Below are 487,587 nucleotides of genomic sequence, written 5' to 3'. Positions count from 1 at the left end.
GGGGCCAAACCGCCTGGTCCCCTGCCCCAGGGAAGGCTCTCCTGCCTCTCCTGCTTCTCCTGCCTTTCCAGACTCACGGCTTTCAGGGAAACTCGTGGGAACCTCCGTGCCCTAAGACCAGTCAATGGGCTGAAATTGGCCAAAAAGGTCCTGGGCAGGCGCCGCTGGGTGGGCAGATGCTGCCCCTCCGTGCGCACCTCGCTTTTCTAGGAAATCGGGCTAAAAATACCGTCCCAGGGCTGTGTGGCAAAAAACACGGCGGGTCCTCAGCTACTGGAAGCCCGAGTGATTTACAGCCCGTAGCCCATGCGTGATCCCAGCCCCGCTGTCCCTGGGGCAGGGATTGATCCCGGCACACGGCACCCGGGGCCGAGGCCAGGGCACGGCTCCGTCGGGAGGAAGAGCTGGGGGGAGACTGCAGGTACCCCCTTCTCCAGCGCCGCCAGCCGGGTTTGCTTCTCTCTTTCTTGCCATTTTTTAGGTGAGTCTCTGTATTTGGCCTGTGCAGCGCGGCAGGGGGGTGAGACCCAGGGACGGCTCGTCGGGTGCCGGCACAGCCCCGGGGACGGCGGGGACCCGCGGGCACAAGCTGCAATATCAGAAAATTCCCAAAGAAAATTTCATGCGCTAAACAAAACAAAAAAATAAATAAATCGGAGGGCTGCGATTCTGCTGAGACCCGGCTTTATAATTGGATCTGTCAGAAACCGTCACGCTTAATGCGCAGCTGCCAACGCGCCGCGCGGTTCCTCGTTATGCTCCCAGCCGGCGCTGCCTCTGCCCCTCTCCCTGCCCAGCCCCGCCACCCTGCCGCCCGGCAAAGGTGGTCCTGGGGGGCTCAGCGCCCCAACCCACGGCAGAAACATCCCCAACTGCTGCTGTGCCCAGCCCGGTGCTAGGAACGGCTGCCATGGGAGTGCTGCTCGTCCCACCCATTCCCGACACCGACCCCTCCGGAGCCGCGCACTGGCAATCCCCCGTCTCCCGTCCCGCGCCGGTGCTGCCGGCGGCAGTTGCGCGTTCCTGTGTAAGGAAGCAGGAGTTTTTGCACCTGGGAGCCACGGACCATGCTGTCACCGTCGGCCTGGCGGGTGCTCCCAGCCCATCACCCCTCGCACGCCACCCGGCCGCTTCTCCTCCTGCCGCCCTGGTTATTTTGGCGGATGGTTTTTTGGTTGTTTGCTTGTTTCCCTCCTGCAGTTTCTCTGCTGTTACCCGAAACGGGGCATGGCGGGACAGCAGCGGCGGGAGAGAGCAAGGAGCGGCTTCTCCCTGTCCTGCGCAGGGGACGGTCCCGTTGCGGCGGGGCCATGTGCCGCTCTGCAATTTGTCCAAACTCCACTCACGGGTTTTAAGTCCTTTTGGTGTTTGATGGAGAGGCCGGCGCTCGCAGGAGAGACGGCACACGTAACGCGGAGGCTCCTGCGCGCCGGTCTGCGGTCGGGCAGGTCTGGCTTGTACTTTCTGTCACCGAAGCCTGGGATGCTCAGCAGCTTTGGTGGCAAAAAAATGCGTATTTGAGCTTGTTCCTGGAAGTTCTTCAATGCTGTTCACCCTCCCCAGCACCGTGCAGAGCCTCCGGCTGCGCAGTGGGACATCACAGCCCCTTGGTCAGGTTGGGCTGTGCCTCCCACCCATCCCCAAAGAAAGCCCCCGCGGAGGGGCTGGGGCGTTCGGGGCTTCTGAGGAAACGTCCAGGTTTTTCCAGAAAAAGGCCAGGATTTCTGGTTCGTCTCTGCCCCAGGGACCAACAGTCAGGGCCAGGCACCGGGGAAATCTGGCCACCTGGGATTTTCCAGCTTGAGGAAAGGTCCAACTTGCACCTGAGCCTCCAGCCCTGGGAGCGGGGCAGCGGGAACCACCCGAGTTTTGCCTTGCTGTGCCTCAGTTTCCCTCTCTGCCACCAGAGAAGGTGGTGGGTTGGTGCCAGCACTGGCGAGGCCGCGGCAGTGCCGGCGAGGCGTGGGAGCCCAGCAGCCTGCAGCCGCCGAGGAGGAGTGTGCCTGTGTGTTCTTCACCTGAGTAATCAACCCCTTTATCCAGTGTTTGATTAAAGGCCACAAAACATATTATCTTTGATTCTTTTGCTTTATTTTTTGTTCCCTTCATTTGTCCCTTGGAGATGAGGGTTGCTCTGGTACTTATTAGTCACAAAGCCCTAACCTCGCACTGCGTTCTTGCTATCTGAGAAATGAATTATTAATGGTGCATTAAACAGAGACTGGAAAGGGGCCCTGGGACACTGATAATCAGGAGCTAATTGAGGAAGAAATGAGATACCGCTCCCGTTGCAGAGTGAGGACTGTGCAGCGCTGCGATACCAAAGGTGACCCTGCTGCAGCTCCTGGGCCGACTGCGCCAGGGTCTCCCTGCCCGGCCCTAGCCGATGGGTCACGCACGCACGGTCTGCCCTGGCCAGGACGCTATTCCATGACCAGGATGCTCTGCCCTGGCTGGGATGCTCTGCCGTGGCTGGGATGCTCTGCCGTGGCTGGGATGCTATTCCATGACTGGGATGCTCTGCCCTGGCTGGGATGCTCTGCTGTGGCTGGGATGCTATTCCATGACTGGGATGCTCTGCCCTGGCTGGGATGCTATTCCATTGCTGGGATGCTATTCCATGTCAGAGATGCTATGCCCTGCCCTGGCCAGGGTGCTATTCCTTGGCTGGGGTGCTCTGACACAGCTGGGATGCTGTTCCATGGCCGGGATGCCCTGCCCTGGCCGGGATGTTATTCCATGACTGGGATGCTCTGCTGTGGCCGGGATGCTATTCCTTGGCTGAGATGTTATTCCATGGCTGGGATGCTCTACCCTAGCTGGGATGGTCTGCCCTGGCCGGGATGCCCTGCCCTGGCTGGGATGCTATTCCATGGCTGGGATGCTCTGCCATGGCCAGGATGCTCTGCTGTGGCCGGGATACTATTCCATGGCCCAGATGCTATTCCATTGCCGGGATGTTATTCCATGGCAGGGATGCTATTCCATGGCCGGGATGCCCTGCTCTAGCCGGGATGCTATTCCTTGGCTGGGATGCTATTCCGTGCCTGAGATGTTATTCCATGGCTGGGATGCTCTGCCCTGGCTGGGATGCTCTGCCATGGCCGGGATGCTCTGCTGTGGCCAGGATGCTATTCCATGACTGGGATGCTCTGCTGTGGCTGGGATGCTATTCCATGGCTGGGATGCCCTGCCCTGGCCGGGATGCTATTCCTTGGCTGGGGTGCTCTGATATGGCTGGGATGTTATTCCATGGCCGAGATGCTATTCCATGGCCGGGATGCTCTGTGTGGTCCCCATGCCCTGCTGTCCCAGGCGCGTCCCGCCTGCTGTGGGGGACCCGCGCAGTGCCCCTACCTTGCAGGCAGGGGGGCCACAGCAGCGGGTCCTCCAGAGCCGCTCCTGAAGGGAAGAGGCAGTCGGGCACCGTTTCTCCCTGCGCTTCAGCTAATCCCGGGTGAAACGGCACAGCCGGGGAACAGCCCTGGGGACACAAGGGGACCGGGAGCAGTGGCTGTGGCTGCGGCAGCATTTGGCAGGAGGGACGAACGTGGCCGTTGGAGTCAGGGGATAAGCACAGATTTTTTCCAGGCTGCCCACGAGCCGGCAGAGAGCTCAGCCCAGCGCCGTGCCCACGTGCCAGTTGAGGCTCGGACGAGCTGGGCGGAATGGAGGAGAGAGGATCACAGAATCCCAGAATCCCAGCCTGGCCGGGGCTGGAAGGGCCCTCTGGAGATCATCCCCTCCAACCCCCGGCCAGAGCAGGGTCGCCCAGAGCAGGTGGCACAGGAACGCGGTCAGGCGGGGTTGGAATGTCTCCAGAGATGGAGACTCCCCCACCTCTCTGGGCAGCCTGTGCCAGGGCTCTGCCACCCTCACAGCAAAGAAGTTCCTCCTCCTGTTGAGATGGAACTTCCCAGGGGCAAGTTTGTGCCTGTCAAATTTCTCCTCTTCCACCCTGGCTGCATTAAAGCATAAAAGGTCTCCTTTTAAGCCCAAGCCAAACGGCAAACTCTTTGCGAGCCGGAAAACTTTCCACAGCAGCTGAAGCGAAGCTGTGAAAGATGCTGGGACGCGGATGGTGTCCCCTTCTTGCTGCCGGGGAACTGAAAAGCTCTGAAATGGCCTCTCACGATCAGCACCGAGGGCTCGGGGGGCAGCTGGGGGCAGCTGGGGGGAGGTTGGTCCTGGGACGGCAGGGACAGGGCATGATGGAAAACAGCATTTATTTTCTGTTATAAAGTGTCTCAAGTAAACACGTATTTCCATGTTGCTGAAGAGATTGGGGTTAATAGTAGAAGGGGGCGAGCAAATCACAGCTTTTCTCTGTGCCTCAGTTTACCTCCTGGAAAAGGGGGTCCTGGCAGCTCCCCTGCAGTGCAGGGCAGCAGTGTGGGCAGGGCAGGCAGGAATGCAGGCAGGGCAGGGCAGGGCAGCTGAGCCCCCCTCACCCAGGTGGGGCCGTTCAGCCTCCCCCCGCCCCAGGGCTGAGGCTTTAAAGGCGGGTGGTGCTGCTGTGGTGGTGGGAAGGAGAAGACAGCTGGGTTTGCTGTGTGGGGAAGGGGCTGTTGATGGGATGGAGTTGGCTTCGGTGATGTTTCCCAAGCCCCCATGGCAGGAGAAACCTTTGGGAATTGGTAGGTGTGTGTGGCTCCGGTGGCGGTGTGGGGCTGGGGGAGCAGCTGTCCCCCTGGAATGGACCCTGACTTCTTTTTGTGGGCCTGTGCCTGTCCTCCCTGTCCCCTGTGGTCCACCAGCCAGAGGTCTGTGGGGCTGCCAGCATGAAGCCCCCACCCAGGCTGGGGCTGCTGGGTTTATGGTGCTGGTTCCCTGTTGCTGTGACCTGAGGTACTTCTGGGGGCTGGTGCTGCCCTCCTGGGGCTCTGCTGTGTCACCCTGTCCCATGCCGTGGGGGCAAGGCTCCCCCTGGCTCCCCCAGCTCCGGCACCATGAGCCTTGGTAGTCCCACTGGGATGTGGCCGCTGGGTCTCAGAGACTGGAGGAAGATGGGGAGGAAGATGGGGAGCAAGGCTCATGTTGGCTTCCCCACCTCCAGCACCATGAGCCTCGGTGTTCCCACTGGGATGTGCCCTCTGGGTCTCAGGGGCTGGAGGAAGATGGGGATCAAGGCTCACGTTGGCTTCCCCACCTCCAGCACCATGACCCTTGGTGTTCCCACTGGGATGTGACCTCTGGGTCTCAGGGGCTGGAGGAAGATGGGTGGAAGCCCCAGCCACAAGATGGGGATCCCTCTGCTGCCCCAAATGTGGCCGGTCTCAGCCTCCCACAGCCCCAGCGTGTCCCGCTCCCTCCCCTCTGCAAACGCTGGCGGTGGTTTGGGTTTGAGACCCCGACGGTCCCGTGGGCTCCGCTCCCCACCCCCCAGCGCCCGGCCGGGGCTCCCCGCTCCATTCCCGCGTCACGCCAAAGCAGCCGCGGCTCATCCAGACTCCTCGCATAAATATTTATGCGGTGATGCAATGCTCTTCTAAATATAAAGCTTTATCTGGAATTTCATTTAAACATTAAGTGTAGATAATTTATTTATAATTAATGTAGACATCAAGTCCCATCTCTGGAATGCCTGTGAGCTTTCATTTATAATTGGGAGGTAAGTCAGAAGCTAGAGGCTGGGCCTCTTATCAGTTTCATTTTAATTTTCCTCCTACAGCAAACGAAGCCGGTGCAATTCATCTCTCATTAGGAGGAAGCACAAAACTCCCCTAAAAAAACAGTTTTATAGGGAACATGTAATAAACCCATCTTTGTTCATCTCCTCGCCTTTGATAGTGTTACCAGGGCTCACAGCTCCCTTCAAAGTGTTGCTCTTCCTTAAAAATAAGTCTATTAAAAATTAAAACCACTTTTCTATACAATAAAATTTACTCCCCGCAATTATGCGGAGGGACTAGTTATCTGCCTTTTGTAGATTTTAATTAAAAGTTACAACAGGGAGGGAGGAACGACTGCCATAAAAATAATAGAAGTCTCTCCGCTGACAATGAGTTATTGGCGCCTCTTCGGCTCAGGCAGCCTTTCGGGAGCCGATGCCACGGCAGCGATGCCCGGCAATGGCCAGGGGGGAGCGGGGTGGTGGGTGCTGGGTTGGGGGCAGTGTTGAGGGTCCCTCTGTTACCCCTGCACCCGGCGAGGGGTCTCCTGCACCCCTGGGTGCCTGGACGGCAGCTCGGCTGGGCAGAAAGCCTGTCTCGTGCTGGACCCCTGGCAGCACCGGCTCTGCCCCAGTGATCTGGTGTCTGTGCCCTGGGTAGAAAACGGGACCCGCCATCCCGCAGCACCCATGGGTGCAGGGTGCTGGGGTCGGGGGGGGGTGGCGGCTGTGCGGATCCTGGGGTGCAAACCAGACTGTCCCCACAGCCCGGCTCTGCCGGGGGCGCAGGGACCCCACGCGTTTCACCTCCAGTGACAGGGGGGTCCCTGACCCCCGACTCCGGTTCCTGCCCCTGACACGTCCCCGGTGGCAGCAGCATCCCCGAGCGCTGCCCTGCAAAGCGCGTTATGGCGGAGCCGTGCTGCGGGGGCTGCGCGACGTGCTCATCTGTCCCGGATATTTTACAAAGCTGGTAGAGGGACGATCAAAGGCAGCTCCGCGCTCGCTCTAAAAATAGCAGGTACCCGGGACGGAGCGGGGGCTGCGGGCGGGAGCGCGCGGTGCCTCGGTAACCTGTAAACACCGAGCGTCGCCCACAACACCCCGCTGGGGCTCGACTGTCCCTGATGCTGCTCCTTCTTGGAGTCACGCAACAGCCCCTGGTCCTCCCAGCTGCCCCAGGGCAGCGGGGACGGGCGCTGGACCGCGTGCGTGGCCACCGGCTCCATCCCGCCATGGGGCTGGAGCATCTCGCGCCATGGGGCAGCCTCCAGAGCTCCCTGTGGGACCAGGGCCCTGCTGGGTCATCCGGGCTCCCGCAGGGACAGACCCCAGGTCCCCGGCGCGGGATGGGCAGAGCTGCGGAGCATCAGCTGCTGCCAACACTCAAAATTGATAAACCAGCTCCCCAGAGCTGAGGGACAGACTCCAGCTCCCTGGCACTTCCCTGCTGGACGCTGCGCTCCGTTTGCTGCCTTTTGGCTTCCAAAGGTTTTGCTGGGACGCTCTTGGTCGCAGGCTTTGCAGGCTCAGGTCAGGCATCTTTTGTGCCTGAGACTCTGATGTGCCCCGTGGTGGCTTTGGGGTTTCACCCTCCCTTTACTCCCAACCTGACCCCCCCCTCCCCGCCCCAAGCCTTGCAAGGCTTGCAGTGACGCGGGCGTTGGGGTGACCGACCCCTCTGGCACCTGGGCTGGGTCCCTGTCCTTGTCCTGCTGCCCCGGTGAGGGGCTGGCAGAGCCAGAGCTTGGTGGCAAAGAGCAGCCGTCACCGCGGAGGCCAGGCGTCCATCGGGCGTGGGGACGGACGCACAGACAGGTCACCGTCCCAGCGCTCTGTAACCCTGTCCTTAATAGGAACAGGAAGGTGCTGCTGGACCAGGGGTCGGTCTTCAAACCACACGCCCTGGAGCGCTGCTGGTAGCGGCCTTACCTGGCAGAAGAGCGCTGAGATTTAATTAACGAGCTCTTTGCAAAGCGCTCGTGCGGAAAGGGCTGTAGGAGAGGAAAAACTTATCCCGTTTTCACAATAAGTCTCGCAGAGTGCAAACCTTTGCCCCTGAGGATGCCGTGGGCTCCTCTGAATCCAAACGCGGGTGTTTGCCTGGCCGGTACCCTCCCTGTCTGCGCCGACTGCCGGGGCCATCACTGCGTCGCCAGAGCTGGGTAATCTGCTAATTTGGCTAACTTGGCTTGGGGGCCAAGATGCTGCTGTTGCTCAAGCCCTCGCTCGCCCCGTCTTGGCTTCTGGCTCTGCTGGAGGCTGGTGGTGCTGCCGTGCCCGTGTCCCACGGCAGCAGCATGTCCTGGCAATTTCAGACGAACAACCCAGAGCCCACCGAAGACGGGCCCTGGCACCCAGGCTGTTGAGCGGGGACCGATCCTGACCGGGCAGGGTCAGCGCAGCCTCGGCACAAAGGCAAGGGCACCCTCCCGCGGGCCGGGGCTGCTCGTCGGTGTCGTCCCTGTGACCGCTTACGGCTGTTGAGGTGTTTTGCTGCTTGTCCCCCCCATCGCCTGCCCCCTCCTCCGGGCTGGAGAGACGCTAACCCCCGCCATTGTTCTGGCTCTGAAACATTTATGAAATTTTTATGGGCTTTTGAAAAGATTTTAATTCCCTGACAGTGCTGCTTTCACCAAAAAAAAAAAAAAAAAAATTATGACTCAATGAGCAATTATAGGCTTAACAGCTGCTGAACGGCCCCGGCAGCTGCCGGAGCAGCTTGGCATGGCTCAGCGCAGCGGCCGCGGGGCCAGCGAGGCTTCCTGGAAAGTGATGCTGGGGCCGAGCCGCCCCGGGGCTGCGGGACCCTGGCTGGGTTCCTGCGGTGCGTCCCCCGTCCCCCATCAGCCGCAGCGCCCAGAAACGCGGGCAGGGGGAGGCTCTGGCTGGTGCAGGCCTGGGGATGGGGGTGAGAGCTCGCAGCACCACGGGGGACCGGCGGGACCCTGGTGGGTGCTGCAGGAGGGGTCGTCCTCCTCCCCCCCCCGGGGGCTGCGTGGGGAGACGCTCGGAGCTGCTGGGGGCCGGTACGCCAGGTCCCTCGCTGCGGCGAGGATGTAGATGGTTGGGTTAATTGTAAAACTCCTCCTTTACCGCAGGCAGAGCTGCTCCGCAAAGCCGGGGAGAGGTGGAGCGTCAGCCCCGAGGGGTGCCCCTTCCCCGTGGGCTGGTTCCTTCTCTTTCGAATGCAAAAAAGCCACTATAAAGAAATGAGCATGGGGTGGGCGCGGGGGAGAACCTCTAGGAGTGTCTGTGGGGAGATGGAGGATTCGGAGGTGCTGTTCCTTCTTGCTCATCCGTCCCGCAGCCTTTCGGTGGGGCGCAGCTGGAGACGACCTTCTCTTTGTTTAGAGATTCGTCTTCGTTTTCAGGAACAGCAGCAGCAGCAGGCGAAGAGGTTGAAGGGCGACGAGTCTCCGCCGGCCTCGGCGCAAACGATATCTCGGGGAGAAGCTGAACTAAGCGCAAGGCAAGAGGCGTCTCCGGGAGGATCAGCCGGCGCTAATTGATCTCGCCAGGCTTCTGGAGGGGAGCAGAAGTTCAGTCCCAGCCCGCGAGAGCTGGTTTTGAGGCAGCTGAGGCTGTGTCCGTGCGGGAGCGAGACAGGGCTGGGCAGGGTTGCAATAAATAAAGACGATCGTGATATTAGCTTTAGTGAGCACATTTTCATGAGGAATTTAACCACCAGAAGCGTGTTTGCGTGGTGGGCAGCCAGCACCCAGCAGAGCCGGGCTCCTCTGGGCGGGTGCAGATCCGGGGGTCCCCAAGGGCATGAGCTGATGGGATCCGACCCCGCGCTCCGGTGGGAACGGCTCCCTCCTCCCTCTTGCCCGGCATTCTCGCTCATCTTTTTGACACAGCAAAGTGTCGCCGTCTCGGTCCCTTCACAGGGACAGAATGGGCGTGAAAGTTTAGTTTAATTAAAAACTCCCTGCGTGCAGGTTTGAGAGAGATACTCCGAAAAACTTCAGGAGATGGGAAAGACGGCAAGAGGGATATTGTATTAGACTGTGAGCGACGTGAATGGCTGCCTCCGGGAAGCCAGCAGTTACTGAGGAGGGGGAACAACTCATCCGTGTGCTCCCCAGTGCTGGAACGCCAGGAGATGTGGACTGGATGAGAGCCCTCATCCCTGCGCTTCCCGGTTCCCACATCTGGAAGGAGGGAGTGTGGCCCCCTTTCCTGTAGAGTGGTGGGGGCAGGATGAGGCTGTAAGGGTTAATGGGAACGAAAAAAGCCTGTGGAGGAGCTGCAGCCCTGTCTCTGCCTGCGTGGGGAGGAAGGCTACACCGTAATCGTCAGGCTCCTGACAGCTAAGGTAATGCAAGGTTTGAGATCCATTAGAGTGCCTGTAATTATTTATAGGGAGGGGAAAAAAAAACCAAACACCCTACGTTGTGAAAATCAGATGGCACAGCAAATAAATGCACCAAAGCTTTGGAGAAAGGATTCTTAAACAGCTGCTGATCCTCGGGACCCAACCCTGGCTCCGGTGGCAGCGAGGAAGGGGGCTCTTGGTGTGGAGAGGCGTAACCCAGTGCTGCTGGGCCATCTGCTCGCATTCTGAGATCTACGGACCTACAAATAGAATCACAGACTGGTTTGGGTTGGAAGGGACCTTAAAGACCACCCAGTGCCACCCCCTGCCCTGGGCAGGGACACCTCCCACCAGCTCAGGTTGCTCCAAGCCCCGTCCAACCTGGGCTTGAACCCCTCCAGGGATGGGGCAGCCACAGCTTCTCTGGGCTGGAGCGGGGCTCAAAGCCCCGTCTCTCCGCTCCCTGGTAGTGGCGGGAGGCCCTCGAGCCCTCCTGCAGCCGTAGTTCCCCGGGGGGCTCAGAGGGGCTGAGGGCAGCGCATGGTCTGCCCTCGCTTCCAGCAGCCTCCACCCCTTCCCGGCCACTTCCCGGGGCTGATCGGACTTCTTCATCTTGGCATCAATTCCACTTTTTAGTGGAGGCTAAGCAGCAAGCGGGCAAGAGCTCCCGGAGCAGAGAACCCTTGAGTGCATCTGCTCCGGAGGAGAGGGCTCTTGGCCAGAGAGCGCCGGAGCGCGGAGCAATTCCCTCCTGTCCGGGCTGCAAAGCTTAATTATTAGCAGTTTTGCAAAGTGCTTTGAGATCCTCTGGAAAACGTCCTGGAGGAGGGCAAAATGTGCTTATATAACGCGTCTAGACATTATGTTCCTTGGGGCGGGGAGTGGGTCTTTTTTATATCTGCTTTTCTGTGTCAACACCGTGTGGCCCCGCTTAAAGGTTCTGGGAGCCGCTAAAATATGAATAACAATGACCACGATAGGAAAACACATGCTTTTGCCCTCAAAAAAAAAAAAAAAATGTTGATGTTAGGTTGATGTTAGCACAAGCCAGCTGTATGTCAGCAAAGGAGCCTTTGCCCGGCGGGTGCCTGGCACTCCGGCCACCACGAGTGAAGAGCAAACAGCATCTCCCTGCAGGCCCCCTCGCTCCTGCCCCTCCGGGAGCAGCGGGGCTCCTCCGGCTTGTTTGGAAGGGTCGGGCAGGGCTGTCTTGCGGGGGGCCACCTTGCCTGTCCTTCCCCCAAGAGCTCCCGGGGAGCCGGGCTGGCCGCTGCTGGGGGTTACGGAATGGGGAGCCCCGTCCCAGCCCGCAGAGACGAAGGGGAGAACTCGGTGGGCAGGACCGAGCCCTGACCCTGCTGGGGGCACCGGGCATCTCCGTGCCCCCAAATCAGGGGTGCCCTCCTCACAGCCCTGCTGGGTCACCCCCTCCGTGTGCCCAGCCACGCACCTCACTGCCCCCCCGGGCCCCCCGCGAAGGACCTGGGGAGCCCCTGTCCCCCCCCCGCCCCGGGGGTGCCCGGGGGCTGCGGCGGCACGGCCGGGCAGGGGGTCCCCGGGGGTCCCTCGCTCCCAAACCCCGCTCAGCCGCCCGCCCCGGTTCGCGGCAGCCCAGTCCCAGCCCGGGGCGCTCCGGGCCGAGGGGTGAGCGGCGGCTCCCCCCCCCCCACCCCGCACCCCCGGGATGCAGCACCGGGATGCGCCGCTGCGGTTTCCTCCCTCCCACCCCGTACGGGGGGCGGCGGGGGGGGGGGGCACACCGCGGCGGCGCGCGCTGCTGCCTTCATCCCCCCCCCCCTTCCTCCTCCTCCCCGCTTTCCTCCTCCTCCTCCTCTTCCTCCTCCTCCTCCTCCTCCTCCTCCTCCGGGAGCGCGCTCGCCCAGCCGGGAGCGAGCAGCAGGCGGGAGGATGCTGCAGACGGCGGCGGAGCCGGGCGGCTGGGCAGGTAGGGCGGGGGGGGGGGAGGGCGGGGGCGGCCCGGGTTCCCCGGCACCGCCGGTGCTCGGTGCCCGCTGGGCTGCGGCCCGGGAGAGTTGCGGCCGCAGCAAAGTTGTCGGAGGGAGCGGGGCGGTGGGGGGTGGGGGGGGGGAGGATACGCTGGGGAGGCACCGCGGAGCCGGGAGAAGGGATGGATGTTTGCCCGGGAGGATGCTCCGGGCCCCCCCCTCCATCCCGGCTCTCGCCCGCGGCTCCTGGAAGCCCGGCTGCGCAGCGCCGTGCACCGGGGCGGGGGGCGGCGGAGCCCTCGGTCCCGTTGACAACCGCCCCCCCCCCCCCCCCCCCCGCCCCGGCTCCTCCGGAGGTGTCGGATCAGGAGGAAACTTCTTCAGAGGAACTTTGCCGAGGCCGCGGTCGCAGCCCCTTCCCCCCCGTGCCATTCCCACGCCGGGCGGGACCCGCGGGGGTGTGCGGCGGGTGTTGCCCCCGGCTTGTCTCTGCCAAGGTGCCCGCGCCATTGGGGTGCGCGGCGTGCAGTCCCCACGGGCTGTTGGTGGGCTCGGGGCGGTGGGCTCGGGTCTGGTGGCAGCGCCTGGGCCCAGGCGGCGTTGGCCAAGGTCTCTGCGCGTGGCCGAGGCAAGCGGCACAACCTGGGCTGTAGCCACGGGCAGGCGGTGGGGCCGTGTCCGTGGGCCCCGCTGTGCTGCTCGGGGTGTCGGGGTGTGCGGTGCACCCTGCGTGTCCCACGGCTCGGCTGCGGGGTACCCGGGGCTGCTCATGTCCCTGCTTTTGCTTGAGGTACGGAGAGGTTTGCGTTGGAAATGGAGCCCGGGCTTTCTGGCTGTCTCCACAAGGGGTACTCGGCTTTTAAAGAAAAGGACTTTTACTGAAGCCTTACAAAAGCGCTTTCTGTTAGCGGTTTGGGCAGCGGGCGCCGTGTCTGGGGTGGCTGCAGCCGGGGCAGAGCGTGGTCCTCCCGCCCAGGCTCGCGCCTGCAGAGCAGCCCCCGAGCGGGAGAGACCTTGGATGCAGGAGGAGCATCCGCGTCTGGAGGATCCCCCGCTCTCTCCTCGGCTTTTATCAATATCCTTCGCTATTAGCTTGAAGCAGCAGGGAGTTATAGCTGCAGCTTTTGATGAGGTGTGCGTGGGGTGTGGTGGGGCTCCTCCGCCCCGGAGCGAAGCCGGCGGGTCCCGGGGAGTCGGGACGTGCCTGCGCCCGCCCTCGGTGGGGCTGGCGGTGCTGATCGCACTGGATGTGCGTGTGGGAAAACAGCTTCTTGCACAGAATCCGAACTCCCGGCTCTCCCCGGCACGTGTGGCTGCTTTATATTTTAGAGAAAAGCTTAAAAGTGCATCTTAAATACAGGAGGGGATTCTGCCTGAGGTAAGGGATTGTAGGGCCCAGCTTCTGCACTCCTGGAGGCGTACAGGGCTCCTGGGTTAGTTCAGCGCTGGGAAGGGGATCGGCACCGCTCTGTTCCCACCCCGCTGCTGGAGCCGCCTGCTCCTGCGGGGGCTGGATGTGTCCGCGGGTCCCGGGCACGTTGGCAGCACCGCCCGGCCCGAGTGGAGCACGGCAGCAGCGTCCAGCGAAAACGAGAGGTGGGAGCTGGCCTCACGCTGCGCAGAAACCGCCTTCACCCCCGTCCTTATCCGGGGCGTCTGAACGGGGAGCAGTTTTGTGTAAGCTGCTGTGTCTGCATGTGGGGCACGGTGCCTGGAAATAGCATCGATGAGCGGAGCCGCTGGACGTGACACTCCGCAAATAAGCGAGGCTCCATCCCCGGCTGCCAGCCTGGCCAGGACTTTCTGCAGCCAGCGCCAGTCAAATTGGTGACTTTTTTTTGGTTTTTTTTTTTTGTGTTGTTGTTTGAAGTGGCTGCAGGTGTTTTCTGATGGAGCATCCAGCCCGGTGTCAGCTTCTCCGAGTGATGTTTGTCACTTGGCTGAAGCGGCTCGGTGGGGGTGGGAGGAACTACTCCGGTCCCTCAGTAGCTGCCGCCGTGACTCTGCCGATGAGAAACTCTCCTGCCACGCGTAGAGTTCAGAGTCGGGCTGGTGATAACGGGTGCTGCGGGGTTTCTTGCTTGCTCTGTAATCTGCCGTGTGCATTAAAAAAAAAAAAAAAAAAAAAAGACTGGTGTAATCCCAAACCCGGAGCTGCGTCTGTAAACGCGGGGAGCGTTGCTGTGTGTTATCGGAGGGGGGTGACATCAACGCCGAGCTGTGACTTCCCGCTGTGCGCCTTGTGCACGAGCATCCCTGGGCTCCCGCATCGCCCTCGGTCCCTGGAGCCAGCGGCTCACGCCGCTGGCTGCTCGGGTGATGCTCTGCCTTGATGAAAGCGCCAGCTTTGGTGTGGTTTAATAATCCCAAGAATAAGAAATGTTTGTTGGGGCTGGTGGCTTGTGACCTCAGGGCCTTGTCCCCGTCGCAGGACTGTGTGGGATGTGCAGGACGTGCGTCCCGGCCGCCGTGGGTTAGGGTCAGGGGTCCGGCCGCTCGGCAAAGCCCGGCGGTGAATGCGTGCGAGGAGCTGCCATCCCGATGGAGCGTGCGCTGCCGGAGACAGGGGTCGGGGCTGCCTTTCCATCCCTCGCCTCCCGCTGCTCCCGTCTCCCTCAGCACAAAGAGCCGAGACACCCAGCTCAGACGTGCCGAGTCTATTTTTGCTGGCAGGAAAAGAGTATAAATACCGCAGCACCTGAGGCGCAAAACTCAACCGGCTGCACGGCGACGTCGCACCCGAAACCGTGGAGACCCCCGCCCGCCCGCGGTGCTCCCCGCCGGGTTGTGCTCTCTCGGTGCCTTGTGGCTGTGGGTGCCATCGGCTGCCCGCCGTACCGCCCGGCGTGGCACGGGACGAGGCTCCCGTGGATGATGGGGACAGGGACCCATCCTGCCTGCACCCTCCTGGTGTTTATCCCCAGGGATCGGCTGTTGCCGAGCGGAGCCTGGAGCGATGTCACGGCACCAGGAGCTCACCCGGTTCCAACCCCAACGTACCCCTCAAGCATTGCCCCAGCGTCCTTGAACATCAGCTGGTGGCTGGTAAGGGAACCCCTGTCTTGGGACCGTTATTTGGGTACATTTCTGGAGGTCTTCCCCTCGCTTTGGCTTCTATCTGGCATTTCTGGTGAGATCAGAGAATCGTAGAACGGTTTAGGTTGGAAGGGACCTTAAAGGTCATCAAGGTCCAACCCCCTGCCATAGGCAGGGACGAGAAATCTACCTATTTCTACAAGCGCGCGGTGTGTCTGCTATTGAAGAAACGAGGGCCTTTGCACTGATGCTCTCAATCGAGTCCTGAACACGTTAATCAAGTTGCTTTCCACTGTCGAATTCCCAGGACTGGGAGCAAACCAGTCCTGGAAGCACGGGGCGGTCTCCAAAGCGTGCTGGACTTAAACACCATGGGAAGAGAGAGCCCCTCTCCGGGCTCCGCGTCCCATCAAGCTACTTGTTTTGTTCCTCGGCTCGATCGGGGCTTGGTGTTTGAATTTTCCCAACCCAGAGCCCACAGTTCTGCAGCCCTTTTAATCATTCCTAGGGAAAATAAAAATGCAAAAATGCGTGCCCGGAGCAGAGTAATGAAGCCCACGAGGGTCTATTTGTCAATTTAGAAACAATATTGTGATGTACAAAGGCTGTTTCTTAGCCTGATGTTCTGAGATTGCCTCCAAAATAGCGTCATAATTTCTGTGCCAGGAAGCCCCTGTCAAGAATTATATCTGCGCTCTCAAGGAAACCCAGTCTGCGGCTACACGCTAACAGGCGCTCGGTTTTTATTAGAACCACAACAATTTACTTGCAAGTCGTAAAAAAAGGGAACCCGCCTGTTTAAGGAGCCCTGAGCCCCTTGGGGGGCGCGGGACGTGCCCCGCGAGGGTCCTGTGTCCTACGGAAAGCTGGCTCGAGGCTCCCCAGGGATGCCACGGGTGCGGGGTTCGGTCCTTCGGGGTGTCACCGTGTTCTCCGGTGGCTGAGGGGCTGGCTGGGGCTGGCCGTGGCGAGGGGGCCGGTCGGGCTCATGCCCCCCGGCGTGGGCAGGGGACGGGGGCTCAGCACCGCGGGGCTGCAGGGGGGGGTCTTTGCCCTGCAGAGCTGTGGGGCAGAGGGGGGGCTCCCCCAAGGACCCGCAGGTGCCGAAGGCAGGGTCTGAAGGCAGGGAAGCATCCCCCGGGCTTTTAGAGGGCCATTTATGGTTGGATTTTTTTTTAAAAAATAGAAAACCCACCACTTTTCCCCCCCCCCCGCTGCGACATAAACAGCCTTTTCCCCAGAATGAATTCCCGGCCGGGTGCCAGGGTGAGGGGCCGGCGGCGGCACCCGGGCCTCCGGCGGGGCCCCGAGAGGTGCTGCCCACACGCGTGGGCTCCATGGGGAGCAGCGTGGGGACCCCCAGCGCTGAGCACGCGGCCGGCCCTTCCCTGCGGGGTTTGATGCTCCAGGGGCTGCGGAGCCCAAATGGGGCGACCCTGGGCTGAGCCCCTGCGCGGATGGGGGGAGCCTGGCTCCGCTGGGGGCTCCGAGCCCTCCCCACAGAACAGAGCTGTGCTGCTTTGAAACGGGAACATTCCCGAGTCATGATTTTCCCCTGGCCTAATTATGGAAATTTTTTAATTAGTTGATAAGAAAGATCACTTGGAAATTGCAAGGGAAACATTTCGAGGTTAAGTCCTAATCCGTGCCCGGATCTGCCTGAAGACGGGAGCTGCTGCGGGTGCCGGGGTGCCGGGGAGGCAGGGTGCCCCGTGCCACCTCCTGCGGCGAGCCACCAGGCTCCTTTGGCCAGCGGGTTTGATCCAGCAGGAATTAAATCCATGTGGGTTTGGCCCTGGGGCCAGGCTGTTGTTTCCCACTGCGGGGGCTGTGGGCTGGGCGCAGGGATGCTTTGCCCCATGGAGGGGAGGTGCCCGTGGGATGGGGGCTGCTGGGATCTGGCCACCACAAGGGTCCTTTGCCAACGTCCTTCGTGGCTCCTGCTGCCGTCTTGCTCCAGGAACTCTGCTCCATCCGAACCAATCCCCGCACTGGGGTGGTTTTCCTCCCATCATGGACCTGGTGGTCCGGTGGGAGCCCACGCGGCGCCGGCTATGGTCCCTGTGTGGGGACTGGAACACCTCTCTGATGGAGAAAGGCTGAGGGATTTGGGTCTCTTCAGCCTGGAAAAAAGATGACTGAGGGGGGATCTTATCAACGCTGATAAATACTTCAAGGGGGGTGTCAGGAGGATGGGGCCAGGCTCTTCTCAGTGGTGCCCGGGGACAGGACAAGGGGTAACGGGCACAAACTTGCCCCTGGGAAGTTCCATCTCAACAGGAGGAGGAACTTCTTTGCTGTGAGGGTGGCAGAGCCCTGGCACAGGCTGCCCAGAGAGGTGGGGGAGTCTCCGTCTCTGGAGACATTCCAACCCCGCCTGGCCGCGTTCCTGTGCCACCTGCTCTGGGTGACCCTGCTCTGGCCGGGGGTTGGAGGGGGTGATCTCCAGAGGGCCCTTCCAACCCCGGCCAGGCTGGGATTCTGGGATTCTGTGTCAGTGTGGCACGCACACCCTGTGGCCCCCAGACCCGCTCGCTGCAGGCTGGTTCTCCGGCTCCCAGCCCAACATGGTGCATCTCCAGGGACATGGGGGTCACACAGTACCCACAGGTTGAGGAGGACCCGGGGAGCTGGGAAGGATAAAGGACAAGAACTGAGGGGTTTGTGGCTTGGCTGTGGCTCCATCTGGGCTGGCAGAGCCAGCTCTGCCGACTCCTCTGCCCCCAACCCAAGGGGCAGGGGATGGGATGGGATGGGGCATCTCCGGGGGGATGCGGGCTGGTGAAGCGCTGCGGGGCAGATGCCACCGGCCGCTGCCTGGCCAGGCTGAACCTAGCGCCGCGTTTCCAGTTTGGGTATTTCTGGCTCTGACGTCTGGTCGCTGGCTCTTGCTCCGCGTCGGCGGGGGGTGAAGGAGCTGTTGAATGCGGGGAGGGTTTTGCCAGCGTTAAGATCAGAGGCTGCTTCTCACCTTCCCTTCACCTCCCTCTCGGAGCCCTCCCCTGCCTTTGAACCGGACGAAGCACCGCAGCAGCGCGTCACCGCTTCGTGAAACTGTGCGGCAATGAGCCAAGGGCTTTTTGGGGTTATTTCTTTCCTTTATCTGCTGGAGCAGGAGAGACGTAGGAGCATGCTGCCCCGGCCATCCCGCAGCTCCCCGCTGAGACCAGGACCGGGGTGGCAGAGCTGCAAATGGCCACCAGTGGTGGTTACTGGAACCAGACCTCAGGGAGGGACGCCAGCCCCCCGGCCAGCTAGAGAGGGATGGAGCTGAGAGGCCTTGGCCTCGTCCTCCTGGGCGTCCATCCACCCCGCAGCGCCCAGAGGGATTTCTGCTCTCAAACACTTCAAGCTCTCTCCGCTCCGGGCAGCGGCAGTTCCGCAGGGTGGTGGCGGCGGCGGGACCCTGCCCCGGTGCCACAGCCATCAGAGGGGCTGGTTTCCCAGGGTGTCCGTGTGCCTGGCCGGCAGCCCGTGGGCTGTCACGGCTCACCGCAAGCGCCGTGGAGGGAACGCTGGCGAGCGGAGCAGGAGCCTCCTGCCAGCAGCCGGGTCCGTCCCCATGAAGGAGGGACACGTGCGGGGAGCTGGTCCCTTGTCCCTCGCCTGGCTGCTCTGCCCGTCACCATCCCGCCGGCCCCGCGCGGGCTCTGCTGCTCACGGGGGGACGGCAGCAGCCCCCCGACAAAGGGCAGGAGTGACCCGGCTCTGTGTGACCGTCCTCAAGGCACAGGGACACTGAACAGCCCCTCTGCTCCGCCGCGCCTGGGGACGGGGTCGGACCACGCAGACGTTTCTCGGTGGCCCTGATCCAGCAGCTCCTGTGGGATTTTGTGGACGTGGGTAATTTCTGGCACCTGACGTTGCGCAGAGCTTTGGCGTTTGGTTCCCCGCAGGACGCCCGGGGAGGCCGGGCAGTAATCCGTGGGTACGGCTCTTCGGCAAGAATTCCCACCACCGAAGGTTTGTGCCGCTCCCGCACCCAGCACCATCGGCTGCGTGCTCCTCGTTTAATCTGCAAGCCACGAAGATATAAATAAGAAGAATGGCGGCGGAGAATTAATATTTTTCAAACCATGAACCCTGCTCTGGGATAGATAGAGGCGTCAGGGCTGGCCCGGAGGACGCGATGTCCTGTCCCTGCTGGGGACAATGCCAGCCCTGCCCAACAGCGTGCCTCTGGCAGGGCTGGGATGCCCAAGTGCCGCTCGTCACCGAAGCAGCCGGTGAGAGACCTCGTCCCCCAGCAGGATCCAACCCACCTCTGGAGGGGAATCGGTTCTCCAGGACCTTTCCAGCTCTTCATCCTCATGCCGAGCCTGGTGGAGGAGATGCCGATGGGGGCCGGGCCGGTCCCTGGGGAGGGAACCTCATGTCCCGTCCCTGGAGAGCGAAGCCGAGGGTCTGTTGTTTATCGGGAAGAGAAACAAGCGCGGCCCAGGCGGGGCTGGGCTCCTCCAGGCTGGAGTTAGTTTTTTATTTTTGACGTGTCACTTTTCCCGTCGCCGTTCGTCACCTGCTCACCTCGCCCTGCCCTCGTGCTCCCCGGGAACGCGTGCGCCGCAGGGACACAGGCCCCCGCGCTGTTTGTCTTGGTCGGCAGCGCCGCGGCTTCGCGTTCGTTTCAAGCGCCGGAGGCATCTCAGCACAGAGCCCGACTGTGCGCCGGGGGCCGGAGTTCCTTCTCAGGAGCCCTCAAATGTTTTTAGGGGAAAAAAAAATAAAAATCCCAAACAAGGGAAGCTTGTTCCCGAGCCGGCGGGAGACGAGGGAGCGGCACAGAGCGGCCTCCGGGCAGGATCGGGGGGGGACCCTGGGAGCCGGCAGCGAATCCCCCCCACCCTGCAGCTGAGCCCTCCCGAGTGCGCTTCGTCGCACGCAAGGGCAGAGCCTATAAATATCCCAACTCCAAATTTTCAAGAAGTATTAGGAACTCTCCAGGCTTATTTTTGAGCGCTGTTACGAAAGGGCTTGAGAGGATTAAAGCGCTCCCGGATTTAATCCGTGCTCCGGCAGCGCAGGGTGCGGGGAGGGCAGCTCTGGCTCCCCGGGACGCGGTGCTGGGCTTCACCAGGGCTCCTGGGGACACACCGGTCCCCGTCCCACGGGCGCGGGGCAGCGGCTGGCGGGGCAGGGAGGGATGCTCCAGCAGCCGCCGCGATTCCAGCCCCCTGCTCGCCCCCTCAGCCCCCGCTGGGCACCCCGGACCCAGCCGGCAGTCGGGCTGCGGGTTGTCACGGCTCAATGTCAAATTTCTGTCCTCTCCGGTTTCCGGAGGAGGTAATTAGCAAACAGGCATAATAGCAATTTAATAAGTGTGTCAAATGAGTGAGCCGGTCGCGGTGTTGTAGGGCGCACCGTGCCTTCGGGGGAGCCTTCCGCGGGATGGGGAGTTGGCAGGCGGCCTTTCAATGGGAACACAGCGACCCCCCGTCCAAGCCGGGGGTCAGGCGGCTCGTCCCCTGGCTGTGGAGCTCGGGCAGGGACCTGGGACGGGCACCCCAGCGTTTTAATCCGCGGCGGTGTCTCGCGTCCCCGGCCAGCCGCGGAGCGGAGGTTATTTGTGCTGCTCCGTTAGCGGGGGGGCGGGCGGGCGGCGCTGGGGGCTGGCGGGGCAGGGTGGGTGCCGACTTGGGCAGCGGGTGAGTCCCAGGGGATTTACAGGGACCTGGCAGCCACCTGCACCTCCGTGTGCTGCGGCAGTGCCCCCGCTGCTCCGTGCGGTCAGCGGGCAGCGGCGGCCAAGGAAGCACCGAGGTGAGCTCTGGCAGCAGGTCCTTCCCTGCCAAGAAGGACTTGGGGGTGCCGGGGGGGTGAAAAGCTCAACGTGAGCTGCCAACGTGCGCTGGCAGCCCAGAAAGCCAATCGCAGCCTGGGCTGCATCCCCAGCAGCGTGGGCAGCAGGGCGAGGGGGGGGATTCTGCCCCTCTGCTCCCCTCGGGGGAGACCCCCCTGCAGCGCTGCCTCCAGCTCTGGGGCACCAACAGGAGAAGGACACGGAGCTGTTGGAGCGGGGCCGGAGGAGGCCCCGGAGATGCTGGGAGGGCTGGAGCCCCTCTGCTGTGGGGACAGGCTGAGAGAGCTGGGGGGGTTCAGCCTGGGGAAGAGAAGGCTCCGGGGAGACCTTGGAGCCCCTTCCAGTCCCTAAAGGGGCTCCAGGAAAGCTGGGGAGGGACTTTTTAGCAGGGCCTGTTGTGATGGGACAAGGGGTAATGGCTTTAAACTAAAAGAGGGGAGATTTAGACTAGACCTAAGGAAGAAATGTTTTACGCTGAGGCTGGTGAGACCCTGGCCCAGGTTGCCCAGGGAGGTGGGAGATGCCCCATCCCTGGGAACATCCCAGGCCGGGTTGGACGGGGCTCTGAGCGACCTGGTCTGGTTGGCGATGTCCCAGCTCATGGCAGGGTGACCTGGGTGGCCTTTAAAGGTCCCTTCCCACCCAAACCATGCGGTGGTTCTATGAGATCTGGCCCATGAGGATGGAGGCAGCTGCCTGCGCCGGGGTCTGGGGTCTCTGGGCCACCGTGACGCCACCGTCCTGAGGAGGGTCCCCGCTCGGCATGTCACCTCCGCGGGGAGGGCGACAGGAGAGGCGCTGGCTCGTGGCAAAGTGTCCCCGGCATCGCTAATAAAGAGCCGGCCCATTGGGATACTAATTAGCACACGACACATATAGCCCCTTTTGGCTGCGGATGGAGCGAAGGGCGGCTGGTCCCCAGGGGCTCGTGGGGACGGTGGGGACATGGCCGCAGGACAGTGGGACAGTGGTCACCGGTCCTGGGGGACTACAGAGAGTGGTGCGTGGGGCCGGGCAGTGGCCATGCGGGGCTGGCAGGGCGGTGGGCTCTGTCCCCAGCACAGGGACCCTTGTGCGGGCAGGGCAGGCAGGGTGGCAAAGACGCCTCAGGGGAGAATTTGGCCCCTCTCTGCCTGCCCTGGCCCCCGGCAGCGCTTCCACGGGGTGTAAATCAGTAATGAAGGGCAGGGAGCCCCCGCAGAGCCCCAACCCCACAGCATGGGGGTCTCGCCCTTCCCCACCGGCACCCGCAGCCGGAGCCCTCTGCCCGTTGCTGAGGCGGGTGCCCAAATTTCTGCCTTTCTTCACCTGCTTGACAAGGCGTTGGAAAAGGGAGGATTTTTTTTTTTTTTTAAAACTTAAAACAAATAAAATTAGGTCTTCTGGTAAGGGATTAAATCGGGGCCCTCAGCTGTATTTATAGAAGGTTCAAAAGTAAATCTGTTCCCAGACTGAATAAATATTTTGCTCAGGCAGGCGCGATCTTCAGTTCATCTGTCTTGGAAAGGCTTGAGTGAGAGGGGAATTGATTTTCTTCAGCTCGAACAAGGCAAGCGACTCTCAAACCCAGATAGAGAGTGAAGTCCCATTATCAGCTACAATGGGGAAGCAGCTGGGAAATCATTAGAGAGAGAGCAAGAATGAAGCCACTTTAGGGAGGCAGCAATTCCCCATCGTCCCCCCGCCCCGAAGGCTGGGGCTGCCTCCCCCCGGGAGCTGCTTTGGGGCCGTGTCGGTCCAGCCCATGAGGGCTTCTGGTGATGCTGGGTGACCGTCTGCCATCAACGCCAGCAGCTCCCCGGGGGAGGCACTGGTCGCACTGGTGTAGGGACCACCCGCTAATGGTCCTGTGCCAGGGAGGTGGCACGGGGGGCCTGGGGGTGGCTGAGCCGGGATGGAGGGGGATCAGTGCAGGCGCGGTGATGGTGCCAAGGATGTGGACCTCAACCCCTGCTCCTGCACTGGTCACCCAGGGGCCCGGGGACGCCAGCAGCTGGGTTTGCAGCGCCGGGCACGGAGCCACCCAGGGCTGGACCCGGCTCTCGCCGCGCTGGGCTTCAGCGCTCAGATGGCTGACGTGCTGCGGCTGCCCTGTCTGTAAAGATGAGAAGAAATTCATGACACGTCCCTGTCACCGTCCCCAGCCCGCCGGCACGTGGCCATTCGCGCGGTCCTCGGGCTGCGGGTACCGCCGGGGCAGGGCCGGTGCCCCCGCGCTGCTGCAGATGCCATGGGTGGATTCTCTCCGGCGGCTTTTGCCCCGGCGCTGGCTTCTTTCGCAGCAGAATTCCAGCTCCAAGAGCTTGTTAATTCGAGCCGGCACCTGGTGTTTTCAGCCGTCAGTTATCACTAAGACAAGAGCCGATTGCTTCGCTCTTGGCAAAAGCTGCTGCCGGGTCGGCCCAGCGTGGCATGAACTGCGCTGCGAGCGCTGCCGGGGCGGCACCTCCCGGCACCTCCCAGCACCAACTGGGGCTCTCGCACTGTCCTTGCCTTTTCCCAGGTCATAAAGGAAAAAAAAACAATGAAAGGGAGAATTAAGAAAAAAGCCAAAGCCCTCGGCAGCGTGGTCTGTTTTCTGGAGGAGAAACGTGCCTGATCCCCAGCCCCAGGTGGGCAACGCGGCGCGGGGACACCGGGGGGGGGGGGGGGTGGGAGCGGTGGCGGGCGAGGGTTTGCCGTGCGAGCTCTGTCCGCCCCGCGCTAAAAAAAGCCACGAGATGAACAAAATTATCCGCTGAGTCACTAATCATTCACCCGCTGCTTTAGTCACCAGCCTTCCCACACTGGGGGGACGTTTGCTGCTGAGGGGGCATAAACTGAATCGTAATCACAATTAAATAGATGTGGCCGAGAGAAATAAAGCGCTGCTGCTGCTGCACGCGCCGCTTCTGACACCAGATGGATCATCCTGGGCTCTCCGGCCACCGAAGGTGCTCAATTAATGACGCCGCCCTAACGAAACCATTGATTAATAGCGCCCGCCTGCTGCGGCGCCGAGGTGTGCTCCCCGCGGAGGTGGTGGCAGCGGAGCAGCTGCCACCCGTGTCCCATGACAGCACTGCAGTCACCGCGTCCCAGTCCCTGCCCCTTTCCACGGGCACCGCAGCTCCGGCGTGTGGGGATGTGAGCTGCTTTTCCACGGGGTGTCAGTGGGTGGGAGCACCCCCTGCTCGGGACGGGGTGCTGGGGTTGGAGCCGTGGTCGGGTGGCCGCGGTGGCGGCAGATCCGAGATCCCGGGACTTGGGAAAGCAAAGCTGCCTCCTGCCCCCATGGCCCGAGCCAGAGGCTCTTCTCCTTCAGGCAGAAAATCCTGCCGGAGAGCCGGGATTTGCCACGCTGCTTTCTCGAGTGTGTGACCTGGAAATACAGAGAAAGGACTGAGTCGGGGCTGCAGAGCTGCCTGCGGAGGCAGACGGGGGTGGCCAGGGCTGCCCCATAGCTCGGGAATCCCCTGGCCCGTGTTGCCCCCCAGCTTGCCCTCCTCATGCCTGGGTGCCAGCCGTCAACTTCTCCCGAGCACCGCGGTGCGCTTTGCTCTGCCGTTTGCCCCGCAGCAGCTCGCGTGAGGAAAGAGAGATTATTGCTCAGGTGTCAACACGTTTGCAGCCGCAGGGGGACGGCTGCTGGCACCCACACCGCCTGCCAGCGCCCGCTGGGGGGGGGCCGGGTGGGTGTCACGGTGCTGGAGCCTCCAGACAGAAATAGCTCCAGCACAGCCCCATTTCCAGGGAGCCTGTGGGTCGGTTGCGGGCGGCGGCAGAGCACGGTGCCGGTATGTGGAGCCCGTGATTGCCACGGGGAGCTTGGAGCCGCGAGGAGCCCCGAGTCTGTAAATCGTGTCTGTGTGCCTGGAGCGGGGGCCTCGCTGGGTTTGGTGTGGAACGGTGTGGGATTGGGTTATGGATGCGCCTTAATCTGCTGGTCCCGTGCCACCTGGGCTGGAGGGGACCGGCTGGCACAGGGGTGTCCCATCCTGGAGCCCAGCCTCACCGTGAGGGATGCCCCAGGGCAGGCAGGGGATGCTCCTGGCCGGGCACTGCCCGGCATCTCTGATGCCCATCGGTCTCGCTTGGCGCTGGACCTGCCCGTCCCCATCGCTGCCGTCCTCTGACCTGCCCCAAACCAGCTTTTCTCCCGTCCCGCTGGGTGCCGGCACGGTGGGGCTGGGCCAGGCGGTTCTGCTGCACCGCGTTCAGGCCCCCGCCCCGGTGCCGGTGCCTCCCCGTCCCCCCTCTGCGCCCAACATGAAGAGCTTTTTTAGCCGAGTAACCCCCCCGTGCCGGAGCCAAGCGCATGTGAAAGGGCCTGTCTTAGAGCAGGGAAGAGCCATAAAGGGCCTATTTATGTAGCTGGCTCCTTGCAATGTTTTCAGACACAGCCCTCGCATGTTTTCATAACAGCAACGCCTCCACCTCTCGCCAGCTGCCAGCAGCGAGGAGCCTTTCGCCGCTGTCCTCCGCTCGCATCCCCACGAGCCTGGGGCTCCGGGTGGCCGCCGTCGGTGCCTGGGCAGTGCCAGGCGAGCGCGGGGCGAGCGTGGGGCACGGGCGCTGCGGGGGCTCGCTGCCCGGCGCAGGGCTGGCAAGCTGCGTGTCTCCGTTCGGCGATGCTGCGGCCCCCCTCCCGGTTAGCAGCCAGCGTCGGGGCACGTGTGCGGGGGCCGAAAGGAGGAGCCCCTCTCAGGGCTCGCCCCGGGGGCAGCGGTGAGCCCTGGCTGCTGGGGTTCCCGTCCCCCGAGGCCGCCTGCGGCACCGTGCCTTGGCTGCCACCCCCGCGCCTGTCTGCGCCGGTGGCACCGTGCCCGCTCATGAACACACCCGGACCCTTGGCACGGCCAGTCCACGTTGTCTGGCGACCGTGCATCCCGGGAGGGGGACTTGCCAAGCGTCTCTGCCCTGGCCACCTCGCCACCGTGTTTCCCGTCGCCTGGAATTCGCTGGCGGGCAGCGCCAAGCACTGGGCTGCGTCCGGCGGCCGGCTGGAGGAATGGCGGCTCCCACCCTTCCCCCTGGCAATGCCCCAGCGGAAGAACCGGCCTCTCCTCCGGCCACGGCTCCCGTGCTGCTCGTCGGCTGTGCCCCGGGGGTGGATGTGAGCCCCCTGTCTGTGCCCAGCCCTACCATCCCCGCTGTGTCAGGCACCCTCCGGTGACAGCGCGGCAGCCCCGGCGGTGACAGCGCTGCGGTGTCACGCGTGCGGGGCGGTGTGGGAGGCAGGTGAGCGGCAGAGGAGGGAGATCCTTCCCAGTGCCGACGCGCAGGAGGGAGGCAGGCGCCGGTGCCTTGGCTTGCACGGGGCTGAGCAAGGCTCCTGTGGCCACCCAGCACCCTGTGGGGACCACTCCAGCTCTCTCCTGGCCACGGGGCGGTGACGGGCTCCTTGTCCCCTTTGGGGCGGTGGTGCAGAGCTGCGGCCGCAGGGCACCTGGGGCTGGCATGGGGACGGGAAGGGGCAGAATTCCACTGAGTGGTGAGTCCCAGTGCCATCACCGGTCCCTCCTGCGCCAGCCCAGCCTGAGAAGGGACCCACGGTGTGTCACAAACCTGCCTCCCCTGCCCCGCGCAGCGACCCGGCTGCGGCACATACCACGCATGGCTCTGCATGCCCGGGGCCGGCTACTCACAGCCCGTGTCCACGTGTTTGCCGTGGCAGGGAGACAAGTAACTTTTCATGAGTCCGTTTACAAATTCCTTTCAAACAGGAAAGCTGACCCACCAGAGCTCATTAAATAACGTTAATGGTGCTGCCCAAATAAATATCGGCACTGCCACCTGCGCTGGCAGCCAACACGTGCTGCCTTCTGGCCTCCTCGGAGCAAAGGTTCCCCAGTTTAATTGGACACACACGTGCTTCTCTCCCGACACGGGTGGCCTCTGCTGCAGCGGGGGATGCTCGTGCCGCAGCCAGCGGCTCCCCGCATCGTTATCCTGCAAACGCAGGGAGCGAGTCCAGGCGGCTCACGGGAGCCACGGGCTGCTGAGCCCGGAGATAACCGCTGAAGCCAAAACAGCGTGCAGAGAGGAGGTGACTAATTCACTGAACTTATCACTGGACTGATTAAACCCGAGCTGGAAAACTCTTTTCCTCTTCCTTCTGTCCTCTAGCCAGCGAGTAACGTATAAATTCATTAGTCCATATCCAGGAGACGCTGAAAGACATGGACAATTAATTATCATCTGTCCCGTTTAATTTCCCTGCCTGTCCGTGACAGCTTCCCGGGGTTCACAGACAAGTCAGCGTTGGAAGAGGCGAGCCGAGGCTGAAGGCCGGGGCTCCTGCGGCGCAGCCCCGGCTCGCGCAGCGCTGACCGGACCCTTGTGCCCCGTTGCTCTCGGGGAGCCCCTCGGTGGCACCTCCTGGTCCTCGCTGCCACCAGGCTGGGGGGGCTCTGGCGTGCCGTGCCTCCCCCGGGCTGTGGGACCACCTTGGGCAGGCTGGAGGCTTTAGGGGCTTCCTGAATGGCAGGACCCAAAGTGCCCCCACATCCCGTCCCATCTTTCCCGGCAGCCCGGGAATGTCTCTGCGTTTCTCCCCGGGGCAGAGCCCTTCCGACACCTGTGAGGTTTTGCCATGGCTGGAGGGTTCAATAATCCTTCCAGATCCACACAAACGCCGTTCCCTGGCTGAGACAAAGCCCCGAAGGGTGGCTGCGTGGGGGCGCGCACGTGGTCCTGTGCCCCTGGTGCAGCATCCGAGCCCCCTCGGGGCGGCCAGGCCACGCACCCCGGGGCCACGGAGCTGCCGGCAAAAGCTGTGAAACCCACGGGGAGAACTGGTAGCTGGCCGTTAATAAAAATGAGTAAAACCAATTAAAAGGACAATGAGAGAGTCCCCCCGCTAATGCGAGCGGCTCAGGTCAGGGGGGAGCCAGCGGTGGGGGGAACGGCCGGGCTGGCTCAGCCTGGTCCTTCGATAAACAAATCGAAATTTCTATAGACAAATAAAAGGTTGGAAAAGCAGGATGCGGATGGCGGCGTTGCCACGGCTTGATCTGAGGGCGGCAGGCGCTGGCTGTGGTCCCTCTCGCCCAGGTGTGAGGCCGGGGCGGGGACAGAAGTGCTGCTAGGGACGGTTTCGGAGCCCCAGGTTGGGGCTCCTCTCCTCCCCGCGGCTCCGCTGCCTTTGCGTTCTGCCTTGCTCAGCCCCGTCCTTCCCGCTGGCGCTGCCGGCTCGGCCGTGTCCCCTCCGTGCTGCCGGCTTGGCCGTGTCCCCTCCGTGCTGCCCTAAGCGGGGACCGAAGGCTGTGGAGGGACCGACGGTCCCGCAGCCCCCAGGGGGACGGCAGTGGTGGCTCCCGCGGGGTCCTGGTGAGAGCAGCCCTGAGGAGAAGGACTTGGGGCTGCTGGTGGACGAAGAAGCTCAACAAGAGCCGGCAACGCGCGCTGGCAGCCCAGAAAGCCAACCTCATCCAGGGCTGCATCCCCAGCAGCGTGGGCAGCGGGGCAAGCGGGGGGATGCTGCCCCTCTGCTCCGCTCGGGAGAGACCCCACCTGGGGTACTGTGTCCAGCTCCGGAGCCCTCAGCACAGGAAGGACACGGAGCTGTCGGAGTGGGGCCAGAGGAGGCCCCGGAGATGCTGGGAGGGCTGGAGCCCCTCTGCTGTGGGGACAGGCTGAGAGAGCTGGGGGGGTTCAGCCTGGAGAAGAGAAGGCTCCGGGGAGACCTTGGAGCCCCTTCCAGTCCCTAAAGGCGCTCCAGGAAAGCTGGGGAGGGACTCTGGATCAGGGAGGGGAGCCATGGGAGGAGGGGGAAGGGTTTTAAGCTGGAAGAGGGGAGATTTGGATGAGATCTGAGGAAGAAATTCTTTGCTGTGAGGGTGGTGAGCCCCTGGCCCAGGTTGCCCAGAGAAGCTGTGGCTGCCCCATCCCTGGAGGGGTTCAAGGCCAGGTTGGACGGGGCTTGGAGCAGCCTGGGCTGGTGGGAGGTGTCCCTGCCCGGGGCAGGGGGTGGCGCTGGATGATCTTTAAGGTCCCTTCCAACCCGAACCATTCTATGATTCTATGACTAATTGCTCTGCAGAGAGCATTTCTCGCAAGTTCCTTTCATGAGCAACGGTAAGCGCAGGCTTTGATTTAGCTCTCCTTTCCCTTTCTTCCTGCCTTTTTTTTTTTTTTTTCTCCCCTTCCTACCCCAAATGAAGAAACCCTTTTGATCGCGCCGGGTTGAGACGCCGTAACAAGCATCTCCATTTGGATTGTGGGGTTGTCAGCCAGATAACACGGCAACGCGTCTCCTCGCCGTCTCACACACAATGAATTATTTCTTCCGCTCTTCCTTTGTACCATCTCTGGGATAAATTACTGCTTCCAGTATTAGCGGATGGGCTTGTCAACCAGCGAAGCGTCCTTAAACTCTTAGGTTATATGCTGCCCAGCGCGGAGCACCGGCCACTGCGGCTCGACCAAGGCTGCAGCAAAGTGTTTGTGTGGGGAACTGTCAGGCTGGCTTGAAAGCAAATTGCTTTGCCAATTTATTTTCTTTCCTCCGTATGAACATATTTTTCTTAAAGGGATGCTGTCACATTAAATATGGAACTGCCAACCGCAGGCATTAAAAAATCATGGGTCGTCCCATTTTCCTTCCTCCCACTCTAAATTCTAAGAAAACAATAAATTCGGGGTTCTTTTTACTTGTCGGCTGCCTTTCAGCTAGAGATGCTTTTTCAAGCTCTTCCCGGCAGTCGGGAGGTTTGGGAACTTCAGAGCCGTGATGAGCGCTGCAGATCTGGGGCAGATGCCCCCACGTGTGGCATCACCTCGATGTTTATGGGTCTGTGCCAGGGCGGCTCAGCCGAGGGCAGCCCCTTCCGCGGCGGTTCAGCCAAGTCAGGATTTTCCCCCTCGGTCCCTTCTCTCCAAAGCTCAGGGCCTGGTGGCCAGTGGCCAGCGGGCAGACCTGAGAGTGGTCCCAGCGACAACGTACCCGGGGAAGCCTTTCTTTCCCACGGAAGCTGCTGGGGCTGAACCGTGTGCTGAGAAGGAGATTTTCCCCAAATTTGTTGTCCCTGAACGCAACGTTCATCATCGTCAAGCCCGATCCTGCTGCCTGGACGCTGTGCCGCGTCGGCTCTGACCGATGCAGAATGTCCTACAGCAGCCTGGACCTTCCCAAGCACATTTTTTTAGGGAAGTTAACGAAAGCGGTTTTGTTACGTTTTGACAAATTTTCATTTTAAAAGCGTGGCTTTATACGGCAAACGTACTGCTTAACTGGGGAAGTAAATCAGGCGCTTGCCAGAACTGAGCCGGCTCGCGGAAATCCCTCCAGCCCGCGTACCTGGGGGGTCTGGCTGAACCCAGGTTCCATCAGCGGCAGGTGCTTTGCCTCCTCTCGGCCGTGATGGATCCCCTGCCGCCAGCTGCCGGGCAGCCCCAGCTGGGCTGGGTTTGGGAAGGTGATAAAAAGGGGTGGGGAGCCGCCCTGGGGGGTTATCTTGCTTAACCTCCCTGCTCCTACCGTCCCTGCTCCGGCATCCCTGGGCACGGATCGCTTCGCCCCCTGCCAGCCCGGCCCCCTGCGATGCCCTGGTAGGTCCTGATGTGCTGTTTCACGTGGGGGGTCCTGGGGGGGAGTCCCGTGGCTGGGAAGAACTTGCTCTGGGGGCATTTGGTGCGGCTCCCTCTGGAGTTTAAGCTCTTCCGAGCGTGGTCCTGGGATGCAGAGATGGCCTCTGCCAAGACGCGGGAATTTCGGTGCTGGGGCTTAAAAAAATAAGCCACTTGTGGTCACGGCAGGTTCAGAAGGCAGAAGTAATGCAAAGTCTCTTGCCAGCTTTAACTTTTTAATGAAAATAGCTTTTGGAGCTGAACTTTAAGGCAGGCTCGTGGGTCAGCAGGGCTCTGCTTGTTTACTGACCCCCCCCACCCACCCACCGAGCCCCACTGCGTGGGCTCCGGAGCCTCCTCCAGGAGATCGGGTGTTTGGTAACTTTTATTTTAATAAAGCGACAGGCTTGTTTGGATGGAGTCATGCAAAGCACTGCACGGATTTTAAGCAGCTCCTGTTGCAAATGTCTTTATTCGATACCCCTGCGATGACTGGATTTCAAATGTCACTTGCTTAGCACTATGAAATATTTAATTTAAGTTGTAATACAGTAGCCCGCAAGAGCTTAAATTGGAGGTCTCCTGTGTTAGTCAGCAGCTATCAACAAACACACTTAAAAGCCTGTTTCTCCCCCGAAAATCTCCTGGCCCAGGTGTGGGAGCAAGGGGAGCCAGGAGGGAAGACCCTGCCTTTGCTGTGGGTCGGTGCTGGCCCCCGGCTCATCGCTGTAAATCTTTGCGGTGGGTGCCCCCCACCTCTGCCCTCCTGGGGCATGTGTGGGTGGGGGAACGCGACCGCCGCCACCGCGGCGCTGGTGGCTTTACGCTTCCGATGGTGGCCGCTGCTGGCCCAGCCTCCAGTGCCCGCGGTGGGGGTGGCAGCTCGGTGGGAGCTGGCAGCCCCTCAGCCGGTGCCCGGTTTGGGGACGGCGCGTGGGCTGCGGCCGTGTCCTGCCGGGGCGGGTTGGGATGTGGCCCTGGGGAAGGGTCTCTCCTCGCCGTGCTGGCCTGGCAGCACCTCCCAGCTTTGTTTTCTCCTTGTGGCTCAGGAACAAACCCAGCTGTAAGCCATTCGGTTTGGCTATGCAGAGGGAGCGGCGCTGGCCCGTGCTCTCCCAACTGGGACTTTCCACGTTTAATGCGATGACCTCGTGCCGGGTCCCGCGCGTGCGGTCAATCCGCTTCTCCGGGAACTTGCTCGTGCAGCTGCAGCGAGGGGCACGAGGCGCTGCCGGGGCTCGCATCCCCCGCATGGGTCTTTTTCCAAGAAAAATTACTTGCAGCAAGTTCAGTGAGGAGACGGGCAAGGGTCCGGACTGGGACAGGGGTTCCCTGGAGCGGCACGGGAGGGACAGCGCGTGCGGGGAACTCCAGTACCAGCAAACGCCCCAACGTGTGGCATCGCCTCGTCGTTTATGGGTCTGTGCGAGTTGCCGGGAGGGTCGGGGCTCTGCCGGGGTGACGGGAGCCAGCCCTGTGCCCGGAGGAGACGGTGCCGTCTCACAAGTGGTGTCTGGATTTGATTTCAGGGGGATTTGAAAACCCCCTGCATGTAGCGCCTAGGGAGGAGCAGCAAGGCCAAGATGTGCCCTGGGGCTGCATCGGGTTGCGCTCCTCGAGGCTATTTTGAGAGGCGAGCGGTGCGGAGGGGGGGGAGCAGCCAGAGCCTCATCCCTTCGGCTGGACATCACTCCTCCCGCAGCCGCCCCGCGGCGGACGGTGTGCCAGGGTGGCATCACCGCCTCCTCCCCAAAACTTAGCCAAGCCGCCTGTTTTATTCCTCTCCCACCATGACCTTTCAGACCCCCGCCTCGCCGGCTCTTCCCTGGATGATGCCAGGCCCGCCGGGTGCCCTGTCCGCCGGCATCCTCCGGGAGCTTTGTGCCCTGCTTGCGCTTGGCATCGCACGAGGGCTCAGTGCCGGGTGGCTGCACCAAGGGCAGGCAGGGCCTCAAGCTCGCCGCGGGCTTGCAGGGAGGGTGGCTCTGCCCTAATCTTTGTGCTGATCATACGAAACCTGAAGGATTTTGTGATCTTGCAAGCCCCGTGCCAGGCATTCCTCAGCTGGCAGCGTGCGGAGCGGCAGCCGGTCGGGATGATGAATCGCAGGCGCCTCAGCCTTTCCTCTCCCGCTGCTCCCTTAACGCTGTGCTAACATTTACAGCTCGACCCCCGGGGACAAAATGTCACGTTCCCTGCCTGTCTTTGCTTTGATTTTTCCCTCCGCTGGTGTGAGAGCGGGTGGGTCGCTGCCGGAAGCCCACCATCGCCCACCCGGGAGGGACGGGACCCGGCCGCGGCGCGTGCCCGGGGCAGCGCGATCGCCCGCCCCAGCACCGTCTCATCTGTCATTCTAAAGAGACACACAGCCCGTGCTCCCTGCCACCACCACGTTCCCTCTCTCGTTACCCCACACTCTGCCCCTTTGGCCCCTGCCGAAGGTGATAAATCACCGCGTTACCGACGCGGCGTTAGAAGCTGAGGGATTGCGGGACCCTGGGAAGGGGAGATGGGAGGCAATTCCCGGGTTTCTGGGGCGGACGGGCGCGTTCTCCGCACCGCTGGGGTAAAGCAGCGTTGTTATCTCCACGGCGTCTCCTTGGCTTCGGGTTTTAGCTGTCCTCGCCGTCCGGGAGCGGGGCTGCGATCTGCTGATTCAGGGGACGCGCGGCCCTGCGGTGTTAGTGATCTCCGGTGCGCGGAGGAGAGGACAGGCACCGCAGCACCCGCGCGCCCCTGCAATGCCCTCTGCCTGCCCGGGGGGGCTGCAGGACGTCCTGCGGGGCTGAGGGAGACCACCCCGGGGTAAGAGCCAGCCTGGGTGTTTGGGGGGGGGTCAGACCTGGGGTGTGAGGGTGGTGTGAGCCCCCCGCGTGCCCTGGTCCCCGTGCCAGGAGCCAGCCTGCAGCCCTGGGACTGGCTGACGCTAATCCTTGCGGTGATTTATGGACTGATCCTAAAATGTGCCTCGCTCCGGCATTAGCGGAGCATATGTTGGGGCTGGGGGAGGGGGGTGGTTTGATGCCGTGTTACGAAATGCTGGAAGTGGTGTGGGCATGGCCAGGGCCCTCTGAAATCTGTGGTCTGCCTGTATCGGCTCAGCTCTTAGTCCGGGATGTCGGAGCATCTCCCGATGCCGTAGCGGGTCTCCTGGGCCACCTCCACCCCCAGGGGACAACGCGCCCGGGCCAGTTGCCTTCATGTCCCTCTGCCAGCGGCCGGTGCCTCTCTATGAAGCTGGAGGGGGGATTCTGTGGGTCTGACCTTAGGGGCAGCCCGGGGGGGCTCCCCCACCTCCCCGACCCCCCGCAGAGCCCATGTCCGGGGCGCTCGCCTGCTCTCGGCTGACGGCAGCTCCTTGGGCGCAGGCTCCTGCCAGCTGGCGCCGGCCGCCCCGCGTGACGCTGGGCGCCTTTTGGGGACTTGCTGAGCCGCAGGCACCCGGCTCCTGCTCGCCCCGGCCGGAGGCTGCTGATGAGGGCTGATTTAGTGGCGATCGAACCGCGTTCGGAGCGTTCCTTGAAATACGAGACAAGCGTCGGAAACTCTGCGGGCGTAGGGGTGTCTGCGGTGCCCTGACGGCCGCGGCACACGGGCTCGGCGGCTGCCAGGGCAGGTTCCGCACTCCCTTTGCCGGCGACCAGGTAAGACCCTCCCCGCGCTGGGCTGGGGGCACCCGGCGCTGCCCCTTCAGCGCCCACTTTGCCCAAATGGGAGGGCGGGCTGGAGACGGGCTGTGCCGGCGGTGAGGGTCTGCGTGAAGGTGGGATGGGGCGGCTGCCGCCCCCCAGCTGGGCTCCTTTGTGCCCTTGGGGGGGTCGGGGGCTCCCCGGGGCTCTGGAGGGTGGGCACAGCCAGGGGGTCCCGGTGCAAATACCCGCCTGGCCCCTGTGTGTGGCAGCGACGGATCACGGAGCTGCTCCGAGACTGCTGTTGGTGGTGACTTTCATATGAATTCTTATACTTCTGTTGCTTTTATTTACTATGACGTGCACTCAACCAGGGATAAGGAAAGTGGATTCGAAGTTACGGAATCGTGTGAACTCAAATCAGATTTTTTTTTAATTTTTTTTTTTTAAGATTTCTTGCTCTCTTAGAGAGTTCATCCAGACTTGAGGTTCAGGTGGTAGTTTCCCTGATTCCACGTGGGTGAACGGGACACATCTTCAGATTAGCAATTTTGATGCCGCTCGAGCTCCGTGGCGACGGCGGTTTCACTTGGGTTGGAGGTTCTGGCCCCGCATGTTGGGTCTGTTGTGTTTGGGCCCGATAAAAGACCCGCGGGACACAAATTGGGGCCGATGGCAGGAAGGAGCCCGGGGGTCCCTGCCGGGGTGGGACTGGGAGAAGGACCCCAGGCAGATGCTGAGTCTGCATCAGCGTGGGAACCTCTGGGCTGCATTTAACCGTGCTCCCAGGGACGGCCCCGCTGGGTCCGTCCTTGTGCTATCCGGAGTATCGGAACAGAGACGAAGGACCCAATGTGCACTGAACCTGCTTTCTCACCAGGATTTTGTAGAACCCTACCATCCCTGTGCCTTAGCTCATGCTCAGGCAGCTGCTTCTCTGTGTGCAAGCCTTTTCCCCCTGCTAAGGAGCAGCTATTTGGAGTCCTGGGGGGGGGGGCCCAGCATGGAGAGTGGGTGGCTACAAGACCTCTGCCACGTGCCCTGAGCTCCGGCTCCTCCTTTGCCGGCTGAGGGTGCGTAAATGTGTCAGCACGCTGCAGATGTCTGCTGGCATGACCTCCGCTAATCCCCCTCGCTCCTCCCTGCCGGCGTCGGGGGCTGCTGTCACCCACGAGCTCCTGGCAGAGCCACCCGGCAGAAGGTGGCCAAGTGTGGCCACAGGGCACTGCGTGGTCCACCGGGACTTGACCCTCCTGGGGTCGGGGGGGATGCTGCGTCCCTGTCCTCGCGGGGTGCGCGGGCAGCTCCCGGCACGGAGCCGCTCTCTCTTCAGCCTGTGCGGGACGTTGTAGTTTCTGAAGCAGTTTTGGTTCACATTCAGGAGCTGAAGTAAAGGATGTCCCAGCACGGGGCTTCTCCAAAAACTCGTCCCCTGACTGCACAGAGCAGCCTCCGGGATGTCCCCTGCAGAGGGGACCACAGGGCAGGGATAAACCTGGCTCGCGCAAAGGGAACCTGGAGGCACCTGGGGTCTTGGGACATGGGGTCTCGCTGCCGTGTGTTACACCAAGGACCGGACAAGGCCAGGCCCTGGCTGCTCCGGGGACTGGTTGAGGTTCTGCAGTGGCTACCGTTCATTTGGACTGTGGCATCAGCTCAGCGGTGCCCAGGGATGCAGCGTCCCTGGGGTTGGTGCCAGCGCTGGGACGGAGTCCTGCTTCCCTGGACCCTGCTGCAAATGCATCTGGTCTGGCTCCTGGGGGCAGAAATCGCTGTTGGTGGGGAAGGGTGGTCCGTGGGGGCTGAACTGGGGGGGGTCAGGGAACAGAGCGGCCGCTGCAGAGGTGCTGGAGCAGGTGGAGCAGCGTGTCCTTGCCCAGCCGGGCCCCGCTCCGCTGCTTCCCTTCCACGCGCTGGGGTGCTCTCTGGAAAGGAGACGAGTTCTGCTGTCGTGCCCCCTCTATAAACGAGAGTCTTCCTTAGTTCGAATATTTAAAGCCTGGATTTTAAATTCTCTCTAACGTTTGTCAGCACTTTACAGCCTTTTGCAATGTGTTTATGGTGTTATTAAAAAAAGAAAGAGGGGGAGCGACCCGAGGTTATGGGCCACTGTAAAGAGTATAAAACTGAGCTGAAAATGCTGGAGCGGCTGTGCCGAGCCGCCTGCCTGCCGCCTACTGTGCTGCTCGGCTGGGGACACCACCGCTGGCTGCCGGAGTGACGGGGGACGGCAATCCCAGGCTCAATTTGTTATTCCAAGTGATCGCGAACAGCAAGAGCAGTTGAGGAGTAGAGGGGAATAGCTCCCTCAGACTCAAAGCTACAGGCCTGGGCTGTGTGTCTGCGGGGTGTCCGGGGCTCGGGGACCGGTGGGGGCCATGCCGGGTGGGCAGCGCATCCCGGGAACGCCGTGCGGTGGGAGGATGGGCGCTTTGACGCTGCGGTGACACCCAAGCTGCTCTGACCTTCTTTTATTTCAGAGAGATTTGGACATCTGTCGGGGAGCTTTTCGCACCCCGCAGAAGCCTTTGGCCCCGCTCGGTCGGGCAAAGTAGCCCTCGGGGGCTCCCGGCAAAGGGCAGCAAGGAGCGCGGGTAGCGGGGGGGCATCGCGGGCCGGGGGAGGTGTCGTTTGTGCTGATCAGCCAGGTGAAATCTGGGCAGAGGTGGGTGAGTTGGAGCTCAGCAACCCGCCCCCCCCCTTCCCAGTGGAGCCCTGCACCCCTTGGGAAGAGCCACCCGAATGATGAGGTTGCCATGGGGAAGACAAAAAGCCTTCCTCCATGGGGAAGACAAAAAGCTGGGCTACATCAGCCCCGGGGTGGGATGGGGACAGTGGAGTTGGGGTGCGGTTGACCCTGTGCGTGGGGCTGGGTTTGGCTCAGAGCCCCTGCGTCACCTTGGGGGTGGGGGGTGGGGGGTGTCGCCTAACCTTCACTGTGCCTCGGTTTCCCTCCCTTGCCTTGTGCGGGCACCGTGAGTACAACCACCATTGTGGAGACAGGGTGAGGGCCGGGCTGGCCATGGAGAGGACCTCTCGGGGACCTCAGCCCAGGTCAGGGGCCATTATTCAGGTGCTGGGGGCCATTATTCAGGTGCTGGGGGCCGAATAGCCCCCTAAAGGCCCTCAGTGCTTTGCTGAAAAGGTGAAATCTGCCCCAAAGTAGCCGTCAGTCAGGGAGCTGCGGCTCCTCGCCTGGGCAGTGACCTGTCCCAGCCACAAATCGCCAAATTCATGGTCCTGACACCTGAGAAGCAGAACGGGCGCAGCAGAACTTAAGTGAATGAGACGAGCGTGCGTGCAATTAGGACAGGCCTTTTAAACGCTGCAACGAGAGCCGGGACAGGGAGCCTCAGTCTAATCAAAGCAACAGCAGTTCCTTTTTTTAAGACAAGGGAGACTTTTGGGATGCTTTGTCCACATAATGTTCCAATTTTAGCTCCGCATCCCGGGATGCGATTGCATTAAAAATACCCGGGGAGGGGGAGGACGCCAAGGGCAGCCGGGGACCTGCCTCCGCTGGCGTGTCCCCACCAGCGCTCCGCGTGTCCCGCGGCGTCCCTGGGGCCCCGTTTCACATTCCCGATGCCGATCGTCTCCCAGATCTGCTTTCCGGCTGCTCCGCTAATGGTTATTCTGGTAAAAACCCTCTCCTCGGGGTCCCACGGGGCTCCCCTGCTCATCCAACTGCCATGGGGCATCGATGGCAGTGAGATTTTTGGGGAAATGCCCACACACGAGGTGGTCGGGTTGTTTGGTGAGCTGCCGGGGGGGGGGCGGTCACGGCTCCTCCTGCTGCTGCGTTGGCCCCGAGTCCGGGAGGTTTCATTTGAAAAAGATCAGCTGGTTTTTGGTTTGTGTAAATAAAATTTAGGGTTTTTTTTTTTTTTTTTTGAAGCTTTCGGGGCTGGGCTGCGCTTGTTTCGCTCGCCTCAAGCACAAGGGCGATGCATTTTCTTTTGTTTGCATTGAAAGGTGAAGCTGGAGCTTCAGGAAAAATCCTGAGGTCCCTCGAGAGAGTCCAGGGCTAACAGGTACCAGAGGGCTGCACGCGAACTTCCGCCTCCTGCATCCTTCTGCCAAAAAGTAGATTTACTTATTTTTAATGTAAAGTTCCTTTTAGTTACGCTGCTTAGTATTTTTACCTGGTGAAGCAGGAGTTTAAGGCTCTTCTTGCTGACGCTTTTGGCTAGCCGTGCAGTCACTGGAAGGGACTGGAGGTGGTTGGTCCAACCTTCTGCTCGGTGCGCAGGAGGCTTCAACGCTGGAGCTGGTAGCGCAGGTCCTGGTCCATCCCCACCTGCGAGCCCCCTCCCTGGGCTAAAATGACGCCGATTCCTTCAGGAGACGGAGCCGAGCGCTGCAGCGGGCGTGGGGTCCTTGAGGTCCCCCGGGGTGACACTGGGCCGTGTCACCCTCCGTCCCTGCAGGTCCCGGCTTTTGCCTCCGGCTCAATTAACAGCTCGTGGAAAAACTTTCTGCGACTTTTTGCTAAATATAACTTTTAAGGGCGCTGCTTGCTGTCACCTCCAGGGAGCTGGGACACACCAGGACGGCTCTGGAACCTTGGAAATGCCCGAACAGCCCAGGACGGCGCTCGGGTGGGTGCTGGGTGGGAGCGCACCCCCGCACCGCGGCGAGGAGGGGGGGATCCCCGCTGCTGCCCCCCGGCCCCGCAGAGCCGCCCCCTCCCTCCCCCCCCCCCCACCTCCCCGGGCAGGGCTTTTCGGGAACCCCCCGACCCCCGTACGGACCGGGACGGGACGGGACGGCCCCGACCCGGCCCCTCTCCGGTTCGCGGGGACCGTCGCGGAGCGTCTGCGCCACCGCGGGGCCGCGGCCGGGGCTGCAGCGCCCGGAGCATCCCCCCCCCACACCCCCCGCGACAGCGTCCAGGGTATTTGGATTTTGCTGATCTGCTGTTTATGCATCAAAACCCGCTCTATCGGCGCGGCTGCGGGCGCTCCCCCCGCCTGATGGGTGCTGGGGGGGGTGGGCAGCCCCCGCCGGGCTCGGTGCTGAGCCCTGAGGGGCTGCTGGGCAACCGGGGACGCTTCTTGGGATGCTCAAGTGGCCGTTATCTTCTTCCCCTTGTTCTTTGGGGAGAAATTACAGGGCTCGTCCCGGAGAGGAGCCCGCGGGAACGCGGTCTGTCCCCTCCCGCAGCACCCGCGGGCAGGGAGGATGCGCTCCCCGTCGGTGCGGGACCAGTCCGTGTCCGAGGGGGTGTGCAGGGCGTCCCCCCACCCAGAGCAGCATCTGGGGCTGCTGGGTGAGGCTTTCCAGGCCGGTGCTGCATCGAGTCAGGCAGGAAGAGCGGTGGCTTTCGGGCTGCCCATTGCATGAAGCGAAGCCTCGGGTCTGGTCCCTGATGGCCGAGGAGTGCCGAGATGAACCCCCGTGTGGTGCCTGCGCGGCCCTTCCCAAAGATGCCGGGGACACCTCTGCACTGCGCCTTTGGGGCCACCCATGGACACCCCGTCCCCGCTCGTGGCCCCGGGGTGTCTCGGCACAGCGTGTCCGGGTGTATTTGTGACCGGCAGCTGCCAGCTCCAAGGTGGTAACTGGATCGCAGGGCTCGGGTGACCTTCGCGCCTCGCCAGGGCTCAGTTCTGGATGTCCCACCAGCTCCTGGTCCGGGGTCTCTCCCCAGGAGCTGGGCGGTGGGGACGGTGTGTCTGCGAGGCGCGGGCTGCAGGACGGCCATCCCCGGCTGACCTCAGCCCCTGCCATGGGCAGCTCCTCCGCACGGTGTCCCTCTGCGGGCCTGGGACTCTTTGCCAACGTGGATCGGTCCTGCAGAGTCCAGCGTTCAGGACAAGCTTAACGCGGGCAAGAAGGTGCTCGTGGCTTGAGGTGCCTGTCCTTCTCCTCCTGCTGCGGTGGGGATGGGCTGCAGGACACCAGAGCGGCACACCAGCCCTTCCAGTCACATTTCTTGCCTGCAGAGAGTTGGTTGCCATCCCACCTCTGCCTTGGGCCAGCTACGGGGTGACCGGGAGTGAACAGAGAGGCTTTGACTGGCCCGAGGAGTGTTGTCTGGTGCTAAAACTTGGAAGAAGTGGGTTATTCCCTGCTCCTGCACTAACCTCCTAGGAATGCCGCTGCTGCTCGCGTCGCCTTGCCTAAGGCAACTCCTTGCCGAGATGCAAACCCTGTTGCTTTCTCTCGGGGAGCCCCCCCAGATCCAGTCTGGGCAACCCAAAGGTGTAGGACTTGTGCCGGGTTTTCCTGACTCGCCTGGTCCCCCCCATCCTGGTCCCTCTGTCCTCACGGCGGGTCTGTCCTTCCTCCCGCAGGCATGAAGCGACCCCTGAGCCCATCCCACAGCCCCGAGAGCGGGCTGCGGCTGGTGGAGGTGGCCGGCTGCCCCCCGGGCCAGCCCGAGCAGCGCATGAAGCGGGAGAAGAAGCACCAGTCGTTCACGCTCTGCGAGGTCTGCAACATCCAGCTCAACTCGGCCGCGCAGGCGCAGATCCACTACAACGGCAAGTCCCACCAGAAGCGCCTCAAGCAGCTCAACAAGGGGAAGGTGCCGGCAGCCCAAGGTAGGAGCCGTCCCTCAGGTCAAGGTTGCCCAAAGGCTGCCCTTGCGCGGGGGCAGGTGCTCCGCTGGGCTTGGCGCGCTGGATTCAGGGGATGTTCGGGAATGCTGGGCTGTGTCCTCGGTGTCTGTCACTTGCTGGGCTGCCTGAGCTCTGGGGACTTCCCCACCCCACTGTCATTGATGGTTCTTCAAGTGATTTTGGGGCCTGAGAGCCCATGGTGCTGCTCGGACGGGTGGGCACGTGCGGGTCCTGTCCATGGGCAAGTGCGTCACTGGTACTCTGTGACTTCATGAGCATCTTCTCAGGTGTCCCTAGGTGACTTGTGCGGTTGGGATGAGCGCATCCAAGGGTGGAGTGGTCATTACTGGGTTACTGGCTCCCTGCTCTCCAGGTGCCCCCTTGACCCTCCAGCCAGGCTGTGACCGTGCTGAGTTTGGCTGCTGTTGACTCAAAACGCTGCTTAGATTTTGGTGCTGAGGGTCGAGGGTGGCTTTCTCAAAAGCTCTCAAGCTTTTCCAATACGGTTGGAGGGTTTTGTTGGAAACTGTGATCTGCTGAAGCTTCACCTGGATCTTTCTGTTGGGGAGCTCTGCCCTGGCAACCTGTGTTGACCCGCTGTGCCCGGGCAGCGTGCAACTGCCTTGGATCCTGCTGGCCCTTTGACAAGTAGCGTCCTTGGCAAATTGTCCCGTTGTGTTGGCTTGGGTGTGTGTTGGGGCGGGGGGTGGGGTGTCTTGCTGCTTTCTTGCTGCCCCGGGAGGGCTCCCACAGTGCGTTTGCGCAGGGAGGTCACTGGCCCCAGTCCCTCGTGCGAGGGGGAGCCGTTACCTGACCTCAGCTCACCGGGGTCCCAGCGAGCGCTGGGTATCGTCTGCTGCGTCACCAGCGCTTGACGGGCCCCATGACAAACCAGTCGAGCTGAGCCGCCTGGGGTCGATGTGTTTTAACAGGGTCGATCCGTGCGGGTGAGGAGGAAGCACCAGCATCGCAACAAGGGCAGGGTTTGTTTTCCATTTGTTTATCGCAAAAGCCAGGTAAGCAGCAGTGGCAGCCGAGACAGCTCCGTGCTTGCCCTTGGCAGGACGTTTTCAGGTCCATGGCTTTGTTTCGCCACGTGCTCAGGTGACGACGGGCTGAGCGCGCGGGACCTCGGGCCTTGCAGCGTTAGGAGACGGAGGTGTCTTTTCTGGGATGCTCCGGTGTCCGCCCTCCGAGGGGGATGCGCTCGGTGGCCTGTTTCACTCGCTGGTGGTCCACGTGATGCTCGGGGAGGGGCGGGGGGGGGATAGTGGTCTGAGGCTGCTGTGAATTGGGGACGGCTTCTCTTTTTGGATGGTGGAGCTGCTGTTAAATTGCCTAATTATTATAAAACACTTCGGTTGTGTGACGGCTGGCAAGAGAGCAGTCTGGTGTCATCCCTGCAGGCAGGCTCGGCGTCCGCTTGACGTTCGCAGCTCCGGGAGGCGCAGTCACGTATTAACTAGTTGTCGGGCTGCAGCACGAGGAAGGAGCACGTCCTCCGATGGCTGGACAAAGTCTCTGCGCCAGAGCAGCGCGGTGGCCCCCGTCACGCTGACCCTGATAACCAAGTCTCTGCCTTCCTGCCTGCTTTTCCCCTGATGTCCCCTCTGAGCCCCTCTTGCTAGTTCTCGGGGGCACTTTCCGAGTGGACGCGAAGGGCTGGCGCTCGCCCCGGGGGGTGCGGGTGGGGATCCCGGCCCCTGGCCCGGCAGCGCGGAGGAGATGCTGGCGCTCGGCGGATGCTGGTGCGAGGCGAGGGCTGGTTTGCCCTCCATGCCATCTGTCGGCATTTACCTGCCCTGGGCCAGCACAGACGAGCGCTGCGGATTTTCTCCGGCATCGAGGCAGGGAACCGTGCCCAAAATGTCACCCGCAAGGACTGACCGGCTCCGCCTGAGCCTTTCGCTGACGGGGTCTGCGTGGGCTCGGCAGCAAACCCAGGGGGTTTGTCCTTCCTGGGGCTGGGGCAGTGCCCGGAGCCCCGTGTCCCCAGCCTGGGGGTCCCTCTGGACCCCCTGCTGCCGTCGACGGGGGGCGGGGTGTCACTGGCTGCGCGTCCTGTGGCTGGCACTGGGGACACCCCACTTCGAGCTGCGCTGGGTGGCCGACTTGACAACTGCCCTCCTTTCCTTACAGACTAATTACAAGTTGGATTAATGAGCTGAGGTCTCCAAAGCACTCTGTAGCTGCTCGATGCCTTTATCGGGTGTGAGGGCGGCGAGAAGTTGAGGGGATGGGGAAGGGGCAGGAATATGCTGGAATCCTGTGAAACGGCGTGTTGGGTGCCAGCCCCCCGCTGCCCCTCCGCGGCCCCCCAGGAGCTGCTCCGCCGACGAGCGGTGAAGGGCTGGAGTCCAGCCCTGGTTTTGTCAGAAAATGTTTGTTTAATGACATCTGAAGGGCTGGCAAACAGATCTGCAACGCAAACAGCAAAGCAGCAGCGGGTTGCAGGGTGGTAAAACCCGCTGTGTTCTCCCCCCCGGCCTCTCCCCGCTCCCCCCCCAGCCCCGTTTCGCATGATGGGTGGTCGCGGCAGCGTCCCACGCATGCACAGCGTGATGCTTTCCGGGTACCGGGGTGGCCGCGGTGCTCGGTGCCATCACTGCTCTGCTCACTGGTGGCTTCTGGCACGTCTGCGCCGGGGGGTCCTGGGTGCGAACCCGGACCCCAGTTCTCCTCCGGTACTTTCTATCCCACCAACAACCAAATTTCCACAAAGGCAGGGAAGTGCTGACGGGACCAGGCTCACAGCCGGGTCGGGAGGATGCTGGTCCCCAGCAAAGCGAGAGGGTGGGCAGCCGGGCGCTGCGGTCGGTGCCAGGGCCCTGGCTGCGGTGCCCTGGCCTTGGCAGACCCCTGGGGATCAGCCTGTATAAATACCTGCTCCCGCTAAAGACGGGGCGGGCTGGAGCCATGAATTCCTAGCGTGGCAATGGTCATCTCGATGCCAAATCCTGCCCTCCCCGGTGGTGGTTTTGTTTGAGCAAAGGTGTCTGGGGTATGCAAAGGAGCTGGTCTGTTTATCATCGGTTACTGACAGATGGAAATATCGCCTGCTATTTTAATGGGAACAGGGCTCATAAATTCCAGCATGCAGCTTCCAGATTCTCCCCTCCCTGGTCCCGGTTGGGGCTGGATGGGAGGCTGTCCAGGGATGAGTTTCCTACCGAGCCAAAGAATCTCGGAGCACACGAGTGCGTTCTCTGTGCTCCGGCGTCATCCCCGACCTCCGCCAGCGTCCAGGGCCGGGGACAGAGCGTCGCAGCCCCGGGGGCTTTGCTGCGCTCTCAGCCTCGCGCGCGCTTCGCTCCGGCGTTCAAGGTGAAGTCGGCTTCTGCTGGCGCAGGGCTGCGGTTTGCTTATGTGGGGAAATTACAGGCGGCATCTGCTCCCCTCGCCCCCCCCACCCCGTGCCTCCTACCCCCCCGCGCCGCCGCGGTGCCCGGGCAGGACGCTGGCTGCTCCCGCTGCAGCCCGCTCCGCTCCTCCGGAGCCGACCTTCTCCCCCACGCTTTTGTTCACAAATGTCATTTCCAGCTTTGTCACTGGCAACCTTTCCCAGCCTCCCGAGGCGTGAGCGCGGGGCGGTGGGGGGGGGGTGGTGGGCACGTGGCCGCCAATCACAAATTAGAGCTGGGAACCGGCTGACGCGATGCCCGTGTCCCCACCGTGCCGGTCGCCTAGGGTGCCCCAGCACTGCCGGTGTTCAGTGCCACCCGGCCCCGCGTCACCTGCGCTGGGAGAGGGGCTGATCCCCCCCAAAGCCACCGTCTGGGGAGGGGGGGGACCAGCTCTTTCTGCCTTGCCCGGGTGGGCTGGGAAGGCCGCGGGTGCTGCTGGTGGGGTGGCAGGAGGGGATGCGCGGGGCTGGGCAGAGCCTGGTGCCCCATCACACTCCTCTTGGACCCCTTCACGGGCCAAGCCAGCGCCTTTGGGTGCTAAGAAGGTGCACCCGGTCACGGCAGACGTGGCCCCATCTCGGGCGGCCCGGCGTTTGCCCAGGCAGGTCCTGGCCAAGCCGCCCCTCCGGCGATGGGCTCAGCCCGGCGCAACCCCCGGAGAAGGCGGCTACTGCGGGTCTCTGAGATCGTGCCAGCCCTGGGGCAGCCTTGGGAGGAGAAGGGTGGTGGTGGGGTGTTTATTGAAGACAATGGATTAAATGAAATAATCGAGTTAGGCAAAGATGGGATATTCCTTTGAGCTGGAATCTCTGTCTCGCGCTGACATCTACAGCTACATCAAAGGCAGCTTTCGCAGGCGCCGCTCGATCTTCCCCGTTTCCCCTCTGGCTCCTCTGCTCAGTTATTGCTGCGAAGGCTGTAATCGCTCGCGTTTTGTGGAGCAAGAGCCGTGGAGGAGCTTAGCTGGCAAACAGATGCGATAATCAGTATCATTACAATTTATTAGCTCAATGCCAGAAAGACCCCCAACTTAAAACCAAAAAAAAAAAAAAAAACAAACCCAAAACCAACAAATTATTGTTCATTAGGCATTTTCTTGCAAGGCAAATCACAGATTTCTGTTGTCTCCTGTTGAATTGCAGCGCGGCAGCAATTAGATACGGGATGTCCACAGATGAAAGATGTTTTCGTGTTGCAGATGCCAGTTCAAATCCAACTGGGTCAAGAGTGATTTAATTACTGCCTCTTAATTTTTTTTTTTTCGAGTGTGCCCAAGAGTGAGCTCAGTTTGCTCTGGGTCTCCTCGCGTTCCCGCAACCGGGAGTCGGAACCCCCCCGTACTGGTGCCAAATGAGCAGAAATAGCTGTGCCCCCCGCCAAGAACAGGCAGCGGTGGCTGCGGGGACAACGTCCAGCGTGGTTTTTGTGCGGGTGCAAACCGTGGGGTGAGGGCAGGGGACAGGGGACAAGGCTCTGCTGCCTTCCTTTCTTCCTCCTGCATGGCCCCAGGGGCTGCCAGTCACCCGTCCAGGACGGGGCTGAGCTGGAGCATTTCAGGAATTTCTTGCTGTCCACTGCTCACAAAAAAAGGCCCTTCTGCCGGTGTCCCAAAAAAGTCACGGGGTGTAAAAAGCAGCCCGAGCTGCCGGATCCGCGTCCCCGGGCCCTGTCAGCTCGCATCTTGCTGAGACTCGGAAGGAAAACGCTCTCCTCCCCGGCAGATCCGAGCCGACAGCAGCTCCGACACCCTTGACGGGGGCGGTGGGTGCTGGGGGTGGTGGGAAGGACACCCTGCTGGTCACCTCCTGCGCCAGGAGGGTCCGTGGGAGCCCCGAGCCCGCCTCAAACCGCCTTTCCCGGCTCCTCCAAACCCAGTGCTGAGGCCAGCTGTGCCCCGGGGCTCATCCATGCCACGAGCTCTTCCTCCGCTCCAGGTGTCCCTATGGCGTTTCGTCCCTATGGCGTTTCGTCCCCAGCCCCTCCACGGGGTTGCCCGCTGCCGTCCCCCAGTGCTGGCCCCGGAGCTCCCCGCATCGCTGCCCCCCCCTCGGCAGCGTTGCATGGGGGTAACTGCTGCTGGCAAAGGGAAAGATCCCGGTGCCCCCCCAATTAGCCGCTGCGCTGTCTGTCTGTGCGCGTTTGTGGAGCAGAAAGGTTTGAGATGAGCAGAGAAATCGCTGTGACAGCTTCAGCATCGCTGGGTCTGCGGCGCAGGGGACAGGCCCCCGGGGGGGGGGGACGTGGGGACCCCATGGGAGCCTGTGTCCCTCCGGGGACCCGGGGAGGGGCTGGCGGTGCTGCACGGGGGGGTGCCAGCTGAACACCCCCCCACCCCCGACTCTGGCAGCAGGAGGGGCTGCTTCTGGGTGCTGGGGGGGACCCACTCCCCTCAAACATCTCCTGCATTGCACGGAGGACGGTTTACCCACACGAAAGCATTGGGTTGGGGTGTTAAAGGGGGTCTCCAGGGGGGTCCTGGGGTGCTGCATGAAGCCGGGGGTCCCTGGTCATCACCCGGGCCGTCGCTGGCCTGGGCCAGCTGCTCTCGGCCAGCAAAGGGGGGGGTTCCCAAAGCCTTTGGCACTGGCCAAGGAGATCCATGGGCGTGCGTTCTGCGGGGCCAGGATAACCCTGAAAACCAGCCGGAATGTCACCCGGGAAAGCAGAGTGCCCTGGCGTGAGGAGGGAGGGGAGCTGGGGGGGGCTGACCGTGAACGCCAGCCGCTCCGTGATCCCGCTCCATGCGCCGGCGTCTCGGGGGTCAGCTGCAGGGGGGGTTTCCTCCTGCCTTCCCCCTGCTGCTCTCTGCTGTCAGAGCTCATCAGCCGTTAATTACCAAGAAAATGGGTGCCAATCTATTTTTATTCTTTTTTTTTTTTTTTTTCAATTTCATGTTATGCGCAGAATCCTTTAATTGCCTTTAATAAACAGGGCGATGCTCGGTGGCGCTTTGTCTGCAATAAAATCTAATGTATTGATTTAAACAATATGCAAACAGGCGGGATTAGAGTCTAATTGGGGACTAATCAGGGTGCAAGGGCCGTGTCGCTGGTGGGGCCGGGGCTGGGCTGTCCTCGAGGTCCGGGGCAGACGCTGGGGAGGTGTCCGGCTCCTCTGGCCGGGATGACCCATCCGTTACTAGCCCAGGAACCCCGCCAGGAGCTCCACCAGCCGTGCCACGGTGGGGAAAGGCGGCTTTTCTGGCTTCCTCCTTAATTTTTGCGGTGGTTTTGCTGCTCTCCTGCTTTGGCGTCCTTTTTTTTTATTTTTTGAGAAATTTGGCAGGGAAAGCAAAGGATCCGGCTGCCCCGGGAGCTGTTTGCTGGGCACGGCCGAGCGGGTCTCTGAGCGTAACGTCGGATGACGGGAATAATTATAAATATCGGGGGGGAAAAGAGCAGTTGGGAACGAGAAGGAGGGATGGGTGGGTGGGGAAGGGCGTGTGGGGGGTCTCGCAGGGGCTGGACCCCCCCGGGAGCAGAGCCCGTACCAACCGAGGATGTGGAGGCAACGCATAGAGTCGTAGAATGGGTTGGGTGGGAAGGGACCTCTAAAGGCCATCTAGTCCAACCCAGTGAGCAGGGACATCTGTAACTGGATCAGGTCGCTCAGAGCCGCATCCAGCCTGGCCTTGGATGTCTCCAGGGATGGGGCCTCCACCCCCTCTCTGGGCAACCTGGGCCAGTGTCTCACCACCCTCAGTGGAAAGAACTTCTTCCTAATGGCTCATCTAAACCTGCCCTGCTCTAGTTTAAACCGTTGCCCCTCGTCCTATCGCTACGTGCCCTTGCAAACAGCCGCTTCCCATCTCTCCTGGAGCGCCTTTAGGGACTGGAAGGGGCTCCAAGGTCTCCCCGGAGCCTTCTCTTCTCCAGGCTGAACCCCCCCAGCTCTCTCAGCCTGTCCCCACAGCAGAGGGGCTCCAGCCCTCGGATCATCTCCGGGGCCTTCTCTGGCCCCGCTCCGACAGCTCCGTGTCCTTCCTGTGCTGAGGGCTCCGGAGCTGGACACAGTACCCCAGGTGGGGTCTCCCCCGAGCGGAGCAGAGGGGCAGCATCCCCCCCTCGCCCCGCTGCCCACGCTGCTGGGGATGCAGCCCAGGACGCGGTTGGCTTTCTGGGCTCGGGCTCCCCTGAACTTCCCACGAGCCGACCCGCCCCCGCCCCCCGGGTTAAACCATCATCTTTAATACTCGGCTGCGACAGACGCGGCATCTACCCGGGCGGTGATCGATAACCTCCTCGTAGCCCAACAGCAGCGGGGCTCGCGTTTGAAGCTTCCGTGCGTTTAGCCAACATTGAGCGAAGGACGAGCATACGGAGTCCTCCTGCTCGGTTGGCCTCGCCTGCTCCCTTCAGCTGCGAGCAAAGATGATTAAAAATAGCTTTTCAGATCAGATTTGAATAACCCGGAATCTCAGTGGGGGAAATTTAATGGGGTTTTTTTGTGTTTTTTTTTTTTTTTTTTTTCCACATCTTAAAGATGTTTGCTGGGATCAGGTGTCACTTGAAGAAGCGCGGTTGTGTAATTGTACATTTTCCTTCCCTCTGCTCATTCCCAGGTTTTTCCCTTCCCCCGTTGGGGCTCGGGGATGTCCCTCGGGGCTCCGCGGGGAGCAGACGCCTTGTCTCAGCCCAGCTCCGAGGGGCGAGAAGGGGAGCGATTTCCCCCGTCGCCGGGACCTGGCAGAAAAGCTCTGTTTTGCTGAATGTTATACCAAAAAAGCCATTTTGATACTGCAAAAGCCATTTCGCGTAAGGGAAAAGGGCCCGTGGGCTCCGTGCGAGCCCAAACCCTCCTCCCGGCACATCAGCCTTGTGCCGGCCCATTAATCTGGAGAGAACTGCTCCCTTTTTAAATCCTCTGAAAATACCCCATTAACTTGCTCTCCCTCTGAAAAGCCCAGCTATTCAGCTTATCGTGGATTAATAACTGTATCATAATTAATCTCCGATTTTTATGGAGTCGGTAACTTCAAATAAAAAATAAATTGATTAGCCGTTAACTTTTGCTCAAAGGATTTTCTGGATGCGGTTGCCTTCCCCGTCGGGGTGCTGCCCCCTCTGCTCCGCGCCCGGATTCCTGCCCAGAAGCTTCAGGGATTATTTTTTTTTTTTTTTTCCTGACACACTTATTCTAAAATGATCCTTAAATTTTAAACTCTCAGCCAAAAAAAAAACCCAAATGACACGGAGGAGCTACCGGGCTTGGCTTTGTGATGGTGTGTGATGCTCGGAGCGAGGAGGAGGTCGGGGGTTGGGGGGGGGGGGTCACAGTGGGGGCCAGGGTTGATGCTGCGCTGCATCCGCGGGAGGGGTTGGCCTTAAAAAAATAAAATTAGAGACCAAGCCAAAAGATAACAAACTAAGATACGGGCTGTGTCCGTCCGAGGGGGGCATCCCCGGGGATGGGAAAAGCGGAGAGCTTTGATCCCAACACCTGGTCCCGTGTGCGGCCGATCCCTCCTCTGATAACGTGCCAGGCAAATTTAGTGCTGCTTTGCCCCCTGCCCCCCCCCCACCCCTTTTTTTTTTCCCCCTCTTAAAATCACTCTCATCAAAAGGCTGCGGCTGTTCCTGGAAGCTGGAATAAGGGGCTTTAGTCCTTTCAGTCCCGGGGAGATGCAGCATCCCGGCGTGTCCGACGCAGCATCCCGGTGTGCCGCTGCTGGTGCCGGGGGTGAGCTGGGACGAGCTATTCGGGACGGGCTTTGGGGGAGCCATCGGCTTAAATCCCAGCTTTGGGATACCCAGAGGGGTCTGGCCCTTGGCTGAGCCTTCTTGGGGGGGGGGTGGTGGTGGTTTGTTCCCGTGGGACCCTGCGTGGGTGCTGGCAGTGGGAGCGGGGAGGGAGCGGCAGCCGTCGGCTTTGCCCTGGATGCTGCCGGGACGTCGGAGTCAGGATGTCAGAGGCTGAGCATGGAGGATGCTGCTGGCACTGGTGATTTCCCCCCCCCGCCTCCCAAATCGGGAGGAAATTGCCTCGTGTTATTTTTAAGCACTGTATTTTGTGAGCCGGTTATGCTTAATCTTGGATTTTGCTGTAATTTTCTTCCCATTTGGTTTGCTGTCAAGTTGCAACAACAGCGTTTTACGGCCACTTAGCTCAGGGATGCGCCACACGTGATCTTAATTAGAAGTGGATTAAGAGCGACGGGGAACATGTAGCCGTGGAATATTTCACGGATTCCCGTGTAGCTTCAGCCCAGCGGATTTGGGAGAGGAAAGCCTGGGATTTGTTTTAAGTGGGGAAGAAAATGGTGAAAGCGGCGGCGACCCATGAGCGTGTCTCAGCTCGTTAGATCTCACTGGCCCTGGCCCCAGAGAGCACCGAGCCTGGCGGGGACGAGGTCCCCAGCGGGGGACGGGGTGCTCCGGGGTCAGGCAGCTCCGGGTGTCGGAGACGGCTGTGTCCTGCTGGAGGGTGTCCGGCTGCGCAGCCTCGCTCCTTCCACCAAGGTATGTTTTGCTCCATAAATGTCCCCAGGGAAAGGTGAGGACGCATGGGACCTCGGTGGCCCTGTGGGATGTGACCATGGTGGGGACTCTGCTGTTCCCGGGGTTGGGGACAGCCACTGCCTGCTCCGGTGTGGGAGGGGGGCGAAGCATCCCGCTGCATCCCACGCCGGCTGCTGTCGCCAGGGATCAGAGGTGCCGGATGACAGAGGTCGCACCGGGCTGCGCGTGCGAGGGCCGCGCGTCCCTCCGAGGCACCGTCCCAAAGAGCCCCAGGGCTGAACGGATTGGGGCGGGGGGGGGACGGGACCGTGGCGGGGTGACAGGGACGTGACTCGCGCGGGGTCTCGATGGCCAGCAAGGCTGGGAAGGCAGCTCGGCCCCCCGCTGCGTCTCTGCACGCGTGTGCACACGCCGGTGCCGCTCTCCCCCAGAAAAGCGGGGGGGCAGCAAGCTTTTTTTCTTTTTTTTTTTTAAATAAAAAAATATTTTTTAATAAAAAAAAAAGGAAAGTAAACAGGGAGGGGGGGTAGGTAGGACTGAGCGGGATAAGCGCGAGCAAAGGTTTGTGGGTAGTGTAAAGCTGTCACTGTGATTTAGGGTCGGCTGGTTAAACTGTTTTATGTTCACAGACAGTAAGTCGTAAGCAATATAAAATTTTCTATGAAGAGATGATCTCCCCTCGTCATGCTTTATGCCATCTTTCCCCGATTGATCTCTCCTTTTTTTTTTTTCCTCTTTTTTCTTTTTTTTTTTTTTTTTTAGAACCCCGCGGTGGCGCGGTGCGGTTGGGCAGAGGGAGAAAAAGGGGGAAAATGTGGCTATTTGAGAAACGCCAAGAAGAGCCCGAGCCCCGGAGCTGGGGTCTGTGCCCGAGGGGCCGGGGGGGATGGGGGGGGGCTGAGCCGCGGTCGGGGTGCTCGTCTCCCTGCGCCTCACCCTGGCGGCTGCACCCCCTTTTTTGACTGTGTCAGGCTGAGGAGGGCCGAGGGGACTGTTAGGATTTGAGAAAAGCCGTAACAATTTCTTGTCATTTAGACAATTATTCCATCACCCGATGACCCCTCCCCACCCGGAAAAGGGAATCGGGCAAAGCAAGGAAACGCGAGGGCTGAAATATAGATAGATTTAATAGGATAAGACTAAATAATTAACAAGAATACTAATGAACAAGTATTAATCCTGATGCTAATATAAGATATACAAGAATTATCCTCAGCCCATCCGTCAGCGGACAGTAAACGTCGGACACTGCGAGCGCAACGGCTTTGGGAGGAAGGGAAGGGCTCAGGGGTCCGGCACTGGGGCAAGGGGTTTCTCTGGACCGCCGCCATCAAGGGAGAGAGAAACTACGCAGCAAATGTTCTAATTTATATCGAATGTGACGTTCACGGTATGAAATAATCCTCTTGGCCAGGCTGGGTCAAGTGCCCAGGCCTCGCTCCTCCTCATCCCTGCGCCTGGCGAGGCTTGAAAACGCCGAGACCTTGAATCCCACACAGCCTAGCTGGCTATAAAGTAAATATTTTCACAAATTCGGACACTGGCGTCTTCCAAAAGTGGATTTTCCCCCAGCATTAGAAGGGAAATTAGTCCTGTGTTGCTCAACCCGGGAAAGGGACGCAGGGTCCGTGATGCTCCGTGGCCGCGCAGGGAACCCGGCGAGGCATCGCTGTGTCCCGCCGCCAGGGACCGGCCGTCCCGGTGCTGCCGCGGCCCGGCCGATGCTGCTGAGCCCCTGCGTGCCGGGGGGTGGCCGTCAGTGACTGATGCGTGCCCCGACGCGGCCGCATTTCCCTCCACACAAGGAGCCGGTGGCCGTTTCCCTGCGGCTCCCGCCGGGGCTGCAGCCGCCTCTCCGCTTCCCGTGCGCGAGAGGCGACGGTCCGTGGAGCGGGACTGCGTTGAGCTGCAGTCATCGCGCCATCGCCTTAAATTAGGTTGCCTGCCTTTTTTTCCTTCGCCTCCGAGTTGTCGCCGCTTTTTGAACGCTCGCGCAGGGCGCTGCCCCGCTTCACCTTTGGTATTTTCTACAGCCACAGATTTACGAGTAATGGTTTCATTTATTTCGCCCTTGCCGCGTCAGCGGGAGGGTCTCGGCGTGCCCTGCGCCACGGCTCTGGGAGCGTGTCCCTGTCCCCACGGTGCTGCCACGCAGCCAGATGTGCTCCCCGGCAGCGGCGGGTCCCAGGGAGCCCCCACCCCCAGGGGGCAAGGGGTTGAGGGGGGACCTCGCGGGCAAGACCAGGGCCAGTGTCACCCCCTGGCTGATTAAGCATCCGGAAGATTTTTGGGTAGCTGGTTGCCATGGCAACCCCCAGCTTGAGCCCATGTGGGGGCTCAGGAGCCCTGTGACCCCCACCCCTGGAAATCATCGCGGAGCTGGGGGGAGCCGGGATGGCAAACGCGTTTCCCCCTCCAGCCAGGAGGATGAGGAGGGAGGAGGAAGGCGGCTGCCGGAGGGGCTGTGGGGGGCAGCCCTCGGCCAGGGGAAGGGGATGACGATGCTGGGCCGGCGTCGGATGCTGCATGGCCAGAGCTGCCGAGGCTCCGTGGGATTGGAGCTGGGGCTGGAGACCCGGCCGGGGGGGGACATGGTGGCAGATGCGCTTGGGGAAGGCGTGAGGGGTTCCACGTGTCCCCGCGGGCTGCTCCCGGTTAGTGCCCGTCACGTCACAAAACCTCTTCCCAATATTTCCAAGCTGTTGGTGCCAGTTACTGGAGGCCGGGTGCCGGGGGGACTCCGTGTTGGCAGCCCCGGGTGCCCTGGTGCCGGGGTGGGCTCCGTGTGTCCCCCCGGCCCAGCGGCGTGCGAAGGGTTTCCTTTGTGTGCCGAAGCGTGAAAATCCTCTGCCCTGATTCTTCCAGGAGGGCCCTCTGAAATTAGACGGAAAATATTACGCTCGCTCTGTGAAACTATTTACAGGTGTAATTTCCACCCCTTTTTTCCTGATAATTAAATATTTTTAGGTCATCCAGTTTCTCCACCCTGTTTGCGGACCTGGCCTGGATGCCTGCGTAATTAGACGTCTCCCTGTGAAAGATGATTAAGGCGGGGGGCGGCCGCCCTGCCCGCGGCGGTTCCTGCGTTCCGGCAGTTGCTCGTCCTTGAGGCTCCTCGGGGGCATCGCAAAGCCCCGGCCCCCCCCGGGGGTGGGGGGGTGACGATTGATGGAGCAGCCCCCATTGAACGTCCCCAGACCTGGGGACACGGGGGCCGTCCTCCGCTGTGACGCCCAGGCGGAAATTATCACGGCCTCGTTGCTAAAGGGTGAGAATTTCGAGAATACACGTTTAAGCAATTTTAAGCTGCTTTTTGGAGGTGGATCCTGACTAAAATTGGGGGGGGGGGGGGGGAGGGGTGTTTTAACGCCTTGCCCTGCAACGAAAAAGCCCTTAATGATGGCGTAGTTTCCATCAGGGTTTAAAGCCGAGACTTCGCGGAGGAGCTGGGATGAATGAAAGGGCAATATTGTTCTCCGCTCCTGGAACGGGGAAGATGAAAGTAGCCCGGAGAAGAAAAGCCGAGGCGTTGGGCTCTTTTCCTGGTTCTTAGCAACACGATGAGACCCGACCTTCCCTTCCTGGGGAAAATGGAGATTAAACCCCAGCGCCCGGCGTGGGGGGGTCATGGCAGCGGTGGGAAGTGCGTGTGTCGTCCCCCCCGCCCCCGGGGACAGCCGTCGCCGCGGGTCACCCCTCCACAAACACATCCTTAGCTCCCTTGGCTCTTTTTAGATGCGTAACAGCAGAAATCTTCAGGAAGAATGAATTAAAAACCCAAGATGCCCGGATCCCATCGGGGTGGGCACCTGTGCGGGGACGCGGCGGTTTGACCGGGTCCCTGCTTGTTGGCAGGGGGGGGTCGCGGGGCTTTGGGTTGGGGGGGACACAAGCCACAAACCCCATATCCTTCTTTGTGTGAGAACCACCCCCCCGGGCGGGAGGCTTCAGCCCTTCAAATGTTATCTTAATCCTGAGCAAACTCGGGAGCGGAAAGGTCAGCGCCCGCCTGGCCTGGGGGGGCTGAAACGCCGCTCGGCGGCTGAGCCTCTGCTCCTGCCGGGGCTCAAGTTACAGAGCAGAAGAAAACCGATACGCCTCCTCCAGGTGTATTGGTCTTGATCCTATCTGGCATCTTTCACCCCCAAATTATACCCTAAATCCTCAGTGAACAAAGTCAGACAGAAAGGCTCTGGAAGGCTCGGCAGACCTGGGTGGGGGGGGGAGGATCCTGCTGGTTTTTTATCCTTCTGTTTCTCTTCTCGTTTGTTGATGTGTTCGTTGCCCGATTCTGGTTGGTATTTGCCAGGCTAAGGCCCAGGGAGAGCCTGTCCCGCTCTCTCAGCCAGCGAGGAGTTTAGCGCTGCCCTCAGTAGGTTTCAGAGTAATCGCTCTGCAGTGGTGCCCGGAGCCCGCCCTCACAAAGAGCCTGGGGATTTGGTGGCCTTTGGGACAGCCCGTGCCCAAACTGGGCGCGATGAGCCACAGCTGGACCCGTTGTGCTTCCCGAGCGTCCTCCCCACCTCCCTCCCTCCTCCTCGCGCGGCCGCTGCCTGGGCTGCGGGCTCGGCTTGAGCAGACTTGCCCGAGCGAGCCTGGGCTCCCCGGCGGGCGCGGGCGAACGCTCCCCTCTGACTGCGTATTCGGGACTCGCCTCTCCCGGGAGGTGTGCCATGAGCTGCCGGCCGAGGGCTGCGGCCGTGCCGGGACAGGCAACCTGGCCCCTTTGCAGAGAAACCCCCGGTTTCCTCAACCGCTCCCTGCAACGCGCCGGCGCCCTGCGCGTGGCTACAACCTGCGTCGAAAAGCCGTGACTGCAGGGTGGTACGTGGCATCTGACGCAACGATGCCCGTTGGCTTTGATTTTATTTTTTGTCAGTGCCTCCCACGGTTTACGCGGGGATGGTGAAGCCGGTGCTCACGGCCCCCCGGGTGCCCTTCGCAGTGGTGGGTGCTGGCGAAGATGCTCGGCAGCGGCAGCTCCGTCCCGCAGAGGACGCTGTGCGGAGAAGCGGCCCTGGGCTTTGGTCCCCTGGGGTGGGGGGGCGGCTGGCGATGCCCCCGGGAGCATGGGGGGGTTTGTGCCGCTGCCCTGGGCCAGCGGGGGGGTCCACGTACAAAAATAGCAAGTTATGCACCGGCCGGACCCACGCTGCGCCGCTGGGAAATTCCAGTGATCCGCTGCGGCCGGACAGGGGAGGGCAGGAGGCGTTAATGGCCGGGGTCTGTAATCAGTACCTGCAATTAGCCTCTGCTCCAGATGGCCTCAAAGGCTCGGCCATAAAACACGCCGTCCCACGCTGCCGTTCCTCTCCCACCCCTCCGTGTCACGCCGAGCCCTTTCGGCTGCGACAATGGCAGCCGGGACCTGCTGTCCCGCGGGGATCGACGCAGCACCGGCCGGAGCCGGGGGAGTATTTATTGGTGACGTTGATGTTTGCAACTCGAGGGGCTGCTCGAGGGCGGGCGGAGGACGGAGTGGAGGGCTCAGGGCTGGACGTTGGCCCGGGCTGTCCCTACCAAGGGGGCTGGGGGGCAGGAGATGCTCAAGGTGCCCATGGCTTGTGGTCATCGCGGGGGGAATGGAGAGCAGCAGCCCCCGGATGGCTGTCAGCCGCCGGCTCCTCCCGGTCTTTACACCTCCGCGCTCCCCTCTGCTCGACGCTCGCTTGCAGTAACACCAAACTGCTGATGACATTAAACAAATTAATATCGGGTTTAAATAGCCTGCTGGGAGGCTGGTAACAGGCGGCGCGGGCCCAGCTGTCAATCCCAAATTAGCGAGTGCCCAAGCTAAACTTACTGCTGCTGCTGCTAACAACCCCCAAAAGCAATACCCTGCCCCGGGGGGCGCGTGTGCCCGGAGCATCGGCGCCACTCGGGGCTCTGCCGATGTTGCCCCAGCGAGAAGGACCCGGGGGATGCCCTGGCCCGGCAGCAGCATGCAGGGGGGCCCCGGCAACTTTGGGTACTTTTCAGAGCACCAAAATGCTAGGATTTACCCCCAAAGCGCCTGGTCTGGCTGCAGCACCCGGGAAGGGGATTTGTATCTCATGGTTTCCATCTTCGTTTTGGCTCTGCTCGCAGCTGAAGCCGGGTTGGGGGAGCGGGGGGGGCTCCTGCGGAACTCTTCAAATTGTTTGACTTGAGGGAAGTATTTAAATCCCTCCCTGATCTCCCTTGTGGTGGTGGTGGTGGGGAAGATGGTTGTTTCCTGTTTTTACAAGCAGGTTTTTCATCATTTCCCTCTTTAAAAGGCACCATGCAATCAAGGCGTGAACTCCCCCCTCCTGAGAAGCTCTGGGGGCCAAAAATTCAGCCCCGAGAAGGTGCTGCCATCGGGGAATCCGACCGCCTCAGCCTTTGCTAACGAAAACGATGGGGAGGGCAGCAAACCCTGGTCTCCCCAATCCCACAAATCCCACAAGACTCCCATCGGGAGGAGCTGGGGCAGGCTCCCCACTCCCCCCGCGTCGCCCCACGAGGCGATGCCGTGGCTGGATCGGACCCTGCGCTTTTCCAGTGCCCAGGGCCGGGACACGCGGCTGCCCCTGTCCCCGTGGGGCTGCACCGATGGGTGCTCCGGGGCCGGCGGGGAGGTTGGACCCCTCTGGTGTGGGTGGAGGAAGCCGGGACGATGCTTTTGGGCAACCCCAAAAGCCGAGGGACGCACCGGTGGCTGGAGGGGGATGCATGGCCGCTGTGTGCGGGATGTGCTCAGCGTTCCGGGGAAAGGAGGCAGTTGAGGGGGGTGGTCGGCCCAGCTGCGCCCCACCAGCGTGTGTGTGCCCCCCCCCACTCCCTGCCCACCGGGGGGGGGGGGTTGGGGAGCTTGGGCTGGGGGGGAGCTGCCGCCGCTGCGTCCCCTCCCCTGAGCAAACCCCGCGGTGGAGACCCAGCACAGGGACATCTCTGCGGGTGCTGCCCGACCACGGCCACCCCAAAACAGCCCCCTGGGAGGGGGGGGTCCCGGGGACTCAGCTCTGGGGGGTGGGCTCCCTCCTCCCCGCTCAGAGTTTCTTCGTTTGGGGAGCCCCGGGTTCGCTCCGCGCCCGGCGGGGGCAGAGAAGGGCTGTGCCGGGAGGGGTGGACGGGACGGGGACGGGGACGGGGACGGGACGGACCCCCCCCATCGGCACGGTCATACCCGGCACCTCCGGCGGGGGCCGCGGCGGGGCCGGACGCGCGGGCGAGGGGCTCGCACCCCCCCGGCGGCATCAGGCTGTTAATGGGGGGGGTGCGCGGCGGAGCGGGGGCTGCGGGCGAACCCGCCCTCCCCTGCCCTTCCTCCCCTCCCGTCCCCTCCCCTGCCCTTCCTCCCCTCCCCTCCCCTCCCCTGCCCTTCCTCCCCTCCCCTCCCCTCCTCTTCCCCCCCCCCTCCCCGCAGCCCAGCCGGGCGAGCGGGCGGCACCAGCAGCGCCGAGCGGAGGCAGCCGGATCCAAAATGCTTCTAGGTGGGTGAAACGCAACTTTCCCTCCCCCGCGGGAGCTGCCGGCCGGGGGTTTCTCAGCTCCATCGCCCCCCCTATTGCCCCCCACCGCCCCTATTGTCGTCGTCGTCCCCCCCCAGTTCCTGGTCCCCTGCACCGGAGCCGTCCGCAGCTCCCGCCCGGGCCGGGGTCGCGGCAGCCCCGCGGTACCCGCAGCCCCCCGTGGCGGTGCCGGTGGCAGTGGGAAGGGGGGGTCCGGGAGGGGGCTCGGCCCCGGGGACGGTCCTGCCCGCGCGGACCCCGTCGGAGCGTTTTGCCGGCAGCGGCTTTTGCCGAGTGACTTGAGCCTTGAGAAAACGCAAATAAATCAAGGCGCGAGTGCTTCTGTAAAGGGAAAACCACATCTAATCGTTTCTTATTTTCCGGGTAGCTCTGCTGAGGTTGTGGGGAGGGGGGCGTCTTTTCTCCCCCTTGCGATTTTGACCACAGACTTTACTCTTTAATAGTGAAGAATTGAGGTTGGGTTATTTACTGCCAGCAAAGAGCTCCAGAAATGTGCGGTGTTGAAGGAGTCCGGGCTCAGGAGCGAGGGGCTGGTACCAGACTTGGCATCAAAACGCAAATATTGATTCACCGGTGGGGTCTCCATCCTGCTCCCACCAGGGCTTCAGTGTGCTGAATTGCCCTCGCTCGATTTTCTTCTTTCGAAGCAAATCAGGTCGTTTCCATTCCCTATTGTCATCCTGCCCGAAAACCCATTTAAAGAGCTGTTCTTTTTCTATGCATCGAGGAAGCCGTACCGTACACCCACAAAATGGTCCCTCCCAGCCCAGGCACACATGCAGCCTGTTTTTTCGGCTCCCAGCCTGCTAATCCTAATTACTTACGGGATTCAAGCTGAGTTTGATTCACTGCATCTTATTGATTTTTCCCAGGGCCGCAAAAAGAGGAAGAAACAGGTCGCGCGCTGACACGGCTGTATTTTGCCCTTGCTCTTCGTTTGGGGGTCAGCTCCGACTTGGGTTTCTGCTGCCCTTGCAAGGCGAATGTTTGGTGCTTTTTGGGTGAAATGAGGCCGGGGGGGAGCGACCTTTGCAGGGAAAGGCTGGCGTGGGGGGGCTACTGGGGGTGCTTTTCTCCGGCTGCGGCGCTCTCGGGGTCGCGGAGCCGCGGCGGCAGATGGAGCGTAACGCTGCTCTCGGACCCGTTCCACGGGCAGATTCGGGGCCGGTGGTTTCAGTGCTTTTTGTTATTTATTGGCATTGAACTTTCCGACAGGCTGTTGGGGCCGGAGCATCGCCCCCGGCTGCCTGCGCCGGGCAGGGATGGGGGTCCAGCGGGTCCCCGCGGGCGGCGGCGCTGGTTCTCTCCATACGTGTACACACGTGTGCACATACGTGTGTGTGCATGTCTACATGCACGCCTCTTCCCGCGGTATCGCGGGCGGGTGCTTGCTGCGGCCGGGATGGGGACGTTACTGACCCGACACCTCTGGGAGGGCTCCTCGAGCGCTGGCGTGGCTGGTAGCCGCAGCTCCCCCCCTGCGCTGTCAGCCGTCTCTTGGGGGTCACTTCAATTTTTCTAATAGTCTGAAACACAATCTTTTCTCCGTGAGTTGTCTTTCCCAGTCTCTCTGGAACGTGTAACGCTACTCGGGATACTTATCTGGAATTCTTGTTAGGCAAAGCAGGTTTAAAACAAAAAACAAAGAAACACTCCCCCCCACCCCCCCCCCTCAAAGCTCGCTTTTAGCCTTGTGCTCTCAAATACGTAGGAAACGTAAAGCCACCAAAGCTTCCATTTTGAGCGCGTGGTGCCAGGGGCTCGCTGGCGATCTCGGTGCCAGGGTCGCGGTTGCTCTGGGTAGGGAACGGCGGTGGCCGCTGCCTGCGCGCGTTCGACACCCTCTGCCCCCCTCTCCCCCCCCACCCCCCGCCCCGAGTTCCCAACGCCCCTTCAAAAAAAATGTGGGGACTCGGGGGTCACCCGGCTTCGCTCCGCGTCCGCAGGGTGGGTCCTGATGCTGTGAGTTCGCTGTCGTTAATTGGGTGCTTAATGAGGTTTCCTGTCCTCTCCCGTCTCGGTGGGGTTAAGGGGGACGGAGCCTGTCCCCGCTCCTGGGTCTGGCTTTGGGGGTCCCTCATCTGATGGTGGGGCTGAGCTTCCCCTAAGGTTGTTTTGGGTGAATTTCCCCGTAAAGGCAGCAGTTGTTTTTATCGCCAGGGGCTCGCTCTGAGAAATGGCCTGGGGAAAACATCTGTCCCTTGGTTTCAAGTGTGAGCGACACCCCGGGGCGGGGGGGGGGGGCAGTACGGGGGCTCTGAGCTCCTCCGACAGCCTCAGCCTTCCCTTCCGAGTATTTTTAGACCAAACTGTCATCTAATCTTGACCTCCGCTCTGATGGGGGCTAGAAAATATCACTGCGTTTCCAGCACCAAGCCGAGGGTCTAATTCACAAATTCTTTTAGACCGTTTGTATTTCTCCCCCTCCCCTCGCGGCAGCGATGGGTTGCGAACAGGTATTTTGGGCAAACGCGAACTTTTAGGAAGTTTCTGCGGGGACGATGCTCCCCAGGAGGCTGCCGGCGGCCGCGCTTTGATGGGCCGTTCCAGCGCCCGCCCGATGTCCTTAAGCTGGTCACGACCGCAGGGGCCGGGGATTTAACAGATTGCTTTTTTGTCCCTTTTCCGAGCGGGATTGGTAGCAGGAGTAGGCTGGCTGTCCCCACTCTTCTCCGAAGTGATTCCGTTAGCGCAGCCTGGGTAGGAGTGGCGGAAATTACAGTGAAATACTAGCGGTAGGAAATAAAAATCTAATTAAAAAATAATGACAGATGTGTGTCTGCTTCCAAACCCCGGGTATGACCAGCCTGGCCCCAGGGCAGTGCTGGGGTGGGGGGGGGCGGTCAGGCAGCTGCCAGCGCAAGCGTGATGGTGGCGACGGGGAGCGGGGGGGGAAGCAAAGGGCTTTGACCTTTCTAAAGCTTGGTGGGGGGGTGTTGTGTAGGTGGATTGGGGTCTGAAAGTCTCAGCCCCCTGCGACTTGCACCCCTGTGGTCTGAGCTGGTGGGACCCCCTGCAGGTGGGGTGATTGCCCCTCACCCCCCCCCCCGCCCCCAGCAGCGCCGGGAGGGACTGGCTGAAGCCACGTGTGGTTTCGCTGCTTGGGGGGTGGCATCGGGGACAGCGGTGACACCGTCACACGTAGTGGTTTGGGCCTCACCGCAGTGGTCTGCGGGCATCTCTCCAGCACTGCTGAGAGGGGACTGCCACCGGCCCGGAGCATGGCTCTGCCACCGACCTGCCGGGTGGCCCCGGCCATGTCACTTATCCTTTCTGAGCCCATCTGTCCCCTCCCGGCCCTGCGCTGGGCTCGGTGCCCTGGGGGAGGGAGGCACCTGCCTTCAGGTGCTTCAATAATAGAAATCATTAATTTTCACCGTTAATGGAGGAAACGCTGCGCTATGAGAAATGTGCGTTGGCTTCGAGGCCATTGAAAAGGCTGGGAGAGACAGGAGCCCCTTAATTTGTTCCAAATTGGTTATTGCGCCGGAACGGTGAGAAAGCAGCAATTTGAGTATCTTTTTTTTTTCCTTTTTCATTTCTGTCACTCAGTCTCTGGCCGTAATGAATTGGACTCGGCTGTAATTTTTATGATTTTAAGTGATGCCCTGGAATAAAGGCTGAACTAACCTGGGGCTCCGGTCTCCCCCCCGAGCTCCCCGTATTTCGGAAGGATCCTGACCCCCCGCCCCCACCAGGAGCAGGCGATGGTGGGGAGGGCGGGCAGGGCTTTGGGGAGCGGAGCCCGGGTGGGCGTTCAACGCTTGCTCCCCCGAGTCGGGATTATCCCAGCTCCTTCCTGAGCTCCCCGGTACCTGCCGCAGGGATCAGCGGGGTCTGGGCCGGGATGCTGAGCCCGTCGGGGGCTCTGCAAGGTGGGGGCATCGCTAAGTGCTCATTTTCACATAATGAGCTGGCACGTGGGGAGAGCTGGGAATTAAAATCCAAGGGGAGGTGGGCTCGGTGCTTGTGGATATGGGGAGGAAAAGCGGCTTGATAGAGCAAGACCTCCGGTTTTGCCCCTCAGAAAGCATTTATTCTCCCAGTTGTGTGGGGTTTCGGCTCCCTGCGGCTCCCGGGGGCTGGATGCGGCCGTGCTGCCCGTCAAGGAGCGGGTGCATCAGCCGGGGGGGAGCTGGGGGCCGGAGATCATCTTGTCCCTGCTTCTGCTCTTGCTCTTCACCAAAAAAGCTTTGCCCTTCTGGGCTGGGGGGTAGCGGCGTGGGGGGCAAACCGTCCCCGTCTCATCCCGGCAGCGTTAGCCCGGAGCTGGGGTCGCCGGCGGGAGAGAAATGAGCACTGTGTGTGTCCCCCCCTCCCCGCCTCCCCAGCCCCGACGAATACTCCTGTCCGTGGCCATGCCCGGCAGTTCGCAGGGATGTCAGCTGCGTTTATTTCAAGGCTCGTTCGCTGCCAGCTCAAGTCACGCAGCACAAGGCTGTGAGGAGGCTGCGCAGGGGAGGGAGGCGCGAGGCAGCATCCCGCGGGCTGGGGGGGCGGCTGGGGGTCCCCGTGCTAACTGCTTGGGGTGGGGGGGCTTCCTTCTCCAGCAACGCCCCATGGTCCTCTCCCCGTGTCCCGCTGCCCACCCAAGGCCCCTTGGCAAGGACCTGAGCGTGCCCGAGCCCCTGTGCCCGCAGCGGCACAACAACCCCCCAGAGCACCCGGGAGACGTGCAGGAGAGCTGGGACGCAGCAGGGACATATTGGGGTCCCCCAGGATGTGCCCCATCCCCTTCCCTGGCCCGGGGTACCCGCTCCTCCCCGTGACCCCCCGCCATGCTGCGAAACAGCCGATCCCGGGGGATGAGCCAGCGCTGCCGACTCCGGATGGGGAACAGCCCCCGGGGTGTGGGGAGGGGGCGGGGGGTGGGGGTGCAAGAGGTATTTTTAATTTGTCTGAGCCGACACGGTGCCCAGCGCTGTCTCCCGCGCGGAGGGACGGCTCTCTCCTACGCGAGACAGCGGCTCCTCGACGCCTGCCGTCCTCCGGCCCCCCCCGTGCAGAGATTAAATTGAACTGTCACCACCTTCGGGTGCGAGGGGCGCTGCGGCGGTGGGCAAAGCCTGGCGGTGGCGGTGGGGCTGCTGCCGTGCACACACACCCCCCCTTCCATCATCCCCCCCCCCCCTTCCATCATCCCCCCCTCCCTTCCATCATCCCCCCCCCTTCCATCATCCCCCCCCCCCTTCCATCATCCCCCCCCCGCTTCCATCATCCCCCCCCCTTCCATCATCCCCCCCCTTCCATCATCCCCCCCCCCCTCCATCATCCCCCCCCCTTCCATCATCCCCCCCCCCTTCCATCATCCCCCCCCCCCTTCCATCATCCCCCCCCCCCTTCCATCATCCCCCCCCCCCTTCCATCATCCCCCCCCCCTTCCATCATCCCCCCCCCCCTTCCATCATCCCCCCCCCTTCCATCATCCCCCCCCGCTTCCATCATCCCCCCCCCTTCCATCATCCCCCCCCTTCCATCATCCCCCCCCCTCCATCATCCCCCCCCCTTCCATCATCCCCCCCCCCTTCCATCATCCCCCCCCCCTTCCATCATCCCCCCCCCCTTCCATCATCCCCCTCCTCCATCATCCCCCCCCCCGTGTGCGCCCTGGTTCATTTTGGGGCCTGTCGCAGATGGGGCTTTGAGGGCAGAGGGGGAGCGGGGACCTGCAGGGCAGCGTGCGCCTTGGCTCCCCCCAAAATCCTCCCCGTGCAGAGCCCCCAGCCCGTCCCCACGCGATGGAAGGGAGGGAGGGAGGGAAGGGGGGCCGGGGGAGCCGGGCACCGCGGGGTGGGCTGTAAGGGGACGGGGGTCTCCGGGGTCAGCAGCTTCGGCAGCACCCGCAGCTCCACTTCCCTGCTGGAATAGCGTGAGTCATTCCCCGGAGCCCGAGAGAGCGGCTTAAAGCAGAGCAGGAAACCAAAATCCCATCAATATGTTTGGACTCGGGGATTTGGTGTCTTTTGGAGTAACATGGCTGGGGTTTCGGTCTCTTCCCTTCAGCTTCTTGTAGAGGCAACGAGGAACCTTCAGGGAACCCGGTCCCCAGACGTGGGGGTGAAGTGCTGGCAGGGGGTGGCAGGGTCTGTCCCTCGGCGTCCCCGACGGGAGCGGTGCCCCTCGGCGTCCCTCGGGTCTGGTTCGGCCGCGGAAGGCGCGGGGCTCAAATGGAAAGTGTGGCTCATCGGGCAGCGGCCGCCCCCGTGCCCCTCGTGCTGATGATGAATGTGCCTGTGCAGACGGGGCACCTGCCCGCCGAGCGCTCGAGGCACGTCACGGGGAGAAAAATAGCGATGATCAAATCGAACCAAGACTCCTGCTGCTGCCGAGGGGTGAGCGGAAATATTTCCATTTTGGTTCCTTTTAGGAAGGACATCTGACATCCTGCAGGGCAGGGGTGCTCGCGAGGGTCAGGGACATCCTGCGAACTGCCCAAAATCCAGGTTAAAGCTGGAGGCTTCCAGGAGAAATGTGAATTTATGGAGGAAAGTGGAGGGGGGGGGGGGAAAGGGCCATTAAAAGACTGTTTTACGTGAGGTGTTTCAGCTGTTTCCCGTGGCCCCCAGGCAGAGCCGCCAGCGGGTCCAGCCATGACCCCCCCCAGCACGATGCAGGCAGAGCCCCCGGCTTACACCGGAGCCTGTGGGGTTCCCCCAGCGCACCCTGGTTTCCCACCCCCCTCCCTGGGCTCGGCATGCCCCGGGGTCCCTGCCCGGCCCCTGGCAGGTTGCCCCCATGTCTGTCCCCGTCCCCCTTTTGCTCCTGCAAGGCCGTCGTGGTTTGGCGTTACCGCAGTTTGGTGCTATGCCGGGTGAGGATGCTCGGTTTGGCGTTACCGTGGTTTGGTGTTCCGGCGATGTGGTATTCCGGCACACAAGGATGTGAGGTTTGGCATTACCGCGGTTTGGCGTTGCCACGGTCGAGGACACTCGCTGGGTGGCTGATGGGGCTGGAGCTTCTCCTGGGGGTCCCCAACCCCTCCAGAGCCGGGACCCTTTACACAGTGATTCCGGTCCCCCACCTTTCATCAGCCGGGGGCTGGGGCAGGATCTCCCAGCCCCACGCGGGGCAGACGGGGGCCGGGGGCTCCACAGCAGCTCCTCACCCCTCGGTGAAACACCCCACGAGCCCCCGACCTGCCCCGTCTCCCTGGTTTTCTGGCCGCGCTCGGAGAGGAGGCCGGAGCGATGCCGCCTGCTGCCACCGATGGTTCACCCAGCGGGATTTTGGTGTCCTTGTTGCTTCTTTTCTTGAGCAATTTTCTTTCCCTGCTGCAGATTTTTCCTGCGTGGCTCCTTTTGGCTCACGATAATTATAAGCGTTTGTGTCCAGCACTGGGAAAAGCAGTGGGGAGGGTGGGCAGTGGGGGCTTTTGCCAAATCCACCCATTTTCCAGGGCTTTGCGTGGAGCTTCGTGAGGCTCCCTCTGCTCTGGTTTTTGGACCAGCCTGCAGCATCGGACCCGGCTGTTCCCTTTGGGCTCTGGGCAGGGAAAAGCAACCGTGTTCCTGGCTGGAGTCCCCCGCTCCTGCCGGTGGGTCGCGGTGCCGGGGATCGGGGTGAACCCCAGCCCGCGGGGCCACCGGGAGCGGGTGACCTTTGCAGTCCTGCTCGGGATGCTGCGTACAGGGGATGCGGCAGCCTCCTGCCTGAAAACTGATTAAAAGGGCTAAGTCCTCTTTTCTCGCTTGCATTAGCACAAGAATAAATAGTGCATATTTTCACCCCTGGGAGCCCGGCTCTGGTTTCACCCAGCTCCTGTTCGCATTAACCCTGGGCTGAGGTGGCCGGGCAGGAATGTCCCCAGCGCAGGAAGAGCTTCTTGCCCCGGGGACATGTCGAAGAGCCCAAAGAGAGGAATTCAGTGGGGGGCCGCCGTCCCCTCCCTGGTGCGGAGCCAGCCGGAGCCAGGTACAATGCAGCCCCTAATCCACGCACATACCGTGGGGCCACCGCTCTTGTCGGGGCCGGATTCTGCACCGGGAGCAGGGGGAGTCGGGGCCGAGAGCATCCTCCGGCGCCCGAGCACCGTGTGGGTGCCAGGGCGCCGGGGAATGGGTGAGATGTTCCCATCAGGGGCTCCCGCGGGACACTGGTGTTTTGGGGGATTTCAGTGTTCCCGGGAGCCTTGTTTGGGGAAAGCAGAGGTGGCAGAAAATCCTAGTTTTGGAAGAAGTTGAGGGGCTCTAAATTTCACCTGCATTTAGTGCTAGAAGAAGGGGTTTTTTTTGGCATGAGTGGAGCCCCGTGCTCCTTTGGGAGCCCCAGCCGGGGAGGGGCTGGGTGCCAGGCGCGGGGGCCAGTCCCAGTCCCAGCACCAGTCCCGCGGTGCAGACCCGGAGGGTCCGGACCTGGATGCTGCAGCCGCTCGTGCCCGCGGGCAGGGCTGGGGAGCCGCTTTGGCCACGGCTGCCCACTCACGGGGTAGTCGGGTCCTGGCTCTGCCCGAGCCCTGGGACACCCGTCCCGGCTGGATGCAGACGCTTTTGCAGCTCGTCCTGCTGTGGACGCTCAGCCCTCAGCCAAGGGACCCGGGCTGGGGGTCCCGGGGTGGCCAGGAGCCGGGCACCCGATGCCCATCACCTCTGTCCTCCTTGCACCTTGGGGGAAGGCATCCCGGCGAAGCAGCGGCGTGTGCGGGGCTGCTCCCCTTCCCCAGGGGCCGGAGCTCATCGCCCGGCCACCGTGACCACCATTCCCGTGGCCAGGCCACCGCCATGCGGCCTTCTCCGTTCCTGGCCACCGCTAGTGGCCACTGCCGCCGTGGGCTGCCGGGAGCATCCGCGGAGCCAGACAGTCCTCGCAGCAAGATGGCTGCTCCCGTGCTCCCGTGAGCGCGGGCGGCAGCCGCAGGCTTTGTTCCCGCAGCCGCCGCGCTGGGGGCCAGTGGGACGCTGAGCGGGGCCACCGGGGCAGGGGGGTGCCCGCTGCTCCCTGCCTCCCCGCCGCCGCCTTCCTTTTCGTTTTTTTTTTTTTTCCCGTGGCTTTGCATTGTTTGGCGGGGTTTGTGGGGTTGGTTTTTTTTTTTAATTAGATTTTTTTTTTTTTTAATTTCTATTTTTTTTTTTTTCCTATTTAAAAACCAAAATCTGGGAAGTTTGCGAGCCCCCTCGCCCCAAAGCTTATGGCAGCCTTTCGATGGTACGTATGTAGGGGGAGGGCGGGCGTGCGGGTCGGGCACGCAGGGCTGGGGGTGGCATGCTGCTCTGCTCGCCCGCTCCCCGGCGGGCGTTAGGTGGCCGGTGACCGGCAGCCAGGGCTGACGCGAGGGTCACAGCGGCGGCTCGTCCTCGTGCCAAGTAAATCCTGCCCAAACTTCCCTGCAGAGAGAGCTCCTGCCCCGGCCGGGGGGAGCAGCGGGCTGGTGGGGGTACAGCAGTGTCACCCCCCGCTCCCGAGCGGCCCCCCCCCGGCCCTGAGGAGGCAGAGCACTGCTTTTTGCCGTGGCCGGCAGCGGCCGGGGAGCGATGTGCACGGTGAAGGGTACCTGGTGCCGGTGCGTGGCCGGGGCTGCGGGGGGTGCAGGACATGGTGCCGTGATGCCCCGCTCCATCCCGAGCTCTCCCGGCCCCGCACACCCCAAACACTAAATGCTGCTTTCTTTCTCCCCCCCTTTTCCAAGGTAGCTGGTTTTGCTGGAGCGAGTGCCAGGCTGTGTGTAGGTGGGGACAGGTTTGGGAGCGAATGGGGTCGGTGACAGGGAGGGAAGGGAGGAAACCGCTCCCCGGGGTTGTGCACCGTCCCGGCGGCAGCCAGTGCACGCCGAGCTTGACGCCTGCCCGGCACGGGGGTGTCCGGGTCAGGCTGGGCATGTCAACCATGAGCGAGGCTTTCAACGATGGCAGTGCCATCCCTGCTCCGGGGACACCTCCTCTGCCTCGGGGGCGAGCCCCGAGCCTCGCGGGGGGCACGGTGGGGACACCGGCGCAATCCCAGCCCTGGCAGAGCCCGCGTCCCCAGGGAACGTCTGACGGGTGCTGGCAACTGCAGAGGAAACATTCAGCAAGACGGGTCTGGGCTTTGACTGTTGTGGCAAGTCCGTGGCGGTTTCCTAATTAACGTGCTGCCAGGAGACGCTGCGCTGGCCGGCACCCGGCGTCTGCGGCGGCTCCTGGCCCGGCTGAGGAAGTGGCTGCAGCTTTTTTGGGACCCCCCTGGCTGTGGGAATGGCTCCTTGGGTGCTCTCGGCTGCGCCATGCCGAGGTGTGGGACCGGGTGGCAGACCTGGCTCTGGGAACCAAACCAAAAACCACGTGAAACAGGCAAAGAGCAAGACGCAGAGGGAATCCGGGCACCCATGGCAAGCCGTGAAAGCTTTGTGCTCCCAGCCCGGCCGCGTTCTGGGGTTTTTCTCCGCTTCCTTGGAAGCGTTTGATGCTGACTGTGGTTAGAGGCGAGTGTTGGACCAGCAAAGCCCTACTCCGAGCTGGGCTGGCTGCGCTGGTCCTTCTGTCCCCGTCCCCCTGCCCTGGCAGAGCCGGCGCGCAGCTCCCGCTTTGCTGGAAGAGCACAGGGCGAGCGCTCACAGGGCTGGAAGCGGGAGGGTGACGCTCTGAAGACGCACCCGTGTCTGCTGGACTGGGACAGGGCGGCTCCGGGGGCCGGGACCGCGAGGCACCTGGATGGCAGCCATGGGGAATACGGGCTCCGAGGGTCCGCACCACGCCGAGGGTCGGCACCACGCCAGCCCCACGGCGCCCATCTCCGCAGGGCGAGGTGCGAGACACCTGGCCGGCACACGGGCTGTGGCCGGGCTTGGAGATGCCGGTGCTGCCAGCTCCTGCCTGGAGGCTGATGTTTTCCTCTCTGGACGCAGAGGGGGTTTCCTGGCCTCTGGTGCCTTTTTTTACCAGGTTACTCTGGTTTCTGTGATGGAGGAGCAAAGTGGGAGCGCTGCTCCCGCCCGGCGTGGCAGGAGGCTTTGGTATGTCCGCTCATCATTGGGAGGAGTTTGATGGGAAGGAGAAGGTCCTAAAAAATCAGGCACAGCCAAAAGAAACTCCCAGAGCCGGGGGAAGACTCAGGGCTCGGGGCTGGACCTGGGGACCAGCTCCACTGCCACCCAGCCAGCATCGCCCAGGGCACCCCGAGGGGAAGCCCTGCTCCGGGGAGCGGGTGTTTGCCGCGCTGGGGGTCGGGTTGTTGCTCTAACGCTTAAATCACGAGGTTTTCCACTTTTTCCTGCGGTAATGGCTCTGGTGCTCGGGGCTTTTGTTCTTTAGGAAAACCCCATCCTGGTGGGTTTCTCAGCAAGTGACACAGACTGAAAGTATTCCCTGGCTCGCGCTGCTGCTAAATATCCATTTTCTTTCCTTTTCCCCTCCGTGTTTTAGTTCCCCCACACACACTTCCCCACCCTGCTCTGAGTTCTTCCTCCTCCTCTTCCTCCTCATCGCGGCTCAGTTTGGGGTTTCCATCCAGTCCATGGAAGAATGCGAGGATCAGACCCGAGTGGGGCTTAAGTGTAGGGAGGGAGTTAAGTGGATGCTGAAGTGGCTGGTTTAACTATCTCGAAGTGCTTTGCAGCCTGGGGCTCCGGTAGCCACTGGGGAGCCCTTGTTGGAGCTGGGGAGCCCTGGCTGGGGCGGATCCTGTGCATACGCCACCCCCGGCAGGGGGATGCTGGAGGCTGGGGCAGAGCACGGCCCCGCTGCCACGGGACACGGTGCTGCTTGGGCAGTTTCCTGGGATGGAGACAAGCAAGGGAGGAACGAACGCACACGCGTGTGCGTGCAACCCCCCGGCACGTGTTTCCGAGCTGGCCTCCGGGTCACCCTCGTCCAGCGCCGGGTCTCGCCGTCAGCAGCGGGTGCTGCTCCTCGGGGGCTGAACGCTCGTTTTCAGCCGTTTGGTTCAACGCCGGTTCCAGCATCAGCCGCAGCCTGGAGCTCTGCTCTGCTCTGCTCTGCTGGGAGGCGTGTTTGGGTGTCCCTGTGCTCCCGAGGAGGCCCGTGCGTGTGCGCCGGTCCCACCGCTGACACCAGTGAGGGGCTCGGTGGGATGCCCCCGCGCGGTGTCGCACAGCCCTGTCTGCCCCGAGCGCTGCCGCCCGGCCACCGCAGCCCTTCGTTAGCAGGCAGGAATAAACGATGAGCGCAGGCTGAGGTTTGCAGGGCCCTAATCCCTTTCCCTTGTGTCTCTTTCATCTCCAGTCGAACCAGGAGAGTTGTAATAGACCTTCTTACTAAATTAAGTGTAGAGGCTGCTCCTCCAAGGCACGTTTCAGTTCAACCGTAGTGTTTGATTTCCCAGCCACAGCAATATGGTGCCTCCAGGGAAAAAGCCAGCTGGGGAAACTTCCAATTCCAATAAAAAGTGTAAGCGCTATTTCAATGAGCACTGGAAGGAAGAATTTACTTGGCTGGAGTTTGACTATGAGAGGAAACTCATGTTTTGCATAGAGTGTCGGCAGGCGTTGGTGAAGAACAAGCACGGTAAAGCAGAGAACGCCTTTACCGTGGGCACAGACAACTTCCAGCGCCATGCCCTGCTGCGGCACGTCACCTCCGGCGCGCACCGCCAGGCGCTGGCGGTGAACCGGGAGCAGCTGGCTTTCGAGACCCGCGTCCACGGCCACCCGGAGCTGCGCTCGGTCATCAAGGTGGAGGTGAACCCGGCGAAGGTGGCCGTCCTCACCACCGTCTACTGGATGGCGAAGGAGGAGATCCCGGATGAGAAGTGCTCCTCCCTGCTTGACTTCCAGAAGTTCAACCTGTGCCAGGCGCTGCTGGCCTCTGAGCACAGCGAGTACTACCACCCCAGCAGCGTCCGGGAGATGCAGGTGTGTATGCCGGGCTGGGGGCTCCGCGCCGGGGGTCTGACGGCCACACGGTGCCGCGTGGCCGCCTGCCTGCACCCGCCGCCTTCAGCGGGGCAGGTGGGGTGCCCGCGCCGACCGGCTGCGGCGGGGAGCCCCACGCTTCCCAGCACCCCGTCGAGCATCGCCAGCACCCGCTTGGCTTTGTTTTGGGTGCTGCCTGTCCGAACGGGATCTTAAGCACAAGCTCCCATCCCTCAGGCCCCGGTGAATGCCTTATCGGGGCCAGAGTCACCTCCATGCTGGGGATCGCTGGATCCTGCTGGCGGCACGAGCCCGGGAGAGTCGGAGCTGGGTGCTGCAGGGACAGGCAGGAGCCCGGCAGGGAGCTGGTGTCCCTGACTTGCAGGCAGAGCAGGGGCTGGGGCCGTTGGCTGCTCAGGAGCACCCACAGCGTCGGCGTTTGCTGGTGGGCAAACCGCCGTCCCCGTCCTTGGACAGGTAAACGCACCCCGTGGCACCAGGGCACGTCGCGATGTGCTTGGGACCACCAGCTCGGTCCACACAACCAGGCTGTGCCGGGCGTGCTCCGGTCCCCCGGGGCAGGCGGTGGAACCAGGCGATGCTCCCCATTCTCCGGGAGTTTCAGTGGAGACTTGAAAGTTCCTCCACATGAAACATCAACGTGGCACTTTCTTGGTGCCGTTCCCTGATTTGACAGAGCAGGAGAAGGCGATGGACTCCATCGAAGGAGCCTCGGGCTCATGGTCACGCGTGCGCTTCCATTCGGGCAGGGAGGGCAGGAGCATCCTCTCCCGACGGAGCCTGCCAGGCTGCTGGGAGGATAAAAGCTCAGGAGTTCAATTAGCACACGGGCTCTGTGGGTTTTTCCTCTTTTGCCCTAAACTGGGTGATCAGGAAGATCAAGTAGCCGGAGAGTTTAGAGAGGATTTTCTTAATTTTACAAATGCTTCATGCCTGTTAAAATCAAATTAAATTTTTAGTGAGTCTTGGCCGTTTGCCAGGCTTTTTAGATCTCCAAAGAGCCTTATTTTGCCGCAGATAGGCTAAATCCACTAATTAGATTTCTCGGCCTGAAGCGCTACTTGCAGCGTTCACGCACGCCAAGGAAGTTTTCCCATCAAACCGGGGCGTTTGCCTGAAATGGGGAAAAGGGAGGAAAGAAGGAAGAGATGCCGGGAAGTTTCGCTGCCGCTCCTGCCGGTGCGCGGCGTGTGGAGCACGGGAGCGATCGCTGAAGTTGGAGGCCCGGCAGGGGGTTGGCGGTGTCTTGCCTCGCCGCCGGCAGGGGCTCGGGGGCCGGGGGCTCGGTGTTGGTCCTCCAGAAGCCGCGGGGCTCCGACCCCCTGGCTCGGGGCAGGGACCCCCGGGCTTTCTGCAGCTTCGCTGGGTCCTCGGGCTGCAGGCCAGGAGAGGGGGGAGATGGTACGTTGGGGGAAAAAGAAAATGATTTCTTGTGTACGTAGCTGTATATACGGCTTCTTGAAGGGCTTCTCGCTGACTCGGGACCTTGCGCCGCTTTCGGGGAGATCCCGAGGGGGGGAAGCCTTGCCTTTGCGCTGGCTGCTGTGCATCCCCCGCCCGCTTTTGAAGTTCATTTGTGTTTCTCTTTCCCTCCCCGCCTGCCCTGCGCACCTCCTCTAACTGGCTCAGGCAGCGATCGCCAAAGTCCTGCACAACGAGGACAGGCACAGGATAAAAGCCTCGCCGTTTGTTGGGCTGGTGGTGGACGAGACGGTGGACGTCTTGGAGCACCGCAGCCTCGCCATGTTCACCACCACCGTCTCCCCCTGCAACGGGCAGACCTCCGCCACCTTCCTGGGGAGCTTCGAGCTGCCCGCCGGGGAGGCCTCCACGGTGGCGGGCAAGGTGGGCGAGGTGATGCGCTCCTTCGGCATCCCCACCATGAAGATCACCTGGCTCAGCGCCGACAGCGCCTCGCTGGTGGCCGAGCGGCTGAGCGGGGTGGGCACCGCGTTGACCTCCCTCTGCCCGCTCCTCATGGAGATGCACTGCCTGTCCCACGGGAGCTCCCTGCTGCCGGCTGAGAGCATCGGCAGCATCGAATACCTCCAGAAATACGAGACCACTGTGGATGCTGTGTACAGGCTCTACTCCAGCTTTAGGGGGGAAAGCAATGGCCTGCAGGAGCTGCGGAGCGTCCTGGACCTCTGTGAGATAGACCTCGGGAGCCCCAAAGCCATCCACTGGACTTCTATTTTCCCAGCCGTGGAAGCCATCGATTCCTCGTGGCCCACGCTGGTGCTGCTGCTGGAGAGCGAGGCGGAGCGGTCGCCTGTGGCCCACGGCCTCTGCGAAGAGCTCAAGAAGTTCCAGTTTGTGGCCTTCACCAAGATCCTCCTGGATGTCCTCCCTATCTTCCAGAAACTCAGCCGCTTCTTCCAGATTGAGGACTTTGACCTCTCCATCCTGAAGCCCATCGTCTCTGCCACGGCCACCACCCTGCAGGCCCAGAAGAGCACCAGTGGCCAGAACCTCCAGGAGTTCCTCAACGAGATGAACGAGCATCCACGGGACGACCGGGAGGGCGAGAGCCGCCTCTACTACAAGGGCGTTGAGTTGGCCAACTGCTCCAAGGTGCACCTGAAGCACTTTGAGCGCCTGAAGGAGAGCTACCTGGAGAGCGTGCGGGGCAACCTGCTGGACAGGTTCCCTAGCAGCGTCCTGGAGGCCATCAGCTCCTTCTCGGCCATCTTCAACCCCAAGTGCTACCCCCAGTCTCTGGAGGACATTGGCAGCTACGGGGTCAGCGAGCTGAACTTCCTCCTGCAGGCTTACTCCCGGGTGGTGGTGAGCGAGAGGGCCCTGAGCGATTTCCCCCTCTTCAAGCGGATCGTCTTCAGCCTCAGCCAGCTCTCCTTCAAGGACCTTTGCGTCAAGCTGGTCTACAGCAACTCTGAGATGCACGAACTCTTCCCGGACTTTGCCGTACTCGCGGCCATCGCCCTTGCCTTGCCACTGGGCTCGGTGCTCGCCGAGAAGATCAGCCGGGGCCGGCAGCTGCTGAAGCGCGGACGGTCGCACCGCGCGAAGGACGAGGGGCTCTCCGACCTCATGAAGATCGCCATCGACGGGCCAGCCATCAACGAGTTTGACTTTGCGTTGGCCATCGAGTACTACGAGAGCATGAGGGAGTCCGGCTTCATCGTGGCGCAGGTCAAGTGAGCGGTGGCCGGCAAAGGCAGAGCCCTGCGGGCAGGGAGCCGGGTCCTGCAGGCAGCCCCGAGTGCTGGCTCGATGCCACCTTTCCCCCATCGCTGGTCAACCCTGAGGCCGGGTGGCCGCTGGTGCATGGTGACCTGCTCCATGCTGGGAAGAGGAAACGGGGTCCTTCACGAAGCCATGCTGGTCCCACGACCGTCCCTCCCTCATCCCCCAAACATCCATCTGAGTTGGCCGGAATTTAAAATCTTGGGGCTACCTGAAATCCCAAATTGCGATGAGGTTTGGTTTTTTTTTTCCCAAGGGTTTGTTATTATTTTCTGTTAGGGAGACGAAGGCGAATCTTCTCTTGAGCTCAAATGTCGCGTTGCCTTTGCACAATGATACCCAGCAGCTTTTTACTTAATCCCCTGCAAAAATATCTGATTTTTGTTGGTCTGGAGCCTCGAGAATGAATGCAGAAAAGGCGGCGCATCGTTCTAGCTCCATGGCAAGCCCTGAAATGCCTGGCGGTGTCTTGTCGGTATTCCTTGCGCACAGCACAAAGTATTTTTAGCAGTGGCATCAAGTCGTGATCATTTCAAGAGCAAGAGATTTAGAGAATGATACTGTAATCACTGAGGAAATAGTAACTTTTAAATGCATCATTGTGTATATATGTGTATGCGTGTATATATATAAATATATATATAACTATATATATATTAAAAAGGTCTATCTTAATTTTCCTAGCGTTTAAAGTACAAAGATATCTAAAAGGACTTTTTTTTTTTTTTTTTTTTTTTGCAACGACAGAATAAATTATAAGCAGGGGTCCGAAAATAATGAGTGAATTCCTGGTCTTTTCCAAATGGCATCGCACCCCCGCGTTCCCTTTGCGCTCGGAGCTCTCTGCAACCTCGCGACCAAAGAAAGAGCCTTCTGACGCCTGCTTTGGGGACAAACCTGGGTGGTTTAGCTTGTGTCTTTCCTTTCAAGCATTCCCTTGACCCCGCAGCGAGCGAAGCCCTCGGGGTGTGGGAGAGCCGGTGGTGGTGCTGCGCGGCGTGTCGGGGCTGGTGTGGGGCTCCTCTGGCGTGAGCTGGAAAGGGACGGTTTCTTCGGTGCTGTCGGGGTGGGCGAGGAGACCCTTCTGACTGATTGTAAGCCGTAATAAAGCCAGCGCAGCAGCCTGAAGCATCACGTCGGTTTAATCCTGAGCATCGTGTCCTCCCGTGGGATTCGGCTCCGCTCCTTCCCTGGGTAAGTTCACGCTGTCCCACAGACGCAGGCTCCGTGTCCGGCAGGATTTGACCCCACTGTCCATAACTGTGACGGTCCCCGTTGCTCCCATAGTTTGCCTCCGGTTGGGATTTGAACTGCAGCAACACGGAAGGGCCGTGGGGGGCTTGGGCTTGCTGCTCCCCCCTGTCCTGGCTCTTCCTCCACCCCGTCCCTGGCTCACGGAGCCCCCCCAGCTCTGGGAGCAGCCTGAGTGGCCCGAGGGGCTGCACGGCCCCAGCGATGGTCCTTGGCTGCCTCCCCTGCTGGCGTCCTCCATTGCTCCGGGGGGTGGGTTGCCGTCTGTCTGACCCAGTGGGTACCGCACCCCCGGACCCACGTTGTGGATGATGGGGTGGGACGGGGTGTTTGGGGTGGCTGGTGGTGCCTTGCAGGCTCCCACGGGCACGCTGTGTCCTGCGCCTGCGGGGGAGGCAGGGAGAGCGGGATTTCTGTCCTCGGGGCTGGCGGCGGGTGACCGCTGGTGGCCCAGAGTCCGTGTCCTTCGGGCTGGTCCGTAAGGTGGAGGTGGTGACTGGATGGCCGAGGGTACCCGGAGGGGGAGGCTGCTCGCTCTCAGGCATCCCTTGGCTCAGGCGTGTGGTTCTCGCGTGCCCCGGTCCCGCGAGCTGGGCTTTGCTGCGGGCTACTGGCCAAGCTGCGTGTCGAGGGGGCGGCTGTGGCTGTCGAACGCTGGAAAAGGGAGGGTTGAGCAGGATGACGCTCACAACATGCACCGTCCTCGTATTCCAAGGCGGGCTGGGAAGCGGCATCAGCGCCAGAGCAGGTTGCCCAGAGCAGCTCTGCATCCCAGGGTTGGGGGGGGTTGGCCCTTCCTTCCCGTGGGGCTCTGCTGGAGCTGGGGGGGGCGGTGTGGAAGGGCTGATCCTGCTGCCGGAACCACGGAGCGAACCCGCCGTGCCAGGGCAGCCACGGCATCGCTGTCTCCAGGGCCAGCAGAGCTGCTGCACTGCCGTCCGGGTCGGGTTTGCGGGGTCTGGTTCCTCCGGGAGTCCAACACGGTGCAATCTGTCCGTTACTGGTCGGACTCCGCGCGGTGCCGGGGCTGCTCCGGAGCTGCGGTCGTGCTCCGGGGCTGTGACCGGCCGCTGCTCCGCTTCTCCTGCCAGCAGCCTTTGGCATCGGGGACCGCGCACGCGTCTCCCAGAAAGCCTCCTGGAAAGAGCTGGAGCGAATTCAGCCCGTGCTTGGCCAGAGACAAAAGCTTTAAAGCCCTGGGTAAGGAATTTGAGACACCACCAAAATTTGCTGCGAACACCTACCAAATGGGAGGGAGCCAGGCCGCTTCCGTGTGAATAAACAGCTCCGTCTCCATCTGTCCTGTGCAGACTCTGCGCCAGATGCTCTTGCGAGGCAGCCGGCGTCTGCGGAGACAGGTCCTTGGCAGAATCGCGTGTCGGTATGAAAACGCACAGCCTTGTCCCTGCCGCTCGCAGAGGCGTTTCTTGGAGGTTCGCACAGGCGTAGCGTTAGAGCACAGCAGTTGCTCTGATCTGCCTCGCAGGGGAGCCGGGAGAAAACCAACCGCAGGCGTGCGTGTGGTCGCTGTGCGGAGCGAAGAGGTGGGGGGGACGGGCTGGGGATGGCAGCTGGGGACAGTCCTGGGCGGGCTTGGTTAAATGAAGGGCTGAAACACGTCTTTAAACTCCAAGGGACCCCTCCGAGAGTCGCGTGCCTGCGGGACGGGAGCGGGGCTGAGCTTCGGGACCTGGGAAGGGGCTAAGCTGGTGGCTCCGGGCTGAGCCCCAGGCAGGGGACGCGCGGCACCACAGCGGTGACACCGAGTGGCTTGGCGTCTTTCAGCCAGGCCTGGCTGCTCAGTGAAGAGTGTCCGTGCCCCCTCGCTGCAGAGCTGGGGGGACGAAGGGTCCCCCCTGGGCTGCAGCGGCTCAGCCCTGCCCGTGGCTCGGGGACTGACTCGGTGGCAGGGTGGCGGGATGTCCCCACGGGTGCAGTGTCCCGCCTCCATGGCTCGGGCCGGGTGCCACGTGCCGAGAGCCTGGCCGGGGCGTGGGGCCAGGAGCACGGGGCGCCTGCGCTGCCCTCCTTGCACCGGCCCCTCGCGATGCTCCGCAGAGCCCCGCGCGTGTCGCGGGACCCCGGGGCTGACACCGCGGTGCCGTGTTTGCTGCAGGGGTGGGGGGTCCTCTGCCAAAATAGAGGGAGAGACAAAGACAGCGCCGCGGTGGCGGACGGTCCCGCTCCGGAGCTGAGGACCGAGCATCTGGGGATGCCATTCAGCGGCAAAGCCCACCCTGCTGGTGGCCGTGCCCGTCACCTCGGGTAAGGTCGTGTCATCCTATACAGACCTGGGGGCCCTGCCACTCTCCCCAGAGCAAATCCCCTTAATTGAGTGGCTAATTAATACCTAAAAATACAGCCCGCAGCTGCTGCCGGAATCTGCCCTGCAGCAAAGGTAAGGCGGGAGCCGTGGCGGCGTGGCCCCGTAACCTTGGGAAGGTGCCCCAAGAGTGTGGTGCGGTGGCCGGTGCCCCGGCGGGGTGCTGTGGCGTGCCGGGGGGCTCGCTCCTCGCCGGGGAGCGCCGCTGGCCTGCCCTGGCCCTGCACGCGCTGCTTAGGCTTTTGTGAGCAGCTGAGGTTCAGGCAAACCGCAGCCGGGGGTGACTTTGTGCCGCGTGGCTGCTGTCCTGTCTCCCCTCTGTGGCCAGGGGCCAGCGAGCCACGCTGGCCACAGCGCGTCATTCCGCAGAGTGCTGCCTTTGCTCCTCTGCCGGCGCGTGGCCGCTCCTCGCGGGGTGCCTGGACAAGGATGATGCTGTTGGGAGTATTTCAGCCCTTTTCCTGCTCGTGGGGGTCTTGAATAGTTTGATGGCAGAACGGGGAGGGAAAGGTCCTGTCCCCTCCAAAGGGTCCCATCTTGGCTTCCAGGACAGGGAACTGCTGGAGAGGGGAGAGCAAAGGGCCACCGAGATGCTGAGGGGACTGGAACACCTCTCTGATGGAGAAAGGCTGAGGGATTTGGGTCTCTTCAGCCTGGAAAAAAGGCGACCGAGGGGGGATCTTATCAACGCTGATAAATACTTCAAGGGGGGGTGTCAGGAGGATGGGGCCAGGCTCTTCTCAGTGGTGCCCGGGGACAGGACAAGGGGTAACGGGCACAAACTTGCCCCTGGGAAGTTCCATCTCAACAGGAGGAGGAACTTCTTTGCTGTGAGGGTGGCAGAGCCCTGGCACAGGCTGCCCAGGGAGGTGGGGGAGTCTCCGTCTCTGGAGACATTCCAACCCCGCCTGGCCGCGTTCCTGTGCCACCTGCTCTGGGTGACCCTGCTCTGGCCGGGGGTTGGAGGGGATGATCTCCAGAGGGCCCTTCCCACCCCGGCCAGTCCGGGATTCTGTGATTCTGGGCTCTCTCCTCTCTGAGCCTGTTTTGCCCCTGCACTGCAGACCCAGCCCAGAATATATGTTTAATCCACAAATTTGGGCTCAAGGACGTGCCAGAGTGACTTGGTGTGTCGTGTCCTTAGTGCGTCAGTGGGCAGTGGGCACCGTGGGCAGTGGCCATTCCCAGGAGCCTGTCCCCCCCCAGTACCCCCGGGCCACCGAGCTGCGTCCCGGGCACCAAACCCCTCTGCCGTGGGGCCGGGCAGCAGAGCCAGGTTTTGCCGGCGCGGTGGCATTTGTTGGGCTGCAAACCCCCTTTGTTGGGCTACTGATGGTGAGGGCAGGTATCCACCCGTCGTCCTCTTCTTCCTCCCAGTGGTAAATGTAGTGTATATATATAGATATATTTTTTTTTTTAAGCCCAGTGCAATCAGTGCAAAATGTACTGACAAAGGCAAGTGGAAACCCCTCAATCCGACCCGAAATGCCGCTGCTGTAGCTGCTGCTGCTCCGCGGGGTCATGGCCGTGCGTGCGGGCTGGGGGTCCCCGGGGGCCGGCTCTCCAGGCGCCGGCCATGCCGTCTCCGATGATTTGATGCAGAAATACTGTTTCACGCCTCAGAAGGTTAATTATGCATCGTTCACCCATTTCTGCTTGCTTTTGCTCCCTCCCTCGTCGCTGTTGCAGTAATTTTATTTATTTATTTTTAAAACAGTTTCCCAGATTTCCCTTCTGGGCGACTCTGGAATTAACTCGATCAATGCACGCCTGATGAAGCAAACTGTAATTTTTCCCCGGAGTCAGGCCTGGCTCGGGGACGGCTCCGGTGCCGCTGCAGAGCCGCCCGTGTGCGCTCTCCCAGAAAGAGGTCGTCGGTGCCCGCGGGGGCCGCGCTCGCTGCTCAAATTCAGCAAATCTCTCAAACTTTGCATTTCAGATTTGCATCTCGGCTCCCGCACCAGCCCGCCTTCCGCCGGCGGAGCGAACAGCGAAGCGCCGGGGGAGCAGCACCCGCCGCCGGCCGGGGGTCCCCATCCTGCCCGGCCGGGGTCGGGGCTGGGGGGGCTGCAGGGGGCGGGTGCCTCGGCAGGGTCCCAAAGTGGCACCGGGGATTGTGGCTCCCGGTCGGTGTTTGTGACACCCCCCCAGGGCACCGGCTGCTCCCGTCCTCCCATGAGGGGCTGGGGCTGCCCTCGGCACCGGGGCAGTGGGCTGGGGGTGATGCTGCACCGGGGCTCCACAACCGCCTTCAAGGCGAAAAAGAACCCAGAAATCAAAAATCAAACAAAAAAGAAAAAGGAACGTTGGCCTTGTCCTTGTTCCCGGTGGAGGGACAGGGCTGGGGGAGGTGTGAAGCCACATGAGATGCGAATGGGCTTTTCTGGCTTTCAGTGTTTTGAAACCTTTTCTGATTTATTGTATTTTATTCGCTTGTTTGTTTGTTTTAGCTTTTTTCCTGGCTCTCACAGGTGCAGGAGCCCAGCCCTGGCCCTCCGTGGGTCAGAGGGTGCTGTGCCAGGGTGGGGGGGGGGTGGATGAGTCCAGGTGGGGAACCATCGGCCCGGGGCCGCCGAGTGGGGCGACGCGCTGGGACGGGGACGGGGAGTGGGCTGGGGACAGAGCCCCTCTGCTTGGCCTTCCCTCCTTCCCAGGGGTGTCCCCGTCCCCGGGGGCTTCCACCCAAAATACCCCTGGAGGGGCAGAGCTGGGGTGCCCGCGCAGCTTGGATGGGACCAGGGGGCACCCAAAATTGAAGCCTGACGCCGTGCGGTGGCAGGGGCGGCTCAGCCCGGCGCTCGCCTCGGCTGCTGCCGGCAGCCGCAGAAGCAGTGGCCCCGGGAAGGAGCAGCCCCCGTGGTGCCGGCGAGGGAGAGCCCGGGGAAGGGGTTGTTTTCCCGGGAGAGGTTGTGACGCCTTTCGGGGGGTTTGGGAGCGAACCCCTGAGCGTGTCGACGCTCTGACGTGAAGGTGGCTTTGAGCCGGGATGCTGGTTTGGAGCCCAAAAGGCAGCAGGGGGCCCAGGGCCACCCTGGGCTGGGGGCTTTTGCCAAGGAGGTCCGGAGACCGTGTGCCATGTCCCCACATGCCGTGTCCCTGCGTTGCCTGTCCCCCCCGCTGCAAGCAGGGGCCACCACCGCTAACGCTGCTCTTTCCCCTCTGCCTGCCCAGGTCCCTCCGGACACAGCAGCCCCCTCCTCGCGTCGTTGCCTATCCCCGGCCGTCCCCTTCATCCCCCTTTGGACATCAAGCACTTTCTGACCTTCAGGCTCAACGGGACGTCACCGCTCAACCTCTTCCCCAACTTCAACACGGTGAGTCCCCGGGGGTGGGTGGGCATCGGCCGCCGGACCCTCCTCCCCTGCAGTGGTCCCTCTTCTACACGGCACCACTCCTCAAAACCCGCCAGATCATTTCTGCCTTAATTACTGGGGTCTTTGGGTGCTGGATGATGGTGCAACGCGCCCACCCTGCCCTTAGCTCAGAGTGGTTCCTGCCCAGCCGTCGCCCGCATACACCAGAATTAAAAAGCTGGTTCGTTTTAACCGAGATCAATTGGATTTTGCTCCTGGAATCAATAGTAATAAAGTAGCTCTGGGGAGCAGTTCATTAGTTGAAAAAATAAAGAAAGAAAAGGAAAGAAAGAGAGGAGGAGTGTGACGATCCAGGGGATGTGGCTGGTGCTGCGGGTGTCGGGCGAGCCCGGTCGCTGTGGGACCAGGCTCAGCGTCCCCAACCTCGAACCGCCGACTAAGCGCTTGTGTTACGCAGTTAAACGCGTCTCGGCGAGATGCTCTGTTATATACCTAAACCGACGTGGATGTGCACAAAGACACAGGGCAGCGTCTCGGGTTGTCCCCGCTCCGTGCTGCTCTCCCCAGGCTGCTGTCAGCCGGGCCGGGGTCCCCGTCCCCCCCGGGCACGGCCCCACGCCTCTTGCTGTGGGAGGGCTGGGACCAGCTCCCGGACCCCTCTCTTGCCCTGCTTTGTGTCCCTGGTGGTTCAGCTGCCTGGGATTCCCCTGGGAGCCGGCTCCCGGCATCGTGGAGGAGCAGGTTTTGCTCTGCCGAGGGGCAGCGGGGAGCGGGACGGGGAGCTGCTCCCCCTGCAGAGGCAGGATGGACTTCGCTGGGTTTGGTAAATGCCTGTTTTTTTCCCTCCTGAGCCTGGAAACGGGACTTTCCTGGCCTTTTGTAAGCGGCTTTGAGATTAAACGTGCTCAGAAGGTGCGAATTATCACCGAGATCTTCAAAGTCGGCCGTAGAAATTAAGTACAGGGTTCCTGTTGCTGTTGAATGGGATTCAGCCGTCTAACTCCTTTAAGCTCTTTTGAAATCCCAGCTCTAGCCTGTCTCTCCCTGTGCTAACAAGCAGAAACACAGGAGAGGAGGATTTTTTTGATGCCATAAAGGTGGCTGCTCTTTGTCTGGGCTCCTTTTTTTAGTCGCTGGAGTCAGTAGCTGACTTGAACCAGACCCTGTTGTTTGTTCTCCCGGGCTCCCGCCTGCCCCCGCCTTGGCACGTGTTCTCCAGAGCCGTGTTGCTGAAAAACAATACTAATAATTTGGGAAATGGATCCCTGGCGCTTGCCGGAGCCACGCAGCCCCGTCGAGCTGCTGCTGTGCTCTGTGGGGCCGCGTGGGCCGCGGGGATGGAGGTGCTGGGGGAGGCTGTCCCGGCGGTTAGGGCACCTTGTGTTGATTGCTGTGAGCTCGGCCCCGAGCCCGGCGCGTGATGGTGGCTGCGGATGGAGGATGCGGATCCTCCGGGGGCGGGAGCCGCCTTGGCGGGGTGCGTTTGTGCTGGAGAAGGGGCTGAGGCTGGGGCTGCGAAGGCTCAGCGTCGTGCCCGGGCAGGCGGCTTCGCAGGGACCCCGAGCAGAGTCCCCGTCCCCGCGGGGCTCGAGCATCGCCGTGCCCCAGAGCCGGGCTGGAGGCTCCTCATTTCTCTGCCCAAGTATCCGTGAGCCTCAGGGGGAATTTGGGAGGGTGGGAGGGGGCCTCAGTCAGGGTATTTCACTTTTTGGGAGAGCTGCCGTGTGTGAATTGCTGTACAGAGGAATCGGGGGGGTTTGCCTTTGCTTACTGGCGATGCTGGGCAGGATCGGGCGCTGCCCGGTGGAGCGGGAGCTGTTTGCGACCGCGCAGCAGAACGCTTTGAGCAGGTCACAAGGCTCTCATGAACCCAGCGGATGTTTTACTCTGGAGCGAGCGAAACCTTTCCAAGCTGAGCTCTCCTGCCCCTTAAAGCAACCACAGCAGAGGAAAAAAAAAAATAATAATCCTAAGGCGACGCAGAAGGCGCGTTTTGTGCTGGAAGGGCCCTTGCCAGCTTTTGGGGTGTTGCAAATCCCCGGGACCCAGCAGCCCCTCGCAGAGCCACGGCAGGAGACGCAACCGATGCTGCGTCCCCGCGAATTCCCCTTTCTGACCTCGGTGGCCGGCAGGGAGCTGAGCGCAGGGATCTCTATTTATATCGGTAGGAACATCCAGGGATAAATAAAGTAATGTGAGTCAATAAGAATTGCCTATAAAGCCAAGATCTTTATTCTCCACGTGTGCGGTGCCCAAAGCCTCTGCTCTCGGGTCTGTTTTACTGGGAACCGCTGGGAAGAGCCTCGACCCACCTGGCTGCGGGCAGCGGTACGTACCACTGCGGCACCGACCCTCGCCGGTGCCGGGGGAGCGCGGGGGGGGTGTCTGTCTTCTGTCTGAAATAGCAGTGAGTGCCTGCGCCAGGGAGAAGATTGACAGTGGGTTTGTATTTTCACGGGGAGCAAAGCACAAGGGCTCTTGGGTGGCATCCCAGCTTGGGATGCGCGCGGTGCTGCCGCGCAGGATGGAGCCGGGCTGGGCTTCCAGCGCCACACGCTGCCGAGGTTGGAGCCGTTTTTCTTTTTCTTTGCGTGGAAAAGGTGGGTGTATCTCTGGAAAACGCGCCGGCCCCGCGCCTGCCTGCAGACGGGCGGCGAGGGGGGATGCTGCAATGCTTGTCGCCAGGGGTGGAGCAGCGTCTTCGCCATCTGTAGCTTCCTCCGGGGTCTCCGCCGAACCCCAGATGCCTCTTCATTTATATGCCAGATAAGTTGAGTAAAATTTCGTAGCGAACAGGCGCTTCATTAATCACCTGCCTTTACCATTCTGCTCACTCCTGGAAAGGAATTTGGGGTCTTGATAATGGCTCCGTTGTCCAGGCATGTGCCTCCAAGACTGATGCACCTGTCTCAGCAACGAAATAGCTTTGCAGAGAAATACGATCGCCTGAAAACCCAAGGCTCTACTGACAGCAGGACTCAGATAAGATAATCTTCCTATGCCACAGGGTAGGGGAACAATACTTGCATTATAGATTATAGCCACGCTCGAACAAAGAGGTTATTCTTATTTTTCCCTCCCTTAATAAATGCATTTTGTTTAAAACAATTATGGCTTTTCGGACAAGTTTGCTGCCCGGGCTGAGGAATGACGCCGAGCCCTGGGCAGAGACAGAAGCGCCGGGGGCTGTCATCAGCCGGCAGCATCTGCCTCGCCAGCAGCCCCCGCGTGCCGTCGCTGGGCTCGGGCAGGGACGCGGCTCACGGCAGGGCTCTGGGGCCGTTCCGTGTCCCTGCCCGTCCTCGGTGCGACACCCGGGGCTGCGCAGGCTCCCAAGTCGTCCGTCTCGTCATTGGATTGGAGCAGGCGAAGCGCACGCCCGGCCGGGAGCGGGGCAGCCCGGGGTGGCTTTGCCTTGGGCGAGCGGTGGCCGTGGGCACCGCCGTCCCTCCTGCCCCGGCCCCCGCCTGCACCGGGCAGCGTCCTGGGCAAGCAGCAGGCACACGTGGCTCCGCTCGCGCCCTCGGTTTTCACCGGGGACGTTCCGGCTCCCTGGCCAAGAGCACGTGGAGGATTAATGGCCGGTTGCTGGTTTTGATCGCCTCTGCCCCCCTGTTTTGGTGGTTTCTGCTCCTGCTAAGGGTCTGGGAAAATCGCCCTGGCGCTGGGAGGTCGAGGACAGCAACTGGCAGCTCAAGCAGAAACAAATTGCTGTCTGTGACATTGGTGTCTGTGATGGGGGGAGAGGGGACACACAGGGGAGTACGACGGGGCCGGGGAGGATGGGGGTCCGCAGTCTGTGCCCCCGCAGCGGCCTCGTCCCCTCTGCCAGACCGCAGCAGGCGTTTGGCCCCCACCGGTTTGGATTTTTCAGGGATGGCTTAAAAAGGACGAGAACGGGCATCTCCGCAGCGTCTTGCCCCGTGCGGGGGTCCCTCCGTGGCAGTTGGGGCGGCTCCGCCGCCGCAGCCAGCCAGAGCTCTGCCGGTGCTCCCTGGCGGGCATGGGCATGGCCGGGTCGCGGTGCCGAGCCGGGGTGACCATCGCGGCACGGCACCCAGCCGCCCTCTGCCTTCCCTCCCCTTCCAGATGGACCCGGTGCAGAAGGCGGTGATCAGCCACACCTTCGGCGTGCCCGCCCCGCTCAAGAAGAAGCAGTTCATCTCCTGCAACATCTGCCACCTGCGCTTCAACTCTGCGGTAAGCGGGGCCGGGTGGGCGGCGGGATGCGCGGGGCCTGTGTCGGTGCCAGCGCCTGGGGCTGAGCAGGGGCATCCCACGACGGGGACATCGGTGGCACAGGCGACAGCCCCTCGCAGCTCTGCCCGCCCTGGCTCTGCGGTGGCCCCACGCTGACGTCTCCTCCGCCACCTCCCTGCCCACGACACAGGCGCTCCCGGGGGGGGCCGTACCCTCCGTTTGCCACGCTGGCTCTCCCCGCTCCTCAGCATCATGTTCGGGTCTGTTCCCTGCTGCCTTGGTCTCCGTGTTTGCGCTTAAGCTGCTTTATCAGCCCGTGCAATTCATATCTGGTCCTTGGGAGCTGAATATAATCTTCCCTGTCTTGGCTTCCCAGAGCTCTGCTGTGGCAGGTGGGGATTTTTTTTTCCCTGCCTTTTATTCCAAGTAAATCACCCGCCTTGTAGGGGGGAGGAAGGAAACATTCATTGATCCCCGCAGTAATGAATCGCGCACAGCTGATCTTTTGTGGGGAAACTGATAAAGAGGTTTGAAAGGGAATTCTCCCTTCGGAGCCGGCAGGAGAGGGATGGGGGTTTGCGGGGCTCGGAGCGGAGCGGCCAGAGTCTCCTCCGCACGGGCAGCACCTCGGAGCCCCTCGCTGGGGCTGGCCCCGCTCACCCGGAGCCAGTCCACGCACTCCTTGGTGCTGTGGCTGCAGGGTGTGCATGGCACGCAGGGTGTGCATGGTGGGCGTGCAGGGTGTGCATGGCTCGCAGGGTGTGCATGGCTCGCAGGGTGTGCATGGCGGGCATGCAGGGTGTGCATGGCACACAGGGTGTGCATGGCGGGCGTGCAGGGTGTGCATGGCACGCAGGATGTTCAGGGCACGCAGGGTGTGCATGGCACGCAGGCTGTGCATGGCAGGGGTGGAAGCAGGAGCCTTGCACGCTCAGCCCAGCACACGCGTTGCCTACAGAGCTGCCAGCCTGGCAGCATCCCCTGGCCTCGGCCATCCCTTCCTGGGGGAGAGAGGCAGCGCTGAGCACCCACGGGACGACGGCCCCGAGCGCAGGCTCAGCGTTTCTGCGCTTCGTTATTCTGCCCTGCAGCCAAGTGGCTCGGGGAAAAGCATCGCTCTCCCGTTCCCAGCTGCATCCCGGCTGGAAGCGCGGTGCCGGGATTAGTCGGTCCCACCATGTGCTCCCACTGCCCTCGCGGGCACCCCATGTTCTGCCGTCCCTGCCTGGGTCCCCCCCCAAGGGCACGTCGGCAGGAGGGCGCGGGCTGGCGCGGACCCTCGTGCCACTCGTGTCTCTGTGCAGAGCGGGGACGGGGTGACCTACTTAGGCTGCGTCCTGGCCCCGTTATCTGGGGAGGTTCATTGTGTTTGCTAATGAGGCCCCGCGCTCCGACGGGCCTCGCGCTTTCCCACGTACGTACCCAGCGCTGCCCGGCCCCGGACACCGTTCCCAGCCCTTGGAACGCCGCGGGGGGAGGGAAGGGATGGGATGCTTCTTCCTATGAGTGCAGGGAGCCTCAGCCGGCCTCTGAGAACGCCGCGCAATTAATCCGTGCTGCTCAGTGGTACAGTGTCTTAATTCATATTGGATTTGGTTTCCATAAATTGCTAAACTCTAGTTGGTTTTGGGGGACAATGTGGCATTGTCCCCAGCTGTGAAGTACACAAATGTGCGGGTGATTTTCTTTTGTGCGTGTTTTTATCGGTTTGGTGCAGGCATGAACCCATCGACGTGCACTTCATTATTCAGCGTTCGCTGGGAGAACGAAGCCCGTGAATGTAAATTGCGTGTTAGACACCCACTAGGTTACAATGGGAGACGTGTCCTCCCCCACCAGCATCCTTTTTTATTTTATTTTTACAGCTAGAAAATTCATTGTACGGTCCTGAAGTCATAAATTTTGCCTGAAAGCTTCTTTTGAGAGTGACTTGATGCATTTAATCAGAGCAGGGTCCTTATCTTGGCCGCGCAATGCGGCCGTGTCTTAGCAAAGTGATACCTCGGCCTGAATACATTTGTGTGCAGCGCGATCTGGCAGGAGGAGGAAAGCGGCTTTGCGCTGCACCCAGCCCAAAATGCCACCTCCGAGGTGGCCCTGGGGATGAATGTCACCGGGGGAGGTGGAAAACGTGTCTGAGCGGCCATGGCCCGGGGCTGACCCCATCACCCGTCCTCCCTCTGTCCATCCATCTGTCCGGCCGTAGCACCGATGCGCCCGTCCCCATCTCTCCCTCCTCAGAACCAGGCAGAAGCCCACTACAAGGGCCACAAGCACGCACGGAGGCTGAAAGCCATCGAAGCCATGAAGAACAAGCAGAAGGCGGCGGCGGGGGCTGCGGCGGTGGCTGCCGGCCGGGACGGCGCAGCCGACTTGTCCCCCAGCCCCGAGGGCAGCGGGGACCCCGGCAGCACAGGTACGCGGCCGGGGGGCGGGAGGGGGCCGCGTTGGCCGCCCGGGACCCCGGAGTGAGCGACGGGGCCGGTTCCCGGGGGTGCGGCGGCGTTTGCGTTACAGCCCTGCTGTGGCTGCAGCATCCTCAAGAGCCCGATTAAATCCTGGACCGCAGCAGCCTCGTGTGGGAGCATCCCATGGTCAGTCGCTGGTCGGGCTGAGGAGGGCTGTGGTTAGTGCGGCGTCAATGCCACCACGAGCGCTAATAAATGAGCTTTTTGTGCTCCACTGGCGACCCCGGGGTGCCTGGCCGGAGACAGCATCACGGGGAAGGGGTGGAAATCCAGCGCAGGAGCCTGGGCAGCTCATGGCAGGTGGTTCCCCCGCAGTTGGTGCCTCTGGGAGCTGAGGGCTGCAGGAGAGGGCGCGTTCCCTGCGTCCCCTCCTGATGAGGGCTCGCACATCCCCAGGGCTCCGGGGACGGGGCTGGGAGGAGGCAGCTCCACCCGAGCCGCGGCAGCGCTGGAGCTCACCGGGCTTTTGAGCTGAGCCCGGCTGCCACGAGCTGCGGAAAAAAGCGGTCATGGGAGAGACCTTGGGAAGAGCCGTCCACCACAGGGATGAGTGTGAGCAGACAGTGCCCGAGATGGGCTTGGGGGGGACACGAGGGTGATCTCTGGAATCCAAAAAACCTGTTCAAGCACAGAGAACTTTCTCTTTCTGCCTATTTCTTTCTTTTCCCCCCTGCTCCCGCTTTCCTTTCCCTGTCGCCAGCTCAAGCCGACGGTGTGCCGGAGCCGGAGGCTGAGTGCAGCAGCCTGGGGCTGCTGCCGGGCGCCGAGGAGTCGCCGTCGGAGCTGTCGGGCAGCGTGGCCCCGCTGGGCTCCCCACCGGCCTCGGAGCTGTCGGAGGGCACCTCGGATGCCACCAGCGTGGCCTCCTCCGCCGCCCCGGCAGCCGAGGCGCAGGCAGCCGAGTCGGGTGGCAGCGTCGGCTCGGCCCCCGAGAGTGAGAAGGAGGGGAAGAAGAGCAAACAGCACCTTTACTGTCCCACCTGCAAAGTGACCGTCAACTCCCTGTCCCAGCTGGAGGCTCACAACACCGGTAAGGGCATCGCCCGCGCGGGGGACAGAGGGGGGACGGGCCCCTCGCGGCTCCATCCTGGGCTCCGTCCAAAGCCCCGCCACCAAACAGCCTCGCAGGGGAATGGCCAGCCTTAGCAAGTGTTACTTTAATTAAAAAGGGTTAATTAAGGTGGCTTGCAAGGGCATGCGGCCGTGTTTTACCTGTGCTGCGGCTTACAGAGTGAATTTTCGCAAGGTCAAACGCTATCTTATTGTTCATGTCTCTTAATTAAAGACGTTTTCAGATAGGTTTAATCAAGTGATTGGAGGCTGCTTTATATTCCGTTGCAGTTTGGCTTTAAGCTGATAGCGACCCGAGTGCCGGTGCCCCTGTCAGACCCAGGATAATCCCTCCAAAAGCAGCTGGGTGCTTTGGGCTCCTGCTCATTTGGAGAAGCCCCTTGGGAATTTAACGAGGTTCGGAGCCCAGCGGCACGTGATGGCCCGTGGCTGCGCGGGGCAGCCCCTCGGGGCGGGCAGGCATCCGGGGGTGGCGAGGGTCCCCCAGGGAGGGGAGGAGGGGGCAGCCAGACCCCCCTGGGGCGGTGGTAGGGGGGTGGCAGCCGTGATGCTGGGGGGTCTGCGGGCCCTGCAGCGCCAGCTCCCGGCTCGCCCCTTTCTCTGGAGGATGCTAAAGGATGGGCACCCCAGTTTTAAAGGGAAGAGGCTCCTCTCCCCCAGTTCAGCAAGGACTGGGAACCAGTTCCCCCCAGCCCTGGGCACCCGCCGGGGCGGCAGCAGCCGCCGAGCGCAGGGGTTGGCTCAGGACACACTGCGGCTTAGCTGCAAACGTGTCCTTTTGCTTTTGTCAGCTCCGGTTACAAATTCAGGAGCTGATTTGGGGGAAAAAGAACAAACAAACAAAACGTTTGCAGGCTCGTGCTCCTCCGTGGCTGTCACACGGACGCGGGCTCCTTGCTTAACGCCTTAAAAAATAGAATGAATTAGCGGTGGCTTAAATTACTTGCCCACCCAGCCCCTGCCATCCCGGCGCTGGCAAGGTCAGGACAGAGCACCCTGTCCCCAGGTGTGCCGGGATTTCGGGTTCCTCCTTCCCCGCCTCCTCCAACCCCGCCGAGCTATTCCTGGCGCTGCGGCCGGATCCTCTCTGACCTTGGGCACAGCTCAGATGCTGCAGGGCGGCGGGCGACGCGTGCCCAGCGCTGCAGACCGCACTCCCGCCCGGGGCCAGGCGACAGGCTCCGGCACACGCTTAAAAATAGCAATTTCTCCGAAGGTCTTGGCACACGGAGAGAGACGTGGGGGTATGTCTCTGGGAAGCCGAGCATTTCTGGTCTGCCCGGGAAGCACAGCTGGCCACGGGAGGTTGGCAGGGTTTGGAAATGGGTTGCCGCGTCCCTGGGAAGAGTCCGGACTCCTGGGCAGCTCCCTGTCCCCTCCGCCTGCGAGTGCTGGCGGGAGCGGGGGACTGGGGTCCTACGGGAGGGGGGACACATAGTGCTGTCGGGCAGGTTGCTCCAAGGGCATCCTTCTTGCTGCCGCGGCACTCGGCACGGCGCGGGGATCGTTTGCTAAGTCGGTGTTTGCCAAGCGTCCCCTCTGTCCCCCAGGCGCCAAGCACAAGTCGATGCTGGAAGGTCACAGCACCCAGATGCGGCGGGGCCGAGGCAAGCTCCTGTCCCGGGCAGGCCACAAGTCCAAGCGGATCGGCAACAAGGGCAGCATCAACATCCAGAACAAGGCGTTTCACTGCCAAGTGTGCGAGATCTACGTGAACTCGGAGACCCAGCTCAAACAGGTGACGACGCCAGGCCTGGCAGCGCTGGGACACCGGGCGCGGGGGCGTGCGGACCCCTCTGCGCGGGCACCGGGGGGCTGGGGGGGGGTACCTGGCGGTCCCCCGCGAGGAGGTGATGGGTGTCCCCCGTGGACGCCAGGCGGTGCTGTGGGTCTGCCCTCTCTGTCCCGGCTCCGGGTGAGCGGGCTGTTTTCCTTCCGCAGCACATGAACAGCCGGAGGCACAAAGACCGGCTGGCGGGGAAGCCGCCCAAGCCCAAGTACAGCCCCTACAACAAGCTGCAGAAGAACGCTGCCCTCGCAGTGAGTATTCTCAAGGTATCTGTCTGCAAATCACCCGCCCGGTTTGCTCCCCGAAACCCTCTTTGCCGTGTTGACCGTGTCCTGCAGGGAGACACAGGGGCTGCTTTTCACAGAATCACAGAGCGGTAGGAGTTGGAAGGGACCTCTTGGAGATCACAGGATCACAGAATGGTTCGGGTTGGAAGGGACCCTAAAGCTCATCCAGTGCCACCCCCTGCCCTGGGCAGGGACACCTCCCACCAGCCCAGGCTGCTCCAAGCCCCGTCCAACCTGGCCTTGAACCCCTCCAGGGATGGGGCAGCCACAGCTTCTCTGGGCAACCTGGGCCAGGGGCTCACCCCCCTCACAGCCAAGAATTTCTTCCTGATATCCATCTAAATCTCCCCTCCTTCAGCTTGAAACCATTACCCCTTGTCCTACCATTACCCTCCCTGATCCAGAGTCCCTCCCCATCCTTCCTGTAGGCCACCCTTTAGGGACTGGAAGGGGCTCCAAGGTCTCCCCGGAGCCTTCTCTTCTCCAGGCTGAACCCCCCCAGCTCTCTCAGCCTGTCCCCACAGCAGAGGGGCTCCAGCCCTCCCAGCATCTCCGGGGCCTCCTCTGGCCCCGCTCCAACAGGTGGCACAGGAACGCGGCCAGGCGGGGTTGGAATGTCTCCAGAGACGGAGACTCCCCCACCTCTCTGGGCAGCCTGTGCCAGGGCTCTGCCACCCTCACAGCAAAGAAGTTCCTCCTCCTGTTGAGATGGAACTTCCCAGGGGCAAGTTTGTGCCCGTTACCCCTTGTCCTGTCCCCGGGCACCACTGAAAAAAAGCCTTGGTTCCCGTTATCACGTGGAAGCTGCTCCCCTGGGAGGGTGGGCTGCAGCGGTGAGAGGAGTTTTGAGTCTATGATGGGGAAGGAAAGCATGGGACTAACGTGATTTCCCTGGCCACAGCATTCACAATGGCAGCACCGGTGAGCCTCCCACCTGTTTCAGGAACGGGAGAGCTGGGATGGGCGTTGGGGCCGGCGCGGCGCAGTTAACTCGGTTAACGAACCCAGCCGAAGCGCTTGGTTTGCAGGGACGCGCAGCTCGGCGAGAGCTGGGCAGCAAACGTGATGCCAGGGAAGGGAAGCACGGCTGCAGGGCACGGCCCAGCGGGCAGAAACACCACGTTGGACTCCGGGTCGGGGTGGTGGGGCTGAGGACCTCCCCGGGGAGGTCACCACGATGGGGGCATCCCGGGAGCGGCCGAGCGAGGGACCCTGTGGGATGGAGCCTGCGTTGGGTCAGGGCCGGGGCTGGATTCGCTGCGGAGACGTGCAGGGAGCTCAGCGGGGAGCGAGCGTGGGCCGGGGCTGACGCGGGGGGCTGGGGGCTCTCCTGCAGCCGGGTGCCTCACGGTGTCTCGCTCCTCCTCCTCCTCCTCCTCCTCCTCCTCCTCCTCCTCTCCACAGTCCAAGCTGGCTTTGCAAAAGCATCTCACCAAAACCCTGGCGACCCGCTTCCTGCCCAGCCCGCTCACCACGGCCGCCATCTGCGCCATGCCTGGCCCCCTCGCCCTGAGACCAGCCGCGGCCACCACCCTCTTCCAAGCCCCGATCCTCGGACCAGCCCTTTTCCGAACGCCGCCAGCCCACGTCCGCACCACGCCAGGCCCCATCGTCTTCGCTCCCTACTAGAGCTGCTCGCCCACCGAGGGCCCCTCCGCCACCCACCGGGCTGTGCCGGGGGGTGCCCGGTGCGGGATGGCGCTCCCGGGCAGGCGGCTCTTCTGGCTGGTGGGAAACCATAGTCGTAGACATCAACCTCGGCTTCTCCTTCGCTTCGAGCAGGCGCCTGCTGGAGCGAGACGCCCCGGCAGAGCCCAGCCAGCGCCGCCGTCCATCCCTGCTGCTCCCCCAGCCCGCGCCGGCCCCGCGCCCAGGGAGGGAGAAGACGGTGCTCGAGTCACCAGGACCCTCCTGTGTCTCGTGGCTGGGTGCTGCTTGTCCTCAGCCCGCTGGTTTCTTATTCATCACCCTCCCAGTTGCCAAACTGGAAGAAGAGGAGCCATCTGCTCCCCGGGGGAGGGAGCATCCCTCTGGCCGGCCGGTCCCTGCCAGCCCAGTGGGAAGGGAACTGCGAGGGGAGTCTCATCCCAGCTCTTACTGGGAGAAACGACCCCAGCACAAGCGGAAAGTTGGCAGTTCCCTCTCGGGCTGGGCTGGCTGTGCCTTCACCAGCCCTGCACTTTCCCGTGCTGGCTGGGGGCTTCCGTGTTGCCCACCAGCCCCCTGTGCCCCACGACCCCTTACGTCCCACCAGCCAAAGAGCCCCCACCGCGGTGGGCACCAGCCACACTGACCGTATCTTCACTCCGAGAGCAATAGCCGAAGCCCAGGGCCGGTGCCTCCCCCCTCCGAAAGCACACTGCCCCTGCCCTGGACCCCCAGAAGCACACGATGGGCGGGTGGCCGGGGACGGACCCCCTCCAGCCCAGCAAGGACGGGAGAGCGGGCTCCCCGAGGAGGTCACCCCGTGCTCGGCGCCAGCTGTTTGCCTCTGTCCCCTCCCCGCCGGGGGACAGCCCTGTCCCTACCTCCCGGGAGATGCTGTGAGGCTGTGAGTGAATGTTCCTCAAGCACTTTGGGTTCTCCAGTGAAAGGCAACGCTGCTGCTCGCCCGCCAGCAGCCGCTGGGCCCCGCCGTCCAACCCCATCCCCGTTTGGAGCTTCCAGGGAGTTACCAATGACTCCCAAAAACAAAGGCGTCCGCGGCAGCCCGGACAATCAGGTATGAAGGAGCAGGCGGCACCCCCGGCCCGCGCCCGGCGTTCTCCCTGGGATGCTCCCGTCACAGCCTGCAGAAAACCAGGCTCCGAAGGGACCCCGCAGCCGTCACTCTGCTTTTCACTGTGCTCAGAAAGCCCAGCAATGGCCTGGGCTGAAAACTGTAACCCCGGCGCTCCGGGTTCCCAGCGCGCTGCTGTAAATAGAAATATGCAGGAAAAGTTGCGACCCAACGGACCTTTCGCTGGAGTGACAACCCACCCCGATCTATGCAATCCAGGGGGAGCAGCTCGCCCGCCGCATTTGCTGTCTGCCACTTACTTTGGTGCTCATGCTGTCCGTGCAGCCAGGAGTGATGGTCGGAGCAGAAAAAAATCAACGCGACGCTCAGCTCTGTGCAGGCGATTCCCTTCCCGTCCCCCGGCGCTGGCTCGGAGACCTCAGCGGTGGCCCACGTTCCCTGCCAGCCCCGGGGAAGAGGCAGGTGGGGTTCATGCACCTGGAAATCCACAAGCACATGCACACATATCCGATATCTTGGCCATACGCAACGCCTGGAGTTCAGGAGGATTTTGCCCAGCACGCTCCAGCGATGCTCAGGACAAGGTCCTGGCAATGGGAGGTGAACGGGAACCGGCCAACGGGTAACACACACGGCTGAAATGCTTCTGCTTCCCGGCACTGACAGAAAGAGCTGGAGCCTCGGGCGAGGGCAGGAAGCCTGCAGAGAAGGAGCAGGGGCAGCACGGAGCCGTACCCTGCCTCTGCAGAGCCCGTTTGTCGCGCCGTGGGCAGCGCTGACCCGCAGAGCCACCGCCACGCTCCTGCCGCAGAGGACAGGAGCACAAGGGAGCCCTGGGGGGTGGATTCCGCTCAGGGCATCTCCTCGCCACCCCAGGGGAGGAGGGAAGTGGAGAGCGGCACCAGAAGAGGAGTGAGCGTGGAAGGCTGGCGGTAGAGACAACCGAAAGGTCTTACAGTGGTGGTGGGGAGACCTGGCTCGGAGAGCAGCCGCGGGAAGGAATTCTCCCAGCAGCAATGGCTTTGCCAGGGACGGGGAGATGGTCCTACAGCCCAGGGCACGCGTGCAGCCTGGACCCCGTGTCCCCCAAAACCCTTTGCTGGCCGGGGCGGGCGGGCAGCAGGAAGGACACGGCTTCGACAGCGTCGCAGTGCCAAGCAGCCCGTACTCAGCCCTTCCCCTGCTCATCTCACTGTGCTCTTCCCAGGCCGCCGCACCGCGCCGGTCACTCCCAGCCCTGGCCACAGCAGGGAAGGGCAACACGTCCCCTCCTGCAGCGAGCCCACCAGCCTCAGGAGCGGGGTGGGGGGAGCCAGGAGCTGCCAGCTGCGGCCATGCTCCTGCCTGCAGGAGCCGCTTGGCACCGGTGGGTCGTTCCCCTGCGTTTTGTTCTAAAAAGCCTGTGCTGGAGACGGCAGTGGCTGCTCCCATCACCCCTACACCAGTGGAGTCCTAATACACTCCTACACTTGGCACTTTAACCCCTTGAAAGCCATTCCCTCTAATAACAATAATATTGCAACGAGCTGCATAAGAACACACTCCCTCTATCGCATCCCCCCGCCTCCAGAAATCCTCCCTGCTCCTCTGCTATCCAAAGCATTTACTGCCTTTGACTTTAGCATATGCTGTACTAGGTAGTAGGGCATAGTCCATAGCGCTCAATAACGTGTGCCCCTCTGTAAATAACCTTGGAGTGATGTGAACAGTTTGATTCCAAAAAAAAAAAAAAAAAAAAAAAATCCCACAAAAAAAGGAATAAACAGACTCTAGGGACTTGGCCAGTACTCCTCCTGTAATGTTCATTGTATATTTTTTTGATGTACTATAACTGTTGGGGAAAAAAAAAGAAAAAAGGAAAATATTTTGATAATCGAATCTCATCGCTTTATTGTGTTACTCAGTAAATAAAAGGAACAAGTACAAACAAGCCAGGGCTTTCTTGTAATTTTTATTTTTGTCCTAGCTCCAGACTAGCTGAAGGGAATGCGTGTTGCTGGGCAGGACCAGGAGACCTTTCCCTTGTCTTGTGGTGGTTCCGAGAGGAGAGTCAGCACCGTGACAGATGGGCAGTGAGCGCTGCCACAGCCCTAAGCATCAGGGTGTGCAGGCTAAGCACGGTCCCAGCCTCTCCGAGGTCGTGACTGAGCCTGCACTCAGGAAGAGGAGGGCTGTGGCGTGGTGGATGTGGGCACCCTGCCCTCAGTAACAGCATCTTGCCCTGTTCTGCAGTATGCATTCACTGGGGCAGGATGACTGCGTGTTTCTGCACGTAAAGGAGCAGCGAGCAGTGCCAGGTAAGGGGCAATCTGCCGGAGAACACGGCAGCACCGCAGAGCCAGCTGGGGCAGGACAAGGGAGAGCTGCTCTGAGAGCGGCTGGGCTGGAGGCAGGGCCAGCAACTGGGCTCTTCTCACATGGTATCAGTAAATATAAACCGGAGCAGCTCGAGAGTGAGGGAATTGTTTCCCGGACCCTGCTGCGCTCAGCCATGGAGCGGGTCCCCACCTGCTGGCCAGCCCCGGGCTGTGCCTCCCTCCAGCAGCCTGTGGCCCTAGGGTCTGCCAGCCTGTGCCCCGGGAGCAGAGGGGTGTCACTCTGTGAATCCCGGCTTTCCTGCAGCACCTCCAACATCTGCAGGGGCTGGGCAGTGAAGAGAGCGGTCCCTGACCCGATGCAGGGAGGTGGGTCACCTCTCTCGTCCTCTAAGACCATCCCCAGCCCTGGGACACCCGTTCCTCGTGCCACCGTGCTTCCTGCAGGCTCCGCGACACCAAACAGGCTCAGCAGGAGGTTTGTGCAAGGGAAGTAGGGAGGTGAGGGAGAGGAGGTGGCAATGGAAGGGACGGGAAAACAAGGCTCAGCCATCCATGGATCCGCCGCCCTTGTTCTTGCGACTCAGGGGAAAAGCAGACTTGCTTTGTGGCTGTGTCATCTTACTGGCCAGGTAGATGAACGGCTCGATCAGCGTATGCCGGTCAGCTACGGACACCTCCCACAGCTTCACCTTCTCGCCCTTGGCCCAGTGCTGGGCTGCGTCATGGTCCACCCGGCGCTGCTCCTGCAAGTCACACTTGTTCCCCAAAACCACGATGGTGACCTGTGCAAAAAAAGGGTGAGAATAATCCCTGAAGGTACCAAATGCAGAGCTTAACGGTGCTGCCTGGCTCTGCCTTGAAGACCCTCGGAGCCAGGCCCAGTCCTGGCGCTAATCCCCACTCCATGCCAAGGCCTTTTAAAACACCACATTTCCCAGCGCTCCCCTGGGGCAGCTTCCCCTCCTGTTCAGTTCTGCGTGTCTCAAACCAGCCCCAAAGTGGAAGGGGCTGCTGAGCGCTCGCACACCCAGAAATCATCCCAGGACAGCAGCCAGTTACACCCGAAGAGTCTCGGGGAATGAGGACCCCTGTCACCGCCTTGTGACAAGCTGGGGAAATGCAGAGTGTCTGGGTGAGAAGCTGAAGAAGGGGAGCAGATCCCCCTCGGCAGCCCCTTTCCCCCGGGGTACTCGCCTCTTTCTTGTCTTTGGACTTGTCAATCTCCTTCTTGAGGAGCTCCACCCGCTTGAAGGACTCCTTGCTGTCAGTGCTGTAGACCAGCACGTAGCCGTCGGTGCAGGAGAAGCAGTGCTTGGGCAGCTCCAGCCCGTCCCGCAGCCCCCGCGTGTCGTAGAACCGCACCTGCTCCCGCACCCCCCGGTCGGTCTCGATGGAGCCCACGTAAATGTCCTCCTGGGTCTCGATCATCTCGGAACCTGACGGAGAGGAGAGGCGGGCAGGGGTGACACGGGGACCCTGGTGGCCCGGGGCAGGACAGCCAGTCCCCCCCCTCCCCACGGCCGGTGTTTAGGGGCTGCTCGGGCTCAGCCGTGCCCGCGGGGGGCCAGACCCTGCCCGCAGCCCCTCAGGGTCCCTCCCGCTGCCCCCGCACTCACCGACCACATGGTTCCCGTACAGAAGCTGCTCCAGGATGGACGTTTTCCCGACGGAGGCCTGGCCGCACACCACCACCTTGCAGCTCTTCCCCATGCTGCCCCACCGGGGCCCGCAGCGCTGCTCGGTGCCTGCGCCCCGGCTGCGGTGGGGACAAGGCCCGGAGGGGACGCCGGAGGCCCGGCCCGCAGCCGCCGGGGGGTGGGGACAGGGCCGTGCCCGCCGCCGGCCTGAGCCTCAGCGGCGCGGAGGGACCAGCGAGGCGGCGGAAGGGGCGCGGCGGGTACACAGCGCCCTCTGCGGGCGGGAGGACCGGGCCGCGGTGTCGGCGGGTGAGAGGCCTCACCCCGGTGCCCGGTGCCCGGGCCCGTTCCCAGCCTCGCCGCGGCGGGAGGACCCCGGGGCGGGGCGGGGCGGGGCGGGGCGGAGCAGACACCGCCCCCCGCCGCGCGCCGCCGCCGTAGTCAGCGGAAGCCCCGCCCCTTCCGGCGCCGCTCCCGCCCCGTTGCCCGCCCCCAGCCCGGCCCGGCGGTAAGATGGCGGCGGCGGCCGAGTGCGATGTGATCATGGCGGCGCCCGAGGGACCCGGCGAGCCCGAGAGCGAAGAGGAGGCGCGGAGGTAAAGCGGCTGCCGCCGGCCGGCTTCCCCCCGCCGGGCATGGGAAGGGGGTGGCCGGTGTCTCTCCCGGCGGGCGGGGCGGGGCCGGGGTTCGGCGGGCGGGTAAGGCCGGGGGCGGCCCTGGGCAGCGGGAGGCGGCCGGGGCGGCAGGTCCCGGGTGCTCGGTGCTCGGGTGGGGCCGGCGGGCGGGCAGGGCCCCTCCGGCCTCCCCGGCCGGCTGCGGGGACAGCGGCGGGGCCGGCAGCGCCCGGCCTGCGGGGCGGCGGGCAGGGCCGGCCCCTGGGGGCGAAGGCCTTTCCCAGCCGGGCCCCGGCGGGCCGGTGACATGCCTCCCGCGATGCCGGGCTGGCTGCCGGGGGAACGCTTTATTTCGCGATGTCTTGGCTGCGTGTCCCATGTGGCAGCTCATGGCCTCCGCCTGTACCAGGATTAGAACACGTCCCCTGCAGCGGAGTCGAGTTGTCTCCGCTCAGCTGGAGCTCGGGTGTCCTAGAAATATAATTAACCCCCTTTCTGCCTCGGGGCCCCGCGGGCCGGTGTCTGAGGAGAGCTTTCCCCCATCGCTGAGGACGAGGGGGAAAGGCTTGAACCCGGGTGTAGAAGGGGTGCTTCAAACTCGTAGATTTGCGGCGCCCTTCGCTGCTTCATCGTACCCCGTTCCCTTCTCCCTGGTACCGTTTCAAACCTACACGCGGCAATTCTTACTCCGTCCCGCCTTGCTGCGGGTAATGGGGGAAAATGCCAGTTGCAGGTGAGTTTTTGGGTAGAGTCCTGCTCCGAAAAGGTTATCGTAATTAAAGAGCTCCCTCAAGTTCCGGTAACCGCTTTATTTCCAAAGTGGTCTGGCCCAGGGGAGCAGGCGGTGTCAGCTGGGGGTGGTGGGGATCCAACCTTTCTCGCACCTTTTCCTCAAGTGTAATGAGCTGGTTCCCAGCAGCAGCTCGTCGCAGGCTCTGCCCGCAGTGAGGTGGGAAGGTCCGATGTGTAGGAAACTCCGTTGGCTCCGCAGCCCGTTATCTCACGGGGAACCGGGGAGGAGGGAACTATTTCTGTAGAAGGTGAGGCAATCGCTCTAGAAAATTATTCAGCAGATGGAATTAAAAGGAGGAAACAAAACTGAAAGTGGCCTCTGAGGAATAGTGTTTTCAAAATAACGTTGATGGCCTGAGGTGGTTTGTGCTCCTTGTTTACTGACGGAAATTGAAGGCTTCAGGAGCCACGCTGGGAAGGAGCTGGCTTCCTGGTGATGTCATTCTAAGGAGTTAAATTAGATGTTGCTGAAGAGGCACCTGGATGTGGCCCATAGAATACTGACAAATTGCGTGGCCTGTAAAGTTGAGAAAGCCCTGTTTATGGGTAAGTCATTCCTTGCCCTGGGCTAGTTAAATGTGGCGTTTGAAATGTTAAAAATATCCACATGTAAAAACTGTGCTGAAGGCACAGTCATCTTCTGAGAGTGACCTCTAACATTACCCTTCCTTCCTCCTTCCCAAGTTTCGTTGCAGAAGCGCTGGGCGCAGGAAACCACTCGTGAATAGGATCATCTTCTTGGGAAAGGCTGATCAGGTGCAGAAATAGAAGAATTTGTGGGCAGTGTTCGCTCCTCGCCCTGCTCTGAGGGGAAGGTTCCACGGTGAAGATCCGTCAGTCTCGCGCCTCGGGCTTTTTCTTGGTGTCGTAAGGCCAGTGCCGTAGTTTGCGGTTATTGCCATGAAGCCCTTTTGTTAGGTACTTTCATAATGTTTCCTTTTTCGTTGTTGTTGGGATATTACTCCTTTCTCTTGCTAAAAGAGGAATGTGTGGGTAGGAGATGATTATTCTACTTCCAGTTATTCGTTCTGGTTGCTCAGGAAGGGCAGGCCTTACACGCTCACGCCTTTCTGCCAGCCGGGGCAGGTTTTCTCGGGGTCCTGCGCATTAATCTCTTCTCTATTTTGGCCCTTCCTGGCTTACATCAGTTGCTTAACTTCTGTGCCTCAATTGATCGAAGGTAAGTTAGGGTGGTAGTCACTGTCTTAGGGAGAGTAGTTGGAGGCTTAATTAGCTAATTAGCTATCTGATGTTTGTAAAACACCTTGAACCGTGTAAGGGCTGTGCAGGCGCTCTGCAGTAGTGGGCATGCAGACATACGCTCGAATCTGATTTAGTGCGGGCTTTGTGAAGTGTCTGTGGTAGCTTCTGTAAAAAAACTAGCAAAAATAAGTGAAAACCTTTTCTGAATCATTGCTGTAAGTCAGCATCGAGGGTTTCCATGTTCTGTGCTTCTGTTTAGGAATTACAGTACGACAAGATACAGATACTTCGCTTAAGGACTCACCCGTGTCTCAGTGCACGATTCTGTTCTCTCTGGCCTAATAAAAATCAGGCAATTAGCGAAAGTGGAGGTCTATATTTCAGAGTGATTGTAACTAATGCACTGAAACAGCTGAAGACATGCCAAACGCCTCACTCACAGGTTGTTTAAGGCCCAGGAATAGAGTGTGGTCACAGGATAATTATTGTCTGCTGCTGAATTAATTTTGGGGGTCCTTATGGAAAAGGGTTGATGTAAGCGTGTTAATTTTATCTGCCGGGCAATGGTGCTGTTAGTGCCAGCTCCGCCGCTGGGCAGCAGCTCATGAGCAGGGGCTGGTCCACCCCCAAAAAGTCACTTTTAAAATTTTTTTAATTAATTTTAAAGGTTTCGAACCCATGGGGATGGTTTTTCCCTTTGCCCAGCCCATCTGCGAGCTTGGGGTTGCTGGAGTTTTGCCAGGGAGAATTTCCTTGTCATCTTCCTGGCAGCTCTGGGTTCTGTCTGATGTGCGTGCTTAAGGCTGGATCCTTCTCCTTGTTCTTCAGCACTGGAGGTTGTGGGAGCCTCTTAGAAAGAAACATCTCAAATCGTTCGGAAAATGTCATTATGAAATGATCTGCCCAGACTGTTACTTTTACAGTGCTTCTACTGCGGACTTCAGCTGTGTTGGTGCCTCCGTAGGAAATCCCAGTTAACCTTAGCACAAAGCAATGAATGTGAAATTGAGCACAAGGTAAATTGTGCAGAAATCAAGAAGGTTTGAGACCTTGCCTGACTTGTGGTCACTAATTAGTTCGACAGATGTTGCCCAGAGGTTGTCAGGTGTCAGTGAGTAGCAAGAGTCTTTCCGCTGCTATGTTGGACGAAATGAGTCGCATCATCTTGGGCCGGCTCCTCGTGAATAAATGTTGTTCCTTGACTGCTTTCACGGGGAGTGCTGGGAAGCGTCGTTACGGGACAGCCTGAAGAAGGTTCCACTGTTCCTGTTCTGCTTGTAAATAGGCACTTGAGTTTCCCAGGCTGTGAATCCAGCCTATTTTACTAATATGTAATTACTTTATAATCTTATGATAATATGAGGAGCAGCAGAAGCTGCTCGCATGGTTGTTTGCTGTCCCATACATTTGCAGAGTATTTGAATACTCTGAATTAGGTGGTTGCTTTATGCAGTATGAAAAGATGGTCAGTACCTATGATTCCAGCCTTTCTCTGTAACACGAGACATGCTTTTCTAGGGTGAATCATGTTGGAGCGGCAGTTGTTTTCCCCTGTAATCCTTACAGCTGGCTGCTTCCTTCATTTAGGCCTCTGTGGGAAAAAAAGCAATCTCTCGCTGGTTCTAGACCCTTCTGTGGGTTCTCTGCGAAAGCGGTATGTGACCCTGCCAGAAAAGATCGCGCCGTTGCTGTGAATGAGGTTAATGGGGAGCTCTGCCAGCGAGGTGTCTTACGTAACTGCGCAATTAAAGTTCGGGGCTCGTCGGGCTCTTTTTCACTTGCAGCTGGAGGGAGAAGTTTGCTTCACTTTGATTTCTCGTGGCGTATTTTGGCTCTTGCGGCTTTTGGTCTTCTATGTCTGAGTTTGTCCTCGGGCATTGGGAACGTTCTGGGGGGGGGTGCGTAGAGGATGGCGTGGGTTTTTGTGCGCCTTCTGGATTAAATGTCGGTTACGTTGCTGTTGTCCACTCTTGCGAGAGCCTTGAGGCAGACCTTTGCTTTTATGTTTTAGTTGGTGAGTCTTTAGACTATGCATGCAGATATTTGCATGTTCAGACTCCAGATTTCGCTGGTTTGGGGCATGCAGTGAGTAAACGCCGTCATTTCCCTTTCTGTACTGCAGCTAGTAGTAAACCCGCTCTGTGTTCAGTGGGGGGTGCTGATGTGCAGAGAAATGTGGTGCCTGGTGCTGTTCTGCTGCGCTCTGCAGTAGGGTCAGCATGATGCTGGCTGGCTGCAGATGATGATCTGCATATAGGTTGTAGATGGTTTGGGGTTTTGTTTTTGGGGACCTGCTTTTGCACCTGCAGCCTTCCTCCGCGCAGCAGGGACAGAGAACACAAACACCAGTCGTGGGAGATAGATATAAAACCATAGAATAGTTTGGACTGTAAGGGACCTTCAAAGGCCATCCAGGCCAACCCCTTGCCATGAGCAGGGACATCGCCAACCAGACCAGGTCGCTCAGAGCCCCGTCCAACCTGGCCTGGGATGTTTCCAGGGATGGGGCATCTCCCACCTCCCTGGGCAACCTGGGCCAGGGTCTCACCACCCTCAGAGTAAAACATTTCTTCCTTAGGTCTAGTCTAAATCTCCCCTCTTTTAGTTTAATGTATATATAAAATATATATAAAAATATATATGTGGTCCCTTTACTCTTAAATCCTCACATGGAGTGTAAAACCTGACCTGGAGGAAGGGTCTCTAAAGCCTACAGGGAAGTATCCCCAGTGTAGCTCTGTGGCCCACATAGATTTTGGCTTCTCTTCCGAGTCCTGAAAGAAGGGATGGGAGAGTATCGAATGTCCAGTGGCAAATATGACAGCTAATTTTAAGCTCTAGACATCTGCCTGCTGTAAACTGTACTGAGATCACCAAACTTATTTTACCCAAGCAGCTGAATAACATCTGACAGCTGAGAATCTGGACTGGATTTCAACCCCCAAAAATGCCGGATAAAGGCACTGTATCCTGTTGAAGTCTGCAGGAATTGCTTTGTAAAGGCAGGTGTGTTCCTTTTGTCAGAGCGTCGCAAAAAAGAATACTTGGCCAGGACGGGATTATGCAGCCTTCCTTAAATCCTAGATATTTTAGGGTTTTTGAGAGTGTTTCGTAAGGGAGGCAGGAAACGAAGTGGGAGTGAGGGTCAGGAGAGCTGGGAGCGAGCGAGTCTGCGCCTGCCTCGGGGCTGCGTTTCTGTAGCTGGGTGGGACGGCTGTGGGCGCCGGTACCTGCGTGCAGGGTCTGTGCCAGCACATCTAGACCTGGGAGGTGCTGTTTGTGCAGATCCCCAAAGTTTCTGACGACTTAGAAAATGAGGTGCGTTGCGAGGTAGGTCTGCACATGCCTCCATAGGAGCTGGAGTAGGAGGGGTGGAAGCCACGATCGGCGCTCGAGCGGGGGCCGCATGTGGAAGCTCTGAGGAGGAGGCAGAAGTTGTTAGGCAAACGTGGGATTGTGTCAGTGCTGCTTCTCATAGCTCTTCTGTTCTGGGAACGAGCAGGGGCTGAGCTTTCAGCGGGGCACGGGGAATAGAAGGACCCTTGTGCTGGTTCCTTCTCCCACCAGGCCGGCAGCGAGCTCCTCCCGCTGCGTCCTCCAAGGCCCTGGCTGTGCGAGGGGAGCACCAGAACACGTGTCTTGGTGACAGGTCCTCTAGGGTGACAGGGGTTGGAGCACTTGACGAGTTAGGGGTCCTGACAAATGTTATAAAAGAGGAGAGAAAAAAAAAATATTAAATTGACTAGCTCACAGGGAGCAAACAGTCCCCTCCTTGTGAGCCCGTGGTGCAGGCAAGCAATGAAAGGCAAGCTTCTTCCCAAGACCCTTGGTGCGACTCTTCCCTGTCTTCTGCCTCCAGGATGGAGAGGCCCTGAGAAGACACTGACACCCCCCCCACAAAGCAATCCATTCAGCCTGTGTCGTATTTTTAGCAAAGCACGATTCTTCTTCAGTTTCAAAAGTAGCAAGTGGGGAATGCAGCCTACATCAGTGCGAGATGCAGAATGATCTCATTCAGGCTGCAGCATCTGTTTGGATTGAAACAATTACCAGTGATATCAGGAGATCTGCATTATTTTTTTTCTTCTTGTTATAGCCAGAGACCGTGGTAAACAAGGACTGTTTTCTCTGTGTGCTTTCTATGTCAGTGGGGCGCAACTGGGGAGAGATGCTTCTGTTCTGTGTCTCGCATCTCGGACCACCAGCCTTGCATTTCCAGCAACTGTCTTTGCCTCCCCGCTTTGGAGGCAATTTGCTTTTTCTTTCAAAAATCCTTTTTCGTCGTCAAGCTTTAACCCGTGTGAGCAGTAGAAATACCCGTGTACTTCCTTCCTGCTGGTGTCTGAGGTGCTGTGACTTGTTGATGTATCAATCTGTGTTAAAGTATGCTGAAAAGGAAACAGACAAATAAAAAAAGGTAGAAAACAGTAATTCTTGTGTTCGTGTCTTTCCTCTAGCATCTCAGAATACCGATGCTTTGTGAAAGTTGGTTTTGCCATCTATCTGTTTTCTTTCTCCCATTTTCCTGGCTCTTCCCGGCAGTTTGTTGGCAGACGGGGCGTTTGGCACCCAGCCCTTTAGCTGTATCTATTAGACAATGCTTCCTCATAACATGACAGGTAAAATTGCTGAAAGACTTGTGAATCAGGGGCTGGTATGCTAAGCAGGTTACAGTGGTGGCTCGGAGAGATGAGTTCTGCCATTAATACTGTTCATCCTTTTCTTTAGACTATACAACAGAGAGCTTCTGAGGGAAGGAACCTTAATAGGATCTGTGATTTTTCTTTTCAGTTCCTGATTACAGAAACAAGAGAATAAAGTTGTGGTTAAACTACTTACTGCCAAGGTTCCAGAAGTGCGGAATTGCTGATTGTATTTTTTTTTTTCCTGCTGTATTTTGAGTGTCTGAGCTGTAATATTATGCAAAGTATGAATGAGTCCTGCCTCTTGTGGTACAGATCCATCGACAGGCGCGTGGTCGTTTCTGGAGGCGTTCTGCCGGAGGGGAGCCGTGCTGCCCCGGCTCGGGCAGGGTGCCGGCTCCTGGGGCAGAGCAGAACAAGCACCTGCCCGGGGCAAGGCGGGGGTACAGCAGTTTCCCATCCCAGGTGGGCGAATTCATCGTTTGCTGGAACGGGAGCGGGTGCAGCAGGGATGAGCTGAACCCGGGAGCCCTGACAAGGCTCTTCTGAGGCAGTGGGGTGCGTGAGCTAAACCGTTTCATTGCCACCCTGTTACTTATTCAGCTTATTTCAAATAAGCACAGCAATATGGTTGTACGTTCTTTCCGTTCCTTGACTTCAGCAGGGGTGCATCTGGGCCGTTGCCGGAGCGTAGCTGATACCAAAGTTCAAAATGAAAGTGCTTCGGCTGCGGCCGCGGGCCCTCAGCTGGCAGCGCCCTGTGTCTATTGTTCTGCCAGCTGGCAAAACGGGGCAGGATCAGTGAAAACAACCCTCTGCATGAAGCGGTTGTGTGGGAATGGCCAATGGCAAGCCTGAGTGAGGTTAAAAACATGTGAACTCGTTTCAACACAATTGCCTTTGTTCTTTCTCTAGTAGGCTTGCTGAACATTGCTCTCCTTCACTGGTGGGGTCCCTCCTCCCCACTCCAGCGCTGTCTTTGCCGAGATGTGCCCTGGGCACAGCGAGGGGCTCTGGCAGCGCTCCCCCCTCGATGAGGACACTGCGGCTTGAGTTCAGTCCCTCCTGGGTTGGCAGCTTCCAGCAGATAAACGGATTTCTCACATAAGGATCTGATCACTAGGTACTTCCAAACTAAAAGTGCCAAGTGGTGGCGGGCTCGTACCAAATCCGCTCTGCGCACTCAGGTCTTGGGTTTGGCAGCTTCTGAAAATGCAGGACTAGTCAGCACTCTTCCCTTCGGTTTTTATTTTGTAAACTGAAGGAGGCTTCTCACCATGGTACATTCTAACAGTACGACTTCTGTAGTAAGAGCCCCTTTTCCACACTTTGAATGTGTTGTAGCTACAGCCTTCGGCAAAGACAGTCAACTTCTGTCCTGTGTAGGTTTATTAAGAATGTGATTTGTGAAAGACAAGTGTCTCTGCTTCCTCTGGGCGTGTTTCAGGACTGGGTTTTGCCCAAAGCTGCATCTAATTTTTGGGAATTTTGTGAAGGTGTACAGAAATTTGGAAGTGGATTGCTTGCATTATACTTTCTGTGATAGATGAGCCTAAATTTTTAAACCTAAATATTATCTCGGTGTTTATAGTACCTGGTAGACTGCAGCCTGGCTCTGACTCAGGCCTTTGACTGTTACAGTAGTGTTGCAGCTACAGCGATAAAGCTGCTCAGCCCTGAGAGCAATTGAGCAGCTCGTGCTTGCTCTGGAGTTGGAAGGGAAAAAGTCCGGTGACTCTTCACTCTCTACTGCTGCGCTCACAGATTTGGTTTGCTTTTATTTACCTTGGGGTTTTCTGTAAATAGCTTTCCTGCAGCAAATGGTGCAAAGAGACGCCTTCGCTTCTGGATCCTTCTTTCAACAAAGTGCCGAAGCCCATCGTTTCAGCGCAGCCTGGAACTGCCCCGTGTTTGAGCCCGCAAGCACAGCTCCGCTCTGGGGGGGCACCCAGCTATTTTAGCTTCCTTGGCTTCTGCTTCAGCAAAGGCGGTGTTCAGATCAGGTGGCAGTCACCCGAGAGGAATACGGTGACCTGTCATAACCAACTTCAGCTGTGCTGCTTGTGGTACTGTCGTTTCCCCTGCGCAGGTGATCCCTGCGGCTGCGCTGCTCGAGCAGAAGATTGCTCCGTGTTGGAGGAGAGAGTAGCTGAGGCTCGCAGATACGCTGGCCGCGTCCCTGGTGGGACATGAAGGATGGAGTCTGAGCTGGTCTTTGTTCTGGTGGTTAGAATTTGTCTTTGTCTGGGGCCAGAGTTCTCGTTGTGCAAGTGCTTCGGAGAGTGGACAAACAGTGTCTGTCGCTCTGGCTGCAGCAGCGAAGTCCCGAAAGCATGATGCAAGTCTCGGCTGCTGTATCTGAGAGTGGGGTGATGCTCTTCTGAGCTGGCCTCATAGTTTTTACATGGTAAATAGTCTAGGAGAGAGGAAGCAAGTGAATTAAATCACGGAATTTAACTAAATGAAGCTGAATTAAACTTCAACACCATGGTACAAGTTCCCTCTTGAACTGCTTATCTAAAATGGGGAAGGTAGATGGGAGAAGAGAGAGAAGGGTTTAATTTCCTTTAGGGGAAACTTTGCTTTCAAGAGTTTAAGGGATGCTGCTTTAAACCATATGTTGTGTGTTTTTAAATGTCCTAAGCTGTCTCTGCAAATGCTTGCTCTTGAGTGTGAGGACTATTTCTAGACCTGTTGCCAAGGCAGTGCCAAGCTTCTGCTTGAGGCTTGCACCCTTATTTCTCCTTGATTTTTAGCTGTCTTTTGAATGTAGAAATTGTTCTTGGCCCTGTTTCTTAAGTATGTGGGACTGCTTCTGAAAGATAGACAGCACGCGGTTCCTTGACTTCAACGGCTGCTGGGGTTACGCAGCACCTGGTGGCTGGCTTGACTAACTGCCTGCAACTGAGTTTTGCTGGACTCCAGAAGCCGCTGAGACTGAAGGGAGGATGCTCAAAGGTGGCTTTAGCCTGCTATCGCAGTCCTGCAATACTGGGCTAGTTAATGTCCCGGAGCATCCCTGCTCATGGCCCTAGTAAAGTGGTGAAGTGTCTGAGAGGCAGCAGGATGTGAGATGTGCTGTTTTCTCGTGAGTGGTATGGACAGAGGAAATCTCGTGGCAACCACCCGCAAGCCTTTTGGAGCGCCGAAGAGTTATGCTGAGATTGCTTGGGGGTCAAATGCTTGGCCGTGGTCAGGATCTGTTCTGATGCTCAGTTCCTCTTAAAACGTGTTTTGCTTCCTTTCAGAGAAGCAGAATCATTCAAGGAACAAGGAAACGCGTACTATGCCAAGAAAGATTACAATGAAGCGTACAACTATTACACGAAAGCCATAGGTGAGAAAAGTTGGTAATAATATTTGCTGAATACTCTGTCTAAAAAATCAGAACTGGTCGTCGATTTAAAATACACCAGCAGGGTTTCTAACAGCACTCGCTGGAAGAAAGCTTTTTGCCTGCTTTAATTACCTTGCGAAATTTCACCGGATTGATAAGGCAAGTCAGTGCCAACACGGGTGACTGCAGCAGTTCTTCGTTTCTACTGCAGCCGAGATATTCTTAACGTGAAACCAGTCCAGCTTTCCCTCTGGTGCAAGGTCAGCAGAGCTGCCAGGCTGAGGGCCACAAACTTCTGTTCTGTACGAGTTTATTCCCGTGTATAGTGTGGGGAGCAATCGCTTTACAGCGTGCTGCTCAAAACAGCTGTGTGACCGTCATGCGTCATCTTAAGCCATTTGGGTGATGTTATAAATTGGGAGGGAATGTGAGTTTTTGATCCAACCACGTTTTTTAATATGTTCTACAAGTTGTCTAGCTGCTTGCATGACACTAACGGTGGGTGCTCTTCCATCTTCTCCAGATACCTGTCCTAATAATGCCAGTTATTATGGTAACAGAGCTGCCACACTCATGATGCTGGGGAGATTCCGAGAAGCCCTTGGAGATGCTCAACAGTCTGTCAGATTGGATGATACCTTTGTAAGGGTACGTGGAAAACTTCGTACCTCTCATTCATGTCTCGATACCCTTCACTGCACACATTGCAGCTCTTGCAACTCCCTTTTAAATGTCTTCTCAGGGCCATCTACGGGAAGGGAAGTGCCATCTTTCCCTAGGGAATGCCATGGCTGCCAGCCGCTGCTTTCAACGAGTTTTAGAACTGGATCATAAGAATACCCAGGCGCAGCAAGAGGTAAGAGGTTCTTAAAATTGAAATATTCCCAGTAGACGGGGCTGTCAAAGGGGGCGGATTGAACTGCTAAGCCTTTCGCTTCGAATTTGCAAAGCGGAGTCGCGGTCATCGTTAGTAATGGCTGTTTGCATGCTGTGAGGTCATGGGAAAAACGAGATGCTGTCAAAGTCTCTCTGTCTGGTTTTCAGTAGAGCACCAGGTTGCATAGTTACTTTTCGGTGTGATTGTCTCTTCTTAGCAGAGAAGCATGGAGGCTGAGCTGGGCCTTCACCCAGCACTCCAGCGGAGAAATGGTCAATGGTGGTAAGGGAGCATGGAAATGGGTGAGGCAGCATGTAGAAGGCTGCTGCCACTTTTGTATCTCATTCACAGGGGTACGTTTTCCTGGGCTACCAGTTAGGTCACTTGATTGCGAAACGATTTTAATGCTGGCAAAAGTATTCATGTAATCTGCGTTATTGCTCTGACACTTCAGGGATTGGCTGCTTAAACGCTGCTTGATGGCGTTTCAGACCAGTGGCTGTCCTGCAACACTCACTGTGTTCTTCTGTCTTTCAGCTGAAGAATGCCAGTACTGTGCTGGAGTATGAAAAAATAGCTGAAGTGGATTTCGAGAAACGGGATTTCAGGAAGGTGAGATTAATTTGATTGTTTCCTGAGGCATTGCGAACGGGCGTATTTTACCTGGCCGGTTCAGCCAGATGCATGTCTAATTTCCCTGCCCAACATTAGCTGGGTCCTGCTGGGAGGTGCTGTCACAACAGACTTCTGCTACTGAAGCAGGGCTGACTTGTGAACTGTAACAGTTGTGAAACTGGCAGAAGTCGTGCTCTCTTAGCTCCGAACGACTGAGAAGTGAAGGGGGTGACTGGCTCAGGCTGAATGTCCTGTCACTGCTTGCTTCGCAGGGTGAGTGGAACCGTGAATGAGCTGTTTGATACAGGTTTTGTCAGCAGCAGCGTTCGATCACATTTTGCTCCTAAAACGCATATCCAGGATTCTTCTTTCTCAACTCTAATTTAAAAAAAAAAAAAAGTCTGTCTGCCAGTATTCTAGTGAGGGTCATTGAAGGAGGAATGCAGATCTGCGTGGGGCATTCTCCGTTACTGTTTCCAAATCTTTCTTCCCAAGGGCTGTAACAGGATGCAGCTGGTACTGACCTGATAAAACAAGAAATGACAGCAGGAAATCTGAAAGGCTCCAAACACTTCTCATGCAACTGTTCCTGTTAAGTGGGTGCATGTAAGGCCCAAGTTTGGCCCAGAAAGGAGATTGTCTGCACTCTTAGGCTAAGCTCCAGATTTTGGAAGGGTAAATCCCAGCTTTGTGTCACCTGGCTGTGAGGAGCAAATGGGATGTATGGTCCATCTGGATTTCGCGTGGAGGAATTGCCCTGCCTGTATTGCATGTTCGGGGCTTTCGCATCTGTCCCTTCACTGCTCCCGTCTCACTTCACTGGGGAGGCTTGCATGAAATGTCATCTTTGTTTCTGGGGAGCTGCTCTGGCTCCTTCCTCACCCAGAAGCCATCGGCTTCGCAGTCTGGAGCACAGTGCTTCCCACAGCGGGCAATCGTGATGTCACGGGCCGGGGAAGCAGATGAACCTTGGTGGAACAATGACCCTGTTCTCATGCAGATGTCCCCACCAGAGGCAGAGATGGAAAGGACCCATTAGATCACCCTGCCCATTGCGGTCAGAGCAGTGTAAGATCAGTCCCTGCACTGTACTTTTTTGTGTTTTGTCCAGTCCGAACTGTCTCACTCTATTGAATTGCTGTCCTGCCCACATGTCTTTATAATGCAGGAAAGAAACAGGGGCAGAATTGTCTTCCTTGGCTTTTTCTGTAGGGCCTACAATTTCAGAAGAGTTGAAGGGATGGACCTTCTATGGGTGTCCCTTGAATCCTCTGGGTAGTGCTGTGTCATAGTAACAGCAGGTGCCATGGACTTTTGTACACTTTAAAAGACAAAACAGAAAACCTGCACGAGGAAAATTTTCTAATGAAATACGTCTTTAGCGGCAGAGGAAGCAGGTGTCCACACGCTTCTCTTCCCCTTCAAAGACAAACGTGAAATCTCGAGCGTGGTAATGGTGCAGCCTTTCAGACTAGGCCTTTGGCTATTTGCTTTGCTCACATTTGTGTTTTCTCTCACACCAGGTTGTATTTTGCATGGATCGTGCTTTGGAGTTTGCTCCTGCTTGTCACCGGTTCAAAATCCTCAAGGCTGAATGTTTAGCGTTGTTGGGTCGCTACCCAGAAGCACAGTCTGTAGCGAGGTGAGCGTCTCGAGGTCCGGAGTGTGAGTAATGGCTGCTGGCGCATCCTGCCTGCTGCTTGGGTTCCACAGCCCCAAATGAATGAGGGAATATAAAAAAGAAAGAGTCCTTAATGCAAACTGCGACGAGGAAGAGTGCATGAATTTATCCCCTTTTAAAGTCAGTCTAACTGGGAAACTGTATTTAGGCTCCATTCATAACCAGCAGTCTTGCTGGAGCGAGTTCCCGTACATTTTGCACCTCTGTACCACGGACTTGGTGAGATAACTACATGATAGGTAGTTGTGGAGGAGATATTTTGGAGATCAGAAAGAAACTGGAATAGGGAAACACTTCAATTTATTTTTTTTAATATGTCTATTACAGTGACATCTTGCGAATGGACTCAACGAACGCAGATGCTCTGTACGTCCGAGGTCTCTGCCTGTATTATGAGGACTGCATTGAGAAAGCGGTGCAGTTCTTTGTCCAAGCACTCAGAATGGCTCCTGATCACGAGAAAGCATGTCTTGCATGCCGGGTAAGTTGCGGATACTGGGGATGGGACTGCAAAATTACCAGGATTTTTTTTTTTTTTTTAACCAAGGATCTAATTTGGTTCTGCCGGATCAACCCCTTTTCCCTCCCTCCCTCAACATTATCATTCCCCAGATCTCCAGCAGCAGATCGTGTGTCCAGCCCTTCCCAAAGACAACCGGCTGCTGCTCTGGGCAAAACTGAGTTGGTAGCACCTCTTTCTCAGAAGACTGTGGTACTCTGAAGACTCCCTGCCTTTCATTCTTCTTTGTTCTTTGATCAGATATAGGAGCGATAAAACTGGGTCTGTCAGTTCTGAAAGAACTTCTGACTTTCCGATTCAACGTTAGTGCCCGCAGGTTGACTTGCATTTGAACACTCTTCCTTTCATGTTGCTCCTTCCCTCATTTCTACTCTGTTGTAGTTCTTAAACAGATTTAAAAACTCAGTCAACTTGTATAAGGTCTCAAAAAGCGAGGTCCCATTCCTATCTCTCTCTTTTTTTTTTTTTTTAAATCCAAAAATTTACTTCACTGTCACGTTCTTATCTTGAGCATTAGGCAGCGTTGTTCCTGTGGAGAATGCCTGTGACTGCCACCGGCTGTTCCTTAGCGATTCTCTCGAGGGAAAGACAAAATGCTTACAGCTTGTTCCGGCTGCCGTAGCAAGGCTGCGACTTCTGGATCCTCTGATGGTGCCTGAAACCAAATTATAACAGTTGTGGTTGAGGGCCCTCACCAGCAAAATAAGGTGCTCAGTACCCCTGAACCACTTACCTCATGTCCTTATCCCGGGTATATCTTCTTTCAGAATGCCAAAGCGCTTAAAGCAAAGAAAGAAGACGGGAATAAAGCGTTCAAAGAAGGAAACTACAAACTAGCGTATGAACTATACACAGAGGCACTAGGAATAGATCCAAATAACATCAAAACAAATGCCAAACTCTACTGCAACCGAGGAACGGTGAATTCAAAGGTAAGAAGTGGTCACCTGGCAGGTAGCCTTTCATCGTATTCCTCCACATAGTTTATAAATTGCAAATCACTTACTCTGGAAAAGCGTAGGCTTCTCCGGCTGCTGGGGCAACTGGATCTCACTGGTGCTGTAGGCAACGTTTCAGGTTTTTGTACTTGCACAATGATTGGGCCTGTTCCAAACAGCCAACAAAGTTGACTCCTGAAGAAACAAAACTCAAATACTTGGGCTGCGCGGAGTGGGAGGGAGAGGAGGAATGTCGCTTGGCCTTATCTTAATCAGCATAAACGCATCCTTGTTTGTTTCCTTCCCGGTAATGAGCAGATATCTTTTTCTTTCCTTATTCGTCTTGTAGATAATCTGTATTGGTTTTCTGATCAAAAAAAAAAAAAATCTTACCTAATTTAAAAACCATGGTCAGTTTTCCAGGTTTGCTGTTGTATTTTGGTCATGCGCTATCCAGAGACACAGTCGCTCATGATGGTGCTTCCAGTTTCCACCCTGCATTCCCCCCACCGGCCCCCAGCTCTCGCTGTGGTGTTGCTCTACCAGCACCGGGGTTTGAAACACCCGCTCGGCCAAGGGACAGAGGCTGTTCTCAAAACCTGGAAAATGGGATGAGCTGGAGGCAGCAGTAATGGATGTTTTACATGGCTGTGTCTGAAAACAGACAGCCCTTTTAAATATTTTAAAGTTTATTTTCCTGTCTGGGAATGAGTTTGGACACGGAATAGCTTGGTTTTCAGATCATGCTCGGGAAGACCCGTGTTTCCAAGTGCATTTCCTAAAGAGAAGCACCAGTAGCTCTACCACTTCACTAGCCAAGCTTCTGATTTTTTTTTCCCCTAGGGAACAAAAGCTCTGTGGTTTTTGAGGGACTGGAAAAAATTCCTTAGATGCAGACACACAAAGCAGTGAGACTTTCCGAGACTCTTTACACCGTTCAGTTGTCTAAAATCATGATGCTGCTTAGCAAGAGTTTGTTCTCTGATTGGGATTCACCGAAATTCTGTCTGCCGTTGCAGCTTAGGAAACTTGAAGAAGCAATAGATGACTGCACGAACGCGGTAAAACTGGACGACACGTATATCAAAGCCTACCTGAGGAGAGCACAGTGGTGAGTAGAGCTTTACATTGGACGTGCTGAGCGGGTTTGCGGGTAGGAACCTCCTCCCTGCGGCGCTGGGTGACAGGGATAGCAGACCTGAAACTGAACTGAATAAAAGGTTCTGTCGTAAGGGGCCTCTCCCCTGTGCTGGCGAGGAGACGGGGGAGCTCCGTGTGGTCCGTGCTGCCTGGATCTGGGATTGCCCAGGGCCTGTGGCATTGGGGCAGGATTTGCTCTAAAGCTGGATTTACGGTGTTTATAGACTCGTGTAAGACGTTCTGTCCTGGAGAGCCTCTCCCTTAAGCTTTTTCACAAGGGCTGCTGCGGGTAAGAGATCTTCACCCTGGCAGAGCTGTTCACGCTTCCAGCAAACTAGATTTTGAAACGGGATGTCCTGCTTCCCGTGAAGGAGAAATCAGCTGAGGCTGCGCGTGCCTCAGCCACAGATAAAACCGCAGCGTAGCGCAGCAAGGCCCAGCGAGTTGTACAAAGGATGTTCGAGTCTTGTCTCCTTTGTAACTTGGCACCAACCAGGGAAGCAGGCAAAGCTCTCTTCCGACGGCGGAGTTATTCGCTGTTTTCCTCAGTACTGATTATTCCCCAGTTTGTGGCAAAGCTACCTGGCTTATAGACGAACCGAACCCGTTACCGCAGCCTTTCTGGTGTGCGTTCGTTTTAATTTACAGCCTTCGGTGTTCTCAAGCTCCATCTTGGTAATTACTAAATTGCAGTAAATAGTTAATACGTGAGTAAGGCTGAAATGCCAATAGACAGGCCCACGTCCCTCTCTGAGGTGCCAAGATTGTCACTTGTAACCAGCACTGCTGGCGCGCAGCTCTGCACCGGCTTCCTTGAAATCTTGCAGTCTGGTATTAGTTCCTGCAGCTGGATGAAGTAATTATCAGATGGTTAAAGTGGAACTTGTGCTGCCAAATGAGATTGCGGTCTCCACTTGGAGTCCAAAGTACAGGTTCCCGTGCCAGGATTTCTACAAACGGTGGGTGTCTGGGCTTCCAGTCGGTCTCCAGTGACCCTCGGTGGGTTCCTCTAATGATCGCTCTTTTCCTTAATTCAAATCCATCCCGAAAGCTTGTACCTGACCCCTTTTCTGATATTGCCTGTGAAGTACACCTTGGCCACCGTTGTTTCTTTCCACAGTTACATGGACACAGAACAATATGAAGATGCTGTAAGAGACTATGAAAAGGTTTATCAGACAGAAAAGACGAAAGGTGAGCGTGTTGGCATTCTTCTTGTGTGCCGAAGTTTCCCTTAACTGTCAAATTTCCTGTTCTTGTGTTTGTTTGGTGTTTCCCCCCCCCCCCCCCCCCCAATATGCTCTGATTTGCAGCCTTTTACCCCAGCAGGACAATACTGGAAAAGCCCTCAGAATTGCTCTCAAATGCCTCTCTTGGAATCTGGTTTCTCTCCCAGCGCTGAAAGCTGAGAAGATAATTTAGCTTGGAGCTGAAGCAACGCGCTAGATTCAGAATGGCTGATCACGGTTCTCATTCTTAACTCCCCTCTTGCTTTTTTTCAGTAGCCTGAAATGAAACAGAGTAGCCTTAGTCCTTGTGGTTCAGTGGCTAACAAAGACGGGTTTGATAGCACCGAGACATTTCCCAACATCTGGAAACAGCCTGAAGTGGACAGTGAGGCTTTAGTTAGGTACCTGGCTGTAAATCCAGGTGGATCGGTTACTTGTGGCACAACGTGTCAGTCTTCAGCCTCTTTTAAAGCAGGAGGCTGTGCCTGCCGCTAAAGCCGCTTTCCTTTGGCATTGCGCTTCTTTCTAGAACACAAGCAACTTCTAAAGAACGCACAGGTGGAACTGAAAAAGAGCAAACGGAAAGACTACTATAAAATCCTTGGGGTTGACAAAAACGCCTCTGAAGACGAGATCAAGAAGGCTTACAGGAAAAGAGCACTAATGCATCATCCAGGTACCCACAAACAGCCTGTTATTAGAGCGTGCGTTGTTGCTTGTGTCCCCCGCGCAGCCATCACTCGGAGACAGGAATAAATACGGGAGGGGTAATTTCTGGACAAATAGCATTGCCGACCTCACAAATCTAAAATACACGTGACGTGGCAGCAGCTGGGGACGTGTGGCTTTTTCCACTTCCACTAGACGCTAAAAGCTTCTTTCCTGATGGTTTTTTGTACCCCTAGACCGACACAGTGGGGCGAGCGCGGAAGTACAGAAGGAAGAGGAGAAGAAATTTAAGGAGGTTGGTGAAGCTTTTACCATCCTGTCGGATCCCAAGAAGAAGGCCCGCTACGACAGCGGGCAGGATCTGGAAGAGGACGGATTGAACATGGGAGGTAAGTGTTCCTTAGGATATTCTGCCACGACAGCCTTTAGAGTCTGCCGTCTCCTCTAAAGCGGCCTAGCGGTTCTTTACCTCCCGTTTGTAAAGATCATATGAATTGGCTCGGTTTGGTCTCTGAACACGTTTGAACGGCAGAGCTGCGCTGAATGGTTCCGGTTGCGAACAGTTTAGGGTACGGGGTGGGTGTTATCCTTGACCGAGCTGGTAGGTAGGAGCTGTCGTTAGGCAGAAGCCTTTCCTAGGAACTGTAAAATCACATCGGAGCAAGGTTCTGGGACTCTAAATGCTGCATATCCAAAATTCTTAGGCTGTACGTGAAATTCTCTCCCTGACAACTGTTTTGCCCGTTTCACGCTGCTGTTGGGGGCCCTGCGCTCTGCTGTTTGTCGCAGTGCTCAGACAGGGCTAGCTGTTTGCTGGTAGCTTTTTGTCCGTTTGTAAAGTGCTTTGTGGGCCCTCAATTAAGCGACAATTTCTCAACTGTGAAAAATGTAACTGACTGTTTCACTCCAGCTCACAACTTCCTTTTCTTCCCTGCAGACTTTGATGCAAATAATATCTTCAAGGCCTTCTTCGGAGGGCCGGGTGGCTTCAGTTTTGAAGGTAGGTGGAAGTGTTCTCCTCGCAGCTTTGGAGACGTAAGTACCCAACCGACTTGACGGGACAGCTGAGTTTCCCAGAGCGGAGGTGCCGCTCGAGGAGAGTATTCGACTCTTCCACATAAAAGTACCGAAGCTCTGGGAAGGTTCTGTCCGCGCAGCATCCCAGCTGGTGGCCGGTTCTGGTTCTTTTGGGTTCAAAAGGAACAAAACCCAGCGGCTCCCTTTTCCAGAGGCGTGTGGCAGCTTTGACATCTAAGTGGCGCTTTGCTGCTCGGCAGTAGTTGGCCGTGACTTGGGCATGGCTGCAGGCGCTAAAGCAATATGAGACGATTTTTGGTCAGAAGTCCTGCGCCCGTGTGTCCCACCGCTCGCCCTGGTGTCAGGGCGCTGTGAATCCGCCTCAGGCCTCTGCCCGCAAATGTTTTAAGGTGACTGGAAGCAATGGAGGAGCTGTCACTCAGCGTCCCTTCCAACCTCGCCTCTGCTCGGGCTTTTCTCGCGCAGTGCGGGGGCAGGATGGCTTTACGCAGCGCTGAGCGAGCGCTCCGCGCACGGCTCCTGCCAGGTGCCCCTCGGGGCGCGCGTGTTCCTTGAGTGAATTTTGGGAAGCCTTGCACATTTCTTCATGTACTGTTTACCTTCATCCTTGAAAATCTGCCTCCTTTACCCGTATTTTCCGTAGTCGACTCTCTTGCTTGTTGGAAATCAGCTGCTGGAAACGCCTGGCAGAGGCCTGGTCTCTCCACGTGCTCAGATACTTGTTTGAAGGAAGCGCTGGCTTGGCACGGAGCTGCTGCGGGCAGGAGTTAACCGGCTTGTCTTTGAATTTGGAAAGTGCTAATATCTTTCATTTTCTTTTGCAGCTTCTGGGCCTGGAAATTTCTTTTTCCAGTTTGGCTAAAAAAAACAAAAAACAAAAAACCAAACAAAAAAAACAAAACCAAACCCAAACGCACGTACCTGATCTGCTATTTTAACCTTGAATACGGACATACTTAGACTCCTTCCTTCATCATGTCTCATTGTACTTAGAGCAGTTTCATTTTTCTCGGTTGGAGACCTCTGTTTTGTGTGCTCTTGTGTGTGAAGAGGAAACCAGCTCGGGGAGGGGAAGGCTTGTGAATTTTGTTTTACTGTTAACTTTATTAAAAAAAAAAAAAAAAAAAAAGGAGAAAAAAAAAAAAATAAAGCTTTGAATCTTTTGGTCCCTCCATGCTGGCCCGTACTTTCAGGCTGCTCCTGCTGCTCGGCAGAGAGCGGTTTTTCCCCGAACTCCTCCCAGAATATCGACTTGTCGGAAGGTGAAGGCATCTCCCGGTTTCTCTCGGTTGGCTCCGAAGTGCGGTGTGGCAGCATGTCTGGGCTTTGTGGTAACTTGTGAGTTCTCTTCATCTACTGAAAACGTTGCCAAGATTCAATCGAGTTTCGCACCATGGTGTTGTACCTGCCAGCTGTCTCTTTTTTTTTTTCTTTTTTTTTTTTTTTTCTTGCCATGGTTCTACCAGAACGGTACACATGGGCATTAACCTGAACGATAACGTGTGAGCTAAACAGTGAAGTGAATCTTTGGATTTAAACGAGCAGCGTATGTGAGAATTCCCTGTGATGCAGCTCAGAACTAAGGGCTTTGTGTTTCCACTCCAAGAATTGTCCTGTCGAAGGGAATATTGAATTTGCTCTGGGCTGAATTTCATCACCGTATGGTTTTTGGGTTGGTTTTTTTTGTTGTGTTTTTTTTTTTTTTTTAATTAATCCACTTGAACTTTTAATATTTGTGCTAAAACTTGATTTTTGTCGAGCCTGATGTTTGATTTCGTGTTACTGATCCGTAATGCGGATGAGCTCTTTCTAGCTCTGAAGAAATGCAAAGTAATATTCAGGTTACTAATTGCAAACGGCGACTGTGTGCGTGCCGCGGTGTGCTCTCAAAATGTTTACAGCAACTCTGCGATTATGTTAAACGAGTCGAGTAGTTTTTCAGCTAGAAGTGATTTCCTAGTCCAAAGAAGCAAGAAAATGCAAAGTCACGCTCGGAGCTGACGGTCTGTCACTTGCTTCTCTTGCACAAGCGTCGGGACGGGGACGGGCTCGGAGCCGGGCGCTGCCGGTGCCAGCTGAGAACGGATTTGGTTGGTGGCGCTGCCAGGTAACGCCGCTGCTGGTTTGGTTTTGTCCTTGACTGTAGAGTTACAGCAAGATCCCAGCTGGGAGAGGACTCTGCTTCCAGAATTCTTCCCATTTCCCTGCGAGCAAAGAACTCTTAGCCCAGGTGCTCCGCTCGCGTTCAGCGCTGGGGGCTCCGGGCGGCCCCGCTCCGGAGCCGGGGTGGGACAGTGTGTTGGCGCTCGGCGATGCCCGCGAGAAGGGCAGAGTCTCGGCAGCGGCGCCGTGTCCGGAGCGCTTTGAACCGGCCCGCGGTGGCGTAGGGACCTTTGGGGACGGGGTCGTGCTTGGCTGAGAAAACGGGTGTTGGCGCAAATCCCCACGGGCTCTTTCCTAGAGAAACCCGACGCTAACTTTTATATGTCGTATCCGATCCAACTTCTTACTGCAGGAACAAAAACTGCAATGAGTTCATTGCATGAAATGGTGACTCTGAATGCTGACATCTTTGTCTTCCTTCCTTTCGAGGGCTGCGCTCCTCCTGTTCGGTGCACGGTCGCTGGACTGCGACGCGAGTTCCCTTCGCTCCCAGCGGGCGCAATAGTGTCGCGGCGCGACGGGCCCGTGCTCGCGCTGTGTCAGAATTCTTGACAATCTGCTTTCATAGAGGGAAGATTTAAGGGCTTAAATTCTAGTACTGCAGAATAAAGCAAGTATTTTATAACTCGCTCGAAAGTCAGCTTTTAAAATGAGCCAGTGTTGAGTAATGTTTCCAAAAATAGACTCTACCACGTTTATTTTAACTTCCTTCGCACCAGTGTAACGTGATGGACTTACCCGGATTGCACCGAGAGCAAACCGAGGTCCTGGCGTCCTTCAGGCTCTGAAAGGGGGAATTCCTGGGGAGGTGAAATACCGGTCTATGCATTTTGGTACTTCTCCAGTTCTCACGGCACTTGTACATCAGAGTTTCCAGGACTGGGGTCGGGTGGCTTTCCGGATTCATACTGTCTTGTCCTGTGTGTGTTGATATTTCTGTACAGTTTGGACTCTTCTCGGTCTTTTATCGCCGTGCAGAGACGTGTCCTGCGTTTGTCGGTGGTTTTTGTTATTTCCCCCCCCACACACTTCCCTCCAGTTAAACTGGAGAGGTTTCCTCCTCTCCGAACTTGGGATGAGGCCACTCCTGGGAGGACAGAAGTGGAATGGCTTTTCTGAGAAAGTGTTATACAGCGGATATTTATAAAACTGTACATGAATGCATGATTAAATGTAGTTAAATATTAATATGGTGAGTGCCAAGACTTTTCTAAGGAGCGTTACGATGCGATTCAAAGTGAAGGGGGAACACGCGTTCCCTCTCGCACAGGGCACGGGGGGGTTGAGCGGCGTTCGGTGACCCCCGTTGCCTGGGGACAACAGGGCAGTGGCCATTGTCACCTCCATCGCGTCCTAGCACGGCCCGGAGACACGGGGGACACTTTCTTTCAGAAAAACCTCCTCAGACGTGCGTTGCCCGAGATGTTGTTTTTAACACTTGGTAGTTACAGAACGTTCACAGGTTGTGTTTTGTACGGGGAACCTTAGCGCCGTGTTCTTGCGGCCTCCCCGGCTTCCGCCGGCTCCCCAGGAGCTGCCAGACGGAGGAATTTGCCGTAGAGATAACGAATAAGTATCTCGAAGTGGAATTACGCCCGTGCTTTTTCTAGAGCGGTGAAGAGCTGGCGGCTGTAGGGGAAGCGCAGCGGGACGTTGGTGCGTCGAGCCCTGTTCGGAAGCATCCCGGTCCCCGTGCTGTGACCGTAGGGCACCGGGGGAACTCGGCAGCTGGGAGCAGCCCGTGGTGAAGCCCTTCCTTTTGATGAGAGAGTTTCCTTCTGGAAGTCGGCCTTTGTAATTACCGAAAGGTTTATTTTTTTGGCGTAACGGCGAGAGCCTCGATACGTGACCCTGAGCTGTAGCTGAGCCCGGCGCAGGCCCTGCCCCGCTCTGCTGGGGGGGGCAGCCCCAACACAGGGGGCTTGTGCCGTGTGAGGCACGGTTGCCCTTCGGCCTGGCAGCCCCCGTCCAGGGATTCCCAAGGGGAAGGGTCGGTGCCAAGAGCTCCGGCCCGTGGGACGTAGCGGGAGGCAGCAGAGCTGCCCCGGCTGGAAGCCGGAGCGGGTGGCGTGTACGGGAGGGAGCTTCCCGCAGCCGCGATGGAGGCAATGGCTGCGGAACAGCTCGGTAACGGACCGGAGCGGCCTCCGGCTCCTGCTGTGGAAGTTGTCGAGTAGAGGGGGAACGGTGTGTGCGGGGAGCTGGCTCCGGCAGAGCGAGCGTGCGAAGCGGGGCCCCGCTGTCGGGACTCCGCAGCGATTACGCGGGGACGGGGAATTGTTTGATTGTTGCGCTTTCCCTGGGTGGTTTTTCGCCTGGTCGGGACGCTCGCCGTGCCTGAGCTGCTGCCGGGATAGTTTCAAACGGTGAAATGTTGTTGCGTTCCCATGAAAATGGAAGCGATTTCATGCTCAAAAAATGAAAACCTGCATCAGTAACGTCAGTGCGTGGGAGGTAGTTGCATGTGCGATGGTCTGACCTCCAGACCTCAAAGCCTGGTGTGTGTTTTTGCTTGTGTGGATTTACTTTACAAATCGGACGCTGCGTCAGCCCCACCTTTTGCAGGGTGGGGGGGATTGAGGGAATCCTTTCCAGAGGCACCGGAGCTGGACTGGAATCGGCTGTAAAGACCATTAAGATGCTTCTGGCTGCCGCTTTGACGGGCGCTTCTTTGTTTCTGCTGCAGATGCTACATAGGAAAGTCCGTGGTTTCGTTTGTGAACTTGGAAGTGTTGCTGTAAAGCTGGACCCTTAGCGCTAAAGGCTTCTGACTGTTCTGTAAATACATCGATGCAGGTGGGGGGCGGGAAAACAAAAAAAAAGGAAGAGATGTTGTTTCGTTTCCGATAGGGGAAACTGGCTCCGCTGCTGTGCCCCCGCCAGTGCCGGAGGCTGCGCTCGGCCGATGGAGTGACCAAAGCGTTCGGACCACGCAGCGGTTTGCTCTTCTTTCGAAATTTACTTCCTCGGTTTCAAGTAATAAGTAAAGATATTCACTTGTCTTCAAGTGGATGGTTTTCATCCCGTTTTAAATTTGTGCCTTGTACCCTCCCCTCCCCTTTCGTAGGGAAAAGGGCGGCTCGTGTGGCCCCTCCGGGCGGCGCTGGGCTCCGGCCGGGCTGCGGGGCAGGGACCGGGCGGCAGCACTTCCCTCACCCCCCGCTCTCCAGAGGCCGCTCACGCAGCCGTTCTGGAGGTGTCCCCGCTGTCCCCGTCCACCGGGGTTTTGAGAGATGATGCGAAATGCTTTGGCCTCCCTCGGGGTGCCCCGGCGTTCCCCGCGCCTGCAACCAGGGACAGGATTATCCCCCCTTTGAGCCACGCTGGGCAGGTTCTCGCTCGAGCGCAGCTCCGCAGGGACGCGCCGGGAGCCGGGTGCCGAGGCGCAGCCTGGGCTGTAGCACGGGGTCACGGAGCTGGAGCTCCGGCACGGCCGGGCTGTTCGGGAAGGCAGGAGTTCAGTGGGAAAAGCGGGATGCTGCCACTGGGCGTGCAGCTTGGCTGCAGTTCTGGCATGGCCAACCTGACCTGGATTGCCCCCCCGTCCTCCCCCCAGTAGCTCGCGCTCCAAAAGGGAGCGGCGGGAAGCCTTGTCGGAGGGGTTGAGTGCGGAACAGCGAACCGAGCACCTTCCTTGCATGCGTATCGGCGGTGTTGTAACGACGTTAAGGAGTAGTCGAGACAAAACCAGGCACCGATGTGAAGCCACCTTGGAGAGGACGCGGGGCCCTGTGCTGCAGTATTTATCTGAATCGAAATTCGGAATGTTTACCTCAGTGTAAATATCTTAACCTTTCCCCTGGGAGGAAAGGAGTCTTGCATGGAGCAATCGCTGTCCCCATCGCTTTGCCAAACGCGTCACCCTCTCGAAGACGGGCTTCACGTCGGTGTGACACTGTCCCTCTCCGGACCCGTACCTTTCTAGGATGTGAATGGTAAAAATGTGAATATTTGTTGTTTACTTCATTAGGCATAATTCATAATGATGTGTTTATATGAAGAATATCACAGACTGAAGCAAAACCACATGCAATTGGTTTACTTTATTATAAACTGTATATGATGTACAAACTAATAAAAACTTAAATGACGACAGTCTCACTGTTGTTCTTGAACAGGCAAATAAACGAGATATTCCAGCCGTGCGTTTCGGTGCTGGATGAGACCTGGAGCACGGGCTTGTTCCCGGGGCGCTGGAGGGAGAGGGGGGAGCGAGCTCCTGCACTGCCGCAGCGGCTGCTAAAGGCGTTTCAGGAGTTTCCGTGGGACAAACCGCTGTGAGATTTATTGGGAACGGCCCAAGCCGAGTGTCGGGCGCTCACCCCGCTGCCGCTGCGGAAGCCAGCGAGGGCTTCTCTGTTGGCGGCGAGGGAGGATACAGAATTTTTTATGATATAACGAGAATTTATCATCTGTCTTTTTGAAGCAGCAGGAATTGTTTTGCTTTACTGGCAAAGGTGCGGAGCATTCCCCAGCTTCGTGTGTCCGTCCCCCCCCTCCCCAGCGTTCCTCGCTTTTGTTGTAAGCCTTGGGAGAAAAGCTGCTGGCCCAGGCAGCGCTGGGCGCCCCGAGCAGCGGTTGGCGCAGGGGAGCTGCCCCCACGCGAGCCCAGCACACGCTTGTCAAACACAGTAAGTATTTACATCTATTAATACGGGATTAATTTCACTATGCAGTTCACCAAACACGGAGCCATAGCGTGAGTCTAAACTGTTGTCCTGACCTGAACCCGTTAGTTGAGCGTCGAGTTACAGTAAAGCCGTGACCACGCACCCACCGACGGGCTGGCCAACGGGCTGGCTACGAGCGAAAACAGAAGTTTTGATAAAACAGACTTAATAACAGAAGTGCTCGGTCAATAACTTTTTTTTTTTTTCCAGCCAATGGTTTAGGTTTGAGCAGACGTAAGTTACGCAGTTACGGTACCTCCACTTACTTCCTAAATTACAGTGTTACTGCCATCCTAACTTAACATTCAAGTGCATTAGAGAAAAGTAGTAAAATCTTGCATGAAGTACAGCTCTATACTTCAGACACGATTTTAGTTTCTATAAAACGAGATGGAAAAGACGTTAGTTCATCTCTTCCACTCCCTGCCGAGGCAGGATTGTTCCCTACAGGACAAGGACACGACGGGACAGTGCTTGGTCCGGCCCACTCGGACGTGTGAGGGGAAAGGGCTGGAGCCGCGCTGCGCGAACCGCCTGCCTCCCCCGTCTTCCACTGGTTTCCCTCTGGGTAATTTTTTTTTTTTTAATATATATATTTTTTTATTTTTTTTTAAAAAATCCATGATCGCTCTTTGGGACATCATCTGGCCACGCGCTTTCTTCTGTCCGCCCACCGGTGACTCTTCCCCGCGCGTGCAGCCAGGGACCCCGACCTGGGGTAGCGCAGGGCCGCACATTCTCCTTTCGGGCTAAACTATTCGTGCCGCGCTGGGCAGAAGTGACCCACGGTTGGGTCTTTACTGGTTTTTACCCAGTAACTCAGCGACCAGAGGGACCGCTGTCGGTCCCTGGGGTGTGGGAGAAGGGGGAGACGTCGCGCAGTTCACTTTGCTCGGCTTCAGAGCGGTTACGTACCTACGGGCTCTGCTCTGCCGCCGCTCATCGTGCTGACGGGTAAAGAGCTAACGATTGTGGTTCGTGGGGGAGTTAGGAAAGAGCGTAATTGATCTTCCTCCGAGGAAGAAAACAAGCAGAACACCACGGCTCGTTCTCGCCAAAACTCTTGCTTTCAAAGGCCGTCGGTTGCTGGTGCCAGCGATGGGAGAGTTTTCCTTTGTCGGGTGGGAGTTGCTTGTTTTCTTCCTTGTTCTGAGGCCGATGAACTCTCCCCAGAGGCGTCACACTGGGGCTGGCAAAGGGCTTACTTTAGTAAAGGTAGAATTATTTCTCTTTACAATTTTAAAGGTTACAGGAGTTACTTGCCTTTTAAAAACAAACCAGCCACCCGGCCGCCCTGCCCTGGCCCTAGATGATGGTGCAGGAGCTAAAAGCAGAGCCCCGTTTGTTGGTGCTCTGGGTCGGCACAAGTTTTCCTTTTCCGTAGTACCCTGAGAATATTGCCTTCACATCCATCTTTTTAGAAAGGGTGAGCATCCACATACCGTTATCAAAATACAGCAGTTTCCCTCCTCCAATTTCCCCCACTTGATCCCCTTTGTTCCCCGCCTTTTCCAGTTTCACAAACTCCAGCAGATCCAGCCCGGTCTGGACGGCTTCCACGCCGTTGGCGCAGCCGAGGGTGATGTGAGCCCGGCTGCCTTTCGGCAGGTTGTCGGTGGGCAGGATCTTGTCGGCGTCCCCGGGCCACAGCAGCAGCTGCTGTTCGCTGAGGTCCACGCGAGCCCCGACAGTTTTTGTGGTGATGAACAGGGCAGAAACGGCCAGGGTGAAGCCTTTGCCGTAGGAAGCCTTCACAGCCTGGGAGGAGGGAGAGAGGAGCGCGGCGTGAGCGGCTCGGGGGCCTCGACAGGTTTGAAACACTCCGTACAACCGGGGAGATCGTGGCCTGACCTTCCTGCTCCGTGAATCCGGAGCCGGTTACATCTTTTTCCCTTCACAAATTCCAATATTTAACTCGGGCTTCTCTGTTTTGATACACTTTAGCTGGAACCGCAAATACCTGAATTTATCATCATTCAGATCACGCTGTTGGGGCCGATGCTGGAAGTTTTGGGGTGGGGCAGGAGGATTTTGTTTGGAAACCAACAGGGAACAGTCACCAGCTCGCCCACAATTACGACTTTTCTATCGCACGGGCCACGTGGACGCGGTTACTGTCCCTCCAGTCCCCCACCTCGGCAGGGCCGTGGCCTCAGCCCACCCCGGGGGCTGGGGGGTCCCTGCTGGGAAGGGGGGAGGCTGGGTGCTGGGGGGGGGGGTCGCAGCCCCCGTACTCACTTCTTGCTGGGCGTATTCCTCGGCTCCAGCTGCTTTTCCGAACTCGGCGTATTTTGTGGTGCAGTGTAAGACTCCAGGCGGCCTCTTCACGAAGTAGCTGGTGAGATCGATTTTTATTTTGGGATCGTCAACAGCGGAAGCAACTGCAAACGCAGGTAAATAATGTCAGTGTCATAAACCTCAGCCCCCAGGGGCCCCCCCCACGAGCCTGAGCCCCATCTCCCCTTTCTTCACCCTCCCGTCCTTCGCGTTTCGTCTTTGTTGCTGCTGAAAAGGATCAGATGGGTTAAAAAAAGCTCCTCCTTCCACCCAGGCTAACGGCGGATGCGGGTAGAAAACGGGAGCGTCTGCGCATCACCGCAGCTCGTCTTAACCCTGCCCTTGCACGAACCCCTTCGGGGACAGGAGGGCTCAGTCCTTCCCTTCTGCCTTCGCCCCACGGCAGCACCAGGGGCTGCCCGGCCCCGCCGTGTCACGCGGCTGCCGCCCACCCCCAGCTCCCCACCCTCTCACCGCTAAACCGCCTCCTTAGCAAAAACGGCCTCGTTTGTTTTCACTTACAGCAGTGACTTTGTCAACTAAGGGAAATGGATTAGGATCTTTAAACAGTTTTTCTTGGGGCTGACTGTAACGAGAAATTCCCTTTAGAAGCTGACCGAGCTCTTTCTATTTGCTGCACGTTAACATTTCATCGACAGAGTAAGAACGCGGTAAGATCCTTCTATACATACAGTATTTGCTCTCCTTTTTGAAGGCTTTCAGGCTCCCGAGCTCATCTAAGAAGGCCTGGCCAGCCTTCCTCAGGATCTCGGAACTTCTTTTGCTCAAAAACCACCCAAAATACATGGGTAGGAATTCCTTCTCCAGGCTGGGCTTCATCTTCTTCAGCTCTTCCACCGACAGTTTCCACTGATTCTTGTCCTTCAGCTGCAAACAATCCAGTCGCCACTGGGTTTTGGGCTCGGCAAAGATGACTTTGTACCGGTATTTGTCAGCAATGTCAAAGAGTTGGTCCAGTCGTTCCCTCTCATGGTGAGTGTCATCCAGAACGATGACGCTGATCTCTCGTTTGCAATAGTCAACTAGATCCTCGTCCACCTTGGAATATTCTTCAGGAATGGTGCTTCTTACTACGGGTGTGATTTTATAGTTATCGACAGAGATGACCTTGCAGGCGTCTTTGTACCGGTCTTGAACGGCCTGGGCGAGCGTGGACTTCCCGCTGCCGGGCAGCCCTCTTAAAATCAAAAAGGTTTTAGATTCTTTGAGCGTGGAGATGGTGTCTTCATCGTCAAGGAAGGGGAACTGCAAGCTCTCGGGTCTTTCTTTCGCTGACTGAGTAGACATCTTTCTAAATATTTTAGGCAGGAACGTGTGACTCTTCTTTGAGAAGCCTTTGTTCTGAAACGCGAGAAGAAAAGAGTTTTGCAGGTGAGCAGCCCCCGGAGCCCGCGCGCTCCCACCGCACGAGCACGTGTCGCCCGGCCCCTCTGCGGGGAGGAGGCGGCGCAGGGAACGGGGGCTGCCCCGCGGGGCTCAAACAGCCTCTCGGGGCCGCCTCGGCCAGACCCCCGGCCCCGGCCGTCCCACCTGAGGAGCTGGGGGTGCTGCTCCGTCCCCTGCTCCGTCCGCTGCTCCGGCCTGGCCGCTGCCGTCCTCCTGACCAGGAAGGGGAAGTTTTACCCGTCACATGGCAGCAGCAGCTGCAGTTTCACGGGCACCACAAGCTGCCGCGACCCCGGCAGAGGCTCCGACTGTCGCATTTGTGTCTGAGCATGTCAATAAACCCTCGGTGAGGAGGGTGCTGCGGGGAACTCCGCCGCCAGATGGGAAATGAAAGTCCCAGCAGGTTGTGGCGGGTGCTGCCGTCTCAGCGCTGCAGCTGCGTAAACAGACTGCAAAGGGCTTTCTGTCCGCCTGGGGATCCCCGTCCCCGCGGGAAAGGCCGTTGCTGAGCACAGTCCGGGAGGAGACAGTCTCTCGCATGAAGAACGGCTGTTTCTTCCCGCTGTACTGGCCACCAGCACCCCCAGTGCCTCCCAGGAGGGAGTTTGGGCTCCTCCTGTGATAAAATCGCTTCCCGCAAAGCCAAGCCCCGTCCCAGCAGCGCTGGAGCTGAACACGAAACCGAAACCAGCCCTCCCGGCAGACAAAGCAAGGCCAGAGCCGGGAAGCGCTGCTGGCACTGCCTCTCCCTCCCCTCCTGCCAGCAGCTCCGGTAACTGGAATTCCCAGATTAATTCCCAGAAGGGCCTGGGAAAACACGGGACTGGAAGGAAATGAGGGATTTCTCCAACTGTGTGAGTTTTCAATAGCACCATTGGGGCAGCTGCTGGTTTTTGGGTCCATATGTGACCTCTCCCCTTCCCATCCCGGCCTGGCCCAGCCCGTGACCGGCTCCGGAGCGGAACGCTGTGCCGGCAGCCCCGGAGCAACACTGAGGAGTGAGCTGTGCCTCCGAGGCAAAAATCGAGGTGGGTTACAGACTACATAGATGCTCTGCCCACGGCAGAAAAATACAGCTTTCCTGTCTGCGGAGTGAAGCCATTGTTTAAAAAACAACTATTCAGTTGATTAACTTTCCTATCTTTTATTCCAGAATTCGGAGATGGGTTTTGGTTCCAAAGCACCCTGGGCCCAGGAGCTGCTGGGATGGGGATGTTGGGTCAGCTTCCCCCCCGGGACGGTGAGCCCCGAGCACCACGGGGTGGCCCTGCGTGCATTCCTGCCACGGGAATGGATGGACCTCTGGGAAGAGTGATGCCCGGACGGTTCTCCCGGGACCCCCGACGTTGGCTTCCCCGTAGATTCGGGGCTCCCAGGTACAGGGGGAAGCGGACGGCGTGAGCCACCTCCGAGGGCTGCCCCTCGCAGGGTGGGGGTCCGGCGGGCTAGGAGGGCTGGCGGGGCCGGGCTGGCCTTGCTGCCCTGCGGCCGGGCCCGTGGCCCAAGCGAGGGCTGGCCCAGCCCCGCTATTTTGCTGAAGGCAGCTGCTGGCAGTGGCAGTAACTGAGGCCGCTTTTCAAAGGCGCAAACAAAAGAACAATAATAGAAACCACCCTCCGGCCCCATTGTTTGGGGGCCAGCTTGGAGGATAATAGTCGCCTTCATGGGACGGGGCCACGCAGGGCCCGGCCGGACAATGGTCCCACAGAAGCCGCCTCGGCGCAGCGCGGGGCTCCCGGGGGGACAATCCCCCATTGAGCCCGCGCCCCGTCCCGTCCCTCCCCGCCGTCCCCACAAAGCTCCCGCTGTCCCCGGGCTCCCCGAGGGGCGGCAGGGACCGGCCTGGAGATTGCGATGCTCCGGCCACCGGGGCGCCGCAGGTGCCCGTACCCCGGCTTCCCCCAGGGAGGGAGCCGCTGCGCCCCCCGTTCCACCGCGGGGTCCCGGGGACCGGAGCCGCTCCCGGCTGCGCCCCGGGACCGGCCCGCACGTGTCGGCGACGCCGCCGGCGCCTCCTCTCCCCCCCCCCCACCCCCGGGAACCCGACCCCGCGCCCCCGGGGGGGGGTTCGGGGGCTGCCCCGTCCCGCACTTACCATGGTGAGGGCAGCGGCTCCGGGGCGGCCGCCGGTGCGGAGCGGCGCGGCGGGGAAGCGGCTCTGGGGCGGGCACGGCCGCGGCCCCTTTCATAGCACCGGGCCCCCCCCTCCCGCCGCCGGCTCCGCCCGGGGCCGGGCCGGGCCCGCCCCGGGGGCGGAGGGGGGTGTCCCCTGCCCGCTTGGGGGGCGGACGTGGGGGGTGTCCCCAGCCCCGTTGTGGGATGGAGGGGGATGTCCCCTGCCCGCGTGGGGGCGGAGGAGATTGTCCCCAGCCCTGTTGTGGGGCGGACATGGGGGGCGTCCCCTGCCCGCTTGGGGGGCGGAGGAGGGTGTCCCGTTGCTCGGGGCGGGGGGTGGGTGAGCGGAGGGGGTGTCCCTTGCCCGCTTGGGGGGCGGACACGGGGGGCGTCCCCTGCCCGCTTGGGGGGCGGAGGAGGGTGTCCCGTTGCTCGGGGCGGGGGGTGGGTGAGCGGAGGGGGTGTCCCTTGCCCGCTTGGGGGGCGGAGGAGGGTGTCCCCTGCCCGGGTGGGGGGCGGAGGAGGGTGTCCCCTGCCCGGGGAGGGGGGGGGGGCGGCGGCGCCCTGGGCAGGCAGGAGAGAGCCGGGCTGCGGGCAGAGCTCGTGTTTGCCGCACCGGGACGCTCCAGCGGGGTTCGGCGGCGGCTCCTACGGCTTCGGCCCGGCTCCGCTCTTCTGCTCCTTCCCTTCTTTGTTGTTTCCGAGCTCTTTATCCTTCCTGGCCTCGTCTTTTTGCTTTTCCTCCTCCGGAGCCTCGGTGCCCTCTCTCTCCCGCTCCCTCTCCGCGGGCTCCAGCGTGTTTTCGCTGGTGAAATCATAATCTGGGGGGGGGGGAACGACAAAAGCGACCGTCAGGCAGGTTCCAGCAGCGAGCAAACGGCGGGACACAAAAAAAAATAAGACACACACACACACACCCCCCTCCCCGGCCTCCATCACTCAGTTACAAAGCTCCCCTCTATTTTCCGTCCGACGGGGCTCGGTTTGCTGACGGTGCCGGGTGCTGAGCGCCCCCCCCGGGCTGGGGAGGCCCGGGCAGTGCTGCCACCTCCTGCCCGGGGGCGACACAGCCCCGAGATGAGCGCGGCGGTGGGTGAGAGTTCCGTGCTTTATACAGCAACGGTTTTAATTCAATACCCGTAAAGAAATCACTACTTTTATACCGTGGGGCTTCTAAGAGGCAGCCGATGTCTCCGAAGGCCTCAGCGCTGCGGATCTCAGGGATTCACGGTCACGGTTTGCTGCTGGCTGCGCCCACCGCGCTGCACGCTGGGCGCTGGAGCTGCTTTCAGCATTATTAAAAGCAACTTTTTAAATGGGTGGCACTGAAGAGTGAAACCAGGCTCCTGGTTATCACGGTTGGCGTCGCTTACTTTGGTTTAGACCAGCTCAAAGATTAAACCTTTGCTGCCAAAAAACTGAAGTCACAGATTATAACTACGCTATAGCTTCACGTACAAATTAACTCCTGCAACTGTGGACTAGTGCAGGGGATGCACCATGGGCCAGAAATTTGGAAATTTCTACCTGGAAACAGGGTGGTTTGTTCCCATGCCTCGGTCTGTGCTACAGAGAAGGAAAGTGGGGAATTTTTATATTTATGGGGTGCAGAGGCCTGAATGACAACTACCTTTAAGAGAGTAAACTCTTGTTTCTTTTCTTCTTTCGTTCAGCTCTTCGATGAAGCTTTTGCTCACGTAATCTAAGGCCTGAAAGTGATACAGCTTATTAAGAAAAGCTCCAGAAATGCAGTTACCTATCTGAGTTTTTCCTGTTTTCTTTTGATCTCTGCTATCATCACCTGGTCCTTTCCTACCATAAAACTCTCTGCAACGATATGTTTCCTTTCTCCCTGCAGTGGTTGCTACCTGTTAGTATCCCTTGCCAAATGTCTCCTCCCCTGAAGATCCCAACTCTCTGGCGCCGTCGTTTCTCTTCCAGCAGAACAGACTCCGCTGAGCTCTGGCCACCCCAGAGGGACGAGCAAACAGGGAGGTGGAGGTGCTGCAGCTGGCGCTTGGCCGGCCGGGCGCCCCCCGATCCCCCACAACCCGCTGTCGGGTAGCACAGGCTGGCTACCAGGCCACGTGGAATGCTTGACCTGGGCCACGGGCCGTGCCCAGATGTTCTGCCCCTGATGCCAAGTGGTTTCTTTGGGACGCTTTGGAAAGGCCAGAAAAGGGTGAGCTGTGATCAGCAGCTGAGCGCAGAGACGGCACCGCCGTATTCCATGTGTGAAATCCGTGCCCCAGGGAGGTCAAAAGAAAAATTTCCCTTGATCTGCGCAGGGCTGGGCTTCACCCTTTATATGTTGTACTGGTCCATAAACTGGGGTTAAGTCTCCTGAGCCAGGAGGTTTCATAACTTTCAATACGCAAACTGCTTCAGAGGCTGCATTCCCCCCACCCTCCCCTTAACCCACTAGCCACGTAGTGAGGTCTTCTCAGCTCACAGGAGGCCAGACAATAGTTACAGCTCACTCGCTGGTGCTGCCCCACACTCCTACCCCCTTCACAACAACCCACTTACAATGATGATGGCCTTTTGAGCAGCTTCATCGTGAATAAGCTTTGCCTTCTCAAGCGCTTTTTCAAAGTTCAAGATTGCAGGCTGGTAATTCTTTAATTTTACTGCAACGGACAAATGAAAATATCTATTTTAACCCAAGATCAAGAGAACGACGACAGTTAATCAAGCAAGTCTCTGATGAGAGGTCTTGACCTGAACAGGGATTTGGCTGTTAAATCACAGAGATGTTCCCACTAAGATGCGGAACAGACTGGCGGTTCCCTCCTTAGAGCAAAATTTGTACCAAAGCCTTTACCTTGTGCTTGTGCCACCAGGACAGTGGCATGGAGCTGCCACTCAACGTCTCCTTCCTCATCTGCTGACTGCAGGGACTTCTGTCCATAATTTTGGGCTGCTTCAGCTTTATTCAGCTCCAGGTAACATTGGCCAATTTCATGGAACAGCCAGGTCTTCTCCAGGCTGGATTTTGCCATTGGAATCTTCTCCTCCCAGCTTCAAGCAGAGAGTCAGACAGACAGACATTTACCGACTCTCACCAGATGCCATTGTAATTTCAACCACTGATTCTATAAACAAAGGGTTCCGGGTACTATTGGTATGAAAAATTTCACAGCCCTCTCCCCCCCACCCCCGCTAGCAGTATGAATAAACAAACTGAAAAGACATAATCTATTAATTCAAAATACGTTACGCCTTTTCTGTTACTAATTTTACATACGTGTCAACGGCTTGCTGGAATTTGCCCATTCTGGCATAAACTCTGCCGATGTTGTCAAGGGCTCTGGATACGGCATCTGGCAGGTTGCTGCATTGAAAAGAAAAAGAAACTGTAGGAGCTGAAATAGTCTTGTTCCTTTTACAATCCGTGCTTTCTTCAGCAGGTGTGTTTTCTTTGGTGCTCAACGTGACCTCAGGCTAAGCGTTGAGAATTAGAGGTAAAGGACCAGTGTCAGACCGAAAGTCTTAAAATCAAGATAGATTTTTTTGTTTTTATCTACAGCTGTTGCAACTGACACCCCATAAGACACAGGGGAAAAACGGCTCAGTTTTGTCTTTGATTATTTTTTTTAGGTGCAACTCTGGCAGTCCGTGGGAAAGTCTTTCCGCTTTTCTTTGCCTCAGTTTCCCTTTGTTGCCTTGTGGGTGCTACGGGAGCACCCTACCAACTCCTAAGCCCCTAACACCAAGACACGATCCCTGTCCGAGAAAAGAGGGAAGGCCCAAACCCGTGTCTGCAGGCTCCTACACCAGACTCCTGGTAACACCCAGCTCCTGGGGCTCTCAATGAGCCTTTGCCCCGTGCCGGAGGCAAGTCCCCGTAATAACGTAGCCTCTGGACTTTAATTTTTTTCCTTAATTAGGCCTCACTCCCCTCTTCGGAAGTGGCCTGCTTTGACTCGCCTTCCATTACAAATGAAGAAGCTGATGAAAGGAGAGGACAAATCGCCCGCCAAAGGCTGGGGGCGATGCGGGTCCCGAGCACCGTCTCCTCGCCCCCGCTGTGAAGTGGCCACCAGAGGGCGAGCCCCCCCCGGCGCTGCGCTTCTGGCCTTTCACGCAACTTCACGGCGCTTTTACCGAAGGACTGAAACGACGCACCGCGTTCCTGCCCCTCCGCTGCTAATCCTTCACTTCATTTGGCGTCACTGGGGAGTGGAGATCACCCGGCGAGAGGCAGAAATTTCTTAGGCCAATATTAATTTCTAAAAGTGGTTTGTGAAAACGATGAAGGATGTGTTTTCTCACGTGCTTTGCAAAACTCTCGCTAAATCTTCAGACTCCGTTTCGCTCCGTTCCGTTTTAGCTGAAAGAGCTGCAGAATGTGTTCTGTATGGGCAGGTAACTGTACCTCTTAGATAAATATTTCAAGCCTGCTATCCTGGTTTGAATGCAAATGATTTTAAGAGAAAACATAGGAGAAAACTTGTACAATTTAGAGCCTGACCTTCCTGAGAGGAAGGGCATAGTAGAGGCTAAAGTGCTGAGACTGGAATTTTTGTTCTCTTTTCCTTGCTTCAGCAGAGATTTAGATGTGCCACGTGGTCCAAGTCCCTTACAAATCTGCTTCAGGCTTCTTATTTTTGGAATAACGAGGGTAATAAGTCACTAGAGACCATGACACTCGGGCAGAGTCTGAATGCATTGCCCCGTTAAATCTCCTGGTGAGAATTACAACGTTACCTGACGCTCAGACACCTTAACAGAGGTACTTTCTCCTCTTTCCCCCATCCACCTGAACTTCTCAGCACTTACCTCTGCCTGGCACATTCCAGATCCATTTTATGGCTTTGCAGAGCCGCCTCCAAGCGGCCCATCTCCAGCTGAGCATTCCCAATGCAGCTGTAGAGGTTTCCAATCAGCTCATTCTTGTTGGGAACTTCATCATCTGACCACCCTTGTATTGTTTTTAGCACGCGCTCAGCTTTCTTGCAGCTTTCTTCAGGGGCATCGCCAGACAGCACTAGAGACAAAAAGGAGAGTTTAATGCTAGTGTGTGGACACAGTGATATCAGGGAAGTAAAAACTAAGTGCAGTCGTGCAAGTGTCGTGGCTTGAGCCCTCAAACCAGGACAGCAAGCCTCAGACAAAGCTTGGGAAAGGTTAGAGCTCCAAACTCTTCACGCATCTCCTACACTCCTCCCTCCAATCTCCAAGAAATCTGTCCCTGGGAGATGGAGCTTCTGATCCTCCCCCCGGCACTGCTGGAAATCTTTCATCCCAGCAAGCACGGGGAAGTGACTCTGGTAACACCTCACACTAGCTGAAGAATAATAAAGGAGAATGATGCTTGTTGTCTGAGGCTTTTGAAAGCTCATAGTTATTGCAGCAGGGCAGCCTGGTCTTGGAGGTGAAGTTCTAGCTACAGTACTTAGGGATTTATCTCCTAAATCATCCCCTGGCACTTTCCTGGTGAGCTCTGTTCATCGCGCCCAGCTGGGCTACAGGGCTGTGGGAATTAGGCTGCAGGATATTTCTGATGCTGCCTTCATGGAGCTGATGCAGCTTAGAAGAACTGAATTGCGGTAACAACAAAATTCTTTTCCCTAGGCTGTAAAATATGTAGCACAGGAAGAGAGAAAGAAATCAGAAGTGGCTGAATTACTCCTTCCTTCCAGACCACTGTTTTTCAGCTTCTTCATCTCTCTACAATGGTATTTTTGCACTGTAGAAATGATTAATTCCAGTGGCCTGCATTCTCTCAATAAAACAACTTCTGCTTACCAGCCCAGGCAGAGGCATTTGCTGAGCATGCAGCAGGGGCCCACCTGGCTTTGGTGTCTAAGTGGTGACCTGAAAACCAGTCAGCAAGGTCTCGAGCACAGAAAAAGATGAGAAAAAAAAAATATGTTTGGATTCTCTATCTAAGAAACTGTTGGGAAAGGCGAAGAATACAAAAGCAAACGCTTCCCCAAGACTGCCTACCAGTGTTTGTTAACTTGCATTGCTTCTGTTGTTCTGGTCTGTAATTACTACAGCAAATAATTACATGTGCCAACCATCATTTTCTTACTGCTTCCGGCCAGGACACCTACACATATCAATGTCCTCCATACTCTTCACAATGTATCTGCCAACCTCAGCTGGTTTTTGCTTCTTGTCCCGGATCCACCTTTGCTGCCGGAGCTTGCGCTCTCTCACACGGGCATAAATAGGCTTCTGCTGCTGCCAGAATTCACTGCGTGCGTCGAGGTAGGAAATGCCACTCAAAACCAGGTCTGCTACTTTGATCCCCTGCTTTGTGCTGCTCTCCATCAAATCTGAAAACAAGACGGTAGAACCCAGGAGAGTATTAATGTACATGAGGGATGAAGGCGCAGCGCAGTGCGGGACTGCTTGTGAACGGTCTTTGCTCTGAGAGATAGTCCTAGAAATAAAAGCCAGCAGCGCTCCTCAGAGCTGAGGCGATTAGGAGGGATGTTATGGAAAACTCTCTTGCTGTTATCCATTCCGTGTGTTTTAGCGAGCCAGCAGCCCCTGTGGCTGCTGCCTCCTCTGCTGATAGGAGCCAAGAAGGAGCCTGATTAATGGGGCCCAGCTGCGACGCGTGAGCCCCCCCGTCCTCCTGGGCAGAACAACCGCGTGGGGCACTTGTGCTGAAACAGCACTTGGAAAAGCGTTGTGGATTAGATTGCAAAATGGAAATTGAGGCGGCTTTTACATGCCTGGAAACCAGGTAGCCCACATGTATTATTATTGCTAGTAATACCATAAAACCTGTGAGTAGACCGAATTCTTAATTACTTCTCTCTAGTGCTGCTCTATTACTGGGTAGAGTTCCCTAGAAAAATGACTAAAGGAGAATCACCTTTCTGCCTAGTTTTAAAATAAGATACTTCTCCAAATCCCGCATCTTGATCTTAACAGCATTTATAACGAAACCACAAGTGAGTTACAGTCTTATGAGCAACACTTTGCACTTAATTGTTAGTGGAATTTATCGTTATGACAGAAGTTAAGTAATTTGTAATGATCCTGCTTCTGCTGTTGATTTCATCAGCACAGATTGCTTTGAGTTGATTTATTGTTCGCTATAAAAGCCTGACATTGAATAGGGAAGGAACTATGCTCATACTTATGAATATTGGACCTGGCTCCAAAAATACCTGTACTCTCCAGACACTCTGCAAGCTCTGATACACGTAAGGAAGAGCAGCCATAGGGATATAAAAGGAACCTGCTTAGAAGGAACATTTCGTTAAATACAACGGATAAAGACCTTTGTCCTTGAGCAACTTTTCTAGGTAGGCCTTGTCAGCGTAAAGCTCTCCAAGAAGCTGTCGCTCTGTTTTTGGGTTCCTCACAGTCTTCTGTTTCCTTGTGCATTCCTTAGGCAGTTTGATTGGGAGTTTCTGATTTGCTTTTTTGACCTACAGCAAGAAAAAATAAAGGAAGTTGGGCGAGATTAGCGGGGAACATTAGTATCAGCAGAATTCTGTTTACACTCCGAATAAGCCAACTTATTTTTTAAATAAAAGCAAAAAGTCGGTGTCTCTCCAATCGCTTTGGTCACGAATAACCGAAATTTTGCACCTAATTGTGCTCCCTCACTTCCAAGAACAGGAGCGGGCACTAGAGTAAGAGCGAGAATTAGTTCTGCCCCAGAGCCTTGTCCTGTTCTGGAGGGGTCCCCGGTCTGCGCTGGGGGAGAGGCAGGTCGAGCTGTCCACAGCCAAAGCACCAGAGACTGAAACAGCCAGGGCTTCTGAAACACTGGGAGCATATTTCTAAAGTTTCACATCCAAAATCCCAACAATTACAGTGCTAATGTTTAGGCTCCTTTATGCAGATTATTTTTAGCACTGACTACCCGTAATTCCAGCTGAAAGAAGCAATGAACGCTCGCTGCATTGACTTCAAAGGGAAGTGCGGCTTGGCATCTCAGAGGAACAAGGCACTACTTCAGTGGACCACCCCAAAAATTAAGCAACCGAGAAAGTGTCCATTATCAACAACGTGAACCTTAAACATCAGGTAAAACCAAAGTAAATATTGTAGATAAATGTACGCTGGCTCCGACCTCAGTGCTGTTACTTATTAGCCTTTGATGGGTCATCAGCAACACCCAACAGAAACAGGCTGGTGGGGACATTTCAGACTGGGCTTTGTTTCTCCTTGGCTGCTCTCCCCTGCCTCTTCTTTAAATTCTGCATAGCTTGAGCCAGAACTACATTAAAAGCAGGTGCATAAATACTCTCAAACGGATCTGTGGGCTTCCTGCGCTCAGGAGGCGCTTCACTAGACCAGCCGTATCCCCATCCATGTTGCCGCAGAAACTGTTAATCCTCTAATGCCTATTTCAGAAAGTATTAGCCCTGTAATAACTCCAGTTAGCTTCTAAAGCCAGAGCTCTTCAGACTGTACCTCTGCCTGCCTGCTTATAAAGCACAGATCCTCTTTACTCTCCAGTTTAACTGAGGACGGACCTGCAAAACCAGAGAAAACACTCGTTAGTGCTCAAGAACAGCAGTGCAGAGGCTTCAGAAATTAAAATGACCGTGAACGTGTCAAGCTTATAATGCCCTGTTTGAAATAAAGCTTTCTACTAATTATCTCGTATGAGATATGTAGCTGTTGGTATGTTCTGGAAGCCGGGAATAGAGCTCACAGATGCAGCTCCTCTCGGGATTTTAATTACTGGTTTCACAGGGCAGCAGGGGGCTCCCATCACAGCGCAGGTTTCCTACAGAGACATGGTACATCCTGCATGGAAACAGGGAAAAAAAGGATGGCAGGTTCTTCTGAGGGATCACAGCTGAAGTTTAGGGTGGAAGGAATGCTCTCAGCACAGGGATCTCCAGCAATCCAGAGAACTAGTTTAAAGCTTTTATGCACTGACATTAGGGCACAACTGCCATTTCATTGTCACTCTGACGTCCAGCTCTGCTATTCAGATTGCACTCCGGCAGCGGAGGTCAGAGTGAAAACCAGCTCTTCGGTTTGGGCTGGGCAGAAGGCAGGAATGAGCTTCACTTGCTGTAGGAAAGAGCTTTGCGGGCTGGCGTAGAAGGATTTTCTTCAGCGAGGCACCTGCGCCAAGATCAGCACTGCGAGTACACGTGTACCGTGGAAGGTGGGTGTTCCCGAATCTGCCAAGCAAAGCAGATTCAGTAAAGCAGTTTTGGGGATGTGCCCTGTTAATGTGTGTGCATTTCCCAACTACTGAAACATCTAGATCAAATGCTAACATAATTCCTTGCTTCTTTTCCCCTGCATCTAGGAGCTATCGCTCGATCAAAAAAAAGGTCTTCTTGGGTTTTAATCTGTTCATTTGCCTACAGCCCAGATGCTTGAAGGCATTTAAAGCCCTTAGCTCAGTATATCAAGCATGGCAAGCATTTCAACTGAGAGTTGCAAAGATATCTAGGCGTTTCTACTAAGCTAAGAAAGCAGCAGTAACGGAGGAAAGCAAGCCAGAGCTGGAAACTTTCTCTGGTTTCTTAAATAACTATCACATCTGAAAGAGCTTCAGGCTTTTACGCCGCTGGGGCATGAAGTTAATCTGTGGTGCTGGAGGTTGGCTGAAATTTGGAAACTGATTTCAGGGAGAGTAAGGCAGTTAGAGATGCGGGGGCTGAGGGCCAGGTGCCGGGGTGTGCGGCAGGGCGTGCCCGGCTCCGTGCGGGGACAGGCGCTGCCGATCCACCTGCGCCATCTCTCACCAGCCGGGCGGGTTCCACAGCAGCGTTCCCAGCTGCGCACAGGCCACTCTGCGCACCCCTGTGTGCCCGAGAGCGGTGCGTGTCCTGTCCGTGCTTGCCTGCGTGTGACAGCGTTGCTAAGAGAAAAACTAAGGGGAAAGGGACAAGTTTTCCGTTTGCTTTGAACATCGCTGGGTCCTTGGCCTTTCCTGTCTCCTGCAGGACTGCGTTCTGTGATCTAAGCCAGCAGTTATGAAAGCTCCGTTGCAAGAGTCAACAGTTTCACTGGTCTTATGCAATGTAAATTGGAGGAAAGTCAGGATCTCAGGACAGCCAGTCTCAGGTAGCAAGGCAAATTTCATTACGAACTCTGAATATTAGGATAAAGATCTCAAAATGCATTCTGGAATCAGCAGGGCCGTAAGCAGATGAGCTGCTTTGTTCTGTATTACCTAGAACATTTTCATGGTGACTTTGGAAATTAGTGTCATAATTTACGTACATAACTGAAGTTATTAGACACTGTATATGAACAGGCGTTGGGCCAAAGAAAGAAGAAGAAGAAAAGAACAGGGCTGTGCTTTTTTTTGGCACTTCCTTGTTTCATCTGAGAAGGGCCACCGAGCACATGAACGCAGAAGCAAAGAGACTGCGTTGTTGCAGGGTCCTTGGGTCACTTGCAGACGTAATTTGCCACCAGCCATCCACCGAACGGCTTCTGGCTGTGCTTGTGGGCACCGTGAAATGAAACATCTTACTTCCAATGCAGTTAATGATTGCCTCCTGGGACTTCTCGATACCCAGTCTGAACTTCTGGAGCTCTGGACGTAGTCTGTTGCCTCGATGATAAAACACTAACGCAAATTCAAAATCACCCATGGTATATAACGTCTCAGCTTTTTGGTAAAGCCCCTAAAATGACAAATGGAGGGGAAAAAAAAAAAAAGAAAGAATAAAAAAGAGAAAAAAGAAGAGTTTCAGAGATCTTAATTAACTCCCCACTAGGCAGAAGTGAGAGTGCTGTGCTATCGCAATCTGCATACAATAAAATCCAGTCCTGGAACTCTTTCTCAGTTGTTGACTAAGGACCTCCACTTCTCTGACAGCAATACAAACGTCAAGGGGGTGTTAGAGTTAGCTGCTTCTACACGGTCCTGCCTCCCAGCCCCTGCAGGGTTTCACAGCTAACAGACCGGTCCTCGGCCACCCCACACTCTTGTCACTTCGTGCTGTTTACCTTGGAGAAAGTTTTGTCGCTTTGGAGGGAAGCTTCGGCATCTTTCAGGGAATTTTCCGTGTCTCCAAGTTTCAGGTAACATTTTGAGCGGGCAACCAGACAGTGCTTGTCTGCTGCCCTCAGCTTCAGCGCCTGCAAGACAGCAGACACGAGTAAGTCACCAGTGCTGTGCTCAGCAGCACAAATACATGCAAGTACATAGATTTGATGCGACCTGCTCTGTCCTGACACGGATTGTGATGGTGGATGAGGATAAAAACCACAACATTTTTACTCCAAAGAACACTCTCGTGATGTTCACACGTGGCCTCTGCCGCAGCCACCCCGTCTCTCCAGGCCGTGGGTGCTGCAGCCCTTCCAAGCACCCAGACAGGAGCTGTGCCTCCTGGCGCTGCCCCCCTGTGCCACCTCCCCCCGCGCACCGCCCCTCCTGTCACCTCCCTTCGTCCAGTGCCCTCCAGGCGCCCTTGGGGACACTTCCCTCCGTGCCACCACCTCGGCGGGTCGCCTCTCCTCACACTGCCGCCTCCCGCGTCCCTCCGCGTCCCCCTTCCCTTCGTGCTGCCACCCCTGCCAGCCACCCCCACGTCAACCGGGTGCCACCGCTACCCACCTCCCCTTCGTGACCGCCACCTCCGAGTGTCACCTGCGGCCTCCGGGCCCCCTCCCGCCATCCTCGCTCCCCCCCACCCCATTCCGGGCGTCCCGCCGCCCTCACGTTGTCGAAGCAGCCCAGGGCCTTGTCGTACTCGCCCCGCCGGAACAGCAGCGTCCCCTCGGCCATGAAGCCGAGGAAGGTGCCGGCCGGCCCGCTGCCCGCCGCCGCCGCCGCCATGCCCGCCCGTCGCCGCCGCCGCCGTCGCCTGGCAACCGTTGCCGGGCAACCGCCCCACTTCCGGCGCGGCGCCAAGCCCCGCCCAGGCGGTGACGTAGCGGTGGCGCGCCCGGGGACGTGTCCCGCGCCCCGGCAGCGGTTACCGCGCCGCCGCCGCCGCCCCGCTGCTCCTGGGAGCGGCTTCCCCGGTCCCCGGGCTGGCGGCGCGGCTCGCTGGGGCGGGGGGTGCGTCCCTCCGGCCGCGGGGGCCTGCGCCACGCCTGGGTCCCGGGAAGGGCCGCCCGCTGTGTCCCCGCAGCCGGGGGCGCCCTTCCCGGCCGCGCCGTTCACGGCGAGTCCGCTCAAGCACGGCGGTGCGGGGGAGGCGGGGCACGCGTGGTTGCGCGGCTGGGGTGGGGAGAAGGAAACGCCGGTTTTCCGCCCAAACGCGTGCGAGCCCTGACCGGCGGCGCCCGGGGCTGCACGGCGGGGGCTGGCGGCGAGTCGTGCTTCGCCTTTCCTGGCCCACCCCGACGGATCGACCGACCCAGGATCCGGCCCCCGTGCCGGGGTTTGTTCTGGCACCCGCGTTCCCAAAGCCCCGCGCTAGAGGCATGGCCAGAATCGGGGTGTGGGAGCGCCTGGTGAAACTGCTTCACAAGAGCAGCCCGGCGAAGGCCGGGGTTGCTGCTGAGCGTCAGGTGGAACAGGTTCCTCCACTCAGCCAGGCCAGGAGCCGCTGCGACCGCGGGGATTTTGCCCGGGAGCCCCCCGCCTCCCTGGGATAAGCGTATCCAGAGCTCTCTATTTGCTGGTGGCCCCTGTGACCAGTTTCATCACTGCAGTGTCCAGTTCGAGACAAGCAAATGATGGATGAGAGATGCTGCTGCTTCTCTCCTCCTATCAGCGACTTTAGTCCTGACTTTATTTTGGCCTTGGGTGAGACCCTGCCAAGAGGAATGTCTGAAGCAGTTTGTTCCTGCCAAGTGAGTCAGAGCGGGTGTGACGTGCCTGTGCTGCTCAGGGACTCGGAGGCTGCTCCGAGCCTGTAAGACTTAACTTCACCACGGGGAAATCGGGGCTGCTGGGCTCTGGATGCAGCTCAGGAATGGCAGCACCTGTCCTGGCTCCCCGGGCTGCTGGGACGGAGCTGGAGCAGCCGCACAGCTCCGCGGCGTGGGAGGGAGGCAGGGTGTCACGCGAGGGTGGTGAGACAAACACCAGTTGAGCCCCGGAGTGGGAGGGCAGTGGGACACACCCCTGTCCCCAGGGAGGCGGGCAGGGAGTTTCAGACAGTTTAAGCCTTCGTAACTGTTTTCTGCAGAGACTTTCCCCGCTGGCATCGCAGGGTGTGACATACTTTTCCCAACGAGGCAGGCAGGAGCATCATGTCTGTGTCCTCCGGTCCCCTGCATGGCTGCAGCAGGCCTGTGCTCCAGCCTGGTGACAATGTCACACCGCCCACAGCAGACCTCGCCTCTGGAGCAAAACTGCCTGCTCTCGTCAGAGAGACCACCCCAGCGTGCGTCCCTTCAGCGTTACTGACACATGCTTTAGTCAGAGGTTGGAAATACCAGGGAAAAAATGAATGTGCGATGATTATTTCTGGCAAGGGAAGAGACATGATGTCTGCCCTTAGAGGCTTGGGGCAGTCAGGAGCAGGGAGGCAGAGTGGCTGCACGAGGCTTCAGAAATGGCTCTTTCTCCTGCCTGTTGTGTCTGATCTGTGTTACGCTGCCCCGTGTGTGTGAGAAGCACCTGCTGGCCGCGTCCTGGGGGCTCGCACTGCTGCAGAGCCGGTGACCCCCAGTTCCATCTGCTGCTCCCCACCGTGGGCACCGCTGGGCCCCTCCCGTCCCTGCAGTCACAACACTCCCCTGAGAGGTTTCTCGGTGCTGGGGAAGGAACGCCTGGGCCTGCCTCCACCGGGGTGCGGGTGTGGGCAGGCCTGGAGGGGTGCACGGTGCCCGTGGGCCCGCCGGTACAGGCTGCGAGGGGGTGGTTTATGGGGCTGCTCCGGGGCCCGGAGCCAGGTGGGGGGAGGCCTCTCCGCTCTTCTCCCCGACGGCAGAGCGTGACGGCGGGGTGACGCCAGCCCTTTGCTCCCTCTTGACGTCAGCGCTGTTGTCCCCACCGGGACCCGGGCGGGGGGGGTGGGGTGGGTCACGGCCGGTGGAGGGCGGGAGCCAGGAGGCGGTGGTGGCGCGGAACTACAACTCCCACAATGCCCCGCGGCCGCGCCCCACTCGCACCGACCAATGGGTGTGCGCCCCGCCCGCTCAGGCAAGCCCCACGTGACGGCGCCGCCAGCCAATGGGAAGGCGCCGTGGCCCGTAGCACGATGGGCCGGAAGGGGGGTGGAGGCCGCGCCGCGCCGCAGCGAACAAAAGGCGGCGGCGGGCGGGCGGCGGGCACTGTGCGGGGCGGCGGAACGGGCGAGTGGGTGAGTGGCGGGGGCGACTGTAGCTCGCCCAGGAGGGCGGCTGCGGATCGGTCTGGGCGGTGGTGGGGTGGCCAGGCTGAGGGAGGGCGCCTGGGACCACCGAGCCGCGCTACCGGGCCGCCGCTCGCCCCCGGCCCCGGCCGGGGAGCCGGGGCCGGGGGCGAGCGGCGGCCCGGTAGCGCGGCTCGGTGGTCGTAGCCGCTAGTTGCTAGCCCGCTCGTACAGCGGGAGACGAGCAGAGAGCGTCCCGGTGCGGGAGAGAACCGAACGTCCCCGCCCCTGACCTTCAGGGAGGCGGGAAGTTTCTTCCATCATCAAAAAGGGGTTTTAAAAAAAAAAAATAAATTGAAGATGTTCGTGTCTGGTAAACCGGAGGGTTTTGAGGAAATAGTGTGGTTGGGCTGGGTACGGTTAAGGAGGGGTTGGGGGTAGTTGTCTAAGCTGGTTTCGTCTCTGTCTGTTCGTTTCCCATCATCCCGCACCCAGAAATCCCTTTTCCAGCAGGAAAATCCCTCTGTGGTAGTTGGGATGTCGGGATCTCTTTTCACCCTGGCTTCTCCTGCTGGCAGGAGGGTGAAGAGCCTCGGGTGTCTCTCTCTCTTCCCGTGGACAGATCTGACAGCTGCAGGAGCTGTGAAATGGCTGTTTTCCAGCGCTTTTGTTTGCTACCTGCAAACACCTGCTGTTTGTCTTGCTGCTCTGGAAATTCTCTTCCTCTTGTATGGGCTTCTCTTTTCTCTCTGTTAAACCGCGTTTGTTGTCTGCCATAACGTCTAAAGACTGAAAACTTGCGTGCAACCTGAATATCGTAGATCCCTCTTGAATTTCCTTAATTGAGTCTGGAGCTCTGAATATCAGCTCCGCTGCCTAACGCTGTAATTCAAGCCCTGGGGAATTTTCCGCGTGTGAGACCTCTGTGCGACCACGCTGCTCTCCATCCTGCCGTTACCAGCTCCGCTTGGAGCAGGACCTGGTACGAAGGACGGCCACTGTGGGGAGTCCTGCCCAGCCACATGTTGCTGTCGTCTACTCCGCAGGTGACTTGGGGAAAGATTTAGGGAACAAACTTGTTGAGGACCTTCCCTGAAGCTGCAGAATAAGATGGCCTTCAAAGACAGGATTCCAAAGATCCATCTACTGGCGCTAGATGGTCACCAGGGTGTTTGGGGCCTGTCTGCTGCTCTCCGTTAGCCAGATTTTTGTTCTCAAAGGTTACACATCTGCAGGGAGCCTCCTCCAGCGCTGGGCACCCACCTGCCTTGCATCACACCCGCACGGCACCAGGTATTTCACAACGCCTGGCACGGAGCGATCCCGAGCGATCCCTTGGCCCCTTCCCTCCAGCCCTCCCTCCCTGTCCTCTGGTGAAAGCTCCCCTGTTTGCCAGGTGGAACCTGATGTAACTCCTCACGTTGCTGGGGGCTGAAAGCAGTGGCTGATCTGGAACTGTGTTAATGAGTGACCGGGGATGGAGGAGGAAAGTTGCTTTACAGTCTGGTTCTGTTGACATAATTCAAGAGAGAGAGAGGGCATAAAACCTCTAGTGGAGAGGGAGTCCTTTTCTCGCAGCAAAAGCATCGCTCCGGCATGACTGGAGCATGGCACCGGTTTGGATCGAAGTAAATTGCGTACGTGAACGACATGTTCTGTATGAACACAAACCGGTGGAGCTCAGAGTTAAACCTCCGAGAACAGAAAGGGTTTAAAGAAAAATAAACCACATTGATGTCTTTTAATTATTTTTTTTCCACCCTTGCAGAATAGACCATATTGCACTGAGTAGTGCCACACCACCTGATCCCTTTGGGAGTCAAGGAGACTTTGCCTGGGTTCTGTTGTCAAGAACATCTCTTGTGGCTTCCCCAGCTTCTTCTTTGGACTCTCTTGCCTTTTTCCTTCAGCTGGTCGCTAGTGTATTGGGGCAGATAAGTCAGTTGTGTCACAGCAAACGCGACATCCAGGTCTTTGAACCTTGCCTAGCTTGCAACCATCAACGCTTTTTCTCTTGTCAGTACGCTCAAGAAACTTTCCCCAGGCATAACTTCTTTTTTCGTATTTGACAGGTGATCTTTTGAGGGAATCGGTGCTTCTGAGCCCTCCAAAGCGCGATCTAATCCATTCCTCTTACTTGTTCTGGATTTGCTGATGAAGGCTGGAAACCAGCACTTGTTCAGTCGGTGGCTGTGGGTACGCTGCAGGTGCTAAGCGTGACTGAAAATAAGATTATCTGTGACAGATGAGAGTCCAAACCTGCCTCATTCTTGGGAAACGGCAGAGACTCTGATCCTCTGGCTCTGCGGTGACCAGCAGCCCGTGCTCTGCGCGGTGTTTGCAGAACAGCAGATGCAAATGATTAATGGAGTCTGCTCCGATTATGTCCCTCTGGTTGATGAGGGACCTGCACGAGCACATACAACTGGGAATTGCTGATGCCCTATGGATTATTTTTATTTTTTTTTCCTGCTGATCTTTTAGCTTAACAATTCAGCAGGCCGAAGCAATTGTTTTGTGCTGTCTATCCCATGAGTAAGGCAGGGTTGGAGCAGCGGAAAAACTGAGTGAGGGGCATGATTAAAGATTTGCTAATGATTAGGAAATGTCTCAGTGACCCATGGGCAGATAAGGGCAGAACAGCCTCATTCCTGCTCTTCTGTTGCCGGGACACGAGGGTTTTGTCATTTTTTTTCATCTACTGCTATTGTAATAATCTTCTAGGTTTTCCCTCTTTACCCCAGTAGTGTTATTGCAAAAATGAGGTGATGAAACCAGGGGAGCAGCAGAATGTGGTGGCATGAAGAAGGCAGTGAAGTCTCCGAGAGACGAGCAGCGGGGCAGTGCCATGCCATGCCGTGCGGGAATGCCCCTGCGCTTGTGTCCCTCAGGCTCAAGCAATCCCACGTATTTAACCGTTCTTCCCACTGACTGGTTTTTACAAGACTGTTTTTAATAAGACCTGAGGGATGTCCTGGGTCCAGTTTCCTGCAATTGCATACAATTACATCTTGGTTATTGGCATAACTGGCATCAGCTTGATTGTCTGAATTTGTACGTGTGGACTGAAGAGCTGCAGTATCTTCAGGGGCTCTGTGTCACCCTGGAGAAATGAAAAATACTTAGGTTTTTGGGGTGGTGTGATTTTTGTTTTTGTTTTGTTCTTTTAGATTAAGAAATATATTTGCCGTTTTCTTTTATCCATCTGCTTCTACTGCAGTGAATGTGATGCTTTTTCTCTGGGACTGGCCTTTAGCATCTTGTAGAGTAGGCAGTTGATGGATTTCAAAGGGCTTTGAAAACAAGGGTACTCCAGCTTCCTACCAGGCAAAATAAATAGCTGCAGGTAACTTGGGAGCAGGATTTTTCTCTCAGAAATAGCACTGCTTTAAAGCAAAAATCGTGATGGAAAGTTTTCAGCGCTACAGCACAGATGACTTATTGTAGCATGTGTGTGCGCAGCTGTGAAGACAAGGTGGCAGAGTGGTGGTTGTGGGAACCAAATGTGCCTGTGTACGCTCGCAGAATAAGGTTGGGGTGTTTTTCTGGTGGTGTTTTTTTTTTTTTTCTTACAGCTGTCTCAGAATTATACAGTGAAACTGGTCCACACTTAGCAGAGGAGAGATGCAAACCACCTCTGCAAACCCACTTGAGATTCTTCTTAGTCTGATGCAGAGAACTTTAGTTGGTTTCTAGTAGTTAAACCCTTCTGTCTCTGGCAACTTCTCGCTAATAAAGATTAAGCAGTCAAAGCAACTCTGCTGATCTTTGATTTTTTTTTTATTTTTTTTTTTTAATGCTGACTACAACACAGCTTACACTCCTACAGTTTTGTGGCATTTGCAGGGCAAAGATGGGCAGAGAATTGCAATCAGCAATAGAGAGGAGTTTGTACAGCAAATACCCAGTTGCTCCTGAGGCACAAGAAGCGGTGTCTGCATCCCATTCCAGAGAGTTCATCTCCCACCCCCTTACGATGTGCCTGGCTGCTGCGCTTCCCTGTTGCGGATTGCTTCCCCTGGAGACTCTTACACACTTTGCCCCCCTTCACCTCCCTTTCTTTCCAATCAAAATTCCTATCCTTCTAGAAAGCTGTGGTGGTTTAACACCAAGATGAGGTGAACATTTCCCCAACTTGAGCGTCCGTGCTTAGCTTACAGCCAGCATTGCAGCCTGCCTAGGAAGGTTATGCAGTAAGGCTTCCAGCTCCTAAGGAGTTTGAGATTAATCCACTGCTACCCAGCATTTCCCCTGCGCTGACTCTGCTGCCTCTTCCAACGCAAGCTGCTGTTATTTGTTCCCCGATAGCTGTGTATAAATCCTGGCCTTGAGATAACTACGTTATCTCAGAGTCACTCCTTCTTTTGTAATTAGGAGCACCCAGTGGAAGTTCTAGATTGCTTCTAAAGTTACTGCAGAACAGCTGCTCGTAGCCCCAGGACTTGACATAATTCAATGGTTCTGTTTTTCTGAGACAAGTCTATTCCCACAGCATCTCTGAATACGCGTTTTTAGGAATGCCACTTAGACAGCAAATGAAGGTAACGCAGCCGCCTCAGCACAGCATTTGTGTGGGCTGTTACGTTAAAGGGGGCTGCGAGGTGGGTCGGGACGGTAGGATGTGTGTCTTGCTTTGTGGGGCCCGACAGATAAAATGTGCTTGTTCACAAGAGCTCCCCTTTCCTTAGGCTGTGGTGACTTCAGCACTGGGGTAATAAAACCAAAGTGGGGTTATTTTTAGCAGACTAAATATAAAGTGCAAGTGTTTATGGTGATGAGAATAGGGTTTTTGATTCTATGAAGAAACATACGGTGCTTCAGAAACACTGCCTGGTGCTGTTTTGAAATGGGATTAAATTGGAAGCTGCGCTGCAATCACGGACTTTCACATAACAGCAATTCTCTGAAAGCAGGAACACTTTTTTTTAAACATTTTTTGCCCTTTCTGTAGCTGCTTCTCTTCTATTTTAACACTTGAATTTTATTTGAAAAGATGTTAGCAGCAAATTCGACTGCCAGTTCTTAAGCCTAGTTAACAGCTCTCAGTAACAGCACTTAGTCCAACCAAACCTCTTTCTTCCTGCTCTAGGGAAAAAGGTCTTTATTTCTAATGATGGCTAATTATTCCCTGGCGTATTCTGTGCTTGCTTACAGGACGAATAACCCCGTTGATTACTTAGGGTTATTACCCAGAAGGTAGCACAAGAAGTAACTGTAGGATTTAAAACTGTTTCCCTCCGTGGGTCTTCAGCGGGGCAGCTATTCTGTGATGGCGCAGGCGGTCTTACTGACTTCAAATACTTCACTGCCAGACACTCAGATGGAATCTTGAGCTCTTCTGTTCTGTGTTGGTGCTTTTCTGCTTTGCAGCTCTCCCAGAAACCTTCCTTAGCGTGCTTTTGTGTTTCCTGCCGCACGGGCTGTGCTTGGGGAACAGCGACAGGACCTCCAGTCGCTCAGAATGCAGCGTGAGCCCCTGCCTGAGGCTCTCTGTCAGCAGTCTGACCCCTGAGAAAAATCCGAACCGCTTGCTGCCCTCTGGCTGATCGCAAGACTCAGTTCTGATGTCTGACACATGCAGACAGGTTACTAGGATGAGGTATTCTTTTAAATAAGTGTTTACTGCAGCTAAAAATAAATTCATCTTTGACACCAATGACTTTGTTGCTGCATATCAGAACGAAAAGTTACAGCCTTGAAATCAGAAATCATTTACTTATGGCACTTCAGAATACTCTCTTGAGAAGAAAGCCATCTCCAGGAAAGATATGAAATCAGGAATTATTTAAAAAAAACAAACCAACCAAACCCAACGAACTGTCTTACCTTAATCATCTTTGTTGTCTTAAGCATCTTATTCTGTAAGCTGTGGAGCTGCTTCCAAGACATCTAGGTTCTGAAACAAAACAAAAATAAAACAAGAATGTAAATGTGTTCCAGTTTTGACAATACCGGCAAAATTTTCTTTTCCCTTTAGAAAAAGGTATGGGGGATTGCTAACGTGTCTGCAGCCAAGCTGAGACTGGAAATGTGGCATGCCATGGGAAAATGAGTGGGAGGGAAGGTTTTCCTCTCCTGCTGCCTTGTCCCTCCCTGGTACTGAACTAGAAGAAATGGTGGGTGTGTTGCACGGATCCCCCAGCAGCAGTCCTGGGGTGCTGTGTAGTTTTGAGACAAGTTGCCTTATCCGAGCGCTCCCCTAGACGTGGGGGGATGCTCGGGGCTGGCAGGTTTGGTAGAGGCACGGTGGTGGCTGGGAGGAGCTGCAGGGATTACGCCTTTCCCTGCAGGCAAGGCTGGACCGAAGTGGTGTTCAGGGCAGTGGAATGGGGTAGAAGTTTTAAGCAATACGAATAGCTCTTGCTTATCAGGTGAGTTTTATAGCCTCGCTTATAGCTGGGGAGACACATCCCCAGCTCTGTATTTGCTTTGGTTTTGCGTTGAGCTGGGTGATTGGGAGTTTTCTGTCAGAACTGGACGCTGTTCCTGAGTGCCTTTTTTTTTTTTTTTTTAATTTTATTTTTAAATTCAGACTAGGTAGCCATGTCAGCCAAAGCCATCTCTGAGCAGACGGGGAAGGAGCTCTTGTATAAGTATATCTGTACATCCTCTGCCATCCAGAACCGTTTCAAGTATGCCCGAGTCACCCCAGACACGGACTGGGCACGACTCACCCAGGACCACCCTTGGCTTCTGAGTGAGGTAAGGAGCCCCCACTCGCCTTCCTGCGCCGGGGGAGAGCTCAGCCCACCCCAGCTGCTCCCCGTGGGCACGGCACGTCGTGCTGTGGCAGGTTGCGAGCAGAACTGTGCTCCGGATCTTTCCTGAAGGACCGGTCGCTGCTGCTGCTCTGCAACATTCATTTGCAACACTGATGAAGAAACAAGCCTTGCTTCAAGGCTGCTGTATCACCTTCTGGGGGGGCTGATTATAAAATTCCTTTAGGGACTGTGAAATCCGTGAGCAGAGAGATCTGCAAACGCAAAGCTTCTAATAACCACGCAGAAGGTAAAGGAGGCTAATTCAGGCAAAGCAAAGACTCTCTTGAGATGCCAGTCCCTGCTCTCAAACCCTTTCCATGAAATCAGGGAGTGCTTTCTCCACGGTAGCTTTTACGTTCAGTTAACATACTGCGTGGGTTTCCTGCTTCCACACAAAATGTCAGGGAAAACTTCATTTTTCCTTTTTTTTCTGGGCAAGATCTTTTCTATCTCTTTGTTTCATAGCCATGCACTTTCTGTAGAGAAAACACATCCAGAGCTCTTTTTATTAATTGTCCAAGCTGCTCCTTGCCAGTGGTTAATTATATGAAGTCACTGGTTGGTAGAACACGAATGTTTCGCAGTCCTTTACTGACGGACTGATGGAAGCCCTACACTAAGTAATTGGATGTTCCATACTCAAGAGCATGAGTGAACAGCTGGAAGATATCAGCAGTGCTTCTAAAAAGACTTGCAGAAAGCCAGAAGGGAGCCAGAATGCTATCTGTCCTTTCAGGCAGAGTTCTGTAGTGCTAGAAACGGCCACAGCATCCAGCAGAAAGCCCACAATCAGCATGATTCGATGATTATTTTTTTTTATTATTTACAGAAAGTGAGCACATGTACCCCATCCTAACAGCTGCTTTGAAAGTTATCGAAGTTTATCAAAAAAAGCCAACATAAACTGTCACCTCGGTCTCTGATGTATACTCATGTCTGAGCAGAAATAAGGCAGCTCTTGTCAAAGTACAGAGTAAAAATAAAACTGCAGGCATGCTGTGCCAGGAGATTAAAGAAATTCTGCAAGGACACTTGCTGTACAGAATACATTTAAGTTTTTGTTTCGCTGGTTGCAGAAAATCCCTCGACCAAAATCACTTTCTGATTCTTCTTTCTTTGAATCTCTCTTGCATGATGTTGTAGCGTTTAGTGGTGAAACCGGATCAGCTGATAAAGAGACGAGGGAAGCTGGGACTGGTTGGAATTAACCTCAGTCTGGATCAGGTGAAGGCTTGGCTCAAACAGCGTCTGGGCCAAGAAACCACGGTGAGTGCCACCTGAGCAGCAAAAACATGAGACTTTGTTTGCTTTTTTCCGCTTACTTGCATGCTAGGAGCTGGGGTGCAGGTATTTCTCTTGCTTATGGTGGTTTAAAAGGCATGTTGTGCCAATGCCAAAGCAAGAGAGAAGTTGTCCCATGTGCAGATGAAGCACGGCTAAATGACACACCTTGTTACGGAGCAGAGCTCGGTGCTCCCTGGTACCGTCGGCTGTCCCAGCCTGCTGAGCAGGGGCTGTGTGGTGGGAGCTCAGCAGGAATTAATGCCATTTTCAAAATCCCTTCCACTTGGGAGTCAGCAGTTGATAGCTCAAATGCTGTGTCGAGTTGGCGTAGCTGCTTCACTTTAATACCCAAGGCAGATTTAAGCAGACAAGTATAAAAGCTGTCATAAAATTGTCCTCTTATTGTAGCCAGCCAGTGTGTTTTGGCTGATGTCTGAGTGTTACTTCAAGTCCTTATTTTAACTCAGTGCTGGCTTGTAATATTTATTCTCTTGGGAATGACACCGCAATGCTAATGATAAAGAAATGCCTGTCATCCCAGCTGCTGTGTTTCAGGAGCTGATAGAGTTCTGCTGTCTCAAGGAACCTGATGCCCTGGCCCTGCTGTGATTGCTTTGCGGCTGGCTCCAGTGCCGAGCCGTGCAGCCGAGCCAGCGAGGTTTGCCCGAAGGCCGTTATGAAACAGGCAGCTGCTTCTTGTGTGCCTGCCCAGCAGGAATGAGGGGTGTTGAAATCACTTCTTTAGCACAATACAACAACAACATGTAAAGGAAGGACTGTGCCAAGGACTTGCGGACCGACAACGTTTGCTCCTGAAGCAGTGTCCTCAGGAGCAGGGGTTATCTCGCATGGCCCTGTGGGACTGTCCCCTCCAAAACTTGGTTTTGGAGAGCAGGAAAGTGCCTACGCATGTTCCTGGGACCTTGCTATGGCTGCCTGTCCCTGTGGGAAGAGGCTAAAGGGTTCTCTTCCTCTTCCATGCTCACTGACAGCACTTCCAGGGTGAGTGCTCCTGCCTCTCCCTGTCTAGCGCAGAACTCCCCTCGCTTCTGATTTTTTTCAAAGCTCCAAGAAGCAGCTCGAGCCGTCACATTTCACGCTGCACTAAGCAGTGCTCTGTGAAGGTGCCGTCTCTGGGATGGGAGATGAAGAGCGGCCATTCTGGTGCAATTCTGATAGCCATCTGTCCTGTTCGGAAAGGGGAAGGTGACATGACTGCTGTAACCTGTGAAGTTCAGATACCCTGGAGTGGTGCAGCAGCGTGTCCAGCAGCGACAGTGCTCAATGCAGTGCTGGCGAGGGAGGAGTGTGGTTCCCCAGGAAAACACGGCGGAGCGGTGCTTGGGAAGAAGTGATTTTAGAGCAGTGCTGATTAATTCTCGAAGCTTGCTTTATGTTGGCATAAATGTGGATATTGGACAAGCGTTTATTGGTGTTTGTCTTGTTTTCTGCCTACAGATTGCTAATGCCAAGGGAATCCTAAAGAATTTTCTGATTGAACCCTTCGTCCCTCACAAACAGGTATAGTATACCAACTAATGCATTAAAAAGTGCTTTTAAGTCTCTTTTGACTTGCATGCAGCTTAGATGGATTGATGTAGTGGAGAAACCAGAAGTTTGAGAGTGTGCTGTTAAGCTGACGGTGTCGATGCGTGTGGTCAGAGCTGCGTGCAGGCACAGCATTAGCCCACGTGAAGAGTTGTTGATAATCACGTTGGCTGCTGTTACTCTGCTGGGAGGAGGTTACAGATCACCTGAGAGGGACTGAGTTGGTCGGGAAAAGGCAGCTCACTGCTCCTTCAGTCTGGTACTCCCGAGTGTGGATAACAAACTGTTGATGTGAGATACCTCAGTCTGTGCTGGTGAAATATTCGTCCTTGGCCATGGTTTGTGGGAAGGATATAATTGCCTTATGATACAGCTGCTTCTGGTACATGCAAGAAGGGACCCTTGTTTACACTTCAGTTGTGTAAGACGGGAGCGGTTTTCTCCAGAAATGGAAAGCTGTACAGCCTGGGGGTGGCTGGGCCCCTCCAGTGCTGCCGCTCCTTGAAAGCTTAGCGGTGTGCTCAGGTGCCCCTTCCTTAGCACTGACACAAGACCATCCTCCTCAGGGTCTTCTCTGGATGCGACTTGCTAATGCTTGTGCTTGGGTCTGGTGCAGGATGAAGAGTTCTATGTGTGCATATACGCTGCCCGGGAGGGAGACTACGTGCTCTTCCACCACGAAGGGGGTGTGGATGTGGGAGATGTTGATGCCAAAGCTCAGAAGTTGCTTGTGGCTGTGGATGAAAAGCTCAGTGAATCGGATGTAAAGAAACATCTCCTAAAGCATGCACCAGCAAATAAAAAAGAGTAAGTACAGATGCCCAGTCCCGGGCATGGCCAGCCATACAGAAGCTCCTCTCCTTTATTTCAGTGCAACATCCCTTTGTTCTGTTTCACCCTCAAGCTTGCTCTCCTGACCTTCTTCCTGCCCTTAAGAACATGCCATGCATCCTAAATCCAAGTTCTTTGACCTTATTCAAGCCTCTTGTAAAACTCAAAATAAGTGTTCATAGTGCTTTGAGCCTTCACTTGACAGGAGCACTTCTCAGTCTACTGAAGTCTTGACCTCTGAGATGTTGGAGATGTGTATTGAATTTTAAGCCTTCGTGCCAGCATAGAAGAGTTTGTTTTATTTAGTAGAAATGGTGATGTGAATCTGCTTGCTAGCTCAGAAATGTTGTCTCCCTTACTCTGGCCTAGTCTAAGAAAGTATTCTCTTGCTATTCCTGTGCTTACTGCAAGCTTATCTGTAGATCTCAAAGCTTCTTCTGCATCTCCTTTAATTAGATGCCTATAGCTAGTTATCTTAATATGAGTCATGATTTTTCCAAACATAACGTAATCACTGATGGCATTGTTCAGCACTGAAAGGCTGAAGAAGCCTGTCACTAATACAGTTTAGTGCAGTCTCTTCCCCATCCCGGCTAACGAAGCTTGGTTCTGACAAAGATGCGTATCTGACAGTGAGAGACAGCGATGCATTTCTGTCTCTCGGGGAGATTAAACAGACTGAACATCTACATGACAGTTGTGAGCAACTGTGTTCTCGGCAGAGTTTGGTGGAATGTAATTAAGATGAGTCATCAAGGTCTTCCTTTCCTTGAGTCATCTCCTAGGCTTCTTCCAGAGAAGATGAATGAATGAGAGTGAAAGAAATTGATACAGAGTAGATCTGCAGATTGCCACGAATATAAATGAAGCAGAGCAGGCTGTGCTTTATATTTGGCTGCTTTAATGAACTTGTGTTAATTTTTTTTACAGCATCTTGGCTAGCTTCATCTGTGGCCTGTTCAACTTTTATGAAGATCTGTATTTCACATACCTCGAGATCAATCCAATAGGTAACAGATATTTTAGGGAGCAGAACTTTCTGTTCTACCATATTAAAACGTGTACTTTATCCTTCTCTGTTTTACGTAGTTTGTGACAATACTAGGTGGCATATGCAAAAGAAGTACAAAAGTGACTATGGTGTGTCCTGCAGCTATTACTTGAATGAATCAAAAGGGAGGACTGGTGTTCTCTGTTATCTAATTTCCTGTTGGGGTGTTAAATCAGAACTGCAGAATATAAAAATTGCTCTGTTGGATCAGAACAAAACAGCACCTGAGCCAGGGCCTGGGCCATGACCATGGTCACTAGTTAATTCTTAAGGGAACTTGCTGGGTTTGGTAAATAAAAATGAGTGACTAGTGCGGAGGGGGGGGAACAAAGGTGACCTAACTTTTGTAATGATCTCTGTATGGTAGCAAATTTTAGGAGTAAATCTGTAACACATATGTTTGTACAGAGCTAATTATGATATTATTTTTTTTTTCTTTCAAATGCAGTGGTGCATAATGATGGTGTCTACATCCTTGATTTGGCCGCGAAGATTGATGCAACTGCTGACTACATCTGCAAAGTGAAATGGGGGGATGTGGAGTTCCCCCCGCCCTTTGGCAGGGAAGCTTACCCAGAGGCAAGTAACAGCCCACTCTGCCCCCAATCCCTCTGCTGTGGACTACAAGATGAATTCCTCAGTGCTTGTATGTCCTTGAGGCTTTCCCCTCTCGTGGGTTTTGTTGCTGTGTTTCAAGTACCTTGGCATTGCCATCCATGGGAAGAGCTTGTGCAAACCTGCGTACAGGTTGCCGTAGTACTAGGACTTCTAATTGCGCTCTGAACTACTACAATTGCTTTCCATCTTTACTGGGATGTCGTTTCAGTTCTCTTCTTTAATTACAATTGACTTTTTTTAAATGGAGGCTTATATTTAACTCCATTCAGCTGTGTGCCAAAGCTCTGTACTTATACACTCTTCCTTAGATGGTTCTTGCCTGCATTGCTCCCCTTTCGGATCATTATTTTTTGTTGGAGCGCTGGTTATTGACAGCCTCGTGGCAGCTGATGCTCCCTCGGTGTTTCAGTTACAGTTTCTGAGAGTAGAGTAGCAGTTGTGTGCGAGATCTGCGTGTGTGTATGAATCCAGAGAAAATAATTACCATCTCTCAAGCTTCAAAGTAAAAAGTTACGATGTTCATACACCTGTTCTCCTGAAAAGAGGAGGCCTGCAGGCAAACTTTTTGTTTTAAAGTTAGAAATGCCTGTTTCCTCTCAGAATTCCCTGGGTTTGTACTGCTGGTTGCATAAACACTGCTTCATACAACAGCTTCAAAAGCTCTTGAAGTGGAGCTCTCTCCTCAGTTTTCTGTTACTTATTTCAGGTGATTCTTCTGCCGTCTCCAAAAGAATTTATGTCCTGACTTTTTCATTTTAATAATTATAATTATGCTTCAGTTGGGGAAGGGTTTTGTAACGTGGCCAGGAAATCCATTTAGCTATTTCTCCACATGTAGCTTGCTGGATGCCAACACTTAACTCAATTTGCTCTTAAAAGGATTAGTTCAGTTTTTGTCTCTCTGAATCATCCCTCTGCAAGTCACTGTGAAGGTTATTATGGCAGTGTCTTTGCTGAGAATGTTAATGAACCCCCAGTGAAGTGCTTCTCGACAGGCAAGCACACTGCGATACAGGAACACCATGGTGAGCAAAATTACAGCGCACTCAGTGATTACGTTCTTGGCTGCAGCACAGCCAGGGAGTGTGTAGCCACGGGTGTGTTGATTTTTAAATTTCCTCCGGTCTCAGTCCGCAGACAAGGTCTGAATGAGACTTTTCAGTTCAGAGGCATTTGATTCTGTGACTGTTGTTCGTGGAACCATGAAACCTGGGAGCTCGCAGGGCTGGCTGAGCAGCAGAGGAAAAGGGAAAGCCAGTGTGGTACAGCTTAGTGAAACGCAACAAACAGTCGGCTGCATTTCCAAAGCTTTGCATGTGCAAATAGGAAAAATCTGCTTCTGGATCTGCACTCTACAAATGAAGTAACATCAAATTTATTTACAGCAATCACTTGTGACTGGGACAAAAAAGAGACAAGCCAGCAGACCTTAGAAAGACAATGTATTCTTTGGAGGCTATGATTTTTTTTTTTTTTTTTTCCAAGCAAGAACCAAAATTTGAGCGTATGCTCAGGTTGGTCCCCTTTGAATTTGTTACAGAGAGCATGGCACAAGCTGTCTATATCCAGTCCCATTTCAGTGCTCTGCCTTGGAGAACACGTAACACAGATCAGTCCTGGCCCCTGAGAGATGAAGCTGGGTCTGCGTCTCTTTGCAAAAATGGTGTTTGTAGTTCTGCTCTCCCCTCAGTTGCAGTTGAGAGGAGATGTGGGAGCTCTGCGTGTCCAAATGGGCTCAGCACTATGAACCCCCTGGTTTGGAAAAGGCGGCTGCTGAAGGAAGTTTAACTCGTGCTGTCTGTCTGCAGGAAGCCTACATTGCTGATCTGGACGCAAAGAGCGGAGCCAGCTTGAAACTTACTATTCTCAATCCCAAAGGCAGGATCTGGACCATGGTGGCTGGTGGTGGTGCCTCTGTGGTCTACAGGTAACAGGAGCAGTGTTGCCAGAGAGGGGGGTGGATTTACAGTGCCGGAAAAAAATAATTGATGCCATCTCTGGAGACTCCCCTAAAGCAATTTTTCTCATGCCATGACTGCTTGGGACCTCTTCAGAAGGTTTCTTACCGAGATGTGGGACGTAGCGTCCCTTAGAGATAATTTAATTCTGGGAGGTTGAGATGTGTTTCCTTTTTGACTTGGAAATGAACAAGCCGGCTGAAAGCTGTTTGCAGTAACATCGTTGCTGTGGTAGTCACTGAGTTCCCATCATATCTCGGAAGGATAACAAGATTCACTGTGGCTGGCAGCAAGAGGAGAGCAGCTTTGTTTTCAGCAGACAGTGTGACCTCTCTGTAAAAGTCCCACTGTCACAGGAATTCGGAGTGCTTTATTAAGACCTTTATAGTGACTCCAAAATTACCACTAATCTCTTAAATAACTTTTTTTTTCTTTTACAGCGACACCATTTGTGACCTGGGTGGTGTGAATGAGCTGGCTAACTATGGGGAATACTCAGGAGCCCCAAGTGAGCAGCAGACCTACGACTATGCTAAGACTATCCTGTCCCTCATGACACGAGAGAAGCACCCTGAAGGTAAAGGAGTCGCTGCAATTTCAGAGCTGCTCAGCTGTGAAGCTGCACGTGGGGAAAAAAACCTGAACAAATCTGGGCTGTTACTATGCTTAGACCTCCCTGGCAGAGCTTCTAATGTACTGCTGCCTTCCAAGTGAAACAGTGATGGATTTCTGTCAGCTCTGGCTTCAGAGCCGGGAGCAAATGTGGTTCAAGAGATTCTTATCAGAAAAATTCTTGCTTGATACAAAGCTCTTACCTTCCAGGCTCTGCTGACCACAACTTTCTGCAAACTACCGGCTAGTATGAACTGCAGTGCTGTTTCACTTTATGTCCTAAACCGCTTCACGATCTTACAGTACACTGTGTTCTTAAAACAGTTTTACTTATGCATGTTTCTTCCCTCAGGTAAAATCCTGATCATTGGAGGCAGCATTGCTAACTTCACCAATGTAGCGGCCACTTTTAAAGTAAGTGACTGTTCCGAAGTATCAGCGAATGCTCACAGTCGTCACCCCCAAGCCGTTCTCCCCAGCTCAGTGTTGTGCTGAGCCTGACAGTGCATCTCCTCCAGGAGTTCCTGAGATGATGGGGCTGCCCAGCTCACCTCTCCTATATGTTTGTTTAGGGCATTGTGAGAGCGATTAAGGATTACCAAGGCCCCCTGAAGGAGCATGAGGTGAGGATCTTTGTGCGAAGAGGAGGCCCGAACTACCAGGAAGGATTACGTGTCATGGGAGAAGTTGGTAAGGACCAACCATTATCCTTAAGTTTTGTTCTCACATCCTGTTTCTCCCACCTGCTTTCTGCTGAGCCTTTCAAGGTTAAATGCTTCACTCTGGCACAGGCTCAGCTTGTTCCTTTTTTCCCCCCAAGGCTGACTGTTCTTGTATGCACACACAGGGAAGACCACTGGGATCCCCATCCACGTCTTTGGCACGGAGACTCACATGACTGCGATTGTGGGGATGGCGCTTGGCCATCGGCCGATCCCCAACCAGCCGCCTGCTGCAGCCCACACCGCCAACTTCCTCCTCAATGCCAGCGGCAGCCCTTCGGTGAGTCCCTTCCCCTCCTTCCTGTGAACGGCACCGCTTGCGAGGAGCCTCCTGAAGGCAGCTTCCTCTGGCTGCACCAGTCGGAAACTGATCTTGGCCACCATCGTACTTCTGCAAAAAATGTTTAGTTTAGGAAAACTAAAGTGACTCTGCCTGCATAGTTGATCAGGAGGGGGCCTCCCAACGCCCACCTCACTTGTGCATAAAATGTGACCCCTCAAAACCCACAATTTGACTCTTGCATCTACTGAGAACTTGGTCGCTTAGGAGTTTTCCCCTCACTTGACTGACATGGTCCTGTGCCAAAATTTTGGTCATCTTTGCAGACTAGCATAGCCAAAGTGGCCATCTCCTCCTATATGCTCCAGGCCTCACCTGGCACGCTGACCCTTACTGGTTTGGCTTCTGATTCTTTCAGACTCCAGCACCAAGCAGAACAGCTTCCTTCTCAGAGTCCAGACCAGATGATATTGCTCCAGCCAAGAAGGCAAAACCAACAGCCCCTCTTGGTAAGTCCAGCATTGGAAATGATTGCTAGCAGTTCTCTTCTGCTCCAGAAGACAGAACGTGGACTGGACTAATGCTTTTTTCTGGATATAAAGGGAAGCAATTTTGTGGTACCTGTCTGTCTTTGTTCTGAAAATCAGTTAGGCCCTTTTAGAACGTTGTCACTTGTGCTGTTGGCTCATACACAAGGTGAGTCAGAGTTGCCTTATCTGGGATGTTCCTTTGAAGGGGAGAGCGCAGCTCAAGCACTCCAGCTTTCCCACGTCCCCGTATGCAAGGCCAGCAGACAGCAGGTTAGGGTATCTGTGCTGTGGCTGCTGAACTGAAGCCTGTTTTCCAGTTGAGTGCCCCGGGGGTGTTCCCATGGGATGCTGCTGGAATGGTCTAGGTGTTCAGAAGGTCCTTCTTGGTATATGCTGCAGCTTCCTGGTGAACACTCTCCAGTCAGTTACTTCAGCAGGAGTTGTCACCTCACGCATTTCGGGTCAGGTTACTGTGCAGTGTGTTGTGTGGTTTTGTTGGGGATTTTTGGTCTTGTTTTAGTTTTTGGGCTGTTTTTTTACTGAAGTCTGTAGGAAGCTTCTTTAGCATGGTGATACACAAGAGCTTTGGCAGCCTTTTGATCGTATTTGTTGGAAGCCTTACTGGGTAAGAACATGTTGTTTGGGGATAAAACAACAGCAGAATTGGGCAGGGACAGAATGTAACAATGTCCTGGTCGTCTTCCCATGAATGTGAGGAGCTACAGGCCTCGTTTACAACAGTATGACATGATGACAGCAAGATTCAGATCTGATTCCGGTGAAACTCATCACAAACCCCGCTACTGCTCTCTTAATCATTGCGCACAGGATTCTGCATGAGCAGTGCTTCAAAAAGACATTGAGAATGTACACCACGGAGCTCGCAGGGCGAGGAACTGCCACCTGAACCTGAAATGTGTTTGTGCTGGGATAAGCATAAAGTTTCTACATGGCAAAATGCAAAACCTGACATCCAAATATTTGAAGAGGAAGTACAATGGAGAGTGCTCCAGTCCACTTGGTTTTTTTTAACAAAAGCAAAACCCGAAAGCCTGTGTGCTGTGGGGAGGCGGGGAGCAGCAGCACCCCCCCTGCTGTTGGGATGACAGCAGCCAACTGTCAGATTGTTGCATGAGTGATTCTCTCTTTAACAGATTCAATCCCAGCTTCAAGACCTGGTTCAGGTAGGACACGTGTGACCAGCTGAATGTGCCTGGCCTTGCTGGCAGCTGACTTTTTTAGTTCTTGGTTTTGTTGCTGTTTTTTCTCTCCAAAAGTTTGCAGTGTTGTCTGGTCCTTCCTTCCTGCCCAGCATATTTAGCTATCACCATATGAACTTTTCATCTGTTTTTTTTTCAAGTGCAGATCACATACTCCTTTGCACAAAAGCTTACTATTTCTGGGGGACAGGGTTTTGTCTTTAATTTTTCTTCCCTTTCCCCCCCCACAATCATGATGGAGAAAAACAGACCTAGGCATATTGTGAAAAGCTCTGTTCTCTTTGCTTTCAAAAAGAAGGAATCACTAACCATGCCTAATAGGCAGCGTTTTGTTTCAGAGGGGAACAAAATAGTGCAGGTGCTGCGCTTATGAGCCTTGAAGGGCACAGAAAAGTCACCAAATGAACTAAATGTTCTTGTTGCCTTATCAGTTCAGCAAACCATTAAAGCTTGTGCTCAGTGAAGTTATAGGGACTTTAAAGACTCTCTTGAGCTCTGTGCTGGATGAGAATAAACTGCTGAATCAGGGTCAAAGTAGAGTTTCAAGCCATCTCCTGTATTGTAAGACAAGGGGACGGCAGAAGGGGAACTCTCAGATTCTTCCTTGTGTGGTCTCAGACCAATAGCATCACTTTTCTGGGCCTGCATTTTCCTGTTTCTGTGAGTACTAATACGACCTCCTTGCAGGCACCCGCAAGATAAACAGAATTTTTCAGGGTAGGCAGTTTCCTAATAACAAGTCACGTGGCAGTGCATCTGAACTGTGAACATGGAGGGTTGGAGAACAGTGACTGATTCCTTGTTAAAGCCAGAAGAACAGTATCCTGTTTAATCCCTAATGCTGTTTACCTTTGATTCAAAGCCAAAAAGAAATTAGTGGTAGACTCAGTTGGCATCAGCAGTTGGATCAGCTCTGAGTTCTTGAGAGTTTTAAAGTGAACTTTGCCTGGAGTCAAAGGGAGGAACTCAACGTTTTGCTGTGACAAGTGGTGTTAATATACTTTAAGCAAACAGTCCATCCTCACTAGCTGAACTGTTGCCTTTCCTGTGACTCTGTTCCCTGAAGCCAAGTTTTGGGCCATATATAAATTCTTGGAGACATCGGGTTTGTGTTGGATTCTGGTCATCAAAAAAACTTGAAAACAAAAGCTGAGTATGTAGAGCTACTTTGCTTTCTTTGTCCCCTCCATTTCCTGCTTTTCTTTTTATTTCCTATTGTCCCACTGTGGTGCCCTGACAAACATAGGAGGCAAACCTCCCGTGGTTCTCCCAGACCGTAGGCCATATGCAAATAAACAAGTAGAATTCAAAGTTCCCTTCCTCTTCAGCTTTGCAGAATAAAACTATCTGGGAGGAACACGAACGGCCCATGTGAGAAGAGGAAGAGACAAGTTTTCATGTACCTCTCCTCTCCTACACCAGCTCCCCCTGGGGATTAAGCACTTGCCCATTTTGTGAAACCCAAAACCTGGCTATTGTGTTCGGAATCCTGGGAAGGGGGATGCTGCTTCATCTACAGTCTATTCCTTAATTTGGACAAGTGTGGCTACTACATCCTGCAGTTCACCTGTTGGGTTCGGTTTGGAGGGAGGGGAATATGCTCATCTGGGAGACTTTGAGGAGACATCTGGCAAAGTTGCAGCTTTTGTCTTGCACGGATGTGAGTTTTGAATGTGTTTTGGTTTTTCCCCCCCCCCGCCCTCTCTCTGAGCAGGTAAAGCTACAACTCTGTTCAGCCGTCACACCAAAGCTATCATTTGGGGCATGCAGACACGGGCTGTGCAAGGAATGCTGGACTTTGATTATATTTGCTCCCGGGACGAACCTTCAGTAGCTGCCATGGTTTATCCATTCACGTAAGTAGCCTGTGTGACTGCATTATTTTTCTGAGTGCTTCTTCTGTTAGCTTCCTCCTCTTCCAGTCTCTGCTGCTCTGTAGTGTAGCTCTGCCCTAGTCTACACCTCTGCTTTAACACCTCCTCCTGTGCTCCCTTCCACCATCAGGTTGGCTTTGCAGACGGCTTCCTGTTCCCCTCAACCACTGATTTCAGGCTGCTCTGTTGAAACAGCTTAATGTTAGCCACGTACTTCAAGTACATGGGGCAGTGTGGCTGGAGAGCTGCCTGGCAGAAAAGGACCTGGGGGTTCTAATTGACAAGCGGCTGAACATGAGCCAGCAGTGTGCCCAGGTGGCCAAGAGGGCCAATGGCATCCTGGCTCGTATTAGAAATGGTGTGACCAGCAGAAATAGGGAGGTGATTGTCCCCCTGTGCTCAGCACTGGTGAGGCCACACCTTGAGCATTGTGTCCAGTTCTGGGCACCTCAACACGAGAGAGTTATCGAGGTGCTGGAGCGAGTGCAGAGGAGGGCAACAAAGCTGGTGAAAGGCCTAGAGAATAAATCTTACGAGGAGCGACTGAAGGAGCCAGGACTGTTTAGTTTGAGGAAGAGAGGGCTGAGGGGAGACGTCATCACTCTCTACAACTATTTGAAAGGACATTGTAGAGAGGTTGGTGCTGGTCTCTTCTCACAGGTAATTAGCGATAGAACAAGAGGGAATGGGTTCAAGCTGCAGCAGGGTAGGTTTAGACTGGACATTAGGAAAAAATTCTTCACTGAAAGAGTGGTCAGACACTGGAATAGGCTGCCCAGGGAGGTGGTGGAGTCCCCATCCCTGGATGTGTTTAAGACTCATTTAGATGTGGTGTTAAGGGATATGGTGTAGGGGAGAACTTTGTAGAGTGGGGTTGATGGTTGGACTCGATGATCCCAAGGGTCTTTTCCAACCTAAATGATTCTATGATTCAAGTCCCACTTCATGACCTTTCAAAGGGTGTCCAAATTCTGTTCCTTCACTCGGCAAGTAAGGAAGGTATAACTAGTTGGGCTCTCCTTAACAGCTCGCTGGCTTAGCAGAGGCAGTATGGCTATGTAAGCGTTCTTCCACTCATCTGCGTGCTGCATGCTTGTCTGAGACATCTTGATTTGTGCTTGCAGCAGCTGGAATTTTCATCTCCAAATATTAGCCAGAATCAGAGCAGCTCTGCTAATAGACTAAAACAGTTCGTCTGTCATGTAGCCAAACAAAACTTGAAAAAAAAAAAAAAAATCCTCTTCGTCTTGTTCATAGCCTTTCCCTATAGTTGCAGTTGTTTCTTGGCAGGCAGAAGTGTGCAGATCCTTCAGTGGGATAGAGAGTTCTCTTGTGGCATTTGCCCTCTCTTACCTTATCCCCACACCTGAGGGGGGTGAGAGGGGTTATTGGGCACTTCAAACAGCCCTTGGGAGGAACCTCCAGAGCAAGCTGTGCATAAGCGGTTCTGTTATTGTACCTCATGGATGTGTGTGGGGGTCTCCCTGTCACATGGGGCAAGTAGTGAGAAGGAAAGAGTGGCTGTCGGGGCTGCCGCTGAGACAGTGAGATGGGAGCCCATACGAAGGGAGGAGCTGTGTTTCATTTCTGTGGTATTTACAGACATCCCGGATAGCTGATGTCTAATCAGCCTCTGTCCTGCAGAGAATTTTGCCTCTTGACAATTAAGTACCTCGTGCTGTTAGTCTGCAGCTCTGATGATAATTGCAGCGCTGTAATACCTTCTCAGCAAGTGCAAACCTCAGGGCACTAAAACCGAGTGCAGGCATAGTCACATCTATAGATGAGTGGCAGCCCCTTGCAGGGTCTCAGGTTTTTAATGAAGAAAAAGCAAGAGGGATTAAAAGTTTAAGGCTACCTATAGTATCTGATTCTGCTTGACCTTTTGGAGGAAGCCAGGCTGGCAAAACCTGGAATGTTCTGTTACAAATGTACCAGTATGGGAACAGAGCTAGTATCTCCAGACTCTTAAATGACTGAACAGTACAGACTTCAGTGACGTTCCAGTTGGAGTGTCTACTGTATATAAAAGACAACACCTACAGTGAAACTTTCCCAGGTGCATCTCCCTCAGCGGGTGCGGGGCAGGGTGGGGAGGGTCTCACTGTAGCAGGATTGGAAACTTGACTGGCCCTCACATTGCTGTCCTGACTGTTCATCACAGATACTGGTTTCCTGTTCCCCCAGTCCAGTATTTGTTCCAGCCCAGTAACGCAGCTTTGCATGCATCTCATTCATTACTCTTTCTGTGCCTCATTCTGTCTTCCAGCTTGGAGTAGAATTGAGGCTCTGGTAACTTCACTGTGGGAGAGCTTATTCATCTTGCTGGATGCCTCTGTCCCCATTAGCCCGTCTCCTTCCATATGCTGCTCTGTTCTATACTCTGAAGAACCTTCTGCTGTTAGTATGGGCCCTCCCCATGTACGCTCACTTGCTAGTGAGTCTCACAGTCAGTCTTGGTGTCTGAGAACTGGGGTTTGTAAACTCCTCTATCTGCATGCACTGTATCCCTTTGTCTTTCCAGTAGCCTTAAGAGTCAGGGCTCTTTCGTCTTCTTCTCCGTAGTGGTGACCACAGGCAGAAGTTCTATTGGGGCCACAAAGAAATCCTGATCCCAGTCTACAAGAACATGGCAGATGCCATGAGGAAGCACCCAGAGGTGGATGTTCTCATCAACTTTGCATCTCTGCGCTCTGCTTATGACAGCACTGTTGAAACCATGAATTACCCACAGGTGAGTGAGGGATCTAGAAGAAGCCCAAGAAAAGATGCAAGACCTTGTCAGTAGGGTACCAGTGTCTCTTAAACCATGATGGCATTAGCAAATTGGCGTCGTCTTCTAATTTAGCAGATAAATGCCTCAGTTCTAACTCCTTACAGACTCTAAAGAGGATACTGGAATTGCATAGCAAATTCTAATGCCGGACTTGCAATTTCTGTAACAGGGGCTCAGCACCTCTGTGTTAGGAGTAACTACTTTTGGGTTGGTTAAAATACGGTGCTGCTCTAGTGTGCAAGGGCGAGAAAAAAATAATTCTCTGAACAGTGCATTGAGACTGCTGTGAAGATCACAGTAGACTGGATCCATGTGCTGGGCCGCCTGCGTGAGGGCACAGCACAACCTCCCGGAGGCCTGACCATGCAGATCATGCCTCTGAGCAGCTGTTTCCCTTCCCTGCCCTGCAGCATTTGTTAGAGGGGCAACACTGGGGGGTACTAATGGTTTGCTTTATCTTCATGCAGATCCGCACCATTGCCATTATTGCTGAGGGCATTCCAGAAGCCCTGACACGCAAACTGATCAAGACAGCTGATAAAAAAGGAGTTACTATCATTGGGCCTGCAACTGTAAGAACTGGTGACCTTTTTCTCCACTTGTCCATATGTCTTAATCTTCAGATTGGCTTTCTCTGAAGGATAAAGTATATCCTACAATCCATTTTGTCTTTAGTCATATAAAGTGCATGTTAGTGTCTCACTTCTAAGGTCACATCACTGTCTTCCGTTGTTTGTATAAATACTGACAAGACTGCCTTACTGAAATGTTCCTAAGTTTCATGTACATTTAAAAGGGCTTTACATCTCTCTCTGATTTTCTTGTAGGTTGGTGGGATCAAACCAGGTTGCTTTAAAATAGGCAACACAGGAGGGATGCTGGATAATATCTTAGCATCAAAACTGTACCGTCCCGGCAGTGTGGCTTATGTTTCACGGTCCGGAGGAATGTCCAATGAGCTCAACAACATCATTTCCCGAACCACCGATGGGGTCTATGAAGGGGTGGCCATTGGAGGAGACAGGTAGGAGTCCACATCTTCAACAAAGACCATTTTTTTTTTTTTTAAGTCAGTCAATAGAAGAATTGTTAGTAATTTGGAGGAAGATGGGCAGGTTGGCTCTTAATTTTTATTCTTTAGAAAAGTTTATGAAACTAACTCAACTTTTACTATTTTCCCCGTATTCTACCCAGATACCCTGGTTCAACTTTTATGGATCATGTCTTGCGCTATCAGGATACTCCAGGAGTGAAAATGATTGTAGTACTTGGAGAGGTGAGTGAGACCAGTTCACTCCTATCTGAGAAATACCCAAGTGTTTTGTTTTGGGAGTATCTGACCTGGCTGCAAGGATGCTAAATAACAGCTACAGATAAGTGTCAGCTATTCATACTTTTCTTGAATGTCTGAACTTTTATTTCATGCTGCTTTAATAAAAAAAAAAACTGAGCGTGTTCCACAGACAAGCATAGTCTCCCCTACCTTAAAAAAAACAAAATCAAATAAGGAGTATTTGTCCTGAGACTTCAGCTGTTACTCAATGAAAAAAGAGGGAGGAAAAAAACTCCAAGTAGTGCTTCCATGTGCATCTTGGAGCTGATTTCTACAAAAGTGAAAAGTTTTGAACAGCTCAGCTCTCTCTCTTTCTGCAGATTGGAGGCACGGAAGAGTATAAGATCTGCAGGGGTATTAAAGAAGGTCGTATCACCAAGCCAGTGGTGTGCTGGTGTATTGGTACTTGTGCCACCATGTTCTCTTCAGAGGTATGTGCAAAAATGGGGGCAAATGCATGAAATATGTATATATCCAGGACAGGAAGATAAAAGCCAACTTCTCTCTCCATGCCTAAACCTTCCAGAATTGCCAGTAGCAACTTAATGTGCAGAAGTTAATAAATATAAATGGTAAAAGGTGGGTTTTTTTGCGCTTCTGTAGTCTGCCACTGGAGATTTCCAAGGGATTCTGTGTGCTTGTAAAGGGAGCCCAAAGATCCCAGGGAATGCAAGAGATTCCTGCTTCTGGAGTGGGAATGGGGAAGATGCATGTTAAGCAGCTCTGGAGAGTGGGGGAGTTTAGGGAGGCAGACATCAGTAGATGAACCTGGAGTGATTCCAGATCAGCAAATGCATATTGCAGTACTGTTGGCCCAGACAAGAAGGCAGATGTGCAGTCACTGGTATTCCTCTGTCACCAGTTTCCTAGTCAGTTCTCTATTCTGTTTCACTCTCTGCAGGTAAACAACTTTTATTCCTTACTGCTGTCTCTTCTCTCGTTTGTAGGTGCAGTTTGGCCATGCAGGAGCTTGTGCCAACCAGGCTTCTGAAACTGCTGTTGCAAAGAATCAAGCCTTGAAGGAAGCTGGTGTGTTTGTTCCCCGGAGTTTTGATGAGCTGGGAGAGGTCATTCAGTAAGTCACATTAACAGGGCACCCCTTCAGCGGGGGACAAAAAACTTAGGGCACTGATTCTAACCCGATAAAAGAATATATTGCTGCTTAAGGAAAGCAACTTCTATTCATTCTGGGGTTTTAAGGTCTAGAGTAAGACCACCTCACTTGTACCTCTTAAAAGGACTTATGTTAATAAATGGATTTTCTCCCTAGGTCTGTCTACCAGGATCTTGTGGCCAAGAGAGTGATTGAACCGGCTGAGGAAGTGCCTCCTCCAACTGTGCCAATGGACTACTCCTGGGCAAGGGTGAGCTGTGCTGTTTTAACTGCTTTTTGGTTCCTTAGAAACCAGACAGGGTGTTTGCTGTGATCCTGGGTGCTTACAGTGATAATAGTGCTGCCTTGGGGTTTTATCTCACACTTATCTGTGTTATCTGTGAGCTTACTGTCCACGCTGGTTCTAGGCTGTGGAAGCCGCTCTGAGGGCAAGCTTAAGGCACTGTTGTTTGACCATTCTGCCTCCTACTGCCCCTTGATTCTCATGTGGAATGTTTAAAATCCTATCTTTATGCTGCAATTTCAGGAGCTGGGTCTGATCCGCAAACCGGCTTCCTTTATGACAAGCATCTGTGATGAGAGAGGTCAGGAACTGATATATGCCGGGATGCCAATCACTGAGGTCTTCAAAGAAGAGATGGGAATTGGAGGGGTTCTGGGCCTGCTCTGGTTTCAAAGGAGGTGAGGCAGCTTTTTGTGAAAGCTCACAAATTCTTTGTCGTGGAGTTCTGCTTGTTTGTTAATAGACTTCTAAGCACAAAAGTAACTCCAGGATTCTTTTGTGAATATAGGATGTATTGGAAATGCCATCTCTGTGTCCGCTCCTCTGAGACCACATCACCATTTCAAGGCTTCATACAGTGTGTTTTAGTCTTGGGATGAAGTTTTCCACAAGTTTTGTGGTGTATTGAGGAAATTCTCTATTCTAGGCCTGTTTCACGCTCTCTGACTACTTGCTTATTGTAATTGTCCCCTTAGCTCTGGAGAGATTGGGGAGTTTACAAACATTGCTAACCAGCCTACAGGGAACCTTCTCAATGGTGAAAGTTTGCTGCCTTCATCTGATCGTGCTTCCGTTAGAGGCACTTTGGCACTAGCTGCAGTCTCTGGCTCAGCAGAACGGGAGGAACAGAACCATAGCGCAGCCTCAAGGGGACCCGCAGAGCTCACTGATCAGGCAGCTGTGTGTGTGTAAACTCAGCCTTTCAAACAGACCCTCAGCTCTGAGCTAAACAGCTCCTGTGGAAACTGAATACAAATCTGATCTCTGAGAAAGATACTACGATGCAGTGATGGATATTGTGACCCTACAGCTCCCTCTCTCTGTTCTACTTCTTTCAAGTATATGCCTAAAACAAAAGTCACTATCCAGTATAACACCAATTGTCTTGTCATTCAGCTTTCTTTACAGTAAATGACTTCCGTGTCTTCCTTGCTCAGGTTACCAAAGTACGCCTGCCAGTTCATCGAGATGTGTTTGATGGTAACAGCAGATCACGGGCCTGCTGTATCTGGAGCCCACAACACCATTGTCTGTGCAAGAGCTGGAAAAGATCTTGTCTCGAGTCTCACTTCAGGCCTTCTTACTATTGTAAGTACTGAATCTCCAGAAGATGTAGCTTTGCTACTCTTTACTCTGTCCAGGTTTTATTATTGTTAATTTAAGAGATTTAGATGGGCTGCAGAGCCGTGGACAGGTTGTGCCTGTTCACTCGCACTTTGAATTTCGGTTGAATTCAACTCTAATAGCTTGATGCTCTGGGTTTAAAACCTAGTCCGCTTTTCAAGTAAGCAAGACTATGCTGATGTCTCTCATTTGAGTCTAGAAATATTTTGTGGAGGCCAAACTGGTGTCAGTGTTGTCACTATATGGTTGCCTGGTCTCTTCCAAATACTGACAAGTAAAAAATATGAATAAAACAGACTTTAGATTGCATTTCCCCCCACACTGTCTCTAGTGGAGATGTGCTGGCTGCATATTGACACTTGTGTTGAGTTATAAACAGATGCTGTATCTCAGGTGCCTGCCTGACTTTAATTTCATGAATACCACATTGATGGGCAGGGCAGATGGAGAAGATAATTTTGTGCTTGTTTTGTACCTTAACTGTGGAGTCCTTTGCTATAATTCCCTTTGTGTACTGCACCCAGGGTGACCGGTTTGGTGGAGCGCTGGATGCTGCAGCTAAAATGTTCAGCAAAGCCTTTGACAGTGGGATTATCCCTATGGAGTTTGTGAATAAGATGAAGAAAGAAGGGAAACTGATCATGGGCATTGGACACAGAGTCAAATCGGTAAGAAGCCTGTTAGTACAAAGGGGAGGTTTGTTTGTGTTTTTAGAGGGGTGGGAGAGAGGGAAAAAAACACACAACAAAGGAAAGAAAATTAGCAACTTTCAGAGGCAGCTATTGACCAAATTCTCAGGACTTACAATACTAAACCTACCAATAGTAAAGCTTATGGCAAGTACCTGTGCAAGAGGCAACATCAGTGACTGTAACGTGTTCTTAACTTGCAGATAAATAACCCAGACATGAGAGTTCAGATTCTCAAAGACTACGTGAAGCAGCATTTCCCTGCCACCCCACTGCTGGACTATGCACTTGAAGTAGAAAAAATTACAACTTCTAAGGTGAAATGCGCTAGTATTTATCTCCTCTTGAGCACTTTTTCTTCCTGGGGGACAAGTGACAGGGGGTTAATACTGTATTTTAATTGCAATGCTTCATGAATTTTTCTTGGGGGTTTGGTTTTTTTCTGTGGTAGACTTTGGGCCAAGTACAGCTTGGTAAGGCTGAAGACATTTGTTGGACACTAGAAACACGATGAACAAACCAAGATCAGTTATCTTTGTTGTCCACAATACATCTGGAACTGCTGCTAGCACACATGATGTGCTGTGGCAGATGATCTCTGTAGTTTGAACCAAATGCAGGGCCATTGTTTGGGGCTGTTTATCCATTATTCACATTAAGCGTGGCTCTTGCTCACGTTGCCAAACAGCATTGTCTATCGCTAGGCTTGTGTGCCCACAATTACAGGCAACCCTCAAATTACCCTTGAGGATGGAAGTTGCCAGGTGAACATCATTTGCCACTGTTAAACATCTTTATTGGGGTGTGTTTTCATTTCCTGCAGAAACCAAATCTTATCCTGAATGTAGATGGCTTTATTGGAGTTGCCTTTGTAGACGTACTCAGGAATTGTGGCTCGTTCACACGGTAAGTAGGTAGTGGGCTCTTTCTCTAGGTCATGGTCCTGTGAAAATGATGGGAGCCGTACTGCCAGCTCACGTGGGGACAGGACTTCAAAAGGATGTTGTGAAGGAAACATAGCCTGGACTTGGGGGAAGGAAGCTTTCATGTGAATTCAGTGTTGCTATGGGCACTAGAGCAGATTCATAGCCTTTCTAAGATTGGTTCCTTAAATAGATCGCTATGATGAACTATTTATTTCTCTTTCTCTTGCAGGGAAGAAGCAGATGAATATATTGATATAGGAGCTCTTAATGGCATCTTTGTGCTAGGCAGGAGTATGGGATTCATTGGTAAGTTTGCCGTCTTTCTCCTCTTCCCTCCTGCTAGGGGATGCCCCGCCATCATGAACCTCTGGGGACTCAGTCTAAAATGATAGTCGTAAGAATACAGAAATCAAATCCGTTTCAAGGTAAAGTAAGACTAGAAGCAGAAACTTTGTAACACAAACCACTTTTATTTTAGGACACTACCTGGATCAGAAGAGATTGAAGCAAGGTCTGTACCGTCACCCGTGGGATGACATATCCTATGTTTTACCGGAGCACATGACTATGTGAGAACCTGTAGTGTTGCCTCAGAATGTTAAGTTCAAGGAGACAGAAGCCTGCACCGAGGACAGCCACAAATGGGACTTTGAAGTATAAAGGCCATTGGTACATAGACGTTGAGCTGCCTGGTCAAACTGTGCAAAGCAACTGTTTTATAAGAATAGAAACTTACTCTAATAAAAACCAAAACTTGTGATATTCCATATGTTACCTGCTGTATTTAATACTGTCTCTCACCTTTTTTTTTTTTTTTACCCTACTCATTTAATTTTGTTTCCAGAAAAGATTGTAAGGGTTTAGGGCGGGGAGTTTTGCTCATAGGTGCAGTGTTACTGAACTTGCAGAAAATCCACTAGTCGGTAACAAGCTGTAACTTTTCCTGATAGAGGGGAAAGTACTCATCATTCCCATAAGCCATGATTTGGGCTTTTTTATTGTTGGTTGTTTTTTCAATTTGTTTATGGTGTTCTCATCTTGAGTCTGATTGTATCCTGAATAGTGGGACCACTGCTTATGTATAACCAATGTTACTCAAATGCTGGTGTAGTAATTTAAAGTGTAAAGTTGTAACATACTGCTGTTAAAACTGTGAAACTACATGTATTCCAGTGTCTGTATTTATGCAAACAACTTCTCATTTACTATTAGATTGCTGGTATACGGAATGTCACTCATGTTACCCCAGATGCAAAAATAATCTCAGTAATAACTTCAGCGTCCTACTTGTCTGTGTATTGTAACCTAACTCAAATAAATGATACACTACTAATTTATTCTTTTTCTACTTCTGGCTTCTAAAAGTTGGTCCCAGACACTGTCTGGTGGACTGTGGCGCAAGGTGGGAAACGGTCATCTCACGAAATACCAAATCTCAGAGCAGTTATTCCTCTCATGGTGTGTGTTCTGGTGGATCTAAGGGGGACGGGGGGACGACAAACAAACACCAGACTTTCAGCCTGTGTCAAGGTGAAATTTAGCAAATTAGAGAATAAAAAGAAGGAAGGTAATTATCTAAAATTGATCCAGCATTACACAAGAGTTAGGGAACTGTATTGTGTTGTATAGTAAACATTGAAATAATCAACTACAGCTCACTTTGTTGTAGTTAACAAAGAAATAGTGTACCTTACTTGGAGTGAGTGAATTCCTCAGGTGAAGTCCCTTCCCTGCAGGCATGCCTGAGAGGGATGTTAAGGAGAAAAAGAATTAAAAGCATAGCTTAAGGCTCTGAATAAAACTGCACGTATGGCTGGTCTGTGGTACCTGTGCCGTGTGGCAAAGGGATCCCGTTCCCTCACAACTGACACATGCGGAACAAGCTCCCTCTGTGCTAAATCGGGATCACCGGCAGCGGCCCTGGCTGTCACACCGGTGTCACCAACCGGCCCAGGGCCACCCCAGAGCGGAGACGCCTCAGGGGCAGGTCAGGACTCAGGCCCTGTGTGGGGCAGGCCCACAGCTCCCTCCTGATGGGTTTTCCACGCTCCGAGCAGGAACGGGCTCCCCGCGTCCCGCCTTTCGCCTGAGGCGGGGGGGCTGGTGCCCCTGCCGCGCTGCTGGCCCAAACGCCCCCTCTGCTCGCTGGGGAAGCGAGAGGGGCCCTCACCTCGGTCACGTCGCTGCTTCCCGAGGGGACGGGGGGCCCCGGGCGCCGCGCTGGCCCCAACCGCCCCTCAGCGCCCCGCCCGCCATTTTACCGGCGGCGGCGGCGCCCCCTCCCCGCCAGGGGGCAGCGCGGCGCTCGCCTCGCTCGCAGACGCACTGGCCGCCACCCGCCATGTCGGACAAGATGGCGGCGGCCGCGGCCTCCCCTCAGCCGCAGCCGGGCCCCGGCCCGCCGGCGGCGGAGGCGGAGGGCGGGGGCCCGCGCGGCGGCGGGGCGGAGGGGGAGGCGGAGGCGGAGGAGTTCGGGTGCCCGGCGCACTGCTCCGACCTGGCCTGGCGGCAGAACGAGCAGCGCCGCCACGGCCTTTACTGCGACATCACTCTGGCCTTCGGCGGCGGGCGGCCCGGGACGGCCCGCGAGTACCGAGCGCACCGCTCCGTGCTGGCCGCCGCTACCGAGTACTTCACGCCGCTGCTCTCGGGGGGGTTCGCGGAGTCGCGCTCGGGCCGCGTGGAGCTGCAGAAGTGGAACTCGGAGGGCGGCCCCGACCCCGACACGGTGGAGGCCGTCGTCGGCTTCATGTACACCGGCACCATCCGCGTCAGCCCCGGCAACGTCCACGAGGTGCTGGAGATGGCGGACAGGTGAGCGGGGCCCGCGGCCCGGGGGGGCTGGAAGCCACCGGACCGGCGGCAGCCGGGCCCCGACATCACCCCTGTTCGTTTGTTCTGCAGGTTTCTGCTGACCCGGTTAAAAGAGTTCTGTGGAGAGTTTCTGAAGAAGAAACTCAACCTCTCCAACTGTGTTGCGGTGCACAGCTTAGCCCACATGTATTCCTTGAATCAGCTGGCCCTCAAAGCTCAGGATATGATCAGGAGAAACTTCCACAAAGTTATCCAAGATGAGGAGTTCTACACTTTGCCCTTTCACCTCATCCGAGACTGGCTCTCAGACCCGGAGATCACAGTGGACTCTGAAGAAATCCTCTTTGAGACTGTTTTGAAGTGGGTTCAGAAAAAACCTGAGGAAAGAGAGAGGTACTTTGAAGATCTCTTTAAACTGCTTAGATTGTCTCAGATGAAACCCACTTACCTTACTCGCCACGTCAAATCGGAAAGGCTGGTATCGAGTAACGAAGCCTGTGTTAAATTAGTGTCTGAAGCCGTGGAGAGTCATGCCTTGCGGTCTGAGAACTTGCAGTCCGGTAATCTACAACATTCCGCTTGTCCGGTAACGTTGTTGCCGCGTTTTGGACAAAACATGGATGTCATTATGGTGATTGGTGGTGTGTCGGAGGGAGGAGATTACTTAAGTGAGTGCGTAGGGTATTTCATCGATGAAGATAGGTGGGTAAACTTACCGCACATACATAATCATCTTGATGGGCATGCTGTTGCTGTGACAGAATCTTATGTTTATGTGGCTGGCTCCATGGAACCAGGGTTTGCCAAGACGGTAGAAAGGTACAATCCAAACAGGAATATTTGGGAGCAGGTCTCAAATCTAATAACCAGGAAGCATTCTTTTGGCCTTACTGAAGTTAAAGGAAATTTGTACAGTATTGGTGGACATGGCAATTTCAGTCCTGGCTTTAAAGATGTGGCCATTTATAATCCCGAACAAGATAAATGGCTTAACTTGGAGTCAGCACCAAAGATTCTTCGTGATGTCAAAGCTGTTTCTGTTGAAGACCGGTTTGTTTATGTCGCTGCTCGTACCCCGGTTGACAGTGATAGCGAAGATGGCTTGAGGGCGGTTATTATCAGATACGATGCTGAAACAAGGCAGTGGCAGGATGTGGAGTCTTTGCCGCTCATTGATAACTATTGCTCTTTTCAAATGTCTGTCGCTAACACAAACTTTTACCATACAGCATCGTGCTGCCCCAAGAGTTACCCTATAGATAATGAGGAAGCTAAGGTAAAGATCTCTGGGAGGGCCTCGGATGAGATTCTGGAAAGCTTACCCCCAGAGGTGCTTAGCATTGAAGGAGCAGCTATTTGTTATTATAAAGATGATGTTTTCATCATTGGGGGGTGGAAGAACAGTGATGATATTGACAAGCAATACAGGAAAGAGGCCTATCGTTACTGTGCTGAGAGAAAGCGCTGGATGCTTTTGCCTCCTATGCCTCAGCCTCGCTGCAGAGCAACAGCCTGCCACGTGAGAATTCCCTTCAGGTGCTTGCAGGGAACACAAAGATACCCCATGCCACAAAATTTGATGTGGCAAAAAGATAGAATAAGGCAAATGCAGGAAAGGCAGATGCAGGAAATGCACCGACACTCCCTAAGCTTACGGAGAATGCCACGCTCGCAGATTGAGTGCTAGTTTATGGAATGACACTCCTCCTGGGGAATCTAGGAAATACTGTGCTAAACCATTTTGTTCGGCTTAATATGTCTTTATAAGACATGAGGGTGTTGATTGGATTTGGTGTGTAAAACCAGCATCTTTTATTTACTGAAAATTAAGAATCAGAAATTGAGGGTGGATGGGAATTGAGAAACTACATGAATCCAATCCAACATTATTTAATGGTGCCCAGGGAAGAACTGTAGCCTGTAACGGGCTGTGAAATATCTCCAGGAACATTAAGTCTGTTATTTCTCTGTTCAGATCTTTGTTTTCAAGGATTTCTGTAGAGTTAGCCTCTAACGGTTCTATTTTGAAAATCAAAGATCTCAATCTTAATAATTTAGTGGTTACATTTGTGTGTGCTTGAAAGCACCTGTTTTATTTGCACTTACATATTGACATTCCTTTGATTCTCTACTTCTCAGTGACTAAACTTCACATATATTTGGTGTTAGTGTACTTAGCTTTCCCACGTTGGAGGCAAGTGCAATGGTTATAACTATATCTGAAAACAAAAGCACAATCTTTCTTTATAAAATTACTTCAGGATGTTTCTATGTGTATCAAATATTTTGTATCCGTATGGGGTCTAGAAAGGCTGCAGAGTTTGTTTATAAATGGGTAATTGGTAGAACATCAGCCACTTGCTAAAACAGAGAACTTGAGGCAGTAGATTTTTTTTAGGTATATCTGAAGATGCTTTGAGTTTGTCTTTGACAGCTTCATGAGAAACTTGGGTCAGCAATCAGCCTGATAAAAGGAGTGAAAACCAGCAAAGTAGCCACCCACCAACATTGACTACTCATTTCTATCAGTGTGGATTAGTAAGAATGAGATTCTTTCACAGTAACAGATTGGAACCTGAGCTACTTATAGATCCTTTCTCAAATGTTGCCTGCGTTTTAATTCTAATGAAAAAGTGATGAGAAAACCCCTGCGAGCCTGTTTCCGACCTGTCTTTGACAATCAGTACCCTTTTGCCTTCAGTATTCCTTCCCTGGAAGCTTACAGCAGCTGTGCTGCAGTGCTCCTTAACAAATCGGCACTTGGGTGTTCCTCTCAAAGTGAGGTAGTTGTGTTTCCATAGTCTCTGAATGTTTTAACTTCCCCTCTTACTGTGGCAGTAAGATTAAAGCCGATTTAAATACCTGTTGGCATTTTGAGGTGGTTTTACATAAATCAGTGCCCTGGTTGGCTCTGGTTTGCTTACTGCTGTACTCCCAAGGAACAGAATGTGGAATATTCCCTTTGGAGTATCGCTGCCTCTTAGTTAACTGTCACACTGAACACTCCTCCTCCCTGACCTGAGGAGCTCCAGGATGGTTTTGGTTACTAGCAGATTCAGTGCATCCTTCCTACCTCCTTTTCTTCCCCGTCCTTCCCTTCATTGGAATGTTTCAGGTTTTCACACGCAACCGAACTCAGGATCACAGGGAAGGGAAAGGGAGGAGTAACCAGGGTGTTCCAAACTTGGTGTAGCCAAATGTTGTTGGAGAATCTGTTGACTGTCTTTGGTTCGTATGATGATTTGCTGGTGGTTTTGATGTGGGTAACTTCTTTGCAAAAGAACTTCTAAACAGTTTGGTTTTTTGTTTTGTTTTTTTAATTGTTTAGCTTACTGAGCTGATACTTCTCATTTTCCAATTCAGCAGGCAACCTAGATCATATCTGAAACACCGGGTAAGTCTTTAAACCACATAGTGTGTAAAGGTTTCTCTGATGTGTACATCCCTTAACACTCCACGTTGCAGTTCACTTGCCACTTTTGATATCGATAAGTTGTCTTTGTGTAATAGAATAATCTAGCCTTATTTAAAACAAACACACACCTTGAAAATCTGACCAGTTTAGTCTCAATTTGCTCATCTGGGGTAACCGTGTTGTATTTTATTCACCCATTGGGTTGTTAGAGCAGATTAAATTGTATGATGCCGGCCTAACGCAAGAGAGGAAATAGGTGAGCTTGTTCAGGTGTAAGCCTGATGTCCAGCGGCGACTGTTACAAACCAGCCCATGCAGGCCTGTGAGCGAGGGGTTAATCAGTGGAGTGTGGCCCATGAGCTCTTGCGGATTTGGCTGGAGTAGTTTAAGAATTACTGCCCCTACAGCAGGGTTTGTGAATAGAAGTGTGAAAATGCCTCGCAGCTTTAGTACTAAAACCGCTGATATAACTTACATTTGTGGGAGCTGATTTTAAGATACTTTACCAGACTCTGCACAGAAGCAACGGAGAAGAGTTTACATGCTCCATCCCCTGACTTTCCTGTAGGGATTTAACAGGCTCTGTAAAAGCCCTCTTGTAGTCTGTCAACAAATACGGACCATTTGTAGGGAGAAATAGCAAGATTATTATTTCAGTTGGAATACGAACCAAATAGTTTGATGTGTGGCAGCATGCCACAAAGTTAGATGCAAGAACAAGCTTCTTGCACTCTTTCTTTTTTGAAGCAAAATTGATACTGCACTCACCATGAGAACTTTTGGCTGACGTAGAAGCTGTATAGTTTACTGAAAACATTCCACTCAAAGACGATGTCAGAACAGCTTAGGTTCTAGAGAGCTAACTTGTGAATGCCAGCCATGATTCTGTATGTGCTGCACGATATCTCTGTTTGCATGGTGAGTGGTGGGCACTGTGACAGCACTGGTTTGCTCTAACGTTTGCTATGCCAATTTTATGATATTTTTACGTAGTTGGGGTTATTTTAGCCTTGACTTGAAGCGGACCAATTGCATTGCACATAGTTTTTAACTGACAAGTGTAACTGTCCGTCGTATCACCTGTAGGTATGCGGAAGAATTGCTTTATTGACTCTGGCTGTAATTCAGCCCACAAACCTGCGAATCGCATACCAAATCCCATGTGGCCCTTGACTGCCATAGCTTGCTGGGTGTTTATAAAATGATGCTCTAAACAAAAGCCTGGGAATTTTTTCAGTATGTTTCTAATGGCTCGTTAAGTGTCAGTAAGATCCTGATATGTATTCAGTTAAGTATTCAGTTAGCGGGTTGACTTTTGGCCTTCCTCATGTGAAGGAACATCAGGTGGAGTTTTTCCTCTCCTGATGACAATCGTACCTCTATACTGGTACTGAACACGTGCCACGGAACGCATGTTTCACGTCCTTGTCTTTCTGCTCATAGTGTTGGTGGAGTAGGACACTTCCTGCCTAGCACTTGGCGGTCATCGTATCAATTCCTAGGTGCCGTATGTGGACATAATATTTTATAACTACCTGAATACTCTGTTAGTATGCTGGGTTTGTATGTCTTTTTGAGAAGACTTTCTCTTGCACAGAGTAGGATACCACTCCAAAAATGAAGAAAGCATGCCAGCGTTTTAGCATGCATTATGAATAACTCTGCCAAGCATTCTGCTATACTAGTTCAATATAATTTTTCTCCATTACAGTAAATGTTAAATCAGAACTATTGGCTCAATTTGTCTGTCATGGAACAGACTGATCGCTGCTGGCAAACTGAGTCACAAAGAATTACAACTTTTTAGGTTCTTTTTAACAGAACCCTGTAAGAGTATGGTGTAACATTTAGTGGGCTTAAACAAGCAAGCTTAAAATAAATGGATTTATTTTCAGTTATGCCCACATTATGTGCAGGTATAAATCCTATCTCTAATTTGACAGCCCTGAGCGGAAGTCTGATCCAACAGGTGCTCCTGGGGATCTGATCTTATTGCTAGTGTGAATGCAAAGTGCGGAACTAATGAGATGTTTGAAGACCATTAAGAATCAGATACTCCTCATAGGTCCATGTCACTGTGGGGCACGGCAGCTGTACCCTCCTGTCGCTAGTAATGTAGACTTCAGCAGATGGCTCGGGGAAGCAGCACTCCTGTACTTCCTTCCAGTGAGGTCAAGTAGTAAGTGTGTAGAGGCCGTTGGAAACAAACCCTACTGTAATGTTCTTTCCCTTCAGTACACTGTACTAAAGTTTATTGTAATAAGTGAATGAATGAATGAAAATAAACCTTTTATTTCTCTAGCATTCTGGTGTCCCTTTGGTTTTTGAAGTTGCTACGTAGGCTGTGACTGATGTGCACGTTTTGTGGTGCCATAGAATGCAAGTTTTCAGCGGTAGTGATTCTTTAGGCCTGTATCAATTGTGGTTGGGTTTTTTTTGAATAAGTGACTACATTCACTTCCTGCTCAAAAGAGTTTATTACCTGAGTGGAGCTGTTTATACAGGCAGGCTACTTGTTGAAGAAATGACCCCGACTTCCCTTGAAGATGTGTCCACGTAGTAGTCTCGTCTGGCCACGTACTCCCTGATGTTCGCTAGAGCTGGCACCACACAGCAGCTCAGAGCGCTGCGGTTGATGCTCATGTCCTCAATATCGTACCACGCGTCAGCGTTTTCGTCATAACACTCCACGTGGGAAACAGTAGTAAAGCCGTTAAAGCCGCCAGCCACAACCAAAAGGTCATCCACCACCTCAATGCCAAAGTTGCTGCGAGGACTGAACATGTTGGGGATGTTGCGCCATGTGTTGGCAAGGGGGTTGTAAGCTTCCGCGCTGCGAAGGCGGTTGACTCCATCGAATCCCCCGACCTGGGAATGCCAAAGGTACAGAGTTGAAATGAGCCTTCCCTCACCGAAACCGTTGTGCGCACAAGTCGGATGGTACCTGGTTGTAAGTCATGTCTTTGCTGCAGCTGCTTAACAATTATCCACATGTTTTCCAAAACCTAAACTGTGCAGGTGATAATATCCTTGGGAGGAAAAGCGACCGTCCTGGCTCTCACTTTCTTCCCTAAATCTCCCTTAGAAGCAAATGGCCAGGCTGCAAATCTAGGAAATGCCGATGAGGCAAAAGAAGGAGTGCAGGTGCTGGGCAGAGGTGCCGCTGCTGCCTTACCGCATACACTTGGTTTCCGTACGCAATCACTCCTACTCCACTCCTCCTGCTGTTCATCGGGGCGATCAGGGTCCATTGGTGCGTGGTGGCGTTGTACGCTTCGGCTGTGATCAGGCATTCGGTTCCGTTGAACCCTCCACAGATATACACCTGTTGGCAGGAGGGAAAGCGGGTGAGCAGGGCAGAGAGACCCTCGGGGGAGAAGACATCGAGGAGAAAATGAATGGTCTGGCTGGGTTTTGGGGGGAGTTGTTTGTTTGTTTGGGATTTTTGCGGGGTATTTTTTTACCACTTTTCTCTTTAGATGACAAACTGGGAGCGGTAGCTGTGTTTCTCCCTGGCTGAGCTCCATGGGAGTCCCTGCCCGGGTCCATGCTACAGGACAGGACAGGCGCTCGCTCGCTGTGTGATGCTGCGTTTGGTTCCTTGTCCTTCTCCCCACACTCCAACCTTAACTGCGTTCCATTTACCTTTTCGTGCAGCGTGGTCGCGCTTGCGTCACTTCTCCTCTCATGCATGGGGGCAATGAGCGTCCACTGGTTTGTCTCGGGCTGGTACCGTTCCGCTGTGTTAAGGCGCGTCTGTCCGTCAAAACCCCCCATGGCGTAGAGGAAGTCGTTGAGAACGGCGACGCTGACGTAGCAGCGCCGCGAGTGCATGGGGGCAACCTGCTGCCACGTTTTGCTCAGCGGGTCGAACCGCTTGACGCTGCTGAAGTAATCCATGCTGTCAAATCCCCCGATGACGTAGACAAAGCCGTTAAAATAAGCAGTGCCGTGATAGGCAAGGGGGCTTTCCTGCTCGCACGTGACGTTCACCCACTGGTCTGCCCGGGAATCGTAGGTCTCGATGGCGTTGGTTGGGCTCCCCCCGCTCCAGCCTCCGACAGCAAATAGGACAGCGCAGGGCAGGCGCGGACGGGTGAGCAGGTGGGTGAAATCAGAAAAGGATTGGCCATACATATCAAGGTTGTACATTTCCGTCAGGGCTTTTATGATGAGAGCTTTGCATTCCTCGTTGTCCTGCACGTACTGGTGTGTTTTGACATTGTTCATGAAATAATCTGCGTGCATCAGTGCCAGTCTCACCTGACAAATGCAAAAAGGAGGTTAGAATATTAATGCGGGTGCTTTAGACCCTGGTACCCGTTGTGGAAGGCTCCGATGCTGAGCGGCTTTGCCTTCGGGCTCCAGTGTGGTCCAAAGCTCAGTAGAGGACCCGGGGGCTGGGCCAGCACCCACCTTGCCCAGCAGGACTGCAATGTGCTGCCTGCGGTCCTGCGGGGCGTGATCAATCCACTTCAGAATGGCCTCAAACGCAGTTTCTTCTTGTCTCACATTGAGCTCATCCTTCTCCAGGATGTGGGTGAACTCCTCGATGGAGAGGTCTAGAAACTCCGTAGAAAGCCTGGTCACCTCCTCAAAGTGATGGAGGATGAACACGCGGGCTGCTTCTCGCAGTTCGGGGCAGTAGCAATAGTCTGAGAGTCTGTAGATGCCAACGCAATTTTCTGAGCACATCTGGGAATATAAGAACTCGCAGCAGAGTCTCACGATGCCCATGACGTTGAACTGGTCGGCTGCGGTCAACAAACTTTGAACGTTGTCAGCTGTGACTGGTACTGTCCTGATGTAGGCGTACTCAATGATGAGGCGCATCATTTCAGGTGAGGTGCCCTCGATCTTATAGACTCTCCTCTCTGTGTCGCTCCAGTTGCTGGCAAACAAAGCCCTGAAAAAACCATGCCGTGCTGGGGGGAGAGCAGCTTTGCTGCACTAAACCCTGACCCCGTTGTCCCCCAAGCCCCCTACCCCATGCCCCGAGTTGGGCAGTTGCAGCAGCCCTGCTGGGAGGCCGTGGAGTTTATTAATTCGTGTTTTACGAGCTGGTTATTTTAGAAAGGAGTCACAGCCCCTGGCTGTGGACAGAGCGCCACAGGGCGAGTGGTCACCCTGCTTCAACAAGGACAGCAGAGTGGTGGTGTGCGGGGCAGGAAAAGCTCACGGATGAGCCCGGCTGGCCACGCTCCAGCCCCGCACCGCATCTGGGGCTTCGCCAGACACCGCTTCCAGCGCTGCTCTTCCATCCCAGGTTGTGAATGAGTCCTGGTGCCCCGGCAGGTACCGGGACTATGGGGAGCTGCTGGAGGGGAGTTGTAGTGCCAAGGGAGGCACTGGAGATGCACTAAGGCAGCGTGACACAGCCTGGGGAATCCTGCTTGTCCCCATGCCCTCTTGTTTCAAACACCCACCTGAAATAGTGGCTGCAGCTACAGAGGATGTTCTTGTGGGCATTGAATTCCACACCGTCCACGCTGATGGTCACGTCGCAGAGTTTCCCTTCCAGGCGAAGCTCATTGAAGACGGCACAAGCCATAGCGCTCATCTTCCTCTCCATGATGGAGGATGAATACCCGGGGGGAGCCGAGCCGTCGCACGCGTCAAGGCCCAAGGCAGTGGAAGGTGCTTCTCCCTGAGATGCCCCAGGGCTTTGCCCTTGCTCTCCACCATCGTCTCGGAAACTCTGCCTGTCTGGTGGTTCTGGAATACAGCCCACAGTGACCTCAGAGATGCGGGGGGACCCGGGGGTGGCTGAGAGCCCCTCTGCAGGTGATCATAGAATCATGGAATATGTTGGGTTGGAAAGGACCTCTAGAGGTCATCTAGTCCAACTCCTCCCTGCAGTAAGCAGGGACATCTTCAACTAGATCAGGTTGCAAAGCCTTTGACACTGTGCTGCATGACATCCTGGTCTCCAAGTTGATAAAATATGGGTTTGATGGATGGACAATTCAGTGGATAATGAACTGGCTTGACGGCCGCACCTGAAGAGTGGCTGTCAATCTGTCCGTGTCCAAGTGGAGGCCAGTGACAAGTGGAGTCCCTCAAGGATCAGTACTGGGACCGGTCTTGTTTAACATCGTCAGCGATGTGGACAGTGGCATAGAGTGCACCCTCAGCAAGTTTGCCGACAACACCAAGCTGTGTGGGGCGGCTGACACACTGGAGGGAAGGGATGCCATCCAGAGGGACCTTGACAGGCTGGAGAGGTGGGCCCATGCCAACCTCATGGAGTTCAACAAGACCAAGTGCAGGGTCCTCCATCTGGGTCGGGGCAATCTCAAGCACTGATATAGGCCGGGCAGTGACTGGCTTGAGAGCAGCCCTGAAGAAAAGGACTTGGGGGTGCTGGTAGACAAGAGGCTCAACATGAGCCGTCAGTGCACATTTGCAGCCCAGAAAGCCAATCGTGTCCTGGGCTGCATCAAGAAAAGTGTGGCCAGCAGGTCGAGAGAGGTGATTCTCCCTCTCTGCTCCACTCTCGTGAGACCCCACCTGGAGTACTGCGTCCAGTTCTGGAGCCCCTACTAAAAGAGAGATACGGACGTGCTGGAGCCTGTCCAGAGAAGGGCCACAAGGATGATCAAAGGACTGGAGCACCTCTCCTATGAAGACAGACTGAGGGAGTTGGGGTTGTTCAGTCTGGAGAAAAAAAGGCTCCTTAAGGAAAAGAGGAGACCTTATTGTGGCGTACCAGTATCTTAAGGGGGCTACAAGAAAGCTGATGAGGGACTTTTTAGGATGTCGGGTAATGGTAGGACTAGAGGGAATGGATTAAAACTAGAGAAGGGTCGATTCAGATTGGACATTAGTAAGAAGTTCTTCACCATGAGGGTGGTGAGACACTGGAACAGGTTGCCCAGAGAGGTGGTGGAAGCCCCATGGCTGGAAGTTTTTAAGGCCAGGCTGGATGGGGCTCTGAGCAACCTGATCTAGTGGGAAGTATCCCTCCCCAGGGCAGGGGGGTTGGAACTAGATGATCTTTAAGGTCCCTTCCAGCTCAAACAGAATGGTTTTGATTTGGAATCACATGGAACAGTGATTCCATGCTCAGAGCCTCATCCGGCCTGACCTTGAATGTCTCCAGGGATGGGGCCTCCACCACCTCTCTGGGCAACCTGGGCCAGTGTCTCACCACCCTCAGTGCAAAGAAATTCTTCCTAAAGAAGGTGGGGTCCTGGTCCTCCCGGCCCCCTCGCTCCGTGGCTGCCCTCAGCCTTCGTTTCACCACAGCCCAGAGCCCGCTGGCCCCTGCGCCTCCACCCTGGCGGTGGCTGCTCTGAGCAAACCCAGCCTTGTTGTCCCCCTGCAGCTGTTTCATGTTATTTAGCCCGGGTGTAAAGCTCCCCGAATGCCGGCACCGACGGCTGCCGAAGTGCCCTTGGAGCAGGTCCCACTGGTGGCCGTGCTGAGCCACCAATACTCTGTCCCTGCCGGACCCGCTGCAAATTCGGAGGGCTGGGAGGCACCGGCTGGGGCCAAGGAGGGGAGAGCGGGGGCACAGGGAGCCCAGTGCTGACTCCTCGCTGCCTTCGCTCATGGCCACCCGCTTTTCCTCTCCACTTCCTCGTGGCTGGCAGTAGCGCGGGTGCCACCGAGCCCCTCTGTGAAATCTCAGCGTGGCCTGGAAAACACTTGGGACTTTTTCATCTTCCCGTCGGTGTGGAGTTGTTTTATGTGAAACGAGTTTTGCGGCGACGCTGGGGAAGGCGCGACAGGAAAAAGACAGCCCTTGCCAGGTACCTTTGTGGGTTTTTTTTTTTTCAACCTCTTTCTCTCTCCTTTCTCTTTCGCCTTCCTGGCTCGGAGCGTGTTGCGGGGGAAACGCAACCGCCAGCGCCGGTACCGGCAGCCGCTTGGGGCGCGGGGCGGAGGCGCAGCCCCGGACGGAGCGCACCGAGGGGTCCCGGGCACCACCGGCAGCTCCGCTCCGGCCCCGGGCATCCCCTGGCACCCCTCGGCTCCGGGCACCCCTGGCACCCCCCGGTCCCCCTCCGGTCCTGGCACCGCCCCCTCCCTGGCTCCTCCCCGCGGCTGCGCGGCCCCGGCGCGGACAGGCCCTTCCCGGCGCGGAGCGGAGCGGAGCGGGCGCGATGGTGAGCGCGGGACCGGGACCGGGACCGGGACCGGGCGCCGGGCTGGTGCGGGAGCCGGGAGCCTGTGGTGGGGAGCAGCGGGCGGTGGGGGCATAGACTGGGGTACGACTGGCCCCGAGGGAGCCGGGCGGGGGAGCGTGGCCCTCGCGGGGGAGCTGGAGAAGCCACCGGGGGCCGGAGGGCATCGGTCCCCCAGGAGGTGCCGAGAATCCCGCGGGCGGCACCGAACGGGGGCGGGGGGGGGCTCTGCCTGCAGGTGCCTGAGCTGGAGAAAGCCACGGTGCGCATGGAGCAGCCGGAGCGTGTGATGGGGATAATCCGGGCCATCAAGGAGCAGGGGATGAACAAACTGCAGGTACCGTGCAAAGCATTTGTACAGAGTATTTGGCACTAACCCACCCGTTGGTGTCTCTGGGTTGGAGAGGCATGGATCTGATGGATGGACCTCTCGGTGGATAAGGAGCTGGCTGCATAGTCATACTCAAAGAGTTGTGGTCAAGGGCTCAATGTCCAAGTGGAGACCAGTGATGAGTGGGGTCCCTCAGGGGTTGGTGCTGGGACTGGTGCTGTTTAACATCTTTGTTGGTGTCATGGACAGTGGGAGTGAGTGCACCCTTGGCAAGTTTGGCAACAACACCAAGCTGTGTGTTGCTATCGGCGCCTGGAGGGGAGGGATGCCATCCAGAGGGACCTGGACAGGCTGGAGAGGTGGGCCCATGCCAACCTCATGAAGTTCAACAAGGCCAAGTACAGCAACATGAGCCAGGCCAGCAATGTGTGCTCACAGCCCAGAAAGCCCCGCGCACCCTGGGCTGCATCCCCAGCAGCGTGGGCAGCAGGGCGAGGGGGGGGATTCTGCCCCTCTGCTCCGCTCTGGGGAGACCCCCCTGCAGTGCTGCCTCCAGCTCTGGGGCACCAACAGCAGAAGGACACGGAGCTGTTGGAGCGGGGCCAGAGGAGGCCCCGGAGATGCTGGGAGGGCTGGAGCCCCTCTGCTGTGGGGACAGGCTGAGAGAGCTGGGGGGGTTCAGCCTGGGGAAGAGAAGGCTCCGGGGAGACCTTGGAGCCCCTTCCAGTCCCTAAAGGGGCTCCAGGAAAGCTGGGGAGGGACTTTTTAGCAGGGCCTGTTGTGATGGGACAAGGGGTAATGGCTTTAAACTAAAAGAGGGAAGATTTAGACTAGACCTAAGGAAGAAATGTTTTACGCTGAGGGTGGTGAGCCCCTGGCCCAGGTTGCCCAGGGAGGTGGGAGATGCCCCATCCCTGGAAACATCCCAGGCCAGGTTGGACGGGGCTCTGAGCGACCTGGTCTGGTTGGATGTCCCTGCCCATGGTAGGGTTTTGGACTGGATGGCCTTTAAAGGTCCTTTCCAGCCCAAACTATTCTATGATTCTGCAAGACTGAGACGAGAGGGAGGACCGGGCTATTTTTCTGGTTGAGGCCCAGGCTGGTGGCTCTCCCTGGATGGGCCTTTTTCTTCCCTGTTATGCAAACTATAAATATGAGCCAATCCCCAAACAACCCCCTCCACCCACGGCAACACGTCAGCAGGATTAAGCCATTTGGTGCTGATAAGAGTGCTGGGGTGGGAGGGGTGCTGGCCGTCCCGGATGAAGGCAGCTGGTTCAGGGCTGGTGGCAGCGTCGGGGTTCACCGCCGCTGTGCCCCGCTGTGGGTCTGCACCCCCGCGGGAGACCTGCTGCACAGGGGGGAGCACCCCGGAGGCAGCAGCACCCTTGGAAAGCTACGGCAAAGGCCGAGCACGCTGGGTCACACGCAGATTTGGTCTTCTCTCGCCTTCCAGGTCATTTCTGACTTCGACATGACGCTGAGCAGGTTTGGGTGCAACGGCAGACGCTGCCCCACTTCGCACAGTGAGTCGAAGCCGTTGTTTTTACTGTTGCTGATTCTGTTTGTCTTCCGTGTTTGTGTTCTGTCTCCACGGCTCCTCTTACCCTCCGCCTCCCTCCTGGGCCAAGCCCAGCCGCTTCGTCCTGTTTGCTCTCGGTGCAGCTCCGGGCCTTGGCCACTTGCAGCCGCGGCTGCCGGCCCCCGGGCACCCCGCAGGCCGCTGCAGAAGCCATCTCCTGCTCTTGCTGCTTCTCCTCGAACACCGTCACCCCGCAGCGTGCCAGCCCTGCGCTGCTCTCTCCCTCCCGACAGCGCATGCAGCGGGTTCGCGGTGGGGGCTGCTGCGGCGAGACCCCGCGGCGAGGCTGTGCTCGGGTCGGTGTGCCCCACGCGTCTGGTTTTCGGGCAGAGCTGGCGCTGCAGATGCAGGATAGCTGCCCTTTTCGAAAGCCTTTTTATGTTTCTGGGTTACAACACTGGCGTTCTATCGTCTTTACAGATATCCTTGATAACAGTCGTCTTATCAGCGAGGACGGCAAGAAGAAGGTAGGTGCCATTTTGTAAGGCACTGCTTAGCTCTGTGTTTTGTCCCTGTCACCCATCCTCAGGAGGTCGGACTGGCTCGTGTGACAGCTCTCCAGGCTGTGCCTTCCTGCCGGGACAGAGAGCGGGGCGAGTGTCCGGGCTGCCTTTCAGCCAGTGTCGGTGGAAGGAGAAGTTAAAAAGGGAAATGTGATTTGCATGCCCAGCTGTGGGCATCTTCCGTCTGATAAGGGGCGGAAGGGGGGGGGGTGTGTCTGTACCTGCAGTATCTGAAGCACATGAGAGCCAGCCAGGCTGCCGGGGGGTTAACGCTTCCTCCGAGCTCTCCGGATTTGCTCGGAGTGCAGTGACTTCAGTGAAACGGTTTTGGTTGGGCTTTTCATTAGGAGGCGTGATGCTCTGGAGGAATTTAGAAATGCTTTTTCTTGTTGTTTACAGTCTCTTTAGACGTGATGTTCACTCTGTTCTTTTTCCACCTGCACGACGCTCCAGCTGAGAGATCTGTTGCACTATTACTATCCCATTGAGATCGATCCCAACCGGACCCTGGAAGAGAAACGTCCCCTCATGGTGGAGTGGTGAGTGCTTGTCTGTGATGAGCTTGGCCTTGTCCTGGCAACTTCTTGCCCCGAGGGCTATGAGGCACAAGGCTTGAACTCTCTCTAGGCTTGGCGTCGATGCCGGGAAGTTGCAGTTGTTCTTTTCCTGCTGCCCGGGAAGCTCACCCTGCTGCCTTTCCCTAGGTGGACCAGGGCCCATGAGCTGCTGTCACAGCAGAAGATCCAGAGGGGTGACATAGCCCAGATCGTCAGGGAGTCGGACGTGATGCTGAGGTACGGGCTCAGGGGCCCTTTCTCTCCTGCCACCGAGCGAGCAGGTCTCCTTGCTTTCACCCTGCTGCGCGCACAGCCTCCACGGCACGGCAGACGCAAATCTCCCTTCCTTCCTGGGGCCGAGCTCTAATTGTGAAAGAGCTGAAAGTCAGCGCCGCAACCGCAGCCCGAGCTCGCTCCCTGCATGGCTGACTCCTTCCTGCTCAGAAACCGCTGCCGCCTCCCTCCAGGCTTGGCCGGGAGCAGCCGAGGGGACGGGTGCTGGGCAGAGCCCTCGGCTGCCCCTCGGGAGGGCAAGGGGACAGCGAGCAGCTCCCCCCTTCCAGAAGAGATCTTCTCGCCACTCACTGGAACTGCTGGGCCTTATCCAGGCCCTTGGCTCAGCATCAAATTCCACCCACAGCACAAAACTGTTACGCTAAAACTTGCTGTTAAAGCGCTGGCCTTGGCAGCGCCAGTCCCAAAACTGGCTCAGGGAGCCTTGGTTTGGGTGAGCTGCCAGTCTCAGAGAGGAGATGGTGCCTTCTGTCTGGGTTTTCACGAGCCCAGGTTCTCCTTCTGCGTGGAAATCGCGTCCTGGCGGACTGAGACTGTTTCACGTGTGTCCGATCGTCCTCACAGCCAGTCCGACCTGCCGCAGGTTTCTAACGGATGGTTTCTGAGGGGGCTGGCAGCACCCGCTCTCGTGGGCGCGGGCACCCTGCGCCTTGCGCCCCGGTGAGAAGCTGGATGCGTTCGGGAGATACTGGGCAAATTCCTCCTGCGCTGCGTGGTCCTGTGCCAGCTCCCCGCTAGGAGGGTCTGGGGTTCTGCCGCCCGCCCCGTGCACGCACAGTGATCGCCACAGAAACGCTGGGGCCGCAGAAATTCTGGGGCCGCAAAAACCTCGCGCTTTTTTGCAGAGCTCACGCCTGCGTTTCGGTTTGGGAAGTCCCGGGTGGAAATAGGAGCCTCGTAGCTGGGCTGAGAGCGGCGGCAAGCTGGGAGGCGGTAATGCAATACTGTGTAACGGATGCTTCTGCCCCAGGGATGGATTCAATGAATTATTTGATCAGCTGCATAAGCACAACATCCCCCTGTTCATCTTCTCCGCTGGCGTCGGTGACGTCCTTGAAGAGATTATCCGTCAGGCCAACGTCTTCTACTCAAATGTCAACGTGGTGTCCAACTACATGGACTTCGACGATAAGGTGAGTTTCTGCATCCTGTACGTGCGCTGAGCTTGCGGAGAGGAGAGTTGTTCGCCTGGAATTGAGGGCTGCGATCCGTTTGAGAAACCGCTAGGTTAAAAGCTGCCCATTTCGACACTAGAGGTTGCCCTGCCCACACCGGCAGCTGGCTCAGCCGTGGGCAAGGTGGGCAGGCAGCATGCAGGAACAGCTGAGCATCTGCTGGCGATCTTGGGGACTGACTCCTCGCCTTCCAAACGCGCTTTTCAGTGGCAGAAGGGCGCTGCCGTCTCTGTGTCCAGCGCTGCGTGCTCCGTCCCAGTGCAGGGGAAAGATGGAGTTAACCACAGAGGTCTCTCCTGGTCTGAAGGCCAGATGTCCTTTAAAGCAGCTTGGAAGGCCTTTGTTGATGTGCTAAAGCCTGAAAAGTCCCAGCGCGCAGTAGAAAATTGCACGTCTCTTACAATGAAGGCCTCTGTTCCCACGGGTGGTGTGTTGGGACAGGCTGTCCTCGGGGGGAGCATGGGACAGCGTGACAGTCCTGCCTTCTGCAAGGGCACTGCTCTGCCCTGGGGCTCCCCCGAGTGTGGCTTTCCGTGGCCCCTGGCCGGCTCCAGGGCAGCACAGAGCCCCGACCACGGTCTCCAGGATGTCCATCCTTTGGGTTTGTTCTCACCTTTGGGAAGGGCTTGCCCTGCAACAAGGGGACTCCTGGGGACTGTCTCCAGGTGTTTCCAGGCTCCTCCAGGGTGTCTCCGAGGTGAGACCTGGTGCCCTGTGAGCGTCCCCCCTGTTTGCCTGCTCCAGAAAAGATCCTGAGGCTGCGGCCCGGCGGAGGGATTGCTGCGGGATCAGCTTGTCTGTCCTGTTCGCGCAGGGAATCCTCACGCGTTTCAAGGCACCTCTCATCCACACCTACAACAAGAACAACAGCATCCTGCAGGGGACGGAGTATTTCCAGCAGCTGAGCGCTAGGACGAGCATCATCTTGCTGGGGGACTCCATGGGTGATCTGACGATGGCAGACGGCGTTCCCAATGTGGAGAACATCCTCAAGATCGGCTTTCTCAACGACAAGGTGGGTGTGAGAAGCAGTTTTCGTGCTTCCCTGCCAGCCTTCCCCAGGTGCGAAGCCTGAGGGGCAGCAGAGAGGGGCAGGCAGCTGCCCGAGTGATTCGGGGCTGCAAGAAATTCCTATGAGCACCCGTGGGGGGTGCGGAGGGAGCTGGGGGTGTCTGCTGAGCTCCCGGTGCCCCTGGGGCGTTGTCGGGGTGGTTATTGACCCCTCTTTTCGGTAGCGTCAAGAGATGCAAGGGCTGTGGGTGCGGCATCCTCGCTCTCGGCTGCTGGTGCTTACAGCCCTCTCCTCTCCACCCCGTCCCCGCCGCGCCGCAGGTGGAAGAGCGGAGGGAGAAGTACCTGAGCGCTTACGACATTGTCCTGGAGAGCGACGAGACGCTGGATGTGGTCAACGGGATTCTCCGGTACATCCTCGTAGAGACGTGAGCTGGGAAGGCAGCGTCCCGGCTCCGGCCCCTCAGCAAGGCGCCTGGGCAGCGAGTGTCCTTCCCTCGACGAAGCTGGAGCGGATCTTCTGGTACCTGCTGGGCTCCATCCTGGCGCTGGGCACTGTCTCTCGTGTGCCGTGCACATCCCGACCTCGCCATCCCCCCTTCGGTCAGCCCTGCAGCAGGAGCGGGGAGACGGAGGAAGCCTCTCCATTCCCTTTACCCCGCCTCTGCCCAGCTCTGCTCCGTCCCGCTGGGACTCCATCCCCACCACCGCCTGAGGCCACAACAAACCGTTTCATGTTTCGGGTGGAGACGTTCTGCGCTTGCTTCAGCGGCCGAGCGCAGAAATGGAGATCATTTGCCGTGGCTTGAGGACAGGCCCGTTTTAGATGGAAGCTGTTTAATTTTACTATGTTCCTGTCTAAGAAAACAAGTCTCTCTGTCTCTCTCTCTCTCGTCCTGTTTTCTGTGGGCTTCAAAGTGCCGGGGCTGAGCTCCGTCGCCGCCTGCCGATGGGCTGCTGTGGCCCCACCAGGCGCAGCATCGCCCGGCCCCACATCCCCCACAGAAACCCTGCAGCTCCCAGGCCCCCGCGCACCCCCGCTGCGCTCCCTCGTGCTCGTGCTGTGAAAAAAAAAAAAAAAAAAAAAGGCTTTTTCCCATCATCGGGATAGAACAAGAGGGAATGGGTTCAAGCTGCAGCAGGGTAGGTTTAGACTGGACATTAGGAAAAAATTCTTCACGGAAAGAGTGGTCGGACACTGGAATGGGCTGCCCAGGGAGGTAGTGGAGTCCCCATCCCTGGATGTGTTTAAGACTCGTTTAGATGTGGTGTTAAGGGATATGGTGTAGGGGAGAACTTGGTAGAGTGGAGTTGATGGTTGGACTCGATGATCCCAAGGGTCTTTTCCAACCTAAATGATTCTGTGATTCTGCGATCGCTGCAGGCCCACGGAGCGCGTCGGAGGCTGCCGCACAAGGCGAGCGGTGAGTCTGTCTGGCGAGGGCTGGGCTGGGGGCTCGGGGCCGCGTGTTTGCAGCCCCGGGGTGCGGACGGGGGAAGGAGAGGCCAATGGCAGCATTTTGGTTTTTAAGGAATATTCGCAGAATCACAGAATGGTTCGGGTTGGAAGGGACCTTAAAGATCATCTAGTCCCATCCCCCCTGCCCTGGGCAGGGACACCTCCCACCAGCCCAGGCTGCTCCAAGCCTCATCCAGCCCGGCCTTGGACACCTCCAGGGATGGGGCAGCGACAACTTCCCTGGGCAACCTGTTCCAGCGCCTCCCCACCCTCACAGTAAAGAATTTTCTCCTGGTATCCAATCTAAATCTCCCCTCCTTCAGTTTGAGGTCGTTACCCCGTGTCCTACCATTACCCTCCCTGCTCCAGAGTCCCTCCCCATCCTTCCTGGAGCCCCTTTAGGGACTGGAAGGGGCTCCAAGGTCTCCCCGGAGCCTTCTCCAGGCTGAACCCCCCAGCTCTCTCAGCCTGTGTTTAGCTAACCGTGTTTCCGTCCTAAACTGCTGGGTTGAAACCTGGGTTCTTATTTCCGTGTTACCTCCGGGAACGTAAGGAGTGAAGCTACGACAGCCCTGATGCAGCCAGGGGCAAATTCAGATCCTTACGTGGGGAACCGCATTCAACGTCCCGTGATGGCGGCCGGAGCCTGCGCTGGTGCAGGGTGAGCTCCGATAACGGCTCTTGGGGGGGCCGTTACTGTCGCGATGTGGCCCAGCACGGGTCGGCAGCTCTGCCCTGCCGCCTTCGGACGGGGCGGCGCTGGCCGGTGACTGCGGGCTGCTGCAGGTCAAGCCCCCGCTGCCCTCCGCGTGACAGACGAGCGAAGGCGCTTCTGAGAGCGCAGGCTCTGTTCTTGCTGAAATAAAAGCGTTGGCTGAAGCTGGGCCCCGGCTGGTTCGTATCCAGCATCGCGGAGCTGCGGATGGAGCCGTTCTCCTCCCCGGAGCTGGCAGCTGCATCTCCGCATCCCAGCCCTGGCTCGTCCCCGTTGTTGCCGGAGCCCCCCAGCCCTCCCCGGGCGCTCCGTGTGGGAGCTGAAGCACCGTCCGCCTTTGCTGGAGGATCCCGGGAGCGGAGTTTGGGGTTCCCTCTCTCCCAGCCGACCCAGCAGGCGCTGGAGCCTGAAATCCCCCCCGGGCACCGGCTGCCAGGGACGGGCCAGGCTTGTCTCCACGCCACTGCCCGGACACGCAAGAATGTTTCATGGCAAAGCAACCTGACACAAAGGCAAACTCCATGGAAACCAGTAGAAATGATTTATTTGGTGCCAGGTAAGTCATCGTTTGAGGGGTTCGCTCTGACCCTTCGCACTGTTCGGTTCTTGCATTTCTTTTATCTCCTTCGGCAAGACACACCGCGCAAAAGCTTTTAGAGCCGGTGGGAGGTGTTGGAGCCGCGCTGGTCACAACTGGCAAACCTGAGAGCGCCCAGCTCGTTAGCTGCATTTAGGCATCAAAATTAAATTGGGCTGATTTTTCTCGATGACGGAGGGCTGGCGGGGAGGATGCGGATGGGGATGATGCTGCTCCCTGAGGGCCTGGGTGGGAGAGGCTTTCTCTTTGCCTTCTCCCAGCTGACAAGGGGTTTGCCAGGTCCCGTCCCCACTGTCTCGGGGGTCCCAGGCGTTCTGGAATGGGGGATCCATGTGGGGCACCTGGGCTGTCGCCCTGGGAACCTGAGGCCCCTCCGGCCTGTCATTGCGGGGAGGACGGCAGCGGGGAGCAGAGGCTGGGCCAGCAGCAGGGACCGGCACGAAAGGCTTCTCTGTTTCTCCTCTCTGAAGAATTTTATATGCGTATATAAAAAAAAAACAAAAACAAAAACAAAAAAAACCAACCCAAACTCTAACCCTAAGCTACAAAATGCTGCGGTAGAAGTGGAGGGAAGCCCCCTCCTGCCTGCCTGCCCCAGGGGGCTGGAGCGGAACCTGCAGTCGCTGGCTGAGGACGAAGGGGCTCGGGGAGGGGACGCCGCTGCCCCGGCCCCTCCGGGGAGAGCCGAGAGCAGGGGCTCGAAGCGGGGTTTTGGCAGCAGCGCGGGGCAGGGCAGGGCTCCAGGATCTCGCCCTGGCACCCTCGGTCCCGCTGCACGGCAGAGGTATCGTCTGCAGGGCCGGGGAGCCGCAGGGCACGGGCAGCAGGAGGAAACGCAGGCGCTGCCGTCCCTGGGGGGGACCAAGACTCCCAGGAACGTGGGTGTTTCCCACCTTCTTGCCTGGGTTTATTAGCTGGGGGGTGGCGAGTTTTCCTGCTCAGGAGGAACACATCAAAAGAAAACCTCAGTTAAATAATAGCAGGGGCGGGGGGAACAAACCAAACTAGACCCCCCCCGCAGGGCTGGGGAGGGGCAGGGGCAGGGGCAGGTTCCCAGGGCAGCCGGGGTGGGGGGAAGCCGGCTGTGATGCAGCGGGGACGAGTCCTGTCTCCGGGGGGGAAAGTGAGGTCTGATCCTCAGAGCTCCTCGTGGATCTTCTCCTGGTCCTCATCCGACTTCAGCTTCAGCTCCTCGGAGGTGATCTTCCCGTCCTGGTTGCGGTCCTGGTTCTGGAACATGTCAGCGATGACTTTCTCCGGGTCGGAGCTGGGCATGAGCCGGCCTTTCCCTTCCGCCACCTGGGTCTTGATGAAGGTGGAGAACTGCAGCGGGAGAGGGGAGAGATGCCGCTTTGCTCCACGCAGCCGGCACCGGGCACGGCTGGGAGCACCGGGGGCAGCAGCCGGGGAGGGGGGGGACGGGGCAGGGACAAGAGCACGGGCTGCCCTCGGTGTCCCTGCCCCGTCACAGCAGCGACGCTCTGGGCTGGCGTGTTTTTCCTGCACAGCTCTTCAGGCTCCCGAGTGCCAGGGACAGCGGTGCCCTTTGGGTGCTGTACCCTGGGGGGGTCCCCTGTGTCCCCGTTTCCTCCTGCACCCCCTAAGCCCGGGGCCGGCGGCACTCGGGGCCCTCGCTCACCTCGTCGGCGGGGATCTCCCCGTCCTTGTTCAGGTCCATTTGCTCGTAGAGGTTCGCCGGCGGGTCCCCGTGCCAGATGAAGAGGTAGCCCTCAGGAACCCCCTCCTCCATGGAGATCAGCTCCACCTCGAAGCGCAGCACGGCGCTGCCGGGCACCCCCCGGGCTGTAAACGCAAGCGAAGGTGCTGCGGCACGGGGGGAGCCTGGCGAAACGCTGGCCCCTGATGGGGAAAAGCCTCCAGCCCCCAGCGGGGGCTTGAAGGAGCCCAGCAGCGGCTCAGCGAGGCAGAACCCCCCGTTTGCCCTGCTCACGCCGCTCCCCTACCTCCGCTCTCCCCGTGGCCCAGGTGGGGGGGGATGATGAGCACCCGCCTCTCCCCCGCGCACATGTTGAGAAGGCCACTGTTCAGGCCCTCGATCACCTTGTTGGTCCCCAGAGTCACCTCCTGGGGCTTCTCGTAGTCGTGGCTGCAGGTGGCACAGAGAAGACGGGGCGGCTGAGAAAGCCCCTGGGACCCAGTGGGCAGCTCCGCCTTGCCCCGAAATCCCGTGCCCTCCATCCCGTTGTGCCCCAAAATCCCGCGCCCTCCATCCCGCTATGCACCAAAACCCCGCGTCCTCCATCCCGCCATGCCCTGAATCCCACGCCCTCCACTCGAACACCCCAAACCCCACACCCTCCACCCTCCGGCCGATGCTCCGGTGCTGCCCGTTCCAGAGGGCTGATGCTCCCAGCGCGGCTCTGGTGCCCGTGCCCCCCCCCAGCCCTGCCTGGCTCAGCGCCTGCCAGGGTTTGGCCCTGCGAAGGCAAGGTGTTGTGGGGGCAGCCCACGAGCGAGCACGCACGAGGAGAAGAGCTTGGTGCCGTCCAGCAAGGAGCAGTTGTAGTGGTAGCGGACGAAGTCTCTGTTGCGGGTGGTGACATTGCAGTCCTCGGGCCGGTACACGGTCTCGATCTCCACCGGGTCCGCGGGGTTGTGGAAGTCGATGATGTGGACGTCGAAGATGAGCACGGCTGAGCCGGGAATTTTGTTCCCTGGAAAAGGAGCACGAGGAGAGCGGCTGAGAGCACCGCGGGGCCGGTAAAGCCTTTCCCTGCTTTTTCCCATGCCCCGTGGTGTGTCCGTCCCTCCCAGCCCTGCATGCATTGGCATCAGCCTTTCCCCTGCCCAGACACCCCCTCCCCAGCACCCAGAGCCCTGGGCTGGTGGTAGCCCCCTGGAGCGAGGAGCTGGCCCCGCCTGGCCAGCGCTTTCCTCATGCCAGCGCTGCGGTGTGCTGGTGCGCAGGGCCGGAGCGGGGAATACCATAGCCCGGGGCTGCACCGCGCGGGCACGCCGGACCCCGCGGGGCTGCCCGTTACCTGCTCCGTTCTCCCCATAGGCCAGGTGCGGGGGGACGACCACCCGCCGCCTCTCTCCCACGCAGACCCCTTGCAGGCCCTGGTCCATGCCGGGGATGATGTAGCCCTTCCCGATGTAGGTGTTGTAGGTGTGATTGCGGGAGTAGCTGCGGCGAGAGAAGCCCCCGGCGCTGTCATGCGGGAGACCCTGGCCCACCAACCCCCACCCCTGCACCCCAACCTGCACCCCTTCTCCCAGCCTCTGCCCCGCTCCCCCAGGAGCCAAACCTTGCTCCTAGGGATGCAGCAAAGGGGTATTGTCTTTTTTAGCCTATTTCATGCCTGTTACCACCCTCTCCTTTGCCTTTTCCCCCCGATTCTCCAGCCCCCCCTTGCAGCCGGCTGCTGAGCGCGGGGCGGGAGAGGACATGGGGGGATCTCCCCATTCGGCCGCTTTCCTCCCCACACCTGGAGTCGAAGAGCGTCCCGTCCATCAGCGTGCCGTTGTAGTGGTAGCGGACAAAGTCCCCGGTCACAGCCCTGCGCTTGCAGGACTCCGGCACCTCCAGGTGCTCCAGGAAGACACCGTCCTTGGGGTTGTGGAAGTCAATCAGCAGCACGCTGAACACCAGCGAGGCCTGCGGTGGGATCACGGTCCCTGGGGAGGGGACACGGGTGAGCCCGGACGAGGGTCCTGATGCACACACAGAGCGTGGGGCTCTGCGCAGAGCGGGGAGGGAGGGAACCGGGCACGAGGGGGTGACGCCCAACTCACCGTAGCCCTTCTCCCCGTAGGCGAGGAACGGGGGGATGATGATGCTCCTCTTCTCCCCGGCACACATGCCCAGCAGCCCCTGGTCCATGCCCTTGATCAGCCAGCCGGTGCCCACGTAGGTGTCGTAGGTGCTGTCTTTGCTGTAGCTGGTGGGGAGGAACGAGGTGGGGGGGTGGCTGCGGGCCACGCCAGCTCCCCTAGCCTGGCAGTGCCACGCGGGACACTGGTTTGGGGGTCACGGAACTGCACCAGCCCTGCTGGCGTGCAGGGAGGGAGAGCGCAAGGGGGTCTGCTCTGACTGGGGTGCAGCGTGGGCCCCCACGTCCTGCCCCAGGCCACTGTCCCCGCCATCCCGGGTGCCCCCAGCCCCGAGGCGGGGGTGCATCCCAGCCCCGGTGCCCCGTACCTGGAGTCGAAGGGGGTGCCGTCCAGCAGCGTGCCGTTGTAGTGGTACCGCACAAAGTCCGAGTTCTCCACCGTGCGGTTGCAGTGCTCGGGTTTGGAGAGGGTGGTGATCTGCAGCTTGTCGTTCTTGTTCCAGATGTCCAGCATGACGACGTCGAAGTACAAGGTGGCATCTGGGGGGATCAGCCCCGCTAAAGGGGCGGCAGCAGGGACAGAGCACCTTAGGGGGGAGCAGCGCCAAGCCCGGGCAAGCCAAGGGCTGTCCCCTAACCCCCCCCCAGCCCCTGCCGAGCCCATGGCTGCCTGGGGCTGCTGGCCACGCGTGCCAGCCCCCGGGAAAGCAGCAAGACCCTTCGTTCCCGGGGAAGCCCTGTTTAGGCACCACTTGCCCTGGCCACCCTTCACCAGCCCCTGCCAGCTGGGCACCGCAGCACTGTCCCCACTGACGCCGGCCCCGGGGGGTTTGCTCCCTCCGTCCCCCCGCCGTCCCACAGCCCCTTACCCACGCCGATGCTGCCGTAGCCCAGGTGTGGTGGAACGATGAGGTGACGCCGCTCGTTCACGCACATGCCCTGCAGCCCCCGGTCCATGCCGGTGATCAGCCGCCCGACGCCCACCACGCCGGCCACCGTGGCCCCTCGGTCGTAGCTGGGGCGAAGGGACAGAGTCGTCAGCGACGCGCGGGCAAAGGGCGAAGCCCCCAAAGCCGCTGGCACTGGGGGTGCTCAGTGCCAGCACCGAGGGGTCAGGGCTGATCCAGAGCCAAACCATGAGCACCGAGGGACGGCGCGCGGCTCCCAGGTGCCTGCTGCCACCCGGGGGACGGGGCTGCCCCCTCCCCGAGGTGTGGGGAACCCACTGCAGCCAGCGGGTCCCGGTGCTGCAGGCAGAGCCCCCAGCCCACCCCCACAGCAAACAGACATTGATCCTGACGGGATCAATCCTGCGCTGCCCGGGGGGGAGCTGCGTCCCATGGCACTGGTCAGGGCTCCGGCCTGACCCTGCATGCCCCACACCCTCGGACGCAGGGCAATGCGGATCGGGCCCTCTGGGTGACCCTTTCAGTTGGGACCAAACCCACCAACGCCCTCCCCGGATTTCACCCGGCGACCCGGGCTGGAGGCCGGCAGCTCCCGGCCTTTCTGCTGCTTCCAAATCATTTCGCGTATGGCACATTTGGAGCTTTATGCAGCGAGGAGGAAAGAAGACGTCCCAGGCCTCGTTTGTAAACTGCAAATCTGTTTTTTATTTCTAAATCACTCCACGAAGGAACTGGGGCCTTTTCAGATAAATTGAAATCCTTCATCCCCTGTAACGTGCAGCTGATGCTTTTTCCCGGCAGTACGCTGCAGGGACAAGGTTTTATTTTAGCAGCGGATGTCCCTGGGCTGCCATCGTGTCCGGGGTGCGCAGCAGCAGTGGCGGCAGCGCGCGCCTCAGGTACTTTCTCCCCCCAGTTCACGCTCGCAAGAAAGACAAGACTTATTTAACCAGAGCAGAATCCCTTTGCTTTCCAGGGCTCTGAAAAAAAATGCCCGTCTGGAAAGTTTTTGTTCCTGTCGTGGGGCTGGGGCTGAGCTCCAGCACATCCCGGTTTGTTTCTGCTCTTTCGCTGCGTCCCCGATTCTCCCCTGCTCACGGTGCTGCAAATCAGGGACCGCACCAACGTACACGCTGATTTACCACCGGCGTGAGCGGAGCAGGATCGACGCACGGGCCGAGGAAATCCAAGACCAGCGAAAGCGAAGCCTCTTAGGTAATGAACGGGCTTCGCCGCTGCCACGTTTCAAAGTGCTGGAAGAGTTTTCCCTGCCTGTGCAGCGCATGCAGATACATGTTCCTGAGTGCAGTGTCTCAGCGAGGGCCAAATCCTGCCCATGCCCAAGACGGGCTCCCCCGTGGCACCCCGCAGCCGAGGGCTCTGCAGGCTCCTGGCCCAGGCGGGGGGCTGCAGCCCGGGCCGGGGGGGGCTGCGCTTGGGGACACGCTCGGCGACAGGCGTACGGGGGTCCCCGGGCTCCCCATCCTCCCCCAGCGCCTGCCAAAAGCCCCCCTTTGGGGTCAAAGCTGGGGGGCCCGGGGCCGGCCCGAGCAGGCAGCTGCCCGCTCCTCGCCCTGCTGCCTGCTGGCCCCGGGGGATGCGGCGGGGCGACGGGGGAGCTGGGGATGGGGGACATGCAGGGACCCCCCCCGCAGCACAGGGCCGGGGCCGCATGCAGTCGGGAAAGAGCCGAGGGCGATACCTGGAGTCAAACTTTTTGCCATCTTTAAAGGTGCCATTGTAGTGGTAGCGAATGAAATCCCCCATCTGGACCTCCCGCAGGCAGATTTTGGGGATATAGTATCTGTCTATCACCACGTCTTCCAGGGGGCCGGGGTCGCCCAGCGCCGGGGCCGCCGGGACGCCGAGGAGGAGGAGGAGGAGGAGGAGGAGGATGGTGCTGCCCGGGGCCATGGCGCTGGGAGCCTGCGGCGGAGCGGAGCGGAGCGGAGCGGCGGGACGGGACGGGGCGGGACGGGACGGGGCCGGGGGGGAGGCGGAGAGGCGGGGCCGCCCCCACCGCCCCTTCCCGGGGCCGCCCCCCCCGGCCCGGGCCCGGCCCCGCCGCCGCTGGAATTTCTGTACACGTGGAGCCCGGCCGGGCCTCGCCGGCCCCGCGGACGCCCGGGTCGCCCCGCGGCATCGCCGGGCCGGGTGCCCCGGGGGGCGGAGCGGGCGGGCGGGCAGCCGGGGCCGCGCGGCGGGGCGTTGGCTGGGCCTGGGGGCTTTTGGTATTTATTTATTTTTTTTTTTTTTTTATTTATTTTTTTTTAATTTCCCCTTTTCCGGGCAGGCCTTCTGCGGGGGAAGACGCCGGGAGAGCGATTTGGGAGCTTTGGGAAGGCGGTTTGTGCGGCCCGAGGGCCCATCCCGGCCCCGCTCGCCGGGTCCTAGCGCTGCTGCCGTCGCTTCCCCCGGCTCCGGGTGCTGCTGCTCGGTCCCCAGCCGCCGGGCAGAGCGAATACAAGGAATTAACCGCTTTAATGACGTCTGCCGCTGCTGACAGAGCTTTTTACTGAATGCCAACGATGAAAAATGCAAAACTACCCCTCTAACAGCCTTACACAAATAGGAACGGCACTAAATGCGCACGTGCGCGTTGCCCGCACACCCCCGCTGCCCCAAACCCGTCAAGTAAGAGCCCTCGGCGAGTCCCAGGAGGGCAACGTGTCAGTCCATAAACCCAAACTGAAACCCGGCTTCTCCAAGGCATGGCGTGACCGCTGAGGTCCCCTGAGCCCAGCCCCGAGGTGCTCGGCAGCTCCCCAGTGCACCGCCAGTGGCTCGGAGGGGGAGGCTCGGGGGTCTCCCCACGGCACAGTGGGGTCAGGGCCTGACTCTGGGGCAAGGGAGCGTTTACTTAGGGGTGATGGCGTCCCAGCCTGCGTGCTGTCGAGCTGCTCGCTTGCAGGGAGGTGCTGGGCACTGCTAGCGGCCTCTGCTCTGCTGGACGAAACCTCAGCAGTGTCCTGGCTCCTGCCCCGCACTGGGACATCCCCCAGCGCCACTGTCCAGCCGGCAACAAAGCGCTGGGCTTGGTCTGGGGCCAGTGTGGCCGTGCCGAGGCCTGGCGCGGTGCAGCCCTTGGCCCTGGGATCTGGCGCAGCGCAGGGCGTGCGGCTTGTCACCAGCTGGCAGCGAAACCAGCTCTGGGCACGGCCGGGCTGGGGGGTCCGGCCACGGGCCCTGGGACTCCAGCACAGGGGGCGCCCCGGCACCCAGCACCCCCAGCTCCGCACTCTCAGCCCTGAGCGCATCCTCTGGAGCCCGCAGCGTGGGGGTTACCCTGAGAGCGCAGGATAAGGGGCAATTCCCCGCAGCGTGGGGGTTACCCTGAGAGCGCAGGGTGACTCCTTGCAGTGTGGGGCACCCTGAGAGCGCGGGATGAGGGGCGATTCCCCGCAGCGTGGGGGGCACCCTGAGAGTGCAGGGCACGGGGTGACTCCCCGCAGCGTGGGGTGCCTCCCGAGAGCGCGGGGCGACTCCCCACAGTGTGGGGCAACCTGAGAGTGTGGGGCACGAGGTGACTCCCCGCAGCATGGGGGGCACCCCGAGAGTGTGGGGCACGAGGTGACACCCCGCAGCATGGGGGGCACCCCGAGAGTGTGGGGCACGAGGTGACTCCCCGCAGCGTGGGGGGCACCCCGAGAGTGTGGGGCACGAGGTGACACCCCGCAGCATGGGGGGCACCCCGAGAGCGCGGGTGCGGGGTGACTCCCCGCAGTGTGGGGCACACCCCGAGAGCGCGGGTGCGGGGTGCTTCCCCGCAGCGTGGGGCACCGACGACCCGCCGCGGGGAGGGCGCAGCCCCGCGCCCCCCGCGGGGCGCTGCGCCAGCCGCGCAGAGCCGCACTAAGACCCTGCGCGCACCGCCGCGCACCGCCCCTTCCCCGCCGCCCGCCCCCTGCGCGGAGCGCTGCGCGGCGCTGCGCGGGCAGTGCGCGGCGGCGGTGGCGGGGATGGGCGGCGCGGCGCTGGCGCTGCTGCGGCTGCTGCTGCTGGCGGCGGGGCCGTGCGCGGCGCAGTACGAGGAGTACAGCGTGCGCGGATTCCCCGCGGCCGCGCTGGAGCCGCTGCAGCGCGCCTACGCGCGGGCGCTGTCGCAGTACGCGGGCGCGCAGTGGGCGGAGAGCGCCCGGGAGCTGGAGGCCAGTCTGCGGCTCCACCGCCTGCTGCGGGACAGCGAGGCGCATTGCCACCGCCGCTGCGCCGCGCCCGCGGAGGGGGGCCCCGCCGAGGAGCCCCCCGCGGGAGGGGACCCCCCCGCCTGGGAGTGGGAGCGGGAGATGCAGCTCTTCGGGCGGCTGCTGCGCCGCGCAGGCTGCCTGCGCGCCTGCAAGCGCGACCTGCCCGTCTTCCAGCTGCGCTACCCCCCCGCGCAGACGCTGCGCGACTTCCAGCGCCGCCTGCCCTACCAGTACCTGCACTACGCGCTCTTCAAGGTGAGACGGGCGACGCGCAAATGCCGCGCAACGTCGTGGCTTGCGGCTGGGGGTGGGGGGGTGGCCTGTACCTCTCTCCTGCACCGCTCTGGGCTGCGCCTCCTCTTCCATCATCCACCCTGCACCTCTCCATCCGCCCCCCCCACCCCCCCTCATCGGGCACACCCCCGTCCTGCACCTCCGTCCTGCGCCCCTCGTCCTGTACCTCCTCTTCGACACCCCCATCTTGCCGTGACCCCCATCCTGCATCCCCATCCTACACCGCCAGCCAGCACCCCCTGTTCTGCACGCCCTGAGCCCTGCTCCCCTCTATCCTGCACCCTGTTGTCGTGTGTTTTCCCGTCCTGCACCTCCCATCCTACGCCCCCCATCCTGCGCTCCCCATCTGGCATCCCCCCCCCAGGCTCCTCCATCCTGCCCCTGCGCCGTGGCACGTCAGCATCATCTGGGATGCATCAGGCGGGACGTGAGGGGTGCACCGGGGACTGGGAGGTTCCTGTGGTTGTGTCCCCCCACCCCACCTCGTGTTGCCCTGGTCCCGCAAGGTCCCTCTGGGCAGGCAGAGCATTGCCTGGGGAGGGGGACACAGAGGCTGCCTCAGCTAAGGGGTCCAAGCTGGTGGGTCCGGTGCCACCGTGATTGCTGCGGGACACGTGTCTGGGTGCCCCGTCAGGGACAATCCCTTGCTGGGGCTCCCGGTGCAGACGTGGAGGGAGGTTTCGTAAGGGATCGCCCCCGGGTGACCCTCCTTTGGGCAGAGCTGCTCTGGCAGGGGACGCCCCCCTCGCCCCCCCTCCCCTCCCCTCCCCAGGCACCGGTGCTGCTCCGGGTCCCAGCATCGCTGCTGGCCGGCGTCCCATGCGGGTGCTGCTTTAGTGCTTAGCGCTGCCGCCCCGCTCACCTGGCAGTGGCGAGGGACAGCCTGGCCTGGATCCTTAATGCCTTTTCCTCTTGCTCACTCTGGCCAAAACCCATTCCATGCATAGTTTGTTCAACTCCCCCTGCCCCCCCCCCCAATCTTGCTCCCCTGAAGCTGCAACCTGAGAGCTCGTAAAGCAGGGGGGAGCGGGGGCCGCTGGCCCGGGCTGGTGGCGGTGCCCGAGGAGAGCAGATGTGTGGATCAAACCCGTTCCACATGGATCGCTCCTGGCTGGACGGGGGGGTCCGCGAGGGGCTGAGCTGTCTCCGCTCCCGCCACGGGCACAGAGGGAGAGGTTTGCGGGGCTGGGCAAGGGCGACCACCGTGCGTCGGCTGGATTTATCTGTGTTGTCCGTGGTCCCAGATCCTGTCTGTCCATTGCTGCCAGATGATGATTGGGCTCGGGGCTGGCACTGTGGGCGCTGGGCTCTCCCCCCACAAGGGTCCCGCTGGGTGCTGAGCCCCCCGCAGCGTTGGCTCCAGCAGCCCCCTGCACCGGCTCTTCCTCCCTCCCCAGTCAAATAAGATCGAGAAAGCGGTGTCTGCTGCCCACACCTTCCTGCAGAAGAACCCCAAGCACGAGATGACCTTGAAGTACCTGAACTATTACAAGACGATGGTGGACGTGGATGAATACCTGGTCGACCTGGAGGCTCAGCCCTACGAGGTGAGGAGGGGCTGGGGCTGGGGTGGGAGAAGGGGCTCCCGGGAGCTCGGTGCGTGCCTGAACCTGTCGAACCCCGAGGGAAGCGGCTCTCCCTCGCTGAGCCCTGGTCGCCCACCTCCTGCCCCCCAAAAAGCATCTCTGTGGGGCCCGTGCTGGGGACGGGGCCACCTCGGCGGGGGGCAGGGCAGGGGGTTGCTGCTGGCGGGGAGGTGAGCGGCACCCGCTTGATCCCCGGCAGCGGATATTCGTGCGGTCGGTGAAGCTGTACAACAACGGGGATTTCCGGAGCAGCGTGGCCGACATGGAGCAGGCGCTGGCCGAGTACTACAAGGCGTACGAGGACTGCCTGGCCGGCTGCGAGGGCGCCTACGAGCTGCAGGAGTTCAAGGACTTCTACCCTGCCATCGCAGGTGACCGGGCGGGGGGCCGGTGGCCAGCAGGCTTTTGGGGGAGAGGGGTCAGGGGCACAGCGCCTGACTCTTGTCCCCAGACCACTTTGTGAGCGTGCTGCAGTGCAAGGTGGACTGCGAGACCGAGCTCACCCCCAATGTGGGCGGCTACTTCGTGGAGAAGTTTGTGGCCACCATGTACCACTACCTGCAGTTCGCCTACTACAAGTGTGAGTGCAGATGGGGAGCAGGGGACCATGCCCCCGGGCACCCCGGGGTGCTGCGTGCCCCTGGGCAGGGTGTCACCCCCGGCGTCACCCCGTACTGCTGCCCGCAGTGAATGACGTGCGGGATGCGGTGCGGAGCGTCTCCAGCTACATGCTCTTTGACCCGGGCGATGCCGTGATGCAGCAGAACCTGGTCTACTACCGCTTCCACCGCGAGCGCTGGCGCCTGCAGGAGGAGGACTTCGAGCCTCGGCCGGTGAGGACCCCCCAGCCCCCCCTGTCCCGTGGCTCTACCGGTGGCGGAGGGGCTGACGTGGCCCCTGCTCCCTCCCCGTGCGCAGGAAGCCGTGCGCTACCACAACCGGACGGCCACCCAGAAGAAGATGCTGGAGTTCGCCAGGCAGTACCTGCAGGCTGACGATGAGGTAAGCGATGACCCCGGCGTGGGTGCGGCGGGTGCTTTTGGGGGTGCGGGGTGGTGCGGGTGGGTGCTGTGGGTACCTCGGGGCAGGGCCCTTCCTCGGGCCGGGGGGGCCGACCCCCAACCAGCCCTGGAGAAGAGGCTGCAGACGGGGCCACCGAGCCCCGCTGCCTCCTCCCGCCCGTCCTGTGCTGCAGATGGAGGTGGACGGCAGCGAGGGGCCGGAGGCGCGGGACCTGCCCTCCGACGGCGAGTTCGAGGGCGAAGGCGACTACGAGGAGGGATTCTTCTCAGAGTGGTGGCAGGAGCCCAAGACCAAGGGGGACAAAGCCGACCAAGGTTCCTGATGCCAGGGCTGGGGGCCGTGCCGCGGGGCCGGGGGTGGCTGCTGCCCATGCCCCGGTGCCACCGAGCCCTCCTTGTTTGCAGAGACCCTGCGATGAGCCAGGCGAAGGGGCGCCCGGCCGCGGCAGAGCTGGACGGCGGTGGCCCTGCGATGCCATCCTGGGGACACCGGGCTTCGGGCTCCTGCCAGCCACCGTGTGGAACCTTGGGCTCACGGGGAAGGGCTGCTCCTGCCCCGTGCCCTGCGGCAGCGCTGCCTTCGCCCTCTGACTCCTCTCGGGGCAGCACCAGCGCCGCCCAACCTCCCTGCCTGCCCAGGAGCTCCCCCCGGGCCACCCCTGTCCCCGATGTCCCCAGGAGCCCTGGCCAGTGGTGGTGCCCTGCAGCACTGGGGTTTACTGCGTCCCTCGGCTCCTCCCCAGGACCTGGGGACGCTGTGCCAGGACCGACCCCCGTGTTGTCTCGAGGGGCTCGGGGGGCTGCCCCTGCTCTGGGAGCAATGCTCGGTGCTGCTGGAGCTGGACATGGATGCTGGTCCTGCCCCTCCTCGGGGCTCCCCAGGTGCCTCCAGCCACCCAGCCCACCTGCCAGCCCCCAGAGCCCGGGTCCCTTTGGACCCCGTGGCCCGGTGCTAAACGGGGCTCCCGGTGTGCTGGCGTCCCCGTGCTGCCGCGTGGCTGCAGCCTGGTGAGGTTGCGTTGCCCGTGCCCTGCGTGTGCCTTGAATTTTCGCCACACCAGCCCTCTGTAGCCTTAAGCTCCGTTAATTTAATACTTCCTGACTTGCACAGTTGCTTTTTTTTTTTTTTTTTTTTTTTTTAGTATTTACTGGTGATGAACTTTTAATAAAATCCGGACCAGTCTTCTCATGGCTGCCTCCGCCTTGGGGCTCCCTGGGGCTGGGATGTGCTGCTGCCGTGGGAGCCAGATGCTTGGGTTGAGAGAGACCCTGCTGTGGGATGGGGAAGGGCAGGTTGGGGGGCTGGACGCCCCCATAAGTAAGGGAGACCCCACGAGGGGCTGCAGGGAGCTTGTGGGGCTGGGGAACCCTGTGGGCCATGAGAGCAGCCAGGCTTTTGTGGGGCTGGGTGGTCCCTGAGGGGGCCACGACCGCACTGGGACCCTCATGGGGATGTGTGACCTGTTGTGCCGGGGAGGCTGCCAGGTAGGATGGGGGGGCTGCGGGGGGCTGGGGGGCAGCATGTCTCACCCCGATTTGGGTGTTTGGGGTGTAACGTGCATCACCTGCTGGTTGTTTTGGGGCGGGTGCATCACCCTGACGCAGGTCCTTGGGGGTGCATCATCCTGCTGCTGGTCTGGAGGGTGCAGCCCGCGTCCCGCGATGCTGGTCCAGGGCGGCAGGGTGGGACGACCCCCTCCCACCAGCACCAGGGTGTTGTGGAGGCCGACATTGCTGCCGACAAGCCCGCGCCTGCCCTGGGCGCAGGGTGTCGGGCAGCGTGTGGCTGCCCCGCTGCCGCGCCGTCGTGTTCCCGCTCCCGTGGAAGTTGGCTGCGAGGACTGAAACCAAGAGGCTGAATCACCGCGTTCACCCCGGGGGAGGGAAGGGAAGGAAGGGGGCGGTGGGGAGCCTGCCAGCACCCCACCCTGCCCTGCCCCACAGCTCCCAGTTACCAGGGCTTTCCCAGCGCTGCCCTCCCTGCGTGGGGCTGGCACTGGGCTGGGGGACGGGGCTGAGCCCCCCGACCCCTGGGCAGGGCTCGGGGCTGGGGGCAGAGCTGAAGGGGGGGCAGCGCTGGTGGCAGGGGCAGCCCGTTGTGCCCCTGCGTGGGGCAGGGCTGTCCTGTCCCCTGGGAGGAATGGGGTTTGTCACCGATGGGTCACAGCCACCCTCGGGAGCCTGGCAGGGCGCGGCCGGCGGCACTCGCGCCCGGATCAGCGGGAATCACTCAGCCCAGCGCGCTGGCATCACGGCCCTGGGGGGGCAAAGGCTTGTTTATCTTCCCAACAAGCCGGGCGCGGGTGGCACAGGGCCCACGGGGCCTCCGCCCTGCTCTGACTCGCGCCTGGGCACGGCGTCCCCTCGCCAGCCCCAAACTCACGTTGGGGCACACGGCTCCCTGCGCCTTCTCTGCCAGAGCCGGGACAAGCCCTTTGCAGCCCCGGGCCAGGTCCCCCCGGTCCCCTCCCTGCTCCCACCGCAGATGCGGGCTGCGTCCAACGCTCCTGGCAGCACCGGGCAGCAGCAGCCGCTCGGCGAGTGGCGGTGTGACCCCAGCAGTGGCCAGGGCTGTGAGCATGGCCACTGGCCCCCGCAGCCTGCAGGGCCAGCAGAGCCGGGCTGTTGGGAGGTGCTGGGGGTGCAGAGGTGGGGTGCAGGGGCATGAGCAGGGATACGGGGGTGGGATGCCAGGGGGAACCTGCAGGACTCCGTGGCGTAACTCCATGCGCTTCCCTGACTCCTCTGACCTTGACCAAGAAGGAACATAAATGAGGTTTTTGGCTGTCATCGGCTGCCCTGTGCTGTGCCGTGCCATGCTGTGCCATGCCATGCCGTGTGCCACTTTCCTCCTCGTGCTGGAGGGCTCTCGCTGTGCTTTGGATCCCCCGCTCTGCGCACAGCCATGAAATCCCGTTTCCTTGCAGGGGCGTTCGAAGCTCCGTCTCTCGCCTCCCTCCCGAGCTGTGATTTCCCGACTGAGTCAGCGCCAGCAGCCAGACGTGGCCGAGGACTGTGATGGTGGGGGGGTGCAGGATGCGTCCCCCTCACCCCCATCCCCAAATCCGGGGAGCAGGAGGTCTGGGGATCCCCACCATGAGCTGGGACGTGCTCTGGCATTGGGCCTTCCTTGGTGACGCAGGGGCTGGGTGACGGAGGCTTCGCCTGGAGCCGGTGGGGAGCGGATGAGCCGGGATGCAGCTGCAGTACCCGCTGGACCAGTCTGGCCGGGGGTGAGGCCGGCTGCCGGCAGTCGCCCGAGCCCTTCCCCAGCGCCTCCTCCTGCCTCAGTTTCCCCACCGGGGCAGTGTGGAGCCCCTTCCCGGGGCCGGGTGATGCTCCAGGGCCACACTCTCGGCTCCATGCCCAGGCACCCATGGATGCAAACACCGTGGGTGGTGCAGGAGGCAGGGAGGGCCCACGGCGCGGCTGCTCGGGAGCTGTAATCTCGTCCCGGCCGCGCCGGGGTGGGGAGGACCACCGGGGGGCGGCGGGGCGGGGAAAAGGGGGCAGCCCGGAGCCCCCGCCCGCTGCCCGGCTCTCCGCTGCCCCCCGGCTCCCCCTGCCCGGCGGCTGGCCGGAGCAGCGCCGCAGCCCCCGCGGGGACCGGGGGGTCTGCAGCCGTCGGGCGAGGCCGGCGGTGTGCGGGGAGGGGGACACGCAGGGGCGAGGCCGTGGGGGGCCCGAGCTCCCTCGGGGGGCTGCCCGCACCCCCCGCCCCCGCGGGGTCCCGGCACCCCGAGAGCCCTCGGGGGTCCCCGCACCCCACGGACCCCCGGCGCTGCCCCCGCCCCGCTCCGGTACGCCCTGGCCCCGCCCCCTGCCCAGGGGAGGGTCCCCGGCCCCGCCCCACCCCGCCCCACCCCGCCCCGTGACGTCACCCAGGTAGTCCCCCCCCTCCCGGCCGCGCCCTTCCCCGCCCTCCGCCGCGCCCCGCCCACCCCTCCTCGCTGCCCAATCGCCTGCCGGCGGAGGGCGGGGCAGCCTCGCCCCCGCCAATGGGGAGCGGATAAACACGTCCGGCGGGGGCGGTGGCCGGCGCGCCGCGGGTTTGACGGACGTGGCGACGGCCCAATAGCGATGCGGCGGCTCGGCGGGGGGGGCGGGCCAAGGCGGGGCGGGGGCGGGGCGGCGCGCGGGGCGCTGCTCGCCTTTTGTTCGGGCAGGAGCGGGGCGGGCGGCAGAGCCCGCGCCCGGGAGCCGCCGGCAGGTCAGTGGGGACGGGCCGGGACCGGACAGGGCTTGGGGGGAACGGGGCGGACGGAGCGGGGACGGGCGTCCCCGGGTTGGGGGGCGCCTGGGCCGGGCGGGGTTGGGGAGCGGCCGCTCTCGGGGCTGGGAGGAACCGGGGTGTCCGGGCCGGGCAGCACCAGGCGTCCCGGCTCGGTGCCGCCGCCGCCCCGGGGCTCCCTGCGGGTGGCGGAACCGTGTGCAGTCCCGGAGCCCCGGCGCGTCCCGCGGCGGTCGGGGCCGAGCCCAGCCTGCGCGGATCCGGTCGGGCGGGTCCCCGCGGCCGCTCCCCGCGGGCGGTCGGCTTGTCCCGGCCCCCGCTCCCCGCCCGCTGCCGCAGGAGCGAGTTTGGAAGTTGCGGCGCCGCGGCCCGGTGCGAGGCGGCGGCGGCGGCGTCCCCGTCCCCGGCACCGCCCGGGCGCGCTCGGGGTGGCGGCTCATCGGGCGAGGCGGCGGCGGGGCTGCGGGCGAGGCCTTGGCACGCTGCTCGCCCAGGTGGCCCTGGGGCTCTGACGTAACCCGTGGCTGCTGGGTGCCACGGCCGGCGAGTCCTGAGTCACACCTGGTGGCCACACGCCGCTGTCGAGGCCCCTCGGCGCTGCCCCCCGGCTCCAGCCGGGTTTGCCGGGTGGCTTCCCGGGGCTTGGCGGGGGGGCCGGGAGGGATCGCGAGGGGAGGACCTGGCATCACCCCGATACCCCCGCCGTGGGCTGGAGGAGCGGTGGGCTTCGCTTGCGGGAGGGCTCCCGTCTGACAGCGGAGATCCGCACAGGGAAACGTGGGGGGAGCGAAACTCGGCTCTCGTCTTGTCTGGTGTTTGGAGAGGAGAGAGAGAGCGCTCTAATTGCCTTAGCTGAGTGATTAGCTTAATTAATCAGGTTTGCAGCACAGATGAAAGGATAAGGTTGAAACGTTGCTGGGAGTTGCCCGGAGAAGGGAAACGTAGGCTGTCGTATGAGCAACTTGGAGAGACGTTTGTGCTGGGAGAGGAGTGTGAGCACTGGCCGGGAGGGCACGGCCACCTGCTGGGGACAGCCCCGGGTGACCCGTGCCACCGTTGTACCCGCACGGGTGTGAAAGCAGCAGCCTGCGCCCGCTCTTGCCGGGCAGCGGTGTTCCTGCGCCCTGGCTTTCCCGCGATGCCGTCGGGGTGGTCGGGTGAGCCCCCTGTCTGGGACGATGTTCCCGGTCGGCTTCCCTGTGCCGGAAGGGTGGTGGGGGCCGGGGCCACCCCGTGACCCAGCTGGATCTGGCCCCCGCAGTTGCTGCGCCTCCTGCTCCCGCCCACATCACCCTGGTTTTGGTGCTGGTGCCACTTGCCAGCCCTGACACCCGGCGGTGCCGTGTCCGTCTGCCATCGGGGCTGACGGGGAGCCGGGGGCGCAGTGTCTCCCTGCCAACTGCCGCGGGGCCGGGGCTGGAGCAGTGCCGGGGGCGTTCGCTCAGGGCTCTCATCCGCATCCAGGGCGGGTGCGGTGCCCGCGGGGTCTGCTCCCGGCCCCCCTCTCGTGGGGGTGGGGCAGGTGCTCAGCCATGCTGTCCGGTAACGGGGCTGGGGGGATTTTAAGGTCCGTTTCTGTGTCCTTGTTGGTGTTTTATCAAGAGTCGGCTGGAAGGGTGCGGGGTGACCGCTGAAACAGTCTTTGCCTATCTGAAGCCTGTAATCATTCATCACTTTGGAGGATTTCCATAAAGTGCCATGAAAAACCCATTTTGCTGCTAATTTGGCCTAAACAAGTTGGCGATTAGGATGGGAACGCACAGAGCTCCTGGCGTCGGTGGCAGAGGGGTTTTTTTACCCTCCTGGGTGGGTGCTGGGGGAGACGTGGGCCCTCACTGCTCGGGGGGCTTGTGGGGCGCTGGGGGAAGGTGGGGCAGCCGCGGCAGGGCCCTCGCTTCCAGACAATGGCGTTTACGGTCTATTGTCTGGGTGTCGTGGCGTGTCCTCGCCGGCTCCAGGAAGCGTGTGCATCCCTGGTGGGGCCGAGCCGGGTGGCTGGTGGGGGGTCTGCTGGGGCTGGGCATGCAAGGGTTCCCTGCACCGTGCCCGGAGCCTCAGCCACCTCCTAGTGTGCGTGTGGCTCGTAGCTTGGCTGTGGCTGGGGACCTCAGAGAATTTCTCCTCTGGTCCTGGTGCTGTATGTCCGTGTAACATTCAGCACTGTCCTAATCCCATTAACTCTCCCCTTTGTTTTCCCCACCTGAAGTCCTTAATCAGCTCTAGCAGCTGGGGCGGGCGACTGTGGTGCAGCTGCACGGCCCTTTCAGCGGAGGCCGTGCCTGTGACGATGGCTTCCCTTCAAGGCTGTGGTTTGGTGTGGGAGCGCTTGATGGGATTTGGCTTTTTATCGCACTTCCAGATCTCCGGGGTTTGAGACGGCGCTGCCGCCGCTCGCAGATGGCAGAGCCTTCGGGCGCGGAGCTCCGCAGGCTGGGGGAGCCGAGGCTCTTTGCAGCGAACCTGCAAGACTTTAATTGCAGCATCTGCACTGAGGCTTGTGCTAGTCTTGAAGGCTTAAATTAGACTGGCTTCTAATTAACACAAGTTTAAAAGAAATTTTAATTTCTATTAAAACTCTGCGAGTCTACCTTGGAATTCAGCTTTTACCTTGATTTCAGGTGGCGCTTTCCCACCTGGACGGGCCCCACCACAGGGTGTGCGGGGCACCCAGTGTCACCCAGCGCCAGCAATTGGGTGGTGGCTCTGGGTCCTGTGAGACCATGGGGTGTCCCAGGTGGGTCTGTGTGGGTGGAAGCAGCTGGGACGGCAGCTCGGGAGGATGCCGGGGCTGCAGCGGTGCCTTGAATCGCTGCATTGAATCCCTGCAGCGTTCCCTGCTTCGGGAGGGTTGGCTTTACCCTCCTTCCCCACGGATGGGGTTTGGTGGAGGACAGTGAAGGTGCAGGTACTCCCGCTCCAAAGAAGTCTTAAAACTTGACCTAAGCAGCTAAAAACCACATCTGTGCTTAAACCGGGTTGGCTTCGGAGCCGTGCAGGTGCCTCCATGGGCAGAGCTCCTTGCCCCCTCCCGCCTCTGGAGTGGGAATGCTGCACGGCTTGTCAACAGCTGCGCTGGGAGATGAAGATGTTTCTAATTAGGCAGAAAATATGAAATACCTTTCTAAATATGCCAGCCCTGATGGGTTTTGTTGGGGCTGCTGATAGCCTCGGAGGCATTTCAATATGCCTTGGTCGCTTGGCTTGGCTACGAAATGGCTTTGCAAATGGGTCAGGAGCCTCATGGGGGGGCTCGCAGGGCAGCCCTGTGGCATCTGTGCTCCATGGCGCCGAGCGAGTCCTCGGGCTCCATCCGAGACCCCGAGCAGGAGCCAGAGCTGGCGGCTGGGCGGAGGCGGAATGATCGGTGTTTTCCAAACGTCCCACGCCTGGGTGAGCCGACCCGCGGGAGCGGGTGAAGGTGGGTGAGCAGCCGTGCCCCCCACCCCGAGGAACCCACTCCGGGGCTGGAGTGTGGCACGGACCCCGTGGCGTGGGGTGCGCCGCGGTCCCGCATGCCTTTTGGGGGTGGGCGGTGGATGAAGTGCGTGTGCTTCGCTGGTGGGGGAGAGACCTTTGGCTGCTGCGAGGAGCCCTGCCGTAATCGCTGTGACGCTCGGGCAGAGCCCCGGTGACAAATCATTAACTTGCTCCGACAGGCCGGGTGCTGACGGGTGTTGGTGATAATTTCTTGTGAAGCGTCTGAACTTTACAGATGTAATGCAACTGGATGGAGAAATTAAGCCGGGGCTCAGCAGCTCTGCGTCCCTCCCCACTGCATCAGGGCCGGGTGGCAAGATCCCGTGTTTCTGGACACCGTGACTGGAGCTGGGAGCAGCCTGCAAGCCTCAAAGCCTAAATTTAAATCCTGCAATTATGTTCTTAAAGGACAACTTGTTCTTTCTGCTCTTTAAAACAAAATAATCATTATTTTTTTTTTGTCTTATCCAGATGGAGTTATTGTGATTAATTGCACCGTGCCAGTTCTCCTTTCCGTGGACAAGTGGCGAGTTCCCATCTTTCCCAGCAGTGTTTCTAAGGAGATCAGCAAACTTTAGTTGAGGAGGGGATGTGCCTGTGTGGGTCCTCCTGGTCCTGGTGTCTCCGTGGATGGCGGTGTCTGTGCCAGCGAGCGGGGACGCGGGGAGGGGAGATGTGCTACCACGGACCCCCACGATGGGACTTCGGCGTGTGAATGTCCCTGGGGTCCTGCCGTGGGGCTCGCCCCACGTGGGCAGAGCTGGCCAGGCATGGCACAGGAGCTGTCGGAGGGGGACCTGACCCCAAATCAAGGCTGGCGGATCCGTGCTGGTGCCCAGGAGTGCCATGCGCATGGGGCAGGGAGATAACGCTGAGCGAGCCGGGGCTGCGGCAGGGCACGGTGTGGGCAGCGGGGCTCCCGGGGGAGCCAGGGAGCAGCGGGCGGTGCTTTGGCACAGCTCTTGCTCGAGCCCCAGGTGCCTGGTGGCTCCCAGGGCTGTGGTGCCCCATGTGAGGGCTCGGCTGCCCCACAGTGAGCTGCGGGAGGCGGGTGTCATGCCCGCCATCTCACGTGCTCTCGCAATGGGAGAGCACTTGATGGATAATACCTTGTCGTTTTGTGATGTGAAGTGCCAAAATATTGCAGCCCGGACTTGGCGTGTGCTGGAGCTGTCAGTAGCTGTTAATTCGGGTGAAGGCAAGGCGCTTCCAGAGGCTCAGGGAACGTGTTCTGCTTTGATGGAGAGCATCAGCCGAGCAGAGCGGGTCATGGCAGAGATGCTGCGCTGCCGGAGCCGGCTCTGCCGGGAGCCTGGTCTGGGGGGGATGTAGCAGCCCCGGAGGAGCAGGAGCCGGGGCTTTGCGTGGGGCTTCGGCAGCTCAAACTTAACCTCGTCAGGAGCAGCTGAAAAATAAATAGGGTTTTAGAGCTTCCTCTAATGAGGAACCCAAGTGTGAAGAACGGCTCTTGCACCCCTTGATGTCCTCCCCAAGTGACCTGAAGTTGTCGGAGCTGGTGGGGTGGCCGGGAACGCTCTGGACATGCGAGCACTGACAAACAAAGGCCATCGGCTCCTTTGTGTGTAGCACCAGGGCAGCCTTGCGTCGTTACGGCCCGTTTTCTAACGAGAAGCAAGCCGGTCGCCGGTCTCTTCCTCATTAAACTTCAAGCTGCTCTCGCTCCCCTTTGAATTCTTCCACTTATCTTCACTGTAAAGCCCCATTGAAAGGGCTCCTGGTAGCCGGGCTCTGACTCTAACGCTTCCCATTGATGCTGGTGAGGTCTTGAAAAGCTCCTTTCTCTGCCTCCTCCTGCTGCGCGTTCCTGCGAGGGATCCTCTTCAAAACCATTGAAGCTTTTGTACAGCGTTGGGTCTGTCGCAGCGTCTGCGGGAGCTTCGTTAGCTGCTGCCCCGGCTTCGTTAGTTGGCAATGCCACGGTGTCGCTTCTGGCTGCCTCTGGGGCTTGCAGGTGGTGGGGACCGCGGGGTGCAGCCCTCCCGGTGCACCGAGCCCCGGGTGCCGTTGCCCCCAGGGGGGCTGCGGAGCTGCGGCCGTCGAGGGTGCCCCCCTGCCCCATCCTCCGTGAGTGAGCGGTCGCTAATCCGGGAGCGGTCGCTAATAGGGAGGACTGAAGATGGACTTGTGTGTGGCTTAAGTGCTTCTAAAATAGAGTCTTTTCTTGCATTGCATTTGTTGAATTGCCTTAACTGCCTCTTTCCTTTTCTTCAAAGCCCGAGCGACTGTAATTGCGCTCGCTCCCGTGCTTCCCGCAGCCGAGCTCGCCCCCTCGCGCGGTGCGGCTGCGGAGCGGGGGCACCCCCAGCCCCGCCGCGCTCTGCTCCCGTCTGGGAAGGCTGCGCGCGAGGACGGGGCGATGGCAGCCCCTGGGAGACATCCCGTGCTGCTCAGGCTGCCCCTCGCACCCCCCAGCTCCCCCGGTCCTGCTGCCTGCTCCTGTGCAGCCCCCGGTGGGGACTTGGGATGTGGGGGTGCTCCGTGACCCCCGGCTGCTCTTGTCCCCCTCTTTCGGGAGTGTCAGCTGCTCACCCCAGGGACCGCTGCCGCCCTGAGAAGTCCCTGAGAAATAACTATTTTTTTTTTATTTTTTTTTGCATGCAGCAGCGTTCCTGGCTTCCCCGCCGCTGTTCTGGGCAGCTCAGCCGTACGTTAGTGGGGGCACTGGGCTCTGCCAGCCGCGTCCTGCCTGTGTGAGGCCGAAGGCTTCTCCCAGCAGCCGGAGGGAAGGGCTGGTCAGGCCCAGGGCTGTGTGTTTGCTGGAGACTTCCTCCGCAGACGGTGTCTCGGGGTGTGGGGGTTGAGATGCCGCCTGGACACTGATCAAATGGCTCTGGGGGCGGATGAGCCGTAGCCGGTGCCTTACAGCCGCAGGAGCTTCCTCTGCCTTCCCCGGCATTCCTGCCTGCGGGAAGTGGTGGGAGAGGGATTAACCTTCTCCTCGCTCTGCCCTGTGCTGGCTGGGTGGGGGAGCTGAAGCCCCCCGTGCGGCTCAGCCTGTTCCCCGTCGTGGTGTTCCCCCAAACCTGCCGTGCCCTCTGTGGGGTCCCCCACTGTTTCCCGGGGGGTTTCCTCGCTGTTCCCGGGAGTGAGCCCTGTTTCCCTGGGGTGCCGGCTCTGTGCAGGCAGAGGGTGCTCAGCGGTGCCGCTCTGCCATTGCTGTGCTACGGTTAATAACAGCCCGGTGGGAGGGAGATAAGGGCCGGGCTCAGCAGCAATCGTCCCACCGACGGGTCTAGGGGGGGGGCTTGAGCCCCCCCAAGCATCCCCCATTCTTATGGCTGACCCCCCCCTCCTTGGCCACTGGTGGGGGTCCTGCCCCACTGCAGCCACTCGCCGCCAAAAGCGTCACCAGTGACCCCCAGTGAAACCAGCATCCCGGGGCTGGGAGACCGCCCGTGTGCGGAGGAGGGGGGACACCCGAGGACGGGGGAGAAGCTTGTGTCGGGTGTCTGGCTCTCGCCGAATGATGAGCAGAGGACACTTGACACAGGGTTCAGAAAATGTCACTGCTTGCTTCTGGAGCGTCTGACACTTGCTCCACTGGCCCCGTCACCTCGGGTGCTGCTGGCTGCCTGCAGCAGTGAGCAAACCCCCGGGGGGGCTGCTGGCAGGGCGATGCTCCAGGGGAAGGATGGGTGCTGTGTTTAAGGAGGTGCCTGTGGGCTCTTCTGGGGGGCTCCTGGGGAGGGAGGGTCCCCTGAGCCGTGTAACTCCCATCCCCGGTGGCCCCTCTCCCCCTGCTGCAGGGGGCCGTGCTCAGTCCCGCACAGTGCTCGTTAGCTTGGACCCGCTCTCCCCCTCGCAGCGTGTCTGTGGGCCCTTCGCCTGAGCTTGTGGCTGGGCTCTGAGGAGCTTTGCTGGCTTTTGATGTCCCTGGGGTGCCAGTGGTGCAGACGGAGCGGGGCGGTGGCGGTGGTGGGGGGGTGGCTCATGCATAATGCAGGGCTCTGTAAGAAGCTGCCGGTGTTGGAGCTGAACTCACGGAGGTTTGAAAAATGAAGTGCCTGTCAAATGCCCGTAAATTGTGGAGCGGCCAGTACCTGTCTGCCGATGGCACAGGTGGCAGCACCCCCTCCTGCCACCCCCAGCCCGCTGCTGCCGGGGGTGCCTGCCTTGACTGGGGGGCTGCTCGGGTCCTTACACCCCCTCCGTGGTGCAGGGAGCTTTCCTGCCCCTTCCATCCTTGTCTGGGTGCTGGTTGTCCCTCCGGCCACAGTCGCGCTGCCGGGGCTCTGCCGGCTCCTGGCTGGGATGAGTGCTGACAGGGCGCTCTCCTGCCCGCCACGCTTCCTCGGTGTGGTTTGGCATTGCTTTTCTCGGGCTTCCTGACCCAATTTGGAGGCTTTGCCACCCTGGCCAGGGTGACCCAGCAGGGAGGACTTGCTTTCCCAAACACCAATGCTACAGCTCATGAACACGCGCACCGGGGTGTGCGGCACCGTGGCACTCCCGGCTTGGCATGGGGAGTCTCCTGGCCGATCCCTGCTCCGGCGCGGGGTGGGGAGCGGTGCCGTGCGTCATACGCCGCCCTGCCACGCCAAACGGCACCCCCAGCTCCCACCCGCGCCCTGCCGTGGGAACGATCTGCCCCCGCTGGCCTCCATTAGTGGGTCCCTCTCTTGCTGCCTCATAAACATGCATTATGCACAACCCATTAAAGCCGGAGCAGTACTCAGTCTGCAGATTGCTGCTTGACAGCTCAAAAAATATTGAATTGACGGGAGCAGCGCCCTGCAGTGGCTCCGGGAAGGTGGCTGAGTAGGGGGGATGGAGACGGTGGGATGCAGGATGCATCCGGATGGGAGCGGGGCTCCTGCCTCCCACCCAGCCGCTGCTCCGCGAGAATGAGTCTTTGTGCCCGGGCTGGGATTTTTTCCCTGTGAGCGCCGGCCTGTGCCGCTCGCGAGGGCTCGGCCGCTCCTTGGGAACAGCCGGCAGCGCTGGGGCGAGCCGCGCCAAGCCCGTGCGCGCCGTGCCCTGCCAGGCCGCCCTGCGCAAGCCGCGTCCTCGGCCACCACCCGACGCCCTGACTCAGCCGCCGGCGTGGTGGGGGGCTGGCGGGGGGCTCGTCCCTTGCTTCCCCCGAGGAAGGTGCCGGGGCCCCGGGCTGCCGCACCAGCCGGGCTGGTCCCTGCGAGCCCCGAGCTGTGCCGGCCGCTGGAGCGGAGCCAGGGGTGTGCGGCCGCCCTGGTCCAGCTTGCTGCATGAATCAGGGCCGGGGGAGGTGGTAATTACCCCTCTGTTTGGAAGCGCGGTTGCTGCTGCGCCCAGCTATGCCAGGCGGCAGCTGCTCCGTCACCTCTTATCGCCTCTGAAACTCTGACTCATCCCCACCCTGCGCAGCTGGAGGAAGGGGCAGAGATGCCGACGGGTCCCGGGCAGCGGGGCGATGGCGGCAGGCATGGCTGGGTGCTGTCTCCATCCCTCCCTGCCTGCCTCCGTTCCTCCCCTCCTGGCCATGCCGGGGGGGCTGGATGCGGGGCTGGATGTGGGGCTGGTGACTCACAGCCCTGCAGCATCCGCCTGCCCCGATGAGCTCAGGGGTTAATCCCTGAGCCATCCTCCCTCCTCCCGCGTCCCCAAATTAAAGAGGAGGGAAACCCAGCCCTGCTCGAAAGCAACCTTGCCTGGTTTGTCCTGAGTTTTGGGATGTGCTGGGCCACCCTGTCCCGGCACCGCGCAGCCACGGCATGGGGCTTGGCACAGCGTGGGGAGCGCCCAGCCCCGCGCCGCAGGCACTTGCGGTGCTGAGCACCCACGGGAGAGCCGAGCCGGTGGCTCTGTGTGGTTATTTTTAGGTGCTTTAGGAGTATCCTAGAGAGCTTCTAAAAAGGTTCATTTTATTCTTGGAGCTCCAGCCTTGTTGCTGTCCCCAGCTCTCTGCCAGGTCCTGTCTCTGCAAACTGGTCTTTAAAAAGCCCGTGGGCAGCCGGGGGAGCCTGGACTGGGGGGGGTGTGTCTGGCTGTGGGGTCCCCCCCGCGCCTGCTCCCACCTTTGCTGGCGAGACGGTGAGCCGCGGCGTTGCGTGGCAGGCGCTGGCTGACGGCTCATTCAGCCGCGCGCGGTCTGCGCCGGTTGCAGCCGGGGTTCATGTCTGAACAGGAGCAGCAAAGTGCTGAGCTGTGGGTTCCTCAGCCCAGTGCCGCCTTTCATCTGGCGTGGGGGAGGAGGGCAGATAGGGATCTGCTCGCTCTGCTCGTGGGCTGCGCAGGGGCCGGCTGCCGCGCCGGGGTCTGCCGTGCTCCTCGGGACAGGAGGGTGCTGGGGCTCTGCTGGAGGAGGCGTAACTTCTCCCCTCCCTGCCCAGCAGAGCAGCCATGGAGGTGATGAACATGATGGAGCAGCCCATCAAGGTGACGGAGTGGCAGCAAACCTACACCTACGACTCGGGCATCCACTCCGGCGTCAACACCCAGGTGCCCTCCGTCAGCAGCAAGTGCCTCGGGGACGATGACGAGGTCTACGGGAAGCAGTACACCATCAAGAAGACGACCACCACCAGTTACTGCCAGGGAGGGAGCCAGGGCCAGAGCCAAGCGCAAGGTAGGGGCTGCGGGGCCGGGCGCGTCTGCGAGCTCAGCTGCTCGGTTCCTGCCTTCCTCCGCCTCCCCCATGAGCCCTGCTGCTTCTGGGCACTCCTCCACGCTGCCTTTCCACACCCCGGGAGTTGTTGCTGCCTAAAATATGCTCCCTCCTGTCCTCCTTTGCCGCATGAGAGGCTCTTGCGTAGGGGCGGCACGCCGCCAGCCCGCACCAGTGCTGAGCTGTGCACACACCCCAGCGCGCCGGCGGGTTGGCTCGGGATGGGAACAGCTGATCCCGGCCCACGGATCGGCCGTCTGCCTCGCTGCCTGTCTGCCTGCTCGGGAAACCTGTCCCATCGCGGCTGGCAGAGCTGCCAGCGTGTGCCGTAAAGCCCCGCCGGCTGGCCCGTCTTCTCCTGCTGCTGCGAGGGCGAAGCAGAGACGCAGCCCCCAAAGCCAAAGGAGATGCTTCCCCCGGCTTTGTCCCTTAAAAGAGCCCTGGTTTGCTCCGCCCGCCCCTGTGGCTTCCCCTTCAGCCCTGGAAGGTTTAATCGCTGGCTCCCCAGGGGAGGCAGAGCCCCGAGGAGAGGGACGAGCCCTCCCGAGCGGTCCCTGTGCCGCAGAGGTGGGGACTGAGGGTGGCTGCTGCAGCATCTCCCCCCGTCGGGTCGCGCTTGTCCCGGAATCCTCGACAGGGAAGGCCTCCGTGCCTTTCTCCTAATCCCCAGAGCCAGCTGGTCCCCAGTTGCAAATATCTTTATTTTTTAATCAATGGGCCTTGTGTGACAACTGCCTAATCACGCTGCCTAATTGAGTGTTGTCTTATCTCTGCGCTGCCGTATCTGTTTACACTTTGAAGCGCCGGCTCCTTGCAGAGCGCGCTGAGCGTCCGACGCTGCTGACGTTGCTGGTGGCGTTGCTCTAAGCTCTTGCTCAGCTAATTGAAATTGGAAAGCAGGGGCTGGGAGCGCTCCTCGGAGAGAGCCCGAGCCTAAGGCTGCCTCCCCGTCTATCCCTGCAGCGGACATGGAGGCTCAGCTGGCCATGACCAGGGCCCAGCGCGTCCGGGCTGCCATGTACCCCGAGACGGTGGAGGATCGCTCCCTGCTCATCACCACCCAGCTGGAGGGCCAGCAGACCAACGTGCAGCGCCTGGCAGAGCCCTCGCAGATGCTGAAATCGGCCATCGTGCACCTCATCAACTACCAGGACGACGCCGAGCTGGCCACCCGCGCCATCCCGGAGCTCACCAAGCTGCTCAACGATGAGGACCCGGTAAGGAAGCGTGGTTTGCCTGCGCGTGTCTCTGGGCTTTCAGCTGCTGGGCTTGCGGGACGTGCTTTCCTGGGGAGCACAGCCGGGCTCCCATCCTCGCGGGGCTCGGTGGCCGCCATCCAGCGCCTTCCTCTTGGCAAAGCGCTGCGGTTGCCTCCGCCCTGCCACACGACTGAGCCCACCTCTGTCCCCCCGCGTCTCCTCAAGCGTGTCCTGGCTGCTGGGACACGGCTCTCCTGCCCCAGCCTTGCACAGGCACCGAGCGCTTCTTGCCGGCTCTGGGTGCTCCAGCCCCCCCTGCCCTGTCCCTGCCCTGTGCTCCACGGATCCGGCCATGGCTCCAGGACCATGGCCCCAGGCTGTGGCTCCAGGAGCAGCCCCTGGAGCACCACGGATAAGGATTGTTGAAAATAGCGCTGCTGTGCTGGCTCCAGCGCCGCCCTGCCCGGCATGATGCGTGGCAGCCATGGACCAGCTCTTGCCCGGCAGAGCGGGATCCCTCCTGCCCCTGCCGTGATGGGCAGCAGCGGGACCCCCTCTCACCCGCCGGCTTCTCTCTCTCGCTCCCCCCGAGGTGGTTGTCAGCAAAGCGGCCATGATCGTCAACCAGCTCTCCAAGAAGGAGGCGTCGCGCCGCGCCCTGATGCAGTCGCCCCAGATCGTGGCGGCCGTGGTGCGCACCATGCAGAGCACCAGCGACCTGGACACGGCCCGCTGCACCACCAGCATCCTGCACAACCTCTCGCACCACCGCGAGGGCCTGCTCTCCATCTTCAAGTCCGGCGGCATCCCGGCCCTCGTCAGGATGCTGAGGTACGAGGGCGCTGGCGGAGGGTGCCGAGAGGACGGCAGGGACGAGCGGTCCCTCCCTGGCGGCCAGGCTCGGGCTTGGGCTGGGGGCAGAGGAGGGGAGGGCTCATGCTGACCCCCCCAGGTGCAGATCCTCTTGCGCACACCAAAACAAGGGAATGGGAGACCATGAACCTTTCAGCCTGCGAAAGCCCCAGGGGTTTGCTGCCTTTGGAGCCTGTGTGGGGGCAGGAGGAGGGGAGCGGCCCCCAACGCCGCCTTGTCCGTGGAGATGGGGCTCAGTCTCTGCTCTGCCCCGAGGAGGAGGTGTCCCTTCCCCGGGGCCATGCAGCATGGTGGCCTCGCACAGGGTCCTGCTGCAGGGCGCTGGGTGGGAGTCGGGGCTGGGGGCCGCCCCGCGGGCTGCGCCGGCAGCCTGGAGAGCACTGACGTGGCTCCGCGCCGCCTGCCTGCAGCTCGCCGGTCGAGTCCGTCCTCTTCTACGCCATCACCACCCTGCACAACCTGCTGCTCTACCAGGAAGGGGCCAAGATGGCTGTGCGCCTGGCCGACGGCCTGCAGAAGATGGTTCCCCTGCTGAACAAGAACAACCCCAAGTTCCTGGCTATCACCACCGACTGCCTTCAGCTCCTCGCCTACGGGAACCAGGAGAGCAAGGTGGGCGCGGGGAGCCTGGCTTGCCCCACGGAGGGCGGGCGGGAGGGAGGGGGCTGGTTGCCCAGCAGATGGCCACCTGGGGGGCACGGCTGGCAGCTCCCACCGTCTCGGCCCCCGTGCTCCCCCCGGCCGCAGCCGGCAGCGGGGCACTCGTGCTGTCTGCAACGCTGCCGCGTCCAACCTCTCGCAAGGTGGAGCATCCCCGAAAGCGCCGACTGTCCCAGTCTGGCCGGTAGATCGGCTCGGCTGGGTTTCTCCCCCCGCTGCTCCGGGCAATGCCTCTGTCTTTGTTCTTTGGCTTCTCCTCTCCTCCTACGCACGAGTTGTCCCGGCCTCGCGCAGGGGTTCGGTCCCTGCACCGGCTGTGACGCCGGCTGGGCGCGGGGCGAGGGACCCCGGTGCGCAGGGCTTGGGGGGGGCGGTGGCAGCGCACGGCCCCGGCGGGGTGACCGCAAGCACTGCTGTGTGCCACGGGCTGGACCTCCTGCCTGACTTGTGTCCTGGCACGGCCGGAGCGGTGGTCCCAGCAGCCCAGAGCTGCCGCTCACCCCGACCCTGCCCCTTCTGTCTTGCAGCTGATTATTTTGGCCAACGGAGGCCCCCAGGCCCTGGTGCAGATCATGCGCAGCTACAACTACGAGAAGCTGCTCTGGACCACGAGCCGGGTGCTCAAGGTGCTGTCGGTGTGTCCCAGCAACAAGCCGGCCATCGTCGAGGCTGGTAAGAGGGGCCGGGGGGCAGAGCTGGGGGCAGACGGGAGGAGAGTGGTGGTGTCGGGGTGGTGCAGCTGGGGCAGATGCTTTGTACACCAGGTGAAATCACCTGCGTGTGGCCTGTTTTTTTTTGCTCAAAAGGCTGCTGGGGTGCTTTCCTGGCACTGTGCATGGGCAGGATCTGCCCCGGCCGGCTGGGATCTGTCTTCACAGAATCCCGGACTGGCCAGGGCTGGAAGGGCCCTCTGGAGACCACCCAGTCCAACCCCCGGCCAGAGCAGGGTCACCCAGAGCAGGTGGCACAGGAACGCGGCCAGGCGGGGTTGGAATGTCTCCAGAGACGGAGACTCCCCCACCTCTCTGGGCAGCCTGTGCCAGGGCTCTGCCACCCTCACAGCAAAGAAGTTCCTCCTCCTGTTGAGATGGAACTTCCCAGGGGCAAGTTTGTGCCCGTTACCCCTTGTCCTGTCCCCGGGCACCACTGAGAAGAGCCTGGCCCCATCCTCCTGACACCCCCCCTTGAAGTATTTATCAGCGTTGATAAGATCCCCCCTCAGTCGCCTTTTTTCCAGGCTGAAGAGACCCAAATCCCTCAGCCTTTCTCCATCAGAGAGGTGTTCCAGTCCCCTCAGCATCTCGGTAGCCCTTTGCTGTCCCCTCTCCAGCAGTTCCCTGTCCTTCTTGAACCCGGGAGCCCAGAACTTGACACAGTTCTGGGTGTCCAGAGCACAGTTCCCCCCCGGCGTTTAGCCTGCCCTAAGCCGTGAGGCTGCCTCGTGCGTGGAGGCATCGACCGGGTGATGCCCAGCCCGCGCTCGCCGTGCGGATCCACTGTCCCTTCTCTCTGCTGGGGCAGCTCTGGGCATCTACAGATGGGCTGATGTCTCCTTCCCTGGCAGGTGGCATGCAGGCCTTGGGCAAGCACCTGACCAGCTCCAGCCCCAGGCTGGTCCAGAACTGCCTCTGGACCCTGCGAAACCTCTCTGATGTGGCTACCAAACAGGTGAGTCTGCGGGATCCCGCGTTGTGCTTCGACGCAGCATTTCGGAGGCTTCTCCTTCGCGGCTGCCGGGCCGCCCCTCGCTCTCTGCTTGTGCCAGCCTGAACCCAAAGCCACGTCCTGGTGCCATTTCCAGCCCCTGTGAGCTGTGGCAGCCTGTGTGCCTGGCAGAGCCAGGGGATGCCCAGCTGTGCCCGAGCCCCGCTGCAGCAGGGGTTTGCCTGGCGTCGCGGGAGGCTGCTTACAGCCCACAGCCCTTCCCATGCCAGCCGGCTGCCAGCGCTCCTGCCGTGTCCCCAGCGAGGGACCGAGGCCACCGGCAGTTGCTCAGGCGCTCAGCAGGGCATCGCCGGGACATCACCTCCGGGAGCCCCTGGCGCTGGCCGCTCGCTCGGCTCCTTCCCAGCGAGGGAGCTGCCACCAGAGCTGCTGTCGGGGCGGTTGTGCCCATGGGGTCGAGTGGCCGCCGGTGCGAGGGTGACCCCGAGTTCTGCTCCGGGGTTGCTCTCCCCAGCCCTTCGCTGCCTCCTGACGCGTTCCCCATCTGCGGGGGCCGCCTCTCCGTGCAGATTAGCGCCTGATGCAGCGTGGAAACTATTTGGGCTGGCGTGTAACCATCCTGGGCTCTGCGGACTGAGGGGGGACGTGGCCGTGGCGCTTTTAACTCCTTCCTGCCCCGCTGCTGGCTGCCTGCCAGCATGGCTGGGACGTGGGTCACCCCAGGACCGCCCGGGGAGCGCTGGCAGGCGCATTGTTTGCACTTCCCAGCAGAGAAAAGCTGCCGGAGACATTAAACTCTTAAGTAAAGCTGCACATGTCCGGAGCGGCTGTTGCTCACGCCGTGCCGGCATCGCGGAGAAGCGGCTCTGGCTGCAGGGGGACGGGGAAAGGCTCAGTGTGGGAGGCACAAATGCTGACAAGGGGGGTCATGGGGGGCCGGGGGCCACAGCAAGGGGTGTACGAGCTCCAGTGAGGGCAGCCGTACAGACCTGGGTCTCGGGAGAGGGTGCCCGAGCTGGGAGGAAGAGCACGGCTGGGGCTGGATCCTCTCTGCGATGGCAGGAGCCATCCTTGCGGGAGGGGGCTGTGTCCGTCCCGTCTGGGGGAGCAGCTCTGGCTCCCTGTGCCTGGGTGAGAGACACAGGGGGTGGGCGCGGGGCTGCAGCCCAGATCCGGCTGCGGGGGGGCTGACCCGACCTCCCGTCCCCGCTCCCGCAGGAGGGCCTGGACGGTGTCCTCAAGATCCTGGTGAACCAGCTGAGCTCCGACGACGTGAACGTGCTGACCTGTGCCACCGGCACCCTCTCCAACCTGACCTGCAACAACAGCAAGAACAAGACCCTGGTGACGCAGTCGAACGGGGTGGAGGCCCTGATCCACACCATCCTGCGGGCGGGCGACAAGGAGGACATCACCGAGCCGGCCGTCTGCGCTCTGCGGCACCTCACCAGCCGGCACCCCGAGGCTGAGATGGCACAGAACTCGGTGCGGCTCAACTACGGCATCCCCGCTATCGTCAAGCTCCTCAACCAGCCCAACCAGTGGCCACTGGTCAAGGTAAGGGGTAGGGGGGATGTTGGGGGCTGGAGGAAGCCAATGGCGCTGGGCTCAAGCGAGTCCGTGGCTGCTGGCCTGTGGTGGGACGCGCTGCCGAGGGGGTCTGCATCTGGTGCCGTGCACGGAGCGACGGTGGGCTGCTGCCACTGCAGCCCTGCTCCCGCTGGGCTGCGTCCTTGATGGCAGCTAATGGAGGAAACGGCTCCTGCTGGCTGCTCGGCTGGAATCGATACTCGCCCTGGGCTCCCCCACGGGGAGGGGGCCGGATGCGGTGGGGGAGGAAGCCGAAGTCAGCCTGCACCACGGAGGGGGATGGGGGCCCGGCTGGCGGGGCCCGTGGGGACCACACGCTGCTCTGATGCACGGTCAAGACGAACCTCTCCCTCCCTCCTTTCTCTCCTCCAGGCTACCATAGGCTTGATTCGCAACCTGGCCCTGTGCCCGGCCAACCATGCCCCGCTCCAGGAGGCCGCCGTCATCCCCCGCCTGGTCCAGCTGCTGGTCAAGGCTCACCAGGACGCCCAGCGGCACGTAGCAGCCGGCACGCAGCAGCCCTACACGGTGAGTCCCCGCGGCAGGGTCTGCCGGGGCGTCCCGCTGCTCCTGGCGCAGCCTGGCACCCCAAAAACGGACCTGTCCCTGGTGGGTAGCCTGTGCCCGCACTCGGGGTGGTCGTGCCCTGGCGTTGGGACATGCCGGCTGCTCCAGGGCCCCGGCTGAGCACTTGTCCCCTGGCAGGACGGAGTAAAGATGGAGGAGATCGTGGAGGGCTGCACGGGGGCACTGCACATCCTGGCCCGGGACCCCATGAACCGCATGGAGATCTTCCGCCTCAACACCATCCCTCTCTTCGTGCAGGTCAGGGGCTGGGGGGACATGGGGGCTCTGCTCTGCCACCTTCTGCCTGGCACAGCCCCGTGGTGGCGGGGCCAGGGAGCCACAGTACTCGGCTGGTGGCACCTGCGCGTGTCAGACCGCATCAGGAGCACGACAGCTCCTCGCTGCATGCTTCACGTTGCCGCTAATCTCTCCTGACAGCTCCTCTACTCGCCGGTGGAGAACATCCAGCGTGTCGCGGCTGGTGTCCTGTGCGAGCTGGCCCAGGACAAGGAGGCAGCAGATGCCATTGATGCCGAGGGGGCCTCGGCTCCGCTGATGGAGCTGCTGCACTCCAGGAACGAGGGGACGGGTGAGCGCCGCCGTGCCGGGCCCTGTGCCGGGGGCTCTCTGCCACCTGGCATCGCCCCAGCTGCAGCCGGTCTGGGGCTTCTGGTGCTTCAGTGCTGCGCGGCACCGGGAGCTGAGGCTGCTGCCCTTCCCCTGCAGCCACCTACGCAGCCGCCGTGCTCTTCCGAATCTCAGAGGACAAGAACCCCGACTACAGGAAGCGTGTCTCCGTGGAGCTCACCAACTCCCTCTTCAAGCACGACCCGGCAGCCTGGGAGGCGGTGAGCATCCCGCTGGGCCTGGGGATGAGCCCTTTTTCCGGGCGAAACCGGGGCCTCTTGGCATGGCCCCATCCTGCCTCCAAAAGCTGCCGCTGCTGCCTCTGAGCAGAGCTCGGCAAATGGGGGGAGGCAGGGGGTGGGCGGGCTGTGGCCCCAGCTCTCCCGCAGCCCTGGGTCGCGGTACCCACTGCCCGGGATGGGGCTGGGCACCACGAACCCACAGAGCATCGTGCAGACGTGAGCACGGATCCCCTCTTCAGCTGTGTCCCCTTCTTTCCCAGGCGCAGAGCATGATCCCCATCAACGAGCCCTACTCAGATGGTGAGTGCGGCGCCGGCTCTTCCTGCGGGGTCCCCCAGGGGCTGTGCTCTGGTGGGGCAGTTGCCTCCTCTCACCAAACCAGGCTGGTTTTAAAACCTTTCTTGGGTGGCTGCCAGCGAAGTGCCCGCCCGGGCTGCCCGGGGATGCTCGGCGGGATGCTCCGCTCCCCGGGGAGCGCGTCCAGCCGCTCCCCTGCGCGCCTGGGCTGGCCCAGAGCCTTGGGGCAGGCGGGTGGCGGGTGGCCCTTGTGTCCTTTGCAGCACCACGTGCCACACGCTGCCCCGAATGGGGGGACCAGGAGGGTGGCTGAGGGCTGGAGAATTCTCACCAGCAGCAGCTGAGGTTGCCGCGTCCCTTCCCTGCAGAACTGGACCCCGGCTACCGCCCCATGTACTCGGGTGACATCCCGCTGGACCCCATTGACATGCACATGGACATGGACGGGGACTACCCCATGGACGCCTACAGCGACGGCGTCCGAGCGCCCTTCGCTGACCACATGCTCGCCTAACCCGCCCCGCAGCCCCCGCACCAGGTACTCTGCGGCGTCTGCCCGGGGTGCGGGCGCTTAGGGAGGGTGTGCTCGGCCCTGGAGCGGGACGGGTGGCCGGGGGGGCAGGGCTGGCTGCTGGCACCTGCCGTGTCGCGGGGTCCCCGGTGCCGCCGTGGGTCGGTATCCCCATCGCCCCACAGTCTCTGGGCACCCTGGGCTCTGGTCTCCTCCAAACGCCCCTCGGTGGAGTAACGGGAGCTCTCTCCTGCCGCGCGCAGGTGTTTTCTCCGTACAGAAGAGGGTGGCCCCAGAGCTGAGCATTCGCAAGAAGGACTTGGGAGACAGAAGTGCCTGAGAAGACAAACTTTTCCATTCCCACGAGAGGTTTTATTTTTCGATTTATTTTTTTTTTTCTTCGCTGTGGGTCTGTGGAGAAGGTCCTTCCTCCTGGGACTGCTTCGAGCACCTACTGCCGCATCCAGCATCCAAGATACTGTTTCTGAAGCTTTAAAACACACAAATCCTGCACCGTTAGCAACTTTTCATTGGCAAAATAGTCTTTTCTATGAATATATATTTCTTTTTTATTTTTAATATGGTGCCAACGGCTGTCGCCGTCTTTAAGTTTGTGCTTTCTAACTTCCCCACTACTTGTTCTGCGTGTTAGTGTTCTAGGAAAGGAATCTAACACGGGAAAACCCTTTGCTTTCTGCGAACTCGAACTTAATCAGGCCAATCCAGAGTTTGTTGAAACCGAAGGGTGCCGTGTCCCAGGACCTTCGTTATAGCCATCGGGATGTCTGCGGTTTAATTCTTTCCGATCAGCCGTTGGGGAGCTGACTTTGTGTACCTGCCTATCCTACCAGTACCCATAGAGGAGTGACTCCAGCATTAGGAACCGTGTCCTTGTACCGATCTCTGTTGCACATTTTAACCCGTTTCCCTTCTTTTTGGTGAGTGGTGTGTTTCCGTCCCCTCCTCCCTTATCTAACACATTTTTTTAAAGAGGCTCTAGATCTGATGGTGGTTTAACGCGTTCCACCGCAAAGGGATGGATAGTTACTGGAGCGTGGTTCAGGAATGGAAGATTTTATTATTTCTGTAAGTTGTTTTTGTATAGACCAAAGCAAAGAATAAAATAACCCCCCCCAGCCCCGCGTTGCCCTGAGCCTGTTCTTCTGTCAGCTGGGGAGGGTCAGTGAGTCCCCGTGGGGCAGCCGGGGTGAAGGTGGCCATCGCCCTCCTCAGGCCAGTCCCCCGGGGCTGGGTGGCCTTGGCTGAGCTCCTTCCCGTACTCTGCACCCGCTGTGCCCGGCCCAGGGCTCGGGTGGCCAGCTCTTCCCTCGCCGTGCCAGGTCCTTAGCGTGCCGGCCCCGTCCGGGCGTCTGTCTGCTCTGTCAGGAGGTAAAAACTCCCAGTAATTAAGATGTTTGTTTGTTAGGCAGCATCGCCAGCGTCTCCTCTCTGCTGCTGTGCAGAGCTGACTTTTAACGAGCTCTGGAGGATAAATGCGCCGGTCGGGAGCGAGCCCCGCTGATTGATGGAGCGAAGCCTGCGTGGAGCTGCGAGAGGCCGGGTTAAAAAAGTGATTTACTCAGGCGAACCTGGCCGCCTCCTTCCGCAGCCCGGCTTCGTGGCGGGAGCAGATGGCAGGAGGAAATATTCTCAGCTGAAATGCCGGCTCTGGCAGCTGCGCCCGGGGAGGGCGATGGGGAAGCGGCGCCGGGCAGGGATCGTGCTGGGAGGTGGGAAGTGTCTGTTCACAAAGTTACCCACCAACTTCAGGGCTGCCCATCTGCTCCCTGGCCTCCTTGGTACGGGGTTGGGGACAGGGACAGACACCGCTGGCTGCCCCAGGCTTTTCCAGGGCGCAGGCTGAGCCTGGAGGCAGGAGATGGCCGGCAGCGGCTCCGTGCTGCAGGCGCAGGGCTGTGGGGTTTGCTGCTGGGGTGTACGTGCCGGGGGATGAAAGGGTGGAACACGGGTGGCCCCAGGACACCCCCATTCCTGTCCCTGGTGAGTTTGTACCTCTGCCCTGTGCATCCATCCTGTGGGGGACGGCTGGGGGCGCGGGGGGCTCCCAGGGCAGAGGTGGGGGACCTGGAGAGGGGAGTTGGGTCACGCAGCGATGTGTCACTGCGCCGGGGGCTCGGGGTGCTGCGATTGCTGCATCCATTCGGTGAGATACCCACCAGCGTGACACAGGGAGGCAGCTGGAGAGCCAGGACATCGTCCCTGACCCCCCACTCTGAGCTCTGCCTGCTGTGACACGGCTTGTCCTGTGCAGCCACTGGCAAGACACTAATCAGCCCGCCACGGCTGCTGTCAGCGCGGGGAGATGGGGACAAAGTCGCAGCCCTTCCTGCCCCCTGTCAGCATCGACCCCTTCATCCTCGTGTGTTTGCTCAGCTCCACTGCTGCTCCCAGCCAGGGGGGACGGGGAGGTGGGTGCCCACCACCCACGGACCCCAGGCTGCTGCAGAGTGCGGCAGGACGTGAAGGTTTACGCATCCATCGTGGCGTGCCGTGGTCGGTCCCCGTAGCAGCCTGGGCTGGGGCGGGAGCGAGCCGTGGACAAAAGCAGCAGGAGCGGGGCTGGGAAGCGGGGCTGGCTCCAGCGCTCCGGTGGGAAACATCCTGCGCTGAGCTCAGCGCCGTGACCGCGGCCAAGCCCCGCTGCGGCGGAGATGCGGCCATGCTTCCTGCCTCAGCCCGTGCCAGGACCGGGGGACGAACAAAACAACAGCTGCTTTCCGGGCAGCGCCGGCACGGCTTCCGGAGGGCAACGGGGTCGGGGAGGGGAGGCTTGGTGGCTCACGGGATGAGGCTAGGGGCCCAGGCATCCCCGCTGCCTGCTGCAACGGCTGCCAGAATAGGGACAGGCAATGGGAATAAGCCCCCTGCGCAGGAGGGGAGGGGGCAGGCAATTCGGGCACGCCGTGCGGGGTGGGAGAGCGTTTATGCACCCAGATTTACGTCTCCGTAGGTGCAGGGCTCCGCTGTGGACCTGTGGGTCCCTAAAGGTGACTCAGAGAAGCTCCTGTTCCCTCTCACCCCTGTCCCCAGGGACCCCAACAGAGCTGCCAGCACTTTGCCGTACCCCAAGCATCCCTGCCTGAGTGGATGTGGGGCTCCGAGCCCTGAAGCATCGGCCCCGGGAGGTGCCGGGTCCCCCGGCCGTGCCTTGGGCACGGCCGGGGGACCCGGCACCTCCCGGGGCCATGGGAAGGGATATGTCCCTCGCCCACCCTGGGGTCCCCTTGCCGGGGGAGGAACGCACACCCCAAGACCCCCAGTTCTACCGCAACGTGGCTGCTGGGGGGCACCACCGGCTTTTTGAGGGGGAAAGGGAGCCAGAGGACACCTGTACCAGGGGGTCCCCCAAAAAGCTGCATCCCCCCCGGGGCGGGGAGGGCCGGGGGGGAGCCCCGGGAGGCGGCGGGGCCGGACTACAGGTCCCGGCATGCCCGGTCCCGCTCCGCACCTGCCCGGGGAGCGGCTTTTTGTTATCGGCGGGGCCGCGGGAGCGATGTACGAGGGCCCCGCCGCCGCCGCCGCCGCCGCCTCCGCGCCGGGAGCAGCGCCCGCGGTGAGTGCGCCCCGCGTCCCGGCACCCCCCCGGTGCACCGAGAACCGGCACCCCCCGGGACCCCCCGGTGCATCGAGAGCCGGGACCCCCCGCACTGCATCGGCACCCCCCGCTGCACCGAGACCCGCCACCCCGCGACCCCACCCCCCCCCGCCCCCGGTGCACCGAGACCTGTCGCCCCCTGGCATCCCCTGGGGGCACCGAGACCCTGTCTCTCCCGCTATCCCGCCCCCTGTTCTGGGGTGCACCGGGTCCCCACTGTCATCGGGTGCACTGAGCTCCCCCCCAGTGTCCTGCTTTCCCCCCCAGTGCACCAAGCCCCGGCACCTTCCGGGTACCCCAAGCCCCTGGGCAGCCCCGGCAAGCAAGTCATGCCGTGCTGGTACCCTGGGGGTGTCACAGGCAGCGGCTGCCGGAGCCCCCTGGAGAATTTGCCTCGTCTGGCCCCTTCTCCCGGTACTCGGCTCCCCCCACGGCCCCGCTTCCGCTCGTGGGCTCTGACACCCGTAACACATTTCCACACTCGGCTGCCAAACCCTTCGCCCCTCGCCCCGGCGGGATTGCCCCCTCCCTCGGCGTTAGTGGCCGGGGACCTGCGATAGGGACGGGGTCCTGGGGGTCCCAGGGGTCAGTCTGGCCGCAGCAGCGTCCGGCTGGGGAGAGGGCTTGGTGGCGGCGGGCGTCTGGCTGCGCTTCGTGGTTCTTGATGAACCAGGAAGTCTGTGCGGGAGCAGGGAGGGTTTTCCTGCTCTGCGGGAAGAGGCCGACGCTGCTGAGGGTATTTCTGCTGGGAGAAGGGAACTGGGGGGGGGCTCGGTCCCTCAGGGCATGAAACCCGTGGTGTGGTCAGTGGCAGCAAGGTCTGCGTCAGGGGCAGAGCCTCGAGCGTTGGGGGGTCACCACAGAGCAAAGGCGATGGAGCTGAGCTCCGGGCTGGGGAGCCAGGCAGCATGCAGGATGGACTGCTGGGGCCAGAGTCCATCCCCGACGGCCTCGGGTGCGGGGAGAGACCCGTTTCTGACCGATGCTTCAGGCAGATGCTGCCTCCTGGGGTCGCTGAGTATTGGGATGGGATCGAACACGCTGTGGGAGCCGCAGACTGGCCGTGGCTGTACCCTTCCCTGCACGACAGCAGGGATATTCCCAGCCTGGGGGGCTCTGCAGGGACCCCTCTGGGGACATTCCCTGGGCTGGGACAGGGCAGGGCTGTAGCTACCCCCATCTCGGCAGCGGGACTGAGCCACCACCTCATCCGCACCTTCACCCCACACGTTGGCCTTGCTGCTCTGCAGCCCCCAGCCCGGAGGCTCCTCGCAGCCTCCCCCCAACCCAGCCCCAGGCTCCTGCCACAGCAGCTGAGGGGAAAAATTAGCCCGGAGCGAGCCCAGCCGGCCCAGTGCCGCTCAGCTGCTGCCCAGCCTCGGCGCCCGCTGCAGGGTGGGGAAGGGGCTTCGGTGGCGCCCAGCCCAGCCCCGCCGCGAGGCTGCGCAGGCAGGGAGGTGCCCGGGCAGGACCTGCATGACGGCATCGGCTCGGGGCAGAGAGCAGCGAGCGCAGGTCTGCACGTGCACCCGGGCGCCGGCTAGGCCAGGGTCCCGCTTCTCCTGGCCCACCATCACCAGACGGTGCCCCAGGTCCACCGTCCTCCCGCTCTCGCCCGGTGGGGCAGGTCCCCGGGTCATCCGGCCGCCCAACGCTGGCGGCCGGGGGGACAGCGGGGTCTGGGGTGACGGGAGCTGCTCGTGCGTGTCTGAACAATGTCCCCCCGTGGGGAGAGTTAATGTATGTGCAGGAGCTGGGCCAAAAGGAGACGCAGGGCTCTGGCAGCCCCGGCCCAGTGCTGACTCACCGGCCGGGCTCCCTCCCCGGAGCCAGCGGCAGCGCGGGGAGCGGGGCAGCGGCAGCCCGGCACCTCGGCACGGTGGGTCCCCTTCCTTCTCTGGGGAGAAGTTGCACGGGGAGAGGGTCTGTGGGTTCGGGGCTGGGGTGCTGTTCTCTGGGCAGCACGGTGCAGGGTTGGGCTGCCTGGCTCTGGTGGTCCCAGTGCCTCGGGGCAAGAGGGCTGTGGGGCTGGGGGTGTGCTTCGGGGTGTCCCTGCAGCCTCCTGCCTGTTCCGTGTGCCGGGCAGGACCCGGCCTCGCTGAAGGGAGGTGCAGGGTGGCCTGACCTGGGTGCCGCAGACGTGACATCAGCCATGAGCACGTGCCGGGAGGGACGGGAGCGATGCCCTGGCATGAACCTGCTCCCAGGGATGAGGGGCTGCTGGTGCTGCACCCCCCACTGCAGCCGAGGTGGGAGCAGGGACGGGGGTGGGGGCATGGGGCTCGCGCAGGAGGCTCCTGCCCCCCAGGGCAGAGGGGCAGCAGTGCCAGCAGTGGCTGCAGCCCGAGCCAGGGCCACTGGAGGTGGCAGGAGAGCAGGAACGTGCTGGTTTTACGGCCTGTCGCGTGATGTGTTTATGGCTGGGATGGGACGGCTGTGGATGCTGCCCAGCCCTGCCCTGGGCACCACGGCAGGTCCCTGCTCGGCGTCCTGGTGCTGATGGGGTGGAGGAGCACGGACGAACTTTGCTCTCCAAGGTGGGGCTCTCCCGAGGGCTCACGGGAGAGCTGCTGGCACCACGGCCGTGTCTACAGCTGTACGGCTCCGTCTGCCCGCTCCCGCTGGCAGGGACCTGGCTGCCAGCCTTGGGGGGGAGCAGGGTCCTGCCCGGTGCCTTCGGAGCATCCTCTCCTGCCTGGGCGCTGATCCGGACATCACCAAGTCTTTGCTTTGGTGCTGAGCCCCGCTGTGTCACATAGCATCTGTCGCAGAGGCGGCGCTGAGCAGGTACGCTGACCCGGTGTCGTCCCCAAAACTGCTCCATGTTCAGCAGCAGGCGGAGGCTGAGCGGGGGCCTGCCTGAGCGCTGGCTGTCCCCGCGGTCCCCCTGTCCCCACAGCAGCCCACAGGCTGGCTGGGGAGTGGGGACGCCCGAGCCCTGGCCGTGCTGTCTGTGTCACCGCAAGCCCCCGGGCCTGGCAGATGTTGCCCCCGGGGAGGGGGTTGGCCAGCCGGCAGGTTGCCAGGGGACACGGGGAGGCTGGAGCGTGTGGCTGGGGTGCAGGATGTGTCCCCAGTCGCAGGAGCGTCACCCTAACAGTTCCTTCTCCCCAGGCAGGGGCCGGAGAAGGGACTCTGCTGCCCGCCAGCGCCGCTCCAGGGAGCCAGGGAGGAAGGGGCTTCTCCCCATGGCAGCCAGCCCCCCCATGTAACGCTAGCCAAACTGGACGCCACAGTCCTGCAAGAGACCCCCCCCGGCCAGCGCCCGCCTGCCTGCCACCTCCGGCCCGGCCCGGACTCGCCCACCTCCCATGCCAGCCCCGCGCCCCACGCGTCGGCCACGGGTGGACGCTGCGATGCCGCGACCATCACCGGTGGGTGTCCCTGGGGACGGGGGTGAGAGGGGTGAGGAGCCGGGGCAGCTCCGGGATGGTCCTTTGTCCTGTCCCCATCGAGTGGCCGGAGCTGAGCTGCCGTCCCGGCATCCCACAGGTGCCCCACGCCGGCATCCCTGGCCTGCTGTCCCCAGAGCCACTCGGCTGGGCAGAGCGTGGCCAGGAGATGGCAGCAGGACCCTGCCCGCAGAAAGCCGGGGGGCGAGGGGGGAGCAGGGGGCAGCTGGGGAGGGGGGTCCCTGTGTGCCACCCTGTGGGGTGGAACCCCAGTCCCCAGACGAGTGGCCATGGGGACGGCCCCAGCTGATGACACCAGCTGCGAACACCGAGGGGGCAAGACTGGGCTGAGGGGCGCAGGAAACGCTCCCCAGCCATGGCCCCCCCTGTACCCACTTCGTCCCAGGTGCCCCCCACCCTCGGCTGATGTCGTCCCCCTCTGTCCCCAGACTTGTGCAGCGGCGATGTCCCCGAGGTGGAGATCATCAGCCTGCTGGGCGAGCAGCTGCCCCGCTACAGGCTGCGGGCCGACACCGTCTTCGGCTACGACCACGACGACTGGCTGCGTGCCCGCCCCGGGCCCCCAGAGCCCATGGCCCCTCTCACCCCCCGGCAGATCGAGGAGACCCTGCAGTACTTCCGTGAGTGCCTCGTCCCGTGGTGACGTGGGGCTGGCGAGGGCAGCGGGGGGCAGGCAGCGGGGCAGGCAGCAGTGCGGGCAGCGGTGCAGGCAGCGCCGGCAGGGCTGGGTCAGGGCGGCGAGGGCAGCACAGGAGCTAATCGCCGCTAACAGGATTGACGGGCTGGATTTCCTCGCCTGGAACATCCCGGGCTAATTCTGGGAGCAGCTTCTGCTGAGCCAAGACCGACGCTTGGAGGGAGCCACTGCCATCTCCTGGGACCCCCTGCACGTCCCCGCTCCCCCTGGGCTGTGCCGTGGCTCCCTGGGGTGGGACACTGGCGGGGGGATGGTGGAGGGTGGTTGGTGGCCCCCAGTTGCCGCTGCCCCACCAAACACGACAGCCTGGAGCAGCCGAGGAGGGTGCGGGGCTGCTGCTGCCGGTGAAGCCCCCAGAGCCCTGGGTGCAGGTGCCTGTGGGGGGACACCCGTAGCCCCCGCGGCTGGGCAGTGGTGATGCCTGACACTGGTGCGGCGAGGCCCGTTCCTGGTGCGGGGTCGGAGTTCAGTGGGGGGCACAGACGGATTATCTCTGCTTTGCTTCTGCCTCTGGCCCACGTGTGGCGGGGGCAGGATTAGAGCGAGGGGCTGGGGGATGGATGTGGGGCAGCAGGAGACAGATGGGGCTGAGAGCCTGGCCCCGCTGCCGGCCCCGCTGCCACCCCCCTGCCTGCGACTGGCTGGGGACAAACCCCCCGTCGTGCCCTGCCGTGCTGGCAGCCTTCCCATCCATCCGCTCCCTCGCCGGCAGCGGGGTCAGCAGCACCCCCTGCCCCACAGCGACAGCAGGAGGGATGGAGCCCCGGCCCCATTCGTGTGCCGTGGGGCCGGGAGCACCCAGCCGAGCAGGACCCCGGGCACCCCCATCCCCTCTCCGCAGGGACAGCTATGCCCAGCCCCCGGAGCCCCATGGGTCACGTTTCTCCGTGCCTCCGGTGCCGCTTGCGTGTGCCGGTGTGGGGGGGGCCCCACACTGCCTCATCCCTTTACCCAAACCTTTAAGCTGGCATCACAAATAGCCCCCTGTAATCTGCTTGCACAGAGACACGGGGGAGCTGCCCCGAGGAGCAAATCTCCGGGGAAAGGGATTAGGAAGAAGCAGCTCCTGCCTGTCCATGCTGGGACGCGCGCTTGTGTCCTTGGGGTCCCCGGGGGGCGGGTGCCCATGTGAGGTGGCTGGGTCCCTGCCCTGGCACTCTGCCACCCCCAGGAGAACCACCAGCGCAAGGAGAAGGGACAGTCTGGGACCGAGGGTACCTGGCTCCGGCCCCAGCTCCAGGAGGGTCCCAGTGGTTGCGGCGGGACGTGGTTTGGGGTCAGGATTCCAGCGGGTGGGAGTCCAGCAGGCAAATAAAGGCATCGTGTGTTGCTGAGGGGCAGCTCCGGCCCCAGCCTCGTCGATTCATTGATCAGTTCAGCGAGGAACAGCACGGGGGCAGGCGATGGGGGCAGGCGGTGCGTATGTCGGCTGTACCAGCATCGCACTCAGCGCACGGTGGGGCCGTGGCGAGGGGGTCCTCGGCGCAGCCCTGCTGCCCCCCTGCCCGCAAGGCTGGTGCTACGTGCCAGCCAGCTCCTCCATAATTCAGCACAGCATGATTTATTTAGCTCTCCTGCTTCGGCGCTGCCGCCGCATCGGTGTGGTTGTGGGGGAGCTGGGGGTGCCAGCCACGGGAGCGCAGGGCAGCCCGGTCGGGGCATGGCGGGGGCCAGGCTCGTGCCAGCCCACGCTCAGAGCAGGGGGTTGCCGAGCAGGGTGGGTTGGAGGGGTTTGGAAAAGCCCTTTCCCGCTCCCAGACCTGGCAGGTCCCAGCACCGCGCGGGGCACCCGGGCGTGCGGGATTTGCAGTGAGCTGTGTTGGTGACGATGGGGGCACCCAGGTCTGGGGACAGGCTCGGGGTGAAGCGCGAGCCTGGGCAGGCAAAGGGCAGGGAGCTTCGGCAAAGGCCGTACTGTGGCGTGACGCGATGTGACCGTCACTGGGACCCCAGCCCTGCGCACAGACTGGGTTTAGGGGGAGGGACCCGAAACCTCTCCTTGTTCCTTCTAAAGAGCAGGAGCTGTTTGTGTGTGGCTCAACTGGGGTCAGCCCTGCGAAGCTGCTGCTCAGGGACCGGTGACCCCCCAGTGTCCCCTCTCGGCAGCTGGCCCTCGGCACCATCCATGGGGACCCCCCCCTGTGTCTGTGGGCTGGGGGCTGGGAGGTGGGACACAGCCGGGAGGTGCAGCCCAGCTGCGCCAGCACCCCAGGGCTGAGCAGGACTGTCCCGATGGGTCCCCAGGGTGCCCCAACGGGGAACCTGGTCCTGGGGTGCGGGATGGGGACGGTGTCCGTGCGGAGTGCTAAGGGAGCCTGGTCCTGGGGTGCAGGATGGGGACGGTGTCCCTGGGGGGCCCTAAGGGAGCCTGGTCCTGGGGTGCAGCATGGGGACGGTGTCCCTGGGGGGCCCTAAGGGAGCCTGGTCCTGGGGTGCCGGATGGGGACGGTGTCTGCGGGGTCCCCTAAGGGAGCCTGGTCCTGGGGTGCAGGATGGGGACGGTGTCTGCGGGGTCCCCTAAGGGAGCCTGGTCCTGGGGTGCAGGATGGGGACGGTGTCTGCGGGGTCCCCTAAGGGAGCCTGGTCCTGGGGTGCCGTATGGGGACGGTGTCTGCGGGGTCCCCTAAGGGAGCCTGGTCCTGGGGTGCCGGATGGGGACCGTGTCCCCCCGGGGGGACCGTGCAGCCGCAGTCAGCCGAGCCCATCCGCGGCGGAACGGGGGGGAGCGGGCAGCCCGGGCAGCCCCGGCCCCCTCCGGCCCCGCCGCCCCCGCCCCGCTCCCGCCCGGCGCCGCCCCCGGCCCCGGCCCCGGCCCCGGCGCGGCGGTTCGCGGCCGGGCAGGTGCGCGCAGACGGGGCGACCCTATAAATAGGGGCGGGAGCGGCCGGCGTGGCTCGGCTCGGCTCGGCGCGATGGAGATCTGGAGCAGCTCCGCCGGCTACGACGAGCTGAACGGGAACGCGGAGCGGGGCAGCGGCGCCGACCCCATCGCCCGGGAGCTGGAGGAAGGTGAGGGCGGCCCCGGTGCTGCCCCCGGGGCCGGGGTCCCTCCGCAGGCGGGGGCTGGTCCGGAGCGGGCGGGGGGGGACCGGGGTCTCTTCCCCGGGTGGGTGCCGTCGCCTTTCCCGTCCGTGCGTTTCCCCCTCCCCGTTGCGGGGTGCGCGGCCCCGGCCCCCGCTCGCAGGGCTCCATCCCAGGGAAGCTGCCGCCTGGTCCCTTGGGTTCCCCCTGGGTCACCCAGACCCCAGGGAGGGGTGTCCCCGCTCCGGGGGTGGCGGGGAGCAGGCAGAAGGATGGGGCGAGGGGCCCCTGCCAGGTCTGCGGGTGCCCATGGGGATGGGGGTCTGCCCTCCCGTGGGGCGCGGGTCCCCACATTGTGCTGGTCCGTGTGTTGTGCCGGATCAGGCCCATGGATGGGGAGGGTGTTTACGTGTTTGCCAGCACTGCAGCCCCCGGTGTCTCCCAGCGCCTGCCACTTGCTCAAACCGTAACGATGCTCATGCTCTAATTATTTCCAATTAACGGCTCAGTGGCCTGATGAGGTCCAGTTGGGGACCCCTGCAGGGAGCAGGCCTTGTTGGGGCATGGGGAGGGGGGGGAAGCTGGGGCTGGGCTTGGCCCCTTTCCCCATGGACGTGCCCACTGGGGTACATGTCTGCTGGGCTGCAGGGGCAGCACCCGGGGCAGTGGGGACCGGATGGGGGTGGCGAGGGGGGGCATTGCTATGACAACATGCACACCATTACACAACCCCCAGCTGGGGCGGCGTAATGGGATTTGTGTGGCTGAGCCTCTCCCGTTAACCCACTTTGTCTGCCCAGCTGGGGAGCACGGTCGTGGCTGGGGACTCAGGGCGAGACCCCGTGCGCAGCCAGCGCTGCTCTGCCAGGGGGAAACTGAGGCACGTGCCCTGGGGGCAGTTGACCATCGAAGGGAGCACTGGGAGCAGCTGGGTGGTGTGGGCAGGGCCTGGGGCGCAGGCAGGACGCGGGGCGTTGCGCTCGTTGCCCGCTCCCTCCCACCGTGCGGCTCCAGCGCTGCCATCTGGGTGCGTGCCCGGCGCTGTCTGGCAGCTTCTGCAGGCGCAGTTGACAGGATCGGTGCCGGGGGGACAGACGTCCTCGCGTCCCCTTTCCCTGCCGGAGACCCAGATAGCGGCGGGGAGGAGGCAGGGCTGTAGCTGGGGCCCAGCCTGATGCAGCAGCGCTGCGCGGGGTTGGCGTGGCAGGCAGCTGCCTGTTACTGAGGCAACCTGCCTGCAGCTGCCTTTGCCCCTGTTGCTCGGCGTGCGGATCGCTGCGTCGCTGCAGATGGAGGGGCATCAGGGTGGGTGCGGGGTGCAGCATCCTGAGAGGATGGGCTTGGCTCCGCTTCGGCCAGCATCTCTGGGGAGAAACTAGGGCAGGGCTGGCTTCTCCGGGGGACATCTGGGGGAGGGGGCTGGGGACAGATTGGAGGGGACGCTGCCTGCGAGTCTGGCTCTGCACGGTGCCACCCATTGCTATTTATACTGGAGCTCCAGCCTGCTTTTTGCTGGAGATGTCACCTCCGATCCCGTCTCTGCTGCCTGCCTTTCCCCATCCCTCCTTTCCCGTCTGTGTATCCTGCGGGGGGCTGGCACCCGGTCCGTGCTGGGGCGGTGGGTGCGGCGAGAGGAGCTTGGCATCTTTCCTGCTGCCCCAGGATGCGGGCAGGGCTGGGGGGTGACGTGGGAGCACCCCATTTCCCACAGCCCTGTCACGGCTGTGAGCATCCCTGCCCGCCTCTGCCCTGCACTGTGGCTGCTGCTGCCAAGCAGATAAAAAGTCCTTTTCGGTGACCAGTGTGGAGCAGCTTTGTGCCACCAGCAGCAGCCACCTCCCATTCCCTCCACCGTGCAACCCCGCGGCAGCGAGTGCCGATGGGAAGCCATGGCATGGGGTGTGGGACGGTGCTGAGCCCCTGGGCCGGTGCTCCCGCAGTGCCAGGGTTCACCTTTCGCCCTTCTGCCCCAGTCCTGTGCGCTGAGCGTGTGGTCAGGATCACGAAGACCTACCACGACATCGACGCTGTCACCAACCTGCTGGATGAGGTACGTCGGTGCCCGCCCCGCGCACGGGCTTGGGCCGGTGTGAGGGCTGGGGGCTGGTGGGACACCGGGGACACAGGGGTGGGCAAGGGCTGGGGAAGAGGGGACAAGGCAGGGGACAGGACCCGGCTGACGCAGAACTGCCCCTTGCAGAAGGAGCGGGACCTGGAGCTGGCAGCGCGCATCGGGCAGTCCCTGCTGAAGCAGAACCGGAGCCTGACGGAGCGCAACGAGCTCCTGGAGGAGCAGCTGGAGTTGGCCAAAGAGGAGGTAACGGCTCCTGGGTCCTGGTCCCAGCCCCGTGCATGCCCGGCCTGGGAGCCATGGGTGGCCACGGTCCCCCTGGCTGTGCCCTGATGCCCCTTCCCCTCCCAGATCGCGCAGCTGCGCCACGAGGTCTCCATGCGGGACGACCTGCTCCACTTCTACACCACCACGACAGAGGAGAGCGAGCCCACCTCTGCCACCTCCACGCCGTGAGTGGGGGTCCCTGTCCCACAGCTGCTCCTGGGGGGCCGGGCAGAGGCGTTGGGCTGTAGCCATCGCCTTCCCTGGGGGAGTGCCGGGGCTGGCGCTCCCTTCTCTCGCATGGCTTCCATGGGTCCAGGCCCACGGAGCTGGGTCGCTGCAGGTGCCTGCCTGGGAGCTGGGGGCAGTGGGCAGGGCGCTGGGTGGGCAGCCCCATCCTGCCCGCGCTGCGGGTGCTCAGTGCCCTCCCTGCCCTCCCCAGGCTGCGCCGGCACGAGTCCTCGCTGTCCCTGCAGCAGTACTTCCAGTACGACACCCTGCAGCAGAAGCTCAAGAGCCTGGAGGAGGAGAACCAGAAGCTCCGCATGGAGGTGAGTGGAGCCGGTGGGATGTCCCTCTCTGTGCCCACCCCTGCCCTGCTCGCTGCTGGGGGACCTGAGCTGGCCCCCGGGGAGGTTGGAAGGTCCTGCCCGTCGTGCTCAGCCCCTCCATCCTCTCCCCCAGGCCTCCAACATCGCAACCGAGACCTCTCAGTACGAGGACCAGGAGCAGCAGCTGATGATCGACTGTGTGGAGCAGTTCTGTACGTGGGGCTGGGCTCATGGGGGGCAGCTTCTCTCCGGGCTTGGGTGGGGGTGTGGGGGGGTGTCTGCAGGCACTGCCCAGCATCACTGTGTGGGCTGGGGCTGGGGGGTCGTGCCCTGGCAGTGGCGGACGGTGGTCCTTCCCCAGCCGAAGCAAGCCAGCAGGTCGTTTACCTCTCGGACGAGCTGGCCCGCAAGGCGGAGGACACGGCGCGGCAGCAGGAGGAGATCAGCCAGCTCCTGGCGCAGGTCGTGGACCTGCAGCAGAAGTGTCGCACGGTGAGTGTCCCCTGCCCGTGCCGGGGGGTGCTGGGGGGGGGTGCTGAGCAGGGCACAGCTCCCTGACCCGCCCGCTCCTGCCCACAGTACGGCTCGGAGGTGGAGGAGCTCCAGCAGCACCTGGCCGTGGCGAAGGAGGTGCAGCAGCAGCTCCGGACGGAGGTGAGCCCGGGGAGAGCCCGGCCATGGGTGTCCCGGTGGGTGAGGGGGTCCTGCCCGCCGCTGCTGCCGGGACCGTGCCTGAGCTGTGCCCGTGCCCGCAGCTGCGGGACCTGCAGGAGAAGTACGCCGAGTGCGGGGGGATGCTGCAGGAAGCCCAGGAGGAGGTGAAGAGCCTGCGCAGCCGCAGCCTGCCCAACAGCACCGTCAGCCGCTACGGTGCCCCCAGCCTCCTGCCTGTGGTGAGCGGGGGTCACAGGTGGGGGGCGGCGGGAGGGATGGGGGGCTTTGCTCTCCCCTCTGCTGACTCTGGGTCCCCGTGTCTGCAGGGCTCACTGGCGGCTGAGATCAAGGGGACGATGAGGAAGGGGACAGACAGCTCCTCCTCGGACTACAGGTGCGGGCTGGCATCAGTGGCTGGGCAGGGGGGCGTCCCTGGGGGCTGGCTCGGGGGTCCATCCCTGCCTGTTTCCTGCCCGCAGGAGCTGCCTGCGCGTCTTTGAGACGGTGAAAGCAGTGAACCAGGTGGCCAAAGCCAAGTCTTGCTCCGAGTCTCCCCACAACGTGCCGGGCTCCAAGCAGTTGTCGGCTGCCCCCTCCGGGGGGGCCAGCACCCCCCGCACCGGCTGCTCCGGCTCGGAGGGCGCCCAGTAAGTGCCGCAGCGGGGGCTCGGGCCGGGTGGGACAGAGGAGGAGCCGGGCTGTTGGTGAGATGTCGATCGCATCGGAGCATTAATCGATGTTGCCAGCCTGGGGCAGGGGGAGGGCAGGCACGGCCGGAGCCTCCTGGCATCTGGCACAGCATAGGGGGGTGCGGTGTGGGACCATGGCCCCCAGTCCCCTAACACCATACCCACCGCAGCGGTGAGGGGGCCGGAGAGGAGCCACGGGCGGCCCCGGGCCGGCAGGACCTGGAGGCAGCGGTGCAGCGGCTGTCGGTGCGGCAGCAGAGCCACGTCTCCGAGGAGCGCTCCTTCTTCGAGGCGGAGCGGGAGCGCAAGCTGTGGCGGCTGCGGGACGGGGAGAGCTCCAGCGGCTTCCTCACCCCCAACGAGAGCGTCGTCTCCACCGGGACCAACTACTCGGGGGGCTCGGAGCTCACCGCCGGCTCCGGCTTCTCCCTCAGCTCCCTCACCTACCTGCCCGACAAGCTGCAGATCGTGAAGCCCCTGGAAGGTGAGGGGTCGGGGAGGGGGCGCTTCCCGGTGCATGGAGCTGGAGGTGCTGGGAGGGTCCCATGACACCAGCTAACCCCCGCCCCCGGCTGTGTGTCCCCCCCCAGGCTCGGTGACACTCCACCACTGGCAGCAGCTGGCACGGCCCAACCTGGGCGGGATCCTGGTGCCCCGTCCTGGGGTGCTCACCAAAGACTTCAGGCAGCTGGACATTGACCTGGAGGAGGTCTACAGCCTCAACGACCTGGAGGAGGACGACGTGGACGCCAGCTCCTTCCAGCTGCTCCCTACCTCAACACCCACCAAAGCCAAGGAGCGCCCCGGGGGTGAGCGCGGGGTGAGGGGGCGGAGGGGACGTGGCCCCCGGGACGCCCCTGCCCTCCTGCCCAGGCTGCCCCTCGCACCCCCCCGCGCTCTCCCCTCTCGTGCTGGTGGCCCGTCCCTGCCGCCCGTCCGTCCCCGTGGGGATGCTCCAGCTGCAGGAGGGCTCTTCTCCCACCGCCGCCGCCCTGCCGGGGTGAGCCCCCGCCGTCTCGCCGCCCTGCGCCCGCCGCAGCCCGGGCGTGCGGAAGGGACGGGTCTGGGAGAAGCGTGGGCTCCTGCTCCCGCTTGTGCTGGCAGCCCCCCGCTCTGAGCCAAGCGCCTGACCCAGACGCTGCTGGAGATGTGCCCCACGCACGCAGCTTTCTGCTGGCGGCCGCAGCTCACAGCCCAGCTTTGGCTCTCCCCTCTGCCCGGAGCCCTCCTTTCTGCCTCTGTCGTGCCCCCCCCCTCCCCGTTAACCCCGTCTCTCCTGTCCCTTCCAGTGTTCCTCTCTGTTAACAACCTCCCCCAGACCCCGTCTACCTTCACCATCACCACCTGCCACATCCTCCACCCCACCACTGAGATCACCACGGTGACACCCAGGTAAGGCGTGTGGCCCCCCCCCCCCACACCGCCTGCACTGCCTGCACCGCCACCCCAGCCCCCCCCCCCCCGTCCCCCTCCACCTCCTCCTCCTCCTCACCCCACGCCTGGCTCCGCGCAGCTCAAGGACACAGCGGGCCAGGGGCCACCTGCGGCCCCTCATGCTCTGAGAGATGCTTGGCACTTGAAATGTCCCCCGAATCGAAATGTCCCCCGAATCTGGCGGCTCCATCGACTGCGTTCCCAGGGCTCTGTGCCTCCCCCCCCCCCCAGGGTGCTGGGACCGGCCCCCGCACTGTGCAGCACCTTGGTGGGAAGAAGAGCCTTCCTTGGGGGGAGGAGGCTGGGCTCACCCCCCTGCTCCATGAGGGCAAGCGCAGCGATTGCTCCGGGTGCCGATGGGAAGTCGTCTTCCCTGGGAGCGGACATGGATTTCCTCCTCCCGGGACTTGTGCATAAACCAGGACCTTTCCCCAGCCCGCGCTGGAGGAGCCCCTTAATTAATGAGCACTGTTGCTTTGCCCTAATGAGCCCCCCCCCCCCCCCGAGGCTCGTTGGGGGTCGGTGTGAGCCGAGCGCACTGTTAGACAAAAACCTGCATGTTTGGAAAACACTCGTGGAGCAGCAACTGTGTCCCATCCCCTCCTGGGAGCTGGGGGGGGGGGGAATGGCCACAGCCCCCCCAGCGTGGTGCCGTGACCTTCGAGAGGCTTGGGCGATGCTGCGATGGGGGGGGTCTCACACAGCCTGAGGCTCCTTCGGTGAATGAGCGGGTAGGAAGGAGGAAAGGGGGCCCTGCTCTGCCCCCACAGCAGCATCCCCCCGGGACAGGGCCCCCCACTGACACCCCCCCCCGCTTCTTCTGCTCTCTCTTCCCCTCCAGTCTGTATAACACCGTCGTGCCTTCTTGTGGGCCCCTTGCGGGGCTGAGCCTCGGCAGCCCCTCGCTGGAGCCGACTTCCCCCGTGCTGGCGCCTGGCCCCGGACCCCCGAGCACCCCCGTGGGACTCGTCAGGCTTCTGCTGCTGTGGGGCATCTCCGCCTCCGTGCCGGGGACTGGGTCATGGTGGGCCCCTCGGCTCCTCTCCCAGGACCCCCCTGGGACCCAGCCCTCGCCTGCGGGTGGGGGGCAGGACAGACCCCCACCCAGGAGCAGCATCTTCAGCTTGAACCTGGTGGAGAAGCTGCGGCGGCTGGGGCTGGACAAGGTGGTGGCCAGAGGGGAGATGTCCTACGCCCGGGGGGAGCGTGGGGGAGCCCGGGGCGCGCTGACGTGACGGCACCGCGGAGCCCCTGAGCTCAGGACAAGACGCGTCCTCCGTCCTCTTCGTCGCCCGTCCGTGGGGAAATGGAGATGGGACAGGCCTTCAGCCTCAGCTCCCGGTGGTGCCCTGGGGACCCGGCAGCACTCCCTGGCTGCCAGGGGACAACCCTGCGGTGCCTGGGGTTGTGCTCCCCCAGCCCCGTGTCACACAGCCGCGGGGGTCCCGGCGGCAGAGAGCTGCGCGGGGCGATGCTCTGGGAGGAGCCAGCTCCGGGCAGGGGGTGCCGGCTGACCCTGTCCCCCGCTGCGGGGCATGGACCCTTCGCAGGAGCCGGTTGTTGGCAATAAAAACTGTTCCTGCTTCTGCTGAGCCTGTCCGAGGAGCGAGGGACAGCTCGGCCCTTCGGGGCCCCTGGGCTGCCGCAGCGAAGGGCGATGCTCAGCCTGGTCACAGGGAGCAGGGGGGGACCCGCCTGTGCTGGGGTGAGACCTCCTGCCCCCGGCCAGCACCTGGGCTGGCTTTTAAAGGGAATAGTGGTTTTAAATGCTTTCCTGCCCACGGAGTAGCAGTAGCGGCAGCACCCCCGGCGCGGGGGATGCCTGCAGTGGGTGTTTCTCGGGGTGTAGCTGTTGGTCCCTCTGGCTGCGTCCCTCGCCCCGGCCCTGTCCCCCTGTCAAATAAATGTGAAGTCACGAAGCAGCTCGTGTGCCATGTCTGCCCCTGCGTGCTGGGGGGGGGTCTGTGTTCTATGCTTCCTGGTGGGGTTGGGGGTGAATCCCACCTGCTTGCCCCCCCCAGCCCCCAGCTCTTCCCAGCCAAGACGCCAGCAGCAGCAGCAATCGTAGTGCCAAAGCTTTATTGCAGGAAGAGACCTGCACCGAGCGTGCTGGTGCTCTGCACGGCGCGGCCAACCCAGCAGCTACACGGCATCGACCGAGTCCTCAGCGCTGCGGCGGCCAAAGTCCATCCAGTCGGGGTAGTAGTGGTCGTGCAGGGCCTCCGTCCCCTCGTCCCCGTGCACGTAGCCCTTGGGGTCGCTCAGCTCTGCCGGGGCAAGGGCAGGGGGTTAGACCCGCCCCGGGCTGGGGGCTGGCGGGGGCCGGGCTGTGCCTTACGGGGCCCCCGAGGGCTGCCCACCCTGCGCCTCCCGGTACCTGTGAAGACGTGGGGCAGGAACTGGGAGATGAGGTGCTTCTGCTCCTGGGACAGGGACTCGGGCCAGTCCCGCCGGACCAGGCTGGCGGGGAGCCGGCGGGGGTCTCCCGCAGCACCCGGTGCCTCCGCCGCGGGCCGGCACAGGCAGGCGGTCGCCACGATGGCGAGGACGAGGCCGATGCACACCTTCACCTTCATGGCTGCGGAGAGACTGAGCGGGGAAGGGGAGCGGAGGGGCTGCAGCCACCAAACCGGGGGACACAGGCTCAGCCTGAGCGGAGGGGTGACCCATGTGGGACAGAAGGTGCTCGTCCCCAGGGCATGGCCAGTTCACAAGTCCCCTCCGTTCCTCCCAGCGGGTCCCCAAGCCCCCTCCATCCCTCTCATCTGGTCCCCAAGTCTCTCCATCCTGCTCTCCCAGCTGGTCCCCTAGAATCATAGGCTCAAGTTGTTGTTGGTGGGGGGGGGGTCCGTAAGACCCATCGAGCCCAGCTCCCTGCTCCTCGCAGAACCGCCTGAAACTAAACCCTACGACTACGAGCGTTGTCCAGATGCTCCTGTGACTCTGGCAGGCAGGGTGCTCGTCCCCAGGGCATGGCTGGTGCCCAAATCCCCTCCGTCCCTCCCGTCTGCTCCCCAAGTCCTCTCCATCCCTCCCATCTGGTCCCCAAGTCTTCTCCATCCCTTCTGTCTGCTCCCCAAGTCCCCTCCGTCCCTCCCATCTGCTCCCCAAGTCCTCTCCATCCCTCCCATCTGGTCCCCAAGTCCCCTCCCATCTGGTCCCCAAGTCCTCTCCGTCCCTCCCGTCTGCTCCCCAAGTCCCCTCCATCCCTCCTGTCTGGTCCCCAAGTCTTCTCCATCCCTCTCTCCCAGCCGGTCCCCTCCGTCTGGTCCCCGCAGCCCCACCGGGACTCACTCACCTTCGGGCTCCGGGGCTCGGCGGGTGCTGACTCCAGGGCAGCCGGGATCGGCCCCGCTTTTAAAGGCGCTGCCGCGGCTGCCCCACCCCGGGGCGGCTCCGCACCCACCTGCAGCGCCCCGGCAGCCCCACGGGCACACGTGTGCGCGCACACACACACATACGTGTATACAGCCATACACGGGTGAGAACTATCCATATACACACATATAGACAGACATCCATAGATACACATGCACAGATATAGACGCAGGTATTTGTATACGTACATGGGCATGTTCATACATAGCTACATATGGATGTGTGTGTATATATACATGTAGGCAGGGTATTTGGCCTGCTACACGTGGACATACTGGAAATATAAATCTAGCTACAGGGTATTTGCCCTTGGTTGCCTGTATGTGTTATTTATCCAGCTGAACACGCACAAGCCCCTATGCATACATTTCTATACACCCACAGACATACAGCGTAAGAAATACTTACAGAGAGAGTACTACATACAGATACATTTATACACACGTACGGGCAGCTATTTCTGTATGGAGCTATGGACACTCCCGCGTGACTATAACCAGATAAAAGAGATAGCCGTATGCACAGGCGTAAGCTAGACAGCGCTACAGAGCCAGCGTTAGGGAGGGGGTGACAACTGTCCCCTGTGCTCAGTTTGTCTCTCACAGACACAGTCGTGCACAGATGGATGCTTATAGGGGTCTGTACGGACAGACAGATGTACCTCTATATGTGCGTGTGTGTAATTTATACCTGGCTGGGTAAATACACGCAGCTTATACAGACACACCTGATGCCGTATGTGCTGCCCAGAGAAGCTGTGGCTGCCCCAGCCCTGGAGGGGTTCAAGGCCAGGTTGGACGGGGCTCGGAGCAGCCTGGGCTGGTGGGAGGTGTCCCTGCCCGGGGCAGGGGGTGGCGCTGAACAAGCTTTAAGGTCCCTTCCAGCCCAAACCAGTCTGTGATTCTATAGGTATAGCTATGTCTAGCTAGATATGGAGGTACAGCTATAGAATAACGGATAGCTATAGATAGAGACGTGCACACACACGTTTGCACAGAAGTGTGTGTATCTACGGATGGAGCCTATATGTGCGGGCATATATATAAATGTATAGCTGTGTGTCTGTGTCCACACACACACACACACACACACAGAGAAATATGAGATAATCGCTGCAATGAATGGTAACTCTATGGACCATGTGCATCCTGCTATATAACCCCCCCCCCCAGGCATCAATAGTTATAAATACACATATTTATATGCATATACAAGTATATAAAAAGACAGCTACAGACTTTGAGAGTGAGCTATGGGGGGTGTGCGCACGTGTGTGTGTGTGTGTGTGTGTGTGCACGCATATGTCTTATATGTCTGTAGGGATGGAGGCGAATATACGGGGCACGTGCACCCAGCAGTGTCGCTGTGTAGTTATAAAGACATAGTGAGCGGTTTACGTATACATTGGCAGAGACAGGTACACACACACACACACAGAGCTTGGCCTTGGCAGTGTAATATACTACAGTACACACAAAAAAAATTCTATTTGGTATTTTTTATATATGACTGTATTTTGTAGTAGACCCTGTATGCAGTTACATGAGGTGCTACTTTCTGTATTATACAATAAACAGCGACGATAGTGTCTAATGTATAACTTTCGATATATTATGAACTATAGATCATATACAGAAGGTATATAATCGTAGTAAATAACAGTGTATCATGTGCATCTATCTAAGCACATACATGTATTCCTACGCGTACGTATGGCTACAGACGTATAGCCACACCTGTGCACACACCTGCGTTTATGTGGCTGGAGACTCTACGGGGCAATTTGCCCCAGATGGTGTGTGTGTGTGTGTGTGTGTGTGTGTGTGTGTGTGTGTGTACACGCGTGCGGCTCTGTGTATAACTGCAGATGTGTGAAGGCTACACGGGGCAATTCGCCCCAGTGCGCGCACACACACGTGTGTTGCTGCATGCGTGTACGTGTGCAGACCGACGTACACACACGTATCCGGGGGGGAGGCAGGGGGCACCAGCCAAGATGTCTTTGCCCCCACAAACGCTGGCACCAGGGGTCTGTCTGTCCGTCCCCTCCCCGCCCCAGCATCACGGGGGTCTCCAGGACACCCGCCCCAGAGCAGCCCCTTTCTGCAGCTCTGCATCCTTCCCTGCACCCCGAAATCTCTGGGGGGTGGGGGTGGGGGGGTGTCGTGGGCCGGGTGGGCACTGCCTGTGTGTGCGGTGGCAGAGCCCCGAGCTCCGGCTGGGGAGGCGATGCCCACCCCCGGGCTCCATAACGCCCCGCTGCCGAGCACAGCCCCCCCCCGAGTGCCCCCCGCTAAATCCCCGTCCGTTGCCACCGGTCTTTTCTTTCAATATCGACAGTCCCTCTTGCCTGTATTTACCCTCATCCCGTTGTATTTGTGGAGAACATTTGTCTCCCGCCTTCAGCAGAACACGTGTGAGCGCTGGGCCACGCAGCGGGTGCACGTCGCTGTCAGCCCGTGGCCCCGGCGCTCGCCGCGTTTGCCGCCAGCGGTGCCGATGCTCCTCAAACAACCCCAAAACAAATGGGTTTTGAATGGGCAGGAAGGCAGCAGCGCCCCGGCACCGCCCGTGCCGCGCGGCCATCGATCGCTCGCCCTACGGAGTGTTTTTTACGAGGAACAAACAAATTGTTTTGCAATTTCTGGCTTTTAATGGCTCAATCTGGACCTAATGAGCCGTCAGGGTGACGGGGACACCGCGGCCACTTCCTCGGGCACGATGGGCTCGGCAGCCCCTTGACGCAGGTTTGCAGCCCGGCCTGTGGGTGCTGGGGCTCATCCCTGCTCCCGGGACAGCCGGGGGGATGCGGAGAGCATCCCCCGGTTCTGCCCAGCCTGGCCCCACTCTCCTGGCAGGGGGACACTTTTGGGCCAAAGGGCTGCGAGCCACTGGGCAAACCCCATCCGGGCAAAAACCTGTCTGGATGCGCTTGGAACAGCCACGGTGCAGGCAGGGGAAGCTGATTTTCGGAGCAGCAGAGCCGCGATCGCGCTGCGTTGGGCTGCAGACACGAAGATCCATCCCCGAGCGAGCGCGGCCCCAGCGCTGCCAGCAGCTGCTTCCCCAGGAGCAGCCGGGGCTCGTCACCTGCCATCACCTGGGTGCACTCACAGGTGCTTTGCATAATTGTGGCAATTTGGGTTCCAAGAGCAAAGTCTCCCAGGAGAGAAAGTAAACGGCAGTGAACCGAGTGCTCCTCCACAGCGCACAGAGAAGGAAGAGGCAGGATCATCACAGGTGGCCGGTGAACAAATGAGACGCTGCTCTTTGAAAGGTGCCCAAAGTGGCCACCAGAAACTCACGGACTTTCTGCACTTTCTTACAGATTTTAGTACACTTGATGTTACTCTTCTGCTTGCCAGCCCCCACAACCAGAGCCGCTCTGAAAGGGCATGTTTCACCCAACACGACTTTGTTCTTGCTCCCTGGGGGGCTCCCACATCCCCCAGCGCCCGCCCCAAGCCTGGACACGGTGACAGAGGCCTCCCCTCCTCGCTGCGGTCGGGCCGTTGCAGGAAGCAGAAGTGCTGAGCGGGTCAGGAACACAGGCACAGGGTTAAGGAACTCAGGCCCAGGAAGGGAATGAAACACCCACCCCCTCGGCGGCCGTCCACAGCTCCCGGCCCCGGCTGCTCCCCGGGACCCCGCAGAGCTGCGCCTCCCGCCCCAGCGCTGCTCCCGCCCCGGCTCCTGCTCCCCCCAGCACCGAGCCAGTGTCACTGCCTAGAGAAAGCAAAGCCCTGTGGCTCCAAAACGCCATTCAATCCACTAAGCAAATGCTTTTGAAAACCATTTTTATTTAAATAAGACTTTAAATACATTACATAAAACATTAAAAATGAAACCAAAAATGTGTTACTTCACAGGGCATTAGGCAGCAGTTGCTAGTGACACATAAGCTCTGCAGCTCTATCTACAATCCTTACATTAGTCCAAAATTGATCCCTTGTCAGAAGTTTAACCCAAGGTAACGGTTCCTTCCAGCACGCCAGCCCGGTGCCTGGGGGCTCGCGGGGTCCCAGCACCCACCAGGCCTGAACCGCCGCCATCCAGCCTCAAAGTCACTCTTCCGTCACTCCTCTTGCTCAGAGTCAGGCTTCCCCAAGATCCCTCTGCCACCAGGAGCCAACTCTGCCTAGAGGGAAGGCGCCATCTCCCCATGTCATGTCACGGCTGGTGCTCGGTGCCTCGCTCCGCGTGGGACCGTGAGAGGCACCACCAGAATTACCGTCCATCGGGATGGGAGAGCAGCTGGACTGAGGAGCCATCCGGACAGTCGCTGGACTGACGGGCTGAGTCCCTTGGCTTAACTTGGAACATCTGGTTACTCTTAGCTTCAGGCTGGACCGTGCCAAACGCCCGATTTACCTCTGTTAAATGAGGGACAGCAAGACGAGATAGCATGGGCTCTTGTCAGTTTATTACATCACTGAATTACACTAGTCCAGACTGAACAGTGGACCCAAGATCATTACATTACACAAACCGGCTGGTTTTAAACTTATGACAAGGGACAGATGGGAATTTCATGGTAAGGAAATCTTCTTGCATAAAGCTTCAGTGACCCACAGGCACTTAAAACCCATGGACTTTCAGCTGGTCGTCTTTAGCCAGTCCAATCTGCAAGAAAGAAAACGCACTTTACAGCACAGCGAAGCAGAGGCCTCTACGCACATCCATGCGCCCCCAACGCTGCAGATGCTGTAGAACTGGCAAAGTTCTGCTCCCCCCTAAAGCACGGGAGAAAGGTTAGACTGCAACTGCAAAACCCTGCTGGGCAGTGTTTGCCTCAAGCAAGAATTTCAGGAAGAACAAAGCCAGCTTCCTCCGTCAGCCTAAGAAAATTAGAACCTGCACGGTTATTAAAACAGAGGCCCATGTTTAGCTTAAAGTTTAGCCAGCCCGCGCAGCACACCGAAGGAATCCTACCTCCACGAGGAACTGGCATATGTTCTTGCGCTGGTCACCCTGCAACTGAATCACTTCTCCATATTCGGGGTGTTCAATTACAGTACCATTGCAGGCGAATTTCTGGAAGAAAGAGAAAAGCCTCCTTAGGGACGATACAAACGCCCAACGCCGTTCCCAGCCCCCGCCGCAGCCCCGGCCCCCGCCCTCCCCCGGCCCCCTCCCCAGCACCCACCTTTTTGAAGGCCTTCACCAGTTTCTTTTTATCGTAATCATCCGCGATGCCCTGGACTGTGGTGAGGGTCTTCCTGCCGTTCCGCTGCTGGATCCTTATATGGATGTAGTCCTCAGTGCCGGCAGGGAGCAGGTCATCACCCTTACTTGCATCAGCAAAGGGGTCTGCGGAGAGCGCCCGTCAGCCCCCGGCCCGCCGCGCTCCCCATTGGCCCGCCCGCCCGCCCGTCACGCACAGGGCCCGCCCCCCGGCCCCGTTCTCCCCACCGCCCCCCCTCCCCCCCCCGGGCTGACGCAACCGGCCCCGGGAATAGCAACTGCGCCACGGGGCGGGGCGGGGCGGGGCCGCCAGGCCGCTCCCCCGCCCGGCCCCGGCCCCACCGCCGCACAAAGGCCTCACCGAAGGGCTGGAGGTTCTGGATAGCGGACATACGATACGCTTCCCTTCCCTTCCCTCGGCGGAGGCGGCGGCGGAGGCTGCGGGCGCGGCGGGGCGAGCGGCTCTCAGCGGAGGATGCTCTCGCGGCGGCGGCTCCAGACGCTGTCAGGGGGGCGGGACTGGCGCCGCCCGCTTATATACCGCCTCTGTGTGACGCCAGCACGCACGGGAAGCGAGGGCGCCGATTGGCTGCCGCGCGGGGGCGTCACGCCGCACGCGCGAAGGCGGCCGCGCCCCGGCTGGCGCGAGCGGCGCGGGCGCATGCGCGGCGGAGGCCCCGGCGGGTGGGGGGGCGGCCTCGCGCGGAGCCGCGCACGCGCGGTGCGTCCGGCGCCTGGCAGGGCCCGGGGCCGCGCCGTGACCGGGCCTCGGGGGCCGCGCCCGCCCCGGCCCCGCCGCCCCCGGCCCCTCAGCCCGCCCCGACCGAGTCCTGTGCCCCCGGGCAGCCCGCCCGGCCCGGCTCTGCGGCGGGCTGCGGGCGGGGGGAGCGGGGCCCGGCGTGCGGCCCAGTCCCGGCTGTGTGACACAGGCCCGGGCGGGATCGGGGCCTCCGCGGTGAGGCGCGGCCCCGGGGTGCGGGACCCCCGAGGTGGGACGGGACCCCCCGGGCAGCGCGGTGCCCTGGCTCCCCCCCGCACGGCCCGCTCATCCCCTCGCCAGCCCCGTGTCCTGCGGCAGCGGGGACCGCGGGAGCCGGTGGCAGCAGGACGCGGTTGGGTTGGCCATGGCCCATGGTGTGATGGCCGAAAGCTGCCGGAGGCTGAATGGAAGCGTCGCCAAGGCCCACGGGGCTCCAGCGGGTGCTCGAGACGTTTGCTGGCCAGCCCCTCTCCCGGGGAGCGGCCGGGGTTCCTGCCGTTTATCTCCCGGTGACCAAAACACACAGTGACCCCCCCCCCCACTGCCCGCCACGGGGTGACTCTGCCCATCCCAGTTACCCCATGTTTGGCCTCGCTGAGCCCAGCACAGCCCCGTTTGCCCGCCCTGTGCTCCACAGCCCCTCCACTGCGGTGCTTTGTGGGTGACGCCTCTACGAGCTCCAGCACGAGAAGCCTCAGACTGGAGAGCTTGGCTGTGCGTTTGTCACTCAGCCATCACCGTGATGACAGCCACGCTCGGAGCCAGTACAGCGCCATATGCAGATAGAAATCGGGCTTCTGTACTTGTTTTCCGAGGCTGCTTGGCAGGGAGATGCTCTGAGGACACCAGGGTGCTGCAGAACACGATGTTCTTGAGCGAGGGCCTGCGGGCTCTTTGACGCCAAGGGGGAATGCTCGAGGTATCATCCGACTCTGCCTGAAAAGGAACCTTCTTTTCTCTTTAAACATGTGAAACAAGTCCCCTTGCACTTCCTATACTTCCACTGGGACAGTCAGACCTTGGCGAACTTAAGTCCTTGCAGGGTGATCTTGGTCCCTCTCCGTGTGCCTGGCGCTGGCTCCTCCCCTCCCCGGTTCCCGGCTGTGCTGCACGGCCGCGTATCCCGGCTCCAGCGGGACATCCCAGTAACCCTCGTCATGGCGCTTGGAATGGGGCAGCCTCTGGCCTTTTGTAAGGTGCCGAGACAAAGGTGTTTTCAACAGTCGGCTCAGCAGAGCAACGAGCCCAGATGAGACCTGGTGTGGGGGTCCCTCGGGGACCCCGTCAGCTGCCGGCTTATGGCCTGCACTGCCCGAGAGTTCCAGGGCCGCTGGGCAAAGCCGCCGTCATTGCCTCAGAGCCCCCGTCGCTGGTGAGTGGGAATTGGCCATCTCAGGTCTGGGTCCTTTCCTCGAAGCTCCGTGGATGCAGGCGTGACCGAACGTACTTCAAGAACAGATGCGTTTAATCACAGGTCCCAGTCCTGATTTGGGGGCCAGGAGCCTGGTCTCGGTGTTCAGTATGAGCTGCCAAAGGAAGACGATTTATCACCTCCCTGGTGCTGCTGCGTGGCTAAAAACCCTCCCCAGGCTGACGAGTGTCTCCCAGCACGACGCGGAGCGGGGGCTGCTGGCAGCTGAACATCACATCCAGCTCAAAGATACATTACGTGTTCTAAAAATACACCGAAACCCCAGATATGAAGAACAGTAAACCTCCTACACAATTACTGGGGTCAAAAGCCATATAGATCCAGACGGAGCGTAAACTCTCCTCTGGGAACTAGTTAGATCCGCACGCGGAGGAGACATGGGTCTATTGCGTTGCATCTGTTGGGCTGTGGATGGTTTATCCCAGAGCTCATCAGCTCCTTTTAGATCTCCCGCGGCCTCAGCTCGCGCTGTGTAGGTGTTCCTGCCCTGCTTTGGGAGCAATCTCTGAAATACTACATATTTTTGACAGATTATTGGCATCTGGGTGTGCTGCCATCTGTGGGTCCTGGCAGCCATTACACGGTTTAGATGTTGCATCATTCCTGGGGGTTTTATTTAAGATAAAGGCAAATTGTTTATCTTGCACTAGGTAGAAGGAATAATTTGCGCTGCTGTGTTTCAGTGTCTCTCTGGTGTTTCTAAAGCATCTGTCACTTTTGTATGTCCATATGTGACAGATCAGCTGGAGAACTGGCTTAAATTTTCATTAAAATGTGAATTTGCTCCACGACCATCATGAACAAGCAGATGGTTCTTCTCTCGCCTCTTTTTGCGATCAGATTTTCCTTTTCTCCCAGAAAAGGAAGCGTCTCTAGCAGCCGCATGGTGGTGTACCCAGACAGCAGAGAAGCGATGAGACATTTACACTGCTGGAGGCATTTCAAAGTCCTTACTCCAGCAAAGGGACTGGTTATCGTATTTGATGCCCAACACTGGAACAGAGTCACTGGTACCTCCTGTCCTTGGTCTGCTGGTGGGCAGACTGCTCTCACGCCCGGGCCAGGACGCCCAGGACGCCCCGGAGAGGCAATTTATCAGCGTCGCTGCAGATTCACCGTGTCCATACGATACGTCGGGGTTTGCATCCTCGCCACGGCACCCCCACAGCCTTCGGTAAAACACCAAAAGAGGCGAGTGCGTGTCGGGCCCAAGCTAAGCCCGTCGCTGGGGATGGGCTCAGCGCTACCAGGGAAACGGTAACATCAATTTTTCGTTATTCAGAGCTGGCACCTGGGCACCGGGTCCGAGCCCCCTGCGCCCTCCTCACCTCGGTCCATCTCTGGGTGCCCGGGCCCGACCTCTCCTGCCTCCTGCCCGCCGAGGAGCTGCCGCCTGCCCGGGAGAGGTTTGTCCCGGGCTCCCCACGAGGTGGCAATGCTGATCTCCTCTGCGAGAGCAGCTCTCGGGTAGCACCGAGTGGCTGCAGCTTCTTTTACGCCCAATATCTGGCAAACCACCACCTCCCTCCGTCCTCTCCGGGCTGAAGGCTGGCTCTGTGCAGAGGAAAATCCCAGTGCGTGGGGCCATGGCTCAGACTGGTGAGCCGCCGGCTTTGTTTTAGGGTCAGCAGGAGGAGCAGAGAGGGCCCAGAGCAGTCTGTGTCCTTATTGTCCCCTCAAAGACACCGCGCTGCAGTCGTGCTTTGGGCTGGGGTGGCTTCTGGAAACCAGCTTGTCCCTTAGCAGCGAGTGGTACAGAGGGACCGCAGGGCCCCTGCGCTGATGGCGAGGGCAGGGGCTGCCCAGCATCCGTGCTCCTGCTAGACCGGGGGAATTCAGGGGGAGACACTTCCACGAGCACCTGCGTGTGTGTTGCGCACGACAGGCCTGGTGACGCTCAACCCTGTGTGCAGGGATCCTGCCATGGTGGTTCCAGGGGCTCACGGGTGCTCTGGGTGGGCGACCAGCCCTGGGCGGCTGCAGGTCTCTGGCTTTTGAGACCGCCACAGCCATTACACCCCGTGCTCTGAGGTGGGGGGGTCTCGGAGCCCCTCCAGAACAATTGGGGAGTGGAGCAGAAAGGAAGGAATCATGCTGGCATTTGGCTTTACTGCTTCTCCTGCAGCTCAGAAATGCCCTCTGGGCTGGGACATTCCTAGAAACCAGCTTTTCTCCTCTAACATCCTTCCTGCAGCCCCAGTGTGACTGCACAGACTTGGATTCAGGATGAGCTGGATTTTTGATGTGCAGTATTTGATCCCATTAATCAGCGAAGGCGGCACTGACAGACGTTTGCCCTGGTGATTAACCTGCTCCTGGAAAGAGCTGAGGCACGGCCGGGGTGAGCCCTGCTGTCACGGGGCCAGAGGCAGCGCAGGGAATCCCGGACTATTTGCTCAAGTACGACATTCCCTTTCTTTACACAGCTATTCCTGGCAATTCACACCCCCAAGTTTGCAGACCCTGGCAGTGTTTACTTCACGAGCAGGTGAGCGGATCCCTGCCCAGCCGAGGCCTGCAGGATGCTCGCTGTGATACGCGTCTGTCGGATGCTCCCGGGACGGAGGCACTGGACGTGCTGTAACACAGACATTCACAGGAGGGTTTCAAACGCATTCTCCCCAGCACGCCAGCGGGTCCCGGCACAGCAAGGGCACATCCCGATTCCTGTCTAACCCAGGGACTCCCACCCACCAATTTGGCTCCTGGTGTATTACAATTACAGCTTTCTAATGGTGTTTGTTCTCCCCTCCCCTGGCAGGGCTCTCCCTCCCCACTGCTCAGCCTTCGCCTGTCCCGGCGCTGGCTGTGAAACCTCTCCTCTCCGCGAGGTGCCAGGAGAGCTCCAGGCACCAGGGCTGAGCCTGGCCCAGCTGGGCTGCTGGGGGTGGCCAGCGGGCACCAGCCTGGCTCCCAGCCCGGCTCAGCCTCTCCCTGCCCGCCCTTGTGCCCCAGCCACTGGGCGATGAGCTCCCTGGTCTGGGCTGGTCCCGGTGAGCGGCCCCACACCATGCCCGGGGGGGCTGCAGCCCGAGCCCGAGCTGCTCCGTCCCTCTGGGCTTGGGCTCAGCTCCTGCTTCCCGGTGCAGGGGTGCTGCGGGTTGTCCCTGGGAGGATGGTTCGGGGGCTGGGGGATCCATCGGCTTCATGCAGGGAAGGGGTGCTGCACCCTCTGCTGCAGCCCCGGCCAGTTCCTGTGTCGTAGAATTGTAGAATGGTTTGGGTTGGGAGGTGTCTGTTCTCACAGGGCCAGGATGAAGCCTGTCCTGCACCCACGGGGACCCCCTGGCCAAGGTTCAGGCCCCCGCGGACACATCGCTCAGCGCTCACATTCCAGGGAAGACATCAAACATCCACCTTGTGGGGGTCACCGGGGCCTGGACACCCCCAGCCCTCGCCTGGGGACTTGGCATCAGCCTGGAGCAAACCTGACAGGGCAGCAGCGATGGCAGGGACTGGGAAGGGTGAGAGCAGGTCCCCACACCCAGCGCCCTGCCTGCCTCCCCGCCCCCCTGCCCAGCTCCCAGCGCACCGGCGGCCCCTTCGGCTCTGCCCACGGGGCTGGGGCAGGTTTGCACCGAAGCAGATGCAGACGCCTGCCCAGCGCCGGGCTGTTCCTGGGCAGTGCAGACCCTGCCAGGGCTTCCCAGGGTCCCCAGTGGCTCTGTGGGCATCTGCTGGAGAGCAGAGATGCTGCTCTGAGACACGGTGACCCCTGTGCATGGGCCACACGGTCCCCAGGGACATCTCTGGCCCCTCCATGTCTGCTCCCCCCCTGCTTAGTGACGGGGAGCACGTCCAAAGGGTTTTCTGCAGCGGAGGGGCCCAGACCAGGCGGCGAGGGCAGCTCGAGGAGCCGGGACAGGGAGAGCCATGTCAGGTTTTTGCATTCAGTCTCTCCTGACGGAGGACGGGAGCGCGGCACTGCCAGCACCAGGCGCAGCCAGCGCTGGGCTGACTCAGAGCCTCGGCATCAGGCCGTGCCGGGGCGGAGGGAGGGATGGCCCCTCACGGCAGTTCTGCGTGTCAGCCCCGGCACGGCCTGTTTGCACACGCCAGCAAACGTGCTCTTGCCAGGCACGTCCTGCCTTTCTGCAGTTTATCACACCTGGGCCATGGTGTCGGGATGGAGAGCGGCTCCCATGGCACCCATGGGAAGGGACAAAGGTGCCGGGTTTTGCTCCTGGCTGGGATGCAGTGGGGTCAGCATGGCAGAGGAACAGCTGAGGACATGGGGGTCCAGTTGGGGACATCACATCTCCCGCTGCTTCTGCCCTGCCTGGCTCCAGCCCGGCCTCCCTCTGTTCATGGCCGTCCTGCCCTGCAGCCCCCTCGCTCCTCATCACCCCCCCGACGCTGGCTGAGCCAGGCAGCTTCGCCCGAGCCCCGAGGGAGCTGCCGGCTCCACGCCACGGAGAGGGTTTGGGCCACGGAGAGAGCCTGGGAAGGGCCACTGCTGAAAGTCTCATGTGCCAGACAGGGCCCTGCTGAGCTGGGCTCCTGGCCCATGGGAGCTCACCACTAGCCCCAGCACCAGCACCAGCGAGGTCTGTGGACACAGAATGGCCCAATCTGGGCCCTATCCTGCCATGCCCGGGTATGAGGATACCCTGAATGCACTGGGAAGAGCAAGGAGACCCTCCTCCCAGGCACCCCGTCCCCGTGCTGCCGATGCTGCCTTCCACAACGGCGACCAAAGCAGAGTCCCCTGTTAGGGCACGGCAAGGGCAGAGGGGAGAGCCTTGCCGTGCAGCTCTCCCCGCGTGCCCGGGGGGCTCCAGGGCCCAAGAAAGGAGCAGCCCCTTCCCTCCCCAGCCCGGATCATTGCTGCCCACTTGGCACTGCCCAGGCTGGGGGTTACTCCTGCTCCTGCCAAGGGAAGAACCGTTCCTGCCGTGTGAGCACCCCGGCGTGCAAACAGCTCAGGCATCCTGCCCTGCCCCGGTGTGCCAGGGAGAGGACACTGGGCTGAATGCACCGCCCGCTGACCCAGGGGTAAAGGGACAGGAGCTTTTTGGGGTAACAGTGGCAGAAACAGCGAGCACAAGGCAGAGCCCGGCTGTCCCCACTCTGCTGACTTGAGCAGAGAGAAGGGGCAGGTCAGGCCAAACGCCTTGGTCAGCATGTGCCTTGTTCCAGTTCGCATTTCACTTACGAGGCAAAACCTGCGAGGGGTGTGATCCCGTCCCCGCGCACCTCCAGCCTCCCAGCCCGGCCCCTTCCCTGCCCCACGGCCAGGCACACTCATCCCTGCCTACACACAGCAACTCCCCGAGGGCCAAACACTGGCCGTGGGCCAGCCCTCCTTCCCGCACGGCTGGCAGAGCCCAGCCCTGCCGCCCCATCCCGGCACAACGCCCGGCGCGGCAGAGATTTGCCTCTTACGAAACACTTGGCTGCGGCCCCCGCGCTGCAGAGCTGGGATGGGAGCCGGCAGCGGGGCCGGCCGTGCTCCGGGGTCCCAGTGGCCTGGCTCCCACAGCCCAAACCTGAATGGGCACAGACTGGCCCTGGGGAAGGGGGAGCTCTGGGGGCACAGCTGGGCTGCAGAGAGCACAAGGTGCAGTGGCAGAGGAACACTTGTGGGGACCTGGGGTGCCTGAGGTCCTCTGGGGCATCATGGCTGCAAAACCTGCAGCCACAGCTCATGTTTGCTGCCACGTCCTGCAGCTGCTGGGCCCTCCCGTGCCCGCTCATGCTGCTCCAGGGCTCTCCTGGCACCCCAGGGGTGCAGGAGCAGCGAGTTTAGCGTGTCCCATGGCGCCAGGCAGCACACAGCCGCTCACGCCCCTCAAGACGAGCATGGCAGGGGGACAGGGGAACCTCGGCGGGCTGTGCCTCAGGGGTTCAGCTGGAAAACAGCTCGGCCACAGCCCCTTCTTTTGGCCAGGAGCCGTCAGGGAGCCGAGCATCCATCTGCCCGCAGACCTGCCAGGCCTCAGCCAGCAGCAGCACTCCAGAGGTGACACCGGGGATGTGCCCTCCCCAGGGCACCCTGAATCCCCCCTGCTCCCTGCATCCGCCGGCAGCGGTGCAGGCTGGGGCTCCATCTGTATCTGCCCCCAAAGACCCTCTCTCCGCAGGGGGGGTTTCCTGCGGCCCCTGAGCACAGGCTTTGCCGTAACAGCCGCTCAGCCGCCATGTGCTCAGCCATCCTGACAGCCACCATGCTCACCCCGTGGCCTGGGGTTCCCCTGGAAAACCAGGTCAAGATGGAGCCGTTGCCCTCCCGCCAGCGGCTCCACTGCAGGCTTTGCCGCGCTCGTGCCATGGGCTCAGCCTTGTGCTCACCGGGAGGTAAAGCCACGGCAGCTGGGCCAGCGGGAGCCAGGAAGGGCCAGCAGATCAAGCAGGTTTTGGGGGCGCAGGGAAGCCCAGGGCCGGTGTTGGCCATGGCACCCTGTCCCAGCAGCAGGTTCTCGCCATGTTTGGGTGAAACCTCATGGAGCTGAGGTCAGAGGTGAAGACACTGCCCAGGTCCCCAGTCTCCCATCACCCTCCTGCTCCAGGCCAGGCTCCAGCTGAATTTCAGTCTTTGCCTTTGATCCTTAACCAGGAGCAGGAATAACCCCCTCCCCTGCAGCCTTGCCTGCCCGGGGGGGCTCTCTCTGAGCCCGTTGGCTTCACTGGAAGCAAACACAGCCCAGGGGACGGGGGCTGCCCAGCGGCCCCCAGCACACAGCCCCGGAGCAGGAGACCCCCGGGGGCTGGTGGGCGATGGGGTAAATTGCAGGTGTGTCAGCGCGGTGTTGTTTGAGCTGACATGGCCACCCTGCCGCGTCCCTGCCGCGGCTTGCCCCCACGCCCAGCGCCGGGCTGTGATTAGCGAGGCGGGGGCCTGCCCGCGCGTTCCCATCTCCCGTGTCACCGCCGCCACCGCCCTGGCTGGCGCTGCCAGCCAGGTGTGCCGCCCCGCCGCCCGCTCGCCCTGGGGGAGGCAACGTTGCTGAGCTCCCAATAAGGAAACCTGCTCCCTCCTGCTTGCAAAACACCTTGGACTTGGTGCTGTGCTGACGCCGCCCGTTCCCAGCAGCTCCCGGGAGGTGGCGGAGGCCAAAATGGCCTCTGTTACCCCCAGCTGGGTTGTGGCTGACAGCCCTGGGACCCTCAGAGACGATGCTCCAAACCCCGTCAGGGTTGGTCGTCGGGGTCCCAGCGAGCGAGGGACACAGGGAGGGGACGCATGCGGGGAACCGCAGTCTGAGCGTGGGGCAGACCCATGCCATGGGACCGACATGCCGTTCATGGCGTGCAGGGACCCCCAGCTCCCAGGCCCCACGCTGCAGGACATGCAGGGCGAAGGGCTTGCTGCCTGGTGGCGGTGCCGGCTCTGCACCCTGTGCCGCGCTGGGCTGGCTGGCGTGAACCATGTCCCTGGTCTTGCCAATGAGCCACAGACCGCTGGGTGCAGAGCCCTGCTGCAGTAACGCTCACGCTCCCGTGACAGCTCTTGCTGGTGCTCAGCGCGGGCTGCATGCACCAGACAGGGCCAGCAGCAGGACAGCAGTCCCAGGGGCCTCAACGCAGGGTGACCGGCAAAGGGTGGGGAACACGGCGGTGGCTGGAGAAGGATGAAGCGGGTGGCTTTGCCGAGGGCTGTGCAGTGAAGCTGGCGCAGGGAACCGCCTGCCTGCATCTCTCCGTGTTCACAGGGGACAGGGAAGGGCACAGGGGACAGGGGGGATTCGTGTCCTTCCCCACCGGTTTGCCAGCCAGGAGGGACGGGAGGTGTCCAAAGGGGTCGGCGGGTCCAGCCCTGTCTGTCATTGGGGAACGCTGGCTGCCCGCGGGCTGTGGCAGCAGTTGACAAAAGTGCCCGGAGGAGAAACAGCCCCTGACCCCAGTGAGTCCCACAAGCCCTCCCGTCCCTCACAACAACCCTGGGTGCAAGCCCAGGGTCCCAGGCAGTGACCAGGCTTTGTCCCCAGCCGAAGCGAAGGTGAAGGTCCTGGCTGGCCACCAGTGAGGCTCCAATCTCTTGGGGACGCCGGTGCAAACCCCGCCAGCTTCCAGTTCCCAAGACCCACAAGCTCTGACCCCTCAGGGAAGCGCCGTCAGACCCCAGCCGTGTCGGGACACCGAGCTGTACCGTACCCCGCACAGGGAATGGTGGCACCAGCCCCCCCGGAGCCTGCGGGAGCTCCCGGGGCAGCAGCAGAGGGGACAGGGGTGTCTGCAGCACCCAGGACAAACCCAGACGGGGCTGACGGGAGCCCCCATGTCCCCTGAGCCCACCGGGCTCCCTGGGCAGGGCCGCGCAGGTGGAGAGTTATTTCTCAGGAACTGGCTGATGGTGAAAGTTGTTTCCCAGGTGTGGCCCGGGAGGAATGTGAATCCTCTGAAGTCCTCGCCTCCCCTGTAATTAGCCAGGCAAGTTTCAGCTTGGAGCTGGGCCGCCCCAGCCCCAGGCGTGGGAGCAGGCGGGGGTGACGCAGCCGGCCTGTCCCTGCAGCGCACATGTCCCCTCCTGCCCCAGGAACGCGCCCGCTGACTCACGGGGACGGCGGGGGCGGCGAGGCAGGGCGGCGCAGGGGGAGCACCCGCAGTCGGGGCGCCAGGTGGGTGCACCCCAGTGGGCTCCTGCAGCTGTGGGGCCCCGTGTCCTCCAGCCTGGATGTCCCAGGGGGAGACCGAACACCAGGATCCCGGTCCCAGGGTCTCGGCAGGCCCAGGGAAAGGCACCTCCCTGGCTCCGTGGGGTGGCCCTGGCCATGCAGGGCACCAGCCTGGCCTGGCCCTTGCCCCGAGCGTCCCCCACCCTGACCAGCTCTGCAGCCACCATCCCTGGGAAGCTGACAGTGGGTCAGTGGACCCATTTCTGGCAGGTCTGAGCCATTAGATGCCAAAGTGTTTTGGCTCATGGGGCTCTCAAAGAACAGGGCCATTGCATGGGGCTGGCAGTGCCTGGCCCGTCTCAGGGGGGTCTGTGCAGCCCCAGAGCCGGAGCCGGAGCTGTGCACAGAGGCCAGGCTGGCTCAGGGCCCTGGCACGGTGGCTTGGGGACAGGGGCTCAGGGTGAGCACACTGAGGGCATTCCCCATGGGAATCACTTGGGAAGGACCCCTGTACAGCTCTTGCACGCCATGGCTGGGTCCCTGAGCTGTGCAATTGGGGGTCGGTAATGGGCACGTGGCCAGAGCAGAGGCAGCAGCCACCAAAATGTGCCCTCGTGGCAGCACAGGGGCTGTACGCCGCAGCCGGGGTGCCAGCAGGACGCTTCCCTGCCAGCCTCTCGGCGCGGCGAGCAGCAAGTGGTGCCATCTGTGGCAACCAGTCAGAACTACCTACAGACATGCGTGCGCACGCCTGTGCACACCCTTACACACTTGTGCACACTCGCCTCCTCCCCTCGCCAGCTGAGAAGGGCGAGGGCCCAGCTCTGTAAGGCTCTCAGGACGCAGGCGCCGGCTCGGTGCCAGACCCAGCGACACGGCGGCTCGAACTGAGGGCCTGGCTCTGCCTGCGCCGGGAGCGGGATCCGGCCATGGGGTTGCTGGGGTGCAGAGTGAGGGCAGGACCCCGGGCCCGGCTGTGACCAGCACTGATGTGATGCACGAAGCCCCTCTGGTGCGGTGGTCCGTGCCCCGTCCACCGGGCCCCACGCACGGTGTGCCCCCTGTCCCCTGCGCTCCAGGAGCCCTGTGTGGGGAACAGCACTGGCAGGATGCAGGCAGGGAACGGTGCCCACATGGAGCACCCCCTGCACACCCCAGTGGACCCCGGCACCACACACCCCCACCACCACCCCCTGCACCCCCACCACCCTCTGCACACCCCAGCACCCCCTCTGCACAGCCCCGCGCATCCCAACGCGCCCCAGAACCCCCTGCACCCCCCTGCACAGCCTGGCGCACCCCAGCACCCCCCTGAACGCCCCAGCACCCCTTTGCACAGCCCCGCACCCCACCGCTCCCGCCGCCGCGCCCCGTCCCGTCCCGTCCCGCTGCGCCACCCGCCGCCAGCAGGGGGCGCCCCGTGCGCAGCGCTCCCGCCCTGCGGCGCCGCACGGTGCCCAGCCCGGCCCCCCCCTGCACGGTCCCCCTGGTCCCCCGGTACCCCCTGCACTGTCCCCGTGGTCCCCCCAGCCCGGCTCCCCCTGCACGGTCCCCCAAGCCTGGCCCCCCCTGCACGGTCCCCCTGGTCCCCTCCGCCCCCCCGCCGCCCCCCTGGCCCGGCGCGGGGCCCTCCCGGTCTCCCCGCGGGGCTGGGGTCACCGGCGGTGCCCAGGGACTGCCCGGCCGCGCTCCGCACCGCGCAGCACCGCGGGGGGGGTGTGTGTGTGTGCGTGTTTGTCCGCGCCCACCGGCGCAGGGCCGGGCCGCGCAGCCCCGCCGGACGGCGCAGCGAGACGGGGCGGGCGGTGGGGAGGGGGGGTGTTCGGTCCCCCGCGTTGGCTCTCCCCCGCGGTGAGCGGCTGGGCACGGTTATTTGCGTTAAAAATAATCACAGAGGCGAAGAGCCGGTCGCGGAGCCGCAGCCCGTCGTTACCGGCACCTGCAACGGCCCAGCCCGGCAGCGCCGAGCCCGGCCCGGGCGATAATCGCCTCCCGCAGACACGGCGCTGGCGGGCGGCCCCGGCGCTGCCTTTGAACCCCCCGCACGGAAAATCATTAGCGCTGCGGGGAGGAGCCGCGGAGCGCGGCCAGGAGCGCTGCGGGGCACGGCGGGGCGGGGCGGGGCGGAGAGCTGCGGGGGCACGGCGGGGGCACAGCGCGGAGCGGGGCGGCGGGGCCGGGGGGGGGGCGGTGCTGGGGGGCTCCGGTCCTCGGGGGGAGCTGGGGAGGGGGGTTATGGCTGGGGACCTCCGGAAGGCGCGGGCTGTTTGTGTCTCGGTGCTGACTTCAGGAACCGCCTGCCACGGACGGATTAAGCGAGTAATTACAAGCGCGTGGGCGGCGACAGCGCAGCCCGGTTGCAGGGACCGCTCCGGGGCAGCGCAACGGCTCTCGGCGGGGGGCACCCCCTTCCCGTCCCTCCCCGCAGCCGCCGTGTCCCCCTGCGAGCGCTCCCCCGCCGTCCCCCCGGTGGCCGGACCCTGCTGCCCCGGGCCACGGCGGGACCCTCGCTGCCTTCTCACCGGCGCCAGCCCTGGAGGGGCACAGAAGGGGCGGCCGGGAGGGGACCGGAGGACACGCAGGTCCCGAGGAGTCACACCAAAGCCCTCCCAGAGGGGACCAAGCCCACAGCCAGGGTCCCACCCGCGCAGAGGGGCTTCCCCTGCGCACGGCAATAGAAAAGCACAGTCCATGGGGGCCGTTTCCATCACTCGTGTGTCACCAGGGTGCGTGGGGTGGGTCTGCACAGAGGCCAGGACAAGCCCCGGGAGTGGGAGAGCCCTAAATCCCGGCAGAGGCTGCCACGGAGGAGTCACGGGGCTGGTGGGGTCCCTGTCACCAGCGATGGGTTTGGCACATCCTCCCGGGGTCTTTTGGTGTAACCGGCTGCACCCCAGAGCAGGGAGAAAGCGCGATTCCTGCCCTTCTGGGAGCACGAGTGTCTCCAGGCTGATGTGAGCATCTGCCTCACCCCACTGCCAGCGTCACGGGTGTCCCGAAGCTGGGGTTCCCACATGTGGCGTGGAGACCTGGCTTGGAGTCACTGTAGGTGCAGCAGGTGTGGGCACAGAATGAAAGCAGCAGCCGCTGGCTGTTTCCTGCAGTCAGCATGGGAAAGTACGCGCGCAACTCCCTGCCCGCTCTGCCGTGCTCAGCGAGGGGAGAGGAATGAACAGACAGGGTGTGATCCTGTTTCCACACCGGCAGAATGAGACATGAGGAAATGCAAGAGCTGCTGCTATCTGTGAGACAGACACTGAAAAAACGTGGGAAACTCCAAAGGTTGGAGTTTGCTGCAGAGATGGAGCTAAAGCAATTCGTGATAGCTTGGGAGTTTGGCTCTGCTCAGGCACAAAAAAACATAGAGTAAAACAGGTGCTGATTTGCTGTCCGTCTGTCTTCCCTTCGCCAGCCGAAATGACCCTCTGGTCATGCCTCTGACTCTGCAGAGAGATTCACGGGGAGAGCCCTGGTCCCGCAGCTGCTGCGGGGTGACTCTGGACCAGGGAATCCCCATCTCTGGTCCGTGGCTCTGCGTATTGTTACTGGTCTGAGCCCCGAAGCGTACGAGCTGGGACGTCAGCGGGGTAAGAGGGAGCCGAGCTGCTCACAGCACTGAGCTCGCTGGAATGGGTTCCTTGTCCCCAAGTGGGGACAGAAGAGCCAGGCCAGTCCTTGGAGACTTGTGGGCAGTCACAGCACTTGGGTGGCTGCGAGGACGAGCAACTGCAGCAGGACCAGGGGGAAGAGCTTGAACGGTCTGTTGAAAGACCATCTAGTGCCAGACAGGTCTGTGATCCCCGACGCAAGGCGGAACGAACCCCACCGCTCCTCGCTACCCAGCCCCGTCACGCAGCGTGTGACCTGGCTGTGTTCACAGCACTGATTCACTGGGAATCACTCCCGTTAGGGGATCTCCTTGGCACATGCTGTGCCCGAACGGGCAGAGCGGGTCTCAGGCCGGGGAGCAGCTCTGCGCCCCAGCAAGGTGCTCGCTGGTGGAGGTGGCTTGTGAAGCATCAAATGATGGAGGGTCAGGGCCTCACCTGATGCTCTGCAAACAGCTTGGGGCACGGGCCAACACAGAGGAGCATCACCCTCTCCCACACTCACCGAGAGGAGGAAAAGGCCTGTCGAGAGCCCACCGTGGCCCTGATGCGGGGCTGCCAATGGAGGCTGCCTGCAGAGTCCCACAGGCAGAGCGGGGTCTGGCTCCACCGTTGGAGCCCAGAGAAGGACAGGATGGAGTCGCTCCCCTTGTCTTCCCTCCACTCGCTCCTTCGCCCTGCTGGCTCCATTGCTGCCTCCTCCCCTTCCCAGCTAAAGGGGACGAGGCCGTGCTGCCCGTGTCCCCTCCATCCTGCAGGCAGCACAGCGGGGGATACAAAGGGTGAGCATCCCCCATCCCCCTGCAGCTTGGGCAGCCGTGGCTTGTCCCGCTGGCTGATGGCTCAGCGCCCTCAGCCTGCCCAGAGGGAGTTTCCATTGCACACACACCGCGGAGTTTCCTTTCATGGTAACAGATCTAGGATCGCCTTTTTCCAGATAATATGGGGGGGGCTGTCAGGACACGTCCTAGCAGATGATAAAGAATTAGCAGCTGAGATAGAAACAGAGACAGCGTATTTCACTCCACACCTTGATATATTTGTTACCCGTTTTGGTGTTGTTCAAACTTACAGAGCAAAGCTGTCAGCAAGGGGAAAGGCTGTGCCTGCCATTCCTTCCATGCAGGAGCCACCGTTCCCAGGGCTGCATCCTTCAGTTAGTTTCTCCTGAGCCCTGCATTGCCACGGACAGCACTCAGGAGAAGCTGGCCCACAGGGGAAACTCAATGACTCCTAATTAGCTCTTATTCACGGCATTAAAAGCACAATTAAGTGATATTGTTTGAGGCAAATGCAACACACTGACCCTGGCTTTTTCACACCAGCCCTCACCAAGCTGGGTTACCCGCACACTGCTTGTCCCTCCTAAGGTGTAATTTCACCGCCCTTCCTATGTGAATGGAGGAGTTCAGTTCTTTCTTTCCCCTGCAGCACAACAGAGGGAGAGATAGCATCTCCGGCATGCTTCTTGCTGGAACAGACTCCGATACCATCTCCTGAACATTATGATGTGTTTGGGTGTTTTTTTTTTTTTTTATCTCAAGGGAATTTACTGTGGGTGAGCGTTTCAGGAGAGCCTGGGAGATTGAATTCTTCTGGTAACATAAAGCAGCTGAAGCGGTGCACGCTCCTCGGTACAATCACGCCCCGTCGACAGAGCCAGCACAAGGGGAACCCTGTGCGAAGGGTTTCTCTCGTCAGAGCGGGGCCAGTTCGGGGATTGCCCTTTAGCAGCCCAGCCAGAGGTCAGGGCAGCAGCTGACTGGCAAGAACATTGATCAGAAAAGACCAGAAAAAGCTGATATTGCAGGACAATCTCCAGATCTCATCTGAGGCTCCTGTGCCAGCTGTAATAAAAGAGCTTAAAGACGGGCTGAGGTTGTGATAATAGAGAAAGAAAAGCCCTCAGCCCGGGGGTTTCCAGCCTGTGGGGCTGTGGCGGGGCTGTGTCTCCGTTTAGGGCAGTTGTCACCTTCAGGCTGAGTCGCAACTTGGCCTAAAACGTGGTGGGGGTGACCTGAGCAGGGGGACAGAACTCACAGCGCAGCTTCTGGCCCACGTGAGGGGCTCGTAGCCAACATGGGAATTGCCCGGAGCAGGAGGGTGTTTGCTAGAGCAAACCTGAGCGAAGCGAGCGCATCTGGAAGAACTCAGAGCAAGGGTGGCCAGGGCAGGGCCCCCGAGCACAGCTCCCCCACGGCGGCTGTTGGGTAATCCCGTACCCCCCACCACGGAGGGAAGCGGGCCAGCAGGAACACTAGTCTTCACCCTGCCAGGTTGTCCCAGGATTTCCCTGCAAGCTGAGCACCATCTGGCACGCTCTGCCGTTTGCCAGCCCGGGGTCGCTCCCAGGTCCCCTCCTTTCCCCCAGCTCTCTGAGGGACGGGGCACGTCTGCATCCCAAACCCCAGATTTCACAGCTTGGGGAGTCAAAAATCCCAATCTGAAGCCAATCAGTTCTGAGGCAATGCTGGCCAGAGGCTGGTGCCCTCCACCAAGTCTGGTTTTGGTTAAGCCGCTTCCTCGGTGGCCGCCCAGAAAAAATCACACCACCTCTCCTGGAGCTGCTGAGGAAGGAGAGAACGTGACTCCCTATTAAGTCCTTGAGATCTAACAGCGATGCAGATAAAGCGTTGTTGTTATTGTGTCCTTCAGGGAACAGATGAAAGAAAGGAAGCACTATGAATTACGGAGGGTGAGGCTCTGGGAACGTTTTAGTAACTCCAAAATCAATTAAGTGCATTAGAATGTGAAAACAGCCAGAGGGGCCTTGGGAAGGAAGGAGATCACCACAGGAGAGAAAGCACAAAAGGGTTCCTAATCCCTATAACTCTCTTTCGCTACCTCACAGGCACCTCTGCTAAAAGAAAAAATAACTCCTCTTATCTGAGAATGACATCGCTGGAGCCAGGCAGGCCAGCAGGTTGGGTGTGCGATTTTCCACTGTAAACTGCAAGAGCTGGCACCACATCAGTAAAGGGATATTTTTTTTTTTCCCCCGACAAAGAATAAAACAGAGCAGTGCCTCCTTTTCTGGTTCTCTGCTGCTTTTTTTCACGCTAATACCTGTCCAGCTGCATGACTGCAATCACTGTGCTCAATCCCTTAATAGCAGGGTGCAGGCGTGGCTAGCGGGGCGGCTGCGTTGCCTCATCTCTCTGCATCTCTTCCGCGTGGTCCCGTGAAACCTCTTTCTCCTGCGTGGTCCTGTGAAACCCTCCGCTCCGTAGGTGGCCGCCGTGCTCTCGCCCCTCGCTGCTGCGTCTCTTGCGCTTTGCCCACCAGTACTTTTCATACAGGTGCTGCTGGTCCTGCTGGGTTCTGCTGGCATCGTGTCTTGCAGCTGCAAATGTGTAGGAAAAAGCCTGTCTCCCCGCAGGCGTAACCACGGCCAAGAACCGATCACACTCTTCCCATCAGGGACTGCCCGTAATGCGTCCTGGCAGCAGGGGTCTAACGTAGCTTCCAATTCTTTTTCTCTGATTTAGACTATTTAAGTGTGAAAACCTGTCTCAGCAACCTCTCTGAGACAGAAGAAATTGCGTCCCAGAAGTTTTTAGCTTCTACAAATCTTTTCGAAGTCACAGACCTGCTGCGGTGGGGTTTGTGGAAGGGGATGCAGCAAAGCAGGGAACGTCAGGCATCCGCCTTTAAACTGACTGAAAACCCATCGCTGGGGGGACTTTCCACTCTCTGTAAACCAGTACGTAAGCAGAAATTACTGGAGTTTCTTCTCTTTTGAGCTACAAGATTTCTGCCAAATATGGTATCAGTACACAAATACGGCCAGGTCTGTGCTTGTCCTGGGATAGAGGTCCTGACGGAAACGATTCCATCTGGCTTTGGGTCGGCCCATATAAAGATTATGGATGTTCAGAGCTCTTAAGTCAGCATCTTTCGTTGGCTTTTAGACTCTTTAAACAAGCAAATAAAAAGATTTGTAGATTTTTAATGAGCTAAGACACTTGCAGGCAACTTGGCATAGAAGAGAGGATTCACTTGTGTTCCCTCCTGAGGAGCAGCGGGGTGGAGCTGGAGGGAGCACCTCCGCTCTCAGGTGCAACAGCGGAACGCTAAAACGTAGCCGTGAGCGAGGAGCCTTCGGTCTGAATCACGCTGGGTGCTGGGAACCACAGCGGAAGGAGAAGATCCTGTGTGTGCCGTGGCGGGATGTGACAAAAGTCGTGAAATCGGGGAGAGAAAAATGATGATTCTGGAATTTGGCTCTGGCTGTCAGGGGTGACGAAAAGCGCCGGCAACGCCTCCCGCCCGGGCTATAAAGGGCTCCCGGGCGGGGGGAAGCCAGCACTCGCTGTCTGCGCTGCCGAGCCGGCGTCTCTCTCCAGCCCTCCAGCCTCCGCCAGCCCTCGCCATGAGCACCACTGTCAGGCAATACTCCTCCTCCACCTCCCTCAAGGGCTTTGGGGGCCTGGGGGGGGGCTCCAGCCGCCTTTCCTCCGTGCGCGTTGGGGGAGGAGGGTACAGGGCCCCCAGCGTCCACGGGGGCTCTGGCAGCTACTCTGTCTCCTCCCGCGTTGTCTCGGGGCTCGGAAGCAGCTACGGGGGCAACTACTGCAGCAGCGTAGGAGGGGGCCTCGGCAGTGGCTTTGGGGGCAGCTACGGGGCTGGCTTTGGGGCTGGCTTTGGAGGTGGCTTTGGAGCCTGCTTTGGAGGCGGCGATGGCATCCTGCCGGCTGGCGAAAAGGAGACGATGCAGAACCTCAACGACCGCCTGGCTGCCTACCTGGACAAAGTGCGTGCCCTGGAGGAGGCCAACACCGACCTGGAGGTCAAGATCAGGGAATGGTACAAGAAGCAGGGACCCGGTCCAGACCGTGACTACAGCCCCTACTACAGGACTATCGAGGAGCTCAGGAACAAGGTAGGATGCTGTGATTAAGACCGTGGGATGTCTCGTTGTCAGAGGAAACAGAAACACTGGCTGCTGCCTCTGTAATTAGTAAGCACTAACTGTGTGGCAAAAGAGTGTCTCAGCCGCACGAGCAGAGCACCAGGCTGGGAACTCCGAGGTCTCTCAATGTCAGCTTTTGATTGCATCCTTCTAGATGGAGCAAATGGCAGTTTTCACTGGAAGAAGCAGATGTAAAAGGCCAAAGTGCAAAAGTGAAGAATACGAGACAAGTCTGCAGTGATAAGGCAGTTCTTTGGCGAGTTTAAAATGAATGTGCAGGGAAAGTCATAGGTGTGTGCAAGCTGGGAAACACTCATGTCACATTTGTAAACACTCAGTCAAAGAATTGGCAAACTTGTTTCAGCTCCTCCTATTGATGTGATTTAGATGCTAAAGAGAAAAAGATGGAATTGACCAATAATGAGTTTTTCGCTTTCTTTTGGCAGTCCCTGCCCAGTGCCAGGCTTGCCGCAAACCCACCCCCCAGGCAGCTCGGGGGGGATGTCTCTCGGTTCTGGTTCGATTCTCAGCACTCCATTTTGGAGGAAATACTCAAGAGTTGACTTTGTTCTTCTCTGTTACTTCTTACGTATGAATTGGCCCCGGTAAACGTGAGGGAAGGCAGTGTACAGCTGGAGCTGCGGGAGAGCTGGCAGACGATGCAGGGAATCCACTTTCCCTCCCTCTCCTGTAACTGATGTCCTCTCAAACTCTGACCTGGATCTTCTCCCATCGTGGATTATTTGCTCCTGGTTTTGTGATATAAAAATCAGCAGCTGTAGGCACCTGCTGACTGCGTTTTGCTCCATTTCTGCAGTCAACAAAACAAATCCACCCCTGACAAAATGGGCACAAGGTTTGCCAAGCACAAGTGCCCCGCTGGCCCGCAGGTGCTGTGGCGGGGGGAGCAGACCATCCCCATCTTGACCCTTGCGTAATCAGCGCACGCCCTGAGGCATGGAAACAAATGCCGTCATCAGATGTCACTCCTCTTGCGTGGCTTCATGCTGCCTGTGAAGGATTTTTGGAAAGGGAGGTCAGAGAGTCATCAGCCTCTTCCTGCAGTCGGTCTCAGCTCTGTCTGCCCCGTCCTGCTTCGATACACACCTCTGCTAAGGAAAGCCCAAGCTTCCCCAAAACCTTTCCTGTCCCGGCAGCGTCACTTGTGCTGCCATCCCTTGGTCAGCCCGGAGGAGTTCCTGACTCTCATTTAATGCTTTTTCTTTGTCCTCCACCCTCCAGGTCCTGGTGGCCACGGTCGACAATGCCAACCTCCTCCTGCAGATTGACAACGCCAGGCTGACAGCTGATGACTTCAGGACCAAGTAAGCCACATTTCCTGGAAAAATGCAATGAAGTCTGCAGAGGCGTTTGATGAAATGGGGAGAAAATCCCATCCAAACCCTAAAAGGGCAATGTGGAAATGAATCCTTCAAAATGAAGGTGTAATTTCCAAAGCAGTAGGTTATCCAAATCTATAGGCATTTGGGGATTGTTTTGCTTCCATCCAAAACTTCACTGTTTTATTCCCATTGCTTGTTCCTCTGTGGAACGACCTCTCCTGTGCAGAGAACTCACACTGTGCCTTTAACTTGTGCGTGTAGCTCAGCAAAGCCCAGCCCCAGCAACAAGCCCCAGTGATATCAGGAGCAAGGTGATGTTACCGACCCAGATGGATGCTGTTTTGTCCACTGTTCCCCTGCATTCACCATCAGAAGGTTGCCCATGCACCATCGGAGTCATGCAGCATCGACCCGATGCCAGCAGCAGCACTGAGGTTGTTCTGTCCGGGCTGGACAAGATCCTGTGCCACTTTTGTGACGGTTCTTGTGTCCCCAGGTTTGAGACGGAGCAGGCTCTGCGCCTGAGCGTGGAGGCCGACATCAACGGCCTGCGCAGGGTCCTGGACGAGCTGACCCTGGCCAGAGCTGACCTGGAGATGCAGATCGAGAACCTGAAGGAGGAGCTGGCCTACCTCAAGAAGAACCACGAGGAGGTGAGAGGCTCAGAAAAGTCCACCCTGGGCCCAGAAATATGAGGTCTGGTCCAACCCTTTAGACTATGCTGGGTTTTGAACTACTGGGAGAGAAGATGGGTAGTGCTGGCAAGGAAGTAGAGATGATCCATTCTGGATAACAGCCCATCCTCTCCGCAGCCTGTATAAAACCATTCACGATTTGCTATTTCAGTATTGTCCACTGTAGCTATTAGAGATTTATTAACAATCCCAGCAGCTTCAGGCCTGGAAGGTCTATCTCCTGAGAAACGAAGCCAACTACAGGCTTTGATTTATTCTCTGAGGAATTAACTCAAATGGAGATTTATTAAGAATTTGGATTATTTTATTTGTGATTGAGGAACAAAGGCCCCAGCTTGCTCCCTGTTGATGTGCCTCAGTAGTATCTGCTGAAGGATGCTACCTTTCCTGAAGAATCTGTCTTGAGAGGAACATCCTGATGTGCTGATTGTTGGATCGCATGAACACGTGTTTCTCTTTTGCGTCAGGAAATGAACGCCCTGCGCGGGCAGGTGGGCGGAGAGATCAGCGTGGAGATGGATGCTGCTCCTGGCATCGACCTCACCAAGATCCTGGCTGAGATGAGGGAGCAGTATGAGAGCCTGGCGGACAAGAACCGCAGGGACGCCGAGCAGTGGTTCTTCAGCAAGGTGAGACGGTCACCGGCAGCACAGCGGGGCGCGCGGGATGCCAGGCTGTGCCCACCGGTGCTGGAATGGCATCTGACAAGGGTTTTGCCTCCTGGCAGACGGAAGAGCTGAACCGGGAGGTGGCCATCAACACGGAGCAGCTTCAGAGCGGCAAGTCGGAGATCACGGAGCTACGACGCACCATCCAGAGCCTGGAGATCGACCTGCAGTCCCAGCTCAGCACGGTACGAGGGGCCGGCTCCCTGCGGGGTGGGGGCACGCAGCAGCGTGGGGCAGGGGACGCAGGGCTGCTCCCATCCCCGCCTCCCTCTGGCCCCCCCTGAACCCGTCCCTCCCCTCTACTCGCAGAAAGCGGCGCTGGAGGGCACCTTGGCCGACACAGAAGCCCGCTACGGCACCCAGCTGGCCCAGCTGCAGGGGCTGATCACCAGTGTGGAGGAGCAGCTGGGCGAGCTGCGCTGCGACATGGAGCGCCAGAACCACGAGTACAGGGTCCTCCTGGACGTCAAGTGCCGCCTGGAGCAGGAGATCGCCACGTACCGCCGGCTGCTGGAGGGCGAGGACGCCCAGTACGTAGCGGGGCTCCAGCTGGGAGGGTGTGTTGGGAGGAGATGGGCAATAGTGAAGGAAATAAAAAATAAGCAACCTGCGTTCCCTGGAGGATCCTGTGAGCCCATTTCCCGACCTGTGCCACGCAACAGGGTCTCCCTTTTTGGTCCTACTAGTGCAGAGCAGCCCAGTGGTGACCACAGCGCTGCAGCATCCCTGGGATGCACTTTATCCCCCTCGAGTGTCCGTGTGATCCCGGGGAAGGAGCAGGTACCGCTGCTGCTCCTTGCAGCTGGGACGCGCCCTGCCTTTACCCCCGAACCCCCGTGGTACACAGACATCCTGAGCATTTTCTTCCTTTCAATGCTGACCCTAGGCAGTTTCCAGAAGGCATTTTAATCCCATACTGGTACAAGAAGAAATGGCAGGGTTTTAAATAATGATTTTGTCATAGAGGCTACTCACTTTTTTCCCATTTCTGACCATTCTTTCTCTTTTCTCCTGTAGCATGTCTTCTCAGTACGCCTCGCAGCCTAAGGAAGGTAAGAACATGCCTTGGCTGAAGCAGCAATCACACGTAGCTCTGTCATAGCCTTAGCCACCTTCTTAGCATAGACTCTTTTTACTAATTTACCAAAATTACTATTTTATTATATTTTCAAAATGTGAATTGACATAAACCACCCTTATGTTATACCAAAACGCGTTTCAGAAGATTATTCTGTGCAGACTGCAGCTATATAATATTTAGGGTAGGAATGTGCTGGGTACATTGGGTTTCTGAGGCAGTTGGTGGTAATAACAAACCTACCCATGAAAATTTTTAAGACACTTTCTCCTTCGTTGCCTGTAAATAACGGTTCCTTCTCTCTCCACCGCAGGACCTGTAACTACCCGTCAAATCCGCACAATCTTTGAGGAGGTGCAGGACGGGAAGGTGATTTCCTCCCGTGAGCAGATCACCCAGGCTGCCCGCTGAGGCGGCGGCTCCGTTTGCTGCAAACCTCGCGTAGCAAAGCAAAAGCAGATCCCAGCTTACGCGCTGCGGCTTTGCAGATCACGAAATGCACCTTCCCTTCTTATCATACTCCCGCTTCCCCCACCCTTCCTCCAAGCGCCGTGCCGCGCTCAGAAATCAAATAAAGCTTTTCTTCACACTTGTGCAAAGCAGGGTCTGGTCTGGTTGCTCTCAAGAGCCAGGCTGTCCCCTCCTGGGGCTGTAGGACAAAGCTCCTCTCTGGAAGGAGAAATATTCTCCCATCTTTGGTACCCCGATGGCAGGGCCAGTACAGCTGCACTTCTATAACACCGGAGACCCGGCTGCTCAGTGAAGACGGCTGATGCGGGTGGAGGTCTAGGAAGGAACGGATTACACGGTCGTGGGAGGTGAAACTTGGGAGAATCTTTGTATTTCATCTCTGATTTGGCACTGGGACTCTCAGGTCAGGGCAAAGTGCTGCTTCCCCGGCTGCAATGTGCAGCAACAGCAGAGCTGAAGCTTCACACTCAGGGAGTCCGAGCGAGAAAGCGAACAAACCCCAGGTCACACAGACAGGACCCTGCAATCGATTCCCTTCCCAGCTCTGCCTCTGCAGCAGCCGAGCAGTCCGGGTAATAAGCTTCGTGGTAAAATGAAAGTAAGCCGTAGATGTGGCAGGGATACACTGGCTGACGCCCGTCCAGAAGCACAAATTCACCTTCCTTTAACAGAGGCACCGCAAAAGGGTGAGGGAAACAAGCGCTGGGAAGTGGTGGGTACGGTCTCTACAAGCAGAACGATTAAAACTCTGCCGGGAGTGATCCTGGCAGCGCTGCCCGTCCGCGGCTGCTCCTGACGCAGCACTTCGCCGTGCCGTCAGCTGGCCCAGCCGTTCCTGGAAAGCCAGTTCAGACACATTCTTGGCTGGATCCTGCCACATTTATTACTTTGTAAATCCAACGTGATGATTCAGAGGAGTGCTACCGAAAGTGTGTCAGAATAGAGCTGGCCACGCCGTTTTAAGACCCCTTTCCAGAAAATCTGCCTAGATTTTATGGGGATATAAGTGAGAATTTAGGTTATTTTTCAAAACATTGATAGGATCCCCACCGTGCATCACCCGCAGCAGAAGCCGAGGCAGCAGGGGCAGGGACACATGCTCTGGACCCCCCCGTGCTGTGGCCATGTGGCTCTGCCCAGGGCTGCACCCCTGTCACGCAGAGCCGATCCTCCGCGACCCGGGCAGGGCTCCCCCTGTCCCCGCGCCCTCTGCAGCAGCCCCGGCCGAGCCGGCTTAAACTCTACTTGTGGCAGACGTGGCTTTGGTTTTGAAGCTTGCCACTGACGAACTGTGATCTCATTTCCACTCGGATTCCACCACAGGACACATAAACCCAAGCCAGTAAAGGAGCACTGTGGTTGGGAGAGCGGCTCCCACTGCGCTGCCACTGCACGCCCTCACGGGCCACCACCAAATAACAGGGCACGGCCTGACCCGAGGCACCCCCAGCCCCGGCACAGTCCCACGGACTACGCTCTCTCCGCTCCCGCACCCTGCAGGGAGCCGGAGGGGTGTCCCGAGGGTGCTCCGTGCCCTGGGGCTGGATGAGGGCAGGCGCTGAGCAGCCCGAGCTCAGGTGCCTGGGAAGGGTAGGGACCGACGCAGCCCCCAGGGAACACCCGGGGCTTCCAGGACACCTCTTAGGGACCCCTCTTCTTCCCATGGGTGGCGCAGGGACCATCCCCACCTCCCGCAGCTCCTCGGGGTCCCCCGTGGCGGTCGTGCCCCTCCGGCTGCCACCCTGCGACACCCGCCCTGGGGATGCTGTAGGTGCCTCGCTGGAATTCACCCGGGCTTTAGATTTTCCTCCTGGAAAAGTCTGGGCACACCCATGTTACTATAGAAACAACAAATAACACTTTGTTAACAAAATCCCCTGTTTTAATTACTCCTGTTATTGCAGATTGGGAGGGAGGTGTGGAAAACAGATGTTGATTCTCTCCTGCCTTAAGCGTTAATAATTAGTCCTGACCTTAAGGAACCCGCCGAGGAGGGAGCTGCAGGTGGCGGCTGATGCAGACCAGCAGCGGCAGCTTGGGGCAGGTTTCAGAAAGTGGTATTTTATTCCAGAAAGAGGGTTTGACTTCTCAGCCTACAGCGAGTTAATCTGACATTAGAGACCACTTTAGAAAGAGACGTTAAGGTGTGGCTTTTCAGCTGATTTTAGGGAACTTTCCTATGATAATCTGATACCAGGGCAAACTTTGTAAGTGCGCTAAAATAAACGGAGAAGTGTTTTTGTCCAGGTAGTTGCATCGACCAGGTCTGCCGATATGTGTGTTTGGAGCTAGAATTTCATCTCCGTTTTCCTCCTGAAGTAAGACGCAATTGCGTGTTTAAACACCAATGTGCTACCATGAAGTTCCTGTTATGCCATAGAACTGGCATTCTGACTTTGAAATGTATAAAAAATAGGCTCATAGTGTGCGTGTGCTCATGAAACAGGGGCAGAACCTGATTTATTAGTAGTCAGCCTTTTTATTTTAAAGAGAGTGCGATACAAACAATATGCAGTCATTTGTGGTTGTGTTCAATGGGAAGTCATGTAAATAACATCTTAGAATTTTTAATATGTTGTTTTAAGTCTTAATTAACACTCCATGATTTTAATTGCTGCCTTGTGGTATTATCAAAATATCATAGATATTTTGAGCAATGTGTATTTTTATGACACAGCGGTTAAAGAGGAAACAAAAGATGAAAGAAAAGGCAATTTCACGCAAAAGAATACGTTGTTAACCTCGTAATGCTGCGACAGTTGTTCATCCTACAGCTGGGCTGTGGGAAGCTGATTATTGCTGCTGTCCTGGGGGTCCGAATGGCTTTGCTCGCACCAAGGCTGAGGGTTTGGACCCGCACGGGGGCTCTGTACTGGTTTTGTGACTGACAGTCCCCTTCCTCCATGCCACCGCTGCCCTCAGCGAGGACAACCCAGGAGTTCTGCCCTTTTGTACTCCCCTGGTGAAGGTGAGGAAATTAAGGTGGCGAGAAAGCACATTCCTTGGAGCTACGCGTCCCGGCCGCCCCCGCGCTGCTGCGCCTTTGCCATCCGCACCTGGGGAAGGCGAGCAGAAAGTGGGCGTCCGCTGGCTCGGCGCCCCGTCTCCCGGCCCTCACGCGACAAGAAGATGCTGCCGCCAAGAGACTGAACCCGTCCCCCAGCCAGAGCAAACAGGGTGGAGGTTCCAGTTCTCCCGTTCTCCAAGTCGTGCAGCCTTGTCTCCACTCACCAGTGGCAAAGGGGAACGCTGCTAGCTGTGCTTCTCCGCAGCAGCCAGCTCCTGGTATTCCAAGGACACGTCCCACTCCTGTATCGTTTCCAGCTTTCTGCAGATAGAGGGGAGGCAGTCATGCCCTTTAAAGCTACTTAGAAATCTACCTTCGTTGCTTATTTCCATACTCTTTCCCCCCTCCTTTGGCAAGTGATCTAAGGAAGAACTTGGCTGTTGGGAAGGGGTTGTTGGGGCCTGTCTGTGAAGACAGTCAAACAATTCACCGTGCACACACATGAGAAATATCTTCTCCTCCACACCCTGCATTATTAGCTAGTGACACTCAGATTTGTGGTTTCTGCCCATGACGCAGGTCAGCCCAGAGAAGAGGAGTTGACCATGCCTGCTGCGCTCGTTTTTTGAGCCTTTTTGCTCTTCAGAGGCAACCGCTACCTCTCCTGAAGCTCTGTTTGCACGGGAGCCGTAAACTCTGAACTCACACTGACGTTGTCCTCCCTGGTCACAACTGATTCAGACGTTCACCACAGAAAACACCGTTAGCTGCTAAGCTGTGTTACTGTCAGCTTTGCACTCTTGTTCACAGCGCTGAGAGACCAGGAGCTTTTTTGCTTCCATCCTTCATCTACTTTATGCTGTTCCACATTTTATCCTGGAGCATCATAATTTTTAAGTTACGCCAGTTAGTAGCCGTCCCCCGCCCTTTCCGAATGGTTTGCTAGGCTCTCGTTCGCAAAGAACACCACAAAACATCCAACGCTTATCGCCTTTTCGTATTCCCCCCCTCTTGGGTGGTCTCTGAAGCGAAGTGAAGAACTGAATGAGCCCTGAAGCATGAACTCCCTTTTCATTCCTTTTTCATTACAGAACACCCCTCTCTCTGTGGATAAGAGAGGACTTGTATTTCCAGGATTGGTAGCCAAGTTCCTTCGAGCACCATTGTACTCCCGGGACTGTAGATGTACGTTCAGGGCTTCACGACACAGTGGTTGTCCCTGCAGGTGTGTACAACCTCAGCACAGAGAGGGAACTGTAGTAACTGTGACAAAAAGACGCAGCGAAAGAGATGCTGATTTACTCCATCGAAAGGCTGCCTGAATAGCGCCGTTTCAGAGCTAACAGTACAAAGCAGTATTAAAATGTAGCCCTGAGCAAGGAGCCTCCTACTTTGAATCACACCTGACTATTTACTTGGAAACGGAAGAAGCATAAAGACGCCCTTTGTGAGATAAAAAGCTTCTACTGGAATATGACAAAAAGCATGAACAGAACAAAGGCAAAAATGACGATTCTGGAAGTTGGCTCAGATTTTAGGAGTGATGAAAATCATCGGGAATGCAACAGAAAAAAACGCGCCGGCAACGCCTCCCGCCCGGGCTATAAAGGGCTCCCGGGCGGGGGGAAGCCAGCACTCGCTGTCTGCGCTGCCGAGCCGGCGTCTCTCTCCAGCCCTCCAGCCTCCGCCAGCCCTCGCCATGAGCACCACTGTCAGGCAATACTCCTCCTCCACCTCCCTCAAGGGCTTTGGGGGCCTGGGGGGGGGCTCCAGCCGCCTTTCCTCCGTGCGCGTTGGGGGAGGAGGGTACAGGGCCCCCAGCGTCCACGGGGGCTCTGGCAGCTACTCTGTCTCCTCCCGCGTTGTCTCGGGGCTCGGAAGCAGCTACGGGGGCAACTACTGCAGCAGCGTAGGAGGGGGCCTCGGCAGTGGCTTTGGGGGCAGCTATGGGGCTGGCTTTGGGGCTGGCTTTGGAGGTGGCTTTGGAGCCTGCTTTGGAGGCGGCGATGGCATCCTGCCGGCTGGCGAAAAGGAGACGATGCAGAACCTCAACGACCGCCTGGCTGCCTACCTGGACAAAGTGCGTGCCCTGGAGGAGGCCAACACCGACCTGGAGGTCAAGATCAGGGAATGGTACAAGAAGCAGGGACCCGGTCCAGACCGTGACTACAGCCCCTACTACAGGACTATCGAGGAGCTCAGGAACAAGGTAGGATGCTGTGATAACCAAGACATCTTCATTAAAGTCACTTTTTAAAAGATTACCCTGCTCCTAAAAGCTGAAGAGTATTAACAAAGGACAGGTAATTGGTCTGAGATGGGAAAACAGAAGGAGCATCCTTGGAAATACTGGTCATAATTCATGAACAGCAGTCTCTTGATGATGTCCTCCACGAGGCTCAAAGATGGGTGTTCCATTGACTGTTCCAGTGCAGGCAGACAGGCGGCAGGGAAGCAGGGGTCAGGCCATCAGCCATGGGTTCCGTGACCTGATGCTGCAGGGTGCTGCCACGCCAGGCATTTCCTGCCTGTCCTCCATGCTGCTGATGACCCAAGTATGTGCTCCCTTTGCCAGGCTCCTGATTAAGCGCTCTGCAGGCAGGGACACGTTATCTCTTTGGCACTACTCACTACTGAATGATACGCAAACGCAGATGCTAAGTTGTTCTCATAAATATCCTACAAATGAGATCTTTTCTAGCCTGAGAGGAGGCTCAAGGTAGAGGTCAAAAAAGGAAGAGACTGCCCCATGGGATGCTGCTTCTTTGGGAGGTGCAAACACCAACACAGATGGAAATCCAGGCGTCAGGATGTACTGGGTTGTGGTAGATGGCTTCAGAGGTGCTGAGGTTAGGTCTGTGCCCTGCTCTAAAATGCAGTAGAGGAAACCAAGGCCAAGCTTGTTTCTTTATCCTTAGCAGCTCCCTGGATGATTTTAGGCAAAGGTCCTTGAACCAGAATCTGTCCTTCCTCTCCTCCCCTGCCATCATTGTCCTCCCTCTGCCCACATTACTCATCACGAGATGACTGCCTGGTTCTTCACCACTCACCCTGCCTACTCGGGGTGACAGCATCCTTCCTCACCTCCGGCTCCCCTGGAGAGGCTGGAGGTGTGGGCGGTGGGGTAATGACAATACCTGGTCTGTGAGAGTGAACGCCAGGGAAATGGGCAGCTGCTGACAGGCTCAGAGTCAGCCCCTGGGGGAAATCACATACCTTGAATTCTTCAGTTCTTTAACCTTTCTCTTGGGCTTCTCCTTGGGGGGAAGGGCTCTTGCCTTGACGCACAAAGCTTCTCTTTGAATTCCAGCTTCTCAGGTGTGCTCTGATCTGGAGCACAGAAACATGTGGAGGCAGAAGCTGTCTCCAGATTTGAGCAATGAAGTGCTGGGTCTCACAGAAACCCTCTACTTGGGATCCTGAGGGAGACAGACCCTTCCTTCCCCTCCCGCACCGCAGCTGGGAAATTACCACATCAGTATTCCTGGATTATTGCTTGGATATCCCCTGAAGCATCAGAACTCGGGAGAGAGCTGAGAGCTTTTCATTAGCTTGTGGCTACAGAAATTACCGCTCATTAAATGGCCAATAATTTTCAAAATGCCAGAACAAATATTTGCACCTCAGGTATAATTACGAAAGAAAAGCGATGCAGTCACAGGGCACTCCTTCCTCCACCCTTTCTTCCTTCCCAGCCGGGCTGCGCGGCGTTGCCAGACAAAGCCCAGGGTGCTGCCAGGACTCTGAGCATGGTGGGAGCGCCCGGAGGTGCCACTCTGGCAGGGACAATGGCCTGTGCCATGTGTGCATGACCGAATCGGTGCCAGTGGGACACTGAGCACGAGTGTCCTGTCTCTCTCTGCAGAGTCCACGTGGAAACCCAGCCCAGGAGGCTCAGTGCTGCTCCAGTCCTTCCGAATGGAAACTCAGGCAGCAGCACGCCTTTTTTTTGGAAGTACTTTTTCACTCTTTCACTTTCTTTTATCGCCCCCCAGATTCTTTCTGCAACTGTCGAAAATGCCAACATCGTCTTACAGATTGACAACGCCAGGCTGGCAGCTGATGACTTCAGGACCAAGTAAGTCCAACACCTTCAAGAGTTCTTCCGAGAAGGGAGGGAAAAGGCAGGCTCTTTAAGGCTTTTCTTTGCTTTCTGCAACTGAAGTTGCTCCACCAGGTCACTGCTGACTAAAAGTGTGACGTTTGGGAAGTGTACATCCCTTTCTGCACACAGCATTGTCTGGACATCCCTGCGCTGTGGGGAGCCGTGCACACACATTTAATAAAAGATGCTTGACAGAACTACGCCACGGTGGGGAAGGAAACAACTAGAAAAAACCTGTATCAGCTGGGCTCCAAGGTGCAAGTGTGTGTGTGTGTCCCCAGGTTTGAGACGGAGCAGGCTCTGCGCCTGAGCGTGGAGGCCGACATCAACGGCCTGCGCAGGGTCCTGGACGAGCTGACCCTGGCCAGAGCTGACCTGGAGATGCAGATCGAGAACCTGAAGGAGGAGCTGGCCTACCTCAAGAAGAACCACGAGGAGGTGAGCACAGAGCCAGGCTCAAACTGGGACCGACAAAATGTAGGGGTCGGGTCAAATGTGCAGGAGCGTCTCTGCAATTAGGGCTGTCAGGAGACACTCGAGTGGGAAAGGGGGAGGAAACCAATCTCTTCAGATAGAAACTCCAGGAGAAGGTCTGTGGAGTTCATGTGCTGGCTGCAAATAAGGAATTAGTTGTGACGGAAATATACCGATTTCACTCTGACGTGCATCATGTGTCTCTTGCGTCAGGAAATGAACGCCCTGCGCGGGCAGGTGGGCGGAGAGATCAGCGTGGAGATGGATGCTGCTCCTGGCATCGACCTCACCAAGATCCTGGCTGAGATGAGGGAGCAGTACGAGAGCCTGGCGGACAAGAACCGCAGGGACGCCGAGCAGTGGTTCTTCAGCAAGGTGAGACGGTCGCCGGCAGCGCAGCGGGGCGTGCGGGATGCCAGGCTGTGCCCACCGGTGCTGGAACGGCATCTGACAAGGGTTTTGCCTCCTGGCAGACGGAAGAGCTGAACCGGGAGGTGGCCATCAACACGGAGCAGCTTCAGAGCGGCAAGTCGGAGATCACGGAGCTACGACGCACCATCCAGAGCCTGGAGATCGACCTGCAGTCCCAGCTCAGCACGGTACGAGGGGCCGGCTCCCTGCGGGGTGGGGGCACGCAGCAGCGCGGGGCAGGGGACGCAGGGCTGCTCCCATCCCCGCCTCCCTCTGGCCCCCCCTGAACCCGTCCCTCCCCTCTGCTCGCAGAAAGCGGCGCTGGAGGGCACCTTGGCCGACACAGAAGCCCGCTACGGCACCCAGCTGGCCCAGCTGCAGGGGCTGATCACCAGCGTGGAGGAGCAGCTGGGCGAGCTGCGCTGCGACATGGAGCGCCAGAACCACGAGTACAGGGTCCTCCTGGACGTCAAGTGCCGCCTGGAGCAGGAGATCGCCACGTACCGCCGGCTGCTGGAGGGCGAGGACGCCCAGTACGTAGCGGGGCTCCAGCTGGGAGGGTGTGTTGGGAGGAGATGGGTAATGGGCACAAAATATGCTGTCTGGGGACTCGGTCCGATTGCAGCTTTCCGGGTTCATCCTGATGTTGATACCAGCCATGGGTGCCCAGTGCCCACTGGTGTCCGTCTGCAGGGAGATGCTGTAACGGGCACCTTTCACTGCTGGAAGGGGCAGTGCTGCCTCTGCCCTCCCCCTCCAGGAGACGCCGAGCGGAGCAGAGGTTTTAGCAAATGCTAGGAGAAACTTCTGTTTTCTTCCTGTCTGAATAGAGAGCCGGTGTAACAACAAAAAAGAATTTTGTCCCTAACTTCTCTGTTTTTCTCCTTCTCTCGTAGCATCTCTTCCCAGTACTCCTCTGCCATGTCCTCACACTCGGGCAGAGACGGTAAGAACCCATCTTGGTACAGACATCTATAACAAACAGCTTTGAGACCTGCTTTTAGAGCAGCTGCCAAACTGACGGAGTGAAAATCACTCCTCGGGGTGCTCTGCCGCCTCGGTGGCTGAATCGGAGTGACAGGGGTCAAGAGCTTGTGCGCATCTTACAACTGCTAACCTCAGGGAAAAGCCGTCGGGAAGGGAAATACCTTGCACTCCTTTAGCACAGGAATGATTTGCCCTAAATGGGCCCTGTGGTTGAGTAGCCAATCTTCTGGCTTTACACAGACCTGAAAAATCAAGCGATGCCATACATTAGGGAGTGTGCCTTTTGCCTTCCTGAGCTTTCCCATCAGCCTGGGAATCCTGCCTCCCAGCCAATGCAGGGTTGTTTAAAACAGCGTTTTCCAGTACCTTGTGGAATTTCCCACATCTTCCTTAAGAACGTGCAACATCTGATAACGTGTTAAGAAATTTCCCTCCTCCCTGCCCCCTGAATAATTGTCCTCTGCTTTCCTTTTGCAGCCATGACATCTTCCCGTCAGGTCCGCACCATCGTGGAGGAGGTGCAGGACGGGAAGGTGGTCTCCTCCCGGGAGCAGGTTGCGCTCACCACTCGCTAGGAGGGGAAGCAGCTCTGTGGACCCTCGGCCCCAGACCCAAGAGAGCGACGAGCTGAACCAAGCACTGCCTGAGGCCGTACGGGATGGGGCTGTGTCACCGAAAGCAGTCAGCTTCATTCACCTGCTCCTCCTTCCTGTTTTACCCTAATTCCACATGGGTGCCATCGTGCACTCTGTACCCATTTAATAAAGCTTTTTTTCCCCTTGTTCATGCAACTGCAGACTTGTCTATCACTGATACACGATCTCTCAGAGCCTCAGGGCTGTGTGTTTGTGCCAGGGAAAGTCCTGAGAAACCACAAGAAGGAGCCGGCGAGAGGAGGGGAACGGAGGGATATGGGTTCCACCTGGAGCAAAAATAATTTGAGACAGCTTTTTCTAATGAACTCATTGCTCGTAAATACATGGGACTGACTGAGACATAAACCAGTTAAATTTGATATTTGATGTGGAACGAAGGCAATGATGGAAGGATGGCGTTTGAGGTCAATGTGCCACACAACTGATAATTAAAGCCAAACAAAACAAAGCTCACTTCTCTACCCCCTGGTTCCCACTTTCTCCTGTAAGATGAACTTAAATGGCTTCAGCAAGACTACTACTGTCATGGGTACCATCCCGAGACACGAACACAACACCTGACTGGTTGGCAAATCTTATATATACATGCCTTCTGTCTTATTTGACTGTCTTTAAATCACACTATTAGGCACACTGTACAAAAACTTTATACAGGTCTTTTCATGCTGCCTGGGGCTGCACTTAACAGGTTCTAAAGCAACCATTGCTTAATCCGCAGAGGGATGAGTAGCAACAACTTTTTATCATTACGGCATCTAGTGGATCACTGCTGAAATCCTTCTTGAAACACACGAGCTAGTTATCGTACGTCAACACCGTCTGCCGGCAGGCTGCCATTCAGGATTAGGTGACGCAACTGGTGCGCTCGCAGCCAGGCACCAGAGTTGCCTTTGCCCGCTCAAGCCCTGGAGAGTGACCCAGGAACCAGCGGGTGCCGCGCTGGTCGCACAGTCCCCAGGTGTGTCTTGTGGGACGGGCAGGAGAAGAAACCATGTTAGACCCAAAAGCCTGATAGAATCACTTAGATCCAACTTCATGCTTTCTCGGCAGCGGTGCTCGGGAGCTCTGCCTTGCACCATGGCCTCACGTTGGCCACCCACCTCAAGAATACAGGTTTGGGCCTCAGACAAAAGGAAAAGGTAACAGTCTGCAGTAAATCAGCTTCCCTTTGCTCATAACGATGTACAGGGGGCTTCTGCGGCTGAAGTTAAGCACGTTTGTCCCTTGGATTATTATTGGTGATTCACTCTCCTCCAGCCTCCACAGAGGCACTACGGTCCCCATTGGACAATGACAGAGGCGGCTCCCCGGCCTGGACAGGCTCTTGGAAAGACCCGGTGACATCACGCTGGGCATGACAAGACAAGCAAAGGAGAGGGAAGGTGATCGAAGAAGTGGGGAACCTGCCAGGTCTTTCCAGAAAAGGGAGCGTGTAGAGATGTTATCTGCCCGTGTTACTGTTCAGCAACTACAGAAAAGGGTAGGAAACGGAACACCAGAGAGCAGAGTTCACCGACTGTATCATGCTTTTCTCTCTGCTGGAATAACAGACCTTCCTTGCAGAAACAGGAATTCTTCCAACCCAGGTGAGCTAGAGTCATCTCGGAAATAAAAACTAGATCAAGCAATAATGTACTTTATCATCAAGCTGTCTTAGACTTTATGGCAATGGGCAAGGGTGCAGGCTGGAAATCCTGAATAAATGGCAAATATGCTTTTCTTTTTTTGCCATGAGAAGAGAGTTGTTATATTTCAGTTGTAAATGGCAGCTTTTTAACTCTTGAGCCATCTGCAGAATGCCCCAAGTGTCTGAATACAGACAGGATTTCTGAAAACCACAAAGATTATGGATTAAATATAAGTAGGAGGCTAAAAGAAGATGTCAGTCCAAGAGTATCTGTCTCCGCTGGCAGCACAGTAAGGCATGGCCACTTCTGCAGCCAAACGGACACAAGGGAGAGATTTATCAAGCAGAATATTTCATTTTCTTTGACATCCGTCACCCAGTGCTAAGATACCCATTTACATCTGTCAGTGGGAACCGCCTGCACCGAATACCTGAGAAGAGCTGGGAGAGCTGGTGGAAAGCCCAGGTCTGTAATCAGTTTATTCAGTTCCTCTGGGAGGATCTTATCAGGAGTTTTCCATATTCAGCAAAGTACATTTGCACCAATGAAAAAGGCTGAAATTCCGCATACAGCTCCACATAACCCTGTTATCATTAACAACAGAGAAGTCCAAGCTCACAACAAGTAATCACTGCGTTACATTACAGAGCTCTGAAGAAGGAAAATACCACATAACTATGAGGCAATTTATTTTTTATGATTACACCCAGTTTGTACCTGTGAAACATGGACAAATTATCACGTCCAAGAGATGGACAGACAGTGGTTTGGGGGATAATTTTTCAAATTTCCTGTGAGACGCAAGCATAACAAGAAACACCTTGTTAGGATTCAGCAAGGAGTTATAGAAGCAAGTCCTCAGTGAATAATGGCGAAACTTTAACGGACAACAAAACAAAAAAGGAAAACCAAGAACACCCTTGGAAGGTATTTCATCAGCTGAGACAGAGAGAAATGTACAGGATGTGCCAGTGTCCAACTTAATACAAAATAGCAAGCTTACAATGAATCATACTTAAAATGAGTATCATGTTTCCGATATTTAAAGCTCCACGTTTGCATCAGACAGTTGTTTTTACAATGCCCTTGAGAAGGAGGATTACTGTTATTATTGTTTCCATCCTACAAAGCATGAAATTGAGACTCAGAAAAGCTGCAGGATTGGCCTGGAGGGACTTGCAAAGCTGGGATGGGAACCCTGGAGCGTCTGGTGCCATCAGCGAGAGGGAGATCAGTTTCGGTACGGCCAACAACACGCAGAGGAAAAGTGGAATGACAATTAGGTAGATAAGAAATAGGTAGATAAGAAAACACTTTGTTAATAGCAAACCGAAGAATTTTCCGTAGGTGAAACTCTGAAATTTAGCCGGGGGTGAGCGGCGCGGAGCTGGGGCTGCTGCAGCTCTCGCTGCTATACAAGGACCCAACGATGAGGCTCTGCGGGGGCTGCAGGGACACCCACACGCCCCAGCGGGCACGCTCCGGGTGCCAGACTGCGCCTGGCTCTCAGATCTCTGCCCTGGCACTCCCTGGTGGCTGCTGCAAGACCAAGCCTGAGTGAGCCCGGGCACGCAGGGCGATGGCCACCAGCTTGGGCTCCGGCGGGGGCTCGGGGCCCGGTGTCGTGTCTGAGTCACCGAGGCCGCAGGGGAGGTCTCTTGGACATGAAAATGGCTAGTGACTCAGGGAATATTTGTAATAACGTGAAAAGCTGGATCTCCTTCTTGGGGGCACATTATACTTTCTGTACTTCATATGCGTCAGCTGAAGAAACAGTCTTAAGCCTTAAAATATCCCGAGATTACCAAAGGAGTTCCCTCTGGGGAAATCTAGTCTTGCGTTCTCATTTTCATTGCTCTTTTGAACCTGATCATTTTGTGCAGCAGAACAACCCTTGGGAATAAGGCCACAGTGCCCATCCTCCGCCACCGTCCTGCTCTCCCCTCTAAAGCACAGCACAAGATGCAAATGTAAAGCTGAAGTACAGTTCCCTTTTTTCTATGTTTTGCAAAGTTGATTAAACGGGAGCAGCACCTTTGCCTAGGGGAGGCTTTTCTGCTCATTGGTTACTTGAAGTAATAATTCTTTCCTTGTCAGGCCTGCACGGCTGTTTCTGAACCGCCTGCCAGGAGCTCCTCACAAGCCACCATTTATTTCTCGGCTCCCTCGAGTCCCTGGGGGCACCGCGATGCTGCGAGGGGCTCCCAAGATCCCAAGTCAAGTGAGGGCGGCTCATGAGAGCCCGAGGCTCCCTCTGCAGACTCCAGTCTGGGAGTCGGTAAAAGTTAATTCTGCAAAGAGCCTTCCATTATGCATGTAGATACCGTCATTAACAGATCTCCTCATAAAAAAATTAAAATGGCTTTTAATAAAATGAGGACTGCAACTGCTGGCAGGCCTTGAGGTGTGCTCTGGTGTAAAAGCAAGAGCTGGTTTTAAGAGAAATTAGAAATTTTGGAAAGGAAAAAAGCTACCATGAAGAACCCACAAATAGAGTAAAATCAAGAGTGAAATTATTATTCTCCTTTACAAAAGCTGTAGGAATTCTAATCACCATTGGCTACAGAGACCTATGGCAAGGTCTGAAGTTCAAAAAGTAAGGAAGAAACGTGGACATCTCTGCTCAGTTTTCGATAATTGGAAGAAACCTTCACTCATTAACATTTTTCTTATTGAAAAATGAAGTACCATACGTTTCCAAATTAAATTAAATTAAACGTTAGCTTCACATTATTTTTACAGTTCTTCTATGGAATAAAGACCGATTCCGCCCAGTTCTGCTCCCGATTCGCCTCCTGCCCAGCAGCCAGAGCAGCTGCTGCTGGCTCCGTGCGGAGGTGCCTGATGCTGGCCATGCCACAGCCTCCACTCAGGATGCCACGGCCGAGGCACGCCTGGCACCCTGGCACAGGTACTCGGGATGCCACCGCCGCCAAGGCATGCCTGGCACCCTGGCACAGGCTTCACCCGCTAATTATGGATGTAACAAAGGATGGAGACACACAGAACCCACACCACATTTAAGGTGCTCTGGATTTGCAGTGTCAAGATAAAATCAAGACTAATGAACTTACCCAAATGAAATAAGCAATATTTCTGAGAGAGGCTGCACCTGACGCATCCTTTATGGGACGTGTCCAGGTGACCTGGATGCCAAACCCAATGCTGAACACATGGGGGAAAGCCAGCCAATATTAGCATGGCTGTATTAATATTATTAATAAAATGAAAGATTCAGATGACAAAACAGTTTAATTATTTCCCTTCTTCCTCAATTCAGCATTCCAAGAGTAAAAAATAGGTTTAATATATTTTTAAAATCATCTTTCCTAGTGTCTTTTCTAAATTTAACACGTTTCCCCTAGATTATATTTGGAGAGTTTCCATTGTGCGGGTTGGAACTGCATCAGCCCTACACGAGATCAGGCTCCTTCTGAAATTCTCCACGTTACTGTTTTAGAAATCTTATGAAACATCCTGTGTGTCTGTCCTCTCTTGGCAGTGAATAGTCACGGTTAATTGCGACATTTGGTAGCCAGGAAATATCCTTTTCTCTTTTATTTTGGATAAATATTTGAATATTTTATCTACTCTCGAAAGCAGCAAAAGAAATACCACGGGGTCTGCCCTCTGAAAGGGGATGTCTGGGAGCGTGCAGGAGAAGGAGAAGTAACAAATAATCACTGGCGCGCTCAAGTGCGCTATTTTTTGGTGCCTTTTGAGGTCCAGTGACCCAGACCCAGCAGCTTCTCGGTGCTCTGAGGACAGCACAGACAGGTGCCCGCGCCGAGGCAGCAGGGCAGGGTGCTCCCTGGCTCCGGTCCCGGGGACCGTGAGGAGCTGGATGGGGGGCGGGGGGGCACCTCCACTTCTGGTGGCAAAGGGGGCAAACAGGCTCCGTCGGATAGGGCGGCTTTCCCACAGCTTTCACTTTCCGGGTAGACTCGCCCACACCAGGGATGGATAATTGCTATGATGTTTCATTCCCCGGGCACTCTCGGGTATCGTCGTTTTTTGTGTCACTGCTGTGTAGCTGTCATCACAGGTCAGACCTGATGATTCAGGAAGTAACATTTTTGATGTAGTTTTGAAACACGCTTCTGTTAACCAAAGCATCTTTCTGTTGTGGGATTTCTGGAGACAAACGCCTTTGGGGAAATATTTCCGGCTGAAAAAAAACAAAACAGTACTAGCCAGGTCACAAGGAGGAAGAATAAACAGCCCTTCTCCGGTGGCAACATCCAGGAGGAATGGTATAAATAGAGGACTGTGGGGACAGAGGGATCACAACCGGATCCCGCAGCAATCTGTGCCGCTTGCCTTGGGCTCCGAGCTGGATCCTCGTGCTCTCACCATGAGCTGTGCTGTCAGGCAGGTTGTCACCACCTGCTCCCAGGGCAGGAGCAGCGCGGGCAGCTCTGCGGCTGGCAGCGGAAGAAAGGTCTCCTCCGCCTCCTCAGGAAGACACGCTGCCTATGACTTGGGTGGTGCGGTTGGCAACTTTTCCGGTGGCAGTTTGAGCGAGGGATTCCTTGGGAAGCAGCTGAGCGCTGGCAGTGCCACCGGTGGGAGCTTTGGAGCTACCCAAAGGGCTTGTTCTACCCTTGGATTCAGCGGTGGAGGCATGTGCACTCGAGGCGTCGGTGGTGGCTTCACCAGGGCCAGCGCTGGTTGCGGTGATGGGATCTTATTTGCTAACAACGAAAAGGCGACGATGCAGAACCTCAACGACCGCTTGGCCTCCTACCTGGACAAGGTGCGACTCCTGGAGGGAGACAATGCCGACCTCGAGTGCAAGATCAGGGAGTGGTATGCCAAGGTAGGGCCCAGCTGCGAGCCACGGGACTACAGCTGTTTTCATAAGGAAATTGAAGACCTTCAAAACCAGGTAAATCATTGTTTTTCAAGAAAATTCTAATATTTCTTCGGGCTTTGCTTTCGCATGTGGATAGACCAATGTCAAATGGTAGAGGCAATTTGTCTCTGGAGGGGCAGATGAAGCAATAGTTTATATGAAACGGACGGTTGGAGGGAGGAGGACACCTCATTTACAGAGAACCGGAGTTTCAGCACAGGCTGCTCCACCAAGCTGGCACGCGGGTTTCCCCAGCATAACGCCACCTCACTGATTAATAATCCCAATATAAGGAATTATTATAAAATCAGTGGGTTGCATTATCCCAGGGCGGGTGTTTCCTCCAGGGCCTTCTGCAGCCAGAGGAAGCCACAAGCCTGAATCTCTCTCCTGCGTTTTCTTTTCCAGATCCTGTGTGCAGCCATGGAGACTAACAAAATCCTTCTGAACATTGACAACAACAGGATGACCGCTGATGACTTCAGAGTGAAGTGAGTAGGGTCCTGTGCTGGACTGGGGGGGTTCCCGCTGCTCAGTGGCGAGCGGTGGTGACGGGGAAATGCTAGCACTCTGCTCGTCGCGCTGCCGTATTACAACGCAGAGCTCCGGGAAAGGCATGGCCACCGCTGACCATGTTCAGAGCATCGCACGCCTGAAGCAAAAGAAGAACTTGATCCTAAATTTTCTCCCCACAAACTCAAGGGCTCGCCATGGCTTACTGACATGCCGACCTCTCTTTGTTGCCTGTGGTTTAAGGTACGAGACTGAATGTGGTCTCCGGCAAAACGTGGATGCAGACATTTGCAACCTGCGCCCTGTCCTGGACCAGCTGGCCAGCTGCAAGACCGACCTGCAGCTGCAGTGCGAGGCTTTGACCGAAGAGATGTGTTGTCTCAAGACGAACCACGAGGAGGTTAGATTACTTACTCTCTGAGAATTAAGAAGAAAGAAGAAGGGAAGTCCCCCGAGTGTGAATATTACTGATATGGTGCACGTATTCTCTGCAGGAAATGAGCTGCCTGAGGAAACAGGCGACTGGAGATGTGAGCGTGGAGGTCAACGCCTGCCCTGGCCCAGACCTGAGGAAGATCCTGGAGGATCTGAGGTGCCAGTATGAAACGCTGATGGAGCGCAACCGCAAAGAGACTGAGCAGTGGTACGCCTGCAAGGTACTGCACACACGCAGAGCTGTACCTTACTCTGCCTGTTGGGGGAAAAGGGAAAAACGAGAGATGAACACGTTTACTGGAGGTGTCTTAATATCAGCAGTTCTGTCATGGATGTGCTCAGCGCCTAATGGTACTGCCCACTGTCAGTGCTCTTCTGGTCACGGCAGAGGGGCCACCGCATGGTGTTACAGGGTCCCAGTGGAATAAAGGGGGGGGGCTTTACATTCGGAAACACTCGGGGGCACTGCAGGGCACGCACAAGCAGGGTGATGAAGCCCCTGCACAACGAGCCGCTGTGGGGGGTGAGGAAAAGGGTTCTGTTTTCTAACCTTGCAGGTGGAGGAGGTGAATCTGGAGGTCATCACAAGCAGCCAGGAGATCGAGTCAAGCAACAAACAGGTCACTGAGCTGAGACGTCAGCTGCAGGCCTTGGAAATCAATGTACAAGCCCAGCTCACCATGGTAGGTGATGGCACATCTCAGAACCCCCAGCTCTCGTTAGAAAGCTGCACGACCAGAGTCCTATCTGTAACCGACGGGCCAAGTTTGCAGCATGCCCAGGCATCTTTGTGTTGTTTCCGTTCTCAGAAAGAAAACCTGGAATCCTCTTTGGCGGAAACTGAATGTCGCTACAACAAATACCTGGCTGAGCTACAGAGCCAGATCTCCTGCGTGGAGCAGCGCCTGGCCGAAATACGAGCAGAAATGGAGTGCCAGAACCAGGAATACAAGACCCTCCTGGACGTCAAATGCCGCTTGGAGCAGGAGATCCAGACCTACCACTGCCTGCTGGAGGGCGGCCAGCACGATATCATGTACGCAGAGCACCGACAGCACCGGGCACGCTCTAATCGCCGTGCTCTGTCTTACAGGGACATGAAAATTCATGGTACCAGTGGTAAAAGCTGCGCTGTGGTGAGGAACCAGTGCTGACCTGTTCCCAGACAGGGCCTATTAGCAAACCACGAGGCATTTGAGGATTTGGCTCTGATAAACGTCCGGAATGCAAGCCAGAGACCGTGCCCCCTCTTGGGCTAGCAAAGGCAGCCGGGAGTGGCCCCCAGCGCTGTCCCAGCCACCCGGGCAAGGCGCAGCACTGCAGCTCCTCACTCTGAGCTGGGCAAGGTCTTTTACGAACACTGTCATTTAACTGAGTTTTATCGGCTTTGCCGCAGCTAGACAGGAGTAGGGACTGGCAGTTAAATTAACCGAAACAGATAAATTATCTAAACATTTTCAGTTTCACACAACAATTTTAATTAAAGTTTTGGGGAATTTAATTTGTATGCAAAGCAGTTGGCTCTTCCCTGCCTCCCATTGCCTGAGATTTTGAAACAGTAAGGCATGCTGTTCATCTCACAAATGGCTGCACACACACATAACCGGCCCGAGCACCCACCTGCTCCATTAGTTTGGAAAAAGAGGTGTTTTAATGGTGGTGGCCTGAGGTGGGCTCTCCAGTCCTCAATTAGTTACATGAAAAATCAGTTCTTGTTCCAAAATGTCAGTTGCAGTGGATGAAACGACACTGTCAGAGCTTGTCTCAGAGCCTCCGGTAATCCTGAGTGCTTCAAGATGGAAAAGCAATAGCTGTCAACAGCCAGGCAGGATGGAGGATGCACTAATTGTTGCTCTTAATGACCCTCCTGGGTCTGAAGGGGTAATGGCCCATAGTGACTGAAGAGACACAGCTAAACCAAGGCTGGGAGCAGCGCCAGGTCCCGGGGCAGATCTCCGGGGCAGGAATGTCGGGGCTTTGGTGACCAGAGCTGTCTCCTTTCACAGAGGCACGGTGGGAAGAGGAGTCCCTGCAACATCTGCTGGAAGAAGTGGTGGCCTTAAAGCCAGCCTGTGCCAGCCGTGCCTGCCCTGAGCCTGCGCGCTGGGGGAGGACAGGTAAGGTGAGGTGTCCTCAAGAAGCCCGTGAGCGTGAGCTGCTTCTTTAGTCCCACTGTGCACCTGGGGAAGAGGAGGATGAGAGATCTCCAGGCTTGCCCGGGTGGTGAAGAGGGCCAGGATCGCGGTGGTGACTGTTAGTGGCAGAGCATGGGGACGAATCGAACTGTGGGAGAAAGCAGTGGCAAGGGATGCAGCTATGGGGCATTTATAAATGTATGCATAGAAAATATATTTGACACTGGGGGGTTACTAGTAGTAAATGTGTTTAAATAAGACTTTCAGCACACCACAAAAATGAGGAACTGGCAGGGGGAAACAGTCACGAGTCTTTTCAAGAAGTACATAAAATTAAGCAAGGTAGGGAGAAGAGGGGAAAGGGCGGGCAGCACAAGAGCAAGGGGAATGTAAGCGAAAGGCACGGTACGCAGATGAAACCCCTGAAAAAGTAATGCCTCCTGCTCCCCCTCGGCAGGTCACCGCAGAGACGAGAGCCAGCCCCACTGCACATCTCCCCGAGGAGGTCTCGCAAAGAACCAAGCGTTTGGGAAAAGCAAGGCAAAAATAACTTGACAGTGCTCAGCTCTGCTTATGGCACCGGTCGGAAGGGACTTTGCAGAACGGCTGCCTCCCGCCACCCGTGCTGCTGCTGTCCTCGTCCTGCGATGCTGCTTTGATCCAACCACTGGTCTTTACTGGGGCTAATCTGTTCTGCGGTCAGTTGTCTGACAACCACCAAAACTTGTCTCTAATAAAACTTTGCTACTACTGACACAGCCTTGAACCTGAGAAATAATTTCTACAGTAATTTAAGTAAATTAATATACAAGTATTTTAAAAATTGTTACGCAGATAGTTATATGTGTCACACACCTTTGGTTAGAAATCCACCTTTCATCTATATCCACGAAGCAATCATTACAAGGGAAAAAGAAAAATAAGCCATGTGTCCATCTGCCGCACTGCTCCTGCTGAACTCACGGGCTGCAGGACGGTGATGGAGGGGCGGCTGCAGAGGATGGAGGAAAGGGACCAGTGACGCTGTGGAAAGGGACGTTTGCTGCCGGAGGAGGAAGCATAAGGTAAGACATGAAGTAGAAGGTGATGAGGAAGGAGACACTCAGGGAGACTGGACAGAGTGCAGGGAAGGAGTTCCAAGGCAGTCCGACCAACCATCTTCTATTGAAAGAGACTTCTGAGCGAAAATCAAGTTTTCATTAAAGTAGGTGTGTGCTAATATAATATAATATAACATAACATAACATAACATAACATAACATAACATAACATAACATAACATAACATAATATAATATAATATATAACACCTTTGAGTTATTATGAATGTGCAGTAGCAGGATAAAATCAAGAACAACAAGTTTTCCCAAATAATACTGAAGTAGTAATTTTGACAGCAAAGCTCTGCTGGACTTGACACACCCTTCTGGTGGAGGAAAACAATTCCCAGAGAAAATGCTAAATAAAGAACCTCTAAATGGATTTTAAAAAAAGGCAAACAGGAAGAACCAGCTGGCAACACGTGGGAAGATAAAAGGGTGAGACAAATTAATACGTGGGAGAGAATTTCTTTAAAAGTAAGATACAATAAACAGCCAGAAAAAAAATAAAGATGCTGGTATTTTATTACCACAGAGAAAGGAATTACAAACGCATTCAGGAACACAGCTCCATTTTGCTGCTTGTGCAAGCAGAGACCCCAGAGCCAGCCTGTCCCTTCTCAGCGGCAGCGGTACCTGACGCAGGTGTCAGCCAGGCTGGGAATGGTGCTCACAGTCTCTGCTCCTCATTACGTAGCTCTTCTTCTTCTTCTGTAATGCAATACTGGATGGGGTTTGATGACTAACCTCATAGAGAGGTCTAACACGAAGGCTTCTAACATGAAGACTTCAGGGAACACGATGAATCTTAATTAGCGTCCATTTCTAAAGAAAGAAACGGCTCAGACGTTTCTGGAATGACAACATGGGACAAGCCAAAGCTTGGCCACAGACAGCTATTCTTGGCAAAAATCACAGCAAAGATGGGCCTTTTTGTAGCCAGTTTTGTTTCTTGCTCTGAGCCTTTGCCCTGCAGAAAGCCTGGTCTGCTCCTGTGTCACCTCTCGAGCCCCAAGCTTTCAAGTGCGAGCCGCACGCCTTGTCCGTGAGGGCACGAGCAGAGAGGGCCAGGGGAAGCACGGACGGGGCCGTCCCGCTGCGGACGGCTCTCCCCAGCCTCCGCCCGAGCAACAGACACTGGCTAGCCCTGCGGGGGTAATTGCTCTAACGAGATCTGGACAAGGCTCTGTGTTAAATACTTTCTCTACTAAGTTCTGTATCTCCCGTTCCTGCAACACTAATTATACTGTGCGTTTCAGTATTATTTAACCTGCCTCGGTGTTTACACAGCACCTCTAAGGTCACTGCGTTAAACGCTGTGCAGCCATGGAAAGACGCCTTCCCTGCCCGAGGAGTTTATAAGCTGGACAGTGATGGGAAATGATGACTGTGGAAACAGCATAGGAAGAGTCGGGGAAGGGAAGAGAAACGAAACGCAGAGGACACAGTGCATGGGACAACAGGACCAGAAGTGACCCAGGACATTGCCTGCCGGCAAACCTCCGTCACATTCCCCACACGCAGCCACTCACACCAGCACACGGGCAGTGCAGTTTCTAAGGGCTCGTTCTTTGTCTCTTTTAACGTGCAAATCTTGTAAAGCAAGAATGAATGAGTACCTCAAAGACAGACAGAGACTTAGGCTGAAGGAGTAAGATTGGGAGAGGAACCTAAGGATGAAAAGAGCACGGGTGGGGGCCCCAGGAGAAGAGGGGGAGTTACCGGCGCTCGGGCTGCGAGCAGGAGCTATCAGCATCGCCACCAGTGCCTGCAGGTGCCAGGTACTGTGAGTGCTCTGGCAGACACGGTCTCTGTCCTACAGAGAGAGCAGAGACATGTGAATTACACCACCACCAGGAAAAATCCCTGAGGAGTGAACGTGCCAGCGGTTTAAGACATCAGTGAAGAAACAGAAAGAAAACAACTTAGTTCTGCAAATTGCCAATGCTGGAAATCAGCCATGAGTTAAGGACTGCACAGCACAAGCAATTATACCTGATTACAGGCACTATGCATTTTTAATAGTAGGCCATATTCTGGTGTGACATATACGCTATAATTTCTCTATAAAAGTCTATTTTATAAAGTACACAGACAGGTACAGTCTCACACCCATAGTAACTATCTGTGAGCCTTGTATTTTTGTTTACTGCCTTGTGTAACATTTATAAAGAATCATAGAGATGAGAAAACTTCTACTATAATCAGCAGGAGATTTCTCAGCTCGGAACACTGAGTAACATGGTTTAAACTGCCAGTATGAACCACGTATTGAAAATGTATTGAAATCAAGAGACTTTTTAGTACAAGTATGAAATGCAGATAAAGAGAAGGCACTGGGGAGGCTGGGGCCGGCCCACACCTTTGCCTGCCTGTCTCCACTGTTCCACCGTGTGCTATTTGAGCGCAGGGAGCGCCCGAATGCTCCAGTTTTGCTGGTCAGGTTGTGGTTTGACCCCCGCGGCTCTGCCAGCAGGGACCGGACAAAAGCCTTGCTCTCCCTCCCGAGCTGCACCGCACTCGGCTGTCCACGGAGTGACATCGCTGCAGTCTCCTCACCCATCGCCATTCCAGTCCGTCCCAATACAAAGTCTCTTGTACTCTTTGCCATGCTAATCAGCAGCGCTTCCAGAGATGCAAATGCTGGGAAGTCTGGCTGCACTGTCATCGTCTGGTAGGCGCTGGAAGGAAATTAAAACCCTTCACAAAATGCATCAGGGAAGACTGTGAGCTTCAGTAGGAAGAAACCTCCACGTTCTGCTGAACTTCTACTTCATCACTAGCAAATGTTCAGAGGTAGTCTGAAGATGTGAACAGTCAGCAAGAAAGAAACTGAAACAGAGTAATCACTTTGGTCTCCCAGGCATATTTAAGACCGAGCATCATGCTGTTAACAAAGTCATTGTGATAATTATTTCACTTGCCTTACAGGAATTCTGCTAAGCACGGTGGTATAAACCAGTGAGTCACCACCCAGAAAAAAGTCATGGTCTGCATTTGAAAGATGGGAGCATGAGGTCTGGAGCCGGTTCAGTATCACATCAAAGAAGTGTTTAATAAGCGATGCCTAATGGCTATTATGCAAATTATTAATGGTAATTACAAGTGACAAGATAAAATCATATTCCAGTGTGGTTGCACAAACATCACTGAAGCAATGCTTATGAAAGCAAAGTTCTGTCAAATTAGACACACCCTTCTTGTAGTTGACACAAGAAAACATTATCAGCTCCGATAAGTAACGCGAGCGGAGCGTGAAGAGCCAGGCGGACGTTCCGCAGACAGGCTGCGCCGCGGGACAGCCACGGCTCCCACAGGACCGGCCTCCACTGCCCGCAGCATCCCTTGGGAACGTAACATCTTCCGGCCTCCGCCTGCGCTGCCCATCACCATGTGTCAGTATTCACACCGACTACCTCTCCGTCCACTTTCACATCTCTCATCTTTTCCATAGTGCCCACAAGAGCTAACAGCGTTTGCAGCGACACTGTGCTGAGACCACCGCCGACCGCGCTGGCTAACAGCCGGCATCGCTTCCCTTACTTCCATCTGCAGGAAACCAGTTCTTTCCTCCTCTCTTACACTTGGGTTGTAAATTCTTTTGGGACATTCTTATGTCTTAGACTTGCACAGTCCTTTCCTACACGCTGCTCTGCCTCAAGGCCATGCTCCTAGGCTACAGGCATACAAATAATAACAAAAGTGGAGGTAAAGAAATCAGTTCAGTGGGGAAAAAAAGCCGGTACAGATGGATGTTTCAGACCAAGAGGGTGGCTCACAGCAGGAGAAAGCAGAGCTCCACACAGGCAGCAAACACACACACCTCTGCCCGCCCTGCGGCGAGGTCTCGGTGCACAACTACCACGCGGCCGCACGCTGCCCGCCGGCCAGCAAACGGCCCAGCCACCCAGCACAGAGCGAGGAAAATTCAAACTGGTTGTAAAATGCAGTCTGGTTAGTCAGGGACTGGCTTTTGGATGCATTTGCTGTGTCAGTCCTATGTTCCGTGTCCCAGGGAAACTGGCAGAAACCCAGTAAAGCTCCAAAGAATGTAATTATATCCCAAGTATGAGTGCTTTGGAAGAATTGTATGATAGTTTCTAATCCTCACTGGTAAAAAGTGATTCAGTAGCCTGTGGACCTTTCAGGCAGGACATATGTATTGAAAAGACGGGTAGACAGTGCTTAGAGAGATGGTTTAGTGATGGTTTTTGTCAGAGTTAGGTTGATGGTTGGACTAGACGATCTGAAAGGTCCCTTCCAACCTAGGTAATTCTACGATTCTATGGTATGTAAAAGGTTGATCAATGCTGCAAATCTATTTATTTTGTAGAACAAGACCTATTCCTTCTTTCTATTAGGAAATTGCTGAAAGAAGTGGGTGTAGGTGCTCCTTGCCCACCCATAGAGAAATGTCAAGTATCTGCAGTGTCTCCTCCTAAACTCAAGACTCTGAATGAAGGGAAGGGAAGGGAAGGGAAGGGAAGGGAAGGGAAGGGAAGGGAAGGGAAGGGAAGGGAAGGGAAGGGAAGGGAAGGGAAGGGAAGGGAAGGGAAGGGAAGGGAAGGGAAGGGAAGGGAAGGGAAGGGAAGGGAAGGGAAGGGAAGGGAAGGGAAGGGAAGGGAAGGGAATAGCTCTCTCTAGGTTGCTATTAGGCAGCTTCTGCTGAAACCCTACACAGCAGAAGCAAAGCTCCGAGCAATCCAGACATTATCTTAATTTCTGTTGGCTCTTACAGCCACACCCTGTCTTCAATTATATTCCTCAAAATGACGGATGAAAGGCAGATTTACTCCCTACCCTCCTTTTTGTTCATTATTTTCTCTATTGTGAGTCTAGGCTGTGTGGGGAGCATGGGGATGTCTTTCTAGGGGGGGGATGGACTTGTATTTCAGGCACTGCAGTCCCAGCTAAGAATGCGAGCACTGACAGACTCCGGCTCTGTCCTTGAGCAAGTTCCTTCACTGAACCATCCAAATCATGAATATTCAGGATGTTGCCAGCCTCGGGTAGGCGTCTTTTTATCATTTCTGATCTAAGTAAAGAAATAAATTATCTCACTGGAGAGTGGAGAGTCCTAACTTACGCTGGTGAGAAGATGAGCACACCTATATATACTTGGGGGACACTCTCCTACCATGGTGACAGAAGCCACCTCACTGCACACATAGTCCACCTTCCCAGAGGCATGAGAGGTGGCCGAGGTACGAGTGCGGGTTTCCTCTGCCCTTCTGCCCGAGGTGACGGCTGCTCTCGGGGCTCCCTGTCAGGTGTCACACTCACCGCCAAAGAGGATTTATCACAACTGCTCCTGTAAATATGGACATACTTGAGTCAAAGGTTACTTGTGAGTAAGACTTGCTTGGAAATTCCACCCTGTAGGGAAGAGAAGCCTCTGTTCCCTGGAGAGCAGAATATCCTCTCATTACAGCAGTCTGCCGGAGAAAGGTACCTGCACTGGCGGAGCGAGTTCTCCGAACGCTCCTTTGGCTGTTGCTCGCCTGGTTTTGGAGATGGTGCTCCCATGACTAGCGAGGCTGTGCCAAAGCCTGCTACTACTCTGACAAACTCAGTTAAGAAATGCAGAAAGCTTTTCTCCTTCTTATTTTGTGCTCAGTACAATCTTGGTAATGGGAAAGACCTGCGGGATCACATCTCGGTCCATCCAGGGAACTAGATATATCGCCCATGGATACTCCCTTTCCTGTCATCTCTTTATCTACGATCACCACAAATTGAGGCGGCATGGACAGCAATTAGAGTAATTGAAAAATAACTTCAGAGAGGTACTTCATACGCTTCAGCTTCCATCAAGTCTGTGTAACATCTAGGCACAGAGACAACCAGGGACTTCCAGCATTTAACAGTCCTGATCTCTGCAGACTGGGAGCACGTTGTCTTCTTGTGTTTGCACGACCAGAGAAACATAAGCCACGGGGAACTTACCTCAGTGATTTATGAAATTTCACAGTAAAGCATGTATTAGACCGACTGCCTGCATTGTGCCAGGTGACAGACATCTACACCACGACATCCCTGGTCTTTTCACACCTACGGTCACTAATAGTCACACTTTTCAGAAGTGAGAATTTATATTAATTTCCCATTTTTGTTCCACAGACTCTACCATAGCATGTGATATAAAAATGTTTATTGGACTAAGAATAAAATAAATACAAATTAATAAAAGATAAAAGGCACTTTGATGTTATAAATACCAATGTTTCTTCTTTGTACATAATCTAGGGCAAATTTTTTTCTTGACTTGTTGTAAAGTTTGCATCATACAAAAAGCTGATGACTCATAAAACATTATTTTACTTTTTGGAATAAGCTGCTGACATGTAAAGTATCTTCCTTGTGAACTGGGATTTCTAGAGGGAAACTGCCTATGGGCTATTTATTCTTGGCATAAACAGCAAGACTAGCCAGCCCCGTGGGAAGAAGAAACACCCTATAGGTGACACCCCCTTTGGAAGGTATAAATAGAGATCTGCGGCAACAACCAACCTGCAGTCTGATTCAATATCAAGCTGTGCATCTTGCTTTGGGCTTTGGGTTGGATCTGCAGCTGTCCTCAAAATGAGTTGTAGTATTAAGCAGACAACTGGCTCTCTCAGGGGCAGGACCAGCGGTGGCAGCTGTGTTATTGGTGGCGGTGGTGGTGGTGGAGGAGCACGGATCTCCTCAGTCTCTTCTGGAAGATACACGACTTGCGGGATAGGTGGTAGCCGAGGGTTTTCTGGTAGAAGCTACTGTGGTGGTGTGAATTACGGAGGAGGACTGAGCACTGGCAGTTTGGTTGGTGGAAACTATGGAGGTGGCTTAGGAGCCGCTGTCCTCGGAGGATGTTCAGGCATTGGATTCAGCGGTGGCAGTGCTCGCTTTGGCGGTGGCATTGGAGGTGGCCTTGGTATTGGTCTTGGTGGAGGGGTAGTTGGAGGTGGTTTTGCTGGTGATGGCATTCTTCTTTCCGGTGATGAAAAGGTCACCATGCAGAACCTTAACGACCGCCTGGCTTCTTACCTGGACAAGGTGAGGTGCCTGGAACAAGAAAATGCTGACCTGGAGTGCAGAATCAGGGAGTGGTATGCCAAGCAGGGCCCTTTTTGTGAGCCACGGGACTACAGCTGCTATTACAAAGAAATAGAAGATCTTCAAAATCAGGTAACATCATTTCTCAGCTGCTTTCTCCCCTGTAAGCTTCTCCCACGGTGTTGGTTCACAACTGAATGCAGTTTTATCAGGAGTAACATTTCGTTGGTGTCTGGTGCTTTTCATAAACAGCCATTAAGCAAACTACCTGCAGAAAGCCCTAGAGCTCAAAGGTAAAAACCTTGCATCTTTGGACTGTTTCCATCGCTTTTATTCATCAGATGTATTTGAAGGGGAAAATGTTATGTTTATGGAATACGTCTGGATTGGCTCAGAATTCTTTCTGAATTAGGTTTGTGCCAAGGAGTTTAAACAGATATATGCCAAGAAAGCAACTAAAAGAGAAATAAATAATGGATCACATTAATTTGCCTGAATCTATTTTATTCTGTCACCAGTCTTGCAGAATTCCAGTTGAATGCTATTTCCTTTTTTTACAAGTTTACTCTTTCATACAGAATTGGGAAATATAGGACATCTAATTAAAAATAAGAACAAAGAGAGCATTGCCATAACACATTTTGAGTATGCAATTTAAAATCAAAAACATTTGTTTGCAAAGTGTGTTTGGCAAAAATCCTAGGATGTCAATGCACAAAGAAGAAGAGTAAAGCGAAAAGAATCCAGGAAACAGACAGGATGAGACAGACTTATAATTAAGTCTCGAAACAAAGCTTTTACATCTCTTATCCGTGAAAGTAAGATTTAGATGTAAAAGGTTAGGTGGATTGTGGCTGCTGCTGGACAACGCTAATTATACCTCCCTGACTGTCTGCATCTGAACCACGTATTTTAGCATTTTAATGCCTTCACCGTACTTCACTGAACACTCAGCCCTGTGACTACCGCGCTCCTCCACTCCCCCACATCTGCTAGCTAATATTTAAAAAAAATAGAGAGAGAAAAAGGTTGGGTCTGGCAGCGCCAGTCAGTGGGTACACTTGAGCCTGAGGATACAGGGGAGAGACTTCAGGGGTGAATGTTCTTTTTCCAGATCGTCTGTGCAACCATAGACAACAACAAGATCATTTTGAACATCGACAACAGCAGGATGACAGCCGACGACTTCCGAGTGAAGTGAGTACCCCATGGCACACAGCTGTCCCCTCCCTCTGTCACTGCGCTCCCCCTCGCAGAGCTGGGGAGAAGGAGCTCTCAGACGGGTCTCCTGGGTCCTGCTAGTCAGGACGGGCTGGAGGCTGTGCAGAAAAGCTCTTCCATCCACTGCCTCCAGAGCTGCCTTAATTAGTGGAAGTTCCAGAATGGAAAGTTTAGGACAAGAAGATATTTTTGGGTGGAGATTAGAGTTCTTCAGAAAGCAGAAGGGATCCGCAGACAGGGAGCAGCGTGGGCTCACCTGAGCTCCCGTTCTGGCACGTGGTGTCTTTCAAAGGGGAAGCCTTTGCTTTTTCCTGTTGGAGCGCAGGAACGTGGTGAGTGACACCTCCGCCCCAGTGGAAAAGCTCCAGAGAAGGCAGACTGAGGGCAGATTTGACAGAGCAAGCCGCAGACCGCTTTTCCTAGCATCCTGCGAAGGTAGTTAGGAAAGTACTGTAAGAAAGATGGATGGCCAAATGAAAAAAGAACAAACAGTGGTGTCAGACACTGACTCCTCTTTCTTGCTTTCTTTCTCACCCTCAGGTACGAGACGGAGCTGGCCCTGCGCCAGAGCGTGGAGGCTGACATTAATGGCTTACGCCAAGTCCTGGACCAGCTGACGCTCTGCAGGTCTGACCTGGAGGCACAGCTGGAGTCGCTGCGGGAGGAGCTCTGCTGCCTGAAGAAGAACCACGAGGAGGTAGGGTCCTGCCCCTCTCGCCTCAAAAGCCTTAATTCACACAGGATCCATCACCCTCCGTGGTCCCCACCCCTGGGGTGCTGCCTGCAGAGGGGCCAGTGGTTGGTGAGACTATTCATGTGAACTCAGAGCTCTGAACGTCCAGCAGAGAGGGGCTCTGCCAGGGGCTCTGCTCTTCCCAACAGGGGCACTTAGCTCCCTCGGTTTTTTCCTTCTTTTTAAAAAATGACACGATCTGGGTGGTGTTTTCAGGAAATGAGCTGTCTGAGGAAACAATCGACTGGAGATGTGAGCGTGGAGGTCAACGCCTGCCCTGGCCCAGACCTCAGAAAGATCCTGGAGGAGATGAGGTGCCAGTATGAAACGCTGATTGAACGTAATCGCAAAGAAGTTGAGGATTGGTATGAGTGCAAGGTGAGCAAATTCATGCAGTTCTCATTTTGCCTGCCTAACACCACAGTTCCACAGTAATTTATTACACATCAGAACCACACAACCTACTGTAACAGCATTTAGCTGCTGGTTTAGCTTGCTAAACCATTTAGCAGTGGTTTAAAGTGACCAAGTGACATAGGGCATACTGCCGCTCTGCGTCCTTTCATGGAGTGACAGGAATTGCTGCATGTTAGCGAGACTTGGGGCAGGAACTCTTTACAAAGCAGTAAGCAGTGAGAGGAACTGGACTATTAGAAGAGCAAGAGGAATGACGAGCATGGTTTACACTCCATTAGGATGAGAGAGGTCACCCAGACCTTTCTCATTTCATGTTTTTCGCTAGCTTCTCTGCCCTTTTCTTTATACTTAATCTGACTTACATTAAACATTCCCTGAACATCTTTATTCCGGACTGGTGATTTTCAGATTGAGGAGGTGAATCGGGAGGTTATTACAAGCGGTCAGGAGGTAGAAACGTGCAACAATCAAGTCACCGAACTGAGACGCCAATTGCAAGCCCTGGAAATCGATCTCCAGGCTCAGCTCAGCCAGGTGGGTGTGAGCTGGTGTAAAGCTCCGCTGTCTCACAGTTGTGCTCTCGTGTAAGAATTCGCAGCTTAAATGCAGGGTTTCTCTTGCCTGTATTTGCATTGTGCCACATGTCACTCCTCAGAGGGACAACCTGGAGTCCTCGCTGGCTGAGACAGAGTGTCGCTACAACAACCACCTTGCTGAGCTCCAGACCCAGATCACATGCGTGGAGCAGCAGCTGGCTGATCTGCGTGCAGAGATGGAGTGCCAGAACCAAGAGTACAAGATCCTGCTGGACGTCAAATGCCGTCTGGAGCAGGAGATCCACACGTACCGCTGCCTGCTGGAGGGTGGACAGCAGGACCTCATGTAAGTAGGCTTGAGACGCACCAAATGATACAATAAAATACCTGTGTCTGGGGTATTTTAACCTAAAAGCAAAGTGAGCAATAGGTGGAGGCCCTGCACAGCTCCTTCACCCTCACTCGTCTATTCAAGCTGCCTTGTAATCGATGGTGACAATTTGCTTCCCCACCCTGTGCCCGCCATTGCCACAAGAAGAAAAGTCACTGCAATATTCTTCCACTTTTTGTGAAAAATGAAAACCGATTGAGACAATGAAGAAAGCAGTTCTAGTTTACCTATCTATCATTTCCTTCACTAAAATGTTATTTTCCTGTCTCCTTAGTCAGCAAGGAGGAATTGGTCAGTCTTCGGGTCTAGGAGGAGTTGCAAGAACAAGTGGAATAGGAGGAGGAGGTATCATTAGAACAAGCCACACTTACACTTCGTCTTCCCAGATGCCATCCTGTGCAGCTGCGGAGATACAAGGTAAGAACTCCAGCACCCTACACGATTTCCACAGTCCACTCTAACGCAACAAGGACAGGCAGCAACAAAGATCTTTCCCACCCAGCTTACAGGCGCTATTGGAAACTTTTATTATGAGGCTACTGGGAAATACATGATGGGAGGCCACAGAGGAGTGGCTACGAGTGCTCTCGGGAAGCTGTGGCTCTGCTAGGAAGCATGAGAACTGCAAAAGGGGAAGAGGGGGAAGAGGGAACAGAAAGGAGAAGGAGAGAGTCAGCAGGCAGGCAAGCCATGGAGAACATGGGGAAAGGACTGACATGAAATCTGGGACAAAGGAAATAGCAGGAGAAAGCAGAGTGCCCAGAAATCAGAAAAAAAAACAGGAATCATAGGAATACTGGCAGGAAACTCCCAGTACTATTTCAGGAGGAAGCTTCCAGCCAAACTGAAGAAAGAAAGAAATATGGCGACAGTTGGTGCAGGAGAATGAGTGTGCGCAGGGGCACTCTTCTGGCAGGGACCCCGGTGCGTTCCCCACCCAGATTGCTGCCGGTGCAATGTCTGCAGCTTCCACCATTTGGCATTTTTATGTAAAAGGGCAAACCATGCTCAAGCCAGCTACAAATCCCATCTGCCGGACTGGCAGGCAACAATCAGACCTTTCCAGGAAGGGACGGTATTTATCTGAAATTTTAATTGAATTGGCTCATGAAATGATCACATGTATACAATGACAGTGTGGGAAAGAAACTATTTTTGCTATAAACGAAGTAATTCTTCCTTTGATCTCTCCAGTGCCTTGCAGAAGGATTTGTGATTAAGCAGAGAAACGAGAATATCCAACAAGAGAACCCTGAAGCAGAGCCATGGATGAAGAGAGAGAGTATTTACCCTATGCCTCTGCAAAGGGCGAGGAGCGTGCTCTTCTGTATTACTCAGCAATGCTAAGCAATGTGTCAGAGGGATACGCAGAGCGTTGGGCCACATTCTGCTTTATTTTGCTACTTGCTTTTTCCAGTCTGTATCCTGCGTGTGCCCAACCACCATGACTATTGCTGGAGTAAGCCAGTAGTATGATCATTAATGTACCTGCTGGTGAAAAAGTGTCTCTAATAAAACTTTGCTTCTGCCTGATGCAATCAAGAAACCTGTGTCTGGAAACTGAGTTCCTTTAGAAAACCAGGTGCTGATCCATGCACAAGGATCACCTAAACTGGTCAGGATCATACTCCACTGGGAACAAAGGTGCTTTGCCAGTGGGAGCCAGAGAACGGCCTCCCTCACCTTGCAGGTCTTGTCCACCTCCTCTCTGTGGAAGCCTGTAGCGTACGTTGCCCATTGCATGACATCCTCCATGATGTACACAGACAGCCTAATCAGGCAGATGCTGGTGTGCTTCCCACAGAACAGTGTGCTAAAACACACTTTTAGAAATATTTTGAAGGTCAGTGATGGAACATCTGGAGGCAGATTGCCTCGGTCCCAGTCTAGTGCTGACACACGTGGGCTGTGTCCTCTCATACCTCATCGTCCAGCCTGGGGACTGTGATTAGGTCGAAGAGCAAATCTTGGCCTCCACCATGGATTCAGTTTCTGCTGACATGGCTTATATTCCGACCTATCCCTTACGTTTTATAGGAATCTTCCCATTGGGAAAAGGACTGTAGGCAAAAGGTTTCCTTGCTATCTATTTTCACATAGTGACTGAGTCATTTACTGGTCATCCTTCTATTTCAGAGTTTAACCTGAGCATCAGGAACTGTTGAAACATCATCCTCACATTAGACATACCTTCTTGGGAAAGCTGGGGAGGGCAGAATGGGAGCTGAAAAAGTGCAGTGCAACAGAGAATACAATGGACAAAAAAGCCATCCAGGGCCTTTGGAGACACAGAGCCATTATGTCTTAACCCTCACACGCAAGGCAAAGACCACTCCCTCCCTGGGGCCTCGAAGAGCAGCCACGCAGCTGATGCAGAGTCAGCGCGGGCTGGCGGGGTAGTGTCTGTGCGTCCTGACACTGACCTGCCCAGAGACGCCAGGGCAGCACTTTGGTAACTCAGGGCCCTGGAGCTCTTCTGGGGGTGCAGCCATGGGAATGGGCCACACTGAGCTTGCAGAGTCATCCCGGCTTTGGAGAATTTTCAGTTAAAAGTCGTTATGAGCTGGAGGGTGTTTTGCCAATTAAATGGTCTGTTCATCCAGAAAACCAAGCAGTGACCGGTTTCACGTGCCCACTCCACCCTGCAGGTTCACAGCTAAACCAGCAGCACCGGTACGCTGCGATGCGGCTGTTACAGAAAGAGTCATATTAATTTATGAGACGACCTGGCAAAGCCAAACTCCTGGTTATTCCTTTTCTGTCAAAAGCTGGAGGCTGTGGAACAGCCAGCCTTGGGGGAGGAGGAGAAAGGGTACAAGACCAAAACATTTCAGGACCATCTATACACTATAGTGTGGCACACTTTTCTAGCATCAGTTCTTTTATATAGACACCAATTTCTCTGTTGCTACAGAAATAGACTTAACACAACCTGGAACCTTCCAGGAAAGCAGCATCTCCAAGGCCTGTAGGTAGCAAGTGTCTGAAGAATCTCAGTCATTAGCGTATGAGGGAGCAGGTGAAAGGTGCCCTTCTGCTGTAAAAGACCATGGAGAGCAGATGTCTCAGTGGTATTTCTTTTATTTTATCTACCAGACATTAAACCCAATAGTATCCAGGGGCTAGAGCACCATAAGAAAATGGAACACTGGAAGAACTGCAATAATGACTCAGAAGAGTAAGTAGATGTTTTTAAACCAAGACTAAATCAAATCGCCTTTAAACATCAGTTCCAGCCCTACAGAAAGTGCCAGACTTGATGCAGAAATCTCCCAGTAGACGTGTAAAGCCAGCACTTCACAAGAAATCAAAAAGAGATATGTATCATGGTATAATGGCAAATTTCCATCGGTTGGACTCCTCTGTGTGTATCCCAGTTGTTCTCAGAGCTCTGGCTGAGAAAGTCAGAAAGCAAGTCTTTCATTTCCATTGTCTCCTCCTGCCTTGTTCAGTGCAAAGCAAGATGTAAGATAACCCACCGCTGCCCTTCCTGGCCTTAATGCTTCCCAACCTACGAGTCCTCGCACTCGCATTTCTAAAAATATAAATATATACTCTACTGACGCACTTCCAGTTTTCAGTCCTCTGGAAACTCCAGGCTACCTACAGTATAGAAGAGCTTGCCGCTTTCCTCTGGCAGCCCCAGCTGATTCCCACCAGGCCTGGGCTAGTCTCCTTCTCTTGCGAACTGCTACTGACATCTAGCGCTCCACCACATTCCCTCTATCCATATCAAAGGCTTCCCACCCTTCCCACCAGGTCCGGCAGGTGCAAAGCAGGCACTTTCACAAAGGAGCTGGCCTAAATTCCTGAGAGGTGAAAGAGACCTAATGACATGGCCAGAAAGACTCTAATGATCCAGACTTTGTGAATATGCCTCTGGAAAGCCCCCGGGGGGGGTACAGACTCAGCTCCTGAGACGCTGTGATGTTGTTTGTGCACCTACAAGTTGGGATGCGTCTGGAAAGCAGCTCATGAGAAGGCAGCTTGTGATAAACAGTTCCCCAGCAGAAAACACCCTGGAAACAACCCATATATTAAGGAGCTTCAAATTATGGAGCTGAAAACCTTGGGCTGGAAACTACATTTCCATGAGATTTCCATATTTCTTTGTGCTAATGAGACAGACCCAGGAAATTTATGAGTTGAAATAACTGAATGAAAATAGTAGGGAAAGCTTAATTTATTTTTTTAAGGTCTTCAGAACAATTATTTAATTTTATCTGAGCTTAATTAGTGCACCCATTTCCTGAAGACAAAAAGGAAAAATAGCAAGAAAGAGGGCAAGCGTGTGCCACTGAAGGATCCTGGGCAAAGGCACCGGCCGATGGCCCACAGCAGAAAGAGGTGGGTCTAATGGATAAAGCTCCAGGCCCCCAGGGGACCGATGTATCTCAGAAGAGCAGGAGCCATCCTCTCTGCCCTCTGCAATAATTACCGCAATAGGCATGTAGACATCCTCCACTCCCACAAAGGAGTAAGTCATTCCGTGTTTCTGCCTGTATTATTCTGATGTGCTAAATGATAACTGTGGAGCAGAGGAAGGAATGCGTGCTCACGCAGAAAAGGTGCTTGCTGCAGACAGCTCTTGGGAAACTCCTGAAGAATCATATGCAGGACAGGCAAAGCTTCAAGCAATGCAATATGACATCAGTTTCGGTTCATTCTTACCACCACACCCTGACTCCAATTATGTTCTCCAGTCCTAATAATGAAATCCAGGTATTCCTTCCTATGCACAATAACTTTATTAGAGTTTTTACCTATTCTGAGCTTTGCTCCTTTGTATTCAGGGACTGAGTGGAGCACAACTTGGGAGGAAGGGCAGGCTGACATCAGGCACTGCAGCCTGATCCAGCAGACCTGGGTTTGACTGCAGACTCTGCCAGAGGCGTGCTCTTTGTCTTTGAGTAAATCACTTTGAGCAAGTCCCTCCACACCTCTGTCTCCAGCCTGCTGGAGATATCACGGGAATGCCGCTGGCTTTCATTGTACTGGATCCAAGGATGCAGAGATAATGGGAGGCATCTTTTCAACAGAAATAAGGAGGAGAAGAGCAATAAAATGATGGGCAAATCCATGAATACTGGGATAATCCTATCCTTCACTAAGGGGTATTATTTACTTGCCATAATACTAGCTATTTCAATCCACAATCCTGACACGGAGTGAGGGCTTGAGCAAGAGTTCGAGCTCACTTGTTCTCTGGTGAAGCAGGCTTGCAGAATTTCTTACAGCGAAGGGATAGTTTCAGAAAGCTGCGGAACGCCTGTCTCTTGCTCAACGGCCAGTAGAAACAGGCTGTCCCAGAGGGAAGGCCATTGCTCTTGAGCCTCAGCAAAACATCTCAAGAAAATGAGCTTAGCCTGAATTCTGATGTCAGAAAAGTGAAAGGGTTCTTACCTTTCAATTTCTTTGTCTAGTTAAGATTTGGAGACATTAGTGATAGAGAAGAACCTCTAGTTTGTACTTAATCCATCTTCTCCAAGCCAGTGTAGAACTGCACTGGGCAACGACTGCTCTGCCAGCTTTATCAGCAATTCTGCCTTTATATTTCCTAGGACAGCAGTCCTAAACCTCTTATTAGAATGCAGCGCGTATTGACAGAGAGACTGCCCATAGGACGTTTCCACTCCCATTCACTGTTTCAAAACGCCCACCCTTCCTCAGCAACAATCACTATCCATAATGATGAAAACTGCGGAAATATCTTTCACCAAACAACAGGAAATATTTAAAGTACTTTTACCTTACTTTACCCTCTCCCCATAAAGAAACAAATCCTTTGTGTGTTACTGGAGAGCCACAATCATACACGAAGAACCTTTCATCCACGTCCATTAAGAGATCACGCCACGCTCTCACTGGTCTCGTAGCAGAGAGCTCGGGAGTTGTCATTTTGCCAATGGAGAAACTTAATCTCTGTGTCTCTGATCTTTCCACAAAGTTCTTACATCATTCCTCATACATCATTCGAGAGTCAAACTTCGTATTTATTCTTTCTTTTTCATCTCACATATTCCAACATCAGCACCTTGCAGGAAAACTGCTTATTCAACTCAAAATAAAATGAAAATAAATTAATGAGAGATAAAGAGCCCTTTGATGCAATAACCTTTAATGATTTCTTCCTGGTATATAATTTAGGACAGTGTTTTTCCTGGCTTAATGTTGTAAAGTTTGCATCATAAACAAAAAGCTGATGATTCATAAAACATTATTGCTAATGTATTTTTGAAATTAGCAAGAGACATGTAAAGTATCTTCCTTGTCTACCAGGATTCTTGAAAGGAAACTTCCCTTTGAGAAATTATTCTTGGCACCAATGGCTGGAGTAGCCAGCCTTATGGGAAGAAGAAACAGTGGTGACACCCACTGTGGAAGGTATAAATAGAGTTTCGCCGCAACGGACAGCTCGCAGTCTGATTTAATATCAAGCTGTGCATCTTGCTTTGGGCTTCTGCTTGCATTTCCAGCTGCTGTCGCCATGAGTTGCAACATTAAGGAGACTATTACTGTGTCTAGCAAAGGCAGGAGCAGTGGTGGCAGCTGTATCATTGGTGGTGGTGGTGGAGCACGGATTTCTTCCTATGGGATAGGCAGTGGCAGAGGTTTTTCTGGAAGGAGTTACTGCGGTGGAGTGAATTATGGAGGGGGACTGAGTGTTGGTAGCTTGGCTGGTGGGAGCTATGGAGGTGGCAACTGCTATGGCAATGGCCTTGGGTTTGGCCTTGGAGGCGGTGTGGTTGTTGGTGGTCTTGGTGGCGACTGTTTGCTTTCATCCTGCGATGAGAAGGTCACCATGCAGAATCTCAACGACCGCCTGGCTTCCTATCTGGACAAGGTGAAGTGCTTGGAGAAGGAAAATGCTGAACTGGAATGCAGAATCAGAGAGTGGTACGCGACACAGGGCCTCTCCTGTGAGCCCCGGGACTACAGCTGCTATTACAAGGAAATTGAAGATCTTCAAAATCAGGTAATCCCCTTTTTCAGTTGCTCCTCCTCTATTTAAAGCTTATTTATAAATTTGTATTTAGAACCTACTGTAATTGTTAGAGATAACTTCGGTGCTGTTAAACGTCTTGGCAAACATAAATTTTGGCAAGTTCCCCTCTGACACTGTTGACTGTGGGTGCGTATTAAAGATGGGTGCTGCAAGGGGATACAGGTGGGATAATACTCTTAAAAGGAAAAGGATGCTTTGTTACATTGCGGTTTGACTATACTGTTATAAATACGACATTACCAAGTGTGCTCTGAGGAAATGCAGTGGTAGGAAGAGCAAAGCAAAGAGAACTATAGAACTATAGAACAAGAGGAAAACATACATAGCAAATGCTGTATCAAACCGAGCATTATAAATTCTAGGTGAGAAAAGCTGAGTATTTAAAATAGATTGCTGCAGTGGCACAAAGACCCTGATACTACTATGTGCCCAGTGAAAGCTATGGCTGATCTTCAGGCTTAAAGACACCTTCCAACTGTATCCCTGAAGATCCTTAAGCTTGAAGCCAAGAACACGCCATGGTGAATGTCAGCTGAGACTTAATGTCTCAAGGAAGGTTCTTTAGGTTCACTTCTCTGTGAAGCATCTTTGGAACTTGCCTTCAGACCTTGAAACTGGGAAGTCCCATCTCACAACTCTTTCACTCACAACCTCTTTTCTTTACTGACTGTGAGTTAAGGAGGCAAAGCTACCTCCTGCAACTGCTCCGCTCAAGGAACAAGGTGACTTAAGAAGGTAACAGAAAAAGGAAATTGTGAAGAGTTAGTACCTAACTGCAATCTAGATACACCTCTAGAGTATAACAGCAGAGAAAAGTGAGACACCTCTCATGGTCTGCTCTCTTCCAGATTGTCTGCGCAACCATTGATAACAACAAGATCATTCTGGACATCGATAACAGCAGGATGGCTGCCGATGACTTCCGTGTGAAGTGAGTGTCCCTCTGCGTGGATGAACTCCCTTGTCTCCTCCCTGCTCCTTTACATCTTACTTGTGGAGTCTCGGTGCACTAATTATAGAGACTTCAGACAAGTCTCACTACAAAACCACATTAGGGCAGGATGGAGTGATGAAATGCATTTTGCTCTTGGTCACCAGCCCTCCCTTAATTACTATTCTTGGGTAAAGCATTTGGCAAGAGTGCTTATTGGTGAGGGCTGGAGACCAGCGATGGAGGGAGTGGTCTTTAGTGGTTTGGTTGGCACATTTCCATCGCAGACCAGCGCAGATTTGGATCAGAAAAACAGAAATGCAGATGGATGAGTGGTATCAAACATACGTTGATCAGGAAAAAGATAGATAAGGAAGAAAAGTTTTCACATAACAGACATCAAGTGCGGTGCAGAAATCTAATGCACAGCGCATTCAGCTTAGACAACAAAATCCAGTTTAGAGCAGGCAGGTGGGAAAGACCTTTGCAGAAACTGAGTGCGTGTGAGATGTTACTGTTCTGAGTTCCTGCTTTCTTGCACAAACCAGGTACGAGACAGAGCTGGCCCTGCGCCAGAGCGTGGAGGCTGACATTAATGGCTTACGCCAAGTCCTGGACCAGCTGACGCTCTGCAGGTCTGACCTGGAGGCACAGCTGGAGTCGCTGCGGGAGGAGCTCTGCTGCCTGAAGAAGAACCACGAGGAGGTAGGCTCCTGCCTTTCCCTGGGAGCACCGCGGCCCTGACATGAAACTTTGCCTACACGAATGTGCTCTAAATTTAGAAGCAAAGATCAAGCACTTTCACACCGCAGCTTTCCCATCAAACGCTTGTGGGGTTCAGAGCTGTCTCCTCGTGGGTGGAGGTGGCTGCTGCTCTCGGGGCTGCGCTGGCACCGGGAGGGCCAGAGCGGGGTGAAAGTTGCTGCTGACTCCAGTGGATGAGGAAAGAAATTACCCAACAGATTTGTTGGGGAAAACACTTGCAACATCTTCCAGAGCTTTCCAGCCACAGCTGGGAGGCACAGCTCGCAGGCAGCGCTGTGCTCAGCCACCGAGCTCGGCTCTTCTGCGCTGTCTCTCAAAAGCCAGTATGTGTCTGATCCAGGTTATGTTTCCAGGAAATGAATTGCCTGAGAAAACAATCGACTGGAGACGTGAGTGTGGAGGTCAATGCCTGCCCTGGACCTGATCTCAGGCAAATCTTGGAGGATTTGAGATGCCAGTATGAAACACTGATAGCGCGCAACCGCAAGGAAGTTGAGGATTGGTACGAGTGCAAGGTAAGGGACACGCTCCTGCTGCGAAACAAACTGACACACACATTTCAGGGCACAGGAGAGTTTCAGAAAACAGAGATGGAGAAAATAAGCAGTTCCTCTTTTACAGTGAAGCCCGAGATCAGCACTCATTATACCCTGTGTTCCACAGCAGACACAGGCCTGTCTGACCAGTTTGTTGTGTCCCATCTGGAACAGCCGCATTTGCCGCAAGGCCCTGTGGTGTGTTGTTGGAACTGAGATTTTCCACGTTTGGATTAAAGAGACGTAATAGCCACAAGGTTAATGCGATTTGTACAAAGAGCAAGCAGGTGAAGCCAGCGGTTAATGCCCAGTGCACAGAGAACTCGCCCTGCTCCCTTTTCTTTTTGCTGCCTACTCACTGTATTCTGTCTCTGTAAAAGCAAGTCCCATTTGCACAGATATTCTCTGAAGCTCTTTTTTCTGGATTGGTGATTTTCAGATTGAGGAGGTGAATCGGGAAGTTATTACAAGTGGTCAGGAGGTAGAGACGTGCAACAACCAGGTTACCGAACTGAGACGCCAATTGCAAGCTCTGGAAATCGATCTCCAGGCTCAGCTCAGCCAGGTGGGTGTGAGATTACAGCTCCAGGTGGTTCCTGCTGGATCTCTCAGCAGGAACAGCCAGACCTACCAGTCAGCATGGCGGTGGTGAATAGCTCTTTCATTTCGGCATTGGAAATAACAAACTCCAGGGTGACACTTAAATGACTGTTGTTTCTTTGTTTGGTTGTCTTGTTTATCAGAGAAATAATTTGGAATCGTCTCTGGCTGAGACTGAGTGTCAGTACAACACGCTCCTCGGTGAACTACAGAACCAGATCACATGCGTGGAGCAGCAATTGGCTGAAATAAGGGCGGAAATAGAATGTCAGAACCAAGAATACAAAACCTTATTGGACGTCAAGTGCCGTTTGGAGCAGGAGATTCAGACCTACCGGTGCTTGTTGGAAGGAGGACAGCAGGACCTTATGTATGTAGACCTCTAAATCCACTAGAGAATAAATTAAAATATCTAGGATTTGTATTACAGATTGGGAATCCCCCATAATCCTTAGTCCATCTTAATGCTTTCTCTGACATGAAAAAGTTGTCTCATGAGCAACTTTCCTGTGATGAACATTCAAATGTGAACTAAATGTCACTCCTTGGGATCTGCAAAGCAGAGAAACCAAATCTGTTAACTGCCAGTTACAACATCGTAACTACTAGTATTATGTCAATATTAGCAGCAATCTCTTTTCTGTAGTAAGAGAACTGTCGTAATAAGAATTAATTGCAACACTCTTCAATGCATTTCCATGCCAAAGGGGGGCAACAAATGTAAAGCAACTCTGAAGATGAAAAAAGAACACAATGTAGAATATCCGAATCCCTATAAAAGGCATAGTTTGAGACTTTGTGCCCACCTTAGTGTGATGAGAAGTTCTAAAGTTCCCTATTTCTTTCACCAAATTTACCCCACTAGTCATGGAGGAGGAATCGGAGTAGGAACCGGCGTAGGAGGAGGAGTCATTAGGACAAGCCACACCTATACGACAACTTCAGCTTCCCATTGCCAGCCCCAAGTCCCTCCCTGCAAGACTGGAGATATACAAGGTAAGAGAAAGGAAAACTGTGTTTTTCGGTTTGTTCCTTTGTGATAAGGCCAGGACACAACTCACCCTCCTAGGACACGTTATTGGTATCTTCTCAGAGAGTTACAATGCTACAGGTGTGATGGGCTACAATGGATCCAACTACAGCGCAAAACTGGCTGTGTCTCGAAGACAGAGGTTCAAAGAGGGCTCCGACTGAATATGGAGCAGCAGAAAGCAAATGAGAGACAAGAGGGAGCAGCAGTAGGACTAAGAGGAGAAAGCGAGGGAAATGAGGCAGAAAGAAAAGATCTGGAAGTAGAAGTAAAGAAGACGATAGCCAAACAGAGCTTAGCGAGAGTCTGGAAGGAGTGACTAGTAGAGCAAACCTGTAACTTTACAAGTGCAAATTCCCATTAAAACACAATTATTTAGGAAATTTCTGGGATTTCCTGAGTTGTCCGCCAACTGCTCTTGTTTAACACCGTGTATTCTTGAAATAAAGGCACTACATAGACCAAATTTTTGTTATTTGAAGGATTTTATCTCTGTTCCAGTCAAATAATACTGCTACATTTTTTCCCAGTGACCTGCAGAAGAATTTGTGATTAAGGAGGAATGGACTAGAAGATGACATACAGAGAAACCCACAGACAAAAGAAGAACACGGGATGTTCACTGCACACCTGTCTGCAGAGAAAGTAGAAGTAACTCAGCGATGCTTTGCCATGTATCTAAAGGGGCCTGTTGGAGGCCACTTTCTTCTCTGTTCTGCTGCTTCTCTTCTTTAACGCTGCAATCTCTAGAAGTTACTTGAGTTAGTCAGGGTCGATAATGTACCTGCTGGTGAAAAAACTTCTCTAATAAAACTTTGCTTCTGCCTGATGCAATCAAGAAACCTGTGTCTGGAAACTGAGTTCCTTTAGAAAACCAGGGGCTGATCTGGGTGCAAAGCACATCCTCAGCCAGGCCAGCCAGCCTCTGCAACGGCCCCAGCAGGAACAGCTGGAAACCCATGCACAAAGGGTCACCTAAACTGGTCAGGATCATATTCCACTGGGAACAAAGCTGCTTTGCCAGTGGGAGCCAGAGAATGGCCTCGCTGACCTTGCAGGTCTTGTCCACCTCCTCCCAGTGGAAGCCTGTAGCGTACGTTGCCCATTGCATGACATCCTCCATGATCCACATGAACAATCAATTCAGGCAGATGCTTGTGTTTCCCACAGAGCATTTTGCTTAAATCATTGCAGAACAACAAAGGCGGAAATAAGCGGGGCTGGAGGTCATCAATGAAAGGAGAATAGAGAAATCAGTGACAGAAATTTCCATGAAACAGCAAGCTCAGGATGGTGTCTATCCATACACAGTTATCGGCACCATCCCTGCTGCGCATCTCCAGCTGCTCTCCAGATGTGTCAAACATTAAGCTGAGCAATGCCTTGGCTGCTGGGGAGGATGATGTCAGTCATACACGTCTCAACAGATCTGCATTGCAGTCACCTGGCGGGAGGGAAGTGTCTTCTGACCTCACCTCTCTTCTGGACTCCTCTAATGTAAGCGTGTCCGAGTGAGCCTGCCTCTGCGGAGCAAATCCTGTGTCAGACACCTGCCCGGGCAGAGGGACTGTGCAACGCAAGTGCCTTTTCTCTTGGGTGACTGTAAGTGGAGCAGAGAGCAGGTGCTGAGATGACAGCATTCAAATTTTATCATGAATCTCCTCTTCTCTTGAGACAGCAAAGGGGTGGTTGGACACATGTGGCTGTGCAGAGACACCCACAGGGTGGAAAAGGCAGATGGCCTGAAAGTCCTTTTTATAGCCTATACAACGTGGCACAAACATTTCTCACACCTAAACCCACGTAAAGTATTTTGTAGTCCTTTGCTAAGAAATTAAAAAATATCTGAGGTATAAAAACAAGCGCATTCCCCCAAATCCCGCTCCTGAATACGCCACGCTCCTGGAAGAACAGCATTCCTGGCTCTGCTCGGGGTCAGGTTATGGGCCGCAGCCAGCAGGGAGGGGGGCCGGGGCGAAGGGAGGGTGGCGCCCTGGCTCTGAAGCGGAGCGGCAGGGCTGAGCCCTGGCTCTGAAGCGGAGCGGCAGCAGCAGCTCGCCTGATCCCTGGCGGCGGAGCAGCGCGGAGCAGCGCGGAGCGGGGGCGGCAGAGCCGGGAGAGGCTGCGGGCGCCGCTGGCCCCCCCCAGCGCCGGCAAAGTGTGCGGGCAGGGACGGGTGACAGCAGGTTCCTGGCTGATGTGCGCCAGGGCAGGGAGAGGCTGATGGCAGCAGCACAGTCCTTCCCTGGGGTCGTGCCAGGCCCGCCGGGGCCCTCGTCCCAGGCCGTGATTTCTCCCCCGTTGCACAAACCCCCCGGGGAACCCCCGGCCCCGCAGCGCTGCCGCCCCCGGCCCCCCCCGAGGGTCTCGGCTCAGCGGCAGGAATCAAACCCCCTGAAGTGAGAGAGGGTTTCTCCTCGAAACTGAAATCCTGAGATTTTGGCACCCGAGTTTTCACTTTCTAACTGCCATCGGCACTGGCATCTCCCTCCTGCCACCACAGGAGGAAAGAGCAACCTGGAGCACTTGTGAAAATATTTATACTGGTTTGTTTAGTTTTTTTGTTTGTTTGTTTGCGTTTGTTTGGTTTTTTTCAGAGAAAAGAGAAATTGAACGTGTTTGCCTGAGGACAAAGAGCAAACTCGGTAGTTTATCCAGCTTGTACCGAGACTCAAGCAAAAGTTTTTCATGAGCACCGTATTTGATTTCAGATAAAACTTCAAAGGAGGTGTATAATAAATTATCGTGACATACAAACGGTGCCTGTGCCAGAGAACAAGGAAATGGAGAAAGTCCCTGGTAAACACCGGCAGACGAGACATCTCGGTACTTCCAGATCTCTCCATAAGGTGTCAGAAGTTCTTAACTGGTGGATCCACAGGAAAGGCGGAGCGGGGGGTGTCCTGCTGCCCAGTGCCTGGGCTGGCACAGCCCCCTCCTGCTGCCGCTCTCCCGTTACCGCAGCCCGAGGGACTGGGACCAGCTACTCCGCTTAGAATGGGAATTACATTTTACTAAGAGGCCAGGAGCTGCAGATAAGTTTGGCTAATACCATCTATAGCTAAATGGAAGTTGATGCTATACTATACGACAAAAGTACAATCATATGTGATTAAAATAATACTATATAAAAATATAATGCTCCATAATATACAGTAATTTCAGACCTGTCCTCTGGCACACAGGGAGTCGCGATTGGTGCGCTGCAGTGGGGTGGGGAAGGGGAAGCGTTCCCTCTTGCTGCTGCCCGTCTCCACGCCCACCATGCTGAGCCACGCAGACACGTTTTGCGTTTCACCTGGGACACTGGGCCATTGCGTTTCATCCAGGGACAGGCGGAGAGGACAGCACAGGCCCCGCGCCTCGTCTGCAGCTCGCTCTCTAGAGGGCACCCGGCTCTCACCCACGCTGCTGCAGGGTGCCCAGGCCCGAGGCAGCAGCAAACCCAGCTCTGATGGCTTGGGTAATCTCTTCCAACAGGAACACCCAGCTAAACAGATGAAGCAGCGTCTGCGGTATGCGCTGGGGAGCTCCTGCTAGCTGAGAACACGGAAACAAGCTATCAGCCCTGACATCTGGCTCCAGCTCGCTCACCTGTATTCAGCGTTCACATTCGTAGGGAGGTTGACACGACCCGATTCTGGCGTGGGACTATTGCAGGAGGCAACGCAGGCCTCCTCCCCACCTCTTTGAAGACCCCCCCAACTGCCTTCTCCTGTGTGTACCTGCACAGAATGGACGCCAGGCTGAAACTCGCTGCACCGATTTGCCAATGCTTGTTTATTGTTTTCGAACGGCACTGGAATATTTTGCCTCATGTCATTAGGCAGGAGACAGGGACACCCAGGCTCTCCGTAGGGGCTGGAACTGCATTACCATGACCCCTCGCTGACAAAGGCCTTGCCAATGAAGTAGCATCAGCTGAGACCCCAGAGAGTCAGGTCTGCAAGCGGCTGTTTACACCCAAAATGACAAAGTTCCCAACCAAAGGGTTTGTACTCTAAAAGTCTCTTACAGCTCTGACTCACCTAATTACTGTTCTTATCATAATCACCATCGTTCCATTGGGTGGTGGATCTTTTGAAGGTGCCCTTTAATGTTTCATCAGTACTAGTCTCTGCAATAACGAATGAGTAACAGATCAAGTATAATGTATGCAAGAACTATTTTTTTCCTGAAGGAGAGATGTTTGCTGGATTGGAAACTACTGACCACCCGTACACGGAGGGCAGCGGGTCCCCCAGTGCTGCCGTCCGCTTTTCACTGACCGGGGGTGAATGTCCTGTGTTAGCGCTGTCAGAGGCAACGAGGAGGACACGTTCCAGGGATATTCCCATGACCACACATCTCCAGGGGTGCGCAGATGCCAAGACTTATACACTGTCTTGCAGAAGACTGCAGGAGAGATGGGGACTTTCTTACTTCGAAACAGATATTTTAAGAACCTTCACTTAAAAAAAAAAGCCTGAGTATGTTTTGGCATGCAGAAAATGATCATATGCAGATGGTTTTCATCGAATTTCACTCACTGCTTTATTTTATGAGATGTGGCCATAAATACACACAGGAAGAAAGAAACAGAATGCACAATACGTCCTGTGTACTGCTCCACTAAGTAACGCTAAAAATGTGTGAAGCTGTTCCCACGGGGCACCGGGGGTTCACGACAGTTGTACAAACTGCTGTGGGACAAACCAAAGTCCACTGGTTGAGTGTCCCACTGCCAGGAGAAGAATGGGGCACAGGTTATTGACACAACTATTTCGAATCACAAAAACACATTCAGAGAAAATGAAACTTTTCACTGGAAGTAGTTGGTATTGACAACACCAAATGTTTCTGGAGGGAATGGCTGCCAGGCACGGACAGCTGAGTTAGTGGGAAAAAAAAGATTCCAAAGCACAGTGTGCCCTCATGACAGAGCACACAATTGGGAATCGCTAGGTAGGAATTACTACTTTTTTTCTTAGAACTCTCAGTTAATTAAAACAATTGATCCCTAATATGTTTCAACTAATCTGAATCAACTTTTCTGAGATTTTTCAGTTTTCAAACATCTAGCTTTTTATCGGGATAAGAAAAAAAACCCCCGTCATTTAAATTTTAGCAGAGGGGAAACAGTTCCCTGCTAAGTGTCAGGCAGCTGAACCGCGGCGGCAGGAAGAGCTGCGCGCACCCTCAGAAGGAGAACAGCGCTCTCCCTCCAACACGGGCATACTTCAGGGGCTGGGTTTCTTCTTTACTATGGAGAAATATTGTTCTATGGGATTATCTGGGGATAATAAAATTGCTTGATGATTATATAATGGAAGTTAGTTTATAATGTATTATTATGAGAATGAGTCATATTCCCCAGAGAGATTTGCTACAGTTTCTCTCTGTGTACCCACATAAGCAAATTGAATTTTCCCGACAAGAGCTGACCAGCGGTAGGAGGGGTGGAAGGGGGTTCGCCACCATTGAGGCACAGAAAAAGGCTGGTAACAGCCCAGTCGCACCCCCCCGAAATGTGCAGTTTCTCCCAAACGCACCAGTGCAAAGGAGGCTGTAAACGCAGAGCTCAGAAAAGGTGGTGCCACGGGAGCTGACAGGAGCTTGCGTGTGCTCAGCCCACACCCCCATCCCCGTGCCATCACCCCGGCCCACCAGGGAGGCCATTTCAGCCTCTCCCCACGCTGCTGCCACCCACTCCCCGAAGGAAAAGGGCTCCATTCTCTCCGCTTTCAGCCAGCGCACGTCTGTGTTACCGTGGAGCACATGGTAATTCTGCCATTTAAACGCAGCGGGTGAATTCATGCCCACGCTGGGTGAGCCTCTCAGGCTTAAATAGTCCACCACCCTCTTCCGGGCAGGAGCTCCTAACAGTTTCACCACGGGAAAAGGGAAGAGGCCTCATAGCAAACAACTATGGTGTCATCTGCCCCCAGGGCATCTTCCTCCTCCTCCTCCACCCCCTCCTATCTTGGCTGTGACCTGAAGCTTGTCAATCATGCAAGGGCAGGTTTTCCTGAATGCCATCAGTCTCTTAGCTTTGAGGGTACACTGTGACTGTCTGCTCTCTGTTAGCTACGCCTAGTGCAAAAAAAAAAAAAAATCTGTTTCAAAAACAAGTCCTGTGTTTTAAATATCACCTTGCAGATCAATTCACACTTTTTTTTATACCACTGTGAGAGGCACAGATGATCGCAGCTTCTCTGGAGCAGCCTTTCAGAGGTGTCTCAAGCAGAAAAGAATCTGAAAGAGCAACTTAATACTCATACCCACCGCTCCTGGGACTTGACCTGGATACCTGCGAGCAGCCAGGGCCGAGGATGCACAACACAGAGCCTGTAAGAGACATTCACTGCTGAGAAATGAAGACTCCCGCCCTGTCACAGCGTTCAGCCTGAGCACGGCCATAGCTGCCTCTCAGCCCCTGCTTCTTGCAGCAACTGGAGCCTTCTCAGCTTTTTTCATCTGCCCACGATTGAGAACTGCCCTCGGTGTGGTCAGGAGATATGTCCGTGCCTGTTTCCAGCACTGGGAAGCCCACTGAGGTGGGCAAGGAGAGGAAAGTGAATTCAGATGCTCAGCTGGTTATGAGCATCCCATCCCGGAGCGATGCCCGGCAGTTTTGAGTCTGGGTGACGCCAGGGGAAGCCCCACGGCTCCTTGTGCTGCGGGCACTGGCCGCAGGGTGGGATGGCAAAGGGCACACCGACCCAGGGTGGATGTGCCCTGATGTGTTTGTGGAGCAGCAGCTTGATGCTGCAATATGCAGCACCAGCCCGAGATTTCCTCATGTTTCACCGTCCCGTTTCACAGGCACTACTGGGGTCCTTGTAGTCTTTCCAGTTTATTGAAATCTCTCTTCTGTTAAGGTTTTCCCAGCCCTCCAGGTTCTCTTCTGCAGCTTTATCTCTCGATTTGGCTGGAAACATTATCTAAGATCATCTAGTTAGCTCAGTATGCTTGTAAATGCCTGGACAGTCCTATGAGACATAATTGCAGAGAAAACTACCATGTCATAAAACTGCTTCCATCTTACAGCAAACTTGGAAATACAACATTCCTTTCAGGAGCCATTTGTTCCGTAACTTCTATCCCTGATCCTGGCCAGTCATTTCCAGATACACTGAATCCATCAGGCTTCTTCAGCTAATCTTCACTCTTGAGGTATGTTGCCTGCATGAATTCTAAGGTAAAAACAGCAATAACTCTTCCTTTCATGCCTTAAACATGAAGCTGTGAAGTATGTTGCACATGAGCATCCTCACTGATACTCAAACTACCCAGGCATGGGTTTTTTTGTGAACAGAAGACATGAGGCTTCGTCCACCTGAAAGGAATGACTCATACAAAAGATGTAATAAACACCTTTCCAGAAAAAAAAAGCAAAACCCAAACCTTACCCTTCTGCAGAATTATACAGAACAGCATAGAAACGTATCCATGGCCTTAAAACATTGGTGTCAGCAACTGGAAGCCAACAGTTAAATAGAACGTAACCCAATGGTTTCATGAGCCAAAGCAGCTGTTAGTATAGGAGAGAATTTCACGCGCTTCAAGAGAAAGGGATTTCTCAACGGAACGAGCTAGAATCATGACCAAGTTTTGTAGCGAACCATTTAAATTTCTGCAAGCCTGAGAAGGCCTTGTGTCCCGGGACATGTCAGAAATGAAGGCCAGCAGAAGAAACTTCAGGCGTGTCCTCCTGTGTGGGAGAGGGTGTGCTGGGAGGGGTGTTTATAAAAAGATGTTTCCACAAACACTTGCTATGAGCCATAACAAACAAACCTCTAAATTGGCAACAACCAATATCCCGAAGGCTGAGGGAGCCAAGAATAACACAGAAATCAATACCGGAAGCCGGCTATCACACAACCAGTTCAGCCTACAGGGAGCGACGGTAACAGAGCGCGTTTTGCCGAGGATGCTGTGACGGGAAGGAGGGCAGGCGAGGGGCAGGCGGGAAAGAAATGTCAAATGTTTGAGGCTCAGGTTGCTGTAAGAGCTCAGAAGACGGATGCTCAGCTGCGCTGCTGTGTGCAGACACAATCTTAAAAGAAGAAGATGCAAAATAGCAAATATTTCCTACGTTTGGTCATGCTGCGTCCATGAATGGAAAACTAAACTGAAGGGAAAATACTATTTTGATGTACAGCTTATTGACTTAATCCCCAAATCAGGAACTTAACCTTTCTCCTCTGAGTAAGTACGTTTGTATTTGCACTGCAGAAGGAAAACGTCCTGATTGACATTCTGAAGTCCCTACAGGAATGAGAGCATTATCTCCCATATTCACAGACACGTCAAGAGAGACCAGCCCAGAGCCGGGATGCCCTCCCAGGTCTCTCAGCCATCCTGTAACTGCATCTGGTCTGAGCACATGAAGAGTTATTCCCCGCAACAACCTGGCACACTTCCTTTCCTTACAGTCTTACACAGAGCTATTTTCCAGTTGTCACACAATTTTTCATAATTAAATTGTTACTTATAAAACATAATTGTAGATGTATATTTGCCAATGTTCACTAAGTTTTTATGAGAAATTCCAAAGATGTCAGAGTGGTTCGGTGTACCTACAAAATACATCCTGTGATATGGTTTCAGAAAGCATAAAGCAATAAAGGAGTGAAAATAAGGAGCGTACAGCATAAGATAACCATAAACCAGAACCTATTAAAATATCACTTAAGTATTAAAAAATCAGCTTGACAAATATCTGAGAGGGGAAAGACCACGAGGAACGACTGTATTAAAAGAGAGACAGTACCATTCATTACTGCCCCATATGATGACAGTTTATTGTTGTGCTGAGACGTGAACCAGATGAGGTGAGTGGGATGAGTTTAATGCAGGTGACTGTAAGTCAGTGGACTAGATCATGGAAAAGATCTACCTAATTCAGAGCCACCCAATAGAAATTACATGTTTTGTGTTAATAAACAAACGGTCGTGAACACTTTGAGTATGGGTTAAGCTTCCTGATACTGTCAAACATCTCCCTTTGGCAAATTACCCTTGGCGTAAAAACTTCGGCTGGCACGTGTACACGGATGGAAGGTACTCCCTTGGCGGCGACACCCACTATCTCAGCTATAAATGCAGACCAGGCAGGGTGGAAGTTGGAGCTATGATTCCAGAACAACTGTAGGACCAGATTTGAGTTTTAACCTGAATAGTTTGCTGCCGCCACTATGAGCTGTGGCTCCAAACAGACCTCGAAAAGCTGCCTGCGAGGGAGCAGCGGTGGCAGTGCTAGCAGTGGTGGGGGTGGAGGGGGCAGCAAGTATTCCTCTGCCTCCTCAAGAAGAATCACTTCTAGGTCAAGCGGTGGTGGCAGGATGTCTGGCAGCAGTTGTGGCGGAGGAAGTTCCAGGAGCTGCCATGGTGGGGGAGCCGGCGGTGGTAGCTATGGGAAGATGAGGCGCAGCAGTTACGGAGGAGGAATGAGCAGCGGTAGTTGTGGAGGAGGAATGAGTGGGGGTTATTATGGAGGGGGAATGAGTGGGGGTTATTATGGAGGGGGAATGAGCGGCGGTGGTTATGGAGGGGGAATGGGCTGTGGCAGTACGGGAGCAGGCTTTGGGTCAGGTGGGAGTGGGTTTGGTGGTGGTTACAGAGGAAGCTTTGGTGGAGGTGGTGGTGGTTTCAGTGGTGGCGGCTTTGGTGGTGGCGGCTTTCACGGAGGGAATGTGGGAATTCTCTCCAACGACGAAAAGCTGACCATGCAGAGCCTCAATGAACGCCTGGCTTCTTACCTGAATACGGTCAGAAATTTGGAAAAGGAAAATGCTCAGCTTGAACAATTAATCAGGGAGTGGTACCAGAAGCAAGGTCCTACTGGTTCAAAGGACTACAGCCACTATTATGGAAAAATTGAAGAACTTCAAAATCAGGTAGGATGTTCTTTGTTAGAGAAGCTTAAGCATTGACAGATTTTTTGTGATTGAGCAGAATGTTTGAGGCACCCAGCACAGATACTTCCAACGTTATTAAGTATCTCTCTGAAAGTGCCTCTTACAGTTCTGCCTTCCGTGCGTGCATCCAACTGCCTCCAACTAGGGGTGGAGAAACGATGCCCAGCCCCTCTAGTACACCCCACAGACCGTTTGCTGGCAGTGACTGCAGACTCTCAGAATGCCTGTAGTGGCTTTTAGAGTGTAGGAAAAACAGCAACAATTACGCTCTGGGATGTGCGCTGCCTGACGTTTGAGCACGGCATGGAGCGTGAGACAGAGCTACGGTGGTGACGCCAAGCCTCTTGACAGGACTCTTGAACTCACAAAACAGCTTTTATCATTGTGGTGCTATTTTCACACAGGTACCTCTTTGTTTTGCACCGTAGATGGCCTTTTCAGGCCTCTGTATGTAGAAAATGCAGTTTCCCGCAGACACCGGGGAATTCTAACAAGATCGCATTCCTGTTTCTGTCGCTTGTGCAAACCTGAGAGATTCACAGGGAAAATCTTCCTCAGCATATCGTCTTCTCTTCTAGCTTGTGACTGCAGCTGTGGAAACCAACAGGGTACTTTTGGACCTGGATAACACAAGGATGACTGCAGAAGACTTCAGGATAAAGTAAATATAAATTATATATTCCTCTTTTCCAGGCACTCACTTCCTTTCTCCTACTTTCCTCAACTAAGTTTCTTAAATTCATGCTACGGCTCCTCCTGGTTCCACGGCAGCACAACTGAAATAATTTGTAAGACGTAAAAATTCTTCATTATTTCTATAATGATCTTCAATGGGAATAATACCAATGACTGTGGAGTCAAAGCTTAAAAAAAGCTTTATTTTTAAGGAAAGAAAAATTGTGATTTTCTCTCACTGAAAGTCAGATGAACCAGACAGAGGAAACCTGCACAAAGTCTCAGTAAGAAGAGACAAGGAAAAAGACCACAGAATACATTTTAATATTAAGGTTTAATATTAATATTAAACTTTAAGTAGTGGCTGCTGATTTCATAATTCTGCTGGTTGAGAGATGCTATGTGCTACTAAGTACAGACCCAAAAGCAGACACTGAGATACTGGAATACGTGAACCTTTTCGTAAATAAGGTCAGTAGGAGAAGGGTGAGAAGCCAAGACCAAGGCTGACCTTTCTGCACTGTCCTTGGCACAGGTACGAGACGGAATACGGTCTCCGGCAGAATGTGGAGGCTGACATTAATAGCTTGCGACCCTTGTTGGATAATCTGACTCTGAGCAGGTCTGACCTGGAAATGCAATTTGAGTCTCTAAAGGAGGAGATGATTGACCTCAAGAAGAACCACGAGGAGGTACGACCAGCTCCTTGAACTGCAAACCGCAGAGGAACACAAGAACTTTTGTGGTATGGGACATGTGGGCAGGTTTCCCAGGTAACATCCTCTGCACTAAATAGTCTTCCTGCTCTCCCAGTGCGCGGCAGCTCAGCCAGGCGCCCCCGAGACAGGCTGGCTGCCGGGCCCAGGCTCTCCCCTGAGCACAGTCCCCCCCAACAAGGAGGACTGGGGAGTCAAGGCCAAATAACTGCAACAAGAAAAAACCCCCAACATACGTATATATGTTGTTGAAAGGATCCAGGATGGTTTATGACGTCAGAGCAAGTGAACTGACTTCAAAACTCTTTCGCAAATTAATGTCACCTTTTTTGTTTATTCGCCTTCGCCCTGGGTTTTCTCTGCAGGAAATGAAAGTGCTGCAAACCCAGTCCAATGGTGATGTGAACGTGGAGGTGAATGCTGCTCCAGGAGAGGATCTGATGAAAAAACTGAATGATATGAGACAAGAATATGAAAATATTATTAAGAAAAACCGTGAAGAGGTTGAAAGGTGGTATGAAACCAAGGTAAATGGTTACAATTTGAATGTTCCCAAAACAATACCAACTTTGGTAAGAACTTCCTGTAGATGAATTGCATTTTGAACAACAGCATCCATTGCTTTTAGGATATAATTGTTGAATCCCTTTGATTAAAATAAAGGAAATCACAAGTGGGCTGGCACTGCACTGGCAGAGCTATATGAGCACATTTAAACAGCCCCCATACTATAAGTGGCCCTGGCTCGACTTGTTGTGTTGCCAGATGCTTCCACAATAAACTACCATGCCGACATTGTAAGGAGAACCCAAAAACTCCGATTCTGTATGTTGATTTTTCAGATGGAGGAAGTGAGTCAACAAGTCCACTCAAGTGGCCAGGAAGTGGAGTCAAGCAACCAACAGATCTCTGCGCTGAGACGTGACTATCAGAGCCTGGAAATCGAGCTGCAGTCGCAAATCAGCATGGTAGGTAACGACTGCTTCTGATCCTCTGGTACACAAAGGACATGTGAGTTGCTGGAATGACAGGCGATCAGCGACAGCCAGCACTCCCTTTAATGAAGATGCTTGGCACATCTGACACCATGTAAAATTTTTCTCGTCTGGGGCATAGGAATGATCTAATCCTGCCACTTTTCCATAATGTGCCACATTGCCATAAACACTGTATTATTTCTTTCATTGTCAGTTACAATCCTTGCAATCCAACTTGGAAGACACGGAACGCCGCTACAACATGCAGCTGCAGCAGATCCAGGCTATGATCGGCCCCTTGGAGGAGGAGTTGGCCAGCATCCGCTGCGAGATGGAGAGTCAGAACGAAGAGTACAAGATGCTCCTGGGCATCAAGACCCGCCTGGAGCAGGAGATTGCTCAGTACCGGGCTCTGCTTGAGGAAGGGCAGCATGGTATTAGGTACGTACATTCAGATTAATTAACATGCCATCTATGTGAGCAGATGAAAGCAATACTTATATTAGGAACTAGTGCAGTTGATTTATCATCAACATATTTACTACAATCACAAGAATTCATACAAAATCTAAACCTTAGCTGGCAGCGTACAAAGCTGTATTATTCTATACTTATCGTGAACTGGGCAAAAACATTTAGAAAAGTATTTAGAACTATAATATGCTGTTTCTTCTCCTAAGTACAATCAGAAAGTGCAGTTATATATGCAAATGAAAGGTAAGCAAGAAAATAACTGTCTTTTATAAATACTCAAGGTACATATTTTGAAAGACATCTAAAGCCATTCGTTATCTTTCTTTTTCATCTTCTGTGCAGATCAGTTAATTGGTCCTTAATTAGGATAGTTTAAAATCAGTTTTCCAGGACATGGTTCACACCGTAGTACATTCTCAGTCATAGGAGGGAGTCAGAAAGTGGCCTTGACGCAGCCCATGGGATGCCAGACACGGGTCATGTTGCTATAAATCTTACAAACGCCCTTTCTCCTTACAGCACCTCGCAGGGAGGAGCTGGTGGGGGATCCTCAGGAGGAGGAGGTCATGGAGGAACCAGCTGGTCTTCCGGAAGAGGAAGCAGTGGAGGAGGAAGTAGCTGGTCCTCAGGTGGAGGCAGCAGCGGAGGAAAAATTGGAGGTTCCTATGGAAGAAGTTCCTCTTCCGGAAGCGGAGGAGGAGGAACAGGAGGTGGATCCTGTGGTAAAACTTCAGGTGGAGGAGGTGGCAGCGGTGGAGGAGAAGGGGGCAAATCCTGCCTCTCCCACTCTTCATCTTCCCACTCCCACTCTGGCAAGTCTTGTGAAAGCCAAGGTAAAAATTGGAATAAAAGAGTACATCTTTCCCTTAACTTTTTTCTCTGAATAGTAGGAAAGGATATGACAATTATGTGAACAATATGACTTATGTGGAAATCTGGAGATATTTTGGCTATTTTTCCCAATCATGTTTTAAGTCCACTCTGACATTTGTTCTTACACAGTAATGTACCAACATGGTAGTGTTTTCACAAGTGTCTCGAATGAAGGGGATGTTATGAAGAGTTATATCAGTGGATGTGTTGAAAGAAGAAATGAAGGGGGAAATGGAAAAATACTGCCCAATCCAAAGCGTACAGGGAACCAGAGAAGTCAGTAGTTTTGGAATGAAGCCAAATATTAGAAATGTAACTGGTATTAAGGGGGAAAATGGTTAAAGCAAGGTAAAATAGTTGGAACACTCATGACATTTAAAATATAAAGGGTATTCGCTGCAAAATCCTGAAGTAGCAGAAGATGGGAAGTAACCAAAAGGTCTTTTCCATGTCTGATTTCATGGCTGTGATTCCAGGAGGTGCTGAAAACATGAAGCTCTGCCTGGAAGGGAATAAAACACTGGACAGAGGAGCAACAATGGAGGAAGTGTCTGAAGCCATAAAAACGATGAGACTGGGTAAGGTCTCAGGTCCTGACAGCACTGCAGACAAATGCCTGAAAATGTTGAAAGTGAACAGGAAGTTATAATTTTTAGAAAGATTCTCTCCCACTTCTGATCTTTAAAAAAAAATACGGAAAATGATCCTGCTTTGAGGCTTCCGTTTATTCCTTCTTATCAGGGAAGTAACAGGGATATTAATCTTCCTTAAAAAATGTAGTCTGTCTCACAAACATGCTGATTTCCATCACAGACTGACAGTTGGGCATGAAAGTATTGGCTGGAGACCAAAAGGCCTGAAGCCATTGGTACAGAAAGTAAGAATATCGTACACAGACTCTCTTGATGCTGAAAACAAAGGCAGTGAATTCACAAGGCTTTTGTGTAATGAGTGAGATTTTTAGGTAAGATTTGGTGTAGATGAGATCTACTGTTTAAAAATAATAGGCTTGCAAACTCCTCTGTAAAAATTTACTCCTTTGATCAAACACTCTACCTGACTTGCAACAGTCTTGGGTATACTAATGCTTGGTAGACAAGATTAATATATATTATGCACCATCCTACTTTAACTTTTACAAAGTTGTCGTAAATACCCCTACACACATCAATACAGATTCTAAGTTCACCTGTATTTGATTTATATTAAGTCTGACACTGTTCTAACCTTTCCAAAATGATGGGAAAAAATCTAGTCCGCTGAGAACTGCACAGTCCATAGTTATGAAGTAACAAAAAGATTAAAAATGCTGAATGAGGTAACGCTTCTTCAAAGAAATTCTTGCTTCCCTTCATCTTTCAACAGGGAGTTTTAGGAAGTCTGAGGACTGATTGGCAAAACCAGCATCTTCCACTGCGGGACCTTCCCAGTGGGCCACTGGACCGAGCAAGACGGTACCAGCGTGGCCGCTCACGCCTCTGCGAAGAGCAAGAGCAAACACTTCTTCAAGTTACTCAACGCTGTTCACTCCAGGGGCTCATCAGAACTCTCTGGATGGGCTACCTGCTTCTTTTCCATCCGCATTTCTGTGCCTAATCACTGTTACCTCAGTTAATCTCTACCGTGATTGGTGTTCTTGGGGGGGGAAGGAAAAAAAACCCCTCAAACAAAATAAATGCTAATAAATCTTTGCTTCTCTCTGATGCAACCAGAAAGCCATGTCTGGGAGAAATTTCCTTTAGCAGACGTTTTTGTTTGAATCAGTTATAAATATCAAGCCCCACCTGTGGGATACACAATAACATGGCAGATTATGCCTAAAACCCAAAGGTTGGCAGCGACATATTCACCATTTGAGACTAACTGGGCAAAACCTTGAAGAACACACTATGGGTACAAGGCCCTGGTGGCCCCTGCAATGGGAACACTAACAGTCACAAAACCTGCTCGTTTCTGCTATTAACTTCTATCAGGGAAGGAGGAAGCGGGTTTCGGGAACTGACTATTCCCTAGAAAGCTTCTTAAAAAAAATCTTCCTAGTAGTCACTAAAATGCATCCTGAAACTTTTTGATCATGGAATGTAAAGTCAGCGATTTTCAGCTCCCAGTGCCAAATCACCCTGAGTGCAGAGCTCAAATCAGGTACAATTCATTATCCAAAACGAACACATTTTGAATACTGCCTGCTTGGGTACAGACTGGATAACAAATGGATGAAAGTTCAGTCGCAGGATATCTCTACTTCATGACAGTAGTTACCTGTACCGTAAAATAAATTCATAAAGCTGGAGTGTGAGCCAAATTGCATACATGTGCTCATACGGAAGAAGGAATTCACAGGCTAGCTCTGCTGATCAGCGCCATGCCTGGCTGTCGGGTAGCTGTACGGTATTTCCACTTCAGGGCATTTCTCGGGTCTAACTATGGACAAGTACGCATTTTACAAAGCAGACTGACAAACTATTCATGTTCAGGGTGTGATTTGACAAAGCCCAGAGGTAGGTTGAGAGGAGAAAAAAAAAAAGATACCCCAGAGAAAAGATTCCCAAAGGAATTTTAAGGGTTGCCCACAGACCACACAGTAGAGGGACTGCTCACAGGGGTAAGGCTGCGAATGCCCTAAAAGACAGAGACCGAACTGCTCCTCTTTGTTTGAATTACAGCGTGTTTCCCTTCGTTATGCCCTGGGCAGGTGCTAATTGGCCAGAGGGTTCCCCATGGCCATGCTGTAGCCCTCACGGTGCTTCTCCCTTCTGTTGAGGCTAACAAAAGTGAGGGGTCTGCGTAACTCCTCCGGGCTGAGCTGCTGCAATGACCTGTACGGGGAGTTTCACTGAGGATCATTCAGAGGGTTTCTCGCATGACACCTGTTCACTGCTACATTCTTTATCCCTCGCGCTTCTCCACTCATCCACTAACACAAAGGGAACCAGACAGGAGTATCACTGAGATAAGTTTGGCTCTCCCTGTTTTACCGTCATGAGTTCTGTTTTTTCACGCCGAGGAAGGCATCACCCACTGCAGAAGGTTGAGAAACAGATTGAGTGGGAGACCGTGGGAACGGGAATGCTGAACGCCTGAGTTCCAAGCAGATCCGTGCCAGTGATTCACTGCATCGCCTTATGCAGGCTCTCAGCCAATGTCATTAGTATTTGAAAAGAAAAAAAATCTAGGAAGAATTCTTTTTTTCTGACCAGTGTCTCTATGGGGGCCTGAGGGACTGGCTGATCTTCATGATGGGCTACTTTGCACATAAGCATGGCCTGATATCCCTGACCTGACAGGTGAAGCGGCAGCGCTGATGGAGGAGCCGTCTGTGCTGGAGCTTGCCGTTCTGCACCACCCCAGCAGCTCCGGGGACCACTGCGTCCTGCCCTTCTTTCCAAAAACATAACTCACTTTTAGTACTATTACTGCCAGTTATCAAATTATCTGGCATCTATGCATCAGACCTTGCAGAAGTTCTGCTGAAACAAGTCCTTGTGAGAGCAAAGCAGAAGGAAACTTGGAGAGCTGGAGGTGTGGGAAGGGGAACGCACAGGGCAGTGGGGCAGCCCCGTACGAGAAACCAGAAACCGGTCCCGCAGTACAAACATGGCAACGTTAGACTGCAACGTGGTGTGATGTGCTGCGCCAGTCTGCTGCTGATTTACATGCTTACATTGATATGTTATAATCACGCACAGCAGTAAGTAAAAATTTCCAAGCTGTTAGCAAAAATAATATAATATTACTACTACTACTTTTACTACTCTGTGTTCTTCCTTAATTAAAATCAGTACCTTTCTTAACAAGGTGTTCTTATAATGTTCCTTGCATGAAATGAGTCTGCATCTACAATGCAAATAAACTCCATAATAAAGTCCATTTGCTACATGTTACAGTATGTGACAAAATAAATACAAACCACCAATAAACCTAAAAAAATACCTACGTAATCATGGCATTAGTGCTCATTACAGACAAAATGAAGACTGAATTTAGAGGGTTTCTTACCGTACCCTGGAAGAAAGTGCCAGCTTAATTATTCTATCCTTTTTCCATTTTGTATATACAAAATCTGCATCTATGTTATCACTAGCATTTGCTTACTGAGAGAGCAGGCTTGTAATAATAAAGATGCAAAAAAACTTCTGTGGAGGAACAGAGCTAGGAAACCAAAACTATTGCAAAGCAGGAGTAAGAAATACAAATACTGTCGTATCGGCTGTCAAAGCTCAGGGCATGCTTAAAGTAGGGCTCCGGTGATAGTAGGAGTAGTGAGGAGAACCTTGCACCTTTTATTTGCAGCATTTTGTCAGGCATTAATCAGCATAATAAGCTTTAATTTTATGAGCACAAAATGTTGCAATTTGGATACTTATCTGGTGTTCCAATTAGTGCTCTGAGAAGAAAATTGCGGTACGTGTTGGAACAAGACCTTCAGAACCACCTTGGGCAAAAATAAATGTGCACACACAGTCCTGTGTGTTTGGCTTTGGTACTCCCAGAGCAATTCATTTGTCCATTTGAAGGCATGGGTGTAATTTCAAAATTGCCTATGCATATCTTCTGCTGATCTCTCGTTTGTTTAGCATTACTTGTCAGACCTATCAATTGTCAAATGCTACACGGGCTTTATTTATGGGCTAGAGAATTCGTACAGCCCACTCTGCCATTTCACCGTGCTGTTGGGGGGGAAGGAAGAAATGGAGCAAATCCCTCTAGAGCCCACCCGTCTCAACACCAATGTCTTAGTGGGGTTTCTTCACTCCTATGAGGGGGTAAGACAGGTTGCTTAGACAGTCATTTGCTTAAAGTGCTGGGTTTTTTTGTGATAATAATTCTCGATGTGGACAGTCAAGCAGGGGCCAGATCCCCGCGGCAGCTGGCATCAACAGGATTGAGCTACACTTGGACTAGCTGAAGTCCAGAGCTCTGATTCCCAAATCCTGGTTCGGGGGGTATTTAACCACCTTGAATTATTGCATTCACTAAACCTTTCTTTTTGACTAACAACTTCTCTAGGCTGCTTCTGCACTTGCTCAGACCAGGCTGAGGCTCGGGGGAGCAGGTGCCAGCTCCTGTCCACGTCCCACGGGCCAGCAGAGCCCACGCGGGCTGCCCCGAAGGGAGTCAGTGCCCCGCAGAGCAGCTGTGGATGCCCACGCCTGGAGGGAAGCTGAGGCTGCTTATCCCAAAGGGACCAAGGCACCAAAGCTCTAGAGAGGCAGGAGACCGTGTCGGCAGATGCTCTCATCGTGCCCTCCAGCTGCTCTCAGCACTATGAAAAACGCTGTTCCATTTTGGTACCAACAAAAAAAATTATTCCAATCAAATTCCCTTCACCCTGTAGGAGATTTGGGGAATCGCAGAGGGACAACACTCTTATTCTGGCTCAGAAAGTGACAGAAATGGTCACTGGCAGCTGATGGGCAGAAATCAGCAGCATGTAAACTGCCTGGCAGCTGTAGGGCAAAAACGCCTTGACCCATGGCTGTCACATCCAAATGACAAAAATGCTGTGTACATCTTCAGGATGCGAGGAACAGGCACTCTCCCATCACCTACGTGCACGAAAGATCCAAGTTATCTCGCACAAAAGTGTTCGCTTGGAGAGCACCAGAGGTTTTAAACTTCACAGGCAAGCTCACTGCTGCCTTCACAGTCCTTGTTTCCTTTGCTGGGTCTAATCTAAATTTCTTTGGAAATTACTGTGATTTCACTAGAATACTATGAGATGAAGTAGGAATGAAGAGCGAGCACAGACTCAGAGGTGAAAAACAGATCCTCGCTTCTTACAAAAAGTTCTGCTAAGAGTGATTGGAAGAGATTATTAAATAGATCAAGAGAATAAAGTGTAGCACTTGCCTGAGCCGTGGCATCAGAATGACAATGAATTAAGGGGAAATGTTTTAATTTTTCAGTGCACAGACATAAAAGTGAGAATACTTTTCCTCCAGGTCTGTTCTGAATGCAGCAGCTCCAGCCTGTTGAAAAACTCTCCCAGTTCTGCTAAAACACCCAGCAGCGTGGGCTGCCCACAGTTTTGTCTTCATTCTGATGCTAGGCAGGCACTTCTTTGATACCTATCACACAGGCCGGATTAAAAGGAAAACAATAACAGAGAGCGAGTGAAAGAATGTCGGCTGTGCTTGAAGTGTGGCATGTGCTGAGCTGAACAAGGAGCAGCACACGGTGTCAAAACACGGGGAGCCTCTGCAGGCGCAGGGCTGCAGCTGTGGTAACGCACGTCCCTGTTGGGTCTCCTCTGGAAACAGCCACGTGATATGGCATACTGGTGCTGTGTCAGCGCAGACCCATCAATGCTTAAACTGTGCATCGTAGATAGGAAAGAGATGGGAAAAGGTCCTAAAATTGCCCGTTCCTTTTAGGTACTTCCGTAAATTATAAACTTGACATCATCCACACAACACATTAGCGGAAAGCATCAGAGAACAGAAATTTTTGAAGGCTCTTTAAATGAGCTCAGAAAGGAAAAATGAATCCTGTTGACAGAATGGATCTTCTCTGGTTTGTAAATATTTGCACAGTTAAATATTTAATAATCAGTAAATTAAAATGTGCCAGGAGGGAATTCATTGTATGCAAATTTACAAGAGGATGAAGTACTCATAGTTCACCTGTGTTTTTTGGGTCCCTTTGTATTATAGTCCAAAGAGACGTATGACATTTTTGAGAACACAGTGACTGTGAAAGAAACAAAATAGCACAAGGGAAAACTTCCAGCTGTTAAGAATACGGCATATCCTAATAGCCAGCAGGATTGCTATAAAATGCACTAAGATTGAACTAGTAACAAAAGTGAAATAATAGCAACACTAAAGACAAAGAAGGAACATCCTATGAGCATGTGACTTAAAAGCTGCCAAAGACCTAAAGGCAAAGTCTTTTATTTGTGTTCCTTCTTTATATATAAGTAGTGGTAATAATACAGAAATAAAATGAAATGTGGAGGCTGCCGAAATTCTCCACCCTCAATGGCCTGACTCTTTCTTTTCTTTCATGGCTTTTATTTTTTAAAGTATCCTCCCAGCATACAATAAGATATGCCCTTATCACAAGAACCTTCCAGTATAGACAAGTCCCTACTGTGAACAAGTCCATGTAGAAAAACACAACCTATAAATAAAACAGAAAACAATGTAGGTTCTCAGAAAGTACATAAACAGACTAAGAGACTCTTTTGGCAAATGTTTTTAGTTTTGTTTTAGTAATTCCACAGAATTTTTGCTCATTATCACTAACAAACCCATAGATCGTTCTAGCTTGTCTATGAAAAGCACCTCTAAGGAGCACCACCGGAATCGCCGATGGAAATTTGAATGTAATAATCAGTTTTACTTACCGTAGCAGAATTTGTGAAAAAGGCCCCCCATTGACCAAAACGACATTACCCAGACACAAAGGCAAAACAACACTAAAAAGAAAAAACATTTTGCCTATAGTAAACTACATTGTTCAGCACCAATAACAGAACACACAGAAGCACAGAAACTGTGTTTATGCTGCTGAGGTGACACTACCATTCTCCAGCTGGGAATCAAGGAGGAATTATCCCATCATCAAGCTGTTTGGCATCTTTCATCATCTTTGAGCCACTGAGTATATCAAATAGCAAGATAAAATCAGAGAGCTTTTGAAAGAGATTGCATAAGCAGCAATAAAGCAACGCTGGCAAAAGCACCGTGCAAAGGACAGGACAATGGATTCAGTCAGAAAATGTTAAATAATCCTTAATTTAACATAAAAAGACCAGAAGTTAAGAGGCAGAAATACGGTTTGTAAAAGAATTGTGCACATGGAGACTGACAGCAGAGTGCAATAAACAGCAGCAACATTCAACCGACTTCCCAGGAGAGCTCTGGCAAGGAAGGGCTGCGCTGCGCTGCCGTCCAGGGGAGGCCTTTTGGAAGATGCTGAGAAAAGGACAGCAGACAAGAAATAAGTTGCTCAGGTGTGTCCTCCTTTGTTCCCTGCACCTGAGCTTCAGGGGGAGATCGCTAAATTTCATAAATACCTTACAGTCACTAGAGGATCAGTAACCAAGCAGAGAGGAGGAAAGGCAATGGAGACACTTCAGTAACACAGAACAGAACTGTCACTGGAACAACGTCCACTTTCTCCCCAGCAAACCGAGCGCGGGGTCCATCGGCAGCCAGACCACAAGCGCTGACGGTTCTGCTGTTCGCACCGAGCGGCTGTTTGCATGAATGCAGTCTCTGCTGTATTAAAGAACAAGATGTGGATTTCTCACAAAAGCTTGCAGTGTGAGAACAGAGCTACGTGGATGCTGAGGAAACAAGATTTTGCCTGTGAACCCAGGGAAAGACAAAACATGATAACGCCAGCGTATTTTTGTAGATGTCAGTACCTGGGACCCAAGTCAGTCAGCACTGTCTGCCCAAACTCAGAGTCCTCTTAGAGATTTTTCAGAAACATGCAATTCTGCCTTCAGATACTCCGCTTTAGCGTCAAATCTAACACTTGAGGATGGAAACCATTTACAAGTCCATCTTGGGCAAACTTCTGGGGATCGGTGCAAGACCGAACTATGGTGGAATTTCTTTTGTGGTCTCAACAGTCTGGTTTCAACTGATTTATGCAAAAAGCCTTTCAGCTTTTCTCTCAGGATGCTGTTTTAGAGTCTCAAGGATCTCTGCATTAAGCGCAGTATATATAATTACCACCTGTAATATATGACACAGTAACAATAGAGAGAATGAGCAATTTAATATTATACCATAAAAGGTCTGCCCACACAGTAGTTTATAGGTCATTGTCTGCATTAATACAGCTTCTAATTGTGCTCCAATTGACTTTATAATACAATTAAAGTATCCTTAGTCTTTCTACTATTTTAGATCAACAGCTCTTTGGTGAAAAAAAATCCAATATTTTTTTTTCTCTTTGATTTCTAGGACTTTGCTATCTGGTGTGCTGTATTATCACTTTCTTCACAAAGGAAGGATTTTGATTTTTAAATAAGCATCCCACTGCATGGAGTGAAACAGACTTCTCAATAAATACATACGTTCTCTAAGTGATGGCGGGGATACACAAGTTGGACAATGAAAATACACAAGCTGTACAGTCCTATTAATAAAATTCTTGCACTATCATGTGTAGTGAGAAGAAGAATATAAGCAGTGTAGAAGATCTTAGATGCACAAAATATGAAAGAACAAAAGAGAACAACAGTCTTTGACAACAGCAGCTACAAAAATCTTAGCAAAGAACATAGATTAATAATTGAACAAATAAATGCATAGTCCAACATGAGGGATTTGGGCCTCAACTTCTTTCTTTTGTGGAAGAACCGAGAACACAAAGTCTCTCTGTATAGTTCCATCAGGTACACATTATCTCAGCATTAGCTTCAACAAGATCCTGTATAAAGCAGCTTTGCCATCGTAAAGCAGGTCCAGGCTGCATGAGGCAAAAGACCACCTAGTCCAGGAAAAGGTAAATGACAAGAATGCCACCCAAAAGAAATGAAATGTTCGGTCTTAAACAAACAGCATAAACCCAGCAATGGGGTAGATTGCCTGAGATATCAGCACAAAAATATTGTTCAGCAAATTATTCTTGGCACAAACAACAAGGTTGGTAAATGCCCTGGGAGAAGGAAACACCCTGGTGGTGACACCCAGTGTCAAAAGTATAAATAGGGAGAGCAAGGGATGAAAATTTGCAGTCCTGAATCTTATCAGGCTGTGCACCTAAATTTGGGATTGTGGTTAGACTCTTCCCTGCTGTCACTATGAGCTGCGGCACTAAATCTTCAACTAGTACTACTAGAATTAGCAGTGGTGGTGGTGGAGGGTATAGCGGTGGAGGTGGTGGAGGGGGTAGCAGCTGTGGAATACGTAGATCTGGTGGATACTCCTCAGTCTCCTCTAAAAAATACACCTCTTCTGGAGGAAGTGGAGGCTTTTCTGGCAGAAGCTTTGGTGGAGGAGTTTCCAGGAGCAGCTATGGAGGGGGCTTTAGCAGTGGCAGCTGTGGAAGGATTAGCCGCAGTAGCTACGGTGGGAGAATGAGTGGTGGTAGTTATGGCGGAGGAATGAGCTGTGGAAGCATGGGAGGAGGATATGGATCAGGTGGGGGTGGGTTTGGGGGAATGGGAGGTGGTTATGGATCTTGTCTTGGTGGAGGTGGAGGTAGTTTTGGTGGTGGTGGATATAGTGGAGGTGGATTTAGCGGCTTTGGGGGTAGTGGTGGCTTTGGTGGTGGCAGCTTTGGTGGTGGCAGCTTTGGTGGTGGTGGCTACGGTGGAGGTAGTTTTGGTGGAATGGGGTTTGGTGAAGATTCCGGCTTGCTCTCCACAAACGAGAAGCTGACCATGCAGAACCTTAACGATCGCCTGGCTTCTTACATGGATAAAGTGCGACGCTTGGAGGATGAAAATGCTCAACTTGAACAACTGATCAGGGAGTGGTACAAAAATCAATGTCCCACTTCTAGCAAGGACTACAGCCAATATTACCGAACAATTGAAGAACTGCAAAACCAGGTATGATGTAATTTGACTAACTTTTAATAGATTCTCATTAGAACAGCACTTGCCTCCTGCAGCACAAGATCCCTATTTGTGGCGATGTATTCCCTCCTTTGTTTTAGCCAGGAAGCAGACTGCTGTGGTGACAAAGCCTGAGTACCGGTTTTTCTCTGCCGTGGGTGACAGGTGTATTCTGGCACACTGTTTTCTGGCACAGGTGGCACTGTTTGGTGCAATGGCAGATCATTTCTAGGGCACCCATTATGGGGCCTGTCCAGTGCTCCCTTCAACACTGTGCTCTTGCTTGTTAGTTCCTCACTCTCTGGAACGGGCGATATAACCATTGCTTGCTTATGTTGCCCTACTAGTGCAGCTTTTTGTGAAGGATGGGACAACATGTGCATTGTCTAATTCTAGCCTCGGCCATTTAATAGTCCCATATCTCCTACCTGAATATGGTTGATGCCACATGCAATGCAATTATGCTTTCCTACTGTTTTTGGAATATGAGGAGTTTATTTAGTTATTCTCTCCAACAATGTACTACATTTTTAATGGATATTTGTAAAACAAAATTGACAGCAAAGGCACTTTCTTTTAACCAGAAGCAATAAACTCTTCTCTCTATATAGCTCCTGCAGCACCAGTCAGGCTTGACATTACCATAAAGATATTCTGAAAGGTGTTTCTGCACAGTATTTCTTCCCTCTTTCTGTGTGTCAGACTGAAAAGACAAACTGACCAAGTAACATCTGCCCTCTCCCCTTCAGATCGTTGGTGCAAACGTGGACCTTAACAAGATCCTTCTTGACATTGACAACACCAGGATGACTGTGGATGACTTCAGACTGAAGTGAGTCTCTCCCTCCGTCTCATTCCATCTTGCCTCCCTTTACCCCCATGAGTTCATATTCCAATGAATCTTTGTGGATGCTATAGCCTCTTGGCTCCAATGACGGAATATCTAATTTTTGGGGAAAGCATTCCAAGACTGATTTTGTGTTAGTCTTTCATTATAGTTTTTCTCCAGACAAGTTATCAAAAAGTGACATTTAAAGGTCTACATTCTAAGTTTCTCCATCCTTGCATGTAGATTTATAAACATGATCCTCATCATATAAATCTCATAGAGGGAAATTCTACTGAAATCAAACAAACCTATTAGAGATGGAAAGAGAATTAGGTCCTTTCTTTTAAGAACTGAGCAATGGGATTAAAGACCATAAATGTACTGATGGGAACTGTTCATAATCAAGATCATAAACAAAGAGATCTGGCACCACATTTACTGTCTTTTTTGTCTTTCATTTAGATATGAAACTGAATATACTCTCCACCAGAGTGTGGCAAGTGATATTAATGGATTACGTCCACTGTTGGATCAACTGACTCTAGCCAGATCTGACTTGGAGACACAGTTTGAATCCCTGAAAGAGGAATTGATCTATCTGAAGAAGAACCACGAAGAGGTAAGTTGCCCCATACTTTAAAAGAATAACTAATGAAAACTCAACACTCAGAGAATTTCCTCTGGATTTCGTCCCTAGCAGTGACCACATTTTGGCTGCTGGCTTTGACCATTCAAGGTGACACAATCTGGCTTTGATTTTCAGGAGTACGTAGCATCCACAGCTGCCTGTAGCTGATGTAGTCAGGCACCCGGGTCAACGTGTGGCAAAACAAAATCAGGGAAATAAACAGCTTCAGTACAAAGTACAAGTTTGGTGCTGAACTCATGGAAGGAAAAATGGAAAGAATATAGGGAGGAGTCAAAAGAAAACATTTATACTATCTGCAATGATCTTTCACATTGAGAAAAAAAATACCTAAAAGGATTTTCCCAAGTAGAATTCCTTATGACCCTGAGGAGACAATGGCAGGGTCAATGTGTATGTGGTGCCTGCTATGGTTCACTGTAAAGTCTGGCTTAGGAACGGCAGAATTGTTCCCTTTCACAAGGGCAGATGAGGCCCCCTCTGCAGGAGCCATACAGCTGTGTGAGGACTTGGGACCCTTTCTTTGCTTTTATTTCAAACAATGACATTTCTCCTTACCTTCACCCTTTGAAAACCTGGTGGGTTTTGTGGGTTTTTTTTCAGGAAATTAAAGGACTGCAAACACAATCTGGTGGTGATGTCAATGTGGAGGTCAATGCTACTCCTGGCATCAATTTGATGGAAAAATTAAATGAAATGCGTAGTGAATATGAACGGCTTATTGAGAACAACCGGAAAGAGGTGGAAAGCTGGTATGAAACCAAGGTAAGCACAGAGGGTTTTTTTTGGTTACTAAATCTTTCAGAAAGAACTGGACCTATTTACATCCAGCAGAGAAAAGGCAACTTATCATATATTCTTTAAGGGACATTAACTTTAAATGACTTTAAGCAGTTTATTGTAACAGGTCAGTTCTGGTGTAATACGGTTATGTGGTAAAGCATGTGGAATCTGTGTTCCAGCAGCAAGGTGAATTACCCAGAGTGAGTTAGCTGAGTGGCATGTGGGGAATATACACAGTCAGTCTACATTACATCTTTCTTTATTCTTATTAATTGCTTTCTCAGTGCTTTTATGATAACCCCACAATGTTTTCTTACTACCAAAAATGCCTCAATGTTGTACGTGAATTTTTCAGATGGAAGAAGTGAATCAACAAGTCCACTCAAGCGGCCAGGAGATACAATCAAGCAACCAACAGATCTCTGAGCTGAGACGTGAATATCAAAGCCTGGAAATTGAGCTGCAGTCGCAAATCAGCATGGTAAGGAAAGGCATTTGCTTCTGCTTCACCTGTGGCACCGGCTGTATGTGTCACTAGAATGAAAGAATAGTTACAGCTAGAAAGTACTCCATTTGTAGAGAACAGGAGGCTGGACTGCTTATCTTCAAAGATATGCTTTTTTTTCTGGTTTGTGAAGGTCTCCAATTTGTCCACAAAAATAAGTTAAACTCGCCACATTCCCATAAACACTGTATTTGTTTTCCATTTGCAGATAGACTCTTTGCAATCCAACTTGGAAGACACGGAACGCCGCTACAACATGCAGCTGCAGCAGATCCAGGCTATGATCGGCCCCTTGGAGGAGGAGTTGGCCAGCATCCGCTGCGAGATGGAGAGTCAGAACGAAGAGTACAAGATGCTCCTGGGCATCAAGACCCGCCTGGAGCAGGAGATTGCTCAGTACCGGGCTCTGCTTGAGGAAGGGCAGCAAGACATTGTGTACGTAAACTGAGAAAAGAACCCAGCATTGTGTGAAACCCAGGGTTGCCAGATTAGTCAAAAAACCAGGAAATTAACAGATTTGCAAAACAGATTTTGTACTGAAATGAGGCTAATGCAGCTATCTTGAGCAACTGTCTCCCAGGTTTGAGGTACCACACATTTCTTGGCAAACCTGTTCAGAACATAAATCATGTGAGGAAAAATTAATGCAGAAATTCTGAACTACTGATTTGGGGCTGGACAGGGAGCCCACGTACAGAGCCCTACCTCTACCCCGGCTCAAAAAAGGCCAGGAACTGAACAGACAGAAGTCACTTTGGGGAAGACCATAAGCAGAAAAATGAGCATAGTTTTCCAAACCTTCGTAAAAGTCTCAGTGTGCAGTTCTCTGAAAGTTCAAGCTACTTCAGCTTCCCTTATGCAGTGAGCCTGCTTCTGCCTGGAAGCAGCACCTGAAAGAACAGCTAAAGCTTCATTCTCTGCCTTTCCGGTTTGGGGCGCAGTGCCACCATACGCAGACAACACAGCAATGCTAAATCTTGCAAGAAATAGCTGAGCAGAATGTGGGAAAAGCAAGAACTCTTGCATTCAAGCCGAAATTGAAGGAGAGGTTCGGTTTTGGCACTGCACTAGCTGTCTTGCTGATCTGTGCCAGGTTCTAAAAAGGAGAAGTAGAGACCAGAGAAGTGCAGGCTTCCGTGCAGTATCTGTAGATAGATTTTCTTCGGAGGTCAAAAAGCATTTGATTAACTTTTTTTCTCCTTCTTTCTCTCTGCAGAATCACAGGCGGAGGAATGGGAGGAGGCATGGGAGGTGGTAGAATAGGAGGTGGAGGCTATTCTTCTGGAGGAGGAAGAGGAGGAGGAGGTGGTAGCATGAGTGGTGGATATGGAGGTGGCAGCGTTTCCTCTGGTGGAATAGGAGGAGGAATGGGAGGAGGAAGTTGTGGAGGAGGAATGGGAGGAGGAAGCGGAGGAATGGGAGGAGGAAGCGGAGGAATGGGAGGAGGAAGCGGCAGCTGCAGCACTATTGGAGGAGGAGGAGGAAGGATCTCAGGAGGCGTCAGCAGTTCCCACTCCTACTCTTCATCTTCCCAGTCTCAGTCCTGCAGGACTGGTGGTGAAAGCCAAGGTGAGAATTGTTGTGTGGTCACACTGTGCTCTCAGTCCCATCCTTACTAATTTATACACTACATCAACATACTCTTCTGGAGGTAAACAGTACCGCGGATAAACTACATTTCCTGGAAAGCGTTACATTTACTTTTATGAAAAATTCTTTCCTATTTGTGTGCAAAGTATCAACTCTGCTTAAGAAACACACATTCAATTTCTATTTGTGATTTCAGCTAATCATGTTGTTAAAACCCCAACTGTTTTTCTTCATCTCTCTCATTCTTTGCAGAACCTCATAAATACCACTGCTTTTGCACCATGCTGAAGTTTTCCTTTATGCTTTTGGAATGTTTACGGTCACTTATCACATATCAAGCTTCTTTTCTGTCTGGTAAATACTAGTGCCTCAGAGATACTAAAGAAATTAATGCTTTCTTTATTTCTAACCAGGGTATGGAAGAAAATCTTTTGACTAAGAATATACATTGAGGATCCTACAGTGCAAGACCTTTCAAGCAGAACTTGGCCCAAATGCTCTACATTCCCCATGCTCCCGAGGAATGAACAGATGTTCTTAACAGTTCCTCAAGGTCGCTGATGCCATCTGTCCAACAAGGCCCATCAGAGCTCCTCCGATGGGCCACCCGCCATGCACGCTACGCACTTCTGCCCAGAATGCTTTGGGGCTTCAATCATTGGCACTTGAGATACTTGCTTTACAGATTCAACCTGTTTGTTACTTGTGTTGTTCTGTATCAAGAAAATGTTGCTAATAAAAATTCATTTCTGTCTGATGCAACCAGAATCCTGTGCGTAGGTTTTCTTCCATTCTGTAGATGTAAACACTTAAAAAGAAAACACAAAGGCATGCCAACACATGCCTCCAGGCAGAAAAGCTGACGATACATTACACTGGTTGACAATGAAATTTAGAGTTAAAGCACAATTTCTGAGCATTCAGGGCAGATCGTAATCTTCTTGGAGCATCCTGGGCTGTGCCTTTGTGTTTTAATAACGTGCCAGATAATCTTGTGGAGCTGAGCTCCACGACTCAACAGCAGTTGAATATCAGCCCAGACCAGAGTGCAGAGTCTCAGCACTATATGAACGTTAATAAAGTCAGCATCAAACGAGTGCCCACCCAGGCCTGACACAAAGGAACCTGAGTGATTACAGAACCAGGACCGTGAACTGAATGTTTCTGTTTATGATTCACAAAACCTTAACTGACACTCATCGGTTTAAACTGGAAACAGACAAGCTAGTGATCTGGTTTTGAACAGACAAGGCAAAAAGGGTTAAAGGAAACATAATTTACAGGATCCTTACAAAGTTCTCCTCCATAAAATGTTAGTACTAACAGCAATATTTGCCTTCTACTGGTGATAAATGAAGTATGTGTGAAAGTACCTGGAATGTTTACTTTTGGATAGGAGGATCTGTACTGTGAAAAAAATTAACATTAAGGCTTCCAGCCGCACCCAACTGCTATTACAAACATTCCTGGCTACAGCTTGCAAAAAATCTGATTGCTCGGCTGCTGCAACTGCTCGGAGCAACTCAGCAACCAAACAATCAGAAAGTAGTCTCTTGTTATTGGCTACTTTTTGGGAGTTGTATTTGCTTCTGTCATTATTTCCAAGAAATTATAGTATAGCTTTCTCCATTGACTGGGACAACTTTTTTCATGAAGACAAACAGTAGCTTATTTCACCACAGCCCACCCCCATGGATAAAAGCCATTTCCAGAGCTGAAAACCACACCACTTTGCCTTCTGGAGACTAACAAATTCAGAGATCAAAGGAAATTAAATGTATTGTCCCAGGCCTTTCAAAGCAGTCTCTGTGCACGTTTGACGAATCTCAGGAATTTCTGCATGATATTTTGGAGGAGAGAGGGCTGCCAAAGTAGGTAGATTGTAAACCACAGCTTTATTAATTTTAATGAGAAGTCGGCATCTGAATTCCTCGGACTCATTTAAAATTCTCAGTCCGTTGTACAGCTGCCACCCAGATGACCCAGAAGAGAGTCAGGGATGGGCCGTGCAGCTTGCAAGCGCAGCCAGCAGCGGAAAACCTGGAGAGGGACAGGAAAGCCCAGTCCCTGCCCAGCACACCAGCCCCCCATAGCCCCCCCTGAAGGAGGTCCCGCTCACAGAGCTGTTTGCAGGAGGCTCTGTCCTGCCCCCAGCCGAGCCAGAAGGCTTATGGTCAAGCGAAGTTTTAAAACAAGACAGCCAATGGCCCGAGCTCCGCAGATCCCAGCAAACGAGGCCCTGAGCAACCCTGGGGCAGCACAAGGTCACCATATATAAGGGCAGGGCTCAGATGTACATGGACTTGCAGACTTCACAGGTCCATGAATTTCAGGCTTAACTGCTGGTGCTCAGGGGGTGGCCCCTAGTGGCGGATAAAGAGTCCAAGCAAATGGGCCTTGTGTGGAAGAGGAGCCAGCACCATTGACCGAAGGCAAAACAGGGTGACGGACAAGGGTGTGGATGGAGAGAACAGATGCAAAATGAATTTGCCGAAATACATTGCCAGGCAAACCTGCTCAACACTTGGGAACCATTTGGGGAAACAGAAATACTTGACCTCCACCAAACCGAAGTCTGTATTTGTTTGTATTGAGGTTTTGCAGACTTGTTAAACAGACTTTATGCTACACAAACACTCCCAGTGACACACAACTGAAAGAACGAGGTTCTAGTAACGCTGATTTCTATTTCTTGGTTTTAGATACTTGGACTACACACATAATCTAGAAAGAGATATGACGCCCATAGTAAATGGTATGTGGATTATTTCAAAGTAATCAACAGAGCCCTCTAGAGGGTACGATACTGTTATCTCTTGCACCTTCTATGTTACAACTACCTCCAGAGATGCCGTTCTACACTTTAAATTAAACTATAAAGAGTATTTATTTTCCTGTCTCATAATTACTTTGCCGCCCAACAGGCACTAAATGCTACACACCATGTGACAAAGTTCAAAAGCGATTAAAATAGGCAGAATCGAGACAGCACGTAGTAAAACGCCCAGTTTGAGGGAATGAAGGATTTTCAGGAAAAGCTCACTGGTGTGGGTAAGGAAATTAAAAGAGAGTATGAAAAAGGAATACGGAATCTCACTGTGTCTTGAACAAAGGCTGAGGGAAACCCGGTGGATCTAGATAGTGAGAACGTTTGGATGAACGGAATACAACTGGGGTCTTCCATGGAGAGCTATGAAATCTGGGGATATGTCCCCCTGAAGGCTGTGGCCACAGAGATGATTCTCTATTCAACATACAGAAAGTCAAAACAGAGAACATCATGAGTTCCACTGTATCAGTCTAGGGCGCACAGATACCCTGGGCTGTATTTTGAGTGCCGTAACTTTGGTGACATTCTGCATGTGCACTCAATAGTATCCTGGAGTGTTTCAGCCCCAGAAGGAGACACATCATGACCAATGACACGACAGCGTTGTCTCTAAACACAGCAGCATGCAAAATCACGACTGACATGAAGGTCTTTCTAATTAAAGTTAGTTGACAAAACGATGATAAATCATAATTTTGTGGATTTTTTTTCATTATCCAGTTTCACTTTAAGTTCAAAAATTTGTTTCTCTCGTAAGGATTATTTCCCATGTATTGAAGTCCCTTTTCTCATGAAGTCCGGGCAACACCTCCAGGTTCCATGGAAGTCACTGGCAGTGCCTACAAGGAGATGCCTTTAGGCAGCTGAATTCAGGCTCCAGGGTTCAGCACTTCAAGGTTAGATCTCATCGCATATTAAGCCTCTAAAGACTAAGCATTTCTACAGGTAGGAGATAACATTCTAGTGGTGACGGTTCACACCCCTTCCAATTCAACAATATTTTGTTGACAAGCCTTTCTATATCATTCTTATGATAAAAGAAGAAAATAAGATTTATGGATATACAAAAGCTTATTGTAAAATCATAAACCTATTAAAAAAGCAAACCCAGAAGACTAAAAGCATATGGCTTCACCTGGCGTGAAGCTGTGTATTTTCAAGCAGCTGTTGGCTCTCAGAGGCACGATGGCAGAAGGAACCTTGTTTGTGAGCAATGTCTCTGGCACCCGAGCTGCTGCGGGAGACAGGCGGGAGGAGGGCTGTGTCCCGGGGTGTTGGAGAAGCGTAACGGCAGCAGGTACATGCCAAGAGCAAAGCACAGCCCAGAGGTGCCTCTTCAGGGCTTCAGCCCCAGCTCTTTTTCCATCCACAGGGCACACACAGGCACACAACTTCAAACAACCCCACTCCCCTCTCTGATGCATACCTTCATGTGTAGGGTGACTCAATCCCTTCTCTCTCTTCTTTTGCTAATTTTAATGAGTTTCCTTCTTCTTCTGTGCTATGTAATCTCTTCCTAAAATGCTTCCAGGTTGAATTCATCCTCCCTCCCTGTGGCTAAGCTGATTTTGAGGTGGTAATTCCCAGTAGGTTCCATCAGCTCTTTGTGCTTCCCTTGTACTAGCCAACTGACTCTTCTGGAGGAGTTACAGTGTCAATACTTAATGCACAGCTGGAAACCCAAGAATTAGTTTCTGTTCAAGGTTCTCTCAGTTTCATAGAGGCTTGATTAGTAAAGATGGAAAAAGCAACTCACTGAACACCCCATATTGCATAGGCAGTGGATGGAAAAACATACACAGTTGTTTCTTACTCTGCTTTGTGTTGCAAGATATTCTCTCACGGTTGGCAAACACAATTCACTGTAATGAGTTCAGATAATTATTATATTCTTTCTAACCCAGTCTTCGGCACTGTATCTTTTCATCAAACTTATTTTTTAATACATTATATAATTCAAGGACATATTCTGAGAAACAGCTATTTTTAATATGATGATGAAAATATGAAATATCAAACATTTCTCAGTTTCCTCTGAGTCCATTTAAAACAGCTAAGATAAAATTAATAGCTGTCTGATAGGAAAAGATTTAACACCTTTTCCATTACAAAATACTGCTTTTGCAGCCGTCACCCAGTTTTCTTCAACAAGAAAAATAACTGAAATCACCATCCTGCACTTTCAGAAAAAGTTAAATACCGGCAGGACTTTCCTCAATATAAGCAGCGACAACAGAGCAAAAAAACTCAGTGTAAAATTCTCTTCTATAACAGGCATAGGAATGCAGTTTTTAAAATTAATAATTTATTTCAGTAAATTTGATTTCTAAATAGCTAATGTAAATTTTGAATAAATTAATGAATGAAGAGTCCCTTGGCAGCTGCTGGTCTTACAAATCATTGTCTGTGATCACAGGAGGAAGACAAACACTGAAATACTGAATTTTACCACACAGAAGACTGAAGGAGACAGACAACCAAGGCGGAGCCTTCATTAACGCCTATTACTAGCGATATATTGCCAGATTAATAGAAGCTATGAGATATTGTATTATTCAACAAAATATCCAACAAAGAGCCACCCACATAAAATTATAGTGCACGCTTTGTGTGAATCAACACGGACATACTTGAAGAGAATGGTAATGCATTATACTTACCTCAGACAAAATTCCCTTAGCACATCACTTTCGGCATGAGCACTAAGGCTGGCAACCTCCATGGGAAGCTGGACTGCCTTCCAGGTGACACCCACCCAACAAGGTATAAATAGCCACCAGCGAGGACGAAGGCTGCACTCTGATCTTCTGTATCAAGCTGAGCAGCGGGCTTTGCTTTTGGGGCTGGATTTCTGATCACTTCAACCATGAGCTGCAGCATCAAGAGAACATCTACCACCTCTTACAGGAGCGGTGGAGGTGGCGGCGGCTGCGGTGGCAGTAGCAGCAGGAGTTCCTCCGTCTCCTGCCGGCGATACGCCTCCTCTGTGACAGGCGGTGGAAGCTATGGGGGGGGAGCATGCGGCATTGCCTACGGAGGGGGCATGAGCGCTGGCAGCCTTGCTGGTGGCTTTGGCGGAGGCTTGGGAGGAGGCTTTGGTGGAGGCCTAGGAGGAGGCTTTGGTGGTGGTTTTGCAGGAGGCTTTTGTGCTGGGGGGGACACCCTTCTGAGCGGCAATGAGAAGGTCACCATGCAGAACCTCAATGATCGCCTGGCTACTTACCTGGACAAGGTGCGAAGGCTGGAAGAAGAAAATACTCAGCTGGAGCAGTACATCCGGGAGTGGTACAGGAAACAAGCTCCCAGTGTTTCCAAGGACTACACCTCCTACTACCAGACCATCGAACAACTCCAAAATCAGGTAGGATAGTCCCGACTAACGTGGCTCCATCTCCACACGCTAGTCCCACTTGTAAGGACGTCTTCCTTCCCTCTGCCACTGGCTCTAAAGGGGTGGGAGGGAGCTGCTGGACGGCCTTGCTGGTGGTACCGCCGGCAGAAACCTGCTGAGCTGCGCCTCCCAGCTCTGGGGTAAGCAAACCCCACCACCATGCCACAAGCGAAAGGCATGTGCTCTGGGGGCACAGCCCGAGGCATCAAGGAGTGCTCCACCAGGCCCAAACATGCTGGCGCACGTAACTGAGATCCCACGTTCTACAGGTGGCTCCAAACCAGGCGTGTGTGGTTTCCAGTGCTTCCCTCTGCTCCCACCCAGTTCAGCTGGATGGAGCGCTAAGCCACAGCACCTGGACTGCAAGACCTGAAGGCCCTTTATCTCTGCACACTCCTACACAGACCAGAGGGAAGGACCAAGGCCTTCCCTTGCAATCAGCTTAAATTGGTACCAAAAAAAAATAGAGTCAACATACGGTGAAGAAGCACTTTGCAGGAAAAGGGATGAATACATTCCTTGGGACACATGAAGAACTCTCTAACTTGCAAAAGAGAAGCAAAGAGTAGGGATTTGGGAGGATGGTCTGTCCTAGCCCGGGTTTCCTTGAAAAGTAAATTTGGAGTGTTGCCCTCTCATATAGCCCCTGCATTACTGCAGGAAACAATTCCAAGACTTGCAACAACGCCCCACCAAAGCTTTGGGTCTTCTTTCTGCTTGTCCTGCATGTCTTGAACACAGAAAGACTCCTCCCCAACTTCCCCTTTTGCAGATCATTTCTGCCACTGTGGACAATAACAGACTGCTTCTGGACATCGATAACAGCAAGATGACCGCTGATGACTTCCGAATGAAGTGAGTACCTCTCTGTGAATCTTACATGTCTTTCAAACCCGGCTCATAATCTCAGGAGACAAGGCAGCACTGCCCCGAGTGGTGTTACTGAGTCTTCATGTTTTATTGTGATACAGACCTTGGAAAGATGTGTGCTATTGACTGTCATCATCTCATTTCCCCATTTCTCTGTCCCTGTTGTCTGTGGTGAAGGTATGAGAATGAGCTGGTCATCCGTCAGACTGTGGAGGCTGATATTAATGGCTTGAGAAATCTCCTGGATGACCTGACTCTGGTTAGATCTTCACTGGAATCCGAGCTAGAGTCCTTGAAGGATGAGCTGATTGCTCTTAAGAGAAACCATGAGGAGGTATGATCCAATGATAAATAGCGTGTCCAAGACACAGTCCCTTGATTCTTCAGGGTTCCCAAAGTTACAGATCAAATCAGTTCAGCCTTATGTCATGTGACTGTCATTCCTTTGAGCCTTGACACTGCTTTGCCCACCGCCCCCAACACAAGAAATGACCTGTGCTCTTTGCTCCTCTCCTCGGCCTCTCTGCAGGAAATGAGGCAGCTGCAGGCTCAAACTGGTGGTGACGTGAGCGTGGAGGTCAATGCTGCCCCTGGCGAAGACTTGACAAAGATACTGAACGACCTGAGAAACGAATACGAGCAGATCATCGAGAAGAACCGCAGAGAGGTTGAGCAGTGGTATGAAGTCAAGGTACGTTGCGATGCACAAAGTGCAGTCTCCTTCTGTGGGAAAGCCCAGACACCCTGGGACGGGCCACGCAAAGCCTCTGGCTAAAGGGGGAGGCTGCTCACTGGCACCTCGCTTGCACGGCTGGGGAATGGGCAGGAAAGAGCTGCTGGGAAAGACCGCAGCGGCAGAGGGGGAGCAGGCCAGGTCTGGTGCACAAAGGTGGGTGGAACAGCACGATCTACCGAGCAATGACCAGGCTGTCCTCAATGGGGACAGGATGAAGGGGAGAGGCTCCCTGGCTATCTTAGTTCGCTGTCAGCAAATCTGCTCCCTGAGGGGATTTTCTCACTCAGAAAGTGTGTCTGGGGTTTGACTCCTGCAGATTGAAGAAGTCAATCGGCAGGTCACTTCCAGCAGCCAGGACATCCAGACCAGCAGCCACCAGCTCACCGAACTGAGACGCGAAACGCAGAACCTGGAGATCGAACTGCAGGCGCAGATCAGCACGGTACGTGGGGCAGGATCGCCGAGGGCCCTTCCCCCCTCAGGACGGGCAGGGACGGGTAGAGCTCTGGTCCTAAACTCCTGCATTTCCAATTCCACTTTCAGAAAAACTCTCTGGAAAACTCCTTGGCAGAGACCGAATCTCGCTATGGCTGCCTGCTGCAACAAATCCAAGGGCAGATTAACTCTGTAGAGGAGGAGTTGGCCAGCATCCGCTGCGAGATGGAGAGTCAGAACCAGGAGTACAAGATGCTCCTGGGCATCAAGACCCGCCTGGAGCAGGAGATTGCTCAGTACCGGGCACTGCTGCAGGAGGGACAGCAAGACATTGTGTATGTATTCCGTATTATAGCAAGGGAATAAAAAGACATCCCTGTGTACTTAACTGCTAATAGAGACTTCTTGTCTATGGAACTACATCAACATCTTTTTTGACTGAATATTCAGTGGTTAGCAATTTTTTGGTCAATTAATTACTCTCCTGTTACAGTGCCTCCCAAGCAGCTTTTCAAGGAGGTGGAAAATCTACTCAATCATATTCCTACTCTCATTCCCAGTGTGGTGACATGACAGGTAAGACAACACTTGTAAGGCTGTGTTTATTAGTGGGTTACATCTACCCCAATGAGTAAAATATATTTGATCAGAAAAAAGTTTTGTATTTTGGGCTGGGCAAGATTCCCAGATCCAGTACCCCACAAGTGAGAGAACCTCATTGACTCTGTCATGGAGGAAACAGGGGTTAAAATACAGGAAGTGTCGCCCTTTCTTCTACCTAAATGTAAACCACAGATTATAAAATTTACAGGATGGGATATACTTTTTTGTTCATTGGAATAAAGAAAATACAGTTCTGAGAAAGTGCCTACGGTATTGCTGGGCTTGGAGCCTCTGAGCTTCTCTTGCTAACACAGCACGTTAGGTAAAAGAATTCAGTTCAGCAGGAAAGCTCAGGTTCCCCTTAAGGCAATGATTTGCTCTGTCTTTACACAGGACAGTCAAGAGTGTGCTAGAGCAACAGCAGTGACGCTGGCACCCTCCGACTAAGAGGCATTGAACATGGACAATGAGACTGAACCAAGCACTTCTGCAGCACCACTGATGAAACCGGAACAACGTGGAAGGAGCACCTGGTCCCCTGCCCCATCGCCCCTTCTCCCATTCTACAACACTTCTCTTACTCAACTTGTCTTTGTCAACGGGTTCTTTGTTCAAGGGCTTCAACTCTGCAGATAACACTGCCTCTAATAAAACTTTACTTCTGCAATGCAAATAAAAACAATGTGTCTGAGACATTTAATTTAACAAACTTTGAATGTGTATGATGTGAGTGAAAGGAGAAAGGAAATACCAATAATGGGTGGCTCTCTGAAGATTATTTAATTAACTGTTAATGTACTAAACTGTGCTCAATGCCGCTAGTATGACTCTTATGAGTCCAATCTTTGGCTTAGGTCACGTCATCACAGCTACAGCTCCTGTGGGAAGAGGTGACTCAGTATAGGTGTTCCAGAACCTATGGGTTTCCTGACATCACATATTTCTACACCCTTGACTATGCAGAGAATTACGTGTTGCTAACTTCTGTTAGGAAATACAGCCAACAAGACAATGTGCCTGTTTCCTTCAGTGTCACGCACCAAAAACATTCCTATGTTTTATGATAGAAATTTCAATATAAATACCAATATAATACCAAGAACCCAGATTTTGTCAGTACACTCAACTGGCTGATATTATGCCTTAAGAGGAATGAGACACACGTTTCATTCACTGAAAGTATTTCCTATACTCTATTTTTCTGCTTAAGAAGATAAAATACGCAATGAAATTGGAGATGAGAGGACAATAGTAAATTAGAACAGCTATTTTATACATATTTTGCTTTCTGATGATGACAGTGAAGCCCCTTTTTGATCGATAACGGTGTGCATCAGATGCACAAAATCAGCCGGGTTCAATTATAAGCGCCTGCTGTTCCCTCCTTCCCCTGTCAAATCTGGTCTCTGGTATTTGCTGTTTCATCTAAGACTGAGGTATTGTTCTGTTAAGGTAAGGAAATGAAAGGTTTTCTCATCATAAACAACTCACGAGAGTATTATTTAGGTTAGGTCTTCTCTCAGCAATCATGTGTCTTGGCTCTGCCACCGCAATATCGTAACTGCTGTCTGCAGTAAGTATCCACAAAGAAGAAATACTTCCTATTCATGTTGAAAAACTGGGTTTCCAGACTGAACTTTTCCGGTCCATCATCAGGAATTTGTATGAACAAAAGCCCATCTCCAAAGGAAAAAAGCTCATTTCAGGTTTTAACAGCATAGAAAGTGACATAAAGCAAATGCAAACATGACTTTCCTCTCCAAAGGCTGCCAGAATTCATACACATCTCAGCTGTGCTTAACATAGCCAAAAAAGCTTAAGAAGGCATCTTTTTTGAGGCAGGATTATGGAAACTCAAACTACAGTTAGTGTACATAAATAAGCGCTGGAAGATAATTTTGCTTCCTTCTAATCCTCCAGAAGCACAGAGAAGTATCAGAATGATCAAAAATAGTGTCTTCCACATGCAGAGAACGCAAGGGAAGAGCAGAGTTGCAGTACGTCTTCCCCATTTCTGAACTAATTTGTAAAAGTGTAAGGTCTTTGTGGAACAGGCAGAACTATGGAGAGCCTGAAGTTAAATCTGCAAAACCAAAGCCATGGAAAATCTTCAGACTGAAAGGGGTGGGCGCCCAGTAAAACTGCCCGTCACTGCAGCAGGATTAGATCCCTGGCGGGGTCCTCCTGCTGCCGACAGCACACCTTTGGCATGTCACCACTAATTCAGGAGGCACCAACTCCATCTTGGTGTGGGGCGAGGGCTGTCCTGGGGAGCACGCGTGGAACAAGCCATAGGTGTGCCCAGAGAACAGCAGCCTCACCACCGCCATCTCAGGCTGGCAGGTGCTCCAGAAACCTTGTAATCTGTTCGATCAGGTATCTTGATATCAGTGTCTGTCCTGGCACTCACTTCACTTCACCCATGGTTCTTAGAAAAAGAGATATAGTTGTTTATTGTTCTGAAAAGATCCACAGGAAAGAAAAAAAAAGGGCTTTGGCAGGGAGGAATTTAGAATTCAATCAGTTAACATCATTGATTATAATATAACAGCATATTCCAGCAGGTAGAGAGAAAGAGAACAGGAAGGGATTGCTCCACTGGAAGAGCTTAATTTCTCTTGGGAATTACTTTTAAACTTTTCCTTTTTCAGTGGTAGGAAGGGCTACTGAACTCAATTTAGACAGACTGTGGAATTAAAATAGCTCACATTTAATATGATTTTCTGTAGGCCCACACATGTGCAAGGTATAAAGGTCCATCGCAGGGAGCCACATCAGAGAAAAATAAGAATAGAATCCAGGGCTACAGAAATGGTTCGTCTCTGACCAAACTGAGGAAATGCACAGGTGGGTGATGGGCGATGGATGAGGATGGACGGGCGATGGATGAGGAATGCCCAGATGGAGTTCCTGATGAAACTCATGGGAGTAGCACTCTTCTTACCAAGACCACAGTTGACTCATTTGTTGTAGAACAATTAATTACCACAAATTGTTTCTGAGGTTGTCCTCTCCCTCCTGTGTGACTGAAGACACATATCCAGCGATGGCATCATAGCTTCTGTGAAACCCACTGACTGCTTTTGGTTCTTTTGCCAGGTCAGAGTATCTGTTTGTGGCTCCGCATCCAATTTCCCAGTGAGTAAACAGCACCTGGGAAGGCTTCAGAACACTGTCACTTCAAACAAACTTTTCTGATTTACAGAGGTTCATAAGATGTGTTATGAGCAAAACATCTTCCAGGGGAAGATACGATTTCAAAGCTCAAACAGCCTCATCAAATGGCTGAGGAGCCTCATCAAACAGCCTCACCAAACTCATCAAATGGCTGAGGAGCCTCTATACCAACTACAACAGAAAATGTCTGACCTTTCTCTGTCCTCGCGAGGTTATGAATGTTAATGGCGCCATAAGAGACCTGGTGCAGACCTTTCCTTCACAAGCTCTTCTGGCTTGTAAGGTAAATTGGTGTCTCCAAACTGACTCACGACAGCCATCTCAGGCCAAAGAGCTGTGTCCACAGGATGGTGGGCCAAAAAAGTGTAGGAGACATGGAAATACTCATGAGTTACAGAATAGTAAGTCTAAAGTTTCTTTGTGATACAGTTATAGCAGTAAGCATAGTTAGATCAGTTATTTAAATAAAAAAAAGAAGAGAGGAACAGAGAGACAGAGAAAAAGTGTCTGTTGATGGTATGAAATTACAGCATTGGGAAATGTTTGGAATTGTTGGGTCAGATGTTATGATGCAATAATGCCGAGAAGGAGATACAAAATCAACACCTCTGGCATTAATGCCAATCAGCAATAAACATCTCATAGGGAAGAATAAAGGTGCATTTCAACAATCTAATGAGGAAAATATGACTAAGGAATCACACCCTGTGAGAAAATAATTTTTATTTTTTAATAATGATGACTCAAGCTCAATAACATATGCAAAGCAACTGGTTCTGACGTGCAGATAATTAGAGAGCTACCAAAAGAACAATCATAATTATGAAGATCAAAGTATTACATTATCTTCAGCATATCTATGAAAATGTCTGTAGGGGTATCAAGACAGAGGGTAAATGGCTTTCCATGACTCTTCAGTCAGCCATAACACCCATTACTAACTTTTATGGATCTCATAATCGTTGTGGCTTAGAAAGAAAATGTTGCTCCAGCCACAACTGCAAGCTGAGTATAAGTAAGATGGAAAATGAAGAAACGAACAACGAAATGAACTAATAACTTTTACCTCCCAAATAGAGATGAATTTCTATCAAAGTTTAACTCTCATGTGAAAAGACCCCTTGTCTTTCAGGCTCAAAATTTATGTTTTCTAAAAGTTATTTAGAGGCAAAATTTCATTTCCGAAGACGGGGTCATCACATCCTCTTCTCTTACAGAAATGCTGTAATGCAGTAGTTTTGGAGACCTCTGCAGTGTTAGAGAGACAAAAGACAGAAGGCAAGGAGAATCTAAAGGGTCATCAGAGCCGAGTCACTGCTACACCAGGATAAAAGCCCTGCCATCAGTTGGTCAAGGTCAGTCTCAAAACTGTTTCTATTTCCCATCCAAAGCTCCCGCAATGGAAGCACCTTCCAGACCCTTATGCCTCCCACAGATAAAAAGCTCCTCTTAGTTTCCAGCCGAAATACACTCAAAACCAGATTATGTCCTTTCCTGTGTGGACAACAGGTTTGTCTTTTATTTTAAATAGCCCTGGTACCTCCTTCCTTGAGAGCAAGCTGATAATCATCCTAGCCTCCGTTTTGCTAAGTTGAAAAGCTGGATCCCTTTGCTCTCTTCTCCCAAGACAGACTCAGTGAGGACTTACAGATGCTACATATCTATTTCAGTTTAAAATAATCTTTGAGTGACTGGAAAATTGCACAAAATTTTAGAAAATCACAACTTTGAAATCACATCACTGTATGTCCATCCTTCTGTGCAAGACAGGATTACTTCCTGGAAGTGATACTACCAGAGGTTGGTGAAAAAAGGAAGAGCATTGCTTCTCCAAAGGTTATGCTACCGAGATTTACCACTAAGCACTCTGAAAGACAGTACCCATGATCAGTTACTGCCAGTTCTGAAGGTAAAATGAAACAAGACTCAGGCACAGGGTGTTTGAGTTCATATTTCTCCAACTCCAAAATTAAAACAGAGTAACTAGGTGGTGCTTTCACCACCTGGTTTCAGGACAAAAAATGACTACTAAGAACAAAGAGGAACTAGTAAAATGAGTCTCACTCACTAATTAGGCAGCAACATACTATCTGCAACAGAATCTAACACACAGCCACCCACCTGAAATTACAGTGCATGCTTTGTGTGAATCAGCATGCAAAGACAATACCCATGGGGAGTGCTGTCCCAAGCCCCAAAAGAAATTCCCCTTAGCACATCACTTTCGGCATGAGCACTAAGGCTGGCAACCTCCATGGGAAGCTGGACTGCCTTCCAGGTGACACCCACCCAACAAGGTATAAATAGCCACCAGCGAGGACGAAGGCTGCACTCTGATCTTCTGTATCAAGCTGAGCAGCGGGCTTTGCTTTTGGGGCTGGATTTCTGATCACTTCAACCATGAGCTGCAGCATCAAGAGAACATCTACCACCTCTTACAGGAGCGGTGGAGGTGGCGGCGGCTGCGGTGGCAGTAGCAGCAGGAGTTCCTCCGTCTCCTGCCGGCGATACGCCTCCTCTGTGACAGGCGGTGGAAGCTATGGGGGGGGAGCATGCGGCATTGCCTACGGAGGGGGCATGAGCGCTGGCAGCCTTGCTGGTGGCTTTGGCGGAGGCTTGGGAGGAGGCTTTGGTGGAGGCCTAGGAGGAGGCTTTGGTGGTGGTTTTGCAGGAGGCTTTTGTGCTGGGGGGGACACCCTTCTGAGCGGCAATGAGAAGGTCACCATGCAGAACCTCAATGATCGCCTGGCTACTTACCTGGACAAGGTGCGAAGGCTGGAAGAAGAAAATACTCAGCTGGAGCAGTACATCCGGGAGTGGTACAGGAAACAAGCTCCCAGTGTTTCCAAGGACTACACCTCCTACTACCAGACCATCGAACAACTCCAAAATCAGGTAGGATAGTCCCGACTAACGTGGCTCCATCTCCACACGCTAGTCCCACTTGTAAGGACGTCTTCCTTCCCTCTGCCACTGGCTCTAAAGGGGTGGGAGGGAGCTGCTGGACGGCCTTGCTGGTGGTACCGCCGGCAGAAACCTGCTGAGCTGCGCCTCCCAGCTCTGGGGTAAGCAAACCCCACCACCATGCCACAAGCGAAAGGCATGTGCTCTGGGGGCACAGCCCGAGGCATCAAGGAGTGCTCCACCAAGCCAAAACATGCTGGCGCACGTAACTGAGATCCCACGTTCTACAGGTGGCTCCAAACCAGGCGTGTGTGGTTTCCAGTGCTTCCCTCTGCTCCCACCCAGTTCAGCTGGATGGAGCGCTAAGCCACAGCACCTGGACTGCAAGACCTGAAGGCCCTTTATCTTTGCACACTCCTACACAGACCAGAGGGAAGGACCAAGGCCTTCCCTCGCAATCAGCTTTCTTTATAATGAGATGAATTTACAGCATCATGGACAAAGATTTCACTTTCTTATACACCCAGAGTGCAGAAACCCATAGGTATTGCTGATGTCTCAGCCTAAATGTTCTTCTGTTCTTTCCCGCGTCAATATATTCTTTGATCAGAATGTATGGGGAAGCCAAAATCTTGCACTCACCAGTTCTTGTGTTATGGCAGTTCAACAATTGTCTGTCGCTCCTCCATTAATGCAGGAAACAATTCCAAGATTTGCAACAACGCCCCACCAAAGCTTTGGGTCTTCTTTCTGCTTGTCCTGCATGTCTTGAACATCCTCCCCAACTTCCCCTTTTGCAGATCATTTCTGCCACTGTGGACAATAACAAACTGGTTCTGGACATCGATAACAGCAAGATGACCGCTGATGACTTCCGAATGAAGTGAGTACCTCTCTGCAAACCTTGCACATTTCATGTAATGAATTTTACGAGATTCGTGAATGCAGGTGACCATACCCTGTTCTAAGTGGGATGACCGAGCCTACGCACTGTAATGAAATGAATGTGTAATGCTTCTTTCTTTGGTATAGGTATGAGAATGAGCTGGTCATCCGTCAGACTGTGGAGGCTGATATTAATGGCTTGAGAAATCTCCTGGATGATCTCACTTGCACTCGGTCTTCACTGGAATCTGAGCTAGAGTCCTTGAAGGATGAGCTGATTGCTCTTAAGAGAAACCATGAGGAGGTATGATCCAATGATAAATAGCGTGTCCAAGACACAGTCCCTTGATTCTTCAGGGTTCCCAAAGTTACAGATCAAATCAGTTCAGCCTTATGTCATGTGACTGTCATTCCTTTGAGCCTTGACACTGCTTTGCCCACCGCCCCCAACACAAGAAATGACCTGTGCTCTTTGCTCCTCTCCTCGGCCCCTCTGCAGGAAATGAGGCAGCTGCAGGCTCAAACTGGTGGTGACGTGAGCGTGGAGGTCAATGCTGCCCCTGGCGAAGACTTGACAAAGATACTGAACGACCTGAGAAACGAATACGAGCAGATCATCGAGAAGAACCGCAGAGAGGTTGAGCAGTGGTATGAAGTCAAGGTACGTTGCGATGCACAAAGTGCAGTCTCCTTCTGTGGGAAAGCCCAGACACCCTGGGACGGGCCACGCAAAGCCTCTGGCTAAAGGGGGAGGCTGCTCACTGGCACCTCGCTTGCACGGCTGGGGAATGGGCAGGAAAGAGCTGCTGGGAAAGACTGCAGCGGCAGAGGGGGAGCAGGCCAGGTCTGGTGCACAAAGGTGGGTGGAACGGCACGATCTACCGAGCAATGACCAGGCTGTCCTCGATGGGGACAGGATGAAGGGGAGAGGCTCCCTGGCTATCTTAGTTCGCTGTCAGCAAATCTGCTCCCTGAGGGGATTTTCTCACTCAGAAAGTGTGTCTGGGGTTTGACTCCTGCAGATTGAAGAAGTCAATCGGCAGGTCACTTCCAGCAGCCAGGACATCCAGACCAGCAGCCACCAGCTCACCGAACTGAGACGCGAAACGCAGAACCTGGAGATCGAACTGCAGGCGCAGATCAGCACGGTATGTGGGGCAGGATCGCCGAGGGCCCTTCCCCCCTCAGGACGGGCAGGGACGGGTAGAGCTCTGGTCCTAAACTCCTGCATTTCCAATTCCACTTTCAGAAAAACTCTCTGGAAAACTCCTTGGCAGAGACCGAATCTCGCTATGGCTGCCTGCTGCAACAAATCCAAGGGCAGATTAACTCTGTAGAGGAGGAGTTGGCCAACATCCGCTGCGAGATGGAGAGTCAGAACCAGGAGTACAAGATGCTCCTGGGCATCAAGACCCGCCTGGAGCAGGAGATTGCTCAGTACCGGGCTCTGCTGCAGGAGGGACAGCAAGACATTGTGTATGTATTCTGTTTGCAAATAAGCGGATAAAATCTATCACGATCTTTTCTCTATTGGGACTCTCAGAAGACAGAGTAGAATGTTTTAGCAGTCTGTAGTTGAAATCTAAATACAACAGGTTTTTCCACAGCAGCTGCATTGAAATGTGTACATAATAAGTACATCACACAGAGGGCAACACAGAGCATATAGTTACTGACATATTTTCATTTAATCAGTTCCTCTTGGCCTGTTTGTGCAGAGTGAATTCCATGAGAGTAATCACTGTGCAAAACCAGTCTGTAATACACTGCCTTCTGCCAGCTGATGAGCAAGCACAGCTGGACTGTGAGAGTAGAATTATATTTCTACAGTCTTTTGTTTTTTCTCTTTCTACCACTTTCCAGGAAAATATAGCTGACAGGAATGAAAAGAAGGAAAAAAAAAAAAGAAATATTTGCAAGGTCCAGGAAAAGCCAAGCTGTTACATGCACTGCACATTATGTTACAGTATGTCTCTCTATGAAGGTATTTATCATTCGCTTCATTAAATCTCCTTTCCTTGCACAGAACGTCACAAGGAGCTCTCCAAGGAGGGGGAATGTCCTCCCACTCTTATTCCTCTACTTCCTACTCTCACGGGCAATCTGGTGACAAGACAGGTAAGAAACACCTTCCAAAGAGGTTCCTAATTTATCCTGTCCCCATAGCTTTCATATTTTGTGTTTCATCTGTTTTTCCTACTAATACTATCCCTTTTGTTATGGTTTCCACGTTTCCAATTGCAACAGGGATTAAACCATTCACAATCAAATCTCTTAATTTCAAGGTGTCTTAGCTTCAGCTACAGAAACAACTCCTTTCCCACACTTTTGCTAACGCAGACGGCCATTTAAATAAGGGATACATCTGAAATATCAGTGCCGTGAGAGACTCTTGATTTCCCCATCAGAGTAATGGTTTCTTCTTTCATTCCCCAGGGCAGTCAAGAGTGTGTTAAGATATCACCGATGAGTTGGTCTTCCCTGATCTACCTACTGCCGCCTGAGCAACCCAGCCTTCAACGCGATAATACACACAGCACGTGCACTGTCCACCTACCCAATGCACAGATTGCTCCACAGATGTTATTCATGAAGCTGAGATGAATAATTTCTAGGACTCCTAAACTTATCTGCTTTTTCCTTTTTATATTGTTCTTCATCTGCAATGACTATACCTACAGGCACTTATTCGCAGTGCAATTCGTGATCTACTTTCTGCTGATAACAATGCCTCTAATAAAACTTTACTTTTCTGCAACGCAAAGAAAACTGTGTCCAACAATCTATTTGGTATATGCATATTGTACTTAAATTTAGGTGGAAAAAATGAGATACACCTTCACAGAGAAATTAAGGTTGGGTGTATTATGTAATATGGCCACAAAGAAAACAGTGTACCCTAACTTAATCAGATGATAAATTCTGGTATCAGTCAGGATAAAATATTGGAGATGAATGAATACTTTCACATTAAACTCAAGAGTGACACCTATGGGGAAGAAAAAAGGATGGGTGAAACTTTTTTCATAGCGTACATTGCAAGTGATGTGCAAGTAGTTGACTTGTTAGTTCAGCAGCTGAACTGAAACAATTAAGCCCAAAATTTCATGAAAATTTTTCCAAATCAAAACCACTTTCCTTGGAGTCACTGAACGAGAAATCAGTCGCACCCGGGCAGCCCTCTCCCCCAACTTTCAGATGAGGGCTCTGTCTAATCTCGTTCAATAAAAGCAAAGGATTAGATCAGGAAATGAGTGATGTGTATACAGAGAAGTTCTCCTTGTAACACAAAGTTCAATTGCTAGGATTATTCCTCCTGACATGTTGGAAGATCGGGGCTCAGGTCTTTTACGTGATGGTTCAGAATAAGGCAGCGCGTTCTCTTGTTTCTCAAGGCAGTACTCCTGCCTCTATGGCTGGCCAGTGCTCTGGGTGGCTGGGTGGAGGACGGCGGGTGGAGGCAAGGCTCAGTCTCTCTTACTAAAACTGCTCCACTTCATGTAACACACTTACACTATTTGGGCTTGGCAGAGGAAGAAAAATCGGTGAAACGTCTCACCCATTTAAAACTTACAAATCTGTGTTTAGGTATTTGATTTGCAGTGGGCTGAGAAAGCAGCTGAACAGGGTCTACCACATATCAGGGGAGTGACTCACTGGTGAGCGACTCGGGTCTCACAAGCCTCCATTGTTCTCTGAACAGCACATAAATCACAAACATTCTTTATTCTGTCAAATAGCTTTGCACTTGCACTTTGGTTTGCAAACAGATTCAGGTCAGGTAAGATACCATCTTTTTGGATAACCATGTATTATTTAAAAAGGCATCAAATTGTCTACATGTTACAATCTAAAGCCAAATACTCAGCACAGCCAAGAAAAGAGATGAGTCAGAGAAACTCTCCCTAAAAACCAAAGGAGATTTGTAAAGTCAAAGCAAAAATACCTCTCCCTTGAGTCACAACAGGATTCTCATGCTCCTCCACAAGCTAACAGAGACTTGTGTTCTGCCTTATGCTCCATTTTACTTCTCAATTCAACCAGTGCTGACCACCTCAAAAAAATAAAGGTCTAAACCTGAGCATTAGTCAGCTGTAATGGACTTGGGGATGAAATAACTTAGTTGACCAGAGGTTAAATAGAAAGAATGTTTCTGATCCCAGAAAGGAGCCAATGCTGTTGTAGGCCGTCTGTTAGGAATACGCTCAAGTTTCCTGCTTCCCTACCACTGTCCCTCTGAAGTGGGAAAGGGGAGAACCCTGGTGCCGGGTGTGCTGCCCTCAGTCTCTGCAGAGCATTTGGAGGATGGAGGCGGGTGGACTCTGGGCGCATCCGCCGCTGAGCCCAGGCGCCCACCTCTGGCTCCCCTTGGACTTTGCTGGGTGGAGGTATTAGGCGGGACTTACCAGAGCAGAATTTGCCCATTGTAACACCAAAGCCCATCAAAACAAGATGGAATAAGCTGGAATCGGTCTGCATTTGCAGTGTCAGTGTGCGGGAGAACTGTGCTCTGCTCGTGGTGGTTGGGCTCAGGTCTGCTCCCGTGGCTGAGCTCACGGCACGACCCCCCCGGTGCCTCAGCCGCTGCCGGCCCGTGACGCTGTGGGTGCAGCACCTCGGTCCGCGCAGCGCGGGGGCTCGCACAGCATCCTCTAGTGGCAAATCCAGAAAAGACACAGGAGCATTTGTGACGGAAACTGTTCAATACGGTCTCAAATTCAAGCCTCAGACCTGGGAAACGGTTAGGCCAAGGAAAGAGCAGCTAAAATAATAATAAAACAGATTCGTTTTTCACAGAGGTAACATTGTGATACTAGATGGGGTAATAAACCAAATCAACAGAGAGACACTAAAAAGGTCTGGAAAATTAAATCATTATGAAGGACGGGGAAGAGAAAGAGAGGAAGCATCTGTTTCGCATAATTTTGCCCAGAGGTTTTGAGGTAATTCCATATGAAATCAGCAAACTTGGATTAACTCAAAACCTCCTGTATAGTTCTTGCATGCATTTAATTAGCGTTGAAGTTGTTTCGTCTCTGTTTTCAACTCATTTAGTAGCAACAGTGGTTGACACAGACAGACAGGGAGCCTGGTATTACCAAGTGAAGAGGAGAAGATTTTTATTAATAATGAGGTTCAATATAATGGTGCCGTGTTTAAAAAACAGGCCTGCAGGGGGGACTGTGGAGATACCGACGTTCTGTACTGGTAGTTTCCAAAGGCAGCCAAGGTATTGTGCATTATAATCTTTGGGTGTGTTTGAATTTCTTAATTCTGGAAATTAATCATCTCCACCTGCATAATCTAACGATCTCAGGAGGTTAGATGAAGATGAGAGGGGGGAAATAGCTGCATAGAGAAGAATCCTGAACAAGAAGCAGAAATTAGTGGACTGAATTCTCTGGCTGAGGGCTGCCGTGGGCCTGCAGGGTCCAGACCGCAGCAAACGTTTCTGTTTGGAAGGGCAGCTGCCAGGCGGGGACAGGTAAAGCCGCCCGATGCAGCCACGTCCTGCGGCTTCGTGCCGGCCCTCCACAGTCTCCCGCTCTCTTGGCCACAAGGAACTGGTCCCAGTGAGGCAGCGCCTGCTGCCCGCAGCCTGGCCGGGCCCCCCCACCTCAGCCAGGCTGGTGCAAGGCATCTTCCCTGCTGGCCCCACCACTGCCGCGGGTACTGCAGAGAGAGAACCTGTCATTCACTGTGCTTCTGATAAAAAGTCAGACGAAAGGAACTTTTGTGATATTTCTCACGTTTCCCAACCTACCATAATCATGAAAAACAACAGCAGTCAGTTAAGGAAGTACAAAAATTCTTCTAGGAAAATCCTTTCTTTCTGTATTCCAAGTAACATATTTCTGTTAAGTTTCATGCAATACACAATTTTGGAGTGGAAATGCCAACAAACTTCTGAATTTCTTCAAGTATTTTCACATTATGACAGGCATTAAGGGCAAATGGTGTCTCATGGTTGATACAGAGAAGATGCAATTCCAGGGGCACCGGAGCTGACTTTCGTAACTTTTTTAGTACTGCCTAAAGAGAAGTTTATGCACGCTGCAATTACTCCTAATAACCCACTGTTTATGAGCCCACGCTCAGAGATGCATTGCAAAGGCTGGCTGCAGGGAACACCTTTCCACGGGCATGCACTCCTGCGCTAACCCGCCCTGGCAGCAGGAGCGCGCCTGCGGATCAAAGGCACTTACAGTCTCATTAATCAACGTTTTCTTACTACAGCTCTAATCTTAGTTCAGTTCTTTCCCACAACCCGATGTCAGGCTATCAAAAATTATGGCAGTATCAAGAACTTCATAGTGATTTCACACACGCAAAGATTTTAAACAAATGCTGCTGACTCCTTTCTGTTTAAAATGCTGTTAGAAATCATGTCACCAGAATCTTACAGTTTTTATCAGTTATTAAAGGTAGATCCATTAGAAAAAAGTGAAAAAGCACTCAGCAAGTATCTCAGTCAGCTTGATTTGGTGGTGGTGGGCTGCCCAAAATACCTAAGCAGTCAATGAGTCAATGCACACCTTAGTGTTTAATTAAAAGAAGATTTAAAGCTGAATACAAGTGTCAGAGGCTGGTGGAAAACCATGGTTCTCACTCAGATACAGTTAATAGCCAGGACTGTCCAGGAAGGTAACCCACCTGATACACACAAATACTGTGGAATTTGCTTATAAACTACTATTTTGAAAATGGAGCAAACTGTTACGAGTAATTAGAAATACCCTTTTCCTTTCCTAAAGGTATGCAGTCATTCTGGGCAGCCAAACCCAGGGCTGCAGAACGTGTTTCCCGGAGCTGATAGTTGCTATGAGAACAAGCTGTTCTAAAACCACCTCAAACTAGTGGCTACAGGACATGCCCTCGGAGAGTAATGCAGTTTGATCTTCTCACTGAGCCTAACAGAGATCTGGAGACTCTCAGAATTTATCTCAAGCAAAAATCAGTATGAAACCAACCGTCGGACCAGGAAAGCCCAAATCCAGTTGACAGGATCCATCAGCAGGGTACAAAGAGAGTTCCTTGTTTTCTGATTTGATGAAGAACATGTCTTTAATGCTTGCACAGTAAAACCTCTACCTTTACAGGAAGCCGTGGCTTGTCGCTATGATCAGAATATATTCTTATAAAACTAGCAAAAGAAATAATAAAATATAATTACATAAATACAAATATATAAAGAGATGCATATAAATCTATGAGCACATAAACATAAATAGCACAAATACAAATATGGTCTCCAAATGTTTTACAGATATGAACAGAATAAAATAGCTCATCCCTCTCTGTGCTATGAAACCCATCTACTCTCATTCTACCAGGCCGGGGGGGTTTTCCGAGTCGGAATTTTCCATGCGGCCTATGGGAAAATGCCCTCTGAATGGCTCTAGGCCTCCTCCTGCAGCATGAATCACTGCAGACCTGCAGTGACCTGGCAAACCTTCCCCGCGTACCCGCTCCCTCCGAAGCCTGGCACGGGATCAGTCTATCTGGTTTTGGCAGTGGCCTCTAAGTCGCTTATTGCTGCTGCCTGCAGCAACCTGACTTTTGGAACGCATCCTCTCGTCAGTTAGACATTTGACACTTAATAATAGTTTCCAGCCCCATCATACCTTGCTGAGATTTACCGAGCAGATAATAGGTTAGAGGAAGTGTAAAAATATATCCAGTGACTTGTCTTTCACTCATCAGGGCTTGGTGTCTGAACTGATCCTTTCTTCCCACACAATTTTTAACCAAGCTACAAGAAAATCTATTTTATTTTCCAGTCTCAGGTACTTTACTCCCTGATGTGCGTTACCATTATAGTTCTGCATCGATAGAGAAGTCAAGCATTTCTAGGGAAACTGAGACAATAATGAGGTATTTCCAAAAGTACACACCACATCCAGTTTCAAGTATTTGCCAAGTATTTACATTGCTGCCAGTTATTTAAGTGTTTGAGTTCACGATCTTTCATTATTTTCCTCATACTAACTTATTCAAATATTACACAAATGACAAACTTTGAGAAATTAAATTCTATGTCCCAATATCACTAAAGAAGCCTGTAGCTCAACAGGAATCCGTATCTTTCAAGTTCAGCTCAAATCATTGAATCATCATTTCTCTTCTGCCATGAAAGAACTAGACCCCTGGATAAAACTGAGTTGTCCTGCATCTTACTCTCGTAATTTCTTTTAAAACTGAACCCTTACATGACCTTATTTCTCATCTCTTTCAATGCAGAAATCAGGGCAGTCACATGCATTTGTCTTCCCCAAATCACATTCCTTCTACTTTGCAAAAATAGTAATTTTGAGAAAGTTAAGTGTTGCGCTCTGCTCTTATCTACCCTCTTTTTAAAGTGTGAACAGCTGTGTGTGCATGTGCTGGGACCTGCCTTTTCAGCACGTAAACATTCTTGTCTTTGAATCTTTGGCACATTCAGTGCATATGTGGCAACGCAAGGTTTGTGAAGATAAAAAAAAGATTAATGATGGGATATAAAAGCAAGAAAACTAAGAATTGTACCTTAGGCAGACATTCAACACAGTCATTTCAGTACCAGCTGCAGACCAGCTCTTGTTATCATTGGTTCTTCCCACAAGGAAGTTTAAAGAAACAATAGAAAATTTTGTTTCATGTGTATGATCTTCAACAGGAGAGGAAAACATACAAAGTTGTGATTTTAAAAGGGCATACGTCATGATCAGTAGAGTGTGATGGCCAAAGTTTTCATGAGCTAGAGAAGAGACTAAGACTGAAAATGTGCATACAAAGAGTCAAGAAGCACATTTTCACTGATGGAAGCAGAGGTAGAAAGGAAGAATTATCAGAAGGGACAAACACTTAAAGATTTACAAGGTAAATTCAGAAAAATAATCTGAAATTCCTCATTCGTCCACAGAAGCATCCATGGAATTGCGGACACCAATAATGGAGTCATTAAATTGTTCACAGAGTTCACTTAAATGTTAAATGTTAAAATGTTCACAGAGTTCACTTAATTGTGAATTAGCATTATGTGCATTAGCAATCCCTGGAAGCAAATACAGCAGGATGTGAAAAAAGTGAAGTACATGCCAGTGTCACTCAGGGGCAATAAAAAATGTTTTACAGGACAGTTAACAAAAATAGTCTGAAACGATATGAACAGTTTTGTAAAGCAGTGGTGACTACTAAAGCAGAGTAGACAAAGGGGAAACAGAACAAGGGCTCAGCAGGAGCCTGGGCGTGGACTGCCTCCACCGGTCTGCTGGATGACTTCACTTTAATAAACGTGTCTCCCTTACCCTCAGATAAGCTGCAGATAAAGGAAATTCCCTTTGTTGACCATTCCTTATATTTCCTTTAGGGAAAAGCTGACCCTACAGTAAATTGAGTTTATTGTGGTGGGAAGAAAAAAGACCTATGCAGAATGATAAAAGCACTTTCTTTCTTGAGCAAATACTTTGCCATACTAAAGGCTTTCCCAAGCATTTAAGTGCATGTTATCACCTTAAGGGAGTCCCAACAAAATCAAACACATGCAGCCACTGAGGTAAAAGAGAGATCTAAAGTTAAAAGAAAATCAAAACCTTTCTGGAAACGCAGAATGTAGTTTTAATAAAAATGCTGCACGAGGGACTGATTTGCTACTAGAAGCTTAGGATCTATTTGGTGCTATAAATAAGATTAAATAGTTAGTTCATTTGACAGTGTCTCCCAAGCTTCTCCTCTCCTGACACTTCCAGATGTATTTCCAAACTGCCATGAAGAATTGCTGCTCATTCTTTGGAAAATTTTTCCCTTACGCAGAAGCAAACCCAACCTGCTTGTGGTACATGACCAATATTCTTACAGTATAATATATGACGATTGCTGCTTTTACTCCAGGGGGTTCAGAGGGAATGCAGAGGCCTTCCAGACCCCATTTTTCATTAACTGGATCATAAAATATTATGCAGCATCATAAATGCGCATTTTATTTTGCAAAACCCCAAAATACACTGCTCTGAGGACCTGACATGGGAGTTCAGGGAACAATGAACCTAGAGGGAAGGATGTTCCTCTCTCCTTGCAGCAGGAGACAAATCAGAATACGCTGGTATTTGTTCTCCTTTAAGCTTCTTGTATTTCTGTTCAGTGAAGAAAAGGTCATTGACTTAAATTCTTTATGCTGTAACTATGGACTTTAATATCTGTTCCTCTGTAGCTTTCTTTTTGTCTGCAGGCAGCCTGTAACTTTCTGATACTCGTTTCACGTACTCACAGGACTCGGAACAGTAACCAGCCGGGCAGGTTTTTCCTACCCAGGGCTGAACAGGACATTCAGATCTACAGAAGGAATGACCAGCGTGTCTTCGGAAGACAGCAGCGTCCTCCCTATCTCTTAAGAAAGGCTGTACAGTTTTACTGTGCAAGTTGGAGAGCTGTGTACATGCAGCAGTCTCCACAGACAGAAAAGAACTCAGCGGCGATGCCCCCAGGCTACAGCATCCCCGGCAGGTAGTGCATGGTATGTACATTGTGCGTATGAAGTGATATATTCTGTACCTGACTCATTGCAGAATTCCTCTGTCTGATACAGCCTCATAACCAGATCCAGCCCAATGGGGCTGTGAATACAGGTGCCCTGGCCAGCTTCCAGCCTGTGTGTTTGGCCTTTTACCCTCCCTGTATTTGCCCTGCAATCCCGCATTTCTTTCTGTACAAAGCGAGTACAGCACTAACGTGTGGTCTAAAATACCCGATGCATTTTTATGGCTACAGAAAGGCCAGACAGGCCCTCACACAGAGCGTGCGTTTCATTTGGCTTATCTTTAATTTTTTTATCTTGGTATTAAACGAATTTCTGATTGAAACATGACAGCATGCATCTTGTGCTCCAAAGGTCCTGTTCAGTGGAAGCACTTGCAGGTGGCAGCATTTCTGCCCAGGCCTGGCTGCCCCCCCTGAAAGCTGCAAACGCTGGCAGACAGCGTAGTCCCTCTTCCTTTGAAACAGCTCTGCTGGGGAGTCCCAGGGGTTTGGAGGGAGTGAGGGGCAAGTGAAAGGAAGAGAATGGAAAAAGAGATGTGAGTACCCACTTGTATGTCGGGGATGGTTATGGAAGAGCTTGCAGCAACATTGCTTTTGAAAATGCATCTTGGATAACAGAGGACCTAAAACATTTTAGAAATAACATTTTCATGGATCTCAAAGACCAGAAGACTACGCGATGGTTTCTTTCTTTTACTTCCCTCTTTCAGCAGCACCCAAAGGACTAAATGGATAGTCAGGCACTTGTTTCTGTTGTTGCTCATTCCCCAGGTACTCAGGGAAGTTTAATGCTTATCTCTGCTACAAATGCAGCTACTGCTCCTTGAAAAGGTTTCTGGTTTCTTTAGAAAACCGACTCTTTCAGACAAGGCATGTTCTCTGTCAGACCCTCTCTTCTGCTGTCAGCCCAAAAGGAACTGAGAGCAAAGAAAGAAACAGTGAAAGTGATACTGATGAAAGAAGAATTTTTCTCGTGGGAAATAAGGAAAACAGAGGGGTGTTTGTTTTGTTAAGGTCCACACACACTGTTCACCATTTGGGATCCTTTTAAGCTCTGTTATCAGTCTAATCTATTACTAAGTTAATCACTCTGTATTAAAATTCTTTCCTGAGATTACATGAAGAAAGTCGTGTGACTTCGCTATGGACGCAGTGTTGGCTGCGGCAGGGCCGCACGCTCCCAGCCCTTTGTTTCCATACAGGTAAACTGTAACTTGATTTATGAATGCTCCCCTCGTCAGGGTGCCGCCTCCTCTGAATCCCACCTTTTGCTTCAAGAGGCAATGGTCAGGGGGAGGCAATCAGCTCTTGTGTGTGAAGGTATTTGGGAGGGAAACACAGCCCACTTCACAGCAACTGACCAATAAGAGGAATTGCCGCGTTGGCAGAAGGCTTAAGGCTGATAAATTCCATGGGTCTCAGATAACACATTCTGCAGACAACTCCCATTGTCACGGGCATAAAAGAGGTGGGGTGGGGGAACGGAGCACACACTCCTGCCTCAGGATCACAGACTCTGGGAGCTGCAGCTTGGGTTAGGTCCTTGGCATTTCTTACCATGGCCAGTTATAGCTTCAGGCAAACTACCTCTGCTGTGGCAGGGGGGCCTGGTGCCTCCTCCCTCCGTTTCGGTGGGGGTTACTTTAGGGCTCCAAGCATCCATGGGGGATCTGGTGGCAGGGGTGTGTCAGTCTCTTCTGCTAGATTTGTCTCTTCTGGCCTGGGAAGCGGCCTGGGTGGTGGATATGGAAGTAGTTTTGTCAGCAGCTTTGGCGGTGGTTATGGAGGTGGTTTGGGTAGTGGTGATGGCCTCCTCTCAGGAAATGAAAAGGCAACTATGCAAAGCCTGAACGAACGCCTCGCCTCTTACCTGGAGAAAGTGCGTGCACTGGAAGAGGCAAACTCTGATCTTGAAAAGAAAATCCGAGACTGGTACCAAAAACAAGGACCAGGCCCGGCTCGGGACTACAGTCCTTATTACAAGACTATTGAAGACCTTCGAGATAAGGTAGGTGTTAATATTTATTAAAAATCATCTCAGATTTGCACTTGAGGAAGTGTAAAAACCCAAAGAGACAAACTTCACTAGGAAAATACCCAGAAGGCATTGCAGTTTATGAAAAGGAGAGGAAGATCAGATGAATACGTAACGATTGGGCGGGGCAGATAGAGAAAATTATCAGTATGGAATTATCTTCTTTTTTAAATGTTAGCTAAGAGAATGTACAAAACAGTCAGTCTGAGATGCCTCAGTACTTAATTCTCTGATACTGTTCGCTTTTAACAAAGCATATATACACACACACACACACATATTTTTTATATATATATATACATGCACATACTGGTCATATATACATATAGACCAGTCAGTATATATATATGACCATATATATACTGATTTTTAAAAAGAGAGCCAAATGACAACAGCAGCGTGCCTATCTCTGTAATCTGTTACCTGCCATATAGCTTGAAAAACTTCAGAGGCACATACACGCAGCTTTAACAGTAAAAATAAAAATTGGTTAAGTACAATTTTGTAAATATGAAGATAGCAACTCAAGATTTCATCACCATACATTTATTTTTCTTTCACATTTCACTTACTTAAGATTGGAACTGAAATAAGAGTGCTGAAACATTTGGCTTATGGAAAAAGGAAGTAGCAGACATGAAGTAATCAATCCCATATATAAATGCAGGATTTGGCCCAACAGCCCATGGGTGCCTGATAACAGATTACTTTGAGATGATACACACCCCAGATAACATAAGTAGCAGCTGATTAAACTATGTAAATAAATGAACGAAAACTTGGGGTTTCATTTTCACAGTTCAGCTTGGAGTTCGTGACTGCTCCCACGCAGTTTGCTTTGCCCTTTCTTCAATCCATTCACATTCTCTATTGATTTCAAAAACTGAGCTCCAGTAAAAGGTAAAAATTCTAGGTAAAAATTAACAGGCATTACTTCTAAATAAACAAAATTTCCTTTAGGGGCTTTCATAAGGCGTGAGGAGAATCAATAAACACTATCCTGGAAATAAAAATGTGTTAAAGGACTACACGAATGCAATATAAACCCATATTGATTATGAAACAAACACATCATTTATTTTAAAATCATCCAGCCCTTGTACCCACTGTTAAGAAAATGTGTAACGAGAACAAACTCTGCCAAGAGGGGTCTGCAGACTTTGCTCCCTTTGCATCTCTCCAGGAAAGAGGTTTCTTGCCTCAGTCCTAAAGCACCACTTACCAACGCATCACCAAAGTCCTCTCCCTCCAAGACAGCACAGGGTTTTCTCTCAGTGGGTCTTCTACCCAAAAGCTCCTTCATAGGCCAGACACGAGAAGAGCACCCATCCATAACTGACAATCATGGCAAAAGCACTGTGATGAATCTATGCGACCTATTTGATATAGATCATTGATACTTTCCTGCTGAGACCCAATAAAATACACTTTTATTTGGTGTAGCTACAGATGAAATAGAATCTCAACTCTTTTCATCGTCAGATCAGGAAAGAAGATAGCATGGCTGTTTCAGCCTCAGCAATGAACTCTCATTGTTTGTAGATCCTTGATGCCACTATCAACAACTCGAAGATTGTCTTGCAGATTGACAATGCCAGGCTGGCTGCTGATGACTTCAAAACCAAGTGAGTAACTCCTGAAAGGAAAAAGATCTCTTGAGCAGGCAAAAATCCTTGTTGAGCCAAAGGGCAGTGGTTGTGAAAAAAGAAAGGAATGCCTATAAAATCTGTGTATGAACATGAGTTTGATCCTGTCATTGCAGTTCAGCCCCTTATGTATTTGCTGAAAGCACCTTCTGCACCACTGAAAATTTGATATCATGTAAAATACGTGGAGAAAAGTTTAATGCTGGACATTAGCTACATCATAAATCCTATAAAACCATATACTTCTATAGCATGTAATGTGTTGCATGGTGGGCTGGCTTAACCAGCTATACTGAATAGTTTTGGTTTGTCTTCTTAAGGTTTGAAACAGAGCAAGCTCTTCGCATGAGCGTGGAGGCCGACATCAATGGCCTGCGCAGGGTCCTGGACGAGCTCACGCTGGCTAGAACGGACCTGGAGCTGCAGATGGAAAGCTTAAAGGAGGAGCTGGCCTACCTGAAGAAAAATCATGAGGAGGTAAAACAAACCCAAGAAACATGTTTGAAAGTGACCTTCGAAAAACAGCGTGTGGGAACGTGGAGTCCCTCGGGATTGCCCTGAGCTCTCCACCGGTGAAGAAGATTTCTGTGTAGACTGGGAAATTAAAGACACCCCCTGCAAGTATTTAAGGGGAGTCAGTCAGACCTTAGCCCTGGAAGAAAGAACAGAAGGTTCGTAATGTTTGCAGTTTATCATTGTACCCTCTTTTGTCTTCCTCTGCCATAGGAAATTAGTGCCCTGGGAGGGCAAGTAGCTGGCCAAGTCAGTGTTGAACTGGACTCTGCTCCAGGCATTGACCTGACCAAGATCCTGGCTGATATGAGAGACCAGTATGAACACATGGCTGAGAAGAACAGGAAGGATGCTGAGGCCTGGTTCCACAGCAAGGTAGAAAAAACTCCATAGTATACAAATACAAACAAACAAACAAAAAAATCCATGAAAGAAACAAAACAATTTTTAAACCACACAGAAAAGTGCTGTGAAAGCCTTATGACCTCCATTTAGAGGTCCCACATTTCTCACGTAAAGTTTTCCCTGTTTCAGACCGAAGAGCTGAACCGTGAAGTAGCTGTCAATACTGAGCAACTGCAGAGCAGCAAGTCTGAAATCAGTGACCTGAGACACACCTTCCAAGCGCTGGAAATAGAACTTCAGTCCCAGCTCAACATGGTACATTAAAATTTGCAGTGAAATGGGTATGTGTTCCCCTCCCTCTAAGGATTCCTGCATCTGGCAGCGACCTTTCTGTGGTTTCCCCTGCTCTACTCTCAGAGAGCTGCACTGGAGGGCACCCTGGCAGACACGGAACAGCGTTACAGTTCCCAGCTGGAGAAGATCCAGGACGTGATCAACAGCATCGAGGCGCAGCTGGCCGACATCCGAGCTGATTCGGAGCGCCAGAACAGCGAATACAAGACCCTCATGGATATCAAGACTCAACTGGAGCAAGAGATCACCACTTACCGACAGCTCCTGGAAGGCCAGGAGTCCCAGTAAGCAACTTCACTCACTGCAGAAAACCTTTTTGCTGAGCCTTAGACAGTCTGACCATGCCACAGGGCTCATTTGCCACAGCACCACAGTAAATACAACTTCAAATACCCCAGGGGTTCTAAGATCTTTAACAAATTAATTTTTCTGGACCAGAGTGGAGCTAGAAATGACAAAATTCCCATTTATATTAAGTGAGTAACTCAAAGAGTTTCTAAACAAAAAGGCAAACTGACAAGCAGTACAAGAGATTAAATGCAACGAGCAGTTAAAGTGATAATTAATTATTAGCTGCTTGACATCCCATAAACTTCCTGTTACCAGCTAAATAGGTCTTGCCTCATAGGAATCAGTGTAGAAGAAAATATTGTGCAGAGAAGTGAGGGCAGACAAGCTAGCTGTAGCTGTTTTCGGAGAGGCATTAAGTGGACCTCCCAGATGGGAGCATTCCACATAGAGCCTCAAGGAGGAAAAAATGAGGTAGGAGTTGAAAGGTTTTGATTTGCTCCGTTCCTTCTTTTTCCGTAATTGCCTTTCCCACTGCAGTTGTTTAAAAATATATATTCCTACAACAATTCCCTCTCCTGAGCTGAGGGGGAGAGCAAGGAGATGACCATCTCTTCCTTGACTATATACAAAATGCACCTGATTGATAGAGAATTTCCTTTCATACATCCTCATCTCACGCAGCATTTGATGTGTTACCTCTCCTTTCAACTGTTGTCTCTTTGTTCTACAGGATGTTCGGCTCCCTTTCTGGAACTGCCGGTAAGAATTCCTTCTCTTTCAGGAACCCTTTGGGAATCAAAGAAGTTTTATTTTCTAAAAGGAAATACACACACATTATGGGAGTTGTGTCCCTTCTAGAGACTGGGCTGCTGCACCAATTTGTGTTACTAATAAGCAACAAATAAGTAACTCTGGCTAGAATTTAAGACATTTCAGTCATTAAAAGATGTTAGACATTAGAAAAAAATCTCAGACTATGCTACAGTAAAGGCTAAGTAAAGCACAAAATGCTTAATCATTCCCCCAGATGAAAGAATACAAGAAATTTAAGCTTGGCCAGCTCAGGAGAACTGTATGAACATGCAAGTAAAACTTGCCTTGAGCTTTTAAAGGTCAGCTGTATTGTAAAAGTGATGTATGATTCAAATCAATGCTATGAAGAAGAAAACTTCCGAGAGAAGGGAACGAGAGACGAGAGATAAAATAAGCTCAGCACCCATCGCAGAGGGGTCTCATGTGTGTTACGCTTAAGTAATCACTGTTCTTTCTCTCCATGTTATTGTAGACAAAAGAGACAAGCTGGCAGATGGAAAATAGTGCTGAGAGTCCTCCAAACGTCATCTTCAAAGTGAGAAAATGCAGACAACACACAGGAATTGGAACAGAGAGGAATCACTCTAAACTGATGGAAGTTACTATCTTAAAGCACAGAAAATTCTTGGCCACACAAAGTTTAGGTAGATTCATCCATTTAGTGGTGATTAATTTGCAAATTGGGTTAGCTTTTCAATTATTTCTAGTTCTTTCATGTACTGAATTGCTGTATCTACTATAATAAAGATGATCTTCTTGAAATCTTAACTTCTTTTCATTTCTTGGGATATTGTTACTGAAGTCCGGCTTCAATCGGGCAGGAAATAGGGAGCCTCCCCGAGAGGTTAATGCTGACAGTGTCTGGGGAGGTGGCTTGAGCTCCATCTCTCATTGCTTCCAGCTCCTCTTGCTGGCAGGAGCTTTGAATATGGAGGCAAGAGCATCCTCAACCCCCCGAGTGGGGAATACAAGAGCGACTCATTTCTGACTCCAGTGACTGTGCACTCCAAAGAGCAGGAGCAGTGAGAGGTTACGTGATTCTGGTAAGAAGCAAGAGCTGGGAGATGTTTTGTTAAGGTACAAGGTAGCTTAAATGGCTTGAAGGTAACTCCTACAGAAACAAACAGGAGTGAGAAACACTGGTGAGATTTCTTCACTCGCTTTCCCAGTTCATACAGAGGTAACAAACCTTCAGCACCAATTTCAGCCACCTTCATTCTCATGCCATTGAAAGGATAATATCCTAGCTGAAATTCTAAATGTGATCACTTTTAGTTCAGGCCCCCAGAAATCAGCAATTTCATTTCCCAGCATCCCTCTGCAAGCTTACTGCCAAGGAAACTTTTCAGGGTTTGTGCTAAACGAAAATCATGGCTATCACATTCACACCTCCCGCTGTCACCAAAGGCACCTGAAGGGGAAATGGAAACGACAGGATGCCTAGAGTAAAAGTACCCCTGTACTGCACTCCCGCAGAGCGGATCATCTTGCAGCCTGTGTTTCAGGGAGACATCATCAAATCCTTCAGCATTGCTCTCCTTGGACTTGGGAGGGAGTAAGTATTTCACCCTTGTTCATAACTAGATGTTTGTGACAGATGAATCCAGTGTTTGCATAGCAGGGAGCATCCCAAAGCTGTGGACCTCCTTGATCAAGGTTGGGCAACCCTCTTCAATTCAAGAGGCGCTGGTGCTGGCTTTGGGTTCAGCAGTGACTCAGGCGAGCTGTCAACGTCAGCTGTCAAGTACTGACACAGACAATCACAGCCTAACCTCTGGAAATCCAGCATGGAAGCATTAGGCAGTGGCTTCACTCTGACAGGGAAAAACTATGACAGGAAAGAAAAACAGTCACGGAAAGTAAGAATCAGCAAAGAGAGACAGAGAAGAGGACAAGATGGGAAGAACAGGGGGACTAAGGTGCTCTGGTGGAAACAAGGGCAGAATTGAAAGGGAGTAGTGGCCTGAAAAGTCCTGGCATGCCCAAGATGCAAAGGGTTCTTCAGAAGCTCGTCTTTTATATGCTGCCCGCTTTTGGAAGAGTGAGGAGAAAGCTCCTGTGCATTAACTGCTTCAGTACAGGCTGTTCCTGAGTGCTGACACACTTTCTAATAAATGCTTTGTACCAAATTTATTCCCTACAACAGTTAGACTTGGAATGCCTCCCAGGTAAAAGAACCAACAACTCCAGGTCTGTTTTTAAATCTTAGCAAATCCCATCCCCTGAGAGCAAGTTCTTGTGACAAAACCAGCCAGAGTATGAGATTACTGGTGCAGGTCTCTTGTGTTCTATAGCTGCAAATGTGAGTCTGACAAGAAATTCTCGTGCTCCAAGAATGCAAACTAGAAGTTACACGTACACTTTGCAAATGTGTATTTTGACCAGTAAGTTTTCTTTTCAAAGACTGATTTAAATGCATGTTTACAAAAAAAATTGTTTAAAAGGTTAACAGTTTAAAAGTCTTTAAGAGGTTAAAAGTGCCAAGAATTGAATGAATTCATAAACCCTGCTAAAGAAATTAGAGGCTTCAGAGACTTCAAAAGGCTGGAATTCTTGGTTTTATAGCCTAATTTGAATTTTAGGTTTTTTTAGCTTGATTTTGTCCTATATTTGTAGGGCAATGAAGGATTTCTGGTGAAATGTTTAATATAAAATCACTCAGAGACTATAATTTTAGAGTTTGGTTCAGAAAAAAAGTGTTTTCTATAGGTGTGTCATGTCTGAGTGATGGTTTTATCAGCAAAGACCCAGATGAAAAACAAGCTGCTTCTTGAAAGGAACTCTCTGTCCTCCCAAAAGGAGAGGCTAAAGTGTGTCAGCTCCATTAATCCCGTAACAGAAGTAATAAAAGAGTTTGCACAGCACAGACATGTCAGGGAATGTCTTCCAGGAAAGCGCTGGGGAAGCGTGACAAACCAGGGAGCTCATGTGGCACCAGCACAGTGCTGGGAACTGTGCAGAGGATGAACATTGGGTAGGAAATCTTAAGAGTGAAGATGGTGAGAACAGAATAAAGGCATAAGCTTGAAATAGCTTTTTTTTGTATAGACTATGAGGAGAAAATTTTGTAGATTGAAGTTCATGTTCCAGCTGCAGAAAAGAGCTAAATGAAGAATGCAGAGAGGAACACAAATCTCTACCCATACAGAGACAGCACCCGTGTGGGATGTTCCTTTAAAGTCATAAGAAGTTATGAATCTGGAAGCATTCCAAACCTTGTGAATTTAGAGAAATGTAACTGGTTTTTCTTTTAAAATGACAGCTAGAACATAGCTAAAATGCAGAAATAATTGAAAAGAAGAATATGACTGTATGTGGAATTATACCTAGTTCTAGAATTGAGCTAAAGACAGATGATTTTCACATACTTGTTAAAATTCAGATCTGAAATTAGATTCATCAAAATACTTTTGATTTCTAAACTGTTACTAATGTAAATACCAAATTGTACAGTTTTTCACCAAAGCAAGTTTTGCCTTACATAGTCTATTAGAAAATGATATAATGCATTTAGATTTTGATATAGATGTCTGCAACCTGTAATAAAACAACAACATGTACATGAATGAACAGCGCGAGCGAGTGAATTCTGAATGCACACCAGCATTCGCCAGCAGTCTGCTCTCCGTGTGGAGGTACAGACTTATTTACCGTTTCTCTCTCACCAGAAAAGCCAATGTTCATGAGTGACCTCTCAAAAGTGAAGTTTTTTTCTTTTTAGGAAAACCCCTGTGAAGCACAGCAACTGAAGCAAGCTGCAAATAAATGATCCACGACCGATGACCTCCAAACTTCCCAGTGCTTCACTGAGGCACCTTTCATTGGATTCTCTTTTGGTTTGAAAGTACTACTGACAATTTCGAGTAAAATATTAGGAACTATTTAGAAGTAGTTGTTTAATATGAAAGAAAAAACAGCAAAGATGAAGGCAGGGACAAGCCTCAGGTCGGCAAACGCTGCACTCTGCATTTACCAGCTGGTGATCACAGGGACACACCCTTAGGATCTGAGTTTGATGGTTAACAGAAAACTGGAAAAGCCCCAGAATCCCCACCACTATGGTTTTCTGAATTATGTTATAGGATATAATCTGTATTGGCTGCTTGATTTATTTTTATTTTTCCCAGTGGTAAGTATTCTACAGGAAAGAAACAGCTTTATATCTGCTACCTGGTTTTTATAAGTGTTCATCTGATAACAGTCTAGAATAACACACAGGGCACCTGAAAAACCAGCAAACCGTATTTCACCAGCAACCTTCCAAAGAAGTTATAAAGACTGAGTGAAAGAAGACTGAATGAAAAATCCCCAACGTTTCCTGTTAAAGTTTATGGTGTTTTCTAAAAGTGATTTTGCTAATTTTTTTTTAAAATGGAATTTGATCTTGCTTATTGTGGGATCACGCAGAGTTAAACAGACCCTAGCAGCACACACACCTCAGGATATTTACGTTACAGGGGTCTCAAAGGCACTTTTTTATCTTCAGGAGAGTTTGTCTAAACTTGTTTCCTGAGATACTGACTCTTGGAGATACACAGATTTGGCAAGCTACGCAGAGGCATTAATCTGCCTGAGAGCAGAGCTGAAGTGCTGCGGCACGGGGCCAGGTTCTGTTTGAAACACGTTTCCAGAGTGATACACCCCGTCTGTTCCAGCCAGCTGCAGAACGAGTGGACGTTCTCAGAACGGGCTGCTCAGCTGCATATCACAGCTAGAGTTTTGATGTTTCTTTCCCCCCATTTTCCATAGCAAAAAGGCTGCACGTTTCCCTGAGGCTGCATTAAACTCTCAGCTGGAAATGTTAGAAAACCCCTCAAGTTTATTCTGACAACTGGTGTGAGCCTCAGTCTACATGAAGTCACCCATCCTGAATTCTACAGCTATTTGCTGTTGATAAGTACTGTCAAAAACTGTGCTAAAAGCAACACTCCCCTTATTATGTTGTTAGCAAACACAGCATTTTTCTTCTTTTTTTCAAAGTTTTATTTTAAAATAATTTTGGTGGTTCTGAACTAGAGACCCGAGAAGTTCCTCCCATCTCCACTTCATCCCTGCTTTTCTCCTTCCTCTCAGCCCTCGGTTTCCTTAAGCCACGACGCGTCCCTGTTATTGCCACCCCGTACCCCCACTTCTCCAGCTGCACCTCGGGGCTTTCACCGGAGCAATGTCACCTTGGTGTGCAAAGAGAATGGGGCTCATTCTTCAAGCGCCACACTCTTGCCACACTCGTTATCCCCAGTGACGCACCCCAGCAGGGTAAACAACCAGTTAATACTTCCTTAAAAATCTCCCAAATCTGGTTGCCCATAATTATACAGTATCGAAGAGAGCTGTACTACTGAATTACCACCTTCTGAAATTCATTCGCAAATTATTAGATTTGAAAAATACTGGTGTTTGAGACTCCCACTTTAAATGAAGGATTACGATGACTCTTATAAGTCTTCCCAAATCTTATTTTCATGAATTACTTCATTTCATAGTGTATATTGGCATTAAACACATTAATTGCTATCTGAACACTTTCACCTTAAACCCAATTTGTTTACATTTTCCAAAAGAAACAGGAACTTAGTCCTCCCACATTTCTTCTTTGAATTATTTCAATCTTGTATTACCTTTCTTGACTATTTCACAAGCATTAGTAAATTACCTGTGCCCACTCTTCCTTGTACATTGATGGATGCTAATTGCTCCTCATGCAATACTATGATGATATGCTTTTCGTACTAAAAATTCAGACTCCAAAATCTATTTATTAGTTCCAAGCAAAGAATGGGAATAAGAACATATCAAATTCAATTACAAATTTTTAATGGGAAAAAATATGGATAGAAGAGAAGAAATAATGGGTGGATTAATGGATGATTGTACATTTTTCAATAAAAAGAGAATTTTACTTAAACTTCACTTGTAGAAAAAGTTGATGTTCTTAAAATAACCATGGTGATTGCTGTAAATGGGTAAGTGGGTGTGGTTGAACTCACTTTGTTTTTCCATTCTTAAATGTCAGAGAAGTAAACTCCAAGTTTCAGAACTATAGCCTGAAGAAAAAACACTCATCTGAATCATCCCTTTTGTTTAATTAAAAAAGAAAACCCCAGCCCTAGCCCCTGAGATGCACAGCCAGCTCTCTTTGTGAGGAATGTCATCATAATTGGCCTCACCTCTAGGGAGGAGAATTTTTGGAGGGAGGGCTGCAGGTTGGGTTTGTCTCCTACCACCCTTTCTTGAGGATATAAAAGAAGCACCAGGGCAGTGAAGGCACATACTTTCCTCTTCTACACCAAGCTGAATAACTGACCTTAGCGCCTTCTTGTGCTGCAGCTATGGCTACTTCCTTCATGCGCAGCTCTTCTTCTACCTATGGTGGTGGCTTTGGGGGTGGTGGAAGCAGCAGCTCTCGCCTTTCCTCAGTCCGCACAGGAGGAACCTGCCGAGCTCCAAGCATACATGGAGGATCTGGTGGCAGGGGTGTCTCCATCTCTTCAGCTAGGTATGTCTCCTCTGTAGGAGGTGGATATGGTGGTGGCCTGTGTTCTGGTATCGGTAGCGGTTATGGAGGAGGCTATGGTGGCTTTGGTGGTGGTGCAGCCTGTGGCTTTGGTGGAGGAGCTGGCTTTGGAGGAGGCTCTGGCTTTGGTGGAGGAGCTGGCTTTGGAGGAGGCTCTGGCTTTGGTGGAGGTTTTGAAGTTTGTGGTGGTGGTGATGGCCTTCTCTCTGGTAATGAAAAGATAACTATGCAGAATCTGAATGACCGTCTGGCTTCGTACCTGGACAAGGTACGAGCACTGGAAGAGGCAAATTCAGATTTAGAAGTTAAAATCCGAGACTGGTATCAGAAGCAAGCTCCCACCAGCCCAGCCCGGGACTACAGTAACTATTACAAGATAATTGAAGATCTCCGAGACAAGGTATGACATTCATATCTAGAGAAGTTATAAGAATGCATTAGAATTGTGGAACTGCATATTCCACTTCTTTAAAATAACCTAAAATAATTACAAAATAAATACTGAATTCCCCAACCGCAAATATATTGTGGTTGTGAGCATTCTCGCAGAAAAGAGTAGCTTTTTTCTCAATTTAAAACCCAAATATTTTATCCTGAAAATGTGATGTTTGTTGAAATTAAAATGATTGCACTAAAAGTTAATAAAACATGGCAAAATGTGTTTAGAATTATCAATATATTAATTCAGTAATCGAATAGTAAAGAATGTGACAGGTAGGCCTCAAAGGCTGAAAAATGATTCTCCTGGCTACAGATAAGATCAGGTGTTGTACAACGTATTTTCTAATTATGTTTCTAATTTGTGTTACACAAAGGTATCTCAGCTCTCTGGTTTGCATATGGCATGTGGAAAAGAGCCTAGTGTTTTTGGTTTTTCTCTATGAAAGCTGTAAGAATTACAGTGTGACCAAAGAGCAACATGATAACTTGAACTGGCTATTGCAATCCAAAGGCAGGTTTAATCGGTGACATCACAACAGAAGTCCATTTTTTCCTACCTTTTTTGATGGTTTACAGCCTCAATAACTACATACCGTGTACTGAGGACTGTGATATTTCACCTTTATTCACAGTTTGTCTGTGTTTCTTAATTGCCAGATCCTTGCAGCTACTATTGACAATTCCAGAGTCATTTTGGAGATCGACAATGCCAGGCTGGCTGCAGATGACTTCAGAATGAAGTAAGTTTACCTAGAACACGTTTGTCTTCTCTCTCTTTGTCTCTTTCTCTCGGAACAGTTTTCTGAAGTTTAGTATTACTTTTTATCTAGAAAATAAAGTTCTTCAGTCACTGAAGAACACATTTCAAAAATATGGATAAGTATTTTCCTTGACAACTTCTGATGAAAAAACCCCTGGCAAACAGAATCAGTGTGATGAAGGATCAATTTGGAATATCAACCTGACAGAACACAGTACCCAGATGTCTAGGTAGATTACTGGATAGATTACTAGCCTAAATCACAGGGGGAAAGAAGACAGGAATAGGTTGGGATTTTCACTTAAATGGAACAGAGTGGCATGAAGAGATCGCTCTTCGGTCACAGTAGCTCTCTCTCAAAGAGTCTGAAATTTAGAAAAGAAAGACAAAGAGTAATTTGGGGCTTATGCAGCTCATGGACGCAGCAGTACATCAGACGCTGCTGAAAAGATGATAATGAAACTTGTGCAACTGATGTATCTTGCAGTGATGTACCTGCAGGTTTATATTTTCTCCTCTAGTGTCCAGGCAGAACTAGGCTTTCCTTCACACCAAATTTGAGAGGACACTGCAAATGGACTGTCCTGTGTGACAGCTTTTCTAGTGATGCTGATAATCATTATTAGGTTCTGCAAGTGAAATGTCATGTGCCCCTCAAGAATACAATCAGACGGCAATGCATGTACTTTTATATGCCATAGCTGGATGTTAGAAAAAAACATCTTTACTCCCTTTATGCTTCTTTTCAATATATATGTTTTCATTTATAGCCCACTGTTCCTCCTCCATTCAATATAAAATTTCATAGCTCTACTGAATACAAACTTGTACATATTCCAGTGCTTGTTTCTTTTTTAAACTGCAGATATGAGAATGAGCTGTTCCTGCGTCAGAGCGTAGAGTCTGACATCAATGGCCTGCGCAGAGTCCTGGACGAGCTGACCCTGTCCAGAGCTGACCTGGAGATGCAGATCGAAACACTGAAGGAGGAGCTGGCTTATCTAAAGAAGAACCACGAGGAGGTGAGAGTCCGTAACAATGCAGAGAGGAAATTACTTTCCTTTGGAATTTATGCCTCTCAGGTGGGGAGGGGGACAACATTACAGCTGAATAAGAAGAAAACTGTAATATTAAAAGAATCCAAAGTGTGTCCTGAGAGGCATTTCTCTGATTCCAAACTGTTCTGACCTATTAGTTTCAGTTTGACGTTCATAAGCACGACAGGTCCCTGTGAGTAGAAGAGTAAAAGAGCTGAGTAAGAGAAACATACGTATAAGTTACATGTAAATATGTGTATTGTGTGGGAGTAGAAAAGCATGTTTTTATGTGTGTTCCACCTACGATACTAGATAATAAAAGCACTGTGTACCACTGCATGGATTGCTGATGGCAGAAAGTATACGAGAAGAGAGAGCCTGATCTTATTTGTGTCCTCTGCCTTCTGGCCACGCAGGAAATGAAAGAGTATTCAAATCAGCTGAGTGGAACCGTCAACGTGGAAATGGATGCGGCTCCTGGCATTGACCTGACCAGAATTCTCTCTGAGATGAGGGAACAGTATGAAGCTCTGGCTGAGAAGAACCGGAAAGATGCCGAGGCCTGGTTCTTCACTCAGGTAGAGTGACACCCATAAACAGCAAATCGACGTATTGCCTCATTGTTATTGCACCAGCAGACAGGATGGGCCCTCCCTTTCTCAAAACAATTTTAACAATTTTAATACAATATGTATGTGATTTTACAGTTGTTTTTTTCTTTCAGACTGATGAGCTGAACCGCGAAGTTGCCAGCCACACACAAGAGATACAGACCAGCAAATCGGAGATCACGGAACTGAGACGCACGGTCCAGAGCCTGGAGATTGAGCTCCAGTCGCAGCTCAGCATGGTACGGAGCCGTCCCAAGCACGACTCACTATTAATGCCCTCTCCTCTTCCTCCCTCTCTGTCTTGCCTCTCCTTTGACTGCCCCTCAGTGGGATAAATCTGCACGCTAACCTCTTCTGATGTTACTCCCTTTAGAAAGCTGGACTGGAAGCCAACCTGCGAGACACAGAAGGACGATACTGCGCACAGCTGGCACAGATTCAGGCCCTCATCACCAGCGTTGAGGAACAATTGAGTGAACTTCGATGCGACATGGAGCGTCAGAACCAGGAGTACAGAATGCTCATGGACATCAAAAGTCGCCTGGAGCAGGAAATCGCCACGTACCGCCAGTTGCTGGAGGGCCAGGACTCTCAGTACGTTACTATATACAATCTTATGATGATTAGATAAGGTTAATAACATGACACATTGTGAAGCAGTAATTGTGGTTGCTAAGCTGACTGCAGATTAGCAAATGACATTCACTGCATGCACAGCCTTTTGAGTAATGGCAAAACAGATGCCCGGCAAAATCTCAGGCGTTGCTACAACTCAAGCTAAATCTCCAGATTAATTGTGCTGATGATTTGAAAATATAAATGCAACCATTTTGACTACGATGAGTTATAGAAGGCACCAGGCACCATACGTATGTCTTCTATAATCCTCTTGCTGCACTGGAATAAGCTTTTGGCCTGAAATAACCTATAAAAACTTGTTCTCAGTATTTCTTTAGCTCTTGGTTTTCTACACTTGTGCACAGAGGTAAAAATATTCATCATCATATGCCAATACTCCCAACTAGAAAAGAACTTGGCATAGGGCACAGCTTCCTTTAGTAAAATCTACATTTTAGTGACCATTTCTCACATCTGATCTACACGTGGAATTACTTTTGATTCTGAGGAGGAATCTGCTCCTTATATTGTTTCTAGATTATGACATTTTGAGAAGAGGAGAAGCATGTAGAGACACATCAGGACCAAGAATGGGTCTGAGTACTATTCATATTTCCTATTGAGTACATAGGAGTGGCCTTCAAAGCAGAAAGCACCTTAACACCACCAGTAGTAACAACACAGCTGAGAAACAACCCACTGAAAGCTGCAGGGTGAAACCCTGGCTATTCACACACAGTGGTTCCTAAATGGATCAATGGTTTCAGTGGACAGGGTCAGTGATGGTCATTAATCAAATCTTTCTTCTTTTCTACAGGATGTCAGGAGTGAACCCTAAAGATGGTAAGAAAAACTTTGATTTAAAGAGGGACTGAAATGAATTGACAAAATAGGATTAGATAAACCTATTTTTTTGCTTAGGATTTCTTCTTACTAACACAGATTACATTCTCTCCGCAATGACCACATTCTTTATCACCTTGAGACAAAACTATTCTCTCTGCAATGACCACGTTCTTTATCATTAAGAGACTTTATTTTATTTTATGTGCACTTTTGAGACCAGTAGCTTGCCAAAATGATTGCATGAACTCCTCATGGGATGCTAAAATACCAAAATCTTCCAAAGATTCCTAAATTCCTCTGCTGATTCACACAACATACAAGATACTTCCAAGCCCAACACATGATGTGCACACCTAAGATTTACTGAATGAGGACCAGTGGGAAGAGAAGATAAGATGTAAAGGCAGTTCCCCCTTTAATATGTGAAAAAGATCTTGTGAGGAAAGAAATAAAAAACCCCATTGCACAGCTCCTCAGTGCGTTAGCAGTGCATGCTTTTTTTCCCTACTTGAATTTCTTTGTTTTCTCCTACACAGCACCTTCAAGCAGTGGAAGAGGTCGCGTGAACGCGGAAGATGACGGAAGAGCTCCTTCTACTCGTGATAGGAGATTCTAATAAAGAAATACTGAATCCCCTCTTGCATATGACACCATATAAACCCAGTGCAGCCTATACATTGGCTAATGCTAAGAGAAATACCCTTTTACTTCCGCTGAATCACAAGAATGTAATCCAAGAATGTGCAACAGCTTGATGTCTTTTCTCAAATTTCTCTCCCTTTTGGCATGACCATTACACGATCATTGGTCAGAGATTACAAGCTTGTTTTCTGTCAGTAGCCATATAGTTTCCTTATGAAAGAACCTACATAATAAAGTTTCTGTTCTGCTTCTGCAAATACACCCTGTCTAATGTTGTTTTTTTGAAGTGAATGTGGCACTGCCATACACACAACCGTACACCCTCCCTGTAACCCCAAACAAGAGATGCTCAGTGGATAACAACAACAATAACAATAATAACTTTAATAATAATAAAAAAGATGATGATGAATGGACAGATACAAAAAGTGCCATTAGATTCTCCCAGGAACCTGAAACTACTATCGGTAAAAAACTCAGAAGATAATGCAAAAAATCCTTAAGCTCTTTGTTGTGAATTCGAAGTGCACAACATGACTACAACTCATGCACAAATAAAATAATATTTGTCTATATGTATATTTATGTTCCTGCACTTCCTTCAGCAAAAAGGCAAATTCCCTTTGCTCTTGAGCAAGCACTAGGCAAGGTCCAGGTGAAATGAACTGTTCACACAGAGTTTGCAGTGACTATTTTGGTTTCCTTACATAAGGAACAAACTCAGCAGCCTTGTATTAGCACCTTGTATTAGCAACACTGCTTTTCTCTGCAGGAAGGTGGTCTGCAAATCTACAGCAGTGTAGTCAAACACTTATGAAGATTTAAGAGGCTAGTAAATCCCAACTTCAGAAGCATATAAAACATTTACATAAATGCTTTATTTTGATAACATAACCAGTTTGGAAAATTTTTTGTTAACTTCATTGCTGGGTATTTCAATCCACATAATATTATCTACAGAAATGGTATAATTTCTAGAATTGTGTATTTTATTTTCCTTTCAACCTCCTTACAGCCACTTGTTTTTGTTTTCTGTTTTCTGACATTTAAAAAAAAAATACCCACACTGCTGGCACCAGCCCCAAAGCTTAGGCATGAAGGAGGCTGCAGGACCATTGACGTACCATGGGTAAAAATCATACGTACTGCTGGTATTCTCACTGGGAAGAACTGAGAATTGGCTCTTGCAAACTTCAGCAAAGCAACATCACAATCTACCAGAAAAGAAAAACCAAACGGTACAAATGATATTTTTTCCTGACCCAGAAATCAGGTGACTGTTAGATATATCACTCAGACAGCAAGAGAGAGAAATTCTGCATCCAAAGGCAGCCATCCGTTCGTATTTCAGATGGAGGAGCTGAATCAACAAGTGATGGTCGCAGGGTATTTACCTGTATAATGTAGGTGTCAAAATATTCTGCCTACACTTAAACTGCAGCCTGCACATTCAGTTCAGTTTGCTTTTCGTGTTCCAATTCAGTGAAACAAGTACAATTCCAGAAGAAGCATCCTAGGCCCAGGCGCTCCTCCATCCCGCTGCCCTGGGCATGTGGAGCGGCGGAACTGCCATCTCCAGCTTCTGGTGCCACCTGGTGACGGTGCCTGACCTCCCTGCGCCGCTCATCGCTTTCCTTCTGCACCCTGGGGGTTCAACGGCTCACCAGAACCACGGCCGACAGCGCCAGCCTGACAAAGGAGCCGTTTCTGGTTTTTAAGTTTTCTGGTCTTTTCCATGGATCCTCAACACGTGCTGATGAAAACTGTGTGGCAACTTTTCCAGTTTGAAAACGTTAAACTTCAGAGCAAATATTTCCTATGGGCCAGATCACCTTTGTTCTGTGTTACTTGCCAGAAAAAAGACAATTCTCTTTTCTATGATGGCATGATATTCTGTGAAACTCTCAAGGAGCAAGACAGAGGCTATTGTGTCTCACAAACTGACAGCCTCATGCCGGACAAGTTGTGAATCACGGGGTAATTTCATGTGAAATAAAGAATTTGTTTTATTTCATGTAATATTATGTGCATATGTATGTATTTATGTTTCAATGTAATAATTCATACAATGTTAGCTTGCTGAACTGCCAGGCTAGAAAATTCAGTCTGAAATTGATCTCTGGTGAGATGAATTGACAACAGTATATCATTGGTTCTATTATAATTTGGGGTTTTTTTCAAGTGAGGCTTCATTTTCTGTCTGGTGCTTCAAGCTCTTCTCACTCTCAAGCAGCAGGGCTGACATCGAACTGTAGCTGTAAACAGTAGCTGTTCTCAGAACATTTTGTGATAACCATACCTTGTACTTATTGGAAAACCGTATCTTCAGTGATTAATTTCCCCAAACAATTAAAAATGTTAGCATTTCTGCACAATGAAGCGCAAGAGGAATAAGAAGGAATATGCACTCAATGGAAACGTAACTGTTAAAAAGAAAATCCCCAGGTGCTGAGCAGAGCTGACAGCGGGCCGCAAGGAGGAGCTCAAAACCTGCCCAATTCCATAAAGGAGGGCTGGGAGGCAGCCCAGGGAAGGATGAAGAGCAGCAATTTTCTGTTACTGAAACATTTCAACTGGAACAAATAAGAGAAAAAAAGATTTCTTCAGGCTCCTTCCAGGAGAGCGTAATTCTGGTTCGTAGAGTCTAATCAATCAATCTCGTTAAAGAGCTGAGCCCTCAGCTGCTCTCAGGAAAACCATCTGCACCATTTCTGGGAGAGCCCATGCCCAGCCAGCTTCCCACCCCTTCCCAAACCTTCCTCCATCCCAAACCTCAGCTGCAGACCAGAACTACTCAGAAAGATAAGGTGAACCCAATAACCCTGGCTGTTGCCATAGGAACACAACTCACTACCTCTTCATCAACATGAGGAATAAGAAAATCTCTGCAGAAGCCAGACTTGCCCGTTCCATATTTGATGGAAGAAGTTTGACAGAAGGTTGCTGAAACTTTTGCGAAAGACTATTTTTGCATTATTGCCAGGTCAATTTTTAGGGCTGGTAGCTTTAAATAATCACGTGAATTTTTCGAGTGTTGTTACAAACTCATACTCTAAATATTTTCTAATATAATCATATAAATCATATACCATATATGATTCATGTCATATAAATCATATAAATATCTTAATCATATAAATATCTTAATATTAATAACTGTAGTAATGGCAAGAAATTCCTGCACTACTATCTATTTCAACAAGACTATTGAAATATGACTGAACCTCAAATAATGAAAAAATCACCAGAAAAGATTGTTAAGTACCTAATTCTCATGTATTTCAACTGGAAATGGGCAGCTGAGGAGAATTGCTGGGCCTTACTCTGGACTGGAGTTTCAGCCCGATGACAGAGGCTGGATAACTTCATTAAACCTCACGTCTCACACAGGCTAAAGCTGTTCGGTACGTTAATGACAGCTCGACAGGACGTGCCGCGTTTCAGGATTCACAGACTGCTGTGAACTCTAAAGCCTGAGAATTACAACAGAAAGGATCTTGAGAGAGCCATCCCTGCCCCAGCTCTCCGTTTATTCTGTAATGGACGATACTCTTCCCTTATAAGCAGGAAAATGTAACACATTAACTACAGGGTTAGAAAAAAGTCTGAGGCAGAGCTGATCCTGTTCCACACCTACTGATTTTAGCCACACCTCGCTATTACAATATGAAAAGAAAAAGAAGAAAAAAACCAAAACAACTAAAAGGAAAGCAATCTGGTATGCGGCTGTGATTCCAAATAACAACAACAGTGTGTGCAGGCTCATAAATGCTTCGGAATTGACCAAGAGGAAGCACGTTTCATGATGACACAATCTTGTTGCTGTAGTCATTCATCGAAGGGAAACTCCCACAGGAAAAGGCATAAAGCTGCTTAGGGAAGGCTAAGAAGCTGCTCAGTGCTCGTCAGTCAAACATTGGGTTAGATTCACAACAGAGCTAAGCATGAGTACCAGCCAAGGCCCTTTTCAGCTTTTTTCTGGGTCCCTCCGGGTTAGTTCAGGGTGTGGTTTGGCCCAGCAAGGAACTTCTTACAGACCTTCAAGTGCAGATGGTGGTGCCAGCAGCACACAAACCTCCTTCTCCTCTGCCAGACCCCTCTGGCTGGCTACTGGAGGAGGGGCACCTTGGGGAGGCTTCGGCGAGCACCATGGGGAAAGCATCTTCCTGGGGGGGAATGAGAAACAGACTATGCAAAACCTGAATGACCGTTTGGCTGCCTACCTGGACAAGGTCCGCTCCTTAGAAGCAGCTAATGCTCAGCTGGAAAGCTGCATCCGAGAGTGGCACAAGACAAAGTCTCACGGAAAGAGGCATGACTTCAACCAATACGAGCAAAACGTCACTGACATGCAAAGACAGGTAAGTCAGAGCTGTAAGGGACTCTGTCATTCTATGCTCTTTTAAGGAATCTGGGTACTCACTTATGCTGATGGCATTCCTTTAAAGAAAGTTACATAAAACCTTTATATGTTTCTAACCATATGTTAGAAATACTAATGGAAGTGGTTACAGGACCTGGGCAGAAACAAGGAGGAGAAAGGGTTACGAGAAAGAAAGGCTGGAAGGAGACAAGGGGGATTCTGCAAAGCCTGAGAGTTTGAAGAGATCTGTGTGCTGCCAAGTGTTCGTTTCTGTACATGAAACTGTGGTTTGGGTAACTATGTCTGGCAGAATTTGGTCTTTTTGACTGCACATGTATTCACGCAAATTACAAAGCAGGCAAACTGAAGAGGCTGCCTCCTTTCATGCATGCTCATGCTCTCTTTAGCCATACTCTTGCATTTCATTTCTTTGATTCCTGTGGTAGCAGACAATGAAACTCCAGGAGCTTTGGGTCCAATAAGCTTATGTAATCAGATGGAAAAATACTTCATTGTAATTAAGAAAATAGCAGTGACAAATTCCTTGTGGATGTTTTCACTATAATTAAAAGGAGAATTTCTGGTTCCTGCCAGTAGTTAATATTAACGTTCAACAATAACTCTTTCAATCTCCCAAACTCACGTGTCTTCAAATTTATGCATAATATTAATCTGTATTCATAATGAACATACTTAGCACTGTAACCATCTGTGTGACTAATCAGTGTAATTAACTTTACACAGCCATATGAGGCAAAACCTAAAGCTATTCCAAATGCGATGTTGTAGATTTCCCTCCACTTTTTACCATCTGATTACTTGGCATTCTCAAGACCCTGAGAAATTTTTTTTTCAAAAGGCCTGGAAATGGTATTTTCCCACATCTTTGCTGATGGAGGCCAGGGACTTGATCAAACTCCTGCTCGCTGGTAAATGTGTTGCCTCCAGGCAGAAGATGAGGCACTCCGACCACAGACAATGTGTAAGAGAGCCAGAATTGTCATCACCTATTTCTGTTTTAAGGATAAAGAAAGGTCATCTGTCTCCAGAACTATCACTCGAGCGCTTTTTTTTTAACTGATCCAGAGATAAAAACTTGCTCATCAAGAATATAAATGTGTTCGCATTGATTTGGAATTAATAAATCAGAAATATTTAGGAAGACAGTAAGACTAAAAGCACGATGCTGATTGGGGTAACGCCCTCATTTTTTAATAGGTTGTACCCAGAACACTTGTTTTTACCACTCACCACTTAACCAGCGATCACCGGCTACTGGCACCTGTGGGACTAGCGGCTGTCTCAGGCAGTGGGTGCTGAATGTGGTGCTCACACTGGGGAGGAAGGTCCATTAAAGGATTATTTACAGGCGACGATCCACTGATTTAATCCAGAATTTTTACTTTCTCTATAAATTATTGCAATTAGCACCATAACTGCCAGTAAAATGAGTGAAAATATAGCATCTAATTATTAACCATAATTAAATCAATTAACCATGAATTAAAAAGGTGAAACTAATTTAGTGCCTAAAATGAAATTTAGAAAAAATGTAGGATCCTATATCCAATAACCCGGAAAGTCTGTGAGGTACTGGCTGTCTGAACTTGGACATGTATAACCATTTGGGTCCCACCTTTTGGACCACACTCTTTCCTGGACACTTCAATTCTGGATGACCATGCCAGATGGAGCAGCAAGTTGCCTTGCTTCACTCTGACTCCATTCTAACCCAGACACAAAGTGAAACAGCACCAGTTCTTCAGGTAAACGTCTCATTCAAACATCTTGTACCGCTAAATAAGCAAACTGACTTACAGAGCATTTAAGGAGACAGGATCAATGCTGTTGGACAAAGGACACGACATGCTGAGGAAGAAGTCAGTGCAGGAAGCCGCCTTGAAAAAAAATCTGTTTTGAGAAGGAACTGGAGTGTATTGCGTATATAACAATATATGAGTTCTTAATTAAATTATCTGTAAGCTTGCGGATTGATCTTGGTGATGCACCCATATTCACGATGGATGTAGTGAAGAAATTTGTGTAACTAAACAGATAAATGTCCACATTTGAAATGCACTACTAACTGGCACAGCAATCAATATCCTACAGCAGGGGCAAAAGACTGACAATGGTACAACCTCCTTTGTTGTACTCTTTATTCTTTCAGATTGCACAGAAAGTTATAAAGCATTTATATAAATGTGTTGCTGTGTTGCATGATTATGAAGTGGCGCAAAGTTGGGTAACTCTTATGTTACTTTCTCATTGCCTTACTACCTTCCATAGTAAAATTTACCATTCTCTAAGGATGGATTGAAGAATTGCCTCTTCTCTGACAACCAATTCCAGGCAGCAACACTTTTAGGGTATTGTTGTACTTCTTCAGCTGGCGTTGATCATGTCCCAGGGCAGTATTCGAGGTGTGCTGCTAATTGCCCAAGAACGTACAGTCTGCTAACAGATTAGTGAAAAACATTGCACAAGCAACTTCTTTTTTACTATGAGAGGTAAACTTTTGACACTTCAGGACAATTTTGTCATTTCCTTGTTTCTTTGTGATTCATTTAGGTGTGGGAAGTTTTACTTCAAGGTGCTGAGAGCTCTGTAAATGGCTAATGATTTCTGTACAGCCATAATGCACCTTGGTTTTTTTGAAAGTGTTGAGTGAAGGCAGCTGTTGGAACTGCAACCATGCTTCTCTTTCCTCTTTGTTAGAAGAGGACACGATGGCCCACAATTATTAGTTCCTGCCGATTTTGTATGAGTTCCCACTTGTATTCTTTCAAAGATTTTGAATGGAATACTGAGCTTTTCATATTCAGATCTATAGTTCAAAGCTATTTCATGTTAACAGGGACTTACAAGTCTTTTCAGTGCGTGCTGAGTGCACTAAATGAATGATACGGTGCACTTTCTCCTGCACCTTTTAGGGCAATTTTTAACATCCTAAAGCAAAATCAGAAACATGAACTAATCACTCCATGCTGCTGGATGATTCAGTACAGTTATAAGTGCATAATTGAATGGACCATGACAATTAGATGCCAGTGTTATTCTCAAAATGACAATCCATGCAACTCTGGACTGAAGCACATAGCAGACTTGAGGGGTCCTGCTGATGAGTTGCTGCCACTATCATCATTACGCCTCTGCAGTACAACACTGATTCAGCAAGGTGTTTCTGCACGTGCTTGCTTCTTAGCATATGATTAATTTCAGCATTTTGATTGTACTCAGACACAGCTTAATGATCTTACTGAAATTTGCCCTAAAGATGACCAAGGCTGCTTTCCAGCAATGCTAAACAGAATCAAAATCAGGTCACAAAAATAGAGGAACACAGTGATTGTTATTCTGTAACATACCATGAAGTTTGTGTAATATTATTCATATCCTCTACCTGTCCAGGAATAAGGTGACTGCTTCGTATCCAGAAAAGTAAGACAAAGACAAAAGTAAGATTATGGACAAAAACTGCAGAAATATCTAAGTGAATCAGGAAACTAAGCTGCTTTTATTCATGTACTCTCCTTAGCATGGGATGTCTACTATTTAGATGCTTCCTACAAGCAGCAGGGAGTCTAAAACAGCACAGGTTATTCACCATCATCGTGTGGCAACACTGAGTCTCCTGTTGGATTCTCTGTTTTCCAGATTGAGGATAGCAAGATCACTAATGCCAGTATCCTTTTACAAATTGATAACGCTAACATGGCATCTGAAGACTTCAGGCTCAAGTAAGCTCTTCTTTAGTTTCCTGATTAAGTTTAAAAGATGATTAAGGAAAATATTGCTTTTTCTTGATAATCCAATATGAAACTGATTTTACTGAGGTTTTCTGGTGATACTTGACAAATAAAGCCAATGTAGAACAGAAAAAACCCCAAACCTTAAAAAGCATAAAAAGGATGTAAAAACCACAAATGATTGCCGAACAATTTTGAGTCACCCTGTTTGTGATACTTAGTTCAGGTCCTGAAGAGCAGGTTTTACAGCAGACACTTGATACTTGTGACAAAAGGCATTTGAAACTGTCATCTGGGAATACAAATTAAGCCTTTCTGCACGATGCTTCCCCAGTCCAGCCCAAATCTATTTCCTGTACGTATCATCTCTGCTGTCCAGCTCTGCAGGAAATACCCGTCCTTCAGTATCTTCTGCTTTGGAGTCTCATAAGTTTTGCCCCAGTAACTGGGCCAGGGCTTCCTTGGCTACCAGTACGTGGTCTGGCTTTTCAGTACATTGTTGAAAGATAGTTCTCAGACCAACTAAAAAGCCAAAATGTTTGGACAGAAGGCTTCCAGGCAGATCTTTGCAAAGGAAAGGAATTTACATTTTCTGTAAGTTAGACTTCTTAGGAATCATGAAATTTGTCTTATTTTCAACAGATGATGATCAGCTATGAAAAAAATACCTCAGCTTTTGTGAATATTATAACAAACTTAGACTCTGAAGGCCTTACCTAGCCTTGCCTTTCTTTTTTTATCATTCAATAGCATCATAAAAGGGAAGCAGCAGAACTGCTTTCAGAGACTGGCATCACAGAATGAGTCTGATGGATTAAATGTAGAACCACCAATAGTGCCCACAAAAAATGAAGTAAAGGGAGAGATTCTGAGGAGCAAAAGTGGTTCATATGCCCAAGGGAAGAAATGGCAGTGTTGTTCTGACTTTGGCTCACTGCAGATGGCAAACTGCAAGAGGTTAGAGAGGAATGTTAATAACTGGCTTCCATGACATTTTCCCTGTTTTCTGAAGGACTGAAAAGTTATCATTTTGGAAAAACTACAGAAAGCACTGATTGTTGATACTGTTTTCAAAGCTTTCACAACCTGGTGAATATTAAAATGCAAAAGGCAAAATGAAAGAAAGAGCAATTATTTCATACCATATAGGAGGAGCTGTGAGGAAGAAAGAAGAAAAACAACAATGAAAATAATGAAACCTTATTTTTAAGACTATTCGAGAATATTCAAATAACATATTTTAGAAACAGAATTTGTTTCCTTGGTTTTTTGTTCTCTCTAGTTCCCTACATAGAGGTCTCAAGCAAGTCTACTTCTCTTTGATACTACTTATCCAAGAGGCTAGGAGCAGTTTGCTCTCAGCAAGCATGCTTTATCTTCTTTTTCCTGATAAAGGTACGAAGCAGAGAAGTCTCGCAGGCAGGGAGTGCAGCTTGATGTTGAGAACCTGCGTAAGGAGCTCGATGGCCTGACCATTATTACAACAGATCTGGAAATGGAAATTGAAGGCTTGAGAGAAGAGCACATCCTCAGGAGGAAAGACCATGAGGAGGTAGAAAAAGTTCCACCTGTAAAATCCTATCACACAAATCTTCGCTACCATGTAATTAACTTTGAGTAAGATCCACAATCTATAAATGGGATTGATGATTCAGAACCTAATCATATTTCTAAAGCAGCCAATGAGAGGCAGATGAGGCACAAAGTTTTTTTAATTATTTTTTTTAATTTTACCAATTAAATTGGGATTTCAGAAAGGAAAACAAATTGCTGTATTTTCTCCCAGATTCTTTTCTAGTCACCTGCCAATCTGTCACACATAGCTAATAATGCCCTACATATTTGACAGAAATGTTCTCAGAAATACTTAAAAAGGAGAATAGAAATACAGGGGTTACACAGCAGTAGGTGAAGCTGTCTTTGGCTGATGCCCTTATAGCCAAGGATACGACTGAATGGCTCTAATAAAGCAGCTCTTGGAAGCAGCGCAACTAACAGAGCCATCAGTATGTCCAGTCCATGGGCGTTTTGGAGGCCGTGATGTCATACCCTGAAACGCTGCCTTGCCTGGGCGCTTTTGAAAATGGTACCTAGCACATAAGATTGTGCTACACCAAAAGGAATGTTACCATACCTGCTTGACTTGTCCTGTAATTATGTTGTTTACACAGTAATTATACGCTTTAATCCAATTATTCCTTTAACAATTACATAGAACTTTTACATTACTCTCCTGTAAACTTAGTTATAGTTCCATAAATATTAACATATAGGGTAAGAAAGATGAAATTACTGTTAGATTTTATTCAAAGGTTTTAGGTTCCTAATAGATAAATAAATACAAAATATCAGTGCTTCTTCATTAAGTATATATCTTCCAGAAACATTATATGAAAAGATCTTCTCACATGTTTTTTATTCAGTTCTCTAGCACAGTTCTACCACAGAAGCAAATATAAGTCTCTGCTTTAAGTCATGTCACAGTATTATCCATATATAAAATTTCCAGATAGTGTTAACTGAATATGTATAACAATTACCCTACCATAATGAAAAAAATACCTTGGGTATTGTGAGAGGATGGAACTGAAGAAGACAAGACAGGAATGAAAACTTTCCACTTTCATAAACAAGTTTGCTTGTTTCCTCTGGCAATTTTGATAGGATATGGAAGCAAATCGCTCATCGCAAGACTTCAAAGTCAATGTAAAAGTAAATGCAGCACCTCCTGAAGACTTAGCCAAGATTCTAGCAGGAATAAGAGAAGATTATGAAGCCATAATTGAAAAGAATCGTCAAAGCCTGGACAGTTGGTACAAAGAACAGGTAACAGCTATTTTCTGCTCATGTCAAAGATCCCTGTTGCTGTACATGAACAGCCAGAATCAGTAAGCTTTTACCTTGCTTTTGCTCCCCAGAGCACAGCTATGTCTCTGGCAACAACCCCTAACCCCGAACTGATACAGCGCAATGAGAACGAGATCAAGGATCTAAGACGTACGTTACAGTCCCTGGACATCGAGCTGCAGGCACAGATGAGTAAGGTATCTATTGCAGACATCTCTGGCTGCTCTCTGCTACTTCCTATATCTCAGAAATTGTCATGGACCAATTCTTCATTTAAATCCATAGCCTAGCATAACTTTATTGTAGTTATTAAAGTATCAGTGAAATTGGAGTTGGGATTATGCTTCACTTTGCCAGCATATGCAAAAGAGATTCAGCAACCACCACCAAGAAGTGAAAAATGTATGTCTCTCCTTAGAATAAAATATGGGGAGAAGAAAAAGAAGAGATGGGATAGCTGACTCCATGATATAAAAAGAAAAAATGTCCAAGAAGACAGATAGTAACACAAAGTTCATATTTACAACTGCTATTATAATGTATGAAATATTTGAAGTGTGAAAAATGTTGGTGGGAAAACTTCAAAAATATCACTCAGCTCTTGTACAGGTTAAAGCTCACTTACCCGTGACTTGGAGACTTTAGAGCAATTCTGGACAGTAAATGCAGAACTGACAAAAGAGTCAACAGTTAGAGGAGCACAGCTTTGGAACAGAAAGAATATGGCAAGGATAAATTACCCAGGTTTTACCTCTCATTATGCACACACGACACAGCTTCATGACTCTGCTGTCTTCACATGAATAGTCATGCAAATGCATAAGTGTTTAAATTACCACAGTCTTAATTTTGTAATCTTTTAGCCAGGGACTAAATTTGCTGGCATTTCTGCATTATATCTATGACATAAATAATAATCATAGTATTGGTATTATCTGCTCTGTCAGAAACACATGCTGGAAGACACCTTGGCCGACACTCGGAATTACTATGCTGTTGCACTTCAAAACATGCAGCACATAATCTCCAAATGTGAGGAAGAGCTAAGCCAGGTTCGTCATGACATTAAGCAGCAAAATAACCAATACAAGGTTCTTCTTGGGATCAAAACCCGCCTGGAGAAGGAAATTTCCACTTACCGCCTGCTGCTGGAAGGGAATGTTGACGGGTAAGGCAAAGCCGCCCTGACTGGAATAGATGAGAAGAGAGTTCTCATATTCGGGTTATTTATTGTTTGTTTGTTTATGCTTAATCAAAGCTTGTGAGTTCCATACTACATCAAGGGTTGGTATTTTAATGTGATGGATCATAATAAAAAGCTTGAGCCACTTAGCACACAGAGAAACTTGTACCCATGTAATTTGGATTATCAAAATTAATTTAACTTTTTATTAAAAAAAAAAAACAAAACCACATTCCCACAGCATGCCTATCTCAGCATAGGAAAAAATGCTAATTTCAGTAAAATTCATAGTCATTTCCTATCTTCAAAACAAGTTCTAGATCAAAAAGAAGCCTGGAACCAAGTTTAGATCTCTTTTGGTCAGCCACCTGCAGTTACCAATCCCAGCACACAAAATCTGGACAGTGTACCCCTCTGCTGATGGGCTGTTTGGTTTCCCCACCTCTGCCTCGTCTGAAATCTCTGCCCTCAGAAACCTTTGGGCTTCTATTAATTATTCTCTCATCTTATATACAGAGGATGTCTTATTTATACAAAGTCAGAAAAAGGAAGATTAGGAGCCTTTATAACTGAAAATCTCAGGGAGGCAGGACAGTAGGGCACCAAGCCTGGGGTATCTGTCAGAAGCCAAAACGAGATCAACTTGAGAACTCAGAACATACGAGAAACGATGCCACTGTCCACAGTACAGGCAGTAATGAATGGACACAGGAACAGCTCCAGGTGAGAGCAGCCGTGCCTAAGACTACTGAATATTTTTTTTTAATCACTTCTCATAGTCCTATGAGGTCTCCTTAGAATCAGTGAGAAGGGAATGAATAATTTATTGAAATCAGTATAATCATTTTTTTTCTTTGTTTTATTTTCTTTACAGGATAGCAAGAAAATCTGAATCAATAGCTAAAGGTAAAAGTCCCTTATTTTCTTCTCTATAGTGACTCTTAATCATTGTCATTTCCACTAAAATTTTACTCAGAATAATTTCAACCTTACATGAATGAACTACGAGTTAATTCTCATGTAGGCCATATTTGAGAATAATTTCAGTGATTCCTCAGTCTCGTGAAGGGCTGCACTTCAGAGCACCTTCTGCTGTGTCTGTGCCCTCGTGGACTGTCTTCAGACTGACCTCTGCTAGTCAAACCCCTTGTCCAAAGCTCAGACTCAAGACTGAAGCTTTCCTGGTGTCTGAGGAGGCACACAGACTCCATTTGGTGACTAAAAGAGGGTTAGGGCTTGAGAGCAAACAGAAAATCTGCATGTCTGGAAACTCGTATTCTGGCATGAGCGTGACCTGCAGACATTTAGGCTGATCTGCTCTGAAGTTTGATTTGCATTGGCTGGGATGTAGCTGTGTGATTCATTTGCCCTGACCTGGACAAGACTCAGGGTGACTCTGGCAGTACATTTCACAAAGAGCAATCATAAGTATTCACTTAAAGGGAAACACGTAAAGATAAATCAGTTGAGGAGTAGCTGGTAAATTACTGTAAATTAAGCTTTCCCTGCATCATCTTGTCTCAGCATTGCTTCTTTTCTAATTAACTTTTCTTTTTCTTTCAGAACGTGCTGGGCAGACCAATCGGAAGATAAAAGCAATCGTCCACGACAGCGTGAATGGGCAGGTGGTATCCTCCACCATCAACGAGATCCACCAGCAAGCATGAAGTCAAAGTTCTGCTAACTCCTGCTTTCCTGGCAGGCCAAGCCCTTTCTCTGCAACTCCATGCTGTATGTTGGTCTCCCTGTGTGTAAAATAGGGATATTATAGTGAACTCTCTCCTGAAATGATTTGCAGCCTAATCATGAAAAGTGCCATACAGAGCTAGGTATAGCCAATATTGTCAGTTTAAAGAGCTTTTAGTCATCAAAACCGAAGAAAAGCTATTCAATGAAAATGACTGGCTGAGCTGGTAATATATGTATTATGCACGTCTCACTGGGGCATGAATCTCCATCTGTGATTCATTTATTGCTCTGCAAATTAACTATACTTTAAAGTGAATAATCTCTCAACTTTTCTCCTGGTCTTATGTCTCTCATCATATACCTCACTGCAGCCAATAAATTCTTTTCCATTACTTGGTCTTGTTGTTGGAATTTCCAATTTTGTTTTTTCCTATACATGCACCAGCCCAAAGCGGCAGTGTCACTGACATAGGTCAAGACTGCAAAAGCCTCATTTTTTCAGAAGGTATAAAACCGGAAGGATGCAAAAAAGAAGAAAAGAGGTGACACAAGTTACAGGTGACACTTACATAAGCAAAACTATTAGACTTCCCTATATACAACTTTTCAATGTCATCATTTAAAACAGCATTAGTAGTAGGATTGTTATAAAGTACACTTTACTAAAATAATCACCCTAGAAGCATGTCTTTATCCTTCAGCATTAGAGAAATTTTCTTTAACTGTCTTTACACACTTCCCTTCAAAGATTATAAATACTTTTCCAGACACTCTCATTCTTTCTCAGTGACCCATTTAATTCAAAATACCATTTCAGTTATTTGCTTTCATATTAATGCTCATTGGTTTCGTTGACGGGTTCTGTAATCAGGATGAGCTGGTAGATGCAACGCGTAAGAACGTAAGGGGAGAGGCCCAATTTCTTTAGCCAAATCCAAGCTTCGTCCCCTCTCTCACATCAGCCTAACTATCGATTCAGCAGGAGACCCTCACAGAAATAGGAAAATTTCCAGTGATGTGCAAAGCTAAAATCTGAGCAAGAAAAAGAGAAACATTATTAGGGCTGTTTAGACGAGGAAGACTGTAAAGCAGGATGAAGAGAGGCAAAATGGAGCATAATGAGTGTCTGCAGGGATTTGCATTCCAAAGTCAACGTCTGCATATAAAACAGTGTGTTCAGGGCAGTCTCATATTCATGAGCGAAATTGTCATTGTACTCTTTCCTACCTACTCAGAAGGGACTTTCATATTCATATAACAGGATTCCTGTTACCTGCTTTGCTTTGAAACAAGGCTCACAAAAGAAAGTGAAAATTTCAAAGAAAATGCAGATTTAAAATAAACAAAGTCCATCTCTATGATACAATGTTTTCGTACTGGCATGTTAGGACCAGTTCACGATTCCCCTTCGCCCCCCCCAACTCTCCACCCTTGTTGCACAAAGAGATCCCAAAAGCATTGAATGGATTACCTAATGGTTTCTTTAAATTGGGTAAAACTTGTAATACAGGATTAGTAACTCTTGGCTAATTAGCAATGTCCTTCCTTATGGCTTACCAGATCCAACAAGCCAGACCTGGTGTTTGTAGCATCTGGACAAAATGTGCCTAGGTTTTCTTGAACAATTTTCTGTGTTATTTAAAGCTAGATTCATTTATCAAATCTACAGAACATAACCATGTTGCTATGATACAAATAATTGTAAAAACTTCTAAGTAGCCCCTAATTTCTAAATCAAAGGAAAATACCTATGCTTTGCACTAGGTTTTGATTGTGCTAAACTACAAGGAAACAAGAAGGAAAAACAAATAATTGAAGCGCTTTACAGAACACGCCTGTCCTTATTTCACATTCTTGAGCAATGCATTGGCTTTACTCCCGTCCTGGTGTCCCCTCATGCAGAGGTGAGAGATGCACTCCCTGCGTTCCTGTGTTCTGCTGGGTTCTGGTCCAAATGAAATGGTACTGGCTGAGACGCAGCGGAATTCCCATTCCACTCCACCGCTCTGATGATTTTAACCCTCTGTTACTACTGTGTTGTTGCATTCTGTAATGGTGATGCCAGTACAGCCACAACGCTGACCTCATCCTTCACCCCAGTCACTAACATCATCACACACCAGTGACTCTAACACATCCATTCAAGTTGCTGTCTTTTAATAAGTAACCCAAACCAATTAGTCCTTAAACATATAAATGTCCACTACACTACATTCTATTCTGTAAATGAAAGCAAGTATTCTGTGGCAAAAATTGCTTATTTCTGGAGAATTCTTCATGGATTTAGAATGCTATGTATAACTGCAGATTTCCTTTTTGTTGAACAGCTTATGATACTGTGTCACCGGCCAGATGTTGCTCTATATCTAGTAGTTGTTGGTTCTTTCTGAATTCGTGTCCTAGTAGAAAAGCTATGCATTTCTAAATGTATTTAGGGTAGGTTTGCACCCTAAATAATAAATAATGATACCAAAATTTACCACTTGCATGCACTGTTAACATTATATTCTCACAACACGCCAAGAGATGAAGTTAGGGAGATAATGAATGGGGGTAGTATTATCATTCCCATTTTATTGCTTGAGAAATTGGAAAAAGAGATGACACAACTTGCTCAAGGCTGCAAAGAAAGTCACTGATAGCGGCTAAATTAGAATTCATCACTTCACAGCTTCTACTTAGCCCAGCTGTTAGATAATACAACTTCCGCGAAGAGCCATTCTCTAGTTACAGCAATCCTTGCTGTATCTGATCGCGCTGAAGAGAGAATTTGATTGATTCATTTCAAGTATGCACCGCTGGTCAAGACCCTGCACATATCCCTGCACGTATTTTGATGTTGTTCTTCAATTTACACGTGCCAATAGCCCTATTAAAATTAGTGCTGTACAGAACACTATGCCTGGGTGTCTTTGGGGATTCTGTAGTATTTGGGAAACTTTAAAAGAGAGATGGCGTATGTGCTTCTTCCTCTGCCTGTTTCTCTTAGATCAGTGTCTTGAAGGAAAGGAAATCTTCAGGAGTGTGATTCTGTATTGCTTGAAAAATCATTTTATTAATTCCTTATATTAAACTGGATTGAACTCTGCTAGCTGGTATTTATTCTGCTTCTGTATTAAATATACACAGAAGTGCTGTTTCAACATCAAAGAAGTGACCAACCCAGGCCCAAAGAAACTGCAATTTTAAAAATTTGAAGTATCATAAAAAATAGCACACTCAAAGTTAATATATTCCATTTCCCATAAATGGAACAGGATAGCAAAAAACTATCAGTGGGAGATAATGTCATTTCTAAGCCTAAGTGAATGATGTAACAATACTTTTGCAAACGAACAAGACACAGGAACTCACAGTCTATAAAAGGAGGCTGAAACCATCAGCATTCCCAAATCACTTCTTGCAGTTTCACCTGCCATTTAAGGAAGTCCTGCACTAAATAATCCTCCAACGTGATTTCTAACAGACTTGAATGCACTCCAGAATGCGTATGACTCATAGCTCATTTCACTTGTAGAAATGTTAAAACTTATTAAGGTATATTACAATACGCAGCTTTGGTAAGTGAATTGTTGATCCTCTGGAAGAAGTTTGCGATGAGGTAATGCAGTCATGGTTTGCGCTATTAATCACACATTCTTTCTGGTGATGTGGTCACACATTGGCAGGTTTCTTCCTTATTTATGAACAAGACATTTCTGTAGAAAGCAAAATTTTTGCTTTCTGCCTGCCTTGTTAATACAGATGCAAAATTAATGAAGACATTTCAGAAAGAGAAGAAAAGATAACCTAGCATTTATAACACTGCTATAAACACTGTTTGCATGCTATTATTGAAGCAGAGAGAATAGGTAGAAGAGCCGGTAAAACATTTCACAATGTCCACACCCTGACCTATAAAGGTTTCTAAAGTTTTGCTGGGAGATGCCTGTTCCTGTGTATGAATCATTTTGAGAAGGGAAGGATCTATAAACAGGGGAGCAAGGAAAGAATAACGCTTGAGCCGCCTGTGCCCCCCGTCCTCCCCATGTCCTGAATTATACAGCAAAAGCATCTTAATTATTGACTCTACATGTACATTTGGCTTTGTGAAATCACAAGTAATTTTTTAGTATGTGCTGCTTCCTCATAATTCCTTCCTCAGTAAAATTTTTCATTTCTTTTCAAGTTGTATTCTATGGTGTTTCTAATTGTATGACTATACTGAAATGACCCACTTGAACCACACATCTAGGGGTTGGCATAAAAGAATTGTATGTAAAAATATCACATTAAACATAAGCATCAATATATATTACAGTTTGGGCTGCCTGTGTAATAGAACTCATAGTACTAGACATGACCTAATAGTGAAACAGGTGCATGGCTGCTTCTTCTGGACATATTCATTTGCCTTTTGAAAAACTGAATATGCATCAGAAGCTTAAAGGCATAAAATCATAACATCAGCTGTGGTAAAGCCACTTGCAATAACTGTCTAGACTTCAGGGGTAAATTTTTTTGCTTTCCAACTTCCTAAGGACAAGTTGCGTTAATTCGATAGGCTGTTATTAGGCTCTATAGAAAGCAACAAAGATGAGGAATACAATTTGAGAAAAATGTATTTCAATTTAGAGGAATGATTATTTGGAGCAGGCAGGGAAAAGGAGAAACAAACAAGCTGAAGTAGCTGACAATCTATACAGTACTTCTTTAGAATAGAAGGTAATAGTCTGCTACTTTTAGAGAAAAAGTACCAGCTTTGGCTCAGCACTACACCCCTGAATCATACACACAAGAAATTAAAGCATAAAATGCAAAAACCAAATATACTGGAAGCAACTCTTGCCAGCGTAATTTCAAAGAAGGAAATATGTAATGTTGCTGCAAGTAGACAGAAATTGTGATTTTAAAGTTACCAGTGCAGGAAAACACCCACTTTTTCATTCCTTATTAGTGAGACAGATTATCAGTTTTTAGAAGCCATTTCAGTGCCCAGGCTGTTTCTTAGTTAAGTCTCTCTTAAGTTTCTTAGTTAACAGTCTCAAGCCAGTTACCAGGACATCTTGTGAATGGACGTGTTCCCCTGGAAAGAACAGTGCTACTATCCAAGAAGAAACATAAAAACAAAACCAAAGAAACCTTTTCTTTACTGTCTAGAGTTTATTGCTGTCTAAAAATTAAGACACTCAAGCATCAGTCATAAAGAAAGGGGCATAATTCGAAGGGATAATGAACATTCCTGTCCTCAAAAATTCAGCCTTCAAGATTTAGAAAGACAGATAATACTTGTTGCCATTGCTTACAAACTCCCTGCTATACACAGCACAAAACTCTTGTAATTACAGCTTGTGGCTGTGAAGATAAATAACTTTAAACATTCGGCCACAAGGGTTATGCAAAAAATTTTTCTTCTGGATGTAGGACCAGAAAAGTAGGTAGTATGTTAAATTTTGTTAGGCAGTATGTGAATTTCATTAACCACGTTCAGGTTCCAGCATGGATTCTCCCATTGTAGCAAATAATAGGTAGATTTGTAGGTGTAACTCTTAAGAAGGCATGTGGTGGCCTCTAGTGACAAACAGGTATATAGACATTGTCTCCTGTTCCAAATGGGATGCAAATGGGACTGTGTGAGCCAGCACTGCCACAGGAACCACTCCTCTTGCTATCTGTGCCTCCTCCGAGACTTGCAAGGCCAGTGAACAACTTTAACTGGAAATTTCTGTGGAAGAATTTGTGTAATGGACATTCCTCAAAGCCCACAGCCTTCTCAAGGGGCGTACTGAGATGCAGTTTCAGCTTGTTTTCATTTTTTTTTTTCTTTTTTTTTTTTGTTTGGATACCTGCTTGCCTGACGCAGATCCTGAAGCTGGGAGAGTGTTTCAGGTTCCTTCTCTTTACAAAACAAGCAACCCGTAGTTGCTTCTGGTTATACAGATAACTGGGAGAGGGGATGCCACGGGGCACTAGATGCACTGAAAGGAGGATTTACCAGAGTGGTCCCCAAACAAACAGCTGCAGCCACGCAACTGCCCAGGCAACTCCTGAGAGATGAGTGCAATTATACCCTCAAAAAAATTATGTTTTTCTCTTGGTTTGGGGTTCCAAAGGGTGATACAAGTCAGGTCCCTGAAACCACAAGGATTTTTTTATTTTTTAAAGCTACCAAAAAAAATCTACAGAAAAGTGACTACATGCAATGCAGTGTTGGTACATATCTTTTATGGCGTATTATCAGTATGGCCATATATTTGCACAGGGCCATGAAAAATGTATTTGCTTACCGAATCATATAAATGTGTAACGTTTTCTCATGGATACTGAACTATTCCAGCATTATGGAACTGAGAAAACCAGTAAGCTGAAATTTTCTCCAGCTTACTGGTTTTCTCATTCCAATGACACCTCAGTTGCACGTAATTTTTAGCAGGGAAAAAGATCTGCCTGGTAGTCTTTTAGATTATATTAGACCTGATATTAACGATACTTTTAGGGAAGAAAAAAGAGAAGGTTCATTTGTATGGCCTGGAGCTGTTATTGTTGGCACTGAAATCTGATTCTATTCGAGGAGAGCAGCTGAGACAGGAACGGCAGCTCCTGACTTTCATTTTCAGCCTGTGGTTGGGGAAAGATGTAACCAACACATTGTCTTATGCACCACTCCAAGATCTGGAACACAGCTTTAAGTATCACACTATTTAAAGTATTTTTAAAAATTTACATCTCTGGTCAAAAGCTCAAAGCAGAAAGAAATAAGGTGTAGTGATTTGATGATTAAGGTATTTTCATTGGACAAAAGATAAAAAGGAGAAGGAAATGAGGAAAAAATATCTATGTGAGGAAGACAGTGTAAGATCTTGTGCTGCAAATGCTCACGGCTTAAGTGAATCCAGTGGAGTTACTGACATTGTTTGGACCTTTCTCTCATCCGATCACATTCAGCAAAACACAAAATATCTTGCTTTACTCTTTGGAGAAAGCAGGCTTCAAGGGTGCAGAATTTGCATTAACAAATGGTGCAAAGATAGTTTGTTTTCAGCGTGGAGAATTGTCCTAAGTACTTTTTTTTCACTCATTCAGAAAAATCTTAATTTAGAATCTGCTATTGGCTCCCATCTACATTAAAAATTGGCTCTCGTTTTCCCCTTAGAGCTCATCTCAACTGTTCCCTTGGTTGTAAACCAGTTGTATGGCATAATCTGGAATTAAATTCTCTCACAAGTAGTTTAAGAAGAGAAGGAGGGGAATTTCTCAGACACACAAATACTGAATACTGGAATATGGCTGGAATATTGAACAAGGAATTCCCCCTCCCTGAATGCATTTTGGACAGTAGAAGTCCTTTCAGGACTTTATTCTAAGAGATCTTTCAGATTCAAATCCTTATGACACAAAACCCAAACTGAGATCAGCAATGTAGTTACAGGGACTAATAAACGGGCATTGGATTTCACTCCTAGAATGGACTGTCACTAAAACTGAACTAAAGTCTTTTCTTTATTTAAATCTTTAAGCCAGCCAAAAGAAAAGCATATGTTCCACCTAAAGGCAGCATAAATGCAGAACTAAAGCTGGGTGTGTCTTTTTTCCTTGAACTCTCAAGACTGGTTACCCATGACTGGCTAGTAAAGGTGAGTAATACTAAATGGCATGCACATGTTATCATACCCCTGCATGACTTATCTTCATTGCTCTCTAGTATACATTGAACGTCTGTCACACAGGTGAGATTTCTTCATAAAAAAAAAAAATTATTAGTGTTGCTATGAATGTTTTATTATGATTACACATAGACCAGTCCGACCGAGCACGTCACTGAAAGGAAGTGTTACGCACGAATCCACGGACCGTCCTCCAGAGAGTATTCGCAATGGAGCTTGGAGTTGGAAACTGAACTAAAACATCAGTGAAGTGTTAACAGCATTTCTTTAACACTGAACAAAACTGCAGATAATATATTTTTAGATTCCTCAACATCTATTTAGATAATTTACTGTTACAACCAATAAAATATAAAAATAATTAAAAAATAGTAAGGCAGCCCATATTCTTCCAGATAATATCTGGTCATAGTTCAAGAGGTACTGGAGGCTGATGAGCACTCCCAGCTGACAGCTGAACAGCTTTGGAGACGTCAGATACAACCAGCCACTTGCCCTTTGGCCAGTCTTGGGGCCTTGTCTTTGTTTCATTTACTGGTAGAGATACAGCCTGTGGTGTTCACTTGCAGTTTCCAGTGGTTTATACCACCATTCAAGATATAGTCCATTAAAAAACCCCCTGTATTCAACTAAAAAGTAGGAGCAAAACCCACCTCTTTTATGAACAATACCTATCCTGATCTTAGTAAATATTCTTGCAAATATTCCAGCTTATTTTTTGGAAGAAAAGCACACGCAAAATGATAAGATCAGAGAATTTGTCAGTAAACAATTTGGAGAAGAAAAGAAGAAGAATGCTAAGAAATTTCAGCCCAATGTCTTTTCATTTTAGATCTGCATGATGCTATTGCTCTGTGCTTCCAATTGCATAGGCCTTGAGCACTTTTGCTTAATAGTCAAGAGGATTCTGGAAGGAAAATAATTGTTGAAGGTTCAGCTTGACCTAAAGTAGCAGAGCCTGAACACAAAGCAAATGTCTCACCTAATCCTGATGCCCACTTTAATTCAGATCACTGTATAAGCTGAAGTTAGACAGAAGTTTAGAAAATTTTATGTATCAGTGAATTTTATTTCTCTATCAATCTGAAATGTATTTTTATATTATTCTTACATTACTAAATAGTATCCAGCTTCTGTAAGTTTCAAACACCAGACATTGAAATATATAGCCAAGAAACGTAAGTGTAGCAGGACCTCTTGCTGTATTCCTCTTACAGCTTTAAAGGTGTAAGCTCTGCCCTTCTACCATGATCAATTCTTACGCAGTCTGAATATTTTTAATGAACAAAAGACAACCCACCTTGATTACTAGTGTACTTTGGTTTCAACTCTCATAAATGCTTTTCATTATCAGTTACACCCAAAAAAGTTCAAGGTCCAAAGACAATTCATAGCATCCTCCTGCAAAAAAGTTCCGCCCTGAACACTGATCACTTTGCTGTGGAAGATGCGTATTTTCAGAATAGCTAATTATAACAGTTTAACTCTTTGCCTTGATCCAATACTGTTTAGACTAATCTGTAGCACAGTAACTTAAAAGACTTAGCAGTACTGATTCCCTACCATCCCAGGTTAGGTGTTCTCAGAAACCTGAAGATTCTTCCAATACAGAGTTACTGCCTCCAAAGCTTATTGTCTCACCAGTCTCCTGGCCCTGAGGTTGAAGATCAGGACGTACACCAGCTGCTTTTGCTAATACAAGCAATATGTGTTAATTGTTCTACCTGACCAGCTGTACATTAATAATACACTAAAGTACTGTCAGTGCAATGCCCCAAGGAACTACACCTACGTACTGTCCCAGAGCACACCTGCCACATGTTTTCCTGCTGCACTAAGCCCCCCAGCAACCACTTTCTTCCCTTGCTTTCCATTTTATCTCTGCATGGTCTGTATCACTCGTATTACACCATAGCCCATTTAGGAACCTCAGGAACTAAGTAGGATTGTTGGGTTTCTTCATGTGCTGAAAAAAGGCAGCTGATTTCCTGTTAATGAACGTAGCGCCCAGGTTTGTGACAGAACATTAGCTGGTAGTCTCTTTGTCTAAAATATTGACCAGGCAGGAGGGATACTGGTTTTGCTTTAACTTCAGCCACACGGGAGGGCTGGAAGCTGGTTATGCTGAAAGCTTGATCTCAGCACCTCCCGTCACTCTATGGACCTCAGAATCCCGCATGTGAAATAAAGTGGGCAATGAAGATTTACAGTAGTCTTGATTCTATTACTTTATTTATGGATAAAGCAATACCCTCTCTGATTAATTTCAACTGTATTGAAAGCTAGTTCAACTTGTATCGGTTGTCTAACACTAAATGAATGTATATTCAACGCAAGCTAGCTACAACAACTACCATATAAATATTGTTTTGTGCTTACTATAAAATGAAATAACACAGTAGTTACAGATGCCTCCTTTCTAATAATTTATACACTGTTCTAGACTGTCCTGAGGCCCAGAGTATTGCTTACTCAACAGAAATATATATTTGATTGCAAATATAAATATTTTAGGTCTCTTGTCACATATCGTCAACTCTCATTTTAATTTCATACACTGGGTATGGGGGTTAGAATCTACTTGTTTGTTCAAAAGGACTATAGAGATTATGGCTGCAGGTATACTGTGATAAATGATTTAACAGTTTATTTGTGTTTTATCTCTTATTCAAAATAGTAACAAAGCAAGCCAAACTACCTGGGGAGCTTTTCTCAAAAACAGATGAACAGATGAAAACCCTTTACATTATACAGAGTGGGGGGGCAATATGCGGTGTGCTATTTGTGCTGACATCAGTTACATTATGTGTCAACAGAGGTGGGGTTTATAACTATTGAGTTTCCTCTTCGAAACACAGTATAAAGGTTTAAAGAGCACACGCTGCTCTTCACTTCAGCTGCTCTCTACCTGCACTGATTTAGCTGCTTCACTTTAGAAGACGAAGAAGAGAAATGGCGTTCTCTACCCGAAGCATTCAGTGGGGTACAAGCACCCGCAGCCAACCTACTGCCCCCAGCATCAGTGGGTTAAGCTCCAGGAAAATAGCCATCCAAAAGATCCAGGCGCCCAGTGTCTACGGGGGAGCGGGGGGCTACGGCACCCGCATCTCTACCAGCTCCGGCTATGGGCAAGGCTTCGGTGGGAACTTCCAGCTTAATATTACTGGTAATGATGTGCTGCTCGCTGGCAATGAAAAATCAACTATGCAAAATCTAAATGACCGTTTGGCATCGTACCTGGAGAAGGTGCGTTCTCTAGAAAAGGCAAACTCGCTGATCGAAAAGCAGATCAAGGAGTGGTACGAGAGCAACACCACAGACATTAGGCAAGACTATAGCTCATACTTTAAAACAATTGAGGATCTCCAAAATAAGGTAAGATATCATACAGCCACCTATAAATATACAAATTGCAATTATCAGGGAGATAGATAATAATCTATTGTAGAAAATGTACTTTTCCAAATTGCAATTATCTCAGCTAAGAAAAATAAATGCTTTATTTTGATCAGAAATAAATTACTGACAGATTTTATGTAATTTGTAATACTAGATATATGTCAGCAGACATGAGTAATCTCATACATGAAAAATCTTTGAATCAAAACTAATTAATTCTATTCTACTTCCTTAAATGGCTCCCCTCTTACTTGTCACCGGTTCTATTTCCCATCCCTTAAAAGCAGATCCCTTCCAGAGAGCAGTTATATACCTATTTTATGACAGGATAATTTGCCTTTTGGAAAACCCTAATTCTTCCTATGCACTTCTAAAGGGAACTTAACTTAAACCTAGATGACAAATAGACAGCTAAAGTTAAGCAAGATGAAGCCCACACGTGGTATTAATTTCCAGAAATGGATCAAGTGTGCATTTATGTGCAAAGATTCATTGCTTTTCCACCATTCCTTTTTAGGTTGCTGCTGCACAGTTGGAAAATGCAAGGCTTGTCCTGCAGATTGACAATGCCAAACTGGCTGCTGATGATTTTAGAATGAAGTAAGTTCCATGATGGTTTCATAAATTCTCTTTCATGCTCCTCTTACTCATGAAAGTTTCTAGTTATTAGTAACAAAGCTGATAAGTAAACGTTTTCTAACGTAAAGTTTAATAAAAAGAAAAATTTCACAACTAACACTGCAGTAGTTACAGATTCTAACATTTACATGAAACAGTTGCATTTTCATGACAAAACAAGCCTTATTTTACAGGTATGAGAATGAATACCTGCTTAGGCAAAGTGTCGACAGTGACACTAACGGACTGCTCCGGGTTCGTGATGACTTGACTTTGACAAAATCTGATTTGGAGTCTCAGATTGAAAGTATGAATGAAGAACTGGCTTTTCTAAAGAAGAACCACGAGGAGGTGAGGGCAGCCAAACACTGCCAGGGAGAGATTTTTTTTTAAGCAGCACACATAAACTCAGCCTCACTAGGAAAAATGAAATCTTTATGGTTAAACTAAAAGAATATTACACTTACAGTGGGATTCAGCTCCAGATTAGCATATCAAAATTTAGGTACCTACTTTAGGTATTTAGGTACATACACAATCTATGAAAATGTGCCTATGGTTCTATCATAATCAACTGAGAGACAGTCAATAAAACACACGCAGGCTGGAGAGTGGTTCAGCTCACTGCAGAGCAATCACCTACTGGCTGCTCAGCTGGGACACGCTCTGCTCTCTACGGTTTTAATAGGAGCTCTGGCTCATGCAGAGATACCGACGAGTTACATATGTGTACTCAGCATGTCCTAGGAGTCTAAACTCAAACCGAACCTCGCCCTTAACATTACAGTTACAGTTTCCAAGACCTGCAAAGGTAAGAATGTTGCACAACCATTGCTTATTTCCCCTTTGCAAGTAAAGACACAAACTGAAATCCTAAATTCAAGATGCCTGTTAACAAAATCTCAGTTATGGCATACACCCAAGCTTTCCTCTTACAATCAACTTCAAAAGTGTAAATTCCTTGTCACATTGCAGAAAATACATTCTTTGAGCACAATATTAGAAAAATCCAACCTAGAAAAATAGCCAACCTAGCCATGCACTTAGAACCGTGCTGTGCAGGACTGAAACACTTGTGTCGTTTGTGGAAGCAGTATAACCGTGTGTGGCACTAACTGACATCCAGGGCATCGGGCAGCAAAGGCTGAACAGCTCCAGAAACCATGGAGTGAAGGTTTTCTTTAAGAATAATCTGTGGTTTAGGATCGCTACCCCACAAAAGCATACAAATGGCAATCAGGACTTCTACGCTTATTCCATAGATCCGGTCCTGAGGAAATAATCTTTTTATATGTTTATCTATGATATAGAATTTATTGCTACAAAGTAAGTAAAATGTTCTAACATGAGGTACACTAAACAGCATTTGCAAGGTGATTAAGTTATCTTGCCCTGAGGTGCTATTTAAGAATTACTTCTATGTCTGTAGATTTTGAATTTGCTTCCGGTATTCAGGATTGAAAGTTCCCTGTAGCTGGTGGGGACCTTTCACGGCCAGGTTGGACGGGGCTTTGAGCAACCTGGTCTGGTGGGAGGTCTCCCTACGCAGGGCAGGGGCGTTGGAACTAGATGATCTTTAAGGTCCCTTCCAACCCAACCCAATCTGTGATGCTGATACAACCCTCATTGCCATAGGACGTTGACCGACTGCGCAAACAGGTGGGCGGCTCAGTTAACGTAGAGGTGGATGCTGCTCCAAGTATTGATCTTGCGACTATTATGGAAAACATGAGGAAGCAATATGAAGAAATGGCAGAAAAGAACCGTCAAGAAGCCAAAGAACAATTTGAAAAGCAGGTAAGGTCGATTACTTAAACATCAGCAAGAACCTCAGTCATGTCTCCTTGCAGTTTACAGCCCCTCCATTTTTTGCATTTCAGACAGCAGAACTGAACCAGGAAGTGGCAATCAACGTTGAGCAGCTGCAGGTCCAAAGGAAAGAGATCACTGACCGGAGACAGATCTTCCAGGGTCTGGAGCTTGAATTACAGTCCCACCTTAACATGGTAAATAACAGAGTGCTTGAAATAAGGACTATTTTAGTAGACAGTCACATGGATAAATAAAGAAAATGCTATCTTAACACAAAAATGAATCCTCTTGAATAATACATCTCTATTCTTTTCATTGGCTGTAGAAAAAGTCTTTAGAAGACAGTTTGGCTGAAACTGAAGCACGTTACAATTATCAGCTAAGCCAAATCCAGGAAACAGTTGCCAATTTAGAGGCTCAACTGAGGCAACTCCGAGTTGAAATGGAGGGTCAGAATAATGAGTACTGTCTGTTGCTGGATATCAAGACTCGCTTGGAAATGGAGATTGCCACGTACCGACGTCTGCTGGAAGGAGAGGACAGTGGGTGAGGAAATACACACACTTTGCTTGTCGGTTTAGCATATTCACGGAAGGTAAAAACGTAAACTCTGCCAGTTTCCAACTGGTTGGGGGGAGTCTGTTGCTCAGTTCGCGACTGTAGACTCAGAGCAGGCTGTGGTTCCTGCTGGGTTTCAGAGGCTGCTGTGGAAGTCCGTTGAGTTTGTCTCAGCCTCCGCATAGGTATATCCTGTTACTCTTTGCGAGCTGAGCAGCTAGATAGATGTGCACACACCATAAGCACCAGTAATTCAATTTCGGATCGACCGATCCATAACTGTAATGACTGCAGCTTCTGCAGGCCCGGACTAACCCAGACTACATTTTTTTTGACCTGGTTTAGAGCCTGCAGCACCTCAGCACACTAGAGCAGGCACTCAGCAAAAGCATACTGCCCTTCTCTTGCAGTCCAGGGCAAGTTTTGCAGCCTGCACTGGATTATGTTCTGCTCTACCTGTGTCACTAGTAGCCAAGCTACTTAAAAATTTGAAGAGATGCAAGCGAGCTGGCACTAAACGTTGAGATAGTCCAGTGTCCCATATTCTGTAGTGAAAAGAGCAGAGATCTATGAAAGTGGGGCAAGAAGACAGTGGTATTTCCCCCCAAGAACTATCTGCATGAGCCGAAGTCATAGCATTGCAGAAACAAGTCGGCAGATTAATTTCTCCTATAGCTCATGCTTAGCAAGTCTTACTTTAACAGAGGAAATTCATTCAAACACATGGTTAAAAGTTTTGATGAAAGGACGTCAGCTGTCTTGATTAAAGGTAGTGGAAATGTACAAGGATTTTTCTTCAATGTTAGGCACCATATATTTATATTTTTTTAATCTATAATTTGAACAGACATTTCCAATTGGAGGAATCTGCAGCAGAGCTTGAAAAAGGTATGTCACTCTAACTTCCTTATTTTTTGATGGCTGCCTGTTGAAACGTTGTGGAACTAAGTAGCCTGACATAAAGCAACACAGTTTCAGAGCAAATAACCAACCAGTGGAATCTTACATCAAGAAGGCAATCAACTGTATGAACAGATAACCTATAGTGATCATACAAAGCCTGGGTTTATGTGTGTAATTCAGGTGTCCAAAGAAATACCACAGACTCCTCAAAGAGCCAAGAGAACAACAGAGATTTATTGAATTACCCTCTGGAGGACTTCAGAAGCATCTGCTTCTCTCTGCTCCCTACACAGGGAGACCAGGCTCCTGAATAAAATATCTAGTTTAATAGCAAAAATATCCATTTCAGTGTAAGACTATTCCTAGGTTTTAGGTCTACAAGTTTGTGCTAAACTGAAGCAAAAATATCAGGAGGGATAAAGAGGTATTCAACATAATGTCCACCATAGTATTATGGGTAACATACAGGATTTTCAAAGGAAGAGAAACCACATCCTGTATACCCAGTAACCGCGCACTGAAAATATGCCTTTATCTATTTCCTCATTTGTGGAATTGCTGCTAGCACTACAGTAATGTTATTCTGTCAATATACATTGAATTTACTTAATTCACTGTTCAATTTCATTAGCAGAATCAAGTAAAGTTAAGAAGATCAAGACAATTGTTGAAGAGGTGATTGATGGCAAGGTTGTCTCCTCTGAGATCAAGGAGATTGAAGAGAAGCTGTAAATGGCAGCAGCAGAGAGGAGACGGCTCCGAGCTTCCTGCAGCTGAGGCCAGAATTAGAAGATTAAACTTTGTAAAGAATCCAGTCTTCTTCCTAAAACCCAGAAGGGCTGAAAAATGCCACACTATCAAATCTCAATCAATCTTTGTCTTTTCTTTTCTTTTTTTGGGGGGGGGAGGTAATTAATAAAAATCAGTAAGTTACAAAGTACAAGATTTTGGGTTTACGTACATAGTGACTAAATACCTTGATTAAAAAACAACCAAGCAGCCTGTTATAAATGTAGAATTGTTTCTAAGACAGATAAAAATGGAAGCTTTAGTTTTTACTTACATCAGTCTTAAAATTACATTTAAGAACTTTTTCAGTAAAAATTGGAAAGTCAAATGACTTATGGCATGAACTTACTATAGCTTTTAAAATAATTTAAATTAAATTTAGAAAAATACTTCAGCACTGCTTAGCGCTGAAGTTTCAAAGCACTAAGCTAGTGAAAGTCACTGGATGAAGGCACGGGACACAGTTACCCATGTGCTTAACAAGCCCTCGATGGTAGTGGGCTCTTCTGAAAGCCCTAGGAGTTTTTCTTCATTTCTTCAGACCGTTCACGACAACAGCTGGTGCCTTAAGTCTTCCCACACTTTCAACATATTAATAAGAGTTTTCAGAAGAGAGCTTCTATTTCTGAAACCTTGATGGACACCTTATCAAAACTTTATGAGAAAGAATTTAAGATACAGATGATACACTTGCTATCTAATATGTTAATGTAATTGCAATTCAAAGTTTAGCAATCTATTTTTTCTCTTACATACTAGCACATTCAGAGTAGATTTGGTTTTAAAAACAAATTAAAATGTTGATTTAGTGCACCTTTTATGAACTTCAACTACCATTCAAATGTAATGAAGCTTCACTTCAGTAAAAAATTATTTTCAAATAAACAAGAAGTGTCCATTTTCATTTAATAATTAATTAAAATGTAAAATTTAAGAAGCTTGTTTATTTTATTTTCACTCTGTGAATGTTTATATCACCAGGGACCACAGCAAGTAAAGATATTTTATCAATAAGAATATTTTGCCCTTCAGTTCAGAAATAAAGACCACCGTTTCTGTGAAACCTTTCTCTACCGATAACCGCACGTACCCTTTTCCACACCCAGATCTCCAGTCCAAGGAGTCTACATTTTCCTCTTGACAACATAAACACAAAACTCTCTTCCTTTTGAAGTCTCACCCGTCCAATGCGTTATTTACTTTACATAAACAGCTGCCAAACAAAATAATCCTTTGCTTTCACAATCATGAGTCACTGATACCAGGCTATCAATTCATTTCTCCATAAATGCTTTACTGAAACCTTTGATCTACTGCTCATAACACATTTCTGCCCAAAAAAGCACCCCTGCTCCTGGCTGTAGATAAATTAAAAATTAATACATTTCAGTTGACAAATCCAATGATATAATTACGCCAGGACAAAGAAAAAACGATTTTCTGTTTACCGAAATAACCTCAAAAGAAAAGTATATTGGTTTTGAAGGGTTTCCATGCCTAAACCTGTAACCCAAAAGAGCTATATTTGACCTTTAGATTTATATTATGAAAAGCAGAAATTACAGAAATCGTTTTCCTTATTGTGAGATAATAGCAAACTATTTAGAAGAAAAAATGGTTAGTTTTCAGCTCAAAAGTATAAGCAATTGGTATAGGCTATGCATATTACACAGAGATATTTCAATGATGAAAGGTTTAAGGCAGAAAACATAATTACAAATTATATTCAGTATAATCAAGTATATTTATGTTTTCAAATTAATGATCAACCTGCAGCTCACTGAATGTCCATATGCCTCTTCATACACTTTTGTTGATCACTTTTCTTACTTCTTATTAAACACGCAGAGAGCGCTAATCTGTCAGAGGTTCACGCCAGAAAAGTATTACGAAAAGAAACACATTTTTGATGTGCACACTGGGAAGTATGATATGAAAGGGATCATTACACCGACTTAAGCATACTTTTATAATGATAGCCCCAAACCAAGAAAGAAATGAATATGTAATGACAAAAAAATTATTTAGGAAGGATTTAAATGCGAAAAGAATTTTTTGTGCTCCATTGCACATGCCAAAACATTATCATGGTGTCTTAGGTCTACTCCACCCATTTCCCCTCACACAGCAAATACCTGGAGGGCACCAGATTTCCACTCCCATTGGCAATTTGGATTGGCACATATCACTTAGCTTGGTCAGAACACACTAAACTGACTTCCCTCCAAACGAGAGAGAGAGAAAGAATTAAAGATCTTCCTAGGAGGTGGGACTACTACTGAAACACCCAACTGCCTTCCCTATATAAGGGTTAACCTGTTCTCGGCTCTGCCCTGCTCTGTGCCGTGCGCTTGGCAAAACAGCTCGGGCACCAGCAGCACCATGGCCCTGTCTGTGCGCACAAGTGGTGGATCCCGGCAGCTCTCGTCTCGCAGTGGGCTTGGTGGGGGATCTCTGAGAATGTCTGGTTCTAGCGGTGGCGGAGGCTTTGGTGGCAGCGGACTTGGGTTTGGTGGTGGATCTGGCGGAGGTTTTGGTGCTGCTTCTATGCTCGGCTCAGGCTCTGGCCTCAGTGGGGGCTTTGGGGGCAGCTTAAGTAGTGGCTTCGGCGGAGGCTTTGGCGGTGGGTTAGGTGGTAGCTATGGAAGTGGCTTAGGTGGTGGTTTTGGTGGAGGTTTAGGAAGTGGTTTTGGTGGAGGTTTAGGAAGTGGTTTTGGCAGCAGCTCAGGCACTAGTTTTGGAGGTGGCTTTGGTAGTGGCTCAGGATCTGGTTTTGGAGGTGGCTTTGGCACCCCTGGTGCTGGGGATGGTGGCCTTCTTTCTGGCTCAAAAAAAGAAACTATGCAGAACCTCAATGACCGTCTGGCTGCTTATCTGGACAAAGTACGATCTCTGGAGGATGCCAATACTGAGCTGGAGCGCAAAATCCGTGAGTGGTATGAGAAAAACGGCCCCGCAGATGGTGTCCCTGGAGCTGGGAATGATTATAGTAAATATTATCCTATAATTGAAGATCTTCGAAACAAGGTAGCAAAGCAATGTACTTAATGTATCTTTACATTTGTAATTCACCTGATAGTATTTTGGCTAAAAATAACTTCCTTTCAGAAACCAAGAGCAAATTTATTCTACAGTACCGACGCTTGTAATAACCTCTGTCACACTGCACTGGTATCAAGTGTGGAATTCTTGTATATTAACAGCAATTCTGTATCTCTGTCACACAATGCTGTGTGACTTGCTCTAATTTGAATAAAGGAGAAGGCAGTGATGGAAGCCAGTTCTACAAACTTTCAGATTACAAAGTTTAAATTTTAATAAGTTTCATATTTCTTATATCGCTAATTAATTTCCTGAAATAGACCACCTGGCAAGGTCTTCAGAGGTTATAAACTATCTAGTCAGAGAATGCAAACTGGTATTCTAGCATTAAGTGAAGTGCACCGATGTGCAGAAGCTGAAAATCCATCCTATGTATTTCATAGTAAATTATACAAGAGTCTAACAAATTACATCTAATATTATAATCGTATTTAGGATTACAGTTATGTAAACAGCTATATTGAACCGCAAAGCCATTGGGCTATAAAATCATTCTCTGAACACTGTTTGTATTCCAGATCATTAATGCAACTATTGACAATGCAAGAATCATTTTGCAGATTGATAATGCCAGACTGGCTGCTGATGATTTCAGACTGAAGTACGTGTATCTTAATATTACAAAACCTCTTACTAATATTTCAAGGGGGGGGAAAATGTATTTAAAAATCTCTTTTGTTTAACATAATTATTAAAAAATATTGTAATAATTATGTGTTTTAAGATTTAATAGTAAAAGCTATGTAAGTACATAGTAATAGTTTCCATTTGACCTCATTAACCACGTAAAAAATGATATTTAATGACTTTCTTTACAGATATGAGAATGAAGTGGCTCTTCGCCAGAGTGTGGAAGCCGACATCAATGGTCTGCGCAGAGTTCTTGATGAGCTCACCTTGACAAGAGCTGATTTGGAGATGCAGATTGAAAGCCTGAACGAAGAACTGGCTTATCTCAAGAAGAATCATGAGGAGGTACTTTTTTTCCCTTTGTGAATCCACAACAAGGCAGATGGAATTGTGAAATACCAAATTATTCCCTTATCTATGGCAGTGGGAGTTCCTTGGTTTCATTATTTGTTTTGTTTGCTGTTCTTTTTTGAGTTCACTAAATGCAAGAGTGAAGGAAATATACACACATATATTTCTCTATATATGTTTTTGGTAGAACTATTTTGCCTTTTATTAACAGAAACTTTTCTTTATTTTAAATCTCTCCAGGAGCTTCAGGGTATCCAAAGCAGTGCAGTTGGCCAAGTCAGCGTTGAAATGGATGCTGCTCCAGGAATTGACCTGACCAAGCTTCTGAATGACATGAGGGGACAGTATGAAGTCATTGCTGAGCAAAATCGTAAAGAGGCCGAAGCATGGTTCAACGAAAAAGTAACAACCAGAAAGAGCAAATTCAGCAAATTGGATGTAAAAATGAGTTAAATATTTGTAACAGTAAAATTACACTCTATTCTTCCTTGTATTTCAGAGCGGGGAGCTGAAAAGGGAAATCTCCACCAATACTGAGCAGCTTCAGTCAGGCAAGAGTGAGATCACAGACTTAAAACGGACTCTCCAGAGCTTGGAAATTGAACTACAATCTCAGCTTGCCATGGTATGCTCTAAGGAAGCTGCTCACTAGTCAGAGTTAATAGTCCAACTTCAAAAATGTTGTTAGATCTATAGGATTTAAGATTTGCATTTATTTCCTATTAAATCCTGCATTCTTTTAGTTCCTAAATAGCAGTAATATATATAATTGGATTGCAAGTAGGATGTTATAATGCAGATGAACTTCTATATTCGCATGCAGTGAAGCAGCAAAGGCCAGTTTTCAAACTGGTATTTCACGAAGAAAAAATAAAAATCTCTAAGTAATGAGGCTATACTTACTCCCATTAGACTATTTCAGTTGCTTTTGTCTTCGTAAAGAATTTTTTTTTCCTCAATCAGAGATTATTTAATATCCTTCTTACACAGAAAAAATCCCTTGAGGACACTTTAGCAGAAACGGAAGGAGGTTACTGCGCTCAGCTTTCACAAATGCAACTTCAGATTGGGAACCTGGAGTCTCAGCTGTTTCAGGTCAGGGCTGACATGGAGCGCCAGAATGCAGAGTATCAACAACTTCTAGACATCAAGACTCGCCTGGAAATGGAGATTGAAACCTATCGTCGCCTGCTGGATGGCGAGTTTGTGTAAGTAACTAATTTACATTAAATATCTCCTTTCTTTTATTTTCTGTAGCAACACCCTTTCCAGGAAAAAAAGAGGTATAAACAAGTGGTGTATTCACCAAAACAGCACAAGGCACATACCATGATTCTGAAATAATACAGACAGACTCTACGTAAGGAGAATGAACCGTTCTGCTCAGTATCTAAAATAATACAATGTCTCCTGATCGTGACAACCACTCTGCAATATTGCGTGTCTCTCATTCACTTTTAGGAGCGCAGGACAGGGAGTTACATTTGAAAGCTCATCCTTGACAGGGTCCAAATCACAAACGCAATCACTGGATTCTTCTCAGGGTAGGTAGAACTTGACTGAGTAAAATTTTGTTTCTAAAGTCATTCTTGTAAATAAAATAATACATGCTATTCTGTTTAACTACATCATAGAGTTCATCAGAAGAAGCCGACAATTTGAAAGGAAAGATGCAACTGTTCATGTACGCGTGCTGCTCTGGTTTATAATTTTTAACACTTTGATAAATATTTGTTTTGTTTTGTTTATTTAGATCCTACCAAAACTAGAAAGATCAAGACAATTGTTGAAGAAGTGGTAGATGGAAAAGTTGTTGCATCCCACGTTAAGGAAGTTGAAGAGAAGATATAAGGCACAATCTGATACTGCAAAGGATCCGTTCACTCCATGTTTCTTTCAAAGCCAAAATGGATAAATAATTTTGTTCTTTTGTATGAAGTGGTAAAAATAGATTTGCTTTTTACTAAGATTCTTTTACGTAAAACAAACCCTGCATTTTCATTCTTAGCTGTCATGCAATATATTTTCTGCTTCAGTCTATTGGCATTACATGTATTATTTTTATGGTGTTCTTTAAATATATCATCAATTCTTTGTTCAATAGATGGAAGCATGGTGCACACATTAGACATTCAATTAGATATGCTTTTTCATAATTTTTAGTAATTAATAGATAAAATAATTTTGCTATTCTGACCTCACTTTCCAGTTTTCTTGATTAATAAAAAGGACTCAACAAGCTTTAAGATATTAGTCTCCCTTTATTCTTCATTTCGGACTGCTGCTCCTGATCCATATCTGGCATTTTGTTGGGTATTTTGCTTTACGATATACTATGGCTGCGGTAAGGTATTCCCCATTAATTTAAAGAAATCAATCCAATGCTAGAACGCATACATGTTAAAAAAGCTATTTAAATGCGGGATTAAAGGAATACTTAATAACTTAAAATTAAAGCTATCAGTTTAAAGGAGAAGCCTTTGCAAACGGCACAACACAAGGAGGGACGGGACAGCCCGGCGGAGCAGTGTCCCATGGCCCGGGGTGCCATCTGCTGGGAGCACACCATGGGCTTGCGGATCCTGAATTTGGCTTCCGAATGCCCATCTCAAATGAACTATTTAAGGGAATCTCATCCAGAACAAAATTATGAACCAAAATACAATCCCCTTACAGTTCACACCTGAGCCTTTGGCTCTTGAGCCAAAGCGTTGGCAATTTTTGTGTGATTCTCAGGTAAGACGAAGAAATTATTGTGACCTCCTACATGGATATTCCTGTGTCTCTAGAACACAAACGTTCTGCACATTCTATCACATCCCTCAAGCACCTGACCCAAACTAAAATGTTAACGGGAGCACAGACTTCATACTGTGCTTCCATTCTGCCTTTTATAAAAACCACTACTAGCATTTTTTCAGCTTCCTGCTTGGAAACAATAAAAATCAATAAAAACCAAGGTAAATAAAACAATAATCAAAGAACTAAATCAGCATGGTAGAATCGCAACATCTAAAATCCAGTAAATTAAAGAAAAAGTACTGTAATAAATAACCCAAAGAAATGAAATAGAAGAATCTTCTATATATGACAGTACAAAGAGGGAAGAACTTGAAAACCTCTTGAGCAAATGCACCAACTTCAACAATTTAAGGAAGTAATTTCATTTCTAAAAGCATGGAACACAAGCGTGCCTCTTTTTTTCCCGCCTTTAAAAGCAGTGATGATAAATAAATGAAAAGAATCTCACGACACGCAATGTAGATGAATAATATTTTTTACTGTTGCAGACCACATTTTTTAATTAAAATAATTACAACATAAATGAAAATAATATCAGAAATAGACAATTTGAGGTTGTTTATGTAGCTGAGTGTGATTACCAAGAGGACAATTATAGAGAAATTTTAAGATTATAGACCGAAGGACATTTTTTCTCTTCCTAAGACAGGACAGCATTCATCATCTTTCTTCCCTACCCATAATTTTTTTCTCCTGTATGGAAAACCTGAAACCATATCATCTTCCCCATTATTGACAGCATCTCCATTTTGAAAAGAAAAATATGTCTCTTATGTCATCTTCTTCCAAAGACATATATACTTTCAGAATAATTGTATACAAAGAAATATGAAATAATGTACATACCTCAAGGACTGCAACTGTGATTGCTGTGAAATCATTATTCCCTACCTCATTCAATGTAGATTTCCACTGAATAATCCTGCAGTTTAGCTACATACACATTAACCCTGAATTTACCATTACGGTCTAAAAGATGACTGAGAACCGCCTAGGATGCAGTTTTGATGTATGTAAAATCTAGAAACCCCTCCAGCTATCACCTTGAGAGAACGCAACAATGGTAAATCAGCACAGTTTGCAATCACTATAGCGTTAGTACACTGTACCAAGAATCCAAATAATTGATGCACAGTATCTGAACTCTAAAGTTAACTAAAATCTAACGTCTGTAATAGAATATGAACATTGAAAGTAGCTAGAATTTAAAATTACAGGAATCCTAGCAAAGATATAGCTGCTTACACCTACCTTTAGCCTTCAGAGATCTCGTAGCCAGATGTTCCCTTTACACCTGAAAAAAAAGGTGTGAAAAGCAAGCATTAGTGCTAATTTCTTTTTTAAAAGCTTTTAAAAATTGTATCAACTGGCAAATATTTAGCTCCTGGTAATATGAAGATTGATCCATAGATGCTCGTTGATGCATAAAGTTTGGTTAGTGGGGCCAATCTCCCTGCAGACCTCTGTATCATATTTCTTACACATTTCTGGTTTCATTTCTGGACACTAGACAGCGTTGGCTTTGCCCAATGTAAACAAAACATTCAGAGTCCCAGGGAACTGAAGGCAAACTGTAAGCAATCAGCATTGTGATGCAAAGAAAAAGGAAGATTTTAAATTACATTTCAAGTTCTTATTTGCTTAAATACATAGGCTCTTCCTATGAATGCTTATCCTGTCCTAAGGTATATCATCTTATGCTTGTTTGATGGATTCCTAATGTTTTTATTATGTGACTGTTCTCATACCATCAATGAAAACCACGGTCAATATTTCGGTTTTAGAACTACATAAAACTAGAATAATTAAGACACTTGTAGAAAAGTTAGTGGACAACAAAACATTCTCATCTCAGTCCAGGACAGATGAAAAGCAGCCAGCTAAGAAAAACAACCTCAGAACACAGGATCCTTTGACACATGCCAGCAGACAGAGCCGAGAACAAGAAAGCCCTATGCACACGAGACTTTCAAGTGGTGTAATACTTTGACTTCTAAAAAGATGAGCATCTTGCAAAAGTTTGCTGCCTTTTTTTCTCATTTTACTGATGTATATTCTTATTTGGAGCCTAAAAATGCGTTCTACTTAGTGATTTTTTTTTTTTTCCTGAAATCTGATTTTTTTTACTAAATATCTGGTATTGTCCATTACTGAAAAAAAAATTCGAAAAATAGGTAAGAGCTGTTATTAGTGGACAAGATCATTGGGATCATACAGTAGCTACAGAGCCAGGAAATTAAGAATTATTTGCAGAATACGTAACACAGCAAAGAACCTACACTTTCTACCTCCCTGTCAGATGTCAGGAAAGGTATAAGAATCCTACAAATCTGATATTCTGTGAAGGGAACAGCAGTTAGCTATGTTTGAAGTGTTAATCCACCCGAACTTTGCGCTCTGCAGATGGGGAGCTGAGCCCCGCAAAGCACACAAGCATCTTACCCCCAGTAGCGCTGGCTCCTCTCCCGCTTTTTGTGCTCCTGCCCATAGAAACACCCAAATGTTGGTGAGAGGATGTCTGGGGGCCCAGCTCCTTTTCAAAGCGGGACAGTCCTCAACACCAGATTAGGTCAGACACCTGAGACTTTGCCTCGCTGAGTCTTAAAAACCTTCAAGGATGGAAATCCCGTAACCTCCCCAAACAACCTGCTCCAGTGCTGCACAGTGCCTGGCGAAGGCCCAGTCCGGCAGCTCTGCCACCAGTACAGGTGCAGCGCTGGGAAGCTGCTCCCTTCCCTTCCCCTCTGCGACTGCACTTTCATGCTGTGTACCTGTAATTTTGTCCTTTGCTTTGTATCTCTTAACCTCACGTTTCTGAGGTTATTAAAAAAACACAGTTATAGTGTAACAGCAACATAAAGACATGGCATATATTCATTTCAGGGCAGAATTTAGGCATCGTTACTTTAATCAGTGCAGAAGTGGCAGATCTTTGCTGTATTAAACTAGCGTTTAGGGACGACTGGGAGCTCGGAAATGGTGCTGTGCAGCTTTAAGGGCGGCGGCAGGCGCTGCCTCCCGCCAGCGCTGCACCAGCCCGGCCCAGCGGCAGCGCCCGGCGGGGCGGAGGATGGAGGATGGAGGATGGAGCTGGCCCGGCTCCTCAGTCAGAGCGGGGCAAAGTATGAAACGCTCAGCACCAGAAATCAGATAGAGACCGTCAGCCCAGCGAGGACCCAGGTAATGACTTCATACAGACACACACCTTCCAGAGGAAGGAGACAAGCCCTGTCCGTACAATTCCTCCCTCAGCCTCTATGAGGTACAGTATTTCCTTTTCAATGCAGCATATTATTGGGGAAGGGATTCTGATTTTACTGCAGTAAGACGTGAACTAGAAGATACGGAAATAGATTTTGTTCAGGGTATGAAATTCACACTAAAAGAATGCCATGTAATTCATCTGGATGCTTTTCTGTACCTGCAACAGTGATATTGTTGTGATTTAAAAAATGATGACATATGCTGTAACCTGGTAACCTCTAGCACCATTCAGTTATCCCAGAGGAAAAGAGAAGGGTGAAAATCAAAGGCAATGTAAAGAATCCATTTATATACGGAAAGCTTTACCATTTTTAGCACCTATATTAAAGAAAACTGTACCTTTTCAGGGCTATGTTATATTGTTCACAGTAAAATTATGTCATACTCTTCGGCAAATATATTTTTTCTTTCATATAGATTGATTAAATGTTATCAACACACATGCTACTATTATAGATTTACATACAAAACATCTCTAAAACCCAACTGGACTTTGAAATAAAATGACACAACAATTTTCAGCCACCAAATGTCAAGAAATTCAGGGTGAAAATTAGGTATTATATCACCCTGTTGTACTTGTCAGGTATTGCAGGAATTCTGGAGGTTTTTTTTTTACCACAGGCCAGAGCACTGCTGCAATCTGGCTGATCCGCATGGAAACCCAGTGCCACACAGCAGCCGTAAACCCGAGAGTTAAGCCAAGCGTATATTTGTGTTTGGCACAGAGCAGCCAAAGTGCATGGGTATAACCTTGTCACATAAATTCTGCAGTATCCAGGCAAAAAGCAAGAGGATTAGCCAAATCTAGATTTTTAACCCAAATGATGGCATGGTAAATTTACAGCAAGTCAGTATGTTACAAGGGGGGATTAGGAACTTATTTTACTTGCTTCATAAGACCTGAATTAAAGAGCTTATTTCCTTCAAGTTGATGGCATCATATGAACCTACATAAAGCAGTAAAATATGCAAAAGAGCACGTATTGTTTCAAGGGCTTATGGCACCTTCACCACTTGCAGTAAAACTCAGAATCAAACAGGAACAATAACTTTCAAAAGCAGAACAATCAGCTTAGAATAGGCACTTCACTTCTGAACTGTCACATCTAACATGAGTTACCTATCTCTCCTGTGACAGGTAAACCTTAAATAACCTGTCCTTAGAGGACAAGGAAAAGTTGTAGATTTGGATAAAGATGTCACTCATATTTAAATGAGTGGAAGTACTTGCTCTCAAATGACAATCTGAAATCTAGTCAATGACTAGATCAGGCAAAAACATAATTACAGCAATTGTCAATTGTGATATATTCATGCAACCACTCAAAAGTGCTCCTTCTCTACAAAGCTGTTCTCAGAAATCAAAAATACATTAAAAACAAAGAACCTTATTCAAACCTGGAGTCTTGAACTGACTGCAATTCCTCTAATTTCCATGAAGTTAAGCCCATTTATCTAGTTGTGAGTAAGAGTAAGATCTAAATACAACTGGTTGATTTGTATGGAAATTCCTCAACAACAAATACGTTCAAGACGTGTCAAACTACCTCCCACAAACACAGCAGGATAAGGGCTTCCCGTCTACATGGTACATAAAATATTAACTCATCACTGTTAGCATTAACAAATTTATATGGCTCTCAAAAAACTCCTACTGGGGATTTTTATGTATCTATTTTATTTTCATTGTTTGACTATTTTTTAATATTGCTATCATTTTTATAACCCCTGAAGCTAGAAGAAGCTACGATTAAAAGAATGGACAAAGATGCAGAGGCATTAAAGGCAGCCAGAGCAGAACTTTGTGAAGCGAGACGGCAGTGGCACCACATGCAGATTGAAATTGAATCTCTCCACGCTGTGGTAAGCATCAGAAAAGGAAACTTAAAAGTCTCCTGGAAAAAAAAAAAATCTTTTTCTTGATGTAAACTATTCCACAGTTCAGTTTATGTAACAATCACATCCACTATACAGCAGAAGTACAACACGCTCAGAAATGCATAGCTCTGTGGCGGATTATCAGCTTGTCACACAGCACTAACCCAGCACTAAGCTGGTCATTTGCTCACGTTTACAAGTATCATATGTTTCGATTCAGCATCTGCCATTCAATATCCGCGTGTTTTTGTGTTCTCACGCCTGCCAAACATACATCTGCACGATACTCCCTCCTCAAGTCCCCAGGTATTCTGCCTAACCAATTCACATCACATTTGTAACTTTTTTTGAATGTGTGGACCAAATTTATCAATTTATTCACAATAAAATATGTCAGCAATTTACTGAATTCAGTAATATAGACAAGCTACAAGAGCACATAGACTACTCAGTTTTCATAGGGTACTGAGCTGGATATCGGTTTAACCATACAGGTAAAATCAGAGATCTGTAAGCTCCATGGTAGTGGATTGCTGGTACAACAGGCGGCTACATTTTTTATCCTATCTTAAATTATTACAGATTTTAATGGAAAATTTCTCAGCAAAAGTATTATCTTGAAAGCTTTACTCCTGATCGTAAAGAATACTCTTAAAAGAACTGATGTAAAAATACACAGATTGTTAATGAAAAGTACATATAAGATCTTTACACATACACTTTCCAAACCTTAAAATATGAGTTAAATTTCACAGGAAAAGGGTTTGGAACGTTCATTGCGTGCCACCGAGCAGCAGTACCACATGCAACTACAAAATTTAGAATCTGAGATTGAATGCTTAGAGAAAGAGCTCCTGGACGTGAGAAGAGGTATTGAGAAACAGCTGCAAGAGCATGAAATTCTCCTGAACACGAGGATGAAACTGGAGGAGGAGATAGCAACATATCGCAGTCTGCTTGAGCAAGAAGAGAACAGGTACTTGTTTAGAGAAAAAGTACTCAGATTTATCTTCCATTGCAGAACTTCTCATTGAAATAATCACCAGAATTGTAAATACATGAACCAATCATTAAAAAATTACAGTATAAAATCCTTAGAAACGGTTTCACTTTAACTTCACTGACTCCACACTTTCTGGAGCTCAGGGCATCTCCAGGATACATCGTAAGGTAATAGCATGCTTCCTGCATCCTCCCTGGAAGCACTGCGTGTTGATGCAGACTTTGCAGCCCGGTAGCTGCTCGCTGTGGGCTACGTCTGTCTCAGGCCACTCCTGAAGCAAGTCCAGAGGCATGTGGCTCTGGGAGAGGAGTTCAGGGCTCCTCACGTGGCAGATGGCCATTCACACATGGAGCTTGTACTACTCGGTGTCATTCCAGGTGTGTTAAGGCACACATCTGGAAGGGTCTACACACTAGGATGCTATTTAAGAATATGCCTTCCAGGGACATTTTGCCTTGGCTGTAACTCTTCCCGTCTGCCCTTTCCCTGGCACACAAACACAAGTATTTTGAAATGCAGACACAAGAGGGGCAGCTATACACAGGTAAGCAACAAGGAAAGGCAATAAGGAAAAGGCGTAATATCATATCTTGCACTCAGCACTGTTATCTTAAAAAAAACAGGCACCTGATTCTGACATCTTTCAGTGGAACGTTGCCTCCCTCAGTCCTTTCTACAGAAAGTGGCGGATCTCAGTCCAGGAACCTCACACGTTTGCATAACAAGATTACAGACTGGGGAGTGAGTTACAGATTCAATACTTCTAAATCTGTGAAAATCCATACAATTCAGTATTAATAAAATTAAATAACTCTTCTTGGCACACAACAAACCAACTAAAAACTGTCGGAAATTGCACAGACATTTGCCATAACTTTCTTTGTTCTATACTCAGAATGAGAATTCCTAACAAATAGTTGTTACAATCAAACGGAACTTCACATGGTCCTCATATTTTTAAATTTTTCATAGCTGCTTATAAGAAAAGGTTTGGATTAAAGTAATTCAATATTATTAGATGACTGTAATTTATTTTTTTTTTCAGGTTTCGTTGCGCTGTAGGTGACCAGAAGGATGACAAAAAGCCTACCACTAGCAAGATTGCCTTTACACTGCCTTCAGGTGAGTTTTTAGGCACTTTCCCCTTAGGGGATTATGGTCTAAAGGAGGTTCCTAACTATTGACAAATTACTGGCTATTACGAAAGGATCTTCTTCCAATACAGGAGGAGGAAAAATACCTCTAGGTCATGTGTCCTGACCTTACTCTATGCCTAATATATCTGCATTTTCTTTTACAGATGGTGTAAAGAAGCATGAAACTGAGAAGGTGGAACTGATGACAAAACAAGCAATCCTAGATGGAAATATTATGAAGGAAAGCGCTGAAGCTCACGGCACTGTACAGTAAGATAAACATGAATTTAACAAAATAATAACTGAAAGTAAATGGTGGGCATTATATTTCAATAGCTCTGAGTTTTCCTTTATTTAGTATCTGTTATATCATTCACATAGAGCCAAGAAGCTCCAGAACAACAATGATAGTTCAAGTTATATTGAATGGCATGTTTTAACAACAAATTAAATTTTAAAGTTCTTTTTATTAGCATTTACTTCCTAATCAATATCATGATGATGCTTCTGATTTATAATTTCTATTTCTGTCAAGAATGAAACTATGAATAATTCATTTAGTTACGGCTGAAAGCAAAAAAGCCCATACCATGTTTGTGAAGTCCCTCTGGGGCATATTTATGCACATAAATTCAGGCTTGGCTGCTCCAACTTGCTATTTGGAAACTCGTACGTTTCACCAATTACTACACAGGGAACGGAGAGCTTGGCTTCTAAGTGGGCATGGGAAAGTCTGTTAGTATGTATTATTCACCTTAAATTACTTTAATAGCATTGGATTGCCTCATTCTATTTTTTTCTACTGCTCTTCAAGCTCTTTTGTGGACTGGCATTTAACACAAACTGTAGTGTACCGTGTCACTAATACTTGTTGAAAACATGTAGAAATTAGGATTCAAAATTAATGCCATCATATGGTCCACCATATACGTTCCATACCCGAAGCTGATTTTTCATACAGGAGCTTTGTTCATCTTACTCACTCCAGCAGATCTGCACGGGGACACTCAGCTGGGTAAAGTTTACTCAACCTGAGTAAGGCCCCCAGAGTTGGACTTTCAGATCTGGATCTTGACACATACTTAGAGGATTAAATCAATAGTATTTGGGTGCCTAAATACTGGGTTTTCAATTGTCCATATTTTACTTTTGCCTTATTTTTTCTTTTGTTAATTTACTGTAGCTCTACATTCTGAGGTTTGGATCTGAACTTGATTTTTCTCCTCCCTACTTTGAAGGTTTTCAGGTGCAGGAATTCAGTCCTGCCCACTACAGTATGGAGGTTTCTTGCAGAGTTTTTGAGCTTGAATTCCAAACTTTCTCCTTGGAAACAAACTGCCTGCTCTGTTTGGAGCGGTGGTTTTGTATCCATGCCTACTTAAAAGTACAAAAACAAGAATATAACGAACCCTCACCCTTTATGTAGCTTTTCTGAAGAATGAACCTGTGAAAAAAAAGAAAATTCTAGTATTTCAGTACCATTCTAAAATAACTTGACACTTTATAATGCAATTTCTCTCTACATTTTAAAAGCAGTCCTGAAGACAGATATTTCATGTTGCCTGAGGGATCATAAATACATTTGCTTTATTGTTTCAGGACAGAAAAAGTGGATGAAGTCATTAAAGAATGGGAAGGTTCTTTCTTTAAGGACAACCCCCGCTTAAGGAAAAAATCAGTTTCGTTGCGCTTTGATCTCCACCTAGCAGCAACGGATGAAGGATGTTTACACGCTAAAAAGAAAACTCTTCCCGACATCGAAGTCAGGCTGGTAATGAGGAGATCTTGCAGTATTCCTTCCATCAAACCTTAGCCTACAGCAAGTTAACCCAAAGTTCATCTCCAATGGGCTCTGGAAATAAACTGTAGATGGACTTACATAGCCTGCTATCTTGCTACAACTATGAAATCTTACAAAGTACTTGATTAATACAATAAAAACACACCTATCTTTTAAAAGAAAGGGAGAAGAGCAAGGGAGTTAAGATTCCAAGAAACCTAACTTCTACTAGTTTTATACTCTGGGTGCAGCCCTTTAATTTTCTCATTATTGTTGTTGTTTTGTAGAATTTCACCAAATATTTAAAAAATTAAACTCTAACTTTATACTTTGACATATTCTGCCTTTGTAAAAGAGAACTTGTTTTCTCTTTCTGGAAATGAGAACTGCATATTTCATTCTCTTGATTATTCAATATTGCATACACATATTGACTGATGAATCCTTGTAATAATTTATATCACAAATGTCATACTTCTTGAAATGTATTTTAAAATAATACTTTCTAACAACAAAAATTACATAAAAAGATGCTCTTAAAATACATAAACTATTAACAAAGAATTTTCTTTTTAAAGTGGCTGGTATTTTTAAATTTTTTTTTAGGCAACAACTGAGCAAAAATGTCTTTCCCTTACATAATTATACACACATTTTTTAAAAGTGTTGCTACAAATGACTAATACTTTAGCCCTATTGTTCCACTGATTTTGAAGCAGTAATTTCCACTGAAAATCAAACGTTCTCTTATTTGTCCACACATATCTGTACTACAACTTTCTTAGCCATAGCAAGTAAAATTATACCCGTTAATTGCTCAAATGTAAGGAGTCAACCAATCGTTTCAATGCCATGTTATAACAATGATGTGACTTAAAATATCTTCAACGAATTCCTCTTCCAACAAATTTTATAGGCAAGTTATGCTCTTGATCTAGTACACATAACAAGTCACTATTATGCCAGGGTACAACTATTATAGCTTCAAATTAAATGAACAAAATAAGGGCTAAATATTCAAAGTAAAATTCTACCATTAAGCATCCCACACTACTACGCAAAGTAGCTAAGGGCAAATACAATGTACAGTAGAAGACCTTGCACCTGTAAACTGAAAAAAACAGAAATACAAACCCAGACATGCTTATTCATAACATTATGAGACAAATTTCAAACAAAAATTCAAGCAAAATTGTATTAAGATAAGAATGAATGTTTATGAGGATTTTTAAGAGGCATGGATGTCTCAAACTCTCAGCGAAATCACTGGGATTGCAGGGGCTCAGAATCTAGAGAAAACACGTACAGTTTTTGCTGGATTCACAGCAGCATGTAAAAGATTGTCAGTATTTGCCTTACTACTTATGGCATGTGTTATAAAAACTGATACTACAAATTCTTTCAGTGTTAAGTTATGCTTCTATCTTTTGTTAATGGTAAGAACAATGCATTTTTAACACCCACAGTTCTATATCTGCTGTATGATGCTGGTTAATTATCATTAACCCTAATACTGATCTGGTGGTGTTAATACTTGAGTATTTGGCATCCTGAATGTATTAGCCTGCTCTAGCGTTTTCACTATGCAGCTTTTTTTGTGCTTATACTCTGTACATTTTACAATACTTGAATTTAAACTAAGTTTTAATTGCTTTAAGGCACTTTAAACAGGGATACGAATTTACCAAAGTAAATGATAGTACTATAATAAAAGAAGTATTAAAATTGAGTTTGCCCATGTGTATTTTGTGAGTTTTAATGTGTATACCTTAAAAGGAAAGAAGTAACAGAGAAATACAGAATAAAAGTTGTAGATAAGAAAATCTGTAGTGCTGCAACAAAGTGTTTTTTAAGCTCTCCTCTACAATTAGAAAGACACAAATTACCTAAGAATCTTTATCATAACATGTAAAGTGAGCATCCTCCTGCTACAAAAATTACTCTTTTTCTGGTAAACCCATTAACTCTAACCAGATCTAAAGTCTTTTCTTCGGAGTAGTGCACAAGAAAGAAGAGAAGGCAGCATCTGGCGTGCACTGTTTACAATCTACAGGCAAAGATAAATAGCAGGCAAATATGTAACAGAAACTTCGCTTAATACATATACCTTTAAAACTGCTCAGGCAGACTTCCTCGTGCAGGAAGAGCTTGCATAGGCGTATAAAAAATTACTGCACAAATACACGGAAGGTACTGCCATCTCTACAGTAAACACTAATGGAATAATCTTACTCACAGACATATTTTTTTCTTTAACCAGGGGGTATTTGGCTTATTCTCTGACCTTTGGCACTTCTCAGGGTATTACCTTCTCTAGCATAACTCTAGTTTGGTTTTTTTCCCCTAATGATAGAAACCCAGTCCAGCATAGTACAGAACACATACCTGACTTCATCTTGCAATATAACCTCCACGTTATTTTAGAAGAGAAAAATTACTGTGTCTCTATAGTAAACATTGTCTGGGATACTAACTAGAAAAAATGTTGACCTTATTCATGTATGTTATTTCATCCATACAACAGCCTGACCTCACGGTTTCTGAAGCCACCTCCCTGACCCCAATGACTGCACAAATTCATCCTGAGCTGTGATGAGAAATTTATTCCACCCACAGAAGCTGCCATTGTTTAACACTGGACTCAACTGCTCATGAAATATACAGCTTCTGTTCGCAGTTTGAAGCAACTAGCATAAACCTAGTTATAGTTTTATGATCATGAAACCCAATGCTCTAAAAATAATAAAAAAAAAAAGATTCAGTTTAAGGGCTGGTTTTGTTAACACGTGACATTCTGCAGGCAGCCCGCTCTTGCCTGTTCAAGGCTATTTTCTTTCTGTGGGACTTCCTGACACTGACTTCATTGGCTGCATTAAGAATTGCTCCTACTCCAGACTTGGTTCAAGTGCACATCCCAGTTTTAACTACCCCTTCCAGTACATATATATCTTTTGCATTATTCACAAGTGCCATCTCTTCAAATATAAAGAGTTTACTCTTCTATTCATAAACAACTCAAACTTCCACTAGTGTCAGAGTGAACTCCATGTGGGCATGGGAAAAAAAAGAGTATTCACAACAACATCTCACCCTGATTTTAGGTCATTTTAAAGCTTAATTAAAAAATATAACACTGATGCCTGAGAATATAGCAGAGTTCTTCGATTCTGTGCTGCTAATTAAATTCAGACCAGCTGAGCTATTGCCATCTAATACTTGCAAACATCTTACATAAAAATGAGTTTCATTGTCTCAGCCTACTTTCCAATGAATATATGTCCTCATTCAAAGCTTATGAAACTGTTGCTAATTAAAACAGTTGGATTAAGAGTCAACTATTTGGAGCCCCCTGGTTAGTATCGTGCAGTATAAACAATCCTATTAAATCGGTAAAACTACTTATAACCTGCAGTATATTAAGAAGTGTACACAGGCAAAATCTTTCACTATCGCAACATGGAAATTAGGCAAACATGATGATTAATAACTGGTAACATGGCAAGTGAGTACCAGTAAACATACCTGAACACCATAACAAATATTTCAATAAGCTGCACAAATTTAGAATTTATTTTAACATTATTAACATTAAATGCTTTTTAACACTATCAACAAAACCATGTTATTAATAAACCAGAGATGAATGCGTGAAGCAGTCAAAATCAGGGTTTTTTTTCACCTCTTAACAAGTATTTTCTCACCTTCTCATTACAAATGTTCTGCCCAGGCATCCTGGCTGACTGAGGAACCGTTTCAATTTTTACTTTCTTTTAATTATCAAATTGAAGTCACAGATTATTCTGCTGCACGTCAATAAATTTCCATTGTGGCCACAGATAGCAGACTGCAAGCAGATGAGGGCAGAGTTCTTGTCTCATTACTTGTCCGTAAAAATGTGCTTATTTAACAACAAAAGCAAACTGGGCCAGACAAACTGTAGGCATCAAGAAGAAATCGGCCTAACTTGCAGCAACCTGGCATCATATTCAGATAGTTTTTCTTCTTTTCACCTTCCACAATCCGTGTGGGTTAGGTAAGTTTCATCTGTTTGGCCCTCCTTCAGCTACCACGTTCACCAGATCCACCAAAACTTCCTTTTTGGTCACGTCTAGAAATTTGTCTTATTGGCCGTATGACAGCATTTCAATGCCAAACCTTAAGTTTTCATGTTTAATTCAGTCACTTTAACAGTTTTGGCTATATAAGAGACTCCTATGCTGAACGCTGTCTGAAATTCTTCGTCTCCCTCAAACACTCAGGGCCGCAAGGCGTACTGTGTTTTACATTTGCAAGCTTTTTACTTCCGTGTGTGATACCTTCACAAATTTCTTCAAGAAATTGCTCATTTCCACTGCTCCCAGTCTACTCTGTAATTCCTAATCCGCTGTGGCAAGAGCGTTTCAGTCGGTCAGTCTGATTTAGTTCAAAATTACCATCTACGCAGATCTATAACCTAGGGCATTCTCCGTCGGCCTTCCCTCACACCACGCTGCAGACTGACCCGTTTTCCCCAGGCCCTTTCACTGCCGCACCACCATCTCCCTCACGCATGGCGAGGGCCACCAGACTTGAGGGAGGGCCACAGCCCCTTCAGCCTCTCTTCGAAGAAACGCCATTCCCCAGCCATGGTTTACACAGCAAAACGGCTCCCCAGCACTACCGGAGCATTTCACCTCACTTTATCGCCTGCCTTTATGGGATTTATTGGGGTTCGGACCATGCACTGCGGCATCTTCCCAGCTGCCCCCCGAGCGCCTCAGGGCCCCTCTGAGGAGAAAAAGGCGCCAAAGCGCCGCGGGCGCGAGGCGTCATGGCCGCCGCCGGCCTGGCCATTCTGCGCCACAGATTCGCCACTGGGAGACAGCGCTGCCGCTTCTCCGGCCCGGACGCAGCAGGCATGCGACCACCGGCCGGGACTCCCGAGCGGGGAGGCGGGCGGCAGGCAGGGGAGCCTGCCCGTAGGAAGCGCTGACAGGAACGTGAAGGCGGGAAACCACCCGCAGCTTCTCCGTGCAGGCGGCTGGGCGAACGGGACGAGCCCGGTGCCGGAGACTGCGAGTCTGGGGCTGAGGCAGCCCGGCACGCAGGGTGCCTAGGCAGCGCCGGTAACATCCCCCCGCCCAGCGAGGCGGCGTCTCCTTCCCGGTAACGGCGGGGCCGCGCCCGGGCCGCCTCGGCCTTTCACTCCGGCAGATTCGCCACAACCCCTTACCGGCCGCCGCCGCCCCCGGAGGGTAGGGGGAAAGCCTCGGCCCGGCGGGAGCTCCAGGGCGGGCAAACCGCCTCCCTTTGGAAAACCGGGCCCGCTGCCGGCAGGCTGGGGAAGGGCGGCGGCGGCGTGGCGAAAGTGCGGAGCGCATCGCGCAGGCGCCGTCCTCGCCGCCGCCCCGGCCTGGAGGGGAACAAAGGGAGTGCGGCCGGAGCTGGAGCGGGTGAGTCGGGGCGGCCCGTCCGGCCTGGCCCCGCCGCGGTGGGGCGGGCAGGCCTCGGAGCACGCCGCGGCCCCGGGAGCGGCCTAAGCTGGAGGAGTGTGAGGGGGCAGGCCCCGGTCCCCGGGCCTGTTCGCGGAGTGGGGCTGTGCGGCGGGGTGAGGGGCTGCCGTGCACGGGGAGCGATGGAGGGGGGTCTCCGGTAGGGAGCGGTGGGGCGCCCGGGCTCCGCCGTGCCGGGGGGGGTCGGCGGGGCTGAGGGACCCCCGTGGCGGGGGGCGCAGCGCAGCGGGGCCCGCTCCCCTGCCAGCGCCTCGGGGGCTCCGGGCAGAAGAGTTCGTACGAGTCCGAAGCCAAGCACGGTATTAACCGGGAATTAATTGCAAAAGGAGCCCCGACTTCTGTTGCGACTTCATTGGAGTTTTTTGAAGAGAAAAGCTGAAAAAATATTGCTTTGTTATAGCGCTTTTTCCATACGCACTGATGGGCCTATGGAATCACCGGATGGTTTGGGCTGGAAAGGCCATCGAGTCCCATCCCCTGCCATGAGCAGGGACATCTCCAACCAGACCAGGTCGCTCAGAGCCCCGTCCAACCTGGCCTGGGATGTTTCCAGGGATGGGGCATCTCCCACCTCCCTGGGCAACCTGGGCCAGGGCCTCGCCACGTTCAGCGTAAAACATTTCTTTCTTAGGTCTAGTCTAAATCTTCCCTCTTTTAGTTTAAAACCATCACCCCCTGCCCCCTCGCAACAGGCCCTCCTAAAAAGTTTGTCCCCATCTTTCTTGTAAGCCTCCTTTAAGTACTGAAAGGCTTTTTGCTAAAACATTAAACGTGCTCACATCCCGTGGCCTGTGGTGCTGCTTCTGTCATGCAGGTGATCATTTTTTTTGTATCGTGCAGAGATACCATTTGATTTGGTCATGTATACATCAGTACCAGTTTACTGGAAGAGTCAGCATAAAATAATGGTGTATATTATTTTTATTTCTTAAAGGAAATAAAATATATACTTAAAACCTTTAATATGAAGATGACGTAAAGCCGAGTGTTGTTTCACAGCTCTTTAAGGCCAGATTCCTTGGAAAGTATATTCCTTGTTCAAAGAGATAACACTTCATTTTTTAGAAACTCTTTTGTCTTTATTTCAAGATTGTCGAACCTTTTGGTAATCAATGGTAACTATAATAATTGAAGTTTCAAAGATCTAGCGAAGCAAAGGCATAATACTTAATAGCATGATATTCTTTTGTCTTTCAGAAGTACAAATATAATGTCAGGTGGCTGAAAATTTGCCTATCAAAATGTCAAGTAAGTTTTCAGATTTTTCTTCCTTTAACTTGAATTAAAGATCTGGTTCAGCGGAACCTGTTTGTGAGATAATCCCATTATTCCTTGCATTAAAAGGAATGATATGAAGCGTAGTTGTTTCTGACCAAACTCTTGGCCTCAGATCTTGCTGTGGCTGATTTCTGGCATATTATTTTCATAGGAAATCCAAACATCCCAGCTTCTCCTAAATCCAGTTTCACTGCATTTTGCTTACCCTCTTTTTAATTGATGTGCATATAAATGGATTTCATAGTCTTCAGTCTTATGCCTAAATAAAAGGATAGCAATATAGCAGTGGTGTGGTCTTAAAATTTTTCTTTCTCTTGTGTTCTTTGCTTTACTCTCTTCAGTGGCAAAATGCAAAGTCTGTGAGAGTAGGATTTCTGTGTCGTTTTTGTAAATCGCGTAAAAACGCTTGCCACAGCACATGCCTTACAAAGAATTCGTTCAAATTTTCAAGAAAGAAAAAAATTGCTTACATTTATATCTTAACAGAAAGGCCATCTTATGCCCCACCTCCTACCCCAGCTCCTGCAACCGTAAGTATAGTGTTTTTTCTCATTAACACAAAGCTGGTAATACAGCCTTTAATAACTTACCAGAGCAATAATTATGGAGTTGCATCACTCTCCTTTATCAGAAGCACAAACTAGTTATATTTCATTATTAACATGATATGCACTGTTTAAATTAATCTCATTGGTTTTTTTAAGCAGTTTGTGAAAGAGAAGCTGAATAAACTTGTTTCACCTTTAAGGCTAGATCCTGCAGATACTTAATTTTCTGTAAGCAGTCAGTTGGTCTAAAATTATTCACAGTGACTTGCAACAGTATACTGGAATACTTAAGAACAAGCTGATAGATTTAATTCTAAAACTTCCCACTCAACTTGTGCCCAAACCGTGGGCAAACAGTGCATTTTCTTACGTTTCTGTTGTACCTAGCTCATTTTCAGTGGAATGCACAAGTATGCAAAATTCTGTTACATTAGGTCAGAATAATGAAATACCCATGACGCCAGACTTATTCAAATTTCTTGCAGTTACCGGTATTTTGGAGTCTATGGAATAAGAAATATTTTACTTTCTAGTAAAATGGTATGGCATGGCACTGAGGGAAACATGAGCAGCAGCTTTGAGTCACGTCCAGTTGCATTCATGCAAATACCAGTAAGCTGTGGTCAGGAAAGCATTTGAAAGCAAACGCGCCTCTTCTGTCGCGTTCACATTTCGAAATAGCTTGTGTTTTAGGAGTGACATACTCACATGAGAAAATACAAATCTTTTGTACAGAAGAATGAGCAAAGATGCTATAGGGACATTTTTTTACCAAAGAAAATTTGAAAACTGTTATCCAGTAGAGTGTCCCTAATCTCTGCATCTGGGATGAAAATTGCAGGATGGGATTTAGACGAAATGTGATCCTTCAAATTTATTGTGCCATACTTTACATTTAAAGAGGCTTGAAAATTATATAATGTGTAAATATAAGTTATGTTCTTATAAATTTACATAAATAAAACTTTCTTTGCATAGTTTGTTCAGAGTTTTCATTTTGCACACAACTTAATAGATTTGTGCCAGTATTAGAAGGAACACGATGGCATCCGCTCGTACAACTGGATCCCGGCATCGAGATCTGTGCATAGACACGTGTGATTCCTTTGGGACATGGCATGGATACAGATGTTGTTAAACGGTGTATATTGGTGCGCTACATTCTTTAGTCAAGTTAAAAGTCTTCAGAAGGGTACATGAAACAAATGCCAAAACTGCAAGTAGGACGTGTGTTACCTGTCTTTCAAGCATCTTCTGTATTACTTGTATTTTATACAGTCCTTGAGATGACGGTCTGTGCTCTGTTAACGGAAGCCATAAAAATAATCTTGCTTGTTCTTCCACAGCCAGTTCCAGTTACTACAGTCAACAAAATTCCAGTAGTTCTCATAACTGCAGTATTGTAGCCGAAGTAAAAATTCTCAATGTAATGCAAGGTAGTTCCCTTGTAACATTTAAATCCTGTCTTGCAGAAATAAAGAATTAAGCAGACGGAGATTACAATTGCCATCTGATTTTATTGAAGAGGTGTAGCTCAACATATTCAAAACCTGTTATGGTAATACGGAAAACTACAGTAAAATGGCGTCTTATTAAATAGTGAATGTGTATGTCATGCTCACAGGCATACAGACCGAGGAAATGTCAGCTGCTGCGACTGAGTTTAAAAAGTTTGGTAATAAAATGTATATCTGAAGGCTGACTGTTTAAGGATAATTTTACTCTGTATGTTTAGAAATAAACTAACTGCAGTGTGTCTACACATACTTGTAAACTTCACAAGTTAATGTAGTTTAGCTTGTAGGTTATTCTTGTTCAGTGTTTGTATTTGTCATATCTTGGTTCTTGGAGTCCTGAACCAAGTTGTAGAGTTTTTGTAGCCGTAATCTAGAATAGATCCAGTCAGCAAATCACTTTAAAAGACTATTGGAGTATGTTTCTTACTAGGGCCAAAGTGCTACTAAAGAGTGGGACACTGTGCGGATGACGCTTAAATGTCTAGAAACGCTGCAGGATATGGTGAATCCTAATGGAATGATAGGACCACCACAGTCAGGAGTTGCTCACAATTGCTATTAAATAGTTGATGTGTTTTTTTCCAACCAAAATTTGACTGGGAAGTGGGGGATAATGGAAAAAGGCAGGAGAGAGATTTACGTGAGGAGGGGAATGCAGTGAACCTTATGATCTGTCATTGTATGTAGATGATGAGTAAGAAGGGATTGTAAAGAAATTAGATTCTTCTCTACATTACTGAGGTGAGAACGAATCCATCCGCTTTCAAGAATGAATGAAGATGTATTGATTAACTTCTTAAATTGTCTCGGATTCAGTGATGTGCTAAGATGAGTTTCTAGTTTCTAACTTGTAGATCTTACTGCAGGGGTTCCTCAGCTCTGTCAGTCTGCAGCTACCTCATAACAGAAGGATCTCTCTGAATTGTTTTCTCTCCCAGCTTTCCAGTCCTGGTCCCATAAAATATTTAAATTTTGCAAACCACCAGGAAAGTCTTCAGATACCGGTAGCGGTGCACAGATGGTGCTTTGAAAGATTTCATTCCCCGGCTCCCCGTTTATTGACAGTATAATGTTTGTTGGAAAGGCAGAATGATGGGAAGAAAAGCAGACAGGGATTTCATTGGTATCGTCAATGTTGATACTGGGGATTTCTGCCCGGTCACCGTGTGCTGTGTTGCCTTGTAAGCTCAACTCTTTGGGTATAAGAGTCTTTCTGAATTACTTGGTGGCTTATGCTGGAAAATTTCATTAGCTGTGAGCTGGATGTATAGAATACTTGTTTAAATGAGTTACACACTTAATAGAAATAAAATCACCAACTTCAGACAAATCTGTAGTGACACATTTGTTTAAAAATCCTCTTTCCTTAATAGGTTTATACTGGAGTAAGTTTTGTGTGTTGAGAAGATACCAACTGCTACACCTCATTTGCTTGTTTAAATTCTGGTTGCTTTTGCATGCCATATTGCAGTTCATTTTCATTTCTGTGTTTTCCTCGTTTGAGCTCATTTCTCATTCGTGTTTTTGTCTCATTTGTTTCCATCAGCAAATGCCCAGCACACCAGGGTTTGTGGGATACAATCCATACAGCCATCTGGCCTACAACAACTACAGGCTGGGAGGGAACCCGGGCACCAACAGCCGGGTCACGGTAGGAGAATCAACTATTACATCATCCGGCAAACAACAGGAATTGACCAGAAATGGCTTTAGAGTTAGGTTCTTCTGAGTCTTGGCTGCTACCACTTCTTGATAAAAACAAAGAATTACTTCTGATTCTTATTCCCCACCCCTACCCCCCTTCCCTTTCACTCTGAAACCTTTTGCAGGACAATGGACTTCTCCTCAGCAGAGAGAAAAATGTGGTAACCGTGTATGATGCAGAACTCCAAAAAGACAGACTTTGTGGTCTTCAGTGACCGCTGCATGCTTAGGGAGAAGTTCTATAGCATGGGTACAAACTCTTGGAGGGAGGGAAGTACTCTCTTTATTGAGGTTTATTGGCACAAATATAAGGAAGAACATTTTGCAAACTGGAGATCGTTGATAGTGGTTGCATCATACAATTGAGCCATGCAAGAGATGCAAGCTTTTATTTTTCTTTCCAGTCTTAGTCTGGCAACAGCTGCAAAGTCCCAAGTTCGGAAATGATTTTTTCAACAAAAGTGTGGTGGTAATAAAATAGAATCCTTTCAGATCGTATGTACTCTGTCAGTGTGTGGAAAATGGATGTTACATTCATTTTTCATGGAGCGAACAAAGTGAGATGGAGTCAAGTGACAAGAGAGGTGACAGCTTCTTCCAAATACAGATAAAGTCCTGAGCGTTGGATGCAGTTAGGGAACAAAAATAGACTGTGGAAGTGTAACATTTTCATAAGTAACGCAACAGAAATAGAGTAAATCCCTGACTTTTTTTTTTTAAGTTCCTGTAATTCTCATAACTTTAAGGTTTTTCCCGTAAAACTTTCTGCCTCAAAACATCTGACTAGTTTGGAACGTGATATAAAGATTTCTCAGAGAATAAATATATGGCGCTTTTAATGAAGTGTACTCTTTTTATGCCTCTCTCATATAAACCTTCTTTCAGACTTCATATCTGAAGTTTATCTGGTTTGTTAAAACGTTTACAAAAAAGACCTTCCCCGTACAAGCTGGAACTTGACTGAAAGTACTATCTGAACATATACTTTTTTCCTTTTACAAGAATAAGTTAGGTTTTGTCTGAGAACTTTCATTGTTTCTGTATGTCATAAGCATATACAGCCTTCTCTGCCATGCATATATCAATATATGTATGGTGTCTTTAAATTCCTGTTAATTTAAAAGCATTAAACAATTTCCGTTAATGTTTTTCAAATCCATCTGTATGTGTATATATGTATACATTTTGGTAATGCATATACCTCATGTACATTATTTATATCTATACACAATTCTGTACGCATTGTTTCATAGAGCTCCATAAATTCAGCGAAACAAAAAACAACAGGAGGAAAAATTGGAAAGCCGAACGCTGACCATGAGCCAAGTATTTGCTTATCTATGGCCATAGTCCTGAACAATCTTGAAACCGCTTATATTCTCATGAGAATGCTCCCACTTAACGTAACAGAACTCCTCGCATGTGTGAGTGCTTGAAGAGTGGAGGTTTCCAGAGCCTGCAGGTGGCGGGGGCTGCAGTGTCGCTGCGCTGGTTTAGGAGAGAACCCTGTCGGGCGCGCTGCAGACCGAGGGGACAAGAGGGGATGCAGCAACAGCTAGTGCTCAGCATCCTTTTGTTCAGGGCGAGCGATGTGCTTGGCAGTGTACAAAGCTAAAGGAGGAAGAGAGCACGGAAGGATATTACAGGCTAATTTGGACAATTAAGTACAGCTTAGATAGAAATAATGCGCACATTGACAGATCAGTTGCATAGGGTTGTTTTCTTCTTACAATGAGTAGTTTAATTGGCTCCAAATTACCACCGATATATTTTGCAGACAAATACATTGCTAAAATGATCTGAAAATGAAAATACGTCCTGATAACTTTGTGATCTTAAACTTTCTCCTTATCTTTTTTCACCTGTACAGTAGCCACAGTAAATTTGTCAAAACAGGTACAATAAATTGCTCATCAGAAGTGAGAAAAACAACCTGCTGGGATGGGTGTTTCCTTGTAAATTTCTAAGCTGCATATTTCAGTTTTAAGAATATGGAGTCCCTTTGAAGATTTATCTAGTTACTATTTTGTAAACTTAGAGATAAAAGGACAAACTTAAATTGGAAAAACATGACTGTGAGGACCAGCTCTAGTTAGTACCTGTTCACAGATTGGGTAATTTTTTGGTGATGTTGCTTGCTTCTCTTGGTGGGTGTGCGTGGTTGGTTTGTGTTAACCGCACAAGAACGCGTGTTTTCCAAAACTAGTGTGTATAGAAACTGTCCAGCGATCACATTAACGAATGGATTTATTCGGTTCTTTTATAGGCTTCCTCTGGTATTACCATTCCAAAGCCCCCCAAACCCCCAGACAAGCCCCTGATGCCCTACATGAGGTACAGCCGGAAGGTGGGTATACGGTGTCAAACAAGTAATAATAAAAGTTAGCGTTCTTATGTGCTAACAATTAATTGCTGTTATCTTAGTTTCAGCTTCTAAACTTTTACTTCTAACAGCCTGCACATTCTTTTAAGGGAATTGTAAAGTACAGATGCATTGCCCTTCAGAACAAAGGCAGCAGTAGTCTGTTCATACAGTTGCCAGTTTCTGGGGGGAAAAGTTTTCTCTAAAATGATAATTACTACCACTGTCTCTGCTGACAAGGATCCACCCTGCCACAATCAGAAGTTCCTGTGACTTACTGACAGAACTTTTTTTATATAAAGGAAGTATTCCTTGCGGTATACTGGGCTTGGTACAGTGCTGTAGCTGGACTGAAGAGTAGCAATGAGTGGACTTTGCATGTTCTCCTTCACCACCCTAGCCTGTGGCAACGTTTGCTTCGCTGTTCTCTGAACTGTTTGACAGAAAGTAGGAGAGAGACTCTTGTGGAGTCTGAAATCTGATGGGGCATGGGGAGGGCATGTCAGCCTGTCTGAAGCGGGTGAGCCAGAAGGAATTTCTTCCACTTCTGGTAAAGTATCTTTACCAGCATGTCTGTCTTAGGCAAAAAACCATCAACAAAAAAAAAAAAAAAGTCAAGTGGCGCAGCAAGAAATAACACTGGCAGCTCTCCTCTTTTTTTTTTTTTTTTTTTTCCCTATAAAGTTAGAAATTTTTTTGGTGGAGTCAGAACTTGTTGGAACTCAAAATTGATCAGCAAGACTGAAAAATATTTTGAAATGTTACATTCTGATCTGAAAAGCTCAGTGCTCTTTATCGTAATCTACTGCTGGATGTGTTTACTCAGTAGCATTTTTTTTTTCCCAGAGATGCAGCGATGTGCATTTAAGAAGAGAATTAAGAGGGTTAAAGGCAATATTCTCATGAAACCAAAGCCATTTCAGCAATTGCCTGTTTCAGTAGATGGCTTCCTACTGACTTCCTGCCCCAGAAAATAATCGAGATAGTTTAGCCAGACTCATTCCTAACTTAATCCTGTTTTTCGTGGTGATTCCAGAAAGAACACTGAGATGACAATATAAAATGTTTAATTTGGAAGTATTTAGATATCATTAGTAAAGCTCCAGCTGTTTCTGTTAAGGTCTGGGACCAAGTGAAGGCGTCCAATCCTGATTTGAAGTTATGGGAAATTGGCAAGATTATTGGAGGAATGTGGCGAGATCTCACTGATGAAGAGAAGCAAGAGTATTTGAATGAATATGAAGCCGAAAAGGTAAATGGAAGAAATCTGGGATGTTTATTACAGCTGATTCTTCTAGGAACTGGTCTGAGAAGAAAAATTCATCTTACCCATGCAGTGGTGTATGAGGCATTCACGAGACCCCTGTATGTAACTTAAATGGAAGTATGTCCTGACACGTCTTTTAGATTTTTTTTTAAATAACTGTACATCAACTGTGACTGGTCAGTTTTTAGACCTAATTCAAAATGAAGTATTTATAATTGAGTGTCGATTTTAACTGTTTAATGAATGGATTTGATTGTACAACATCAGTATTGAAAAGATTGTCTCAACACCAAAATCCTCTTTCAAAACTGGTGCTCTGCAACTACTGCTGTTGTCATGAACGGGTTCGTAAAAGACTTCCAGTCACGTAGGGTTTGGTTTTCATGGTGTAACCCGGTGTAACTCCACGCAATGGCGTAGTGTTTTGTTTCTTAATAGAAAAATGGTACCACTTTTAGGGTTTTCTTGTGGTTTGGTTATATTGATCTTAATGGCAAAAGGTGACAGCCGCCTCGTGTCTAGGCTGGTAAGTGCTGAGGACGTTACAAGACTCGTATTGTGGTCCTGCCTAAGGTACAAAGGGAAGATTGTCCAGCTGCTGTGTTGTGCTTCAACCTGGCAGGCATCTGAGGCTGCGTATAACCTGGTCAAATCTAAGCTGGTTTTATTCTGAGTCAATAGAGAAGTACTTCAAAGCCGGATGCTCTTAGTTGAAAAAAAAAATAATCAAGGAATTCTATTTTTTAACTTGGCAATGATGTTTAGATTGTAAGCTCCTTGGGGCAGGGGCCATCTTGTTTATATTTTTACAGCGCCTAGGGAGAAGTATTCCAGTCCTAATCATAAAACAAGACATTTAGGTACTTTTAACAATATTGTAGATTATATCTCATTTTTCATTGGGAATCTCTCTTGGCAAATTTTAATAATGAGATTAAAGAAAGCAATTCAAAGGGAAAAATACTTCAAAGATGGTGAAAATAGTGATGCAGTCCTGCTGCCAGGAGGAGACAGTAGTCTGGCTGCGGCATTCTGTGTCATCCCAGTGCAGGGATGGATCAAAGAACGGAAAAATCGTAAGTTATTTTGAAAACTGTTCCATGACGTACTGGAATAAGCAAAGAGAAGAAATCAGAATCAAAGATCTAGTTAGAACTCCAGAGAATTACTGAGAATATTCTGACTCATTTTTTTTAATCTCACCAAAGTTTGTCTGATCATAAATGGCTTGTTCTGAGGTGTTTGATTCTTAAATCTTTAAAAACAAAGCTATCGTAAGACACTGAGGTGTTAAAACTGAAATGTACCTGAAAGCCCAGCTAGTCTTTTTAAAACACGAACGACTACGGAAGAAGTTCTAATTCGTAAAAAGAAAGACTGAGAGAATATGGTCGTTTGTGCATCAGCCAGATGATTCAAAATAGCTTTGTCTGTGTAACTACAATTTGAGTTAATGCAGGCTGCAGTTATGGCGCGTCTGAAATCGTCCAATGGTGCAATCAAACGATATTGGTCACGTTTCAGATAGAGTACAATGAGTCCATGAAGGCCTACCATAACTCTCCTGCCTACCTTGCCTACATCAACGCAAAAAGTCGTGCGGAGGCTGCGTTGGAAGAAGAAAGCCGACAAAGGCAGTCGCGCATGGAGAAAGGTGAACCCTACATGAGCATACAGCCCGCGGAGGATCCCGACGGTAAGCACAGAGGGATTTGTGTGCACGTCCGGTGAGACAGTCTCGTTACAGGACCGACCGTATAAACGGATGCCAGATGTGGAAAACTACCAGTGTACGACCTTCACGGTGCTTAACGTGACTTCCTTTCTGTTTTGGTACCTTTAATACGGATTTTCATTATCGTGTTTTATTTCGCGCAGCTAACAGCTGACCACGTCGTTTCCAAAAGCTAAGGTGGCAAGCCAGCGGCAAAAGTTACTCCAGCCCTTAATTAGTTATGTGTGAAGTCACGCTTACAGTTCAAACCAACGGAGTCTGCTTAAAGCTCTGTAACGGCTTTAACATACGCATTATAAAAGGCTTAGATGCCTGATTTAATCCAGCTTGAATGGAATTTTGTGCGTTATTACCAGAAGTACATAATTCTGACAGGCAGAGCTGGGGTGTGATTAAGAGCACCTGAACTTTTGAATGTGCTCCACAACTGTCATTTGAGCTTGTTTAGAAAATAAGTTACCCTTGCCGTTGACAAGTTGATGAGAAAATTCTGAAAGTTTATTTGACTGCGAGGAAATGCACCCCACCCTGTGGGAAAACTCAGCCTCATACACCTAATGTCTACTTTTAAATCCACAACCAAATTCTTGTTGAAACCTGAGGGTGAAAAATGTACTCAGTTACGCCCTTTTTTTTCCCCCCCTTGTAAAAGAATACCCTTGAGATAAAGCTCACGGCAAACGGCGCTTTCCTCAGTGTGAGGTAACTGCCGAATTCATGTAAATACATTTCGTGTTCCAGTAGCTGGCATTTTGGGACTTCCAATTCTGCTCTGTGCTACCAGGGCCAAGCGATCTCGGCCTGAACCAGCCGCGCCGGGCGCTCGGCTGCAGCTGTTTCCATCTGGGACAAAAGCGTTGCTTCTGCCCCATCCTCCATGTCACTAGGATCAAGAATTTTTAGTCTAAAAGGAACCTTATTAAGAGGACAAAGGCACACCTTTAAGGGGACCAGTTTGCTTAATACGTCTTTGTCTCTTGCGAATCTTGTCTTCCCACTGTTTTTCTCTTTTTGCTTCATTTCGTCCGATACCTCAGTGAGAAACTGAACGTAACGCTTTGAAGTAAGGGAGACAGAAACTCATTACACTGGTTATCTTCTTTGGTAGTAGTTTCTGGCATGATAGGTTAGCATTCTCCTGGAGACTTCTGTGAGCACTTGGAGAGTAACCTCCGTTAGGAAGGCTTGATGTGAAATAAATTCAACTTCTGGACTTTCCTACATGACATCCTTCTGGAAGATAATTCATACTTGTTTCTTAACTGATTTCAACACTCAACTAAATATGAATTATACTCACAGAAGTTTGTTCTAAGTTTGTTTCGTCTTAATGCTATTTAATTACTCTGCTTTAAATTCTAATAGTTGGACTTGAGTTTTTTTGAGTCTGTTTTGTAAATAGGTTCTTGATCCCAAAACTGCAGACTGTGTTTTCATTTTTATGATGTTGAAAGGTTTTGCCTGCTTTCCTTCAAGAAGTACAGAAAAAATAGGAAGACTTCTGTCTGCCGTGGGCTGGAAGCTTTTGAGTGCTGCCAGATACAGGAAAACACATTATTTTGTTCTCTTTTGTAGCATCAAATTGACTTTTAAAATGAGTACCTAGTACAATCCCTAATGCTGTAGTTCATGTTAAATTCTGTCAAGGTTCGGTATCTTGCCATAAATCGGAAGCCCTTCTAATTTGATCGGAGAGGAAAAAAAAATTCTTGACCTGAAATATTCTTAGATCTTTGTAGTTAATCCTCTAGATGCACGTTGAACAAGGCAGTTCAGTTCCTCTGGGGCTTCCTTTAGTTTCTGTTCTCTGCAAGAAGCTCATAAGGAGACCAGCACTTGACCGATGTGCTTCTGGTGCTTCTCTACATTTTCTCCTCAAGTGGATTTTGGGTTTTTGGGTCACTGTTTAGAGAACTGCGTTTACTATAATTAAATATTGGATACTCTTGTAACGTTACCATGAATTTCAGTGATGAGTCAACATGGATCACTGCTTCATGCTCTCATTCCTCAGCGTTTCACAAAAAATAAGTCCTTTTGATCTGTGCTGCAAAGCGCATTTATAGAGCAGTCACTCTCCTGTTGGCACCTTGCACTGGATATTGTTCTGGTAACGATTAATCTGGAATGATTTTTGTATTCGGTGTATTAATAGTTTCTCTTACTCTGGAAACGTGGAAAGCAACACAGTAAATAACTAGGTCAATCCAAATTTCAGACGTGGGAAACACGTGTAAAATCAGAGCTGTTACAGCTGTGCCAGGGTAAAGCGTGTTCAATCCTCACCTTGTCTTTTTTTCTGATTACTGGATGTTCTGTATTTGTTTGTGTGAACTTTGTGACACGACAGCAACTGGCGTTAAGCTTTTTATTTTGTTTTTAATTAGCGGTAATGTGGGTGCAGTGTCATTAGACCTGGTACTCATTTTGTGGAATTAAAACAGTTACACTTAAAACTCTTGTTTCAGATTACGACGATGGGTTTTCCATGAAGCACACGGCCACAGCTCGTTTCCAAAGAAACCATCGTCTCATCAGTGAGATCCTGAGTGAAAGTGTGGTGCCCGACGTCCGCTCCGTTGTCACCACAGCTAGAATGCAAGTTCTTAAACGCCAGGTTCAATCCTTAATGGTTCATCAGGTAAAGAGAAATGATACGAAGGCAGCTAAAACATAATGGTGTTGGGCTGTACTCCAAGTCTCAGATCATTTAATCATCTACGTGACTATTCTTGTTGGGTGTCAACGTTCTGTACGCTCAAATAGCTGATCTCTGGGTTTTCAGAGGTGAAGGAGACTTCACCTTCTGTGCACTTTTGCTATTGAGAATCATGTTAAACTGTATTTTGTTCTTTAAGATATCTTAAGTATTAATTCCATAGCTCTTCGTTATTATAGTGTGAGTCTTCTGTTTAATAGGCACTGGCAGAGTTGTGACTTTTGAGTAGCTTATGACACACAATCTTGTTTGTAATGATTCTTTATTACAGTAAATCCTCCCTATTGTAATATTTTTTCATTGCAAGTTAAATGCATACAAGGAAATCTAGTGAGGTCACGCGTGGACGTTTCACCTTGCTTCGGGCATAAGCCTGTATTTTCCAAACGTGCACGTTAACAAAAGAACCCCGTCAGAATAGCCAGCGTGTGTGGGGGTGAAGAAAGCAGAGACCGGAATCGGATAGAGATTTGTTGCTTTTTTTAATTAACAATAGAGATTTGTTGCTTTTTTTAATTAACAAAAGACGACGCGGGGGGTGGATGGGGTTGCTGTCCCTCCTTTCCTTTGAATTGTATTTCTCCATTAGGGAATGTCGCTGATGGGGGGTGTATACGCCCGTGCGGTGTATAACGCATACATTTCCTGCTGGAGGATTCGTCTCGAGTCCCCGCTGGTTTTCATTGCCAATGCGCCTCGCCGGTCCTGAGTGACCGCATGGACCCATTTAGTGTTCATACTTTTTAATAGGAACTTCCGAGCTATTGGGCATTAGATCAAGGAAGGCATAAGGATGTTTATATATTGTATGGGCATAATTTAAAATACTGGTCTAAATATTCTTGTACGTAGCTGTAAACTTTGTGCAGTTCTTCACATGACCGCGTAGTAAGGTTTTTACCGTTTATTTCATTTCCAGCGTAAACTAGAAGCTGAGCTTCTGCAAATTGAAGAGCGTCACCAGGAAAAGAAGAGGAAGTTTCTGGAAAGCACAGAATCCTTTAACAACGAGCTTAAAAGGGTACAACTCTCACTTTTCTCCACTTACTCTGAGGAATCTGCTAGTTACCCATTTGTACGAGTGCTCCGCCTGCTCCTCTTTAGTTCTGATCCAGTGAGGTGTAACTACACGACTGACTTCAGCATCCATGGCGGGGGGAGTTAGAAAACACGCAGCGCTTTTATTCTTTCGTGCTCCTTCAGTGACCTTTAGTGGTGACATCCAGCCAGTACAGTTTAAAACTGCTTTCGGGCTTGACGGGGTCGAGTTCGCTAGCGAGTGGCTCAGGGAAGGTGGCCTGAAGCCGCTGCGTAGAACATACAGCTCTGTCCCTGGCCGCCTTCAGATAACAAGGTTTAGGTTGTTCCTTTATCCCCTTTTTTCTGTTCCTGTTAATTTCCTTATATCTCCTTCCCTAGTTACCGAAGCTTTTAATATAAACTGTCAAATCAAAAGAATTACGCTGCAGATAGAAATATCGAACTCGTAATTGGGTTTTACTGATGTTTTATTTTTCAGTGTAACCGAGGTAGTAAAAGAGCTTTTTCTTTTTTTTTTCCAACTGCTAGTTATGCAGTTTGAAGGTGGAAGTGGACATGGAAAAAATTGCAGCTGAGATTGCTCAGGCTGAGGAACAGGCTCGCAAGAGGCAGGAGGAACGGGAAAAAGAAGCAGCGGAGCAAGCCGAACGCAGTCAGAATAACGTAGCGGCTGAGGAAGACCAGGCAGCTAACAAGACAGAGGAGAAGAAAGAAGAGGAGAGTGCTCCGATGGAGACAGGTAACTGCGTTGGAGACCAGCTTCAGGGTCCGCGAAGGATCAGCATTAAAGTGTCTCTGTAGAGGCTCAGCGTAGCCAGGGGTGCCTTGTGTTCTTGCTGCAAGAAGCAAGAAAAGCTTCAGAAGAACAACATTCAGAATGGTTACCTTCATCTTGGGGAACACGGGCGTTTGCTTTCTTCTCACTAAATTGCTCCTTTTTAAAAGGGGAAGAGGTTAAGGTGCCAGAAAGGCCTGTGTAATGCTTTGTGTGTCATGTACCAAGGGAAAAGGGCATTGCTTTCTAAACCTAACTCTCCTTCTAGACATTTCCCTGTCCCGGTACCAGACAGAACTGACACTTCTTTCTGTGCTGCTCTTACAAGCTGATTTGGAGGCTTTTTTGTGTTCTGTACAGTGACATGAGAAAATATTGTTGTACTTCAGAGTATCAGTGGCTGATATCTCAGGGAGTTACTGCCGTAACAGCACGAGCGTAAGGGAAAGGGACCGGGGAGTCTGAATGCCAGTGCTTCTGCTTTAACAGGGCACGTGGCTTTGCTGTGGCTGGACTTCGAGGTCAGGCAGCTGCAGGTGCCTCTGGGGACACCGTGTGGCAGCACTGCTGAGCACCGAGAGGTCTTTCAGAGCCGTGCCCGTTCCTGCACCCTCTAAGGGACAGAAATAACTGCTGTGGAATACTCGGATTTATTACAGATCCTGTTTCTTCCTAAATTCCAACTATACAACCTAAATAAATGTATTGGCATGTAAATGACACTGAGAAATATCTTATTACAGAAGAGCCTCACCCGGAAGAGAGCACAGAAAACCAGCAGAACGGTGAAGAAGGAACATCTACCCCAGAGGACAAGGAGAGTGGCCAAGAAGGGGTCGACAGCACTGCAGAGGAGGGGACCAGTGACAGCAACACTGGGTCAGAGAGCAATAGCGCGACAGTGGAAGAGCCTCCCGCAGACCCCATCACTGAGGATAGCGAGAAGAAAGAATAAACATTGACTTACTTCATGTGTCTCTTTTTAATGAAGTACTGTTTTGATTTCAAAATGTGCTACACGGCTTTTGTATCTTCCTTGCCTGTATCACTTGTCTCCACGGGGTACCGGGGTTTAAGTCACCGTGCTGATAATGTGACGTGTTATTAAAGGGGCCTGTGGGGGCAAAGGGTCTCTTAGAACGGACGGAAAAGAAAACCTCGTGTCTGAACAATGTGGAGAGGTACTTACTATTGCTTGGGGTTTCTTCCCTAGATAGCGCTGGGTTTGGGTTTTAGATTAGAAATCGGGCCTTCTCCCTTTCTTCTGGTGACGTGACCCCAGAGGACCCCAGTCTTCCTCAAGGGCCCGTGTTGGTCTGTGCTGAGGCGGGGTGAGACCCTGCGGCGCTGCCAGCAGCCAGGGGGGGCTGCGGGGACGGGGCACGGCTGAGAAACGGGGTCAGAATGTTTCTGAGGCACCCGAAAGCTGACGTTAGTGTAGAGCAGAGACGTGACGCCTGGGCTGGGTATAACCTGGAGCATTTCCCTCACCTACCAAAACCAGAAAAGCTCACGGCAGCCCCGCGTGTGCTCCCACCGCTGGCCAGTTCTTGCCAGTTTGACGTCTACTGCAGCTGCCCAGTTCTTTGCTTTTAAAGAAAGCTTTCAGTGCTCATGGGCACTGCTCCTAAATAAGGCTTAAAGACTTGATCTTAGGGGGTTTTTGGTGTAATTTTGGTAGAGTAGCTCTTCTACAGGGCTGGAAACGCGCTCCTGTTCTGCATGCAACGTTTCAGGAGCTCCATTTCCAGGGGACTGATAATAGTCTTGAAGTAAATGACATATCTTAGGGGTTCTTTTTCTGGGATGCAGGATTATTTTCAACAACAGTCTTTGCTTTTCTTTACCAATTAACTCCTTTACTCGCTACTGAGATACCCTGGTGTGGCCTCAGCCGGAGATATGGCAAAGTACGGAGCCGGGGAGCTTTTAAACACGTACGTGTTCTCTGAGCAGCCACCCGCTAATATGGCACAAATGCTAAAAAACAGTAGTTTTGCTTGGCGTGAGCTTTCAAAACCCCTGGGAGCTCTATAAATGTACTGAAAATGCCCCATTTTGCCCTATATGAGCAGAAGCCCTACTGATGAAAAACATACACCCAATTGCAACAACCGATACAAGCCGTTCCGTGACTTTACAACCGAAGAGAACACATGATGCGTATGCTTCAATGAACTAGGATGTTTTTATGGAATAGTGGGTATATCGGATGGTAATGTTTTTTAAATCCTTTTGGTCTTTTTTTTTTTTAAATAGGCTAAAGACAATAAAATGCAACATGTTTGGGTTTTTTAAACTTACAGCGGTCTGTTCTCGTCTTTGGAGGTAACGCCTGTGTGTGTGTGTTTGATTTAGGGCTTTCATCAGCCCTTCCCCATCCTCAGCCCAGAGGAGAGTTAAAACCAGGGGATTCCTTAGGGAAATGCACTACGGACTGAAAGGTGGGGGAGAAGGAAGATGCGAAGGATCGATGAATTCCTGCGGACGGGGCTACAGCTCGCCCAAAGAGCCCGTGGCGGTGACCGGCGACCGCTGCAGGAAAGGTTATTGCGAACACGACGGCAATGGGGAAGGACAGGGAAATGGCTGAGGGATCGCTTCCTCCAGCGAGCACCCACCACAGGGAGCTCCGCCCGGGGGAAGGCTTGGATCTTCCTCATCTCCTAAGGAAAAGGAGGAGTTCTGACATCAACGCAGTTTCTGACAAAGGTGGACTCAAGAAGAACCCTCTTACGAGGAAACAGAAACCATGACCGCTGCTTAAACTGGGTTTTAAAAGTTTGAAGGAGTTAAATTTACACCCAAAATTTCAGTTTCTCAGAAGAGCAGGCAAATTGTTCTTGCCGTTATCCTTCGCGCTTGCAGTTATATCAGTTCAATTGCATTCTAGGAGTTTCTATTTCCAGCAATTAAAAGGATTGCTTTTAGAAAAATACAACTTGAGGCACTGAGAAAAAGGGGGGAGTTCCCTCGTGACCCATTTTGGGTTTGTATTTCTTAATTAACTGTGCCAAAAAAGCTAGTAATTAAGAGAGGAGGGTTATTTGTTCCACTAACTCATTAGTCTGAGGGAACTCACATCACCAGAAATAAGACAGTGGCTGAAACACGACGCGTGACGACGCAGAGAGGTGTGTACCTTCAGCTAGAGGTTCTCTCGCTTTGGGACAGAGAGAAAGCCGTTACGCAGACACCAGACACGGGCTCGTTTCATGGAATAAGGTGGTTCTTGCCAATAATTCAACACTTTCAGCTCTTCAAAACCGAAGGCAAAGCTTAGACAAGATTGCCCAGCCTGTCCTTCAGGGAAAGATGGGAGCTATCTCTCGGCCGAAGTTGTGAATTCTTTGTTAAAATCACGTTAGCTACGAAGACCGCAAACAGACCCGGCTGCTGCCCTCGTCTTTAAAGCTGAAGTTCATAGAATCACAGAATCATTTAGGTTGGAAAAGACCCTTGGGATCATCGAGTCCAACCATCAACTCCACTCTACAAAGTTCTCCCCTACACCATATCCCTTAACACCACATCTAAACGAGTCTTAAACACATCCAGGGATGGGGACTCCACCACCTCCCTGGGCAGCCCATTCCAGTGTCCGACCACTCTTTCCGTGAAGAATTTTTTCCTAATGTCCAGCCTAAGTTCCCACGTTGCGCTTTCAGACAGGTGATTCAGATTGAAAAGAACAAATGGGTTCGCTCCCTCCTGTGTGGTTTATTCCCTTAATCCCACGCCGGGCCCTGCTGGAGCTGCAGATCCCGCAGAGGCTGATGGAAGTGCTGCTGCCCCCAGCCGAGCTGCCTTTACCAGGCCGTTGTCATTACAGAGAGACGGCTTCACACCTTACGCTACGCACCTGAACGTTTATTTACTGCGTTTTGCTCTTCAAAAATATAATTTTCTTGAACAATTGCTGCCGCCAACACAAAGCTTTGATTTCTGAACCGATACCAAGCGCTGCCTGGGCTGGGGCCGGACCCCGGGGAGGGCTCGCAGGGCATCGGCCGGGGCAGGAGGAGACTCCGCACCTCGGTGCTGCGAACGCTGCTTGTGCCGCAGCTTTTACCTGTGCAACAGCCCCGCGTTTCGAAGGCTGTTTGTGCTTTTCATCTGCTACGTAATCCCCAGGTTTATGTAAATAACAGTAATTACTGGCAAAGACGGGGTGCGTTGCAGCTTCGGGTGGGTACCCGAGTGAGTAGGTGTCGTCTTCAAGGGTAAAATAACTTCTCCAAGCACATGGAAACCTCCTGAACAAGCTCCCAGTGGGCAGTGTCTGAACACTGACCAGCCCCCGTGCACCTGGCAGAGGCCCCCGCAAGGGACCAGGTGCAGGAGAGGGACCTTCTCGCAGGACCGGCCTCACGAGAAACCCATCTCCTTCCCGGTCCCCGCATCAGCCCGTCCTCAGCCCCACCGCCCCTTCGGCTGCCGCTGGAACCAGCTCCCGGGAGCCTGGGGCTGCCTGACACCTCCATCCACCAACCCCCCCGTAACAGAGAGCAGCTAATTGGAGCTCCCGAGGAGCAGCACACCCACCTGCAGGCCCTCAGCAGGACCTGAAACCCTCCCACCAGGAAGATGGGGCAGATAAAGCCCACCAGCTTGTTGTGCCTTTGCTTTTGGGCTCACTGGAGTGAGCGGTTTGCTTCCTCTGGTTCTTGGGTGCTTTGTTTGGTGAGTGGGTGTGAGCTCTGCAACCCCTGGGGCTCCTTCTTCCTCCAGCTGTGGTCGGTGTCCCCTGGGGTGGGATGGCTGAGTGTGCCGGGGACAGGCTGGGCTCCCCCGGGGGGGTCTGACCATCTCCCACGGGTGCCCGAGAGCTGCTGAGTCTTTCACACCCACAGGGATCGACGAGGAAGTGAAGAGGCAGATCTGCAGCGTCGCACCATGGCGAGGGAGTTGTTTTCTTTGGTTTGTTTTTCTCTTCAAGAGGAAAAAAACAGGCTGGTTTGGAGAGTCTGGCTCGTGCTTTGTGACCTCTGACACCCCCACGGCTCTGCTCCTGCGTTTGCTCTGCAGGTAAGAGCTTCTCTTCTGTATGGGGTAGTTCTCAAAAATATGCTTTTATCTCGCCACAAAAATACACTTAGAAAAAGTTATTAAGATGCCTGGGCTAAAAAAAACCCCTGCTCTTAAAGTTTTTTGGATTTTTTTTTTTTTTTTGCATTAATACAATTATCAGATCTTATCACACACCCCCTCCAAACTTTCTGACCTACAAAAGTGAACTATAATAACTGGTACCTGCAGCAGGCTCCCAAGGGGTAAATATCGAAAGGAATTTAGGCGTTAAAACATGAACCAGGGACCTTGTGGGACCGTTCCAAAGCAATTCGAGAGGCGAAGCGCTTCGCTCCCAGGGGCACCCAGAGGACTCGGCCTCTGGAGAGCTTTGTGCACCTCAATACCCTCCCAGAGCACCAAGCTACGTACGCGACGGCGGTCGGCTTCCCGTCAAAGACAAAAGTCTCGTGTTTGTGCCGCAGCTGAACTTTAGGAGGGGGTAAAAAAAAAAAAAAAAAAAAAAGCTTATGGAGAAACTAAACAAGGGTTTTAGGGTTTTAAAAAGGAAAGGAAAAAAAAAAGATCACCCAGGATGGTCCCGCAAAGCAGATCTGCTTCCAGCAAAAGGAGGACTTTGGCGGTAGCAGCTGTGCTTACAGAAAGGATTATCCCTTCGATAGAAAGCCATAAAACAGATTAATAGAGCTTTAGAGGGATAAAATATCAAAGTAAAAGCAAACGCTGGCACAGAGGGGAGGCCAGGGCAGCTTGTGTATGGAAGGAAACCCGAGGTGCCACTGGAAGCAGCGTGGCACACGGCGGGTGAGAGCCGAGGAGAGACCCCGCTGCCCCGTCCTGGGGGGAGATGGAGCCCTGGGGGGGAGGGAGCCGCAGACGGTGACGCTGGGGGGGGTGACAAGCAGAACGCGTTCCTGGGGGACGGGGAGTGGGGTGCAGACCCTCTCTCCGCTCCGTTCAAAGCTGGCATTCGATGAGGGCTCTCATCTGTCCCCAATGGGTTTTCTCAGTGCCCCCCCGCTGCGAGTGCCCCGCTCACAGACCCGGTTCTGCGCCCGCCCTGGCTCCAGCAGCCAGAGGTGGGTCCTTTCTCCTCCTCTTCCTCTCAGCTTTCGCCCTAAAGCCCCAGCTAGGTGGGTTTTGCTTTTTATTTAAAAAATAATATATTTTTTTTCCCCCCCCTCAATTTATCAAAAGCTGCTTAAAGAAGACGCCTGCAGCGTGGCCATCAATCCGAAAACTTTGTGCCGACACGGGGCCAGTAAATCTGCACCGTCTTTGCTCCGCTGCTTTGCTCACCTCCCCTTCCAGCCTGGAATGGCCAAGTGTTCCCAACAGTCCCCAGTGCTGCGCTATTGGGAAAAATACAAAAATACTCCTCACCACGGACTCGGGATGAGAGCGGTGCCGGTGCGGCGCTGGCAGAGGCGCACGGGCTGGGACAAGCGCTGCCACCAGGCGTCTCCCACCCTCCCGCCCCGCCACGGCTACGGGCGAAACACACAGATTTCCCTCGGCTGCGAACCCCCGGCACTTCTTACTCTTTTTTCCATAATACGTGGTAAGCGCCAGGCAGCAGCGACAGTACGTGTTGCAGCACGTGGGTTTCGCTACCACGATGAGGGCTCCAAACTCCACGATTATCCAGGCTGTGGATTTACCCCCCGGCACCGTAGGGCTGCCGGCCACACCAAGGCACCGGGTGCCGACCCGCTTCCACGCCTGGTCACAGCTGTGAGTGGCGGCTGCGGGTTTCTAGCTTCATATAGATTGTGGTAAATAGAAATTAAAGCCGTTAAAAAGAACTGTTTCCTTCCTTTCCTTTTTCCAGCTTTCTAACGAGAAAGAGCCATAGGGAGAAATGCTTCTCCTGTGACAAAAGGATCCCTTGGAAGGATTCCATGCGCGGAGGCATGGAGATGGGCTGTTTATGGACCAGATACCTTGTGAGGGAGTGGAGAGAAGCACTTCACTGGCGCGTAGGTGAAGCTTGCGGTGGTGTACGCCAAGGGGAAGGCTCAGGCTTCCGGCACTGTCCTCACGGAATCACCGCTGGATGGCGGTTTGAGTCTCTCCGTGTCTTCTCCAGATGATGGAACCAATCCGAAGCCATATCCCTGCACAAACGCAGAAATTCAACTATTAGCCCTAGATCTTATGTTTACGTTGCTCTTGGATAGACGTGACCAAAGAGAAGAGTGTAAAACCTCTTCTGCACCAGCGACGGTTCGGATGGGCTGGACGGAAGCACCGTCTCTGCCCCTGGGAAGGGCGAAGCCCTCGCTGCAGGCGGGACCCGGCTGCCGGGGCAGAGCCTGGCGTTCCCACTCCCCTCTCGGATAACCTGACTTGGGCCCGCTCAGTCACGGCTAACCCCGCCACAGTTGATTCAATCAGTCAATAAAGGTAATTTATAGTTACACCAATTTAACTTTCAGTGTGAGTGAAGCTAAACCGAATTAAGCTCATCTTATTCCGAATAAGACTGTCTTTGTGTGGGCTTAATGCAGTTTAACTAATCCGCTTCAGTTCGTGCATGCTAATTTATCACTATATCCTTGTACACTTTAAGGGAAAAATAACTTAATCCAGAGCGCAAAGGTTGTTAGTGACGGTTTCTGGGATCTTTGAGTGCGGGTGTGAAACAGTTTTCGTTCACTCTCCGTGTTTTGTCCCCCGAGCTGTCTGCTGTGCCGGGGAAGGGCAGGGTTTCCCAGCACGGTGTGGCTGGAGCGGTGCCGTGGAGGCAAGAGGGGCGGCACGACGGCGGCGGCGGCGCGCAGACAATCCAGGGGTGTCGTCTCCCAGCCGCAGCGCATCGCAACCTGCGGGGCTGGGCCCTGGCAGGGCGTCATGGCAGGGTGCAGCACGCGAGGGACCCGCAGCGCCTCGTGGCAGCGGGTGGAGCTCACTGCAGTCACCGTCGGCCGTCGGGAACCCGCCGCGCTCGGATGCCCGAGGTTGTCGGGGACGGAGGAGCGGTTGGCGGGTTGCGTGCTCCCGCGCGGGCCTTCTGTGAGCTGGAACGTGGGGCTTGTTACTGTCTCGGATCTCGCCTCGAGCAGAAGCTCTGCCGGCTGTGAGCTTTGCCTCGTGGTGGCTCCCCACCGAGCAGGGAATATCACTCCCCACCTTCAGTCCTTGTGTAACTCACGGCAGTACTTCTGCTGAGCTGCTCCCGTCGGGAAGGGGACGGGCGAGGGGGGGGTTCAATGTGCCACCGCTCTCTGGAACGGTTCTTCTCGTGGTTAGAGATGGAGAGCGGGGAATCCTGGACTCAAATCTTGGCTTTGCCGCCGGTTCCCAGCGACTCCCGCTGCCCACCCAGCAGAGGAAGGGGGGGTGCCAATATGGTGGTGTAATAGCTGCTGGTACAGCTCCAGCACAGGCTGGGAATCCGCTGTAGCACCTCAGAGAGAAACTGCAATCGCCGCCCGGCGGAAGCGTGGCTTCAAGGACGTTAGACAGACAAAGGGCTGTAATTGCAGCCCGTTCTCCTGGGCAGATGTGCATTGGGCCCCAGTTTCCTCCTCAACCGATGGCAGCCATAACCGCATCTGCCTTGATGGGCCCTGCAGCGCCCGCTCCAGGCCCTGGAGGCTTCACCAAGCGCTTCCTGGGGGGCATCAAGAAGAGTGTGGCCAGCAGGTGGAGGGAGGTTCATCCTCCCCCTCTGCTCTGCCCTGGGGAGGCCGCACCTGGAGCGGTGGGTCCAGTTCTGGGCTCCTGGGTTCCAGAAGGAGGGGGAACTACTGGAGAGGAGACAGCAAAGGGCCACCGAGATGCTGAGGGGACTGGAATACCTCTCTGATGGAGAAAGGCTGAGGGATTTGGGTCTCTTCAGCTGGAAAAAAGGCGACCGAGGGGGGATCTTATCAACGCTGATAAATACTGAAAGGGGGGGTGTCAGGAGGATGGGGCCAGGCTCTTCTCAGTGGTGCCCGGGGACAGGACAATGGGTAACGGGCACAAACTTGCCCCTGGGAAGTTCCATCTCAACAGGAGGAGGAACTTCTTTGCTGTGAGGGTGGCAGAGCCCTGGCACAGGCTGCCCAGAGAGGTGGGGGAGTCTCCGTCTCTGGAGACATTCCAACCCCGCCTGGCCGCGTTCCTGTGCCACCTGCTCTGGGTGACCCTGCTCTGGCCGGGGGTTGGAGGGGGTGATCTCCAGAGGGCCCTTCCAGCCCCGGCCAGGCTGGGATTCTGGGATTCCACTCCAGATCCGAGGTCTCCCCTACATACACAGGTGATTCTTGCCAGTTACTCCCTGTCACTGATGGTGATTCTTGCCAGTCTCATCCCAGTGGGATTTGTACTGGTAACCAAGCGGAGATCAGCTACTCCACCACAGGCCTGGCAGCAGGGATCCTGCTCTGCTTTGGGTCTGTGTCTCTGTTTTTATTCTCAGTTCCCTTCTTTCGCTTTGACGCTTTTTTTTCCACAGTCCTCAAGGGGTTTTTTTGAAGTGGTTTTGCAGTTATCGGGCCGGTGTCTTATTTTGTTGTACATCATCACGTACAGCTTCACTTGTGACTTATAAAAGTCTATAATTTCTGTAAACATCTAGTTTCAATTTGCCTTTTTTTTCCCACTGAATTATATTAAAAAGGCAAGAAAAAGCCATTTTAATCCTGGCACCACTTCTAGGGCAGGGCGGGGGGGAGCCAAACCAGAAAGAGTGACAGTAACAACAGAAACTGAGTGAAAAATCACAGTATGATTTTTTTATTATTATTATTTTAAGCCCAGGGATGAAGAATGCCAGGTCTGTGATAGAGGGGATGGATGAGCTCTGGGAGAAACTGCTGACGGTTTCTCCCTGTCTCTATAGCCAGCCTTCTTTCAAAGACCGCAGGGGACTGGTGTTAAACTTGACACCTTCTGTATACGGCACCGCAGGCTCGCAGGAAGGACGCTCGCTGTATGGGCAGCAGAGACTTTAACCCTCAATGCTTTGGGAAGATACAATGCTATCTCTTTATCCCCCAACCGATTCATTGCTCCCCCCTGTTTGATGCCCCGTGGGAACTGCCGGGAAGGAGGTGCAGGGAAGGCTTGAAAACCCTCCCTAGACACAACCCTCCCCAGCACGGCTCCTCTGACCTCTCAGGAGTTTTTCTTCTTATTTTTTCCCTCCTTGCCCTTCCCCGTCTGTCATTCTGGGGCGACTGCTGTCTCTCTCACGTTAGTTCAGGCCAGAAGGGATGCGTTTGCTCTTCACGGGCCCCTCCGTATGCAGGGACCTGGTGGGGTGGGCAAGCGACAGGGAGCGGATCTCGCTGGGGACCGAGGGGACGGAGGAACCGGTGGCACACATGTCACTGCCCGGCTCCCCCGCACCCCAGTGGTGCCCCGACCCCCCCACACACACACACACCTGCACCTCTGGGGACATTTCCCTCCTCACAGCCCAATTCCTGGACTGCAGGTTGAGGAAGCTGCTTTAGGGCAGAGCAGATGCCAATCTGGTAAAACTGGGTTGTTTTGGTTTTTTTTCCTCCAAAAAAGAACTGGAGAGAAAGCCCCTCACCCCTGACGTGACGCAGGCATGAAGAGGGTGAATTCCCAGTGACGCCAGGTGTGTGTCCTTCCCTCCTGCGGCTGACCAACAGGCAACACGGGCAACTGCCATCCCCGATAGTGCCTGCCTGCTGCGCAGATTACTTCCTCTGTTGGGAGGATAAGAATCTTTTAATAACCTCACAGTGAGATCACAATCATGAGATTTTTTTTCAGGGCATCCCCTACAACCGCTCTAAGAACTCCTCTCGGTAAGGAATCCCAGCTGGGTACCGCTCTTAATGTCAGGAATTTACTCAAAATTTCACTTCTGCTTTTTTCTTTGTTTGTTTGCTGGAGGAATGACTGTGTCAAAGCTCCCCCCCCCCCCGCCTTGCGATTAAACCTCCTGACTCCAAGAGACGAGCTTTCCCTGCAGGCGTCCCAAAAATGTCAGGGGAGGTTTAGATTGGATATTAGGAAACATTTTTTCACTGAAAGGGTTATTAAACATTGGAACAGGCTGCCCAGGGAGGTGGTGGATTCACCATCCCTGGAGGTGTCTAAAAAAAGGGTAGATGGGGCACTGAGGGACGTGGTTTAGAAGTGGCTTTTGTCAGGGTAGGTTAAAGGTTGGACTTGATGATCTTAAAGGTCCCTTCCAACCTCAGCGATTCTATGATTCTAAATGCCAGCTCGAGAGCCGAGGGGGGTTTGGGCAGGAGGCAAATCTGGAGGCGGGAGATCCTGAGTGTCCTGGTTCGTCATTGCTGGGCAGAGCAAAACACGGAGGGGACGTCAGGGTCCCTCCTTGATGTAAGAGAAGGGCCGTTACTGGGAAGTGGGCAGTTGAGTCAGGTTCACCCTTAACTCACCGATGCGTCGTTCTGGGTGACTCTGGTTTCCTACAGCGAGGGCAGAAATCCTTCCCCGTGGTTCGGGTCCTTCCCTGCGGCGCGTGGGCTGTCCAGACCTGCGGCGGGGTGCGAGGGGAGAGGGACAGGTCAGCACTTTGCAAGGGAGCTACGGTACCCAGATTTGAACTGTGATGCTTTAGCTCGTGTGCGAAGCCTCCCCCAGTCCTCGGCCTGAGGCTGGACGGCAGCGATGGCCGTTTGCCCACCTGGAGCTGCCGGTGCCGCTCACTCAGCGCCGTGCGAGCCCACCCCGAGACGCTGCGGGGGCTCCCGAGCAGCCACGGGCACAGCCGCAGGGACTCCCCACCGGCTGAGACAGTGATCTTTCAGAGTCCGTCTCCCTCTGAATTTACTTAAAGCCAAATTAGTGGAAAATACAGGAAGGCTTTGAATTCAGGATGTCGAAACACCTTGTGTTGTGCTTTTCTCAGGATGAATGACACCTTGCTAAGGTGCGGTAGAGCTTTATGAGTTCTGCTTTCGAAGACGCCCGGCCTGCGTGTCCTGGGCAGGCACCATCTCCTGAGAGGCACCGGGATCCTTCCCGTCGTGCCGAAGTGGAAGGAGAGGCTGCAAGAAGCCCAACGTCACACATGGGACACAGCTGGGAAATACAGGAGCTGAATTCCCACGGGATGCGGCAGTGCTGAATGAGTTGCAATTTAACGTCAGATCAATTCAAGATTACATGTTTCAATTCAGTTCAGCAAATTCAATGTTTCAGCTCAAGTGGAACCGGCCCGCACTGAAATCTTTCTTTCTGAGCTGACTTCCTGCGGAATTTATTAGGAACCGCGTTTTGTTTTGACAAGTCATATTGATGAGCAGCTGCCATCCAGCTCCAGCTCTGCAACCCCGGCAACAAGTTTTAAGCACAAATTTCCACTCTCCTTGCGCTGAAGGTGAGCAGAGTAACCTCTGCTCATAGGCTCTAACGTGAGACTGAAAATACCCAGTAACTTGATTTTTTTTTTTTTTTTTAAATAATTAATTTATCCTTAGGGTTAGAAATGTGTGCAAACAGCACGGCGCGGCCTTGGGCACAGCTGAGGCCTGGCGCTGCTGAGAAGTGTGGTGTTTGTTCGTGCAGGATCACATTTTTTGCAAAAGGTAGCTCATGGGGCACGTGTGTTACAGGGAACGTGTCAGAGAGACAGAATCACGAGGGCACGAAACAGGCTACAAATGTACACAATCAAACGAAGCAAAGCTCTAATAAATGTTTTGAGAACTCCCTAGGTACAAAACATGACTGTACAAGAAGATTCAGTGTCATAAAGACATGGTAAGTTGTTTATTTTAAAATACTCCCATCCTTTTTTTAAGGAAAACAATTTACTTGAATTGGCTCTGACAACACAGAACTCGGCATGTACCAAAACTTTGAAGTTAAAGCCTGGGAGTATGTGCGGAAAACATGCAAACCACCCGCCTGCTGCCTTTCTCTCGCTGGCTTTGGCTCCAGCCACCGCGGGTCTGGGGACGGACTCGCCGCGCCGCTGCCTTCAGCCTCTGCCCCTCTGGGAGCGGGGCGAGCACGGAGAGCATCCAGGCCAGCGGCCCCACCGCTACCTACCCACCCCTCCCACAGACAGCACCGCAACGACGCTTAAAGGCTTTACACCCACCGTTTCTAGGTATTCTGCCTGTACCTGAGAAAGTCTTTCATCTCTAGTCCCTGGCGGAAGTGGTTAAAAGATAAGACTCTCAAAGGCAGCGTACCTGCTTGGATAATTGGTGAACAAAAGGAAAACAGAGCAATAAATAGAGCTGTGGAGATGTGACCTGCACCTGCCTACCGAGATAAGTCAGAAGCGAGCGTGCTGAAAAGCCAGCGATGTGTGCTTAGAGAGCGCTGAGGGGAGCGCACGTCACCTTCCGTGAAGCCAGATAAAAACGCTGATAGTCTTCCAGCCCCTGACTTCGGGTGAGGATGTGGGGATCCGGCATCCTGCACATTAACCACCCAGAATGGGATCAGGACATCGGTGGCACTGCCCTACCGAGAGGGAAACACTGAGAAGGTTTTTAAGTGACAGCTGGGCTGGCACAAGGTCTCAGGAGGGCGCGAAACTGTGGATGGGTGCTTGCACAGGCTCTGCGACCACCCACAGCATCCTTGACTTCAGGTATATTTATTTTGGGCTGCAGAGGGGTAGGGAGAGAAACATTTGGCTTCATGTTGAAGCAGTTGGAGTTTAAGGCAGGGCAGCAAGTGATCAGTGGTAGGATCAGACTCCTACATGTACTCAAATTCTCCTGAAGTCTTGGCTGTGGTTAGCCATTACTTTATCTTCAAATAACTCACATCAAAACACCCCACTGTAACGCTGGGTTTGTTGGTGAACTGGCTCCTTTGGGTTCACCCTGAGCCCTTTCGCCTCCTCCAGCCCTGAGCAGGGGACCTGTGGCATAACCCCGGGATCAGCCCAAGGTTTTGGGTGCTCCCGAACCTGTCGGAGGTTGTAAGCTCTCTTTGGGATCCATCCTGGGAGGCATTAGCTTTCCGTCTGTCCTGGTTGCAGTAACAGCAGTGACATGTTGTAAGAAGCTGCAGAGGACAAGATGAGAAAGCAAATACTTTGAGTCACTTTGGAAGGAAAGTGAGTTCATGAGGAGCCGGTGATGTTTCTACCTGTTAGAGGAGTCTGTTCCAAGAGCAGGATCCGCCTTGGGCAGCCACAGAACAAAAGCCGCTGATTTGTACTGAGTCTGGTCCATGGCGGGAACAGGATCGGGTGAAGTGACTCCCTGGCAGGGCAGGGACCAGCACTGACAGTGCTGCAGGTCCTCCCAGGGCTGAAACTTCTGCAGTAACGTGACGGTGGGGACGGCGTGGGACCGCAAGAGCGCAAAACCTTTTGAGGAAGATGGTGCATGGTGATACTCAGCAGACAGCAAAGCAAAAACACCCAAAAGCAGAAAGAGAGGGGGAAGTCCACTTACTCACTTGAGCTGCTGATAACCTAGAGGATGCTGCGAGCGTGCGGGAGCCAGGCAAAGGGATACCAACCCCCGGCACTCCTGCCCGCTGAGATTTTTCACGTGGTAATTGAACCCCTTCCCCAGAAAGGGTCTGGCGGAGGACATAGGGACCCTTCCCATTACTTAAAACACCAGGTTCTGGTGGATGCTCCAGCAGATGAAGCAGGATCTGCTGGGGAGAGGAGAGGTAACAAGAAAGGGGACTTGCTCCTCTTGTCCCTTCACCACAGACAATTTCTCATGTGCCAGTGCAAAAGCAGAACCCACTTTGATTTACCAAGTCTCCGTACGACGTGTGTGTGTGCAGCCCTCAGCTGCCCACGCTGGGGACGCACCGAGGAGCCCGAGTGCCTGAAGGCAGCGTGGCACATAACAGCTCTCCTGGGCTGCTGAAAGCACGAGGAGGAGGAGGAGGAGAGGAGGAGGAAGAGGAGGAGGAGGAGGGTCTACTGAATGTCAGCGACGCCTGGGCACGTCATGAGCTTCTTGCAGAGGGGCAGGAAGTATAAAAGAGAGAGTTTCCCAAAGAGGGTCTCTGGTGGGAGCTGCGGCGCGTTGGGGCTGCGCTGGAACATACGATGCTCTGGCCAAGCCTGTGACTTCATCTCTGCTTGAAACGAGACCATGGGCGGTGGTGAGTACCTGCTCCGCAGCCTCCGGCTTTGTCTTCGGCTTTCCTAATAATGCCCAAATTCACACCCTATGACACAGGGATGAAGCACTTTTAACAGAGTATTTAAACAATATAAAAGGCTTTCATATTCCTCATAATTGCTATTAAAAAAAAAGAAAAGCAATGTTAAAAACTTCAAATGAATTGCTTCAGAAAGACACACAAAAATTAGGCTTGGAGGGGATTTCGAAGGGGTATTCTGTCCCAGAGCAGATGAGTTCTGCTATAATTCATACCTTTTCTTCCAGCTTCTTAAAAAAAAAAAGAAAACCGAAATAAAAACCCAAAACAGAGAGAGACAGTTCTGTCTCCTTGGGAATATTTTAATTCAGTGAAGAAATCAAGGAATTAGGAGCAACCATATCTGAGGTTATTGTTGGCTAAGTCTGTCCAGTCTTATGCAAATTGTTTCTATTAATGAACATCTTCCCTGCAGCGACAAAACTTTGCTGCACAAGTTATGGGTTTGTGTTTGCTGAGGGCTGGAACAGCCCCGAGTGAGTGCCCTTGTCCGGGTCCATGTTCCCATGGATCATCCCATCACGGAGAGCACAGAGAAGCGCGAGTATGCGAGAGAAGCCTCTTCTCTTTGGCATTTGACATCCCGTTAGCCCGGGAGGGACAGGACAGTTTGTTTCTCTTTCTAATGGAAGTTTCAGACTCTCTTTTGCCGTTTATTGTTGCTCTCTGACACCCAGTGCTCTGTGGGCACCAGCTCCCAGGAGCTGGAGTAGGTGGGCGGCCGGAGGAGGGACCGGCACTGCGGGTCGGAGATGTGGCAGACGAGATGCAGGCTCTTCTTTCCTCTAAGGCTACATGATTTATTCCTTTTTTACTTGGTTTTGGGGGTTTTTTTATTGCTCCAATATTTGCAAACGCTGATCCTAGTGCGACCGGGGGAGTGCAGGGAAGAGGGAGAAGTGCAATAGCTCGGGTGGGTAAGTTAGTCTGTAACCAGATCACCCAAACTGGGTTTGATACGCCCAGTCCCTCCCTAAGGCAGAGAGCGCAGTCAGCGCTGCAACGGGGATGGTGAGAGGGATGGGACAGTAGCCACAGAGTTCATCCCAGTAAAGCCCCGTTCCAGGTGCAATGAATTCAGTTTTGTAACAGGATGAAATGGCAGGTGTCACTGCTCGTCTCTGGGACGTTTTCAAACCAGAGCTTTAAATTAACGGGGACGCGAGAGGCCTCCCCGGGCTGGGAGGTGTGGATGTCCTGTGTGAAGTGTTGCCGGCAGAGCTGGAGACGGTCTGTGAACACACCGAGATCTGCGCGCCAAACTGCCTACTGGTGCCTTAGGCCACGGCACACCAATGGGGAGCACTGCCCTCTCCTTTTTTGAAGACATCAAGATGCAAAAACTTAAAGTGACTCATGCAAAATCACACAGGGAGCCAATCTGGTACAGCTGGGAAAATAACCGCTTTTTCCTATCTTTGTCCAGTGTTTCAGCCCCCCAAACTCATCCTCATTTTTGCCCCCAAAGCTCTCCTCTTTTTCCAGGCAGGGATTTCACCCTCAGTTTTGTCCCCAAAGCTCTCATTTCCCAGGCAGGGATGTCTCCTCTTGCAGGCCTGCAGAGACCTGGGGACTCAGCAGAGGTCTGCTCCCTGGGCAGTGCCTGAGCCTGGGGCCATGCGCAGCTGGAGCGAGGAAGGGGGAGCTCAGGGTCTCCCGGCCCCTGAACTGACACCGGGAAAAGCAGCCGGGGGTGCAGAACGCCCCAGCAGCGCAGGCTGGAGGCACCGGGTCCAACGGAACCCACCAGGCAGGAGCCGGGGAGAGGCAGAGGAGGCTTCTCCCAACGCCTCCTCGCAGCTCCTGGCCATCAGTGGCTCAGGAAAGCCCTGAATTTTGGGATCCCTGCATCCAAGCCAAGGCACCGTAGCCCAGCCGGACCTGTTCACCACGCACCACTCATCGCATTTAAACTCTCGGCCTCCGCAACACCACGCGGGTGCTCCGGGGGTTTCTTGTTTTAAGGGGGTCAGTACATGGGGGCACAGCTGTTACTCTGATTTAATGAACTGGTAAAGGTTAATTATGACAGGAAAAAGAAAGAATTAGTGAAAAGGTGACTAAAAGAGTACGGCAATTTTCCTGCTTTGGGTTTTTTGTCCTACTATCATATTTTAGAGGAATATTCCAAAAGAAGTATTTCCCAGCACTGAGAGATGCACAGCATTATTGTGACACAAGAAATCTGATTGGCTCACTTAAGAACGAATTTTTAAACTTGCTTATCTCTGCTTATCTCACCTTTTGATTCACAATTTCCTAAAAGTGGTAGAGGCAGATAATCGCTAACTTTCTTCTGTAACAGATCTATGAACACATGAAATACAAGTATGACTTCAGTTTCACTGGATTTATTCACTCCTGAAATGATGGTATCTTTCCTCTGCCAGTTGAGAGAAGTAGAGGGGAAACGGGGGGGGGGAGGAGAACAGACACTGAGCTCTTAACTGCCAATAGTCATTATATCATTTAAGTATGATTAATTTTTCTCAGAAATATCCGGTTCTTTCCCCAAAAGCCTACTATAACTGATGCTCAAGAGGCGCCAGAAACCGGTACATGTTTAAAGACATAAACAGTAGGTTACTCACTGCCTATAGATGTGCCGAGGTGCTTGAGACTGAAACTTTTGCTCTGCAGTTCTGGCCACCAGAGAAACAGTCTGTCCCCACGAGGGTTTAGCCAGAGCAGCTCTGCTCGCCTTCGCCAATACTCCCTAAAGCATTCCCGACTCTTGCTTCCCACTTTGTGCATCCCTCAGCACCCGCAGAGCCGAGCGGCCGCTGGCTCCGGGTCTGGGTAGGACCTGACCTCGTGCTTCATTCCGCAGGATTTTCCCCAGTTTTAACCATCCCGTATGGTCGTGTTCCTGCTCCTCTTTCCTCCTCTGGGTAGACTTTCTGCTACCAAATATTTCTCACCGTCAGAAGCTTTTCTGGCCATACCTGGGGGGGTTTCACTCAGCTTCTTCCAGATCTCTTAAGATTGGCTGAGGGAGATGCAGATAAACTGGATGGGATTCATCCAGTTGACCCCACAGCATGGATGAACTGCATCCCAGATGCCGCAACAGCCCCCTTTCTTTCCCTTTGCCCTCGAGGGAGCCGACACGGCTAACCAGACGTCGAGGGCCAGAGCTCAGTGGGATGAATCCCACCCTTGTGCCTACTCTATGGAGGAAGAGTTTCAAAACCGGTGGGCTGCTGTCCCCTCTCCCCACACCAGCAGCAGCAGCGAGCAGACCCCTTCCCTCTTCCATTCGCACGGAGCAATTCTCCTTTCCACCTTTTCCCAGGTCCCACGGGACAGGAGCGCGCTTTCGAGAGCCGCAGCAAAGCGGTGCAGCACCAGCGGAGGGACACGGGGCTCTATAACATGTCCTGACTCATTTGCTGTAATGGGTTTTTGTTGTCTTTTTATAAATGAGGTTTCTAGTTCAAGTGTTTGTGGGGACTTTTGAGAAAGGGGTTTTTTCTTAATATTTTGAGGAACAAAACTTCAGGAAAATACCCACAGCAGAGAACTGTAAGAGGGAAAAAAAAAAAAAGAAAAAGTAAAGCAAGCTACCTAAAATTGCCTATTAAACTCCAGAGCATGTCTCATTTCCTCTCTGCAACCCCTTTGCTTCTGCTCCCTCCTCCCCCCCCCGCTGCCCCGGACCCCCTCAGAGCGCTGCGGGGAGAAGTGAGTTTCGTCCAGTCTGCCCGAAACCGGTGACGCAGGGACTGGCTCAACAAACTGGTGCGGGAAGACCACAAGGCTGCAGTGCCGCTCTGGTTATGCCTCTGCAAATGCGTCAGCTGAGGGGGGGTGGGGGGGGTGGAGGCAGAAAGAGGGGGAGAAACCGTGCAAGCTTTTTTTATATTGAAAAATCATCTGACATTTAAGACACCTGAAACAGCAACTGAGAGGAAAGACAGAAAAAAAAAAAAGTGTGAAATCTTCAAAGGAATGATTCTTAGCTGAACTGTTTCAGGATCGTTAGTTGAGTCACTTATCAGCCCTATTTCGTTAGACACTTCATGGTGTGTTAAGAAGAAAAAAAAAAAAAAAGAAAAAAAAAAAAGAACAGCAACTCGCCACCAGGGCTGTGCAGTCATGACATTTCAGATCAAATAGGGGCTGGGCTGGTCCTGGGGCTCGAAGGGGAGATGCAGAAAAAGCAGGGGAAGAGGGTCCCATGCCTGGGGACAGGTGCCCTGCGCTGGCCGGGCGGGTGCTGCAGCCCGGCACTAGGCGGCACCGTGTCCTTGGCGAGAGACCGAAACTGCCAAGAGCAGGGCATCCATGGAGCCGGCTTCAGGGTGCTCCCTTTCCCCTGCGGGCTGGGTGGCTCCTCTCCCCTGCCTCCCTTCTGGAGAGCCCCCCAGCCCCTGCCCCTGCGGCTGAGCTGGGCCAGCAGAGGGAATTATTGCTCTGGGCTCCCCGGTTCCAGAAGGACGGGGAACTGCTGGAGAGGGGACAGCAAAGGGCTACCGAGATGCTGAGGGGACTGGAACACCTCTCTGATGAAGAAAGGCTGAGGGATTTGGGTCTCTTCAGCCTGGAAAAAAGGCGACTGAGGGGGGATCTTATCAATGCTTATAAATACTTCAAGGGGGGGTGTCAGGAGGATGGGGCCAGGCTCTTCTCAGTGGTGCCCGGGGACAGGACAAGGGGTAACGGGCACAAACTTGCCCCGTGGGAAGTTCCATCTCAACAGGAGGAGGAACTTCTTTGCTGTGAGGGTGGCAGAGCCCTGGCACAGGCTGCCCAGAGAGGTGGGGGAGTCTCCGTCTCTGGAGACATTCCAACCCCGCCTGGACGCGTTCCTGTGCCACCTGCTCTGGGTGACCCTGCTCTGGCCGGGGGTTGGAGGGGATGATCTCCAGAGGGCCCTTCCAGCCCCGGCCAGACTGGGATTCTGTGATCGTCCACCAACAGGTACAGGCAGACCTAAGCACCAACACCAGGAGTCCCCTGGAAACCAGGCTATGAAGAAGGTGGAATAGAAGACTAAAGACTCCAATGGCTGGGGGGTTTTGTAGAGGTCAGGGACCCCATGCCTGTGTCCCAGGAGAGCAATTACAGTCTAGGCTTGCTTAAATTCACCCAACACATTTAAGTGGTTTGGGCTTTCAGTGTATTTCCTGCAGCTCGACGGGAGAGATGGCTACGCCAGATACTCAAACCTCCTCCTGCAGCCTGGGACTGGCCAGGGTGAAAGCCCTTGGACACACAGAAAGTACAGACAGAAGCATTTAGCCAAGCCGCCCCCTCACCCCTCGAGCCCAACCTCAGCATACTCCACTCCTGAGCGTACACGGCACTAACGATGCACTATTACGCTTTTCAGATTCCCCCAGGAGGATTCAGAGAAGGCGAGGGGTGTATGAACACAACCAAGCACCCAGCTGCACGAGTTTAAAAGATGAAAATAAGGGGGAAAGGCGAGGCACAAACTGCTATGAAACATAGTGGGAAGCTCACGTACAGGCTCTGGGGATGAGAAGTACGAGTTTTTTCACATGTGCCTGAGGATCTCTCACCCACACATCACCACTCACATATAAACAAACATCTCTCTTCACAGACACCAAAGTAACTATTTCTGTTATTAACGATGCTATTGCATCTGGCAGAGCGGGGAGACTGGCACAACGGGTGCAGTTACCTGAAGTAGTGGAAGTTCATCATCCCGGTCCAGAGCAATACCCAAACAGGAGACTGGCCAAGCAGGGAAGGACGCAAAGGGGCTCTGCAGAGAAACGGTGCAGAGCTGTGTACAACAGACTGCTAAGCACAAGGGGGGCAAAGGAATCAGCTAAACGTATGAACAACCAGGCCATGAGGAGAAAGCCACGCTCCCTAAAAGAAATAGGCGGCTGAAAGCCAAAGGCATCTCCCGCCTCTGCCCCAGCCTTGCTCAGGGACCCTGGAGCAGATAATCAGCAGGGAAGCGAGGGGCTGCGGCACGGGGAACCAGCCAGTGCCTGGAGAGACATCCCGGGACGAGGAGCGCGATGCTCGGAACAGCCGATGCCAACCCTCCCTCAAGGAAGGACAAACGTGCTCACACCAGCACGGGCAGGGGCGAGGGCTTTCTCACAGTTGCCAGATCACCTTCTAGCTTGAGCAATTTTCAGTTGCAGCTGCCTGAGGTAGATGCCAGCATGTGCTTTAAATAGAGCGAAGAGAAAGCTTTCGCTGACCTCTATGCCTCTGCTAACCACAGCAGGAAGAGCTGTTCGTCTGAGATTGCTCTCACCATTATCACATCTGGCTCTGAATTTAATTTTTCCTCCCAGCTGTCAGCATCCTGTATCTCCACATCCAAAGGCAGCAGAAGCCAACTCTGACATTTAGAGACAAGCAATAAATTTCAGGCAGCTTCAGTCATGTATATCCTGCAGGGAGCAGAGCTTTCCTGTTCTGCTGCCCATCACCGCGCTGTCAGGGAACAGCTGGGCCAAATTTATTGCGCTCACAGCTGCATGGTTTTACACGGGTTGAGTACGCTACACCCTCACGGCTCAGAATAAGGCACAGGAGATGGGATGCTGACTGCCTGTAGGAAAAAAAATAATGTATAAAATAAAAATGGTTACACTGTGCACGAGTTAACTGTCCTTAGCCATCAGCCTTTACAGATGAAACTGGAGGGGTCAGACGCCTGAGACTTATTCTGTGCTCTGACAGTCACTTGTTACGTTAGCATCGTCATCGTGTTTTAGTTTACCCAACTGTGGGAAGCTTTGCAGGGTTGAGAATGCCATGGTCAAGTACGCTACCGCGGCTTTTTCGAAGTGAGCATCATGTGGAAACCCCCACCTAACCACTAACACTAACACAGTGTCTCCTTCTTCCATAGGCAAGCGGTTACAGATCACCCTTGTTTTCAACCTTCTTCTAATTTTTCAGGTAAGATGTTAAAAACAACATCACTGAAATCCAGCTGCATTTGTGTTGTGGGTAAAGAGAGATCTCGAGAACTCTGACAGGCAAAAAGCAGCCACCCACGGCCTGCAGAGCTGTGTGGGGACACGGCCGCTCGCAGGGTGGGCGGTGAGGCAGCAAAGCAGTGCTAGAAGCCAGGGGAAAAACAAACAAAAGGAACGAAAACAAAGAGAAAACAGAAACAATGACATACGCTGTGCTTTTAAGATGCCCTGGGCTGTTAGAACCAAGTCCCACTCTAGCACCAAAATGAGCATTTTCAGGAAAGACAAGAGCACCCTACGCTGAGCGCTCGTGAAGAGCCAGCTCCTCACTCTTCGGGAATAACCTGCTCAAAGTGCTGGGCTTTAAGTGAGGTCGGTGTGGGAGAGCTGACGGGCCCGAGGAGGAAGAGTTCAGCATCCTCCTCTGCCTGCTCCTGCTCGGAGCGAGTCTGAAGCAGGAAGGAGACCCCAAAGCACCGAGCTGTGCCGTGACCTGCCCGCGCTCCCACAGCCACCAGAGCAGCCGCCGGCGCGCCACGGCCCCAGCTCCGGCTCTCCGAGAGGCTCAGCAGCACAGGGAGAGGTTTGCAGCCTGCTTCTTTTCCCTTTCACTTCTGGCGGCATGCCTCCACAGAGCAGGCAGGATGTGGTGAAAGCCAAGCCTGCCCGAGATGGAGAGCGCGCGAAGATACTCGGTGATAACAGGCAGAGGTATCCAGGGGAAACCTTTCATCTCTGTGCAATGGAGAGAAGGTGCTGGAGACTAATAAGTCACAGAAAAGCAGGGCGCAGATACCACAGGCTCACTCTGCCCTGTAGGTTATGGCAGTGTAGGAAGATGAAACGAGAATAATCAGAACTTAAATCAGGGGCAGGGGCCTGAATGAGACACTGGCAACGTGTCCGCACCAGCACGGTAACAGTTTCCTGCTTCACTCGCTGTGTTTCCTCCCCGTCCCATTGACACCTCTATTCACCCAGCAGAGAAACAGCCCAGGGAGCTCCGCTTTTTCCTCCCTTCCCCCTCGCCGGGGCACGGAGCGGCAGCAGGACAGGGACACCCGGGAGGACCCTGGTGCTCGCCGTGCCATCCTGCTGCCGGTTACGGACACAACCGCAGCAGCCCTCTTCAGCGCTGTCACCGGCGAGAAGGGGACGTGAGCAACAGGAGTATCTCGGATGGGAGAAGGGAGGGAATACTGGGGCTAGAAAATGCCTAATGAGTCGAGTCAGTCAAGAGGAAATGCTGTCCCTGCCGAGAGAAGGAGAATGCTGAAAGATGTATTGTTTTTACATTTTACCCGACAGCTGACTACGTACATACAGCTGTACATGGGGCCTGAAACAGCCTGGAAAGCAGCCACGCGCTTGAGAGCTTGCAGGTGTTACTTTGGCTGAGCACTAAACATTTCTTGTGGAATTCCCACTCTGAGCCCCAAAAAAACCCCAAATCCCACATACTTATGGGAAACGTTTTCAGCCACGAGACCTCACCAACTCTGTTTGTGATGTTGCCATGAGCCAATGCTTGGGAACTCCCTGGGACTTCTCTGTGGCTGGGTGCTCCTGCCTGGCCAGCACCCGGCTCCCTTCCCGACATGGCCATGGAAGGGCACAGTACCTCTCCCAATACACTCTTCTCTTCTTCTCTGTTCTAGTTCTGCACTGGGAACGTCACCTACGACTATGACTCCAACACCACCATCGACTACAACCTGTTTGAGACCCTGTGCGAGAAGGAGGAAGTCCGTAACTTCCGCGCTGCCTTCCTCCCAGCCATGTACTCCCTCATCTGCTTCACAGGGCTGCTGGGGAACGGGCTGGTGATGCTCACCTACATCTACTTCAAGAGGCTGAAGACCATGACAGACATCTATTTGCTGAACCTGGCTCTGGCAGACATCCTCTTCCTGCTGACCCTCCCCTTTTGGGCCACAAGCGCAGCCATGCACTGGCTTTTTGGGGAGTTTGCCTGCAAAGCCGTCTACTGCATCTGCAAAATGAGTTTCTTCAGCGGCATGCTGCTCCTCCTGTCCATCAGCATCGACAGGTACTTTGCCATCGTTCAGGCTGCCTCAGCCCACCGCTTCCGTCCCCGGATGATATTCATTAGCAAGGTCACATGCGTCCTGATTTGGCTCCTGGCCTTCATCCTCTCGATCCCTGAGCTGGTTCACAGTGGTGTAAATAACTTGGAAGAACATCCCCGTTGTTCCATCATCGCTAACGACTTGCAGACCTTCAACACTGGCATCAAAGTGTCCCAAATGGTTTTTGGCTTCTTAATTCCCCTACTGGTCATGTCTGTCTGCTACCTCATCATCATCAAAACATTACTCCAGGCCCGCAACTTTGAGAAGAATAAAGCCATCAAAGTCATCATCGCCGTGGTAATTGTCTTCGTTGTCTTCCAGCTGCCCTACAACAGCGTCATGCTGGCCAAGACCATCTCAGCCTTCAACCACACCAGCTCATGCGAGGAGAGCAAGAAGCTTGACATGGCGGATGACGTGACCTACACTCTGGCCTGCTTCCGATGCTGCCTCAATCCTTTCCTCTACGCCTTCATCGGCGTCAAATTCCGCAACGACCTCTTCAAGCTTCTGAAGGAGCTGGGCTGCCTGAGCCAGGAGCGCCTCTGGCAGCTCTCCACCTGCCGCGAGAGCAAGAGGTTCTCCTTTGCCATGGAGACAGAGACAACCACCACCTTCTCCCCATGAGCCGAGCTCCAGGCAGGCTTTGACCAAGCTGGAATAGTTTTGTACACTTTCTCTATTCTGAATTATTGGTAGAGCGAGACCTGCCACTACCATAGGAAAAGCAACCGTAAGAGGAAAACCCAGGAGCCTCCCCGTATTTCAGGCAACGCGCACTGCTAGCCAATACTCCTGTGGATGGCGAGACTCCAATAAAGCTGTGACTAAAGCAAAGCAAGGGAGAAGGTGACCAGTGAGTCTAGAATTTATCATGTTATTTCACCTTTATTTTAGTCTTTCCTAGTCAAAACAAGAAACGCTCAAAATAGAACATTTTCCCTAAAAGCGACAAATACCAAGAGAAACAGACATTTGTGCAACAGAATTGCTTGTTTTAGAGCTGAACTTCCGAGACCATCGTCCTTGCTTTGAATGTTGCTTTTAACAAGACTACATATTGCTCTTCCGTACCTACAGAAACGATGCCTGTTGCACCGATTCAGTCTTCAAGACAAAACAGCACCAGCAGCCTCAGGCTCCAAGCTTAATCCAATACGCAACATAAGCCGTGAAGTATCCTGGCACACAACACTCTGCTCTGCCTTCCCCCATGAAGTGAGAAATTTCCGTAACTAATATTAAATCTAGACGTATGAGATGCATAATTTCAATAACTTTGTATATTATGGCGGCAACTCATACGTTTGTCAGGAAAAGTACAAATTCCACTTCATTTCTGCCTGTATCTGGTGTTTCACCTATAAAGAAGGTGCATCCTAAGGAGCGCAGGTTGTTCCGTCCCAACATTGACTTGAATTCTTTAGAAATGCTGCTCCCCTCTGGAAAGAAGGTCTCCTTTAGCTTCTGAAAGGACATCTGCCCGCACAAGGCCGACGCAGGGGTACCTAGCACAGTTTAGATTCAAACTTTTTTGCACAAAGACAAATCAGTTGCAAACAACCAACATCCTTCCAGTCACCAAGCCCATGGGCCAACCACTTCAGCCTGCCAGGATCTGAAGCTTGCTTGTACTTAGCTCTGTCGGCTGCTGCGGACACGGTCTGCTGACTTTCACAGATGCCTGGGGGCCTTCTGCGCTATTGCTTGCTGACCTCAAGAGATAAAAACGAATGTGGGTTTTCTTCTCCCTTCCCAATCAACGTGTCTTTCTCGAAGGACTTCAGCAGCTGGCTTTTCAGTCAGATATGTATTTCACTTATAAGCTATTGGAAACGTGTTTTGTATTCGTACTGTCAGTGCTGATAAAGATGCCATTCGCTGCAGTTTGATGTTAATGCAAAGGACAGTCACGTGTTGAAGATTACTGCCAGGGTCACGTACTTGAAAGGAACATGGCAGCTGAACAACAGATTACTGTCATGTAAAATAAGACCTTGAAAAGAAGCCCAGAATGTCATGCCAGTTGGTGCATTTACTAGAAGAGCAAAGATTCCTACCGACAGATGAATACCCTGGGAACTGCTGTCATGGGACATCTGAGTGTCAACTGGGGAGGGGTTGCTGCAATTGTCTGTGCATCTGGTACTGACTGGCGTGCTCCCACCCCCGCAGCGCAGAGCCAGATGCCAGCGGTGAAAGGTCTTGGCCAGGAGCCGCTCCGGGTGCTGGGCAGGAGCGGGCTAACTCAGCCGGGACACGGCACCTCACCCTCCAGAGAGCACCTGAACGACTCGCTGGAGACTTTAAGGCGTGTTCCCGTGAACGTACAGCGCAAAACACACTTACTAAAAAGACATTTATACTTTTTTTCAATATCACACGTGGATCCATTAGGAGTGATACAGGGAACAACTGTCTGGATCATAGGTCAAAAAACATTGCTTTAGAGACCCGAGAATTAAAATCAGCCTTCCAAGGAAAGAATTCAATTAGCTGGTTTTGAGACAATGTTGCCAGCTATATAGCTGCCTGCCACCACAACTAAATACATTCTTCTTCATCAGCCATTTGGCTCTGGGGTATGGGATTTTGCCAAGAGCTGGGATTCAGGAAGAAAGCATGTTCTGCTCCGCATTACCCGTCTACGCTGAAGTACAATCCCATCCAACTGTTTAACGCGTTTTCTTTTCTAACGCCCATGTAACGTGTACAGAAGTGCTGCTTCTCTGTCATTTGAAATGGGGGGTTACGACTGACACTCAGTAGTCATTTGTTCTCGGTTTGTTCCTATAGTCCTTCCGCTGGCAAGACACTCAGCTAAGGAGAACTTTGCCAGAGCAAGGAGTACCCATAACACGGGGTCTTTTTAGTTTTCTTCAACAGTAACAATATATTCTTAATGTATATTCATATATGTAAAGCTGCTTTACAGAGAAAAAGTTAAATATGTATGTGAATGTACCCTGAAAATACACTGCTTTAACTAAAACTTTTTATGCAAAATACATTCACCTAACTTATTCTAGCGAGGAAAATTGCTCCACCAAAACATGCAGTTGTACTTGTCTCTTGTTTGATAAACTCCCCTTCCACAAACTGAGAAGTCTTCAGGTGTTTATTGACGAGGTGTATTCTAAATAGGAAAACACGCAGCTGCTTCTACAGGAATGAGAGACCAAAAGCATCACCTGGGACAGCTGCGTCTGGTGCCATCTCAATGAGACAGCAGTGACTTCAGAGTGCATAGCTTTTTTATTTTTCAGAAATTTAATGGGCAGAAGAAATTTGCCACTTGTTGAGATGAATCATGTTAACATTGGCCTAAGATCCGAACTTGAGATTCCCCACTGAAGTCTGAAAACTGATTGTATTTTGCTATTTGTGGAAAATAAATTATAACAATTTTTAAAAATACCTTTGTTTTTCCATTGTATTTCCTCCACAGGATGTATCGTAATAGTTGGTATCATATCATTCTGGTCCTACCAGGAGCTGTTTATAAGCTTCATATCATAATAGCTTCATATCAGTACTGCCCTGCAGGAATAGAAGCAAGTAAAATAAATTAATTAGAAAAAAAAGAGTTGCTTTACTGCACCTGTTGAAGAATTATACAGTGAAAGAGTCATTATCGGATTAAGTAGTAGTCTTTATTTTAACTATTAACCCAACTGCCTTAACACTGCTCCACCACTGGACGTACCTGATGGCTGCTTATCAATGTTTATGTAAAAAGCCTTTCTTTTGTAACATTCTGTTGTTCACTTTTAAATTAAAACAAGCCAGTATCGCAATACCACATTACTGTGCAAATCGCTCATGGGGAGAGGCAGCGACCGCAGCTGCGGTGGCTGGGACACCTCCAGGGAAGGTAAGAGCAGTCACAGCCGTGCTAGCAGAGATGAGCTTCCTAGTCCAGCTCTGCAGCTCCAACAGGCCAACGCGGCACGATTAATGTGCGCGGGACGTTTCTTCCTGACCTCCCCGGTTAGGTTATGCCTCGAGGCACACGGGGACGATCAACATCCTTTACAATTGCAGCCATGGAACCAAAGAGGAAGGTACCTCAAAGAAAACCCGAAGATGTGAAGCTTCACATTTGAGCGCCAAAACAAAGGACCGTTTCTGCTTTCGCTACACAACGCGTGTCTGTCATGGTTTCTCCCTAGAGAGAAAGTATTAGGCTAGTTTCAGCATCCGGCCCAGAGGTTCAAGCAGCGATAAGGAGCATCTTAAGACCACGGCACCACAGTACAACTCAAGATAATAACAGTCTAAACCCAAAGCTCCTTAAATAAACTTTAGGTCTTGCTTACCACAACTAGGTCAGAAGTCTCAACTGCCCTGAGTCCAAGGAGCTCATCTGTGCAAGAGCTGAAACAGGAGCACTGAACCACAGCACACAAAATATGAAACAGAACTGGGGATTTGCAGAAAGCCACCACGCTTTTAACAGTTCCCTGTGCTTCTCAGAGGTGGCTGCAAACCAAGCTTTTAAACAGGAAAGTTCCCAAATTTTAAGAAAACAGACTCTAACTTACAACCCTGATTTAAACCAGTAAAACCCAGCCCACCAAGTAACAACCCAAAGTCACACTTTAGGCCATAAATACCCCAGCCAAACCACACAGAATCTCTGACAGAAAAAAAAAAGAGGTGTATTTCTAGGATGGCTTTAACCCATTTTAGTACCTTTCACCAACAAGACAGGGAAAGAAGTTTCCTTTTACAGTTCACTGAGGGGCTGGGACTAATACCAGTTTTAAATCTTCTTTAGAAAGTCCATTTAAAAAGCCTGGTCCTTGTTACAGAAAAGGGCCACTGGTCTGCAATAAACTACATCAAAAGCAGGAGGGACACCTACCACCTAGTCACAGTCGCACGGGCTTCAGGTGGCTCCTACGACCCCTGCAATCCCTTCTCCAAGCCCCTCTGGGAAACCTCTCCGGCGCTCAGAAGCCCCGGACTCCTCATTGCTCCGAATAAAGCATCACTGCTAATCATTCTCCTTCCCTGGCAATTCTTTACCTGTGCACGTGTGTATTTTTAAGTTACGGTTTAAAAGCCCTCGGTGACAAACAGATCTGGGCTGAGTGGGAGGTAAACTGGAATTAGGGGGAAGGTAAACTGGAATGAGGCCTTCCTAAATGCAGTTGCTCCCATCCATCCCAGAGCAGGCATTGGTTTGTCCTCTCCCTTCGCGTGGTGTCCCAGCCACTGCTTCCCATCGCTTGCTGGTGAATGAACTGATTAATATAAGGGTGAAGGGGAAGCTCCTCCGGGCACGGCTGTGGCTTCTGATGTGCCACCTGGGCAGCTGCCGGAGGGAAGTCCTTGTCACCCTAAGAAAGAATGAGCTGGAGTTAAGCGAGGCAAACAAAACCTAAAAATAATGCACGTGGGTGATGAGGAAGGGTGGTGGCACGCTGCAACCATCAGAATAGCTGAGAGTGAGCTATGGTTTCCTCTCCCCACATCTTCTTTTACATGGAAAAACAAAGCAAACTCCTGTTCTGGGGGTGGAGGTGTCGTATCTTGAGGGAGAACTTCTTGCATGGCCAACGATCCTCCTCCCCAGCTTGCCAGCAGAGCTGCCTTGCCCGGGGGCCACCTACCCCAGAGGGACCAGGGGTGGGTTCTCACTCCACACCAGGGCATTTCTCCCCTCCTGCCTGTGAGATGGATCTGGGGAAACCTAAGTCAGCTGAGAGCCCAGCTGCAGCTTGTTTGTACCACTACAAGCAGCTTTGTGACCCCAAAACGAGTAGATCAAAGGCCCCGACCAGACTGAAAAGCAGGGACTTTTGATGGATTAGAAGATGGCAGGACCAGCTCAGAGCGTACTGTTGGCACAAAGGACGGGACAAGAACATGTAGGTGGAATACCAGGAAAAATAACTAGACAAATACACAGCATCATGACGCGTTTGGCGAGAGCGGCACAATCCACCACTAGCCCACCCTACCCTCCTTACAGCCCCCAGTGTGGTGGGAGCTTGCGTTGGGGGGCGGGAAAAGAGACGAGAATGGATGTGTAACATAACGAATAACCCTCTAGCTTCGGATGAGGCTGACCACAAAAACAGAAGATACACAAAGGGACAGGATCTTAACAGGGTTTTGCTGAGTTCTTCTTAGACTTACTTCTCAAAATGGGCAGTTTATTCCTTGTGGTGGTCTGTATTAACAGCTGACTGCACAGTACAGAAGGGTTAGAATGAGAAAGATGGAAAAAGGTGGAAAAAAAGGTGCCTGACTAGAGGAAAAAAAAGATCACCTAGCAGTATTCACTCTCTACCAGCCCTTTTCCTGCTTGAACACCCCTTTGGCTGGATGAGCCTCCGGACAGGCACTGCGCGATTCCACCCGAAGGACACATGGCCAAGAGTGTGCCCGTTTCCAGCAGTGGCACTGTAAGGGGAACACAAGCTCAGTCTGATCCAATGGTTAAAACTTCGGACAAGACTTAGAAAATAGGGGCCGTATCCCTGGCTCTGCTCCTCGGTGACCTGAGTCAGTCCTGCGCTTCTTCCCCCAGCACTAAAACAGAGATAAACCCTCACTTGGCAAGAGCAGTAAGAGGAGTCCTAGCTCTGCGCTGGTACCGTGTGCGGGAGCCTTCCTGCCCTCGCGCTGAAACAAAAAAGGCGACCTCACGTGCTCAGCTTTTGCAGAAATTGCACGTTTTTGAGCACGGACACACCCAGCAGGCTAACCTGCCTCCAAGCTGCTCGGAGAGTTATTTTTCACTTTCGCCCTTCCGTAAGACCCCAGCTCTTCACAGAGCTAAGAGTATTACCCAAGCAGGGCATCAAACCTTCTTGATATTCAACAAACACCTGTCACTGCCACAGCTCGGTACAAAAATCTTATTCAGGTCTTAACAAGTACGGAGACTTTCGGTTCGCCTCCACCACATGCGCGGCAGACGCAGAGCCCATCTAAGCATGATCTCATATATTTGTCATTGCTGAACCCATGCAAATCCTCAGCTTGCAGGAACCGAAACTCTAACTTCCCTTCCTGCTGCTTTGTTTTTTTTTTTAATTCAATTGTCTAAAATAAGATACCAAGCAGATATTTACTTTCCTTTCTTTGCTGATGAATGCTCTTGCACAAAACCCTAATTCTTCAGTGATTATGTGCTTTATTGGGAAATTTCTGTGTCTGAAGGTCAATTCTAACATCTAAAATCATCCTGCAAGATGGAGGGGAAAAGGCCAAATAATTTC

At 52.9% G+C, this 487,587-nt stretch overlaps 32 protein-coding genes and 1 long non-coding RNA gene across 52 annotated transcripts; 25 read left to right on the top strand and 8 right to left on the bottom strand.

Annotated features, from left to right (window-relative positions):
- The first annotated feature begins 11,801 nt into the window (after positions 1-11,801).
- Positions 11,802-93,060, top strand: ZNF385C (zinc finger protein 385C). Of its 4 annotated transcripts, none has more exons than XM_063354820.1 (9): positions 11,802-11,877; positions 40,189-40,437; positions 80,565-80,707; positions 84,797-84,907; positions 87,149-87,323; positions 88,076-88,405; positions 89,997-90,184; positions 90,388-90,486; positions 91,927-93,060. In XM_063354820.1, the coding sequence occupies exons 1-9, from the start codon at positions 11,841-11,843 to the stop codon at positions 92,149-92,151; spliced, it is 1,557 nt and encodes a 518-aa protein (XP_063210890.1). In that variant the 5' UTR covers positions 11,802-11,840; the 3' UTR covers positions 92,152-93,060. The 4 variants fall into 4 exon arrangements, with proteins under 4 accessions (XP_063210890.1, XP_063210889.1, XP_063210891.1 ...); XM_063354819.1 differs by having other exon boundaries at positions 90,388-90,501; positions 91,927-92,157; XM_063354821.1 differs by lacking the exon at positions 11,802-11,877 and adding an exon at positions 23,211-23,323 and having other exon boundaries at positions 90,388-90,501; positions 91,927-92,157.
- Positions 66,856-74,435, top strand: C17H17orf113 (chromosome 17 C17orf113 homolog). Of its 2 annotated transcripts, XM_063354811.1 has the most exons (3): positions 66,856-66,951; positions 69,963-70,591; positions 72,242-74,435. In XM_063354811.1, the coding sequence occupies exons 2-3, from the start codon at positions 70,073-70,075 to the stop codon at positions 73,772-73,774; spliced, it is 2,052 nt and encodes a 683-aa protein (XP_063210881.1). In that variant the 5' UTR covers positions 66,856-66,951; positions 69,963-70,072; the 3' UTR covers positions 73,775-74,435. The 2 variants fall into 2 exon arrangements, with proteins under 2 accessions (XP_063210881.1, XP_063210880.1); XM_063354810.1 differs by lacking the exon at positions 66,856-66,951 and having other exon boundaries at positions 67,504-70,591.
- Positions 93,061-95,198: 2,138 nt separating the features above from the next.
- On the bottom strand, positions 95,199-97,632 carry NKIRAS2 (NFKB inhibitor interacting Ras like 2). 2 transcript variants are annotated; one of them, XM_063354852.1, is made up of 4 exons: positions 97,197-97,632; positions 96,938-97,016; positions 96,775-96,834; positions 96,130-96,362 (listed from the first exon to the last, which is right to left on the bottom strand). In XM_063354852.1, exons 1-4 carry the CDS (start codon positions 97,288-97,290, stop codon positions 96,266-96,268), a joined length of 330 nt encoding a protein of 109 aa, XP_063210922.1. In that variant the 5' UTR covers positions 97,291-97,632; the 3' UTR covers positions 96,130-96,265. The 2 variants fall into 2 exon arrangements, with proteins under 2 accessions (XP_063210921.1, XP_063210922.1); XM_063354851.1 differs by having other exon boundaries at positions 95,199-96,362; positions 96,775-97,016; positions 97,197-97,610.
- A 32-nt stretch (positions 97,633-97,664) lies between these two features.
- Positions 97,665-122,767, top strand: DNAJC7 (DnaJ heat shock protein family (Hsp40) member C7). The gene is made up of 14 exons (XM_063354824.1): positions 97,665-97,813; positions 107,718-107,806; positions 108,330-108,454; positions 108,549-108,662; positions 109,221-109,295; positions 110,822-110,940; positions 111,307-111,460; positions 112,267-112,431; positions 113,457-113,548; positions 114,698-114,771; positions 115,336-115,482; positions 115,712-115,864; positions 116,413-116,475; positions 117,338-122,767. Exons 1-14 carry the CDS (start codon positions 97,731-97,733, stop codon positions 117,373-117,375), a joined length of 1,491 nt encoding a protein of 496 aa, XP_063210894.1. The 5' UTR covers positions 97,665-97,730; the 3' UTR covers positions 117,376-122,767.
- On the bottom strand, positions 122,705-129,234 carry CNP (2',3'-cyclic nucleotide 3' phosphodiesterase). 2 transcript variants are annotated; one of them, XM_063354836.1, is made up of 4 exons: positions 129,126-129,234; positions 126,316-126,985; positions 125,585-125,727; positions 122,705-125,104 (listed from the first exon to the last, which is right to left on the bottom strand). In XM_063354836.1, the coding sequence occupies exons 1-4, from the start codon at positions 129,126-129,128 to the stop codon at positions 124,652-124,654; spliced, it is 1,269 nt and encodes a 422-aa protein (XP_063210906.1). In that variant the 5' UTR covers positions 129,129-129,234; the 3' UTR covers positions 122,705-124,651. The 2 variants fall into 2 exon arrangements, with proteins under 2 accessions (XP_063210906.1, XP_063210907.1); XM_063354837.1 differs by lacking the exon at positions 129,126-129,234 and adding an exon at positions 127,175-127,314.
- Positions 129,126-141,070, bottom strand: ODAD4 (outer dynein arm docking complex subunit 4). 2 transcript variants are annotated; one of them, XM_063354817.1, is made up of 12 exons: positions 140,769-141,070; positions 140,051-140,182; positions 139,572-139,725; positions 137,537-137,598; positions 136,392-136,542; positions 135,208-135,432; positions 133,928-134,135; positions 132,393-132,479; positions 131,970-132,166; positions 131,675-131,775; positions 130,776-130,854; positions 129,126-129,966 (listed from the first exon to the last, which is right to left on the bottom strand). In XM_063354817.1, the coding sequence occupies exons 1-12, from the start codon at positions 140,883-140,885 to the stop codon at positions 129,794-129,796; spliced, it is 1,686 nt and encodes a 561-aa protein (XP_063210887.1). In that variant the 5' UTR covers positions 140,886-141,070; the 3' UTR covers positions 129,126-129,793. The 2 variants fall into 2 exon arrangements, with proteins under 2 accessions (XP_063210887.1, XP_063210888.1); XM_063354818.1 differs by lacking the exon at positions 140,769-141,070 and adding an exon at positions 140,265-140,394.
- A 2,116-nt stretch (positions 141,071-143,186) lies between these two features.
- On the top strand, positions 143,187-172,389 carry ACLY (ATP citrate lyase). 2 transcript variants are annotated; one of them, XM_063354802.1, is made up of 28 exons: positions 143,187-143,307; positions 149,831-150,000; positions 151,203-151,325; positions 152,802-152,864; positions 153,508-153,698; positions 154,653-154,732; positions 155,222-155,352; positions 157,200-157,318; positions 157,790-157,926; positions 158,314-158,375; positions 158,534-158,651; positions 158,809-158,963; positions 159,382-159,472; positions 162,428-162,569; positions 165,153-165,321; positions 165,831-165,935; positions 166,191-166,387; positions 166,558-166,639; positions 167,017-167,127; positions 167,644-167,771; positions 167,967-168,060; positions 168,337-168,491; positions 169,251-169,401; positions 169,962-170,105; positions 170,330-170,443; positions 170,950-171,032; positions 171,282-171,358; positions 171,531-172,389. In XM_063354802.1, exons 2-28 carry the CDS (start codon positions 149,842-149,844, stop codon positions 171,623-171,625), a joined length of 3,276 nt encoding a protein of 1,091 aa, XP_063210872.1. In that variant the 5' UTR covers positions 143,187-143,307; positions 149,831-149,841; the 3' UTR covers positions 171,626-172,389. The 2 variants fall into 2 exon arrangements, with proteins under 2 accessions (XP_063210872.1, XP_063210873.1); XM_063354803.1 differs by having other exon boundaries at positions 155,222-155,356; positions 157,204-157,318.
- On the bottom strand, positions 146,226-173,340 carry LOC134524660 (uncharacterized). The gene is made up of 4 exons (XR_010073610.1): positions 173,223-173,340; positions 172,742-172,794; positions 149,125-149,194; positions 146,226-146,401 (listed from the first exon to the last, which is right to left on the bottom strand). It is a non-coding gene; the product is annotated as an uncharacterized LOC134524660 (long non-coding RNA).
- Positions 173,341-173,355: 15 nt separating this feature from the next.
- KLHL11 (kelch like family member 11) lies at positions 173,356-179,585 on the top strand. 2 transcript variants are annotated; one of them, XR_010073609.1, is made up of 3 exons: positions 173,356-173,866; positions 173,957-177,260; positions 179,347-179,585. XR_010073609.1 is itself a non-coding variant. In XM_063354809.1 (2 exons), the coding sequence occupies exons 1-2, from the start codon at positions 173,394-173,396 to the stop codon at positions 175,551-175,553; spliced, it is 2,070 nt and encodes a 689-aa protein (XP_063210879.1). In that variant the 5' UTR covers positions 173,356-173,393; the 3' UTR covers positions 175,554-179,585. The 2 variants fall into 2 exon arrangements, 1 of the variants encoding a protein (XP_063210879.1); XM_063354809.1 differs by having other exon boundaries at positions 173,957-179,585.
- Positions 179,586-179,777: 192 nt separating this feature from the next.
- On the bottom strand, positions 179,778-182,187 carry KLHL10 (kelch like family member 10). Its single transcript, XM_063354857.1, has 4 exons — positions 181,698-182,187; positions 180,927-181,544; positions 180,457-180,606; positions 179,778-180,149 (listed from the first exon to the last, which is right to left on the bottom strand). The coding sequence occupies exons 1-4, from the start codon at positions 182,115-182,117 to the stop codon at positions 179,778-179,780; spliced, it is 1,560 nt and encodes a 519-aa protein (XP_063210927.1). The 5' UTR covers positions 182,118-182,187.
- A 3,113-nt stretch (positions 182,188-185,300) lies between these two features.
- Positions 185,301-191,744, top strand: NT5C3B (5'-nucleotidase, cytosolic IIIB). Of its 2 annotated transcripts, XM_063354848.1 has the most exons (9): positions 185,301-185,392; positions 185,649-185,747; positions 187,198-187,267; positions 187,744-187,790; positions 188,280-188,365; positions 188,531-188,620; positions 189,648-189,810; positions 190,667-190,867; positions 191,185-191,744. In XM_063354848.1, the coding sequence occupies exons 1-9, from the start codon at positions 185,390-185,392 to the stop codon at positions 191,293-191,295; spliced, it is 870 nt and encodes a 289-aa protein (XP_063210918.1). In that variant the 5' UTR covers positions 185,301-185,389; the 3' UTR covers positions 191,296-191,744. The 2 variants fall into 2 exon arrangements, with proteins under 2 accessions (XP_063210918.1, XP_063210916.1); XM_063354846.1 differs by lacking the exons at positions 185,301-185,392; positions 185,649-185,747 and having other exon boundaries at positions 186,454-187,267.
- Positions 191,745-193,593: 1,849 nt separating this feature from the next.
- FKBP10 (FKBP prolyl isomerase 10) lies at positions 193,594-200,275 on the bottom strand. Its single transcript, XM_063354816.1, has 10 exons — positions 200,040-200,275; positions 198,299-198,444; positions 197,798-197,987; positions 197,392-197,537; positions 197,085-197,274; positions 196,638-196,783; positions 196,121-196,310; positions 195,600-195,742; positions 195,275-195,438; positions 193,594-194,958 (listed from the first exon to the last, which is right to left on the bottom strand). The coding sequence occupies exons 1-10, from the start codon at positions 200,249-200,251 to the stop codon at positions 194,773-194,775; spliced, it is 1,713 nt and encodes a 570-aa protein (XP_063210886.1). The 5' UTR covers positions 200,252-200,275; the 3' UTR covers positions 193,594-194,772.
- A 1,998-nt stretch (positions 200,276-202,273) lies between these two features.
- P3H4 (prolyl 3-hydroxylase family member 4 (inactive)) lies at positions 202,274-206,560 on the top strand. The gene is made up of 8 exons (XM_063354831.1): positions 202,274-202,779; positions 204,216-204,365; positions 204,604-204,775; positions 204,856-204,984; positions 205,092-205,237; positions 205,323-205,406; positions 205,600-205,741; positions 205,832-206,560. Exons 1-8 carry the CDS (start codon positions 202,297-202,299, stop codon positions 205,843-205,845), a joined length of 1,320 nt encoding a protein of 439 aa, XP_063210901.1. The 5' UTR covers positions 202,274-202,296; the 3' UTR covers positions 205,846-206,560.
- A 2,981-nt stretch (positions 206,561-209,541) lies between these two features.
- JUP (junction plakoglobin) lies at positions 209,542-229,108 on the top strand. 2 transcript variants are annotated; one of them, XM_063354804.1, is made up of 15 exons: positions 209,542-209,636; positions 219,467-219,699; positions 220,702-220,955; positions 221,530-221,768; positions 222,221-222,422; positions 222,998-223,142; positions 224,035-224,138; positions 225,354-225,692; positions 226,098-226,253; positions 226,431-226,550; positions 226,731-226,881; positions 227,019-227,140; positions 227,422-227,461; positions 227,827-227,996; positions 228,233-229,108. In XM_063354804.1, the coding sequence occupies exons 2-14, from the start codon at positions 219,474-219,476 to the stop codon at positions 227,970-227,972; spliced, it is 2,244 nt and encodes a 747-aa protein (XP_063210874.1). In that variant the 5' UTR covers positions 209,542-209,636; positions 219,467-219,473; the 3' UTR covers positions 227,973-227,996; positions 228,233-229,108. The 2 variants fall into 2 exon arrangements, with proteins under 2 accessions (XP_063210874.1, XP_063210876.1); XM_063354806.1 differs by having other exon boundaries at positions 209,564-209,636; positions 219,464-219,699.
- Positions 229,109-238,509: 9,401 nt separating this feature from the next.
- HAP1 (huntingtin associated protein 1) lies at positions 238,510-246,305 on the top strand. Of its 2 annotated transcripts, XM_063354807.1 has the most exons (15): positions 238,510-238,704; positions 240,690-240,766; positions 240,917-241,033; positions 241,139-241,239; positions 241,494-241,602; positions 241,736-241,814; positions 241,964-242,094; positions 242,182-242,256; positions 242,358-242,495; positions 242,583-242,650; positions 242,736-242,903; positions 243,116-243,429; positions 243,536-243,754; positions 244,235-244,337; positions 245,221-246,305. In XM_063354807.1, exons 1-15 carry the CDS (start codon positions 238,608-238,610, stop codon positions 245,612-245,614), a joined length of 2,190 nt encoding a protein of 729 aa, XP_063210877.1. In that variant the 5' UTR covers positions 238,510-238,607; the 3' UTR covers positions 245,615-246,305. The 2 variants fall into 2 exon arrangements, with proteins under 2 accessions (XP_063210877.1, XP_063210878.1); XM_063354808.1 differs by lacking the exon at positions 244,235-244,337 and having other exon boundaries at positions 245,221-245,404.
- Positions 246,306-246,521: 216 nt separating this feature from the next.
- Positions 246,522-246,955, bottom strand: LOC134524655 (gastrin/cholecystokinin-like peptide). The gene is made up of 2 exons (XM_063354854.1): positions 246,757-246,955; positions 246,522-246,646 (listed from the first exon to the last, which is right to left on the bottom strand). The coding sequence occupies exons 1-2, from the start codon at positions 246,953-246,955 to the stop codon at positions 246,522-246,524; spliced, it is 324 nt and encodes a 107-aa protein (XP_063210924.1).
- Positions 246,956-251,537: 4,582 nt separating this feature from the next.
- Positions 251,538-253,462, bottom strand: EIF1 (eukaryotic translation initiation factor 1). Its single transcript, XM_063354853.1, has 4 exons — positions 253,303-253,462; positions 252,904-253,067; positions 252,690-252,791; positions 251,538-252,380 (listed from the first exon to the last, which is right to left on the bottom strand). Exons 1-4 carry the CDS (start codon positions 253,331-253,333, stop codon positions 252,336-252,338), a joined length of 342 nt encoding a protein of 113 aa, XP_063210923.1. The 5' UTR covers positions 253,334-253,462; the 3' UTR covers positions 251,538-252,335.
- An 18,009-nt stretch (positions 253,463-271,471) lies between these two features.
- LOC134524637 (keratin, type I cytoskeletal 14) lies at positions 271,472-286,229 on the top strand. 3 transcript variants are annotated; one of them, XM_063354829.1, is made up of 9 exons: positions 271,475-271,945; positions 281,387-281,679; positions 283,466-283,548; positions 283,857-284,013; positions 284,263-284,424; positions 284,523-284,648; positions 284,773-284,993; positions 285,357-285,406; positions 285,925-286,229. In XM_063354829.1, the coding sequence occupies exons 1-9, from the start codon at positions 271,669-271,671 to the stop codon at positions 286,020-286,022; spliced, it is 1,467 nt and encodes a 488-aa protein (XP_063210899.1). In that variant the 5' UTR covers positions 271,475-271,668; the 3' UTR covers positions 286,023-286,229. The 3 variants fall into 3 exon arrangements, with proteins under 3 accessions (XP_063210898.1, XP_063210899.1, XP_063210897.1); XM_063354828.1 differs by lacking the exons at positions 281,387-281,679; positions 283,466-283,548; positions 283,857-284,013; ... (3 more) ...; positions 285,357-285,406; positions 285,925-286,229 and adding exons at positions 273,451-273,533; positions 274,048-274,204; positions 274,714-274,875; ... (2 more) ...; positions 275,932-275,966; positions 276,306-276,464 and having other exon boundaries at positions 271,472-272,178; XM_063354827.1 differs by lacking the exon at positions 271,475-271,945 and having other exon boundaries at positions 281,123-281,679.
- A 5,856-nt stretch (positions 286,230-292,085) lies between these two features.
- On the top strand, positions 292,086-295,628 carry LOC134524644 (keratin, type I cytoskeletal 19-like). The gene is made up of 7 exons (XM_063354835.1): positions 292,086-292,619; positions 292,995-293,077; positions 293,343-293,499; positions 293,594-293,755; positions 294,092-294,217; positions 294,344-294,570; positions 295,541-295,628. The coding sequence occupies exons 1-7, from the start codon at positions 292,086-292,088 to the stop codon at positions 295,626-295,628; spliced, it is 1,377 nt and encodes a 458-aa protein (XP_063210905.1).
- Positions 295,629-303,350: 7,722 nt separating this feature from the next.
- On the top strand, positions 303,351-308,379 carry LOC134524636 (keratin, type I cytoskeletal 13-like). The gene is made up of 8 exons (XM_063354825.1): positions 303,351-303,935; positions 304,918-305,000; positions 305,565-305,721; positions 305,974-306,135; positions 306,583-306,708; positions 306,830-307,056; positions 307,376-307,518; positions 308,296-308,379. Exons 1-8 carry the CDS (start codon positions 303,351-303,353, stop codon positions 308,319-308,321), a joined length of 1,509 nt encoding a protein of 502 aa, XP_063210895.1. The 3' UTR covers positions 308,322-308,379.
- Positions 308,380-313,588: 5,209 nt separating this feature from the next.
- LOC134524638 (keratin, type I cytoskeletal 19-like) lies at positions 313,589-318,687 on the top strand. The gene is made up of 8 exons (XM_063354830.1): positions 313,589-314,077; positions 314,956-315,038; positions 315,587-315,743; positions 316,157-316,318; positions 316,779-316,904; positions 317,083-317,309; positions 317,805-317,935; positions 318,500-318,687. The coding sequence occupies exons 1-8, from the start codon at positions 313,589-313,591 to the stop codon at positions 318,523-318,525; spliced, it is 1,401 nt and encodes a 466-aa protein (XP_063210900.1). The 3' UTR covers positions 318,526-318,687.
- Positions 318,688-327,148: 8,461 nt separating this feature from the next.
- LOC134524629 (keratin, type I cytoskeletal 13-like) lies at positions 327,149-332,977 on the top strand. Its single transcript, XM_063354815.1, has 10 exons — positions 327,149-327,440; positions 327,495-327,850; positions 328,450-328,532; positions 329,082-329,238; positions 329,628-329,789; positions 330,105-330,230; positions 330,454-330,680; positions 331,233-331,546; positions 332,063-332,164; positions 332,952-332,977. Exons 1-10 carry the CDS (start codon positions 327,149-327,151, stop codon positions 332,975-332,977), a joined length of 1,845 nt encoding a protein of 614 aa, XP_063210885.1.
- An 8,372-nt stretch (positions 332,978-341,349) lies between these two features.
- On the top strand, positions 341,350-347,125 carry LOC134524628 (keratin, type I cytoskeletal 10-like). Of its 2 annotated transcripts, XM_063354814.1 has the most exons (9): positions 341,350-341,716; positions 341,750-342,102; positions 342,858-342,940; positions 343,400-343,556; positions 344,187-344,348; positions 344,722-344,847; positions 345,080-345,306; positions 346,088-346,440; positions 346,875-347,125. In XM_063354814.1, exons 1-9 carry the CDS (start codon positions 341,350-341,352, stop codon positions 346,898-346,900), a joined length of 1,854 nt encoding a protein of 617 aa, XP_063210884.1. In that variant the 3' UTR covers positions 346,901-347,125. The 2 variants fall into 2 exon arrangements, with proteins under 2 accessions (XP_063210884.1, XP_063210882.1); XM_063354812.1 differs by having other exon boundaries at positions 341,350-342,102.
- A 4,911-nt stretch (positions 347,126-352,036) lies between these two features.
- On the top strand, positions 352,037-355,739 carry LOC134524646 (keratin, type I cytoskeletal 16-like). The gene is made up of 8 exons (XM_063354839.1): positions 352,037-352,652; positions 353,455-353,537; positions 353,730-353,886; positions 354,082-354,243; positions 354,605-354,730; positions 354,832-355,058; positions 355,217-355,299; positions 355,720-355,739. The coding sequence occupies exons 1-8, from the start codon at positions 352,158-352,160 to the stop codon at positions 355,737-355,739; spliced, it is 1,353 nt and encodes a 450-aa protein (XP_063210909.1). The 5' UTR covers positions 352,037-352,157.
- Positions 355,740-360,903: 5,164 nt separating this feature from the next.
- On the top strand, positions 360,904-364,748 carry LOC134524647 (keratin, type I cytoskeletal 16-like). The gene is made up of 8 exons (XM_063354840.1): positions 360,904-361,398; positions 362,208-362,290; positions 362,440-362,596; positions 362,792-362,953; positions 363,315-363,440; positions 363,542-363,768; positions 364,319-364,410; positions 364,729-364,748. Exons 1-8 carry the CDS (start codon positions 360,904-360,906, stop codon positions 364,746-364,748), a joined length of 1,362 nt encoding a protein of 453 aa, XP_063210910.1.
- A 9,533-nt stretch (positions 364,749-374,281) lies between these two features.
- LOC134524659 (keratin, type I cytoskeletal 19) lies at positions 374,282-379,532 on the top strand. Its single transcript, XM_063354859.1, has 8 exons — positions 374,282-374,815; positions 376,385-376,467; positions 376,809-376,965; positions 377,215-377,376; positions 377,536-377,661; positions 377,764-377,984; positions 378,722-378,750; positions 379,277-379,532. The coding sequence occupies exons 1-8, from the start codon at positions 374,366-374,368 to the stop codon at positions 379,306-379,308; spliced, it is 1,260 nt and encodes a 419-aa protein (XP_063210929.1). The 5' UTR covers positions 374,282-374,365; the 3' UTR covers positions 379,309-379,532.
- A 5,577-nt stretch (positions 379,533-385,109) lies between these two features.
- On the top strand, positions 385,110-390,409 carry LOC134524658 (keratin, type I cytoskeletal 15-like). Its single transcript, XM_063354858.1, has 8 exons — positions 385,110-385,718; positions 386,417-386,499; positions 387,385-387,541; positions 387,973-388,134; positions 388,281-388,406; positions 388,541-388,761; positions 389,603-389,628; positions 390,168-390,409. Exons 1-8 carry the CDS (start codon positions 385,134-385,136, stop codon positions 390,245-390,247), a joined length of 1,440 nt encoding a protein of 479 aa, XP_063210928.1. The 5' UTR covers positions 385,110-385,133; the 3' UTR covers positions 390,248-390,409.
- Positions 390,410-394,187: 3,778 nt separating this feature from the next.
- On the top strand, positions 394,188-404,402 carry KRT23 (keratin 23). Its single transcript, XM_063354834.1, has 8 exons — positions 394,188-394,634; positions 398,294-398,376; positions 399,781-399,937; positions 401,050-401,211; positions 401,304-401,429; positions 402,180-402,400; positions 403,290-403,321; positions 403,979-404,402. Exons 1-8 carry the CDS (start codon positions 394,218-394,220, stop codon positions 404,080-404,082), a joined length of 1,302 nt encoding a protein of 433 aa, XP_063210904.1. The 5' UTR covers positions 394,188-394,217; the 3' UTR covers positions 404,083-404,402.
- A 10,262-nt stretch (positions 404,403-414,664) lies between these two features.
- Positions 414,665-420,593, top strand: LOC134524640 (keratin, type I cytoskeletal 20-like). Of its 2 annotated transcripts, none has more exons than XM_063354833.1 (8): positions 414,665-415,122; positions 415,664-415,746; positions 415,959-416,115; positions 417,400-417,561; positions 417,645-417,770; positions 417,902-418,122; positions 418,982-419,022; positions 419,672-420,593. In XM_063354833.1, the coding sequence occupies exons 1-8, from the start codon at positions 414,700-414,702 to the stop codon at positions 419,767-419,769; spliced, it is 1,311 nt and encodes a 436-aa protein (XP_063210903.1). In that variant the 5' UTR covers positions 414,665-414,699; the 3' UTR covers positions 419,770-420,593. The 2 variants fall into 2 exon arrangements, with proteins under 2 accessions (XP_063210903.1, XP_063210902.1); XM_063354832.1 differs by having other exon boundaries at positions 419,669-420,593.
- Positions 420,594-422,208: 1,615 nt separating this feature from the next.
- On the top strand, positions 422,209-425,805 carry LOC134524634 (keratin, type I cytoskeletal 12-like). Its single transcript, XM_063354823.1, has 8 exons — positions 422,209-422,853; positions 423,447-423,529; positions 423,747-423,903; positions 424,150-424,311; positions 424,409-424,534; positions 424,900-425,117; positions 425,371-425,453; positions 425,663-425,805. The coding sequence occupies exons 1-8, from the start codon at positions 422,209-422,211 to the stop codon at positions 425,758-425,760; spliced, it is 1,572 nt and encodes a 523-aa protein (XP_063210893.1). The 3' UTR covers positions 425,761-425,805.
- Positions 425,806-429,753: 3,948 nt separating this feature from the next.
- Positions 429,754-437,500, top strand: KRT222 (keratin 222). The gene is made up of 6 exons (XM_063354849.1): positions 429,754-429,891; positions 431,713-431,841; positions 432,612-432,832; positions 433,905-433,981; positions 434,160-434,265; positions 435,595-437,500. Exons 1-6 carry the CDS (start codon positions 429,796-429,798, stop codon positions 435,806-435,808), a joined length of 843 nt encoding a protein of 280 aa, XP_063210919.1. The 5' UTR covers positions 429,754-429,795; the 3' UTR covers positions 435,809-437,500.
- A 3,622-nt stretch (positions 437,501-441,122) lies between these two features.
- SMARCE1 (SWI/SNF related, matrix associated, actin dependent regulator of chromatin, subfamily e, member 1) lies at positions 441,123-457,227 on the top strand. 4 transcript variants are annotated; one of them, XM_063354841.1, is made up of 11 exons: positions 441,123-441,207; positions 442,465-442,515; positions 443,032-443,075; positions 446,157-446,261; positions 448,581-448,661; positions 449,797-449,928; positions 451,468-451,639; positions 454,147-454,319; positions 455,317-455,418; positions 455,967-456,177; positions 456,957-457,227. In XM_063354841.1, the coding sequence occupies exons 2-11, from the start codon at positions 442,509-442,511 to the stop codon at positions 457,166-457,168; spliced, it is 1,239 nt and encodes a 412-aa protein (XP_063210911.1). In that variant the 5' UTR covers positions 441,123-441,207; positions 442,465-442,508; the 3' UTR covers positions 457,169-457,227. The 4 variants fall into 4 exon arrangements, with proteins under 4 accessions (XP_063210911.1, XP_063210912.1, XP_063210913.1 ...); XM_063354842.1 differs by lacking the exon at positions 446,157-446,261; XM_063354843.1 differs by lacking the exon at positions 449,797-449,928.
- A 13,917-nt stretch (positions 457,228-471,144) lies between these two features.
- CCR7 (C-C motif chemokine receptor 7) lies at positions 471,145-483,825 on the top strand. The gene is made up of 3 exons (XM_063354845.1): positions 471,145-471,279; positions 478,190-478,239; positions 479,918-483,825. Exons 1-3 carry the CDS (start codon positions 471,270-471,272, stop codon positions 480,977-480,979), a joined length of 1,122 nt encoding a protein of 373 aa, XP_063210915.1. The 5' UTR covers positions 471,145-471,269; the 3' UTR covers positions 480,980-483,825.
- Positions 483,826-487,587: the final 3,762 nt, after the last annotated feature.

The sequence above is a fragment of the Chroicocephalus ridibundus genome, chromosome 17, assembly GCF_963924245.1.
Source record: "Chroicocephalus ridibundus chromosome 17, bChrRid1.1, whole genome shotgun sequence".
Classification (NCBI taxonomy): Eukaryota; Metazoa; Chordata; class Aves; order Charadriiformes; family Laridae; genus Chroicocephalus; species Chroicocephalus ridibundus.
Note: the sequence above shows the minus strand (reverse complement) of the source record. Positions and strands in the feature narration are given on the sequence as shown.

Coding starts and splice junctions, on each gene's coding strand:
- ZNF385C (XM_063354819.1), top strand. CDS start 11,841: ATGCTGCAGACGGCGGCGGAGCCGGGCGGCTGGGCAG. Junction 88,406..89,996: donor GCTGGAGGCTCACAACACCG/GTAAGGGCATCG, acceptor TCTGTCCCCCAG/GCGCCAAGCACAAGTCGATG. Junction 90,185..90,387: donor CGGAGACCCAGCTCAAACAG/GTGACGACGCCA, acceptor TTCCTTCCGCAG/CACATGAACAGCCGGAGGCA.
- C17H17orf113 (XM_063354811.1), top strand. CDS start 70,073: ATGGTGCCTCCAGGGAAAAAGCCAGCTGGGGAAACTTCCAATTCCAAT. Junction 70,592..72,241: donor GCAGCGTCCGGGAGATGCAG/GTGTGTATGCCG, acceptor TAACTGGCTCAG/GCAGCGATCGCCAAAGTCCT.
- NKIRAS2 (XM_063354851.1), bottom strand. CDS start 97,290: ATGGGGAAGAGCTGCAAGGTGGTGGTGTGCGGCCAGGCCTCCGTCGGG. Junction 97,017..97,196: donor GTACGGGAACCATGTGGTCG/GTGAGTGCGGGG, acceptor CCTCTCCGTCAG/GTTCCGAGATGATCGAGACC. Junction 96,363..96,774: donor AGTCCAAAGACAAGAAAGAG/GCGAGTACCCCG, acceptor TTTTTTGCACAG/GTCACCATCGTGGTTTTGGG.
- DNAJC7 (XM_063354824.1), top strand. CDS start 97,731: ATGGCGGCGGCGGCCGAGTGCGATGTGATCATGGCGGCGCCCGAGGGA. Junction 107,807..108,329: donor CTATTACACGAAAGCCATAG/GTGAGAAAAGTT, acceptor CATCTTCTCCAG/ATACCTGTCCTAATAATGCC. Junction 115,865..116,412: donor GGACGGATTGAACATGGGAG/GTAAGTGTTCCT, acceptor TCTTCCCTGCAG/ACTTTGATGCAAATAATATC.
- CNP (XM_063354836.1), bottom strand. Junction 125,728..126,315: donor CAAAAAGGAGAGCAAATACT/GTATGTATAGAA, acceptor CTGCGTTTGCAG/TTGCTTCCGCTGTTGACGAT. Junction 125,105..125,584: donor AGGAATACGCCCAGCAAGAA/GTGAGTACGGGG, acceptor CCCTCCTCCCAG/GCTGTGAAGGCTTCCTACGG.
- ODAD4 (XM_063354817.1), bottom strand. CDS start 140,885: ATGGCGGCGGCGGCGGCGGGCAGCGGGCCGGCCGGCACCTTCCTCGGC. Junction 135,433..136,391: donor AAAGTTGCTCAAGGACAAAG/GTCTTTATCCGT, acceptor TCTTGTTTTCAG/ATTTGATGGAGAGCAGCACA. Junction 131,776..131,969: donor CCTGGTGGCACAAGCACAAG/GTAAAGGCTTTG, acceptor TGTCCGTTGCAG/TAAAATTAAAGAATTACCAG.
- ACLY (XM_063354802.1), top strand. CDS start 149,842: ATGTCAGCCAAAGCCATCTCTGAGCAGACGGGGAAGGAGCTCTTGTAT. Junction 158,652..158,808: donor ACGTGTCATGGGAGAAGTTG/GTAAGGACCAAC, acceptor ATGCACACACAG/GGAAGACCACTGGGATCCCC. Junction 166,640..167,016: donor TGATTGTAGTACTTGGAGAG/GTGAGTGAGACC, acceptor CTCTTTCTGCAG/ATTGGAGGCACGGAAGAGTA.
- KLHL11 (XM_063354809.1), top strand. CDS start 173,394: ATGTCGGACAAGATGGCGGCGGCCGCGGCCTCCCCTCAGCCGCAGCCG. Junction 173,867..173,956: donor GTGCTGGAGATGGCGGACAG/GTGAGCGGGGCC, acceptor TTTGTTCTGCAG/GTTTCTGCTGACCCGGTTAA.
- KLHL10 (XM_063354857.1), bottom strand. CDS start 182,117: ATGATGCGCCTCATCATTGAGTACGCCTACATCAGGACAGTACCAGTC. Junction 180,607..180,926: donor CGACCACGCTGCACGAAAAG/GTAAATGGAACG, acceptor TCCTGCCAACAG/GTGTATATCTGTGGAGGGTT. Junction 180,150..180,456: donor ACGGAAACCAAGTGTATGCG/GTAAGGCAGCAG, acceptor TGGCATTCCCAG/GTCGGGGGATTCGATGGAGT.
- NT5C3B (XM_063354846.1), top strand. CDS start 186,880: ATGCAAACTATAAATATGAGCCAATCCCCAAACAACCCCCTCCACCCA. Junction 188,621..189,647: donor GAGTCGGACGTGATGCTGAG/GTACGGGCTCAG, acceptor CTTCTGCCCCAG/GGATGGATTCAATGAATTAT. Junction 189,811..190,666: donor ACATGGACTTCGACGATAAG/GTGAGTTTCTGC, acceptor CTGTTCGCGCAG/GGAATCCTCACGCGTTTCAA.
- FKBP10 (XM_063354816.1), bottom strand. CDS start 200,251: ATGGCCCCGGGCAGCACCATCCTCCTCCTCCTCCTCCTCCTCCTCCTC. Junction 197,275..197,391: donor CTACGGGGAGAAGGGCTACG/GTGAGTTGGGCG, acceptor TCCCCTCCCCAG/GGACCGTGATCCCACCGCAG. Junction 194,959..195,274: donor GGGAGATCCCCGCCGACGAG/GTGAGCGAGGGC, acceptor CTCCCGCTGCAG/TTCTCCACCTTCATCAAGAC.
- P3H4 (XM_063354831.1), top strand. CDS start 202,297: ATGGGCGGCGCGGCGCTGGCGCTGCTGCGGCTGCTGCTGCTGGCGGCG. Junction 204,366..204,603: donor TGGAGGCTCAGCCCTACGAG/GTGAGGAGGGGC, acceptor GATCCCCGGCAG/CGGATATTCGTGCGGTCGGT. Junction 204,985..205,091: donor GCAGTTCGCCTACTACAAGT/GTGAGTGCAGAT, acceptor TGCTGCCCGCAG/TGAATGACGTGCGGGATGCG.
- JUP (XM_063354804.1), top strand. CDS start 219,474: ATGGAGGTGATGAACATGATGGAGCAGCCCATCAAGGTGACGGAGTGG. Junction 222,423..222,997: donor ACGGGAACCAGGAGAGCAAG/GTGGGCGCGGGG, acceptor TCTGTCTTGCAG/CTGATTATTTTGGCCAACGG. Junction 226,551..226,730: donor CCATCCCTCTCTTCGTGCAG/GTCAGGGGCTGG, acceptor CTCTCCTGACAG/CTCCTCTACTCGCCGGTGGA.
- HAP1 (XM_063354807.1), top strand. CDS start 238,608: ATGGAGATCTGGAGCAGCTCCGCCGGCTACGACGAGCTGAACGGGAAC. Junction 242,496..242,582: donor CCCCCAGCCTCCTGCCTGTG/GTGAGCGGGGGT, acceptor CCGTGTCTGCAG/GGCTCACTGGCGGCTGAGAT. Junction 243,755..244,234: donor AGCCAAGGAGCGCCCCGGGG/GTGAGCGCGGGG, acceptor TGTCCCTTCCAG/TGTTCCTCTCTGTTAACAAC.
- LOC134524655 (XM_063354854.1), bottom strand. CDS start 246,955: ATGAAGGTGAAGGTGTGCATCGGCCTCGTCCTCGCCATCGTGGCGACC. Junction 246,647..246,756: donor CCTGCCCCACGTCTTCACAG/GTACCGGGAGGC, acceptor TTGCCCCGGCAG/AGCTGAGCGACCCCAAGGGC.
- EIF1 (XM_063354853.1), bottom strand. CDS start 253,333: ATGTCCGCTATCCAGAACCTCCAGCCCTTCG. Junction 253,068..253,302: donor CCAGAACCTCCAGCCCTTCG/GTGAGGCCTTTG, acceptor CGCTCTCCGCAG/ACCCCTTTGCTGATGCAAGT. Junction 252,792..252,903: donor TGGTGAAGGCCTTCAAAAAG/GTGGGTGCTGGG, acceptor TCTTTCTTCCAG/AAATTCGCCTGCAATGGTAC.
- LOC134524637 (XM_063354829.1), top strand. CDS start 271,669: ATGAGCACCACTGTCAGGCAATACTCCTCCTCCACCTCCCTCAAGGGC. Junction 284,014..284,262: donor TCAAGAAGAACCACGAGGAG/GTGAGCACAGAG, acceptor CTCTTGCGTCAG/GAAATGAACGCCCTGCGCGG. Junction 284,649..284,772: donor TGCAGTCCCAGCTCAGCACG/GTACGAGGGGCC, acceptor CTCTGCTCGCAG/AAAGCGGCGCTGGAGGGCAC.
- LOC134524644 (XM_063354835.1), top strand. CDS start 292,086: ATGAGCTGTGCTGTCAGGCAGGTTGTCACCACCTGCTCCCAGGGCAGG. Junction 294,218..294,343: donor TACAAGCCCAGCTCACCATG/GTAGGTGATGGC, acceptor TTCCGTTCTCAG/AAAGAAAACCTGGAATCCTC. Junction 294,571..295,540: donor GGCGGCCAGCACGATATCAT/GTACGCAGAGCA, acceptor CTCCTTTCACAG/AGGCACGGTGGGAAGAGGAG.
- LOC134524636 (XM_063354825.1), top strand. CDS start 303,351: ATGAGTTGTAGTATTAAGCAGACAACTGGCTCTCTCAGGGGCAGGACC. Junction 306,136..306,582: donor AGGATTGGTATGAGTGCAAG/GTGAGCAAATTC, acceptor GGTGATTTTCAG/ATTGAGGAGGTGAATCGGGA. Junction 306,709..306,829: donor TCCAGGCTCAGCTCAGCCAG/GTGGGTGTGAGC, acceptor GTCACTCCTCAG/AGGGACAACCTGGAGTCCTC.
- LOC134524638 (XM_063354830.1), top strand. CDS start 313,589: ATGAGTTGCAACATTAAGGAGACTATTACTGTGTCTAGCAAAGGCAGG. Junction 316,319..316,778: donor AGGATTGGTACGAGTGCAAG/GTAAGGGACACG, acceptor GGTGATTTTCAG/ATTGAGGAGGTGAATCGGGA. Junction 317,936..318,499: donor CAAGACTGGAGATATACAAG/GTAAGAGAAAGG, acceptor ATTTTTTCCCAG/TGACCTGCAGAAGAATTTGT.
- LOC134524629 (XM_063354815.1), top strand. CDS start 327,149: ATGAGCTGTGGCTCCAAACAGACCTCGAAAAGCTGCCTGCGAGGGAGC. Junction 327,441..327,494: donor AGGAGGAATGAGTGGGGGTT/ATTATGGAGGGG, acceptor TGAGCGGCGGTG/GTTATGGAGGGGGAATGGGC. Junction 332,165..332,951: donor CATAAAAACGATGAGACTGG/GTAAGGTCTCAG, acceptor ATCTTTCAACAG/GGAGTTTTAGGAAGTCTGAG.
- LOC134524628 (XM_063354812.1), top strand. CDS start 341,350: ATGAGCTGCGGCACTAAATCTTCAACTAGTACTACTAGAATTAGCAGT. Junction 342,103..342,857: donor TTGAAGAACTGCAAAACCAG/GTATGATGTAAT, acceptor TCTCCCCTTCAG/ATCGTTGGTGCAAACGTGGA. Junction 345,307..346,087: donor GAAGGGCAGCAAGACATTGT/GTACGTAAACTG, acceptor TTCTCTCTGCAG/AATCACAGGCGGAGGAATGG.
- LOC134524646 (XM_063354839.1), top strand. CDS start 352,158: ATGAGCTGCAGCATCAAGAGAACATCTACCACCTCTTACAGGAGCGGT. Junction 354,244..354,604: donor AGCAGTGGTATGAAGTCAAG/GTACGTTGCGAT, acceptor TGACTCCTGCAG/ATTGAAGAAGTCAATCGGCA. Junction 354,731..354,831: donor TGCAGGCGCAGATCAGCACG/GTACGTGGGGCA, acceptor TTCCACTTTCAG/AAAAACTCTCTGGAAAACTC.
- LOC134524647 (XM_063354840.1), top strand. CDS start 360,904: ATGAGCTGCAGCATCAAGAGAACATCTACCACCTCTTACAGGAGCGGT. Junction 362,597..362,791: donor TTAAGAGAAACCATGAGGAG/GTATGATCCAAT, acceptor GCCCCTCTGCAG/GAAATGAGGCAGCTGCAGGC. Junction 362,954..363,314: donor AGCAGTGGTATGAAGTCAAG/GTACGTTGCGAT, acceptor TGACTCCTGCAG/ATTGAAGAAGTCAATCGGCA.
- LOC134524659 (XM_063354859.1), top strand. CDS start 374,366: ATGGCCAGTTATAGCTTCAGGCAAACTACCTCTGCTGTGGCAGGGGGG. Junction 374,816..376,384: donor TTGAAGACCTTCGAGATAAG/GTAGGTGTTAAT, acceptor CATTGTTTGTAG/ATCCTTGATGCCACTATCAA. Junction 377,662..377,763: donor TTCAGTCCCAGCTCAACATG/GTACATTAAAAT, acceptor CTCTACTCTCAG/AGAGCTGCACTGGAGGGCAC.
- LOC134524658 (XM_063354858.1), top strand. CDS start 385,134: ATGGCTACTTCCTTCATGCGCAGCTCTTCTTCTACCTATGGTGGTGGC. Junction 385,719..386,416: donor TTGAAGATCTCCGAGACAAG/GTATGACATTCA, acceptor CTTAATTGCCAG/ATCCTTGCAGCTACTATTGA. Junction 389,629..390,167: donor AGGAGTGAACCCTAAAGATG/GTAAGAAAAACT, acceptor TCTCCTACACAG/CACCTTCAAGCAGTGGAAGA.
- KRT23 (XM_063354834.1), top strand. CDS start 394,218: ATGAGTACCAGCCAAGGCCCTTTTCAGCTTTTTTCTGGGTCCCTCCGG. Junction 394,635..398,293: donor TCACTGACATGCAAAGACAG/GTAAGTCAGAGC, acceptor TCTGTTTTCCAG/ATTGAGGATAGCAAGATCAC. Junction 401,212..401,303: donor ACAGTTGGTACAAAGAACAG/GTAACAGCTATT, acceptor TTTGCTCCCCAG/AGCACAGCTATGTCTCTGGC.
- LOC134524640 (XM_063354832.1), top strand. CDS start 414,700: ATGGCGTTCTCTACCCGAAGCATTCAGTGGGGTACAAGCACCCGCAGC. Junction 416,116..417,399: donor TAAAGAAGAACCACGAGGAG/GTGAGGGCAGCC, acceptor TCATTGCCATAG/GACGTTGACCGACTGCGCAA. Junction 417,562..417,644: donor AAGAACAATTTGAAAAGCAG/GTAAGGTCGATT, acceptor TTTGCATTTCAG/ACAGCAGAACTGAACCAGGA.
- LOC134524634 (XM_063354823.1), top strand. CDS start 422,209: ATGGCCCTGTCTGTGCGCACAAGTGGTGGATCCCGGCAGCTCTCGTCT. Junction 422,854..423,446: donor TTGAAGATCTTCGAAACAAG/GTAGCAAAGCAA, acceptor TTTGTATTCCAG/ATCATTAATGCAACTATTGA. Junction 425,118..425,370: donor CTGCTGGATGGCGAGTTTGT/GTAAGTAACTAA, acceptor ATTCACTTTTAG/GAGCGCAGGACAGGGAGTTA.
- KRT222 (XM_063354849.1), top strand. CDS start 429,796: ATGGAGCTGGCCCGGCTCCTCAGTCAGAGCGGGGCAAAGTATGAAACG. Junction 431,842..432,611: donor TTGAATCTCTCCACGCTGTG/GTAAGCATCAGA, acceptor TAAATTTCACAG/GAAAAGGGTTTGGAACGTTC. Junction 432,833..433,904: donor CTTGAGCAAGAAGAGAACAG/GTACTTGTTTAG, acceptor TTTTTTTTTCAG/GTTTCGTTGCGCTGTAGGTG.
- SMARCE1 (XM_063354841.1), top strand. Junction 443,076..446,156: donor CTACCCCAGCTCCTGCAACC/GTAAGTATAGTG, acceptor TGTTTCCATCAG/CAAATGCCCAGCACACCAGG. Junction 456,178..456,956: donor GAGTGCTCCGATGGAGACAG/GTAACTGCGTTG, acceptor ATCTTATTACAG/AAGAGCCTCACCCGGAAGAG.
- CCR7 (XM_063354845.1), top strand. Junction 478,240..479,917: donor ACCTTCTTCTAATTTTTCAG/GTAAGATGTTAA, acceptor TCTCTGTTCTAG/TTCTGCACTGGGAACGTCAC.